The sequence below is a fragment of the Mixophyes fleayi genome, chromosome 4, assembly GCF_038048845.1.
Source record: "Mixophyes fleayi isolate aMixFle1 chromosome 4, aMixFle1.hap1, whole genome shotgun sequence".
NCBI lineage: Eukaryota > Metazoa > Chordata > Amphibia > Anura > Limnodynastidae > Mixophyes > Mixophyes fleayi.
In genome coordinates this window covers 326,307,390-326,884,105 of record NC_134405.1, presented here as the reverse complement: position 1 = coordinate 326,884,105, position 576,716 = coordinate 326,307,390, and the positions used below count along the sequence as shown (strand labels likewise).

General features: G+C 42.6%; 7 protein-coding genes and 1 long non-coding RNA gene across 16 annotated transcripts; 4 read left to right on the top strand and 4 right to left on the bottom strand.

Annotated features, from left to right (window-relative positions):
* Window positions 1-19,453: 19,453 nt before the first annotated feature.
* On the bottom strand, window positions 19,454-47,808 carry TTLL1 (TTL family tubulin polyglutamylase complex subunit L1). 2 transcript variants are annotated; one of them, XM_075210289.1, is made up of 10 exons: window positions 47,768-47,808; window positions 42,984-43,100; window positions 41,594-41,802; window positions 40,617-40,797; window positions 38,529-38,663; window positions 36,821-36,929; window positions 35,669-35,812; window positions 29,965-30,051; window positions 24,804-24,967; window positions 19,454-21,262 (listed from the first exon to the last, which is right to left on the bottom strand). In XM_075210289.1, exons 2-10 carry the CDS (start codon window positions 43,094-43,096, stop codon window positions 21,133-21,135), a joined length of 1,272 nt encoding a protein of 423 aa, XP_075066390.1. In that variant the 5' UTR covers window positions 43,097-43,100; window positions 47,768-47,808; the 3' UTR covers window positions 19,454-21,132. The 2 variants fall into 2 exon arrangements, with proteins under 2 accessions (XP_075066390.1, XP_075066391.1); XM_075210290.1 differs by lacking the exon at window positions 29,965-30,051.
* Window positions 47,809-79,785: 31,977 nt separating this feature from the next.
* On the bottom strand, window positions 79,786-85,778 carry MCAT (malonyl-CoA-acyl carrier protein transacylase). The gene is made up of 4 exons (XM_075210285.1): window positions 85,200-85,778; window positions 83,314-83,401; window positions 80,837-81,054; window positions 79,786-80,618 (listed from the first exon to the last, which is right to left on the bottom strand). The coding sequence occupies exons 1-4, from the start codon at window positions 85,626-85,628 to the stop codon at window positions 80,211-80,213; spliced, it is 1,143 nt and encodes a 380-aa protein (XP_075066386.1). The 5' UTR covers window positions 85,629-85,778; the 3' UTR covers window positions 79,786-80,210.
* A 317-nt stretch (window positions 85,779-86,095) lies between these two features.
* On the top strand, window positions 86,096-91,817 carry TSPO (translocator protein). Its single transcript, XM_075210286.1, has 4 exons — window positions 86,096-86,191; window positions 88,510-88,698; window positions 90,115-90,253; window positions 91,355-91,817. Exons 2-4 carry the CDS (start codon window positions 88,517-88,519, stop codon window positions 91,523-91,525), a joined length of 492 nt encoding a protein of 163 aa, XP_075066387.1. The 5' UTR covers window positions 86,096-86,191; window positions 88,510-88,516; the 3' UTR covers window positions 91,526-91,817.
* Window positions 91,818-95,167: 3,350 nt separating this feature from the next.
* On the bottom strand, window positions 95,168-116,961 carry TTLL12 (tubulin tyrosine ligase like 12). 2 transcript variants are annotated; one of them, XM_075210288.1, is made up of 14 exons: window positions 116,820-116,961; window positions 108,858-109,045; window positions 107,805-108,003; window positions 106,164-106,323; window positions 105,369-105,502; window positions 104,237-104,313; window positions 103,071-103,187; window positions 101,981-102,175; window positions 100,759-100,870; window positions 99,716-99,867; window positions 99,412-99,493; window positions 98,815-98,883; window positions 96,884-97,022; window positions 95,168-96,538 (listed from the first exon to the last, which is right to left on the bottom strand). In XM_075210288.1, exons 1-14 carry the CDS (start codon window positions 116,901-116,903, stop codon window positions 96,387-96,389), a joined length of 1,860 nt encoding a protein of 619 aa, XP_075066389.1. In that variant the 5' UTR covers window positions 116,904-116,961; the 3' UTR covers window positions 95,168-96,386. The 2 variants fall into 2 exon arrangements, with proteins under 2 accessions (XP_075066389.1, XP_075066388.1); XM_075210287.1 differs by lacking the exon at window positions 116,820-116,961 and adding an exon at window positions 116,578-116,799.
* Window positions 116,962-153,955: 36,994 nt separating this feature from the next.
* On the top strand, window positions 153,956-357,535 carry SCUBE1 (signal peptide, CUB domain and EGF like domain containing 1). Of its 4 annotated transcripts, none has more exons than XM_075210279.1 (23): window positions 153,956-154,100; window positions 155,904-156,026; window positions 192,404-192,529; window positions 222,143-222,277; window positions 273,293-273,415; window positions 276,074-276,190; window positions 282,706-282,795; window positions 308,994-309,110; window positions 314,754-314,876; window positions 330,954-331,070; window positions 334,719-334,841; window positions 335,029-335,148; window positions 336,568-336,660; window positions 337,732-337,848; window positions 338,294-338,431; window positions 339,000-339,203; window positions 339,857-340,018; window positions 343,714-343,881; window positions 344,282-344,443; window positions 346,089-346,286; window positions 346,902-347,054; window positions 349,104-349,183; window positions 350,830-357,535. In XM_075210279.1, the coding sequence occupies exons 1-23, from the start codon at window positions 154,019-154,021 to the stop codon at window positions 350,980-350,982; spliced, it is 3,024 nt and encodes a 1,007-aa protein (XP_075066380.1). In that variant the 5' UTR covers window positions 153,956-154,018; the 3' UTR covers window positions 350,983-357,535. The 4 variants fall into 4 exon arrangements, with proteins under 4 accessions (XP_075066380.1, XP_075066379.1, XP_075066382.1 ...); XM_075210278.1 differs by having other exon boundaries at window positions 273,290-273,415; XM_075210281.1 differs by lacking the exon at window positions 282,706-282,795.
* Window positions 357,536-365,691: 8,156 nt separating this feature from the next.
* Window positions 365,692-424,443, top strand: MPPED1 (metallophosphoesterase domain containing 1). Of its 3 annotated transcripts, none has more exons than XM_075210282.1 (7): window positions 365,692-365,835; window positions 392,518-392,791; window positions 405,437-405,618; window positions 407,340-407,565; window positions 419,153-419,268; window positions 422,372-422,485; window positions 423,470-424,443. In XM_075210282.1, exons 2-7 carry the CDS (start codon window positions 392,640-392,642, stop codon window positions 423,586-423,588), a joined length of 909 nt encoding a protein of 302 aa, XP_075066383.1. In that variant the 5' UTR covers window positions 365,692-365,835; window positions 392,518-392,639; the 3' UTR covers window positions 423,589-424,443. The 3 variants fall into 3 exon arrangements, with proteins under 3 accessions (XP_075066383.1, XP_075066385.1, XP_075066384.1); XM_075210284.1 differs by lacking the exon at window positions 365,692-365,835 and adding an exon at window positions 379,430-379,515; XM_075210283.1 differs by lacking the exon at window positions 365,692-365,835 and adding an exon at window positions 391,793-391,922.
* A 9,274-nt stretch (window positions 424,444-433,717) lies between these two features.
* On the top strand, window positions 433,718-462,351 carry LOC142153037 (uncharacterized). Its single transcript, XR_012691427.1, has 3 exons — window positions 433,718-433,806; window positions 433,898-434,012; window positions 461,969-462,351. It is a non-coding gene; the product is annotated as an uncharacterized LOC142153037 (long non-coding RNA).
* EFCAB6 (EF-hand calcium binding domain 6) lies at window positions 438,871-561,525 on the bottom strand. Of its 2 annotated transcripts, XM_075210276.1 has the most exons (31): window positions 561,431-561,525; window positions 556,275-556,425; window positions 554,673-554,893; window positions 548,026-548,117; window positions 545,878-545,944; window positions 533,283-533,419; window positions 522,543-522,661; window positions 517,447-517,562; window positions 512,057-512,205; window positions 503,100-503,210; window positions 501,697-501,817; window positions 499,473-499,643; window positions 498,294-498,365; window positions 491,966-492,126; window positions 490,183-490,353; window positions 488,037-488,208; window positions 476,480-476,594; window positions 475,355-475,488; window positions 474,111-474,346; window positions 473,171-473,267; window positions 470,513-470,631; window positions 466,097-466,324; window positions 464,244-464,399; window positions 461,927-462,122; window positions 459,540-459,731; window positions 451,166-451,393; window positions 449,894-450,118; window positions 446,908-447,112; window positions 445,203-445,375; window positions 444,639-444,788; window positions 438,871-439,637 (listed from the first exon to the last, which is right to left on the bottom strand). In XM_075210276.1, the coding sequence occupies exons 2-31, from the start codon at window positions 556,417-556,419 to the stop codon at window positions 439,515-439,517; spliced, it is 4,602 nt and encodes a 1,533-aa protein (XP_075066377.1). In that variant the 5' UTR covers window positions 556,420-556,425; window positions 561,431-561,525; the 3' UTR covers window positions 438,871-439,514. The 2 variants fall into 2 exon arrangements, with proteins under 2 accessions (XP_075066377.1, XP_075066378.1); XM_075210277.1 differs by lacking the exon at window positions 459,540-459,731.
* Window positions 561,526-576,716: the final 15,191 nt, after the last annotated feature.

Genomic DNA, 576,716 nt, shown 5'->3' with positions numbered 1-576,716 from the left:
CTTGGACACGCTGTAAAATAAATGAAATACCAGCCAATATGTTTTATATTTTAGCAAACTGAAAGTTCACCTTTTCTAAAGATAAAATTTTGTTGGGCTCTCGTCCATCTTAAATGGTGCACCATGTATGCTTTCATCATCATCATCATCAACATTTATTTATATAGCGCCAGCAAATTCCGTAGCGCTTTACAATTGAGAACAGACATTAATAAGACAATACTGTGTGTCACGGGCACTAGGAGTCTTTACCCAGGGATCACCAGATGGTAGGCTTACCAGAGCAATGTAGATGGTAATCGAGTACTCTGGTAGCTAGGTGATCACGGAACATGAAATGATGGCCGATGAGATGCTCAGGAAAGTCTATGACTAGCAACACTGGTAATAATGAGGTAATAATACACAAGGAACTGTATGGACAAGGACACGTGAAGATAGTCAGTGGTCTGCGATAGCAAGTTGTACCACTGCTATAGGGAGGAGGAATGTCCAACAAAACAAGGAGGTGATGAGAGTCAGCGGTCTGCGGGTAGCAAGTTGTACCGCTGTCAGAGTGAAGGAATGGAATCCAAGTGGAGGTATCCGGGTAGTCAGTGGTCTGCGGCAGCAAGTTGTACCACTGCTATGTGAGGAGGTGCACAGGGGAAGACTGCAACACAGGATATACACAGGCACCTTATACACGATCCACAGTAATATGCACAATATAGATATACATATAGATATAAATGACTGAGCAGGTCTGCAATCTAGAAAGTCTCTTGAAGTAGTCCAGCACAATTATAACACAGTCAATGATGGCAATAGACTCAGCGGATAGCAGACTCCAGAGAGAACCAAACACAGTCCAGCAAGATATGCAATACACAGCACAGTCAATGAGAAGTATGCATACCGTGGTTCAGCAGTAGCAGTCAGATGGGATAGCAGCGGTACCTGAGCGGCGGGAGGCCGCCTGGATAGGAAGTCCCTGGATAGGTGAGGCAGCGGTCTAGCAGGTGCAGCGCACAGGTGAGTAGACCAACAGGGACACGAATTCACAGGAGTCAGCAACACGTGGAACTGGACTCATAGGAGACCCAGGAGAATGGAGATGATCCAGCAGAGGGTAGTAGATGAGATACAAATCAAATGCTGACAGGAGGGTAGAGACCAGTGGAACACGTGAAGGCGTGGAGAGTGGATCAGCAGGAGATGGAGGATAGCGCTGACCACAACAGCAGGACTCAGCGGCACACGGAGGTAACCAGTAGCAACCACAGGAACCAACAGCGATGGGAAACAGGAGTGCAGCGCAGGGCAGGAGCTGTTGATCACGAAGTGTAGCAGATGGTAATGAAAGCGGCAGGCTCGAGGAAGTCACAGCAAAGATGAGATGAGACTGTAGTGCACGGAGGCAGCGGATAGTAATCAGCTGGCAGTCACGATGTTGAACACAGGCGAGTTGAAAGCAGGAGACTGTAGTGCACGGAGGCAGCGAATAGTATTCAGCTGGCAGTCACGATGATGAACACAGGCGAGTTGCAAGCAGGAGACTGTAGTGCACGGAGGCAGCGGATAGTAATCAGCTGGCAGTCACGATGTTGAACACAGGCGAGTTGCCAGCAGGAGACTGTAGTGCACGGAGGCAGCGGATAGGAATCAGCAAACAGACTTGATGAGAAGCAGGTGAGTGAAGTAAAGCTGGAGTGCACGGAGGCAGCGGATAGCAATGAGCAAACAGTCACATAGATGTAAAATAACGTAGAAGTGGTTTAGAAGACTGTAGTGCACGGAGGCAGCGGATAGGAATCAGCAAACAGTCAAGATGATACAGTTGATGGTAGAAGTGGTATGGAAGACTGTAGTGCACGGAGGCAGCGGATAGGAATCAGCAAACAGTCATGATGATACAGTTGACGGTAGAAGTGGTATGGAACCACAGTAGTAGAAGTGGTTTGGAAACCACGGGAATCAGCAGCGCTGAATACACGAGAAATACAGGAACACCTTCAGAGACTCATGAGGAATGAGACTCCAAGATCAGGCAACGTGGTGTTGACCACAGGTGCTTAATATAGGGAGGTTGCCTGATCTGCCAATTAAGTTAAAGGAACATACACTGAAGTATAGAAAAGGGCTGCGCATGCGCAGACCCTCAGGATGGTGGACGGCCACGGTTCCTAAATGTCCGGGAAGAGGCACTCACGGTCCGGTGAGTGACAGTACCCCCCCTTTTAAAGGTGGGCACAGAACGCCTGGAACCGGGCTTGTCCGGATTTTTGGAGTAAAACTTCTTCAAAAGGGCAGGAGCATTAAGATCTTCAGCTTTGATCCAAGAGCGCTCCTCAGGACCAAAGCCCTTCCAATGAACGAGGAAGTGGAGGACTCCTCGCGAAATTTTAGCATCTAGTACCTCGGTAATCTCAAAATCCTCCTCCTGATGAACTTGAACTGGCTGCGGAGCTGAGGGAGGAGTTGAGAAACGGTTGATAATAAGAGGTTTGAGCAAGGATACATGGAAGGCATTAGAAATCCGAAGACTCTTAGGAAGAAGAAGTTTCACACATACTGGATTGATAACTTGAATGATCCTATATGGACCAATAAAACGAGGGGCGAATTTCATGGATGGAACCTTCAAACGAATATTTTTTGTGGATAACCAGACACGATCTCCAATTTTTAGTGGTGGAATAGCCCGCCTCTTCTTATCAGCGAAAGATTTATATTTGACAGATGTCTTCTTTAAACAGGTTCTGACCTGAGACCAGATATTTTTAAAAGTCTGACAAACAGTTTCCACCGCAGGAACTTGGGTGGGCGGGAGGGCAGGAAATTCCGGAAAAGACGGATGGTGACCGTAGACCACAAAAAATGGAGTTTTGGATGATGACTCATGGTACATGTTGTTATGGGCGAACTCAGCCCAAGGGAGTAACTCTACCCAGTTGTCTTGATTGGCTGATGAAAATATCCTTATAAAAGTCTCAAGATCTTGATTGACACGTTCGGTTTGTCCATTGGATTGCGGATGGTAAGAAGATGAGAGTGCTAATCGTATGCCCAAGGTTTTACAAAGGGCTCGCCAGAATCTGGACACGAATTGTACTCCTCTATCAGACACAATCTCAGATGGACATCCATGGATACGGAAGATCTCTTTAATGAAAAGTTCAGCCAGGATAGACGAGGAAGGCAAACCAGACAGAGGGATGAAATGAGCCATCTTCGAAAATCTGTCCACTACCACCCAAATAGTGTTATGGTTCTTACTAGGTGGTAAGTCAGTAACGAAATCCATACTAATATGGGTCCATGGTTTGGACGGAATGGGTAGTGGTCGCAGCAACCCTGCTGGGGTTCTGCGAGAGGATTTGAATTGCGAACATAATTCACAGGAAGCAATGAACTCTTTGACGTCTCTCCTCATTGAAGGCCACCAGTAACTTCGAGAGAGGATCTCAAAAGTCTTGTGTTCACCGGCGTGTCCAGAAAAGCGAGAGGCATGGAACCACGAAAGGATTTTCCTCCTTAGTATAGGAGGCACAAGGGTCTTCCCAAATGGTAGCGTTCTGGTGGATGAAGCAGCCAGTGAGATACATTTGGGGTCTAGAATGGTATGGTTGGAAACCTCTTCTATATCAGAGGACGTAACAAAGGCTCTAGATAAGGCATCAGCTTTTTTGTTCTTGGCAGCTGGTTTGAAGGTAATTATTAATTCAAAACGGGAAAAGAAAAGAGACCATCTTGCTTGACGAGGGTTCAAGCATTGGGCAGACTGGAGATATGACAAGTTCTTATGATCCGTGAAGATCGTCACCGGATGGCGAGCTCCCTCCAACAAGTATCTCCATTCCTCTAGTGCGACTTTGATAGCCAGTAATTCCTTGTCCCCGATGGTATAATTTTTCTCTGCGGGTAGGAGACCCCGAGAATAGAAGGCACAAGGGTGGAATTTTTGCTGTTCCGAGCGTTGGGAGAGAATAGCTCCTAAGCCCACATTAGAGGCATCTACTTCTAGGAAGAAGGGGAGTGTCACATCAGGCTGTCGAAGGATTGGAGCCGAAGAGAAGGACTCTTTTAATGTTTGAAAGGCTTGAATAGCCTCAGTTGACCATTGCTTAGGATTAGCCCCTTTTCGAGTCAGGGCCACAATAGGAGATGCAATGGAAGAAAAGTCTTGAATGAAGCGTCTATAGTAATTGGCAAAACCTAAAAAACGCTGGATCGCACGAAGAGTAGTTGGCTGGGGCCAATGTAGTACAGCATTTACTTTGTCAGGATCCATCTTCAGGCCAACTCCGGAAACTATATACCCCAAGAATGGGATCTGGGGTAATTCGAATGAACATTTTTCTAATTTACAGAACAATGAATTTTTCCGTAGCCTGGAGAGGACTTCTGCCACATGTTGGTGGTGAGAGGGCAGGTCCTGTGAAAAAATCAATATGTCGTCCAGGTAGACGACGACACATACATATAATAAGTCCCGAAAAATCTCATTAATGAAGCCCTGAAAAACAGCGGGGGCATTACATAGCCCGAAAGGCATTACCAGATATTCGTAATGCCCGTCTCTGGTGTTAAACGCTGTTTTCCATTCGTCACCGGAACGAATTCTGATTAAATTGTAGGCACCACGAAGATCCAACTTAGTAAAAATACGGGCTCCCTTGATGCGGTCAAATAGCTCAGTGATCAACGGAATGGGATACCGATTCTTGATAGTAATGGCATTGAGTCCACGAAAATCTATACAAGGGCGTAATGATCCATCCTTCTTTTTGACAAAGAAGAACCCAGCTCCAGCGGGCGAGGTGGAAGGTCGAATGAACCCACGCTGGAGGTTCTCCCGTATATATTCAGATGTAGCTTGAGTTTCAGGTAACGAGAGTGGATAGACCCGGCCCCTGGGAGGGGTCTTGCCAGGAAGAAGGTCAATCGGACAATCCCAAGAACGATGAGGAGGAAGACGTTCAGACTGAGCTTTATCAAAAACATCGGTAAATGAAGCATATTGAGGAGGGAGTCCTGGTGAAATAGCTGAGATGGAAGCTTGCTGTACCTTGAGAGGAATGACTTGGGAAAGGCAATGATGGTGACATTCAGACCCCCAAGACGTGACTTGAGGGGTGCGCCAGTCAATCTGGGGAGAGTGACACTGAAGCCATGGAAGGCCTAGGACAATCGGACTTGTCGTAACAGGAAGAATTAAAAACGATATCTCTTCATGATGCAGAGCACCAATCTGAAGGGTTACTGGAGACGTACTCTGGGTGATGAGACCGTTGATGAGACGTGATCCATCGATAGCCGTCACAGTAATGGGAGTTTTTAAGGTAATCACTGGTAGAGACCATTGATTTACTAACGATTTGGAAATAAAATTTCCTGCTGCTCCGGAATCAATCAATGCCTGTGACTCAAAGGTTTTAGTAGCAAAGGAAATAGTCACATCAAAAGCGCAGACTTTAGATTTCATAGACGATGGAGAGGACTCCAGGGACCCTAACTTCACCTCTCCAGAACTAGTTAGGGCCTGGCATTTCCCGATCTCTTAGGGCAGGAGCTGAGGACATGAGTGGAATCAGCACAATAGATACAGAGTCTATTCTTGACTCTTCGTTTCCTCTCCTCAGAAGATAACTTGGAACGTCCTATCTCCATGGGAATCACAGCGGGTGACACTGGACGAAATTGAGGGTTAGAGCGAAGAGGTGCTTTAGCAGAAGTCGTTTTCTCAGCCTCTCTTTCACGAAATCTCATATCGACACGATGGCATAGAGAGATCAAATCTTCAAGTGACGAAGGAAGCTCTTGGGTAGTCAGTGCATCTTTAATTTTATCGGAAAGCCCCTGCCAGAAGGCGGCAACTAGGGCTTCAGTGTTCCACTGAAGTTCAGAGGCTAAGATCCTAAATTGAATGACGTACTGGCCTACAGTATGAGATCCTTGTCGCAGACGGAGGATGCTGGAAGCAGCGGAGGTCACACGACCTGGTTCATCGAACACACTTCGGAATGTAGAAATGAATTTGGCACTATCTTGTAATATTGGATCGTTCCTCTCCCACAGAGGGGAGGCCCAAGCCAGGGCTTGTCCTGAAAACAAAGAGATAAGATAGGCCACTCTGGAACGATGGGTAGAAAAATTTTGAGGTTGGAGCTCAAAATGGACTGAACATTGGTTAAGGAAACCCCTACAAGTTTTGGGGTCTCCATCGTACTTTGACGGAGTAGGCAGGTGAAGCGTGGAAGCTGTAGACACCTGGGATGGCAATGGGGAAACGGAGGAAAGCACAGGAGCTTCAGTAGTAGCTGTCACAGTCTGTCCAGATGTTCCTTGGGAGGTTAATGACTGATAACACTGAAGTAACAGCTGTTGGCGGGCATCCTGTTGCTCCACACGGCTAACCAGATGTTGCAGCATCTCTTTGGCGGTAGGTTCCACATCTGGGTCTGTCATGGCCTGATCTTACTGTCACGGGCACTAGGAGTCTTTACCCAGGGATCACCAGATGGTAGGCTTACCAGAGCAATGTAGATGGTAATCGAGTACTCTGGTAGCTAGGTGATCACGGAACATGAAATGATGGCCGATGAGATGCTCAGGAAAGTCTATGACTAGCAACACTGGTAATAATGAGGTAATAATACACAAGGAACTGTATGGACAAGGACACGTGAAGATAGTCAGTGGTCTGCGATAGCAAGTTGTACCACTGCTATAGGGAGGAGGAATGTCCAACAAAACAAGGAGGTGATGAGAGTCAGCGGTCTGCGGGTAGCAAGTTGTACCGCTGTCAGAGTGAAGGAATGGAATCCAAGTGGAGGTATCCGGGTAGTCAGTGGTCTGCGGCAGCAAGTTGTACCACTGCTATGTGAGGAGGTGCACAGGGGAAGACTGCAACACAGGATATACACAGGCACCTTATACACGATCCACAGTAATATGCACAATATAGATATACATATAGATATAAATGACTGAGCAGGTCTGCAATCTAGAAAGTCTCTTGAAGTAGTCCAGCACAATTATAACACAGTCAATGATGGCAATAGACTCAGCGGATAGCAGACTCCAGAGAGAACCAAACACAGTCCAGCAAGATATGCAATACACAGCACAGTCAATGAGAAGTATGCATACCGTGGTTCAGCAGTAGCAGTCAGATGGGATAGCAGCGGTACCTGAGCGGCGGGAGGCCGCCTGGATAGGAAGTCCCTGGATAGGTGAGGCAGCGGTCTAGCAGGTGCAGCGCACAGGTGAGTAGACCAACAGGGACACGAATTCACAGGAGTCAGCAACACGTGGAACTGGACTCATAGGAGACCCAGGAGAATGGAGATGATCCAGCAGAGGGTAGTAGATGAGATACAAATCAAATGCTGACAGGAGGGTAGAGACCAGTGGAACACGTGAAGGCGTGGAGAGTGGATCAGCAGGAGATGGAGGATAGCGCTGACCACAACAGCAGGACTCAGCGGCACACGGAGGTAACCAGTAGCAACCACAGGAACCAACAGCGATGGGAAACAGGAGTGCAGCGCAGGGCAGGAGCTGTTGATCACGAAGTGTAGCAGATGGTAATGAAAGCGGCAGGCTCGAGGAAGTCACAGCAAAGATGAGATGAGACTGTAGTGCACGGAGGCAGCGGATAGTAATCAGCTGGCAGTCACGATGTTGAACACAGGCGAGTTGAAAGCAGGAGACTGTAGTGCACGGAGGCAGCGAATAGTATTCAGCTGGCAGTCACGATGATGAACACAGGCGAGTTGCAAGCAGGAGACTGTAGTGCACGGAGGCAGCGGATAGTAATCAGCTGGCAGTCACGATGTTGAACACAGGCGAGTTGCCAGCAGGAGACTGTAGTGCACGGAGGCAGCGGATAGGAATCAGCAAACAGACTTGATGAGAAGCAGGTGAGTGAAGTAAAGCTGGAGTGCACGGAGGCAGCGGATAGCAATGAGCAAACAGTCACATAGATGTAAAATAACGTAGAAGTGGTTTAGAAGACTGTAGTGCACGGAGGCAGCGGATAGGAATCAGCAAACAGTCAAGATGATACAGTTGATGGTAGAAGTGGTATGGAAGACTGTAGTGCACGGAGGCAGCGGATAGGAATCAGCAAACAGTCATGATGATACAGTTGACGGTAGAAGTGGTATGGAACCACAGTAGTAGAAGTGGTTTGGAAACCACGGGAATCAGCAGCGCTGAATACACGAGAAATACAGGAACACCTTCAGAGACTCATGAGGAATGAGACTCCAAGATCAGGCAACGTGGTGTTGACCACAGGTGCTTAATATAGGGAGGTTGCCTGATCTGCCAATTAAGTTAAAGGAACATACACTGAAGTATAGAAAAGGGCTGCGCATGCGCAGACCCTCAGGATGGTGGACGGCCACGGTTCCTAAATGTCCAGGAAGAGGCACTCACGGTCCGGTGAGTGACACTGTGTAATACATACAGACAGAGAGGTAAGAGAACCCTGCTCGAAAGCTTACAATCTATAGGACAATGGGAGTTAGAAACACAAGGGCATGTGCTACATCTCTAAACAATTGTATTGCATGAAACCTGTCACAGATCCAGAGTGAAAATCATTTACATAACATATTGGAGGTGCAGTGCCAAACACCTTGGTTTTGCATCGATGCACCTAGATGTCTACATCGAAGTGCATGTGCCACGGGGCTAGCATCTCCCAGGAAAGAATAATTTGACTGGGGTAGTTCACAGGGATATGCCACGTTCGGCCAATCCACTTACTCCTGAGAGAACTGGTAATGATATACAAGCTGATGAAGAGGTAGACTAGAGATGGACGAAGGATTGCAGAGGTAGACTAGAGATGGACGAAGGATTGCAGAGGTAGACTAGAGATGGATGAAGATGGAGAAAGTAGAATCGAGTTGTACAGTCAATTAAAACAAGTCTTCAAAGTGCAAGTGGAGAGATCCAAAACAAAACTTTTTGCTAATCAGCAAAATCCTCTTTGCTGATCAAAGTACGGTGTCATTGCAAATATGAGGTTATTGAAATTAATAAAGAGGTAGAGATGGTGCATTGTTAATAGCGATCCTTGCAGTGTTGAGGGACACACTGACATTTTCAATCTGCAAAAGGACTTGAACTTTTGGAGATCTGTTACTATACTTTTGCACCTTCCTTTTTGCTTTTGGTAAGTGTGGGCATTTGTGGGCAAAACAAATCCATCTAACAAACAGATACAATGTATTACATACATGAAGCGCTTCCTTGTTTGGCACTTGATATTATTCCACACAACATAAATGGCATTCAGTTGTAGAAATCTCTATATGAAAAAATACAACCTCACATAGTGTATTACAGTATAAAACATGTGGGGATTGGTATGGGATAATTGTGCAATCATGTAAGGATCCACCATCCAGACACCGTGTTGACCCCGTAGTATCTCCCCCCAAGGGTTTAAACTTACAAGATGTAGCTCCAATATGCTCAAAAACAGTGTACTCATAGGATGGCTTCCTTATCCCACCAAATTCGATATTTATTCGTCAATATCACTTCCGCTCCTCTCATCACCCAACACGGATATATATATGGAGGAAAAAAACAATCTAGTGTTTTACCCTTTATTAAAAACAGTACCAACAATAAAATAGAGGAACTATAACGGAAGACAGATGTCAAACAGCGTGTCAAAACAGCATACAATCACCAACGGAAGCCCCTCTCACGGGCTTAGCAAGTCGCGTGACTGTCAATCTCCCTGATACGTCCTCTGCATAAAACCAACGCGTTTCAACTTCACACTGAAGTCTTTATCAAGGTATAGTATCCGGTTCCATTAGGTTCCTTTTATATTCCTCCGTCTGATGTTAAATCTCCGCCCTCTTTCTCCAAACGAGGTTTGGTCAGAGACTTCATCCGGAAGTCCTCAATCCATATCGAGGTTTGAGACAATTTAAAAAGACACTATCCAGTATAAATACTTTCTAATACAATGATACAAAACCTTAGAACTTAATAACATGAATGGATCTTCTTATGAAACACAAGGTATATTGATACATATTACATGTGTATATTCAAACATATAGTATAAAGCGCTGAATGTAAGCGTAAAAATTTACAAACATCATCACATCATATCATAATTAGATACACTCATAATAAAAACCTGTATGAGCTAGCTAAATAATACAAGCATACAACTGTCTAAAAACCACAGATCATAATAATCTTTTTCAGTTGATCCCACGATGAACGGGAATAGCTCCATATATGTGGAAAGAAAAAACAACACCGTTAACCATGGACACTGTGGGTCCCAAAGTCCCAAAATCAACCCCACAACAAATGGCAATCTAATCTTGAGGTATATACTAAAACAGCCATTATGGTTCAAATAGATCCTTCTATATCCCCAAATCGGCCATCAGAAAGATTTATCACAGAAACCATTTCAGCTCGAATTCTGCATTGAGACCTCTTGGAATGAGAGTCTCTATGTCGTATATGTGCTTCATCTCTAATTTGGGCAGTAGAGTCACAGTATCCCTGTTCTTCCAATTCTCTTCAATCTTTTTCAAACCCCAAAAACCTTTAATGTGTTCACCTAAGCAGGAATGTGTCTGCTTAAAATGATGAGAAAGGGAGTGGGTCTCCAGACCTTTTTTTATGTTATACAGATGTTCCCTTAAACGTACTTTAAGGGGTCTGGTCGTTCTCCCCACATATACCTTACTGCAGGTACATTCAATTGCATAAATCACATTCTTCGTGTGGCATGTTATAAATTGTTTAATACAGTAATCTTTATCATTCAATTTAGCACTAGTAAACTTGCCACACTTACTTTTGCACATCTTGCACTCTGCACACAGACCGCATCTATGAAATCCTTGTGTCCTAACAGAATTTCTAATTGGTTCCGGAAGATCACTCCGTACAAGTTTATCCTTTAGATTAGGAGCTTTCCTGCATATAAACTGGGGTCTATCAGGAATCATTGCACCAATAATGGCATCTTTCTTAAGAATACCCCAATGTCTGACAAAAATCTTTTCTATTTTGGAAAAATCACTATTAAATCTTGAAAGGAACGGCCACTCTATGTTCTTTTTGGAACTATTCGAATAGTTCCAAAAAGAATGTGATTTATGCAATTGAATGCACCTGCAGTAAGGTATATGTGGGGAGAACGACCACTGTTTTTGCGCATATTGGAGCTACATCTTGTAAGTTTAAACCCTTCGGGGGAGATACTATGGGGTCAACACGGTGTCTGGATGGTGGATCCTTACATGATTGCACAATTATCCCATACCAATCCCCACATGTTTTATACTGTAATACACTATGTGAGGTTGTATTTTTTCATATAGAGATTTCTACAACTGAATGCCATTTATGTTGTGCGGAATAATATCAAGTGCCTAACAAGGAAGCGCTTCATGTATGTAATACATTGTATCTGTTTGTTATATATATGTGGAATTTGTGGTAGTATTCCATTTACATACAAGAGGTTGCAAGCCAGAGTGAAGCGCTAGACGTTCAGAATCCTTTACATTTGAAAACAAATCCATCTATTCATTATAAACCAGTGAAACCAACAAAACTGCGAATTAACTATAGAGATGTTCAATATTTCTCAGATTTTAGATAGAGAGCTGATGATAACTGCAAACACAAACCGTAAATAGCAAACCCAATTTGAACAAGACCATAAATTATAGCTACAGAATGAACAAGATTGAAAATTAAATATCTTTTCACCAGGGCATTATAGATATACTGAACAGTCAAATAAATCAACATGATTGTTTGCACAGATACATATGAAACATGAATATGAAATATTAATGTCTTAGGAAAATTGATTGTTTCTCTAGGTTCTCTATCTGATTGGTATTTATATTCAACACATATGATGTAGCTTGTTGCTTTGAACATGAATATACAGTATACAGTGGTCATCTCAAATGTGAATTATGAAATTTGGTGCTTTTGTGTATACATTCATATATGAATCCGAACGCCTGAGATCTACCCATAGTATTTGAAGTTCAGCTTCTGGATTGTAATAAAACTTATTTGACATATGGATATAATCTGTAGCTGGTAGAGTCAGGATTCTCTTGTGTACATAATCCTGGATAGGCGATAAAACCCAGGCTGCTAATGCAGATTTCAGTATAGCTAGATTAACTCCTTCTTTACTAAAGCTGGGAACACACTACAGAATTTTCCACCAACTTTTTATGCCGATCGATTTTACATCCGATCCATGGTTCGATCGCTCGGTCCATGGACTGCATACACACTAGCCTTGTTTTAGAGGATAAAGGGAAGAGCGGCAGCCCCGTTAGCGACTTTTTACAGCCATGTTGTCGTGAGCAATGATTGTAATTTCGTACTCACTGTTGTGGATCGGTCGTAAACTTATACACACTACACAAAAGAAAGGAGATTGGAACGAAAATATTGAACGGTACAACCAACCAAATGAGGCAACAATCATCCATTTAGGCAGACTTTCAACCATCGTGTCACTGCACACACTGACCTGATTCTCGAATGGGCGGTCGTATGTTGGCTCATTGAGCCGATTATTGGACAAAAACCTTGTAGTGTGTATCCAGCTTTACACACGGGTGTTTTCACAGGTGGGAGCCCTCATTTAATTGTATTAAAGAGTTGTTTGGGGTTAGAAGCTTGACCATAGATGAGAGATTGACAGTATATATGTTAGACAGTCTCCACAGCATTTTGGTAGGAGTGGTAGATAGCAGTATTTCAAAAGAAGTGATGAGAAGTACAAGACTTTCACCCATGCTAGTCTAATTTGCTAGATCGTTCATAAAGGCAGCGCATTTCTCTAATATGACACGACTGACACAGTGGTTTACGCAGAGAAGAAAGAGTAGCTAGAGTCACTTCATCAAGTGTTGGTGCTAAGGTGTGATTAAGATGTGGTATTGTCAGATCAGGACAGGACAATGTAGAAATCGGGGAGAGAAGTTGCAGCTGAGAGGTGGAAAGTTGTTGAAAATTAAGAGATTTCTGCAGGTATAACGAGGTCTGGTGAAATTACCGTACAGAGAAGTTAAAGTGGGGAAGAAGGTGATCAAGTGATGGTATGAGAGGGGGGAAAGGTTTGTTTAAGAAATGAGATACTGAGCAAAGGCTGAAGATAACAAGATGATGGCAGGATAAGTAGAAAGTTTGGTGCACCGGGAGAGGCTGAGAGATGAGGACAGAGAGAGTAATTTGGAAGCACAAGGAGAAGGTGGATAATCAATTGGGATGTTGAAATCAACCAAGATGATGGTGGGGACGTCAGAGGGATCTATTGATCCTTACACCACGAGACATACATGGCTACACGGGCATCAAAGAAACATGCAGCATGAGAGTGACCACAAGACAAATGTGTCTGTATCAATGTAGTGATAAACCCACAATGTGTTCTATCTATAACGCAGTGTGAGTGCTTCAAGCCCTCAGAGTTGTAAATGTTATTAGTAGACCATTTATATAACGCAGCTTGTATACTGTATTGTAGGTTTTATGGTCCTTTTATGTAAATCCTATAAAACTGTTTTGTTCATCATAATATTCACGCTCAGTGAAATATTTATTTTTATGCAGCCGTTTCACTTGAAAATTAGTATCAACAGCGTAATCAAGAATGATCATTACAAAATTTTCACACAATCAGTTTTGCAGCCAATTATTTCTGTTATTTATTACATTGCGTTTGTAAATTCCAGCTACTTGTGTAATACAGCTACTGTAGATAGAATGGCCAGCTTCCCTCGTAACCTCACATCTGTTCACTCAATAACCAATGTCTTCCCTACCAGCTCACTCTTGTGGATGTACCAATTAACCTAATTGCAATTACCCTTCCTCTAATGCAGTGGTCAGGGAACAGGGGTAAATTACCCCAAATGGGGTAAAAATGAAATTCCTGGGGGTAATGCTGTCGATTCACATGCTGTCAGTTGGATTGTAGACCCCTTTAAATGTGAAATTGCTGTTGTACCAGAAGAGCCTCAAGGGTTGTCAGAGGCACTTCTTGAGCTTCGATGCAATAATGAAGCACGTTTTGCATTTGAAAACAAAGCAGATCTGTCATAGTTTTGGATGTCAACAGCTGCAAAGGCATTTAAAATTGCATATGAGGAGACAGTCAAAAAGTTGCTGCCTTTTGCAACAACCTACCTTTGCGAACAAGGATTTTCCACTCTAAAGAACATAAAAACAAAGCAGAGATGTCAATTAAACGCTGATGCTTGTATCCAAATTGCTCCGACACCAAAATGCCCCAATATTGATGCTCTCGTATCAAAAATGAAGAAACATCATTTCTCCAAAACCTGAAGTTTTGAAGTTGAAGCTTTCACAGAAATTTTGAATAGATTCAATAAAATTTTGAATTTCAATAATTAATAATATATGATTTCCTTCCTTTCAAATCAAGGGGGTAACGTCGGCGTATCGAAATATATTTGGGGTAAAAGGTAAAAAAGTTCCCTGATCCCTGCTCTAATGTAATGGTAACACAAAACATATAGGAATCTTTTGGGGTTTTTTCCATTTCAGTCACCGTTCCAAAATCGTGTTATAGAATCTTGAGGACAATTGAGTGTTATTTGCCTTATATATATATAGTGGTCTGTGGTCTGTTTCTGAGATGTTTTCAAGACACAGAAATCCCTGTGATATATTTCATGTTACGCTCAATAAATACAAGGTCTTCACACCTTCCCTGACTCTCACGGCATAATTCTGCTCAGACGGGAGGAGATGTACAGCTGATTTATGCTGGTTTATTAGAGTATAACAGGAGATATTCCAGGCTGGACAAAGGATTCCATCTCTATTCTCAGAATGCTATAATAACAACCTTTACCTCCTGTGAATGTCAGCATTCTGTTACAATAATGTCATATTATATCTAGGAAAGAATGTCAAGAAGTCATGAATCTGAAACCCACCAGTATAATAATAAATAGAAGGATAAGAAATGCATAGACAGTGGGGAAATCTGTTATATAAGCTGACGTGGGAAAGTTCTTGGGACTTATAGAACTTGTCTTTCAAATTAATAATAATAATAATCATCGATAAAACGACACTCGTCGTTACATAACTCATGATATTCTACCTGTGGTACATGTGCATTTATGGATACTGCAGACAAAGTCAAGGGGTAATTCAGCTCTTTAAATTTAGTTGTTTTTAATTACTAAGGAAATATGTAGAGAATATTGCTGTGAATCTTCTAATGCTTTCATTGGCTACAGATCTGTTGACATTATAATTCTGAAATTAAGCACAAATTGGTTTTACTCTGTATATTATTATTCAGTTCTATTTTGACTCACTTAAATGTTTCTTTCACACAAGTACAGCTTAAAAAAAACAAGACAATAGATGGTGTTTATTCAATACTCACAGATCTATTGTTACAACTGCTGTTTTTGTTCTAATTATCTGGATTGTGCAACTGTGCAAAAGACGTTTGCACTATTTGAGTTTCTTACTAATTTCAGGATAAATTTGGCCACCTGGGCCAATGTAACAAGTTGGGTATGGTGTGGCTGTCGACAGGATGAGCTGCAGGGGATGTAAAGTCAGAGGAGAGAAGCCAGGTTACTGTAATGGCAAGGAGGTTGAGGGATTTTGAAACGAATAGTTGGATGCAAGTTTGTCACAAACAGATCACACCTTCCAGCGCAGGAAAAAGGGAGGGAGAGCAGTAAATAGATGCAGGACCTGATCAATCAATAGGCTGATCAGGCTGCAGCCCGGGACGCTGGGACCTCGGAGGGCGCAACGCCGGCAGCATGTAAGATCTTTTTATTATTTTTCTATTTTACTATTGATTCTCCTACACACTGTCCCTCTCTCCCCTCTCCTCCATCCTCACTGGCTGTTGGGTGTGATGTCATCATCACGTGCCGACTGTGTTAGTGAAGAGCTAACTGCCGGAGGAAGAGGAGACAGGTAAGTAGATGTGTGTTTATGTAGAAAGGGGGGACAGAGTGTATTTTGAGGGGGAAGCGTGCAGAAAGGGGAACAGGGTGTGTGCAGAAAGGGGGGACAGAGTGTGTGTTTATGTAGAAAGGGGGGACAGAGTGTGTGTTTATGTAGAAAGGGGGGACAGAGTGTGTGTTTATGTAGAAAGGGGGGACAGAGTGTGTGTTTATGTAGAAAGGGGGGACAGAGTGTGTGTTTATGCAGAAAGGGGTGACATAGTGTATTTTGAGGGGGAAGCGTGCAGAAAGGGGAACAGGGTGTGTTTATGTAGAAAGGGGGGACAGAGTGTGTGTTTATGCAGAAAGGGGGGACATAGTGTATTTTGAGGGGGAAGCGTGCAGAAAGGGGAACAGGGTGTGTTTATGTAGAAAGGGGGGACAGAGTGTGTGTTTATGCAGAAAGGGGGGACATAGTGTATTTTGAGGGGGAAGCGTGCAGAAAGGGGAACAGGGTGTGTGCAGAAAGGGGGGACAGAGTGTGTGTTTATGTAGAAAGGGGGGACAGAGTGTGTGTTTATGCAGAAAGGGGGGACATAGTGTATTTTGAGGGGAAAGCGTGCAGAAAGGGGAACAGGGTGTGTGCAGAAAGGGGGGACAGAGTGTGTGTTTATGTAGAAAGGGGGGACAGAGTGTGTGTTTATGCAGAAAGGGGGGACATAGTGTATTTTGAGGGGGAAGTGTGCAGAAAGGGGAACAGGGTGTGTGCAGAAAGGGGGGACAGAGTGTGTGTTTATGTAGAAAGGGTGGGCAGAGTGTGTGTTTATGTAGAAAGGGGGGACAGAGTGTGTGTTTATGTAGAAAGGGTGGGCAGAGTGTGTGTTTATGTAGAAAGGGGAACAGGGTGTGTGTTTATGTAGAAAGGGTGGGCAGAGTGTGTGTTTATGTAGAAAGGGTGGGCAGAGTGTGTGTTTATGTAGAAAGGGTGGGCAGAGTGTGTGTTTATGTAGAAAGGGTGGACAGAGTGTGTGTTTATGCAAAAAGGGGGGACAGAGTGTATTTTGAGGGGGACAGGGTGTGTGCAGAAAGGGGGGCAGTGTGCAGGGGAGTCATGAATTGGCCGCTGCGGTGTGATGAAATGGCTGGGGGGTCATGAATTGGGGCGGTATGATCTCTGCATTGTGTGACGTTCATGAGGATGCTCTCTTAAGAGCCTAATCATTGAGGGTTTGCAATGTTTGCACATTCCCAAAACAGGACCACAGCTTTCCAGAGGGTAGCTAAATGACAACAAAACTACAAGAACAAGCACGCAAGAACAGGTAAGAGAATCTGTCTAAATTTGTTTATTGGAAAATACTCCTGAATTTTCTTTCAATGAGTGGGGGGGGGGGGGCCCTACAGGTGTATTAGCCTAGGGCGGTCAGAACCCTTAATCAGACCCTGAAGAGATGTGAATAAGGTTGGGAGTATTAGAGGTATGAGGTGGGTGGGTAGATTTAGGGTGGAGCAAGGAGTTTAACCAGATAGTGGAGATTATATGGGACCTGGGATTATGGGAGATGACAGCATCCATGAGAAGGGGCAGGGAGAGAGAGTGGATATGTGAGGATTTGTGGGTGTGAGGTTTGTTTCCGCTTGTGTAGGTGAGTGAGTGTGGTGAGCGCAGGAGACAAAATAGGTCATCGGAGCAAGTAGTGATGGAGACATAAAGATGGGGGGAGGGAGAAATAGGATACTGGAAAGAGGAGTTTGGAGATAATTGTGGATAGGATAAAGTACCCAGATCTAGAGGAATGTATTGTTCGATGCATTGTCAGACTTGAGTGATGACAGGAGAAACAAAGACAACAACATTCCGCTCTTCCAAGCGCTACCTACCTCACGTCAACTCACAATCTTCAAGGGGAGAGATCTTCTTCTAAAGGTTCGGAAATCATGCAAAAAGGAGGTATCTTGGGCTCTTTAACAAGAGTGGAATTGCAGGAAAGAAGGGAATTTATACATCTACTCTGCTAGTGCAAGTCACTTTATACAAAACTCTCCATTACAGGTGAGGATAAAAAGACCAGTTGGAAATGCCCGGACAACTTAAAGGGGTTATGTCTAGGTCCAACTTAGATTCCCCCTTTAATACTTATTAATCAAGAAAATTGCACTCGCTGTAGATTTCCTCCCTTACGGAACAGAGAAGATTAATTCTCTGATTGACTCTGGCTCTATAGGCAACTTCATTGGCGCTACCTTTGCCTGCCAACTGTTACTAGTAATTTCCCTATAACTGGAAACTGTTGATGGATCCTCTATCACCTCATTTCCTACAACTACTGAGACTTTGTTCTGCATTTCTGAGTCATCAAGAGACTGTGACCTGGAATTTGATTCAGACCCCACACTGCATGGGAATTTTTACACTATGTACACACTACAGGTTTTTCAGCCGATTATCGGGCCAATGAAATCAGATGATGAACGACCGTTCGGCCCGATATCACATTAGTGTGTACGCACCAACGATGAACGAAAAATCGTTCCAAAGCTGATTGTATCATTTGATTTGCTTTTTAAACCAGACTAAAAGTCTTGTTCAACGATGGAACGATGTCCTTCCAATTCTGCAGTGTGTATGCACTCAGGACCGGCAATGTCCATAGATCTCTCTGAAGTGTGCAAAGTCACGATCTTTTCAGCCTATGGTAATGACAGATGAAGATTACAGATCTGAAGGGAAATCTTGTAAAACCTGTATAGCGTATACACATGAATGGGCATGCTGCTTGAGACTTTTTTTTTCCATTGGTAAAATCGTTATCGACATCGCATCAGGAGAAATTTTCTGTAGTGTCTACCCATCCTATGTCTTCCAGGGCTGGCATTGTAGAACCATAGTGTTAATTGGGTTACCAAGGAGATAATCTCATTGATCCCACAACTGTTTCAGTTCATGTACCAGTCCTGTTGCTAGTTCTGCAATTATCTCCACAAGCTGTGGTCACCCTCTGGATTTGGTGAAAAGCAGGTGCCTGTTCAGACGTGCAGCGCTTATGTAACCATTTAGGACTGCTGCTAAGGTATCTTCTTGCACTGCTTAAACCTGTATTGGATGTAACCTTCAGTCTGAACATGGCTGTAACTCTATTATTTAAAACATGCAGAGGAAACGGGGTGTAAAATCAAGCCTAAACCGCGTGGGAGCCTACTTGGCAAGTGCAGTACTGCATTGTAACACAGCCACCGCAGCCTGAGTCTACACTGATATTATAAAATATTCATGAGGCTGAAGAGTACTACTTTTTCCCTATTCACTAGTGCTCAGTTACTTAACCTGTGTATGGTAGTATTAATTGATGAAGCTTTTGTTTACATTCGAGTGCTAAGGAGTACATCTTATTTGCTCTTTTCAAGTATTTAGCTTTTATTGCATCAAGTTTGCTTTATTTAGGTGAAGTGTAGGGAGTGTATTATGTATAGTAAAACAACATTACTCTTTATAAATTATTTTATTACAAGTTGCACAGTTAGGAGTATTTTTCTCGTCAACTAAGTGAATTCTACAAGTCTGACGGCATGATTCGTGTCTATAGGAGTTTACATGTCAACTGAAAACAAAGACAGCCATAAGCAATTGCAGCAATCAAACTAGAAGGATAGAAAGAACATCTCCGAGATAAAACATAACCATTTAAATTATGCATCTCCCAGCAACTGAGGCTGCTCTTATTGTATTCAGCAGGGAGAATGTGACAACATAAATTAGTTTCATAAAATGTACACAACATTAGTAGCTTATTATTAATATTACATGCCAATAGATATACAGGATACAGAGCAAGCTGGCAGGCATATAAAGTGCCTGCAATAAGTGGTGACTCTAGTGCCAGACCTATGCACGGTGTTGTACAGGACCTACAGTGAAGCAATGATTATTATGCCTGGGTTTGTAGCAACTGTTGCTATACCCCCAATAACCTATTTTCCTTCTGAGGACAGTTCTATTTTACTGGGAGAATGGGACATAATCTAAACATTTGTGGTTGTGGCTTAGACAGGTTGGGGAATGTGACCAGGTGGATCAGAGTGTGGGGCTTGGCCACATTGTAGGCACCGCACAAATTGTTGAAATCTGGACTGACGTGGGTGGTCATGTGGAAGCCGACCTGGGTGGTCCTGTGTGAACTCACGACAGTGGTCCTGTGGATGCTGAGGTTAACGGGACTGTGGGGACTGAGGTGGCCTGGATCATGGGGAATGTGGTGGCCTGGACTGCTCGAGGCTGAGGTGGCCTGCAGCGTTGGAGGCTGAGGTGGCCTGCAGCGTTGGAGGCTGAGGTGGCCTGGACCGATGGAGGCTGAGGTGGCCAGGACCATTGGGGGCTGAGGTGGCCTGGACCATTGGGGGCTGAGGTGGCCTGGACCATTGGGGGCTGAGGTGGCCTGGATCATGAGGAATGTGGTGGCCTGAACTGCTGGAGGCTGAGGTGGCCTGGATTGTTGGGGGCTGAGATGGCCTGCACTTCTGGGGGCTGAGGTGGCCTGGACTGTTGGGGACAGACATGGCCAGGCCTGAATAACTTTATTATCTCTGTCATGTGGTCCTGTGGACGCTGAAGTGGACTGGGTTTCTGTGGAATGAGGTGACCTGGACTGTTGGAGGCTGAGGTGGCCTGGACTGTTGGAGGCTGAGGTGGATAGTCCTTGGTGACAGACATGGCCTGGCCTGCAGAACTGTCATGTCATATCACGTCATATCTGTCATATCTCTGTCATGTGGAGTCCTTTAGCAACAAAAAGATTAAACTAAATTTGTAGGTCCATTCTTTACTTGTTTTAGATGTGTATGATACAGTGGTGTAAAACCTATCTAGCACAATATTAATAGAGGATAAAAACATTAACAGGGAATAGACATACATAACGTGTATAATATATACAGTAAAATGAAATCCTAAATAGATCTGCATTTTATCATTTTTTCTGTCAGTAATTTCCCTAAAAAGTTCCCTAAATGTTGTACGCGTTCATTTAGCAACCCAAATATTTGCAACTTCCATCAAGAGTAGACTTGTTTCCTCTTGTCGTATCTCAGGGAGACTGAAATGCTCTTTGCCAACAAGAAAGTCCCCCGTTCTTTCTGCTCCACTAGAATTTTAAATATTCCATTACAACTATTTCCATGTGGTGGGTGCAGATCTCCCAGACTCCCTTCCCCGGCTTCCTTTAAATCCAAAATTCTGCCCCGGTCGAGTTCTCAAGTCTCGATCAGACCCGTCGGCTTGCGCTGCTTCTTCATCGTATCTAAAATGTAAATTAACCACTGTCATCAAACTCAATGTCAACGGGAAATAACGGCAAAATAAAACAAATCAAATTTGATAACATTCCTTTACGTTCCAAATATCTTTTGTGAGAGTAATCACTTAAAACCACAGAGAACATAATGTGCGTTGGCAGGCTTAAATTGGTTTATTAATTTCCTGTACATGTCATGTATTAAATTTTACATTTTAGGTCCTTGTGTCATTTTAAAGAAAATCTGTCATCTCTAAGATAACTCCTTTATTCTTTATTACGGGCTATTTAAAGCATAACTAAAAGTTCTCTCCCCCAGTTCGCCTGGAATAGGGAGGGCTAGGAAGTGTGCTTTGTATCTCTCTGCCTCTAATCTGCCAGTCCCAGTTTCCACTAGAGTGATTCTCGCTGGACTAGAGTGTTGTGTAATGTAAGGAAGGGGGGGGGGGGGGGGTCAGTGGCCACAATTAGCATGCTAGCCGGACAGATTAGCATGCTAAGTAACCTGATTAACATACTAATCACCTAACCCACCGATGCCTCTCCTTGTATCTATGGAGTTGGGAAATGTTCAGAATGTTGCCTTGTTCAAACGTCTCAAGCCAATTGAGTAAGAATTAATTGCGGTGCAGTGCAGTATAAATCTTTATGGATGAAAGATTACAATTCTTACATCTAATCCCTGGTGAGTGAAATATTATTAATAAGGAAATGCAGGGTTCAACAGAATACAGTACAAAGATACACGCATTAGTATTTCTTAATAATTTAAGCTAAGCATAAGTCAATCTATATCTAAAGAACAGTCTGCAAATGTATATATTGGAATTCACAATCTTCACATTAGATTTTGAACATAATATTTAATATTTTATACTGAATACATGAAAAACATATTTAAAAGTTTTTTTGTGGATAAATTCCTAGTGCTAACTCACTAGCAGGGGGTTTAATGGTTAACTGACTGAGTGTGAGCTGACCATGGAGGTAACAGTTGTTCCTCTATGTCATTCCTGACAGGTCTGCTTCATAGAACTATGGAAGAAATGAGCTACGGAGCAATGAACATACATTGTATTATTTGTACGCTCTATGATCCCGATTTAGAATTGGACACAAGTCCATTTATGCCATATAAAAAGTTTCCGCACTGCGCACAACGTGCATTCATATATTTAGTAGAGTTTATCTTATAGTTGCTTTCCCATGTTCTTGGAGAGATGGGTCGGAGGCATTCAGTAAGTTCAGCACAGTAAGGGGGTGGATGCAGGTCATCCAAGCTCTTTAGAGATTTTGACTTACACATGTCTTTATGTTGGGTATCTTTGTGCAGGGTGCACCTATGCGCTAGATATAAAATCTATTTACATATATGTAGAACAAAATAGTATCGAGGATGCAAATGCATGGGCACAAGATTTAGCAAATATTTACGCTGAACTCTAGTGATGCCATATATGTTTTTTATGACATAGGACATTCATTATGTGCTTTCAGCCCTAAGTATCTACTTCCCGATATATCTACCCTACACTTATCTATATCAGGTTTAGTGTGTTATATTGCTTGCTAACTTTGGAATGATGTATTACAGATTGTACTGGGGAATGGGATATAAAAGGGTAGTGGTCTTCACTAAACCCACATCAGATAGAGATACGGTCTCACGCGGATTCATACAGACCCTGACAGATTATGTTACTGACACTATCGGGGAGTTGAGTCCTGGCTTCTTTATTGCTGGTCTGGAGCCGCAGAGACAGTCATTTCTTGGATTGTAGTTCTTGAGAAACAATTATCAGGGATATCTAATTACTGAATGAGTTTCACCTTCTCCTAAGCAGTGACCTCTGGGCTATTTAACACCAGCAGCTTCCTGTTCCCTGTGTCTGATTATCGGTCTTTACCTGTGGTCTCGTCTTGGTACTACTGGTAATTGCATACTAAAGTGGCTCGTTCTTGGCTATGTCTTTGCATGCTTACCCGTGTACTGACCTCGGCTTGTTTAAACTACGTTCAACTTCTAACTGCTCTGACCTTAACGTGTTCCCGATTTCTTCCACTCTGGCAACTGGACCCCTTCTCTGATACCATGTCCGTTACAGACGTTTACACGCATACTTTATATGTTACAACATTATTTCATCACTTTATATGCCACATTTTCCTAGTAAGCTATTACTCATTATCATAAACTTGTTGGGTATTTCCACTTAGAAATGCTGTCTTTTACATTACATACATTGTTACTGAGCTTAAGATCATTTCCTTAGTTGTACAGCTATCTTTGGCCACAAATGACTTCCTGCTGTATTTTTCAGCAGCTTCTGAACATGACACAGGTATATTACTATCATATTTCAAATATCACTTATGCAAATGCCCAAAAAGGTCTTTCCATAAATAAAATATTGCCTCTGATTGGCTGGAGTGTGGGAAAACTGATTGGCTACTTGTGTACTAGACCTCAAGTGAGCTATGAATACACTGCACAATATCAAGGAGGTTCATTGACAAATTGCAACAGAGTTTTTTAACCATTAGATTACTTGAGAAAAAAAGATCCATAAGGATTTAGGTGTGAAATAATGAGATGGGACAGGGGAACTGGTGTCTTCCTACTGTGTGGAACTACCGGTTCCAATGTGACCTGGCTGCCAGGGCATGCTGGTGCTTGTAGTTCTACAAGCACTAGCATGCCCAAGCAGTTCATGGTTGGCAATGATTGCTGGGACTAAGGGTGTTTGGGAAGGCTCACTTTTGTTTCCTAGGCCTCAGAACTAAGTCCTGCGCATTTACAGATCACTATCCAAATTTCCTGGGATCACTGATTCCTGTCATTTTTGGGGCATCCAGGTAACCTGTCTGTTTTTCTATTAACGACAACTCATTATTATAAACGATATAGAATATAGTATCTGGATTTAACCATTACCATCTTATTCAGGTGTCTAATTGTTATGTTCTTGCCCTTAGATTTGCCCTCATTCAAGATGGCCGTGATTGCCTCATGAAGTTTCCATCTTGGATCTCTGATATGAACTTGCCCTTACAATAGCCCTTATCCAAGATGGCCGTGATTGTCTCAGGAAGATTCCATCTTGGATCTCATTTCCTGTTTGGGCCTAGAAAAGGCACTTCCTGTTATGCAGCCTTTGCTCGAGTATTGTGTTTGTGTCTGAACCAGATGCTTCCACAGAACCTTGCTCCCTTGTGATTTGGAATACAATTACTTGGTACCTCTACAGGATAGTTATCCTGTTGATACTTTGGACTTGCTTGCTGGACATTTAAGATTTATTCCTGTATCAAAATAAATCCTGTTTACTACAGTACTACCTGGCTATTGGGTTCCGTTTGTAATACCAGAAGTGTGACACTAATAATGTAAACTACAGCCCCGGGGAGCTGTCCTGACTCTTGTTGTCACAGCAGTGCAGCGTATTACACAGATGTATACACAAAAGTTTCATGGACATGTCATGCTATAATATCTTGTTATTGTAAAAATAAAATTTATATTACCAAATAAGTGGTCAGAACTTACAAGATTTCATAGCTTCCAAGAGCTTCTTTGGGTGGGACCTTGTTACACTTGCAGTCGGGAATCTCTCCATTGGGAACGACTATATTGAGCGTGTCATTAATGAGGTTGTATTTCAGGATGCGGTCGTTAGCCGTGCTTGACGTAAGAGACGGAGAAGCGTTAACCTGTCGAATACAAAAGTCACTCGGTCTGTTCACAATCAATGCAAGGCATACAGGCATGATAATGTAAATATATTAAATGGGAGGAATCACAAAGTTATTGTTTCTCATATGCTGTGCAAAAGTAAACATGGCTAAAGGTTAAAGGGCACTTGATGTTTGCACACACATGGGAGGCAACTGTTTTGTGGTCCAATTTATTATTGTTTATTTATATATTGCCAAGACCAGGCCTATGGCATTCCAGGTGTTGTGAAACTACAAGTCCCAGCATGCTTTGCCGGCAGATAGCCAGCCGATAGTAAGGCAAGGTATGCTGGGACTTGTAGTTTCACATCATCAGGTTGGCCAGGTCTGGCCTAGATATTACACAGATAATATGTACCCTTCACATCACTCCCCGGCCAATGAAGCTCACAGTTCTCTATCTCAGGACCATACACATAATTCTGTCTGAAGCCAACTAACCTTACGGTATGTTTTTGGACTGTGGAAGGAAATCGGTGCACCAGGAGGAAACCCACACAAACACAGGGAGACGATACAGTGCCTATAGCTACAATGATTAGGGGGCGCCTACACCACTGAAGGAGTGTGTCACTCATATGGTGATTTAAATGCCTCACTGGCGCCCCCACATGGAGCGCCGGCTGATGACATGAAGGAGAAGCAGCCATTAGCTTCTTAGGTGCTTCTCCAAATGTGGTGTTTGGCTCTGATGTCAGTCACGCTCTCTGTCTGAGGCGCAGAGGATGCTGCCCCCACCCCAGCACTGTGAGGCAGCGATGCCAATCACCGCGCTGCATTCAAAAGCATGTGGCCATTTACACAGGTAACACTGTCTTTCTGCCCATAGCAACCAATCAGATTGTCTCTCTCATTTTTCTACTATATTTTAGAAAATGAAAGCAAGCATCTGAATGGTTGCCAAGAGCAACACCACCTTGTTACCCACTGAAAAGTGGTTATCAAGAACCAGAGACATCACTGAGAATGCAGCTGTCACAGATTACTGGTAATAACATGGCGGCCTCCATGTCTGAGGAACAGGTGCACTTTCAATAAGAGAAAATAGCATAATTTAGAATATATATATATATATATTTGTTTCCAAACAATGCCTTGCAAGCTACACTACAACTGGTTTTATCAAGTGTACTATTTGTTTTATGCCTACATGTGTCACTTCTTCAATCTCCATCCACAGAAACCATTTGTCAGCTTAACTATTATATATGGACCTCCTCGTGGGTCTAATAAAATTACTTCAGCAAAGATTTCAGGGTTTAAAATACAAGTCTCCTTATATATTAGAGCTACTGGTAAGAGTCACAACCATGTATGTCAGAACTGAAAATATTGGAGATAAATTTGAGGGGAGGTTTTTCTCCATTACACAGCAGACTTCCTGTCAGTAAACTAAGGATAGTGCAACCAGGATTTCTTGGATATTAGATTTAATGGTCTGTTAAAGTGGGATTAGGCAACTTCGACAAATAACCAGGCATTTTACATATTTTATGTCTCGCAATGAAAGCTTACTATATCGAGTGGAGTGGTTGAATTATGTGGAGTGGTCTCCTGCTCAGTGTCACGATGGAATGTTGAGAGACACAGCATGTGATTACACTTCAGAACCAGGTGTTAGCGGTGGATTACAACAAGGACGGATGGAGTGCTAGCCTGGGGCTCAGAGCTCTACGAAGGTGTAAACATTTACATATCCTTTATTTAAAACAAGCAAAGACAATGTAAAAGAAAATATGATATTTAAAATAGCTGTTTTGCGTGTAGCCAATTTAAAACGCCAAAACACACTGTTGCTGCCAAAGGGACCAATAGGCTGTTAAAGATGCACCTAAGCCACTTCTGCAACGTGGAAACAGTTAGTTCAATCCACAGTTTACAATCTTACAGATGCTTAATAAGGAGTGTAAGTCTTTACCTGTATTTTTAGTGCACTTCTGAGTTTTAAGCAGGCAGTTTCAGGCAGAAGACCTATTTCAAATATCAATAAATATTCTAGTGAGCCGTTGTGCCCAACACAATGATTTGAAAAAAATAGAAACCAGCAACAACATTTTTGAGTAGAGTTGGCCCTTAATCTGCCATTGTCAGGTGGTAAAACAGCAATCCTAAACCAAGAAGGGGGGGGGGGGGTAGGGGGCACACAAAATGAAAATGGTTACTATAGGAAGATTTCAATATAAATTATTTTTTTTGTGTGAAATCGTACAAAAACAACTGTATCCACCTTATAAACAGGTTTAAAGAGGTTAACGAAAGGTGGACAACCACTGCAAACATTCTGAAGATAGTGGCCCTTTAATGTGACCCCGTCACCCACACATAGCGGAGGCAGCCATCTTGTGGACCGAACAACTATTCAGCTTATCAATTCACTACACACAAAGCGTCTGATTCGTTAAGTAGCGGAAATGTGGTTACGTTCCGTATTATGTTAAATTACTCTGAGCATGACCGGTGCCAGAGAGCGCCAGTGTACAGCCTGTGATGTCATGGGCGGAAGGGAATCAATGTACTGTAAGGGCGTCCGCTGCTTGCCATGGTCAAAGCTTCAACTGGGTCACACGGTATTGATTTAAGCTACTATTCTGGATCTAGTTAGGTAGTTGGGTTAGATAGTTACGAAGTGATGCTGTGTGTTTTTATGCTGCAAACAACCAACTAAAAACACTTTATTAAAAACCAAAACAGTAAGGACGTGCCGGGCTCCGGCGCACACAGCAGCGCCTGATTCAAGCTGTGGGCATCTCACAGGTACGGTTGTGGAGTTAAAGGGGCGTGTTAGATGCGTTTATTATCTGTCGTATCACTTGCACCAGCTACAGGTGTAAGTGACGAGTGATAGTGATCATTGCTGTGTATGCAGCTAGAACATGTGTTTACAATCAGGAACAACTGTAAAATGTATTTTATGTACAGTAGACATTAATAACATTCTAATAAATTAATTTTATGGGGTCGGGGGTAAAGAAAAATAAAAAAAAAATAATTGACTATATTATTAACAGATGACAATAATAATTTTTTTGTTCTGTGCGTCCTTTTGGGGGTTTATATTCCAGATATGTATAGGACGTATCCTGCAGTGTTAGAGCAGAGGGGACCTAGACCTGTATTCATTAGACGTATCTTTACATCCGCTCCTTGTTCAATACGTACGTGTGTATGCCCGGATTACATGCGTTTCTAAAAAACACACAATATGTTCATTTTGCGTGCCTTAATGAATCAGGCCCAAGGTGCTTTATGTCTCAGAGATGTCACTGTGTTCACATGAATGTTTGTTGAGCTCGCAGGACGGCCGTTTCCACAGTGTGCAGCTGACAAGTCCACTGTGACTTTTTCATACCAAGCGGCTAATAGAGGATGAACCTCATTTATGAAGAGAGCTGGATGCGCACTACAGAACACTTTGCTTTGCACTGGTGCTCTTAGATGGTCCATCCAGCGCACATTAAGGTACACACCTCCCCTGATTTTGGCAGCTAATAGTGCACCTCAATGTGCACAGAGGCAGAACAATCTGTAGGAGGTGCCCTCCATCACTGCTCCACAAAGCTCGGAGCGCCTACTGCATACTTTATTCGGAACCCCCACACTCCGCACAGTGCTTGTGTAAACTGCTGATCTTCCGCAAATGCGGCTAAACTGCTCCTACACACCCTGGCAGAAATCTACGTTATGCACAAATTGTGGGTCCAAAGCTGTAGCTGCGATTCGGAGCGACCGTTTTGCGCAACTTTAATTACCGCACCTCACTGCAATATCCTGCAATCATTTTACTTACAGGAAGCCGGCTGTGCTTAGGAAAATCATCTTCCCCACAATCAGAGACATTATCTGAAATAGCTCCAGTTCTGAAAGGCAGGGAGGACCAATGACAATCTGCATTCCTTTGATAGCTACTTGTGATTGGTCCCGTCCCCCCCTGCATTGGTGGCTTAGTGGTTAGCACTTCTGCCACACATCGCTGAGTACATGAGTTCAATTCCCGTCCATGGTCTTATCTGTGTGGAGTTTGTATGTTCTCCCTGTCTTTGCGTGGGTTTCCTCCGGGTGCTCTGGTTTCCTCCCACACTCCAAAAACATACTGGTAGGTTAATTGGCTGCTATCAAGTTGACCTTAGTCTTTCTCTATCAGTGTGTGTTAGGAAATTCAGACTGTAAGCTCCATTGGGACAGGGACTGATGTGAATGAGTTCTCTGTTCAGCGCTGTGGAATTAGTGGCGCTATATAAATAAATGATGATGATAGCCCCTCCCCCATGTTTTCAGCCAAGACTGTAAGAGGAACGGAGGAGGCGCAGGAAGAACAGTTGCAGGTACCAGCCACCAGGGCTCTGGCTAGGGGAGGGGGCACCTTAGTAAGAGGTTTTATTAGTTGGTACAGCAGCATTAAAGAGGAACATGACAACATTAAATATGCTCAAAACTGTATATTTATATTAATTCACTGCAAAGAGCTGCGCCATTAATGTCACATTACCAGTAATTTAATATGTTATGTGATTTTATGAAGGAAAGAAAAAATCCTTGAGGGTGGAGGTAGTTCAGGTTTGGAAGTATTTTTCCCTGTAAATATAATGTAGAAAAACCTGTCACATTGTGTCATTGGCAAAAGGACATTTCAACCACAGACTCAAACAGCCAAATTACCTTTATAGTGGTAGAATATGTACTTGGCTTTACCAAGCTAGAACTTTTGACGCATCTGGTTTGCAGCACAAAGAACAGAACCAAGAAGAATCAATCGTTATGTAAGTGAAGGGAGCAGGTGATTGAACGGTTATTCAGCTCTCTGCCCAAACAGAATAGTCCGACTCCTCTCTGGTACAAAATCCCCACTATACACTCACAAGATTCAGCACAATTCTCTTTAACAAATAGAGACTAGACCCAATTTCTGTGTAAATGAACAAGAAAACCCCTGTATCAGTTTATTATACAACACCGAATCTCAGCCAATCACTCACCTCGATTAGCCACGGCTTCAACCTGTCATCTATGATGATGTCATAACCGTAACACTCAAAGCAATGCTTGTCGTTATTCATCACCGGCTAAAGACAAGAAAGGCAGCGTGTAAGACCGTGGAGCAAAAAAGCTGCAAAAGAAATCAACTGTGAAACGAGAATGTCAGTGAAAAAAATGTCAATAAACCTTCCTTCCCCAACTAATACAACCTCAGGGGTCCAATGCCCGGGGGACCTAAATAGATCTGAGGCTACTTACCCACATCCCGGCTGCCTCCGTCATGTTAATAACAGTTCAATAGAGCCTGTTTACATACACACGTTAAGCGATAGTTATTGATGCCAGCAGGGTCAGCGTCAGCCCCTCTGGGATATATAGGGTATAACATTCTGTGAAACCGGACGTTAGCCGCGAACCTTCATTTAAGCACCCTCTCATGAAAGCTAGGTGTGGTCTGGTATACTTTGCACAATTAAATCAATTGTACATTTGCGTATACCCAGGATAACATTGTTTATAACTTTCTAAAGGAAAGTCAGACAACTAAGAGACAGCAAATTTTGGCAAACTTTCCAACTCTCGCTGCCTAGAGGACTCACAAAGCTGTGTAGGTCGTGACATTCTGTCTGCAGCATCCAATGCGATGTCTGTACAGCACTAATCCGTTCTACCCCCTATGTCAATTCTCCAGGTGGTTAGAAACACAGAAGATATCAGAACAAGCTCCCCCTCTAGGATCAGACTGGCTACTGCAGCTACCAGAAGTTCTATTGTAGGGCCCTAAGCCTCATTTGGCCCCAGTACCATGATGCTTGGCAGAAGAAAACACGGCAAAGGTCATTTTATTGTTCCCAAATGCATAAAAACCATTCCAAACACTCAAACTTCTCGAATTTTGTTGACTTTAATAAATCTTGTAGAGGGGAAAGTATATGATAGTTTTAGGTTATTAACTTTGAAGGCTATGAGCAAATTTAGGGAGTTGTGTCTGCCACCTTTTTGCTATACTTTGAACCCTGTATACACCACTAATGACATCAGCCTTAACGATATCATACCCATCCCGTGACAATAAGTCCTCTACATTAATATGCAATTAGTGTATTCTCTGAACTGCACAATAGAATTAATATATCCACAGATAACAGTCTGATTCTCACAAACCTGTCCCCGAATAAACCTTCAAAGGGTTGTGGCATTAAAAAGGAGGAATCTCATGTAATCACTGCAATGTGATCCCTGATATTACTCTGCCGAGACGATAAACCACATCACAGGCAGCGCTGACTCAGCGGAGAAACGTTTTATCCCAAAAGAGACCGATAAGCGTTTACATGGAGTTTAGTCTGCACCTGTAACCAGTTAAAGAATACTTTAATGATACGTCGTTAACTGCTCACTGACCAGGCATCTAGGGGTGGACACCGACAGGAGTGCCAGAGAGTCACGGAACCTTACAATAAGTAGACCTGAGACTGTTAAATTGTACTAGACGTCTCTAACCTTGTGTGGTGCCAACGTTCTCCTGCCAGACAAGAGATTGTGGTTAACACACTAGACTAAGAAATTAATAACTGGGGTTTCTAAACAGCGCTGGCTCCCAGGGACTTAGGAAAATTTCACTTTCCATCCGCAACTGCGGTTTAACCCTCGGTACTGAGAATCGTGGTTTGCCTGGCAGAAAATGATACTATAGAGTCAATGGTTTATAGAGTCAAAACATTGCATTGCGTAGGTAAATGTGGGCTAAATAAAAGAAATAGCTGATGAAATATTAAGAGAGGATCACCAACATCACCATTTATTTATATAGCGCCACTGATTCCGCAGCGCTGTACAGAGAACTCATTCACATCAGTCCCTGCCCCATTGGAGCTTACAGTCTAAATTCCCTAACACACACACACACACACACAGACAGACTAGGGTCAATTTTGATAGCAGCCAATTAACCTACCAGCATGTTTTTGGAGTGTGGGAGGAAACCGGAGCACTCAGAGGAAACCCACGCAAACAGGGGGAGAACATACAAACTCCACACAGATAAGGCCATGGATGGGAATTGAACTCATGGCCCCAGCGCTGTGAGGCAGAAGTGCTAACCACTTAGCCACCATGCTGCCCTAATGCATCTAACACGCCCCTTTAACTCCACAACCCAGTAAATGCAACCGCAAGGCTGGAAGATAGTTGCGCATTAGTTCCCATAATCCTCCTGGCCCACAGCCTGCAGAAGTTCGCACAAAGATGGTTCTGCATAGGTTTATCACCTCAAAGCCGATTGCATGAGCTAAATTGGTGGGAGGGGCATTAAACATTCCCTTTGGGAAGAAAGATTTAGAAGTTTTAAGTCAGATTCCATTCAGCTACAAAAGTCACTGAGTTGGCTGTCAACTTTCAGCTTCAATAAATGTGGGAGGGGCCAAGTGCCATGTGACCTGTAAAGGTTCGATCACATATAATGTGCTCTTAGGTTTTAGCTTTTAGTTTTTTTAAAATTATGACGACGTTCCTTTGTTATGAGGACAAATAACCTCTCAGAGCCTGATTAAACTCTTCCTGTGCTCTAGTATTTATCTATTTGGAAATCTTGGCAACAGCTCGTTTGTAAATAGTAATAACATTTATTCTAAGTTAAGTGGTCCTTTAAACAATCAATAGACCAACCCCTCGAGCTGGCCCTGTTTTATACTCAAGAGGCAGCGATGATGTGTAATTTTCCCTGATGCAGAATCCCAGTAAATCTGCGGCATTATTCCACTACTATACATACTTCTATGGCCAAGAACCCCCCAAATGCAATTGATTTTAAACCATGCATTCAGGCGCCTCCACTTACAGAAAACACGTGTACTTAGGTTACAGGAAACCACATAAGTACATGGGCAGCTAAACTAGTTCAGTACTTTGTAATTATATTTTACACACTGCTTACCATCAGCCACATCAACCGGCAGCAACGATCTCTTGGCCTGAGAACCCAAATTCTACCAAAGTGGGACAGAAAACGGCAGAAAACACTGGCGCCACCTGCTGGCAGCTATCTCTTAGTGATTGACATTTTGTTTGTATGCATTAAAATCAGATTAAAAAGGGTAAGAAACGCACAACAAATTAATTTCTATGGCACGATTCATAGGACTTTAATTTGTATTTATGTGACTTACTAGTTGTTAAAATCCTTGTGATCATCACTCATCCCTTCCGGTCATCTCTCCCGCTTACCATTAAACATCTTTCTCTTCTGTCCAATCCACACTTTTGTTTCTTACATTGAGCAAGCTCTACGGGCTTGTAACTAAATATTAGGGTAGACCTATTCTGTCTGTGAGATGGACTGCCTGTCTCCTTCAACACCCCATATTCATATTACTAGATATATTATACTGGTGGTAGAAGTGGGCTGTCATTTGGAGGTATGTCATACCGCCACTTCTCCTACTGCCTTCATTATAAAACAATCACATTCCACTCACTTACATTTTCCTTACCGCCACTTCTAAACTTCGACCATTGCTTATAGGTAGGTAGGTGTACCCTGATACCCGATGCAAAACCCTTTTTATTAAATAAGACTGCGATGAAAACATAATTAGGCATAAATGTAAAGGAAGGAGAATATTAAATTAAATTTACTGTAAAATGTTACATAAAAAAACTGTATAAATATGTATAAAAGAAAAAAGTGTAAATTTTCTATAAAGGAGCCCCTATGAAAGATACGGAACCCCTTACTTGACTACCGGAAGACTTCCCCTGAGCTTCCTCTCTGAGCCAATGAGAAGAGGCTGCTGACATGAGGAGCGGCAGAGGAGCCACTTGTGGCTGTCAGTGCACAGTATGAGAAATAATGTAAGGAGACAGGGGATAAGCGAGAGAGCAGAAAAGCAGATAGAGTGAAAGAAACGAAAAGTAGAAGAGGATGAGGAGAAAGAGAAGAGAGACTGTCAGGGAAAGGAACGGAAAGTATAAATGAGTAGATGAAGAGCACAGAGGGAGAGACTGGCGGGAGGAATGGAAGGTAAAGGGGGCCTTATCTGTGTGGAGTTTGTATGTTCTCCCTGTGTTTGCGTGGGTTTCCTCCGGGTGCTCCGGTTTCCTCCCACACTCCAAAAACATACTGGTAGGTTAATTGGCTGCAATCAAAAATTGACCCTAGTCTCTGTCTGTCTCCCTCTCTGTCTGTCTTTGTGTGAGTGTGTGTATATATTAGGGAATTTAGACTGTAAGCTCCAATGGGGCAGGGACTGATGTGAATGAGTTCTCTGTACAGCGCTGCGGAATTAGTGGCGCTATATAAATAAATGATGATGATGATGATAATTAGACAGAAGAAAGCAACGATGCTAAGGGAGAAACGGTAAGTGATGGGGAGTGCACCGCAGATAAAGAAAGTGATAGACTGAAGGGGAAATGGGAGATACAAAAGTAACAATAAGAGAGAACTGTCAGATAAAGGGAAATCAGCAGAGGGCGAGAGCAGACAGATTGGAGAGATACAGAGATAATAGATGTTTCCTGAAGCAGAGAGAGGAGTAGCTGAGAAGGGAATAAACAAGAGATGCTGTGGACAGGAATATAACCAGCGAGCCACAAGGGAGAACAAAGAGACAATACATATTGCTATGAAGGAATTAAAATAGAGACTAATAGGTAATAAGTTACTATGGTAGTAGTTCCAGAAAGGGAAACCGTGTGTAAATAAAATACCTGGGTTTATGAATACTAGGTACAACAGTAAGGTTAAGATGACGCTTATAGTAAAGTTTATAGTTACGTTTTAGTCTGAAAGGTAACGGAGGGACGACTAGAGACAGGCAGACGGCGTGGAATCAGGAAGGAAGTGTAGGATTAGGTCTAATGAACAGGGCAGGTGAGGGTAGAGATAACCACCGGTAGACCACGGAGAGACGACCGGACCCAAACAAGGAGGATCAAGTCACCAGTACAACGAGGACTGCACCACGGATAAGCCGCACAAACAGGAGACTCACACAATAGATATAAATGGTAAAACTAAAACACACCAGTGACTACATACACAACAAATAGGACACAAATCCTCCCACATCCTGGCCAGGAGAATGACACGAGTATCAGTATTTAAAATTTGCCCAGATAAGAGACTACAACACTAAGAACCAACGGGTACAGACTGAGGACCTAGAGCGGAGGACCAGTGCCGGGCATCGAGGTTTGGAAGAAGATGACTCATTCGCATCTTTAAGAATTAGAACGATCAATTAAAACGGAGACTACAAACAGAAGCAATTCAGCATCTGGACTAGAACACTACATATTACTTTTAATTCTATTTTTCTCCTGTTTTCTCATCTTACTTAAGGTTTATTAATTGGCATTATGATACAATAATATTTTGAAGGGAGGGGGTAAATTCTGAACCTTTTTTATTAAGTTTTTTTTATTTATTTACTGTGATTGATATAATAATTATATCACTGCCTGTTGTTATTGATACTGAAATGGGAAATGTTATCTCTCTCTTTTCCCTTGAGTGCTTAGTATGGCTGCAATTTTCAGCATTCAGGGCCATTAGGGCTATAATGAGACTAAGAAAGACTAATAACATTCTGCTTGCTTTCGTTGTTCATTTTGTTGGCCAGAGATACCACAGTGTCCGGCACATGATAAGGACGTGTCCGCTCGCCCGGATCCCCAGACGGGTGTAAAGATCTGACTCACCGCCACAGCCTTCAGGGACTGTACGATAATCCAGTGGATTTCATCAAACAGTTTATCAGTGACGTCTCGTCCCCGCGTGCTCTCCAGGTACAGATGTAAATTACTTACTGTCCACTTCCCGCCGTGGATGTGATTGTAGTCATCCTGGAGCAGAAAACAACATCTTATTACTCAGCAGAGGCCACAGGCCAGACCTTAATGTTCCAGAAGAAGACAGAGCACTCAATTAGTAACTAAACTGCGGGTTTGAAAAAGTGGAGATATTGAGAGAGAGATTAAGAGATATTGCCTATAGCAACCAATCAGATTCTAGTTATCATCTATTTAGTACATTCTACAAAATCTAGAATCTGATTGGCTGCTGTAGGCAACATCTCCACTTTTTCAAACCCACGGTTTAGTCAATATACCCCACATCTTTGTTTATTGTATTATTTGCTGTATTGTAAAAAGGTGATCCTCATTAAAGCCGCTTCCCCTGCTCAATAATTAGAGTGTTTAGATCTTTCTTTCTAGCCTGATTTTTTTAAAATACTTTTTTCTAAATTTATGAAATGTACAGTCCCCTCTAAACATTAGGTTTGTGTCATTAACATAAATTGTTTTTTTTTATGGTTTAGAGTTTGCAAATGAAATGAACATGGTAAGCATAGTCACAAGTGAGCAAAGAGGCTTTGGAATGAGCATAATTCCGTCACCTGTACTTCCTCTGCTGTCACGTGATCACTCAGGAGCTTGGTGACTGACTGGCTCAGACTGAGAGATCAGGTGACAGTCTGCTGGGAACAACAACAAACCACTTGTTTCCAAAGGAGAGACACCGCTTTGCGGTGGCAATAAATGTGCCCCACTGATCGATTTTGTAAAGGGATCATTGAGTTTTAGGAGAAAAAATGAATCAGCTTCATTAAAGAGGTACACAATGTCCCGTTAAAATAACTATCAATAAAACTGTAGGTTAGTACTTACAGAAGTTTATACACATACAGTTTGCCCTTAATTGTCCCCCCCAGTGATCAAGTAATTCAGTACATAGGCCAAACCACCCTATCTGCCTGTCTATGGGCAGTTTTAGACAGCTGGATGATGCAGCAGGATTTTCTAAACAAATCCAGAAAGCACAACATTCGTAGGGTTCGAGAAACTTCTTACCCCGTGTTTCTGAATAGCGACATTCGTCAAATGCACAAACATATTGTCCAGCTCATTTGTGCTGGGCGTGTATTTTACAGTGCAGAAACGACAAAATCCCAGTTTGTACCTAGAGTAAAATCACATATATTAGGGTTTGTAACCTTAAATAAACAACTGGAATAAAAGCATCATGTTGTCCTTGACAGTAAGATGTATGGTATTACTATGCGACCAGTAAAAAAATAAGGTAACAAAAGTGCCTTATTACCATTCTTAGCGCTCAGAGCCTGCAAATTATAACACAAACTATGTGTTTCCAAATAAGCAACCAATGTAATTGTTTCCAGTCTTTCAGTGCCAACGTCAAACACATGGGGCCGACTATCTACGACCAAAGGCCCAACACACTGTAAGATCGTAGTCATCACCAACATGGTCCGAATCGCTGCATGCATGAAATTGGTAAAGTTGTTCTGTTCCAGTTATATTGTGAAAGGGACGGAAACGTAGTTTGAAATAAGGATCGTTGATCCTTATACTGAAGTCAGAGGCCTTATACATTCATAGTTCTATCAGCTCTTGGTTTCAGCAAATTGAAAATATCTAGCTACGGAGTGAGACTGGGGCCAAGAATGGGGTCTTTGTTCTTGCTCTTTCCCAGCACACGGCAACCCCTAAAATCAGTCCTGAGTGAGGTCTGAAGAAACAATATTTAGCTCCAACATATAGGAGTATATTTACTAAACTGCTGGCTTGAAAAAGTGGAGATGTTGCCTATAGTAACCAATCAGATTCTAGTTATCATTTTGTAGAATGTACTAAATAAATGACAGTTAGAATCTGATTGGTTGCTATAGGCAACATCTCCACTTTTTCAAACCCGCAGTTTAGTAAATATACCCCTTAGTGTCATCGACATATTAAACAATAAATATATAAGCGCAAAAGTGACCTCTATCCTGAGTACACACTAAGCAACTAAACTAAAATAACTTAAGTAAATCAATCTTTTCATGGTGAAAGAGTAAAAAAAGATGTCACTTTTAATTTAGTGATTTACAGCCAAGAAAAGTATGTATAAACCATACAAATGACCAAATGTACATTAAATGCTTTAGTGGAAACAATACGAAAAAAACGGACGTATAGTGAACTGGTATATGTATGAAAAATGTAATACAGGTAAACGATTGGAGGAATTGCACTCACAGGCTAAAGAGCTGTAAAGTATTTGAAATGTAAGGGATGCTCTCCCCCTGTCAGAGACCAGCAGCAATTAGGTATCATGTTTTCTCAAGAAAGAAGCAGTGAACTTTATAACATAAAAGAGTGTTCGGCCGAGGTCGGGAGGAGAGAAAGATCCTGCATTACATTTCACTTTATACACAGTATTTTAACTCCTATATTTTAGTAGACTGGATGACAGACACTTTATTGGTTTAATTAAAGCACTTTTAGCTGGTAGGGAATGCTGGGAATTGTACACCAGGACACGTACAAATCAAAGGTGCCTGATTGGACAGGAGCCACAGCCAATCAAGTTTGCCTTTAAGGATGGTCATTCATTCCATTACGGAACGCTTTCAAAGTGAATCATGTGACACAAGTGGGCAGGGCCTGTTGCCTAAGTGCATATGGACGACAGACAGACACCAGTCAGTCTAAACTATGAAAATCATAACAAACCTAAAAGATTCTGTGTGTCTATCAAAAAACAATATCTTACATGAAACACTTGAGCGGCCGGTATGTCGACACAAGAACATACAGACGTAGGTCAAATTTCTTCCCTCCGATGAGCAGAGGATTATCGATGTACAAGGAGATGACGTAGGCTTCCTTGGATGACTGGGAAACAAACCTGAAGGATACAAGGACACAAAGACCAGATTCTGAGTGACAGCTACTTTATGATGGGTAAGTTTCACAGGCAAGTAAATAAAAGACAAATACTATAGAAAAATTATTATTAAGACTAATATAGAGCCAACATATCACTAGGGTATATTTTTAATGTCACTCTAAACGGAAGCCTATATAATAAGCACTGCGGTGGTACCGTCAAAATATTTGTTCTGTGATTGTCATCTCAGGATTGAGATAACAGAAGGAAATGAATCAGAAAATGCTTTATTATTTGAATAAAACATTTTTTTTTCAATGGTTAATATCAAAGAACTATATACAGGGTACTCAGAATTCAGAGCAAAAGATGCATTTGCCACGGAGGCAACGAATATGCAAAACATTATTTCCCTGCCTTGTAGAGCTCACGTAATTGTCATATAGTAATATAAACCACTAAAATAAGAGCGTGGCATATGGAAACAGAACTGGGTAGAAACGTAACTGGGGGGGAAAACAGGAAACAAACATGGAAGACAGAACAAGAGGGGAAGGCTGGGGAGGAAGAGAAGTTTATTATGATCTGTTAAGAGGATGAAAAGAAGGAAGAAACGAGGTAACATCCAATTGGCCTTAGCCATACAAAATCTCCTGCCGGTGGTATTTACCATGCCCGGGCTCATTGGCGAGCTCCTCCCATCTAAACTAACTAAAACCTCCTTCACCGCCAGCCTAACGTTGGCCGCAATGGATGAGCGGTTTCTCCGGCGACGATGAACTCCATTAGAAAGGTAAGCCTATCGCCATCTTGAATGGTGGCAATAGTCATTTATGTCGAAATATAGCAGTATTTACGTTTAGTATTATAAGTTTTATGCATATTAGTGAAACTGAATGTTCAGGTTGCACAGGAACTATTTCATGTTTAGTATCATTTTAATCCCCTATTCATCAGCAGTTGTCCGGTTCATTCGCCGAAGAGATCGCACATTGCATACTCTAGTTAGCGATGTAAGGTAATAAATGTTTAAAGTGATACAGACTGTAAAATGCTAATAGACTAGTTGAAACTGGATTCTTGGCGGGAAAGTCGGAGCACATCCCCTGGAGAGATGACCCCCACCTTTGGATATTTTGGTTTGAACTGGCCTATGACCTGCAGTACACTGGACCTTCCTGAAGCCTGGACCAATAGAAGCAAGCCACATTATCTGCATTGTTCTACTGTATTCACTGACTGCATATAAGCAGGGGCTCTGGACCTAGTGACCAGTCTTCTTTGACCACAGTCTTCAGACCTGAATGACTGTTCACTGGATCCAGAGCGCCTGCGATAAGTAACGGCTGTACTTGTTTTATTTTGCATTGTTATTCTGCTACTTTTGGATATTAAATTACTTTTGTGCTTTGGAAACACAAATCGAGATTCGACAATCATTATTGGATAGCGACAAAACGTGCATAACATTGGACTGCAGTGACCAACGTTGGACAGGTTAAGGAAGGAGAAATATCGGATTTCTCCTGCTTTAACCCCTATAAAAGCTGTTTTCTCCAGATTTTTGGCTCATTGCAGCTTAGTAAATAGACCCCATAGGGCCTGATTCATTAAGGAAAGTAAAGCAAAAAATAGGAGTAACTTTGCACCCTGGCAAAACCATGCTGCATTGTAGGGGGAGGTAAATTTAACATTTGGGGACAGGTTTATAATTGGGGTAGGACATGTCCTAGATCAACTTCAAATTTCAGTGTAAAAATAAAGCTATCAAGTATTTGTGTGCTAGATGAAAAAACAGCCAGTATTTAATTAAATAATAAACTAATTTGCATCCCTTGTACTGGTACTTGGCTTTGTCCAGGAGTAACCATGCTTTGCTCTCCTTAATGATTCAGGCCCATAGAGTTCAAAGCAAGAAAAACAGACCAACGCGTTTCTGTAAAGAGTCGGCAGAATGCATCGGTTACTCACGAGGAGGTTTTACTGTCCCTGGACCACTTCTTAATCTGTGACAGTTTGTTGATGAGAAAGATCCCTTTCCCCTGGGCTTTACCGCAGGGTTTCATGATCCAGGTGCTGGAGGGATTCTTCCTAAACTCTTCTACAAAGAGGTTATAATCTGCTGGAAGCATGAACGTGACAGGCACAAAATCTGCAAGAGAATATGGATCAGCCATAGAGTTAATGTCTGTGTCTCATGTACTCATATTTACAGCCAGGACTTTGATGAACATAGCTTAGTTGTAAATGTAGACACAAATGGACAACCCTACCTCTCCAAAGATAAGCAGCTGGTAGCTCTCAAATAGACAGGCATTCAGTCTACACCAGGACATGTACAAAGCAAAGGTGCCTGATTGGACAGGAGCTACAGCCAATCAAATCAATGTGCTGTATATAAAACAGAAATCCCACACTGGCTGCTGGAATAGCTAACACTGGTTTGATCTCTTGTCTGACAGCTCTCTGCTAATGAACTACAAGTGTGTGCAGATAACAGTGAGAGTTGGGCAACATCCTTAATATTAGTGTGTCTTAAAGATAAACTTATTTTGCATTGTGTACAATAAGGTAGACGAACATTGATTTAAATAGTACTATTAGTTTCCTGCCTTAAATGTGCAAGTCCCACGTCATGTTTTGTAACCAACAATAAATAAAGTAGTAGCTTTGAAAACTATGTCTTTAAATAGCTCCATAATTGTTTGACTGATGGTATTAGTTGTGTAACTATCATTGCAAGTTTATAAAATTTGTATTAAACTTCACAACCATTTATAGCTGACTGTATTGTAGTGAAAGGAGCAGATTTATGACCAGATAACACCTCTCATACTTGTGTACAATCAGGGATGGTGGATGGGATTAGACACATTTTCAGAACAGATGACACTAACTCCATGTTCGCTAACCGTAATAAAACTTCATGAATTGTGCTCATCACTAACCTAAATACAGATATTTGCCGTTCTCGTCCTTCTCTGCAAGCGGGCTCCCTTCCTTTTCCAGTTCTTTCCTGTATCTCTTGATGTTTTTCACCATCAGATCTTTCCTGGTCAGCTCGTAGTGGTTGGGAAAGTGATTGACAAGTTGGTCGTCGGACAGACGGAACCCGGTCTCCACACTGAAGCAGTTTCTGATGGTCTGCACGCTCATCCTGAAACGCGTGGTGCAGGAAATTAGAACACTGAAGACACTGTTGCATCCAGCCAAAGACTAAATAATTGGGTTAACGTGTAGCTGCACAATGTCCCTAGTTCTTAAAAATGGCTGCTCCACAGTATGTAATCAATGGGTACACTTTAAAAGCTCAAAGATATATTTTTTTCTTCGTTAAAATGATAACTATTATTATAATGTACTTTATTTACAAGGCCTGAGAACTGTACTAAAGTTATAGTAAAAGATGCCATATTTCCTTTTCCTCTATTTTATTTGCATACGGCAGTACCATTACTTAATGATTGAAAGTTTGGGGTTTATTTACATTGCTCTCAGTGAACCATGAAATGCGCTTCTCAACTAGAAGATGCAAAATGCGTTGCATTAAAAGGATAGGCTGAGAATGATGGCCACCAGTTCTGATGAGTTGCAAAAATCAACTGAGCGCCCTTCTGCACATCAAGGAATGCTCCTAAAAATGTGTCTACGCCACCCTTTTTCTCATTTCAATCTTGTTGGTGCACTGCTCCCCAAAACTCACCAATACCCCTCCTGCATACTTTTCAAGGAACACCCTCGCTCTACCCAAATCATCACATCAGTCAGCTCTATTTTGTGTTCCTCTGCAAATGCCGCTATCTCTCTCCGCCAACCCATTAACTTTGGAGAATCTAGACACACCACCTAAAATTGAGGTGTGTGACATCATCAAAGGGAATTCTGCAGAGCTCCTTGTTGTTTGTGTTTTGTAAATTAGACCCGGTGAGTTTTGCAGCTATAAAGGGATCTTTAGCACCATCTTGTGGCTTGAATTGGATATGCACCATTTGCAAGAGTAATATTATGTATTATTTGGCATCAGTTGTAAAGTTTGGATATATAGATAATGCTAAACTTATCCTGATGAGGAAAATGTTTGGCTTTGAAGAAATTTAGGCAGCCAGGTGCTTATTTTAACACTACCAGCCATAACTGAAACACATATCCAATTGTATCTGGTTCATGTAATATTATTTGGATTATATGCAGTTCCATCTTTTACTCTTATATTAAGACATTTATATTTACTTTTATAGATACTTATATTTATAGATACTTTTTATTTAACAGACAAATCTCTGTCGTCTTTGTCCCTTGACACCAATGTAACAGAGAACCTCAAATCCATAGTCCTACCAGTAGAAGTTCCAATCATTGCTCTCCGATACCTGGATCCATCCTCTTTTCTCAAAGTTATTGATCAATACAGACTTCTCAATATCCGTCACCCACTTCAGTTTCCCAGCCATGACTCTGAATAACAGAAAGAGGTTACTTTCATTATATCGTACTGTTATCTGTAATAGTATAATAATATTCGTCATTTATAATCGCCACCGTATTACACTGTACAATCAGAATATATATGTTATCCCTTGCCTTAGTGGTGCCTGCAATCTAATTTTGTTACAATACAGAAATGGAAGTTGATCAATCAATGTATTGGTTCACAGCAGGTGCTTGAAAGGGTGGGGTTATCCAGAAAGGAGAAAATACAGAGATAAATCCCCCAGCACACAGCTGTGAGCCAGTAAAAGAGCGGATATTTCTCCTTGTACAAAAAATTGCAGAATCCTCAGTTACACACATTTGATGATAAGCCACCCGCCCCGTCACGGCGCTTCTGCTAATAGGGTGGTCCTAACTCTGAACAGTGAGAGTCCCTACATTGGGTCATACCTTCATGTGTTTTTAAAATCTAATTTTCCGACCACACACACACTCACAAACACTAGGTACAATTTACACAGACGCCGATTAGCCTACCAAGGCTGTGGGCCTCAGCTATGAAACACACTGCAAAACATTTTGTTTTCCAAGGCGCACGTCTACTTTTCAGTCTTTGAAGACCCCTGCAGACGTGCGCCCAGGCTGGCGGAGAGGTACAATAACCTGAAGACGCGCACTGTGTAATAGTCACATAAAACTCCAACCTCCAATCACTTTAGAACCGTCAGTTCATAAAAATACACAACTCCACTTATCAATACTGTTCTCAAATTGTTCTTTATTCCAGATGCAGCTGGTTTACTGCTGAAAATTTAGAATAACCCTGGATCTACTAGGAACATGATGCAGAGGAAGCTTTCTCCGTCTCCTCCTCCCTCCAGAATATCTGCAGGAGCACCAGCATACTATGTCTGATAGTTCTGCTTATTATGTCAGTACTGGGTGTTCATTGCACGCACAGTAAGTGCTCTGAGCACTCCACAGCAACTACTGCCTGGATCTACCCCCAACTCTAAAGTGTCTATACAGTGGCAGCCCGGATCCCAAAAGCAGAACACTTTATCCTTTTATTTTTAGATGTGTCTCATGCACATTAGAATAAACCAAACACTGTAAGGTGGGCAAACTAGTCACTACAGTCAGAACACCTATTGTATTCACTCTTCAAATCTGGGTGCACACAGACCAGCAGAAAGCTTCAGCCAGTTACAGCCTTAGGGTGGAATTCAATTCAGTACCTAAAATATTGCTGATCTTTGCTTGTATCTCATAGAAATGGGGCAGGTTAGTAACAGTCCGGCTGCTGCATTTTGTACCAGCTGCAATTCTTTTTCTGGAAGACCCAAGTAGAATGCATTGTAGTAGTCCAAGTATGAAGGTACAAATGCATGTATGAGTGTACCTCTATCATTTCACACATGTAACCAGGGGAGTAGAGTTGCTCGCTGTGTATTTCATACCGATGGTCTCCATATCATAGCTCTTTTGAATCTTAGCCTTAAAAGAAACTTATAATGGTAGGTGAGGAGTTTCCCCAGCCTGAGCCTGAGCCGCTCTTGTTGCTATGAACATAAAATATTGCTAGGGTTGAATCTGTCTTGCACCTTGCTGGATACTCAAATCTGATATGCACTTCAGCTGTGTCTTCCTCTGTGAGCTGATTGGAAGACTCCACTATGTAAACGGTTAACTGTCATGCAATAATTGCCAGTGATAGTGCTGAACATGCTAGTTTCCTGGTTCCTGTACCTGTGTTCTATTTTTTCCTCGCTCTGCATTCATTTCTGATCTTGATACCTGGATTGCATCACACAAGTCTGCTGATTCCTGACTCTGTTTATATCTGTCACTAAGCTCCTGTTGTCTGGTCTGCATCTACACACTATTCATATAGAACTACTCAGAATCCCCATGCATGAACTGCAGCAACTATCTATTGCTCTCTTGTGGGGCTTTGCAGTGATTACTGGACTCTGTGTAAATCTGCACCAGCATTGCTTCTGCCACATTCTTCATATCCTTGCATTGCATCAGACTGTGTAAACCAGTACCAGTATTTCTTCAATGATATTATTTATATCTGTGTTGAAACAAAATACTGTTACATTACTGCATGATTCCTGCATTACATCTGATTACTCATCCCTGCATTACCTCAGATCTTGTACTTTTCCTGTATGCTCTTGATATTGCAAAAAAAAACTATAACGCTTTTTACAACATAACCTTGGTACTCCTGCGATTTCCTAACACATATTTGACATGATGCAACGACTGCCAGTGTGGAAGGAGTATTGGAACAAAGCAGACTCTGGAATAAAAGCTAAAGTAACGTTTGTGACCGGCTCAATTAGTGGGACAATATTTTTCACAAGATCAGAATCAACAATATGAAAAATATCACCCTCCTCATTAGTTACACCTATACTTGGTTATTTTGGGGAACAATTTATTAAGTCTAACCGGCATTAGGTAGATTTGAATAATTAATTTGTATAAAATATTTATATTATTAAGGAACTTGGAAATACACTGGGCATTGGTAAATATTGTTTCCCATTCTTCTGGGTGAGTAATGATCCTAACCTCTAAGTTCTGTTACCTTTGTAAAGTCCTAAGGATCTGTGTTCAATAAAGCAACTGAATGATACTTCAGACAATGAGAAGGGTCTTTACTTGGTTCAGGGATTGTAATAATTGAAGCGTCCAAAATTTCAGGGGTAAGTAGCCTCTTTTCAGAGCATGAAGTAAGTATTTGTGTTACAGTATGCCGGGGGTCAGGGAACTTTTTATCTTTTACCCCAAAATATATTTAGATACGCCAACGTTACCCCCTTGATTTGAAAGGAAGGAAATCATATATTAGTAATTATTGGAATTCAAACATTTATTGAATATATTTAAAATTTCTTTGAATTTCTTCAACTTCAAAACCTCAGGTTTTGGAGAAATGATGTTGCTTCATTATTGATAAGAGAGCATCAATATTGGGGCATTTTGATGTCAGAGCAATTTGGATACAGTCTTCAGCGTCCAATCGATTTCTCTGCTTTGTTTTTATGTTCGTTAGAGTGGAAAATCCTTGTTCGCAAAGGTAGGTTGTTGCAAAAGGCAGCAACTTTTTGACTGCCTCCTCATGTGCAATTTTGAATGTCTTTGCAGCTGTTGACATCCAAAAATATGACAGATCTGCTTTGTTTTCAAATGCAATACGTGCTTCATTATTGCATTGAAGCTCAAGAAGTGCCTCTGCCAACCCTTGAGGCTCTCCTGGTACAACAGCAATTTCACATTTAAAGGGGTCTACAATCCAACTGACAGCAGGTGAATCGGCAGCATGACCCCCAGAAATTTCATTTTTACTCCATTTGGGGTAATTTACCCCTGTTCCCTGACCACTGCAGAAGGAGATCCATTTGAAAAGCAGAATAAAAGTTGTTTGAAAATCCATTGGAACCTGAGATTTAATAAATGTTTTCTCTCTACCCAAGGTCATCAGCCTGTAAAACATGCGACAATCATACTTTCCATCTCTAATGGGTTATAGATTTTCTGTCCTTTATCATGCTTAGCTCCTGAATTCTATTCCTGGACGGCTGACCTCTGACCTTACACGCCAGAAGTTTAATTGCCCTTTTACCTGATGCATAAAATTTCTGACGTAGGTGGTTTAGAGCCTTTTTATTCTGTGCTTCCAGGGTAACGATCATATTCTATGGCTCCTTTTCTCCCACCATAGTAGCTTGTTGAATGCTGGCAGCAGCCTGAACAACAGCTTCCCTTACCCTAGCTTTAAGGATATCAGAAAGTGTGGAGGTATCTTCAGTATATGGAAGAAGATGTCTAATGAATGTTTGAGGGAAAGAAGAGTGTCACTGGAAGATGGGAGGTAATTGCCAAAGGGACATGGCCAAGTAGGAGCCTTAGTGGAAGAACGCTGCCATATCATTAGTAAGGGGGCATTATACCACCATGTTATAGTTAATATTTTGATTTTAGAAATGTATTGGAAGGACCACTTGTCAATTGCTATTAAATCAATATATGGGAAAGTATGGTGGGCTGAATAGGAAATATATAGTTCTCTCACCGGATGTATTACCATCCAAGCATCATAAAGGTCATACTCATACACTACATATTTCTGAGTCCTATGGACTGTTTGATAATTTTATCCAGACACCATTTAAGAAAAATAGAGCTACAGTATATCTGAAGTTTATAATCTTATTTTAAAGGTTATAGCGACATTATTTTGGTTCTGCTGGATTAAGGGCCACCCAAGCTGGAACTGGGATGGGTGAGCGTGCCCACCTCACAACACACACCCTAGATTGTAAACTCATTTTTACTTTCTGTATCATGTCATTATATGTTATTTATTTGTACAAACAATATCCCCAATTTATCCACAATAGATCAGCACTTTATAAAGGACAATAATAATATTCAATCATTATGTTGTATATACTGCACAATATTAAAATATTCCACTATTGTATAGTAGTTCTGCAATAAAACCCTGGCAAATGAATGACATCTGCAAAATATACATACAACTCACAGATGCCATATCATTATGCCTGCTCTGCCATTAACCATTTGATTTAATCCCAATGCAAATAATAGAGTATCTCAGAATCAACCCACAGTCACACCCATAATACCCTCAGATTGCATTGTATACTCACCCTGCAGACTGCACACAGCCCTCTGCAGCCTCCTGAGCATGTACAAGGGGGAGATGTACTTCCGGGTTGTCGCCATGGTAACCGAGGACGCCAAAACCACATGCAGTCTTGTCATAGTGCCCACAGTGCATCTCCTATACACATGCATGTGTCTGGTTCTTATTACTAACAATTGTTATTATTATTATTATTATTATTATTATTATTGGTGTTTTATCCTCTGCAGCTCCCTGTAGTCCTGCAATAAACATTTAGTTCAGCATTGAATTGCTGAAATACATATCAATCTGCTGAGATATTCCCCAATGTCTTTTATCTTGCATCAACAACATATTAAAACGTTACAACATAACTAAGAATAATGTAATATTTCTAGTCTTGCACTGAAACTCAATGTGCTCCAGGTAACACCAGCGGTCCTCTCTCCTTTTTATCTCATCAGTGCAGCTGCATTTTGTGTGATGTCCCTATTTTCCAAGGAAATCCCAGCTACTCTGCACAGTGTTACTGCTATGGCTCTGTATGAGAGGAAAGCCACCAGCACGTGGTGGAACTACAAGTCCCAGAATGCCACATTATATAATTTAGTCCATTTGCTCTATAACATTGATAATAAAAAAATATTGTTTTCTGTCTTTTATATGCATCTTGCTGGTAGTTTTCTTCAGATAGGATGAATAAGTGACATGCTGCGAAATACTATCTTCATTCTAAATCAATGTCTCAAATTCAAACATACCAGCCGGGGCCTGGTCAGAGGTTGTAGTATGATACAGAACTATGCAACTTGGAAAAACATTCACTATTACCTGTGTCTGGGCATGGGCTGGCTCTCAGACTGTCCCTGATGAAAGTATTATTTTCCAGTTCCGTGAGATTGAAAAAATAAATTGATTTATAGTTAACTTTAAATACACAGTCTGACAATAACTACCATTTTAATTTCATATAATATGATTTTCATAACATAGAAAATAAAATTATGTCTATGACCACAATTTATAAAAACGCTATATATCTTTATTACAAAAATATTAAAATTATAAGTTAATATAATGAATAACCATACTACCCCCTCTCCTCATTCACCAATTTCATCTACTTGTCTCTAGCACACAAGATATGTAATTAATTAATTTCCAAATTACTTGTAAATAATTCTATTACTAGTACACTGATACACATGTGGCTCTGGATATGAATAATTAGTTCCCCCCAAAAAAACATTACATATTTTGATTGGTAACTGCAATTCTACATAGGGCCACAAAGTGGCGCCACTGCTAACCCACAGCCAGACACCAGTGTATTATACTATGATTAGTGTGTTATCCACACAATATCTGTCAGCCACATGCTATTTATTATTTATTGCTACTTATCAAACAAAGTTAATGTATATGTGTGGTCTATGAGATCAGATGGCAATTAGATTACAATTGCTACATGATTTAAGATGGATTTAACACACAAACAAGAGGCATCCACTCACATTAATGTGTTAAATACGTATGTTATTAAGTACATCAATTCTACCATCTCTAGGAGATGAGACAATGATATTGTCTCTCACGGAGGACGGTACTGTGCCTACTCAGCTCAGAGCAAAGTAAGCTGGATAATGTTGGCTTATGCATTGTTCTAGAGGTCTATTATTAAACAAAAAGACAGGTAAACAGGTAACTAGAGCAAATGCAATGTGTAGACCAAAGTACTTCTGCAAACAGTTGCTCGTACAGGAAATGGAAGCATGCAGTGAGCAACATTTGGCAGTAACAATATTTACCAAACCCACATTACGCGTAATTTATCCAAACACTGCCTGCATTTTTGGTGCTGTCCAAAATCTCCCCCCCCCCCCCCATGGTTTTTCCCCTCATGCCTGTCCCCAATGTCTCCTTCTCTCATCATCATCGTCATTTATTTATATAGCGCCACTAATTCCGCAGCGCTGCCCAGGAGTCACATTGTTTTGATCTAGAAGCTACTTTTATTGTACCTTCCACATAACCCCCCCCCCCCCCCGCTGTCACTTAATCCCCTGTGTAAATAATATATTATTAATACATAAGAAATGAGCAGAGTTTCGCTCCTGTACACCCAACACCGAGGGCTTTGGCCTTTGTGGCCTTTCCACAAAACTAGGATTAATTCATACTTGCCTACTTTTTAAATCTGTACTCTGGGAGATCGAAGTACAAGTCATGTGACAGAGGGTAAGAGAGGGTGTGACCACGGCATTACGTCACTATAGCCCCTTACGTCACTTAATGATGTGATTAAGCCCCGCCCATGCTGTTCAATGCCGTGAATTTAGGCATTTTACAGTGTCTGGGAGGTTTGTATACTCTTCCGGGAGTCTGGGAGGACTTCCTGAAATTCGGGAGCCTCCCGGAAATTCCGGGAGAGTAGGCAAGTATGGACTAATTATATTTGGCCACCCTGTCTGTTTCCTCATGTTTTCCCCCTTGTTTCTTGCCCTGGTCTGCAGTTTTCCCCCACCTGCCTCTTATCTTGTCGTTTATGTCAACTTCCTCATTCCCGGTACAAGAGCTGCTGTGTCCTGCTCTATACACAGAGGGGATTTTTGAACTGGCAGAACTAGCAGGATGACAAAGAAGACAAAGTAATGGGTAATTATTTATAAATAAACCCACACAACATATACTCCTCTTCCTAAGCCTCGAGAGGAGCCAAGAAGAGAAGATTTGGTTGTCACTGCATGTACAGTGGATACAAAAAGTCTACATGCCCTTATTGAACTTGCAGGTTTTTGTGATGCAAAGTGTGAAGTAAAGACTAATCATGCCAAACCTTTATTCCACCTTTAATGTGACCTTACCAATCCAAGTGGCAAAAAATTATATTACATTTATATTTACTTCTAAAAAAAATAAGTGAAAATAAAAATCCTACAATACCCCAGTTGCAGTAGTGGGCACACCCCTAAACTAATACTTTGTGGAAGCACAATTTGCTTTTATTCTTACCAATAAGTCTTTTTGAATAAGTCTCTATCATGTTTACATATCTGGGGGTAAATGTATTAGACTGTACAGCGCTACGGAATCTGCTGGCGCTATATAAATAAATGTTGATGATGAAACTGCGGATTTTGCAAGTCACCAATATTCTGCGACTTTGCAGGGGACATTTAAAACGGCAATGTCTTTAAGGACAAGTTTTGGCATTAAAGTTACTGTCGTTTTAAATTTCCCCTGCAAAATCGCCGAATATCGGTGACTTGCAAAATCCGCAGTCTAATTATCATCAATATTTATGAACATCAACAAAGTTCCCCTGGACTTTGCAATTCTAACCCACTATCCCCTGCCATATATGTTGTATAGGAAGTAATGACTGACCACCAATAAATACAAGCTGGATTTATAAAGTTCATCCCATATAGAGGTTTGTTTTGACACCAGTTTCCCTGCATCAGTCTAATAGAAGTCTGTGATCCAGGGGCGTAAATAAACATTTGTGCACCAAAGAGCAAAATGTTTGGTCCCCCATGTTCTGCCCAATGGTAAGAAAAATCTATATATGGGAAGAGGGGAGTCAGAGCCCCTAGGTGCAGGACTCACATGCAGCCCTGTCCTCACTAACACATCACTCATCTCCTGATATACTCTGTGCTGCTGGGGGACCCTGCTCCTTCCACTATATAACTGTCAGTCTGTGACTTCCTGCTGCCTCCATTCCCCTCCTCACATCATGTCATTGCCCCTGTCACATGCAGCCCTGTCCTCACTAACACATCACTCATCTCCTGATATACTCTGTGCTGCTGGGGACCCTGCTCCTTCTACTATATAACTCTCAGTCTGTGGCTTCCTGCTGCCTCCATTCCCCTCCTCACATCATGTCACTGTCACATGCAGCCCTGTCCTCACTAACACACCACTCATCTCCTGATATACTCTGTGCTGCTGGTGGACCCTGCTCCTTCCACTATATAACTCTTAGTCTGTGACTTCCTGCTGCCTCCATTCCCCTCCTCACATCATGTCACTGTCACATGCAGCCCTGTCCTCACTAACACATCACTCATCTCCTGATATAATCTGTGCTGCTGGGGACTCTGTTCCTTACACTATCTAAATCTGTGCATATATGTTAGGTGTACAATGTATTAAAAACTGGACACAGCACACACCTTTATTCTGCCAAAACAAACTTGTTATTCTAGGCTGGTGCTAATGAGGAACTGAACCCCATCCAGGGTTTAAATGCAGTATCAGTGAAAAACATTCACAAAGCACACAAGTACTTGTTTTGCAAGAACTCCCTAAGCAGTGGTTATAATTATGAATGTACCAAGCACTACTTTTCTGGGTATGGTCCCTACTGCACATGCTGTACAGCAAAACATTTTAACTTTTTTCACTTGATTTCCACCTTCGTTTTATCACTCTCCAGTCGGTGCAGTGACTTCCTGTTGCCTCCATTCCCCTCTTCACATCATGTCACTGCCCCTGTCACATGCAGACCTGTCCTCACTGACACATCACTCATCTCCTGATATACTCTGTGCTGCTGGGGGACCCTGCTCCCTCCACTATATAACTCTCAGTCTGTGGCTTCCTGCTGCCTCCATTCCCCTCCTCACATCATGTCACTGCCCCTGTCACATGCAGCCCTGTCCTCACTAACACATCACTCACCTCCTGATATACTCTGTGCTGCTGGGGGACTCTGCTCCTTCCACTATATAACTCTCAGTCTGTGGCTTCCTGCTGCCTCCATTCCCCTCCTCACATCATGTCATTGCCCCTGTCACATGCAGCCCTGTCCTCACTAACACATCACTCATCTCCTGATATACTCTGTGCTGCTGGGGGACTCTGCTCCTTCCACTATATAACTCTCAGTCTGTGGCTTCCTGCTGCCTCCATTCCCCTCCTCACATCATGTCACTGCCCCTGTCACATGCAGCCCTGTCCTCACTAACACATCACTCACCTCCTGATATACTCTGTGCTGCTGGGGGACTCTGCTCCTTCCACTATATAACTCTCAGTCTGTGGCTTCCTGCTGCCTCCATTCCCCTCCTCACATCATGTCACTGCCCCTGTCACATGCAGCCCTGTCCTCACTAACACATCACTCACCTCCTGATATACTTTGTGCTGCTGGGGGACTCTGCTCCTTCCACTATATAACTCTCAGTCTGTGGCTTCCTGCTGCCTCCATTCCCCTCCTCACATCATGTCACTGCTTTTAAATGCAGCAACAGTGGGTTTGAGGTCTAACTACCTGTCTTTCTCAATGACACGTGCCGGGAGTATATGTGCTGTGGGTAGGTCTGCTGTTATATAACATAGAAATGTCACTACTTGTGTGATTATTACTTTATTTATGAATTTGTTTCCCATTGACCATAAAAATGGTTGCTGATATTACGAGAGAAAGCTTCTTATTGTATGTGCAGCCGCTCCATGTGGGTCCAAGAAAATATTGCCTTCTATACGCACAAACTTTGACAGTACTATTTCTTACACCAACGTGAACGTACAGGGGCGGATGTAGAGTTGGTTGCAAAATGGGAGTAAATTTCTCTGTGTCCTCACCTTACGCGCCTGGTTTATAACAAGTCATCATCAGCACAGAGTATTTGCAGCTGCCCTGTAGCCTCCTAACAGGTGTATAAGTATGTGTCTGCAGGTCTGCCTGAGCCGCATTTGTGTAAACTTGTCCTTACCATCCAGCGCCTACGTTAGAGCGACCTTTCCTTCCGCCCGTCCCACCTCTCCAGGCGTTGGTGGGCGTAAGTGACAGAAACGCGCAACTCTGCGCAGGACCAAGTCACATAAGATGCGCTAGGCATCAGCCCTACCAGCAGTACATCCGATAAACACCCTGGGGGATGTTTATATAATCCGTCCGTTGCAAAAACAGGCAATGGAAAAATGGAAAAGTTTTTCCACATGTCCCCCAACTAGCACCCTGCACCTATCTTACGCCAGGTCTGACCCGCCATAGGACACGTGCCTTAAAGCGCTAGATTTTGTATCGCAGATGATGGTTATTTTCATAAATGCTGCACTACGATCCCCGCAATGAATTCCAGCCCACTTTTCCTAAACCTATATATCATCATCATCAACATTTATTTATATAGCGCCAGCAAATTCCGTAAACCCCCTTTCTGCTGAAAAATTGGGGGGCAATGCACAACCTGCTTCTAACATACAGCCTTCTACTGTGCACCATTACTGCTAATTATTTTACTACCAAAGTAGCTTTATAAATGGTTATAAATTGTACAATTCTCTCCTTGCAGTTTATTTCTCTTGACTGAACCTGTTTACATTATAACTATAAGGTATTATGATACAGATAACACTGACAGTACCAGGCATGCAGCTGTGATTCAGTGCATGTTTGGGGAGGGGTGCAGGGGCTCCATGCATTGAGCCCAGGAGGCTCTGTGGTGACAATGACAGGGGGGAGGGGTGCAGCCAGTCTCCACCCCGGGGCTCAGAGCTCTGCTAAAAGTGAAAGCAGGATCACAACAAACGCTTGCAAGTGACGCTGCTGTGAGTATATCCTAAAAACTAGACCTATATCACTTGTGGATACTATGTATCAAGGATATCTCTATAATCTGCAATTGTTCTGTCTCTTCCAGGGCAGCTGTCGCTTCAACCACAAAAAAAAAAAAGGTAAATTCAGATTATTGCCAAGCTTGTTCCTGTGACTTATTTGTATATATAACGTGGGTGTGTCATTGTGTCATCCTTTTAACCTGTGATTTGCTGCCCCCCTCCTGCAGTGAAAGGGTTAAAAGGGTCGCCCATTGTTGCTTCCAAGTTGTTATTGATTTGTATGGATGCTGTGCCCCCTCCCCTCCCCTCTCCTCGGCTGACTTAAAATCTAAATCTTGGGTGGATTTAAATTGGGAAAAGTTAAATAAACATTATTTGGGATTAATCAGGAGCTGACAGTAGTTTTCCTTTGTGACCGAAAGGTTTAATAATTGTCCTTTGCAGTATATATCTGTCTGATTGGTGATTTATGGTGTGGTAGGTCAACGTGGGTGTTTTTGTTGGGTAAATAAAATGCCCAGGAAGCGGGTATTTATCAGTAACAAAACTTTTGACACACACACACAAAAAAAATTATTTTTGAGTACATGTGGGGCAATGGGGGAAAGATGTAATCATATTCCAAATTTGTGTTTCCCATCCCCCACCCCAGTGAGACATGAACAGTTATCACTACCTACCACTAGTTGACAGTGATCAATCTGCTATAAAAAAAAAAAGTAATAATATAGAAATAAATGAGTTATTCAGTAACTGTTAGAGTTTAGCTTTTTGTTATCCCCCCTAAGTCGCCCGCTCATTAAAGAGGGATTACATTATGAGTTCAGTAATACATTTAATAATAAACTGTTGAGGGAACATGAAGAACATACTTAACTTTTTTTTTGTTTTACCTCAGTATCAGTAAGCGGCCCAGTTTGCCACACCCGAAATATATGCTGGTACATTCTGTAGAGTGTTCTGTGTTATACCTGCGCACACACAGGTTTGTTGTTGGGAACCATTTTGTGCTGGTGAAATGTGCGATTAAACCTCAAAGTGTTGTTTTAATAAGTGTCGTTAATGTGCTTTTTTTTAAATGATTTAGTCCCTGTTTCCTTCACTATTATGCTATATGAATCCACTGCATAGGGAAGTGTTTGCGGAAATGGGGTGGATTACAGATGTCCGTAATCCCTCTTCTATATCAGATTTAATGTGCATTTCCAGTGCAAGACATACATATTTGCTAGTTTGGAATCCCCCCGCCCCGCCCCCTCCTCCTCAAACAAAATCCTGCATGTGCCCCTGTAATGCTGTTATTAATTCTCATTAGAAAACTGCAAATGCTGTTTTGTGAAATCACTTTTGCACACATGTCCCGAATTTATGGACAGAGATGTCGGTGTGTATTGGGAGGAGTTAGGTGGTTCAGTGGTTCAGGGGCATTCCCTGCTAAGGGTGTACGAGGCACATGAGTGCACCCACATGTAAAAGGAGATTGCTGTTTTGCAGGGCGAAGCATTGTTTTCACCACATTAAGACTTCATTTTCCACCTCTGAGGTGCCAAACATCAGGTGTAGTCCTGAACGTCTCATGATATGCATCGGACAGCTTAACCTTGCACTATGTGGATTATAATTATTTACTCTTATGACTAATTTAAGATATAAATGAGGATAAACCAAACAGGATTTTAAGAGACAAAAAGAAAATTTAAAATGAATAAAGACGGTTTTTATAAGTGTTAGTAGTCTGGACTTTGAAGTTGCACCTCACTCTTTCCACCCCTAAAAGTAGAGGGGGATCAGTGTGCGGAACTACCATTGGTGCAGCAAGTGGGGTACACCGGAGCCCATGGAGATAATGGGGCCCGCTGCCTGAAGAACTAGCGAGCTGTGGGCCCCACTTCCCTCCACCAGGGGCCCACAGCTCACTAGTTCCGCCTCTGACGGGAATTGATGTTTCCTCCCCTTATCAGTGAGTCTCTACTTCCTTAGTGTACACTCAGCTCTTGAGTCAGTGCACCTGCACTCTGAGTGTGTTATCCGTCTGTGAGTGTGCACTCAGCTCTGCAGTGAGGGTTTACAGACTCTGTGTCGGTATATACACAGTGCTCTTGTATATTCCTTCACATGACTGAGTGACCCAGGGTCGCCAAGAGAAATTTCAGGGCCCGGTACAGGAACTTCTTGGGGCCACCTCCAAAGGTTCCGAAAGTGGTGGGGCCACACCAGGTTGGTGACTCCTCCCACTACACAGGCAGACCAGAACCTCCAGTACTTTGTACCTGCTCCTGCCCCCCTCTTGGCACCTCTGAAGTGACCCACCATGTCAGTGAGCTAAGTGGGCATCAGACCATCGGTATCTGATTGGTGGGACCACCTCAGACCAGAGTGACAAGACAAGGGGCCCCAGCTCTGCAGGAGAGACTGAGTTACCTGTGAGTACAGTATTTTTAATACCTGTAATAAAACTTGATGAAGGAGCAATATATGTAGTTAGAACTTGAAACAGATTATGCAGCCTGTTGTTGCATAATACGAAATTGTTATGGTATGCTGGGACTTGTAGTCCTACAAGAGGTTGCATAATATTGGTCTGGAGAACTAGGGAGGCCAAACCAATACTTTTCCTGGGGACCCCTGAGGTTTTATTCCTGCTCTGTCTTCAGTAATAGTACAAAGCCTGATATATAAAGCAATGTATTTAGTCAAAGCTGCAGACAAACACCCGCAGGACAATAAACAAAAGTCACATGAAGTGGGATAGTCCTTTAAAATTCCAACTCCCATTAGTAAGAGCACTAGTGTGCCGTAGTTAATGCAATAGCAAAAAAAGCAAATGTCTGTGAGTTACCACATATTTGCACCATATAAGTAAATAACCCTCTTATCTAGTCCACAATCCCTTGAAAATGTGCTTATTTTTATTATTTATTTTATGTTTTACGGTTGTCATGAAAAGAAAACTTGCATTGTAAAGTAACATAATAGACTGTTTTTATAGACAGTAAACCGGTGATTGAATTAACCTGTGTTCCGTGGTTAATATTGTGTAAGATTGTATACATTCTTTTCCTGCTGCGTCAGACTCTTTGTTAACACTACCTGACGTCCTCAGCTCCTGGGTGAAAGGTTGTGTTGTGTGTTTTGTGCTGTTGTCAAGCAGGACGCTGCTGGCTTTGTGTTCATGTGTGTTTGTGTGCTGGAACCAACGTGACTCTGTTGTGATGTTCTCATTTCCATGTTCAGTGCAGGGATTAGGTCACGTCTGGGGAGAATAAAAAGTATAGTGAATATGTATCGATGCAAATGTCCCGGTCACTATTTGCTTGCTATTTAAATGGTATTTTGCATAAGCAGCTGGTAAAATGTGGCATTGTTTGTGTTAGAATTGATCCATGGGAGAGTAATATGAGTTTGCTGAGTAATTATGTCACTTATACAGAATCTAATAAGTTAAGAGATAGAGGTGCTGATGCAGAGTGGGATGTATGCCAGGGTAACTTGCTCTTGTCACATGCAGCCCTGTCTTCACTAACACATCACTCATCTCCTGATATACTCTGTGCTGCTGGGGACCCTGCTCATTCCACTATATAGCTCTCAGTCTGTGGCTTCCTGCTGCCTCCATTCCCCTCCTCACATCATGTCAATGCCCCCGTCACATGCAGCCCTGTCCTCACTAACACATCACTCATCTCCTGATATACTCTGTACTGCTGGGAGACCCTGCTCCTTCCACTATATAACTCTCAGTCTGTGTCTTCCTGCTGCCTCCATTCCCCTCCTCACATCACGTCACTGCCCCTGTCACATGCAGCCCTGTTCTCAAACTGGACAATGGTAACACTTTAAATGTGCTGCTTGGAGCAAGCTTATAAATGTATCTCTTTATAATTCTATTAGATAAGTCACAGAAGAAAGTGCAGTTGTATATATATATATATATATATATATATATATATATATATATAACATGACATATTTAGAATTTAAACTATGACACGTTCTGTCTCATTGTAGTTTTGGTCGTGATTCAAGTCTGAACGCAACTTGCACGAAACTTGCGGTTTAACAAAGAGCCCGGAACTTGTAGTTAGTGCCAAGTGTTTCTCTAGATACGTTTCCATTTGAATCCTGGTATAAGTACATTCTGCCTAAATGTTACTTGCCGTATGTAAATAGACAGGACAGACTACAGCATGTGTACAAGTGTACGTACAATATAAGGTCAATCAGACGGCATAGCAAAAAATGTATATTATAAAATAAATGAACAACTGTAAACAGTATAATCATTAATAAAAATATGGATTCTAAAAAAAAATACTACATTAAATACATAAAGCTTTTTAATGCGTACTGTACATACAATGTGCTGCTTGCACACACATGTTCTGTTCTAGCTAGGGGCACGCATAGGTGTAGTTTTTACAATAAATATTAAGCTGTGTCATTCATCACTGTCAGTCGGCAATTACCCCATGTCCTGTAGCTGGTGCAAATGATAATTCGGAAAACAAGCGTACCTACGAGAAACCCAGGGCGTGAATCTGCCACATCCGCGCCTGCACACCCTCACTGTACATTGCTTACACCCCTCTGCCCCTTCTCTCCCCCGTTCCACCCTCCAAGTCGTAGGCAGTCGCATCATGTGCATTCAGATATACATTTCATTCACTTGCGTCACTGGCATAATGTCATAATGTCTGTTTCTGAGCTATTTCACGCAAACGGACTTGCGTGTCCGAATTCTAATGTCCGACAGTTAGCATAAATTATATATATATATACATAATATTTGTTTGTCTTGATGTGGGACCTTCATGTCATCATAGTCAGGTTATTGTGAGCGCACTTGGTTAGTGGCTACCAGTAATGTCTGTCTGGTTCCTGGATTGTCTGTACTGATATCCATCCCGTGTATGTGCTGGAGGTGTTTGCAGTTGTATCTAGGAGGGTGTGTTGTAAGTTAATATGGGTCTGGAAGTCTGCCAAGGTGTTCGCTTCTACCTACTGGGAAAGCATGCAAGACACGGTCTGTTCTCTGACTCCACACTGCACATAAAAGAAGGGTGCACACTCCCATATTAACCTAGACGTAAAAGACACACATTATCCAACATTCTAAAACGGAATAGTGGAGGTGTTGCCCATAGCAACCAATCAGATTCTAGCTGTCATTTATCCACTACAGGCCTAGCCAACCTGGGCTCTCCAAGTACTGTGAAACTACAAGTCCTAGCATGCCCTGTCGGCTATCGGCTGGCTGTCTACTGGCAAAGCATCCTGGGACTTGTGGTTTCACAACAGCTGGAGAGCCGCTAGTTGGCCAGGCCCGATCTAGTACATGCTAGAAAATGATTGGCAGCGTCTGATTGGCTGATATTCATTACATATACTTTCATACAGCACACCCAAACAGGTGTGTGGAGGGAAAGAGAAACTAAAGACTAAAGGGTTTTGGTCCAAAATAATGATAGATGCCAGGTATTCTCATGTCGTAGTATTTAGGGTGCTACGACCTCCTGATCTCCCTCTACCATAGACAGACAAGATATATTTTATATATATATATATATATATATATATATATATACACTCTATATATGTTTCCCAAATATCACGTAAGCCAGCAGACCATTACACATGCAGTTTGTAATGTGGTTTATGTACTGAACGGGAACTGTTTTGCCTCTGGGCACTTTGTTTTAGCATCTGCTGTAATTGTGAATCCATTTTTTGTTGTTTAGCATTGCAAGAATTTTTTTCTTAGTCTGTGTTATATTATTGTGGTGTTATCTCATATGTGACGCCCTGACACAAGGTGTAGGAGATGGTATGAACAGCTGTGGTATATTGTGGGCTTATCTCATTGTGTCACCCTGACACAAGGTGTAGGAGGTTGTGTGATCGACTGTATTATATTATTGTGCTCTTATCTCATGTGTGACACCCTGACACAAGGTGTAGGAGGTTGTGTGATCGGCTGTGTATATTATTGTGCTGTTATCTCATGTGTGACACCCTGACACAAGGTGTAGTAGGTTTTGTGATCGGCTGTGTATATTATTGTGCTGTTATCTCATGTGTGACACCCTGACACAAGGTGTAGGAGGTTGTGTGATCGGCTGTGTATATTATTGTGCTGTTTTCTCATGTGTGACACCCTGACACAAGGTGTAGGAGGTTGTGTGATCGGCTGTGTATATTATTGTGCTCTTATCTCATGTGTGACACCCTGACACAAGGTGTAGGAGGTTGTGTGATCGGCTGTGTATATTATTGTGCTATTATCTCATGTGTGACACCCTGACACAAGGTGTAGGAGGTTGTGTGATCGGCTGTGTATATTATTGTGCTGTTTTCTCATGTGTGACACCCTGACACAAGGTGTAGGAGGTTGTGTGATCGGCTGTGTATATTATTGTGCTGTTATCTCATGTGTGACACCCTGACACAAGGTGTAGGAGGTGGTATGAACAGCTGTGTTATATTGTGGGCTTATCTCATGTGTGTCACCCTGACACAAGGTGTAGGAGGTTGTGTGATCGACTGTATTATATTATTGTGCTCTTATCTCATGTGTGACACCCTGAAACAAGGTGTAGGAGGTTGTGTGATCGGCTGTGTATAATTTTGTGCTGTTATCTCATGTGTGACACCCTGACACAAGGTGTAGGAGGTTGTGTGATTGGCTGTGTATATTATTGTGCTGTTTTCTCATGTGTGACACCCTGACACAAGGTGTAGGAGGTTGTGTGATCGGCTGTGTATATTATTGTGCTGTTATCTCATGTGTGACACCCTGACACAAGGTGTAGGAGGTTGTGTGATCGGCTGTGTATATTATTGTGCTGTTATCTCATGTGTGACACCCTGACACAAGGTGTAGGAGGTTGTGTGATCGGCTGTGTATATTATTGTGCTGTTTTCTCATGTGTGACACCCTGACACAAGGTGTAGGAGGTTGTGTGATCGGCTGTGTATATTATTGTGCTGTTATCTCATGTGTGACACCCTGACACAAGGTGTAGGAGGTTGTGTGATCGGCTGTGTATATTATTGTGCTGTTTTCTCATGTGTGACACCCTGACACAAGGTGTAGGAGGTTGTGTGATCGGCTGTGTATATTATTGTGCTGTTATCTCATGTGTGACACCCTGACACAAGGTGTAGGAGGTTGTGTGATCGGCTGTGTATATTATTGTGCTGTTTTCTCATGTGTGACACCCTGACACAAGGTGTAGGAGGTTGTGTGATCGGCTGTGTATATTATTGTGCTGTTATCTCATGTGTGACACCCTGACACAAGGTGTAGGAGGTTGTGTGATCGGCTGTGTATATTATTGTGCTGTTTTCTCATGTGTGACACCCTGACACAAGGTGTAGGAGGTTGTGTGATCGGCTGTGTATATTATTGTGCTGTTATCTCATGTGTGACACCCTGACACAAGGTGTAGGAGGTTGTGTGATCGGCTGTGTATATTATTGTGCTGTTTTCTCATGTGTGACACCCTGACACAAGGTGTAGGAGGTTGTGTGATCGGCTGTGTATATTATTGTGCTGTTATCTCATGTGTGACACCCTGACACAAGGTGTAGGAGGTTGTGTGATCGGCTGTGTATATTATTGTGCTGTTATCTCATGTGTGACACCCTGACACAAGGTATAGGTGGTTGTGTGATCCTGTTGTTGTGTTCATCCTAGTTTAATCTGCGTTGTTTAAACAGTCACTATGCAAAATATAAAAGGCATTTGTGCCCATACCCTGATCTTTTACCTACCAATATTTATCAGTTCTCTAGAACCTGGTGTCACCATTGAGGCAGGAAGCACAAAGTGGTGTCTCTAGAGCCTAATAAATTGATATAAATAAATAACATAACTATGTACTGTCTATGGGACGTATATAGCAAAGTATAAATCATGATTCTGACCCCGCAAGACGGAGCGGAAGAACAGGTATGGAGACAGGAGGGAAGATGGGCCCTGCTCATACGAGCTTACATCCTAAGGGAGGGTAAACAGAATCAGGTACATAAGGGAGCCAGTGAAGCAACGGGGAGAGAGAAAGGGGGCAGGGGAGAACCAGAAGAGGTGAGAGGTTAAGTGGATGGTTGGTAGGCCTTAAGGAACAGGTGAGTTTTAAGAGCCCGCTTGAAGGAGCACAGATTGGGTGAGAGACGGATGAAACGAGGGAGGTCGTTCCAGTGAAGGGGAGCAGCACGGGAGAAGTCTTGGATTCTAGAGTGGGAAGAGGTGATCAGAGTGGAGGAGAGGCGACGGTCATTGGCTGTGCGCAGGGAGCGGGCGGGAGTGTGAATGGAGAGGAGATTAGAGATATAAGGGGCACTGGACTGGGAGAGGGCCTTGTAGGTGGTGGTGAGGAGTTTGAAAAGGATTCTGTAGGGGAAGGGGAGCCAGTGTAAGGAAAGACAGAGAGGGGAGGCAGAGGAGGAGCGGCGTGAGAGGAAGATGAGTCTCGCAGCCGCATTGAGTATAGAAGGCCCCTTGTACAGTGTACAGCATGTTCTGTCAGTCATGGGCTTGCTAGCACTTGTAGTTCTACAAGACCAGTGTGCCCAATCAGTCAATGGCTGCCAGGACTTGCTGGGGCTTGTAGTTCTACAACAGTACTCAGTCTTGACGCACTGCAGCGCAATATGTTATTTTGATAATGCTTTTCTCGTCATTTTGGTGTGTTTGACGTGCATCAACGCAAAACTTACACCCGGCTCAATGTAAGCACATTATGATCGCAAAGAGATTCGGCTAAGAAGCGTTTACACAATGGCTAAAACCAGATAACAATTCCTTATTTGTCACACACGTTTACAGATGTGTTCAATCTGTGATACCTAGATGCAATGTGCTTTAACGTGTTTATTTATATTTATTGTGTATGGCAACTTGTAACACAAATGGTAACGGATTACTGAGCCTATATTCTATACCTCAGTAGTGTCACTGCTGTGGCATAGCCTCCTCCACTGTCTTTGTAATGCCAAAGCTAAAATGTAAAATGTATCTGCTTCCAATGAGACTACCTGGCATTAGACTGATAAGAGCTTATATCTGATTGGTTGTTAGGGATTCCAGAACACTGGGATATTTGCATACTTTCTACCTACCTCACAACACTGAGACATGGAGAATGGGGACAATATAAACCATGCCCACTTTAAGTGAAAGCCCACCCACTTCGGCAGAAGCTCCACCTCCTTTGAGGTCTGTGGCTGGAGTGTGGCTTGGGTGGGTTAATTTGCAAAAAAAAAAAAAAATTACATGAAAAATTTCAGATGTATGAAACATTATTTAAAGAAAACAACTTAAAATACAAAAGTATAAATCTTTTGATACTCTTTCAGTCCTCACTCAGCTAATTGTACACAGACTGTGGGGATTAATGTGAACAGTCTATATTTTGATCATGTGAACACGTTAATGTCAACTGTCTCAGCTGACATGACATAATTCAGGGCGTGTGATCTGGGGACAGTGGGTAATACAATGGCAGCTTCTGTTTTAGCCTCTGGGAAGAAAGCGATTAGCATGGCAGGTGTTTAGTGATGTGTGCTGTTGGCGAATGTCTTTGTGTTGTGGCTCTGTATGTATAGGTCTGATGTCTCTGAGCCAGGTCATGCAGACAACCCTGCCGTCTGCTCCGCACACAGTGGGGGCTATTTACTAACACAGAGCAAATGTTCACTGGATGGATGAAAGCTGGGTCCTTAGTATAGGTTGCTGCTCATTTGCAGTTTGTTAGTAAAGTTTCCCCAATGCACAATAAAGGTCTTACCAAGGAAATTGTAATTGTCATAATGTTGCAGCATTATATATGTTTATATTTTTATCAAAAATGACCACTATATTTCATGCAAAAAATATACACTAAAGGTTGTGTAATGTCAAGATTAATGTGTTTAATACAGTACACATCACTTTTCAGTTGCATTGATCCGGACAAGAATCTAGCATGTAGTTCCAGACATGGGCCACTAGGGGGATGAGGGTTTCATAGTCCAGACATCTCCATTGCACCCCCTGCTGGCTGTGAGAAGTTACTACTCCAATGAAACGCCCTGTCTCTTTAATTACTGGGCTGCATCCACGTGCATGCTTTTCTCAAGCATTTTAGTAGCAAGTAGGAGTGAATGGGAGCATAGGGGAAAATTGTTGCTTGTATTATTTTTTTCATTCTTTATCTCATACCTGAGAAAAATGTCCGTGGCTATTTTTTATACATAAGGGCAGCACGGTGGCTCAGTGGTTAGCACTTATGCTTTACAGCACTGGGGTCATGAGTTCAATTCCCGACCATGGCCTTATCTGTTAGGAGTTTGTGTGTTCTCCCCGTGTTTGCGTGGGTTTCTCCTGGGTGCTCCGGTTTCCTCCCACACTCCAAAAACATACTAGTAGGTTAATTGGCTGCTAACAAAATGACCCTAATCTGCTTGTGTGTATGTTAGGAAATTTAGACTGTAAGCTCCAATGGGGCAGGGACTGATGTGAGTGAGTTCTCTGTACAGCGCTGCGGAATTAGTGGCGCTATATAAATAAATGATGATGATGATGATACATAGCATTAGCATTTAATCCATCTGTCCTCTCACATAGACGCTCAGTAAATAGGCCTTATCTATTTGGGTAAGAAATCAAGCTTTAAAATAGTGTTTTCCTAAAAGAATGGATGCAGGCAGACCAGACAGACAGGCTCCCCTAAGCATCATATATCATCACAGCAGAAGTTTTGGGTGAGGTCTGTTTATGTCTGATGTCAGTGACTACAGTCATAAAGCAGAAATTGTGAAGGTGACTCAATTTTATTATGGCAAAAAAGTAAGATTGTGAACAAAGATTTTGGCCACAAAAAAACAAAAAGTGATTTCATCTGAAAAGCTAGGATTAAGGCTGTGTATTCACACTTCCTACATGTAACCCCATTGAAGAAGACAGCAGAAAGCCAGAACGAGCCCCCAATATCACATGGGGCGTGGGTTTACACCCAGCTAGATGCCAAGAGTATATGCAAACATCTTTTACCATAAAAACGTTTGTGAATGTTGTGCTTTATATCTTATTTTAATGTAGTTGAACTTGATGCATCTCAAGGAAATGTTTCATTATAGCTTGTAGCAATCCTTTTTTCTTTTTAATACCACGCATTTTGTGTCATTCTGCCAGAAATGTCGCAACGCGTCTGCAGCACCCTCTCGTCTGACTGTTATGCTGGTTCTGATCCGTACAGAGGGCGCCGGGAGCCTCTCAGTTCTGATACCTCAAACACAACTGACGTAAACCTCAGGTATTTATATAGAACTTTCAAGGAAAATAAACCGGGTTAGCAAAGAGCAGACTTGGATTGGTCTTTGAAACATTCATATAAAACATTTTGGAATGTTGCAAGATTCCGTTATTCAGTCTGGACCAACTTTCTTTTATTTGTAAAAGTTATATTCAACTGTTACATTGAGACTTGACCTTGAATTATTATCTGTCTCTTTGTTGTTTATTATTATTATTATTATTATTCATTATAATTATTATTATTATTATTTTATGATTGTATCATTCTGAAAGAAAGCGGCCACTTTTGTGTAAAGAACAATATTTTCAGAGGTTTAGTTCCTTTATTTTTATTGAATAAAAAGACAAACCAACCTTTGTAGGGTTCTATATCTCTCAGAGAGCCAGCGACAGCTGTTGTAAGGAGACTATCTCCGACATACATACACAAACAGGACTATAAAACCTCACAGCGCTGATTGCTACACTCCCACTGAGTGATATCACAGTATTAATGGATAAATATAGAAAGGAGCAGATAGTAAAATACTTAAAACATAAAGTTCATACAAATTGGCTGGCTAATGTAATATAAAAACAGCACACGTTCTTAAATATAAACAAGAAGTTTAAAATACATTATATAGTTGCTAACTACATATCCAGGTATCAACCTTGCATAAATACCAGCTCAGTTACATAAAGAGACTGGTAGCTCTTAACACTAACTTGCCCGTTTGAAAAAAAAGAATATTAATCAATATTAGTCTCATATTGTCCCATCAGATGTTATATGTGGCGCTCAGCAATAATAAGGAAAGATGTAATGTCCTTTTAATCTGTCTTTATTGTAGTACACATTAATGTAGGAGATTTAATCTCACCATATTTTGTAATATTTTAAATAAAATATAAACATTTCATCCTTTTCTGTAGTAAATTACAGCATCTGGATTTAGACCAAATCATAGGATACCATACATGTCAACGGTCCTGATTTTTGGCACCAAAAAGAGGCATGGCACCAGATGGAACTGGCTTGGTTTAAGCTGCTTTGGTGTGGTTGGGATGTATCTTGGTTTGGTTTGCGTGGCCTAAATTGTCCTGGTCTTCCAATCTGCATATGTATCCCATATGTGACAACCTTCCAGAGATAGACCTGTGTATAGTGTCAGTGGGCTAGACCTGTAGTTAGTGAAACCGTTATTCTGCTAGTAGTTGCCGATGGTTCACTTGGGGCTCGTCCTGCCCCTTGGCTGGTCTTCTGCACTGTCAGCTTGGAGGGGGAGGGGGGGGGGCAGTCGGTGGATCTTTGTCCCCACAAGGAGTTAATGGGCTTCACTGCAAGACACCCACCGGTCCCGACCCACCCCGGCTAACCTCACCGGGCAGTAGTTGACATTGCACGGACCACCAGACAATGGGACAAGATGCAGGCGAGGTCGGAGGCATTCCTAGGGTTCAGAGATGGTATCAGGGTCAAAGACCAGGGCACCAAGCATAACTGGGTAAACTGAAACAAGCTGGATGGTCAGACAGTAATCGGGCAGCAGGGACAGAGATACCAAGAACATACCAAGTCGGTAACGGGCAGTGAGATGAGCTGCAGTATAGTATAGAGAGCAGATACCTGTTGCACCAGCGTAGTACTGTGCACTCAGCATACATTAACAGCAAAGTCGGGGTTAAGCAATAGGCAAACCCCGCCCCCGCTGTGCAACGTTTATTAAAGGAGCTGTTAAGTAGACAGCCTTCTGATTTTCCAATCATTGACACCCCCGTTACCGCCCTCCAAACAGAGACATTTGCTATCAGTCTGGGCTGCCGCTCGGGGCTCCGGGTGTCATCGGATCTTGCAGCATTTGTAGCGGGTTAACATCCACTCAAGGAAAAAAAGTGACTTTACTAACTTTATGATAGGATAAGAAGCCCTGCTTGGCTTCAGTGCAGAGATTCTCTGATTCAACTGGTTCCCTCTAAGGCTCCAACCGAGACTTTGGGGGGACCTGCCAGCTTGGAGGATCTCCGCGTCGAAGCTAAGTAAAACAGTATATTTTATGATATCTTAGTGGTCCACCCAAAAACTGCATTTTAAGTTCTGGGTTGAGTTATTCTGAAACATTCAGAATCACTTTATAATGCGCAAATTTTCACATCATCACTCACTGATTATAAGGTTATTTTGCACAAAAATACAGTATATTACTGTTATTTGTTAGATATATTGTTGTTATTGGTGTTTTATTATATACATATTATGAATAATATAACTTACTCCCTTATATAAATTCTAACGATATTAGAAATCTTCAAGGAGTTTCTTGGCCGTGTAAAGTTTCCTTACAATGATGCCGGTGTCATGTTATTCCTTTTTAATCTTCTGAATTTTGCACACTACAGCTCTGCAGCGCAGATTGGCCAAAGGTTGGCGGTCATTGGAGACGAATTTCACAGACAATACGACATGAGATTTCAAAACAAGATGGCCCGTGTTATCCGTGAATCCATGTACGTGCAACATCAACTAACACTATCTTTAATTTCACTGTAGTCGTCTGCAAAAAGGCGCATGATACTATTTACTTTTAAAGTACGATGTTTGCTGCAGGAAAGGATTTTGTTTAATGACTCGGTACAGAGTCCATTTTAAAAGGTCATTTGATGGATTACACAAAACAACGCTCAGCGGTAATTACATCATTTGTTTTTATGGGAGCACTGGGATTTCAGGGATTCAGATGGTTTTATAATTGTTTTGTCATCAAAGTGTAATATACGATTAAAACTTTACACAGTGGTTCCGCTTCAATCTTAAAGGGCAACCAATCAGCTTCTAGCCATCATGGCCTAGAATGTACTGGATAAATGATAGCTAGAAGCTGATTGGCTGTGATGGACAACACCTACACTTTTCCTTTTTAGAAAGTTCGATAAATTTAGCCCTATATGTTAATTTTGCCTTTGTCTGTCTAATATTAAAGAGGATGTAAAACCGCCTTGTCAAAAATCGCAATAGTTATCGAGATTGTCTGGGAGGCTCGGAAGTTGTAGGGCATACCTAGCCGAAGGATGAGAGTGTCATGGCATCCTAACCTAGGCACCCTACTTCAGCTAGTTTGCTGCAGTTGAACCTCCAGGCCAATATTGTAATTTAGTCGTGGGTTTCGTTACGAGACGAGGCTAGTAGAGCTCTTTGCAGCGCTTGTTGTTTAATACAGTTGCCATTGATTTTCTTCCCTTCCCCATAATCGGTTTATTTTTTTTCCCAGAGCCCTCCTGTCAATCTTATTCTTTTACAATACACAAGCTTGGGGGCATGGCCTAGAGGCAAACGATACGCCATTGGGGGTGGGGAATGACATCATCAGAGGGTGGTAGGCCTAAAACAGACTGAAAATAAGACCGAAATTTGGCAAAGAGGCAGCAGACACAACTCTCTAACTTATCTCACAGCCTACACATAGGGGTAACCAAAACTATGTATGTATCACAGGGGCTCAGTGGGTAGCACTTCTGCCTTACAGCACTGGGGTCATGAGTTCAGTTCCCGGCCATGGCCTTATCTGTGAGGAGTTTGTATGTTCTCCCCGTCTTTGTGTGGGTTTCCTCCGGGTGCTCCGGTTTCCTCCCACACTCCAAAAAAACCCATACTGGTAGGTTAATTGGCTGCTATTAAATTGACCTTCGTCTCTCTCGGTCTGTGTGTGTGTTAGGGAATTTAGACTGTAATCCCCAATGGGGCAGGGACTGATGTGAGTGAGTTCTCTGTACAACGCTGCAGAATTAGTGGCGCTATATAAATAAATGGCGATGATGAATATATATTGCATACAGGTACAATTAAGCAATTTTTTTAACTTTTGGTCCGTTGGATTGACAATCATATGAAAACACATTTGAATGGCAGATAATTCTGTTTACTCGTTGCTTTTTATTTTCTATATTAACCCTTGTGGTTTGTAGAATTTCTATTGTCAAATATTTGCTCTCGCCGTTGCTAAGTTCTTGCCGTACTGTTTTACATAACTGGCATTTCAACTAAGAGCAGCTAAGCAGAGAGCAATATACTGATATTAAATGCCTGTTGCTATATATAAAAGAGACTTTAATTCACATGAGAATTATTATTATTATTTTTTATATAGGGGAGGGGGCTGGAACAGGATGGGTGTGTGTGGGGTACTCTGAAGCCAATATACATTAGGAGATACGCTTTCTAGATGTAACTAGTGATTCCGATAATCTGGTATTATACTGACAAACGGTAGAAATATCACCATTAAAAAAGTCTTCAATTAAAAGTTTTTGTTCCCTCCCTCCCTCTCAGTTATTCATACTTCATCGTCATCATCATTATCATTATCAGCAGCTATTTATATAGCGCCACTAATTCCGCAGCGCTGTACAGAGAACTCACTCAGATCAGTTAGGGAAAATAGGGGGAAACAATATTGTTATAAACGGTTTATTGTCATTTTGTGTAAAAAAATAATAATACAATTTGGTAAAATAAGAAAGCAACAAAGAACGACAATCACTCTAGATGTCTTTCACTTCTCCTGTAGTGGGAAAAACAGAGACATAATGGACGTAGAAAGGTTTTTATATTCTCTCTGCAATAGAAAGTAAACACAATTATTGAGAAAACCACAGAGGAACATATAACATGAAATACAACTTCCCTGCAGTAATGTCACAATTTACTGCACTGCTGTGGGCTTCTTCTTACAAACTTAAGTTTGAAACCTTATCCGTCCTGCTGTTACTTTATACCAGTTGGAAATTTTTTTTAACTTTTTGCTTTTTGCTGAATTCTCCTGGGATCATACCCGATTTAGCATTAGGTCGGCCTGGGCACTATATTTTGCTTTGTGGCAGACTTAAAGGTCATACCTCCCAACAATGGTCTTCTTGGAGTCTAGACAAAGGAGGGAGTGACCACACCAGTGGGGGCGTGGTCATGAATTTCAGAGGCGTGTCTCGTGCAGCGCTAGGCTGCCCCACCCTCCCCCGACTCCCCTGAAAAAACCCTTCAATTTCCACGCACTCCCAACTTTACGGGTGTTGGTACAAACTTGCAGACTGTCGGGCTGGTGGACAGTGAATCGGCCCTGTCCCGCCTTAATCAGGGCAGTTAGGAGGTACGGGCAGCACAGTGGCCTAGTGGTTAGCACTTCTGCCTCACAGCACTGGAGTCATGAGTTCGATTCCCAACCATGGCCTTATCTGTGTGGAGTTTGTATGTTCTCCCTGTGCTTGCGTGGGTTTCCTCCCAGTGCTCCAGTTTCCTCCCACACTTAGTTCGCCACTGGTCATGTGCCTACAGGTCCTACTCATATTAAAAAAAAAAACGGGCTTTGCCTGGCAAAGCATTATGGGAAACGCCAGGCAACAAGTGGATTTATCAAGTTCAAATATGACGTTTCACGACATTCTCTGTCACTTCACAGACGCATTGCCGGCAATTGCCAAGCTTTTGTACTGAGCCTTTTAAGAAGTGTTAAGAATATCACAAACCGTGTGGACCACGGTGGGACACAAAATACCGAAAGAACAACTCTGGTGAGTTTGTAAACTGAGAGATGTATTTGTTTGTAAAACTGTTTTTCTGTTTTACTTATCAAGAGAAAGGAGCTCAAGACCATTATTAAATGTAAGAAAGAAACGTACATTTATTTAAAAAATGTTTTACCAATAAATAAAGGAATAGAGTGTATTCACTTTATGTCTGGGGTGCAGAGAAAAGCTCAGCTGTATTTTGAGGTAGTAGCATCATATACATTTTATTTATTTATACACAGTAAAGTCCGTTGTATGCAATGATGACGTCTTTGCTTTGGGTGCATCCTATACTCTGGATTGGCCCAATTTTACATGTACTCAAAATCAGAGCCCAAGTGCTTCTTCCTGCCATCACTGTGAGGAGCACTAAACAATGTAATGACTAGGATACTAAGGCCAGAGTGGGGAATGATTGCAGTGATTTATAAATGGACTTTAGTAAGATTTTAGGCATAATGTTACAAATACCGGGAAAGCAAATGTTCAGAGCTTTCCGGATTATACCCAATACTGGTATATCCAGTTTCCATTACTTAGAGCCTCTTGTATGTTGATACAAATAATCTGTAAATTGTGATTCACTGTCCACCTGCTTCCAGGTACAGAAAGCAGGGCAGGGCTGAGGTCGCTGTTTGTGTTTTAGTCTGCACCAGTCATCACTAAGACATACTAGTGTCAGATGCCGCTGGGTATTATCATACGTTCCCCTGACTATGTAATACCATTCCAATGCCATTAAATGCACAGCACCACCCTTATTTTCTGTACGATGTAGTACATGTCATGGAATCGGTTATCCTGTATGTTGGGCGACAATTGCACAGTACAACTTCTATTGTTCTGCATGCTGGATACAATTATCCGTATCTCTCCATATTCTATGTATATGGACACATCACCTCTGCTCACAGTCTGTAAGTTAGATGCAATTCTCACTATAGGGCTTGATTTAGAGCTGGTCTTACAGGTTCATTTTGATACCTGCAACTGAAAACACATTGTATGTATGAGGCCGCATCGAGATATGATCTGTCGGATGTAAAGATACGCAGAAAGAGAACTAAGTAACCAACAACAGTGCTGTGACCGGTAATACAGGGGGGCAATGATCATGGGGTCCCCCAGCAACAGTGTCAGCCTACAGTAGGGTGGGTCGGTCACACAGGGCGTCCCCCTGCCACAAAGTAACCCCAGCCCGCTCAACTCTCTGAATTACCTAGGGAAATTGGAGCCCGCGACAAACGGGGCAGTGGGGCTCATCCTGGCACCAGTCTTGGGTAGCGTAATAATAGGTAGCCCAAAATAGATTAAGGGGTATATTTACTAAACTGCGGGTTTGAAAAAGTGGAGATGTTGCCTATAGCAACCAATCAGATTCTAGCTGTCATTTATATAGAATACACTAAATAAATGAAAGCTAGGATCTGATTGGTTGCTGTAGGCAACATCTCCACTTTTCCAAACCCGCAGTTTAGTAAATCTAGCCCTAAGTATTATTGTAGAACTACATGTTCCAGCAAGGCCTGGCAGCCTTTGACTGCTCGGGTTATAATCACGAGTAGCCAGGGCTACAGCATCATGTAGATCCACAGTAAAGTACCTATGTGAGAGGAAAAAACAGACACCACTTTCTTTAATTCATATACAAATTCCAACGAAGCCCTTTGTTACCCCTTTATTACCCCCTTAAATCCACCAGCGCAGGGTTTCCCAAACCCAGTCCTCATGGGTCCCTAACAGGGCATGTTTTCCATATCTCCCTGCTGGAGCACATGTGTATTCATTACCGACTGACACATTGTAACAGATCCACAGGTGGTATAATTATCTCACTTGTCGGTTGGAAAACCTGCCCTGTTAGTGTACTAGGGAATCTTCCAAAGGGATTGAAGATCTGGAGATACAGTCAAATCTAACTAGGCCGCATCTCCAGGGAATAAGATTTTAGTTACCTGCAAATGAACTTACATCCGACTTTATTTCAGGCTCCATATGTGCTTGTTCTGTGTGCTGTTATATCAATTTTCATCTTTCTATAGCAGAATGGCGCAAATCCCACCCTGAGAGGCAGACCCCCAAAATTTACATTTTCCAATATTTACTGTACTGTAAATTCTTCAGTTGTAACCATTGTTATCCCATTTGGCACAGCACTGACCCTTGTCCGTCCGTCCTCCAGGTCTCCACCAGGGAGCCAGGGACCAGATTCTCCAATATGCTGCTTCTAGCTGCGCTGGTTGCAGTCTGCGGACTTATCATCAAGCTGGGACTCGATGGTTGAGAAAGACACAGGATGTTATGAGGCCACGGCAGGACTCTGGTCGAATTCGTGCCACCCCGGAGGTGCCAGTCAAACACTGAAATACTTTTTTTTGTTTTTATATTTTACTTTTCATATAGTGCTGGGTCACTGAATTTTTTTTTTATGACAAATGTTAAAACGTGGTGGTTACTAGTCTAAATTAATTCAATGTATTGTGGGTGTTATGTGGCCATGATTGATCTTGCACTTAACTTGTATTCCTGGGAGGTCTGTCAGGCAGGAAATTTTTGTACATGTGAGTGAAGGAATGCCGGCCATCCTTGTCTCACCTTGACCTCAAACTGTCTCGCAAATCATTAAATCAAATGTTTAATAAAAATCATTTCGGTATCCTGATTACTGAGAGGTGATGAATTTCAGTCTTTAATTGGCTCCTTTGCAGAAAATGCATACGTGAAGGTATAAATAATCTGAAGTGTATAGGAAGCAAGCACAAAGCCGTTTCCATGACGACGGAACACTTTGCTCTCAACAGAAATGTCTAAAAGTGAAACAGGTTTTTTTTGTTTGTTTTGTTTACAGGTATTAAACATATTCAACTTTATACATTAGCACCATCATAGGTAATGTTTTGAAGAAAGTCCCCTTTACATTTTGGCACTAACAATTTGCAGATTATTGTTTAATTTACCTCTCTCTGAAGAACAAAGAAGATCCAAAACACCATCGCTTCAACGCCGAATTGTTTTGTGTCCGCTGCATCCTTAAAGAGCAGTCTATTACTGCCGATGCCCTCTTCCTTGCGCCTCTAGCACATGAACAAATATTTAAGATAATTTGGAACAGCAACTTCCTATAGTTTTATGCACTAAATCTGTAGGCAACAAGAAGAGACGTTTTCTATATTCAGATTAATTTATCGAATTTGCTCAAATAATTCTAAAGTTGTAGATCTAGTCGACGGATATAAAACTAAAGATCTAACGTGATTGCAAGACAAATATTCTGAAGTTGCCTGCATATGTAGAAGTAGATTACACAATAATCCAGCCAGTGTATATAATACCTATCCAATACACATGGATTGTGCACAGGGCAAAGGTGTATCAGGGATCCAACTCTCCAATTGGCTGTATATAAAAAATGTATTTATTGGTAGAGCTTTGATGTTGTACCACTGCATGTACAAGGGGAGCAGTGACTAACTTAACGCTGCTGTGGATCCAGGAGGCCTCATCTGGTGGATATAAACCAAAACAAAACTGTCAGAGATTATACTTATCTCCTTATATGCAGTGTCTACACTAAACCCCCAGATGATCCACAACTGATAGCAGCCTGTGTGACGCCCGTTGCCCAGGTCTCTGGTATCCCAGTGATTGGCCTAGGAGATTGTAATGTGATTCAGGATCCAACTATATATTATTTCACAATGGCTTTAAGCAACTGGTGGCAGATTGATTTTAAATGAACTCATACAGTATCTGTACAACCGATGGACATAATGATGCAGCACATCCCAGTGGTATAGTTAGCGTGAGGTTTTTGTGACCATTCCTGATTACAACAGATTAGGGGGCACCTCTAGTAACTACACTGTGTCTAATAACCACGTTCTGGCTTAACTTCCCCCTCATGTCACTAGTTATAGAGGAATGTTTTTAATTTTAATGGTTTGGACAGATCCGTCACTGTTATGGGACACAGCTAAGGCACGTTGGTAGGGGGCTTGTCAAGTCCCTCTACTTATAAATGATGGAGCTGAATCAGCCACTGGAAGCTACAGAGGTGACGTATTCGGCTTCTCCCGCCTCTATTGATAAAGCACAGTTTGAACTGAGAATAATGGGAACTTGTATGAATATGGGGACGAGATGGAGGAGATGCTGCGAGACACCAGACAGTACACAACACCATGCGTCCATCAGATATATCACCCAATGTTTGTGCACCAGGCTCCAGAGATGCATAGTGGAGACTGGTGCATACGTATTAATCTGAACTCCTCCATAGTGTAGAATGGTGTGCTTCCTGGAGACGTAGACAGAATTACATTTCCTCATTGACAGGCTGGTGATAATGACCACTGGAAAATCATCATCATCAACATTTATTTATATAGCACCAGCAAATTCCGTAGCGCTTTACAATTATGAACAAACATTGATAAGACAATACTGGGTAATACATACAGACAGAGAGCTAAGAGAACCCTGCTCGCAAGCTTACAATCTATAGGACAATGGGAGTTTTATACACAAGGGCATGTGCTACATCATATTGCACAATGGACCAGCTAGAATGCAAAGGTAAAAGTATTGAGTGAGCTGTGTGTGTTTTGCAATGTTGGTCAGAGGGTTGTTGTCTTGTGTTAGCAGTGTAGAGGGTGGTAATAGGGTAATCTAGGGAAATTAAGATGGTGGTTGAGGAATATCATAACCGTGCCCTCGGTTACTAGAAGGTCTACAATATAAACTCCAACCTCATCCACCTGAGTTCTTGCATTATCCTTCTTGCATGTTCTTTACTGCGCTTTATGTTTGTCCTGAACTTTTATTACGTCGGACTTATTATGCTTCATTTCTTAAATGTTCTGTATTTTGTCTGCTGCGTTTCATGTGCTCTGATCTATGGCCCTACAATCATCATCATCATCATTTATTTATATAGCGCCAACATATTCCGTAGCGCTTTACAATTGGGGACAAACATAATAAACTAATAAACAGACTGGGTAAAACAGACAAAGAGGTGAGAAGTCCCTGCTCGCAAGCTTACAATCTATGGGACATACGGTGCCGCAGAACGTTGTGGTTCTTATAAATGATGATAATAGTTAGTAATCCTGGAAGGATGAAGTACAATGGCCTCCAGACTTGTAGAGTATTCCCCAACATTATTCAGGTCGAGGAAGTCCACATTTATCAGTGTCAGGGCATTAAGGTCACATCTACAGATACCAGGGGGTAAATGTATCAAGCTGAGAGTTTTCCGGCGGGTTTGAAAAGTGAAGATGTTGCCTATAGCAACAAATCAGATTCTAGCTGTCATTTTGTAGAATGTACTAAATAAATGATAGCTAGAATCTGATTGGTTTTTCAAACCCGCCAGAAAACTCTCAGCTTGATACATTTACCCCAGATGTCTTGTCAAAGGATAATTTGTTTCAGCCATTTCTATGCATAAAACTACATTTGGACCCTACTTCTTTAAGTGGGTACAGATGCCAGACATTCATTGGTGGCAAGATTTAGACTGGCGTTGTTTTGTTGTACCCATTTTGGCTGAAAAACCCAGGCAAGTTCACCACTAGTGCCGTCTTCATTTGCATCACAAATATTTAAATTATCCACAAATTATAGGCTGGAGAATTGCAGGAAAGCTTAGGGGTAGATTTTTACTAAACTGCGGGTTTGAAAAAGTGGAGATGTTGCCGATAGCAACCAATCAGATTCTAGCGGTCATTTAATTAGTACATTCTACAAAATGACAGCTAGAATCTGATTGGTTGCTATAGGCAACATCTCCACTTTTTCAAACACGCAGTTTAGTAAATATACCCCATAGACTTTTATGCAGATGACGCGTTGCAGTTTTTATGGGAAACTACTATCCAAGAAGTCGCCACCAGATCCTCTCACTGCGCACGTTGTGAAAATGGTAAATAATGATCCCCTATTTAATAAAATTATACAGTATGTACTCATCAGTGTTATTAATAAGTTCCCAAAAAAATATGGGGTAATTGGGTAGACCCCCTACCGAGGTATTATGTGGAATCTAGAGCAAAATTGATTTGTATTGAAATTCCCTCTCCCTGATGACATATTGTAATTTGTTACGTCTGTCAAATTTATGCACTTTCTAATGTTCTGCACTAATCGCTTTTCTGTCCATATTTTTCACTCTATCTGGACATGGAAAAAAATGTACACGTATAAAATAACGAATTAAAGACATCTGTGAGTGGGCAACGTCTTTTACAGAACACGTCTACTTTTAAACAGGTTGCTTCCATTAAATATATAGGGTCCGGACATATTAAGCAATACAAAGTGGTAGCGGTGTACTTTTAGTTTAGAAGACGTAGCACTGCCTGACCTCCTGTGGAATAATGATGCTTAGTTTGGTTGTGTGGGTAGCAGACGAGTGTATGCAGCTGGTTCACTAACCCACCTCGTTCACAGGTCATTTTGTGTCAACTTCTCCGCAGCTGTGTGCAGGATTCAAATGCAGTTTGAAAAAGATGAATTGCCAGAGTTTGGGATGCAAATGGTATTTCAAGAGGGCCAAAAATAAAACAATAACAGACATTTCTTCAGAAAATTGTAGCCTTGTCACAGATATTATAATATATAATTAACCTTAAACTGTGGCACTGGGAAATCCTAACCTCATTGGGATTTCCCAGCAATTTAACCCAGCCCCCTTGCTTGTATTGGGGGACCTTAGCGGGTCCCCCACTTAGGTACTTGTGTGTGTTACCTTTTTGTTAATTCAGATATGATTAAAATGCTAAGATGAATTCAGATACAGAGACGACACGCAGTAGATGTAAGAGTCTTGTTGCAGAATTGGGGAAGATAATGTAACATGGTTGATGAGGTTGAAAAAAGTCACCGTATATCAAGTTTAACCTATTTTGGATCTCCTGCGATCCTGCACTTATATTTGAAATTGACCCAGAGTAAGCAACCACCAATCTGTTTCAATTGTGAAAATCCCCCCAGACCCAATATTGCAGTCCTATGTTTACCCTAAATCCACTACTACCCTTCATTTTAATTAACGGTTGTATCCCTGGATACATTTTTCCGCTAAAAATTTGTCTAATCCTTTTTTAAACATATTTATTGAATCTGCCATCACAACCTTCCCTGGCAATGAATTCCATATCTTGACTGCCCTTACTGTAAAGAACCCCTTCCTTTGCTGTAGGAGCATGATCTATATATATATATATATATATATATATTTCAGCACAAAGGACTCCCAAAAGTAGCATTATTGTCTTCTGGATTATGTCCAGCCCTATATAATATCCAGCAAAATAAAATATTTTTTTTTTACAAATTGAGCTAAACACAATGTATTCATTATATCTAATTAATTGGCATTTTTGCCGCTTCCTGTTAGAAATAAAGCCTACATTAACAGATGTTAGAGAATCAATCTCACCAGTATCAATTGAAAATATATTAGTCTGGGCTTTTCACATATTCTCCCCACCCCCACTCACTACAACATAACTTGTTAAACCAACAGACTATGGTTATTTTTTTTTTTTCTCACTCTGTTGAAACAATGTTACTGCACAAGTTACACAGCTTCTCTGTAATCATGTTGTTTCCAGCAGAAAACTGAATAAAAATCTTTGCAAATCAACGCGAAATGAGGAAGTTCATTTTGTATCATATGAGGTAACATTGAACTCTAATGAACACGCAACGTCCTGCTCATTCATATTCATGTAAACACTGATCTAATTGGCTATAAAATCTCATTTCCTCATTACCCCAGTTCAAAGAGTGAAACCAATTCGTGTTTACGCGACAGCCAACAATAGTGTCACATGATCCGGTATCGAGTGGGAGAAAATCTGAACAGCGAGGATTTAGAGGGATTATAGAGATTAATGCCGCTGGCTGGTAATTATTCCAGTAACAATGGAGAAAATAAAGGGAGAACTGTGTATGAAGACCGTTCCCAAAAGATGTATCAGAAAAGTACAAATAACTGTATATGATGCAGTATTTACTTCAGCCTGGAGGTGTCACTGTTACATACAGAGAGTTAGATTCTTAAAGTGTACTTGTCACCTAATTATATAGGGTAGGCAGTCTATGCGGGGGTGCAAAAATTTGATGACATTACTGAGACGCATATTGTGCTGTACCAAACCACCATATTCTCAGACCTCCTTTTATATATACTCTACCAGAAATATCATTTAATGCTTAATAGTAGAAGTAATGTTTATCTAGTAAGAGTTGTAGGAGAGACAATAAATTAAAGTTGTTTGTATTTGGACAACTTCTTTAAAGTTGGCTACATGTATTTACCCCTTTGTTGCTAAATACTCCAGCACATCACAGAGAACCATTGTGGCATGTTTCATTTCCGTGTGACTCAATGCTACAATTGTTCCACGGAATTTCCCATTTTTGCACGTATATCGAAAGTTACCTAGAGATTACACTGGACAAATAAGCCTTTCAATACACAGAGGGACTTGTATGAAAATTAGTGTGTAGGTGACTGTGCAAAGAGGTACTGTAACCCTTAGCAACCAGAACCTCAAAAAAAAATTCTAACACACTTTAAAAACCAACACAAGCAAAAACCTGATTAATTGTTATAGGTTACAAATAGTTTTTCTTTTATTCATCTACCTGTACAGCGGTTTTCATTAATAACCCCCATTTATTTATTTATTTTCAAGAGAAGTACGATTTATGCCCAGAAAACATACATACAAAATATATAAGTTTATTTTGTATTCTATACAAGATCTTCACATATAAATAGAGAAAGAACAAAATCTCAGTCACTTAACGGAACATCAGACTTAAAATACTAAGGTAGATTGTACAACAGGATTATCTCTGTAAAAGCCAGGTATAAAAATTGCTTCTACAACACGTCAGTCCATCTATATCTCTCTCAAGTCTGTGAAATGTTGCAATATTGCATATATATTTGCAAATCTTACTAGTTAACTCTGTATAAAGCATCTAGTATTTCGGATTTAAGTTTCCTTGTAATTCCCAAAAATTATTGCAGTTATCACATTCAGTCGTTTTCAAAAACATCAATGTTTTTATAAGACCGCCAAGCCTTCAAATTGCAGATCTTCAGCATAGTACCCAGCTGAATTCCTGGTCCCATTTCAAGGGTCCAGGGGAAGTCCATTCCTTGTCTCCTTTCATAGATGGCGTGCATAATTTGCTCCCACTTTACCGGGGACACCAGCTGCTTGGCTAGGAGACTCTCTATAGCGGGCGCGTGTCTGTAGCGTTTCCCGTCAACGTTACAGTACACGTTAATCAGCGGCTGCTTAAAGTTCAGCTTCTTCAGAACGTCCTTCAGGGGTTCTACGGCCGGTTCCATCAGGCGCGTGTGAAAAGCGCCGCTCACCGGCAGTAGCTTAGTCCGAGTAAAATAGAATTTCTTGGAATTCTTTTGCAGAAACTCAATAGCCTAAGATACGTGGAAGATACAAAGTTAGTGTTCTTGTGCTCAACAGGTAACTCAAACACAAGACATACATTTGATGCAAGTTCAAACTACAAATGCCGGCGACAAGATATCTGTAGTGGGTTGGATGCCCCCTTTAAGAGGGCTGTATAAAAGGTGGAAGTAGGTAAATACACCTAAAAGATCATCTATTAAAAAAAACAAACAAAAAACCTTCTCACCTCTATATGTCCTGCAAGCACTCTGCCATCTGGGAACAGGTAATTCGCCACTTCGCAGACGGGGTCCTTTATTCCCAACGTCTTGCAGTGCTCCTGGGCCTCCACGCAAGCTTTATAATATCTTGCCCTAGACGTCCCAACTACGGAGAGCATTCCGCTAGGTACGGCTTCCGATGCCTCCTGCATGGCTTCTGCTCTGACTTTCACGGCGTACAGCGCTACGACACGGACACATTACCGTTAGAAAGGAACGCCAACATCATATATTCACAAATTTACTCAAAAATGACCAGATTTTGTATCCCAGTTTGCTGCTGATCAAAGAAGACACAGGAGCAGATTCAATTCCCCGTTTTCATGTGTGAGGCTTCATTTGCAAAACTTTAATATATTTCTATCGTAATGCGTCCAAATAGTCACCCATTTGCACTATTGCTACCGAAAAAGGGACTTTTTGCACCCATGTTGTTTCCCCACAAAAAGACGTCCACTTCCAAGTCATTTTGCGCAATATTTTTGTTTGGCTATTGTGATTTGGTATTGCCTGAATCTGCGTGCCACACATTGGGCGACAAAAAGATTCAGGGACTGTGGGATTCAAGCACAAACTAATCCATAAATCATGTATATTAAACTTATTTACACCCAAATTCCATCCACAAAGCTTTGCCAGTGGACTCCTTCCCAAAGCCAAGCTGAGTGGCTGGAATCTACCTAATAAAATGTATTTATATTAAGGACCTTTCCGCCGGATCTCAGTGATGCCTGTTCTTTTAACACAGTCTCAGGGATAGACAGAAAAATTTCCCATTGGCTTATGATGAAGAGAGAAGATTCTATATTCAAAAAGTGAACGCGTATTATTGAATAAAAATAACAAGAAATACAAACCATTTCATAAATTACTGAAACTGAAGAACTACTCTTTTTTGTGTAAATGCTGACTGGGGAAATGCTAGGTGTGGCCATTTTCTCAGTTAAGATTGAGCCTCAAAAACGGAGTTTCCAAAATTATTTATTAACATTTTTCTTCCCTGCCCAAAATCTTCCCTTTTTGTGACCCGAATGAGAGGTGTGCTGATATGCTAATCTGTTTTACAGTTGATTTATTGCCCTATTTTCCTACAACAGTTCTAATAATGGTTTCTTAAAAATATTAAATATGAATCAGCCCCATAATGTTTGTCTGCTCAGAGTCACAGGCTGTGCGTAAGGCGTATTGGACTTTAAGGATAAATACAATCTGCGCAGGGGTCATTTTGGGATTATGCCCATGTCCAATATAGGGCCCACTGATTGATATGTGCCAGCATTAGTTTTGCATTTTCTATGAGCTGTCCTTCCTGGTATCAGGCCTGTTGACAAGAGGGGAACAGACTTGTAATAAGATCATACTTGCCAACTATCCCTGAATGTCAGGGAGACTCCCTGAAATACGGGTGATCTCCCTCACTCCCTGAAGAGTCTGGCATTCATTCTGATGCTGAGCCAGTACAAGAAGTGGTTGGCTTCGCCATCTGTGGTATGAGGACACAGTTCAGAAATTGTGTCCTATGTCCATGTATTGATGCCTATGGAGGTGGCCATTTTCATGGAGACCAAGATTTAATCAAAGACTGACAGGTAAGACAACATGACTTCAATAATGGAGACAGAAATGTAAAAGACACTTCAGTCTCTAGAGATTCATTAGCGGCTTTTCTTTAACGCATAGTTGCTTACTCTCACGGAATGTCCAGGAGACTCCCACATTTCCCGGGAGATTCACTGGAGCTTGGAAGGTAACAGACACAGATACTTCTAAAAGCTAAAACACAGCATTTTATTTGCCTACAGCACTACATGATAAATATAAAACAAATATTTAAATATTTTGTGTTGCTGTCCCTTTAACGTGACAAAATAATGAAACATTACCTAAAAAGGAAATAGGTTTTGAAAGATCTTTTAGCTGACGATTGCTAGAACAATTTGTTCATTGCAAAAACCAAGCAAGCAGCCTAGATTTACCACATCGGAGCACTGAAGCACCGGAGTCTTTGGGTGATATTGTGTTTTAGCTTCAGTGATATAAACACAAAGAAAAATAATACAGGTTTGAAAAACTGGGTGTACACTCTTTAGAGTAACACTAAACTTAAACTATATATTCCAATCTTTAAAAGTATTTCAAACATTCACATTTAGAATAATCCAGATCTATCCCTTCAATTTTTTTTATATTTTATGATTATAATTGCCATAGTGATGTCCCTCAAATTGAGTAGCACGACATTGTATATATTGAGGGAAAACAAAATTTTAAATCAATGCAAATGGTTTACGCTAAATGCTTACATGATGCCAGCGTGCACCGAATTGTGTTAACAGAACTATTCTGACAATGGAGGAAAAGCAATATAGTAGGGCTGCCCTCTAGACAACAAAACTTTCTGTTTTAAACATAACTGAAATTGCTATCATTACAATCATCTTACCTTCTGTAAAGTCCAAAGCACCAGAGAAAACAAGGGCTGCAAACTCCCCAACACTGAAACCAGCTGTGGCAATGCATTTCTCTACAGCCTAGAGGAAAAGTATACGTCAAGTTGTATGTCATTAATAGCCAACAGCAAAGCTTTTAAAAACGACTCCAAAAGACTAATATTTCATTTGCTAATACATACATAAGCATTTTACAAGAACATGCCAAAACTGTATATATCCGAGACAATAAGTCCTGTGAAAAAAGCTAACACACTATTGAATAAACACTATACAAAACCTATTGAAAAGATCCAACATCAAAGCAGTACAAAGAATAGCAAAGAGAACAGTTACATTTTTATTTGTAAATGTTACAAGATCTTTTTATCCCCCCACAGGATCAACTTGTGTTTTTGGTTCAGTTGTGCCTCTCCACCCAAAAATTTAAATGGTCATATAATGCATTAAATTGGTGACACTTTACAATTCAATCTAATTGTACTTGATTAAACAGTTTTAAAAAATGAATGTATGGATGACCATAAATCCAATATGATCACATTTTGATTGCCAAAATGTATAGTCTGTTTCTTTTCTTTTTTTTTTTCCAAAGACAACTGAAATTAAGACAGATGAAATGTGTGCAAGGTTGTTGTGCAACTAACATCCACTTGTGGTGTAACTGTATAAAGTCATGTGAAGCAATCATTTTTTCCCATGAACATTACAGTTAAAAATTGTATTACTGGAGATATGATTACAGCATGTGCACCTCAATCATATACTGATGTATTTGCAGAAATACAATACACTACTTGTTGCATTGAGAATTGTATATGCAACATTTCACAAACACTGTAATTAGTTAAGGGATTTCATATGGAATGATGTTATCTTCCTCCCCACTTATGGATTTAGATAGGCTGATAGTAATACCCTAAAATGGTCTTAATCTCAGAAAGTCTGTGCACAGAAAAAAAAGGCCTACACCATTCGTCATATATCTTCAGTTGTTATTAGCAGCCAAAACCTTTTAAAATATAATTGGGCATCATCTGTGTGTGTGTGGAGTTTCTATGTTCTCCCTGTGTTTTTAGTGGATTTTCTCCCACATTCTTAAAACATACTGGCAGGTTAATTGGCTTATAACAATGTCAGTTTGTGTATGACATAGAACGTAAAATATTCTTTGTGCATACTGCACAATATGTAGGCAGTACATAAAGAATAATAAAAAGTAATAATTGTGATACCAATTTTTTTTTATACAAATCAACTAGTATTATTATTACCATTTACTTATATAGCGCCACTAATTCCGCAGCACTGTACAGTGAACTCACTCACATCAGTCCCTGTCCCATTGGGGCTTACAGTGTGGAGAGGGGGAGAGACTAGGGTCAACTTTCAATAGCAGCCAATTAACCTACCAGTATGTTTTTGGAATGTGGGAGAAAACTGGAGCACCTGGAGGAAACCCACGCAAACACGGGGAGAACATACAAACTCCTCACAGATAAGGACATGGTAGGGAATTGAACTCATGACGCCAGTGCTGTGAGGCAGAAGTGCTAACCACTTAGCAACTAGTATTTTAAATTTAGTTCTATGTTCAAGCTAATAAGGAAGGGAAGGCACAGATTTAAAGTGCACTCATCTCCTACATGCCGTGGGGGGCGACCGATCTATGGACCAAACCAGCGTCCCACCTATCAATCCACTAGAAGCTCAGTAGTGTGGGCACTGGTTTCTAGTGAAGGGATTGGCTATTCTTATGAATACCAACAGGTAAAATGTAAGAAAAACAAATTGCCCCATTGCAGGGGGTAGAAGGGCTTCATAGGGGGTAGAAGGGCTTCACAGGAGGGAGGAGGTAAGATCTGGGTGCTGGACTTACTGCAGGGTCTTCCTGACTGAGCTTCTCAGCTGCTGCCATAGAGGTGACGAAGACCGCTGGCTGGCAGTGCACCGTCTTGTTCAGCATCTCTGCGGGGCCTCTGAGGCACAGGTCCAGGAGGTCATACCCCAGCACCTTGTGAGCAGCCAGGAACATGGCCCTGACATTGGGGTATTTCAGGAGCCCACTGGCCATGCCCACCTGCTGGCTGCCCTGCCCAGGGAAGAGGATGACCGTCCTGTCTGTGGGGCATATGGCTGGCATGGGCCCTTCCTCGTTCTCCTTATCCATCTCTGCCCCCTCCAGTAACATGGACACCTCCTCCCCTGTCCCATTGGCCCTAACTGCCCCTGATGCCCACCTCTGGCCCTGACCCTGTGCCAGGAGCCTCTTATACAGCAGTGCCCGGAGGAAGAAGCTGCCCCCCATCCCTCTCTCTCTCTATACACTGGGGAAGATATAACAGAAAACACAGGCTTCTGTCTGACACATGGAGCTCTGCCCTCTGCTGGAGTCTTCCGGTTGTCCTGCCAAATCCGTCCGCCGGGAAACAGCAGTCTGGCCACAAAGGTTCCACAAGACAGCTGAGCTCTCTCTTCTTCCTGTCAGGACTTCACAGCCGTGTCAGAGTCACTTACCCACCTTACTTTCTGTGGGAAATACATTATAACAGCCTGGCATAGTGCCGCATGTGTTATGTCTCCATATACACATAGATATAGGACACTATCTGAAGTAGCTTAATACGTCCAGGGCTAATCATTAAATAATATTATTTGTGTTTGTGTCAATAAAATGTGTTTTTTTTTTTTAGAAAATATAATATATTTGAGTATAGATTCTTGGTTTGCCCTAATCAAAGATGGCAGCTACGATCCTCTTCCCACTGGCCTTGGGCTCCGCCTTCTGGTCACGTGATTTCAGCAATTGCTGTGATGTTTGAGTCTGCACTGTGACTTGACATTAGAGAAGGCAGCTGAGCTGCAGCCAAGGTGAGTGCTGGAGATCCCATAATCCCTTCTAATACCTGTTATCCCATGCTCAGACATTGTTATATTGCACATGTGTATCTGGCTCTCATCTACAAGGGTATGCTGGGACTTGTAGTTCCACAACAGCTGGAAAGTCACAAGTAGTATAATAGGTTAATTCCTGGGCACTTTTGTTGCAAATAATATTACACTACATTTCATATGGATGGATGGATGCATGCCATATACATGCCATTAAATAATTTATTTAAATAAAGGCTTTAAACCAATTTTCAGTTAACTCCTCTCATGTCGCTGTATAAGAAATATTTTTTGCACATTTGCAGTGTTTGTTTTTTATTTTTACTTTTTAAATTCACAAGATTTATTATTAGTGTATAAGAAAACTGAGGTCTGCTTAATGTATCATTCCATGCAATAATTAATGTAATGTCCCTAATAAGTTGCATGAACCTTTTCCCACTTGTCCTGTTAACTTGGATTCATCCAGATTTTAAATTAAAAATAGATGTTGTAAATAGAGAGGAAAACTGTCAGTCATGGGATCCATTACTAATGTATATGTTTGAAAAGGAGTATTGTAAACCTTTGTTATATATACATTATATTGCTGCATTTTACACAGGAGTTCCCACCCACTAACTCCTACCCAGCTTACACAACATATTCTAACCAGAATTCCTCTGAGAACTGGAGACACGTTAAATGACTTGTTGCTATGGAGAACCCTGGTAATGAGCTACGAATTATTTAATGCAGAATTGAAAAGTATAGAGGTGTAATTATTAGTAATACAAAGTAAGACACTATTGGAAAAATTGATACTAGTACAAATTTTGCACTCTCACACCTAAAACACCTATTTTCTATATAATAATAGAGTGTCTAATTGCAGAACATTTGTGTAATAATAAACACACACAGGTTCTTTTATAATGTTACATATTGCATTTGTGTCTTCTGCACTTATAATCTGCAAGTTACCAGTTTGTGGGCTGGTGCTACTGAAGTTTTAGTGATTGTATTCATATGTGGCACAGAGATAAGGTATATACCTCATCAGTATTACAGGACAGCAGAATTAAGCAAACACCCAGCTGTGAATGCCAGATAAATACAGACTGGGGAGTATTTAATGCAGACATTGCATTATATATATTTGCAGGGACATGTATAGGATTATCTTGGGGGGGGGGGAGAAAATCTCTTAACATAAATATAAAGAACTGACTTGTGGTTACACCCCATGCATTGTTACTATGGCATTTAACCAGACAAAAGGTTTATTATATAATGTGTCACAAATGATATGTGTGTTGTAACTCCTAGCAACCAATCAGATCATAGCTTTGATCAGTCTAGCACAAGCCAGACTAAAGAGAGCTAATATTTGATTGGCTGCTATGGCTCACAGAACATATCTGTTATAACCACCTAAGCCTTACGACTAAAGCTGACAACACACGCTGCGCCATTGCTGCCGATATCGGACAATTGGCCTCAGAGCAGCAGAAATGCCAGGTACTTACTCTATGAAAACCAGTAGCATCATTAAAAAACATATTGTAAGTGCAGTTGGATGACATCCTGTGTGCGGCCATTTTCTGATTGGACTACATCAAGAGCTTAAAGGTCGAATCTCATCCAATATGGCCGCACACGACTGTGGCTACATTAAACAATGCTCCTGTTTCTTGACTCTCAGGTCAAGCGTCAGTATCTGTGTGTGCACATTAAGCCTGTGTGTCTATACAGAGTATAGGCACACAGACCAATATGCCTCATTAATGTCAGTTTATAGTGATTTGTTAGGCTCATGAATATTGGTTTAACCTACAAAATGGCTGCCTTCACTGTGATCAGGTGACCAATATGCTTTATGATGGTATCCCTTAACACATGGGGTGGAGTCCATTTTCTTTGACTGAATGTCTTGTCTTTTTAGCATGTAAACGGAAAAGTGTTGAAGCTAAATTACTGTGGTAACATTCTTTGCAATGTATTTGAAAGTAGGGATATCTATAACAATATTGATCTAATTTCCAGTTTATAAAGCACTTCTAGAACCATAAAAGGAAAAAAAAAATGTTGTATTAGGGGCATTTGGCTCAATATCGACTGTGATTTCACAGCGTGTGTCCAGCCATAATGTTGGCAACAGGGATCATGAATTAAAATGTTTTAATCCGCAAGCTAAATTGACTTGCAGCTCTAATGTAAATATTTAGAATAGTTTACTGTAACTAGCTGAGGTTTTAAGCTATGAAATGTATATATTTGGGATTCACAATGTGGGTAACCCTGTCCTTCTTCTCCAGCATTACAATGCCTTCTTCCTGGGTTCCTGCGGTCGGTCTCACACTTCTGCCTCACGTGGGTGGTATATTGGGAGGACTTATTACACGGAAGGAAGTTAAAACGTGGTACACAACATTGGTGAAGCCATCGTGGCGGCCTCCTAACTGGATGTTTGCGCCGGTGTGGACAACTTTATATACGTCCATGGGGTATGTAAACATAAGACCAGGGACATTGTAATCCAGGAATGATATTTAAAGGATGCATCCGTCTACATCAGGCCTGTCCAACCTACGGCCCTCCAGGTGTTGTGAAACTACAAGCCCCAGCATGCTTTGCCGGTAGACAACCAGTTGATAGCTGGAATGGCATGCTGGGACTTGTAGTTTCACAGCACCTGGAGGGCCACAGGTTGGACAGGACTGTTCTAAATCAACGTTGTCTCTTGGGGTGGAATTCAGTTAGCTGCACAGTGCCTCCGGAATGGTCGTCAGGGGCAAATGCAGGATTTGTAGAGGTGGGTTTCCACACCACGCCACCAGTGGGCATGGCCAGCATGTATGGGGGCGTGGCTATAATATTAGACAGTGCTTGGCTGCTCTCCAACTCTTCCTATCCCCATAATATACATGGGCAATGCTGCGTGCACTACTGTTAGGTGCATGCAGCTCTCCCTTTTCAAGCAGAGCCGTGTGAAGCGGGGGCAGGGTCCAGCCACCTCAATTATACAGTGCCCCAGGCTTTCAGGGGGGTTTCCAGGCACCAGGAAACCCCTCCTGGGTTTGTCTATGGTCGTGAAGGTGCTCCGCGGCAATGTAACATTGCAGATTTCTCCTCGCGAGAAATCTGTGATGTTGAGGTTCCGTAGTACCTGAAAATGGCCGCAGTGTTCGGAGCAACATCGCAGCTAATTGAATATGCGTTTAGTGCCTTTGTCAGAGGCTAGCACAGCGGTGTTAGATATTCACATTTCCCTCACTGTCAATGCAGATGAGACAAAGAGTGCATTTCTGTTGGGGTTCAGTGCTCCTAAACTGCGGTTGTTCCTGGTAAAAGACTCCCACAGTTCTGCTATTGTGGGGGAGGGGTGTAAATTAAAAAATATTCTTAGGGGATGAAAATATGCTCTAAGTGAAAAATCTGAACAAAATATAAGTATAAGGTAAACTAACAAAGCTGAGATGAACGTTAAGAAAAACGTTTATTGCTCCATTAAAATGTTATATGTTAGCCACTGGCTTCAGCTGTGCCATTAAATCACCACCAGTGTGATATTCGTCTAGTCCATCAAATTGAAACTTGGCTAAAGAGGCCCTCTAATTAGAGAGACCAGTCTTCACTAAGATTGCTGACCTAAAAAATGCAGTTTGATAAAAATTAAAGGTTAAATAGATGTCGCCACTGGTCAAACAATCTGTGCCATACATTACATTACTGAAAATTGGTGCAACGGATAAGGTAGTGTAATCCTCTGCAGACAATGAGATGTTTTCTTCTGGTTTTTTTTTTAAACGGGTGCACCTACTTCTGAATATTGTTTGTTAGCGCACCAAGGACTGTTGACATATTGTATGTTAGTGACCCAACTCTTAGGAATATATTGCTGTCTTTGTTCTGTTTCTCAGTTATGGTTCATACCTGGTGTACAAGGAGTTGGGAGGATTCAATGAAGATGCCGTAGTTCCTTTGGGACTGTACGCAGGACAGCTGGCTCTTAACTGGGCCTGGACCCCCATTTTCTTTGGCGCCCACAAAATTGGTTGGGTAAGTTGAAGCCATGTTCTCTCCCTCAGCCTTAGGCCAACACAGGTGGAGTGCTATGATTCACCCCTAGGTGGCAGAATACTGAAAAACTATAACGGACTCCTCCTCCCTATAGACTCCCGCCATTCCCCTGCTTCTTCTCTGGTCTCTCTCCAGTTCCGCACAGCTCTCCGTAATGTCTATACAACATACACCGGACAAATGACCATCTTATAAATATCACTGCCTCGAATAATTAAAATGTTGCATTTGGTACTAAGGAGGTGACTTTTATTGACTGGTTAAACCGTTTAAGTGGAAGTGCATGGATTTCTGGATCCATTGTTAATGGGGGGTGCAAATGTTTGCACCATGTGAAGGGAGGGGTTAGACAGGTCAGCAGTGTACCTTGCTGAACACAGGTAATCGTTTAATTGTGTCTTCGTTTTAAAGGAGTGGAATAGGGGGCGTTCCCTACTGCTTTGCAGGGACACACACACAGGTATATTTACTAAACTGTGGGTTTGAAGAAGTGAAGATGTTGCCTATAGCAACCAATCAGTCTAGTTATTTAATTAGTACATTCTACAAAATGACAGCTAGATTGGTTGCTATAGGCAACATCTCCACTTTAGTAAATATACCCCATATACTTTTTCTTAAAGCTAGAGGACTTGAATTTCCCACCACCTTAGAGCTATTGTAGATCAAATCTCATCCTATACTATTGATGGGGCAGATTTGTCATCTTCCAGTTGCACTTCTGCTGTAAATTGCATTTTGAGGTCCACTTCGACCCATGTAATAGCTTCAAGCGTTACATGTAATAAAAACTGTCCTATGTCACATCACAATCAAGATTTATTTAAGACTTAAATATAACTAAACCAATGCGATTCCTTAAAGTATCAGTAGTTTGGACTTTTAAGTACGGTTTCGTTCTCTAAGATATGCACAGGAAGTGGGTGTGCAGCGTGAAAAGTTGTTGGCGGATAATTTGGTGCGGTATTGTTGTGTTTTTGGTAGACTGTAAATGAGCCTAACTCTAGAAGAGTTACGTAGCTTGTGGCCGGTAGCTTCGTTGCCGAATCACGACTAAACGCATCTTATATCTCTTTCCAGGGGCTTGTTGAAATTGTCCTTCTCACCGGGACAGTGGCTCTAACCACTATATCCTGGTATCCCATCAGCAAGACAGCCGCCTACCTTATGGTTCCTTACATGGCCTGGCTGTCGTTAGCCTCTGCCCTGTCATACGCCATCTGGAGAGACAATAAAGACAAATCGGAGTGACGGAGAATCACGTTATATACTATTTTTTACGTTAAATGTTGTATATTAAAACGAATGTCTTGTTATTTGCCACAAACCAGCAGAACACTAGTAATGTGAAATATCATGAGCAATATTCTGATGACAAAATAACTATGGTGCCTTAATCATGTCCAGTGCTAAATGGCATAATAATAAAAGACTTTGAAAAGGTTATAAAAGGTAAACTGAATGTATCTTCTCTGTAAACTGAACTACACACTAGTTGTACTGCTTTAAAGGGCCATTAAAGGCTACGTACATGTTAAGCCAATATGAAAACACCTGGTCGTGTGTGTGTGTATATATATATCTCTAATATATAAATGCTTAGTGGCGTCTGTGTGTGTGTGTGGGAAAAAAAAACTAAGTTGCAGCGCCACCTGCTGGGCAGAGTTATACACTGACCTACTAAATTCTTAGTGTGTGTGGGAAAAAAAATTCAAAAAGGGCTGAAATTTGGTAGGGCTCAAACTCATTTTCGTGAGGTAATTTTACCTCATGAACACACATTAAAAAGGGCGCTTGCGTCGGGAAGTAACGATCCTCCCCTGAGGAGGCCTGGGCTAGGCCCAAATGCATGACAAGAACCTTTTTAAGACCTTAAGTATCTTGATTTGACTAGAATGCATGAGTATCATGCACGGGTTAACTTGTGTGTGTGTATATGTATGTATGTATGTATATGTATATATATATATATATATATATATATATATATATATATATATATATACACACACACACGTATTCTTCATATTGAATGGCTTACAGCGTTCTTGAAACGTCTGCATATTTATACTAATAGCTACTAAGATACTACTAGCGGTTTTATTTAAGCCTACTTACATCTAATGTTGTATGATCCTTTAAAAGCCAGTGTCCGAAACGGTTTCTTTTTTTCCCAAAAACATTTTATTTATAATTTGTCTTTATATGTATGTAAGAAAATGCGCCCCCAGAGTTAGAACAGATTTGCTTTCTCAAACTGGGCACACATGACGAACGCGGTATCTTATAATGATCTGATCATAACGCACCGGGTATGGCCATAAATCAGGTTATAAGTTGGCGATCATCAGCTAAGCTCCGCGCCACAACAGTATCTTTTCCGTCAAATACCCCGATGGTCGGGGGGTGTGTGTGTGACATCAATAAACAAAAAAAATAATGTTGTACTTCCAAGAATTCTATGCCAACCTCCATTGACCGTTACCTCAACTCCTATTCACAATGGTCCAAAGTGAACAAAGATTTTACCCCTGGGTAGGTTATCCAAACTGTCAGATCCCACAAGAACCCCTCTCCTCCTGGCCCACCATTGGGAAGAACACAACAAATTTCTGTGCTACCTCGTCCCTATTTTTGTGTGCCTGTTTAATGCCATTCTGCGGGCTTTACATTCAGAAAAGCCATCAGGGAGAATGTCGTCTCATTCCCAAACCTGGCAAAGATTTGTATAGCTGTGGCATCTAACGGCCGATATCTGTTTATTGCAGACGTGAAGAAGGGTTTCTCGTCAATAGAAGTGGGGTTGGTACAATTTTTCAGAGAAATACGGCCTCCGTTTCAACAAATGGTTTTGTTTCACCACCCTGCACGATCTGTAACCAGACAAGACATTGATGTCCGTTGTCCCCCTATATTTGTGCTTCTTGTGGAACCCTATAACAGTGCAGATTAATGGAGCACTTTAATTCTTAATTCCTTTAAGAAACGGTTTGCAGCATAAAAATATTAATCCGATAGCGCAATAAGGGGGGAATTAAATTCTAAAAAAAACGCACAAAGTGCCTCTGGAACGACCGCAAGGCAGCGCACGCGGATTTTTTTTTCAGAAATAACACTTATTACTACTAATGCACCTAGAGATGCGAGCAAAACAGTTTTTTAGAACAGTAAAAATGCACAAAGAACAATGTAGGTAATTGAATCTGCCCCTTTAATATATATTAATTCTATATCCCGTTGGTTGATTACAGCTATGGTTATGTACCATGCACTCTGTTGCCCCCTTTGGTGTCTGAGTAAGTATGTCAAATAAGGCAACAAGTCATCGTCATCATCACCACTTATTTATATAGCACCACTAATTCCGCAGTGCTGTACGGAGAACTCATTCACATCAGTCCCTGCTCCATTGGAGCTTACAGTCTAAATTCCCTAATACACACACACACAGAGAGAGACTAGGGTCAATTTGATAGCAGCCAATTAACCTACCAGTAGGCTTTTGGAGTGAGGGAGGAAACCCACGCAAACACAGGGAGAACATACAAACTCCACACAGATTAGGCCATGGTCGGGAATTGAACTCATGATCCCAGTGCTGTGAGGCAGAAGTGCTAACCACGTAGCCACCGCCCAACAATTTATTATTATTATATATTTACTTATAAGGCACCACAGATTCTGTAGCACCGGATACAGAAACAAGTAAATAGATGGGGTAATACACGTAAGTAGCACAGATGAGTGCGAGTAATGCTATGGGGACTCACAGAGTGCAGCAAAAGACGTGACCGGACATACAAGGAAGTCAGCCAGTGGACAGATATGGGACAATAGGTAGAGAGGACCCTGCACACGAGAGCTTACATTCTAGAGGGAGGGGTGGTGAAAGACAGTAGGACCAACTGGGAAGAAATGGAGATAGCAGACGAGGAAAAGGAGGTGATGGATAGAATGGTTGGGAGGTGGTAGGATAGGAGAGCTTGAAAAGATGAGTTTTGAGTGTTTGAAGGTCGGGGAGAGTCGAGTAAGACTGGATAGGGAGTTCCAAAGATTAGGGGCAGCACAGCATAAGCCTTGCAGGCGAGCATGGGAGGAGGTAATGAGAGGTGAATTGAGGTGGAGCAGAGGCCAGGTAGGTATGTACCTGGAGACAAGGTCAGAGATGTAAGGGGGAGAAGTGTTGGTAAGGGCTTTATAACTGAGGATAAGGAGCTTGAACTGAATTCTGAAGTGGAGAGGGGAACAATGTAGGGATTGATGCAAAGAAGGGGGAGAGGAAGCAGAGCCGCAGCATTCTGTATGGATTTAAGGTCATACATTTAAGAGTGAGGAGGTTGCAATAGTCAAGACGAGAGATGATGACTGAACGGACCAGGATGTTGGTTGCTTCTTGAGAGATGAATGTAAACAGATCAATTTTACTTTGTGTGATATCTATGTACAGGATGCGGTTGAAGCAGAATCCCATGTATAAATAATCTTATAAATAATATATACATGTGGTGATAAGGACTTTTTACATACAGATTTGTACCTAGCACAAGATGCCTTCCATATTGGCCTGTTCTGTATTAAGTTGCTTATTCCTTTTATTTGGGAAAGAGGCGCTTGGTTTGTACCAGATGGTAAATGTAACTTATAGAAATGTGAACTATGATCTGCAGGGTCGGAGCACACTCCTTCCTTTACTGCCTGAGGGCGATGCCGAGTGTGGGTGAATCAGTAACCCAATGCCGAGCGGCTGCACCCAGTTTTTATAGTAAAGGTATGTACATAAACATGCCGTCCCTAACAGGGAAAATCTGGCCCAGAGCGATAATATCTTAAACCATATCATTGTGTTGGTTTGTATGAGTGACTTGTACATATACCACAATAATTTGGAGAACATTTCACAAACAACATACAATTTCCTTTCATTTAAAAATTCAGAAGTTGAACCACAGAGGAAGATAGAACGTGGTTTATTTCCTGGGACGTAACAGCAACAACACGTAAATGTCAAAAGCAGAGATTTTTCTATGCAATGTATGAAAGACTGACATTTAATATCACTACGAGGAGCCAACTTAACGCGTTTTGATTTTTTTTTTCTTTTTCAGCAATCGCTACACAGTGAATATGTCCTTATTTGGTACATAAGCAATTATTCTGGCTCTTGTAAATACAATTGCCATCACCGTTGGGATGACCTAAAGATACAATTCATTAGCTTAGTGCCTTAAAAAAAAAACCAGAACTCCATCCAATGAAAATTGTCCTCTTAGGCACTCTACCTCCAATGGGGCAGAAAGATGGGGATCTCTGTATCTTTGCGTACAACGGGAGTATTGGAGTACGACAGATATTCAATAGCTTGTATGTGCCTCCTTCAAGGATCTGATAACTGCTAGCGGAGTTCTGATGCCCCTTCAGTGTTCAAGTAGCCATATTGATTTAACAACCCCCCCCCTTCACATTACTGCTACCCTGGGGGATCGCCAATGCCTAGAAGAATTTGCCAGGGTCGTAGTTCCCCTTAAAATAGGTGGTTATGCTCCCCAAAATCCACAGCTAAAACTACTATTTGTTTAAAGGGGAACTCCGACCCTAGCAAATTCTTCTTCTAGGCACTGATGATCCCCACCAAGGTAGCAGTAATGTGGGGGGAAAACTGTCCGACAGGTGTTTACTATTCCCCAAAACCCACAGCTAAAAATATTGTTAGACAGTTTTACTTCATGTGAATTAGACAGTAAGGAACCATGACAGGCCTCCGTGGTAGAATTTTTCATGTACTTTATCCTCACCATTGTTCGCGGGTATATAGATGGTTATTTCAAATATACACAAAATGACGTCTCACACGTTTATACAGTAAGCAGCAGTGTTGGGATTGAATCGGGTAAAGCAGATTTTACCCATTGTCATATTACTCTTTTGTAATAATCATACTATATGGTATATAATATATTCAGATATGTAAATCTGCTAGATAGAGAGTAAAGTGATATATACAATTATATTATGACATGACGTTCGGACAAGAGCCTGTATTTGGATATTGCTAAATTATATAAAGTCAAGGAAGCACATCTTGTTAAAAAAACAGCAAATTGCTTGGGTGGGGTTAGAGGACGGCGGTCACATGACAGTTGTTGGTTTCATCCAAGAACAGCGTATTAAAGACGTCGTTGAAAAAAGTGGGATGGTATTTGCAGGCCCTGGCGCAGTCCGGGTTGAAGTTCACTTCTAGAATCTGAGGCTGCATCATCCGTTTACCTATAAAAAGAGATTATATAATAATTTACTTGCTTACATTTATTTATTGCCATAAACGGGAGCTGTTTTGCCGCTGGCTTTAGCAGAGATAAAACATTTATACTTTTTCTTAAATCAGCCACTGATGAGCAAGAGGCGCCACCTAGCGGCCAGATCATAATAACGGTATAGAGCTTGTTGGCATCACCAAGCAATGACCTTTAAATATGGCAGCTCCCATGGTAGCGATTAAAGTGGAAGACCCTTTTTTATCTGCCAGGGGTTCAAAAACCTGAATGTAACTGCAGTGGTGGATTATGGCCTGCCACCACGTGAGCGTACAACGCTACCATAAAGTCATATTACCTTCTCCGTCAGTGTCCCACTTCAGCATGAGGTCGATAGCATAGATGGCACGGGCTGATGGGTAATTACAGATGCCAAGTGGCGCTGGCTTGGATGATGCTGCTCGAAACAGTTCTCCAAAGGTTTTGAACAAATCAGCCTGATGATAAATTAAAGTTGGTGTTAACCCGCCGGAGATTTACACAATGTCCGGTACTCCGGACATTAAACATGGCAAATTGCAGCAGACCCAATAACTTTCTACAAACTAGTCAACACCAGCAAGTCCTTATATTTTGCCGTTATTTGTCTTCACTGAATTTGTGACTTAGAATTTCAAACTGGTAGGCGGAGCCTGTTTACTGAGTACATACGGACAGACCGACTGGAGGAGCAAAGTAAGTTCTACTGGGCAAATAAGATCTACAAAGAAAGATTATTCCTATTGTTTCCAATTTACCTCAGGGCAGCAGTTTAATAACACGTTTACATGTTTACAAAAACAAGTGCGAAAAATGTTATCACTTTATTCGGATCTTTGTGGACTAAGAGGTAGATTTATCAAACCTTATTAAAAGGAAAAGTGGATGTGTTGCCTATAGCAACCAATCAGATTCTATCCATAATGCTCTAGCATGTACCAGATAAATGATGGCTGGAATCTGATTGGATGCTACGAACAAAATCCCCACTTTTCCTTTTCAGGTTTGGCAAATCTTCCCCTAAGTGTGAGTGTAAAGGGCAGAATCACTGTAGAACTCGGCGCGAGAGAGAATTTCTATGTTGACTGAATAGTTCTTTACAGAACGCACTCAGGACCGCGCCCTACTGCATGGAATTCTATTGTTCCTGTAATGTTATATGTAGAGCTCTTACAATTCTCAGCAGGTGATGGTTATATCTCACTATTTTTAACCTCTTAATGACTGCAGGTATTGTGTACCTCGCGTGTTTTTTACTCTACACACTACAGAATGTAATAGTGCTGGGTCACATGACAGATCGGACATAATTTTGGTAGCATTCAATGTTTTGAAAACATGGGGGAGGGGGTGACAGCAGACAGTTATTTGGTTTTATTTTATGTATAAAAAACAAAACAAAACACAATAATTTAAACACTAAGCTCCCGTGCTTCACATGGTATCTACAATCTTCATCGTCTAAACATTATATGCAAATGGCGTATATTTTTTTGTACATCAATCACTTATACACATTTCTGGGCTACACAGTGGCTCAGTGGTTAGCACTTCTGACTCACAGCGCTGAGGTCATGACTTCGATTCCCGACCATGACCTTATCAGTGTGCAGTTTGTATGTTCTCCCAGTGTTTGCAAGGGTTTCCTCCGGGTGCTCTGGTTTCCTCCCACACTCCAAATACATATTGGTAGGTTAATTGGCTGCTATTAAATTGCCCTTAGTCTCTCTCGATCTGTGTGTGTACGTTAGGGGATTTAGACTGTAAGCCCCAATGGGGCAGGGACTGATGTGAGCGACTTCTCTGTACAGCGATGCGGAATTAGTGGCGCTATATAAATAGCTGATGTTGATGATGGCGGAGAGAAGGCAGGTTCAGCAGGTATTATAGTAGTTTAAAAGGGAAGACATCACCTTTCACGGCAGCTCAGGGGAGAGGAATGAAAGATAACGGGAGCAATACATTTTTGTACACACTAAAACAGATTAATCCCAGAATCTGCAGAGGATTAGTTATCTTGTAACTGAAAACTGTCCCTACTGCTTGTGTGTCTGCGATAGGGACATTAGATTGTAAGCTCCACAGGGATTGATGTGAAAAGTACAGAACTGCTCAATACATCATCTCAAGATAATAATAATCGTAGGTGCACTTTAATGATATATTTCTCAAACAAAGTGTGTTGTAGATAAGTTATGAGCTGTAAGGAGACGCACACTAACATGTTATGGTATACACCAGCACACGCACCTCCATCACTTTCCAGGGATGCTCAGGATACTGCTTTTCAAACAAGGTGATAAATTCATCACAATGAACCTAAAGGACAAACAATATAGGAGAGGGTCACATACGTTGGGATTCTGGTGTTTTTCCAAATCATCTGAAACGTTGTATTATACTGATAAGTTTATCATTAAATGTCTAGCACTGGAATGGACAATATAAAGAATCTAGGTGTATTATAAGTACACAGAGAAGAAGCAGCCGGGGTGTGTTCTCAATCAATATCTATATGAATGGAGCTTATCAGTCAGGTGACAGCGATATCGCCGATTCCTAGAGAACGTGCAGGCTGCATTCTCATGTTCATACAACAAGGCTTCCTCAACTGTCTACCGTCAACCGGCGCACCGGGCCTTGAATACAATCAGAATAAAACAGGTCGGCCCCGAGACCACATTCGTCTGCAAGAGAGCACTTAACGCAGAGCACTCTTAATTGCTCTATGCCAGGCTGATTTCCTCCAGGAGATCGGTGAGATACTGAGGAAATTGCCCCAGGAGTAAAGACCCAACTGGACCTCTCTTAGTGTCCCATGCCCCCTCCCGGGCCTGCTATCCTTACCTGCTTCAACTGCACATTCGGAGCGTAATTCATAACTGTGAAATGTTTCTCATAGTCATCCAGATCATTAAGTGCAAATGGTCTGTTGGGAAATGAGAAAACCATGTTAATGGGCGACGGGGAGAAGGATAGAGCAGCCGTTGAAGTTGTGAGTGTAGCTGCGAGTATACTATATATGGGAGCTCTGTGTATCAAGTTGTGGACTCAGTACGCGTCTCGGAACTATGGGGCAGCAGAAGCTCATGGTGACCAGCATCAGAATGGAACTATCCAGAGACCTAATGTATAGCACTACGTGAACTACCTGTTAGCGAATCGGAGCCAGAAGGCATCGTAGACGTACAGCTTGAGAGGGGACACCGAGCGGAGAAGAACCACGTAGCGTATGTCAAACTTTACCAGCCCAACGTCGTCCCGATCGAATAGCACTGGGTCCTCCACGTACTTGGAGACAACCTGGTTAATAGGTAGATAAAAACATAAGCTTCCATTCATTACCGTTTCTTGTTTCCGACTAACCAGCACAAAAAATAGCAAACATAATAGTAGTAAGTAATACTACATAACAACATAAACCCCAAATGGTAACTCTAGGACCCTGGAGAACATTTTTTCTACGCATTTTGTACAGAAATATTGCTTGAGAGTTGCCAATTTGTTTCTTGATAGCAGAAAATTAAAGAAATAGACATAAAATGTGTCGAATAAAAGTCAATTGATCATGAAAAAAGAACCAAAAAAAAAACATTTGGCTTTTCTAAACAATAACTTTTAAACAAAAAATACATCGGATATGTTAGCAGATGTGTTTCATTAAACAAAGCAAAAAACATAATATACTTTGTAAGTGTGCATTGTCCCCTGTACTTAATAATCAAAGTAGCACCCCCCGACTTGAAAAACCAAAGGGAAGATTAAAAAAAAATAATAAATAAATTGATGATATGAAAACTTGGTTCAAAAGAAACAAATGAACATTAGTGCCCCAGTAGCGGAGAGTGCAGGCATTCGTGATGTGGGCTAAACTCCTATTCATGAGTACAGCCTATCAATTTCTAGGGAGCCAATGAAGGCACTCAGAATGCAGCCTATCGACTCAGCAGAAACCAGTGACATCACGAGACACTTTGTGCCACCGGCTCCCAGCAAATTTAGAGTCTGCATCTCATGAACATCAACGGAGCTCATATCATAGCTGCTTTCACCGAGTAAAGCCAATAGGTGCACTTATATATTGATAACCAGTGATCCAGCATCAGTAAATATATATACTATTATCCCTATATAACAGGGAGCAGATTACAGTGTCATGTGACCTGACCACATGACATCATGGCTCAGACAAACCTTCGGCGTGCTCTCTCTCTGGCGAATGATGTAGGACAGGTTGGTGGTGACATGTGTATCCAGACTCCGGGCCAGGTTCCATGGTTTGCAGATCCAGTGGTTGTCTTCTCCTCTGTAGACAGAATCACGGGAGAGATGTGAAGGAAGCGGCTTCATCTCGGTTATTACGGAGCGTTAAAACGCTAAGTGCGCATCTATATACACGTGGGTGGTTCTCATATACACAAAACTGTACCTATAGACCCTCAGATCACATGAAGTTTAGAAAGTGGCTAAGCTTAGCCGTCCAGGTTCCCTCCTAAATATATCCAGTCCCCTCGCCTCTAATTTAGTAAATAAGGGGACCCCACTCTGCGGGTTTTCCCTGATATAGTGCCACGAGCAAAGGCTGGCAAAGCTTTTTTGTCCCCCCGATTTTGCAAGTACCAGCACTAGGGTTGGTTAAGCTGTTAGGATGGGGTGTAGTCAACATCTCCCCCCCCATCCCGACACCCAGCTCAGCGAGATAAGACAATAGAAGAGAATCAATTTGCAATCTTTATCATTTTATTTTTCTTCAAGAGTGAATTTTTAAAAGAAGCAAAACTGTGCTAAATATGTTATTTTAATGGGTTCCGAAGCCCAAATTGCCTCAGTTTTTTTTTTTATTATAAATTTTGTATGAGAAATCTATTTTAATATAAAGCAACAAACACATCCAAGATTACTGACTGGCGAAGTTATATCTTCACCTTGTGCGGTTCAAGTTTTATACTAAGCCTAGCTTAACGAAAACCTAACTATCACGGTGCCAATTAACATGGACTGTCCCGATTCCATTATGGATGAAATAGTGTCAAGGAATAATTCAAAACCCATAGTAGAGGCCGCGTCACCTTCAAGATTAAACTACGGAAATGGACGTTGGACAAGGCCTAGTTGGATGAGGACAAGTACCTTGCAGTGGAGATTTATATAACCTTACCCTTCGCTGTGATATGTGATGCTTGGAAACTAAAACAACATCGTAAATTTGTGTTTTTAGCATAAAATGCACTCACTTTACTAAAGAGAAGGTATTTGAATACAGTGAAAAGAAAGTTGGTAGTACTATATAGTGATTCTCCTGCCCTCATGACATCCATATGGAATGTTCTGGCTTCACCCCAATACGCATCTTATAGCCTTTAACAACACCTTAATCGACCATTCTTCTTCTAGTCAACAACATGGAGCGTCTTACCGCTGTTCGCGATGTTTAAAGTAGTTAATAAACTGAGGAAGTTCAGTCTTCAGATTAAAAGTACGTGGCAGCCATTTTGGACCTTCCGCAAACCCAATCCTCCTTGAAATGGACGCCAGGCAGTCCTTGACGGTCAGGAGATTCTCACATGGGAACTGGTTGAGCAGGACGTGAGGTCTGTCTGTGCTGAACGCCCTGTCGGACATAATCGAAAGTTTCAACATTTACCTCAATCCACCTAACCCCCAAAATACATCATTTACAGAACAATAAACACACGATTGGAGAAATAGGACACTAAACAAAATATTAAAGCTTATAGTTCCTTGACAGCAACCAGAAATTGTAGCTATGTGGCAGTGAAAGGGTTATTACTTGGTCTGCCTCTATGTAAGAGCTGGAGAGATGGGCGAAATCCCACTACATAACGCACAGTGGTTAGCATTGCTGCCTCACAGCGTTGGAGTCATGGGTTCGATCCCAACTAGGGGCCCTATTGGTGTGGAGTTTGTATTATTCTCCCCGTATTCTGCATAGATTTCCTATGGGTGGCTTCTGACATTGATTGACCCTAGCGAGTGTGTGCGTTTCTGTGGTAGGGAATGTAGACTGTAAGCTTCAATGAATGAATAAATATACTCTGTACAGGGCTACACAATATGGTGGAGCTATATAAATAAATGATAATAATAAAGGCAGTTGTGTTTTGTCAAGGTGACACATAGGCTCTGCTCTCTCTCCTGGGGAATAACAGATTATACTGGTCTGCGAGAGACGGGGACTCATCTGCGAGTAAAGGCTGCATTGTAAAGTTTTGGGCGATATGCCTTCACCATGTTAAACCAGGGACTCTCTCTTTACTTAGAGCCTGACAGGCAATCGGTTTGGTTCTGTTGTGTAAAAAACAAAAAACAGTTTATATATACGTTTTTGTAACACTGCAATATTTCAATAAAACAGTCTGCGGTCAGTTGTACCTACTTTGCTGGCATGTGGCCGCAGGTTTGCTCAACAACGACAAGGATGACAACCCCGTTACAACACACACTCACTGGCTGCGATCACCATATGACGACATCTCTGCACTCACCTGTAATCCTTGATGTGGGAGAAGATGAAGAGAATGTCGGCCTCTTTCTCATCATTTGTAAACACAAAGCGTGGGTGATCCACGCCGCTCAGCACCTGCTGCATATCCGTGTAGACCCTGCACACAGACAATCGTGACTTTAGCTGCTTCAGATTCAGGACTAAGGGCTCTCGCACATGAAAACAAACAGGAGCGCTCAGAGGCTCAATGCCTGGCCTATAACAGTGACAGGGAACCTGCGTTCTCATTTACTGCTAAATGTCAGTACATAACACGCCCTGTCTTTACGACAGGAGAAATACAACAATTATACTTACCCACCTGTCACATGCCTAGACCGCAATTTTTCATGTATGTTTCATGTGGGAAGTAAATGTGAAAGCCTGTTTTTATGTTCTGTGTATAAAGATTAAAAAATGCGTTCGTGTGCCTTTAAGAGCTTGACAGGGGAACTCCATTTACAGCAGGAATTTCTACGCAAATCCTGCTTTATTATTTCTTACATACGCCTTGATAAAATAGCTTTTCCAGAGGACCCTACTTAATGTACTGCGGGTCTGGTGCAAATTGCTATATTGTGACGGAGGTTGAGGAGGGCGTATTCCAAACCGCTTTAATCACTAATCTAGGCTGGCTACTTTCTCGCTCAATGGACTGCATGTCCCATCATGCCTTGCTCCAGTGACAGGATTTCCTCAGAGATTTTATGCAGGCACAAATCAAGCTCATTGAGGATGGGCGCAGGCAGCTACTACTGTGTGTCTTAGCTCAAGTACTGGGAACGGTTACATCCACACCAGAGACATGACTGGAGGCATATAGGAACACTCACATATTAGGCTTTTTAAATGATAGTGTTTGGATGTAGTTCTCCTACATGGACTTGTCAGCACTGGCTGTATTCTGTGCTCAGGCTTATTTACCATATGAAATGGGCTAATAATGCAGTCGTAGGGGTAGATTTATCTTCTAAAAATGAAAAGTGGCGATGTTGCTTATAGCAACCAATCAGATTCTAGCTATCATTTCCTAGGTACATTGTATAGAATTTTAACTAGAATCTGATTGGTTGCTATGGGCAACACCGCTACTTTTCAATGCTAAAAGATTTGATAAATACACCCCTTAGAGATTATTTAGCTAAATCAGGACCCTCAAGGACATACTTGAAGATTTTACTCTTGTCGTGTATTGGGGGCTCCACAGGAAGAGGCAGCGTCTCCTTATTCTCAGCAAAAATAGCCTATAAATGAGCAGATTATTGAGCATCAGTCTTTAGCAAGAGGTCAAGTATTCAAAACAATACATCAGTATCCCCTCCCCCACAATCAGAGTTGTACAGGAGTATCTCCTCCCCCCACAATCAGAGTTGTACAGGAGTATCCCCTCGCCCCATAATCAGAGTTGTACAGGAGTTGATGGTCTCAGGGGATGTATCGGAGGTTTTTCTGAACAGTTAGACAGTCCCACAATAAAATAAAGATGCCAATGATAATTAAAACATGAGGAATAAATAGCACAGTGGGCTTATGTTATAGGTAAATTACGTCTTCTCAATACTTGCCAATTTTTATAATGCACCTGTACTGTGGGCTGAACCAATATTGCTTAAATGTAGCCCACTAACCGGGAAGCTCAACATAACAAACATAAACCAGGCGTCACTGATGTAGTCAGGCAGTGCTTCAGTGATGTCATTGGTTCCTAGCTAATTGATAGGCTGCACACTGGTTCAGACCACAAAATGGCTGCCTCCACAGTGTGTAGGTGACAAGTCCACTTTACAGATCAGGTCACGAGTACCAATCACCTTCAACCAGCGGGGGAGCTCATTTTGTGAACTAAACAAACGTCAACTCTCAATTCACTAGTAAAATTCCAGTTACAGCCCATGAATATTGGTTACAATATTGGTTCAGACCACAAAATGGACCCACCACAACTGTCTATAGATGACATGCTCTTTAGTCACTTATTTAACAATACCCCTGGTATATTTCGGTTGAAGTGTCACGGTAACTCATTTTTAATGGGCAAATATTCTTTTGTAGTTTTCAGTACTACCGGCCTCCATCAATTAGCAGAACGGGTGGGGCCCATCTCAATAGACAGATGCACCCAACAGCACATTTTCCTTACCCCATGTCTAGACTCCTTCCTCTGCCAGGATACACAGGTCGGAACACTTCATTGTGGCCCTAAAGTATAGGGTCACTCTATTTCCAAAGGTCACATTTATCATATAATTACAGCCGCCATTTTTAACACTCTAGTGGAATAAACCAAAAGGTTCCTCACCTGATAATGAGCGTCGGACGGTTCTGGGGTTTGGTGGTGACCGTGGGCTAGAACCACCGGCTGCCACGGGAAGAGCAGACAGCTCCGTATTAAAGGATCGGACTCTCCATAGGCGTAGTCACGAGTCACCTCCTCTGTACAGGTACAATGAAAATATATGTCCAGTCTACCAACAAACACTCAGAATGCCGGACAAGGGATACATTGAAAGTACGAGCAGTAGCCAATTAGTGTGGCACAGAACGTGCAGCATCCTTACAGGAGCGTTCTGGGATGCCGATTGCTTACAGAATTCCTTCTCTAAAAACATGGAACCAAATACTTGGATATATCTGCTGAGTATTTGTTGACTGCATCATACCATATTTATGTCCAAGTACTGCACACCCCAGTTACGGATTCTACTGCGAACAGGAACATTTATTTATGAATAAATGGGATAGATCATTATTGTCTCAGCTACTTTTATAGAATTGTGGTCAACTATTATGAATAGATGCATTTATATTGCTTTATTACAAACAAATCCAAACTTTCAGGGATGATTTTTGTTGTCAAATATTCATTTTGTTTTGTTTTTTAACATTTATTTCCCCCAACTGATAAGATAACATTCAAATCAATGACGTTATACCATTTTGTAGGTTGACCAAATATTCCTGAGAACCAGCTAGTTTGTAATCATGATATAAATCTTGTCTCATGAATGGTTCCTCCGTGACGGATCCACTAGGCCACCATTCGATCAGCCGGTGTAATAAGTTAGATATAACACATGATTCCACGCACACTTACCTCCATTGCTCATGTCTCTGAGGGGCCACAGTATGGTATATGCTAGCTGGTGGGGGGTGTAATAAAACGGGGCCATATGAAATGTTGGCTCATCCGAGTGCTGAATTCTGGACCCGAATTCATCCATAATGTACCAGACTGGAACGTTCTCCTCCGCAGACTGCAAACAAAGAGAGCGTTTAACACAATATAACTTTATGGGTCATTTACATGGGAATAACTTTATTTCTTAGTCCACCCAAACAAGTTGTATAGTGTTTTTCACCGAGCCAGATAGGGCTTTATTTTGTAGCAAATTGGAACAAATATATTTTATAAACATTACATTTCATTAGGTGAAAGCAGGTAAAAATGGGAAAAAAAAAAAAAAAAAAAAGATAGTTTTCCATGCTTGTTACCCTAATTACTTTAATGTAACTAGTGCAGGCTCTAAATTTTTCCCATAACTTAATCATTTAGTTCTCCTGAGCGATACCAAATGTATTTTAAGCAAGGTTTGACGTAGTTATAGGAACCAAAGTGCAAACAACTACGCCCCACAGGTATGCCAAATCTGCAAATATATTTATAATTGTATGTTCCCCCCCCCCCCCCTTGGGGTTCCTCACACACTCCAAAAAACATACTAGTAGGTTAATTAGCTATTAAAAAAATTGACCACTCTCGGTCTGTCTGTGTGTGTGTGTTAGGGAATTTAGACTGTAAGCTCCAATGTGGCAGGGACTAATGTGAGTTCTCTGTACAGCGCTGCGGAATTAGTGGCGCTATATAAATAAATGGTGATGATGGTGGTGGAAATAAGGGTATCTCAAGCCGGGAAGGACAGACAAAAATTGAAGAGATTTCGAATTTTTTTGTGGCGTTGTGATAAAATACATTCGTGTCACACAAGATGGTTTGCGATGCAGTTTTGATGGGCTCAATACATGTTTTTTATTTAAATATATTTGATGTAATTTTGCAGTGGAAGACACAGAGATGTAAGAGGCCAGTGATCACAGATAAGGCCATGGTCGGGAATTGAACTCATGACCCCAGCGCTGTGAGGCAGAAGTGCTAACCACTGAGCCACAGTGTTGCCCCATACATAATATGGTCATCCCCTGCCGGAGGGATGACATCACCAGGATTCCATGGCAGCAATGCTTCTGCATTGGAGAACACACCACTCAGATTGATCGTGTGACAGGAAATTACATCTATAGGTTTTTGGTGACAGTGCTGGAACTAGGGATCGTCAGTGACCTGGACCCAGCGGCAGCAGCCTGTTTAAGCATATCCGTATGGCCGCCATTTTAGCAGGGCGTCTAATTACGTTCCGTGAGGTAAAAGTGAAGCCGGACAGGATGTATATATGAACAGAGTAGTCAGAGTGTGGTTTAGGACTCACGTGTGTGCCGAAATAAACAACTGAAATCAATACTGTATATGCATCAATACAGATATAAAATACGGCACTATACCATTTAGAAAAGGAGAATATTATGATATAAGTGCACCGATCACCTACACACAGTGGAGGCAGCCATTTTGTGGGATGGTTTGTGGTGCCATCTCTAGTTCCAAGGTTCAGCCAACAAAATGTCTGCCTCCATTTGAAGGTTTTAGTCTGGCTAGGACACTTCATATCGTGCATCTTACCCCCTGTGAGAGCTGGTACGTCTGGTTATATTTCCACATCTCCGTGAGGACGTCCTCGACCACGTCATCGTCTGGCATCTCCCCGTGGAAGTCGATGCCCATGAGGTTAGCCATGCGGTGTAGGAGGCCGGGCACTTCTATTAGCTGCTGTCGAGCGTGTTCTACGCGGTAGGTCCAGGCGTGGTCGATGAGAAAAATGCTGAAATGTAAGAAAACAAAATAGAATCCAAAACGATATAGAAATGTAAACGAAAGACATGGAAATAATCAAATCCATCCAGTAACACAGCACCAGATATAAAGTGAAATATTGATAAGCATCTGCCAGTGTTATTACTTTAATATTATCACCACTGAAAATAAAGTTGTTCTGGGAAAACACACTTTCCCTATAACCAATAACAAGGAATCCACCTTTGGTTGTTGTGTCACAGGTAATTTAACAACTAACCCCCCCTATCTACAAGAAAGGGGAACTGCGGGTAGCATGCCGCTATAGAACGCTTTGCAAGCTGTCCCGCTGAGTACAATAGCGTCTTAATGTTTGAAAGTTCGAGTTAACCTTCAAGACAGCCTCAGGTAAGTCCTGTAGCACCAATGGTCCCCCCCTCCAAAAGTTATTACTTAATTTAAGTCTCTAGTTACCACTGGTAACTGCTCATCTTTAAAAAAGATGATGACTATATATCATTCTCTACTTACTAGCTGTGTTCCCCTTCTCCTGAGAATGTAGTGATAACTTTCAAGAATATCTATTTTCCACTCTGATTTAACAAAACACTTTAAAAAAACTGATATATCTGAACATTTATCTCTATATAACATACCAACCCGAAAACAGCTAACTTTTAACTAGGCGACCAGATGATCTCAAACGGTTACGGCACTTTACATGCAAGTAGGTTGCCTACTTCTGAGTTACATGGTAGGATAAACATCAATAAAATAAAACTGTCTACTGTTCCAAGTCCACAATATATAATTCAGGGGTATCCAGCCCTTCAATTACCAATAAATTCACTTACACTTGTCCTTACTTATCAATGAACTCACCTGTTGGGGTCAGAAGCACTTAGACCGTTCTCATTGGTGACAATTACTTTGAAAGACATCTCGTTCCCTGGGTTCTGCTTCTTTTTCAGCTCTCTTTCAATCTCCGCCGCCGTTTCTTCCTCCTCCTCGTCTTCCTCTTCCGCTTCCTCCACCTGCATTATTCCGAACATTTCCCCGGCATCGAAAATCTAGGACGCAACAAAGAAACTTGGGGTTTATATTGCAAAAAGGAGCGTTAACCTACAGCAGCCAATCGTGTTTGTTGTCATTGTCCAACTTCATATCACTTGATCGAAGCTCCCTGCTGATTGGTTATTACACTGCTAATTAAAAACTCTTCCAATTGGACCTGTTGCCCACACACAGAAATGGCAGCCACATGAATTCCATAAGAACCAGTGACATCATTGGTTCCTAGTGAATTGACAATTTTGTTTATATAAGTGATAGAGGCACTTTATTAGTTATAGTAAATATAAATAATATTTAGGGCCAGAATTAATTACATAATAGGCCCAATATGCACCAATGGGCTGTAACCCATAACAGCCAATCAAATGTTAGCTTTCATTTTCTAAGTTGTTCTAAAGACATACCGTAATCCGATTGGTTGCTATGAGTTACAGCATACTGAAGCACATTGCACCATGCCACAGACTGGCAAGATCACTGCGCTATAAATATACGGGATTAAGGAACACAGAGGCGTAAAAACCAATTCAATTATTTACATAAGCCTTCATTTGTATGTTCCACCCAATACCACGTGACACGTCTGTAGATTTACCAAGAAACCTCTGCCAAGAATGAGGTCACGTTTAACATGCTAAGACTCGCACTATTATCATCTAAAACACATTTTGAAGGATATTTAAGCTTACCTAACTATTGTTTCTGTGCAGAGTGCTTTATTTATCTATAAACATGTCTACAGTCAAACCCTTGTTTTTGTTAAATTAAATGCCCAAGGAAAAATTGGTGTAAAATAATTAAATTATAGGAGAGAGAGCTAAATACACTGAAAACTTCAAGTAAAGCATCTAGAGCAATTGAATAACTATGGAACGGACTACTAGTACACAACAAAATATAACTATACAGATACATTCATCAGATATTGTGGCCAAAACCCCAGAAGGGTTTCCATATCGTTTATCTGATATACAATATCTCATTTTAGTATTCCTCAATCTACATGAAATCACAAAACACGTGCAAGTCTAAACAACTACCAAAGAACATGAAACACATATTGCAATTGTCACAAAATATATGCAGAAGTTAAAAACATAGAATTTGACGGCAGAAAAGAACCACTTGGCTCATCTACTCTGCCTATTTTTTAACCTATGGTAACCTCAAACCCTATTTGATCCTTTATTCTTTGTAAGGATACCGTTATGTCTATCCCAAGTATGTTTAAATTGCTCTACTGTATTATCCTCTACCACCTCTGATGGGAGGCTATTCCACGTATCCGCTATGTGAAGCAATTTTTCCTCAAATTTCCTCTGAACCTACTTCCCTCTATACAATACATCAATCCATAGCCAAATCCTATTACATACGGTACATCTAAGAAACATTTCCAGAATATGAATATATCTCACATACTGCAAAATCTTTAACACATGCACTAATCATACCCCGCAATGACTATTGCAGTTCCCTTCTCACTGGTTCTTCCCCTAACCAGACTTTCATTCCTACAATCTATTGTGAATACATTGACTTCTATACTTATATTGAATTTTTATTGTATAAAGTTCCACTTCTACAGCCCCTTTGTTGATTGCTGGTACTTTACTGAATACACTATAAAATTCTTCTACTAACATATTCCATTAAGAAAACTGCACCAACATACATATCTTCCATTGTCTCAAAATATATCCCAACTCAACACCTCTGCTCTGCGTCTCTCATCCACAACCAATTAGCTGTTCCCATTCCTGGGTTACAGGACTTTTCCCAGTCTGCACCCCCTCTGTACAGCACCACTTTTCCGAAGCCACCAAACGTACCTTGAAAATTCATCTCTTTCAGCAAACTTAGCAAATTTTAACCACCTCCTAAACCTCCCGGCGATCCCTCATTACTTCCCTGCTACGTAGTTTACTCAAAACTTATATTTATTCTCTTCCTAAAAACAACACGACACCAAAAACAACCAACATTGCTGTGTGGCTGGAACATACATCCTCCCTAAGCACCTTTGCTATCTGGCTGCACAAATCATCATCATCGCCATTTATTTATATAGCGCCACTAATTCCGCAGCGCTGTACAAAGAACTCACTCACATCAGTCCCTGCCCCATTGGAGCTTACAGTCTAAATTCCCAAAAACACAGAGAGAGAGAGACTAGGGTCAATTTGTAGCAACCAATTAACCTACCAGTATGTTTTTGGCGTGTGGGAGGAAACCCACGCAAACACGGGGAGAACATAAAAACAGCACACAGATAAGGCCACGGTCGGGAATTGAACTCATGACCCTAGTGCTGTGAGGCAGAAGTGCTAATATACATATAGTTGACTAGGCACTGTATGTCTATAGACAGTGGGCCCGATTCATTAAAGAAGAGAAATTAAAAAAAGTGGAGTAACTTTGCACCTTGGCAAAACCATGTTGCATTGGAGGGGGAGGTAAATTTAAAATGTGATGGCAGATTTATAGGGCATGTCCTAGGTCAACTTTACATTTCAGTGTACAAATAAAGCTTTCAAGTATTTGTGTGCTACATAAAAAAACAACCAGTATTTAACTAGTTTTGGACTAGGTTACTCTCTCACCTCTGCCTGTCTGCTCTTGTGCTATCTTAACTGTAAAGCTAAATATGCTGAGGCTCTATATAAATAAATGGAAATAAACAATACAATAACGGAAGATATTTGAATCTGTATCTAGGAATGTTATATAGCTGTCCACAAGCTATTCTTTAATAAAATTAGCTATTTTACAATACAAGCCCCCTCCCCACAATGCCCCAGGAAACAGCTGTGCAAAATGTTTCCAGCATTAATACCATCCCGTACTTTGAAACAACAATTAAGAAATATATATTCAGCAAACCTTTATTACAATTTTAGTGGTAATTTAAATGGCACAAAGTTAAAATATGAAAGGACAGGTCACACCGAGCTGTCAAATCTACAACTATTACTTAGCATGAAATGTTATCCATTAAATTGATTGGATAGAACATATTACATCATCACTGCAGACAATACTAGTTTTATTTTCTCAGAGAATGAATAAGCAGTCAGAGAAATAACAGGACGGTTTCAGATGGTGAACAACATTTTGAGTGTATTGCTATATATTCATAAACATATATGACCCCCCCCATCATAAATACCAATTTGCCCTCCACATCAGATTATTCACACAGCCCCCAACTCCTCCAGGCCAATACCCCAGCACACAGCCCCCAACTCCTCCAGACCCATACCCCAGCACACAGCCCCCAACTCCTCCAGTCCCATACCCCAGCAGACAGCCCCCAACTCCTCCAGTCCCATACCCCAGCAGACAGCCCCCCAACTCCTCCAGACCAATACCCCAGCACACAGCCCCCAACTCCTCCAGACCCATACCCCAGCACACAGCCTCCAACTCCTCCAGTCCCATACCCCAGCAGACAGCCCCCCAACTCCTCCAGACCAATACCCCAGCACACAGCCCCCAACTCCTCCAGACCCATACCCCAGCACACAGCCTCCAACTCCTCCAGACCCATACCCCAGCACACAGCCCCCCAACTCCTCCAGACCAATACCCCAGCACACAGCCCCCAACTCCTCCAGACCCATACCACAGCACACAGCCCCCAACTCCTCCAGACCAATACCCCAGCACACAGCCCCCAACTCCTCCAGTCCCATACCCCAGCACACAGCCCCCAACTCCTCCAGACCAATACCCCAGCACACAGCCCCCAACTCCTCCAGTCCCATACCCCAGCACACAGCCCCCAACTCCTCCAGTCCTATACCCCAGCCCCCAACTAATCCTGTCCCATACCCCAACTATTCCAGATCCATACCCCAGCCCCCAACTCCTCCAGATCCATACCCCAGCACACAGCCCCCAACTCCTCCAGTCCCATACCCCAGCACACAGCCCCCCAACTCCTCCAGTCCCATACCCCAGCACACAGCCCCCAACTCCTCCAGTCCCATACCCCAGCACACAGCCCCCAACTCCTCCAGTCCTATACCCCAGCCCCCAACTAATCCTGTCCCATACCCCAACTATTCCAGATCCATACCCCAGCCCCCAACTCCTCCAGATCCATACCCCAGCACACAGCCCCCAACTCCTCCAGTCCCATACCCCAGCACACAGCCCCCCAACTCCTCCAGTCCCATACCCCAGCACACAGCCCCCCAACTCCTCCATACCCCAGCACACAGCCCCCCAACTCCTCCATACCCCAGCACACAGCCCCCCAACTCCTCCATACCCCAGCACACAGCCCCCCAACTCCTCCATACCCCAGCACACAGCCCCCAACTCAAGACCCAAACCCCAGCCCCCAACTCCTCCAGACCCATACCCCAGCACACAGCCCCCAACTCCTCTAGACCCATACCCCAGCCCCCAACTCCTCCAGATCCATACCCCAGCACACAGCCCCCAACTCCTCCAGTCTCATACCCCAGCACACAGCCCCCCAACTCCTCCATACCCCAGCACACAGCCCCCAACTCCTCCAGTCCCATACCCCAGCACACAGCCCCCAACTCCTCCAGTCCCATACCCCAGCACACAGCCCCCAACTCCTCCAGTCTCATACCCCAGCCCCCAACTCCTCCAGTCCCATACCCCAGCACACAGTCCCTAACTCCTCCAGTCCCATACCCCAGCACACAGTCCCTAACTCCTCCAGTCCCATACCCCAGCACAAAGCCCCCAACTCCTCCAGTCCCATACCCCAGCACACAGCCCCCCAACTCCTCCATACCCCAGCACACAGCCCCCAACTCCTCCAGTCCCATACCCCAGCACACAGCCCCCAACTCCTCCAGTCTCATACCCCAGCCCCCAACTCCTCCAGTCTCATACCCCAGCCCCCAACTCCTCCAGTCCCATACCCCAGCACACAGTCCCCAACTCGTCCAGTCTCATACCCCAGCCCCCAACTCCTCCAGTCCCATACCCCAGCACACAGCCCCCAACTCCTCCAGTCTCATACCCCAGCCCCCAACTCCTCCAGTCCCATACCCCAGCACACAGTCCCCAACTCCTCCAGTCCCATACCCCAGCACACAGTCCCCAACTCCTCCAGTCCCATACCCCAGCACAAAGCCCCCAACTCCTCCAGTCCCATACCCCAGCACAAAGCCCCCAACTCCTCCAGTCCCATACCCCAGCACAAAGCCCCCAACTCCTCCAGTCCCATACCCCAGCACAAAGCCCCCAACTCCTCCAGATCCATACCCCAGCACACAGCCCCCAACTCCTCCAGTCTCATACCCCAGCACACAGCCCCCCAACTCCTCCATACCCCAGCACACAGCCCCCAACTCCTCCAGTCCCATACCCCAGCACACAGCCCCCAACTCCTCCAGTCCCATACCCCAGCACAAAGCCCCCAACTCCTCCAGATCCATACCCCAGCACACAGCCCCCAACTCCTCCAGTCTCATACCCCAGCACACAGCCCCCCAACTCCTCCATACCCCAGCACACAGCCCCCCAACTCCTCCATACCCCAGCACACAGCCCCCAACTCAAGACCCAAACCCCAGCCCCCAACTCCTCCAGACCCATACCCCAGCACACAGCCCCCAACTCCTCTAGACCCATACCCCAGCCCCCAACTCCTCCAGATCCATACCCCAGCACACAGCCCCCAACTCCTCCAGTCTCATACCCCAGCACACAGCCCCCCAACTCCTCCATACCCCAGCACACAGCCCCCAACTCCTCCAGTCCCATACCCCAGCACACAGCCCCCAACTCCTCCAGTCCCATACCCCAGCACACAGCCCCCAACTCCTCCAGTCTCATACCCCAGCCCCCAACTCCTCCAGTCCCATACCCCAGCACACAGTCCCTAACTCCTCCAGTCCCATACCCCAGCACACAGTCCCTAACTCCTCCAGTCCCATACCCCAGCACAAAGCCCCCAACTCCTCCAGTCCCATACCCCAGCACACAGCCCCCCAACTCCTCCATACCCCAGCACACAGCCCCCAACTCCTCCAGTCCCATACCCCAGCACACAGCCCCCAACTCCTCCAGTCTCATACCCCAGCCCCCAACTCCTCCAGTCTCATACCCCAGCCCCCAACTCCTCCAGTCCCATACCCCAGCACACAGTCCCCAACTCGTCCAGTCTCATACCCCAGCCCCCAACTCCTCCAGTCCCATACCCCAGCACACAGCCCCCAACTCCTCCAGTCTCATACCCCAGCCCCCAACTCCTCCAGTCCCATACCCCAGCACACAGTCCCCAACTCCTCCAGTCCCATACCCCAGCACACAGTCCCCAACTCCTCCAGTCCCATACCCCAGCACAAAGCCCCCAACTCCTCCAGTCCCATACCCCAGCACAAAGCCCCCAACTCCTCCAGTCCCATACCCCAGCACAAAGCCCCCAACTCCTCCAGTCCCATACCCCAGCACAAAGCCCCCAACTCCTCCAGATCCATACCCCAGCACACAGCCCCCAACTCCTCCAGTCTCATACCCCAGCACACAGCCCCCCAACTCCTCCATACCCCAGCACACAGCCCCCAACTCCTCCAGTCCCATACCCCAGCACACAGCCCCCAACTCCTCCAGTCCCATACCCCAGCACACAGCCCCCAACTCCTCCAGTCTCATACCCCAGCCCCCAACTCCTCCAGTCCCATACCCCAGCACACAGTCCCTAACTCCTCCAGTCCCATACCCCAGCACACAGTCCCTAACTCCTCCAGTCCCATACCCCAGCACAAAGCCCCCAACTCCTCCAGTCCCATACCCCAGCACACAGCCCCCCAACTCCTCCATACCCCAGCACACAGCCCCCAACTCCTCCAGTCCCATACCCCAGCACACAGCCCCCAACTCCTCCAGTCTCATACCCCAGCCCCCAACTCCTCCAGTCTCATACCCCAGCCCCCAACTCCTCCAGTCCCATACCCCAGCACACAGTCCCCAACTCGTCCAGTCTCATACCCCAGCCCCCAACTCCTCCAGTCCCATACCCCAGCACACAGCCCCCAACTCCTCCAGTCTCATACCCCAGCCCCCAACTCCTCCAGTCCCATACCCCAGCACACAGTCCCCAACTCCTCCAGTCCCATACCCCAGCACAAAGCCCCCAACTCCTCCAGTCCCATACCCCAGCACAAAGCCCCCAACTCCTCCAGTCCCATACCCCAGCACAAAGCCCCCAACTCCTCCAGTCCCATACCCCAGCACAAAGCCCCCAACTCCTCCAGTCCCATACCCCAGCACAAAGCCCCCAACTCCTCCAGTCCCATACCCCAGCACAAAGCCCCCAACTCCTCCAGTCCCATACCCCAGCACAAAGCTCCCATACCCCAGCACACAGTCCCATACCCCAGCACACAGTCCCATACCCCAGCACACAGTCCCATACCCCAGCACACAGACCCATACCCCAGCACACAGACCCATACCCCAGCACACAGACCAATACCCCAGCACACAGACCCATACCCCAGTACACAGTCCCATACCCCAGCACACAGACCCATACCTCCCCCTCCAGCTTGCAGTACAGACTCCCCCAGTGCAACTGGGGGACCCCGGACGCAGTGAGCGCCGCTTGGTGCAGGGCCACGAACTGAGAATAGCTCTCATCCTGCTGCTGGGAGCCGGGCTCGGCCATGCTGCCTGAGACTGAAGCTCTGAGCATGCGGGAGGAAGCAGCAGATGGAGTGGGCGGCTCCCGGCTTTACCCTCCCCGTCACCAGCAGCACATATCGTTCTCTGCTCTACCTGCATGCCAGCTACATGCTGCAACACAACCCATGTACTGTCCTCCCTGCAGCGTCCGCTGCCCCTCCCTGAGAACACAGACATGTCCCTGCAAGGAGAGCCAAGGCTCTAGCAATGCCCAGATCCCTGCACCCAGCCCTCTCCTTCCTGCAGCTCCCTGCACCCAGCCCCGCTCTCTCCTTCCTGCAGCTCCCTGCACCCAGCCCCGCTCTCTCCTTCCTGCAGCTCCCTGCATCACAGCCCCGCTCTCTCCTCCCTGCACCCAGCCCCGCTCTCTCCTCCCTGCACCCAGCCCCGCTCTCTCCTTCCTGCACCCAGGCCCGCTCTCTCCTTCCTGCAGCTCCCTGCATCACAGCCCCGCTCTCTCCTTCCTGCACCACAGCCCAGCTCTCCCCTCCCTGCACCCAGCCCCGCTCTCTCCTCCCTGCACCCAGCCCCGCTCTCTCCTCCCTGCACCCAGCCCCGCTCTCTCCTTCCTGCAGCTCCCTGCACCCCGCTCTCTCCTTCCTGCAGCTCCCTGCACCCAGCCCCGCTCTCTCCTCCCTGCATCACAGCCCAGCTCCCTGCTCTCCCCTCCCTGCACCCAGCCCCGCTCTCTCCTTCCTGCAGGTCCCTGCACCCAGCCCCGCTCTCTCCATCCTGCACCCAGCCCCGCTCTCTCCTTCCTGCAGCTCCCTGCACCCCAGCCCAGCTTCCTGCAGCTCCCTGCTCTCTGCTTCCTGCAGCTCCCTGCACCCAGCCCCGCTCTCTGCTTCCTGCAGCTCCTTGCACCCAGCCCCGCTCTCTCCTTCCTGCAGCTCCCTGCACCCAGCCCCGCTCTCTCCTTCCTGCAGCTCCCTGCACCCAGCCCCGCTCTCTCCTTCCTGCAGCTCCCTGCACCACAGCCCCGCTCTCTCCTTCCTGCAGCTCCCTGCACCACAGCCCAGCTCCCTGCTCTCACCTCCCTGCACCCAGCCCGCTCTCTCCTTCCTGCAGCTCCCTGCACCCCGCTCTCTCCTTCCTGCAGCTCCCTGCACCCAGCCCCGCTCTCTCCTTCCTGCAGCTCCCTGTACCACAGCCCAGCTCCCTGCACCCAGCCCCGCTCTCTCCTTCCTGCAGCTCCCTGCACCCAGCCCCGCTCTCTCCTTCCTGCAGCTCCCTGCACCCAGCCCCGCTCTCTCCTTCCTGCAGCTCCCTGCACCCCGCTCTCTCCTTCCTGCAGCTCCCTGCTCTCCCCTCCCTGCACCCAGCCCCGCTCTCTCCTTCCTGCAGCTCCCTGCTCTCTCCTTCCTGCTCTCCCCTCCCTGCACCCAGCCCCGCTCTCTCCTTCCTGCAGGTCCCTACACCACAGCCCAGCCCCTTGCTCTATCCTCTCTGCAAATACCATCACATGAAAGTCTTCTTCCCCTTCCCTGCACTCCCTACATCCACCATCCAGCTCACTGCACCCTGGCATTTCTCCCTGCCCCCACTGGACTAAGGCCCTAGCCCTCAGCCCCCTGCCCTCAATGCACCCTGTCCTGCTCCCCAACTCAGCTCCCTGCCCCCACTGCACCCTGGTCCTGCTCCTTGCCCCTTCTGCACCCTGGTCCTGCTCCCTGCCCCCCAACTCAGCTCCCTGCCCCTATTGCACCATGGCTCTGCTCACTGCCCCCCAGCTCAGCTCCCTGCCCCTACTGCACCCTGGTCCTGCTCCTTGCCCCTTCTGCACCCTGGTCCTGCTCCCTGCCCCTACTGCACCCCGGTCCTGCTCCCTGCTCCCCAGCTCAGCTCATTGCCCCTACTGCACCCCGGTCCTGCCCCCTTCCCCCCAGCTCAGCTCCTTGCCCCTACTGCACCACGGCTCTGCTCCCTGCATCCCCTGGGTCAGATTCCCATGTATTTGATCATGTTCTGAGAAGTAGACTCCCATCCTGAGGAGAGGGTACTATGTCTGTTCTATTTTCCTTGAAAGAGGCAGTCACTACCTTCTCTATGTTTAAGATGTAGATGATGGTCAGACCTGTGAACGAGCACAGGTTTAAGTATCAATATTATGCCTTGCCCTCCACATAGGCATTCCAGGTGGTTCTCTCTCTCAGGACTCCATCCAGGACACACAAGACGTGTTTACCACGGTGGTCCATAAGGGTCATAGTAGCCCTACGTCCAAGACCCCATAGCCGGGGCCCCAGCATCATTGCCATTGTTAAATAGGAATTTATGTACCCTGTAGACCAGGGGTAGGCAACCTGCGGCTCTCCAGGTGTTGTGAAACTACAAGTCCCAGCATGCCTTGCACCTATCTGCTGGTTATCTACTGGCAAAGCATGCTGGGACTTGTAGTTTCACAACACCTGGAGAGCCGCAGGTTGCCTACTCCTGCTGTAGACGGTTACCTCCTGGTTGAATGTTCTGGTGTGGACAACCCTTATTTACCTCACTGTAGTTTGTATTCTTCTCATGGAGATGCCCATGACCTACAAGGCCCCTGTGGTGAAGTAGTTGGTTGTTTCACTGAGTAAAACTAATAATAGCAAAACAGCTTACTGCAAATTACTTTATCTGACTATCTATGCTGTTAAAATGGAGGTTCTATCTGCATTGTTGTATTTGGGAACAAATAAGAAGCCGTTTACAAGCCACAATTTTTAGATTTAGGATTAAATTCTTCGTTTTCTGATTCATTGGAATAAAGCAGGTTGTTGTAAACTAGTAATGGGCAACAGAGCATAAGATTGAACCTGATCTTAGGCTTTCCCTGGAGCAGCCAACTTCTGCCTCACGTGACCTCTTCTGCATGATGCAGGGAGGTCAGTAAGTCAGAGTAGGAGAGACATGCAGTCTGCACCATGTGGTTTCCCTCTTTGCGAGAATGTGCTTATGATCCCTCCCTATTTGTTTCATTAATACAAGATAATGCACAGTTGTTATGGGCACTTGTCCAGTTATTTTCTATTATGAGGAACATTGTAAAACATCAAGTGCAGGTCGATGGATGGAAACCTCTCTGCAGAATTGTGTTGTGCCTGTTCCCGCCTTACCCCTTACTTTCAAAACCGGATGGCAAATCTGGTCACCCAGAAGTGACGTTGAATTGTCAGATTTCTCTGTAAAACCTGTAACACTTAATTATCTTAAGTTAAAATGCCTGATAATATATGATTACTAATATATTATTACAGGTTGGCGCCATTGGTTAAATGCTTTGTTTTTACAGCCCCTCAGTTTGCTGCCCACTAAACTAACAGCTTGTGAATACCTCCTGTTTCACGTAGGTGATGGTCTGCTGCCACCTATGGGCAGAAATTAATATATATTACACATATGGACAAAAGTATTCGGACACTTAACCATTACAGCAACAGGGACTGTAATGACATTGTATTCAAATACATATACTTTAATATGGAGTTGGTCCCCCTTTTGCAGTGATAACAGCTTCCACTCTTCTTGGAAGGCTCCACAAGATGTTTGAGTGTTTGTTGGAATTTGTGCCCATTCATTCTGTAGAGCATTTATGAGGTCAGGCCCTGATGTTGGAGGAGATGTTGGCTCACAATCTCCATTCCAGTTCATCCCAAAGGTGTTCGATGGGGTTGAGGTCAGGGCTCTGTGCGGGACAGTCAAGTTCTTTCACACCGAACTCATCAAACCATGTCTTTGTAGTCCTTGCTTTGTGTACTGGGGGCAGTCATGTTGGAACAGAAAAGGGCCTTCCCCAAACTTGCCACAGAGTTGGAAGCATAGCATTGTCCAAAATGACTTGGTATGCTGAAGCATTTAGATTGCCCTTCACTGGAGATAAGGGGCCTAGCCCAAACCCTGAAAAATAGTCCCATACTATTATCCCTCCTCCACCAACTTCACAGTTGTCATAATACAGTCAGGCAGGTAATTTTCTCCCGGCATCCGTCAAACCCAGACTTGCCCATCTCACTGCCAGAGAAGCGTGATTCGTCACTCCACAGAACACGTTTCCACTGCTCCACAGTCCAGTGTCGGTGCGCTTTACACAACTAAATACGACGCTTGGCATTGGTCTTGGTGATGTGAGACTTGCATGCAGCTGCTCGGCCATGGAAACCCATTCCATTAAGCTCCCGCCGTACAGTATTTGTGCTTACATTAATGCCAGTGGATGTTCGGAATTCTTCAGCTATGGAATCAACAAAGCGTTGGCGACTTTTATGCACGGTGCTCCTTAGCAGTCGTTGACCCCGCTTTGTGATTATATGTGGTCTTCTGCTTCGTGGCTGAGTTGCTGTTGTTCCTAAATGCTTCCACTTTTTAATAATATCACTGTTGACCGTGGAATATCCAGCAGGGATGAAATTTCATGAACTGTCTTATTGCAAAGGTGGCATCATATCCCAGTACCACGCCTGATCTCACTGAACTCTTCAGAACAACCCATTTTTATATCATAACTGTTTGCAAATGGAGACTGCATGGCTAGGTGCTTGATTTTATACACCTCTGGCAAAGGGTCTAATTGAAACAGCTCAGTTCAATAATTAACAGGTGTGGCCAAATACTTTTGTCCATATAGTGTGTGTGTGTGTGTGTGTGTGTGTGTGTGTGTATATATATATATATATATATATATATAAATTTACGTTATAAGATGCCACAAAATGTCCGCAGCACCGTACATGACACATGCAGAGAGCAGTTATCCATAACACACGTAATTGATACATGAGGAACAAACTACAAAGACCAGACATAATCAGTAAAAATACACGTGACACGGTACTATAGATAAAATTATGAGTATCAGTGAGTGAAAGTGATGGTAGAAATCAGCGATAAGGCTGAAGCTTAAGAAAACACGGCTAGGGAAGCAGGCCAAGAGGTACAGGGGGTGATGGAATAGTAGAAGGAACACACAAGGAAAGAGGGCCCTGCTCCTGAGAGCTTACATCCTAAAGGAAAGGGGGAGACACAAATAGGGTGGTACCGATTTGGGGAGTGGGGTTTGACTCCTTACAACAAATGATGAAAGATTATTACATGAATCCATCAGTTCTTTGGAGAAAAAAAAAAAAAAGTTTTTCATTAACGTTTCAGTCGTTTTTCCTCCAAACGTGTCTCCTTATTCTAGAAATTCTCTTATTGTAAAGTATATGGCCATCCTGAACTAAGAATATCTTTACGTCTCTATCACTCCCTTCTGTCCTCTAAGCAGTACAGTATTTAGCATGTAGTCTCTCCTGATCATTTTTGTTATATAGCGCATGCACCATTTTAAAAGCCCTTCACTGAATAGTTTGTCATGGGACCGTGCAGAGGTGGTGCGCGGGGGTTGTGCGCGCGGGAGCCCGTGCAGAGGTGGTGCACGGAGGTGTATGACTCAGTGAAAGGAGACATGAAAGGTGTGTGAATGTTCAGTAACAATGGTTGAATCCATGGGGCTAGATTTACTAAACGGCGGGTATGAAAAGGCGGAGATGTTGCCTATAGCAACCAATCAGAATGTAGCTGTTATTTTGTAGAATGTACTAAATAAATGATAATAGGAATCTGATTGGTTGCTATAGGCAACATCTCCACTTTTTCAAACCCGCAGGTTAGTAAATATGCCACTTGGTGCGGCGTTACTGCTCACGTGGAGGATATTCATGTGCTAATTCAACCTGTATGTTGTATGTGTGTGTGGAGCATTAGTTTGGTTCACTCGTACCCAGAGCTGGCTCACGCAGCAGCACAGAGTTACTAGATTCAGGGCAGACTCCAATGTAGGCAACTATGTATTGCCCACAATATATATATATATATATATATTATATACACACAGTGCTTTTTTTTGTTCTAGAACTGAGTTCCGGCACCGTTTTTCAATGGATTTTCCAAGTTTTAAAAGTAACTTTTGAACTTGTAATAATGCATTAGCAAAAGTGACCTGGTGTTACACAAAAGATAGCATGTACCTCCCACTGTCTCCATTTAGGTGAACAGTCCCGATTTAAGCCCAACTCATGGGAAGTCGGGAGTTATATCCCCAAACGACTGTAGTGACTGGGTGTTAACTGGCAATTGGGTGGGTTTTTCGTGGGGAGGGGTGTTGGGGGTGGGGCTTAATGCTTCAGAAGTAGTAGGCATGTCTCCCCAGCTAGCATGACTACACCTTTGTGTTGTTGCCCCACGCTATATTGGCTCCAGTGAACTCAGGATGGTGTACACTTCCGAACCTGACTCCCTCTGCACTTGAGAGGCATTTCAACCACTCAGGAGGCAGCCGGACACACTTCCAAATGTATACATCGGTCATTTACTTTTTTTTTTTTTTTATCCCTCATTTAAAGCAGTAATCCCACTTTGAAGTTGTATTCTTTAAATAGCAAGTTAAGTAACTTTTAAGCATGAATCTGATAGTTATTTTTGTTAGCTGTCCTCCTACAAATCATTATCTCCTTTTAAAAATCTCACTAGAGAGGAAAACAAGTACGGCTGCCAGACACAGTCAGTGTGTTACTCAGACACAGACTTTCAGCATGTCATGTGATGGCAGAGGAGGGAGAAGGAAGAGGATGTCACAGTGTAGACATAAAGGGGCATTACAAAGTCTCTCTGCTCACCACATCATGTGCTATGTGACTGTGGTTGCCATGGTAGTCATAGTACACAATGAAAAGTCTTCAGAATAATAAATTAATAGCAGTGAGAAGAAACAAACCAAAGAAAAATAGTAAATACCGAGCTACTTCTTACAGAATGTCATACTGATTTATATTTGAAAAAAATCATACCTAATTTTTTCAAGGGGCTGCTGCTTTCAATAAAATCACTTTGGTTCAGGTCAGGTTTCAGTTTTGATGTTTTTACTAATAAAGGGGGGTTGTTTGAGGTTGGGAAGGGGTCAGAGCTAGATAAGTCGCCCCCCAACTTTGTTAGATGTATTTGTTATATTTTGTAACACTTGTTTAAAATGCCTTATATGTTATTACAGATAGGTGTCTGTTTCATCATCATCATTTATTTATATAGCGCCAGCACATTCCTGGCGCTTTACAATTGGGAACAAAGACAGTAATAAAACAATGCTGGATAATACAGACATAGAGGTAAGAGGGCCCTGCTCACAAGCTTACAATCTATAGGACAATGGGAGTTAGCTACATGCATTGCATATTGGTCCAGTCAGACTCGTCCAGCAAGGTAAAAAGTGCTTAGTGAGCTATATGATCCAGTCACACAGCAATGTTGGCCAAAGAGTTGATGTCTTGTGTGAACTGTATAATGGGTGGTAATAGGGTAACATAGGGAGGTTAAGAGGGTGGTTGAGGAATTTTATAAGCTTTTCTGAAGAGGTGGGTTTTCAGAGAACGCTGGAAGGTTTGAAGAATAGATGAAAGTCTTATTGTGCGTGGGTGCAGCCCGAAAAAAGTCCTATAACGAGAGCAGGTAATGAGTGCAGATGAGAAACGCAGATCTTGGTGTCGAGTTGGGAGATATTTTGAGACAAGTGAGGAGATGTATGTAGGTGCAGTTTTATCAATGTTTATTTTATTTATGACATCCACATGGATGTCCCAATGGTACCTAAAGCTCAACATATCCAAAACAGCTTTTGATCTTCCCCCTGCCAGAATCACCACCTCCCGAAATCTCCCTCACTGTCAATAACACCACAAGTCTCCCAAGCCCGCTGCCTTGGTGTCACACTTGACTTCACCCTCTACTTTGTTCCTCGCATCCAGACTCTCCCAGTCCTGTGGATTCCACCTTTAAAACATTGCCAGAATACGCCCAATTCTTATTCAACATTTAATTCAAAATTATTATCCCTTCTCTCATCATCTCCCATCTTGACTGCTGCAACCTCCTGCTATCTGGCTTTCCAGACACCCATATATCCACATTTCAATCCATCCTAAATGCTGCTGCAAGACTAATCTTCCTCTCTCACCGCTTCACATCTGCTGCACCACTTTGCAAATCACTACACTGGCTCCCTGTGTCCTCCAGAATCAAATTCAAATTGCTCACCCTTACCTACAAAGCCCTCAACAACACTATCCCTGCATACATCTCAAATCTCATATCAAAATACTCTCCCTCCCTCTTAGATCTATCTCTGACCTTCGCCTACAAATCTCACCAATGTTCTCTAAAATCTCATCTCTTTTTTAAAGCTTACCTTATCCCTGATGATACTATTCACACTAATACACCTTCACAGCTGTCCCAATCTCCACTCTGAGCCACACTCACTCCTCTTGTTTCAGCTGTGCCCTCCTCCCTTTAGAATGTAAGCTCTCTAATGAGCAGGGTCCTCCATACCCTTTGTTTTCATGTCTGCATTTATTTTGTCTGCCTTGTATGTCCTTGTTTTATGTATATCCTGTTTTCCCTACTGTACGGTGCAGTGGAGCACTGTGGTGCCTTACAAATCTATGATAATAATAGTTGATGGCCTTCTGTGTTAGCAGAAGTTTTTATATTGGATTTGGTGAAAAACAGGCAATCTATGTAGAGACTGATAGAGTGGTTCATCAGAGGAAGAACAATTTGCGAGGAAAATCAATCTAGCCACTGCATGCAAAATAGATTGTAGATGTTAGAGTTTGATTAGGGGAAGATCAGTAAGGAGGGAAATGCAGTAGTCAGTGCACTAAATGATGAGTGCCAGTGGCTGATCCATATGTTTGCCTGGTGGCCGAGAGACAGGCAGAGAATCTTGCTCAGCCACTCTGTCTATGATTAATCACAATCAGAGAGGCCGGTTAGCATCCTCCTCCTGTTTCTCAGCCATCCGGGTCCAATAAAAGTGAAGGACGGGACAGGGCCCACCAATCGGAGTGAAGGAGGAGGGCTATGCTAAAATGCCCCCCCCCCCCCCAAGAAAAAGTCATGCTCCGTCCCTGATGAAGGCATGAAGTTTATGAAGTGTCCTCTGTGAGATGTGTGTACTCTGAAAATGTTTTTTAGATAACCAACATTTAAAGGTATTCAATAAATGTATTGTTTACACTTATTACTGAGATTAAGAGTAATGTGCGGCCTTTTTGAATGCTAGAGGGCCGCCCCATGCGACCCCGGAAGCGTATTGGGATGCCTATCCTGTTTTGGTTGTCGGCCGTTTCTGCTGGTTCCTACTGCCCCCCTGCTGCCTCCGAACTCCCCCACCTCTCCACGTTCCACCCATTGCTCTGACAATTCAGACCGCTGCTTGCGCCTTCCTCCACTATTCCTCTTTCGCCTCTCTCCAGACCTGGATCCCCACCCTGCCTGATGCCCCTCCATCCATTGCATCCGTTGCTCCCAGTGACTCCCGGATGCTTCTGACCCCTCCGCTTGATTTTCATCACCCTGGCGTCCATTACTGGCATTCCCCCTATTCCACTCCCTGCCTCCCACAGTGCCCCACCAGGTTCCTGTTCAAGTTTTGCCTTGAAAGCCGCTGCCGTATTAAATTTCCCCTGGAAAGTCGCCAAATCCGCTGCTTAATACTTTTACCCCCTGAACTCATCCGTATGCCTGCTCCTTTGCCAAATCCTATGGACACTCACCTTCCGGACTCACCTCTGCCTGACTTTGTACTCTCTACACCATTACCAATTTGTCAAAGTTACTAATGACCTTCTCTTGGCTAAATCTAAGGGTCACTTCTCCCTGTTCATCTTCCTGGACCTCTCCACGGCCTTTGACACCAGTGACCACCCACTCCTGTTGCAGAACCTTATTTCTCTCAACCTCTTTGGCTCTGTCCTCACTTGGTTCATCTCATACCTTGCCAATCGCTCTTTATCTATATCCATTTGTGGTTAACCCCTTCCCCTTTGCCCTCCCTGTAGGAGTTCCTCAGGGCTCTGTTCTTGGACCTCTATTCTTTTCTCTGTACACTGCATCCCTGGGTGATCTCATTACTTCTTTAAACTACAATATTACCTATACACTGATGACATTGAACTCTACATCTATTCTCTCTTGTGTATCTGTCTGCTTTTCCACCATTGCCAAAAATGAGCTCAATGTCTTCCCTCTTTCTAGATCTTCATCCCATCTTGAACTCTCTATCACTGGCAACAACACTTCCATCGCCACCTGGACATCACCCTCAACTCCTTCCTCTCTTTTGCTCCCCACATTCAATCTAAACCGGCTGCGAGACTCCTCTTCCTCTCCCGCTCCTCCTCTGCCTCCCCTCTCTCCCTTGCCTTACGCTGGCTCCGCTTCCCATACAGAATCCTTTTCAAACTCCTCACCCTCACCTACAAAGCCCTCTCACACTCCACTGCCCCCTACATCTCCATCCTCCTCTCTACTCACACCACATCTTGTTCCCTGCGATCAGCCAATGACCGTCGCCTCTCCTTCACCCTGAACACCTCACACCACTCCAGAATTCAAGATTTCTCCCGGGCTGCCCCCCTCCACTGGAACGGCCACCTGTCCCCTAATTTGTGAACCTTCAAACGGGCGCTTAAAACTCATCTGTTCCTCAAAGCCTACCAGCTATCCACCTACCCTTCTCCATCCTTGTTCTCTTCTCCTCCCACCTCCCCTTCTCGCTACTCTTGCGCTTGATCCCCTCTCACTCCCCATTGTCTGTTTGCCTTCTCTTTAGGATGTAAGCTCTTGTGAGCAGGGCCCTCTTCCCTCCTGTCTCTCGACCTCTTCTTCAGCTCCAGCTATGTTTGGAGCTTTTGAAGTCCTGTTTTTTTATGTTTATTGTTCTGTACTGTATTACTCTGTATGGTTCATGGTCTGTTTCCTGTACGGCGCTGCTGAAATCTTGTAGCGACCTATAAATAAAGATTAATAATAATATCACTGATCTAGTAAAGTCTAGAAAATGATAGGTAAAATCTGATTGGTTGCTATGGGCCTCACCTCCAATTTTTCTTTTTGGAATGTTTGATAAATCTACCTGAGTTTTCTAAGATTCCCAAAGACAGAATCAATGGCATCAGAGACATAAACAATTGATCGCTTACTAGCTAGCCTGGCTTCTCTATAGACATCTTTTAAGTGGTTGAACAAAGCTATAATTATACATCTATTTCTCAACATTTACAAATACAAATAAACACGGTTTATGGGACAATAACTTTTTTTTTCGGTTGTTTGAATCAATTCATATCTGTTTTAAAAACAACTCAGTGTCTCAACTCGGCAATCCCACGAAGCAGGAGAGGACACAGTGTTAAAAGGGACAGTACAATGAGGCAACGGGTCAGATCCACAATAGGCGCAGGATGAAACAGCCAAGGTTTACAATAGTTATTTTCTTGTTTAAAATCTTAAAGAGCCATTAAGTTGGGAAATCTCTGGTAAAACAGCTGGAAATATAAATAGCGATTTAAACGGTTCATCGCTCCTCAATTCAAATGTGGAATGTGCTGAATTGCATCAAAAGCGTCTCCCCTGGTTTTATTATATCGTCAACGGTAAGAGGATTGAGAGGGGCCTTTCTCTTAGGGCTGAATGGGAGACTGACCTTTTCTTTGCAGCATTTAGCAGTCCCCACTCTTGTGTTTTTCTTACATTTTTCTTGGGAGTTATCAGACAGCACTGTCAGTCTTTTTTTTACATCACTTCCATCGAGACCCCTCATTCACCGCAGTCTTTTATGCTGTGGCTCTAATGAGCTGCCAGACAACTAGTTTATCAAAGACTCTGCCCAGCACGGAGACGGATTCTTCCTTTTAATGGTCAAACTCAAACTAAGTTTTGGAAGAGAGGAAGTGAGGACGCTGAAGAGTTGGGAGGGTGTTAAGTAAAATTTGGAAGATCTTAGAGACCAAGGGCTGGATTTACTAAACTGCGGGTTTGAAAAAGTGGAGCTGTTGCCTATGGCAACCAATCAGATTCTAGCTGTCATTTAGTTAGTGCATTCTATAAAATGACAGCTAGAATCTGATTGGTTGCTATAGGCAACATCTCCACTTTTTCAGACCCGCAGTTTAGTAAATATATCCCCCAAATATCTAAAAATTTGAAGTTCACTTGTTTGTATATTCAAGTTGATTTTTCAGTCTGGAGACACCGGTCTCCAGACAGAGAGCTGAAATAAGCTGGCGGATTTACGGAGGGTGGGGATGGCAGAGTGCGCCCATCAGCTAACTGGCCACAGTTCCTCATCCTGACTAGCTGATCGTAGCGTCTCAGTGACACCCAGTCTTGGGTGTTACGAGGGGCTGATTATCCAATAGGATGAGTAGGCTACAGCCTAGCCCGCAAGGCTTTTTGGGGAAGGGGGAACGTTTTTGGAGGTGCAAAATTGTGACCGTGAAAGGCAAAAACGCAAAAAAAATATAAGAGACTAGTTGTTCTCCAAAGTTAAAATTAAAACATAAAAGGAAATGTGATAAGGTTTTAATCTTGATGTATTCCCATGGTAATGACTATGAGTGATCCTTGGCTGGGCACTTGAGGATAAGGAGAGACAAGGCTGACGATAGGCGTGACAGCCCCTCCCCCTCATATAGTAACCCTCAGTAGAGCTCGTTCGTGCCTCCATTCTGCTATACAGATGACAAAGATTTTTGTGACCCTTTTAAAATGCCAAGTGGAGCTGAGTTTTGACAACACAGGAACATAAACATTGGCGGTGGCGTGTGGCAGATTAATGCTGGCACGCTTCTCTCTACTGCCAAATATTCTGACATATTATATAATACTGCAATGTTTTCCAACCCTTGTGCTCCAGTACCTACAGCAGGTCATGTTATTCTCATGTGATTCTTTAGTCATACACAGGTGAGTCCTTCTATTTGGCTGAATTAGTAGTTTTTCCACCTGTTATATCAGACACTCACAGCTTCTCGGCCTTTTGGCTAAGATCGGGTGCAGCAGTAACAGAGCTGTGCTTGGTCCTCTGGCCAAAGGTCTGGGAGGCTGCGATGAGAGCCTGGGACTAGTGTGCACCTAGAGTGCGACGCGGAGGGGCCATAAATCACTGGTCAAGTACCGTAATCACGTGATTATGTCCGCACACGGCACTTTAGACCCCTTTCTTTTACTTACCACCCTTATTCTTATCCCTGGCTGGGCAAGAACATTTTTAAAATAGCTCAGCCATGAGGCTGGGACTGTATCCATTAAGCACTTTTTTTTATTTTTATTTTTATTACACTTTTTTGTTTGTCACTATTTTTTTTGGCTTCACAAATTTTAGGGGTGCGGTAGACCCTTATGGGTTCTGATTTCCTTGAAGATTTAGGAGCAGCTGTGTGACCCTTAGGTTCCGGCCCCCCTGAACCCATTGTGGGGTGGGCCAGTTGATTGGCAGATCCCAGGGGCCAGAGAGCCCCCCCCCCTAGCCTTCTGGCGAAGGGGGTCTGAAGACCCTTGAAACCTAAAGGAACTTTTGGTTCTGGGGGTCAGGGAATAATTACCTCTTTAGAGGAGGGCCAGTTCCGTACCCTCTAATGAACGAAGCACTGTTCCCGGGCTTTCAATAAAAAAATAAAATAAAAAAATCCGGCATTCACAGTGGTTGGGTTCCTTGAGGACTGAAGTTGGGAAACATTGATTTACATCATGCGGGAGAGAAAGAACAGTAAAAACAGCTGCTTTTCCAACAATACAATTTATTTTTTATGCAAAATGCATATAAGTGGCACACCAAAATCATACTTGCCCACTCTCCCAGAATGTCCGGGAGACTCCTGAATTCCAGGTAGGTCTCCCGTACTCATGCGGGAGGAGGCCATTCTCTCGCATCCTGCTCATCCTGCTCGCTTCCTAGTGAAGTTAGCAAGACCCCCATGACGCGATTTGAGGTGAATTGCATCAATTTGGCCCCATCCTCACAGCAAAATTATACCTCTTGTCATTTTGCTGCGGGGGTGTGGCCAAAATGACGCAATTCACCCCCCATCCCCTTCCGTCCTCACACTTTACCTCTCCTCTGGGAACTTCCAGAGGGGACGTGCACATAGTTGGTAAGTATCCCAAAAAACGGGGGCTGCAAGCTGCCGTGACTGCCAGTAAGCTCAGACATGTACTGTCAGTGACAGCGCAGGGGTCTGGCGGTGAAATCAGAACCTAGACTGTAGGGGCCACCTAAAACACTGAATGATTTAATGTCTTTATTGCCACTGTGTCTCCCCCCACACTGAACAACGGCTGCTATCATGAAGGGGCAACATTTAACAGCTTGTAAAGCTGCTGCCTGCTCCTCCTCCATGTTTGTAATGGGCAGGAGGGTGGCGCTAGGCTATGATGTCATAGCCCAGGGCCACAATCCCAAGAAGATTCTGCTCCACACAAGTAAAGAAGTGTTGGGCAGTCAGGGTAGCAAACACATACTTGCCAACTTTTCCTCATTGGCTTCAGGGAGATCCCAGTGGAGGTGGGCGTGCGGGGTGGGGCTTGATGAATCGCATCATTTTGGCACCACCCCCAGAACGATTGTCACAATTTTTGCCAATTATAGCAGGGGCGGAGCTAAGATGACACAATATGTGTCATTAAGCCCCGCCCCGTCACTTATCTATTGTGGGGATGAGAACCGGTAGGTTGCCCTGTTCTCCCGAGATGTCTCCCAGAAATGCGGGAGTCTCCCGGACATTCCAGGAGAGTAGGCAACTATGTGTTAAAGAAAAGCAGCTAATGAATCTCTAGAGACTGAAGTGCCTTTTACATTTCTGCCTCCATTACTGAAGTCATGTTGTCTTACCTGTCAGTCTTTGATTAAATCTTGGTCTCCATAAAAATGGCCACCTCCATAGGCATCAATACATGGACATAGGACACAATTTCTGAACTATGTCATCATGCCACAGATAGCGAAGCCAACCACGTCTTGTAGTGGCTCAGCATCAGGGAGAATGCCAGACTCTTCAGGGAGTGAGGGAGATCACCCCTAGTTCAGGGAGTCTCCCTGACATTCAGGGAGAGTTGACAAGTATGAGCAAACAGATTGGGGGTGCTTAGGGCACAGAGAATGCACGGAACGGCCCTGCCAAGACTTGCTACAAAAGAAAGAAGCTAAAATAGTGCTAACATACAAAAACCGGTCATTAAAGCGCAAACTGCCTCTGGTAATGAAAGGGTTAAATTATGATTTAATTTTTTTTTTCTCTCTATGATCTGCTGCTGAATACACTGTGCAGCTTGTCCCACAGCTGTAACCATCTTTTTATCCATTCACCATCCATTAATCTGTCGTCGTTGTGACTCTTCCTGTCTGTTAATGTTCTGCCAGTTGTTAAAGAATTTCAATAAAATGCCTTTGACATCACTGTGCATTTTAAATCATGTATAGTTTATGGTTATTGATTGGTAATGTTTAATGATCCACTTACTGTGTACTCTAATGCAGAGAGAGGAACCTGCCAAACGTTCAAACGCTTCCTCCTGATTAATGGACGGAATCGCGGAGTGTAAATAACTAAATACACAATTTTTCCGTAACCTCCGTTATTGACGTGTTAGCAGACGTGTGCCCTTGGTACAATGTTAACGTAGCACCGTCACCCCTCAGACTGTCACACAGAAAAGACAACTTGCGTTAGACACAAAGTAATTCTAAAGCCCAGAGCTGGCGCTACAGTTGGCTGAACCTAGGTGGTTGCCTATGGCACCAATGGGCAGGGCTGCCATCAGAAACTCTGGGACCCTGTACAAATTAATCTGGGAGGGCCGCCCCACACGTGCCTCTTCCCTCTTCACCATACATGCGTCCCCCTCCCCAATCACAGTAAACGTCCCCATCTCTCCCCCACGAATCATAATAAATGTCCCCCTCTCCTATCTCCCCCCTCCAATCACAGTAAGTGCCCCCCTCTCCTACCCCCCCTCCAATCACAGTAAGTGCCCCCCTCTCCTACCCCCCCTCTATTCACAGTAAGTTCCCCCCTCTCCTACCCCCTCTCTATTCACAGTAAGTGCCCCCCTCCATTCACAGTAAGTGTTCCCCTCTCCTATCCCCCACTCCATTCACAGTAAGTGTCCGCCCCTCTCCTATCTCCCCCTCCCCTATCAAATTAATGCTCATTTAACTTACCTTCTCTTCCGCGATGCAGCTGCTCCCAGTCACTGATAGGCTGGGAGAGCACCGCGCAGTGATGACGTCACCACGCCGAGCGCTCCCAGCCTATCGGAGCCTGAGACCAGCTGCATCGTGGAGGAGAAGGGGTTTGATCGGTCACACTAAGGGACCCGGACAGTCTAGCAGGCCTGGACAGAAGGTCTGTCTGGGCCCCCTAGTCTGTCCGGGCCCCTCACAGCTGTACCGGCCGTACCCTCTGATGGGGGCCCTGCCAATAGGTAGGGTGTGCTAATACACTGAATTTAACCCTCCCCCCACGGCGCCCCCATATGACTGAGGACATGAAGGAGAAGCAGCCAGAAGCCTCTTACATGTGAAACTCTTGTTAGTGTTACACTGGGAGTCTGCCTCTGCTCCTATCCTGGGTGAAGTGACTCCTTGCCACAGTCCCTGTTATAACAGTACATTTAAGCCTTTGTACACCTGCAAACGTACTTTATACATTGTACAGCCATATGTATAATGCAATCTTGATCATCTGTGTTTATACCTTTTTATATGTAATATCTCATATAAAACAATATTTGTACAGCACCATTCATGATATATAATGCTAATAATACTTGTTAGGTATATGCATAATTCCCAAAAAATATTTAAAAGGAAAAGTAAACCTGATTTGTAAGGAAAAACTGTAATCATAGCCAGTGGCGGATCCAGGGGGGGGCGATCGGGGCGACACTAGCAGACACTTGTTTAAAACACAGTCAGAGCAGCCGGGCAGCACACTGTCCCTGCCTGTCATGGCTGGACGGACCTGCACATAGTGTGCAGCCGTCAGCAGCCTAAGATGTTAGAAAGGGGCGGGGCCTAAATCGCTCCCCCCTATCTCGCCCCGGGTACAGCATTTTTCTAGATCCGCCCCTGATCATAGCGTAGATAACCAAGGTTCCTCTGCAGTAAAGGTCAACTTACCTTCAAAGAACAAATTATGTAGTGCCAATATTTACCACTAGATGGAGCCCTATGATGTATATTTGGAATTATCAACAAATGTTAGTTGTAGTAAGGCTTTGTTTCTTTCACTCACCTTTAATTAATCATCCCATGTTATGCATTATGGATATTATTATAGCTACTAGTTTTAACAAAATGATTTGAAATCAAAATAATAACCTAGCTTTGGAACCAAATATAACTCAGAGCTTCCTTTACAGTCAGATTACATAAAAGATGCTCATGTTTAAAACTGTAATGTAAATCACTGAGTGCTACCTCCTACACTTACTAGGTGAAGAGCACAGTTTTAGGGGTTATGTGATAGCTGTCACTGTTTAGGTGCCATGGTCCGGTTCATCCTATATCAGCACTTATTTCCCATACAGTGCTATGTGCTCACCGGGACTCAGTTACCCACAGGTCTTGAGTGCAGCAGGTAGGATTATTTGTGGTCTGATGCAAGAAAAGATATATTGGAGACTTGACCACAGAACAAAAGTAATGGAAACGGTAAATCTACAAAGTGGGGAAAGAAGAATGCCCGGATCATGGTGGTATACAAAGTATAAAACGGGGCAGATGACGGACAAGTTGGTAGGGTCACCAGCAGAAGTCAGGGAAGGCAGCTAACAAGGAAGATCAGAAACAAACAGAGGTCAATATAATCAGAGGTCAGTTCCGGCGGCAGACAGGGAATAATAATAACAATGAACAGGGCTGGTGATAGACAGATATAGTGGAAAAGACAGGTCAGTACAGGTGGCAGACGGAATAATAATGACAATGAACAGGGCTGGCGGTAGACAGAGATAGCAGAAAAGACAGGTCAGTACAGGTGGCAGACGGAATAATCATAGTAATGAACAAAGGTGGCAGTAGACAGATATGGCAGAAAAGACAGTTCAGTTCGGGTGGCAGACAAGGAATAATAATAACAATGAACAGGGCTGGCGGTAGACAGAGACAGCAGAAAAGACAGGTCAGTGCAGGCGGCAGACAGAGTAATAATGACAATGAACAGGGCTGGCGGTAGACAGATATAGTGGAAAAGACAGGTCAGTGCAGGTGGCAGACGGAATAATAATGACAATGAACAGGGCTGGCGGTAGACAGATATAGTGGAAAAGACAGGTCAGTGCAGGTGGCAGACGGAATAATAATGACAATGAACAGGGCTGGCGGTAGACAGATATAGTGGAAAAGACAGGTCAGTGCAGGCGGCAGACGGAGTAATAATGACAATGAATAGGGGTGGCGGTAGACAGAGACAGCAGAAAAGACAGGTCAGTACAGGCAGCAGACGGAGTAATAATAACAATGAACAGGGCTGGCGGTAGACAGATATAGTGGAAAAGACAGGTCAGTGCAGGTGGCAGACGGAATAATAATGACAATGAACAGGGCTGGCGGTAGACAGATATAGTGGAAAAGACAGGTCAGTACAGGTGGCAGACGGAATAATAATGGCAATGAACAGGGGTGGCGGTAGACAGAGATAGCAGAAAAGACAGGTCAGTGCAGGTGGCAGACGGAGTAATAATGACAATGAATAGGGGTGGCGGTAGACAGAGATAGCAGAAAAGACAGTTCAGTTCGGGCGGCAGACAAGGAATAATAATAACAATGAACAAGGGTGGCGGTAGACAGAGACAGCAGAAAAGACAGGTCAGTACAGGTGGCAGATGGAATAATAATGACAATGAATAGGGGTGGCGGTAGACAGAGATAGTAGAAAAGACAGGTCAGTACAGGTGGCAGACGGAATAATAATGACAATGAACAGGGGTGGCGGTAGACAGAGATAGCAGAAAAGACAGTTCAGTTCGGGCGGCAGACAAGGAATAATAATGACAATGAACAGGGCTGGCGGTAGACAGAGATAGCAGAAAAGACAGGTCAGTTCGGGCGGCAGACAAGGAATAATAATGACAATGAACAGGGCTGGCGGTAGACAGAGATAGCAGAAAAGACAGTTCAGTTCGGGCGGCAGACAAGGAATAATAATGACAATGAACAGGGCTGGCGGTAGACAGAGATAGCAGAAAAGACAGGTCAGTTCAGGCGGCAGACAAGGAATAATAATGACAATGAACAGGGCTGGCGGTAGACAGAGATAGCAGAAAAGACAGTTCAGTTAGGGCGGCAGACAAGGAATAATAATGACAATGAACAGGGCTGGCGGTAGACAGAGATAGCAGAAAAGACAGGTCAGTTCAGGCGGCAGACAAGGAAGTCAGTAACTAGCTGAGGTCAAGAAAGGCAGCAGAAAAAATAAAGTGGTCACAGTAACGAGTGGACAGGGACACAAAACAGGGCACTGGAGTGATCGTATTGGGAGACCCTAGGGTCACCGCCAATGATCTACGTGAGCATGAGTGAAATTCACAGCCGCTAGTTGTGATTGACATGTGCTTTCTCTGGCATTTGTCTTTGAGTTTTTTAGCACAAAGCAAACAACAATGAGGCATTTGGCAGGAAAAATACTCTGCTCAATCTTACTTCTGCTGATCTGGTACATACAATGCCCCCTGTCCCATGACCTCCCCTGTACATGTGAAAGACAAGTACACAGGGAAGGGAAATGTTATCACTGCTGCCTGTATCAGTCACACAAGTGTCGTAGGTTCTCTTTAATACACCCACAAGGTATATTTAAAGCGTGGAACTAACCCTTTTATTGTGGGCAAGGATAATGTGGCAATAGACTTTAGTGTCATAGCAAAATCTTTGAGTTTTCTGTGTTTTATTTAAAGGGGTCTCCAACTATTCAATTGTGAAAAAAGAAAGTATCTCTCAGACAAAGCCGCTTCCTTAAAGCAGAATTCTGCCCAAAATTGTAAACTTTAGCACTGGCTGGAATTACCTGATAGAATCCGAAGACAATGATGCTGCCAGTTTCAAACAGGCTGGCATGAGATGTATACAGGAGGCTGGCACATCAGGGTTAAGTACCGCTGTGGATTTTAGCGTAACATCGTCAACTCCACTCAATACTAGATTGTAAGTTTTGGGTACAGTTTTTCTTTAAACCACCAAAGTGAGTTGGTTTTCTGCATGAAAAGCATCTTTTTGTCTCCAATTCTAACAGATTACATGTTCTCTGCTGATAGGGAGTTTTTGTTTTAGCAACTGAGGCCAACTAAGGGGTGCAGACCTGGGGTCCCAGAAAGCAGAAATGCAGGAAAGCAGATTTGGCCAGACCAACCGTAACGGGATGAGCTACAGATATGTTTGTTCTGCCTTATGGTTAAAGCAACAGCGACAACAACATGGAAACGTATCTTCTTCTCTGCAGCCATAAAGAGTTAATTGTTTTGCAGTGCGCTGCATCATTCTTCCAAGCATTCAAACAAGGTCTGCTGTAGTGGATAGGCATGGGAGGAGAAAGAGGTAAGGGTGCAGCCTACTCCATTCTCAAACTCCAGCTCACAAGTAGATGGGTTAGAAACAACGTTATGGCCTGGCACAGGGAAAGTCATTCAGCGGTTTTTCTCACACTGCATTTCGTATTGAACGCCACTCGATGGAACTAGGAATCACTTAATTTTATGCCTGTGCATGGCTGCTCTTCACACTGAAACTGGTTCAGATCAAAAAGGGCCAAAAATCGTGAATGCTGTGCCAGAAAGCTAAGCTTACCTCCCCCCGCCCCCCCGCAAATATTCCTGGAGACACCTTTGTCGGTGACACCATTCATCATCATTACCATTTATTTATATAGCGCCACTAATTCCGCAGCGCTGTACAGAGAACTCACTCACATCAGTCCCTGCCCCATTGGGGCTTACAGTCTAAATACCCTAATATAGACACACTCACATACACAGAAGGACACACAGACAGACACACAGACTAGGGTCAATTTGTTAGCAGCCAATTAACCTACAGGTATGTTTTTGGAGTGTGGGAGGAAACCGGAGCACCTGGAGGAAACCCACGCAAGCACGGGGAGAACATACAAACTCCTCACAGATAAGGCCATGGTCGGAAATTGAACTCATGACCCCAGTGCCGTAAGGCAGAAGTGCTAACCACTACGCCACCAACCATTGCGACATTACAGTGATTGTACAGGGTCTGGATAGTTCATTGCGGGCAAACTGCTAACTAGAAATTACTAGTAGAGAGCACAAGGTCAGACTGTGGCTATTAGACTTAGGGCCGGAATCAGGGTGAGACGTACGCCGTTTTGCATAACGTATCTGTGCGTGTTTGCGCACTGTGCATGTCCAGTTAAATGTATGCAAATGAGGCTATTCAGACCTGCGACTTCTTGCCTTACGCCTGAATAGGGGCCGTAGTTGCAGATAGGGTTAAAGAAGTGGTTTTAATTGCAAGTAGTCAGGGGCAGGTGTGAGTAGCGGGTGAGGATGTGACGAGCACCTGAACTAGCGGACCGCTTGTAATTAGAGGTTTGCAAATGATTCTCTGACGTTTATTGAGGCATTAGTAGTCTCTCTCACTGTATATTAGGCCCTTAATGTTTTGTTGGGGGAAGTAAGGCTGCGTAGATGCATTTTAGTGATGTGTTTTAAGGCGTTTAACTCTTATTTGACCTATTAAACGCTTTGTATGTGTGTGTTAACGCGTGTAAGACACAAAGAAAGCAGATAGGTGTGATAAGCAGATAGATGAGCCCTGCGAGTCAGGTTTAGAGATCGCTGTTATACTTAGAGAAGGAGCAGCAGCGTGCAGTGAATTTGAGTAATTTCTCACTGGAGCACAAGCAATTGCCCTCAAATGACTCTCCTAGAACAAGATTTACTAATAAATATCGTTGAATATAAAAGTTCAACCAATAAACTACATCACTTTCACGTCATTCATATTTAGCTCCTCGCTCTTGTGTTATTTATCAGTCTTCTATTGTTGCACCTTTTTTTTAACTTTAGTTTTAACTGTCCCTACAAAACTGATATTTACCCTTCTCAGGGGTGAGTAATATTGGGCATGTGGCCTTATTTTGGAACAGAATTTTTTGTCATAAATTCAATTGCAGCAAAAATGTTGAAGTGTTTTGGTCTAAAGCTATGGTCATCTGTGGAACACATATAAAATGATGCATACGTTTGGCGCACATGCCCAGTGGCCGTTATAAGTACTGCATACCCTATTATTTTGGCGTTGATCCTCTAGGTGACGTCCAAGCTCTCATTCTTATTGTTATTCTAGGAGATCACATTTAGCTTTACTGCTCTTTCAAGGGTCTTACTTCAAAGCGGTGATCCCCTGTGTCAAATTAAACATATTAGTGAGCTAACAATCTTAACCTTGAGCCTTTCTGCAGACTACCAATTGCTCACAATGCAAAGTGGACAGTGGGTGCTAAGATAAATTTGATGCACTCTACTTTTGGGATGTAGTGTCAAGTTATCCCTTGTGTTTTGCTAAAGGAATAGTCTCTCTAAGTGGAGCAGTCTGGAAAAGAAAGAGTTAAGAGCTTGTTCTAATAAGGACTCCTCCTCTACTCCTCCTCCTTTGTACTCCTCTTCTATTCCTTGTCCTCTGCACCCCTCTTCTATTCCTCCTCTGCACTCCTCTTCTACTCCTCCTCTGTACTCCTCTTCTACACCTCCTCTATACTTCTCTTCTACTCCTCCTCCTCTGTACTTCTCTTATACTCCGCCTCCTCTGTACTCCTCTTCTACTCCTCCTCTGTACTCCTCCTCTACTCCTCCTCTGTAATCCTCTTCTACTCCTCCTCTGTACTCCTCTTCTACTCCTCCTCTGTACTCCTCCTCTGTACTCCTCCTCTACTCCTCCTCTGTAATCCTCTTCTACTCGTCCTGTATATTTCTCTTCTACTCCTCCTCTGTACTCCTCCTCCTTTGTACTTGTCTTCTACTCCTCCTCTGTACTCATCTTCTACTCCTCTTCTGTATTCCTCTTCTACTCCTCCACCTGTGTATTTCTCTTCTACTCCTCCTCTGTGCTGCTGTTCTACTCCTCCTCCTCCTCTGTACTCCTTTTCTACTCTTCCTCTACTTCTCCTCTGTGCTCCTCTTCTACTCCTCCTCCTCTGTACTCCTCTTTTACTCCACCTCTACTCCTCCTCTGTACTCCTCTTCTACTCCTCCTCTGTACTCCTCTTCTACTCGTCCTGTATATTTCTCTTCTACTCCTCCTCTGTACTCCTCCTCCTTTGTACTTGTCTTCTACTCCTCCTCTGTATTCGTCTTCTACTCCTCCTCTGTATTCCTCTTCTACTCCTCCACCTGTGTATTTCTCTTCTACTCCTCCTCTGTACTTTTCTTCTACTCCTCCTCTTCTGTACTCCTCTTCTACTCCTTCTCTACTCCTCCTCTGTACTCAACCTCTACTCCTCCTCTGTACACCTCTCCTGCTCCTCCTCTACTCCTCCTTTGTACTCCTCTTCTATGCCTCATCCTCTGCACTCCTCTTCTATTCCTCCTCTGTACTCCTCCTCTGTGATTCTCTTCTACTCCTCCTCTGTACTTCTCTTCTACTACTCCTCTGTACTTCTCTTCTACTCCTCCTCTGTACCCCTCCTCTGTGCTCCTCTTCTACTCCTCCTCCTCAGTACTCCTCCTCTGTACTTCTCCTCTGTACTCCTCTTCAACTCCTACTCTGTTCTCCTCTTTTACTCCTCCTCTGTACCCCTCCTCTGTACTTCTCTTCTACTCCTCCTCTATACTCCTGTTCTACTCCTTCTCTGTACTTCTCTTCTACTCCTCCTCCATACTTCTCTTCTACTCCTTCTCTGTACTTCCCCTCTGTACTCCTCCTCTAATCATCCTCTGTACCCCTCCTATGTGCTCATCTTCTACTCCTCCTTCTCAGTACTCCTCCATTGTACTTCTCCTCTGTACTCCTCTTCTACTTCTCCTCTGTACTCCTTTTTTACTCCTCCTCTGTACCCCTCCTCTGTACTTCTCTTCTACTCCTGCTCTGTACTCCTGCTCTACTCCTCCTCTGTGCTCCTCTTCTACTCTTCCTCCTCTGTACTCGTCTTCTACTCCTCCTCTGTACTCCACCTCTTCATCTCCTCTGTACTCCTCCTTTACTCCTCCTCCTCTGTACTTCTCTTCTACTCCACCTCTCCTCCTCTGTACTCCTCTTCTGCTCCTCCTCTACTCTTCCTCCTTTGTACTCCTCTTCTATTCCTCGCCCTCTGCACCCCTCTTCTATTCCTCCTCTGTAATCCTCCTCTATACTCCTCTTCTACTCCTCCTCTGTACTTCCCTTCTACTACTCCTCTGCACTTCTCTTCTACTCCTCCTCTGTACTCCTCTTCTACTTCTCTTCTACTCCTCCTCTGTACTCCTCTTCTACTCCTCCTCTGTGCTCCTCTTCTACTCCTCCTCCTCTGTACTCGTCTTCTGCTCCTCCTCTGTACTCCACCTCTTCACCTCCTCTGTACTCCTCTTCTAATCCTCCTCCTCTGTACTTCTCTTCTAGTCCACCTCCTCTGTACTTCTCTTCTACTCCACCTCTACTCCTCCTCTGTACTCCTCTTCTGCTCCTCCTCTACTCCTCCTCTGTAATCCTCTTCTACACCTCCTCTGTACTTCTTTTCTACTCCTCCTCTGTACTTCTCTTCTACTTCTCCTCCTCTGTACTCCTCTTCTACTCCGCCTCTGTGCTCCACTTCTACTCCTCCTCTGTGCTCCTCTTCTACTCCTCCTCTGTACTTCCCCGCTGTACTCCTCCTCTAATCATCCTCTGTACCCCTCCTATGTGCTCATCTTCTACTCCTCCTTCTCAGTACTACTCCTCTGTACTTCTCCTCTGTACTCCTCTTCTACTCCTCCTCTGTACTCCTTTTTTACGCCTCCTCTGTGCTCCTCTTCTACTCTTCCTCCTCTGCACTCCTCTTCTATTCCTCCTCTGTACTCCTCCTCTATACTCCTCTTCTACTCCTCCTCTGTACTTCTCTTCTACTCCTCCTCTGTACTTCTCTTCTACTACTCCTCTGTACTTCTCTTCTACTCCTCCTCTGTACCCCTCCTCTGTGCTCCTCTTCTACTCCTCCTCCTCAGTACTCCTCATCTGTACTTCTCCTCTGTACTCCTCTTCAACTCCTCCTCTGTACTCCTCTTTTACTCCTCCTCTGTACCCCTCCTCTGTACTTCTCTTCTACTCCTCCTCTGTACCCCTCCTCTGTACTTCTCTTCTACTCCTCCTCTGTACTCCTCCTCTGTACTCCTCCCCTGTACTCCTCCCCTGTACTCCTCCCCTTTACTCCTCCCCTGTACTCCTCCCCTGTACTCCTCCCCTGTACTCCTCCCCTTTACTCCTCCCCTGTACTCCTCCTCTGTACTTCTCCTCTGTACTCCTCCCCTGTACTCCTCCTCTGTACTCCTCCCCTGTACTCCTCCCCTGTACTCCTCCCCTTTACTCCTCCTCTGTACTTCTCCTCTGTACTCCTCCCCTGTACTCCTCCCCTTTACTCCTCCTCTGTACTTCTCCTCTGTACTCCTCCACTGTACTCCTGCCCTGTACTCCTCCTTTGTACTCCTCTTCTACTCCTCCCCTGTACTCCTCCTCTGTACTTCTCTTCTACTCCTCCACTGTACTCCTCCTCTGTACTCCTCCTTTGTACTCCTCTTCTACTCCTCCCCTGTACTTCTCTTCTACTCCTCCTCTGTACTTCTCTTCTGTACTCCTCCACTGTTCTCCTCCCCTGTACTCCTCCATTGTACTCCTCTTCTACTCCTTCACTGTACTCCTCCCCTGTACTTCTCCTCTGTACTTCTCCTCTGTACTCCTCCACTGTACTCCTCCCCTGTACTCCTCCTTTGTACTCCTCTTCTACTCCTCCCCTGTACTCCTCCCCTGTACTCCTCCTCTGTACTCCTCCCCTGTACTTCTCCTCTGTACTTCTCCTCTGTACTCCTCCACTGTACTCCTCCCCTGTACTCCTCCTTTGTACTCCTCTTCTACTCCTCCCCTGTACTCCTCCCCTGTACTCCTCCCCTGTATTCCTCCTCTGTACTCCTCCTCTGTACTCCTCCCCTGTACTCCTCCCCTGTACTCCTCCCCTTTACTCCTCCCCTGTACTCCTCCTCTGTACTTCTCCCCTGTACTCCTCCCCTGTACTCCTCCCCTGTACTCCTCCTCTGTACTCCTCCCCTGTACTCCTCCCCTGTACTTCTCATCTGTACTTCTCTTCTGTACTCCTCCACTGTACTCCTCCCCTGTACTCCTCATTTGTACTCCTCTTCTACTCCTTCCCTGTACTCCTCTTCTACTCCTCCACTGTACTCCTCCCCTGTACTCCTCCCCTGTACTTCTCCTCTGTACTTCTCCTCTGTACTTCTCCTCTGTACTCCTCCACTGTACTCCTCCTCTACTCCTCCTTTGTACTCCTCTTCTACTCCTCTACTCAGCCAGGGTCTGATTAAGGACCAGCCACCCTAGGCCTCCATTCTTCTGGCCCTGCTCCTCTTCTTTTTCAGCCTACGGCACTGCACTGCATAAATTTTCTTTTCTTCTTGTTGATAGGCATCCGGCAGCATGTGCGCTCGCTGTGAGCTGCCCTGTCAGTGAAGGTGTGAACTCTACTTCGTCTGGTCTCATGAGATGTGGTAATCTCATGAGACCTAACTAAGAGACACACAGAACAGACGGCAGTATACACGTATGTGTACATACACTGTAAGCTCAAATCAGAACGCATTAAAATAAATGATTAATAAAATAAAGGAACAACTCTAAACAGTATAATCTTTAATAAAAATATTTTTAACATATTATTTTTTACCATTAAATACATAAAGATGTTTTTAATGAGTACTGTGCATGCAATGCATTTATAGCCTATCTTACTTGCATAGACATTTTCTGTGCTCGCTAGTGGCAAGTCTATGCCATGACAATCATCACTATCCGTTCCACCGTTTGTAGAGATTTTTAGTCCGTTTATAAAATCAAATCAAATCAAATAATACAATGTGCTTTGGAACGATAAAACATGATCGTGAGAGCGTACACACTAATACCGAATATAAAGGTCGATTATCATGTGATTGGCACGATAATTAGTTGAAAAACTTGTAGTGTGTACCCAGCCTAAGATTATTTTATTCATGTTATACAAACTATACAGATTGTCAAACCAAGTAAATGTACTTCAGTAAAAGCAACAATTAGTTTATTTTCATGCTGAAAGGTGCTTATTATCACTTATGCTGTAACTCTTATATTTTTCAAACAAATGTATGGTCATTTCATACCCATGTTACCAAAATACAAATATATGTATGTATGTATATATGTATGTATCTATATATATATATATATATATATATATATATATATATATATATATATATATATAGATATATATATATATAGATATATATGTATGTATATATATATATATATATATATATATATATATACATACATACATATAGATGTATATATATATATATATATATATATATATATAAAAGAAGAAAAAAACAAAATAAATAAATAGACGTACTGCTTAGCTGTTGGATAAGATGACTTTGATAAGTGACTGAAAATTCACAAAAAAATATTTTTATTTTTAGGGATTCTGTCGTGCTTGGTAGATTGTAACACTTTTTGGTATCAGAGGGGCGACTGCCTCTTGAGATGAACCGGTCAGTGCTGATCTTGAGTAATCAGGAGAGAGAGAGAGAGGAAAAAAAGGAGTAAAAGAATGAGAAAAGTTTTCTCATAGTTGAGAGAAAACCCCCTGATTGGTTGCTAGGGGAGACCTGCTGTGAGGTTGGTGCCATGTTGGATGGGGTCTCCTCAATAGGCTTTTCTTCCCTTCAGTTTGAGAGTTGCCATTTCTGTCTTGGAGGCAGCCACTGAATCAACAAGAAAGGAGAGGTCAGACAATGCCACAGCGTTAACCCTCTCACCGCCCAGCAGCAACGTCTGGCTTGTACCTACAGGTCGCAGCTGCGGATCCCAGATTCATAGAGTTACATGTGTGTCCTTTACCATGATGCATATAATCTGCCACGAAATGAGACGAGTTCTGTGTTGAAAAGCATCTGAATAAATTTAATGCATTAAAAAAATCATGGCTAGAGTTTAAAGCAAAATAATACATTATATATATATATATTCCTGGACAGTTTAGTTTTTACTATTTTCAGATGTTAAAGGAACAGTACAACGTCTGTTCTCTCCCTACTGGATGCAGTTCGGTGCCTGTTTTCTTTGTATGACCAATTGCACAGTACCACTTCCCTAGTTCTGTGTGCACATTTACACATCTGTGTTTACAGCATGTGTATGTATGGACAAGAGTATCACTTCTCTTGGTATATGTACTATACGTGTCATTTGTTTTATATTTGCTCTGCTTTTCTTTGGCATTACGGGGGAGATTTGATTAGCCGTAATTACTCAATCCACTCTTTTTGGCTCACACCTCTATGATCTTTACCGAAGCATAACGCAGCAACACACCGTGTGAATACGTTGGTGAGTTTAATAATGTATAGAACAGTGGTTGAAGTGGAAATTTAGAAGTGGCGGTATGAAAAAAATAATGGGAATGTAAGTGAATGAAATGTAATAGTTTTACAATAAAGGCAGTAGGAGAAGTGACAATATGGCGTACCACCGTGTACAGGGGCGCACGCAGGATTTTTAAGGGGGGTTTCCCCCCACCCAAAAAAAAAAAAGCGAGATAGCCGCTGCGCCATTTCGGCAGCACTGTACTATACAGCAGCCGCGGCGCTGTCAAAGAAGCGTCCGCGGCGGTGCTGTATACAATATGTAGTACAGTGCCGCTATGTAGGGGCACTTCTGTAGCGGAGGGGAGGGGTTTCTGGAGACCCAGATACCCCCCCTGCGTGCGCCCCCTGTGTACCAGCCCACTTTCACCACTGATATAGAAGAATAAACAAAGAGTTTACCAACTTTTCACCAATTCCAATATTTAGGTCCTTGTCTTCCACCTACTCTCTGCTATACAGGATTCATGTAGCTTTATTGGTTGGATTTTTGATTGCAGATATTCTTTAACCATTACTAGGAACATAATTAAAGTTGAGCCATTTTGTGTGATGAACCATTAATCTTATATATCAAAATCATTGGTCTGTTTGCTTGTCTGTCCAGTTATGCATTCGGAACCCCCTGCACTGATTGGGATGAAACCAACACGAGGGGGTCCAGTTGGATCCTGGACAGGTTTTAGGGAGGTTAGGGTCCTGTTCGGACCCCCCGTTTCTGTACGTTGGGCAGAACTTTGACACATGAAGCCTGTTCTGGACCTTCCACTGGATGGATTTGGATGGCATCTAAGCTGCTAATTATTTTTAAAATGTTGATAGTTACATCCAACTCACTGATAACTTAATAACTTGAAGATTTAAAGCCGTGCAGCGCCTGGTATTTCATCTAGTATATTATACTTATGAAAACTTTTCTATTGTGCAGACATTGTATATGTATACCCCACCCCCGAGAACAGCAGTTTTATATGGAACAGTACCGATTTACACAGCCTTGTGGAAATCTGGGGTGTGGCCATGTGATCTGGAGGTGTGGTTTGGGAGGAATGGGTGTGGTCTGATTTATGTAGGTATAGATGTTTTAGATCAGGTATCTTGGTAGGTATGAAAATAAGTATTCAGTTTCTACATGACTGCCATTGCTAAATTGTAAGATCTCAAGTACATACAAAAAATCCCACCAAATTATAGTATAAATGTATTAAAATATTGGTAATATTACATAGCTGCCTACTCTTTTGGAATGTCCGGGAGACTCCTGAATTTCTGGGAATCCTCCAGGACTCCCGGGAGAGCAGGGAATCCTTCCGGTTCCTGGCCGAAACCATTAACTTAGCGACCAGGGGGGGAGGTGGCTCTTGACGCAATATATACGCATCATCGTGGCCCCACCCCCTGCTGTAATTGGCTAAAACGGTGTGAAGTAATTTAGGGGTGGGGTTAATGACGTGATTCCTTGAGCTCCGCCCCCCACATGCCCACCTCCCTTGATCTCCGGAACGCCAGCTTGCCCAAGTTGGCAAGTATGCAATAATATAGATGGTGAAGACAGGAGATAGCATAATAGAGTTGTATGTTGATGTCTTAGTTTTTTGTTCCATTTAATTTGCTTTTATTTTGGAAGACCTTCCCTAAATATAAGGCAGGATGTATAGCCAGGCATTATGCTGGGAATAGTCTGACACAGTCTTTGATAATTACATTTACCGTATCTTAAACCATTAAATAAAATAGAGGTAGTGATTGATTTCTGGTGTTAAAGGTTCTGGGTTGGCCCCACAATGTCATAAGTAATTCTTTATAATAAATGCCATAATATCTGCATTTCAGTGGAAGCCCCAGTCCATTGTCTCTTCCCTGTACCTGCATCCAGGCCACGCTGTGTGTGTAGACAATGCTTGGATTCAGAGTAAGTCACTTTAGTTCAACCAAAAAAAGGTGAGATTGATGGAAAATCATTACATTAGCAAATAAACTTCTTGGCGTTCTGTACACAAGGATAGGAGGCTGATAGAGAGCTAAATCTTATCTGATCCTGGATCGCTGTGGTGTCGTAACCCTTCCAAGATTTTAAAGAGTGATTGTTGCATTATTACACGTTACATTATGCAGAAAAACATTATTTTTTGGTGTATTTTACTTCCTTCAATAATGTGTTCCTGAGACTAATATATGTAGCCCTGGATCCACCAAGGGCTTGTAAACCTTCTGTACCCATCTACTGGGATCTGAGGATATTAATCATGCCATGTTACCATTTCCCACTAATTCAGTCCTCTGCCAAACCCCCAAAAAATGCAGAACGACAGGATCCTTCAGCCATATATTCCTAATCCCTTCCTGAAAATGAGTCTATGTTAGGTGGTTGCATGGATTAGGGACAATCATGAAGCACCCAGCTAACCCAGCTAATCTATATTCCAGAATTAAAACTTGAGGAACCAGGATGGAGTAATAGGAGTTTCCTAGTTTCCTGTATTCGCTCATAACCTTGAACAACTGGATGACCAAACAGTGGATGGGGAATCCTGGACATCAACTCAGTGTTTGTGAAATAAGTGAGAACTGAGAGGTGCTTAAATATTTCACTTTAGCAGCCAGAGCCAACTGTATTGATAATCTCTTCTACCCTACTCTGATTTCCCGATCCAGTCCACCCATGGCGATGCTGAGAGTCCTACAATGTCCCAAAAAAAAAAAAAAAAAGTCATTTATAACCAGCATACATTACAGATAAGAGGAGGAGGATCCATTTCAAGAACCCCCTTCACTCATCTGTCCGACAGCAAAAATATCTAATAGAAAGCCTGATATGAATGAACTACAGTATTGAAAGCAGAGGTCTAAGATGCATAATTTGCAGAAATATTAGCCATTCACCCATCTACCATTTGCCTGCTCCTTTGACTAATGAATGGGAATAATACAATGGGATGATGATGTATTGTTTTAGCTTTCCAAGAATTAAAGCTCTTTTCTAGCTGGAAAAGTGCTAGTGTGAAAAGAGCCAGAGTAACATCACCCTGGAAGTCCCTGTATTTGTCCTGATTATACTAGAAATGGACGAGTAAGGCTCTCCGGTTTTGTATTGGCTGCACTGTCCAAGGATAGGGTATGGGAAGTAACACTTGTTTCTACAGCTGACCGCTGGCACAAACACGTTGACAGGGCTGTGTAAACAACTGTTTACTAAATGTCTAGTTACAATAACAGACTTATAGCAGAATCAATTAGACTGCAAGAGATGAAATATTAATAAGCATAGCTATCCTGGGGAGGACAAAGCTGCCAAACCAAGATGGCGAGCTGCATGTGTGTGTTTTCCACAACAGCCATTGTAAATATGCAGCCCTGTGATTCCCTGACAGTGTGTCAGTGTCACGATAACAGGCTAGATGTAGTACAATTAATTGTTATTGCAAAAATATCCTAATAGTGGGAAGTGTAGAACGGAAATGATGTATTTGATCTACATTTTTGCAAAAAATTTAAATGTAGACAAATTTGGCCTTCTTTACCTACTCAGAGTTTTTGGGGAATTTGTTTTTGTTTATTAAAAGCTTTTAACATTTGCTGGTCACCATATTAATCATATTGAAAACTTATCATTGAGTGTGTCAGGATCAAAGAAGTTTAGGACCCAATGATGCACCTGGTACTGCAGAAGGATAGGTCACGTATGTTTGCTTGTCAAGATTCCAGCCCTCCTCTGCACCAGTTAGAGCCTTTGAGGTATATCTACTAAACTGAGGGTTTGAAAAAGTGTAGATGTTGCCTATAGCAACCAATCAGATTCTAGCTGTCATTTTGTAGAATGTACGAAATAAATGACAGCTAGAATCTGATTGGTTGTTATAGGCAACATCTCCACTTTTTCAAACCTGCAGTTTAGTAAATATACCTCCTTGTCTAATATTGGTTGCATTGCACAGTTCCTGGATGTGCACTGGTTATACTGGATATGGACCAGTAAGAGTCCACGTATTTGTACTGGTTATAAAGGACAGCAACTAGTAAGAGTCCCCAGATTTGAACTGGTTATACTGGACAAAGACCAGTCAGAGTCCAAGAATTTGGACTGGTTATACTGGACATGGACCAGTTAGCGTCCCTGGATTTGTACTGGTTATACTGGGCATTCACTGGTTATACTGGGCATGTACTGATGGTTATATTGGGCATGTACTGGTTATACTGGACATGTACTGGATATATTGGGCATGTACTGGTGGTTATACTGGGCATGTACTGGTTATACTGGGCATGTACCGGTCATACTGGGCATGTACTGGTTATACTGGGCATGTACTGGTCATACTGGGCATGTACTGGTTATACTGGTATATACTGGACATGTGCTGGTCATACTGGGCATGTACTGGTCATACTGGACATGTACTGGTCATACTGAGCATGTACTGGTCATACTGGACATGAACTGGTCATACTGGGCATGTACTGGGTATGTACTGGTCATGTACTGGTCATACTGGGCATGTACTGGTTATACTGGGCATGTACTGGTCATGTACTGGTCATACTGGACATGTACTGGTCATGCTGGGCATGTACTGGTCATACTGGACATGTACTGGTCATACTGGACATGTACTGGTTATACTGGTCATGTACTGGTCATACTGGGCATGTACTGGTCATACTGGGCCTCTACTGGGTATGTACTAGTCATTTACTGGTCATACTGGGCATTTACTGGTTATACTGGGCATGTACTGGTTATACTGGGTATGTACTGATCATACTGGACATGTACTGGGTATGAACTGGTTATACTGGACATGTACTGGTCATACTGGGCATGTACTGGTTATACTGGTATATACTGGACATGTGCTGGTCATACTGGGCATGTACTGGTCATACTGGACATGTACTGGTCATACTGAGCATGTACTGGTCATACTGGACATGTACTGGTCATACTGGGCATGTACTGGGTATGTACTGGTCATGTACTGGTCATACTGGGCATGTACTGGTTATACTGGGCATGTACTGGCCATACTGGACATATACTGGTCATGTACTGGTTATACTGGTCATTTACTGGTCATACTGGGCATTTACTGGTTATCCTGGGCATGTACTGGTTATACTGGGTATGTACTGATCATACTGGACATGTACTGGGTATGTACTGTTTATACTGGACATGTACTGGTCATACTGGGCATGTATTGGTTATACTGGGTATATACTGGACATGTGCTGGTCATACTGGTCATGTACTGGTTATACTGGGCATGTACTGGTTATACTGGGTCATACTAGGTTATACTGGGTCATACTGGTCAGATACTGGTCATACTGGGCATGTACTGGTCATACTGGGCATGTACTGGTCATACTGGGTCATACTGGTCAGATACTGGTTATACTGGGTTATATTGGGCATGTACTGGTTATACTGGGTTATTTTGGGCATGTACTGGTCATACTGGGTTATATTGTTCATATACTGGTCATACTGGGACATACTGGGCATGTACTGGTCATACTGGGTTATACTGGGTGATACTGGTCAGATACTGGTCATACTGGGTTATACTGGGTCATACTGGTCAGATACTGGTCATACTGGGCATGTACTGGCCATACTGGGTTATACTGGGTTATATTGGTCATATACTGGTCATACTGGGTCATACTGGGCATATACTGGTCATATTGGGTTATACTGGGTCATACTGGTCAGATACTGGTCATACTGGGTTATGCTGGGCATGTACTGGTCATACTGGGTTATATTGGGCATGTACTGGTTATACTGGGTTATATTGGGCATGTACTGGTTATATTGGGCATGTACTGGTTATACTGGGTTATACTGGGTTTTATTGGGCATGTACTGGTTATACTGGGCATGTACTGGTTATACTGGGTTATACTGGGTTATACTGGGTTATATTGGGCATGTATTGGTTATACTGGGTTATACTGGGTTATATTGGGCATGTACTGGTTATACTGGGCATGTACTGGTTATATTGGGCATGTACTGGTTATACTGGGTATGTACTGATCATACTGGACATGTACTGGGTATGTACTGGTTATACTGGACATGTACTGGTCATACTGGGCATGTTTTGGTTATACTGGGTATATACTGGACATGTGCTGGTCATACTGGGCATGTACTGGTCATACTGGGCATGTACTGGTTATGCACTGGTCATGTACTGGTCATACTGGGCATGTACTGGTTATACTGGGCATGTACTGGTCATGTACTGGTTATACTGGGCATGTACTGGTTATACTGGGTCATACTGGGTTATACTGGGTCATACTGGTCAGATACTGGTCATACTGGGCATGTACTGGTCATACTGGGCATGTACTGGTCATACTGGGTCATACTGGTCAGATACTGGTCATACTGGGTTATATTGGGCATGTACTGGTTATACTGGGTTATTTTGGGCATGTACTGGTCATACTGGGTTATATTGTTCATATACTGGTCATACTGGGACATACTGGGCATGTACTGGTCATACTGGGTTATACAGGGTGATACTGGTCAGATACTGGTCATACTGGGTTATACTGGGTCATACTGGTCAGCTACTGGTCATACTGGGCATGTACTGGTCATACTGGGTTATACTGGTCATGTACTGGTTATACTGGGTTATATTGGTCATATACTGGTCATACTGGGTTATACTGGGTCATACTGGTCAGATACTGGTCATACTGGGTTATGCTGGGCATGTACTGGTCATACTGGGTTATATTGGGCATGTACTGGTTATACTGGGTTATACTGGGTTATATTGGGCATGTACTGGTCATACTGGGTTATACTGGGCATGTACTGGTTATACTGGGCATGTACTGGTTATACTGGGTTATACTGGGTTATATTGGGCATGTACTGGTTATACTGGGTTATACTGGGTTATATTGGGCATGTACTGGTTATACTGGGTTATACTGGGTTATATTGGGCATGTACTGGTTATACTGGGCATGTACTGGTTATATTGGGCATGTACTGGTTATACTGGGCATATACTGGTTATATTGGGCATGTACTGGTTATACTGGTCATACTGGGTTATACTGGGCATGTACTGGTTATACTGGGTTATACTGGGCATGTACTGGTCATACTGGGTTATACTGGGCATGTACTGGTTATACTGGGCATGTACTGGTCATGTACTGGGTTATACTGGGCATGTACTGGTCATACTGGGTTATACTGTGCATGTACTGGTTATACTGGGTTATACTGGGGTATATTGGGCATGTACTGCTTATACTGGGTTATACTGGGTTATATTGGTAATGTACTAGTTATACTGGGTTATATTGGGTTATACTGGGCATGTATTGGTTGTACTGGTTATACTGGGCATGTACTGGTCATGTACTGGTTATACTGGGTCATACTGGTCAGATACTGGTCATACTGGGTTATATTGGGCATGTACTGGTTATACTAGGCATGTACTGGTTGTACTGGTTATACTGGGCATGTACTGGTCATGTACTGGTTATATTGGGTTATATTGGTAATGTACTAGTTATACTGGGTTATATTGGGTTATACTGGGCATGTACTGGTTGTACTGGTTATACTGGGCATGTACTGGTCATGTACTGGTTATACTGGGTCATACTGGTCAGATACTGGTCATACTGGGTTATATTGGGCATGTACTGGTTATACTGGGCATGTACTGGTTGTACTGGTTATACTGGGCATGTACTGGTCATGTACTGGTTATACTGGGTTATACTGGGTTATATTGGGCATGTACTGGTTATACTGGGTTATACTGGGTTATATTGGGCATGTACTGGTCATACTGGGTTATACTAGGCATGTACTGGTCATACTGGGTTATATTGGGCATGTACTGGTTATACTGGGTTATACTGGGTTATATTGGGTTATATTGGGCATGTACTGGGTTATACTGGGTTATATTGGGCATGTACTGGTTATACTGGGTCATACTGGTCAGATACTGGTCATACTGGGTTATATTGGGCATGTACTGGTTATACTGGGCATGTACTGGTTGTACTGGTTATACTGGGCATGTACTGGTTGTACTGGTTATACTGGGCATGTACTGGTTATACTGGGTTATACTGGGTTATATTGGTCATGTACTGGTTGTACTGGTTATACTGGGTTATACTGGGTTATACTAGGCATGTACTGGTTGTACTGGTTATATTGGGTTATACTGGGTTATACTGGGCATGTACTGGTTGTACTGGTTATATTGGGTTATACTGGGTTATACTGGGCATGTACTGGTTATACTGGGCATGTACTGGTTGTACTGGTCATACTGGGTTATATTGGGCATGTACTGGTCATGTACTGGTTATATTGGGTTATACTGGGTTATACTAGGCATGTACTGGTTGTACTGGTTATATTGGGTTATACTGGGTTATACTGGGCATGTACTGGTTATACTGGGCATGTACTGGTTGTACTGGTCATACTGGGTTATATTGGGCATGTACTGGTTATACTGGGCATGTACTGGTCATGTACTGGTTATACTGGGTTATACTGGGTTATATTGGACATCTCACAACAACGAGGCATCAGCTTGGATATAAGAAATGCTGCGGAGGGAGGTGAAGATTCCCTCATTTTCCCGCCCTTCACTGGCAGCGATTGGCTGTCCTCCCTCCAGTCCCGCCCCTTCTCCCAGAGCTTCAGCCAATGTGCGTCCGGCTGTCACCCAGTCCGCCCGTGTCGCCCCCAGCCTGGCAGTGCCGAGCGTGGCTCTTCCCTGGGAACATCAGCTGGTGCCGGCTGCGGGAAGATGAGGGGGCTCCTATGGTGTCTGTGTCTGCTCTGCACCCTCCTGTACCGGGGCAGCTTCACAGGAGGCAGCGGGCTCCCAGGTAAGAGCGGCTCCATCTCCCCCCATCCTCTGCAAAGTTACCCCGGAGCTGGGACCCCTGTGCTGACCCTGGGATTACTGATTACTACTGATCATAGTGCAAGAGGCTGAGATCTGCTGTGTTACTGCACACACCAGTGCTGTATACAAAGTATAACATATTAATAATCTGCATTTAAACTAAATAATCATTTATTCTGCTCCACTTAAGTGCAGCTTTTATTTCCCACTTTGTAATGTAAATTGTGCATTTTAAATGAATAAAGTGTGTGAACCTGGAGCATTTAACTGTACTATCACATATTGATCTTTGCACTCCTGTGTACTCTTCAGTGTGAGCTGACAAATGATAGGAATAACATTTTTTGCAAACTTTTTCCAAGTTGCATTAAAACAACACATCATATTAAAACCTGGTGTGTCTGCACCATTCTCCCTCTCTCCATCCTGCTGTTTATTCTCCCCCAACTCTAATTTGGTTTTACTTGTAACCCCCCTCCCAACTGTCACTGCAGAGGTCTTGATTTAATGACCAGTTCAGTAATCCCAGTCCATTTGCATTTCATATCTTCGTTTTCTTTAAATCAATTCCTTAACTCCTCTGGCAAAATCCAGATTTATTTCCTGTAAGTGTAATGTGAATCTGTTATCTTGTTTGAATTCATTTCAATTCACTCCTATTTATATACATTATTTGCTGGGTCAATGTAATGATATTTTTGCTGCACGTTTTATTGGGCTGTTCATCGCTACACCTGCGACATCTTTCTTACATGCAAAACAAGTATCCACATTGCAGGATAATAATGCCTCTTTCTTAAGTAACTCCTTTCCTGCAATCTGCTAATTGTAATTGCTCTAACGAAAAGATTATGTCATAATTATATTTATTTTAGCAGCTGAAATTCGTGTTGCAGACACAGTTTTGGTTATTTATTTAATGCGTGTAATCTGCACTGATCTTTCATCTCCAGCTTTTATATATTTTTTTTTTAAAACTAAGCCCCAGATGTTTGTGTAGCGTTAAATTGTGAACGAATCAATTAAAACTGAATTTGTAGCAAGACAAATATAAGTATTGACATAAGAGGCATCAATCAGTTGCCTTGGGGCATTTCTTTTTATTTCCGTCTCACAGACTGTGGTCTCCAGTTCAACATAGAAACTCCAGTGCTTTTTTTTTTCCCAGTGCCTGTATACGCTTTCCGACCAAAACCTATCAGGAATTGTGTGTGTGTGTGTGTATGTATGTATGTGTGTGTGTGTGTATATATATATATATATATATATATATATATATATATATATATATATATATATATATATATATATATATTCATAGGGAGTCTTTTTCTTTTATAAAAGCAGTATTGAGGGTTAATTTCTCGTGTTGATTAAAAAAAAAAAATCAGATTGTCTTTTAATTACATGCAGTCCGGACAGATCTCGCCCAACACATTGCTATTTCCTTTAATCGTTTAATGATATTTTTCTTTCACAGTCCTCCGCTCAGCCACGACAAACCCCCTTTATTTCACCTGTGCCGATTGCCCGCCATCTGTTTTCTATCATTAACAATAGTGAAACGCTGCAAACAAATTGATATAGCTCTGTTAACTATTACAAGTTTGGTTGGCATCGATAAACTGATCTGCAAAATAACTTTTTTCAGTACAGCGATGGTGTTTTTGTATAGCATTGGTTGGTGTTGATGTTTTATGTTTTTTGGGTGATTAATGAAAGATTTTTTTTTTTTCTCTCATTTTTTTATTTTTTCTCTGGTTCTTTCTCCCCCTCCTTACAGACAGTGATGAGTGTGCAGAGGGGACAGACGATTGCCACATTGACGCCATCTGTCAGAACACCCCAAAATCTTACAAATGTATCTGCAAGCCGGGCTACAAGGGAGAGGGGAAACAATGCGAAGGTAGGGAGAGGAGCTGACCAGTCTTCCTTATTTGTTTGCAGTGCGGAATCTTCGTAAATAGCTGAATTCCTGAAACGATTAATGCAGATTTACAGCTGCTTGCCCTGAAGGACTGGTGTTTATTGGCTGCGGGCCCCTGCTGTGTCTGTTAATTGTTCTGGGGTAAAGATACTTGTCACAGGAGTCACTCATTGATACACGCTGACCGCTGTGTGTGCCTCTCTGCACAACAATATATATGTATAATGATCTGCTAGTATCTTTAGAATTTTAAAGCTGTTTTTGTACAATTGGTGCTCCTGCTTGTCAGTATTACTTAAAAACAATGTTTTTTTTTTTCACTACGTTCTTCAGGCTGAAAGTTATTATTGCCCAGTTATATTTATTTTGTCCTGTTAATTTTTAGATGTTTTCAATAGCCTTTCTTTATAGAATCTACAGCTAGAGGCGGGTTTATTGCAGTGACCTGCCAGCTATAGCTGAGAATGAAGTGAAGAATGCATGCTGTCTTTTGACTGCTGTGTGAATAGCTTGGGACATTCACATTATTTGCAGAGAATATTTGAATACTTTGTAAGTTTTTGTTATTGCCATTATAGGCTGCAGGTGGCTATCTTTCTCTGCGTGGCACGTCTTAATGATTACAGGGAGGAATCATGGTGTGCACAGACAAAAGGGTTCCCTCCATGTTCACCACTTGCTGTCACTTACCTGATTCCATATATGTGCAATGGTATTAGTGCTCTTTAAAAAAACAAAAAAAAACAAAGAAAAACCAAAAACTTTATTTTTGTTTTGGGATTATTGATCACAAAACTTTTGTTTTCCAAGGTGAATATATATAAGCTATATTGTAACATTAATCCCGATCTGGCTCAGTGCTGCCATCCATCACTAAAGTTGCGGGCTTTAGATTGTAAGCTCTTCTTGACTCTCGTTGTTTCCATGTTGTGCAGGTGTGATCACGCTGCCCTTGTTCTAATGCACTGGATGTACTGTTTAGTCTGTACTGCGTTACAGCAGATGTCGGTGTTATTTTAAATCAACAAAAGTATGAGTCATTTAAAAAATACGTCCAAACCACAGTGATAATTTGAGTAGATTTAACATGAGAACTCTTTAATCTCTCAGCCAATTTTTTTTTTTTCCATTATTTTTTTCTTTTCTTTTAATTGATCCTCTTTATTAGGTCACCATAATAAACATTTCTAGATACAGAAATAAAAAAAATGCAATATTTGAAGTGGCATTAAATGTTACCATAAATAATAACTAGTTGTATAATAATACCTACTACCAGACTAATATTACCGTACTATAAAATGGAGTTCCAATTGTAAAGCGCTACGGAATCTGCTGGCGCTATAGAAAGAAATGTTGATAATCTTGAGTGATGGATGCTAATTCCAAGCTTGGCTGTTTGTTTACTATTTTAATTATCAATGAGGTAGTTGTCCAGTATATATGAAATGGGCACCCAAACTTACCTTTTATAATCAATAAATATGGACCAAATGGATAAGGAAAAGGGATTGGGTGAAATTTGAATTCAAAGACAGTTCAAGTATGGAAACTAAGAATGAGAAAAGTAAAGTTACTGTGTGTCCTCTGTTTACATTCCCCCCCCCCATCCCCCTCCTCATCACTGTCTCCCTCTTTACATAGTGAGGTCTTAGTAAGTGTGGGAATTCCATATTTTCTTGTAACCTATAAGATTTCGGGAAATAGAGGCCCGAACAACCTTCCTTACAGCCGTCCACCGTATTTTTGGTAAGGAAGTGATCCATCTTTTTATTTTTTTGTGATGGCCGGACATATTTAAAATATTAGTTTCCAGGTAAGTTTTGCAATTCTTTCTGGTGAAGAAGAGCCAGCCGTGTATCCAGTTGGATATTGATTCCAAGAATATTATTGATAAGAACTTCCATACATATATAATCATCATCATCACCGTTTATTTATATAGCACCACTGATTCCGCAGCGCTGTACAGAGAACTCACTCACATCAGTTCCTGCCCCATTGGAGCTTACAGTCTAAATTCCCTAACATACACACACACAGGCAGACAGAGAGAGAGAGAGACTAGGGTCAATTTGATAGCAGCCAATTAATCTACTAGTATGTTTTTGGAGTGTGGGAGGAAACCAGAGCACCCGGAGGAAACCCACGCAAACATAGGGAGAACATACAAACTCCACACAGATAAGGCCATGGTCAGGAATTGAACTCATGACCCCAGCGCTGTGAGGCAGAAGTGCTAACCACTGAGCCACTGTGCTGCCCAAATATATATATTCCTGTAGAGATGGTAGTATTTTCATAGGTTTGAAGTCACCAACTGTTCATACCTTTCATCAAACGCACCATTTCAATTGGGGACTTTGCCGGTTTGATGGAAAAGCCAAGTTATAGAACAAGGGAGTGGATGTGAAGACTTGTTTAGCCAGTCTTCTCCCACATAGACATAAATTGCAACAGCATCGGATCTCTTTCGGTATCTCTTGGACCTGTGTTGAGTTGATAACGAGCATCATAACTCCTGACTATGGAGTTCATCAGCCAAATTTGATGATTAGATTTTTTATTCTTTATATTTTTCTAGTGGGGATGGTTAACGACCCTAAGAGGTATAATTGGTGAGGTCGAAATGTCATTTTAATAGTATTTGATTCTACGCAACTAAAATATGACTCCATAGTTATACGTAGATATTATTAGCTTTGTATAGGGACAAGATTGAGTATGTAATTTAGTCCCTGAGTGTAAGGAACATTGTGCCAACTGAAGTTGTTTTCAAGCATTTTGTGAGTTGGGACTAATATATTGTACATCTCTAATATGTTGAAGTCCATTTTGAATCCTGGGATTTATTAGTGTTTGGTAAGGTTGTTAAAGATTTATTTTCATTTTTGAGGGAATTTGGTAGTATATAACATGTCAGAAAAAAAATGCCTCAGTGTTTGTTTGTTTGTTTTTTTTAATTGTCCATGAAAAATATTTATTTCTGTTTATTTTTACATATTGTGTATAGAAGCATATTTTTGGTATACTAAAACTACTATATTTTGGAATATTTAGTGTAATACAAATATTGTTTAATTCCGTAAATTACAGCCCTGGTGATATTTAACATTGAAAACTGTATTAGTTCGGTCATTGTAGACCGATCTACAGATTTTTTTAAAGAAAAATTAGATCCTTAGGATAGGGTATATTTTAAAATGATGATCTGTTTTTAAAAGTGTTTTCTAGATAAACTCTCTGTTAGACTTTATATAACGCATACTTAACCTAAAACTGCTGGAACTTTGGTGGGACAGCCCACAAAATGGCTACCTCTACTGTTAATGTGATGGGTGCCCTTGAAACAGCAAATAAAGCCACCATATGTAGTAAAATCTGTCTATTATAGCGTTGAATAGTATACATTGAATACCTGCAGAGTTTATAGATGCTTCTCTAAGCAGGCAGAGTTTGATTGACGCCCTTGCAAAGTTCCAGTACAGAAATGCACTGTGTGGATTGGTTGAATCTACTCAGGGGAGGGCCTGATGATGTCACAGTAGCTCAAATGGCTGCAGCATCAGCAATATGACTCGTGTCAGATCCGATTAGGTCATGTGGTTGGGAGTTCAGCTGTCTGGAATGGAGTAAGGAGCTAGAGTGGAATGTCGGGTTAACCCTGAAGAATGTAATTTACTTCCTGAAAACTTAAATTTTGTAGTTTACAAAGTACTTGAATCTATTAGTAAAGGATACTGTGTGGCAAACATGCATGTGTCTGTTTTATCGCCCCTCTTCTGGACTATCTTGGGCATTGTGACCCACCAAAGCTAAGCCTGAGCACTCATGTGGGGCTCATGGTGAATACAGGGGAGGAGATTACTGCCTTGTTTTAGCCATAGAACACCATAGATGGTACATTGGACCTCCTTTGCCTATTTATAGGAGCATCTAAGAGCCTAAAGAAATATAAACAGCAAACCACACAGGCAATTGTATATCAAATTCTAATATTTCTGGTATATGATACATTTAATGTAGTGTTTAACGGCCATTATGTAATAGTATTTACTATTGCAAATCATGATGACAAGAAAGGGACTTTAAAATTAGCAGTACGATTGAATCTGAATAAACGTATCAATAACTAGACCCCCAGTTGTTTTGAATGATGCTGTTAATTACATAACGTATCAGCTTGGAATTGATTGAGATTTATTAAATACTTCTGGTTAATTCTGAATTGTACTTTCAGATATCAAGTAAACACAAAGGGAAAACCCCACCCTCTCGAGTCCCCTACCTCCCCTCATTTGTTTATCCATTGGCAAAATGACCCTGCCTAGGAGACCTCTACTCGTCTCTCTCTCTTACTCCACACCATCAATCTCTTGGCTATAGCAAGGATTAACGGATAATTCCACTTTTGGATGCAACGTGTTATAAATGTCCCTCTGCTCTCCCAAACCTGAACTTTTTGAGATCTTCTTTTCATCTCTGCTGTTGAGGTCCCTGGATAAAATCAGGTTGCCGATAAAGGAGGGCCGCGTTTTGGAGAAGGCCACCATGGATGTCTACGTCAACCTTTCTTCCTGTCTCCATCATCTGTGTTCTTATGTGGGCTTCTGATGACTGCACTAGAATTATGAATATCAGTGGTCTAAAGCATCCTGATGATGGGGCAGGAGACAAGGCTGGCATACTGACTCCGTCAATAAGCCAAGGTTTGTAGAGCAATCGGGAAGGGACAACCAAAGTTCTGGTAAAGAGGGGTGGGGGGGGTGAGGTTACTTGCTATAAAGTTTAGTATCTAAAGGTGAATTGATCCTTTTAAGTAGGGTTCAGTAAATAACCTGATGACTGGTTCTTTTTTAAATCAAATTGATCACTTTCCTAGGCCCAGATGGGAGCTGAAAATTGTAACTGTTTAAAATTTTGGTGTTACCGATTTTCTCCCCATCCTCCTTTTTATAAAAGGAGAATGGGGAGATACTATATGAAATATCCCCATGGACAGGGTAATGTGAGAGGATTCATTGTTATGTTATGAGCATAAGAGGATCTAAGTGCCTTGAGTGTTTTAAGCAGTGTAAAGTAGGATATTTGTCATAGACGTCATGTCCTTGATTTTGGGGTTCAACAAATTGCCATGGCTTGCACTCGTGGTCAAGATAATGTATAGTTTTCTTTTAATACAGACTGTCCCATATTATGTTTTTAAGGGCTGTTTGATATTTCTAGTTTCGGGCTACGAGGCTTATAGTAGCATCAGCTTTTTAGAGTCCTTGTTTAAATTTTAGGGAGGTAAACACACAAGAGGTATCCAGGGATCTTTTTTTTTTTTTTTTTTTTGTATGAGAGCTTCAAGCATGGAGTTCAAGAAGGATTGTATTTTGGCCCAGATAGTGGAGATCCATTGGCAAGTCCACCAAATGTGAGTCAGAACATTTGCTTAATATGTCAGGAGTGTAATACTACCTATAGTATATTTTATATGCAGTTTTTTCTTGAGGTAGAAATGAAGCTCTTATCTATTTCCTCTCGCATCAAGTGGCCCCAGGGCCGGATTAAGGGAATGGAGGCTCCTGGGCTAAGGGCGCCTCCATTCCCCCGTCAGGCCCCCAATGTGAGCCACCTGCCGCCGCCGCCCCCCCGTACCCCGTGAGGGCTTCCCCAAGCGCTTACCTGTCACTGTAGTCCTCCGTCCCCGGCGCGCTGTAAGCTCCTTACTGAGGAGATCTCGCGAGAGTTCACTCGCGAGATCTCCTTAGTAAGCCGATTACTGAGCGCCGGGGATGGAGGACTACAGTGACAGTGCTCAGCAGCATTGATCGGGCTGGGGGCGCCCCCGCCCCCGGTCCGAACAATAATGCTGCTGAGGACTTTGAAGGGCCCCCTGGATGCCTGAGGCCCCTGGGCTATAGCCCAGTAAGACCTCGGGTTAATCCGGCCCTGAGTGGCCCCCGATCTCTCACCCAATGTCTCTCATGACAACTTTGCAGTACGTTAAGAGTCAACTAATAATCTTGATAGCATTGAGATCATATTTTTGCATGTGGGAAATCTTAAGCAGGTTTGTCCAAAAGGCTCAGAGTAATGTTGGTAGGAATTTGGGTGTATTCCAAAGGACGAAATATAATTTTAAGGACTTTTTGTTGGACATCTGTGAAGGTTATAAGCTGGGTTTGTTCTCACATATCTGTTACATATCGTAGATCCACTGCATAAAGTGGGTCTTTGACTTACCTGGGAGGAGATCTGGGTTGTTCCAGAGAGGACCTACAGGCGAGTAGGGAAGGGATAAAGCAGAAAGGTCCCAAATATATATAGAGAGAACCATATTGTTAGTAGTGTGTTGGTGGGAGGTCTATGTCGGTTTTGGAGGAAACAAATTGAAAGAGATAGTAGATCTAAAGATTTAGTTTAATAATCTAGCCTTAAGATTGTGTTTGTTGGGGCGAAGCTTGCCACTATTTATGTGAAATGCGAGGCCGGAATATATAATTTGATGTCAGGAAAATCTTTCTCCCTGTGTTATAGGTTTTCTAAGGATTGATGTTGAGATATTTCGGTTTCTACCGTTTCACAAAAATTGTATTGATGCTTTTTGGATATTATCAACATTGAGTATGGGATTCTTATTAAAGAGCCTGGAATAGATAAATGCATTTTGGAAGAATATTTTTTTTTTTACTCCTACGATCCTGTCCAGCAGCCACCAGATTGTAATGGTGTGCCTCGCAGCCAGGTCGTCCTATCGTTTAGAAAAGAGTGGGTAAAGTTTTTTTGGGTATTCTTGGTCATAAGTGGATATTCTGAATGCTTATAGAGAGAGATCATTATCATCATCATCTATTTATTTATATAGCACCACTAATTCCGCAGCGCTGTACAAAGAACTCATTCACATCAGTCCCTGCCCCATTGACGCTTACAATCTAAATCCCCTAACTTACACACACACAAATCAAGAGACTAAGGGCAATTTTTAATAGCAGCCAATTAACCTACCAGTATGTTTTTGGAGTGTGGGAGGAAACGGGAGCACCCGGAGGAAACCCACGCGAACACAGGGAGAACATACAAACTCCACACAGATAAGGCCATGGTCGGGAATCGAACTCATGACCCCAGTATTGTGGGACAGAAGTGAGCCACCATGCTTTATATATATATATATATATATATATATATATATATATATATATATATATATATATATATATATATATATATATATTTCTGTCCACTCTGTTACTACGTCGGTGGCTGCCTCTGAGGACCGCGACCTGCGCCCCCTCTTGCAGCGAAGCCCTAACTCCCTTGCTGGGGTTCCTGGTGAACACTGGGGGTGCATTAGACTCTGCGCCTCCCGTGACCGTTAATAGTTGAGGTAGTTGATTGATTATGGAGGAGACGAGCGACAGATAGTTATCCTTCTGATGGGTTTTGTTTGGGTAATATGCACTATGGGAAATGTAATTGAGTTTGACTCTATTTAAATAGCCATGGGGTCCCGACCTCATATATGTCCTCTGTCATGCATATAATGGTATTTTCTCAATGGTCGCCACAAGCCAGATGTAGTGTTTGAGTTCCTGTGAGGAAAGAAGAAAATATTTATTCCAGTTTCTAGATGAAAAGCCACCAATATGTGTGAAACCAGCTATTTAGAATGCATATTAAGGAAAATCCATGGGTCCTTCACAAACTGTGCTTCCAACGTCAAGTAAGCTATGAACCATGTCATAATAAAGAGTAATTACCGGGCAGGGCCATTGTGAAGATACCGGGTTTTCTGGTCCAATTCTACTCGCTTCACGTTGGCTTGGCCACCCATGGGTGCCTCACTATGCCAGGGAAGTCTACCCAGTACCTTCTAGGATTCGTATAGTCACTCAAATGCAATTAGAAGGTAAAGCAATACATTTATTGTAATAAAAACAATCACTAGATTATTATGCACACACTGTAAATAAATCCCAGTCAGGTTTACCACATCATCTGCCCCTCACCCCACTAGCTTAAGGAGTTATAGTCACCTGGATGTCCTGACTTAAAGGCCCATGGAGTTCTTCTCTTAGCTGCAGCTGTAGTCCATTGGTAGAGAACGGGTAACTCAAAACCAGCTGCACTGCACCTTCCATGAATCAATCCTCAGAATGAATATATCCCCCTCCCCCCCAGAGTGGCTCCTTATATCTTCGGTCTAATTTCCACAGAGCAAGGGCTATAAAAAGTTCTTGCTATAATCCACATTGTGTGAGAAACGAGGAACAGGATGGTTACAGTGTTATCTCACTCGTTTTGTCACAGCCGTCAACTATAGAACACAGTAGTAACCTTTGGCTACAATTCGGCCAACCCCTGGGATCAATATAAGGGAGCATCCCACTCTGTTTAGGGTATAGTATAATCTGCATTAACTTCCTACAAAGTCTTTCTTTATTTTAGTCGAGAATTAACTTGTTGCTATTTTTTCCCTTATGTCATCCCAGACCCCATCTGGGGGAGGTCCCATGTCTCTTTCCAATTCTAGTTCATGGTGGCTTTGGGTTTGAATTAATGCGTTGAGGAGAAGGCCATTAAGTTACGATGATATGGCCTAATGTAGAGTATAGCCATGGCAAATTAACTCAAAAGGGGGGAAGGGTCCTCAGAGCTGGTGTAAGAGAGGATTAAAGGTGCCAAATTTTTATATATTCCAACAGTCTTCGTATTTGGGAAAGGATGAAGAGACAAGCCTGGATGATTTTCCTGGTCCCCGTAAATGTGATAGTTTGTGTTTGGTCAGAAGACTGGATCAGATATCCACCCATAAAATTGCACCAGGAGAGAGATAAGAGGCTACAATTTTATGAGAGATGGGTTGTTAAATTGAAATATTTTACATCTGTGTGGAATCTCCCTCTTCTGGATTACAGGTTGTTGGAGTATGTGTTAGGATATATATGGAGGTCTAGAATACCAAACAAATCGTCGCAGAGCCTTTTGGACAATGCTTAGCAGAGTAAGCGAAATATCTGCCCATGAGCGTTTGGAAAGGATAGTCATTCATGGATAACACTCATATCAACCGGTATGATCCTGCACAGTCATGAGATGATTAATATGTCTCCAGAAAGTCAGTTCAACCTGAAGATCATGGGAGGACATTGTCCTGATTTAAAAGGTCATATCTAGAGGTTGTGTAAACCCCAAATATCTTATATTTTTCTTCTGCCATTTAAAGTTGTAATTCACTGCCAAATATTCTTTGTCCTGAGAGGAGACGTGGAGAAACGTGGCCTCTGACTTTGAGTAATTAATCTTCTAGCCTGAGAGTTCTGCACAAATCTTTATAACAGTTGGCCAGGGAGATTCTTGGATGAGTCAGTGTTAATAGGATGTCGTCCACAAATAATTAAATCTTAGACACTCTCTCTGCAATCTGCATTCCACGTGTTTAAGGGTTTTTATCTTATGTGAACAGCGAGTGGTTCTATGACCAGGGTGATAGTCAGTGGTGACAGGGGGCAAGTTCAGTTCAGTTTGGAATGAAAGCTGTATCAGGGGGTCAGGATTTTAGCTAAAGGATTAGTAGGTAGAGCCAAAATACAAAAAGATTCCCGAGATCCCCACTTTATTGAGACTGAGTCGTGAACTGCCAGGAGAGTTTGTCAAGAGGAGAAAGTAGAAGATCTACTGGAGTTGACTACATGGATAAGATCTATGGTCTGTCCTTGCTATATTCCCTATGATGAAGCCAACTTCATCATAGTAAATCAAAGAAGGGAGGACTTGGTTCAAGCGTTTGGCAAATATTTTTGCAAAATTTTTATCATCATTGTTAAGAAGGAAGATTGTTTTAGCTGGCACAGTTATTTGGCTTCTTGCTATCCTTGTGGATCACAACAATTCAATTCACGAGTGGTCTAATAGACGGCCTCTATAATATTTAACCTAAAGGAATCTGGGGACCCAGAGAACACATAAAACAGATAATGACTTAATGAAGGTCAGAGCCAAGATAAGTCTTGGGGGTAAGCCCAGATATGGTGAAGTATGGAAGTTGTGTTTTGGATCATGTTCCTGATCTAGAGGTGGAGATTTGTAGCAGTTGATCATTCAGAGAAAGTCGGAACAAAGTCTATGATGAAAGCTGGCAACTGCCTGTAGTCTGATATCACAGGAGGTTTCTTGCGAGCCAAATGAGCATGCTCTTGCCAATACATTGGGATGTCCCCACTCTCATTAGTACTTATACCTATCAAAACATTTGGCTCTTTGAAAGCAGGATACACCATGGGATGTGGTGGGGCCACTTCATGATGAGGGCAAGCCTAGCACTTCAGAAGAGTCAAGACAAAGCTGCGCACCAGTAGTAGCTGCATGCGGAGGTGAGCAGGACAGAAGTATTGACTGTCGGGATGGTGGGCAGGGCGCAGCGCTGCCATTAGACAAACATAGGTGATGCTAGAAGGTTTCCTTGGGCGCCAATTGTTAGGTGGAGTCTTAAACACTGAATGAATGACATAATGTCCCTTACCCAGTGTTTTTGGTGCCCTTGCGGTGCCCCATATGGAAGCTGCCAACTGCTGTTTCTCAGTGTCTGTGATGGGCTAGGAGTGTGGCGCTTAGCTATGATGTCACAGCCAAGCGCCACTCTCCAGCTGAGGTGCAGAGGATGCTGCCCCCACCTCCACAGGTAAGGAGCAGCAGGGGTGGTGGCACCGTTACCAAGGAGGAGAAGGCTGCCCATGGTGTCCCTGTACCCAACACCAGCCCTGATGTTGGGACAGTCCCCATAATACTCATAATTCTTTTATAATGATGATACCTGCCTGGAGGATGGATAACGTCATCCAGACATGTACAAAGGTGAATACAGAATAAACTCTGAGGGCTAACTACTAACACTGCTTTTAGGTGCAAGGTTTGCACTCAATGACTGCAACTAATCAGATGCTTGCTTTCATTGTGTAACTTGCACAAAGCAGATGAAAGCTCATTGCTGATTGGTTGGTTGATGTAGTTCATTGAAAAAGCCCTAATGAAAGCAAATGTATTATCAATTGTTATAATTTTATGCAAATTTAAACCGAAATGTGATGTTGGTAAATGATTTGTGTAACCTGAATAATGTTATCCATATTTGCCAACCTGTTTTTGTTTTATTTCTTCCGGGAGATTCTGGAGGGTGGGTGCAGTGAATGAATAGTTCAACTTGCCCAGTTCAATAGGAGGCGGGCAGAATTTCGGGAAAAAAAGCTTGTTCTAACAGTAGTCCGAAAGACCTACCCAGACTTTAGAAGTCTCCCGTACATTTCGGGAGAGTGGACAAGTATGTTTTATGCTATGTGTTGGGTACCTCTTTACCTGTTTCCTTTCATATGTCCGGACCTTTCAGGACCTGGCTGTGCCCTGCTGTTGCCGCACTCACTTATGATGTTACCCACATGCCTTACCACTATGTCAAGCTCTGAAGATTATAATACAAGAGCTTACTATCGCCTGTCAATATGATCGACAGGAGAGCTCTGGGGGGAAATAACGGGACTATGGGAAGAGAAGGCAAACAAATGAACCTGACTAAATAGTGAGCTTTCGCAAGCAGACTTACTCACATCCTTGTCAGACATGGCCATTCATGTACAGACTCGTTCCGAGTGGGCACTATTAATGCTGCCGGACAATAACCACACACAAGGTCGGTGGCATGCGCCCACCCTCTGATTGCATTTACTCTCTGTCCTGACTTGAGATCATGTGGATTGCTATTGGCTGTGTTTGGCGGCCAATTAGGTCACAGCATGGTTGGTATCTTTGCGAACACCAACACTTTTTATTTTTTTTTATAATTTATTTTTTTAAGAATATCTTTCTAAATCTATCTTTTATTATATATGTATATTGACATTGAGAAAAACAAAGTGAAAATGGGGAAAAAAAAGTGTTATAGACAGGTCCACTGTAATATCATCACCATCTATTTATATAGCACCACTAATGCCGCAGCGCTGTACAGAGAACTCACTCACATCAGTCCCTGCCCCATTGGAGCTTACAGTCTAAATTCCCTAACACACACACACACAAACAGACTAGGGTCAATTTTGATAGCAGCCAATTAACCTACCAGTATGTTTTTGGAGTGTGGGAAGAAACCGGAGCACCCGGAGGAAACCCACGCAAACACGGGGAGAACATACAAACTCCACACAGATAAGGCCATGGTCGGGAATTGAACTCATGACCCCAGTGCTGTAAGGCAGAAGTGCTAACCACTGAGCCACTGTGCTACCCATAATATACCGTGTGACATTCGTATACATTTATTTAAAATGTATTGTAAATCCTTCTATATTCTAAGTCACATTAAGGTTAATGGTTCATTTTGTCATCTAAAAAAAACATAAAAAAATAAAAAAAAATAATAAAAAAAATAGTTTATTCTTGCAAGTTAACCTGATGATTAATCAAATGTTACTAATTTTATGGCTTATTCAAAAAAAATAAAAAATCTTCACATGGAAGAGGCCTCTGGCTTGTCTGGGAGTTATGTCCGTATTTGTGACTCCATACAAATTAATTCTACACTTTCTGAACAAGTTTTATGTCAGACCTTTAACATCACCAATCTCAGTCTCTTTTTTTGCTGTCCACATCAAAGATTTCCTTAAACCCTAAAATGCTTGTATTTGAAAAGCTCAACTTCTGTTTTATCGTCAACCTCACCATATATCTGTGTCAGTTTAATCCAAGCCATTTTTTCCCCCGTGTCTGGTTTGGCTCAGTCTAAAAATGAGATTGTTGCATTTTTTTTATTTTCCACCAAAGATCTGATTTCTGCAGAGTAAAATAGACATGTTTGAATTAACAGTATGAATTGGCTTTTTTTTTGTTTCCTCCCATTAAACTGTAGCCTACTGCACGTCAACTTTGATTGTCGTGCAAATGTTTAGATTTTTTTTTTCCTGCACATTCCAACCGGCATACCCTTTAGGTTAAGTAAATTGAACTCTGAGGGTCCCTAATGAGGTGATCTATTCCACATGGGAGAATATCTTTTTGAGCGGTGAGCAATAAACAAAGTCTACAGATTTGTTTGCTATTTAGTGTCGAACAGATCGGACATGTGTACGATTTACAATCCCGAGCCTATTACTTTTGACACATGATCTTGCCTTGTAGTTACTGAGCTGATGTTGAGAGCGTTGCATTTATTTAAACAACTTCAGATGACTTATTAAACAGTAGGAAACTGCAGTGTAACATTTTAGTGTGTTTTTATAAATATAATGGCACTTAAGAGACAAAATATGTTCATTTTTGTTTTCTAAGCTGTTGCAGTTTCTGTACAGTTATATGTCTTGTTGTAAGTAGGGAAAAACCGGATTAGATTTGATGTTGTAAGTAGGGAAAAACCGGATTAGATTTGATATTTTCCAAAGATATTTTATCTCCGTCCTTGTGCAGCAAATAACTGCGTTTTCACAATTTTAGATGAGAAATTCTGCTTTCTAAAATCAAATAATTAAAAACTTTTCTGTAGTGTAATGATAATTGTGGGCCAGATTCATTAAGGAACGCAAGTCCGTTTACGTGGCGTATTTTGTGTGTGTGTTTTTTTTTGTTTTTTTTCCAACAGCCTACGGCTTGAAGAGTGGAACAGGGAGGGGAAGGGGCAAATGTACAGTAAGGGCGTGCGAAGATCGAGTGCACACAGCAGCGTCTGTGGTCGGGAATTGAACTCATGACCCCAGTGCTGTAAGGCAGAAGTGCTAACCACTGAGCCACCGTGCTGCCCTGCTGTGCCTGTCTCAATGGGACAAGTGACGTTTGTGCAGAGTGTACCTAGATCTGTATCAAACAAGAGACGTTTCTTCAGATCCGCTTCTAGTTGAATACAGATATGCGTGATTTACGTCTTTTTTTATTTAGTTTATTATACGTATATTTTATTTTATTTTTTAACACACAATACGTTCATTTTCAGAGTCCACATGCTACCCACAGGGGTCACATGCAGCTCTCCAGGCCAGAGCACTCTCCTCTCTTTGATCCGCTATCTAATGAGGTCACTTTTATGGTGCAGTCACACAGCCTGTGTAGAACGTTAGTCCCTGACTAATTGGCCAGCACATAGGTTAATGTGCTGTCTTGGCTGCGTGAACACTACGTGCCGGTGCTTTGATCTCGTTATGCAATGTGAAGTGTCTCCATAAAGGAAATATGGGGTCAGGGGCCAATTATGAGACCCCTGAAAATAACATGATGCCGACTAGGAGCCTCAATATTTACAGAGCGTGGCTGCTTTGTTGGTGCTCTTGACTATGATAATAGATTAGGGATCTGAGCTACCTGTGTACCTGATACAGGAACGTTGTGGATACATAGCACATTTCAGATTCAAACATCCACCTAGTTTTATATTGGGTTCACCATACACACTCCTTCTGATGATTTTGATAGCATTTTTGGTTGCAGAATTTAGAGTTCACTGATAGAAGTGCTATACTGTATTTTAACCTCTCATGTCCCTATCTGACCCATAGTTTTTATTAGTGGACATCTAGTAGAACCTTCATCTTTCATCATTTATTTATATAGCGCCACTGATTCCGCAGCGCTGTACAGAGAACTCGCTCGCATCAGTCCCTGCCCCATTGGGTCTTGCAGTCTAAATTCCCTAACATACACACACAGACAGACAGACCGAGAGAGAGACTAGGGACAATTTTGAAAGCAGATAATTAACCTACTAGTATGTTTTTGGAGTGTGGGAGGAAACCGGAGCACCTGATGGAAACCCACGCAAACACGGGGAGAACATACAAACTCCACACAGATAAAGCCATGGTCTGGAAGTGAACTCATGATCCCTGTGCTGTGAGGTAGAAGTGCTAACCACTAAGCCAACATGCTGCCCTTTGTAATACACTCTATTCCATTTTCATGTCTATAAAGTAGCTGTGTTCAACTGGTGTTCTGCTGTGTGCTACCCAGTTATTGAACATCGTAAATGGTATAGTTGTGACTCAATTATCTCCTGTGATGCCAACAGATGACTTATAAAGCAGCCAGGGCCTTATCACCTTCTTTGGACGTGTGTGTTGGGTCAGTCTGTATGATTTTGGTTAGATCAGTACAGGTTTGTGCTTCTGCAAATGTCACTTGTTGCAGGTTGGCCCCATGTCCTCACCTTGCAAAAAAAAAAAGCGTACAACGGAAAATTGATGGTAAATTGCCCATCCCTGAGGGTATCCCAAGGCTTTTGGCTAAAATGTGTAACGGAATTTTTTTATTTTCTTTCAAAATTTTACTTTTTGTTCTACTCTCTCGTGTGTTTAATCTCCCTGTTTTTTTTGTTGTATTTTTGTTTTATATAATTAAAAGCTCCTATTTTCAATGAACTGTTATGCTGAGAATAATTTGTTGGGCTTTTATCCTTGCAACTTCCATCTTCTGTAGGATGCAGTGCTTGAAATTTGGGGTTTTGATTTAAAGACATCCCCATTATTACTCTATAAGAAACTAAAATTTCCCCTTTAAAACTTTGGGACACTTTAACAACCAGGGTCTTGTAATCCAACCAAAGTACAACCTCGTAAGGGAGAATACTTGCTTACCTTTGGGATCTCTCTGAGAAGAGCCCAAGAAGCAAGTACAGGGGATGTGACGATGCACTTGGCATCAACAGGACCTGCCTGTCGTCTCTTGCCATCAAGGCCATGTCAAGAAAGAGAGGCTGCATCAGGGTGGATAGCCCTCTCCCCCAGGAGTCTGGGAGGACACCCCGAATTTCATGAGTCTCCCAGACGTTTCGGGAGAATAGGCAAGTATGGTGCGGAGACAGGTTGTGTCCTAGAGGTTGAGGCCACATCAAGGAGGATGGTCTACTCTCCCGTAACGTCGAGGAGACTCAAGAATTTCTTGGAGACCCCCTGGGAGAGTAGAAAAGTATGTGAGAGACGCATTGTTCTTCCATTGACAACACCGTCCTTCTGAACCTCTACTGTCTACTACGTTTTACTACAAAAATGTCTATTGTCTGTCGTCCTCCAAGAATTGTTAATCGCTTTGTAAAAAGTATCCTCTGTCATCTAGTAATTGTACTAATACATGTTGACCTTTGAAACAAGCTCTCCACCATCTGGAGCAGCTCTCCCCATTGGTGTCCAGTGACATGATCACTGTATAGTCTAGTTTGCTGTTCGTTGCTTTGCTTCCCTAGCATAGAATTAAAACTTAGTCCAGTTTTGTGGTGCATATAATTATATTGCAAATGGGGCAAAGATGAGACTTGAAATTTTGTATAAGATCATAATTTTATTAAATGTAAACGGACAATAAAGATGGGTAAAGCGGACAGACACGTTTCCTGCTTGTCCATCGTTAGATGTGTTCATGTGTCATAGAGACTAGCCCTTTAGCACAGTTCTGTCAGGTTTATTTATACAGGTTTACAGGCCTGGAAGTCTAGTCTACAGAGGTCATCACAACTGGGATTTCTGTGAGAATTCATTCTGACTCCTTCAAATGTCACTGAGTCATCGCGGAACCGATTTTAGTGATGTGTTGTCTCAGAGGCTGAGGGAAGATTTACCAGCCAATGTTTATGTATACAACAGGAATGTGTTATACCTGGCAGCCTGAGTGACCTCTCACTTTGCTGGTTTTCAACTTGTTTAAAAATGGTTACCTAATTCTACGTAGGCATTTGCCATTAGCATGAGTTACATATAGTCTGTGTTTAATAGGTCAGCAAGGCTAGTATATACCGGAGCAGGTTTAGAGGTCAGTAAAATAAAGTCATTCGCTTTATTGCTTCTTTTTTATTAGTTATTTATGTACTATGTATATACAAATGATTGTTTATACACCTCTGTTGCCACAAATGTTTCGGCCTCTTAAGGTGAACATAATGCTTCAGAAATCAGTGACCCCACTCTCTGCCTACCTCAGGGCCCAACAGTGGTAATACACACCCACAAATAAACAAGCGCCCCCCCCCCCCCCCCCCACACACGCACACTTGGAGTATTTGGATTTTTTTATTTTTTGGGGCTATTTCCTCTTGCATCGGCCATGCACGTAGGCCTGTATTATTTTATTTATTTTTTTAGCAAAAAAAAAACCAAACCTACCTCCTAGGCCAGGCCTAGGGCCACAGAGTTATCGGGGAAGCACGCTGCCTGTTATTAAATCACTTTTTCACTTGATATAAAATGATGAACATTTATATACTTACAGTATACATTTATTTCTTGTACACACCTGGGGCACAGTGGAAGTTGGTGCCATCTAGCTCTGGGGCAATTGGGGAGTTGGTAAGCCAATCAAAAGCAGCCTAAAGGGGAAACCAGTAAGATCAAATGACATATTTTGCTGAATTTTTGAAATTATTACCAGGGACCGTTTGCTGCTGAGCAGATGCATTTTAGCACATCGAGCATGGTCTAGGTGGGCAATCATGTACCACATACTTGCCAACTCTCCCTGAATGTCAGGGAGACTCCCTGAAATAGGGGTGATCTGCCTCACTCCCTGAAGAGTCTGGCATTCTCCCTGATGCTGAGCCAGTACAAGACATGGTTGGCTTCGCCATCTGTGGCATGATGACACAGTTCACAAATTGTGTCCTATGTCCATGTATTGATGGCTATGGAGGTGGCCATTTTCATGGAGACCAAGATTTAATCAAAAACTTACATTTCTGTCTCCATTACTGAAGTCATGTTGTCTTACCTGTCAAAGACACTTCAGTATCTAAAGATTCATTAGCTGCTTTTTTTTAACACATAGTTGCCTACTCTCCCAGAATGTCTGGGAGACTCACGCATTTCTGGGAGATCTCCCGGGCTCCCAGGAGAGCAGGGCAACGTCCCTGTTCTCGCCTCCCAGTAGATAAATGGTGGGAGGGGGGGCTTAATGACGCAAATATTTTGTCATCTTAGCCTGCTTTTATTGGCCAAAATGGTGACAATCGTTCAGGGGCGGGGCCAAAATTGTGCGATTCGTCAAGCCCCACCCCCGCACGCCCACCTCCCCTGGGATCTCCCTGAAGCCAATGAGGAAAAGTTGGCAAGTACGATGTACCCACAATACCCGTCAATATACTTTTACTAGTTACATTGTCATTTTTGTTTGCACTTTTAATATTCCTATGCAATAAATATTAATGCCTAGAGCTCTGAGACAAAGAACGGACAGTAAACCTTGGATTAAATAGAGGAAAACAAATGGACTGTACAGTGTACTGCTCATTTAGTCTGTTTTGAAAAACCACAACATTTCCAGGGTCAATTCTTTACATAGGACAGTACCTGGAAAAATAGGGATAGTCACATGACCATCCCCACAAACAAGACCTCTCCGTGTCATGTCACATGACTGTAGCTCTACAATAGGTGGAATTTGGGTTTGAATATGCTGCTGTCGCTCTTAAATACTTTCTCTTTTGTTTATAATGTGAAATCTGGTAGGAAAAGGGCACTCTCTACGCAAACAGAAAACTTCATGTCTTATTCACAGCAATTAATCATACTCTATATGGGGCTCGGCTGCACTTAAATTCTTTCCTTTAAATGTTTCTCGAAGAGGTTATAATGCCTCTGTGACATTAGTAACTGTTCTCTTAGCAACAGAAAGTTTACCTGGTAAATGATTAATGGATTATTTTATAAACGGGCTAATTAAATACCAAAACTTTTCCTTGCAATACATTTCTGTATTACTCTCCGCAGTCTATTAATTTTTCATTGGTGAACTTCAAATTTGTATCTTTTTATTTAGAGGCGGTGGGGCAGGATTGTTTAAGGTGTCTGTTATTATACTATAAATATTTAAATAGTCATTTGAAAGAAAATTGTTAGAATTTCACCGCAATTTTGGTGTTCAAAAACTGACAATCTAATTATCTGTATAGGGAGAGAGGGAGTATAGGATAGTGGTAAGAGCAATTAGCATGGTGGCTTGGATGTGTAACCTGCTAATTGCCGAAACACAGACCCTCTCTTGACGAAAAGGGTTTATTATACAGGCTATTCAAAGTCAGTGTTTTAAGGGGGTTGTCAAGTTTTCATAAAGTATATTACAAATGAAAGTAGACTTATTTACTAATGTCTGTTTCCCTGTTACCCACAATTGAAGTGGTTTATTTCAGTAGACGCCATCATCCGCCTCAGTTATTTATATAGCGCCACTAATTCCGTAGCGCTGTACAGAGAACTCTCACACCAGTCCCTGCCCCATTGGAGCTTACAGTCTAAATTCCCTAACACACAGACCGACAGACACACAGACCGACAGACACACAGAAAGACTAGGGTCAATTAATTATGTTCTTGTCCCTGAATATCCCTTCCAGACTTGCTTAAGGATTCTGGCACTCCATTAGGATATAAGGTTCATGGTAATAATTGGAAGCTCTTCGATTGCATCTACCAGAGTATACAAAGAGCTTTTACAATTAAATATGAACTTTCAGTAGAAGAATGAATCGTGGACGTGAAGAATGAATGCCCTCAAAATGAACGTGCTACCTTGCATCGTGAATTAGATGAGCACCACCTGCATCTCATGCATTCCAATTGATGTGTCAGGTCGGACGATCTGGGAAGAGGGGTGGCTCCCCTGGGGCTGCTATTTGCCAGCACCTGGTAGCAAGCTCGGGGTTGATGTGAATTTCAGGTGCGTGTCCATTGAAGTCCACTTTCATCTCCATGAGGGAAGGGGGTCACTTGCTGATCCTGATTGGTCCTTTAGCAGTGAGCCAGGGAAATTAAGGAAGCTCTTCGGTTATTTAACCTTGATAGTGTGGATTCTAATACGCTTATTACTAGACCTATGGGGATTGGTGATTGTTGTAAGAAAAGTAGTGTTCTCAGTGAACCAGGTGGTAAAAGAACTAATATATAAGGAATGGGAGCGACTGGATAGATTAACCTAAAGAGAATTGATTGCATAATTCCCTTCCAAGATAATGAGACTGCAATATGGAGTTAATTTCTAAAGGTTGATGAGGCAATAGCTATCCCTTTGGAAGACGGTATGGGCAGCACGGTGGCTTAGTGGTTAGCACTTTTGCCTCACAGCACTAGTGTCATGAGTTCCATTCCCAACCATGGCCTTATCTGTGTGGAGTTTGTATGTTCTCCCCGTGGTTGCCTGGGTTTCCTCCGGGTGCTCCGGTTTCCTCCCACACTCCAAAAACATAGTAGGTTAATTGGCTGCTATTAAATTGCCCTTAGTCTCTCTCGGTCGGTATGTGTGTGTGTATGTTAGGGGATTTAGATTGTAAGCTCCAATGGGGCAGGGACTGATGTGAATGAGTTCTCTGTACAGCGCTGCGGAATTGGTGGTGCTATATAAATAAATAGATGATGAAGATGGAAAGTTGTGTTAAGAAACTTTACTTTTACTTTGGAACTGTTTTGAAATCTGGTGTAGTGATGGCTTCTGTTCCAAGAGCGTTCAGAATTTGGGCAGTTATTCTACATACAGAAGTTTGGGATGAGATTAGTAGACGGTATCTACTTAGAGGAATTCAATGCTTTTTAGCGTGATTTCAACGCTTCTGTGAGTCATCACTGGATACCGCTGCCTTTTCCACCAGAACTATGGCTTCAGCTGTGGTTGTAAGAAGAACTCTCTGACTGTGTCCAATTATTCAAAGAATATGTTGGCAACACTTCCCTTTGAAAGTTCTTTTCTCTTTGGTGATAAACTCAATGCTATCTTCAAAGGAGCCGGGGAGGCTGTGCATTCACAAACATCCATAGAAATGGTTTCTAAAATTTAAGCAATGGAAATTATTTCTTAGGAGCATTGGATACCTGGCTCCTGGTGTGTATTGAGCTATGCTATAATGAGACGCACATTATTGTTATCATTAGGCTCTAGTAAAGAAGTGGGTTTTCATGGTGCTGCAAGATTTGAAGGCTGTGGGTAAGTCTGGTCAGCTGCGGTAGAGAATTTCATGGGTGGGCAGTGGCACCGGAGAAGTCTTGTAGTCGGGAGTTAAAGGTGGTTACAAAGGACGAGGCTACGTCCAGCTCATAGGCTTGTATAAGAGTGTGAGTGTGAGATTTTTTGGAGGTGAGTGAGTGAATGTTGGTATTGAGGACTTTGTAGTTGAGGGTGAGTAATTGGCATTAGTTTCTGGAGGCTATGGCGAGCCAGTGTAGGGATTAGCGGAGCAGTGCAGTGATTGTGGAGCGGCGAGAGAGCCAGATCGGTGGCATTAGGATGAATTTGTCAGGCTGAGTAGCCACAGAGAACATCCACTGGTATTTGCACCACTGAACTAGGAGGTGCGGAGTCTAACGTACCCCTGGTTTTCACCAGGTACCCCCGCAAGGAGGTATGTTCTTGACTGCAAGGAGTATGCAGCTCGCGGTCCACCTGGACAGTTACCATCGAGGTGAAGAAAGGTCCAGACGGTCCGGGTCAGGTCAGCGGAGACAGGCGGTACAATAGGGAGATCCAGAAGCGAAGTCAACAGGCCGAGGTCAGGGGTCACGAGAATCCAAAGAATAGTCAGCTAGCCATGTTCAAAACCAGAACACAGGAACAGAAGAATGGTCAGGAAAGCCGGGTCAAATCAATAGGAAATAGAGATAAGCAATGCTGGGGGAAACAGGTAAACCAATATGGAGACCTGATACTCTGGCACTGAAAAGGTGCCAGAGTGTAGCTTATATAGAGGCAATTTGCAGCTGATAGGAGGAGGCTGCAGGATGGAGGGGAAGGCGTAGCGTCCTGTTGGCCAGCAACGGGACGAGGCGTGCATGCACCCAACATCAGGAAGCCGGCCGGGGGACGCTGCGGCCTGTCGTCTTGCAACAGGACACCACTGGCCGGAAATGTCAGGTGACATCCCTGCTCCGTGGGAGAACAGCGGGGACGGCGCCTGACAGAATTGAATCGAGGATATGATGAGCGAGGCGAATGCCAGAGGAGGTTGCAGTAGTTGAGGCGGGAGATGATGAGAGCATTACCCAAACCACTGAATAATTCTCCAGACCACAGGATTTACGTATCAGAAAAGATGGAGACCCAAGGTTGGGAACACCATCATTCTCTAAATAATAAAAATACATTAACAAAAAAAAAAATATGGATCCCAGTTAAAGCCACAATCCCGCATAGACTTGAAGTTGGAAAAAAAGTTTGAGAATCGGTTTTTAAGTGTCAAATATCTGTCAACATTTTCATCTTCAGGGCTTCTCAGTCATGTTATGTATTTTACCTATTGAATAGTTTTTTTATTTTATTTTTTTTAATAGTTTTTTTTTAAATAGATCTCTGTATATCTTTTTTGCCTTTTGCATGTTGCACACAATCTTCTTATGTAGTCATAGGCTGGAATTTTTCTTGGCGGTTTTATATATTTGAAGTACAATTTAGCATCTGCTGTAGAACTGTCACTTCAAAGCTGCAGCTTGTAGCAGCCCTGTGTGGAATTCATGTTACGTGGTCAAGTTAATAGTCACAGTTGTATGGCTTTATGGCATTAGTTCTACAGGACATTTATGTGTGTTTGTGTAGATGTGGTACAATGAGGCATTTGGTTTTATGCTTCTCAGTCTTACTGGCATGTAATACATCATTGACATTTAATTTATTTATTTTTTATTTTAATCTTCTGAAACACCTTTAGGAACTCTTACAAGTTAAATCCACCTGGAATGGAACACTAATTTTTGGGCGGATTTCACAAAATATCTATGATACTACGTGTATCCACCCACATGTCAGCTGCCTCTCGGTGATGCTCTCTATGTTCCTGCTGAGATGTTTTTGTTTTTACCCAGACAACGTGTTACCGTCCATTAATAATACACTACCCTATCAGGAGCAGGGCTGAAGTAGCTCCAGCTCCAGGCCGCCACTAGCAAGTAGGCCTGCCAGCCTGGCCCCTTCCTGGTAGCATCTTATTACAAGTCAGCGGATCTGCCCTGGGCTGACCTGTTCCACCCTCCCTGTCGCTTGCGCCAAAGGCAGCTAGGGCGGTACATGGGCTGCCCTGCCACGACACTCAGTAACCACATGTGCTGAGCTCCTCCAATCAGGAGCAGGGTAACTGAACCGTGGCGGGATGGTGGGGCCTACGGACTGATCCGTTGTAGTGGGGAGAAGAGGGAAGCAAGTTCTGCAAATACCCATAGTTCATAGCTTGTACATGTTGCAATGGAAGCTTCTTACCAGCAGTTTTGTAACAATATTTTATTTATTTACTTGTATTTTGACTTTGAAACATTTACTGTGTGTGTGTGTGTGTGTGTGTGTGTGTGTGTATATGTGTGTGTGTATATATATATATATGTGTGTGTGTGTGTGTGTGTGTGTGTGTGTGTGTATATGTATATATACGTGTGTATATATATATATATATATATATATATATATATATATATATATATATATATATATATTTATTTACACTTGATTCTACGATGTTATTCTAGTACACTGATCATATACTCATTTATTCTTAGCACTGCTATTAGTGTACTGTTTAAAAATATTATGTGCAGCCGTTTTAATTGCCTGATTTAAGAGAAAAATTAAATATCAGTCGAAGCTGTAATATTTCAAACATGGAAGAACTCTTGTATGGCGATGATCGTGTCCCTTAAATGTCTCTTTGGTTGTGGTGTCCTTTCCCTTACCTGTTGCCATACTTGTGGGGCCCAGTACAATTGTAACAGGCTGGGCCCGTCTCCTTCCTTCTCTCACTCCCCCAAGTTTGAGGTTATACTCTACCAAACACTTGTCTCCCCCCCCCCCCCCCCCAGGTTCTCTTCAGTCAACCCCCGTCCCTGTATCTATCTAACCCCAGCGGTTTGCTGACCTCTCTGCTTCATCTTGCTGGCTCCTCTCCATTGGCAGCATTGTGACGATATTAATTACTTGTCGGCCGAGCTGCAGCATCGCTAACTGCCTTGGTGTGGCTCTCTGACCAGGAGACGGGCACCTCTCTCACGGAAGGACCTGTGGGCCTGGGACTGGTGCAGATGGTAGTAGCCGTGGGCCCCCCACATCTTGGGAGTGGAGGTGGACGTGCTGCCTACAAGGGGGTCCGCTGCCTCATCCCTTGAGCGTGGAGGCCTCTCCCCGCCCGTCACCTCTCAGGAGAAACCAAAATGGAGCCGCTTTGGTGCTTAATTCGCTACAGAGGCCCCCCTCCCCTAATAAATCTGTTTGGGCTCTGGGCTGTTGGAACTGCTTGCACCACCCTGATGGCGGCCATGCCGCCCATTACAATTGAAGGGGTCATGTCAGACAGTGGACATGTCCTTTAGTGCAACATTACCAGTATTGCTTTCAAAATAGATGAATGTGTATACTGCTGGTGTAAGAGATAACTCTGCTGCGTCGTGTATACTGCTGGTGTAAGAGATAACACTGCTGTGTCGTGTATACTGCTGGTGTAAGAGATAACTCTGCTGCGTCGTGTATACTGCTGGTGTAAGAGATAACACTGCTGTGTCGTGTATACTGCTGGTGTAAGAGATAACTCTGCTGTGTCGTGTATACTGCTGGTGTAAGAGATAACTCTGCTGCGTCGTGTATACTGCTGGTGTAAGAGATGACTCTGCTGCGTCGTGTATACTGCTGGTGTAAGAGATGACTCTGCTGCGTCGTGTATACTGCTGGTGTAAGAGATGACTCTGCTGCGTCGTGTATACTGCTGGTGTAAGAGATGACTCTGCTGCGTCGTGTATACTGCTGGTGTAAGAGATGACTCTGCTGCGTCGTGTATACTGCTGGTGTAAGAGATGACTCTGCTGCGTCGTGTATACTGCTGGTGTAAGAGATGACTCTGCTGCGTCGTGTATACTGCTGGTGTAAGAGATAACACTGCTGCGTCGTGTATACTGCTGGTGTAAGAGACAACTCTGCTGCGTCGTGTATACTGCTGGTGTAAGAGACAACTCTGCTGCGTCGTGCCATGTGCCTACCCCTCTGGGTATGTTACGGGTCAATGAACAACATGAGTATTTGGCAATGGAGCCAAATCATCAAATCCAAAATAAAGATCTCAGATCTCGATCCAGTAATTAGCTTCTGCTCACTATCCTGACATCCGCCTTAATTAACAACTAAACAAATGGGCTTTGAACTGTAATTGATGAATTAAAATAGAACTTGAATACCTGTAGGGCGTTTAATCATTCTCAGGATTTCCTTTTTTATTTATTTATTTATTTTGTTTTTGCTGTGATTTGTCCCTAATCTTTTATGCTCCTTTTTTGGGCAGATTTATATGAACATTCTAATGTACAAATGTTTACATGGAAAATCTACCATATTGTTAGATAGGGGTAACTTTTACTTTGAATTTCTAGTTATAGTCAGTGAAACCTATTAATATAGGTTATGTGATGAAGAGAAGATTTTTTGTTTCTCTTCCACATTTTGGGCATATTATTTTTTTATTTTTATTTTTATACTGTTAGATTGCTGCTGAATCTTCTTCTCATTTGCATACTGTAACCACTGCCATTACAACAAGACCCAGAAATGAAAATATTCGGCTATCACGAGGGTAAGCCAGAATCTGATTGGTTGCTAAGGGCAACACCTCCACTGTGCCTTTTTTAGAAGCTTTGATAAATCTCCCCCCAGATTTTGTTTTTGGAGAATGTAATTATTTAAATGAGTCATCTTGTTTTTTTGGCTTTACATGCTCATTAAACAGATATTATTAGACTCATTAGAAGATTATTAAATCGTTGTTTAGAAATAAAACTGCAAAGAGATTGTAGCTGTTAACTAACAAGGGAGTGGGACCTGCTCTCCCTGGGTTTCGGGAGAACTACCCAAAATATGAGTCTTCTGCACATTTTGGCAGGGTAGGCAAGTATGATTTGCTCTATGGATTTAATTTTCATGTTATAGCATGTACATTAACTATAATAATTTGCTTTAAACGCCCAGATGCAGTTTGGTGTTGCAGTGGTCATTTAAGATGAAGCCCTAAACATTCCTACTTTTCGCAGTCTCAGTTTCCTCTCACACTAAGGCTATCTGCCTCCCTCTTGGAGGGACTAGTGAGCCAAATGTATTTAGTACTTCACTTTATAGAGCGGCTAGTGGGTTGTAAACACCCCACCTTGGGCTTTATACTGTGTAAGCGTAAAGCCAATATTTATACAGAAATCACTTACTGTGTAGAAGTTAAATATGGTTATTGGAGGTAGGCAGCCCAATGGCTCACCGTTCTCCCGGCCTGCAGAGCATGCTGGGACTTGTGTTCTGCCACAGCTGATAAGACATCGGTAGCTTATGGCACTATTATTTGACCTCTTTTTTTTTTTTTTTTTGTAGACAAGGGTTATGATCATTGTAAATTATTAATGCAATTAAAAAACAAGGTATAGTTTTTTTTTTGCAATAGCTCTTTGCTATTTTATTAAATTCGCCCATAAAGTAGTATAAAACCCTGCACATGACCGACAGCAGACAACATTGTGTAAAGATGATAAAATCATTAGTAATTCCTTAGGTCTGGTTACACTTTAACTTGCAAAAGCAGTAACCTTTTCAACACTTTCACAATAGCAGCAGAGGGCAGGTTATTGGGGGAGGGAGAGTTTTAATGTTTCTGCGGTTCAATAAGAGGGGGGGAAAAAAGGAGACTATTTGGGAGTCTGGTTTCAAGCGGAGCTTAGCGGAGAGTTAAAAGAAATAATTGGATATAGCAGTGCAGGAAAACCTCTTGCTATAAAGCACCTCTCTTATGTTAAAGGATATTCCCCCGAAAAAAAACAAATTATCTTGGGGACTGGTGCCTACAAAAACACCAGTCTTTTGTGTAGAGTAATTGATTCTCATTTTGTTTTAAGTTCAAATACTTAAAAAAAAAAAATCTGTTATTTGCCAGAGACCTCTGAGACCTGGATATTAACCATAATTGCAGAGCTGTTTCTTAGAGTAAATAACCTTGAATGCTCAGGATAGCAAAGAAACGTCAAACGGTTGGTAAGTCGGGATATAAATCAGCTGAGCTGTAGGGTAAGTGACTCACCAGACGGTGTGGAAGGAAGTTCAATGAGGTTTTGCTTGTGGTCTCGTTGTTTCCCAGTGGGCAGACCAGTCACACTTAACCGGAACCACTGGTATTGTTTCAGGCTGCCAATTTAATACCAAACACTATTTTTATTTTGGAAGTTGTAAAACTAAGAGGTCAGTATTTTGTGCCATTTTTTTTTTTCCAGTGCTTAGTTGGGGAGGGGGGGGGAATAAATAAAGCTACACCCTCCAGATGTTGACCTAGCTCTCCAGCGGCTAACAAAGCATTATGGGAGATGTAGCTCAACGACACACACATAGCTTTCCACTCTCCCGGCATGTCCGGGAGACTCCAAGATTATTGGGAGACCTACCGCTCTTCTGAGGCTTATGGGGCAGAATTCTCCCTGCCTACGAGTTAGCAGGGGTGTGATGATGCAGTGTGAGCCACGCCCACTTGATGAGGCGTATTGTCATCTTGCCCCGTCCATGTCGTCTTCTCATACTTTCTTTTGGGAAGGAGGCACCGTATGCCATCTTGTGGGATGAACCAAGATCTGAGATTGCAACCAATCGGTTCACTAGGAACCAGATAACTAATTTTTTTTATAGAGGCTGTGGAGGGAAGTTTTTTTTAAAATTTATACCAGAAACTGCTTCATTAAAACAGTATGGGCCTGAGTCATTAAGGAAAATAAGGCAAAAAAATTAGTAAATGTTCTTCGGGACAAACCATGTTACAATGCAAGGGGTGCAAATTAGTTTATTATTTTCCACATAAGTTAAATACTGGCTGTTTTTTCATGTAGCACACAAATACTGGATAGATTTATTTTTACAATGAAATTTAAAGTTACTATAGGCCATGTCCTACCCCAACTATAAATCTGTCCCTACATTTTAAATTTACTCCCTCTCCAATGCAACATGGTTTTGCCCAGGTGCAAAGTTACTCCTTTTTTTTTATGCTTTGCTCTCCTTAATGACTCAGGGCCTATAAGCTTTCTAGTCGAGGTAGCAAATATTTTCATAAATATCTCTTGATCATGCAGAAATATAGATATCGTTTGTGCAGCTAAAGTGAAAAGGAAACGGACTTCATTAAACATTTTTAGCGTCTTCTGCAATAACCTACATCTTTGTTTTAAATACTTATATGCAGAAATTTAAATGAAAATACATTTGATTTTTGGAAAACGTTTGACATGTGCTATGTAAAGGAAAAGGAGCTTCTCTTCCTACAGCTAGATTTATCAAGCGTTCTAAAAAGGAACCGTGGAGGTGTGGCCCATAGCATCCAATCAGATTCTAGCTATCCTAGAAAATAACTGGAATCTCATTGGTTGATATATTGGCCTGACATCCTATGGTATTTCAGCTTGTGTGGCCAACCTAATTTCTGTCTCGTGCATAATTGCTTATAAGGCTGCTAGGTTGAACTGATGTCCAGTAAATTAATAGGCTGTGTCCTCACAAAAATATTGGTTCATCCCACGCAATGGCTTCCTACACTGTGAAATACAACATACCTCTCTGGAATGACAGGTGTGCCTTCCCTCGTTGTGTTGGGGCTACAGGTACCCGCTAAACTTTGAAAAGCGCTTGCTTGGTTCTTACGAACATAGTTGAAAATTCATAGTTTTACTTCTTTTTTTTTTTTTTTTTTTTTTCCATTTACAATAAAATAGCTTTTATATGGGTCTTCACGATGCCAAAGAAGGTTGGCACAGAATGAGGAATTTTGAGTTCATTCACAGTGTTACAAAACAACCCGATGTACCAGCACAGAAGTCTCTTATTTATTGCCTATTTTTGACTATTTTCAGATGATTATTCTGTAAGATTTGGTATATCGCTCTCTTAAAGAAGTACTGTAAAATTACATTAAAAAAAGTAACAACAAAGTGTGGAATGGCTAAACTTTAATGAAATAAGGGTGATCTCAGGCTGGATTTAATTCAAAAGTTGTTTGGGTCATTCTTTTTTTCTTTGTCGGGCAATTAAACCCTTTTATCCTGTTTATGTCCTCCTGACAGCTAGAAGGCGCTGTCCTCTTGGGATCATTATAGAAATAACATGGCAGCTTCCATTCATGTTCTGAATGTTATATACAAATTAGGAAATGGATGTTTATGGAATTGTTTCAATTGGGATCAGCACACCATTCCCTTGAGTTTAATTGTATTTATTTATTTCTTTTTGTATAGTGTAAAAGAACATCCTCTTTCATGTGTTTTTTTACATTTTTTAACATAATTAACAATCTAGTCCTTACCAAGACCTATAATAGAGCCTAATCTGTTGTGACAAATGATACATAACATTGTATGATGTCATTTAACAAAAATAATCAAACATGAAGCCAGGTGTGAAAAAACAAGCATACTCTTACTGTTTCCATATCAGTAAGGTTCATTTCAGCCAAGTGCAGATATATAAATGCACCTCATTATTTCATTATCTGATCGTGCCACCATCCCTATATAAAAGCAGAACTTTTTTATAGTTTGGTCTTGAGAATTCAGGTTAATGTTTCGAAGAGTAAAGACATCTGCAACCATCTCTGAGAATAAGTCGTTGCTGCTCAGTCTGGAAGGCAATTACCAAACCCATCATCTTCTACCGAGCGATTGAAGGGAGAACAATGAAGACAGTTACTAGTATTCCCACCAGGGCTGTCAGCAAATTCCCCCAAATATCGGACTATATGATGCCTCCGGAAATCTCAATGAACCCAAAAGCTACATCCAGGGTTCTACAATCCTCTGTCAGCACAGTAAATGTTAAAGGTTCATGTCCATCAGAGAAACCCTGAATTAGGGTTTAATTTAGGGCTTAAATGAAAGGGTAGCCAGGAGAAAGCTACTTTTCTCAAAATAAACCCTAAAAACCTGCACCATATGACTTGGGTTTGCAAAGCTGCATCTGATCCCCCAATTGTAAAGCGCTACGGAATATGTTGGCGCTATATAAATAAATGATGATGATGAATGAAACACAAGATTCTAGAACGGTGTTTTCTGGACAAACGAGTACCATCCTGTAGCACGTCTTGTTTAGGTGAAAAGAAAGCCTATTACCACAAGAACCTTATGCTGTGTGGTGGAAGGGTGATGGTTTTGAGCTTTGCAGGCACAGGATCCGGATGCCATGTTGTCGGAGTCCACCATGAACTCATTTTCATATCTGAGTGTTCTCCAGCAACAGCTGAAACGTGCCCAAAATTGGTTCATGCAACAGAACAATGATCCTAAGCACATTCTCGATTCTACAAATGAAGGGCTGAAAAACAAAAGGTTTTGCGATTTCAGAGTCCAAATCCAGACCTCCACTCCATTGAGATGCTGTGGCAGGACCTTACGAGAGATAAATGACAAATAATTGCTGTGAAACATGAATGAACGGAAGCGGTACGGTAAGGAGGACTGGTACAAAATGACTCAATCCCGTATATATGTAAGAGCGGACTACTTCACGTTATCACTGCTGAAGGTGGCTCTACGAGTTACTGAATCATGGGGAGTTCTTACTGTTTCACACGTTCATTATGTTGGCTTATTTTTTTTATTTTTTTTTGTTGATTAAATAATTACAAAGTATAATGTGATATAGACTTTTTGTCACATTTTAGGACTTGGTGAGAACTAGATGATTGTTAATTATGTGCATAGTTTTGAGTGGTAATGTGCCTTCTTTTGTAGGCAACAACTTGTGTCCGCTTGGAGTGTGCGGTGTTGGTCCTGTAGTACCATCTCAGTACCATGGACAGAGCAGTGTATGCCAAACATTTTATGGTCTGACAGTAAACAATAGGCCATGATGTTTACAAGCTCCAGCGTAAGAGGAGCACTAGCACAAAACCTGTATTTGTTGTTTCATTTTCATGCCCATAATTTGTGTTTCTTATTAAAATGGTTGAATTGGGGTTACCCGTTGCCTACACTCGCACTGCAGGCTCAACGCCGTTATCAGAAACCAGCCTGTCAATTTGCTAGGAATCGTGACCGTCTTTGCGTTATGTTTTCCTCGTGTTTGCATGGTTTTCCTCCAGGCGCCCCAGTTTACTTAAACAATTTCAGATTTAGAATCTAAATTGTTTTTTGAGTTAATTAACCGTGTGTGTGCGTCTGTTCCAGTAGAGCTTGCAATCTAATTTCTCTGCCAGAGGCTGTGCTTGAATAACGTTCTCTGGTTGTCAAAGGCTGAAGAATGTGCCGTATTAAAGAGTGTATCTAACCAATCCTATTTATTTTTATTATTTTTGCGATTAAATAAAAGCGTCTGCAAAGGCGCCAAGGTAAAAAGCTGGCAGCCAATCGTCAAAAGCTCTGACATTTTAGACTGTTGCTTTATATAATTATTGTATTTTGCCCATCATGGAATGCTTCCAAAATGTCATGTGACACAAACAGATGGGGAATAAATCTTCAATACAAACAAGCAATTGAGCTCATGGAAGGCTGCTCTGATTTGACATAGGCGAATTCATTCTCTAAACTGCGGGAGTACAAGAAATTTTAATTACTTTTTTCTTTTATTATTTTTTTAATTTTGTTTTTTTTTTTTTTTATTTTTCCATTTTTCTTTTTCATTTTTTACAAAACTTTCTGTGGAATTTCTGATTAGACGTGACCATCAAAATCCGGCCAAGTTACTAAATTTCTTGAACTCTTTATCTGCATATTAGCTCTGTATTTATTGGGTTAGCTAGTATAAACGCTTACAAAATTAACCAAAACTTAATTTTGCATACCTCTCGCGGAATCGGGACAAATGTGGCATGCTCACGAGAAAGGGGGCGTGGTCATGCTGCACGGGGTGTGGCCACATCATGGTGTCTGGGGCTTCTGAAGCACTGGCCCGCCTCTTTCTCCTCCCCTTCAATGTTGCGCCCTCGTTCCACTAGTAGGCGAGGCATGGATGGTGCGTCCATTAGTGGGACGTTTCTCCCACCTGTCCGGGAATTGGGGCAAAAGCCCTGATCCGTGAGACAGTCCCCAGAAATTGGGACTGTCCTGCCTAATTCAGAACAGTTAGGGTGTTTGATCATATGGGGAAAACAGGCGCCACAACTTTCTTGCCTAAGAGCAATATTTAGAAAAAAAAAAATCCCGCTAAACAAACTGTTTTATGAAATAAAAGAGTGAGATTGCAAAACAACGATAAAATCAGGAGTGAAAGGGAACGGGAAAAACCAAGGAAATGCAAATAATTATTACAATGAAATATAACAAGATTGCAAGATTGGATGCATATTGCTTCAGAATGAAGTAGAAACTCGAATGAAACTGAAGCGATTATCAGCAAAGCAAACTTGGTCCCTGGTAAAAGTTAATTTAATCTCACCACTAATGTGCATTTTTTAGTTCACAACTACTATTCGCTACCTCACTCTGTTGTATGTGAAATTATCTATATACACTAGCTGAAGTACCCAGCGTTGGCTGGATTTAAATCTTCAAGTTATTAAGTTTAACAATGAGTTGAATGTAACTGTCAACATTTTAAAAATAATTAGCAGCTTAACAACACTATATATATATATATATATATATATATATATATATATATATATATATATATATATTTATATTATATATTTAAAAAGTACAATAATCTAGCCTACTATTGATGGAAGCAGCAAATGTTACATGAGTCACTCCCAAGTGTTGTTTTAATTTACTGTATCTCATATATTGAGCTTTACAAACAGCTGTAGAATCTTCCAGACAATATTTATTTTACACGGCTACAGAAGTGAGAGCTGTGAGAAAAACGGTCTAGATAGCGGTTCTAAATCAAGAAGCAAGATAACAGTTAATCTCTATGAGAAATAAATTAATTCAGTAAGAATTATACGAGTAAAGGGGTTACAAGGTATACTCAGCAGATTGTATTATCATTTTAACTCGCAATTTCACCTTATTTTGCTGATTTTAACATTGCAATTTTAAAGTTTATAAATAAAAGTTACTTTTTAGCTAAACTGTTTGGATTTACTGTTGGGCAGCACGGTGGCTCAGTGGTTAGCACTTCTGTCTGACAGCACTGGGGTCATGAGTTCGATTCCTGACCATGGCCTTATCTGTGTGGAATATGTTCTCCCTGTGTTTGGGTGGATTTCCTCTTGGTGCTCTGGTTTCCTCCCACACTACAAAAACATACTGATAGGTTAATTGGCTGCTATTAAATTGACCCTAGTATCTCTGTGTTTGTCTGTGTGTATGTTAGGGAATTTAGACTGTAAGCCCCAATGGGGCAGGGACTGATGTGAGTAGTTCTCTGTACAGCGCTGTGGAATTAGTGGTGCTATATAAATAGATGAAGATTTACAATCATCAGTCAGACTGTCTGCGCACTAGATTAAAGCCAATACTTTCCCTCTGTCATACTTGGACCTAAAGATGGTAAGGTTTGTATTTTGATGTGGGGTGGGAAGAACGTGATAAGGAGAGTTAGGAAAAAGTTGGGAGGATAGGTGGTCAGTCCTCAAATTCCAGGTGCTAATAAATTTTAGTGCTAATAATTATACAATTATAATAATTAGTACAAGGCAATGAAGCTGGTTCTGGATGCATGCAAAAGAGTGTGCTGACACATCACGGCACATAAGGTAGGGGTCATCAGTGGTGTCTGTTTGTAGTTCTACAAGTGCCAGTTCTTGCAGCCACGGGCACGCTGGGACTTGTAGTCACCCCCCCCTCCACCCTAAGATTGCAGCTACTAGCCCAGATTACGAGTGCTGGTACTCTTAGGGGATGGGACCAACCTTTTTATTTACTTTTTAAACGCCAGCGAGGTTCGTACTCATGATCATAGATCTAGTTTAGGGTTTATATCCATGTTGTATGTGGGCAGGTATACATTAGTATGCCATACCGCCACTTCTCCTACTACTTTGATTTGTATAACTATCAAGTTCCATTCGCTTACATTTTCCTTAGTGCCACTTCTGAATTTCCGCTTCGACCACGATACTGGCTTCTGGTCAGTTCATACTCTGATCTGTGCACACACTGAGTGGCGAGAGGCACAGGTGGCATTCTGATCTGAAACATGCACAGGAGGCGCAGTGTTTCTGAGAAGTGCACTGATCGGGCTCCTGCCAGTACATGGGCGCTTCTTACAGTAATTAATATTCATGAGTACTTGGCTAAGTTCATGTAGGATTGATGTGATATTATAAGAAGAATCTATGCAGCTGTAAGACCGCTATCTGTGTAGTGTGTGTGTGTGTGTGTGTGTGTGTGTGTGTGTGTGTGTGTGTGTGTGTGTGTGGACAGTCGTACTGCAAAACCCTTGTAGCGCACCTATGTCCCAGAGTGCAGAATGTCCACTCCTCCTCCTTGTCTTTGTGCTCAGGGCATTTTAACATGATTTATTTTAATTGACTCTCTTCCCCATATAAACATAGGGGATCTGATTCATTAAGAAAAGTAAGTAAAAAAAAAAAAGTTTTTTCTTGTTACAATGCAAGGGGTGCAAATTTGTTTATTATTTTGCACATAAGTTAAATACTGACTGTTTTTTCATGTAGCACACACATACTTGATGGCTTTATTTGGGCACTGAAATTTTAAAGTTGATCTAGGATATGCCCCATCCCAACTATAAATCTGCCATCACATTTTAAATTTACCTCTCCCTCCAATGCAACATGGTTTTGCCAGGGTTCAAAGTTACTCATTTTATTTGGGGGGGGGGGGGGGGGGTTACTTTCCTTAGTGAATCAGACCCTATATGTTTTATCTCTATGTATTAAAACCGATCAGAACCTTGTGTGTTGAACGTTTCATTTAGTTTAACTTATCTGTTTTATTGGCAGGATAGTTTATGTTCATACAAACAGTATAGTTATAGATTTATATACTTTACGTATTCCAACAAATGACGAAATTCACATAATTCCTGGACATAAATGGGCTTTGGGTGTCCCCCACCCTCCCATCCATCATAAGCTGGGTGTCCCCCCCCCCCCCCCACCCTCCCATCCATCATAAGCAATAATACGGTAAAACAAATCCCCAAACTCTCAAATAGATCAATTTAACAAACAAATAATCTCATCCAGGAAGAATCATGCATATGTATTTAGAGTTCTACAACTAATTTAGTCGAGGTGTGGCTTCGTAGCTGTAGAGTTTTATGTTCAAGTCACACTGGAAGCTCCACAACACCGGAGAGCCGCATGGTTCCTCCCGGAGTCCTCATCTCCTCCAAACCTACCTCATCGTCAATAACACAACAATCTCCTCAGTCTCCCTTTGACTCCACCCTCTGCTTTATTCTTCACATCCAGTCTCTCTCCCAGTCCTGTCGCCTCCACCTTAGAAATATTGCCAAAAAAACACAGTTTACTTACCTAATATGCTACTAAAACACTTATCCGCTCTCTTATCTCCCTCCATGCCTACTGCACCTCCCTCCTATCTGGCATTGCCCTCAACAATCTCCATGTTAAATACCATAGCAAAACTGATCTTTCTTACTGATTCACATTTGCTGCACCACCTTTAAAATCCCTACACTGGATTCTTGTGTCTTTTAGAACCCAATCCAAATTACTCACCCTTACCTACAAAGCCATCAACTAGGACACCCCTTCATACATCTGAAATATCACCCTAAATCTCCGTCTTAGACTTCCCTCTGGGCAGTGCTTCTTGTGCCCTCTTCAAATTAGGATTCTCTCCCTCGTCCTCTCCTTCGCTGGTGCCCTCGTCCTCTCCTTCGCTGGTGCCCTCGTCCTCTCCTTCGCTGGTGCCCTCGTCCTCTCCTTCGCTGGTGCCCTCGTCCTCTCCTTCGCTGGGGCCCTCGTCCTCTCCTTCGCTGGCGCCCTCGTCCTCTCCTTCGCTGGCGCCCTCGTCCTCTCCTTCGCTGGCGCCCTCGTCCTCTCCCTCGCTGGCGCCCTCGTCCTCTCCCTCGCTGGCGCCCTCGTCCTCTCCCTCGCTGGCGCCCTCGCTGGCGCCCTCGTCCTCTCCCTCGCTGGCGCCCTCGTCGTCTCTTTTCTTTTCTTTGTGTGCATTTATTTTGGCTTCCTTGTATGTCCCTGTTTTCTGTATACTGTCTTCCCCTGCAGAGTACTGTGATGCCTTACAGATCAATAATAGCACTAAATTTCAGCAGCTGCAACCACGTCCTTCTCTCTGTGCCTCTAAAATATGTAACTGTGCACAGTGACGGTATTCTGAGGTGTGTTTAATGCTCTCTAAACCAACATGTGAATAAGGTGCAATGTTTGGAGGACGAGGTTATAAATGTACTTGTTGTGTTTCTGTAAGATTCATGTGGCTGTTGTATAACTAACGCATCCAATGCTGCGTAGAGTAACGTGAGCTCACCTCTACGCTTTAAACCCTCTATTTCAGATATTGATGAATGCGACAATGACTACAATGGCGGATGCGTTCACGAATGTATCAATATACCAGGGAATTATAGATGTACGTGCTACGATGGATTTATGTTGGCGCACGACGGACACAATTGCCTGGGTAAGTTTGTCATGTAGTTTCTGTGATTTGTTACTGTTCTATACAATACTATGTTCTGCAGTAGTGGAATTTACAAAGATATAACTTTTTTTTTTTTTTTTTTTTTTTTTTTCCTTTTAACAAACACTTCAAGTGTATTATACACACAAGTCGGTCTAGCAATTTACTGACCTTTTTTTAAGAAAAGATTTTTACATCCAAAATAAACATAATTTTTATTTTCTTAATTTGAAGTTCTATAAACATTCATATTATATGGATATGCTGTAGGCTATCTGTATACGGTTTACAAGCCTTTTTCTATTGATTTTTTTTTTTTTTCTTTACTGAATAATTTACAAAAACAACTTGACGATAAAGATAAAATATTAATATATATATATAATTTTTTTACCATTTCAGTGTAAATAACAGATAATTAACTACCGTGGTGCAAGTCACTCCATGAAATTGATGTAAGAAATTCTAGAGGAAAAGGTGTTTGTGAATTCCACTAAATCGTTAGACTATTTTATATTTATTTTTTTAAGCTATAATTTAATATGTAAAGAGATGGGCACAGTGCAACTGGTACAATACAAATCAGTAAATATACTCAGAATGCTGAACATAAAATATTGGGCTCATGAAATAAAATGACAAGCAAAACACTTGGTTCCCTGATCTGTAACCTATAGCAACCAGTTGGGTAATAAGATGATGGGGTTGCCCATAGCAGCCAATCAGATTCTAGATATCATTTTCTAGACTGTGCTAGATAAATTATAGCTAGAATCTGATTGGTTGCTATGGGCAACACATCCACTTTTTTCCTTTTCGGAAGTTTTGTTAAATCTACCCCTGTATCTTACTATGTCAGACAAGGTTACTTTACAGTCAACCCTGGATCATAAGACTACTGTAGAGATCCTTCATCATTGGCCATCATGGGGCATATTCAATTCTCGGCGGAAACGCCGGAAATCTCGCGGCCCGCGCACGATTACCGTTATTACGGTAATCGTGCGCGAAAAAAAACGTTAATACGGTAATTTTCTCGCTGGATTTCAGCTCGCGGCTCCCTGAGCTAACTATTACCGTATTGACGGTAATCGTTTTTCCGCGGCGCGGGGAAAAAAAAACATTGAATATGCCCCCATGAGTTTAAATAGTCTGTTTTTGTTTTGTTTTCTCTGGAAAATTATTTGTTGGTAACTTTTACTCTTTTAATATGCTTTGTGATGATTTGGGGCGTTACTAATAATTTTATTTAAGTATATGCCCTATACTCTTACAACAGAATGGAGTGTTTTTGTATGACAACTTGAAGTAATCCACATAACTTTGATTCAAAGAAGATCATCCTTTTCTGACTTGGGAGATTGGTTCCTATAGATTACACACTGGCCCGGACTTACCTATATTGAAGCCTGTTGGAACGCAACCTAACGCCACACTACCCCCTACCTAGTCTATAGATTGTAGAGTCCGGTCATATAGAGCATTAATATTATTCCCCATAATATCCCAACTCATAGCTTAAATCCTATTTTAGGTTCATTTCAAATATTCCTGGTTAATCTGCGGTTCTCGGTTAGCCACTGTGAATAGACAAGTTACACGCCTCTTCTGCATCGGTCACCATTTCCTCAGAGCTTATGGGGGCATAGGAGCATACTGTATAATTATTTGGGCACTTCCTGGTAAACTAAGCAGGAGGAAGGGATTACGGTATAGATGAATATTCTCCTGCTGCAAATTGTTATATTTGCACCACACATTTGATGGTTATTAAGGAGAATTTTTAGACTTTACCAAGTGAAGGCTGCCATTTTGCAGACTAAACTAATATTCTGGAGAAAGTGGTCTATCGACACACTAGGAACTAATGCCCTCAGGGAGGCAGGAGGCACTTTGTGTCTCTAGTTAATGGGGGATGGATAGACTGAACATTTTCTCAGCCCCATAATGGCTGACACCACTGTGAGTCTGTTTTACACAGCCATGGTTTATGGCAGGGGCTATTTGACAAAGCAAAGAGCTCCGGGGGGAAATAATTGTGTGGAACAGTCCCTTGATGAGGAGCAGGTTACTAACGTTTAAGACTAGTTGGCAATGCATTTTATGTAGTAATCTGCAACTGTAATCTAGTGTATTGATATCTCTGGAGCAAAGGGGTTTGGAAGCAGACGATCAGGATTTTCACATTTTGCACCAAGATGCATGTTTTACGTTTTTGAAACGCACTTCGGTACAACTCTAAATAATTACTTGTGTGTAGGCAACCAATACATTTCTCAAACGAACCCCTGTACGTGAGAAATAGGTGGAGTTTTAAATATCGCTAAGTATCTTTGGAGTGTGAAAAACTCTAAAATGTGTTTGTGCCTTAGACGAATAACTCAATTAATTTTGCTCAAAATATCTCTTCAGTTTCTTTTAACATGCTTAAAATTTCTCTTTACTTAGCCAACTTCCAAAATGGCTTTTTACAACCCCAGTCATGTTTTTCTAGATTCTATTTTATTGCTTTTTTTTTTTTTTGACAGACGCCACTAAGTTTCATTTCTGGCAGAAACAAACCTTCTCTGTAAATATGAATTTCCCTGACTCTTGCGAGTGGTTTGCAGAGTTGCAGGCTTCATTAAGTATGCACCATAAAGATGTTTCTGACAGAGATGCTGCAGGGACGTACCGTGGCTGCTTATTAATGGCCGGTACATATGAAAATGACGGCTTTGTGTGTGTTTTTTTTTTTTTTTGCAACTATGCATCGTTTTTTGATAAGTCCACCTTTCTGTTTTTATTGGTGCCAAACATTAAAAAAAAAAAAAGGTGACTAGAATGTGTGTCTGGGGGGACTAAGATATTAGTGACACATTTACAGCATTCACAGGAGCTGTATAAATGAACTGTTGTTTAATTTCATACAAGTTCATAATTAGTTGTGTAGACGATGTGCTTGAGTCAATAAGAATAAATATGAAGTTCTTTTCACTCGTGACAAACGGGTACGGGCTAGAATTTCTGACTGGGGCATTATTTGGATTTTAGAAGTCTGTACGTACGTCTCTGCAGATAATTAGCAGATTGACTGCTTGTGGCGTGTTTACATCAATGCAGTTTTTTTAATTTTTATTTTTATTAAGGCATGGTTGGATGTGCTTTACTAGAAACACTGGCCATTTGTCTGGCTGCTAATTTGAATGATGTGTTATGATACCTAAAGTGTTGGCTAACACCTATTTGTGTCTCCTGTAAACCGCACTGTGAGAGCTGTAATGAGCCGTTGATGATAAATTGGGCAGACAATTGAATCTTAAAATGACGGAGCTGAGGAATGCTTTGGTATGTTGCTGGGGATTTGCAGTACTGTAATTATTTTGTAATTATCAACTTGATAAATGAATGTATTTTTAAAGAGGTAAGTTGAAATCCTAGAGTTGGCAGCTTCTCTTCAATTAGTAAGAGATGCATTTATAATTAAAGGAACATTATACTTTAAAGAAAGAAATAAAATTACTGGCAGAACTGACGAATAAAATGAGGATTCAGTTTGTAGTTCTAAAGGTATTTCCTGGTAAACCCAAAACAAGCTTTTTCCTGAAAATCTGTCCATAGGGGGCACTGTCCCATCATCATCATCACCATTTATTTATATAGCGCCACTAATTCCGCAGCGCTGTACAGAGAACTCACTCACATCAGTCACTGCCCCATTGGGGCTTACAGTCTAAATTCCCACACACACAGACAGAGAGACACAGACAGACACACAGACTAGGGTCAATTTGTTAGCAGCCTATTCGCCTACTAGTATGTTTTTGGAGTGTGGGAGGAAACTGGAGCACCCGGAGGAAACCCACGCAAACACAGGGAGAACATACAAACTCCTCACAGATAAGGCCATGGTCGGGAATTGAACTCATGACCCCAGTGCTGTAAGGCAGGAGTACTAACCACTTAGCCCAATGCCATTTCATTTCCCGTCTGTTGTTTCCCACCTTCAGGCAACTTTGACGTATTCGTTTGTAAACGGCCACCCGCAAGTATTAATAAATATATTATATTGTTCTGCTTTCAGTTATTTCTTCTCTGAAAAAGACCTTTTTTATATAATCTAGACAGAGTTGTAAATGTTGGTTGTAGATGGATATGACACAGATTTGCTGTGTATTACAAATATTAATATTATTTGCAGAGGAATTTTTGGTTCTCTAAGGGCCAAGAAGATAGACTTTTCTGAGAGAAAGAAGTGTTACCAACACTTAGGGGTATATTTACTAAACTGCGGATTTGAAAAAGGGGAGATGTTGCCTTTAGCAACCAATCGGAGTCTAGCTGTCATTTTGTAGAATGTACTAAATAAATGAGATGAATATTTGCTGGTAATTACTGCATGAGGGGGTAGGACATAAAGACGGAGGGTCTTATATTGGGCAAATCCCTTTGATACAAGGACCTCAATAATAATTAAACAGGGTTTTCATTGAATTTAATATATTTTATGTTTGCTCTCCCAAATAGGTCAATCTTTTTTAGTTTTGCAAATCTGTACATTTTGGAAGATACAGTTAAAGTCTACAAACAAGATGTACTATTAGTGGTTCAATTAAATGTTCAATGCACTTTTATGACACCGATAACTGGATTTAAGGTGTACCTACCATAAATGGCTATATATTAATATATACCGTGGGTGTACTTACCCCATGTATTACTTTTCATTGTTTAAATCCCCAGATCTTCTGCCTTAATGCAGTTGTTATGAAAGCTCTACCCTCTTCGCTTGGCGTCATATTCTTCCACCTTCTGGGTTTTAGGGAAAGCTGGTGTGTGTGTGTGTGTGTGTGTGTGTGTGTGTGTGTGTGTGTTGCACAGGTTTAGTGTAGGCGGGGCTGGTTTTGTGAAACAAAATAGACTTAACATAGTGTGGGTACTGTTTTTGTTACCGTATTTGCCGGCGTATAAGAGGACCCCCAACATTTCCACTCAAAATATAGAGTTTGTAATATACTCGCCGTATAAGACTACCCCCTCTTCCGCACACCTTCCACACACCAAATAAAATGTAAAAGAACATCAGATTTGATTTTAACATGTCAATTTATATTCGAATGCTTATGACATGCAGGAAAACGGTCACAAGGCTGTATGTTATCAAACATGTACAGTAAACCTAAAACAGTGCAATTTTATTAAACGTAATTCACTAAAGAAAACACACTCCATCCTCGGCGCAAGCAACGCTCCAAGTGAACCCTATGGACGGGTAGATGCTTCTCGAGAACACAGGCAGGCAGCCCACAACCCAGAGGGACTCTGGCAACACACTGTAGAAGACAAGAAGAAAAACAGCGGGCGCCGCCTCCTCGTGTAAAACCTTTTTAATAGATCCGTAAATCAGAGATAAAAATGATACTCGCAAACATAGGAGTATGACAGGCACATCAAGAGTATAAACATTGGATCAGCAAAACCACGGGATAGGTAACATGTTTCTGGGGACACGCCCCCTTCATCAGACCTTGCTGAGCTCCCAAAGGAATGTTCATAAATAGTGTGAGGGTGGCTCGCTGCAGCCACGCTGATGACCCGCCGCAGCCGCACTGGATACCGCGCGATACTGGATGGTATGTAGAATGAGGTGGGCGGGCATCGGGAGGCCACTATGGGCACCGGGCGAGTATCGGAAGGCCACTATGGCAGCTATGTCTATCCCAACTGAAGTGCACCCGGCGTATAAGACGACCCCCCCCCCCACTTGGAGGCATGTTTTTCAGGGCAAAAAAGTCATCTTATACGCCGGCAAATACAGTAATTAAATTTGCTATTGCCAGTGTGAAAGATGGTCTGATATTGGAAATTTGGCTGCATTCATAAAGTAATTTCGAGACTGGTAAAGACCGGGTCAGTGGCAACCATTGGCCCCGCCAAGCTGACCCATACAAACTCGGCAAATGTGGTGTAGAAAATAATCTTCAGGGATAAAGTGAATCCTAACAGTTGTTGGTCTCAATGGCTAAAAGTACCCTCCAAAAAACTTTTAAAAATGGCTCTTGGAATTTCTCATCTGGATAAATTGTTAAGAAACGGTTTCACACAACATGGCCGCCATCTTGTTGTTAAAGAATGCCAGCTAGACAAACTATATGTGAAGTAACTTTTGCAAATAGAGACAGTGTATGCAATTGCATTATAATACTATATGTAGAACAGTTTATGGCTGAAGATGACCTGTTTTCTCTATGTATCATGTAGTTGTTTGTTTTTTTTGTTTTTTTTAATGTTTTTGAATGATAAAATATTTTGTTAAGGCAAAAAAAAAAAAAAAAAGGTGCACTGATGCATTCTGGGTTGTCTTGGTAATTTTGGAATGTGTGAATGAATCCTTTCAATGTGGTGTGTGTGGTCAAGAGACCGGCAGTGGTGTTGAGTGATTAGACAGGAGTGATGAGCAGCTGTAAATAAAGAACTGTCAGCCAGCGGTCACTTATTCTCCTGTCTCTTTTTGTGACCAGTATGAGGATGTCCTAGAATTATACAACCTTCTACAGAGTTACTGTTTTCAAATTGCAACCAATATCGGTATTTCAAATACACGGATACAACTAATATAACTTTATAACCAACACATATTCAGTAATTGGGCAAAAAAATTTTTTGGGTGGCATTGGGGGACTGTATACTGCAGTAGCTTAAAGGGGTATACACTGATTGGATTACATGCCCATATATTTTGACAGAGATTGGCCACAGGTTGAGGGAGGGCAACCTGTGCTGGAAGTTGGAATCTCTCACCTTGGATTACAACCAATCGGATGCCTCGCCTGCAACACTGAACATTCCTTGGTTTTAAAAGATCACCTGTTTCCTGTCAATGACGGGGGGGGGGGGGGGAATATATAAGACCTTTTAAAATATCACACATTGTCAAAATACTTTTTGTTTTATTGTGCAAAACGAGAAATGTCCATACAGAAAGCTAAAGCTGGCCACACTTAGAGGTATATTTACTAAACTGCAGGTTTGAAAAGGTGGAGATGTTGCCTGTAGCAACCAATCAGGTTCTTTCGATCACTTAGTACATTCTACAAAATGACAGCTAGAATCTGATTGGTTGCTACAGGCAACATCTCCACTTTTTCAAATCCGAAGTTTAGTAAATATACCCCTTGATCTTCTGACACGAGCAGTGAGCAGCTGTATTACTGTCCAATACAGCCACACGTGATACTGGCGAATTCAGGGTCTCATCAGTGCAGTTATAGGATGACTGCAAATACGGGGCGTCTTCCATTTGTGTTTTCTGCCCCAATAAAGATCTTATCAATCATTTATTTTTCAGCTCACAAGCTGTCCTATTGGGCTCAACAGTTTTGCAGTGTCAACACTTTAACGTATGTTATTATAGCTTAGTATGCATACTGTTCGTTAGTCAGTGTATAAATATTTTGTAGCTTTTTCCAAAGTGGAGACAGACTGTTAGAGTAGGTGAGTACTCCTTATAGCAGTTGTAATCCGTACATTATTATTATTATTATTATTATTATTATTATTATAGAAGCGCTCAATATAAAATTTGTCAGGTTTCAGATTCTGACGCTGCCTTTTAATATTCAGCTGAAATCTTGATTAAATACTGAAGTCACATTTTAGGGGGGGTATTCAATTGTTAGCGAGTTTGGAAGTTCGAGCAAAGTAATTTTTTTGCTATTTTACCTTATTTTCGAGCGCGAAAACTTCTCACGCAATTCTAATCCTTTTTTTTTTTTTTTTACCGAAACGGTGTTATCGCGCTCCAAGCGTTTGTCAATGTTAAAGTATAGGCTGGCTGCTATTCAATTGTTTTTTAACGCCGAGTGTGAAAAAGGCAAATATGCTGTTTTATCTCGCACCTGCATGGTCTGCTCAAAGAATTTTTTTATTATTAAGTTAAGAAAAATATACATTAAACTGAGAAAATAGGTGTAAAAGTTCATAAAAGTAACCTAAAAAAAGAAAAGTACTTAAAGTGTATAATAATTAATAATTTTTGGAAATTTCCCCCTTTAGAAAAAACCATAGTGGTGCATGTATTTAAACTTTTTTATATTACTTTTTGGCACAACCACCCTCCCCCCCCCCCCCCCCTTAAAAACAAAAAAAATCATGTTTTTTTATTTATTTTTTAAAAGCAAAATTGTTTGCTCCCCACTCTATTTAGTCTTCGCCCTAGTGCTGGCAGGCTATTGATGTGTGAGTTAAACTCTTTGAAAAATTTGATGTAGGGTTCCCCCTAATTTAATTGAACCAGCACTAGGCAAACCAGCCGGGGTGATAGGCACTATAGCAGGGGGGGGAGGGGGAAATGCAGTTTGGGTCCCACGGCCATAATGACTAAACACCCACAGACTGTTCAGCGCTGGCCTGGATTCCCTAAGGATTGTGGTCCGCTGAAAAATCTAAGCGGGCCACCCCCCTAGGGACACCCAGCCCAGTGCCGATAGCACTAGGGCTCTTCCTACTACCCCTGGGCTGTGGGTAGTAGGGTAATAAATGGGGATTTTGTATGAAAAAAAACAAAAAAATTAATAATTTTCATTTGTGGAACTACATGTCCCAGCCAGCCATGTTGGCCTAAATAGTGTGGGCATGCTGCTACTTGTCTAACTACAAGCACCAGCGTACCCATAGCACCCAGGGCATGTTTGCACTTGTAGTAGAACCACAAGTGCCAACATGCTCTTACACCCACGGCTGGCTGTGATCTGTAGTTCCACAAAGCAAAATGTTAAATAAAAGCACAACACCCTCATTCCAACCACAAATCTTTATTAAAAATAATAAAACCCCAAGAAATACAGTAAACACCCTCATGTACACCATAGATTTTTATTGAAAAAAAAACAAAAAACAAAATACTCACCATGGACGAAATCCTCAGTTTTATGATGCTTTACCTACACACACTAATTTACGCAAAGTCCCAAAAATTATTTTGTACCTTCGAAGAAATGTCCGGCTTGCCCACTGTCCCACAAATATTTGTACCTTACAAATGTCCATGCTTGGCCAGTGTTCAAGAAATGTTTGCAAATTTCAAAAAATTTACCTCCTTGTAAAATCTTTAATTCTGCTGTACAGGGGGGGCCATTGTTGCTTGCAGTGCTGGGGCCCTTCTTCATTGCAGTGTAGGGGCCCAATCTCCTTTGCAGTGCTGGGGCCCTTCTTCATTGCAATGTGGGGGCCCTTCTTCATTGCAGTGTGGGGACCCATTCTCTTGTGCAGTGCTGGGGCCCTTCTTGATTGCAGTGTAGGGGCCCAATCTCCTTTGCAGTGCTGGGGCCATTCTTGATTGCATTAATTTACTTTTATTTTTTTATAGTAAAATGAGTGCCTTAACCATTTCAAACTCGCTAGGACCAATAATAGAGCGCGAGGGGGTGCATGCAAAACAACAATTGAATTGAGGGTTTTTTTTTTTTTAAACGCGCGCTCGAACAGGAAAAAACTAGCGCGTTTTTTTTTTATTTTTTTTAACGAGCGCGAAATTTTAACGCATCTCGTTAACAATTGAATACCCCCCTAGGATTCACCCAAAAAGCAAACTGTCCAACTTTTTGTGATCATTTAACTGATTTATACAAAAATTGGTAAAACGAATGTTTGACATTAATAATATATATCTGAGGCTGTGGGCTAGATTTACTAAGCTGCGGGTTTGAAAAAGTGGGGATGTTGCCTATAGCACCAATCAGATTCTACCTGTCCTTTATTTAGTGCTTTCTACAAAATGACAGCTAGAATCTGATTGGTTGCTATAGGCAACATCCCCACTTTTTCAAACCCGCAGCTTAGTAAATCTAGCCCTGTGTGTTACTTGGATAGAATACACCTAAAACTAACTAATACATGACTGAATATGTCTGTCATGCTCTTTCATCCCTCCCGCAGCAGGTTGCTATGTTAAGCAGGTAGTGATTCTCCAACTAAACCGAGAGACAGGGACTAGAAGCCAAGCAGACCTTTTTCTGCACAAATACATTGTGTGGAATCATCATTATCATCTATTTATATAGTGCTGTACAGAGAACTCGCTCACATCAGACCCTGTCCCATTGGAGCTTACAGTCTAAATTCACTAACATACTAACACACACCAAGAGAAACTAAGGTCAATTTAATAGCAGCCAATTAACCTACCAGTATGTTTTTGGAGTGTGGGAGGAAACCAGAGCACCCGGAGGAAACCCACGCAAACACGGGAAGAACATACAAACTCCACACAGATAAGGCCATTGTCTGGAATCAAACTCATGACCCCAGTGCTGTGAGGCAGAAGTGCTAACCACTGAGCCACTGTCCTGCCCACAGTCTTGCAACAGGGGCAACATCAATGATGTTACAGCAACTCAGCTGCCTGTTGACCCAACACTTTTATACTAGAACTGCAGTGTAATGTCAGGGTCACTTCTGAACAATTCAAGTTGGGAGCTTAGTCATCCTTTAAGCCAGAGGGGCCCATATTATATTATTATAAAGTGTGACGTTCACTCCAGCATGCGTGTCGAGTGCTTTATAATCACAGGAAAAACTATTCGGATTCCGTTAACGGAATTCTAACGATTTGGTAACACTTGAATCTTGCTAAAAATCCTTAGTATCTGGAAAAATCCTAAAAAAAACCAAAACCCGAATTTCACATATAGCTTTATTATTTATACATGGATGCAATATATTTAAATAATCCAATATGATGATTGTGATTACGGTAGCAGCAAATGTAAGATAATGGAGTTATTTGCATTTTACGCTTTTTATGCAAGTACAGTTTAATAGACTAATTTTCATTTTGTTCCTACATCAATCTTGAGGCCAATTCTGAGACTTCACCAAACACTATTATTGTAGTGGTCAACTATGTATCTGTTACAATCTGAGGTCAGTTCCTCTATCGAGCACATTTGTCGAACCTATGGACAAAATTGACTTGTCCGCCACCGGTGGACATCCCTTACCAACGCCTATCAAGGTCTATTCCAAGCGGAGAAATGCCAACTCTGGAATCTAGACAACTACAATTGTTCTAGGTAGTAAAATGGGTAATAGTGTCGCTCGTGTGAACATAGCCCAAAGCTCTTGACTGTAATTGCATAAACCAAATGCTGAAATGTCAACAAGTTGTAGAACTAATTGATTTAAGATTGCATCCTCGCTGGCATGATTAAAGACAATCGCTCTCCCTCTTTACGTTTCATTCCTCAATATTTATTTTACTTTTTCTCAAGACAGCTGCGTGCAATGTGTTGCTGGCATTAAAGAGTCGCGAATGGGACTATTCCTGGAGTTTATTTTCTTTTTATTCTTCTGTATTCCCTTGGTCCACACCCCCCCCCCCCTCCTCTACACTTTGTTGGAGAGAATATTGAACTTTTCAACATTTTCACTAAACAGGGTTTAAAAGTCTGTGTACGTTCATAAACAAGAGATTTTCTTGTAGATGGAGAGGTATTTTGGATAATCCATGATTGTAAGACAAACACAAGTTGGAGGAAAAGACAAGCCAGGGGGATTATTGCTTCAAATGATGTCATCGATATTGATAATACAGACACTCTCCAGACGATCTTAGAGTAAGCCAGGCATCTCCAGAAAACAAAAACATCCCATGTTGACTTTTTCTAGTCGTATTTCCTCAGCACGGGTCCTTGAAGTGGGAAGGAAAGGGGGGGGGTCCAAAAATGACCATTCTCTTCAGGATCGAACTTTCCAAGTTACCAAGGACACTTCATAGGTGACCCATGATGGTCTTCACTCAAGAAAACAATGCAAAAGTAACTTCTCTCTTATATCTAAGATTACTGATAGCCTAGGACAATAACTTTCAATTGGATTGATTAGTCTGCTGGTTGTTTTAAGAGAGAGTACAATAGCTGCCAATTTTAATAAAATATTGGGAATGGGATAGGAAACAGAAGATCTCCCTCAGTTCCTCATATAGTTTTAAGTGCTACATTAGTATTTATAAATAATGGGAATAAATAAGTAGAAGGTATGAACTTTTTTGTTTTGGTAATAAACATGTACTTATTTTTTTAATTTTATTTTTTTATTTTGTTTCTTTATTGATGCTATATGTTCGTTTAGACCCGTGATCTTTCTAATCCACTATTTGACTACAGCTTGGTCTAGTCCTGCACATTTAAAAGGTTGAAAGGTGGAAATCACAGAGAAAAAAACAAGAAGAAAACAAACAATTTTGTTTAAATATACAACATTCCCATTTTTTATATATATAATATATATATATATATATATATATATATATTATATTATATATATTATATAAAATACACTTTTCCTATATTGCTGTATGACTGTGCCCTTACTACAACTAAACTGAACTGGGGTCAGAAAATTTTCTTTTTGGTTTATAAATTACATAAATCTTTGTCACCAACAGCCTGACCATTATGGAATTTTGTGACCTCAAAGTGGGTAAATATTTAATTCCTTTTTTGCTTTACTGCAATTTTTTTTTTTTTTTTTTAAAAACCCGTTTTTATCACTTTAAATTAAAAAAGACAGTGCAATTAAATTTACTCTTTATAAATTAAAATGTTTAGAGAATATGTTCTTAATACCATTACATTTATATTTATTAATTTTTTTGTAGAAGAAAAGTCTTACATTTGTTTATAGACAAGTAACTGTTTTATAAATTTTATATTTTGGAGTTTATATTTTTCATTTCTGGGTTTCTATAACTTTTTTTTTTTTTTTTTTTTCCTGCAATTTTTTTTTAATTTGTATTTTTGATAATCTTTTTTTTTTTTTTTTTTAAATAAATTCTAGATTTTGCCCCCAAAAAATATTTTAATAACCATTGGTTTCTTAATATGATGAAAATATAGAAGGGTATAACTTGCATTTTTCCAATTCCATCTACCAGAGAGACCTTTTGCTTAATGGCTCCGCTCATACATATTGTCAGCCTCTGCTAGATTTTGCTTATGGCCAGTCTTTCGTGCATATTATTTTGTCAGATTCAGCTGAAGAAAACATTTTTGTCAACATCTTGTGCCTTTACAGACCCTGTTCATGGCATGTTTTCTAGATCTCCTCACAGAATTACAAATTGAATAATAAACACACGAGCAGGAAATAAATGTCTTTAGAGCTCTACGTAATCTGTAAGCAGATTCTGAGGAACTGTTTAATCACTTGTGTAATAGATGCTGGATAAGGAAGATTTCTATGAAGTACGTGTTTGCTTCACCTGTATTCCTGACAGCCACCCCATGACTAATGGTAGATTTAGCAAATCTTCGATAAAGGAAAAGTAGAGGTGTTGCCCATAGCAACCATTTAGATACTCTCTTTAAGTTATCTAGTACAGTCTAGAACATGATAGCTGGAATCTCATTGGTTGCTATGGGCAACGCCTCACTGTTCCTTTTTAGAAGGTTTTCTAAATCTCCCCCTTAATGTTCCATTGATGCTAACCTCACTCTACAAATAGAGCAAGCGACGGAGTAACTCAGGCATTTATTACAACATCCCACACACTTAAAAGTTGAAACACTTGAAGAAAGTGATCATATTTCAGAACTGTTAAATGGTTTATAAATCAAAGAATAATCTCTGAATAACTAAATATGTACTTGTCTAGTCTTGACCACATTTGGCTTGCTCTCCTATAAACAGGAGTGTCAAGTGTAAACATGAATTTTATTTCCAAGAAATCTATACAGATATTAATTTAAAAAAAACCCAAAAAAACTAACTAACTAAATTCTTAAAAATCTGATTGTTGTCTTAAACTACTTCAAAGGTTGAATTATAACCTACATTCCTGTTAGGTTTTCTTTTACTGTGTTCTTTTAATACATTTTTTTTAAAATTGGACTTTAGGATGCAAAGCCAGTGTTGGAGTGTTACAGGTGTCCACACACAGCAAAGGCAGCCATTTTATTGACTACACAAATATTTACGAGGATGTAGCTTATGCATTTACTAAGAACCAGCAACATCAACTGGGACCTTGATTAGCAATATTCATGATGCATAGCAAATATTCATGAGGCACTGGTTTCTTCTAGTCCATCGATGGGTATCATGATAATATATTCCGCCCACTAAAATGGCTGCCTCCACGCCGTGTAGAGGACAAGTGTGTGTCTTCAGACGCCCCCACAAAAGTGCAAGTTTTGCAGACTTTGAAACAAAAGAGAGAGGAGCATAAATTGGTGACCATGGCACCGTAAATGACACCTGTGTGATATTTAGGCTGATATTATACAACATATTTTTCTACTGCAAAGATTTCCACCAGTTTTTTTTGTTGTTTTTTTTCAAATGCTTTATTATTTAAAATTGATATGTCTGGCCTATATGATGTCACTCAGTCATGTTTTCCGTTTTGACAGGTTCATGTAGGGGTAGATTTATCAAACCTTCTAAACAGCTAGAATCTGATTGGTTGCCATGGGCAACACCTCCACTTTTTTCTTTCTTTTTGGAATGTTTGAGAACACTATATCAAGTATTAGGTGGTAAGTTATTTATACCACTTGTAATTGTCCATGATTATTTTTTTCCTTCTATAAAGTGAAAGGAACCAGTTTCTATTTTATTTTTGTTCTCATCAGATACTTAGAAGTGGACGTGGCCAAACTACCTGTAGCCAATCAGAGCATTGGAGCGGTCGCAAATCTAGACCAGCCTGTAGCCAATCAGAGTATTAGAAAACCCACAGCATACATTGTAATGTGTTTGAAGTTTGTCTATATTATTGATCAAAATGCACATAGGCGTTTACAATAAGCTACATGGAATCCCCCATTCATATTAATATGGGCAATTTCTACAGATAAATCTTCAAAAAAAAATTTAATTCTATAAAAAAGTTACAGCTATTTAGATTGAATTGGAAATATCTCTAATTTACGATCATGCCTTTAAAATGAAACCAGAGGAATTTGCCTTTTTAAATAGCTGTGTTCACCTATTTTAAGCAAGCGCATGATAAAAATGCAGCTTGCTGCTCGCACTACAGACCTCTCCAGCATTTAACGGGTTGACGTGACTATGGAGAAGGATCTGAATGGCTGGGTCTGGGAGAGGAATTGAGTGTGGCTGTCTACGAAGCCGTGCATGTCTCTAACAATCCTGTACCCTTCTCTGGGGCACAGAATCAATGGGAACAGTCCGGAAGACCAGCAGGAGAGGTGTTTACATTACACTGGGCTGTGTGAAGACTGAGGGCAACCAGCTTTTTCCCACGCTCCCTGGAATGGTATCAGAGCAAACCTAAATAAATATATATATATATTGGCAGCAGTGACCACTGGCAGTAATTGCACTTCCTAATAGCATTGCAAATACTTCAGAGGTATATCACTGCATGAAACGTATGTGTCTTTAATGCCCATTAAATGATTATATGCCATGTACAGTCGTTTAGTGACAGTCAGATGTGGTCCTCTGACCTTCAAAATGGCCACCCATTACCTGTAATCTCAGCAATAACTTAAAACAAAGCTTTTAATCAAACAGAGACACTATTCTGCCATAGAATAATAGCAGGTATTGTAATGTAAAAACGGACAAGTGTTACAAAATAAAACAAACCAATCTGATAATTCAATGTGATAGAGTAAAGCTGAGGGATGAAAATGCTGGGGGCCGCAGGTGAGGCTCAGAGGGCCGTGTACGGGCATAGGGCCTCCTGTCGCCCGTCACTGCTATAAATTAGTCACTGTTAAGTAACCTTGCGGCTTATTGAATCTGTCCCATAGAGTCTAATGGAACGATTCCTCTAGTTGCCCAATTATTTGGAAAAAGACTACAATACTTGGATGATTTTGCTGAGGAAAACCGTTTGGACAGCAAGGCGCCCTGAAACTGCAGTGACCCTATATTAATCGGCAATAACCGTTTTATGCAACATATAGAACTTTAAGAATAATAAATGTCTCGTTTAAAATTTACAGTGGTTACCGATCGATGTGCAGCAAGGGTCCCCCCAAATTGATTAGTCATTCCCTGATTTGTCTGATCGCGCACTCCTTTAGCAAAGACCACTACCCAAACATCACACCTTTTGGGCACTGAAATTGAAGCTTTTTTTTTATTTTTATAAATTCAGGCTAAAAAACATTATCTGTACTGTTGGGGGCTATGATCGACAGAAGTAAGGCAGCTCAATTGACTGTGTTGCTGATTGCTAGTGCAGTATAAATGGTGCCCCCATCATAAAATAATTGTTGTTCCTGTCATTAATAATGATTGCCCCCATTAGCAATCAAATAATATTGTCCCTTAATATAATGAAAAGTATAATGATGGAAAAACTAAATGTCCCCATATGTTCATTCTAAATTTATTTTGTCCCTCCGTCAATAATAATCTGGTGTGACAAGATTGCGGTGTCAAGCGCACCTCTATATAAAACAAATGGCTCTGTTATAATGTGCACAGGGCCCATGTGCTCTGGTTTTGGTGCAGAACTGGTTCATGTGTAATATTTATGTATTGCATATAATATCGGAGCTGACCTCCACCACTTCAGAGGATGAAGGGAGGGGGCGGTACAACTGGCCGCATACTAATGATTGATATCATTACCACTTCCCCTACAGAACCCTTTTCAAACTCCTCACCGTCACCTACAAGGCCCTCTCCCACTCCACTACCCCATACATCTCCAACCTCCTCTCCGTTCACGCTCCATCCCGTTCCCTGCGATCTGCCAATGACCTACTCCTCACCTCCACCCTGATCACCTCATCCCACTCCCGAATCCAAGATTTCTCCCGGGCTGCCCCCCTCCACGGGAACGACCTCCCACGCTCCATCTTACTGTCCCCTAATTTTTGCACATTCAAATGAGCACTTAAAACTCATCTGTTCCTCAAAGCTTACCACCCTCACTTCTGCTCCTCTCTCATCCCCTGTTCCACTACTCCCTCTTCTTTCCTCTGTCTCCCCATTGTGCCTCCTGTTTGCCCTCCCTCTAGAATGTAAGCTCTTACGAGCAGGGCCCTCTTCCCACCTGTCTCTCTACCCTTTCTTCTCCTCCAACTACACTGTGCAAGCTGTTTGAAGTACTGGTATTTTTGTTCACCCTATATTACCCTGTATGGTCAACTATCTGTTTTCTGTACGACGCTGTGTAAATTTTGTGGCGCCCTATAAATAAAGATTAATGATCTCCTCGCTCTGTCCCAATTCCTCCTCTGGCTACTGCCCCCAACGGCCCTCCAAAGGCAAATATGGAGTAATGAGTGGGAATGCACCAGTCTTTAATCCTCATTTGCCTTTCTACACAGACCCCAAAGTTCATAAATCCGACTTGGTTTAGTACAGTTTTGAAAATGTAATGCAAATGTGCCATTGGTTAGTTTGTTTTGTTTTTACAGTTATGTGCCCCAGTTTTGTAAATTCCTGTCACAATATCCTTCAGTGTGCATTCATGTAAGTGTGCTCCTGCAGTATACATGACTGTGAGCCCTGAATACAGAATTATGACCTCAATATTGGTGTTTTGTATTGTTCTTGTAGACAGGGCCATCTTTTCCATTGGGCACGATGGGTAGCTGCCCGGGGGCCCCACGGGCAAGGGGGCCCCATAGGCACGGCTCTTAATGAGAATAATTAATCCTGCAAAAGAAAAAAATCTGCAAAAAAAACCTACAAGGGTCACTGAGCAAGTACATCTATCTATCTCTATATATCTATATCTATATCTGTATCTGTATATATCTATATCTATATCTATATCTAGGGGCCCCGGTGCACTGCTTTGCCCGGGGGCCCATAATGTTGTTAAGATGGCCCTGCTTGTAGATGTAGTATGTTTTATAACTTTTTGTTGTTTTTTGTTTGTTTGTTTTTTGTTTTTAAATACAAATCTCCGAATATTTCCTAAAATAAACTACAGGTAGTGGGGGAAAAAATGGAAACTCCTAGTTAAATGAGGAACTCCAAACAAGTTGAAAGCAAGGGCATTCACACTGGTGTGGCTCTTGCATTAATTAAACAAACATTGCAGCATGGTCATGTATACAAATGCTGGCTGCCCTGGATGCATGTAATTATGGTTAGCCTGGCTACAAGAGGAGAGCTTGGTGACACTGAAATAAGAGTGATTGTTTGGCCCCATCTGGCAGGAGCTTCAATCACCACGACAGATTAACTTGTTAATGTTTCACGAGCAACGGAGTCTAAAGTGATGTCCGCGTGGAACGCCCATGGAAAATATGGTCAGCAAAGTGTTCCAGTGCGCGCTGGATTGAGATAACCGTGCATTCAACGTGCACGGCAACAGGCTCGGGACTGCCGATCTATAGACTGGATATGTCAACCTGTGTCGCTAGCGGTTAGTGTATGGAGAAACGGTCAGACGAGAACTCCGAGCAGGAAATCGTAGATCTTAACCGCTCATTGTAATGCATGTTCGTGAGTTCAGTGATGCTCGGGTAATGGACTGTTGAGCAGCGGAGGAAGGTGATGTGGTCTTATTTCAAACAGTGAAGGGTTCTGGCGCTTCTGTAGTGTTGAGGCGCACGTTTTCCTGGCATGGTTTGGATGTCATTCTCTTAGAATGTTGGGGAATTTAGACTGTAAGCTCCAATGGGGCAGGAACTGATGTGAATGAGTTCTCTTTACAGCGCTGCGGAATAAGTGGCGCTATATAAATAAATGGTGATGATGATGAAGGTCAATTAATAGTAACGAGTGGTCACCTTCACCACCTGGTCCAGCATGTCTTTCCTGATGGATGCCCCTATCCACAGAGCATGTGTGGCCTTCCGGAGGTTATACCAACGTGACACTTATATTCTGCATATCCAATTATTCCGTAAACAAATGCCAGCATAGCAGAGAAACGCGTTGAGAGAGTTCGGACTACTATACAGAGCTGTAATTACTGTACCTCATAAACTTTCATAACTCATTTTTCATGTATTGGAATGTATATTAAAGACCATTAATCCATCTGCATGACAGAGTGTCAATCCACATACAGGATAAGACTGCCACCTGCACTAACCGTGAACGGTGAGATCGGGTCCAAGACTTATAATGCAGGGTTCTACTAGAGATTGGAGGGACTGATCTGTGCCTTAGACATTGATATACATGCTGCTCTTCTCAGGAGGAGGCTCGGAGATCTAACTAATCTGTTACAAACAATTGCTGGAAAATGATATATATTTTATTTATTACTGCAATTGGGACTCCGAGTTCCTTAAGTGCCGATGCTTTATTATTGCGGACGGGACTTTGTGTTCCTAAGATCTGAGTGATTCATTATCTACAGTTGAATTTATATGTGGAAATATGTTTAGCTGATGGAAGAAAGGCCAAGGAGAGTTCTCTACACATACTGTTTTGTTTTATTTAAGCTTTTTCTTATGTCTTTTTAAGAATAATAAAGTTTAATTATATCTAGTAGTTGTCTGCTATATTGCGTTTTTAGTGATTTTACTTTTTATTGTTTAATTAGTTTTTGTTTTTGTTTTTTTTTTATCCGCAACTTAGTGCTGTATATCTCTATATTACTTTATGACTAAGTTATAGAGATTGTAGAATCTTTGAACTCCTGCTTATTTTTTATTTTTTTATTTTTTTTATTTTAACTTTATTTATGTTTCAAATGTGATATAATAACAGTTGCCAGTATACAAGATGGCGTTTGTAGTGCCATGAGGTAGTTTTCTCCTTCCTTTTACACATCCATATGTCATGGCCTTCTCGGTCAACAGATCTAAACCCACTCAGCCATTTATGAGATATTCTGGAATGACTCCTGAGGTGGCTTTTTCCACCACCGTCAACCTGGCGTCCGTTGAGAGTTGATTGTGGAGGACGGATGCTACATCTGGCCTGCACAATTCCAGATATCTGTAGACTAAGCGCCACGGTGCACGTGGGCCGCACGCCTGGTGACCCAGTGCACTTTTTATGTCACTTTAATTTGCTGTTTCTATTTTTTGTCCACTGCCTGTAGGATGAGGCCTTCAACCCTCAAAGATCTATTAATTTCTCATGTAATCTAGCAGTTTATGGAATAAGTTTACGTTATTCCCTGTAGCTGCTGTTCCTTGTATAGATGTCTTAATCAGGGTTCAGGTTCTGACTGATATGAGATTTCAGATGGGTGTCTCTTTGATTAAATATATGGTTTACACTTATTGCTGAGATGAAGGCTAAAGGGATGACCTGAGACGCATCAGTGATCCTGCTAATAGTTTGTATTATGTAATTATAAGTCCGTTTTAGTTGTGTGCGTTTCCCTTCTCATGAATCTAGTCGTGTATATCTCTCCCAACGCAAACTTTATACTAGCGCTCTGTGTGGCACCAATCAGTCTGACAACGCTTAAAGTTCTCCAAAGGGTTCTGCGTGTGGAACGTAGTTTCATGAGATTTGTTCATTTTCTGAATACTTCCCCCAAGTAAGTGATTTTTATCAAAATGTAACCTATTACAAATAATTGGGACTCGCCTTTTTGGGCCAATGTGAAAGCCCCTCTCCGTGAGCTTTCTCTGTCTGTCTGATTTGTTCCTGGTCAGTGTTTCCTCATGGTAAGTTGCCTTGTTTTGGTCTTGCCACCTTTGCTTGCCCTCGTGGAGGGTGGAGGGCAGAGCAGTCTGTAGCATGTGAGTACCAGAGGATTCCTCCCAAATTCCAAGGCTGTCGCTATAGGCTTAAGAACAAGCAGACCGAGCCCCCGGTTCTCCGCTAGTGATTTGGATGTCGTCCGTTTCCTATGGCAATTCTGTTCCTGTTAACCCTTTTTAGTGCCGGTGTTTCTGTTCCCCTCTCTGGTTCTGTCATTATTGAGCTCCCCCCTCCGGCTCCGGGACTCTTTATTGTTCTTATTTGACAAACTTTAACTCTCTGAACTTGGCTGGTCATAGTGTCTTGTTCTGCCCAGGGCCGGATTAACCATAGGGCTAACTGGGCTACAGCCCAGGGGCCTATGGCATCCAGGGGGCCCTTGAATGTGCTCAGCAGCAGTATTGATCGGTCGGGGGCGGAGGCGCCCCCGGCGCGATCAGTGCTGCTGAGCACTTTCACTGCGGTCCTTCTCCGGCGCGCTGTAGTCTCCTTACTAAGGAGATCTCGTGAGTCTCACTCTCAGGAGATCTCCTCAGTAAAGAGCATACAGCGCGCCGGAGAATGAGGTAAGTGCCGGTGGGAGGGGGCGTGGGCAGCTCGGATCACGGGGGGAGGGGGGCCCTCACGGGGGAATGGAGGCCCCCTTAGCCCAGGGGCCTCCATTCCCTTAATCCGGCCCTGGTTCTGCCTCATGGTCCCTGCTTCCCAAACCACCATTCCTCTCTGCCTTCTTCGCCCTCTCCTTTCTGGTCCTGTCTGATGCTTTTTTTAAAGTGTTCATGATGTCCCTTAGGGACTGGCTGGGCAGGGGGGGTACTTGCCCATCGGACCGCTGTCATAGTGGGCTACCTTGGGCTAGGTCACTGGCCCATCTGCATTTTTTCTTCCTATTAAAATATGCTGTTGAGTCGAGTCTTGCCCCATGGGCTAACATTTGCCAGCTCTCCTCTGATGTCCCTTCCGCCGGATGCTTACCTGGATCCAGTCCCGGTCAGCATTCTTGTTGAAAGTGTCATAAATGTGTTAAGTAAGAGCAATAGCATAAAAAATATGTGAGTGAGTAGCCAAGTCCATCCTGAGGGGGGGTGGGGGAGAATAGTCCTGGGGAGGAGGATAAATTTAAACTGCAAGAAGCCCAGTTGCTAGATCCAGATCTAGAAGGGATGCAGGCACTAGCAGATATGTCATATAAGACTCGGGTGGTAGATGAATGTGCTTGGTTTGACGTGTTACTGTATACGGTGTCCAGCCCAAATCACAAGTACAGGTTGGTAGTCCCACCTAAATATATCTGGATCGGTTCATAGCTCAGGCCCATGGGGAAGGAGGTACCGTTCACTGAGGAAAATGGAGAACACGAGCCAGGCTCAGACAGCAGTTCATGTGGTTAGCGAGGGATGTAGACAGCGACATAGCAAACTGTGCAGGCTGATTATATGCTGATTATAAGAATATGTTAGGACAGGGCTGCAACAGTGACTGACAGACACAGGAGGGAAGAAGGCAGCATAAAAAGCAGGACAGTGATGACTGGTGATGTTACTCTCAGTAGTCCTTGTAGGATTCCTGCAAGAAGCCAGTCTATAAGCGGACGCAGACTGGGGAAATGAGTAATCCCAGGCAGAAGAGAACTGGGGAAGGTGGAGTCGTAGCCACACAGGACCCCAGACAACCAGGGAAAGGCAGTCAGTAGGGCTCTCAGGCAGTAGGGCTCAGAGTAGCAACTGGAGCAGGAGACCGATACTCCCCGCAGAGGCTCTGGGAACTGACCGATGCCGGCCCATAGATTGTAAGCTTGCGAGCAGGGCCCTCTTACCTCTCTGTCTGTATGTATTATTAATGTTTGTTCCCAGTTGTAAAGCGATACGGAATCTGCTGGCGCTATATAAATAAATGATGATGATGATATGCACCATCTGAAGTAAATGTTATTGAGAGGAAGACATTTCCCTACACACAGTAGACTGACTTTCAGTGATTCCATTGAAGCACAGAGCAGCCAAATTCATTTTGCAGGGTGACGGCATAGAACACAGCGAATCTCATTAGAATCTGAAACCTCTAAAATTCTATCAAGATAATGGCAGTTTTACTTATATACAGTATGTTATTAGTAGTGCTCATCTGAGGCAACTTGTATTTTAGGTGTTTTGTGGTCGTTTAATAAAAAATACAAACCTTTTTAATCTTCCCTTTTGATGCTTGTTTGACGCGAACCCCGATGTAGACACATGGCTGGATTGGATGAACAGGACAGCAGTTGTGAGTGCGGATTGCAGAGGGATTGGGGAGGGGGGGGGGGGGGTGGGTAGACCTCCAAGGCTGGATAACTGGAGTGTTCAGCTTTCCAAAATGTAATTTACAACAGGCTCTGATCATGTCTGTATACATCCATCTGACAGTCTCAATATATATATATACAACTTTTTGGCCTGGGTTCTATTTGTATTTTATAAATCTATTTATTGTGTTGGCGTGCTTTTGTGGGAAGTAGAAAAAAAAAAAAGGGCTTTCAATTTGTAGCGAATGCGAAGAGTATTCTGTTACTTTGTCTAAGTAAATCTCTAAAATATTATGTCTAAAAAAAAAAAAAAAAAGAAGTATTGAATTAAAAATGTAAGCAAAAAATATATATATAGAGAGAGAGAGAGTTCACCAAGCACTGTCTGGTGGGATTTATCTCTTGGGAGATTTCTCTGTACGTAGAAACATCTGTACATTATTATAATGTACTACCTGCTGAGTCAGGGAGGGTGGACATTTATTATATATTTTATAGTACCTGACCACTGCCCCCAGTTGTCAGCAACAGACCTAGTCATTACTGCTTGGTTTGTTTGCTGGATACAATGCAGAGGATTAAAAAAACAGAACATTTGGTCAATTACACTATAGATCCAAATCTTGTATCAGTTACTCTCTATGTTTAGAGCATACGTGGGTTAATATTATCCAAACTGCAGTCCTGAGAGGCCATGTGTTTTTCTAAGATCATCATCAATATAGCGTCACCAATTCAACAGCGATGTACAGAGAATATTGGAGCTTACTGTCTAAATTCCCTAACGCAAACACAGACTAGGGTTAAATTTGTCAGCAGCCAATTAACCTACTAGTATGCGTTTTTTTGTTTGTTTTTTGAAGAGTGGTGGAAATCGGTGTGTGAGGAAACACAGGGCAAACCTAAAAACTCCACACAGATAAGGCCCTGTTCGGCAATCAAACTCATGACCTCAGCGCTGTGAGTCAGAAGTGCTAACCACTGAGCCACCGTGCTGACCAAGATACCGATTTGTAGCTATTTATTAGCTACAACAAGAGTTGTAGGTTGTCTCTCCCCACTGAATGCAGAAAAGCTCTGCTGTGGCACATTTATACAAGCGTCAAGTTACAGTTTCTCCTGATTGCAAACACATGTTATAGCATGCATACACAGCCGTTACCACTAGCAATCGGCACTTGCGCCCGACCTGTAGCTGGTGCAAGTAATTCGACTGAAAATCATGTCCTGAGAGATGCCCAAAACTTGAATCTGACGCTTGGCGCGCCCTTACTGTACTTTGCACGTAGTCATACGCCCAGCCTCTTCCCCATTACGCCCCTTGAAGTGCAGACTGTAGTAAGGGTCCTTTGCGCTTAAAGTTGAATCGGACATTGCCGTGTTCTCTGGCATATGGTTTGTTTGTGGGCATGCAGAGCGATTACACGCAAAATACGGCACGTATTGCCTTTAATGTATCGGGCCGATTATTTTTATCATGTAAATTGTCCAACTTAGGAATATTTAAATAACTAAACAAAAAAATCCCTAGTTTGTAAACTGCGTGTCTTCATAAACATTAAACGAATATTTTTCTCTACTGGGGCCTGATTCATTAAGGATCTTAACTTGAGAAACTTCTTATTTCAGCCTCCTGGACAAAACCATGTTACAATGCAAGGGGTGCAAATTAGTATTCTGTTTTGCCCATAAGTTAAATACTGACTTTTTTTTTTTATGTAGCACACAAATACTTGATAGCTTATATGTACACTGAAATTTAAAGTTGATATTTGTGTGCTACATGAAAAAACAGCCAGTATTTAACTTATGTGCAAAACAGAATACTAATTTGCACCCCTTGCATTGTAACATGGTTTTGTCCAGGAGGCTGAAATAAGAAGTTTCTCAAGTTAAGATCCTTAATGAATCGGGCCACTGGTTTGGAAGTGGTAATTCACAGGATTTACTTAAGTCAACCGAACAACCTGTGTTGCGGAGTCATTGCATCTGCGGGATGGACTCTCAGTGTGGCTTCTTCTGTAACATAAACATTCACAATAGAAAAAGAGTTCTCGGAACAAAAAGCCCTCCCGCCATATGACTTTCTTCTGCTCCCTAAGTAGCTATTGTACTTATCCTTGTCTGTTTAGCCAAAATGATGTCTTTACTGCACTGCCAGATTTTTCATAGCAAATTCATATATCTGCTGCAAATTGCTCACTTAATGTTGTGCGAGTTTGTGTATATCTAATCCCACCATGTTTATGTAGTTAATTATGTTTGTTTTAAACTGACAGTTCTAATTTCTTGATTCCCCTTTAATGAAGGTTTCATAGTGTTGTCAGACTTGGATGCTTCTCCTAATGCTGTGGTTTTTATTTGAATCATTCGTTCCTCATCACCTAGTTATAGCGTTTTGATTTAGCCTTGATGTGAAGTGATTTATAACAAAGGCGCTCCCATTAGGCAAGGATAGGCAGTTGCCTAGGGCGCCGGGCTCTGGAGGGCACCACAGATTAAAAATTTATTTAAAACTGTGCGGCGACAGCCCGCTGACCATACCTTTCACGGCCGCCGCACAGCTTCAGATACATCCACAGGGAGGGGGGGAGGGACTATTGCTCACCACCGCCGCCTCTCTGCTCCGTCTCCTCCCCTCCACTCACTGACTGACTGTCGGGCGTGACATCATCATCACGGCCCGACAGTGTCAGTGAGTGGAGGGGAGCAGACGGAGCAGAGAGGAGGCAAGTTAAGGTAAGAAAAGACGCACATTTTAAAAATCGGCGCCCCGACCCAGCACACTTACACACTATTTTGTAAGTATGCAGGTTGGGGGCGGCAATTTTGAAAATGTGCCTAGGACGCCACGGACCCTAGCACCGGCCCTGAACAAAGGGAATACCATTTGTAAATGTCAACTGTAAATAGAAACAGATTGGTAACAAAACTCTTAATAAAATATGACGGCAATTTGACCGCCAGCGCTTTTGACAAAGGCATTTCTAAACGGACATTGAAATTATATTTATTAATTCAATGTGAATTCATGGTTAAAAGGAATCCTCATTAAAAAAAACACTTGTCTTGGCGTTGTCAATTCAATTACATATATTTAGTGAACATTGCAGGAGGGTATGTACAGATTATTAAAGTGGTCTGGAGGTTGAAACCCTTTTAAGGATTTGAGGGTGAACTTTGTTTGTCAAGGTGATCTCTGCTTAATGTAGAAATCCTTCATGTGTGTTCATTAAAGATTAGAAATTTGGTTTAAAATTTTTCCTGGGGTTTAGACCAAGTGATTATATACATCTTTTCCAGTTTTTCTGTTACTCTATATCTTACTAACGCAAATCTTGTCAATACATACTAAGGGGATACATTTACTAAAACTCTTAAAGGAAGATTGTTGCCCACAGCAACCAGTCACATTCTAGTTATCATATTCTAGAATGTATTAGATAAATGATAGCTAGAATCTGATTGGTTTGCTATGGGCAACACCTCCACCATTTTTCCCCTTTTTAGAAGTTTTAATAAATCTACCCCCTAAGACTTTAAAATGCTGGAAAAACTCCCCAAAAGAGAGGAAATTTGAAGTACGATTGCAGTGGTATAGCCTTAGAGAAGGGATGCTTCGGTTTCCAATTCATGAAAGCGTATACCCACTTGTTAAAATAATGACAGGAACCGGAAGACTCATTCTGTCTGTAATTAGCACTGTACATAGAAGCTTTGATTGCAGTGTAGACCTTAACGTGTGGTTTTTGAATAGTCCCCATCGTGACCACAATTGGCACAAAAATAAAAAAATAAATCTTTTAACACAGTCATTCTTTCCTTGTATTAAGAAGGCTGGAAAGCGCCCTACAAACTTGATTAGACATCTTGGCTGGCTTTAGAAGGAGACAATGCAAGGATTCTTTCTTTTCGCTCCTAATTTCTGAGAAAAAGATGATACACATCAGGGGTCATTTATGCGTTCAAAAACCGCAGACGTGAAATGTGTGCAGGAGAAATGACACATTTGTGTGATTTTGTTTTGCATTGCACATGTCTTGCGATATATCCAATGCAAAATGAACGTGGAAATGCGTCTACCTCGAGATACGCTTTATCGTTTCACAATGTGTCGGCATACAGGGATTTTTTTTTCATGTGTTAGAAATGAACCGAAGTACCATTGCTCATTACATGTGACACTACAGCAATTTTAGTACTCATGCACTATTCGAAAATGCCCATATTTCGCTAAAAACCCGGACCTGAAAAATTATCATTATGTGTAAAGGTTTTATTGATTACATCTGAAAGAAAAGTTATTGTATGGTGGAGTCCAGCACATTTCTGACATCAACTATGACTTGGATTAGAAAGCAGTGTGGCAGCTCACACAATGTTTATTGTAGAGTAATATATTAATGTTGTTCTACAATAAATCTCTCCCTCGTTCTGGGAACTGTAGAAAAGTTACTATAACCCAGTGTAACCAATCCGTTTCTGTTTATCTTTTTTTTCTCATTTACAAAAAGGATGTAATGACTTGTAAATTTCCAATAGGAACTAAGCCTGACAGATACTGTTGGATCCAAAATATATCTTAGCCATTCCTGATAAACCTTCCACTGTCCAACATTTTTATGATGGAGTGAACGGACTAGGAGAGGTTTCATATGCGAGACCAACAGAGTATCTTTCCATTTGTGTCGTTCAAGGACGCAAAAATAGTATTTAAACTTATCTGTGTTTCTGCAGAACTATAGACTAACTGTTTTGCAGAGAACACCAGAATTGTTTCAACAAAGCAACAAGTACCCACAATCTGAGCTGTCTGCCTACTCCTATTGTAGTGAATTGGAGAAGGGGGGTGAGAGCCCAGACTATGACTCCTTTTAAATCTGAATTGATAGATGCCACTCTTTGCACCTTGTATTCACTGTGTTTTTGACGCACAGAAAAAGACCCAGTACAGCACTCTGGTGGGGGTCCGTACTCCCGAACTGCATGGGACCTCCCAGTTTTGCTAGTAGGGGACAAGGCATATCTAAAAATTAACCAAGTGACTTAAGCCTGAAAGGAAATGTCCACCTTTTTGTGGTATTTTCTTTTATTAAACAAATGTTATAGACCCAATGGGTCTATTTTCTACATACAAGTCCCTATATTTTAAGAGTTTGTTAGATTCCCTCTTTAGTGAAGTGTATCTTACATGGACTTAAAACTGAAACAATTCTGCAGCTGCCTTTGGAGTGATTATGGCCACCCCTGTAGTTTCATTGGGGAGATGTCTGTGTATTTGTAAAAAATGTTTAATGCTGTACGTCTCAGTACCCATTGACGTAACGTTGGCATCATCTCCAAGGATATCTGAAGTGACTTCGATGTGACCGTAAGTCACTTCTATTCAGGGCAATACATTATAAAATCAGGACAATAAAATATATATATATATATATATATCTCTCCATGATCTAATGCCTGCTGGGATTTGTAGTTCCACAGCTCCTACAAAGCCATGGGTTGCCTCTGTCTTGTGTGTTTCATGCTTCATGGCTTCTCTCTGTTATACCACTTTCATACTGCCGCCCCTGCAATATCCCGGGTTTTTGAAGCCGGGTTTTTGCAGGGTCTCGGAGCTTCCCAGCTCAGAAACACCATTCATACTGCACCTCGGACCCCCTCGGACCCGGGTTGACCCCATTCATACTGCACAAGTCTGTGCCCTGGCAATTTGTGGGAGTCATCACGAGCAGTTTTCATTGGCTGAAAAACGGTGATGTCATTGAAAGGTGACTGGTTTGTTGACGCATAAAGATGATGCTAAAGTGGGTGGTGATTGTTTAGCACATTACTTTTCATCATGGCCGACGACTCACTTTTGTGTAGCCCAGAGTTCATGTTTACTAGTATTTTTTTGATGTTTTATGCAGCAAATGAGTTTGCTGCAGCTGCTGACACTGTGCACTCTTGCACAGTCACAGTTCAGGAGGAGGAAGGCGAAGTTTATGGCACAACAGAGGAAAACTCAGTGTCTGTATATGCGCAGGAGGAGAGCGTTTCTCAGGGCCAGCATTGCCTCAATTTTGAGATTCAGTGCTGCCAGTAACTGAACCATGCGTGCCAGAGAGCGTAGCCACGGAGAAGCTTTCTGGTCTACTGTGGAAGCGCTTGAGGAACAGCAGTGGATGCAACACTTCAGAATGTCACGTGGGACATTTAACTATGTGCTGGACCTTATTACCCCAGCACTTTCCAGGAAGGCCACTAACTTTGGGAAACCTATTCCACCATGTAGGCGCCTTTCTATTGGCGCCTGTCTATAGGCGCCTGTCTGCCTGTCCAGAGACAGGCAGACAGCCAATCAGCATGTTTTCTGTGCAACCCGGGTTGAAAAACCCGGGTTGCACCATTCATAGTGCAGGCGACCCGGGAATTACCCCTCGATAAATCGTTTTTAGACCCGGAATTTTGGACATGTACCATTCATACTGTACCAAGACCCGGGTCGTTTCAGCTCGACCCAGGAAAAACCTGGGATTTTGGTGCAGTATGAAAGGGGTATAACTCGCTCCCTGGGGGGGATATGAACATACATAAGTATCGCAAACTAATAAAAGTTTGGTCATATATCTTATAGTCCTTTTGTCAGTGCTGTATACACAAGTGAATAATATGAGCCGAGCAGTCTGCATGTGCTGTGCTATTGTAGAATAATAATATTTAGAAATGTCTTTGACATGTGTTCTCTTGTTCCTCAGATGTGGATGAATGTTTGGACAACAATGGCGGGTGTCAGCAGATCTGCGTTAACACCATGGGCAGCTATGAATGTCTGTGCAAGGACGGATTCTTCCTCAGTGACAACCAGCACACGTGTATCCATCGCTCTAACGGTACGTACTGTGCAATAATCTATTAGATTTGTCTTGTGTCTGAGGTGACTTCATTGCAGATTTGGTCAGTGTGATGACGCGCAGGGCGCCAGTGGTTAGGGGCACCTAGAACACTGAGTGACATAATAATTTGGCACTGCCCTCACCTTCTTGGTACAGGGAGCACCAAGAGCCTGGTACCTCCGCCATGCTTTACTGTTGCCCGCAGACGCTCATTATTAAAGTTAGGACCAGCTTATTAGTAGAAGAGTCTTGACGGGACGTGTGGCTTTCCATACATTTGCAAATGTGTGCAAATTATATTTCTGCCTTTTTATGTACAAATAGAGACAGCAGCTCTTTTGCTGGCTAACAGCCGTGTGCTGGGGGATTTTTCTCTGTTTGCTCCTTTCAGGAGAACCTTGCCCTTCCAAGCACCTGCTATGAGCCTATAAATTGATTGAGCAACTTCCATTTGTGTACGTACGTACGTACGTACGTACGTACGTACGTACGTGTGTGTGTGTGTGTGTATATGTATGTATGTGTACATATGTGTATATATATATATATATATATATATATATATATATATATATATATATATATATATATATATATATAACATATACATACATATACACATATATATATATATATATATATATATATATATATATATACACACACACACACATGTACACATACATACATATACACACACACACACACACACACACGGCAGTCCTGATTTCCTGATTTGCAAAAGCAAAATAGGATATTTATTCCAAAATTTGTTCCGCCGTTTCGAGACCAGTAGTCATTTTATCGAGCTTGATTTAGAGACCCTCTATGCAGTATAATTTTTTGTTTTTTTTAAAACCTATGAAAGTATTAATTAGGCACCAGAAAATATTTGTGCTATATCAGTGAAGGATCATTCCAGTTCTGTATGTTGTGCAAGGTAACATTTACTAGCGGAAAGTCTTTTTATTACTGTAGTATTATATTCATGTCCAGTGTGCCTACAGTGTTTGGCATGTAGTTTATAGAATATCATAGATTGTAAGCCTTTCTTACCTATGTCTGTATTGCCTACTATTGTTTTATCACTGTGTTTGTTCCCAATTGTAAGGCGCTATGGAATTTGTTGGCACTATATAAATAAATGATTATGATATATAACAATGTTAATTGGACGAGAGAGCGACGCTCATACACAGATGATTGGTCCTTTTATAAAACTTTAGGTACACTGCACAGAACTTAACCGACTCGCTAGCACCCAAGACAAATATTTATTTGTTACGGAATATGAGGCTCCAATGTTTGGTGGTTTTTGTTTCCTATTACCGTAATAACCCAGTAGCCCCTGTGAGGTTAACACAGTCACTGGCCGTGCTAATTAACACACTACTGCCGATCATTTCTTCATGGTCCGCCTGATTAGTAATGTTATTATCCAAACACTGCGCTGTGGACAGTTATAATGGTTTAATTAGGTCATCAGTTGTGTGATTAGTGTGTTCCAGTAGTTGCAAAGATTCTCGTTAGCCGTCTTCAGACGCCAAATTGCTCTTCTTTCCCAGTAATTGCTGATAGAATGAGGATTTCACGTCTGACGACAATGATCCCTCACGCTGCTTTAGCCCTCAACAATATGTCACTGTAATACGGGCGAGGCTGACTGCCAAGCTTCCAGTATGTGATCCACGTGTCCTAAATGCCTTGTTTTACTGGGAAGGACTCGGGAAAGAGGTATTATGAGGGAAATTAAAGAATTTCCAGGTTTTTTTTGTAATCTTACATAACGTTGAAGGTAAGGAGGCCAATGACAGAGCTCATTATAGCACCCAGCCATATAATTATTAATTCTCCTGATTTCTCCCGCTCATTCTATTATACTGTTCTCTAACCTTTCTACAGGTTTTAAGTTCACGTGACACGTACACACAATAGAGGAAGCCATTTTGGCAGCTGTACTAATATCCATGACACAGGCGTTTGCAGTGCGGTTTTTTAATGCTTATTGGCTTTTTTTTCACTTGCATTTCAATAGCGATGCATTTAATGCGAGTTTGATATCTATTTTTAGAAGCGTTAGGCACTCTGGGTCATTATACCTGGTGATTTTATACTAATTATATGTGGCTCAGTGGTTAGCACTTCTGCCTCACAGCGCTAGGGTCATGAGTTCAATTCCTGGCCATGGCCCTCTCTGTGTGGAGTTTGTATGTTCTCCCCGTGTTTGCGTGGGTTTCCTCCGGGTGCTCCGGTTTCCACCCACACTCCAAAAACATACTGGTAGGTTAATTGGCTGCTATTAAATTGACTTTAGTCTCTCTCGGTCTATTTGTGTGTCTATGTGTGTGTGTGTGTGTGTGTGTGTGTGTGTGTGTTAGGGAATTTAGACTGTAAGCTCCAATGAGGCAGGGACTAATGTGAGGGAGTTCTCTGTACAGAGCTGTGGAATTAGTGGCGCTATATAAATACTTGATGATGATGATGATGATGATGATTGATGATGAAAATGTCCAAGGGTAAAAGCCTTTCGGCTCTTGTCAGATAAACTATTCCTTTCTTCCCTCGAGTATTTCTATGTAACCAGAGTGAACCTTGGTCTTCCTTTTGGATTTTTTTTACTGTGTAAAAAAGCTTCATTGCTTTTAAGTTTTTCCCCCACAGTAGATTGATTGATTTGCAAATCATTGTTTCCCCTTTTCCCCTTCTTGTTTCCCAACCTCTCTAGCCTTATGGTTGAAATACAGTGCTTTTAAATACTGTTTTTGAACACAGCTGCCTGTCTGGAGCAGAACCCATTATCAAGTGAATTTGCAAAGAAGCAAAATGAGTCTTGAGGCACGTTTTATATGGCCAGGTGTAGGTACACGTATGTGTATGTATGTGTGTCTGACTGTGATTGACAGCCGTCATGCAGAGATATATTGGTGTTCTTAGGGGTGTGATCAGTTAAAAGACCTCAGAACATTATGGGTCCTCTTACTCTGAGATCAGTCACAATGTGCCTTTGCCCCCCCTATGTATGCAGTAGTTTCGCTTTTAATTATACACATAAAACAGTAGATAAAATAACACGATTTTCCAAATCCATTCTCTTTGGAGGAATATTTGCATATAAATGTATATACATTTAATATATGGCTATAGTGAGTGGCATGCCTCAATGCTAAAATATAGAGACCTGCTTAATAATTTAACAGTATGGTATTTTATCGTCCCCCCTCCTCCGCAGGTTGGCTACTATAATTATAGCATAACGTTTCTACGAGTGCAGCCACTAATTCTCATTCCACGATTTCTGTAACAGAGCAGTGTTTTCATTTAAGCAATTCCTGGATGGTTCCCTGTTTAGTCTGTGGAAAAAATCTGGATGTTATTTTGCAATGTGGAATTCTAGAAAGCGAGCGATCGCTGTACCTTATTCTTTGGTTTTATATATTTTTTTCCTCTGGTTTTTAAACATTTGCAGGTAAACCAGGGCCCTTATTACCAAATGCTCACAATGGAATACTAGCTTGGCATTTGCAGCGTAATAACATTTTGAATAATGCATCTCGCAGACACATTGGCTTACCTGCTTTTGTTGAGAGAGACCTACTGCAAAACAAAAAGAAATATATTCCTGAAGAAGTTGTAAGATGTCACTGTGTTGTCATGGTATTTTTAATAATATTTAAATTGTCCCCACCTTCGTGCGACTTTAGCTGCCTGGCTAATAAGAATACCAATACGGAATGCACAGGAGGTCATTATAAAGCACAAAACATCCGGGGTGCAGCGTTAAGTCTGCATCGTTGCCGTGAGCCTCGGTGTGCGCTAGATTTCCGCCAAAGCACCACGGCATTCTGGATCAAGTGCTGGCGTTTGCAGCAGAATTTTGCAGCTGGTGGAGTGAGGGTGTCTCTTGCGGATTGCAAAAAGTACACGGCATTCCGCAGATCAAGATTGCGATGCTTCTTGCTGCACTAGAAGTGTTGCCCAATCGGTGTGCGCTTTGCTACAATCTCTGCCATTTAAACGAACAAACTGGACTTTTCTCCTAATCTCCCTTCAGCATTTTCCTTGCTGTGTATAGCAGGTCATGTCTCATAATAAAAACCACTTATTTACATTTTGTCCTACTTTGCGGTCTTGTGTCGGATTTCAGGATGCCCTGTGAATATGCCCACATAAGTCTGTTTTTGTGTAGCCGTTTACATATTCACTATGTTCCGTATAGGAATCCAGGAGAAAATTCCTGACGTTGTAAACAAATATGTAACAGGGGGGAATATTTTTTCCCAGCGCACAAAGTTCCGATAATTAAGTAAATTGTGGTTTGAAGCTCAAGGACGAGTTTAAAAAAATTCTGCAGTAATGTTGGGAAAGAATCGTACAAATGTAAGATTGGTGTTTTACGGAGCTGGAATCTCCTGCATGCTTGAAATAGCAGCGTATATATACCCAGGGCAGGAAACCATATTAATCTCACGAGTGCTCGGATTATACTAGATACCTTTTAGCGGGCTGATACCTGGTGTTGCTGTAGATACATATTCTGGTGTTTAGATAACCTTCTAAACAGTCAATCTTGTTTTTGTTTTTTTCTTAATTTAATTTTGCTCTTTACTTCCAACTTCTGACATCCAAGAATAAATCTAATTTATTGAATATCATCACAACTGATTTTCATTTAGGGGCGATGGAAAGATGCAAGCAAAAAAAAGTGAAGATTGTTGTACCTAAATATCTGGTACCAGTTTGTTTGTTGCTCTATACACACAGGTGCCTGTTAAAACTTTGTACACTGTGCGTTTCACAGAGCATTGAAAGTGTGTTCTTGAGGCTTCCCTTCAGCATAGTGTACTAAGAACTGAGTGTCGAGGCTTATGACCATTTATTTTTTTTTGGATTAAAACAGTTAAACAAGCTTTAAGAATGTGCGTTAAATGCCTGTGTACACAATGCCTAAGGCACGCCTCCCAACCGTCCCGATTTGAGGGCTCTGTGCTCCCAATCTTTGTCCTGATCAGTGGGAAAATCGGTAAGTATCCTCTGTTTACTGAGCGGTGAACGGGGGCCGTGTGATCAGTGCACACGGTAATGAACGAGAGGGGAGGAGAGAATGGGGCACTCCCCCAGCGTGATGTGACCACGCCCAGGGGCAAACGCAGGATTTGTAGAGGGGGGTTTCCACACCATGCTGCCAGTGGGCGTGACCAGCATGTATGGGCGCGTGGCTATAATATTAGATAGTGCTTTGCTGCTCTCCAACTCTTCCTATCCCCATAATATACATGGGCAATGCTGCATGCACTACTGTTAGGTGCACGCAGCTCTCCCTTTTCAAGCAGAGCCGTGTGTAATGGGGGCAGGGTCCAGCCACCACAATTATACAGTGCCCCAGGCTTTGGGGGGGGGGGGGGAGAGTTCAGGCACTAGGAAACCCCCCTCAGTTTGCCTATGACGCCCACCATGACATGAACACGCCCGCTGTCCCAAGGCCGCCTATTGGGAGGTATGCCAAAGGGTAATTATATTTTCCTATGAGACCCAGAACAACTGCACACTAACACTTGTGGTCCCAGATTAATAAATCAAACCGAAACAGTTGTGCACCACTCGTGTTAGATGCTTATTTGAACACAGAGGAACTGTGCGCTGAATCCAAATCAATTACACCAGTGCAAGACTTTAACTTGATGTTTTTTTTTGTGTAATTTGAAGGTGTAATAGTCCTGGCTCAGTAGTCAAAGTTATTATTTTAAACCATGGAATAGAATTCATTAGATATAGATTTTGTGAATATTAACATCTAAAATACATTTTAAAAAAGTTAACATAGGATATTACAGTAATTTTAACAGTAGGTTGTTTCAGAAATATTTTCCTTTGTTCTTTTCATTGTTATGACTGTTTAAATAGGCTACAGTACATTTATAGCTCCAGAAAAATGGCTGCCTAACTTAATAATAGAGACACTCTATAAAATAGAAGGTAATTCACCTGATGTTCCAGCTAAATTTGATTAAGGACCTTCCCCTCAGCAGAAAAAAATCCCAAGGAGTTATTGATTACTCCACATGCCAGGACACCGACAGGTACTTTAATGATAAAGCCAAATATCTGCATGTTCTGAGTCTCTGTTCTGTGTGTGTCTGTTCCCCATGTGAGTGTATATAGCATGAGCAGTAGGGGGCACAGAGCCCTAAATTTAGATGCTTTTTAATACTATTTAGTAAAATGCAAAGAAATATTATCTCCTATGTCTTTGTATTTCATTAATAGTGTTAAAATGAGTCTAAAATTTGGGTGAAAAGTAACTTGAACCAAACCAAAAATCTCTAAAGCTTTGGGGGCTGGGAAAAGGGGGGCACAAGCACCCCAGGCTAGTCCTATAGTGGGCTACCTTGGGCTGGATCCCTGGACCACCTCTCTCGCCCCCTGGGCTAAAATTTGGCAGCCCTCCCTTGGCTAGGAGTGCCCCGGGCTATTCAGTTACGTTTACCATACAGCTACTTCTAAATTTCCACTTCGATCACTGTCCATCACTGTATAAGTAACAAAATAGTGTATCGCAGGCAAGTCTGAGTTTTGTCTAAACAGCCCTGGAAAATAAATTCTGTGCATTGATGCAACTTTTTGCAAACTAATGGTGGAAAAAAAAATAAAAAAATCTGTTTTTTATTCAATTCATCGAGGTATCCTAATTTTTGAGCTTTATTGAAGGAATTGCAATAATTACACGGTATGAGCAATTACCTGGAATAGACAGAACTTGCGCCGTAGTTAAGACACAATAGGTACATTGTTTACACACCTAATCATCCTGGGTTTATTTATGGACCAGTGAGTAGTTAATTACTTGGTAACCATTGTAAAACGGCTATAACTCTTTCTTGGGGGGGGAATCCTAGTTCACCGAGGCTGGTTTCTCTGTATTTTTTAATTTACAAAGCTCCTTTCTCCAAGCCCGCTATGGTTTGCAGCTGATTAGTCTTGGGTTATTAGAATATGTGACATAAACGGAATTGGTTAGAAACCGACCCTTGCTTGACCTTGTAAACTAGAGTCTAATAGACTTGTGTTAGAAGCAGTTACTCATTACTAGTAATTACCTTGCATTGAAAAATCGGATTCAAAACAGCTGCATGTTCAACCTCAAAAATATTTTTTTAATTTAGGTTTAATTATCCAGTTTTTTTGTTTTGTTGTTTGTTTAATTAGGACAATATATTACAGCAAGAAGTGTGTGTTTTACTTGTGTTGCATTGTCTTTCGTTAGGGTATGAAGCCTAATTTTGCGAAACATGATTTATATATTATATGTAGAGTTACTCTTTTTTTTTGTTCAGTTCTTCAGGGTAGAGACGGCTTCACAGTCGTTCAGTCTGGCTGAAATGTATGGTATAATTATTAACATTTATTTTTCCGATTTGTAATCTCTCTCTATGTATAGACCGTTCGGTTATAGCAGGTAAAATTAAGTTGTAAGATCGATAATACAGACTAATAACTATAACATCAATTATTATGTATAATGAAGAGGAAGGAAAAGGGAGGGGGTGAAGCATTATAGTGAAAACTTTTCTCTATCAAAAGTGGGATACTAGGCAGGGGCAAACGCGGGATTTGTAGAGAGGGGTTTCCATACCACACCGCCAGTGGGCGTGACCAGCATGCATGGGGGCGTGGCTATAATTTTAGACGGTGCTTGGCTGCTCTCCAACTATTCCTATCCCCATCATATACACCGTCAATGCTGCGTACACTACTGTTAGGGGCACACAGCTCTCCCTTTTCGAGCAGAGCCGTGTGAAGCGGGACATACCTCCCAACTGTCCCTACAATCAGGACAAAGTCCTGTCTGAGTGTGTCAGAACAGGTGACAGACTGTCCTGCTCGCTCCTACCTGTTCTTGCTGCTTTCAGTACTTGTTGGGGAGACATGGCTGTGATCAGTGCAGACAGAAGCGATCTGCACGCAAGCTGCAAAGTGGCTGGTCCCAGGGCAGGGTCCAGTCACTTCAAGCATACAGTACCCCAGGATGGGAGGGGGGTTTCCAGGCACTAGGAAACCCCCTCCCCTCAGTTTGCCTATGTAAGGGCATCCAGACAAAAGGAGATGTGATTGATCGTGTCGCCTGCAGTTCTGACGAGTACCGCTGAAACTCATGGATCAACTCCAATCGCTGATTACACCGCTGCTCGAGGGAACCGCAAGGGTATAAGAACAAGGGTATCCATTTTCCTGATGCCTGCACTATATTCACAGCATATTGAGTTCTGTGACCAATTTTTTAATAGGGGTGGAATTCAATTACCTGAGAAGTGTCTGCGGATCGTCCGTGAGACGCTTCGTGGCGGAGATTTGACAGAAGTTTCTGCTCATTTTTCCTGGCACCTCATAGAGGTGTGAGGGGGGGAATAAGCGGAGATTTGTACCGTAATTGTCTGCGCGCTGCATCACCAGCAATTGACTTCTCCCCTAAATGTTTGCTCGAACAGGCCATAAAAGTGTACAGATATGCTCTTTACATCATCCATTGCTGTGACAGCGATATCATATAATACAGCCTGTAATAGGGATAACTGAGCCCTAGGAAAAACATAGTTCCAATAGATGGAGTCTATGCTGAACACAGGACAGGGCACGAATGCTGCTTATATTTGGGTTCAAGCTCTTGTGTTCTCTATAAAGTCCGTATGGACTGTATTATAGGGGTGGTTCACTTTTTTTTTTCTTTGTTTTTTTTTTTTGGACAACTGCTTTTTAAATTAAATTAAATTAATCCCAAACTATATACACCTCCTAATGTTATAGTATACCAGGCGCCTACCGAGTTAAGTCAGCCGTTTTATGTGCTGAAATAACAACCTATCATGTCCCTGGAGGCTAATGACGCCACAGAGACGTATGGAGCAGGCAGCCATTTTGTGGACTGAACCAAATTTTATGCGAATGTAACGGACTAGTTCACTAGGAACCAGTTATATTTCTCAGGCACAAAATAATGCCTCAATGACCTCAGTAGTTGCCTGAAAAAATAAAAATGTAGGGCCTAGAACTCGAGAGAGAAAGAGAGAGTTAGAGGAGTCGGCCATTTTAGGTGTCGAACCAATATTAAGACTAAGGGCTGGATTTACTGAACTACGTGTTTGAGAAAGTGGAGATGTTGCCTATAGCAACCAATCAGATTCTAGTTATCATTTATTTAGTACATTCTACAAAATGACATCTAGAATCTGATTGGTTGCTATAGGCAACATCTCCACTTTTCAGTTTAGTAAATATACCCCTAGGTATTCACCAGGAATTTGTAAAACATCACTAAGGCACAAAGCGCCTCACGTCGCCGTGAGGTCATTAGATACTCGTGAATTAAATCACTGCATTCTCGTGAACCTTGATTCGGCACTCAAAATGGCTGCTTCCACTGAGTGCAGGGCAGGCGACTGGTACACTTTAAATGACTCGCAGGCAGCCCTGTAACTTGGACTTGCGCCAAGCTTTTATCTTCCATGGCCTATAGTAAAGGGTCAAAGCTTCTAGAGCAGCTTGATAAAGTGTTGGTAAATTTGATTATATACTCTGAGGCTTCCTGAACACTGAGCCCTGGAAATTAAAAAGATGTGATTAATGAAATACAATCTGCTCGACCGCATTCAGCTGGAGTCTGTTTTGGCTTCGGTACAGGTAAAACGTTAAGTGCAAAGTTATTGGTAAGAGGTTCATTGAAATATCGTAAAAATTTCATCCTCCGAGCATGGGAAGCTTAAATCCTTGTGCTTATCAGCCACTAGAAAAGGGATTTAGAAGCACTCATTTAAATACAACAGAGCCTCAGCTTGGTCTGAGCAGCCCATCTGTGGTCTGAGGCTACGACGGACTGGATACGCTGTCTTAAAGAAAACATTCCCAGACTCTGTCTTTTTTTTTTTTTTTTTTTTATATATATTTTTTTTAGTTTTATTTTTTCCCCCTAAGTTTCCTTTTTTTTTTTCCTTGCTTCTGTCAAAGCTGTCAAGCCAATTTCCTCATCCTACATGGCGAAGCCACAAAACTAGATTACAAAAATTGAATACACATGTTAATTGTGGCTTTTGCGTTTCAGTTTTGAGTAAATAGTTTAGTGCAAATTTGAAAGGTTTATGGGGTCATTTGAAGACTACTCAGAGGCGCAACATTGAGAAGAAAAAAAAGACCCTGTTTTTCCTTTTTTCTTTTTTGGTAATGAAATCCACTTAAATAGTATAAGTAATTTGAATATAAAAATATGAGAAAATATTTCTGATAAGTGAAATATGCAGCCTTCTTGTCTATATATTAATAGATCTCTTTAGTTTATGGATAAGCTTACACTATTTTAGGACAACCAAACTTTCCAATAAGACCATTGATAGCTGTTTTACTAAACTGGAAGAGTAGACTAAGCGGTCTATTTAGCAAAGGGGGAAAATCACTGAAACTCCAGTTTTCACCAAATGTAGGGCTTCTCCATATTTATCAAAGCCCCCTGGCCTGTAAAAAACTATCACTGGAGGGGCTCCAAAGCATGGGCAATTCTGTTTAACAAGGATAGAGGCGGTAATATTACCACCACTGTCGTCCTTCACTCTCGAGAAGGCGATAACGGTAAATAATGCATGTGTGTACCGGTAATGGCAGGGTACGCATGGCAGAGGGACCCTGCAATGGCTGAAGAAGCGTTTGGAGGACCCTTAGCGCTGTCAGACCTTACTGCAGGAGCAATTGCTCCAAGCATTTCTCAGCTGCTCAGTGAAATGTTATTATTGAATTGTGCAATGAAAGATTTTATATTGCTACCATAAGCCGTGATAGGAAACCTTCCATGTCGCCCAATCTTGTTAAATAGACCCCATAATTCTCATTCTACCATCTTCGTCTGGTTTCTCTTTCTCTCTCTACTTTAAACCATACTTGCCAACTTTTCCTCGTTGGCTTCAGAGAGATCCCGCGGGAGGTGGGCGTGCGGGGGCGGGGCTTGATGCATTACATAATTTTTGTCCCACCCCCTGAAGATTGTCACAATTTTGGCCAATTACAGCAGGGGATGACGCAATATTTGCGTAATTAAGCCCCACCCCCAACACATATCTATTGCGGGGGCGAGAACCGGGATATTGCCCTGCTTTCACTGGACCCCGGAAGGTCTCCTAGAAATGCCGGGAGAGTAGGCAACTATGTGTTAAAGAAAAGCAGCTAATGAATCTCTAGAGGCTGAAGTGTCTTTTACATTTCTGTCTCCATCAGAGCCGGATTTACACCTCATGGGGCCCTAGGCAAGATATTGGTTTGGGCCCCAGCCCCGCACACGCGCCCCCCCAGCCCCACACGCCTCCCCAGCCCCCCACATGGCCCCCCGCCTCCCTGAAACAATCCATAGCACTATATTTTTTTAACACAGCATATACTCCTATAGTTAAGTAGAAGGGTAAGCTATGTGCCGCCTCACATCACGCTGCTCCTCTTGCATCACCATGCGGCCCCTCATTACTGTCCCTCTCATCACACATGCCCCCTGTGCCCTGCATCTTCCATCACACATGCCCCCTGTGCCGTGCATCTTCCATCATAATACATGCCCCCTGTAGTAATATGGTAGAGTATTAACGCTCAAATTTGTCTTATAATGAAAATAATTAGTTGTAATGCAATAAGGTAAGAATATGTAGAGAAGATGGGTGATAACGTTGGAATGACAGCATGGGGGTTAAAACAAGACATTTAATGTTTACATACAAATAATACAAATTAATGTCCACAATTGCCATATGAATGGCAGTCTGACACTGCAATTGTTACAATAGTAATTGGTCAGACAGCCATGGTCTGCGAGTTCCAAGTAAAGGGGAACAGTGGAGGCTGCTAGAGAGAGCTCTGTTGGAAAGATGGTATATCCTTATTACAGTCCAAGCAGGTCAAGGGAACATAGTATGGGGCAATGAGGTCCAATTAGAGAACAGTCATAGACCAACCTCATACAGTCCAGCAGTCAAATGGAGTCCAAGGAGTCCTATGGCGATGACAAGATGCAGGGATCCCCGGTACGATGAACAGCGCTAATCGCGCTCACGAAGCAGGTCCTCAGGGATGGTATAATGCCGAAACGCGGGAGAGAGACGGCGTGCGTTCCACAGTGGAACGCACGTCACTTCCGGATGGTGTCATACATTCTGACACCATCCGGAAGTGACGTGCGTTCCACTGTGCAATGCACGCCGTCTCTCTCCCGCGAATCGGCATTGTACCATCACAGAGGACCTGCTTCGTGAGCGCGATTAGCGCTGTTCATCGTAACGGGGAACCCTGCATCTTGTCGCATCTTTTCTGTTTTGTCCCCCCCATCTGGGCCCACAGAGAGCCGCTAGGCCCTAGGCAGGTGCCTAGGTTGCCTAGCGGGAAATCCGGCCCTGGTCTCCATTACTGAAGTCATTTTGTCTTACCTGTCAGTCTTTGATTAAATCTTGGTCTCCATGAAAATGGCCACCTCCATAGGCATCAATACATGGACATAGGACACAATTTCTGAACAGTGTCATCATACCACAGATGGCGAAGCCAACCACGTCTTGTACTGGCTCAGCATCAGGGAGAATGCCAGACTCTTCAGGGAGTGAGGGAGATCACCCCTATTTCAGGGAGTCTCCCTGACATTCAGGGAGAGTTGGCAAGTATGCATTAAAGAAAAGCAGCTAATGAATATTTAGAGACTGAAGTGTCTTTTACATTTCTGTCTCCATTACTGAAGTCATGTTGCCTTACCTGTAAGTCTTTGATTAAATCTTGGTCTTCATGAAAATGGCCACCTCCATAGGCATCAATACATGGACATAGGACACAATTTCTGAACTGTGTCACCATGTCACAGATGGCGAAGCCAACCACGTCTTGTACTGGCTCAGCATCAGGGAGAATGCCAGACTCTTCAGGGAGTGAAGGAGATCACCCCTATTTCAAGGAGTCTGCGTATTCAGGGAGAGTTTACAAGTATGGTTTAAACTGTGTCTTTACTGCGTTCTCCATTGTATTTCTTCTACCTTTCTATATCCATTACTACGGTTTGTGCTCCCAGCTTCCTGCATTGTCTGCCCTCTATCTCCTATTCTTTTTATTCTTCTTTAAGGTGCTTTTGACTAGGGACCGAACATCTTATTGTATAAAATCTTCATCTCCTGCTTGTTTGTTATGCCCCAGTTTTTTTTTTGTTTTTTTAGCCAATCGGATTATTGGAATGATCATTATCTGTGTGGAGTTTGTATGTTTTCCCCGTGTTTGTGAGGGATTCTTCCAGGTTCTCTGGTTTATAGGGTGGAACATAGAAACAAAGAATTTGACGGTAGATAAGAACAGCTTGGCCCATCTCCTCTGCCCATTTTTTTGTTAACCTGTGGTAACCTCCAACCCTATTTGATCCTTAGTTCTTTGTAAGGATATCCTTATGTCTATCCCAAGTATGTTTAAATTGCTCTACTGTATTATCCTCTACCACCTCTGATGGGAGGCTATTCCACTAATCCACTACCCTTTCTGTGAACTAGTTTTTTCCTCAAATCTCCTCTGAAGCTACTTCCCCCCCCAGTGTCAGTACATGTCCTCGTGTTCTAATACTTCTCTTCCCTCCAGTGTCAGTACATGTCCTCGTGTTCTAATACTTCTCTTCCCCCCAGTGTCAGTACATGTCCTCGTGTTCTAATACTTCTCTTCCCCCCAGTGTCAGTACATGTCCTCGTGTTCTAATACTTCTCTTCCTTTGTAGAATGTTTCCCTCCTGTACTTTGTTATAACACTTGATATATTTTAATATTTCTATCATGTTCCCCCCCTTTCCCTTCTCTGTCCCAAACTATACATATTAAGAGTAATATGTATTGGGTAAGTTTTGTGCTGTAGGCCATGCACCATGTTAGTTGCCCTTCTTAGTACAGTCTCTAATGTATTTATATCCTCCTAGAGATACGGCCTCCAGAACTGAACACAGTATTGTAGATGAGGCCGTACCAATGACCTATACAGTGACATTATTACTTCTTTCTGCTACTGATTCCTCTCCCTATACAACCAGCATCTGACCTGCCTCTCTCGTTGCTTTGTTACATTACTTACCTGCCTTAAAGTCACCTGAAATAGTGATTCCCTCCTCAGTAGTTTACATTATAGTGTCATTAATGCTATATTTAGACTTTGGGTTTTTGAGACTCGAGTGCATGATTTTGCATTTTTTGGCCTTAAACTGTAGTTGCCACTCTCCTGCCCATTCCTCTAATCTACATAGATCCTCAATCATTTGTTTTACTCCTCCTGGTGTGTTTACCCTGTTGCATATCTTTGTGTCATCTGCAAAAATACATACTTTACCTTCAATGTCACCAATAAAGATATTAAAAAGCACTGGTGCAAGTACAGATCCCTGGGGTCCTCCACTGGTGACCTTTCCCTCCTGTGAATGCACTCCCTTAACTATAGCTCACTGTTTTCTATCCTGCAAACAAGATCTTATCCATTCAAACATCTTAGGATCCAATCCCAAGCTTTCAAGTTTATTTATCAGTCTGCGATGTGGGACAGTGTCAAAAGTCTTACTAAAGTCTAGATAGGCTACATTTACGCCCCCACTTAATCTATTACTATAGTCACCCAGTCAAAAAAGTCAATAAGATTTATTTGACACAATCTTCTCCCAGTAAATCCTTGCTGTTTGGGATGCTGTAAATGACTGGATTTGAGATAATCTACAACTCTTTTGTTTAAGAGTGATCCATCAGTTTCCTACTACTGCCGTAAGGCTCACTGGTCTGTAGATGCCTCTTTCTTGCTTCCACTTTTGTGCAGTGGGAATGATTAATGATTCTCTGTAAAGTGCTGTGTGATATGTTGGGGCTGCATAGATAAAGGTTATTAATAATATAATGCACAGAGCAACGGGAGACTGTTGTGTTGACTTGTGTGAGTATATTACTGAGGACAGGGCTGCAAGGAGGGAAAAACCGGAGACCGAGTAACCGATTTACCAAAGGGAGGAGAACATTATGCTCCTTATCGTGTTGCCCAATACATGAAAGGGGTTCCCGTCGATGACCTGACACGGCCGGCCGTAAGCTTTGTCGGCAAAGACTTCCCCGTGCCTTTGCTTGGGTAAACCAAGTACCGTGACCGTTCTGTTACTAGTAAGAAATCCTACTTATCACTGCGATTGGGAGAATAATAAGAAATAAGACCTAGGACACTGAGTTAGCAAGTTACTTGCATTCTATGAAACTTATCAAGCCTTCTAAAAAGAAAAGTGGAGGTGTTGCTTATAGCAACCAATCGGATTCTAGCTATCATTTATGTTGTACATTGTAGAGAATGATAGCTGGAATCTGATTGGTTGCTATGGGCAACATCTCCAATTTTCTTTTTTTTAAAAAGATTTAGTAAATCTACCCCCAAGGTCTTTTCTTGATATGTATTATTATTATTATTATTATTATTATTATTATTATTATTATTATTAATTTTTATTTATAGGGCGCCACAAAGTATCCGTAGCGCCGTACAAGGACAAACAATGGCACAGTACAAGGTGAAACAGCACAGTACAAGTAACAGTAAGCACTATAACTCTGGGGGCTCAGGCACAGCATGAAAAGGGAGGGAGGGGAAAAGTGAGTACAGGCAGGTAACTATGGCCCAAGAGGGTGGGCACGGGTGACAGGTTGAGAGTCACTGAGGGGAGCGGAGAGAAGCGAGAGGAGACAGAGGGCAGAGGGACTGAGCTGAGTACCTGGAGAGCGCAGTTAAAAGTGATGTAAACAGAAGGTAGGAGAGCCCTGCTCAAAGGAGCGAACAATCTAAAGGGAGGGGAAGACAGACAGACACATGGATGAGACGGAGAGACGGGAGGAAGGGGGAGAAGGGAAGAAGGGATGAGAAAAAGAGGTAGCCGACCGGTGGGAGTTTAGGCATGAGACTGGAAGGCTTTAAGGAAAAGGTGGGTTTTTAATGTTCGTTTGAAAGAGGACAGATTAGGGGAAGTTCTGATGGAGCGGGGGAGCTTGTTCCAATGGAGGGGAGCGGTGCGGGAGAAGTCTTGGATACGTGCGTGAGAGGAGGTAATCAGAGGGGAAGAGAGGCGACGATCGTTGGACGATCGCAGTGAGCGGGAGGGAGTGTGAATAGAGATAAGGTTAGAGATGTAGGGAGCAGTGGAGTTGGCGTGGGCCTTGTAAGTCAGAGTGAGGAGCTTGAAAAGGATTCTGTAGGGGAAGGGGAGCCAGTGAAGGGCTTGGTAGAGTGGGGATACAGAGGTGGAACGGCGAGAGAGGAAAATAAGCCTAGCAGCGGCGTTAAGTACAGATCTAAGGGGAGCGAGATGAGAGAGGGGGAGGCCGATAAGGAGAAGGTTGCAGTAGTCCAAGTGGGAGATAATCAGAGAGTGGACAAGAGATTTGGTGGCATCCTGGGAGAGGAAGGGCCGAATGCGGGCAATGTTGCGAAGCTGGAAACGGCAGGATTTGGCGAGAGAGTGAATGTGAGGGGCAAAGGAGAGAGAGGAGTCGAGGATGACACCTAGGCAGCGGAGTTGGGGAACAGGGGAGATAGATGAGTTGTCAACCGTGATGGAGAGGTCAGAGGGGAAGGAGGTACGAGAGGGAGGAAAGACAATGAGTTCAGTTTTAGCAAGATTGAGTTTGTACAGTTTTATTTGTGAACATGAAGGGAGAGAAGGAAGACTGGAGGAAAATGATAGGGTGTAAATATTAATTAGGAAAGGGTTATGTGGGAAGTGAGTTAATCTGGTATGAGTAGCGAGTGTTGGAAGTATTTCTAAAATACCTTATTCCAAGCACTTTGAGAGGTAACAATTTTGATTTTTGCAAAATCTCGTGGCGCGTACTATTACCGTTACTACTGTAGCTTTCTTGCTGGATTTCGGCTCGCAGCTCCCTGACCCGCGAACTGAAATCCAGCTTACTATTTCCGTAATAACGGTAATTTTAACGCCGCGGGATATTCAAACAATTGAATATGCCCCAATGTGTCCAATGAAGCAATATTAAGTTGTGTCGCACTATATGCTCTTTGCCAGAAGCAAATTTAGGAATCTCCTGTGGATTCCGACATGTTAGTAAACCAAGGATCCCAAATAAGAATAAATTCATCTCCTGAGTTAGGTCGATAATAGGTTCCATTTTTTTATTTTTATGCTGTACAATTGTCTAGATTTATTTTTCATTTTTATTTTAAATGAAAAGAAAACAAAATAACATTGAACAGATTAAAATTCTATTTAGAATTGTTAGTGGATCAGATTTGTAGTTACATGAAGATTATTCTACCAGCAATAGTATAGAAGAGGCGTTGCCCATAGCAACCATACTTTTTTCTTTTTTTTATTGCGCTCCTATACTGCATAACTTTATTAACTTTCTAAGTGAACATTCCCAAAATGTTGAGCAAAATAGTTAGTTTTAGGCATTGGCCGAACAGATATCTGTTCATCATGTCTGACAGAAAGCCATAAGTTTTTTGGGTTTTTTTTTCTTTCTGTGTGAAGTTTGTGTCGCAGTGAAAGCCCACAGAGATATGCATCAAAAAATCTGGTCGCCCATTGTCCTCTATGCACGAAGTTTGCTCTTGAAAGAAAAACGAATTTGTAAAGAACAGAGAGAGGCTGTGTACACCAAGAAGCCTTATTAGTAGAATAGGCCCTTTGTTGCCTTGTTCAGTTAATGAGTTGGTGAAAGTGTCATTATTGGCTGATTAGTGGAACAAGAACCTTTTTTACATCCAGAGAATAGGCATCTTTCAACAGATCCCCTGCCGCAGATACAAACATACCTCAATACGGCCACATATTGGTCCCAATTGGTAAAAGAATTAAGGACCCGATTCAGTCAAGTACTTAAACAAAGCTGGTGAGTTTTGAAAGAATACAGCCACTCAGCCTCGGGAGAGACACACAAAGTAAAATGAGGATGAAAGGAATAAAAGAATATCTGTAAGTAATTACTAAGTAAGTATTTCAGATTCCCATTCAGAGAGCAAGTAAAGACTTGTATCTCATTTATCTTGATGAAACGTTTACTAGTTTGGAAACTGGAGTTCTGATGGAAATGTTAAACTCTTTATCGTTTTACCCCTACGCAAATTACAGTAAATGATCTTGTGATTTTATTTATTTTTTTATTATTTTTTTTTTTCCTTTCATTTTTTTGCAATGAGTCAAATATATAAACACTGTAGAATTTGGATTAAATTATACATATGGACCATTTGGTAACGGTTAAAATTTTTAAAGCACCATCAAAATATAATATATATATATATATATATATATATATATATATATATATATATATATATATATATATATATATATATATATATAGCGCCACTGATTTCGCAGGGCTGTACAGAGAACTCACATCAGTCCCTGCCCCCATTGGGGCTTACAGTCTAAATTCCCTAACACACAGAGACTAGTTTTGGTTGGAATATCCGATGTACAATCTGGCCCCAAACGGTTGCTTATCAGGGGCCCATCTGGGAGCCATCGTGCGCCCGCCAGATGCTTGTCTCACTCCAGCGATAACCCACGTCTGAAATAGTATTGGGTTCACTGTTCATATACAGTCAGCGCGCGGGTCAACAGGAGCCAGAGGAGCCGCTCTGGCTGAGCGGAGGATGGCCAGGTGCCTAAATACTTATTGACGGGTATACGATTGCTTTATCTCTTGCTTATCCCAAAAAAAACAATTGGTGGGGAAGAACAGTTTGTGAGAAGAGCCTGATATGTGGGGGAGGCTTTGTCCAATTGGAATCTGAAGGGGGCTGTTTGGAAAACCTGTGACAATTAAGAGAGTTGGAGAGAATACAACTATTTATTATTTAGTTTTTATTAAAAGAGTAAAAGTAATTTGGCGCCATCGTACAGCTCAGAAGTTGCTTCCCATCGCAGATGTTGAAATTCGCCCAGGAGAGCCGAAAAAACTGGCAAGTTCAGATATTATGAGATGTTCCAGTGTTTCTGGTTTAAAGGGCTTAAAATATCATTCCCCAAACTTCCCTTTTTTGTGCTTTAGAAAACAGTATTTTTATATTTTCAGGCTGTTTTTAATTTACACTCCTAATCAAAATTTAATTTTCTACTTCCATTTACCTTGCGTATACGTTTTGTGTCATGGAGAGCTTATGACAAACAAATGGGCTACGTGCTGAATTCACAGAGGCAGAATTTTTATTAAAAAAAATATATAATTTTGGAGTTAATCCTAGATGTGGTCTAATTTAGAAACAAAGATCATTTTACAAATGTGTCTCTTTTTTTTTTTTTTTTAAACAGTGATATTTTTTTGGGGGAGGGGGATCTTTGTAAATATTTCACCGATCAGAGGTAAAGTACTTGTAAAAAGTTTGTACACAGCTTCCAGCTGTCCTGATTGTCAGCTCTTCAGTCCCAGTTCTTGGCACCAAAAGGGGTGTGGTTAAACTTTAGTGTTTGGGGTGTGTGGCATCATCACAAATGTGAATGTGGCTGAGCAGGTGGTACCTTTAATATTGTCCCACTTTTTAATGTTTTGGTGTAGGTTAATCAAAACGGCTTGTCTAGGGATTTCTAACAAACCCCACTTTTTTATTTGGTTTGCCTACCTCCAGTGCCCTTACAGGCAAAATTAGTTTTAAAAATAGCAGCTCAGTGATTGTCGGTGCAGCAGATTACTGTTACGGACTTACCTTATCCCCGCCGCTCCGTCCAGCCGCACTTCCGCATTCAGGACCATGTGACCGCACCCGGAGGCGGTCACATGACCACAACCTAGAGGCGGGGATTTTGAATCCCCTTCTGTATGAAAACCTCACTCTGACACTCGCTGAGTGTCAGAGCAACACTTACCTGTTCCTGGCTCCTGCTCTTCGTGGATTGCAGTGTCTTCCTGTTTCCAGTGTCTCCTGTGTGCTGATCTCTGCCTGTTTGACTTCCCTGGCTCTCTAATCCCTGTGTACCGACCCGGCTTGCTGACCATTCTCCTATTCTTGTGACCCGTGTACCGAACCTGGCTTGTTGACTCCGAGTTGCCTTCTGATTCTGCCTGACTCCATTCCTGTGTACCGAACCGGCTTGTTGACTCCGCTACCACCGCTTCACTCCGCTGTACTACATCTTGAGGCGAACCTGGGGACCGCGACCTGCGACTCCTGGCAGCGAAGCCCACCCCGCCTTGCGGCGGTTCTTGGTGAACACCGGGGAGATCGTTAGACTCCGCACCTCAGGTAAGCCAGCGCTAATCAAGATTAGTAATATAGTATCCAGAATCTGTTACAATTACATAATCCAAGGCAGCTGTCCTTCACGATTTCCACCATTCCGACACACGTATATTACGAATGTGGTAAAAAAAGATTGTAATATAAGCAGACTTGCCTTCAAACCGACGCTGTACATCTCCGAACACAGCAGGATAATGACTTTTTAATTTAAAGCGGCAATGTCGGGTTAAGTGTTTATACACTTAACCTGCGGGGTCCTGACATGGCCGCTTTAAATTAAAAGTCAGACAGGTCGCGATGACTTCAAAATCTACTGACAGACACCTGACTAGTTGGATAACTTCGAGTCACCATTCTGAGATCTCTTTTCACCCCCTAACCCAATTGTTTTTTTCGAACCCCTCCTCCTCTCTCGCTTTTGCATTTTATATAATTGCACCCAAATTAATTGAAGTTTAAAAATTGGGTGGGCATTCCACAGCCCCCCAAAGGATACATTACTGGGATCCAGGGATCAGTCACTTTGGTGTGTGTCCCCAGCATCCCGAGGGGTGCTGGGAGACAGCGGCAGGGTTTTCAGTTTTGGGGCAAATTTTCCTTAAACTCAGAAAGATATCAGCCCCTGCACACAACATAATGTGTTAAAAAAAAAGGCCTTTTAGGGCTAGTGGACGGCACACTCTACTTTGGAAGGACTGATGTCTAGGTTTTTTATTTTTAAGAAGTTAACAAACTTCTTATACAAGTTTAAAGTGCAAAAGTTAAGAGATCCAAAGATAGGAAAATTGTGATGCGTATAATACAAACTGACTCTGCGGCAGAACGTTCTGCACTAATTAAGCATCCTGTCACTTCACAATCAGCTCGGACTATGGAAAAAAGAATCTCATAGAGCGTTTCATGTTTACTTTCAGATACATTTGGCTGTGTCCCTAGTATAAACCAACATGTTTCTCTTATAAAACAGGAAATGTGCTCCTAGCATAAAGATTTGTGTTTATTATATCATCTTCTGTTTATAAACATTCGTTGTCTTGTGGGTTTCATGTTAATGAACAATTTCGGAAAACTTATTCTGAATTATGGTTAATTTGTTGGTTTAATCCCACTCGCAGAATCCCATTTAAATAGTACTAGGTGGGTTATTTAGGGCTCATTCCCACCTATTACTTTCTCTCGCACTTATCACATGATAATATGGGGGTGAAAAGTACAGGACAAATGGTCTCTGCTTTTCTAAAATTCTAGAACCTAGCGTCCAGATATTCACATGCGTTAACATAAGCTTCCGATACAGTAAACTGTGATTAAAGCCATTATGCACCGAAAATGCGTGAAAGATGCATTAACATAGACCCTATGTTTGGAATCTGGATCTCGCAATAGCAAAGATAGAGATCCTGAACTCCTTATCTGACTCCATCTATCCTAATTAAGTATTTGTCCAAACATTAATGGACTCCACCCAAAACTAAAAATGTAGTCTTGGGTGGAGTTCAAATATTTTTTTAAAAAAAAAAACCAACATAAAATGTTACTTGTCTGCTATGTTTCAATCACTTTATTTTATGACTCATAAATTTGTTGTTTTATTTAGATTTTTTTGTTATATGCTATTGATATTTTAAACCAATTTTCTGACACACGAAACATGTTGCATAACTCTTTGTACTTCAACCAAAACGACAGTGGTTTTAGGTGAAATTTATATTTAATGTTCGGACAAATATGAATTTAATTTGACGTTTTGCGATATATTGGAGGAAAGCAGGACTCTTTATTTCAGGATCGCTTCTATTGTCCGTGCTCCAGCTTCTTTTGCTTGTCTTCGTCTCCACCAAATTATTGTTGAACGCATCTTTGGTTTCAGCTAGTGGCCGTTATATATTGTTACTTTCCTTTCTCCAAACTGTCTAACTTTTTTTTTTTTTTTGTCCTGCAATGAAGATACTTTGTTATCGCTTTCTTGTTTCCTTCCCGCGTTTGTTTATTTATTTTTTTACAGTTTTGTTTTGTCCTCTATATGAAATGTTTGAAAATTATATAAATAAAATAACTACTTGCAGGGGGTAAAGCAGATGTTTTAAAAATAAATAAACAATAAAAAAAAATAATTACAAATTTAAATAAATCCAGTTTGTAGATTAAGAATATAATACCATGTGAAATATCAATAGTGCTTAAACTAAAAAGTATGGTCTGCAGAAGAGGAGCGATTGGATGCCTGCAAAATAAAAATGTTACACAGCTTTTGAATGCTAATGATATGCAAATGAGAAAGTTTGAGAACGTACATCTGTTGTCTATAGTTCCTCAGTGGTTCCTAGTGAATTGATTGGATATGCATATTAAAGCTTGCATTTTAGGTTCATTGTTCTTCTTATAAATACTCAGGTGTGTAAAACATTTTACTAAACATAAACATTTTAAATTAACAATCCCATGAATTTTATTTAAACATACGTCACTGTGACCGGCTGTTTATTATGAATAATTTACAGTTCTATAGTGTCTTGGACTACCATGGCAACCACAGTCGCATGGCACAGGATGTAGTGAGCGGAGAGGGTTTGGAATGCCCCCCCCCCCCCCCGAGCTCTGACTGCATGGTGACTTCTTTCTCTGCCTTCACATGACATGCTGAGAGCTGTGCACTTGTGTCTGTGTAGCAGAACTGACTGCGTGTCTGGCAGCCATATTCATTCCAGAGCAATTCTCAAAGACATTTTGAAAAGGAGAGAATTTGTAGAACAGCTAAGAAAAATGATGCATGCTTAAAAGCTATTTAACTTGCTATTTAAAGAAAAAAAATCCTCTTGGTATTGCCGCTTTAAAAAGTTTTGGAACCATAAGCAACAGCAATTCGTACTTACAAAAAAAAAAAAGACTAAACTCTCTTTATTTTTCCTGATATTTTTGTATGCCAGTTAAACTTTACTGCTGAGAGCATGTTGTCTACGGCACTCTAAACTGGCCATGCTGTACTACCATATCTATCATAACCTACTTACTGCTGTTATTTATAATATTTTTTATACAGTCCAGAATCAGAGGCGGAACTAGCTAGCTGTGGGCCCCGATGCAGGGAAGAAGTGGAGAGTAGGGTACCGGGTCCCACAGCTCTTTAGTTCCCCTGTGCAGTGGGCTCCATTATCTCCATGGACTCCGTTGTATCCCACTTGCTGCACCAATGGTAGTTCCGCCACTGCCCAGGATATCAGATTAGTTAGTGGGAACTGCGTCCAATAAGAGGAATAAAAACTGGATAGTTGGCTATTCCGAAAATAGGAACATTTTCAGAGGCAATTTTTTTGCAACCTGTCCATGAAAATTAAGGACAGTTAAGCAGTTCCAATTTTTACTGTAGATTTGCAAAGTAAATTAAGTATTCTATTCCCCACTATATAACAAATAGCAAAATCTACATCCAGCAGCTCTTACACAGCGGCTAAATAAAAATCTGTTACATGACTAAGCTCTAATGGTAAATCATAGCCTGTCCATGACGGTTATCCATAATAATTTTCCGCACTCCTTAGCAGAACTGTAATGTCCCCTTTCATCAAGGGGATGAGACCGCTTGCTGGACGTTTAGTAGAGTATAAAAATGTTGGGCATATTATTTAGCTCAGTCAAACACATAATTTTAGATTACTATCCGATACGTTTGCTCTCTATGCTTTTTTTTACATTTTATTTTCCATTATCTGTTTGACATTTGTCATCTGCAACTATTTAATAAACGTTACCCTTTGTGTTTTGAGGTTTTGAGAGCCTTGTACATTGTCACTCAGCATTACAATCCTGTTTACATAATCATCCCTGATTTATAACCGGATCGTTTGCATGTACGTGAACTTGTAACCTCGCTGGCAGTCTGTGTTTTTGGCTGCTGCTAGTCCTGCTAGGGTGCAAAGACTTTAAAAATTGGTCTGCGCTGCAGAATCTGCCAGTAGGATTTGCAATGGCAGAAGTCTGGCAGTCACCTTTGATGAATTTCCCACAATCTGTCTTGCACTTTCCAAATATAAGCACAACGGTTTAATTTTTATCCCATATCTGCATTTTAACTTCGCTCTGTTTGTTTAACCTTTTTTACTTTTTTTTTTAAATAAATATTTCTGATGGATTCGTGCCTTAAAAAGGGGGGGGGGGTTTGGGGGAGAAAAACCTAATAACTTAATGGCAGACTTTTTATTGCCTTTCTGTGGTTTTATCTGAACTATTGACTGCGCTTCCCAGAAACTCTGATAGCCGGAATGTCGCATCTTGACATTGTGTTATCTGAGCAAATACATATGATTAATGTATCAAATAATGGTTTCATTATTTATCTCTTTGCTTGGATTTGATCATTTTTGTATTAATCATACAGTGTGTAATGTTTTGAATGTTTTTAATTTTTGCCTTGTGTTTTTTTTTTTTTTTTTTAAATCGATAGTCTGTTAATATCACTCAGTATTTTAAAACATACTTAACATCCAAAATGGATTAATGACACAAAGAATAAAAAAAAATCCATTGCAAACAGTGTTTAAAGCATGACAAAATGAAAGTTCAAAATAAGTATATGGTCAGGTGTTTGCAGACCCTTAGCAAGACAGTCTACTTTCTTCTTAAAGGTGATGGCCATCAAAATTAACGTTCAATTTCATCTCCTTCAAATAGCCGATTGCTAGTGGTCCTGGACATCGAACTCCTGCCTTTCGGGAAATAGTCACCTCTGTGGTACCAATGTCAAATTCCCTACTGCAGGTGTCCAGAGAGTTTTTTGAATCTTGCTTTTCTCACATACCTGTGCTTATTGTGTGTTCATATTCAAGTACTCCTGGCAGGCAGACCGGTGGAGAATTTCCTGAATGCCGCTCATAGTTGGAGAGGGTGGTTTAACATTAAATATTGAGTTTGGATGGATGTCTACTTTTAAAGGCTAACTAAACACATCGTATCTCCAACCGGAAACATCACCTGGATTATCAAGTAATATATTTTGAAAATAAAAATCTAAAGCAGAAAGTTTGGCTTCACTCTTTCAGTCGCCAACTCCGTCTTCATATTGAAAATATTCTGGAGAGGGTGGAGCTTTGGGACCTGTTTTGTCACGTTTTCTCTGCTCTTTCTAACAAGGGATTAGTCCCTGTAAATAGTCGCTCTCCAGATAAATTCTCAGGCAGTGGGAGGGCTCACAGAGGAGATATGAGACTGTAAGGAGGAGGTAGGGGAGTAATAACAGGAACCTAACTAGACTTTAGATGTCATGGACAATAAAATGTGTGGAATTTGGCATACCATACTGGATAAAAAAAATCTTCCGCAAAATTTTCAGCATAAAATCACATGATGAATTTTAAAGTGCTACAGAATTTGCTGGAGCTATATATAGAAATGTTGATTTATGTTGAATAAAATATTTTTTAATAGGATATTTTTAATTTGCTAAAGATGAATTTTCCTCAATTGTTAGCAAATAAACACATGAACATCAAGCAGTAACTTTGCTATTTGTTGTTTATTGAATTTTTCCATATTGATACATATCCTTTTACGTGTTTGTTTTTGGGTTTTTTTGTAAACCAAATTTTACAGCCTTTTCTAAAAAAACCCCATAATCTTCTAATGCCTTTTATTTCGCAGTCTTTATGGCTATTGTGATAGAAGTTATGTGTTTAAAGATAGCTTAATGCCAGCAATTCTCTGGCTTTTGAGTGTTTACTAGCCAACTAGTGCTAGACGTTCCTTCCTTAAATAAGAGAGGAATTGGCAATGGGACATACCATTACAACTGTATCACAAGATTTTTATTTTTTTTCGGCAATCACATATCCCAAATCATCAAATGCCAACAGGGTCTCCACTTCAAAACATTGCTGGGCCCCCTAGTTCTCACATAGGTAAGAATATTTTGTAATTACCTAATGATTTAGTGGTAGATTTATCAAACCTTCTAAAAAGTGGAGGTGTTGCCCATAGCAACCTTTCAGATTGTAGCTATCAGTGTTCTAAAATGTACTAGATAAATGATAGCTACAATCTGGTTGCTATGGGCAACACCTCCACTTTTCTATTTTTAGAAGGTTTGATAAATCTACCCCTTAGTGTCCAGGACCTTTTCTTTAACAAGATTTGCTGCTACAAGTAAAGGGATATTTTAAAAGCATTAAAAAAATTTTGGGGTGGAAAAGGGGCACTTAAAATATAAGTAAGCGATTCTCAAAAATGGGTAGCGTAATAATGTAGTTTTTGATATTTTTAATAATAACACAATTACATAACAGCAGCCAGCCTTTAGCAGTCTAGTAGAAGTTAGACAGTAAAAGCGAATGTCTGATTGATCGCTGGTGTTTATATACATTTGCGCTGTTAGCTGATAACCCCCATTGTGTCAGATGTTGTATATCCGTAAATTTTAGGCAACCTCTACCCGTACATGTACAAATAGATTGAGTGAGCCGTCTCCCGTCTGGTGATTTCATCCTCTCAGTAGAAAATCTTTTCCTTCTGTTAATGGGAATTTGAACTCTGATTTATATCTTGCCTTGTGATTAGTGTGTTCTGGGTTTCAAAATGTTATCTTTTTATTTCCTCGAATATCTGAGAAGCAGAATTTATTGTGAGTTAGCCAAGTTCTTACTGACAGGTGCTCTTAAGTACTTGCCAAATCGGCAAGGTTATCCATTATCTTGCATTTTGCTAGGAATCCTGCACTGACGTGACGGTTTCCAGTTTTATAGTGTAGTTTCCTTTCTACATTAATGTTGGATATAACAAAACCCCAGGTAATACAGGCACAGTTTAAATGATCTGATGTTTCTTGACAAATTCACCGGTTTTGTGTGAAAGTGCAGCTATATGGTTATACTTTAGATCTGAGCGTACGATGCCGTCTATATGAATAAAAAGGCATTTGAAAATATATATATTTCTAAGTTGACTCACACCATAAGTGCAGAGATGAACGTTATCAGCCAACCAGCTTTTCCAGTCAGTCTTATTACAGTCTGAATGGATGGGATTTTGATTGGATATGATGTTTGTCCAATCGGCTATGCACAATAAAATGGTGTCTTAATTTTGTTCAAAATCTATCAAACTGCACATCTTCTATGTGCGTATGCCCGGCCGTGTTGTACAAAATAAATCATTAAAAGAAATCTACATGTAAATAAGAGGCTGAAATATTTTTAACTATTAAAATACGTGGGGTGGAATACAAGTGAGTAGTTTGGGGGAGATGGAATGTAATCTGGGCCTGGTTTAATGTATGAAACGTGAATGTAGAATTTGTTTTTCAGTCTAAACATGACTTTTTTTTTTTTTACTTTTTTTTTTCTTTTGCTAAAAAGTAAAGTTTAAGTATATATTATTCAGCTTCCCCATCACAAGCCGATATAAATCTAGACATTGTTTTAAGTGGCGTTGATATGGGACAAAAAGATGAAATGATAAAGCTAGGCATGTTCGCTGTGCTTGCTGAGGCATCTCTGCCCATACCCCTATGTATGAATATACCAATTTGCAGTCTGTATGGTGGTCTGACCATGGTCTCTGGTCAGTGCAGATTGCACTCTAGAACTTGTAGATGTTGCATTGTTCACACCTAGAAGGCATTTTCTCTGCCTTTTTATTTTTTTGTCCGTTGTATATTGGAAACTTGGGAGGTTGAATTATTCTTATACATTACAAAATGTTTCATGTACTGGATACACACAAAAATCTCCAAAACTAGTCATTCTGTGGAGTACTACTTCCAAAGCCAGAGGTGAGCAATTTATACAATGTACAGTCATAAAAAGCAGATACACAGATACACTATTAACGTCCACATCCATAGGTCGATGGGTCAGGACCTCCCAAGAACTCGACGACCCATTGGCTGATTCCTCTGTTTATTGTCCCTTGAGGTGGGGGTCATCTTTCCATGTGTGTGGGTAGGTGTCCTTCCTCAGTCTCCCGCTCCTGGACCTATATAAAATGGTTCTTTTATGGCATGTATGGAGTTGCTATTTGGTGCATGAAAACTTATATTGGTTATGTCTAGCGTTCACAATGTGCGAGTGGTTCATAAATAATACCGGAAAAGTTCTTAAGCAATTACAAACAGGATCAGACCAAACTCGTGCGAGTAACATGTTTGAAGCATTAATTACTTTCTTTACCATGTTCATATTTTATGTTTAACAGAAATATATTCAACTTCTTTTCATGTTGTTTGCTAAGATAATTGTTTGATTGTGTATTAATCGCATCGCAACAGAAATTGCGGATTACCTCTTTCATGTAATTATTAAATTTCAACAGTATCTACATCTGTCCTGCTCTGGGAAAGCCTAAAATTCACTGCCCTACTATATGTAGTCAATGCAAAGGGGGATTCCAAACACTGATCTCTCTGCACATGCCTAGGAGTACCAAGTGTCGAAGAAGACAGTTGTTGGGGTGTTATGGCTAAAGTCTTGGTGCAAGTAGGAACAATGGGGTTCATATAACATTGGCATGACTTTTCCTTATGGCAGTTTTTACAGTATATTTGGGTTGCACCACTGGCGTATCCAGAGGGGAGAGATCGGGGCAATTGCCTCCCCCTAGCAGCAATCTTCATACCTTAAAATTGCTGCTGAGAGGTCCGATCATCGGGAAAGAAGGGGGGTGGGGCCAGCCAATCAATGTGAAGGTAGGGCGTGGCTATGCAAAATATGGGCAATCAATAAAGTGTCTTTCAGAATGTATGCTAAATGCCCAGATTCCAACACCTTATTAGGTTACTTGTAAAGTCCACAAAAGGTGTTAATATGTTATATGGCTAATAAGGGTCTGTCTGAAAACTCATTTTCCCATGCCAAGGTTACCATTTAAACACATAGATTGGAATTAATAAAGACATAGAGGATTTTAAAAGATGGCTGTATCCAAAAAATTTAAAATTTAGATTACTAACCATTAAGGTGCAGTATAATGCTCTGTGGTACCCTGATAATATTACGCTGCAGCTCTGTTAAAAAGTAAAGCATTACATCCCCACTCCGTTAGACAGATAAATCTCTTCCCACTTCTTTAGGACAATATCCGATGGATGTCATCCGGGTGGAAACGCTGATTCTGCAGTCATTTGAGCTGCTGTGACATCAGTGGCCACGCCCCTGTGTATGATTAAGCCAATCAGTTTGTTGCATTATGTCTGCCTGTTAGAGAATCACATCACTCTTAACCTGGAAAGACGAGTGGAATATAACATTATAAACATATTTTGCTCGCTCCTTTTTTATGCATATTATTCAGATCCTATCTTGATGTCAAGTAGTGGTTTTGCTTATCTTCATTTGTGGAGCAAGTTCAAACAAATACAATAGAAATCAATGTGGCTATATTCCTAAGTAAAATTATAGGTACAGAAAAGAAGGCATTTAGGAAATAGTAAGTTTCAAAATGACCATTGGCTAAAAATAGAAAATGCAACATCCGTTGCCAAAGAGAGAGAGAGAGAGAACAGCCATAATTTTCACGTTGACAAGACATGTATTAATGAAAAGCGAGGACCTAAACTAAATTAAATGGGTCATAGGGTATGGAGAAAAGGCTGATTAGTTTTTCTCTCTGTATATATAAAAATAGTATTATAAAATGTATCGGATCACGGTGTTCTTGCACCTTATCCAAATGATCATACTATGTCTGACAAGACTTGATCCAAAAATAAATGCATAAAATAATAAATTAGACAAAATAAATTTGAATCAAGCACCTGGATGAGATGGCTTACATCCTCATGTCTTCGGAGAGCTTAGCTCGGTTGTTGCCAGACCATTTTTTTTTTAAACTTTATGATACTCAACTGACCCAACGCATTGTACCAGTGGTTTGGTGAAAAGCAAATGTGATCTATAACAATAGTTAAATATAGTGCTAGAACTTGAGAAGACCGATCTAGTCAACAAAGTCTATTGGCGTGGTACGAGGATTCACATAGAAAATAGCTAGTGGGTGGCTACTGGTATGTAGTGAATGAAGATTGATGTGGTCTACAAAATTCCTTGTATCTGACATGTCACATGACCCTGCCTTATCCTTACCGGTATACAGATATTATATACTGGACGTATTATAAACTGGACATGCACACCATGTGACTCTTGGCTCTTACAGAAATATACGTTACAGCAGGACATGCCCTTCACTGGCTGGTACTTGTAGTTCCACTACACTTTGCCTATCTCCGTTGTACCACTGGAATTTGTACCTCCGTAACCGATGGAGAGCTAATGATTATGCAAGGCTGTTGTATAATATTTAGTTATAAAATTTTCTTGAACACAGAATTTGTGCATTTAACTTCTTTTAATTACTTTTATTTATTTTTATTTTTGTTACTGAGAAATTAATATTTGTAAAAAAAAATTATATATATATATATATATATATATATATATATATATATATATATATATATATATATATATATATATATATATATATATATATATTTTTATATTACGCTTTCGATTAAGTTAAAAGCACTCACGTTCCTATTCATGAATTGACCAGTGGGGGGAGTTTATGAATTGTGTTGAAGTAAAAGTTTAACCTCACTATGGCAGATTCCGTACGTAATAAACTGACTTCTCCACCGTTTATCTGTGCAAAATAACATTCACATTATCCCTGCTTTGCAATTAGGGAATGTTTCTCTTTTTAAATGTCATCGTTGAAGAATACTCCATATCGGCTTTGAGTCCTGTGAAGTTCATTGAAATTCTGCCCTGAACAGGTTAACGCCGGAGTGAAGTCTTGTTGCCACATGACTTGTGAGCTTAGAGCCTCAATACAATTGGCCATGAATGTCCACACTCTAAAACCACTATGAATAAATTCTGTGGAATTGGCAGCCTTTGCTTGAAAGGAGTCCAGGCCTCAACTCACATAAAGGATGAATTATTTCTTGCTGCTACAAAGGCTCCTTTTAGGTCAAACATGAAAACACTGACAGTCCAGCGTAGGGACGCTTTCTCCCCCAGATGCCTTCATGCCTTCATTGAATGTCGCTTAGATAGAAGTGCCCACACCATCTCCCTTTTTAGGACCCAAAACCAATTGTCTAATTTATTTCTTTATTTTTGCCAACCATTGTTCCTAATTAGGGTCCCCTGTACCAACCTGTATAGATTACACCACAGTCTCTATATTTAAAATGTATAATTGTGGCTTCAGGTGTTTTGTGATCACATGTAGGTAATAGGTACATTTGCCATTTGGTCACTTACACTCACTCCCCCCCTGTTCTCTTTCGCTCGCTCTCTTTTGCTCGCTCACTCGCGCTCGGTCTCTTTGGCTCGCTCCCTTTTGCTTGCGCTCGCTCTCTTTGGCTCGCTCCCTTTCGCTCGCGCTCGCTCTTTCACTCGCTCTCTTTTGTTCGCTCACTCGCGCTCGCTCTTTGGCTCGCTCACGCTCGCTCCCTTGCGCTCGCTCTATCGCCTGCGCTCGCTCTTTTGCTCGGTCTTGCTCCCTTTTGCTCGCGCTCGCTCCCTTTTGCTCGTGCTCGCTCCCTTTCGCTCGCGTTCGCTTGGTCTTGCGCTCGCTTTCTTTCGCTCTCTTGCGCTCGCTCCTTTTCGCTCGCTCTCTTGCACTCGCTCCCTTTTGCTCACGCTCACTCTCTTTCGCACTCGCTCGCTCGCACTCCCACTCTCGCACGCACTCCTGCTCTCTCTACCCAGGAGCTCATTATGAGGTCTTACCCTGCTAGATGAGTTGTCCAGAGAATTGAAAAGCCCTTTAGGCTACATCTAGATGTACTTTATTTTTCCCTTTTATACAAATGTAAACTTGCCATTGGTGTTTTCATTCCTCCTGTCTTGTCCAGCAGCATGGGGCACAGGCCAGTCCTCCCTCTCCATGCCTGTAGACCTTATAGCTGCTTATTAGCATTCATTTTCTAGTTAAGAATCCCATCCAAGTAAGTGGAGCATATATAAAAGCTTATCTGAGCTGTCAATTTGCTCCAAAAGACATTACAGGAAAAACAGTCCACCTGGATGTAACCCAAGTTTCACTCCTTGGCTTTTTGAGGTGGTGAGAGGTCGGGCGAACGATGAGCAGTTCCCAACTCTTGGACTTCCATTGTCCTGTAATTATCACAGTAACTATTTTACTTGCTGTTGTTTCCGTGCCCGACAAATAAAGTGATCCCTTGATGCTTGGGGCACAGGGAAAATTTGGTGCACCAAAGAAGGGTTGAGAAATCATCGGGATGAAGTTCCGTTTTGACACATGAAATCCATTCTTTGTTATCTGTCACTCCAGGCTTCATATAGATAATTTATAGATCATTATTGCTTTACAAGCCGATTAACTGTGTTTTGTTCAATGTAATCAATTAATTGTAAGGAGTCATACATAGACAATTTGGGTCATATTTACTGTTAGGAGCAGATCCGACCCAAATTCTACCTGAATTTAGGTCTCGCTCTAAATGTCTGTATTAAAGAAAATTTTATTTTGTTTTACACACTTAGTCTAAAGATGTATTCCCTGGGGAAGGGGCAATCATTAAAATAAGTTCCACTATAACGTACTATCCTATATAACACATTACAGTGTAACAGGGAAGTAGAGGAACATGGAAACATGGATTAAATCTTTTCCATGCAGGCTGGTGAATGGTGTTCTGTGTCTACAGGATCAGCGCTGAAATAGCCTGATAGGTGAGTACAATAATACATTAACTCTATGTAATAAGGAATTATTTTTAAGCGAACAACCCCTTTAAAATGTAGATTAATTTTGCATTTTGGAAACTGGCATTTGATAAAAAGAAGTAATCAGAAATTGTAATGAGTGGGAGACCTAATACAATGTGATTTTTGGGCGTTCACGGTGGGATACATCTATCGTTCTGTCATACTTTCTGGTAATGAGGGAAACTTTTTGCGGAATGTGCGTACTGAAGCTCCTCAACCTATGTGGCTCAAAAGATGCTGCGGCCTCCAAAATATACTGATACTGCCGGCAATCTGGTGGAATCCTATTGGCATTTCCATTTCTTACCAAATCTTGTTGCATTGTTGAAGAAAACATGCTACATTGTGTATGAATAATATATATAATTAAATATAGGTTTCTAATCTTAGAAACCGGTTTCTCTTGTGAGCCTCCCCCCTTGTGCGGTTACCTCTCCAAATATGTCAAGGTTCGGTATACAAAATAGAGAGAAAATAGGCATCGTCCCAACTATGACCCCATTTAGCCGAAACCACAACCCATATTGCAAGGACGTGCCCCTTTTTGGTCTCCCAAAATCTGCATTTGTCCCACAGAAAATGGGACTGTTAGATGGTATGGCTGAAGAACTAGTTCTGTGGGAGGCCAGGGGTAGAGATGTTCCAGAAACGCATTCTGGAAACCAGGCAAAAGGTTGAACAACAATATATTGGTAGAACACTGTACGCCTTAATAGCGAGAGCCCACGCCTATCTGGAAGTGGTTACTGCTACACACTAACGTATTGTGCATTCTGCTATCAGAACGTCACTGACCGTCACTGGGCCGGTCTTCTGCTTGGTGTGGATAGAACCTGTGTTTTGTTTTTTTTCTGCCATCTGAGTGTTCCTTTCTTAGTGAAAGTCAGTATTTTTCAGAGTCTCCCTCCAGCTGCTACTGTCAGACTGGGCCCCGTTAAAATGAGTTATGTACTTGCATTTAAAATAAACGGCTTCTCACTCGTACATAGAAGGTATTTTTGGGAGACATAAATGCTGATTTTAACGTTTTTAATATTTATTTTCCATTCCATGTTTCATTTTCTGTGGTATAAATAACTCTGTGTTTTTCTTCACCCCATAGCTGGCCGGCGTTTCTGGCTTTACTCACTATATATATATATATTCTGAACACTTCACACATACCGCTGTATCAATGTCCCCCGTGTCATACTGTATCGTAGAGAGGGCAATTTGCTGTTATCCACAGTAGTCACTGCACATACACTTGTACCTCATTTATAGATGGAATAACACCATTTGAATGCCATCATCATCATCTATTTTATATAGCACTTGGTAAAACAGACAAAGAGGTGAGAAGGCCCTGCCTGCTAGCTTGCAATCTATGGGACAATGGGAGTTTGATACATGAGGTTAAGTCTACATTTTGCATTTCGGCCCAGCCAGACTGCAAAGGTAAAAGTGACTCATAAGCTAAGTGATCCTGTCACACAACAATGTTGGTCAGGGGGTAGTTATCTTGTGTGAAATTGTGTAACGGGTGGTAATAGGGTAATGTAGTGAGGTTGAGAGGGTGGTTGAGGAATACTATAAGCTTGTCTGTAGAGGTGGGTTTTCAAAGAAAGCTTTAAGGTTTGTAGACCAAAAGAGAGTCTTATTGTGCGAGGGAGAGAATTCCATAGAGTGGGTGCAGCCTGAAAAAAGTCCTGTAACCGGGAATGGGAGGATGTAATGAGGGTGGATGAGAGACGCAGATCTTGTGCAGAACGGAGTTGCCAAGTTGGGAGATATTTTGAGACGAGAGGAGATGTATGTTGGTGCGGCTTTGTTGATGGCCTTGTAGGTTAGTAAAAGTATTTTAGATTGGATTCGGTAGAAAACAGGCAGCCAGTGTAGCGACATGCAGATGAAAAACGATTTGCAAGGAAAATCAATCTTGCTGCTGCATGCAAAATAGATTGTAGGGGTTTTAGTCTGTTTTGCGGAAAACCAGTTAGGAGGGAATGCATTAGTCAATGCGGGAGATAAGTGCATGAATTAAGGTTTTTGCAGTGTCTTGTGTGAGATATGTGCGAATTCTGAAAATGTTTTTTAGATGTATGTAACATGATTTAGATCTAGAGTCAATGTGGGGAACAAAGGATAGGTGTGAGTCGAGGATTACACCTAGGCAGTGAGCTTGTGGGTGGGATTTATGGTCCTGTTATCAACAGAAATAGAAATGTCAGGTATGCTCTTGTTTGTGGGTGGGAATATTATACTGCTAGAATGCATAGAGCATGTTCTATGCAATAAATATAATACATGTGTCGTGAACATAGAGAACTTGCGGTTATTTATAAGGGTTAACCCTCATCACATACTTGTGGGAAATAAGGCCTAAATCATAACTGCAGTGGAAATATGGTATATCAAATGAATCTATTGATAAGTTGAGCTACTAAAGTGTAAAATGTGAAGTCTGAAAGTCTGGTGTGTTTCTGTTTTGTGTTTCTGTTTTGTGTTTCTGTTTTGTGTTTCTGTTTTGTGTTTCTGTTTTGTGTGTTTGTGTGTTCGGTGGCTCTGCACATCCCAGTGTTATAAGATAGCAGTGTCACCTGTAGCAGCTTCAAAGACCGCTCAGCATGGTGTCTGGCTCAAGGGGACCATGGGCTGACTGGATTTTATATAGACAAAAAGAATTCATAAATATGCCACTTAAAATCCATAAAAGTAGTGATCACCCACATATTCCTCAATAGCATGATGAAGGGCAGCTGATATGTCAAATTAAGAATTCTGCCACACAGAGAGACTGCGGGCTGGAATTGTGTGTAACCTCATACAGCAAACGCGTATCTATCAGAAACACTGGCAAAATCATTGACTGTAGACTGTATGTAAATGTGTTTTAAACTTCAGGGAAAATTGTTGGTATTGGCAAAACTGTTTTCCAGAAGCTTTGGGCTCAAGTTAAAGCCAGATCAAGGGTTTGCTGGAGGGAATGGAGAGAGATGCAGAGCCTCCATACATGAAGTCCATTTCAGGTCTTCTGACATCCCAGTCAGACAGCAGGCTACTTAATCATACTTGCCAACTTTTCCTCGTTGGCTTCAGGGAGATCCTGGGTGAGGTGGGCATGCAGGGGCGGGGTTTGACGAATTGCATCCTTTTGGCCACGCCCCCTAAACAGTTGTCACAATTTTAGTCAATTACAACAGGAGCTAAGATGATGCAATAGCTGCGTCATTAATCCCTCCGCAATAGATAAGTGGCGGGACCGGGAGGTTGCCTTGCTCTCCTGGGAGGTTTCTCAGAAATGCGGGAGTCTCCCGGACATTCTGGGAGAGTTGGCAACTATGCGTTTAAACAAGAGCAGCTAATGAACCTCTAGAGACTGAAGTGTCTTTTACATTTCTATCTCCATTACTGAAGTCACAGTGATTGTCTTACCTGTCAGTCTTTGATTAAATTTTGGGCTCCATGAAAATGGCCACCTCCATAGGCATCAATGCATGGACATAGGACAAAATTTCTGAACTGTCATCATGCCTCAGATGGCCATGTCTTGTACTGGATCAGCATCAGGGAGAATGTTAGACTCTTCAGGGAGTGAGGGAGATCACCCCCATTTCAGGGAGTCGTCTCCCTGTATGTGTATGTGTGTGTGCATGTATGGATGTGTGTGTGTGTATGTATGTGTGTGTGTGTATATATATATATATATCATGTGTGTCTATGACTACATCCATGGCTGCCTGACCTCTCTGTTATTGCAAAATACTTTAATGTTCTGCTCGTATCTGCCAAGTATATAGATTTGTATAAAGGCCAAGTGGAATTTGCAAGCTAAAGTCAAATTTGTTATTTATTGCGTAAAAGATAGCAACTGTTGAAATGGGAAATACAAGATGATGAAATGAAAGGATGGCTTGTGTTAGCTGGCAGGAAGGCCTCTAGGCTTCCCATTCTCAGAGCTGGGTTAACATTTCACTTTACTTTCTTAAAAATGTTGTTGCAAAATTGCACTTCATATAGTAATGATGACCTAAAGGTTCAGTGTGGGTGACCTGGGTAAGTGGCATACATTGCCATGTCATTTTGATAGATATACCTTTTTGAATATTGTACATTTTAAAAGGGTTTTTGTTATCCTCTCCTTTATATGGAGCCACCAAAGGTCTACAGCGTCATACATGACACAGCAGTATACAATACACAGACAGCAACGATTCATGGTTCATTATATAATACATGAAAAGCAAAATAATGCAAAGACCAGACATGTACTGATTAAACGAATACACAGATAACTCTGTGATGCAGATCAAGTTGTTTACGGACAGTGAGTGAGATTGATTGTAATGTCTGAGCTGAAGTAGGGCTATGCTTGGGAAAACAGGGCTAGAAAAGTAGGCCTAGAAGTATAGAGGATGATACAACTGTAGAAGGAGAACACGAGGAAAGTGGGCACACACATGGTGGTACCAAGTGGAGATGACTGCCCAGGCAAAGAGGAGGGGTGATGGGCTTGAATAAAAAAGTGAGTTCAAGGGCACACTTGAAGCCTTGGAAAGTAGAGCCAAACCTGATAGGGCATGGGAGATCGTTCCACAGACGAGGAGCAGCCCTCAGGCCGGTGTGAAGAGTTAATCGGTATGGAGGTGGGGGGGGGGGGGGACAGTCATTGGCAGAGCGGAGGGGGGCAAAGAGTTTGGGTAGAGGTGAGGTAGAACCTGTAGGTGGAAGATTTGATTAGAGCTTTGTAGGTAAGGATGAGGAGTATACATTTAATTCTGTTGGCCAGGGTTTGCCCATGTGAGGGATGAACATCCGAGAGGGGCAAGGCAGGAGTTGGGTAGGCCAGAGAGAAGAAGGTTAATGTAATCAAGGCGAGCGAATATGAGTTTTGGTGGCTTCCATGGTGAGAGAGGATATATTCTGGAGGCGGCAGTATTTGGAGAGGTACTGAATGTTCTTCTCTTGCAGCGCTGGAGTCCATCCTGTTGGTAATGTTTTGTACTATGCTACCACCTAGGAACATATTTATGGTCTTTCCTCGTTCTACCCCTTGGTGTGGGAAGAGGTAGAACGGAGCGGAACCGTTAATAACTGGATGGTGGTGTGCCACAATTAATGTCTGGTAATGTAATATGCCAGTGGGCTGTGTCATGGTTAATATGGGAAAGGAAGTCGCACATCCAGGTCATAAAATCTGAGAAAAGTTCATAGAATAAATATGTTTGCATTAAATAGTGGCCGCCATGTTTGTAATGGTCACACTCTGGTGTCAACACTCAAATATATGAATTTTTTAAGTCCCTTTGGCTGTCAGAGAATACTATTTATGGTGATATATGTTAATTAAAAAGTAGATCTACAGCTTTTCATGTATCCACAGAGCTATGTGAGAAATTCCATGTGTTTCCATTGGTTAGACCTCAAAGTTTGTAAACATTATGTATGTTTGTGTGGTCTACATGTGATGCCAAGAAACACTTACTTGTGTCTGACATTGAAGCATTAGTTATGAGATGCCCAACAATACCTCCTGCCGGCAACAAGCCTGCTGTGGTGCGTATAACATTCACTGCTCTAGTAGAGTTTGTTGATGCCCTGAAAGGGAAATACCTGAAACAGATTTTCGTACAAAACTAATCTCTTGTAGTAGATGGGTGTGTGCCACAGTCGGTGTAGGTGTAGTAAGAGCAGTAGGTGTAGTGTGCCACAGTCGGTGTGAGGATGGGCAGTAGGTGTAGTGTGTCAGTCGGGTTGAGGATGGGTAGTAAGAGCAGTAGGTGTAGTGTGCCACAGTCGGTGTGAGGATGGGCAGTAGGTGTAGTGTGTCAGTCGGTGTGAGGATGGGTAGTAAGAGCAGTAGGTGTAGTGTGCCACATTCAGTGTGAGGCTGGGTAGTAAGAGCAGTAGGTGTAGTATGCCACAGTCGGTGTGAGGATGGGTAGTGAGAGCAGTAGGTGTAGTGTGCCACAGTCTGTGTGAGGATGGGTAGTAAGAGCAGTAAGTGTAGTATGCCACAGTCAGTGTGAGGATGAGTAGTAAGAGCAGTAAGTGTAGTGTGCCACAGTCGGTGTGAGGATGGGCAGTAGGTGTAGTGTGCCACAGTCTGTGTGAGGATGGGTAGTAAGAGCAGTAGGTGTAGTATGCCACAGTCGGTGTGAGGATGGGTAGTAAGAGCAGTAAGTGTAGTGTGCCACAGTCGGTGTGAGGATGGGTAGTAAGAGCAGTAAGTGTAGTGTGTCAGTCGGTGTGAGGATGGGTAGTGACAGCAGTAGGTGTAGTGTGCCACAGTCAGTGTGAGGATGGGTAGTAAGAGCAGTAGGTGTAGTATGCCACAGTCGGTGTGAGGATGGGTAGTAAGAGCAGTAAGTGTAGTATGCCACAGTCGGTGTGAGGATGGGTAGTAAGAGCAGTAAGTGTAGTGTGCCACAGTCGGTGTGAGGATGGGTAGTAAGAGCAGTAAGTGTAGTGTGTCAGTCGGTGTGAGGATGGGTAGTGACAGCAGTAGGTGTAGTGTGCCACAGTCGGTGTGAGGATGGGTAGTGACAGCAGTAGGTGTAGTGTGCCACAGTCAGTGTGAGGATGGGTAGTAAGAGCAGTAGGTGTAGTGTGCCACAGTCGGTGTGAGGATGGGCAGTAGGTGTAGTGTGTCAGTTGGGTTGAGGATGGGTAGTATTTCAATTTCAATTTTAACATCCCGTTAAATAAAAAGTTTTCTGATAATCCATCTTTGAAACTAGGAGACACCTGGCCAGTTATCTTATGCTACAGGGTCTTATTTATTAAATACATATGTGATCAATGTCAGACTGCTTTATTGGGATCATAGTCTCCTTGGGTATTCAGTGGGTACATGATAAATGTTACACCGGAATTCAAGTTTCTTGGGTTAATAGATTGGTGTCGAGAAGTAAGTTTTACAGTAAAAGCAGAAAAAAAACAGAAAAAACAAAACCCCATAGTCTGTGTGGAGCTCAGATCCGTTTTAGTTCCTGATTAACTTAGGGAAGCCTACCTTTGGAAACACCAATATAGAGTCACATAATAGGGCATTGGCATGGAATCATGGAATTCCTGGAATGTCTGGAATTGTGCAGGAGGGAATGAAGTCACTCAACTGACACCAGGTTGATAGTGGTAGAACATTCTGTCTGAGTTGTTGTCCCAGAATGTCCCATAAATGCTCATTCTGGTGACTGAGAAGGCCATGACCTATGGATAACATCAGTGGCATGCTTACCAAACCATTGGGTGACCACATGGGCTATGTGGATGGGGACATAGTCATCCCGGAAGACCCCCATTTCCATAAGAAAGGAAATGCTGTAGGTGAAGACTCGGTATCATTGAGAAGAGATTAACATTGACTTTTCCTCCTGAGCCAATGGCCACACCCAGACCATGCCAGAAAAATGCGCCCCGCTGCATTACGGAACCACTAGAACCCTTCAGCGTTGGAAACCAACCCCGTGTCACATGATCACTCCTCCTCCTCCTTCTTTGGTGTGCGGCCTGCCCATGTTTGTCCTTATTCCCAACTTAAAAAATTGATGGGTATGGAAACCTGTAAAAGTTTTATTTTATTTGGCTTCCAAAAGAGGATGGCGATTAGTATGGGGAGACTCGTCACATAGCGGCTTAGTTTTCTATTTCAAAATAGTAAGCGTCTGATTCTTACATAATGTGTCTGTGTTATGTGCTAGTCACCAGACAATGGGTTCTGGATCGAGCAAGAGCCACCAGAGAATGGGATCTTTCTTTGTAGAAGGTGTTGCAGTCTGCTTAATAATGCACGTGAGGAGCAGATGAAGTCCAGGGATAAAATGTATTAACTAGCGGATTCTGCAAGTCACCAATTTCCGACAACTTTGCAGGGGACATTTAAATCGGCAATGGTTTGCAAGCAAGTTTTGTCTTGAAGGCCATTGTCGTTTTAAATCTGCCTTACAAAGTCGCTGAATATCAGTGACTTGCAGAATATGCTGCTTGATACATTTAGTCCCAGGATTCTAAAATGACAGATTCGTACTTGACACAAATGTCTTACAGCTCCGTTTGATGTCCCAAAGCAAATTGCATCAGATAGTCATTCTACCCCATTCTATTTGTGCTGCAATGCTAGACCCTTTCAGCAACATGAACTGTTTGTTTTACTGTCTAAAGAGCTCCAAAGCGCTCCTAGAGATGTAGTCATTCATAGTAAGAAAGGAGGGTAAAGAGGAGTTTTCTTCACGTTTGTTTGTGTTTTTTGTTTTTGTTTTAAAAATTTTCGTCTTCTCAACATAATTTTCTACTGCTCCGGCTAAAACCAGCTTTCCTTTGCTGTCTGGATAGACCAAATAATTGTTCTTTTATTTTTTCCCCCCTACATTGACCAAGAGCTTGTAGCATTTTGGATGCCTTTAGGGAAAGTGATGCAGAAAATGTTATTGATGGCGTCTCCGTGGTAACCACGTCTTTAGAATGTCACAATCTGCCGTTGTTGTTGTGGATGGGGGAAAACAAAGTATTTTGTATAAATATTGACTGTTCCCCCAATTTATCTACACCCGGGAACTTTGTCTTGCTGCAGACCTTCACGGGTCTGCAAAGAGAACTTTACAAAACAACAGTTCCAGCAACTGATAACTAAAGGCCAAATTTCACATATGATACATGAGGGGTTACTGCTGTAATTAAATTTACAGACCAGTCAGTAGGCTGTTTTCATCCATGTAGTATAGTTATATCATATTAGTGTATTTGTACTATGAAATTGTTTCATAACACTTATCTATTGTCTGCAATTTATTGAAAATGTATTTTGATTGACGGCACCCAGTGCGTAAAGCGCAAGGGTCCGCGTGAGTTTTTTGTGCCTTATGGATGATTGAAGGCTGAGGTTAGTTTGATGCATAATTCGGCCAATATTTTTCCAAGCATCACCTCTGCCGCCAACAACCGGAACTACAGGAGCCCAATACCGGGACAGCAGCAGTTCAGGAGGAAATGCCCCCTCGATTATCAGATGAGCAGGGGCAAATCATTCTAGACATGAGTGTGATCAACCTCTGTGGCTGGTCAGTGCAGGGCTGCCTCTATTACAGGGGACAAGGGAAAGGCGGCATGCATCCAACCCTACAGGCTCTTCCAGATCTCCCTGGGCAGCGGGAGTCTGGGTAATAGAGTGGGATCCCAAAAGTGGCAACATTCATTATAACTAAAAGGTAAAATCACACAGGCACCTTTTATACAAAACTAACTTTTAATTTAACAAAATACACATCACTTACCACCCATCATTAAAAAATATTAATAAACAAAAAAAAAAAGTGTTGTTGAACAGGCTGTGCTTTCTCCATCCATCAAACCTTCATTCTTGCCCTTTATACTTGAGATTTGTAGTTGGCCAAAGGGAAGATGGAAAGAAGAAAAGAACCCACGAGCACTGCAGGTGTTAAATGACCAAGCTCGGAGTCTTCCAAGAGTCCTCCTTCCATGGTCATCCAATCAGGAGCTTGGGGAGCTTTGTCCTGCATCACTGATTGGTTGTACAGTCCAACCTTAGTTACATGGAATCAGCGGCTTCCAGCTTCATTATGAAACTAACTTCAGGGGGTGAATGTATCAAGCTGAGCGTTTTCCAGCGGGTTTAAAAAGTGGAGATGTTGCCTATAGCAACCAATCAGATTCTAGCTGTCATTTTGTAGAATATACTAAATAAATTATAACTAGAATCTGAAAATTCTGAGCTTGATACATTTAGCCCCTGGTTGGCTCTAGGGTACGCATGGGGGTGGGTAGGTTGGGTTTTGAGTATTCTTTTATGGGGTTTTTGTTTGTTTCTTTTTACAAGGGGGTGGCGAGTGGTGTTCTATTTTTTTTTCTTTTTCCTGACCTGGTAGAAATCTCACCGGTAGGCAGCGAGTTAGAGCACCAGTGTGAGTGAGTTCCCCTTAAATGTGGTGGTCCCTAGCGCCCCAATGTCCACAGTTCTGCTAGTTTTTTTTCTTTATAGTTATTTTGTTTGGGTTAAAAAGGGTTAAATTTAAGTGTGACCGGATTGGCTTACTTCGCCACCCAGTCCGTACGGGGGAACGTAGGTATGTTCTTACTACACAGTTTATCTTGGTTTCCTTCTCACCATCAGTAACTAACCGTTACTGACCAATCCTACTGGTGTCACCTTGCCACCAGAAACCCTGCCGACTGCGAATACCAACTGTGCACTAGTTGTAGGAGAATTCTGGCTGCCACCACTGGGCTCCTTTGCAGTGTCCAGAACCGCTTTCTTCTGGGGTAGCTGGTATAACTTCTGTAATGCCTCTCTGCTGTGGGCTGGTTGGTACCTCCTGACCGCTTATTATGGATCAGGGCTGCTGGTTAGCGGGCAGAGCGTTGACAGAGAGGCGCTGGATTCAACACAGGATAAGCTCTAATCTGTTTGTCGCAACAGCAGGTAATAGTCACCGGCAGAATCTTCAAGCAGTGATGGTTTATTGCTCGAGAGTCCTGACAAGGACTTTTACACACCAGTTTGTGGTGCTGGGGATCATCCAGAAGTCAGATGGAAAATGATACATTACATGGTTGTCACGGTCTCAAGCGATAGCAGGTCTTTACGATGCGAATCCTAGGATCTGTACAGTTTAGCGCTACACCAACAGGGCGCGGAGTCTAACGAGCAGACGGTGTTCACCAGGAACCGCCGCAAAGCAGTATGGTCTTAGCTGCGTCTGCTCGCAGGTCGCGGCCCCTGCCAGAGTTCTGAGCGAGACCCTCTTGGGAAGTCAGGAGACAAAGGGGATTACCGGAACAGCTGAAGGAACGTCGGCTCCGTAAACCGAGGATGGATCTGAAGATTTTAGTTGGAGCGTGAGCTCAGGAGACCAGCAGGTAGGACAGCAGGTACTTGATTGGAGCGTAAGCTCTGTGGACAGAGTAGAAGGAACTTGATTGGAGTGTCCGCTTTGCAGACGAGTAAACAGGATACAGAGTAGCCACATCTTAGGCACCCAAAGGCAACTGAGGAACAGGCACTGAGTGTTTGGAGGAAGTGCCTTTTGTATTTAGCGCCAGGATTGCCTGGCCAATAGGGAAGCGGTCATAGGTTTTCTAAGGTTTTATAAGTTGCGGGTCTGCGCATGCGCAGACCCGAATCCAAGATGGCTGCACCCGGGACGGAGCGGACCACCGGAGCCAGGTAAGTTTGACGGGGGTCGGGTGAGCTGCTCGATACCCCGGCGAGTGACAATGGTAAAACAGAGCTCCTTTTATACACGTTAGTGGGTAGCCCCCTGATTCGACAAGGCTCCGAAACCTCTGATATCACATTAAATAATTTAATATCTGGATATCATCTAATCTTGCATCTAACTCAATTTAACTTTCATACCAACCTGATTTCCTCAAATTTGCTGTCTATATTATTAGGAGGTTTCCTGTCTCTCTGACAAGACATAGTAACAGGTATCGACCCCGGGCCTTCAGACCAAAGCAGGTGTTTGTCACTTCTGAGATTAAAAGAATTGATTAACTAACTTAATTTAGGATTTCCTTTCCTCCTTTCTTACAGAAACACAATTCCTCCACCATGGCTACTGCATCAGAAATCAGTATATTTCTAATACACAAATCTAACACTGTAAATTTGCAAATGATATAAATTGGTGCACTGCGCTAATAATTTAAATATATTTATACAATACGTTATTTATAAGTGATCCAGCTACATTAACCTTCTGATTTTACTGAAAAGCTGCACCGGATCCTTTCTGTTAAGTGTAATCAAACTTCTGTTAGCACTTTATGCAAAGCGGGAGTTTCTCACTACAGGACATCCGGAGAATACACTTATTTGGAAAATGCCAGTTTAAGTGTTTTTCGGGGTATGACTTTAGTTATTTCTGGAGCTAGCTATGTATTTATTTTTATTTTTGTAATATGCATTTGCCATTTTTAATAATAATAATTAGTGTTAACCACCCCCTTCAGTGCCAGGGCTGTGAGTGTTTGTTTGTAAAGGATATTACAGTAGGACAGTTTGTGGCCTGATTTTGATGTGACCTTGTTGGTAGTAATTTTACCTAGAATTTGGTTTCTTGGGTTTTGTCTAGATAGTGCCGCGCAAATCAGTTTTTATTATTTCATTTTTTTTGCTGTAACAGCTGTTAAAAAGTTGCAAGCTGCATTCAAGGCCTGGACTAAAAAGTGCTTTTCCGAAGTCTATATTACTCCAGCACCTGTCACACGAGCGATTAAACAGCTGCTGAATATCTGCTGAGATACTTTGTAGAACTTTTTCCTGCCCGCAAGCGCCTCTTTCTCTGGCTGTCCTCCCGCAGTTTGATAAGCCACCTCTCCTAATGACGCTCAAATTACCTCTCGTCCTTTCTTCCATTCCCTGGTCTGCCTCTCTGATTCCACTAACAGTGCTGAGATGAGTCACACGGACGAGAAACGCGCCAGTCTGAGGCGAATCATCCACATTCTTTATCTATTGCTAAAAGCTGTGACTGAATGTGATTATTACGTACACTTTCAAGGCATATACTGCAGCGCAGTACACAAAGCTTCAAATGGTGACCGATGGGAAATAGTAAATGCCTACAGTGTATAGGTTTGTGATGATGGGTGAAGCGGAAAATTGGTTCGTAATTGATGGTGGGTGAATAGAGCAGAGATTGAGAGATTCTGGGCTCTTTTAATTATAAGACACTTTGTAGAATGGAATTGGTTGTGTGGTGCCTGGTTTAACCCTTTGCGACATATATGTAGTTCCATTATTTCCTATTGATTGTAAGCTTGTGAACAGGGCACTATTTGTCGGTCTGATAATACGCTGTCTTTTATTTTCCAGCGTTTTATATCCAGTAGTAAAGCACTGCGGCGTATGCTGGTGCTATAGAAACAAATGTTAATATCTAGTAATGTGGTTTTGTAGGTATGTGCATCGGCTTGCAGTTCCCAGTTGCTGCATGCACTGTGTAAACGGATTTATTAAGACACAATGGCATATCCAGTGATTTCATAGTGTGCATGGAATAGCCACTGTGCGATGCTTTTGGGGTAATTGTGTGTCTTTATTTGTCTTTATCCAATATTGGTGTCTTTTTTTTATTTTTTATTTTTTTATTGGCAACAAGATGTGGTATGGAATTCCCCGGGTTATGTACTAACAAATTACCAACATTTGGGAGTCATAAATATTGCGGTCAGTAGATACACATCTTCCCTGTCTCCCTAAAACTTTGTTGATTCCTCGATTAGACTAAACTATGTTTAAAACCATGATTTGTTTTGTTTTTTTATATCCAGTGGAATTTATTGCTTATTTTCCCCCCATACTTGCTTCGGGGGAATATTCGATGATGACGCGTTTCGCATTGAAACACATCATAAAGGCCCCTTTATATCCTGTTGTACAGTGTGTGTGTGTGTTTGGGGGGGCTATTATGCAAATTACATTGTCACGCCTCCTGCACTTGTTCCTTGTCCCTCTACTGCGGGCTCTGCCAGAGCGGAAGTAGGCAATCATTATTTTTGGGGGATTTATTTTAGAACTATCTTTTACTACATAACCATTTCTCTAGCCTATGTAGTCCTTCAAGTTGGTAAAAAAAATGGTTATAATTATGAACAAAGTAACATTTTGTACATAGATACCCACTCTTCTGTCTAGGAGACTCTCAAATGAGGGTGAGACCTCCCAGCAGAGCCGGATTTAGACCTCATGGGGCCCTAGGCAAGATACTGGTTTGGGGCCCCCTCCCTGAAAAAATCCATAGCACTATAGTTTTTAGCATAACATGTACCCCTATTCAGGGGCTGCCTGGCAGACTTTAGCCCAGGGGGGCAAGCACATAGCACTGGCCCATAAGTAGCGGCCCATTTTTAAAGGTTGGTCTCACCACTAACCCTGGGAGGGCCCTCTTGGGACCGCTGGGCCCTAGGCAATTGCCTAGGTTGCCTAGTGGTAAATCCGGCCCTGCCTCCCAGCTCCTAAGAGAACAAATAATTATCTTAAATTGATTTTTATATAGTGCCTTGTGACTTCAACCTCTTACTACTTTATAGCCCCCAGACCGCTCCCTTCATCCAGTTCTGCAGCCCCCCCCCCCCCCCCCCAAGTAGTCTAATTTACACCATAGTTGAGAAAATGAAAGAAGAGTAATGAGTGAAACGCAAAAAAAGTATGGTCACTTTGCGGCCTGCAGCCACTCTTACAGCGCACTCGCTACCAAACATTAATGTTCTCTTAGAGTTTGTTCACACTTACGGGTTTTTTAGCTGCTGAGAATCACATTAAAAACAGGATGAATGGTTTGTTTTGGGCTCTATCCCCCCTCTTGCCATCTAAAATTGCAACATCGCTTGACAGGTTTAGAAAGAACAGAATTTGAACCTTATCCTGCACTACCAGTTCCATAGAGTGTATTGGCAAACAGGCTGCAAATCAAAAGCGCATCACTAAAACACATTTATTGAGTGCTCGTGTGTCCTTTAATCACTGGTGAATTTACATTAACTGAACATTTACAAGTATTGGCATGACAGAATTGTATTCCTTGAAACAGCAGTAAATGTTTTCTAATAGAACCATAGCTCCCAACATTTATACATATTAACTAGGGCAAAATAAGCTTCTGTGTAAGCTCCGCCCCTTTCGAGGTCTGCAAATAGGGACTGTCCTGCCAGAAATGGGGCGATAGGTATGTATAATACAAAAAAACCCAATATTATTGTTAGTAATAGCATACTTGTAAACTCTCCCGGGGGGCCAAGATTAAGAGATTTTCGGAGCTCTGCCCCCTGCACGCCCACCTTCCCCGGCAGACTCCAGGATCATACTTGCCAAAAGTTGGCAAGTATGAGTAATATAAGCGGTTTCCTCGGGTTGTCTCACTTTAGGCGCTCTCCTCGCTCCTCATATCTTATTAGGGTGTTCCAGGCCCTGTTTGATGTGAATGAGAGAGCAGGGGGTATATCTACTAAACTGCAGGTTTCAAAAAGTGCAAATGTTGCCTATAGCAACCTATCAGATTCTAGCTGTCATTTATTTAGTACATTCTGAAAAATGACAGCTAGAATCTGATTGGTTGCTATAGGCAACATCTCCACTTTTTCAAACCCGCAGTTTAGTAAATATACCCCCTAGTGTTGGATGTGTGCAGGGCCGGTGCTAGGGTCCATGGCGCCCTAGGCATTTTGAAAAAATCGGCACCGCCCTCCTCCCCCCTCACCCCGTCTTTCCTTACCTTGTCACACCGCCGCCTCTCTGCTCCGCCTCCTCACCTCCACTCACTGACACTAGTGGGTGGAGGGGAGGAGACGGAGCAGAGAGGCGGCGGTGGTGAGCAATAGCCTCTCCCCCCTCCCCCGTGCATCTGAATGCTGTGCGGCGGCCGTGACGGGTATGGTCAGCGGTCGCCGCGCAGTTTTAAAGTAATTTACATTCTTGTGGCGCCCTCCAGAGCCCGGCGCCCTAGGCAAGTGCCTAACCTGGCCTAATGGGAGCGCCGGGCCTGGATGTGTGTGACATAATAGAGAGGGTTAGACTCTATGGCTTGGCGGTTATGCCGTGTGCTAACCCCCTTCTCATCCTCTGACCACAGCTCATCTCTCGTCTGCGGCTGACAAGATGGTCAGTGACGCACATGTGTTCTCTAATCCTCCAGACAAGGCCCCGCTCTGAGGTGTTATGACATACTGCTTTCTTTGGCTCGCACGCAGGGCATGGGCTTCCTGTGAGCCTAAGACCACAAATCCATCTGCGGGGGATGCTTATATTGTTACCAAGCATGTTTGATTTTGAAATTGAAAACACATTGACTTGCTGAGTAGACCTTCATTTGTTTATCCAGTGACATGTGACCAGCGCAGTCTTTTCTGTCATGTATCCAGTGTTAGGGGCGATGCAGCCATCTCTGACCTGTTCGCGCTGTGCATTAAGTCTCCCCTCTGTGTCGACAAGTTTTCTGGGACACCATTAAAGTTTTGTTATGTGCTTGTTTGTTTTTTAATTGCATCTATATAAGCCTCAGGGGCTGCTATGTAATATAGAACTTAATTCCATAAGACATATTATACCTTTAAGGTAAACTAGGACAAAAAAATGTAATCTATTACAGCATATTAATCCATTATTATTTATATAATGCCAATGTATAATGCTGTGCAGAGAATGTTTATTCATCCACATCAGTCCCTAGCACAATGGAGCTTACACTCTAATTTCATTACCACCACCGGTTATCTAGCAGGTTTGTGGGCTTTGGTGAGAAACTGGAGCACCCAGAGGAGACCCACGCAGATATGAAGAGAACATACATGTTGCACACAGAAATTGCCCTGATTTGGTTTGGTTCCAAGCTCCCAGTGCTACAATGCTAACTCCCGTGCAACCACGGACGGGTACCCGGTTTTAGAATTGGATCTAGGCAGTTGTCTGGTTGAATCCTAAAGCCAGGTATAATGTGTGCATAAGAGTTTATCACATAGTTGGATTTGTATATTTTCTGTTTGTAATGTGAAAAAAACACCATTGAATAATGTAATAATTTGCTGTAATAATAATTTTGATTGGAAGATCATTTCACAGGTCAACATCAACCAAACTGACAATGTTGGCAAATATGTGGCTAGATTAAGTTATACGGTGACATATAACATCTGATGGCTTTAACTAACTATAGGTGGCTGATGAATGCAACAGAAGGAGTACTAACATTATCATGGATATGATTGGTGAGGAGTGTTCCTGAAAGGTTCTATGCAGAAAGTGAGAAACTAAAATGCTTTAAGCATAGGGATTATTGATCCATAGGTAAAACACTTGGGGGCTTCACCTGGGTATATTGGAAAAAGGACTACGCATTATCTGCTTTTGTAATAGACTCCATCCATGTGTGCTGACATAGGGATCAATGCTCCCTTTTGTGTGAAGAAGCACAATGCAGCGTTCTAATCTTGCGGCAAGTAATTGGGTTTTTCGTAAGGCTATTATACAAGATTGAAAAACAAATATCAGGTTCACTGTCTTCCAGCTAGTACTCTTAAGCCGGTGACACACGAGCAGGTTCGGGCTGGACTGTGTGTAACCACAGATCGAGGCAAACAACCAAATTTCAAAATGCTTTATTACTAGTTGGTCAGCAGACGACTGCATACATGGTACAATTATTATTACTACAACCTAGGGTTTAATTTCAACCAGGGTGCAGTCTTGGTTGTTTTTTTTCCCAAAAATTAAGCAGGATTCCTTTGAGAACTCTGCTTTCATCCCACAATCTAAAGATACACTGGCTTTTGGTTTCTAAATAAATGAATTGTGATTGTTGTAGTATCATTATAATGTCAAGTACTCCTGTGCCCTAATAAAGTTCGGTACAGAGTTTGTTTAATTCATACTTGGCAACTCTCCCGGAATGTCCGGGAGACTCCCGCATTTTGCGATAGACTCCCGGGAGAGTGTGGCAATATCCCAGATCTGCCCACTTCACTAGGAAGTGTCCACTGCCTAGTGAAGTGAACACAATTAGCTCCCAAATGCTGCGATTCCCGGTGAATTGCGGCATTTGGCCCCAACCCCCGTTGTCAAATGACGCGTTTGCATCATTACGTCACGGGCGGGCCCAAAATTACGTGCATTTTGGAGCCCCGCCACCATCACGGCCCACCTCTCCCGGAAACCAATTTTGTCAAGTTGGTAAGTATGGTTTAATTCAGTTAAAAATTACCAAATTACCCAACCAGGGGGTAAATGTATCAAGCTGAGAGTTTTCCGGCGGTGAAAAGTGGAGATGTCAGGTATATCACCCAATCAGATTCTAGCTGTCATTTTGTGGAATGTACTAATTAAATGATTGGTTTTTTAAACCCCCCGAACTAAAACTCTCGGCTTGGTACATTTTCCCCCAGATCTGCATGGGTACGGACAGCCTCAGGCTTAAATTGAGTTGCCTAGTGGCCATTTATTTTTAAATTGTGGTTGCACTTTGATTATAACGAGCAGGAAAGTGACGAAGGTGGGGTGGATTCCCTCTCCTTGATGTGTTTCTCTGTTTCTTCACAGAAGGCATGAATTGTATGAACAAAGACCACGGCTGTGCCCATATCTGTCGAGAGACTCCCAAAGTGGGCGTGGCTTGTGAGTGCCGCCCGGGCTTCGAACTTGCAAAAAACCAGAGGGACTGTACATGTAGGTAGCTGCCATTTTGCTACAGTTATCTGAATGCATATCATTCTATGTTTTCTCTCCCTTCCACTATACTTCATACCCTTCAGCGGTATCATTCTGGCAGGTACGTTATCTTCTCTGAGCTGTTGTACCTGGTTCAATATGCAAATGTTCTTTTTAATTACAGTTTCAGTGTTTAGTTCTTTCTTTGTTCTATTTTTTCTTTTTCTTTTTTTTTTTCCAATTCTCTTTTGTAACAGTATCCATAGCAGTAAAGTGCAGTTCTTTTGCATCTACTCGTCAAATTTTTTCCAAAAAATAATTTGCAAACTTTTTTTTTTTTTTATGCCTTTTTAGTTCAAATAAAGCATTTCTGTTAATTTCTATACAGCCTCAAGAAATAACGCTGTTCTAATGTAATTGTATTCTAGAGAGGTCTAACTGGGGAAAAAGACTAAATAGGAAGAATAGAGCTGAATAAAATTTTACTTGGAGTTGCCTGGTTCTTCATACAATCAGATGTGTTAAAAACAGCTTTTGTATGTGCTCTATTTCAACCATAAGACAGTGCAAACACCGTAGCGGGGATTTGCAAGTTCTATTATTATAAATTAAGTGGTATTTAATGTTGAAAGGGGATTCAAGTAACTGAATTAGGCATTATCCGAATGCTGTTGGTAGATTTCAACAAAAAAAATGCCTTCATATCTTTTTTTTTTTTTTTTTCTTTTTTTGGCTCTCCCTGTACATCTTAATGACCTATATTTGTGCTTAATTCTCACACTTAAAATACTTATGCAAGTTTACTATGCCAGAAGAGCAAGAAGCATCAGGAAAAGATGCAGCCCCAGGTCAATAATAATTGTTCATCTTAACTGAGATATCCTCAGCCTTTGATTCTAATCATTGGGTTGACATTAAAAAGAAAATCTTGTTGGTGCCTTAAAATGTAAGAGCTTATCTAATGTAATAATACAAATAGATCATTGGTTGTAGCACAATGTCAGCTTTTATCTAGTCGGACTACACTAGACTGCTAAAAGCTGTGATCTGATTGGTTGCTGGCTGTTTTGGTCTAACAATCGAATGTAACCTCTAGCAACCAATGGGATGCTTGCTTTCATTTCCAAACCAACACTAGAAAAAAAAGAGTTCGATTGGTTGGTTAGCTGCTGCCACAAAACAGAGCAAAAGGCAGAGTGCTAGATTCCAATTTGGGTTGATAACATTAGGTCACAGAACATTTTTCTGCTGCACTCAGGAATTGCATTAAATATTCTTACATCAGTAACAGAGGGTAGATTAAGATTTATCAAACTTTCTAAAAAGAATAAGTGAAGCTGTTGCCCATAGCAACCAATCAGATCCCAGCTATCATTTATCCTGTATGATAGCTAGAATCTGATTGGTTGCTCCACTTTTCATCTTCAAAAGGTCTATACAATCTAACTCTTTATATGTTTGTTGGACAAATTACTTCAAAGAAGTGGAAATTATGGAACAATGATATGAATTTTATGTTTGTTGATAAAGAAAAGCTTCATCAAGTTTTACCTAGTTTATTTTACTAATTTGTCCATGATTTTGATTGTATATTACAATATTATAACATTGGTCTGTCACTAAATATTTTATCACATGGTTTGTCACGTGACCAAAAAGATTGGGAGCCACAGATCTATATATATAATATGTAGATAAAAAAAATTATTTAGACAATAAAACCTATTCATACAAGTGCGAGGAACACGCGTCCTCTATGCGGGCAGAAAGCCAAATTAATCAAGTAGAATTGGTGTTGATTTTGCGCTCAGTGGAGGCGGCCATTTTGTAAGCTGAATTAATCATCCTATCAATTCACTGGCTACTAGAGACATCCTTGTGGCTCCGCCCACAAAATGGCAGCCTCCACTGTGCAGTCCACTTTAATAATAAGGTCAATAGTTTGGATTTTAAAACCTCAGACCAGTTTCTGTTCAGTGTTGGTTTTAAGACCATGTATTCCTTAGCAAATTATATGCCAACAACCCATCCTGTAACCAGGAAGTGGTCCAGGACATTCTTGTTAATGTATTATCAGTATACATAGAGGTAGACCTGTGTTTTATTTGGAGATGAGGAAGGGTTTCTATATTGTTGAGCTGAAAAAACAACTATACCAGGGTTTCCCAAACCCAGTCCTCAGGGCTCCCTAACAGTGCAGGTTTTCCATATCTCCTTGCTGGAGCACAGGTGTGTTCATTACTGACTGACACATTGTAACAGATCCACAGGTGGTGCTAATTATGTCACATGTGATCCCGAAAACCTGCACTGTTGGGGAGCCCTGAGGACTGGGTTTGGGAAACCCTGAACTATACCCTGTGGAATGGACTTTAGGCCACACCCACATTTGATCACGTGAGCTGTTTTTTATAGCGTTGGCATCTATCATAGGATATAACAGTAGCGCTCAGCTTTTAAACTAGTAACTTTTTTTGTGGTGCTGCTCACGTGACTCTTTCAAGCAAAACAAACTCCTGCATCTGCAGCAAAAAGTTATATTTAAACAAATGTTGTTTTGGAGCAGTTCTGTTTTATGTAAGGTGCTAAATAAAGTGCAAAGTTTATTTATCAATAACATTTCTGTTTTTTTTTTGTTTTTGTTTTTGTTGTACGTGTAATTTTGGGCCTAACTAGTAACGTGTAATTATGGAAATGGAGGCTGCCAGCACACCTGCGATGACACGGAGACTGGCCCTGTGTGTGGCTGCCACCAGAAATATGCGCTGCACTCAGACGGTAAAACGTGTATCGGTAAGTTATCCCCCCAGCTGTTATCCTCCATCACCGGCGGTTGTTACTGCTTAGTACATGTGTGCAGACCTGTGCAGCTTCATAGCGGACATGTCAAATGATTACAGCGCAGATATTGAAGCACATTGCTGGCGTGGCAGTTTGCATATAGTAAGATTAGCTTGATAACAAAAATATTCTAAAGGCTTTGGAATGTTTCATGTATACTGTGCGTTCGTGCCGCTTAGATTTGACCTAATATTTGTGTTGTGTTTATTTGTTGAGAATTGCATGCTTACCCTAGGATACAATCAGTGGCGGGCATTTTTACTTCATTTATGGAACTAACCCCCGGTTTTTTTTTTCATAGTAACGTTATAGCTAATATTTATTTCATCCTATTTAAGGTGAAAAAGCCTCAGTCATCTAAATTGGCGTTTACCACCAGTATTTCATATTAATATACAATGTGCTAGATGGTTAGTGCCTTGAACGCCTGAATGATCCCATTCTTTAATCAGCTCTTCAGTGTAGGGATCAACATGAAAGAATATTTTTTCGTGGTGATTCCTGTTATGTTTAATTGTCATTATACCCCCTAAAATTGGGTTAGTGGCTAATTTATTAAAAAAAAAATTGTGTTTTTAACAATTTGGTGTTTAAAAATAAAAATTAGCATAACTACGCTGACAGTATTTGTATTTGGATTCAGTGGATTCCAAAGAGCGTTTTATGAAGTGATTTCTTGTTCCTTTTAATTGACTATTTGTTTTATACATTTCAGTCAATTCAACAGGCTGTGTGTGGGCTCTTAATTGCAGTGTTACCTTTTTAATTCTCTAGTCTGCAATTTGCAAGTCTTGATTATAACGAGCGGTACTACTGTACTAATCCCACAGCAACTTGTAATTACATCTCCAGTAAACAAGGCTGTGTAACTTCCCAGAATAGATGTCAGTAATTGAATGAAGGGTTATCTGTGTAGAAGGCCGTGATACTGGTGGGATCATTACATCATTTAGTCTATAGTGTTCATATCACACTAGGGATATGAACAACATTTTAAAAAATGTAAACATGTACACAACGATCAGCCACAACATTACCACCACTGACAAGTGAAGTGAATAACATTGATTATCTTGTTACAATGGCACCTGTCAAGGGGTGGGATATATTAGGCCGTGAGTGAACAGTCAGTTCTTGAAGTTGACGTGTTGGAAGCATAAAAAAAATGGACAAGCGTAAGGATCTGAGCGACTTTGACAAGCGTCAAATTGTGATGGCTAGACGACGGGGTCAGAGCATCTCCAAAATGGCAGGTCTTGTGGGGTGTTCCTGGTATGCAGTGATTAGTACCTATCAAAAATGGTCCAAGTGGGCAACTGGTGAACCAGTGACAGGGTCATGGGCGCCATTGATGTGCGTGGGGAGCGAAGGCTAGCCTGTCAGCTACGGTAGCACAAAATAGCTAATGCTGGCTATGATAGAAAGGTGTCAGAACACATAGTGCATCGCAGCTTGCTGCGTATGGAGCATCGTAGCTTCAGACCAAGCAGAGTGCCCATGCTGACCCTTGTCCACCACCGAAAGAGCCTACAATGGGCATATGAGCGCCAGAACTGGACCATGGAGCAATGGAAGAAGGTGGCCTGGTCTGATGAATCACGTTTTCTTTTACATCATGTGGACGGCCGGGTGTGTGTCTGTCGTTTATCTGTGGAAGACTTTGCAACAGGATGCACTATGGGAACAAGGCAAGCTGGCAGAGGCAGTGTGATGGTCCTGGCATTCATGTGGATGTGACTTTGACACGTACCACCTACCTAATCATTGTTGCAGACCAAGTACACCCCTTCATGGCAGCAGTATTCCCTGATTACAGTGGCCTCTTGCAGCAGGATAATGCGCCCGGCCACACTGCAACAATTGTTCCAGGATGGTTTGAGGAACATGACGAGTTCAAGGTGTTGACTTGGCCTCTAAATTCCCCAGATCTCAATCGGATCGACCATCTGTCGGATGTGCTGGAAAAACCAAATAAAACCAAAAAAAGTCAGAGTCATGGAGGCCCCACCTCGCATCAAACAGGATTTACATGATCTGCTGCTAACGTCTTTGTGCCAGATACCACAGGACACCTTCAGAGGTCTTGTGGAGTCCATTCCTCAAGGGTCAGAGCACGAAGGGGAACTATACAATATTGGGCAGGTGGTTTTAATGTTGGGGCTGATCGGTGTATAATGTATATTATAACACTATATTTTAGGAACGCACCGAACGGTCAGGGATGGTGACTAATATATTGCTGCTTCTTCTCATTCTCTGTCTCCTACCATTGCACCAGTGCAGACATGAGATGCTGACTTCAAAGGTGGCAACGGGGTTAGGGAGCGAAACTGACATACACGCGTAGATCACAAAAAATGGGCATTCTGGGCAGGCATGTGAAGGCGGATGTGATCGCAAGCCCAGTGCAGTTTTCAGGGCCCGAGTGTAATATTGTCCTATAGTGAGCAAGCGTCCAGGGCCGGATTAAGGGAATGGAGGCCCCTGGGCTAAGGGGCCCTCCATTCCCCGCGAGGCCCCCAATGTGAGCCGTCCGCCGCCCCCCACCCCCCGCAAGGACCCCCCCAAGCACTTACCTGTCAGTGCAGTCCTCCGTCCCGGCGCGCTGTAAGCTCCTTACTGAGGAGATCTCGCGAGAGTTCATGAACTCTCGCGAGATATCCTCAGTAAGCAGACTACAGCGCGCCGGGACGGAGGACTGCACTGACAGTACTCAGCAGCATCGATCGGGCCGGGGGCGCCCCCGCCCCCGACCGATCAATAATGCTGCTGAGGAGTTTGAAGGGCCCCCTGGATGCCCGAGGCCCCTGGGCTATAGCCCAGTTAGACCTTGGGTTAATCCGGCCCTGCAAGCGTCTCTGTAATAATGTGACCATTTACCAAGACTACGTTACACTGTGTGTGCCCAGAGGTACTGCCAGAACATGCGGAGAACTGGATATTCATTAGTTCACAGAAAATTGGGCACAAGACCTGTACCAGGTTAATATATGTGCTTTATTTCTACATTTTCTGAAATAAGGCGCATATACTGAAATGAAGCACATATATTAACCTGGGGCATGTATTGTACATATCTTCTTTTATTTCTTCACTTATCCAAAACCTTGGTCACTTTCATTACAAGCAGCAACCTGTACACCAGGGGGTAGAGTTACTGAACCTTCTGAAAAGGGAAAAATGGAGGTGTTGCCCATAGCAACCAACCAGATTCTAGCTAGAATCTGATTGGTTGCTATGGGCAACACCTCCACTTTTGCTGACCTATAGTATCCTTCAGTTATTTACATTTTTATTTTTATTGGTCTTTTAAGCACCCCTTAAAATTCTCGGTTATTACAGTTTCCAGCATCAAAAATCATCATGGCTTTAAAATGTTTTCAGCTTCCACTGCATTGTCTGACGCATATTCTCTCTATAGACAATGGCAAGGATGGTGAAGGAGGGCTTGTTCCTAATCCATGCTCCAATCTGTCCTCCTTGCTCCTGGACCCTAGACTACACAGTAGACTTATTCCATAGAGTTTGTTTGAAGTTTCTGTTGTGTTATAAAATCACGTTAGGATGATTCCAGATTTCACCCACCGGTTATTTAGCGTTCTAGAATTGCTTCTTCCTTAGCTAAGCAAAGCCGATGTTAATACTGACCTCTGCCTAATGGAATTCAAGTATAAACACTATTACATCAGGCAGTGGAACTAGAAATTAATGATTAATGACTGCAAGGCCATTAACGTTTATTTGTTCTCCACTATTCCTTTTACTGAAGTTCAGTGATTTTCTAGTTGATCTGTAGCCTAGCCTCTAAAAATATTAATTATGCAATATTTGCCATGACACTAATTTGCTTTTTAATTACTAGTCCTGATTACTGCCTAATGCACTTTGCCGTTTTTTTTTTGTTTTTTTTTGGTATCTTTCAGTCTGTTGTATGTGGCTTTCGTGTGCATTAAATAAATGTTACGTTTATTAATAGAAGTGTTTATAGTGCGAAGACTGCTACTGGATTAAAATTATCTGTACACCATACCATATGCCCTTTATGTCTACCATTATGTAAGGCTGTTTGTCACCTTGTGCTCTCCTGCGGTATCTTATGTCATCATACAGTGGAATGTCCTATACACCTGCAGAGCCAGATTAAGACCCTATGGCGATATACTGGTTTGGGCCCCCTTTAAAAAACAAACAAACAAACATAAAACTTTAAACATTAAAGGATAATCTGTGCCCTCTCACTGACTATGGGGCCCTAGGCAGAAATGTAGGTTGCCTAATAGATAACCTGGGTATGCTTCTCTGTGGTATCCACTGTGATCTATATTTTTGTTTTGCACATTTATTGTGATGCCTGTGTAGACGAGACAAAGAACACATTACATTGTGCACCTCAGCTGTTACAAATTGCCATTATTTCAATTTTATTTTCTTATCCATGAAATTGTGGTTTACATTGTCAAATAAATTGTTATCCTCGAACTTGCAAAAAAAAGTAAATATTGAACAGAAACTACATTACATTGTGTTTTGAAAGAAGTGGTTCTGAAAATATACACATCAGTATTTTGTTTATTTTGACTACAATGCTTTTGTATTGAAGTAAAGTCATACTGTGTTTTTTGTTTTTGTTTTTTATTTTGTGCATTGTCGATAATGTTTTATACATGTTAACGTTCTTATCGTCCGTCCCATTTGATCCCTGTGTCCGCCCCTCCTCTCTAATTTAAGTTGCTGTTTTTTTTGGCTTCTTATAACCTGTTGGAAAAAGCTCTTCTGTGGTTTAATTTATTGTTGTTTTATCCTATTTTATTTAGTGTGTTTTGTTTTTTTTCGTTCTGAATTACTCTGCTTTCTGGTGATGGTCCCTGATTGCCTGTCTTGTCTTAAAAAAAAATAAAACTATGTTTATGCATAACTTCCAAAAAAAAATCATAATATGCTGATATACATTAATAATAAAACTCAAAAAGAGCCTCGTTTGCAGCCTTATCTAATCTAGAACTTGTCAAATGTGTCCTTCATTCAACCATGTAGTGTTGCCGGAGACAGGCAGCTGCCCTTTTCTGTTCCTGTGATCCATTCCCTTACCTTGCTGGCTTGCCTGGTGCATCTTACAGCATCGAGACAAGACTGCAAAGCATTGCAATGCTAGACAAACAACCCCCTCCTTCTTTTGTCTAATGCATTTGTCTACTTGCTTCACCTACCTCTCTCCTATTTTGTTTGCTGCATGTGAAAAAAAAAATAAAAACCTTCCACCAATTGCACTTACTTAAAGGCGATGTCCACTCATTTTTGTTTTAAATTCAGTACAGTTGATGATAAGATGATCTGCAAATATTTAAATTTTTCTTCCGTTCCCTTGTAGTCTGCTTAGTGAAGGGTTAACTTGTTTTGCAGACAGCTGCAGCAATGTTGCAATGATTTAACAAACTGACAGTAGTCCTGGCTGATTGAAAAGCTCAGACTTCCATCTTTCCAAATAGAAATGATACATGTTGGCTGTTATCTCCAGCTCACAAATAGGTTCAAGATAACTTTATTTCTTTATTTTACCCAAAGGCAGCAGGAAAGGTAATAACTACAATTTGCAAATCATCTTATTATCAATTTGGGGGTTATTAAATCTTTCCCAGCCCCCTCCCCCCAAAAAAAAAAAGTGGAGATCCCGTTTAAATCAAGGCATTGCAATACTATCCAGCTGCAGACCTCTCTTCTGCCCGTTTATAACCAGATCATTTTGTATCCTTCCTACCTTGGCTCTAACAACCTATTGATCCTTTATTTGCTTGCTTATTCACCCTTACCTGTGTCGTTATGTATATTTAACATGTTCTAAAGCATTAGATTTCCTTTTTTTTCCCCCCTTGTGATGCTGTATGGACCTTGTCATGTATAATTCCAAACTTACCCTGTTTCCTTCCGCTGCTTTTTCTTGCTTCACTGCATGTTGACCAATTATTAGAGTCTTATTTTTGTGACATCTGAATGTCTACCTAAGTGTACTCTATAGACAAGCAGGCAACCAGCACTGCCCAAACGATCTTCTCTCCTACTTCCTCTTGTGGTCTGGTTCGTTTACGTGCATGCTGTGTGTGTGTCTTCTCTGTGTCATGTTATTAAAAGGTCTGTCTTTATATATGTCTCATAATCACCCATCACCGGACTCTGCGCTGCCTACTCACACCGTGTGTTACTCACTGGAACCTGAGAACTAGACCTTTCTGTCAGTGCCTTGTGTATTAATTGGCTCGTTTCTTAATGTATAACACCACCGTGGTCAACTGTCCACTAATAATCTCTTCTGTGGGCTTTTGCAGGGGATTAACACTATGTGTAAGGGATTTCATGCATTAACTGCTCGCTGGTAGGCTGTGGGGGTGTGCGTTGCCAAGCAGGCTCTCCTAGAAGTTTGGGCTTTTGATTAACCAAATGCTCTCCATGTTTGTCCCTTACTTGTGTTTTAGAAAAGGATGAGGCTGCAATTGAGCGTTCTGAGTACAATTCCACGTCAGTAACTGATGTGGACAAGCGGGTGAAACGGCGCCTCCTTATGGGTAACATTTTTCTTCCACTTTTCTCTTATACAAAAAAAGAAATGTACTCTTTGTGTGTGTGTTTGTGTGTGTGTGTTTTGACATCAAAAATTAGCGTCTGGCTCTTGTTCACAGTGTAACATATGTACTTGGCTTCAATATTTTTTTTTTTGTTTGGTTAAAACTTTTTTCTCGTACAACCCATTCACTTTGGCTTTTTAAAACGTTACGATCCATTTCATTAAAGCTTTTCCCCCTTTTGGGCAACGGTTTCTCGATCGGTCCGTTTGCAACTTTTACGAAATCCATTGCCTTTATCTTTTTGAATTTCTCTTGTTTTGTTGTACATTCACCAACACCTTTATATCATCCAGACAGTTGTTTACGGCCAGGGTTGTTTATTTGAGTGGGTAAAACTGTGTTCATTGAGCAGAGCTGAACTGTGTCGTATCCAAGAGCAATGGAAGCATACCACGCTGCCTAGACAATGTAAAGGTTTTGGTGAACAAAGGACACAATAAACGCCAATGTATATGTACTTTGAGGAGCTACGGTTACACAATAAATAAAATGTGTAAGGCGACACACAATTATTTACATTCCTGATGTGTTCTCGTTTAAAAACTAGAATGAATGTATTGTTTGTTCACTATACTCCTTTCCTTTAGCTTCTTTCTGCTTTCAGAATTAAGATACAAAGATAGAGTCAAGGGACTGCGCTAAAAATGTTAGAGGCTACAGCGTTGGTCGTATGATTACAGTGGTCCGTTAGCCTCGTAGCCCCCAGCCTTAAGAAACAGAACAGATACAAGATAATAAGGGGGAAATACGCTCTTATATAGTGTCTTCTGTGGAGCTGTCAATACGAATGCAGCCAGAGTTATATTGACAATATGAGGAGCAACGGAGAGGCAATTATATCTAGTAAAAAGAAAAAAAATAATAAAAAAGTTAGTTTTTACATTTTTTCTGGAAATGCAAAAATATTCTGCATTGCATAAAACCTATTTGCCTTTAAACATACTGTTAGTAGCTAAGCTATATTTGGCTGTTTGGAATACAGATGTGGGATTAATTACCCAGAATGCTTTGTACTCCCGGTTTTCTGGATAAGAGGGTTTTGTCTTTCTTTGGATGGAATAAAATCTACTTAAACACTTTGTGTCTGTGTGTGACGGAATCGGGGTGCAGCAGCAACAATTCTGCCTTTCTGGTTTTATGAACTCCGCGAATGAGGGGGGTGTCAGGATAAGAGACCCCAGGGTTGAAGTGGCGTAACATTATACGCTGCAGTTGGGCTTTGGGGTCTGCGCTGCCACGAAAGCGTGCTGGTCTCTTGCTTTGTTCTGTTGCCGCTGAAGCACCGATGTGGCCCATTTAGCCATCATCAGATGCTTTGTAAATATGGAACACTGTATGATGATGACACAGAACTCACATGAGAATCCTACATTAGAATGTTCCCAATATCCAATGGGGCAGGGACTGATGTGAGTGAGTTCTCTGTACAGCGCTGCGGAATTAGTGGCGCTATATATATAAATGATGATGAATATCTACTGATCAGGCAACTCTGTGGCCTCTGTACGTCCCTGGGGGTTTGGCCCAAATTAACCACCTTGGCCCATGGACCTTTTTAGCTACTCAACTGCTTGCCAGAGCTAGTCTTGTATTCTCTAGACATACGGTCTCAATGTTTGTTCACGTCTAGAGGATTGTAGTGCCTTCATGTAACTTTTACATTTTATCTTTCTATATTTTCTTCTGTACCTTACTGCCATATTTATACCATCAGTCTGTGTTTATTTTCATTACCCCGTTCCTCTGCATTGGGTACAATTGTAGCTATAGACCAGCGGTGTGTCCTTTGCCAGTGTCTGAAAAGCACAGAATGAAACTAGAGAGATAAAGGAAATACATTTAATACAAGTTACAGGAGAGCACGTAGAATCCAATAATGATTGTTCTCTAAAGGTAAAGAGCAGAGTGGGGGCCCCCAGGAGCTTGCAGATGCATCGGGCCCTTACCTAATCATTGCTATAGGGCTCTGCCATGCAACGTTCCGCCTCTGGTTCGTATCTTGGGCATTTTTTAATCAGGGTCCAGTAGCATTTTCTCCATTGCACGTACAATGAAGGTGCATCAGGAAAGAATATTTCTGCACAGGAAAAGTTAAACCGTGACGGCTCTTCAGTGGAAAAATAGCCGAAATAGTTGCAGTTTTACTCAATGGGTTTTGGCAAGTTCCCTCTTTTAGCATTTGTTTATTTTAACACACGTACGAAGAATCCTTTTGCCTTGACGTTGCTGTGATTCAAAAGCTTAGGAATCTCCGAAAGTTGGTTCCTCCCAGGAAGCTGCTGATCGTCTTTTTCCATCTATATTCGTCATCTAGATATGTAGCAAGGCTTAGATTCCTGCCCAGTGTCATGCTTTTCATTCATGGAAATATTTCCTGTAGACCAGGGAGCTGGCACTGCTGGTGCCGATGAACTACATCCCCCATGATTCTTACCCATCTATTGGCCAAATTTAGTATTCCACGGTATAGGGAGAATCATGGGAAATGTGGTTCTAATGTTACCTATAAACTTGTGTGAAAAGTCTGCATTTAGCTCTGCTAAGCACTTGCAAACAGATGTGAACAATGCTTGTACAGAATAAGATGGTATATAATTGAGTTTTTACATCTGTATAAAGCAGCAGTCCCGCTTAGATTTATCCTTACTTTAAAAAGCAAATTAAGTACTTTTTTTAAGCATGTGTTTTTCTTCGCTGTCCTCCACAATTCCTTATCTCCTTTTCAATAGTTTTCTGTATGGTAAAAATGGCTAAGAGACACAGTCAGTCTGCGACACAGGCTCTCAGCATGTCATGTAATAGTAGACCTGGGAGAAGAAGGATGTATCGGTGCAGACAGAGCTCAGAGGGGTGTTCCAAAGCATCCCTGCTCACTAGATCATGTGACTGTGGTTGCCATTCTATGTAGAAAAAAACAAACCAATAAACAGAAAAAAAAAAACCTGTTTTATTTTCATGGGACTGCGGTTTTAAATTGAGTAGCTATGTTTTGGTTTTTTTTTTCGTTTTAAGCTCTTCTTGTTTCACTCATCCATGCATTTGAAGACTTGCACTCATCTCAATGGGAAAGCCTTGTGAATGGGATGAGATGTGCTTAGGAAGCGTGTGCTTGGGTGTATCCACATTCGTTTGGCTCGAACAAAATAATCGCTTCCTGTCTTCTCACAGATGCATCCTTAAAAAAGCGCAGATTGAGCGCATTCGCACATGAGCGTTAAATCCATACATAAACGCATCATGGCTTGTGTGATTCTGTTACATACATGACAAAACACACTTTGCAGCAAGAACTACCTACATATATAAGATAAACATAGAAAAATAAAAAGTAAAACAGTTTCTTTACTTTACCTTCCACCCAAAACAGAATGATTGATTAACTTACATGTGTTGTGTTCATTCAACGTGTCTACAAAGATCAGGTAACACGTAATAGGTGGATTCTACCTGTGGCAGAACACATGACTCATTGTAGTATCCGTCAGTCATATATACATATACGATAACAAGCGCAGACGTTTGCAAAATCATCCTCAAAGGAAAAAAAGTAACAGAATTTAAAGACTCTTTAAGACCATTTTTTCCCTGTAGATTTCTCTGATACCGATGTTCAGGCCTGGCCATAAATTGCGTTATAGCGTCAGCCTCGCTCTTTTAAACAACTTTAATTATTTTCAAAGTTACCGACCAACCTCCCCTCTATCTGTACGTAGTCTAGTCTACATTAGTCTGCATTACTTCCCCACGGTACAATGTGTATGGTAGTACACCTTAATCATAGCTGTAAAAGGGAGGACGTGATGCCAAACCGGATATATATGTTAGAGCTTCATTGTTATTTGTTGATATAGCGCCACCAATTCCGCAGCGCTGTACAGCGAGTATTTGCCATTCACATCAGTGCCTTCCCCAATGGAGCTTACAGTCTAAATTCCCTACCACATGCACAGAAAGACACACACACACACATAAGGTTCATTTTTGTCACCTACAAGTATGTATTTGGATTTTGTTGGAGGAAACCGGAGCACCCAGAGGAAACACAGGGAGAACATACAATCGCCACACAGATAAGGCCCTGGTTGGGATTCAAACTCGTGTGCTGTGATGTAGGAATGCCAACCATTGTGCCACTGTGATGCCCACTGTTGAAAGAGGTTGAGCTGAAAATGGGGGGAGACGGCTGGTGGCACCACCGGGACCTTAAATTTTGTTTCTGCCTTTTGGACACCGACCATTTATCAAAATTTGTTAGGTAAACATACAGTTTCCCCCCCCCCCCCCAAAAAAAAAATAGAGAGCTGCTGTGCATGCGGCCGCGCATGTGCAGTTGCTTGCGATACTGTAGAGCAGCCGGGGCGCTGTCAAAGAAGCTTCCGCGGCAGTGCTGTATGCGCCGCGGCTGCTGTACAGTACAGTGCTGCTGTGTAGGAGCAATGTTTAGTGCCCGTTCGTTCGCGCAGGGGAGGGAGGGGAGGGGTTTCTGGAGAACCAGAAACCAACCCCTGCATGCCCCCCTGGGGCTACTACCGGCTCACTGCCAAAGTGGGGTGGCTAAGTTAGACAAGACCCGACGACTTGGCCATGGGACCAAGCAGCTACTGTGGCATATTGCAGAGCACGTTTTCCCATAAATTAAGGAATTACAGTACTAAAATGTCTTAACATAGTAAGCTCATAGCATCGCTTATGTGTAATTCAGCACTTTGTGTGTTTTGCATGGTGTGTAGCCTGATTCCATTGGTTTCGTGTGTGTGTTGTATTTCTGGTCGATTAGAAACGGCCATGGCCTACTGGATGCATCATTAGTTGACTGTAGTTGCTGGTGATGTGCCAATGGTATTACCTACTGCAGTGTTAATAAAATATTGAAATATATAGTATTATCTAAAAATATAGAATATTCTTTACACATTCAAATTATTTGTTAGGAAGATTTGTGCAGAATGTTTTTTATTTAAGAGCTCTATTTCCCCTATCTTGGACAACATTTTATTGATGAGCTTTAATAAAAACTGTCAGCGGTGTTTTCTCCTTTCTGCACCGACCATAAACTTGAATTCACCTTTCTGGCAAACTCGTGCCGCATGCCAAACACTAATGGTTCTGCGTATTGTTCCATTTGCAAGTCGCTAATATCCCTCTGGTGCTCTGCTGACTGTCACATCTAAAAGCCACCGTCTTTATTTATGAAATTCTGAAAGGCATCTGCTCCTGATTAGAGAACATACAATCTTCTAATGAGGGCAGTGCAGCAACCCTGGTTGGGAATTAACCTCTGCCGTGTTTCTTTACATTTCCCATCTAAGTGCAGTGCTATAGATGTATGCCTCAGGCATACACCTATAGTGTACCGTAATAGGGGGGAGGGTGTTTGATGTGAGTCAGGGCAGACAAATAGCAAAAATAAAATTTTAACACATGTTGATTCCAAAGACTTCCTGGAGTTCTGGCCTTTTATAACTCTCCCACCAAGTAGCTAACCCAGCTATGGGTTGTCAGACTTGGGATAAAAACCCCTCTTTAATAACTAACCCCAAAGTGTAGCATTTCGGTTGGGTCTCACCTCTGGAGCCCATACAATAATTATCCGATACAAATAACGATGTCTGAAACTGTTTCAAAGAGGTTCTAGAGTTTGTACTATATCCGTGTTGGCTAACCTGCGACACTCCAGGTGTTTGTGAAACTACAAGTCCCAGCATGCTTTGACAATATATAGCAGCTTATTACTGGAAGGGTATGCTGGGACTTGTAGTTTTACAACACCTGGTGTGTCACAGGTTAGCCAACAATGTACTATAGTTTGAAAATTTGTGATCAACTCTCAAACCTTGGATATACTATACTAAGAACTTTGAACATATTCACACTTAAATGGGGCTACACAGGATAGTATTTTGTATTTTATTGAGTGTGAACAGTGAATTCAACTCTGAATTTTGAATACAAATCTAATTTTTCCTGTTTCAAAAAAAAAGTTGAATACTATAAAATGTAATCTAAAATGTAATATATAATTTGAACATATTCAAGCCAGCTCAAGCTTGTTCGAGCATAAATGGCTACATTTTATAGTTTATTTAAATGTCTTTTAATTGCGGACTGTGATCTTGGACTTTAACAGATTAGTAGTTGCAAAATACACAACATGGGGGTTGCACCAAAAATGTTGATATTTTAGAGATTTGTTCAACCAAACGCCGCAGTTGGTGTATCCGCCCGGTTCATTGGAATATCTTACTGGCCCGAGTAGTTTGAGTACCTTTTTAGATATAAGCAGCTGGACAGCTCGGGTTTACAGGAAGAGGAGCAGAGGATTTTTGTCGCAGAAGACTGCGCTGCACTGTTAATTCTAATCGCTTTTGGATGGAAAGTGTGTACAGGAGTGACGTCATCCAGTCAGGTGCATAATTCACTGCACAGCACCTAACCTAAGTGCTGAATCCTTAGGATGTCTCCAATCCTCCGGTACCAAGAACTTTCTGTTCTGTTGCCAAATTGCAGTGTGGCATTAGGTAATTGTGAGGGTAGTTATTAAAGAGAAAGATGTTGCTCACCTGAGGATAACCTCTAAGTGCATCACATAGCATGAACCCTCCCAAAAAAATCTAAAGACAAATGTTTTTCTTTTACTTAGCAGGTATTTTGCAGCCTGTCACTCAGGACACAGATATGATTTGAACCCATTAAAGGCTGCTGAACCGATTAATTATCCTCAGAAAAGGAATTATGTTGGAGTGAAGAGGGAGGATGATCAGGGACAGTCCAATATACCTTTTGTATCTGATCTTTTTAATAGATTTGGGCTGGGAAAATCTCATAGGTGTGGAAGTTGTGGAATGTAAAATGTACTGGTAGCATCTACCTTTTGGAGGTAATACGGGTCACTGATGTATTGTCAAAGTGCACAACAAAGGTATTATGAACCATTCTTAGGGTCAGATTTATCAAAGGGCAAAACAATGGGTGTTTCTGATGGCGATGGGGCTTTTTTTTCCTCTTCGCCCTAATATTCTTAGGGGGTTATTGTCAACGTTTGCACTACTGATGTACGATATAAAAAAGGGAATATGGCGGACCACTGCGTAATCCCCATAGAGCAGAAAGTGGGCCCAGAGCAACAAGTCACCGTAAAGATTCTTCCACCATGCTTTGTATTCGTCAGCTGCTAGGACGAATAAAATAATGTTAATTTGCGAAGACGAGTAAATTTATAGCTGTGAAAAATGATTGCTCTTCGTATTGCGATAAGTGTTAAATTCACAATTGGCTCCCTTTTAGTATCTGTGCCCTCATTTGAGCTATGGATGATTTCTATTTTATTTTGGAGATGTAGAAAAGTTTTAGAAGTGGTGGCACATGTCTAAAATTTGTATGGCCTACAGTAGGACCCTTTTGTTTGGACAGTGTCCTTCCACATTACATATACAAGGATGCTACCATCTTCTTAATGTAACAGATGATAGGCAGTTTTACTAAGGTTTTCTAAAAAGAAAATGTGGAGGTGTTGCCTCTAGCAACCAATCAGATTCTAGCTATCATTTATTTAGTGCATTCTAGGAATCTGATAGGTTGCTGTGGGCAACACCTCCACTTTTTAGAATCTCTGGTAAATCTGTTCTTTGGAAAGTGAAAGTGTTCAGGGTCTATGTTCCAGTATCAATTTGTAGGTTTTCTCTAGCACATAGGGGCATATTTATCATCAAACGCATTTAAAACACAGTGAATTTCTTATCGCAAAGATAAGGATTGAAACATTGTGACTATTTACTAAAATTCTTCAGTAGGAACAGCACTCACGAAAAACTGCTGTTCCTGCGGAGACCTGTCTGCTGTGTCCTCTATGGTGACTATCGCAAAGTAGTTACTTTTGCGTTAGTGACCGGAGGGGAGAGCAAGTAAGTTGTGGTGACAGATCCCAAGATCCCTCTACCGCAAAGCTCTCCCCATAGGCTTTATTGGCTAAAGCCCGAAAAATCTTTGCTTTTCGGAACTTGTTAAATGGTACAAGATAGCAGACCCCATATAAACCTATGGGGACTGCTTTTGCGTTCGTAGTGACAGGGGAAGCAGCCGATAGCTGCTCGCGAAGCCCTAGGCGTAAATTAAGAGGGTACTTTAATATGCGTCCCCCCAAAAACTGTGAAAAATGTGTTGGATAAACGGGCCCCTTCGTATCTTGGCCCTGTACACAGCCATATGGATCCCACATAGCAGCTATGGCCAGACTGCTAGATTCTTTAATCATTTTGTATTTTTTTGGGTGTGTTTCACTAAAGGCAGGAGGGGAATGTATTACGCTCACCTGATTCTGTCTGTTTGAGAAAAGCCATCCCAGCTTGTATGCTTGAACATGTTGCATGATGGAATGCATAACATTTACTGAATGCAACACACACTTAGACATGCGAATCACCTTGTACAAACAACTTGTTTCCATATTGCAATTGAAGACAGTGGAGTGTTACACATTAGTTTTAATTTGGACCATATGGCCCAGATGCTGCTTTATAGTCGTAGAATCACTACCAAATTTAGTATCCGTGGTGAAGGACAACTGACTTCTTATGTTTAAGCTCTCTGTCCTTGGAGCTGTTACTTTTTTATTTACCGACCCTTTTTTAGCTATTTTTGTCCTTTATTCGGGCTCTAGATAGTAAAATGAAATATCTTTTTCTAAATCTCCTCTAATGACTACGGAGCTGCTTTGTGGGTACAATCGCTGTTCCTCTTTGGACCAGTTGTGTTTCGATCATACAATTCTGGTTGTACAATAAAATACCTTTTTTCTTACGTATTTGATGGAACAGATATGATCTGAATACTCCCCATACATGTTGCTGTTGTTCCTCAAACAATCTGATCAGTGACAGAGAGTAGTGATCTGATTGTTCAACCCCCAAGTAAGTGTCTGCGTTGCAATCAAGTTGGTTGTATTAGCATCTGAACAATGACCCGTACACACCATTCTCTGCTATACCCAACCTTGTCTGATGAAATGTTCATTATGCATGGCGATTACAAGGGGAAATGGTTTATTAATTTGGACAACCTGACAAAACTGACTTTGTGTGTTCTGTATTAATGAAATAGCTGTCACGACAGTGATGATCAAACCGTGAACAGTTAGGGCCTCACAAAATGGAGCAAATTTGCACCCTGGCAAATTGGGGTGGGGTGTTATGTTTTAAATGTGCGGACAGATTCGTGATGAAAAATAAAGCTGTACAATATTTGTGCAAAAGCAGCCAGTATTTTGCCACATGCAAAAATAAATCCATAAATGTATTTTTACCCCTTATATAGCAGCCCGGTTTCTCCAGGAGCAAACTTGCTCCTTCTTTTGCTTTGCTCCTAATCTAGATCAGGCTTTTAGTGTTTTGTGAGCCTGTGGAACTCCTTATAGTAGTACAGATTGTTGATTATTTATATATATATATATATATATATATATATATATATATATATATATATATATATATATATATAGAGCGTCTACAGCAATTATTTAATCATTCACATCAGTCCCTGCCCCGGGGAGCTTACAATCTATATCCCCTAACACTCAGATACATGCACTAGGATTATTTTTTGTCAGAAGCCAGTTGACCTACTATTATGACTTTTGTGGCGGGTGGGAGGATACCCACGCAAACATGGGGACATACATACTCCACATGTATAGGGCCCTGGTTGCAATCAAACCCATAACCCCAGTGCTGTGAGTCAGCAATGCTAACCGCTGTACCAGCGTGCCACCAAACATGCCCTGTGTGTGAGGTTTAAGGAAAGACTAAGGTCACTGGTATTGTCACGTTAGTTGTTCTTTAGTTTACTTCTGAAAGAACTAAGAAGTATTGGTACAACTGAACACCTTGAAGCCTTTTTGGAGCAACCTAATTGGTCATATCTTTGGTAGATGTTAAGCCTGATCATCCCTAAACTTAAAGTATAAGGAAACAGAGTTTGGGGAATGGAATAATGTTAGATATTTAAACAAAAATAAACAACACAAATTAACACCTTGTTGCTCAGGCCCATATGCCATGGACCCATTTCTCTTGTATGGGTTCTTACAACTTGTAAATGAATGCTAAATCTAGAAACTAAAAACTAAATTTAGGGACACAGCCCTTCTTGTTTTAATGCCACATTGGAGTACATTGTCCTATGTATAGTTTATTTGTGGTTTGTATAAAGAGACTTAACCTGGCCTTATGGATTGAACGAGAGCTATGAGATGCCAAGACTGCTATCACTAGTGTCGTGTGTATTAAAGCCACAAATGAATTTATCTTATAATGTTCCTACTGCATAACTTCCCTTACAATTTGTATGATAAGGAACAACAGTAAGGTTTTTGATGGAGTGCACTATTTAAATGTTAAGTGGTTTCCTTTTCCTCCTCCTTTTAGCTTTTCACCCCCCCCCCCCCTTTTTACGCCTTACTGTTTAAATAGTTAGATATTTGCAGGAAACTGGGCTGAGGGGCAGACAGGGGGTCAGAGAGGTTGGAACCTACTAGGGCTTAAAAAATGTCTGAAGGCCTAGTGTGAAGATAAAGAGTGCCTCACCGGGGTTTTCACACACACTGACCTGTGCAAAATCAAACAAGCAGAAGTCGAACCACCTTTAAAGAAGTAACAAATTTGTGCAATTATTAATCACTTCTCTTTGCTGGGAGAGGAAAATGAGAACTCTGCTGTTCTCAAGACACACAAATTTTATTTATTCTGATTTCAGTTGTGGAGAAAAACCTGTCTGGCTAGAAGTGTTTATGCCAATTGGAAAGGGCATTAGCTAAACCATACCTCCCAACTGTCCCGATTTAGGTGAGACAATCCCGATTTGAGGGCTCAACCCGCCGGCCGTAAGTTTTAGGCATCTCCCATTCATGGCTGCTTTGCTGCCACCACTTTTTAGAAGAGGGGTGTACTTTACCAAGACAAGCTCGGGCATTTGTCTACTTATTGGACCTCCCCTCCGAATGGCCAAGGGCAAGTGCGGGGCCGTGACCACAGGAATCTTATCAAGGATCGGCCCTCTTTACGAGAGGAAAGACAGAATCCAGGAGGTTGGCCTACTCCTCTCTTTGGAGTCTGGTTCGGTTCCTCGACATTCAAAAGTCTCTTGAACGTTTCTGGAGCAATGGCAAGCATGTGCTAGGCCTGGTGGTCTCTTTCTCTCTGTCTGTGTGTATATATGTTAGGGAATTTAGATTGTAAGCTCCAACGAGGCAGGGACTGATGTGAGTGAGTTCTCTGTACAGCGCTGTGGAATCGGTGGCGCTATATAAATAAATGATGATGATGGTACCCCAAGTATTCTGCTAGTCAGGAGGAATGCTGTACTAGAATCCTTTTCTGTAACTGATTACAGGGCAGAGATACTATAAGCAGGGTTGAATTATTATCCCTCTCCTTGTAACAGCATATAACTTATTTTAAGGCATCATTTGCAGAAGATAACATTTTCACGGTAACCTGAAATAAAGCATCATTCTCAGACCAATTCTGTTCTATGGAAAGGTTTTCCTGCTGTTAAACGTTTTCTGATAAGTCATCTTTCACGCCGTACCTACTTTACAGGCTGAAGTATGCAATATAATAATAATCCCTTTGCTTTCTTCTCTGCGATCTCACTCACTTATTCAAAGACAAATAAAGCGTGTGTTAGTTTTGCTTCAATGACAGAAAACAAAACGGGGTTGATATGTGAATTTTTTCCATCAAGTATTTTCAGCTTGGGGGGGATTGCGAGACCTTTTCTTCTGCTCACGTGAAAAATTCTGTGTTTTGTCATCTTTTGATGTTTCTCTATTGTCGGGTCCCGGGTTTTGTAAAAGGATTTAAAGAACAATTTCTATGACTGCCACAGATGTAACTTACAGTAACCTCTGAATAAGTGTCTTCAGATCAATGCATTTCCCAGCCCCTGGGGCAATGGTGGGATTTCAGAATTGAACCTCTGTGCTCCTAATGTTTGTTTTCCAGGTCACTTTATTGTGGCTATTGATGTCAAGGCAATTAGGATGTAAAGATGTTTGTACAGGGAGGTAGGGTAGATTGAAATGTGTTCAAACAACCTGCAGGGAAAGTAAGAAAAACAATTTGTACAATAAAATTGTCTGTTTCCCTTTCTAAAAATTTAGCTTTGCAGACTGTTTTGTAGCAGTCTCCTTTATCATCAAAAGCAGGATGACTGCAAGGACATACACTCCTTTTTTTGTTTTGTTTTTAGGCAAAATATACCCTTGTGAAACCTTAGGATGTTTTTTTTTTATTTTTTTTATTTTGGGTCACAAAAAAAAACACACAACTTAACCCACATTGTAATTATGTTTTTGGAAAGGTTAACAGACCAGATGTGTACATGTGATCAAAAAGATACGGCTGTTGACAGATTTAATATGCAATTAAGTAACATTACAATGTCATTAGGGAACAGCGATTCAAACACTAAAAGAACTTGTTTTTCTCTGCTCCGTATAGATTATTTCTCTTATTCGTAATTGTTCACCCCACCATAGAGAGAAGTGTCTCACACAGTGACCAAATTAGTTTGTGGCATGCATTGTTTATAATTAATACGCTGTTTGTTTTTTGCACATTTATTGTTTTGTTTTTATTAAAGGCTTTTTTTTTCCAATATAAGGGAGCTACAGAAAATTAGATCTCTGCTCAAAAGAGCTTCCAATCTGAATAACAAAGAGATAGAAACAACAGAGGAGGGAATGTGCATTGTAAGGCTGGGTACACACTAAAGGAAATTTCTCCCGATGTGATATCGTTAATGATTTTAGCAACATCTGAAAGTGCCAACAGCATGTTGATTCCTGTGTACACACTCTATATGTTTTACACGATTTATCTTCAGATCTGTGCTCTTTATCTGTCATAACCATCGGCTGAAAAGATGGTGACTCTGTGAACTCTATGGAGATCTGCCTACACTGCTGGTTGTGGGTACATACACACTGCAGGATTTGCCTGACATCGTTCCATCATTTATAGAGATTTTAAGTCTGTTCATAAAATCAAATCAAACGATATGATGTGCTTTGGTACGATAAAGCATGATCGTTGGTTCATACACACTAATGCCGTATTGGACCTAACTGTCGTTTTATCATGTGATTGGTACGATAATTGGATGAAAACCTGTAGCGTGGACCCAGCCATAGAAACAGGGGAGGAAATGTACATTCTAAATCAGAAGTGATAGACAAAGCTCCAACAGACGAGGTGAGTACAGTGTGTAATAACAGGGTCAGGTTGAAGAGATGAGCTTTTGGATGTTTAAACCTTTGGAGACTTGGGGAGTTCCTGGTGGTGTAAGGAAGAGAGTTCCAGAGAAATGGGTGCAGCGTGAGAGGAATCCTGTAGGAATAAGAAAGGAGAGGTGATCAACGAGGAGGAGAGAATGTGTGCAAAGCAGAAGAGAGTACCTGGAGATGAGGCAGGAGAGATATAGGGAAGGCACGGTGGCTTAGTGGTTAGCTTCTGCCTCAGAGCACTGGGGTCATGAATTTATTATTATTACCATTTATTTATATAGCGCCACTAATTCCGCAGCGCTGTACAGAGAACTCTCTCACATCAGTCCCTGCCCCATTGGGGCATACAGTCTAAATTTCTTTTAACACACACAGACTAGAATCAATTTGCTAGCAGTCAATTAACCTACTAGTATGTATTTGGAGTGTGGGAGGAAACCGGAGCACCTGGGGGAAACCCGCGCAAACACTGTGAGAACATACAAACTCCTTACAGATAAGGCCATGGTTGGGAATTGAACTCATGACCCCAGTGCTGTGAGGCAGAAGAGTTTAATTCCAGACCATGGCCTTATCTGTGTGGAGTTTGTATGTTCTCCCCGTGTAAGCGTGGGTTTCCTCCGGGTGCTCCGGTTTCCTCCCACACTCCAAAAACATACTAGTAGGTTAATTGGCTGCTATCAAATTGACCCTAGTCTGTGTGTGTGTGTTAGGTAATTTAGACTGTAAGCCCCAATGGGGCAGGGACTGATGTGAGTGAGTTCTCTGTACAGCGCTGCGGAATCAGTGGCGCTATATAAATAGCTGATGATGATGACATTGCTGAGGGCCTTAAATATAATGTATATATGTGCAAAGTAGGGGCTCTGTTTTGGAAAGTTTCTCTAGGTGAGTGAGGATGATCTAATATAAGATATATTAATAGTATGTCGTGTTAGACCTTGGTCCTCTTTTCAGAAAACGTTTTATGTATTACCAACCACAAAACTGATCTTTGAATAGGCTCGACCACCCGAAGCATTGTATTTTGTTTTCTATCCATAAAAACAGACTTGCCCTCCTTCACGCTACAGTTTCAGATGCCTACCAGTGTGATTTACCTGTCCCAAAACCAAGACATCGGGGTTTCTATGTAAAGCAGGATGACCACAGTAATTTCAAAAACGCCACCAAGTGCATCTCCAGCAATCTAATCCGATTGGGATAATCACACAACAGACACACTCATATTTTTGCTGGACAGCCCCATTGTTTGTGTTTTAATACTTTTATTTTACACAAGTTCCCTGTTCAATTTTCTCTCCCGAATCTTTCCTGGAGGCTCCGCCCGGCTGTTTTTACCTCACACCCAGGGGGCAAACGTATCAAGCTGTGAGTTTCTGGCAGGTCTGAAAAGTGGAGATGTTGCCTATAGCAACCAATCAGCTTCTAGCTGTCATTTTGTAGAATGTAATAAGTAAATGATAACTAGGGGCCTGATTCATTAAGGATCTTAACTTGAGAAACTTCTTATTTCAGTCTCCTGGACAAAACCATGTTACAATGCAAGGGGTGCAAATTAGTATTCTGTTTTGCACATAAGTTAAATACTGACTGTTTTTACAGGTAGCACACAAATATTTGATAGCTTATTTGTACACTGAAATGTAAAGTTGATATTTGTGTGCTACATGAAAAAACAGTCAGTATTTAACTTATGTGCAAAACAGAATACTAATATTCACCCCTTGCATTGTAACATGGTTTAGTCCAGGAGACTTACATTTTCAACATTCTTTTACGAGAACGCTGCTATTCATTATATTATCTACTATATAAATGCCTAGTATTATTTATAGACCGTAGTGCAGACATTTTAAAGATGGTACATTTATTAATGAAAACTGAACAATGGATTACAAATATAATGTGTGTCTTAATTGGGGATGTTTAACTCCTCCTGGGTTAGAGGAGGGTAACGCATGTTGGGGCAGTTTAGGAGAGTTGATCTCTGTAGACAGAGAACCTCTCTCCTATATATATGATCTGTGGTGATGACATCACAGGAGTTTCACGCATGATACAGACGTGGGCTGCAGCAGAGATCTATACAGAAGGCTGCAGGTTTGGAAATCTCAAAGCGGGAAACTGCTTATAAAACTTCCCAGCCGATCCACTGAAAGCAGAGACTGATTGATAGCCTGGTCCTAGTGCAGGATGGAGAGCTTAGACCTGTGTGGCAGCTAGTAAGGGACAGTATAGAAGGCTGCCACTGTGAGTGCTTTGGTATAGAGATAACATGCTAGAGAGATTTAGCCAAAACGCTTTTCTGTATTGCTATGGGCCAGTTGCTATGGGCATTGTCAAACAAGAGTTCTTGTAGCCACAAAGCTCTGTGTCAGAGGACTATCCGAGCCCCAGAGTTTTGTTTGAAATGAAAGCAAAATTTAATTTAATGTTACTTCTTTTAAACAAGTTGTTGCACTTTTCTCTGGTTGCCGAAAAAACCCTCAGGTTTCAGTGTAAGCTCTTAAGAATTCTGCCCTCTGTATCCTATTGTATCTAAGTTTCCTACCGTTAAACTGTTCCATGGAATATGTCTGGCTCTCTCCGGATACATTAAATCTTGTCAATATGTCTGATCAGAAGCTGATAGTGGACATCTCCCGGAGTCTACAGCCAGGAAAATGTGTTCATCCTGTGCCAGGGTGTGCATTTACAGCAGCTCTCTGTCCTACTGATTCTATTCCATAGTGTTTGGCTATTTAATGGCCCATTTGCAGGGACAGAATGTTCTCCCCTGTGCTGTGCAGGAGCTCCCATCCGTACACTAGTCCCGCCGCTGCTAAAATATGATCCGTCAGTTCAACCGTGCACAGGTCATTCCAAGTCTTCCAATTTATAGAAGCTTGTTGTATACAAGTATCTTGTGACGTGATGCCGGGTTTTTTTTTTTATCATTCAGACTGTACCCAAAAATATGTAACCTTTTTATATAAAGGTAAACAGCTGCTGCATTAAGGACCTTTCACAGAGAACACTATTTATACATAGTTCTTACTGACTATATTCTGTATGCGAGTCCCGATTTAGGTGGGAGCGTCCCGATTTGAGGGCTCTGACCCGCCATCGGTTGGAAAGTCAAGAAATAATGTCTGGTGTGGACATCAATGACGGGGTATTTATTATTATTATTATTATTATTATTATTATTATTATTATTATTATTATTATTATTATTATTATTATTAATTTTTATTTATAGGGCGCCACAAGGTGTCCGTGGCGCCGTACAGGGACAAAAACGAATTACAATACAAGGTGAGACAGCACAGTACAGTAAACATAAAGCACAGTAACTCCGTAAGCTCAATCCACAGCTAGTGAGGGCGGGGGGAGTATCCGCAAATGACGGGGCCCAAAAGGAGGGCGCGGAAGACAGGGAGACCCCCAGAGGGGGGAGGAGGGCCCTCGAGGAGGAGGGCAAAGTAGCTGGAGAGCAGAGTTAGAAGTGGTGGAGACAGGAGGAGAGATGGCCCTGCTCAGAGGAGCGTACAATCTAAGGGGAGGGGTGGACAGACTGAGAAAGGCAGGGGAGAGAGGGAGAGTAGAGGGACGGAGGCAGGGAAGGGGAAAGAAGGGGGAGAGGCAGAGGATAAGGTAGGTCGTTAAGTGGGAGACTGGAAGGCTTTAAGAAAAAGGTGGGTTTTTAAAGCCCGTTTGAAACTGGACAGGTTAAGGGAAGTCCTGATGGAGGGAGGGAGCTTGTTCCAGTGGAGGGGGGCAGCGCGGGCAAAGTCTTGGATACGCGCGTGGGAGGAGGTGATGAGGGGGGAAGATAGGCGACGGTCATTGGCAGATCGGAGAGGACGGGATGGAGTGTGAATAGATAGGAGTGTGGAGATGTAGGGTGCAGTGGCGTTGGCGAGGGCCTTGTATGTAAGGGGAGGAATGAAGAGAATAAAGCGCAAGGCACGCCCCTATAGTGATGTGACCATGTCCCTGTCCCAATGCCGCCTACCCAAATGTTGGAAGGTATGATTTAGGAGTTGATTTACTAAAGGTTCTAAAAAGAAGGTGTTGTCCGTAACAACCAATTGGATTCTAGTTATCATTTATCTAGTACATTCTAGAACACAATAGCTAGAACTTTGATTGGTTGCTACAGGCAACACCCTCACTTCTCCTTTTTAGAAGTTTGAACTAATCTACTCTTTAAATGTCCAGCTTTATAAAGATTAACTATGCCATTTTTTTCATGCTTATTTGGGCACTGGGTGGCGCTATTTTATTGCTGATCATTACAGAGGGTAACTTTTAGCTCAGCCCAGTTATCAGGCAGTGCTTTATCATGTTCATGAATGCAAATATACAGAAAATAAAGGTTATTTGTCAGGAATAAGTCTCTCCCTGTGTGTTACTGCCCATTTACAGATATGTTACTGTGTGGATTGCCTACGTACAGTGACTGCAGTCATTTTATTGAGATTGAAGCTTTTGCATTCAATCGGAACTAGTGGCACCATTGCTTTCCCTGTGTGTATTGGACAGTTGCGCTTCAAATGACTGTATAACCTTTCATGTAAATTGGGATATATCTGTATATGTGAATATTTCGCCGTCACATGCTTTATACAGCCATATACTCAAACTTCTTTTTATCAATATAAATGTTGGAGAAAGTAATGGTCGGACTATGGCAGTGACGGGCAACTTGACGCATGGACGGCCCTCGCGGTGGTAGTCACTATTCCAATACTGATATTGCCGTTGCATGAACTATGGCGACATCAAAATTCTGAAGACCGACATGGCGACATGTCAGAATTACAGACTTACCATCAGACACAAACACAGCGTTTCTGACACGGCTTGAATAAATTGCGAACCCGCCGCAGTATAATCTAATCTAAGGGTTAGGTTTAGGGTTAGGGTTAACATTGGGGTCAAGCCCGGGTCCGGGCATTGCCGCTTTAAAACCCTAAATGTCAATGTCGCCTTTTGAAGTGACGTAAATTCCAACTGCCGGCCTTTTCTGTAGTCACAAATTATTCAAGCCTTGCCGGAAATGTTCTGTGTGTGTCTGATGGTAAGTCAGTAATTGTGACGTGTCGCCATGTTAGTCTTCAGAATCTTGATGTTGCACTAATCAGTGTCCGCAATATCACTATTGTGAAAGCGTATCCCACCCGGCCCTCTAACCTTCACAAAGACCGCACATTACCCTTAATCTCAGGAAAAAATGAAGTTAAAAGAATACATTTAATCCAATAACAAAACAAAATAATAACATCAGAAGGCATTATAAACAAGTATTACAAGCTATAACAAACTAGTCTGTGCTAATAAATACATTGTGGAGCTTATAGCTAGTGTAACTATCGCCCAACAAGGTGGGCTAATAATTTAAACGCGACCTTGTTTAGAACGCTCACTTTCAAACACAATGTCTTTAACAGTCGAACGTTCCAGCAGCTTCAAGGATATTGCGATAAATTACACGTTGCATTTCTACTATTCACAGCTTATTACTACAAACGAAGCCAGGCTCGTATTCTCCATAGGTCGTGACCCTTAACATGTTAATATGTGTATATTATTCTCGCATACACACACACAGTACTGTAGTGACCATGGTGCAGAGTAAGTTGTTTGATACTAGGACATCTTCCAGCCGGCAACCAAGACTGGCGCATTGTCAGCCAACTAGAGTAGTTTGGGACTAATTGAAAAATATTACAGTCACTGGTAGTAGTAACGTGTTGCACTCACAACAGTGCGTATCTCCCAATTGTCTTTATTTCGACAGGACAATCCTGGGAAACTGGTGCGGGGAAGGGGTTAAGAGCGGCCTTGCACTTCAGAGGCGTTAGGCAAGCATAGGTCAAGAACCCATTGTGACACAACGAAGTCCCCACCATGAGGTGGCCATACCCAGTTCCCATTCCAAAGATTGTAATGTTGTGAGATACCAGACTGTGTACTCCCAAATTGTGACCCCCCCCCCTCCCCTACTGCAGCTCAGTCAGTAACCACCTGGGTTCCCATCATGTTATGACCCATCAAAATAGATTACCGCTGGGGATGAATTTCAGAAGCTGAGGCTTTGTCTTGTCCTCCTCCTAATGGAGCTCACTCCCAGGCCCTCCTACGAAATATTTGTTACAGCCAAAAGTTGACTGCTCCTCCTGGGCTTTTATCTCATCTCCCCAATCGGCTCTTGCCACCAGGGATGAATGTTAATGTAGTTTCCCCAGTTACCAATCAGTGGGTAGTGCCTTACGTTCTCAGGGACTGCCCAGAGATATACCTGGTTAGCAAACCCCCTGCATGCCGGATCAACAGAGGACAGCTAGGGTTGCACTTGGTAATAAAACGCTAATTAAGAGTCTCTATTAATTGTTGAAAGCAGATAACCTTTCCGTCACCCTAATTATAAATCGCTCAAAGTTGCTTTGTACAAGGTGATCCTCATGGATAATTCTGACTTGCCATTACTGGTCTTTATCCATTCTTATATAGAACACGGATTATCGGTGGTATCTTTGAATAGAGATCATTGAGCTGTTTATAATTGTATTCGTTTGTGGGCACTTTGGTGGTTGAAAGCTGTGTTTTCTTGTCGGGGAAAATGTACTGCAGTCCAATCCATTACAGTACCTGCAATTCCATTGTAGTTAATCTTGGAGGACAATTCCTGAATACGTCTGTACATAGTGTGGGGATGGAAGTCATTCCCAATGTTCCAAGTTCCCTAGAACCATACAGAAATGTTTAAACAAATTATAACATGAATTGGTGCAGTGGCTTTAATTAAATTTGCGAAACAAAAAGTAGGAAGTTTGGATCAATGGTTAGCACTTCTGCCTCTCAGCAACTGGGGTCATAAGTTCAATTCTCAACCATGGTCTTATCAGTGTGGAGTTTGTATGTTCTCCATGTGTTTGCAGGGATTGCCTCTGGGAGTTTCCTCCCACTCTCCCAAAAACATACTAGTAGGTTAATTGACTGCTAACAAATTGACCCCAGTGTGTGTGTTAGGGAATTTAGACTGTAAGCTCCAATAGGGCAGGGACTGGTGTGAGCGAGTTCTCTGTACAGCGCTGAGGAATTAATGGTGTTATATAAATAAATGATAATGGTTTTTTATATCCCTTCCTGTTTGTGATACTTTTCTCCCAACTAGGATTTTGTTTCATTTTTCTTTCCTCCTAAATTTACAACCAGTGAGATACCATCTAATCCTACATTCAGTCAGTGTTCCTAAAGCTGCACAACCACTTCTATATCAAAAACGGGGGCGTGAGCGGGAGGACCATTGCGACTTCTCATTTACTTCCCCAAAAATTGATCCTCACTTCCAGGTTTAGACTTGCAAGCTCGGTTTCTAGGCAACGGATGATGAATTTTAATACACGTGGTTGAGAATCCATTGCCATTTAGAATCGTACGATAAAATGGTTACACAAAGCTTAGTGTTGTAGAAATGATTCTGAACATACCCCATTCTGGATAGCAATGAGCAGAGCTGTGGCAGAATTTTGAGCAAGTCAGTTTGCACCTCTGTGAGACTACCTGGCCCCCAATGGAAAAGTTCTAGCCACACAGTCTTTGAGGCCCGCATTTGCTTTACTAGTCAGAAAAATGACATTCTGCACTGTACTTGTGAATTTGCATTTAGTGGTTTTTATATTCTATCAATAGACCTGAGACGGCGGTCAGCTCATTGTGCTGTGCGGTTGGACAGGGAACACTAAAGCTCAAATTCCTCCGGTGATAAATGCTGAATATTCTGCAAAACACTTTTGAAAGCTTAGCTTGCTTTAGATGAGGAGGCTGTAGAGACCATTCATTGTCTGAATTTCATCTTTTATCGTCCCATGCAAGAAATTGCATACAATATAAAAGAAAGTAACAAACTTTATGAATTTACTACATAACAAAAAACTGTAAAGTACTAAAACAATGTAACCACCAAAAATTACCCTGGCCAGATTTGTCACAAAGGTAGCCTGTTATACACCATTAATAACTTAAATACAGCAAGTTTTCACACCACGGTTAATATTGACAACATTTTACACCTGTATATACACATACTATAAAGACCACTAAAGTTTGCTTATTTAAGCATTCTACAGGGTGATTCAAAAGTCTCACTACACCCTTTTATTTCGAAAACTCTACAGAAATTGGGCCGATTGACCGATTTCAAGATGGTGCCCATGTTTGGTACATACCGTAAAAGATAGACCACGTCACCCATACCTTACTGGAGTATTCAGGTTTCCCAATTTCCTGTAGAGTTTTTGAAATAAAAGGGTGTACTGCAAGACTTTTGAATCACCCTGTAGAATGCCTGAACGTGCAATATTTGAGATAAAATTATGATTGTAAGGGAATTAATTTATTCTTTGCCCCCTAGGTAGTAAATGTATCAAGCCTTTTAAAGAAGGAACGGTGGAGGTGTTGCCCATAGCAACCAATCAGATTCTAGCTCTCATTGGTCTAATACATTCTAGAGAATGATGACTAGAATCTAATTGGCTGCTGTGGGCAACACCTCCACTTTTCCCGTTTAGATGTTTGTTAAATCTATCCCTAGGCTTCCTGTTGGTTATCATATGAAAGCACACTGCAGGCCAGGCTTTATATAAGGCTGTATTAGCGGCACAGTGGCTCAGTCGTTAGCACTTCTGCCTTACAGCACTGGGGTCATGAGTTTGATTCCCTACCATGGCTTTATCTGTGAGGAGTTTGTATGTTCTCCCCGTGTTTGAGTGGGTTTCCTCCCACACTCCAAAAACATACTAGTTGGTTAATTGGCTAACAAATTGACCCTAGTGTGTGTGTGTGTGTGTGTGTGTGTGTGTGTGTGTGTGTGTTAGGGAATTTAGACTGTAAGCCCCATTGGGACAGGGACTGATGTTAGTGCGTTCTCTGTACAGCGCTGCGGAATTAGTGGCGCTATATAAATAAATGGTGATGATGTGTAAATTATATTTTAGGTTTACTGGTCCTTTAACACAAATCTGTTAGAGTGAACGCAGCCACCCTCGAGTAAAAGCCTCCCTAATGGATTACTATGATAAATAACATACGCTTTATTGTGGATTATAAGCAAATTAACTGTTGCCGATTATTTTACTGACAGTGTAGCACATATTTGTAACATAGCTTCAGCACATGTATGTGGAGCGTTACCAGTAAAAGGAATTTTAACGCATTTTTGAATACAGACAAGTATATCCTGGAAGTTGACCGCTATTGTGTAGATGAGACGAGAGAGGCCGAAGTCTGCCGTCAACATTCCCATAAGTTCCATGTTTTCAGCGCTTGTATAACTTGCACTCGGAGTTAATTATTCCATGACTAATTGTGTTGTGAACTCGATGTGTAGTTTATATATTATTAATTCAAATGGAGTCATGAATCACCGTGAATTTATATTTGGGAAATCTGTATTTCGTTGGGTTTTTCCAAGTGCAAACAATATTTCTGTGTGAAGGCTGCGGGAGCTGAACGTTTTATTTTCTCTCTTTAGCTGGCTTAATCCTTGTGTAGTGAAACACAAAACACGGCCTCTTTCAGACTATTTGTGCTAAGTAACTGACCCTTGCCCCATACAACCAGTCAGCCATGACATGGGAAAGTAAGTCTGTTGTGTCTCCTAATACTTTCTGGATACTATCCAGGAATGGGAATTTTCCTGCACAAGAAATGTTCAACCGTGTGTCCCCCGCCTGTGAAATGGGATGGAATAGCTTGCTGCTGACGTTTTGTCATGTTGCCTCTGGTCCCCTCGAAGTAGGTAGGGGTTAAATAGTAGCTGAGATATCCCCTTCCATGACGATCCAGTCATGCCAAATGCCGGGGCTCCATATCATTAAGCCAGGTTTGTAAGCTCTTCCTACTTAGTGTTCGGGCCTTTGCTTTGCCAATATCTATTCAAAGGCATTTTGTGCTAAAGAATGCTCCTGAATAGCCAAAGAGATTAGCTAAACCCTCTATTTCAGGTCAGTCGGGAAGAGCCGGCCAGCAAAGTCTCCCCCTGTATTTGGAGAAATGTGGGTCAACCTCTTAACTTTCTGTGAAGTTTGTGTTAAATAGAGATGAAAGGAGGGGAAGCTGGAGACTGATTGGCTGGGACCGGGCTCTTAATGTCATCAGCAGATATTCTGCACAGACTGTGTCAGTCTAGGTTTACAGATATATAACATGGCCATGCCTGATATCACTGTGGCATTGTATGATGCATACTGAACGGCTCCTAAAAATACAGTATTTATTATATATATATATATATATATATATATATATATATATATATATATATATATATATATATATATATATATATATATGAGATTCACAGCACAACGCTACCTTTTTTATTATTATAATATTCCAGCAGAAAACTCTTAATTGTATACTCATTGCCTAATAAATAGGGGTCTGTCTAGGTTGTCTGTACGAATTAGGTACCCCGTTTGCTTTGCAATGTGTCCTACTGAATGAACATTTCAGTGCATTTTATTTTTTGCGAATTTAATCCCTAGGGCCATACGAGCTGTATTTTCATTGTTCCACTTTCAGCCAATGGCACGCCTGGTGCAAAATAATCTGGGATGACGCCTATTAATACCATTATCTGGTATACCCAACTAGACCACCGAAGAGACTTTAACACCATGTAGTCTGGGTTATCGCTCATAAATGTAAAAATATGATTCTCATGATGGTCACAGAGCCACAGGTCGATTTCCACATGTTTATAATCTGATCAGCCGCGCCAATCGGCACATGGACTGCTTGGGGGCTTCTTAGCTCTGTCGTCTGAAGACCGCATACACAGGCTGGTGAGAGATGTCTGTATAATAGACCTTTAAACATAGAAAAGTGCAGTAAAGATGGCCACATAGCTTCTGATGCTGGCTAATAAGATGTACATCAATTGGTTCATTACTGGGCATGTTAGAAAACGTGGTATGTTTGTACCTTTCTCCTACCACCACATTAGAGGGCATCAGTGTAACCTGGAACTGATATGGCTGCTTGGCCCAAGCGCACATCTATTGTCCAATTTAGCCACATACATGTTTGGCCGGATGGGCGGTGATCCTCTTGGGCTCTACTCTGACTGAACGGCAGGATCGGCTCACATGACGCCAGCTTGAGTATTGGCCTTGTCACCAGAAACTCCGACACTACTGCCCTGGATTAGGAATAGAAGTGAACCAGTTAGACATTAAGGTTTATGATCTAAACTGCACTAGAAAGATTATCATTAAAATCTGGTAGGTTGCTATGGGCAACATCACCTTTTCCTTCTGCACCAGATTTCATAAAGGTGCCCCACTGGCTCGTTTATTTATTGTTGGCCACTCTATAGCAACTCTTCCAGTCTTTTTAGTTCTTTTAGTGGCATTTACATGTTTTCTATTGGTGATGTTAATTTCTGGGAGCATCTATTGATGTCTGTACGTTGAAGGTGGAGCTCATTGGTGAAATGGAATGATCATCATACTGGGCAATGGCTGGAAGGCTGCCAATGAGAGCCAGGAAGTGTCAGAAAAGGGATGCCAAGCCTCATAGGTAGTGTGTAGCACAGGGTGGAAGCCAATAGTGGAAGTGGGTGAAACCTCTTGTTGACATCTTCTAAGTGGGAAACCTACTGGCTATTTCTGATAGCCAGTGAGTGCAGAATGAGGAGGTTGTAGAGTCAGAAAAGAGAGCCTGTAGCTAAGAAGTGGCAGGGTCTGGAGACTGTGGCTGCGAGAGTGGCATGGGTTGGAGTTTGGGGCTGTGAGAGTGGCATGGGTTGGAGTTTGGGGCTGTGAGAGTGGCATAGGCTGAGGCTGTGAGAGTGGCATGGGCTGGAGGCTGCGGCTGCGAGAATGGTATGGGCTGGTGGCTGCGAGAGTGGCATGGGCTGGAGGCTGTGGCTGCGAGGGGCAGGAGTTTGTGGCTGCAAGAGGGGCAGGAGTTTGTGGCTGCAAGAGGGGCAGGGGCTGGAGGCTGTGGCTGCGAGAGGGGCAGGGGCTGGAGGCTGTGGCTGCAAGAGGGGCAGGGGCTGGAAGCTGTGGCTGCGAGAGTGGCAGGGGCTGGAAGCTAGGGGCTGCAAGAGGGGCAGGAGGCTGTGGCTGTGAGAGTAGCATGGGCAGGAGGTTGTGGCTGCAGGAGGGGCAGGAGTTTGTGGCTTCAGGAGAGGCAGGAGGCTGTGGCTGCGAGAGTGACGGGATGAAGGCTGTGGCCTCGAGGGGCAGGGATGAAGGCTGTGGCTGTTAGACCTGGAGTAACGGAGGGAGGTTGTTGCTCAGAAACAATGAACAACTGAGTAGAGAAGCAGTGAGTATCAGAAGATGAAGAGAATGGCAATGAGTGTGTGAAGAATTCATTTTTTTTTAATGCAGATACCCTGTGCTTCGTTCTTCTATTTGTACAGATGATATGAAAAGCAACAGTTTATTGCCCACATGGATTACACAAGAAGATTCTATTTTCCTAGTTGTGAGTTACACCTATTCCAGTAAGGGTTTGCTGGGGTGAATTCCCAATAATTCCCTCCAGTTTGGTGCATATGATCAATGCAGAGAGGCACCACTGTAGTAGACATAATGCAGGTACATTGTAGATGCAGGTACAATACCTCTATATTCCATACAGAACACAGTGCACACTACTGAGTGGATGTATCGTGTGAATTCTCCTCTGCCTCCAATCTTCAGTCTGTCTTCTTGTTTTCACGGATCTACTTGCAAAAATCCTGAGACCGCTGGGAAGATTAAACTTGTTTCTGTTTGACATTTGTCTGTGTCATGTGTGTAGTAGTGTCTGATCATGATGTAGATTGTGGACTCACTTTGTTTTATACTCCTAGAAACATGCGCAGTGAATAATGGAGGATGTGACCGCACGTGTAAGGATACGGCGACGGGAGTCCGCTGCAGTTGCCCTGTGGGATTCACCCTGCAGCCGGATCAGAAAACATGTAAAGGTCAGTATGGAGTGGTTTTGTTTTTCCCCCATTTTGATCAGGCAATTTAACTATTCTAAAGATGCATGTTTGTTTCCTTCAGTAACTGGAAGTTGTCATTTGCCATTTTGGGTGTACCCATTCCCTATATACAGTGCATGCAGCCATGATTATTGGTTCGGAGCGAAAACTGGCTGTCTGCTCCGTTCAAGGGGGGGCGTGCCGTCCCAGAGGCTCCGTTCAAGGGGGGGCGCGCCGTCCCAGAGGCTCCGTTCAAGAATGGGGGGCGCGCCATCCCAGAGGCTCCGTTCAAGGGGGGGTGCGCCCGTTCAAGGGGGGGTGCGCCGTCCCAGAGGCTCCGGGCAAGGGGGGGGGGGGGGGGGGGAGTGCTGTCCGAGGGGCTCCGGACATCTATTGCAGCACACGTGTCTCATTAGGTTGTGCTGTTTAATAAACAATTGACGTGTTGATCCTGTGCTTTATATAGCCACAAATCAGTAGGTGAACAGCCAGGAAGCATGTGGCTTTTACTTGATCATTCCAGGGCTCCAAGCAGACGTCCGCAGAGATTTATTGAGGTGACAGCCAGGTCCTGTTTGTGTGTTTGTTTGTTACATCTTGTGCTGGAGGTGAAGAAAGCCTTCACACATTGCTAATTAAATGGAAAGCCGCACACAAATATTTAGCAGACTCCGTTCAGGTGTACCTTCTCCTGAAATCTAGCAAAGCAATTAAACGCTGCAAGACGTAGAAATGTTAAAATAACAGCCAAAAACCTCATATTAGAGCTGTAATTAGATATAAAGAATCGTACCTTTTTCCTACAACCTGTATTATCTTTCTCTTACAGACTGTTATGTGTCTCTTGGTCTGTTTGTTTGCTGACCAAGGTCAAGTCTGTTCTATTTAAGCCCAGTGAAATGAGTTAGTTTCTGGAGAGGAAGAACTTGGTGTAACAAAGCAACAGTCGCTCGGGGCTTCAGAAATACCCCAGCAGAAATGTTGTTTTAGCTACACAGAGTATATTAATAGCCCTACAGCTCATTTTCCTATGGTAGAGGCAAATTTTCATCAGTATTGTGACAGAAATAATATCCACGGTGCCTATGTCTTCTCCTCTTACTCCTTCATTGCTCATTGCCTTTAACCGTCCACCCCACATAACGCCCTCCCTTAATGTAATAACCATAGTAGAAACAGTGACATTACAGCCATACCTCTCGCCCCAATAGGCCAGGCTGCTCCGATTCTCTGACCCGGGGTGAGACGCAGCCAATCAGGGCGCGGCTACACATGAATGTGGGTGTTTCCGAGTGGATCTTGACTCCTTGTTTTGTTTTGTTCCTCTGTTGCATTTTAAAAGGTTGGGAGGTTTGTGAAACTCATTTAATTCATACATACAAAAGCTAACGGAGTAATATATCCTTAGTGATCAGTCGGTACTGTATATAGACTAATACGTGTTCCCAGGTTTCGCTGACATAGCAAAGCAGGCAGAGCTGCGTTTATCGAAGAGGCAGACTAAAATCACGCTTAGGCAGCCCGGTTTAATATGCGGTTATCTTTTACTTGGCGTTTACCACCCACCAGTTTTCCGAGTAGAATCATTGGATAAAGAGGCGTCTTATGGGGGCTCATGAGCACGTGGGCTACTCTATAACTAATACCCACCTTATGGCTTAATACAGATAGCAGACGGTACAGCACTGTATATACTGAGAGCTAACGGATTGGAGCCATACCAGCTGTAATGGCTTTTCTATGGATTTGACCCCGTCCATGGATAGATTTCATAATACCTTGTGGATGAAGGAAAAAGAGAGCACATTTTTCTTATTACTTGGAAGAGACCCTTTTTTCCTTACTGTGAAATCCTTGTTAATCTTTTGGCACGTTGTTTGACTAGAGGGGTGATATCCAGGGCTTACGCTAGGCAAACATGTCTTGAGCCGGCTGTCTCACTGCCATGGTTACCGTGGAAGGGATAGGTGCCCCACGCGGGGCAGGAGAGAAATGTAACATACATGTGTTAATATTGACGCATGCATGGCAAGGTCCGCAGGCTGGGTTACATAGCTGCCGTCTTTTTAATCCACTTCAAGGGAATGCAAGTTTCAAACGATCGCTGGGATTCTAAGTCTGCACTGCCCCGACGTTTGGGATTCTGTAAGACTGGAAAATGTGATCTGTTAAGACATTTTAGGTTTATGTAAGCAGGCGAAAGGTTCAAACGATCTCCTCTGTTACCATGTGCTCTTTGGGAGACAAATACAAATGCCATTATTTTTTTGGGATTAGTGCATGTCTCTAAAGAGCAGCCTTTGTACAAATTGAAGCCTTTCTTTTTCTTTTTTTTGCTTTTTTTTTTTTTTTTTGCTTTTACTGAAGATTCTGTGCCCTTTGTGGACAGAAGTGTGTTTTGTGCAACACACCTGTTTGTGAAATAAAGGATTGCGGTTTCATAGAGCCAATTATTGTCCGGGCCATTGTGTTTAAATTGCAGCATGCAGAATAATGTCTAAGATAATTGTGCCATTCGTTGTCACATCCCTGATGCTGCCTTGGATAATACACTTATTATTTACATGTTTGTAAAGAGGTCACGTGTATTCTTCTTTACCCGGGGACTTCTGAGAGCTGCGTTGCCATCTAATTTATATATTTTACTCACCTGCTCCTTCCCCTTCCTAGAGCCCTGGGAAAAATGCCCTTACATACTTTTTTATGTAACGTTTAAAGTCACTTCCTTAGAACGGCTGCGCAGGGGGTAATGATCCTTCTTAGTAGCGCAGGGACGTACGTTGCTGCATAGTAGAGATACAGGCAAGATGCTGAATTCATTTCTGCGTTTTCCATCGCTTGTGCAGGAGAGCTAGATTCTGATCGGTCTCGGAGAAGATGATTCTGGTTTTGGAGATCACATCTACAAGTAAAGTGACACAATGGTTTGCATCATTTAACATATGTTGTTTCACATTGTTGCACACCTCCCAGTATCTATAATCCCTAAAGTGGGACAAAATAAACCCTGCCTTCCTTCCTCCCAAGAGTGGACAACTTTGGGCAAAACTCCATTCACTTTCCTGTTAAGCCCTGTCCCATTTGCAGTCCACGCATCGAGATGTCCCTCCAAAATCGGAACCATTGGGAGATGTGTTGTGGCCAGCCCTTAATAAATCCCACTTGATTGTGTTTTCTTGTCCAGGCGTGATAGGTCTTACCTGGAGCTCCAAATTTTGCAGTGGAGTCTTACAATGCCGCTCCAGGCTCCTTGGCCTCCGCTTTTTCTCTCGGAGGCTTCCCATGCGCTGGGCACATGTTCAAAGGTGGCCTTACTCTGAGCATCGGCCAGACTGACACCTGATCCGCAGAGACCTCTCATGCTCTTCCGAGAGCACATGGGGAGGGGGGGGTGGGTCTTTGGAGGGTGACCCAGCATAGCTGAGCCCTGTAGCGGCTGTACCCCCTGCTGTGGCACCTTATTTTAGTAGATATATTGGGAAACTGCTGTACCAATATCTTAGGTAGCTTTTCTTGTCCGCTCAGCAGCTGCCTATATGGAGAACGGAGTAACCGAGGTTAGGTGAAGCCGAGCAAATGCTACTAATTCCACAAGATTTAGGTCAATAATCCCATGTGGTTCTTTTCTGCACTTCAGTGTAGCGCAGGATTCTGGCGATAGAACAAAACAAGTCACCCAGGTGCAATAAAATGTTCTATAGGAGACGAGTTGGAATCTCTCCATTAGTGCTGCATCCGAAGTCCGATCCCTAATGAGACCCTGATATAGCGTTAGCGAAACCCGGTCTTGCTCCAGAGACGCCATTTAATAAAACTGAGTAATGTCCAATAATGGTGTCACTTTTTTGTGTTCTGTAAGTTGGAGGATGTATCATCATTTTTTGATCCAATGCTTAATTATATATGTGTGAAATTTATTTCTCATTATGAGGTGCTGACAGCGCTGCGTAATATAATTGGTGCTATGTAAACAAACCATAATAAATAGCTGGTATCGTCTTTTGATGTTGTGCTAGAGACAGAGGAGCCGAGCGCCCGTCTGCAACGCCGATCTGTCACTTCATAACACACCAACAATTACATCAGTATGTTTGAAGCTGGATTGAGACCCTTTTAGGGTCAGTACGTTTACTGCCCCCCCCCCCCCCCCCCTCTAAAGTTTCCCTGGCCTGTCAGCATCTCTTACATCTGTGTAGCTGACCAGAACGTACTTTTATTGTCTGCGTAGATTAGATTAGAGCCAAGCCACTGATATTAAAAGCTGATATTAAAATGAGATCATTGTTGGTGGATCCAGCGCTTGAACTCCAAATAGAGTAAATAAACGTAGCGAGGAGGGTGTATGGTGAACAAGACAGTCGGCATAAGACACCTCTATTGCCTCCAGTGTTTATATATGCGTTAAACATTGGTACTCCTAGCCATTATAGAACTGTCAAAGGTTTACTGCTTATTGCTGCTGTATTATTGCCTTAGCCGACCTATGGCTTTTTAAGCTTCAGTGGAACTACAAGTCCCAGCATGTTTTGATTGGCCACAGAGCGTCTGCCTCCTCTGCAATCTATAATCCCCGTCAGTAGGAAAACCAGAAGACTTTCGGCTCACTGCTGTAAAGAGCGCTCAAGATCACTCAGCTGGCTTTAATTTTGGATATTACACATCAGTTGGCAGACCAAACAAAAAAAAAAAGAAATCTGCTATTTTTATTGTAAATAGAAGGCCGCCCTTCAAAATCTCTCCCTCTGTGGGAATTAGAGCAAAAGAAAACAATAGGTTGGGGATTTGCTTCGCAGAGGTACAATGTTCCCTTCTATATATTGATTTGGAGAGAATTACGTTGTATTGCTTAAGAGAAGGGTTTATTCTACAAGCGGCACTGAGGGAAAAAAAAAAAAGATAACTGTGTGCAGCATTGAAAAATTATACATATAAATATATATCTGGTCTTGGGTTGGATGAGCAAGGCATAATTTAAACCAATGGCAGCTTAGTTTGTTTAGTTGCTGCTACGTAAGCAAGACTTATACTTGTGTCATTTTCGTATTTACCGTATGGTGTAATATTGTGATCGTTTTAGGCAGCTAACTGCAATTTAGTGAGATCTACCAGCGCGTATGTAAAATTAAAAATGTAAAATACAATTATATTTTACAGTCTATAAATAAAAATCTTTTTGAGCTATAGTTTCTCTTTATTTACTATCTGTATTTTACGGGAACTGAATGCGTTGTGTACTGTTAGGTCATTTTTATATTCTCAAAATAATAACGAGGCTGTGATTTTAATGACTGTATATAATATAAGTCTTCACACAATTCTATACTTGTACCATACAGGGTGTTATAGTTGCTTAGTCACTGGCAATCCCCTTTATTATTATTTTACTGTTCAAATTGCTAATTTACTGTTCATTTGGGGAACATCATGTTCCACTTACCCTGTAATATTTTTAGCATAATATCCGATGATACAAAACAAACAGGAGCCCCAAAACAGCCTCAACGCTTGCAGTACTAAAGGCAGCGTTGATCCTGCAAAATCTCCACCCTCGGGTACTGTCCCCACTGAGGTGTAAAGCACCAGCCTGTTACAGGCATACAGTGATGTTCCTGAATTGTCTGACATTCTTGTCACTTCTTTCAGATATTGACGAGTGTCTGGTGAACAATGGTGGCTGCGACCACTTCTGCCGCAATACCGTGGGGAGCTTTGAATGCAGCTGCCAGAAAGGCTACAAGTTACTGACCGACGAACGCACCTGTCAAGGTAAATGTTTATCTCCGAGACTTCTCGCAGACTTATCGGTGCTCAAGCTGAACGACTTTTTCGTGCTCTTTAATGGACAAAGATTCATTTTGCATATCGGTTGCATTTCATTTTGTGATTTGTGTTCCATATATCTAGTAACGTTGCTTTTCAGTATTAGTTGTGACCTTTTTGAAGAGGAGACTGATAATTGCACCAGTCGCCTGCTCACAGTAAACCTAATTAACGAAGCCCGCTGCAAGCCTGCACTCTGTATATCCCATATTGTATGTGGTACCAGCTGGGTGGAAATATAAATGCCCATATATGTATACAAAACAAAAAGACAGTTGTCAGAGCTTATCCTTTACACTGCATATCTGTGTGTGCCTAGCAAAATGAAAACATGAGGTATTCGTTCATATTTTTGATCAAAACATTTAAGCCTGCATCCCAGCCTCAAGGGCTGTATCATCCGCCCAGTGTGTAGGCCAACTCTCCGCTTTCAGGAAGCTCCTCCGCAAAGTTCATGTTAGGTCCGGGTTTGTGGTGAAACTGAAAACACACTGAATAGGTTGACTGGCGGCTTCTCAGAAAGCGCCTCTATCTCACTCCGAAAACCCAGTCACTGCATTTGACGTTCTGCCGCAACTTTGCAAATGAGTCCCAGTAGACCTAGCCATTGTCGAGTATGAAGCAATATTCAAAATAGGCCATTGCAAGAACCACTAATCCTATTAAGGTTAAATTACATTTCCTTTTCAGAGAATTATGGGCTTCCTTGAAGGGCCTTCACTGATTATCTCCATGTTTTACTGGAGAATAGGAATGCCATCTTACTTTTGGAGTCCAACTCTACCTCTATCATGTAATAATAATGTGTAATAAAAAGGCTTGTTCAGCGCAGCTGAATGTTCCATTACTCACATGTTGGTTATTAATATCTCCTGTGCTCATATGACTATAATAGGAATTTAATTTTTTTGCTGGCTGAGAACTCCTTACCGAGCCCATAGCCAGCAAACCTCCGTGGTCCAGTGGAGTTTAAATGGGATGAAACGATGTGTTGTGTACGGTTATCGATGCTGGACGTCTCTCTTAGTAGGAAAGCTGTGACAGATGACGAGAGCAGCGATTTAATAGAAGCCAGGAGAATAAAGTGAGACCGCAGATACCCCATTTATCTTTCGTGTTTGACAGTGAAATAATAATGTATTTCTTCCTTCAGGCGTTCATTGCCTACAGCAGTCAGAGAGACCTTTTCCAGTTTTATTCCACGTTTTCTTAAATGACTGTGTGATTCCACCGGACTCTGTAATGTTCTCTGTCTGTCAGTGCCCTTACTGGACAACAAAATTAAATGCCCACTTAGTCAGGATGCCAGTAATTTGGATGCCATAGAGCCAGCACTATGCATCCATGGTCTTAGTAGCATAGTACCTTCTTATATAGATGGTGAAGTCTTACTTGGTGTCCTACGTTACCGGCCAATTAACCGAATTAGCTGTGTGAACGCTACACCTCTTGGCATTACACTGTATCTCTGACATAGCTTCTCTGGTAGACAACCCTGGAAAGGGCAGGCTGCTGGTAAGATACGGAGTGACTACAGGGAGGAAAGGGGTGTGTGTAGGTAAGGGGTTAGGTCTCTTCCCCACCAAATCAGCTGTTACCAATACAAGTTTGGAGACTGGGTCCTCTGCCTTGGACCCCTGCAATTCTGCTAGTGTGAGAAGGGTTATATTCGTGCAGTTGAGTGGTAGGAATAGTGACTGTAATATTATTTGTGCCACAAAATTTCTGCAGCGCCGTACAGAAAACAGACAGTGGACGATACAGGGCAAACAGTAAAGAACAGTGAACAAAACTACCAGTACTTCAATAGCTCCAAAAATAGCATAGTGGAGTTGGAGGAGAAGAAAAGGTAGAGAGACAGGAGGGAAGAGGGCCCTGCTCGTAGGAGCTTACATCCTAAAGGGAGGGAAACAGACGGAGGCACAATGGGGAGTCGGAGGAAAGAGGAGTGAGTAGCGGAACAGGGGATGAGAGAGGAGGAAATCAGGAGCAAGGGTGGTAAGCTTTGAGGAACAGATGAGTTTTAAGTGCTCGTTTGAATGTGCACAAATTAGGGGACAGTCTGATAGAGTGTGGGAGGTTGTTCCCGTGGAGGGGGGCAGCCCGGGAGAAATCTGGAGTGGGATGAGGTGATCAGGGTGGAGGAGAGGAGATGGTCATTGGGGACTGGGATGGAGCATGAATGGAGAGGAGGTTGGAGATGTATGCGGCAGTGAAGTGGGAGAGGGCCTTGTAGGTGAGGGTAAGGCGTTTCAAAAGGATTCTGTAGGGGAAGGGGAGCCAGTGTAGGGCAAGGCAGAGAGGGGAGCAGTGGGAGAGGATATATCCTCAATCTTATAATCTCAATCCTATAATCTTGTATAGCCTCAATACTGTCCGATGGGTGAATATTACCCACCTCTGGAATATATCGATGATCTGTCCCTTTCTCACCATGGAAGCTACCAAAGCTCTTATTCACTCTTATAATCTCTCGCCTTGACTACTGTAACCTCCTCCTACTCTCTGGCCTACCCAACTCCCACCTTGCCTTTAAGTCTATCCTCAACGTTGCTAGTTGCCTTATATTTCTCTCCTGCTGCTTGGCCCCTTTTCGCCATGTTCTCCTTTTACCATTCCATCACCCTCTGTACCTCTAGGCCTGCTTCCCTAGCCCTGTTTTCTAGAGCACAGGCCTACTTCACTTTGGACATTACTATCACTCTAAACTTACGTATCACCGTAAATAACTTAATCTGCTTTGCCAAGTTATCTGTTAACTAGTATATCTCTGGTCTTTGTATCATCATGATTAGTTTAATAATGTATTATGTAATGTACATTGGATCGTTGTTGTCTGTTTATTGTATACTACTGTAATTGTCATATACAGCGCTGCAGAACTTTTGTGGCTCCATATAAATAAAAGATATTAATGGAAGGTCAGCTTTGTGTCACAAACTTACTTGCTCCTGTGCTGCTGATTTTCCTGCCTCTGTATACAGCTCAGCACTTCCTGGTTGGGCGGTCACTTGATCATAACTGGGAGGCAGCATGTACAATCTGCAGACTATATAAAGCTCACATGGACACTGCAGCCTTGTCAGAACAACAAGTTGCCACTTTGTGTCTGGCTCTCCCTATGCACCCTGTGGCATTTCTGGTGTTCCCCTGTGTATCTGACCCGGCTATACTTACTGACTACACTGCTGCATGTCCCCTTATTTATCAGACCCGGTGACTCTCCTGAGTGTGGTGTGTCCTCAGTCTATCTGACCTGAAGTTCCACTGTATACGGCTTTGATTCTTCTGTATGTGCTGTGTTTCTTCAGCTAACTGATCCTGCTTCTCTATGCCGTACTGCACTAACTCTACAGAGTCTATTCTTGTTTATTCTGCCGGATCTCTTACCAACCATCTGTCGCCTATCATGTCAGTGGGCTAACCTAAGGGCTGCGACCTGCAGACCGCCGGCAGCAAAATCCATCCCGCCTAGCGGAGGTTCTTGGTGAAGACCGGGGATTCGTTAGACTCCGCGCCTTAGGAAGGACAGAGCTAACATTGATCGATAGAAAACTCCTGAGAACCATAAACAGTTTGCTCTGACCCACATAATGGCAGACTGATCTGGTAACCCCTTTCCTAGGGATCCTCTAGAGCATGTGGCAAGTCGGGTTGAGGAACAAGAAAAGAACCAGACCCAGATACTGCAGTTCCTGCAGGGCTTTTCTACTCGTCTGGACACACTAAATCCAGCCCCCTCTTCTTTGGCACAAGTGCCTGTTGCTGCCACACAGGTAATCTCTCATCTTCAGATTCCAAATCCTCCTAAATTTGCCGAAGATCCAAAAGCTTGCAGTGGGGTTTTTAAATCAATGTGCCATCCAGTTTGAATTACAGCCACAAAATTTTTATACAGTGAAAACTAAGGTGGCATATATTATTTCTTTATTATCTGGACAAGCTCTATCTTGGGCATCCCAGTTGTGGGAGCGCGATAATCCCATGTTACATAACTATAACACATTATTGAAAAACTTCAGGCGTATTTTTGATGAACCTAGACGGGTCTCCAGCGCGGCATCCAGTAATTTGCGCCTTCGTCAAGGCACTCAATCTCTAGCATAATACGCTGTCCAGTTCCGTACTTTGACAGCTTAACTACAAAGCTCTGTTGGCCACATTTTGGCAAGAGCTTTCGTACCGGATTAAAGACGAATTAGCTGGTTGTGAACTCCCTTCCACGTTGGACAGGTTAATTTCTCTATGTAATCAGATTGACATACATTTCCGGGAACGTAGTCAGGAAAAAGAACTGTCCCGTTGATCTGGATTCCGCTTGGCTCCTCAGTTCCAGAGTCAGTTCCCACCTGTAGTGGAACCTATGCAATTGGGGAGAGCACGTCTCTCTCCATAGGAAAGAGAGACAATTCAAGAACCACTTATGCCTGTAGTGCGGAGAGCCTGGTCATATGCTTGGTAACTTCCCTAAAACATCCGGGAAACGGCAAGGCCTAACAGGTTCTGGAGAAGCTAGGTTAGGCGTATCCGCTTCTTCTCCATCTGATTCCATTTTCTCCATCAGGGCCCTTCTTCAATATGCGGACAAACAGCTTTTTTATCTGCCCTCGTTGATTCTGGGGCGGCTGGGAACGATCATGAAGTTGTCCTTACCCACACTTCCCCTGGACCATCCCATCGCCATTACTGCCATTGATGATGGTAGGATTGTAGGGGGATCTGTTAAGAGAGGCACGACTGACCTTTCTCTCCAGATTGAGGCTCTGCATAGAAAGACTATTTCTTTTTTGGTTATACCTGAGGCTATAAATCCGCAGGTGTTAGGCCTCCCCTGGCTTTAGGATTCACTCTCCGAGTCTGGACTGCCACAGGTCCCAAATACTATCTTGGGGGCCTACCTGTCACTCTTGTTGCCTTCAAAGAGTAGTTTTACCCCAGGAGAAAACCTCTTTCACTTCTAAGGTGTCTTCCGTATTCCTCCTCAATATAGCTCTTTCTGATGTTTTCTGCAAACAGGAGGCCTCCAACTTACAATCACAAGGGAACTTCTTGCGATTAAATTAGCCCTAGAAGAGTGGAGACATCATCTAGAGGGGGCCCTATTTCCTGTAACCATCTATACGTATCATAAGAATCTCTTATATCTTCAATCTGAACCCTCGAGAGGCCAGGTGGTCCCTATTCTTTTCCCGCTTTGATAAGATAATTACATTCAGTCCTGGTTTCAAAAACCAAAAAAATGGATGCTCTCGCTCGCTCTTTCAATTCTGCTGATTCTGAAGACCTGGATTGTAGAAGACCTATTATTGATCCAGAATGTATCGTGGCTGCTACTCCAACTCATCTTAAAATTCCCAGTGGGAAAACCCTGGTTCCTCCCCTTCTGCGTCCTAAACTTCTCAGATGGGCTCATGCTTCACGATTTTCCGGACATTACGGTAACAAGAAGGCCAAGGAACTAATTTCCCGAAGTTACTGGGCGACCTTCCTTACACTCTGACGTTGAAGATTTTGTCTCCATGTTCCATCTGTGCACAGAACAAAGTCCCTCGACAATCTCCTTAGAGATTTCTGCATCCACTTCCCATTCCTGATCGTCCTTGGATTCATCTCTCTATGGATTCCATAACCGATTTGCCCTGTACCAAAGGGTTCTCTCTGGTGTGGGTTATCACTGAACGCTTTTCTCCTGTTCCTTTGAAAGGTTTACCCTCGGCCTTCACCCTTGCTCAATTATTCATAAAAGAGATCCTTAGCCTCCACGGTTTTCCGAAGTGATAGTCTCTGACCGTGGGACTCCGTTTTTGGAGAGCTTTCTGTCGTGTATGTGGGATCAAGTTGAATTTCTTATCCACTTACCATCCCCAGACCAACGGTTTGACTGAAAGAACCAATCAAGAGCTGAAGAAATTCCTCAGATGCTATATCTCGGCCATCACGATAACTGGGTCGACCTATTACCTTGGGCAGAATTCGCCCATAATAATCATTGTCATGGCTCAACTTCAGTCTCTCCTTTCTTTTCCCTTCAAGGATTCCATCCCAAGCTTCCTCTTTTCTCAGATCTACCACCCTCCGGAGTTCCTGCCGTAGATTCTCTTTATCAGAATTTTTCTTCTCGGTGGGCCCAAATCAAGCAGAAACTGTTTCAGACCTCTACTCTAAGCAAGAAGTCTTTTGATAAGAAGAGATGGCCTGCTCCCATCCATTCTACAGGTGATAAAGTGTGGTTATGCACTCGCAACCGTTTGCCTCCAGGTTCCATTCAGGAAATTTGCTCCCCCGCTTCATTGGTCCGTTTAAGATCTTGGAGGTCATCAACCCTGTGGCGTTTAGATTGGAATTACCTCCCTCCATGAGGATACCTAATGTGTTTCATGTCTCCCTTCTAAATCCACTTGTAATTAGCAAATTTTCTTCCTCTAAAAAGCCTCCCGCGGCTGTCTCTGTACAAGACCAAGAGTATGAGGTTGATGAAGTCTTAGGGCTAGATTTATTAAGCTGCGGGTTTGAAAAAGTGGGGATGTTGCCTATAGCAACCAATCAGATTCTAGCTATCATTTTGTAGGAGGTACTAAGTAAATGAAAGCTAGAATCTGATTGGTTGCTATAGGCAACATCCCCACTTTTTCAAACCCGCAGCTTAGTAAATCTAGCCCTTAGACTCTCGTATTTCCAGGGGTTCTCTTCAATTTCTAGTTAACTGGAAGGGTTACGGATCCGAGGAACATTCCTGATTTCCTGCTAAAGATGTTCATGCTCCAGATCTTTTAAAAAAAATTCATTAAAAATTTCCACACAAACCTTTTAACGTGTCCAGTGTCCACCCTTAAGGGAGGGGGTACTGTCACAAACTTACTTGCTCCTGTGCTGCTGATTTTCCTGCTTCTGTGTACAGCTCAACACTTCCTGGTTGGGTGGTCACATGATCGTGGCTGCGAGGCGGCAAGTACAATCTGCAGACTATATAAAGCTCACCTGGACACTGCAGCCTTTCAGTTACCACTTTGTGTCTGGCTCTCCCTTTGTATCCTGTGCCGTTTCTGGTGTTCCCCTGTGTAACTCCCAGCTATCTTTATTGACTACGCTGCTGCCTGTTACCCTGTGTATCCGACCCGGCGACTCTCCTGCGTGTGGTGTGTCCTCAGTGTATCTGACCTGAAGTTCCACTGTATATGGCTTGGATTCTCCTGTATGTGCTGTGTTCCTTCAGCTAACTGATCCTGCTCCTCTGTGCCGTACTACACTACCTCTACAGAGTCTATTGTTCTTTATTCTGCCTATCATGTCAGTGGGCTAACCTAAGGGCCGCGACCTGCGGACCTCCGGCAGCACAATCCATCCCGCCTTGCGGCGGTTCTTGACGAACAACGGGGGGTTCGTTAGACTCCGCACCTTAGGAATGCCAGAGCCAACACTGACTGATGGGAAAACTCCTGAGAACCGTAACACTTTGTTTGTTGTAACGTGTAGGAATAATCCACCATTTGTTTGTGAGCAAAGATACATCTGCACACTTGAGTTTCCACATCTGTGGTTTTGGTTGCTGTACACATCTTATATGCGCCATCTTAAATATGGCGTATTGATGCTTCCAGAGCAAAGAATGGTCACTCGCCACAACATTTGTCTCCCAGTCAATGTATTCCGGGATCCGTGTAACTAAGAGTAAGATGCAGGGGGGGCGTCCACGCGCCTTTACTGCACTTGGCTGTTAACGCGTCTTATCAGCCCCTCCAAGCACAAGGAGCCGAATATGGGAATCTAAATATGGACGTAAGTTTTGCACATGCACATTGTGCCGATTTTGAACAAAGGCGCAGTTATGTCGCGCAAATGCATTCAATTCTGAATCGGGCCATATATGTATAAAATGTGAGCTCTTTGGGTTAATTGGAAAAATAATATCAAAGCAACTTTTAGGGTGCACATTTAGAGCTTATTGTGTCTACCAGTCCTGGCTCCAACGTTCAAGTGAAAAGTATGAAGTTCACGGAACGGTTTAGACTGTCAAAATAGAGTTATATTATACCACAATCCAGACTGTTTGCCACAGGTATTTCTATGTGTGATTGTTGGACTTGTTTAAAACAAAAATAAAACCAGTCCAAGCTATAATAAGCACTTGGCAATTAATGAAAACGGGAATTGGAGAAGAGGCTTCGGGAACCTCTAAACCGCAATTAATGGTCTTTCTGGCCTTGTTGTATTGGATTCTCTAGCAGTTGTTTGTGTTGAGGAGATGGCTGATACTTTCCTATTTTTATTGTTTTTTAATGTCTCATTTTATCCCAAGTTTGCTAATCACACCGGCTCCTAGAGAACAGCTTAATGGGATCCAGCGAGGATATTGGCTTCTGCCTATTCATCACTCTGCCATACCTAAAATCTTTCTGCTTTATCAAATCAAAACGCATCTATGTCCAGAAAATGCTGTAACAACAAAGGACTGAAGTTCAATGAGCAATGTTTCTTTATTGGGTAATATATTTGCTGTAATATATTTACAGTGTTTGATCCTCTGGTTAAACCCAATTTCATTTTTTTCCAATTCTTATTACAAGGTCCTGTGGGTATTTCGAAAGAGTAAAACATGTGATTCTAATACAGAGTATGTTAAGATGTAATGGTCCTTGTCCAATGTATGAATTATTGTAGTGCATAAAGTCATAAGTATTATTGTGGGTGATGAGTCTGCTCTTGTAGGTTATGAAGTCACTTTTATGGTCTCGTTCTTCGGGTCCTCTAATAGAAACATTTATATTCTTTTGTATATCAGCCTGTCCATATCCTTCCTGCTGTTCCCAACTTCTAAAGCCATGCCAGCCTCATCCTGCACTTCTGTAGTGTGCTGATTCATTGCTTGTCATCATACCTACCTCTCCCTGCCCTTATACATTGCTTGTCATCATACCTACCTCTCCCTGCCCTTATACATTGCTTGTCATCATACCTACCTCTCCCTGCCCTTATACGTTGCTTGTCCTCATACCTACCTCTCCCTGCCCTTATACGTTGCTTGTCATCATACCTACCTCTACCTGCCCTTATTCATTGCTTATCATCATACCTACCTCTCCCTGCCCTTATTCGTTGCTTTGCATCATACCTACCTCTCCCTGCCCTTATTTGTTGCTTTGCATCATACCTACCTCTCCCTGCCCTTATACGTTGCTTTTAATCATACCTACCTCTCCCTGCCCTTATACGTTGCTTGTCATCATACCTACCTCTCCCTGCCCTTATACATTGCCTGTCATCATACCTACCTCTCCCTGCCCTTATACATTGCTTGTCATCATACCTACCTCTCCCTGCCCTTATACTTTGCTTGTCCTCATACCTACCTCTCCCTGCCCTTACACATTGCTTTTAATCATACCTACCTCTCCCTGCCCTTATTTGTTGCTTTGCATCGTACCTACCTCTCCCTGCCCTTATTCGTTGCTTTGCATCATACCTACCCCTCCATGCCCTTATACATTGCTTTTAATCATACCTACCTCTCCCTGCCCTTATACATTGCTTTTAATCATACCTACCTCTCCCTGCCCTTATTCGTTGCTTTGCATCATACCTACCTCTCCCTGCCCTTATACATTGCTTTTAATCATGCCTACCTCTCCCTGCCCTTATACATTGCTTTGCATCATACCTACCTCTCCCTGCCCTTATACATTGCTTTGCATGATACCTACCTCTCCCTGCCCTTGTACATTGCTGGTCATCATACCTACCTCTCCCTGCCCTTGTACATTGCTGGTCATCATACCTACCTCTCCCTGCCCTTATACATTGCTTTGCATGATACCTACCTCTCCCTGCCCTTGTACATTGCTGGTCATCATACCTACCTCTCCCTGCCCTTGTACATTGCTGGTCATCATACCTACCTCTCCCTGCCCTTATACATTGCTTTTAATAATACCTACCTCTCCCTGCCCTTATTCGCTGCTTTGCATCATACCTACCTCTCCCTGCCCTTATACATTGCTTGTCATCATACCTACCTTTTCCTGCCCTTAGATTGCTTCCTCTCCTTGCTATTCCACATTATTCATCAAGCCACCTTTTCCCTGCCCTCCACCATTGTGATTTCCTATCCCAACCTCTCCCTGCCCTTCCACATCACTATTCATAATGCCCAGCAAGTCTGCAAATGTTCAGTTTATTTCTAAGACATAGAACTCTTTACTCCATAGTGTTACGTTTAATGCACTTGTACTGTCTGTTACCTAGTAAGATTCCTTCTTTAATGAACCCCAACATGCTCTAATTGTATAAACAGAATGAAAATAAAACAGTGTTATGGTTTCGTGAGCACAACTCTGTCTCTTCCAGGACAGTAAATTCTAATGTAAGTAAATGAAGCCCAGAGATATGCTTATCTGCTGCTGCCGGGAAAGCAGAGCGGAGCATTGACCGTTTAATAACAGCCCTGAGTAGAAACAGCCTTTACTTATTAATAATGGAACTGATATCAGGTTTTCCTGTTGCTTAATAAACACAGGCAATACTGTATACTGTATAGCCTTAAAAAAAAAAAATATATATATATATATTTTTTTTTGTTTTGTTTTATGACAAATACTGATATCTAAAGTAAAACACACATTGATAACCCCTGAAGGGGTTATATAAGACTCTGTGTCCTAAGTTCAACCTACAAGCTGTGTACAGGTGGAAAACCTTTGGGGTAGATTTACTAAACCTTCAAAAAATGAAAAGTAGAGATGTTGCCCATAGCAACCAATCAGATTCCAGCTATCACTTTCTAGAATGCACTAGATAAATGATAGATAGGATCTGATTGGTTGCTATAGGCAACACCTCCGCTTTTCCTTTTTGAAACGTTTAATAAATCTACCACAAGTTCACAGTAAGGTGGCAGCCATGTTTAATTTCCCAGCTCTCCTGGCTCCCTTACTGTCTGTCCTGCTTTCTACACCGTTACCTATTAGGTGCTGATGCAGCCTTGACATGGATATCCGTATTTAAAGGCATCATTGTTTGTCTATAGAGCACTGATAAAGGAATATAAAGGTTTTTACATGTTCTATCTCATGAGGAAGAGCATGGAGGATAAAGACAGGGGGCCTGATTCATTAAGGATCTTAACTTGAGAAACTTCTTATTTTGGTCTCCTGGACAAAACCATGTTACAATGCAAGGGGTGAAAATTCGTATTCTGTTTTGCACATAAGTTAAATACTGACTGTTTTTACAGGTAGCACACAAATACTTGATAGCTTATTTGTACACTGAAATTTAAAGTTGATATTTGTGTGCTACATGAAAAAACAGTCAGTATTTAACTTATGTGCAAAACAGAATACAAATTTGCACCCCTTGCATTGTAACATGGTTTTGTCCAGGAGACTGAAATAAGAAGTTTCTCAAGTTAAGATCCTTAATGAATCAGGCCCAGGGAGAGTATATTCATCATATGATTAGAGAAGCTCGTTCTCTCGTAGAGCAATGACAATAATGAAAGTTTTCTATAAGAACACTAAGCTCCAAAATGTGAGCATTCATATTTGAAACATTATGAATATACATTGTTCGGTATTACCCCGTCATTCCACAGTTTAAAAGTAATGGTTGATAAATACCCACTCCATTACAGACCGCAGAAGCCTCATCTTTAGGTCCTATTGGCATCTGATCAAAAAGCTAAAATTTGTGTCAGTTATGCTGCTGTGGAATTGCTGGCTCTGCCCCTACGTATAAATCAACCAATCCTCTTAGTGCTTGTCTGCAGAACAAATAGGACAGAGTGTCAGTCACTCATCACTGACTTATATAAAGAAGTCGTCACTCCATCTAATATGGTAACCTGCAGCAGGGATGAGAGAGTGTGATGGACACTGCAGTTATTTAATGTATACGTCTGGAGATTTGATTGTTATGACAGATGTCATAACAGATGTCTCCCATGCTAGCTGTGATACGATTGGCTGGCAGTAAGTGGAGTTCCAAGAGCTCCCTGCTTTGTTCACCCATCATTAGAGGTTACCTGTATTGAGTAATGATAAGAAATTCAGTTCAAGCAACATACTAATTATACGCTGAACATGAAAAAAATCTATTTACACGTAGGGGTATATTTACAAAATGGCGGTTCCGGCGTCTGGCCATCCTTTTTTTTAAAACGGCAATTTTATTAAAAGGAAAGCCCATCAGGTTGATCGCAAAAAGCAGACAAAAGGCCGTTTGTCAGACACTGCCGCCGTAAATATACCCCTTTCTGTACGCATGGAGCGGACCGTGATGAATATGGTATACTGGCACTGCCAGTAAGAATTATGATTTTTTTTTCTTAAACTCCTAGCACAAAATTGGTTGATGGAATGTGATCATCAATTTTGTGTTCCATTTCTAGTTATGTTTAAACATAAAATTTAAGAGGGTATAGATCATTTCTATTTTTTCACAGGGCAAAAATTGCTCGCAAGCCTCCACTTTTTTGTATTAATGGACTAATCTCCCATGGATAGTAGTGTTTGTGGCATTTCTTCTACACCCCTGTGTCTAGCCGCTTGTGCCGGTAGATTTAGCCGCAGGCTCCTTGAATCAATAGAAGCCGGTATTTCAACATCAGGTGCAGTGTAAGGCTCTTATAGAGACACCCGCAGTGGGGCCAAGTCCTCTTTGGACGTAAGTGTGCCGTATCTTAGGTGAAATCTCTCTGCGCGTGCTCAGGAACAGCCTTTATGCCAGTGAATGCAAATGCAGCCAATTCACGTCCAAATACAAATGACATTTCCGACTCAGATTTGGAGGGCGAGAAGGGGCGTATGAGGTTGTGGGCATGCACATTCGTCCAATCCAAGCTATGGGCATCTCTCAGGTATGTGTTCTTTAGCCGTATCACTTGCACCAGCTACAGGTCTGGTGTAAATGCCGACTGATAGTGATGACTACATGTATGCAAGCAGGAGAAACTGTACAAATGCATTTTATGTCCAGTACGCATCAAGAACATCCCGATTTATGTATTTTATGGGAAAAAATTAAAATATTTTTATTAATCATTATAGTATTTATTTATTTTTTTATCAGATATAGTACATAAAATGTGTTTTGTGCAGTAGTTTTCCTTTAAGCTGTAATAGTAATTCTCTCCCTTTATCTTGTGTTTCGCTTGTTCCCTTGGTGTTGTCTCCATGTGCATATAGCCAGCTAATCTCAGTAATAAAAACCACATTCCCCTCCGGCCGTATTAACGCACAATTCTATTATCCACTGATTAAGGGTTTTTCTTTGGTCTACAAGGTCTGGACCACTAATTTGGGCCAACATAAAAACCTCTAAATAAGAATTTGTGTGACTTCCCACCAGTATTCAGTCTGCCAACGTGCGTATGAGATGATAAGAGTTGGAACGCTTTGTGTAACGGATAATTCAGTCAGAGAATTGGACATAGGAACTGAACGACAGATAATCTTATTTGCTGCAATAGAGGGTGATCGGCCATATCTCGTCTGTCCTTGTACGTGCGGTCAGCTGTCTTTACCCAGAAAATGACTTGCAGATCACTAACAGAAGAATAAATCCATTGTGAATGACCGTGCGCTACAACAGACCTGTCTATGCCTCCCAATGGTTAAAAAACATGGAGAGCTGATATCATTATAAAATGGACTTTACTCCTGGTCTATTTTAAAGACATTTTGGGATATGATTGCAGCTCCCACTCGGCAAAGGGAGAGATTGTAGATCATGTGATCTTTACCAAACTTTGGGGAAGATTTACTAAGCTATCTAAAAAGGAAATGTGGAAGTGTTGCCCATAGCAGCCAATCAGATTCTAGCTATCATTTATCTAGTGCATTCTAGAAAGTGTTAGCTGGAATCTGATTGGTTGCTATGGACAACACCTCTACTCTTCCTTTTCCTTTTTAGAAGGTTTAGTCAATCTGAATTCTGTCTAGGCGCACTTTAAGTATTCCAGACTGGAGGCAGCCATTTTGTGTGCCGCACCAATATTCACACCTGTCCGATGCATCTCTGAGGCACACCGCCACGATTTACAAGGCGTTAATATACTTTGAAATATTGTTCCATCCTTCAAAATGGCTGCATCCATCGTGTACAAGTAACAGACACCCTTTAAGCCACTGTGCCCTGTTTTGCCTGCGAATTTAACCCCTTAGACCAAGTCCATGAAGTGATGGAAGTGAATCAAGGACAGAACTGTAGAACTGCACCTTCCTTTTAAAAGTTCCATACATATTAAAGTATATCTCATTAGAAAAACAATTTTTACAAATGGTTTCTCCTCAGATAAATGTGACAATCTGCGTTACAGAACAAAGATCTCGTTCTTCAAAGGGCGCCGTCCAGCAAAGCTCATTACCCGATCAGAGATGTTAATCTTCCCAGAGAATGTGATTACCGGGAGGTTGTTGTGTAATTTGGTTTTGGGGCTGCAGTGTGGTACAGGACCACGCAGGCCCATCGCTGCGGAGAGCCTGGAGGAGTACGGATCTGATGTGAGATTTCCCAGCACCCTCTCACCCCCCCTTTATTTTAACCTTCACCCACTAAATTATCAAAGAATCAGCAGGGGATGCAAAGAAATGAGATATTTTTATATGTTCTAGTGCGCTCGGTTTCCTTCCTTCGCCCCTGCCTGTGGCTCTGTTATTGACTTTCATAATCGTAATGAGGAAGAGCAGCTCTGTTCTGCATGGCTAAATTAGGACTAAATTGCCTATTAAAGGTTTACTTTGTGGTAAGGCCAGACTACATCCGCTTGCTTATTCCCCTCTCTGCCGGCTATGAAACAGCAAAAGCACAGGATTAACTTCGGCGCTTCCGAGCTTCGTCCTTCAATGGAAAATGTGCCGTGTATTAGGGCTTTATTTTTACTTTATTTTTCTAGAAATGTCCTGTGAGACAATGAAACACAAGTTTATTCTGGTCAACAAACCAGTTTTCTGCTTGTCGATGTTAATACAACTGCTTGTGTGACCGCTGAGGTGAGGTGAAGGAGCAGCTTTTTCAATGGAACAGTGCCCCCTGGTGTTCAAATTATCAGTACAAACAGTTACAATTTGCTTCTGTTTGATGTCCATTATACTTTGTTTTATCATAATGTGACTGCACAGTGAAGATGACTTAAAAATGTGTATTCTTTGACATGATAGTAGAGGAGTAACTTTTGGGGATGTTGGAACAGTTCTGAGCAAATTTGGTTATAAGTGGCTTAGTGGTCGTGGCCATATTTTGTGAAATTGATTGACACGCCCAGTCACTGACTTGAGGCAATTAAATACTGTGTTAACGAAGAACACACAGAACTAAAGTGATACTGCCACACTAAGTAGCAGAGCAGCAACGTCCAAACCCTTTGGTTTTTTTGGACACTGCATTATATATTATTTAACTATTACACTTCATAGTGTTGTTTGTGCTTTTAGTTTTCTATAGTTTTGTATGTACTAGTTTTTTTTAAATCATTTATGTTGGAAATTGCACCTAATTGTGTGCACGTCTATTCAAGAAAATGTGCATTTTTGTTTTAGAACAAGTCTTAAGTGGCCTTTCTATGACCATTTGTAATACTTGGGGGTATCTGTATTATGTATGGACCGGTAGGTCACCATGCATTTTCAGGCACTTCTCATCTCTTGTGAATGATGAGATGGGCCTAGAAATTTGATCAACTGCAGCAGCGCCCTCACAGATCGCTGGTTACTAAAATACAGCATTGTATTACAACAATCACAAGTATTGAAGACACCATGATTTACTTTCTAGTTTAAGATAAATCTATACATACAGCATCTCTGCAGCTGTACATTGGTGCCATCCAGTGGCCAATAGGTGTACTGCAGGTGTTTTAATAAATGACAAATTGCATCTACTCTAGGACACTGCTGTCCAAGTACTTAAAATGAAAAGAGCAATATTCCTGTTATAACCACGTGTTTTAGAGGCCAGATAGCACCGAAAAACTGATTTTAGGCCACATGTTTCGGGGCATGTTGAAGTAACCGTGTTTTCTCTTCCTTGCAGACGTTGACGAGTGTTCCTTTGAGAGAACCTGTGATCACATATGTATCAACTATCCTGGGAGTTTCGAATGTCTCTGCCACAAGGGGTACACACTGTATGGGATGACGCACTGTGGAGGTTTGCAAGTTTTGTTTTTTTTTTGTTTGTTTTTTATAGCCGTGTATTGCCAAGAGGAACGCTGAAGAAGAATTGTTTTGTCACCAATCAAAATAGGTCGCCAACTTTTTAAAGTCTAATTTGTAACCACTATTTGATAATGAGACTACATAACAAATGTATCATTTTTCTGCTGCCTTATGGTGGAAATAAAGCACGTTGGAATCATTTGGGGTTATCAAAAAAAATTGCAAATTACAGTGCAAAATTTGGTCATTGCATCTATGTTTGTGTTGTGGACTTGAAGTAGGAGGCTTTGCGGGTATGAACTGTTTAGCTGCATGGAAGGCAGATGTTTACGTGTTACTAGATATAAACATTTTATCAGTTCGACGCAGAATAAAGAACCGGTTTACAAGGCTCATAGAAGGCTACAAGTGATACCATTTATGTTATTGCCACATCTAGTCTGAGGCAGAATCCGGCTGACTTGCATCACGTAAGTTTGAGAAGACACAGGGGTATATTTACTAAACTGCAGGTTAGAAAAAGCGGAGATGTTGTCTATAGCAACCAATCAGATTCTAGCTGTCATTTATTTAGTGCATTCTACAAAATGACAGCTAGAATCTGATTGGTTGCTATAGGCAACATCCCCACTTTTTCAAACACGCAGTTTAGTAAATATACCCCTTAGAGTGGGCTCTCGCATCGCCCCCTTCCTTAGCTCTGACTTATTCACCACAACAGAGATTAGCAGCCAACGCTTCGTGCTACAGAAAAGATACGTTTCAACCAGTTAAATGATTGACCATGATATTCAGATAATCTGATGAGAGGAAAGCAGATCTCCTGTACCAGTATAAATTCACTTAATCATAGATTACCGGCAGGAAATGTGAATATGTGTCTGTCTATATATTGGCATTGTATTGAGAGAGAAAACTTTTTGAAACTTCCTGCAGTTTATTTACATGGGTTATACTCCGTCATACTGTAATTGTAAGAAGATGTAACAAGTGCAGTATAGAGGTAGATGGGGGGCGAACTCCAATAATTGAGGGGGTGGGGTACTTTAATACTCAATGGTACCTCTGGCAGATAAGGTTTTCTTATTACTCTGGGTGGTACAGTTGGAAAGAGAAACTCCCATGAGTCAAGGATAAAGGTCATAATTTATGATGATTATTTTAAATCATTTGGAATCGGTATGTCCTCTACAGCGTTCTAAAGAGCGAAGTCTGGCTTATCCAGAAATCCAGGCCTGTCTGTCACCTAAGCTGACCTTGTAAGTGTATATATAGAATTATAATCAGAGACAATGCGCTGGATGCAGAGCCAGTGGAAATGAACTGGGCATCCTAGGCTCCGCCCCTCCTCAGATGCTGCTCAGCCACACCCCCTTCTTTACCTTGTATGGAGCAAGCAGGGGCGGGGCAGCAGACAGCGTTGCTGCACATGGTAGGTAGCGCATAGGTCACACTCAAGTTAATTTACATAATTAAACACGCCCCCTCTCTCCTGCTGTCAGCCAGTGAGGGAGGGGGTGCCCCCTAAATGTCAGCACCTTTAATCCAACTAATGGTTATCCTGGGAGCACAAGATCCTGTCTGTGGAGCAAGTTGCTGCCGTTGCATTTCTGATTTGGAAGTTGACTCCTTTTCAAGGACAAGTGGTTGTAATTATAGAATATTGGACATGAGAAATTTCAAATGCTAACAAATTGTGCAGACTAAACAAGTGACCAGAAGCAAAAGAAACCGCAGTATTAACTTGGCAGGTTGTCGCGCTGCTGATGTCTGACGTGTGCTGCTGTGGTCCTAGCCGCAGACTCTGAGCTGTAGATCACACGTTACAGCCAGTGATGGGGTCAGTCTGACACATTCTGCAGACAGCCTATAAATACTGGTCTTTATTACTCATCTGTGTTCTGCGGCATCGGAATAAGATTTTATTATCTATCCTCTTCAATCTAGGATAGTGTCCGTCATCGTTGTTATAAAAATAAAATCTGAAGTGAATGTCTTCTTCCCTGTGTTCTCTAATCTGGTCCCTCTTGTATCCAGGTTCACCCATTGTCTGTCTAGAAGAGCTTTGCACAATGGTCATGTCGCACTTGGTGATGTCTCAGCAATCTCTGCTCTGTTGAGAGTGTGGTCGACTGATTTAGTGATGGCACAGTGGGAAGTGTGCCAAAGTTGTTATCCTACAAACATTTAATCAATATTTGTGCGATAAATGTATTTATTGGTATCTAAAAAATTATTACAGTGCGGGAGCAGCCATTGTGTGGTGCTCTCAAATAGAATTTACAGAACACTGCCTCCTAGTGGCCAAGAGCAATCTGTCCTTTTCAAGACTGGACATATGTTAAAATGACCCACTCAGCACTTTGCACCCCTACATGGGGGATGCTGGTGACTGTGGTCATCTTCAGACGTCGTTAGTTCGCAGAATTTCCTGAAATGTGATATAACATAATCAGGTTGTTGGTTATTTAGAACCAAATTGACCCAGCATTTATGCCAACACAGCAAACTAAGACGATCAGAATCCAATTGGGATTGGCTGGATTTTGACTGGCATGGTTTGTAAACACAATTGGTGGATCACCACAATCTGTCTGTGTGGTCTATAACTTCTCACAATCTAGATTGTGCAATGCAGTCATTCAGCAGTCAACTGGATCTGCCCCTAGGTGATCACTTAAAGTAAAACCACTTATTGTTAGATATCTATCCTATCTATTTACATACATACAGGGCCCTCTTAAGAACATCTTGGGCCCCCGGGCACAGCAGTGCACCGGGGCCCCTATATATACAAAAAAAAATAAAATGATTATATATATATATATGGGCCCTGCAGCCCAGGGGGGCCCGTCGGAGGCAGCAAAAAAAAATAATTGTGCCCAATGGGAAAGACGGCCCTGCATACATACAACCAATGTGTTGTAGCTTGTTTAAATCTGCCCGGTGTGTCATCTGTGCTATTATCCAGAGGAAACAAAGATTGCTTAGGAGGGTGGGACCTCTCTATCTTACATCATGCTGGACATGGGAAGTGCCACAGTTTGGTAGTGTAACAGAAATGCTCTATACAGGTTACAGATTGGTGGATTCGTACACAGATCCCAAAAGGATCCCGATGTGACTTCAGCTGTCTGTAACAGAGGTTGGAGTTCAGACCACCTTCAAACTTCAATAGAGCTACAGTGAGATGTTGGCGTAACACTGAATGGTGCATTCTACCTTCATACTTATGGCCGGTTTAGTCTTGGGGTTTAATGGTCCATTACGTTTATATCTTAGTAATAATACAGTTCTATATCTCCAGAGGGTAACTTAAGTCACAGAGCCAGAGTTGCTGATTTTTGTTTTTTATTACTCATAAATACATTGTTATTTTACGGACTATCAGTCTGAGCACCCTGATTAGCATCATCTGTACTTGGAACACCCATTGCCCACATGCAGTGTATGCTGCCGTTCTGGGGGTAGATATGACCGAGGCGTGAAGTGTCTGGCAGAGGGGCTGTACCCCGGTCATTGGGCAGATGCCACCATCTCCTTCATAGTAGATTGATCAACTTGTCCTTTTAATTTTTCCCATCTTTGTGGCCAGTATCTTACCACTTGTTGTGTAATTAAAGTTGTTTCCTTTTTGTAGACATTGATGAATGCAGCATAAATAACGGCAGCTGTGACACGGGCTGCACCAACACTATGGGGGGCTACGACTGCACGTGTCCCCCTGGGAGGAAGCTGCATTGGAACAAGCGAGACTGTGTTGGTGAGCTCATTAGTATCTCTATATTTACTGTACTGACTTTCCTACCGTGGCTCCCTTACTCCTGTAGTACTACAACTCCCAGAATGCACTGCCCACTCTGGGGGAGAGGCTACTTCAAAGGGGCAGCGCCAGTTTAATAATGATGTATCCTGCTCATTCGTGTCTTATTCTTTCCTCTTTTTCCTAGAGACGGCAAAATGTGTTCCCAACAACAAACCTGCCCCCAAAGCCCAGCTGGTCTGCAGTAAATCGGCGGGGATGGACAGCTGCTTCTTGACCTGTCCGTCCAACACCCTCTTCCTGCCAGGTTTGTATAATGCACAGGTATAAAAGTAGAAGAAACTTATGGATCTCATCTTGGTTTATTGCTATATATGTGTGTAGATATATTCCATACTTTGATCTATGCAACACAGTTCTCGTATGACCTGTATGCAAATATGTAGACAGGCTCCACTTGACTAATATACATGAAGCCCATTTCCTGGTGGCTAGTGGGCAAAGACAGAAGCCCATTCCCTGGTGGCTTGTGGGCAAAGATAGAAGCCCATTCCCTGGTGGCTAGTGCGCAAAGGCAGAAGCCCATTTCCCTGGTGGCTAGTGCGCAAAGGCAGAAGCCCATTCCCTGGTGGCTAGTGCGCAAAGGCAGAAGCCCATTCCCTGGTGGCTAGTGCGCAAAGGCAGAAGCCCATTTCCCTGGTGGCTAGTGCGCAAAGACAGAAGTCCATTCCCTGGTGGCTAGTGGGCAAAGGCAGAAGCCCATTTCCCTGGTGGCTAGTGGGCAAAGACAGAAGTCCATTCCCTGGTGGCTAGTGGGCAAAGACAGAAGCCCATTCCCTTGTGGCTAGTGCGCAAAGGCAGAAGCCCATTCCCTGGTGGCTAGTGCGCAAAGGCAGAAGCCCATTTCCCTGGTGGCTAGTGCGCAAAGGCAGAAGCCCATTCCCTGGTGGCTAGTGCGCAAAGGCAGAAGCCCATTTCCCTGGTGGCTAGTGCGCAAAGGCAGAAGCCCATTTCCCTGGTGGCTAGTGCGCAAAGGCAGAAGCCCATTTCCCTGGTGGCTAGTGCGCAAAGGCAGAAGCCCATTTCCCTGGTGGCTAGTGCGCAAAGGCAGAAGCCCATTTCCCTGGTGGCTAGTGCGCAAAGGCAGAAGCCCATTTCCCTGGTGGCTAGTGCGCAAAGGCAGAAGCCCATTTCCCTGGTGGCTAGTGCGCAAAGGCAGAAGCCCATTCCCTGGTGGCTAGTGTGCAATGCAAAGCCCTTTATTTGCCACTTCCACCCTTCCTTCCACTGGCGGCAGGGACACTTGTAATCTGCATAGGCTGATTGTGCCGACCCTGCATTGAATTCCAGTTAGTCCCTGAAGCCCACTGCAGGAGAAGCCTACAAGCACTGTCCGCTTATGGTGGATCAGGTTGCAAGAGCTTCTGCACCCATCTAGCCTCCCACACTTCTACCAGTGACTGTTTGGGATTAGTAGTTCTGTGCTGTCCCTTGAATGCCAGGAGGTTGGGGTATCCATGTAAATCCCTAAGACTTCTGCACATTCCCGGAGCCTTGTCATGTCTGTGAGTATCAATATATATATAATACGTCAGTAACTTATAATGCTTGTTTAATGTGGGCTGTTTAGCCTCATCAGCATCCTATACATGGACAGTATGCACATCATTACTAGTAGCTGTGTAGATGATCTCCGTACCATATCAGTGTTCTGTTCTTTACATAGAGTCTGAGAATAGCTACACGTTGAGCTGTGGCGTTCCAGTGCAGCAGAACAAGGTGGTTCCAAAACGCAACGGAACAATACCGACATGTGCGGGTAAGAGATCCAACATTCTAACGCTGCATGAACAAGACGTAAAGTACTTCCAGCATAGCCAAAGCCATAGCCAAAGCACATAACTATATGAGGTGTTGATCTGCTACACCAATAACTATCAATTTTTGGGGAGGGAATTTTATTTCTTGTATTTAGAGGACCTTTCCTACTACTGAAATTCACTCCAATGGTTATCATGATTTGGGGAAGAATTTGGGTGTTTTCACATGAGCAGTTAATATTCTTTAATGTGGGTGACCAGATTGGGACCAGTGTTTGTGCACCACAGTCCAGAGACCTATGTTTATAAAAACACATTTTATCCTGTGTCAGCATTACATCTGCAGGGTTTACACTCGCTGTACATGGCCAGGCATTCCATTTCTATACTACAGTATTGATGCTTAGTTCACAGACCTAGCTGGGTGATATGAGATTAGCTACAATGTGCGATCGCAATTTACGCCATTCTCATAAGAGGACTTTGTAGTAACTTCCGCCAGAGCTGGTATAGCTCCCTCTAGTGGGAGTTCAGGTAACTTCAACTCAAAACTGCTTCAAGAAAAAATAAAATCATAAGTGAGGAGCTTTCAGGGTTATCTTTTACATGTGGCAATTATTGTGTCCTGGAAACTATTATTATATTTGTCAAATAGAAATTCTCCCCACTAGACACCCCCACTTCACAGCTTGAATCTCATATAAATGATCAGTACTTTGCATGTAAGCGCATCTATGTAGCTAGTCTGCACTCAGCAGGAAAGCCTCTGATCTGGCCTTGTTCACATATAAAACACATGTTCTTTGCATAAAGTCTGGTGCAATTTGTAAATTTACGAATAGTTTCAAACAAAGCTGATAATTTAGTTTTACATGGAATGCAAAGAGTTAAAGTAAATCCTGAACTATTACTTACCTGCTATGTCCCACTCTCTGAATCCACAGCAGTCACATGAATGGGGTATAATTTGACTCTTTCTGCTCCTACCAAAACAAAATGTTTAGCTTTGGGTGAAGTCCCTTTAATGTCATGTTAGCACTGACCTTTATATATGTATATACCTACTGTAGATCCCCTAGGGCTTCCAATAACACAGAAAGCTCGGTTCAAAATTAAAGATGCCAAATGCCATTTGCGCCCACGGAGCAGAGACAAAATCCGGGACTCTGGAAAGCAGCCAGTGATGGGTGAGTGATTTAATGTGGGAATGAAGGATTCTGCAGTCAGTATGTTGTTATATACTGTATACCTTTATGTGGGGTCTGTATCTGTGGAGTTATTTGTGTAGTCTGTACGCAGCGTAGACCTTTGAGCAAGGACTATGTGAAGGATAAAATACTAGACCCTGTTAATCGTTCACCAGGGGCAATTAAGGTTGTTTCGGGGTTGTTGGTATTTTTGTATTGTTGTTTTGTGTGTTTTTGACAATCGCCTATATTGGTTGCTTGGCTAAAGTTTAAAGTTTAATCTCACATTGGCTAAGCGCCCCCCATATAGTCATTGTATGATTCCCCCGTGGGATGGTGCTCCCAGCAATTGGTGCACACGGACTTGTCGGTCAGGCTCTGGGATGTTGGGGATTGTCTCAGCTTCTTAACTCCTCTCCTGGTTTCCTCTCTTCTGGCCGCGCAGACAATTGTCACGTTACCTTTGTCAATCTGAAATGCGACTCTTCCAAGAAAAAAAGACGAGGACGGAAATCGCCATCAAAGGAAGTGTCTCATATCACTGCTGAGTTTGAGCTGGAGGTGAAGCGGGATGAGGTTTCGGGTAAGGCTCCTTTCCCTCCGTTGTCTGGTTTTAGCTTCTCTACTTCTAGGCACGGTGAACTAGTAAGTACGTGAATCTGGTTTTGTACTACAACTCCCATCATGCTTTTCCAGCCAATGACGGCCATGAGGGACACAATTAGAAATGACTGGTCCCCAAAACAAAATCTATGATCTTTTGTGCACCCAACAAGACATTACACTATTAGGTGCCGGAGCTGTATACACATGCCTGACTGAACTATATACATGTATATCTGTAAAGGCATTTAACCCTCTGTGAATTTCCCAGTACAATGATTGCCTAAGTAATTTGCAGCCAGACTAATGAATCCCCTGCAGGCAGATGTTTCTAGGGTGAGAGTCCAAGTGCAGCCAGTCTCCAAAACGGACGCATGACTTGTACGGCTGCAAATTACAGCCTTCCTGGAACCCTTTAAACAATTGCGTCAAAATGCACCAGACTGCACTGAGCACACTACATATGTTGTTAGAGATTCCAGATCTCTTCAGCATTGATTAACACAAATTGACTATCGTATACGTAATGCAGTGTGATCTCTGCTCAGACACCTGTAACGTGGATTGTGTGCGGAAGAGGATGGAGCAGAAACTACAGGCGGCCATCAAGACGCTGAGAAAATCCATCAACAAGCAACAGTTTTACATCCAGTTCTCCGGGACGGAGTACGACATGGCCCAGAAGCCGGCCAAGGGCTCGGACAACCAGGAGACCTGCAGCTCGGGGCAGGTGATGCAGGATGGGAAGTGTGGTATGTATATATTATCTCTATCGCACAGATACAGGAGTGTGTAAGTCTCTCATTTCCTTCCGCGTTTCGCTCCTATTCATTAGAGGTAATTCGGTTCTGCATTCACTACAGGTGTCTCAAGTTCCGACACCCCCTCTACTACCCCACTTGCCGATTTTATAAATGTGTACCTGAAGATGTATACTATATCTGCATTAACTGAAGCATTCGTTCTTATTATTGTGGGACACATTTCGTTATCTGTTCCCCCCCCAGTAATGTAGGTAGACATTTTCAAGGGACTATTTTGTACAAGTTTTGCTTACATGCCGTGTGATTGGCTTGCAATCTCTTAATTAACGGAAACTTTCTGTACAGAATACAGATTGTCTAATTTACACAGAGAGGCTTAACAGTAAACATAACTGACACGTAGTGCTTTGCTATTTAAGCTTTTTATGCTCTCGTCACCTTTTTAGATATTTTCTAAGACCCATGCAATGTAGTTTTAACTGTTTCTGATGGATATGGGGGGAAATACCAAAGCTGTGATTGTGGTAAGATTGGACATTATGACTTCTACCACTTGTGCACCAGTAGTTGTGGTAAGCATATCCGTATAGTATATAATTGCTTTGCTATAAATAACCAAGATGGTTTTTTTTCTCCTCCAGTCACCTGCGGTTTGGGCACATATTACAACGGAGAGAACAACGTTTGTGTTCCCTGTCTGCCGGGGACGTTCCAGGACACCCAGGGGCAGCTGATATGTGAGCCTTGTCCAAGTAATGATGGCATGGGCATCGGTGGGGCAAGAAACGTGTCTGAGTGTGGAGGTAAGTGACCCAGTGATACCGTCCAGGACAACGTGGGCTCATCCTTGTAATGATAAATAGTGTCTTATGTTTAGCAGGTTTACAGTGATAAAGATGGTTTTATGGCAGTGGTTCCCAAACTTTCTCAGCTCGAGGCACCCCTAGGGTCACCATAATTTTTCCAAGGCACCCCTAAGCAAAAATAATTACCGGGTAGTCCCGTTGTTTAAGTAGTTGGGTCAAAATGACGTAAGATGTATTTAGACCCCTTCACCATCACATTGTGCCCCTTTATCATATCACTCTGTATCCCCTTCGCCATCTCACACCCTGTGTTCCCCTCTTCGCCATCTCACACCCTGTGTCCCCCTCTTCGCCATCTCACACCCTGTGTCCCCCTCTTCGCCATCTCACACCCTGTGTCCCCCTCTTCGCCATCTCACACCCTGTGTCCCCCTCTTCGCCATCTCACACCCTGTGTCCCCCTCTTCGCCATCTCACACCCTGTGTCCCCCTCTTCGCCATCTCACACCCTGTGTCCCCCTCTTCGCCATCTCACACCCTGTGTCCCCCTCTTCGCCATCTCACACCCTGTGTCCCCCTCTTCGCCATCTCACACCCTGTGTCCCCCTCTTCGCCATCTCACACCCTGTGTCCCCCTCTTCGCCATCTCACACCCTGTGTCCCCCTCTTCGCCATCTCACACCCTGTGTCCCCCTCTTCGCCATCTCACACCCTGTGTCCCCCTCTTCGCCATCTCACACCCTGTGTCCCCCTCTTCGCCATCTCACACCCTGTGTCCCCCTCTTCGCCATCTCACACCCTGTGTCCCCCTCTTCGCCATCTCACACCCTGTGTCCCCCTCTTCGCCATCTCACACCCTGTGTCCCCCTCTTCGCCATCTCACACCCTGTGTCCCCCTCTTCGCCATCTCACACCCTGTGTCCCCCTCTTCGCCATCTCACACCCTGTGTCCCCCTCTTCGCCATCTCACACCCTGTGTCCCCCTCTTCGCCATCTCACACCCTGTGTCCCCCTCTTCGCCATCTCACACCCTGTGTCCCCCTCTTCGCCATCTCACACCCTGTGTCCCCCTCTTCGCCATCTCACACCCTGTGTCCCCCTCTTCGCCATCTCACACCCTGTGTCCCCCTCTTCGCCATCTCACACCCTGTGTCCCCCTTTTCGCCATCTCACACCCTGTGTCCCCCTTTTCGCCATCTCACACCCTGTGTCCCCCTTTTCGCCATCTCACACCCTGTGTCCCCCTTTTCGCCATCTCACACCCTGTGTCCCCCTTTTCGCCATCTCACACCCTGTGTCCCCCTTTTCGCCATCTCACACCCTGTGTCCCCCTTTTCGCCATCTCACACCCTGTGTCCCCCTTTTCGCCATCTCACACCCTGTGTCCCCCTTTTCGCCATCTCACACCCTGTGTCCCCCTTTTCGCCATCTCACACCCTGTGTCCCCCTTTTCGCCATCTCACACTCTGACCCCCCTTCAGCGTGTCTCTCTATCCCCTCCTCCTTTAGTGTCTCTCTATCCCCTCCTCCTTTAGTGTCTCTCTATCCCCTCCTCCTTTAGTGTCTCTCTATCCCCTCCTCCTTTAGTGTCTCTCTATCCCCTCCTCCTTTAGTGTCTCTCTATCCCCTCCTCCTTTAGTGTCTCTCTATCCCCTCCTCCTTTAGTGTCTCTCTATCCCCTCCTCCTTTAGTGTCTCTCTATCCCCTCCTCCTTTAGTGTCTCTCTATCCCCTTCATGGTGTCTCTCTGCCCCCTTCATGGTGTCTATCTCTGTCCCCTTCATGGTGTCTATCTCTGTCCCCTTCATGGTGTCTATCTCTTTCCCCTTCATGGTGTCTCTCTCTTTCCCCTTCATGGTGTCTCTCTCTTTCCCCTTCATGGTGTCTCTCTCTGTGTCCCTTCATGGTGTCTCTCTCTGTGTCCCTTCATGGTGTCTCTCTCTGTGTCCCTTCATGGTGTCTCTCTCTGTGTCCCTTCATGGTGTCTCTCTCTGTGTCCCTTCATGGTGTCTCTCTCTGTGTCCCTTCATGGTGTCTCTCTCTGTGTCCCTTCATGGTGTCTCTCTCTGTGTCCCTTCATGGTGTCTCTCTGTGCCCCCCTTCACTTCCTTTACTTACCTGCTTTCCTGGATGTCTTCTCTGCTGCTGCTCCTTCTCATTGAGGCTGACGGACGTGATGACGTCACGCCCGGCAGACAGTGAGGAGGAGGATCCGGCGCTGGATTTTGGGTTTTTTTTGTTTGTTTTTTTTTTTCTTCTTCTTCTTTTTCTTGCTAGGGATCGCGGCACCCCTGAGACAGCGCCGCGGCACCCCAGGGAGCCGCGGCGCACACTTTGGGAACCACCGTTTTATGGTGAGATATCACAAACTGGATCGATCGCCATATTAAAATGATGGAACAGAGTGGGGGGGGGGGGGGTGGGGGTAAGTGGGCAATTTTATTTTATCTCTGACTTGGAGGGAGACCTCTCACTCCAAAGTTTTATAGCACTGGGTCCTGCTCTGTCTCTATCATGTCAGACAGCTCCCGGCACTTTCAGTTTATATATCTAATACTATGAACAAATCCAGGCGCTAAATGTAACAGACATTTCCCCTTATCTGTGAGTAGAGTGGGGACCAGACAGAGAAAGAACCTCATGGTCTGCTAGACACTAGCTGCTAGCGACTGGACCTCTTCTGTGCACTAGCCGCCAGATTGGAGATATGCTTCCTATATACACTAGCCGCCAGATTGGAGATATGCTTCATATATACACTAGCCACCAGATTGGAGATATGCTTCATATATACACTAGCCACCAGATTGGAGATATGCTTCATATATACACTAGCCGCCAGATTGGAGATATGCTTCATATATACACTAGCCGCCAGATTGCACGTCTTTTTTTATGGATTTACCATCAGATTGGTGTTTGCTATGTACATTAGCCACCAGATTAGGGTCTGTTTTGTACACCAGCCAATGTTTTGGAATCTGTTTTATACATTAGCCACTAGATTGGGAACCTATTTTGTACACTAGCCGCCAGATAGGGATCTGTCTTGTACACCAGCCTCTACTTGGGGATCTGTTTTGTACACTAGCCACCCAATTAAGGATCTGTCTTGTACACTAGCCGCCCGATTGGGGATCTGTCTTGTAGGCTAGCCGCCAGTCTGGGGACCTGTCTTGTACACTAGCCGCCATCCTGGGGACCTGTCTTGTACACTAGCCGCCATTCTGGGTACCGGAAATAGCCCGGTTTATCAGATTTTAAGGGGGAGGGAGGCTTAGGCAAAAATTTCTGATGGTGGCCATGCTTGTTCTGCCCTGTAACATTGCCTATGATAGAAAGCACATGGCCTGCATTACACTACAAAAATAGACCTTCTGGAGGCAAAACTCGTAAAATGCAAAAAAATGTCTTGTGTGACGTCTCCTTTGAGCCTCCATATTTTGAATTATAGGACACCTCGTCTCCTTGAGAACGATGAATTGGGGACAGACTCAATACACAATGGAAATCTACAATTCCACTTCAGCCCAGCCTTGGAAAGACCTGGTGTAGAGAACATTTTATCTTTAAAGTCTTTGTATATGAGTTAATTATGGGATAACACAAATTATATTTTTTTTATATATTTTTTTTTAAATACTGTTTATTAACAACAAAAATGTTGTGGTTTTTTTTTGGGTTTTTTTATAGGACAGTGTGCCCCCGGACACTACTCTGCCGACGGGTTCAAACCCTGCAAAGCTTGCCCACTGGGTACGTACCAGCCTGAGACGGGCCGCACCCTTTGCTTTCCATGTGGAGGAGGACTGGTGACTAAATACGAGAGCGCCGTGTCCTTCCAGGACTGTGAGACAAAGGGTAAGTACAGTACCGGAGAGTGCCACCCTTCTCTAGCTATCTAGCTGTGCTTCCTACACGGAGTGTCCCAGGATGAACTCAACCGTAGGCTCAGATTATTCCTTTCTTCTCAAACTAAATGGAATTCTAAGTTCTAATGTGAATCTCCTGCACCACGAGAAACACTTAGGGCTAGATTTACTAAGCTGCGGGTTTGAAAAAGTGGGGATGTTGTCTATAGCAACCAATCAGATTCCAGCTTTCATTTATTTAGTACCTTCTACAAAATGATAGCTAGAATCTGATTGGTTGCTATAGGCAACATCCCCACTTTTTCAAACCTGCAGCTTAGTAAATCTAGCCCTTAGTCCGTTCCATTATTCTGGTGGGATTTCATCTCTCTCTTCCTCTTCTCTTGCAGTCCATTGCTCTCCCGGTCACTTCTACAACTCCACCACGCACAGGTGTATCCGATGTCCGCTGGGGAGCTACCAGCCGGAGTTTGGACAGAATTACTGTATCACCTGCCCGGGGAATACCAGCACCGATTTCGATGGCTCTACCAATGTGACGCATTGTAAAAGTAAGTCATCCTCTCTCTGCGTGGCCCCGTTATCAGATCAGGGAGTGCTGGTCCTGGTGTGGGTACAGCATCAAAAACTGATTAGGAATAATCTATTGGTTTGATGGCTTAGAGAGACATCACAACCTTCCATATTGAGAACAATATTAAGCGTCAAACCAGCATTAACTCCAAATAAATAGTATAAGTGATGCTGATATTGCCTGGGGCAGAAAAGAGGTAGTAAATTGGTACCCTATTTCTGGTCGAAATAATCTAATTTATTTAGGTAAATTCATATGTTATTGGATACACGTTCTTAGGAATGAAACATCTTTCCTTAAAATAAGTTGTTGGTTTTTTTTTTTTTAAAGTTTTTCATTTTTAATGGAATGGTATCTTTTACATTTCTGAGCATTAGTGTTTTCAATGATTGTTTATCAGCGTTAATGTTCTGCCTGTCACTTTATGTATTTTAATGTTTCCTCCAGTTGCAACAAATTCAGCGTATTGCGGATGACACCGTGTTTGCTGTATTCTGTTGTGTTTAAGCCAGTAGATATCGAGAGCAGAAAAATGTAGCAAATTAATTGAGTTTTTCATGTTGCTGAATTTGAAATAGCTGATTTATACCTTGGTAAATCTTGTAATTAACAAGATATAAAGATTAGTCTTCTACGTTAGACTCTAAGCCAATGATAGGCAACCTGATACATTTCCCGTATTCTTCATAATAAGTTAAAACAATACATCTCCTCAAATAACAAGAGACCTATATGTAATATGTCGGCATTCTAAACAAGTGTTACCAGCTGTAACAAAGAAACCTGACCATCATCATCTAACCATTTATTTATATAGCGCCACTAATTCCGCAGCGCTGTACAGAGAACTCACTCACATCAGTCCCTGCCCCATTGGAGCTTACAGTCTAAATTCCCTAATATAGACTCACACACAGACCGAGAGAGAGAGAGGGAGAGACTAGGGTCAATTTAATAGCAGCCAATTAACCTACCAGTATGTTTTTGGAGTCTGGGAGGAAACCGGAGCACCCGGAGGAAACCCACACAAACACAGGGAGAACATACAAACTCCACACAGATAAGGCCATGGTGCTGTAAGGCAGAAGTGCTAACCACTAGGCCACTGTGCTGCCCATAAAGCAGGACGGAGCTGGGGGCCGCAGGTGGAGGCTCGGAGGGCCGCATGTGACCTTAGGGCTGTCTGTTGCTCGTCAGATAAAGATGTTTTTGGTTCGCCCCTGGGATATGAAATCAGATGAATAATTTTGAGCTTCTAGCCGTTTAATATGAAGATGTCTTCCCCACATAAAACTGGGATCCTTAAAAAATAAGATAAGGAATGTGCATCACCAGCAAAAATAAACTATTGTTATCTTCTAATTCCTCGCCCAAAATCAGAAGGGCGGCATATTTCTTTTTAAACTAGTAGAAGACCTGCTGAATCTGTCTCCTTCGCATAGAGGGATATATTGGTCTTTTGGAAGAGACCAAGGAGAAATAAAACAACCGCAGCATTCCTGGAACAAATGCCTTGCGAGATATCTGGCTAGTTTTTAGTCTGATGTATTAGTAGTAATGTTAATCCATTGTCACAGGTGCCTGCTGACATAATTCCTAAGCGTTTGCTGTTTATTTTACAGACCAGCACTGCGGTGGGGAATTAGGAGAATACACAGGTTACATCGAGTCTCCAAACTATCCAGGAGATTATCCTGCCCACGTGGAGTGCACCTGGAATATTAACCCCCCTCCCAAAAGGAGAATATTGATTGTGGTCCCTGAGATTTTCCTCCCAATTGAAGATGAGTGCGGGGACGTGTTAGTGATGAGGAAAAGCGGTAAGTTATAGAACGCAATTCATATACTACGTTTACGTTTTATAGACACAGATGTTTGTAATATTTTTGATTGACACCTGTCACTTAGCGCTGGGCTGCGGTTCTGATGCAACGTAATGTAGAACAGACACAGCTGTAATGCAGGTTTACCGGGAGGAATGTTTATTGGAAATATTGATACTCTGTGGGTATCTGTCAGATTGATGATTGGAGTTTGCTCACATTGTGTATCTTTCTAACCTGACTGGAGGAACCTCACGCGTTTGGCTGGGGTTTCAGTGTAATCTTACAGCATGTAGATTGTTAGACGCATTGATATCGATGATCGCTGACCCGTTCGCTGCACCAGAGCAAACAGACGCGAGTGATCCAGTCTGACAGATCCCTATGTTAGGTGATCAGGGTGAGGTCCACATCACCAGGAACCAATGAGCCTGCAGATTAGTAGATCGAAATTTACAATTCCCGCTCCGGTCACCGTCTGGTACACAACGGTCAGCAGGAAACACTGTTTCCCTGTCACAATGCTACGTACATTAATAATAATTAGGACTGAAGTTAATTGTGTTCATGAACTTGAACAGAAAATGTGATCTATTGAGTGTGTTTCCCCAGCGTCTCCGACCTCCATAACCACGTATGAGACCTGTCAGACGTATGAGAGACCTATAGCGTTCACGTCAAGGTCACGCAAGCTGTGGATCCAGTTTAAGACTAATGAAGGAAACAGCGGGAAAGGCTTTCAAGTGCCGTATGTCACATATGATGGTATGATCTTTTTTTTTTATTATTATATACACGGGTTATGTAATATCACCTATGATGGCATGACTTTATACACGTGTTATGTGATATAACCTATGATGGCATGACTTTATACACGTGTCATGTGATATAACCTATGATGGCATGACTTTATACACGTGTTATGTGATATAACCTATGATGGCATGACTTTATACACGTGTCATGTGATATCACCTATGATGGCATGACTTTATACACGTGTCATGTGATATAACCTATGATGGCATGACTTTATACACGTGTCATGTGATATCACCTATGATGGCATGACTTTATACACGTGTCATGTGATATAACCTATGATGGCATGACTTTATACACGTGTTATGTGATATAACCTATGATGGCATGACTTTATACACGTGTTATGTGATATCACCTATGATGGCATGACTTTATACACGTGTCATGTGATATAACCTATGATGGCATGACTTTATACACGTGTCATGTGATATAACCTATGATGGCATGACTTTATACACGTGTCATGTGATATAACCTATGATGGCATGACTTTATACACGTGTCATGTGATATCACCTATGATGGCATGACTTTATACACGTGTCATGTGATATCACCTATGATGGCATGACTTTATACACGTGTCATGTGATATCACCTATGATGGCATGACTTTATACACGTGTCATGTGATATCACCTATGATGGCATGACTTTATACACGTGTTATGTGATATCACCTATGATGGCATGACTTTATACACGTGTCATGTGATATAACCTATGATGGCATGACTTTATACACGTGTCATGTGATATAACCTATGATGGCATGACTTTATACACGTGTCATGTGATATCACCTATGATGGCATGACTTTATACACGTGTCATGTGATATCACCTATGATGGCATGACTTTATACACGTGTCATGTGATATAACCTATGATGGCATGACTTTATACACGTGTCATGTGATATAACCTATGATGGCATGACTTTATACACGTGTCATGTGATATAACCTATGATGGCATGACTTTATACACGTGTCATGTGATATAACCTATGATGGCATGACTTTATACACGTGTCATGTGATATCACCTATGATGGTATGACTTTATACACGTGTCATGTGATATCACCTATGATGGCATGACTTTATACACGTGTCATGTGATATAACCTATGATGGCATGACTTTATACACGTGTTATGTGATATCACCTATGATGGCATGACTTTATACACGTGTCATGTGATATAACCTATGATGGCATGACTTTATACACGTGTCATGTGATATAACCTATGATGGCATGACTTTATACATGTGTCATGTGATATCACCTATGACGGCATGACTTTATACACGTGTTATGTGATATAACCTATGACGGCATAACTTTATATATGTTAAGTTATTTGACACAATATATTCTATTTTCATAAAGCTGGCCAGTGTTTGTACCTAAACTACGGAGCATGTGGAGCATTATAACAATATAATAAAAACAACGAGGTTGTTTAAGGCATTGGAAGTTTATGAAAACTGTAATAATTGTGCAAAATTGTATTGTAATCCCTATTAACCAATCAGATTATGTTATCTTTCTGGCGCGGGTGATACAGTGAAACAAACATCTGTTTGGTCACATTTGTTGCAGTTACCTGTGACCTTGTTACCATAAATATCCCCCAATGTGTTTGTTGAAAACCACAATTCTGTTTCATTTTGTACAAGTTATAAAATGAGTTCTGTAAATGAAGAACGTCCCGGCCCCCTGTACTGTGATGAATCCCCGCTCCTGCTGGTATAGACATCAGACCGCTAATCACCAGTAATTAATTAGCACCACACTGAGGAGAGCGGGTTTAAGTTTCTATTCCAGAAACAAAGAAAATCAGTGTGATGTAGATCCCCTGGGCCCAGAAATATGCGCGAGACCCCACGTCCCATTACAGATGGATAATCCCAATTTCAGATCCTATTCAAATGATAAACTGTATCTAATTTAATCTGCTTCTCACTTCACAGAGGATTACCAGCAATTAATAGAAGATATTGTTCGTGATGGGAGATTATACGCTTCAGAGAACCACCAGGAAATCTTAAAAGTATGTTAACATCATAAAAATGTAAAGATTACAAAGTACAGATGTCGTCAGCCGGGTCGTGGGGTCAGCTCTCTGCTGAGTTCTGCAGGGAATACACACGGTAGCTAAAGTGCTCGAGATCCCTTTACCCCACCACCACTGTATACCCCCATCCTAATAACACAACACTTACGTTAACCCTGTGTCTCTGGCCTACCACATCTTAGAGGACTTTCCAGTCTGAGTGACCTCATTGCTCTGCGAGATTTCAGAATTAGAAAGTCCTCCGACCTCGCTGCTCCACCAAGATAGGATGAGGAATTACAGCAATCACACGTGACCTCTGTGTGATACATTATAAGCACACGTGATCATCACTGCATGCAAACTGTACTTCCTATCTTCATAGCTTCATCAATGCTGCTGTCTGACTGCGGAGGGAGATGTACTCTACTACAGTAATCTATACAGTCCCAAAAATTATCCATTACCTTCTTCTGTCCTATTGCTGTCATTTAATTATAAGGCACCGGACATATTCTACAGCATTGTAAACAATTTTACTGATTGGTGAAACATACAAACAGTAGAGGGCGCTGGTTGTTAGGACTTACAATCTATAGCAGTGATTGGCAGCTTGATACACTTCAAGGGCCAGAGGTGGAGCCCTACACCCTTCCAAAGGGCCACGCATTACCCTTAATCTCTGTAACGAAAAAAACCTCTTGCAGGACCTTAGCTCCCACCCATCACTTGTACAGAAATGCCGCCACGTGCCACTTAGACCCCCACTTGCTCAAAAATCCCCCCACATGACCCCAGAAAATAGGTCAGGCAGGGGGCATAGAACTGAAGGCCGCTGGTGAAGGCTCTTTGAGCCGCTGGAAGCCCCGGGTGCCGCCTGTTGGCCAATACTGATTTAAGTATTATCTGCATAAAGGTGATTCTGTATACCATAGGAAAGAGTTTGGAGGGGGGGTCCTAGACAAGATACTTAATAATTCATTTGAATTGTGAACACCAGGCTGTATCACAGAGGCCAAGAGAGTGTGTTTGGGGGAAGGCAGTTGTAGGGAATGATCGATTCCCTTCTGTTACGATGTGTCCGAAGCAGAGGAAAGATCTAGAAGGAGGACATATTAACACACGTACCTGGGCTTTGGTGGTGATTGGGTTGTTACTGACTCTCTTGCAAGTTCCATTCATGGAGCCTGGAGAACGGAAGTCGAATTGGTGGAGTTCAGAAGACAGTTGGTGGAAACAAGCCTTGTTCATCGCTTGTACGTCCAAGCAATTTGAAAGGTTTGTGGACAGCTGGGTGCCAAAATCGGGGATAAGTGATATTTTTTAAGATTCAGATTGATTATAGCACACTTGAAAGCAGAGGAGGATGACCACAAACAATATTTTCTGGGGTGGAAGAGTGAGTGTTGAACTATTAAAGCAATAAGATCTAGTGGTTAGATGGAGAGGACCGCAGAGCAACGTGCCTAGTTGTAGGGTCTCCATAGCTATGGACTAGGTTCCTAGTAAGGTGACCTGTTGAATTGATCTTATTCAGGACAGGATACAAAATCCGTCATTAATATTTCCCTGGAGTCTGCACTCTGCTAGTCTGGCCTTTGGAACTCTCAGTGATAAACGTTTTTGTGTTTTCGGTTCCACAGGACAAGAAGTTGATCAAGGCTCTCTTTGACGTATTAGCCCATCCCCAGAATTACTTCAAGTACACCGCGCAGGAATCCAAAGAGATGTTTCCAAGATCTTTTATTAAACTACTCCGCTCAAAAGTTTCCAGATTTTTACGGCCTTATAAATAGCTTTTATTTTATTTTTATATTTAGTATTTTTATTTTTTTTTTATTATTATTATTATTATTTTTTGTTTATATTTTGTTTTAATCCCCCGTTCCTCTAAATACTTTATCCCTCTTCGCAGTAGGAATTGTTCCACATGAAAGACTTAATTTATAGTATTAAGTTCCCATTCGTTCGAAAGAACAAAAGGGCTTATTTGAAAACTGATTTATTTTTGATGGCTACCGCGCAGAGCAATTTTCTTTTTTGGCTTTAGAATTGCCCACCATAAAATCCTCACACTTTCTACAGTTTCCTGCCAAACCCTGCATCTTGGACTCTAATCTTCAGAGCTGCGATATCAAGTTCCTTTGGAAAGCAAGTTTTCTGCACTGTACAGTGTCGCGAAGACTATCCATAGTCACCCAGACCTTTCAGACAACGGGATTGAACAGATCTTATATAGGAAGTCGTGTGGCTCAGTGAGCAAGTGCACCGAGTAGAACTTGGCTTCAAGGAACAGCAGGAGCGGAACACAAACATATTGAATATCACATTATCCTCCGTCCTGGTTACTTTGATGGTGCACCTGCCACTCTTATTTCAGCTCTTAAAATTTGTCTACTCTCTCTGTACAAGGACATTATTTCGTATAGTGAGATATTCTCTCCACTTCCTATTGTTCAGCGGCTGCCCGATCTCTTATAAGGGGAATCTGAACTTGGTACGGAAAGTTCGTGGACTGCAGTGGTAGCACGTGGACACTAGTGGGGTTTTTGGCAGAATCTGGATCACGGTCAAACCTTTTCTTTGTGGCTTGTTAGAACTTTTCATTTCAAGTCGCGAGAGGGCCGCACGTTTTTTTGGGGGGTTTTTTTGGGGGGTTTTTTTCTCCTGGTTGATTTAAGAAACTACCTGCAAACGAGTATTATGGCAAGAGAACGAAGTGTGTAGTATAATTAAGATTTTAAATTGCACTTGAATTTTGTATGTAATGGTTAGGGGGAATAGATAAATGTTTTTTTTTTTTGTTTTTGTTTTATTTTTTATATATTTTAGGAGTCTAATCTTAAACCAAAAATGTAATGGCTGTATAGGGTTTGTTTTTTTTTGTGTTTTTTTTTAATATTTTGTGTACAAAAGAGTCTGTGTCCAATGCTGTTGCTTTATCCTCTAAGACAGGGGTAGACAACTTGTGACACACGGGTTGCTGGGATCTGTAGTTCAGCAGATGATAAGCCATGGGTTGTCTATCCTGCTTTAAGGTGAGTTGTTGTGTTTTGTTAAAGGAAAAAAAAATAATTCAGTGTAATGTGACCCCACTGGAACTACCCAAATTACAGCCCTGGACAAACGTGTGACTGTGTGTGGTGATTGGATGATGGTGAAGTATGACAGACTCGAGGTGCGAGGTGTATAGAGCTTTCAATATTCAGAAAGGGAAAATCCTGAATTGGATTTTTTTTTATTTTTACCATAAATCACTGTGTAGGAAGAACTTATCATTTTTCTTTGGTCTCTTTCTTGAGGCTACTATTAATGAGTTATAATTCTGCACAATGTCATGTGACTACCATGACAACCACAGTCACATGATGTAGGAAACAGAGAGGGTTTGGATCACACCTCTGATCTGTCTGCTCTGTGTACAATAACACCCCACCTCCCCTATTTGCCTTCATATGAAATGCTGGGAAGTTTGAGACACTGACTGTAACTGGCAGCCATAGTTTGTAAACTCAAGAGAAATTTTGAAAAGGATATGATTCCTAGATGGACAGCTAAGAAAATGACCATTAGATGCATGATTTTAAGGTACTTATTTGCCATTTAAAGAAATTTAAAAATAATATAAACCTTCTATGTGGGATTGCAGCTTTACAATCTCTTTCAGAATAATTAGTCATTTTAAGCTATGAGCCAGACCTTCAGCTCTTTCTCCCCCTGCCTTCTGTGCTATCCTTATTCCTACCACTGTGATCCCTACATTTAGGCCGTTATTCCTCCACCATTGTCTGCGAACATTTGGGTGTCACAAGAGCAGGATGTTCGTGTTATTATAAATGTTTATAATCAAAAGAGAAAATTCAAGATATGCAATTGGGGAAATTTGTGAACAAAAGTGTGTTTGTAAATGAAACAAATGTAGCTTTAATTCATATTGGTTGTCTGCTAAAATGTACCCACGGTTTTATTATAATATTGTCTGAAGTGCCATGAAAACTTTAGGAAAGTGGTTCCCTCATAAATAGCCTGTGAACCTACTGCGTTAGGGTTTTTTTCAGAATAGAAGTAGCACAGTGGCTCAGTAGTTAGCACTTCTGTCTCACAGCACTGGGTTCATGAGTTGAATTCCTCGACCATGGCCTTATCTGTGTGGAGTTTGTATGTTCTCCCTGTGTTTGCGTGGGTTTCCTCCGGGTGCTCCGGTTTCCTCCCACACTGCAAAAACATACTGGTAGGTTAATTGGCTGCTATCAAAACTGACCCTAGTCTCTATCTCGGTCTGTGTGTGTGTTAGGAAATGTAGACTGTAAGCTCCAATGGGGCAGGCACTGAAGTGAATGCGTTCTCTGTACAGCGCTGTGGAGTCAGTGGCGCTATATAAATAAATGATGATGGTGACGATGATGATAGAAGTAGTTTTAACCCCTTCTCAGTAGTTGGTAATTAGAATCACTGGTTGGTGGTTTTCTGGCTTAGATCTGAAAGTGCTGCTATAACTTACAACCAAGTTCTGTGATTAAACCTCACAAATCGCTCGTCGTGTGAAAGTATTTTCCAGCTGACATTTTCAACAAGAGAAGCTACAATGATGATCCCTAATTAAAATCATCATGCCGGGGACTACAAACTATTAGAACTCATCCAGAAATTGAAATATGGCTTTTGCCTGAAATTACTACTTCAAGAGCAGCAAAAGCCGCTATTTGACATTAATACATATTAAAATCTTTAAAGTACTGCGCAGATTAATGTACACGAATATACCGAAAAGGCTTATACTTAACTAAATACATCCAGCGATGCAGCAGAAAAACTATTTTGTCTTCATGGCTCATATCCGAACATGAAGATTTAGTGGCCATTTAAAACCCAGAAACACACTGTTCATCATCATCATCATCATCATCATTTATTTATTTAGCGCCAGCAAATTCCGTAGCGCTGTACAATTGGATTGCTGCTGTTTATTAGATAGGTGGATAAAGGCCGACGTTTCTTGGAAACATCTGTAATCATGGAAACGAAAGAACAGTCATGGTTTCCATGACTGCAGACATGGGTGACCGCAGCCATTAATGGGCACGACAACGTCTGGTCACCCTCCTGAGTTCCGCCGCTGTGACGCCAACTTGGAACAAGTTAGTTGGGGGTTTATTATGTTGAATAAACAGGGACAATATATTATCTACCTGTTTAGTAATGTATTTCCACCTTCTGATGTATCGCTTTTTACATGCCTTCCTGTAATGTTATTTCTTGTTCTTCACTAAAGCCTGTACATTATCTAAGCAGAGTTGTTTTATTTTAATTTGCCTTGGATACGACACATAGCTGCTCCAGTGTGCAGACCTGCGCTACATCGTATCCAGGGGCAAGACAATCAAACTCTGGCACTGGTGACAACATAGACGGTAAAGATAAAAAAAAAGGGTTTGGAAATGGATGTAGGACAACGTAACAGAATAAGGGAAGGATTTCTAAAAGAGGTAAACACAACTCTCATTAACCTTGTCAATGCCAGGAGAAGCCGGGAACATTCTGCTTCTCCAATACTGAACAAAATAGAACGTTGGGATCAGTATATAGAGATCTAATGTACACATCTGTAGACCTGAATCCCAACACCCATGACTGAGCCTCATCCCACTGTCCCTTCTGTAGCCATAAAAAGATTTCTGCTATGAATGATATAGTGATGGACGTGCTGGGACTTGTAGTTTCAGAATGGCTGGAGAGCCACAGATTGTCTATCTCTGAATAAGTCTTCCTAACTTTCACGTAATCTCTCCGGCATATCAGGATTTCTCTGTCATTGGCTTTCCGGGAGGTTGTCCTCACTTTCCACTTGCATTAAGGGGACCTCTGTGTTCCAGGACACAGTTTTAGGTCGGTCATCCTGCATCAGACACACAACCTTTTGTTTTTCTATCTCCTTAGAACAGTAAGTGAGCAATGGCGCGGTCTCGTTTCACCGAGGGCCAGAACTGTATTTAGGATGTAAATGCGGGCGCCCAAGACTACTGCCGCCTCTATGCGTGCCCTGCACCCATTCCTCTTTTTGCTATATAGGTTTTGTGTCACCTGTGCTCTATATGTTACTGTGTCCAGACAAGTAATGCTATACATACTGACTATAGATATATTCTGAGAATTACATCATTTAGGATACAGACCCTGAGAAGTTGTACTGTGCGGATAGCCATACTATAGAAACAGATATTAAGGCCCTAGTATTGCAACTTCTGTATCACAGCTCTGGGCTGTGGGTGGCCGTTCCCAAACCTCCCTTCATATACCCCAAAAATTGGGACAAACTTGGCCACTCGCCAAATATATTAAACCATATCTACATTTTATAGAGAAACTATGTCCCAAATCGCTATGCCGATAAGCTTTGGGTCACTAAACACCTGGAGTGTCCATCAGACATTGGGACAGTTGGGGGAGGGGGTGTCCTCCAAATGTCCTGCATATAATCTGGCACTCGGTCACTGGTGGGGAACGTCTTGTAGCACAAAGTTTGGTTCCCTAAACTCTGCTGAAACTATACTTCAAATCTTCATGTAGTCTGTAAAAGTACGGTGAGCTGATATGTCCAGCAATAAAAGTTATATCGTGTTTTACTTTATAAACTAAATATATTATTTTACTGGTGAGATCCGGGGGACACAGACAGATCTAACTAGAGATGATCCAATAATTCAGACCTGTTCGCAATTAAATTGACTTTGGTTGGTTTGCTGTACAATCTGCGGATTCGATTGCCTGCGGCCCGTTCGGTCCGTGAACCTTGACCTCTTGTTTGGAGTCCTTAAAGATGATAAACAAAATGTTAAAATGTTGCCTCTTCCAGGTCACATGGCTGCATCTTATAGTTGTTTTAGCAGACTTTATTGTAATTCCAACATTACTGTGTTTGAGTAACCTTAATACTATATGATATAGCCATCAAGCTTGAATGTAGTAGAATCTATTCGTATATTAGTCTAACCTAAAATGTGAAATTTTCATTGTGAATTTTCAAACTTTGGAATGGATTCAACAAATCGATTTGAGGAACCACTTTAAAACAATTCCGAGCATCTCTGGTTTCCACCAGTTGAAACAAGACATTTGTATTGGGAAGGATGGCATGCAAGGATGTGTATGTGTGAGTATGTGTGTGTATATATACATATATAAAAAATGTATGTATGTAATAGGTGTGAAAAATATAGTCTGGGGCTGTTGACCATTATATCTAGCCGGTGAAGTTCATTTCTCTCTAAGGGATATATTTATTAAACCTTCTAAAAGCCCACAGCAACCAATCGGATTCTTTCCGTCATTTATCTACTACATTCTAGAACACGATTTCTAGACTCTGGTTGCTATAGGCAACACATCCACATTTTCTTTTTAGAAGGTTTCATACATTTACCCCTATGTTTTTTTTTTTCTTTTTGTTTTTTTAAATTTAATGTCATCTCATATTTTTGCCTTTTTGTATTCCCCAACATGAGCGAATAATCCCCATAAAACTGTACAGAAAATTATTTGAAAAACACTTTTCTTTGAAACTCAAATATATACAGTTACAATGTAGTGTGTATTTTATTTATTCTGCAATTAGTGTTACGGGTGGATTCACTTTTACGACAAAATGAAAAATAAAAGCTTGATATACAATTTTATTACCTTACCATGTTCAACACAAACATTAACTTAAAGTGCATCACTGCCTTATACAGGAGGCAATCAGTTTGTGGGAGCAGCCAATAGCCACAAGAAGACGACCCATTGACATCGCCAAGTCCTCACACCACAGTGATGTCATTAGTTCCCAGTGATCTGATAGGCTGATTGGTTCAGCCCACAAAATGTCTGCTTCCATTGTGTCTAGGCAACAGGTACACTTTAAGGAAAAAAAAAAAAATTCACTATGGTACGTGATTTGTATATTAAATACTTGTAATGGAGGGAAAGATGAAGCCACTTAATTTGTTTTTAATGCTTATTTTTAAAAAAATAAAAAAAATAGAATCTATTTTAAACTATATATTGTATAGGAATTTAAGAAACACAAGTCTGGATGAAACAAAAACGCTTTCCCCGTTGTAAAAGTGAATTCACCTCTCCAGAAATGGCGTGTAATATACATCCATACAATGTACATATGTTGTCTTAGTTGTAATATTTAAACCTTTTGTTATTCTTTTAAAAAGGTCATCTATGTAAAACATCACACTTCTGCTTAAGGCTTATAATTATAACTCTGTATTATACTCTTAGACAAGCTGCCAGTCTCGTTGTACCATAAACAAGTTTGCATCTAAATGATAATAAAAAAGAAAATTGACTTTAATTTTACATCTGTTTCCTGTGCTTTCTGCGATGTACATACATCTTTAATTCATTCTAATTTATTTATATAGTGCCATTAATTCCGCAGCGCTGTACAGAGAACTCGCATCAGTTCCTGTCCCATTGGAGCTTACAGTCCAAATTCACTAACACACACACATATGATAGCGGCCAATTAACCTATATATGGCACTCGGTCTACCAGGCATTGACCATGGTCACAAATCTGGAACGGTCCTGTATGTTGATTTGCTAATGCGGTTTGAAAATCGGTTGACTGATTGGACAGGATCCCCAACCAATCCACACACTGCTCACACCCTGTCTAAGTTTCTAGGATGGGTCTGTCTGCCACATCCAAGGGAGCAAATACTGAGTGGTGAAGGGGGGAGGGGGGAGTGTCCCCGACCAAAGGGCTACATATATACGGGGAGTTTTTTCTGCAAGTGACAACTTCATTGGTTCGTCTGGGTGATAAAATGACACTGACTCTTGTTATTTGCTGTTTACCATCAGAATGTTGTTTAATCTGACTCATTCCTTTGCATAGAGGAGTCGCAGGCATTAGGCAGAGAAACACTATGGACCTGATGTGGAGTCGGACGCAAGTCCAAATCATCAGTGCAAAAAGCACTTTTAGCCAAGGACGGATCTGCTCCTTGCACCTCCCTGCGCTTAGAGAGGTGGAACGGGGAAGGTAGTGGGCGGACCTAGCAATATGGGTGCTTTCTCCTGGTGCTACAGACCTTGCAGTATTGAAAAGAAGTAAAAAAAAAATGTGCAGACCCTCCCAAACATCATAACCATCCCTAGTGCTGTTTAGGAGGGGGGAGGAGCACAATATTACATTAATTTATTTATTAATTTTTCCGCTGTGACTGATACACTTAAGTGTATCATGCACACGGCCCATAAGGCAGATAGAGAGGAGTGTCTGTGCAGTTTATATAGTATTCTGAGTCCGTGCGACTCGGAATCCCGTGTAACTTACGGAATGCAACGTGCACTTACAATTTCATTGTAAGTTGCATCCAAGGCTACACCCAGTGCCCCAGGCCCTGCAATCCCTTACCCAGCTCTGCTGGTGTGACAGAATGTTTGGCCTCAATACTAACATAGTGCCCAGTAAATATCTACTGGATCATGACGGGATTATTGTGACTGCTATTCATCTGTGTGCAGTTATCATCCAGCCGCCAGCGATCCAGGGCGCTGAATATCTCCACCTACTGGCCAAACTGGACAGCAGTCCTGTCGCGGTGCGCTCAGGCTGAGCAGTGGGAATGACCCGTGTGTGGCCGGTTTACAAGTTCCCGTAACTTGACGGGACGTAAGATGTTTGACGTTCTGTTTATATCCGCTGTGTCCTTTAATGGAACAACAGGCAGGAAATCTGCGGTGCAAAGGAAAAACATTTCCCCCATGGTAACAATTTTATCTGAAACATCTTCAGTAACGATAAACACCTGAAACTTTTACATCTAGATTTATGAGTAGTAGTAGTAACTCTTGTATTTTGGGTTCCGTGGCCCCTAAGACTGTTCTCCCAGGATTACCTCATCTACTGTATGTCATACTGGCCAACTCTCCCGGAATGTCCAGGAGACTCTGGCATTTTGCGAGAGTCTCACGGACTCCCGGGAGAGTGTGGCAATCTCCCGGTTCTGCCCACTTCACTAGAAAGTGCTCACTTCCTAGTGAAGTGGGCAGAATTAGGTCCCAAAAGCAGCGATTCCCGGTGAATCGCGGCGTTTGGCCCTGCAACCCCCCCTTTCCCGCTGCCAAATGACGCGTTTGCGTCATTACGTCACGGGTCCAAAATGACGCGCATTTTGGAGCCCCGCCCCCCCCATCACACCCACTTCCCCCGGCAGGCTTCCTGAAACCAACTTTCTAAAGTTAAGTATGCTGTATATTTCTGTGACATCCGTACGTATATATTACTTTTATCCACATCTTTTCATCTTTTATTTATATAACCTGTAACCTCTTTTCCTTAATTGTGCCAAGCACAAGTGAACGTCCATGCTAAATATAGTTTAATGCTACATCTTAAAGCCGGGATTAAGGGGAAGGGGAGCCAAACAATAGCAACTGTACTGAATTTTAGCTCTCCAAGTTGGCTTACTAACATCGAAGCTCAGTAAAGTCCTATAACAAGATTATTTTATACATCCCTTAACCCTACGAGCACCATGGTATAAAACGTACGCCTCTGCTTCTAAAGGACCACCAGTGAATGGTTCTCTCCCTGTAGCTCTCGCACCCCGCTCCTAATAACAATCAGCGACTGGTTAAGTGTTGGCGACTCGGCAAGAACCAGCTAACATCCGATTGGCTGACTTTCTGAAGTTAGGCTCTCAAGTAAATGCATCAATTCAAACCTCTGGCGTTTGATGCTGAAAGAGTTAATATCGGACGAAATAGTGGAATAGTGTTTTTTTTTATAGAGTAAATTTAAAGACCGCAGTACGAGCTTCTCTTTGCACGTTATTGGTCCTAAGCTGTCGTGTGTGTGTGTGTCTGTCTGTCTGTCTGTCTGTCTGTCTGTCTGTCTGTCTGAAACGTGCTGTGTTTTAAAAAAAACGCTTTAACTCGAACCCATCCCACCCTAAGCCCACAGAATCCGCCAGGAAAATCAGTATTTGGTTTGGAATTAGCTCAATGACAGACTGAGACGTCTGCAGGAGGAGAACGACAAAACAGCCGGATATAAAATAATTATTAAACGATGAAGCAGTCTCCTAATACGTCTGGGCTTTTATAACTAAATTAAAGATTTAGGAGTTGGATCAGTTTGTTATTTAGTAAACTGAGGTTCTGTCTGGTCTTGTCTGGAGTACAAATAAAATATTTTGGTTACCAAACACTTCGACTTTCATACCTAGGAGATGGTTTTTAGGTCGGACAAAGTACTCTCTTGTTTTGCTGAAGCTTTATTGAAAGGACAAGATTTCCTCCTAGACCACAGCGCAGATGTCAAGTTATGTAACTAGAGGATGTGATGTGAGTAAATCTACGACTGTATACTGCAATAAACTTATCCAGCCTTGGATGGGCTATTAATGTGACCAGTGGGCGCCAGTAGCTCAGGAGGACACAGGAAAGTGAATTTACTTAACAGTGAAATCTCAAAACACAAATATGTTCCTGACACCGGCCTGGTGTTAATACATGAACGAATAAACAGCTGTGAAATATATACTTATAGTTGGTGACTGGTGATGTCAGAGCGTAATAAAGAAAAACAAATCTTTAGGACACAACTGATCCATGAGTAACAAACTTAACTATATATTCCGCACATACCTGTACACACTGTGTTGAACAATACCTACAGCTTCTCTGCTTCATTCTGCGCTGCCTTCATCTTACAGGCTCTACTGCCGTACAGCAAAATGCACTCACAAAACACAGCTGTGTGACCACGTCCGTTCAGTCATAAAAATAAAGCTATATAACTAACGAAAGAAAGGCAAGCAGACTAAATCATAATACAATGGTAATAAAAATACTAAAAGGTACGATTTGTTTGCCAACAAAACATACAAACTGCACATGTAGAGCCCAGGTGGGGCAGCAATGCTAACCGCTGTGCCACCATGTCGCCCCTTCTGTTTTATAATAGCCAAGAAGCGATAGGTGTAGACACAGTGGGTCTGATGCAGAGTGAGTACGACGCCAGTTTGCATAGTGTATCTTGACAGTGGCTCAGTGGTTAGCACTTCTGCCTGACAGCACTGGGGTCATGAGTTCGATTCCCGGCCATGGCCTTATCTGTGTGTAGTTTGTATGTTCACCCTGTGATTGTGTGGGTGCGATGTGAGCGAGTACATTGCTGCGGAATTAGTGGCGCTATATAAATAAATGATGATGATGACTTCTCTGCAGGAGGGTTACCCACAGCCTAGTCAAAGAGGAGATACCGGTGATCTAAGTGGACACATCCGATTAAAATATTCTAACTAGGGACCTTCCCCTCTATTTCTGATGAAGAGTGACTTAACCCACACTTTAAATTTACATTATTTATTATTATTTTTTTTCCACTTCACAAAAACATTCAGAGGGGGGGAAAAAAAAAAAACCGTTGTGAGTGTATTACCACTATACCACCAGTAGAGGGCAGCACAGGGGAAGAAATGATTAGTCACAATGCTATTGCAAAAAACAAAAACTCTGAAAGGGGTCTTGGCCAGTTTCAGATAAATTGCTTTAATGATGACAACACCCACATATGTCTTGTATGACTCCTCTTTCTGAGTAAACAAAGGTTAAACAGGTTTATATATACTTGGTTCAAAGACTATTGTCAATCACACAGAGAGACTTTTTTTTTGCCATAATTTAGCCATCAAGTGCTCTGTTAATATTTATAGATGTTGTTTAAATTTAAATAATCTCTCATCCCAATTAGTGCCCACCCCCATAAAGTTGTCGTATTCCCCCCCTCAAACCCAGCATTGGTATCAGAATTCCAGGAGATGTTTCACTCAGAGAATTAGGGAACCTGGCAGTAATCTACCTCTTATCATTATACTGGTCTGAGTCCAGCTCCCATCTGTGTGTGTGTGTGTGTGTGTGTGTGTGTATATATATATATATCTCCCGGTATGTCCCGGAGACTCCCGAATTGTGGGTAGGTCTCCCGGGCGAGGGCCATTTTCCCGCATCCTCTCCACTTCCTATGCGGGACACCGCACTGCTTGCTGGGAACAATGTGAGATGGGGAGCTCCATTATTTAAATGTTATTTATTTAATCTTTTTTTTTTTTTAACACATAGCAAAGGTCCGTACTATAGATGATAATTAGCACAGATCTTTGCACCAGCTCTCAGGCACCTGCGAAAGACACGCCTACTGAAGACACGCCTACTGAAGACACGCCTACTGAAGACACGCCTACTGACGGGCTTATCGATGTGTTCCTGCAGGCCTGAGGATAAGGAGGCAAAATTCTCAAACTGGCAACTCTGTAACCCTTATAGATAAACATACTAATTCACAGTATGATCTTCCTGATCAGCCCAATAAGGATCAAAGTTTAGTTTGGTCACATAATTGCAAAATAGCCATTAGGACCTCCGCAGCTCAATCTCTTCCGTGGGTCACTGTGAGGGTAGATGGAAGATAGCCGCTCATATAGTCAGGGCTTCAGACCAAATTTGCCAACGTGTCCAACAATTAGCCAAACAATTTAAGATTATTATCCGGCATAATGATTGTTTTGGGTTTTGTCTGATATGGTCAGCCAGCGCGAATGTGCACCCTCTTGTATGATGCCCCTTCTGGCCTCCAATGCAGTACTCCCCCCACGATAACGAATGGCCTTAGGATTCTCAGTATTGACAATCAACAAGATGCAACAGAACTGACGTCATCGGGCTCTGTCCACTTCAAACCAGGACATGAGCAGGGTTCAGTCCAGTTCTCCAGGATGTTGTGTTCTGTATAATGACCATTATCTATGAGAACTGTGATACTCTGCAACGGGGGACGTTTATAATAAAATGATAAAAAGTTTGCCAAAAAAAATCTTCTTTTAAGAAGCTAGCAATTGAATATAAACAATATGGGCCTGATTCATTAAGGTGCACAAAACAAAAATATTGTGCGTCTGCACGTAAATCACGCACACGAATGTCCGTATTGAGCAAGGAACGAAAGTAAAGATACGTCTCTTGCTGAATACGGGTCTAGGTACACTCTGCTCTAACAGACAATACATTGCAGGATACATCAATACATATGTTGAATATAAAGTCCCAAAAGTATGCACAGAAAAAAAAAACTATTATTGTCACCTGTTAATAATATAGGGCCTGATTCATTAGTGATCTTATCTTGTGCAAATGTTAAGATACTTATTTTAAGAAGATTTTCATCTTAACTTAAGAAATTCTTCACTTACGCAGTGGATTTTGCTTCTTATCTCCCTTTTCTGAGCATACACAGAGTGGATTTGCTTAAGATAAGCAAAAAATGGCAGATAAGATCACTGAATCAGGCCCATAGTCATTAATGAAAAAACATAAAAAATGTGAATTGTTTTCTTCTTTTCCCCAATAAAATTTAATAGGATGCTATGAAAACTGTACATAAAATACACTATATGGACAAAAGTATTCGGATGCTTGACCATTACACCAACAGGGACTGTAATAACATTGTATTCAAATACATATACTTTAATATGGAGTTGGTCCCCTTTTTGCAGTGATAACAGCTTCCACTCTTCTTGGAAGGCTCCACAAGATGTTGGAGTGTTTCTGTTGGCATTTGTGCCCATTCACTCTGTAGAGCATTTATGAGGTCAGGCACTGATGTTGGACGAAAAGGCCTAGTTCACAATATCCGTTGCAGTTCATCCCAAAAGTGTTCGATGGGGTTGAGGTCTGGGCTCTGTGTGGGACAGTCAAGTTCTTCCACTTCAAACTCATCAAACCATGTCTTTGTAGTCCTTGCTTTGTACACTGGGGCACAGTCATGTTGGAATAGAAAAGGGCCTTCCGAAAATTGTTGCCACAAAGTTGGAAGCAAAGCATTGGCCAAAATGACTTGGTGTGCTGAAGCATTAAGATTTCCCTTCACTGGAGATAAGGGGCCTAGCTCAAACTCTGAAAAACAGCCCCATACTATTATCCCTCCTCCACCAACTTCACAGTTGGCATAATACATTCAGGCAGGTAACGTTCTACCAGCATCCGCCAAACCCAGACTCGCCCATCTGACTGCCAAACAGAGAAGCGTGATTCGTCACTCCACAGAACACGTTTCCACTGCTCCACAGTCCAGTGTCGGTGCGCTTTACACCACTATATCCGATGCTTGGTCTTGGTGATGTGAGGCTTGCATGCAGCTGCTCGGCCATGGAAACCCATTCCATTAAGCTCCCGCCGCACCAGTGGAAGTTCGGAACGTCAGATATGGAATCAGCAGAACGTTGGTGACTTTTACGCACCGTTCACCTTAGCAGTCGTTGACCCCGCTCTGTGATTTTACGTGGTCTTCTGCTTAGTGGTTAAGTTGCTGTTGTTCCTAAATGCTTCCACTTTCTAATAATATCACTTAGAGTTGACTAGAATATCCAGCATGGATGAAATTTCACGAGCCCTCTTTTTGCAAAGGTGGCATCCTATCACAGTACCACGCCTGAAGTCACTGAGCTCATCAGAACGACCCATTTTGTATCACAAATGTCTGCAAATGGAGACTGCATGGCTAGGTGCTTGGTTTTATACACATCTGGCATATAGTGTACATTTTTACAGTTGCTCCTTGAGGCAAACACATGTCCTAGCATGCATAGACAGCGGTCATTACTAGCAATCGGCACTTAGACCAGACCTGTAGCTGGTGCAAAAGATATGACAGTATAAGATGTACCTTTGTGATGCCCAAAGCTTGAAGCGGACAATGACTGCGTGCAAACGCTGGGTCCCCTCCCTATTCCGCCCCTGAAATCGTAGACTGTAGTAAGGGTCCTTTGTGCTCAAAGATTAGTTGGATACACTTGCGTTCTCTGGAATATAGTTGGTTTCTGGGCATGATTTAATGCAAAGTGCAACACGCAGCTGCATTGACGTTCATTGATGAATCAGGCCTGTGTGTATGCAGCAAATATCATTGTCGTGAGCAATGATTGCAATTTCGTACACATCGGTCGGAAGTTTATACACACAACACAACGGAAACGAGATTGGAACGAAAATATTAAATGGTACGACCAACCAAATGAGGCGACAATCATCCATTTGGGCAGACTTTCGACCATCATGTTACTACACACACTGACCTCGACTTTTGAACGACGGTCGTATGTCGGCTGATTGAGCTGATTATTGGACGAAAACCGTGTAATGTGTACCTAGCTTAAGTATCAGGAAAGCGTCTTTTTGCCGACGTATGTATACCAGTTTTATAAAGCTTCTGCCTCTGCAATGTCTGCTACTACCCTACTGTTGTTCTGTATTCAAATATTGCACAAGTAATTTTATAAGCCATGTTTTCCAAAACCTCTGTATCGTCTCTGCTTTGTGCAATAGTGATACTTAACAGAGCAGCAGGTAGAGATAACAATGTGTATTGTACTATTAATCAGGCAGCGCCGGGAACTCTGTCAATCATTTCGAGCGCACACACACCCCCCCTCCGCGGTATAGAGACACCCAGCAGCTCTGTCGTTATACAGCGATTTCTTTCAGCTCACACATGAGATTACAGGAACCCACACTGGCGTCTGTCAGCGAGGACTGGAGAGCGGATCTTTAGGACAATAGCTGGGGTGATCTTTCATTGTACAGAGGTCAGTGCACTGGGAATTCTCTCTCACTCTCTCTTGTGGAATAACTTGTTTTATTGTGTCCTGTTTCAGGGGACACTACGTCGCCAGGCAGAGGGGGCCCTGGAAATGATTTAATTATCGTCATAACCCATTGTATGTATTTTAGCAGGAAAATCATTTCCTTCGCGCTCGCCAAAAAGCTTTAACGCATTCCAGCACTGTCAGCTTCCGAGAGGATAATTGGGGATTATCAGGGTTATTCAATAAAGTGTCTTAAGTGTAAAATTGGTGTAAAATGACTTCCAAGATTCCCAACAGATTATCCTATTTTGTAACATGTGCCAAGTGCTAATTCTGAGATATAACTCAACAATTCATTAGGAAGGTATAAATAACATGTATCACTGTTTTGTATTATAACTTCCAGCATTCGTCAAATGCTTCCTCTAGTTTGGGCTGTGCCAATGAATTGCAGACTATTTCGTTGTATTGGTGCTTTGCTGATAATATAAGGCTTGGGTTCACAATTCTAGAAGTACACTTAAAGAAGGAAGAGATGCAGTAATGAGGAATAGGCAGGAACAGAGCATTATACTAAAATACGACAGATGTATAAGAAGGAAGGGGTCATAATAAACATATTTTTTTTTTAATTTCTGTATGTTTTTTGCAGAATATCCTGACATCTGTCTATCATGACGTTACGGGAAGAGTTCAGCATTTTGTAGATTTTGAGAAAGATTAATAAACTAATATCCTCCAACTACCATGACAAGTAACTGAAAACACTATGCAAAAGTTTTTTACATTCTAATTTATTTGCAGCCCTGTTGAAGTCACTTTATTAAATAACTGACTTGCTCATTAAACTGTTATTAATTACTTTTTTTTTTCTGCTCGTATTATTACTATTGTGCTACTTTAACCTAAAATGTAAAATTAGGATCGGTATAATTCTGACATACAATTAGAATTAACCATATATTGGTCAGAACACTGCATCAGCAAGTAGACTTACACTATTGGAAACTTGGATGTTTCTTTTAATTATATTTTTTGTTTTACCTATAAGGAGTGTTAAACTACCAAAGGAATCTTTTGACTTACGTCTATAAAGCGATTGCATTAGACATTTATAATCTATACGCATAGCAGACGAAAGGCAAAATATTTCAATGGTCTTTTATTGACAACTGGTAATTGGGTTGTCAGAGAATGGATATTGGGAAGATTGGGCAGGATGATAGATATAGGTTATATTATAGGTACCTGAGATGTCCCAGGACACGATACACGTAATACGATATGGTCCCAAGTTCTGCAATTGCTGTTGGTTGCTCTGTAATAATGTTACTCTGTGGTATTCTCCTATATGATAACATGCTATAATATTATGTGATATTCGGCTATAAGTCTTAGAGGTGCACCTTGCCTCTCTATATTTGGGTGCAGTGATATAGTGCAAGAATAAAATACATTACCCTATATCTATATATATATATATATATATATATATATATATATATATATATATATATATTACAACATTCCACCCTGTAATCTATGCCACTCTATAGTGTACACTAATACATATTGCTGCTTCCTGTGCCATTATGTGCTGTTGGTAGCCCTGTGGTGTATTGTGTCATTGTATCCTGCTGTGTGATGTATAGTGTTACTCTCTCTATAATGCTGTTTGTGGAACGTTACAAGTGAGATGTGCACATTTTTGCCTGAATGCAAATAAAAAGGGAGTCGATCTGAAGACCGCTCAAGGCAGGAAATATTGTATATCACTCACCACAGGGGGTGAATTGACATGTACACAGTACTCAGACTTGAAGATCTCTCTGAAGAAGCAAGATCAGCTCTAGCAGAAACCTACCTTCCTAGAATCTAATACCTGCCCGTTGCAACAAGCCCCTACACGAGCAAGGCTATTCTATAGACCTGTACTAGAGCCTGTGACGTGCAGAATCCCCCCCCCCCCCCCCCCCCCCCCCCCCCCCCCCACAAATACATCACTGGCACTTGCAGGATGCAAAATATCTGCTCTGAGCTTTGTAAATGTGAAGGGAGCCCCCTACTCATCATCACCATTTATTTATATAGCGCCACTAATTCCGCAGCGCTGTACAGAGACCTCACTCACATCAGTCCCTCCCTCATTGGAGCTTACAATCTAAATTCCCTAACACACAGACTAGGGTCAATTTGTTACCAACCTATTAACCTACTAGTATGTTTTTGGAGTGTGGGAGGAAACCGGAGCACCCGGAGGAAACCCACGCAAACACGGGGAGAGCATACAAACTCCACACAGATAAGGCCAAGGACGGGAATTGAACTCATGACCCCAGTGCTGTGAGACAGAAGTGCTAACCACTGAGCCACCATGCTGCCCAAATGTCCTAAGCTGAATACAGAGACAGTCTATGTCGGCCTGGCTAGCTGGTGGGTACAGGCAAAGTGGACCAGAGGACACCCACCCCCCACCCCAAATACACGGGTGTTTAACACAGTCATGATGTGGAATGGACACTAGTGTGTGCGTGGCTCAGTGTGAATGACATTTGGGTACCAGGTCATCTCAGTTCAAAACATGAAACGCAAACTTTATTTCCACTCCTCTCCCTCCAGCACAGAGAAGCAGAACTGTTGTCAGAATATTCACAGTTTAAACGCCTTCTCCTTCTGCACATTTTCTTTGGCAGATGTTATTGCCGTCTCCTCGTATCACCCTCCTGCAGAGTGTGTTACATCCAGCTGCTGCTGAGAGCTGTAGTTCCACAGACACACGTTGCATCAAACAGGCTTTTGCAAATTGATCAGCTCAGCCGATCACTGGACTGCAGATTAACAATTACAGATCTCAGGACATCCACCCCACTCTCCAGGGGTTCCTCTTCCACGCAGTCTCTGACCTCCACACCAGCTGCACTTCCCCCCTCCCCCTCCCCTCACGGTATGGGGGTCTTTCCAAGGGGGTTACTCCATGGGGTACCTGGCAGAAAGAGCTCTCAGCCTCTCACTGTCTTTCTCCCTGTAGTGCCAACCTGTGTTGGCTGTGTTACTTCTGGGGTACCCCGGAAGGTCGGGATCCCACTTGCTGGTTACTTGTTATGGCTCTTTCAGTAGTTGGGGCTCTTCCCCTGTATTTAAAGCAACTGACCCCCGTGACAGCTCCCATGCCCCCCACTCCTAGAGGTCTGGGGAGTACCCCTATGCTGCCTCCTGTTACATTGGGGCTCTTAACACTGCCTGTTTGGTGTTCTTAATGGACCCCTGCGGCACCCGCCACGCAACCCCCTTATTCAAATGGAGCCTGTGGGGTCTAGACCCCCCACCTTCCCCGGTCCTGGCTTAACTATGGCAGCTCTTCACCAATTTGCATACGCGCCACATGGCTAAGCTACGCCGACTGACGGAGAAGTGGCTGTCCGAGTCCCTGTCACCATGTTAGACGAGGCACTAGCCGCATTAATCTAGAACCCCCCCATTTATTCAAAAAAGAGACGCCTATCTGTAATAACATCAGCAGGTATAAAGGATAAACAAGTGTTACAAGCTATAACAAACAATGCTGACAATAAATGAGGAAGGAGACAGCAGGTGAAGGCCCGCAGGGCCACTTGTGGCCCATCACTGATCTACTGTGTACTTACATACTCATTATCAGTTTATAACTTTCCCTTCTCATGTAGAGCTCGTAAGCCATTAAGTGGACGCATTTAAAGATACCCTGGTGCTTGTATTACTTGATGCACAAATTCATACACAAAGTAATATCCATAAAGGAATGTATGTAACTTTTCTTTGCATCTAAAATCAAAACCATTTGGAACACTGACATAATTTCACAGTGTCTTACGGACATGAATGCACAGGACTGTTAATTACACAAACATCAGTACATTCTTCTATGCTTACACACATACACAAACTAAGGGAAGTAGAACCAAAACCCAAGTCACCTTATGTAAAGATTTACTTATAACATCATACTTGCCAACTCTCCCATAATGTCCGGGAGACTCCCGGTTTCCGGGTAAGTCTCCCAGACTCTTAGTAAAGTGGGCAGAATTAGGTCCAAAATGCGATTTTACGGGCATTAGGCCCCGCTGTAAAATTACGTGTTTGCTTCACTCCGTCATGGGGGCGGGTCCAAAATGACGCGATTTTCGTATCCCCGCCCCCCCGCACGCCACCTTCCCCCGGCAGCTCCCGGACGCCAACGCCAACTAGAAGAAGGTGGCAAGCATGCATAACATTCACAAATATATAGAAAAGATGAAAGAGGAGGCGCACAATAGTGTAGTACAGTATTGTATTGGAGCCAAACATGACTCCAGAAAGAGAACCTGATCACCAGAGTAAAATGAGCCAAAACCTTCCACCATGTGGATACCCACAATATCTGATGTGGATGAAGATAGCATATAAGGTGAGGAGTCACACAGAGCCACGTGGCATTCAAAATAGTCCCATTAAACAAGGTTCAAAAAATAGGGACATACAAGTCACACTAGTATAGATGTATGCGTACCAGAGGCCAAAACCTTTATGGCTTATCTGTAAGGATATCCTGTAGACTGTAATGGTATGGTCGCTCTCCAGCCACAATGGATTAACCGATTGATTGCATCAAGAAATGGACAGAGGAACACAGGTGTAGTATCCAAAAAGGTTCACAATTTATTAAAAAAGTAGTAACTTACACATCTAGAAGCAGATGACAAGCCTATCTGATCAGTGATGGTAATATAACAGCAAATTCTCAACGCGTTTCGTCTGTAAACAGAAGTATACATCCACTCGTATGGACTTTATTGCAGGAGAACCCAGACCATTTTCTGCTTTACAATAGTATCGGCCTCCTTGGTGTCTCTGGATGTTTGAAATCCTCAGGGTCTCATTGAAGACACTGGAGTCTTGGAATCTGTCGGATGCACTTCTGGCTGTTTTGGTCCACCTGATCTGTGGCCTTGGGTGTCCTGTCACTAGACAAGTCAACTCTAGCGTCTCGCCTTCCCGTATTGTGTACACCCGTTCCGAATATCTCTCTTCCTCAATATTACAGGCCAAGCCCGAGTGGATAATCCTAACAGTGGGTGGAGATGTTTTGGAAAGCCCCTTCCTCACAGCAAACAGACCAGGTGTGTCCATTATTTTTTTTTGCATTAATGTGGCCACGCTTCATGCGCATCATGCGCCATTAGGCTCCGCCCCTGTTAATCTTAGGAAATTCTGGCCGATCATAGCAGGGGGCGGGCCCATGATGGCGCGGTTATCCCCGCCCCCACCATTTACAACAACGGGGAGATGCTGGATCCGGGATTTTTGCCTGCTCTCTCGGGGGTCGGGGAGAACTCCCAAACATTCCGGGAGAGTAGGCAACTATGTATATCTGCTGCGATGCAGTCATAGTAAATAACAATTTTGCATTTAATCCCCGAAAAGCTCTGTTTTCGGGGCTTGAACACAGTTTTTAGTTTTAATAAATATGCCCCTTAGGAAGGCAGGATCAGAGCTCTGTTAGGACTTGGGATAGTATAGGTGGAGCTCGCTTTACAGTTAGCACAGGCTTGGATTAGTGCATTTGCCAGGTCTATGGTTAAAGTTTAGACTAGTTTTATAGTTAAGCACTTGGGGGTATATTTACTAAACTGCGGGTTTGAAAAAGTGGAGACGTTGCCTATAGCAACCAATCAGATTCTAGCTGTCATTTTGTAGAGTGCACTAAATAAATGACAGCTAGAATCTGATTGGTTGCTATAGGCAACAACTCCACTTTTTCAAACCCGCAGCTTAGTAAATCTAGCCCTTGGACTATTGGATTTTTTTGTTTAGAGGCCAGTTTATTAAAGGGAAATAAGGCTTGTCATACCTTATATATTTAACGGCACTAAGTATTTATACTGCTGCAATGGAAACAATTATTTATTAAATAAGTTATTTATTCTATGAGGATCTGTTTAAAATGATTATGGCTATTGCCCCATCCAAAAAATATCAACTGGGGGGGGGGGGGGGGGCATCAGTATATGTTAAATATATTATGTCTACCATTAGCATTTCTAGCTGTAAAAGTTTTTTCTTGTAAACTTTCTTCTTGAGCCATATAGTCACACTAGCGGCCCCCGCCTCACTTTCTCCACCCCCCCCCCCCTCCAACCATACTTTATACGTAAATAATTATGTCACCCACACAGCAAACTTTTAATGTAGTTTCTGACACTTTCCAGTTTTTCGATCCATTAATTATCTATTATTGTTTGCTGCAACTTGTTTGGTATTTTTTATTATTTTTATTTGATTAATTTATTTATTTTTTCATTTTTCTACAACAAACCAGTTTATAAGCTGTACGGCTTTCAGTGATTTTCTCTGACGGAATGTTTTGCTTGCTGTATGTTCCATTGTTCTCTTTGTTGCGGTTTCTTTTCTTTGTATTCTATGCAAAAAAATGTAAAAAAAGCAGCAGAACTGAAAACGTTTCACTTGGGCTGCGACTGCGCAAAGTGAGGATAGGGAGTGTCGCTGAGCTGCCCGAGATCATATAAATAGTAATAAATTGTGTCGCAAAGTTATTATTTATGGCTGCAGTAAGTAATAAAATATTTTTAAATAAAAGGCCCCTTACCCCTCTCCTGGGTGTCATAGTACAGCTCCTAGCACTTCTGTCCTCCTGTCCTCTTACCTATGCCTTAACCCCTTCTGTTCTCCTGTCCTGTTACCTATGCCTTAACCCCTTCTGCCCTGCTGTCCTCTTACCTATGCCTTAACCCCTTCTGTTCTCCTGTCCTTATCTATGCCTTAACCCCTTCTGTCCTCCTGTCCTCTTACCTATGCCTTAACCCCTTCTGTTCCCCTGTCCTCTTACCTATGCCTTAACCCCTTCTGTTCTCCTGTCCTTATCTATGCCTTAACCCCTTCTGTCCTCCTGTCCTCTTACCTATGCCTTAACCCCTTCTGTTCCCCTGTCCTCTTACCTATGCCTTAACCCCTTCTGTTCTCCTGTCCTCTTACCTATGCCTTAACTCCTCCTGTCCTGCTGTCCTCTTACCTATGCCTTAACCCCTTCTGCCCTGCTGTCCTCTTACCTATGCCTTAACCCCTTCTGTCCTGCTGTCCTCTTACCTATGCCTTAACCCCTTCTGTCCTGCTGTCCTCTTACCTATGCCTTAACCCCTTCTGTCCTGCTGTCCTCTTACCTATGCCTTAACCCCTTCTTTTCTCCTGTCCTCTTACCTATGCCTTAACCCCTTCTGTCCTGCTGTCCTCTTACCTATGCCTTAACCCCTTCTGCCCTGCTGTCCTCTTACCTATGCCTTAACCCCTTCTGTTCTCCTGTCCTCTTACCTATGCCTTAACCCCTTCTGTCCTGCTGTCCTCTTACCTATGCCTTAACCCCTCCTGTCCTCCTGTCCTCTTACCTATGCCTTAACCCCTTCTGTTCTCCTGTCCTGTTACCTATGCCTTAACCCCTCCTGTCCTCTTACCTATGCCTTAACCCCTTCTGTCCTGCTGTCCTCTTACCTATGCCTTAACCCCTTCTGTCCTGCTGTCCTCTTACCTATGCCTTAACCCCTTCTGTCCTGCTGTCCTCTTACCTATGCCTTAACCCCTTCTGTCCTGCTGTCCTCTTACCTATGCCTTAACTCCTCCTGTCCTGCTGTCCTCTTACCTATGCCTTAACCCCTTCTGTCCTGCTGTCCTCTTACCTATGCCTTAACCCCTTCTGCCCTGCTGTCCTCTTACCTATGCCTTAACCCCTTCTGTCCTGCTGTCCTCTTACCTATGCCTTAACCCCTTCTGTCCTGCTGTCCTCTTACCTATGCCTTAACCCCTTGTGGCCTGCTGTCCTCTTACCTATGCCTTAACCCCTTCTGTTCTCCTGTCCTCTTACCTATGCCTTAACCCCTTCTGTCCTGCTGTCCTCTTACCTATGCCTTAACCCCTTCTGTCCTGCTGTCCTCTTACCTATGCCTTAACCCCTTCTGTCCTGCTGTCCTCTTACCAATGCCTTAACCCCTTCTGTTCTCCTGTCCTCTTACCTATGCCTTAACCCCTTCTGTCCTGCTGTCCTCTTACCTATGCCTTAACCCCTTCTGTTCTCCTGTCCTCTTACCTATGCCTTAACCCCTTCTGTCCTGCTGTCCTCTTACCTATGCCTTAACCCCTTCTGTCCTGCTGTCCTCTTACCTATGCCTTAACCCCTTCTGTTCTCCTGTCCTCTTACCTATGCCTTAACCCCTTCTGTCCTGCTGTCCTCTTACCTATGCCTTAACCCCTTCTGTCCTGCTGTCCTCTTACCTATGCCTTAACCCCTTCTGTCCTGCTGTCCTCTTACCTATGCCTTAACCCCTTCTGTTCTCCTGTCCTCTTACCTATGCCTTAACCCCTTCTGTTCTCCTGTCCTCTTACCTATGCCTTAACCCCTTCTGTTCTCCTGTCCTCTTACCTATGCCTTAACCCCTTCTGTCCTGCTGTCCTCTTACCTATGCCTTAACTCCTCCTGTCCTGCTGTCCTCTTACCTATGCCTTAACCCCTTCTGTCCTGCTGTCCTCTTACCTATGCCTTAACCCCTTCTGTCCTGCTGTCCTCTTACCTATGCCTTAACTCCTCCTGTCCTGCTGTCCTCTTACCTATGCCTTAACCCCTCCTGTCCTGCTGTCCTCTTACCTATGCCTTAACCCCTTCTGTCCTGCTGTCCTCTTACCTATGCCTTAACCCCTTCTGTCCTGCTGTCCTCTTACCTATGCCTTAACTCCTCCTGTCCTGCTGTCCTCTTACCTATGCCTTAACCCCTTCTGTCCTGCTGTCCTCTTACCTATGCCTTAACCCCTTCTGTCCTGCTGTCCTCTTACCTATGCCTTAACCCCTTCTGTTCTCCTGTCCTCTTACCTATGCCTTAACCCCTTGTGGCCTGCTGTCCTCTTACCTATGCCTTAACCCCTTGTGGCCTGCTGTCCTCTTACCTATGCCTTAACCCCTTCTGTCCTGCTGTCCTCTTACCTATGCCTTAACCCCTTCTGTCCTGCTGTCCTCTTACCTATGCCTTAACCCCTTCTGTCCTGCTGTCCTCTTACCTATGCCTTAACCCCTTCTGTCCTGCTGTCCTCTTACCTATGCCTTAACCCCTTCTGTTCTCCTGTCCTCTTACCTATGCCTTAACCCCTTGTGGCCTGCTGTCCTCTTACCTATGCCTTAACCCCTTCTGTCCTGCTGTCCTCTTACCTATGCCTTAACCCCTTCTGTCCTGCTGTCCTCTTATCTATGCCTTAACCCCTTCTGTCCTGCTGTCCTCTTACCTATGCCTTAACCCCTTCTGTCCTGCTGTCCTCTTACCTATGCCTTAACCCCTTCTGTCCTGCTGTCCTCTTACCTATGCCTTAACCCCTTCTGTCCTGCTGTCCTCTTACCTATGCCTTAACCCCTTCTGTCCTGCTGTCCTCTTACCTATGCCTTAACCCCTTCTGTTCTCCTGTCCTCTTACCTATGCCTTAACCCCTTCTGTCCTGCTGTCCTCTTATCTATGCCTTAACCCCTTCTGTCCTGCTGTCCTCTTACCTATGCCTTAACTCCTCCTGTCCTGCTGTCCTCTTACCTATGCCTTAACCCCTTCTGTCCTGCTGTCCTCTTACCTATGCCTTAACCCCTTCTGTCCTGCTGTCCTCTTACCTATGCCTTAACTCCTCCTGTCCTGCTGTCCTCTTACCTATGCCTTAACCCCTTCTGTCCTGCTGTCCTCTTACCTATGCCTTAACCCCTTCTGTCCTGCTGTCCTCTTACCTATGCCTTAACCCCTTCTGTTCTCCTGTCCTCTTACCTATGCCTTAACTCCTCCTGTCCTGCTGTCCTCTTACCTATGCCTTAACCCCTTCTGTCCTGCTGTCCTCTTACCTATGCCTTAACCCCTTCTGTCCTGCTGTCCTCTTACCTATGCCTTAACCCCTTCTGTCCTGCTGTCCTCTTACCTATGCCTTAACCCCTTCTGTCCTGCTGTCCTCTTACCTATGCCTTAACCCCTTCTGTCCTGCTGTCCTCTTACCTATGCCTTAACCCCTTCTGTCCTGCTGTCCTCTTACCTATGCCTTAACCCCTTCTGTCCTGCTGTCCTCTTACCTATGCCTTAACCCCTCCTGTCCTGCTGTCCTCTTACCTATGCCTTAACCCCTTCTGTCCTGCTGTCCTCTTACCTATGCCTTAACCCCTTCTGTCCTGCTGTCCTCTTACCTATGCCTTAACCCCTTCTGTCCTCCTGTCCTCTTACCTATGCCTTAACCCCTCCTGTCCTGCTGTCCTCTTACCTATGCCTTAACCCCTTCTGTCCTGCTGTCCTCTTACCTATGCCTTAACCCCTTCTGTCCTGCTGTCCTCTTACCTATGCCTTAACCCCTTCTGTCCTGCTGTCCTCTTACCTATGCCTTAACCCCTTCTGTTCTCCTGTCCTCTTACCTATGCCTTAACCCCTTCTGTTCTCCTGTCCTCTTACCTATGCCTTAACCCCTTGTGGCCTGCTGTCCTCTTACCTATGCCTTAACCCCTTCTGTCCTGCTGTCCTCTTACCTATGCCTTAACCCCTTCTGTTCTCCTGTCCTCTTACCTATGCCTTAACTCCTCCTGTCCTGCTGTCCTCTTACCTATGCCTTAACTCCTCCTGTCCTGCTGTCCTCTTACCTATGCCTTAACCCCTTCTGTTCTCCTGTCCTCTTACCTATGCCTTAACCCCTTGTGGCCTGCTGTCCTCTTACCTATGCCTTAACCCCTTCTGTCCTGCTGTCCTCTTACCTATGCCTTAACTCCTCCTGTCCTGCTGTCCTCTTACCTATGCCTTAACCCCTTCTGTCCTGCTGTCCTCTTACCTATGCCTTAACCCCTTCTGTTCTCCTGTCCTCTTACCTATGCCTTAACCCCTTGTGGCCTGCTGTCCTCTTACCTATGCCTTAACCCCTCCTGTCCTGCTGTCCTCTTACCTATGCCTTAACCCCTTCTGTCCTGCTGTCCTCTTACCTATGCCTTAACCCCTTCTGTCCTGCTGTCCTCTTACCTATGCCTTAACCCCTTCTGTTCTCCTGTCCTCTTACCTATGCCTTAACCCCTTGTGGCCTGCTGTCCTCTTACCTATGCCTTAACCCCTTCTGTCCTGCTGTCCTCTTACCTATGCCTTAACCCCTTCTGTCCTGCTGTCCTCTTACCTATGCCTTAACCCCTTCTGTCCTGCTGTCCTCTTACCTATGCCTTAACCCCTTCTGTTCTCCTGTCCTCTTACCTATGCCTTAACTCCTCCTGTCCTGCTGTCCTCTTACCTATGCCTTAACTCCTCCTGTCCTGCTGTCCTCTTACCTATGCCTTAACCCCTTCTGTTCTCCTGTCCTCTTACCTATGCCTTAACCCCTTGTGGCCTGCTGTCCTCTTACCTATGCCTTAACCCCTTGTGGCCTGCTGTCCTCTTACCTATGCCTTAACCCCTTCTGTCCTGCTGTCCTCTTACCTATGCCTTAACCCCTTCTGTCCTGCTGTCCTCTTACCTATGCCTTAACTCCTCCTGTCCTGCTGTCCTCTTACCTATGCCTTAACCCCTTCTGTTCTCCTGTCCTCTTACCTATGCCTTAACCCCTTGTGGCCTGCTGTCCTCTTACCTATGCCTTAACCCCTTGTGGCCTGCTGTCCTCTTACCTATGCCTTAACCCCTTCTGTCCTGCTGTCCTCTTACCTATGCCTTAACCCCTTCTGTCCTGCTGTCCTCTTACCTATGCCTTAACCCCTTCTGTTCTCCTGTCCTCTTACCTATGCCTTAACCCCTTCTGTTCTCCTGTCCTGTTACCTATGCCTTAACCCCTTGTGGCCTGCTGTCCTCTTACCTATGCCTTAACCCCTTCTGTCCTGCTGTCCTCTTACCTATGCCTTAACCCCTTCTGTCCTGCTGTCCTCTTACCTATGCCTTAACCCCTTCTGTCCTGCTGTCCTCTTACCTATGCCTTAACCCCTTCTGTCCTGCTGTCCTCTTACCTATGCCTTAACCCCTTCTGTCCTGCTGTCCTCTTACCTATGCCTTAACCCCTTCTGTCCTGCTGTCCTCTTACCTATGCCTTAACCCCTTCTGTCCTCCTGTCCTGTTACCTATGCCTTAACCCCTTCTGTCCTGCTGTCCTCTTACCTATGCCTTAACCCCTCCTGTTCTCCTGTCCTCTTACCTATGCCTTAACCCCTTCTGTTCTCCTGTCCTCTTACCTATGCCTTAACCCCTTCTGTTCTCCTGTCCTCTTACCTATGCCTTAACCCCTCCTGTTCTCCTGTCCTCTTACCTATGCCTTAACCCCTTCTGTCCTGCTGTCCTCTTACCTATGCCTTAACCCCTTCTGTCCTCCTGTCCTCTTACCTATGCCTTAACCCCTTCTGTTCTCCTGTCCTCTTACCTATGCCTTAACCCCTCCTGTCCTGCTGTCCTCTTACCTATGCCTTAACCCCTTCTGTCCTGCTGTCCTCTTACCTATGCCTTAACCCCTTCTGTTCTCCTGTCCTCTTACCTATGCCTTAACCCCTTCTGTCCTGCTGTCCTCTTACCTATGCCTTAACCCCTTCTGTCCTGCTGTCCTCTTACCTATGGCTTAACCCCTTCTGTTCTCCTGTCCTCTTACCTATGCCTTAACCCCTTCTGTCCCGCTGTTTGCTCTCCAGCCATGTGTGTTTGTGTGTTTCCAACCAGTCAGACACTTTTTGACATAGATTATTGCAAATAATCTCATTATCATGGTTGGATGTTTATTATCAACTAACCCTACCTCTGTCTATGGTGGACTGCAGCTGAATGCCTCTTTTACTATCTTTATGAAAAACGGCCTTGAAATAAATGTTAAATGAGTTAAAAATGTTCCTTTTCCACTACCAATGTATGTAATAATCCTTATTCTGAATTGCACTAGTTAGAGCAGCTGTGTTGGGTTTGGAGGGCAACAAAGGCAGGCACTGATATGGGTATTATTATTATTACACTGGTGTACTGTCACCATCCTGCAGTCACTGCATGGGGGAGCGAACGATCAAAGCATTGGTGGTCAGTGGCAGCAACAAGCAGCCAATCATAAGGCTGCCTGTTGCTGATTGGCCTCAGACAGGAAGTGCTCAGCAGCGAAGAGCGATGCTGCAGAAGAGAACCTAAAGGTAAGTGAGGGGGGCTGATGTTAATGTTGTGTATGAGGGCAGCAGGGGGGGGCTGATGTCAGTGTTGTGTGAGGGCAGCACGGCGGTGGGCTGATGTTAGCGTTGTATGTAATTAATTTAATGTTGGGATGCTATTTAATTAAATGTATGGCTGAGTTTGGGATTGCTATTTATTAAAAGTGAATGCAAGTTATTTAAAGTATGGTAGGAAATAGGTTTATTTAATAAATGTGATTACTATTAATTTAATTTAATATTGGGGTTGTTTGGAGGAAATAGGTCTTTTTATTAAAGGTGAATAAAATTATTGTACAGTCGGGCTGGTTATAAATAACTAACTAATAGAACGAGTTCTTTTGATTTAATGTCGGACTGAAGAGAGGAAGGGAGTCCTACAGTGTTCACTCATAGGATTTCTACATCATGTACCTTTCCTTTTTCCAAACTGGGACCCAACAGTCCAGGATCCAGACAAGCACAACTGAGCTTAGGACACGAGCAGCAACAACAAGTATTGAAAGCAGAAATAACAGGTAGGAGAGAGCAGGACATTCTGCCAACTGTCCTGATTCTGGTGTGGCAGTCCTGAGTTTGGGGACTGACCCACTCAGTCAGGACTTTGTCTGAAAGGTACCTGAAAACTGATAGGTGAAATCTTGGTTCAACTTACAACATGGCTGCTTCTGCTGAATGTAAGAAACAGACTCACTTACGCTCCAGGTCCTAATCACTGTAAATTGTGTTAATTTATCTGTAATCTGGAGTAATATGATGTCCATAATATTTGTTCCTGGTAGAATATGATGCCCACACCTTCCACCCTGCTGGAAATGTAGCAAGAATGTCTTCTTGGTGGAGCAGCCCTGATTTTTGGAGATCAAAGTCGGGGTCCCAAATGAAACGGGAGTGTGGCCATTGGAAACTGGGAACAATTACATACTGATTTTACTGTTTGAAATGTAATGTATGCATGTCAGGTATAGGTGATACGAACCCAGACTGGGACATAATGGCCAAGGCATGGAGGGTCATAACAAAGGGATTGTCCTAGGAGTGATCCTGCAATGACTACTGCAATAGATATCTAAATGTGGCTACAGGAGCATGCATACTGCCTTGCCTCTTATGGCCATACAACCGGTGCAGCTTGTCCTGCTGTCTGACAATGAAGTTGCCCCAAACACGATACCATATTTCCTTCTCCTTTTTGCACAGTGCAGGTCTCTCATTATCTGTCCATTATGTGTTCCTGCTGCCCTCTGGTGGCAGGAGGTGGCATATGTTCAGCAGAAGAGTATTACAGTACTAGTTAAAAGTCCGTCAAAATGACAGAAAAAAAATAAGAATGGGACCACAATTATGAGCATTAACATTTGTTTCATCAAAGTTACCGACATCAGGAATGGCATCTTGTTCGCTGACTCTGTAGGCATTGACGTGATATTACCTATGTTCTGATTGCTCTTCGATTGTTTTCTCTGTGACGGGAAATTTGCTGAGGAGTCATATTTACATGGTGATGACGATCACGTTCTCTTTGGTCATCAGTCATAGTTTGTCGTCGGCTTTATCCCGCTCGGTCCTTCGTCTTTTTGCTGCTTCTTGTTGTGCAGTTACTCCCACAGCAGACATTTGCCTTTTAGGTGGCATCGCAGTTACTCTTTGTTGCTTAAATTTATTAGTATATTCCTATTGATTTAACACTAAGTGCAAATAAAACGAATGGATAGAAAATCAGGAGTCAATTTGGAACAGCGAAGGTCGTTATAAATGGTAACTGTCACACAAAAAAAAAAGACATAAACCAAACAAAATAAGCCCAAGAACTGAGGAAAATTTAGTCCGTAGGAATAGTCAAGTACACAAGGGAGTCATTTGCAAACATTTTACCAAATTTGTTTGTGTTTTGTGTGTGTATTTATAAATGGGAGGAGCAGCGCTAACCTTTTATGTTATTGCACTAGTTTGCTATTTGAATTTCCATTTTTGCATTTGAAGTTAAGTTGTTTTTATTATTATGAGATGTAAATAGTTTTTTTTCTGAAAGTTTATAGTTATAAGTAATGCTTACTCACATGTCAATGTTTAGAATCAGACAAAAGGGGCATGTGAAGATATTTCTAGAGCATTAATCTCTAGACTGGCTCCCTATCGCACCTCAGCCTACAAAACCTTCAGCAATCTTGCATCCCATTACTGTGGAACCCTAATATCTAAGTACTCCAGCCAAACTGTGCATCCACCTTACCCATGATCCACCCTATCGATGATCCACCTTACCCATGATCCAACCTACCCATGATCCAACCTACCCATGATCCACCTTACCCATGATCCACCCTACCTATGATCCACCCTACCCATGATCCACCCTGCCCATGATCCACCCTATCGATGATCCACCTTACCCATGATCCACCCTATCGATGATCCACCCTATCGATGATCCACCCTATCGATGATCCACCCTACCCATGATCCACCCTACCCAAGATACAACCTACCCATGATCCACCCTACCCATGATCCACCCTACCCATGATCCACCCTACCTATGATCCACCCTACCTATGATCCACTCTACCCATGATCTAACCTACCCATGATCCACCCTACCCATGATCCAACCTACCCATGATCCACCCTATCGATGATCCACCCTACCCATGATCCAACCTACCCATGATCCAACCTACCCAAGATCCAACCTATCGATGATCCACCCTACCCATGATCCAACCTACACAAGATCCAACCTACCCATGATCCACCCTGCCCATGATCCATGATTTCAATCTATACTCCTACCTGATCACCATTCTCAGGCCTCCAGGACTTCTCTTGTGCTGCACCTATTCTCTGAAAACTCCCTTCCACATGTCACCAGATAATCACAGTCTCAAAGCTTGTAAACACTCCCCCAAAATCCAACTCTTCAGACAAGCATTTATCCTGGCCTTGTAATAACATTCTGCACTCACTATCTCATCTACAATATGTACTCTTCAATTTACATGTGTCCTTACCTTGTACCCATTTCATTTTCATTTAATTTATTCACATTGTATTGTAGCTAGATGATACAGGTATAGGTATGTGGAGCTATAATAATATAGTATAGGTGTGTGGAAGTGTAGTGACATGGTATAGGTGTGTACAGGTATAGTGAGAAGGTATAGGTGTTTACAGGTGTACTGAGAAGGTATAGGTGTGTACAGGTGTAGTAACATGGTATAGGTGTGTCCAGGTGTAGTGAGAAGGTATAGGTATGTACAGGTGTAGTGAGAAGGTATAGGTGTGTACAGGTATAGTGAGAAGGTATAGGTGTGTACAGGTATAGTGAGAAGGTATAGGTGTGTACAGGTGTACTGAGAAGGTATAGGTGTGTCCAGGTGTAGTAACATGGTATAGGTGTGTCCAGGTGTAGTGAGAAGGTATAGGTGTGTACAGGTGTACTGAGAAGGTATAGGTGTGTACAGGTGTAGTGACATGGTATAGGTGTGTACAGGTGTAGTGATAAGGTATAGGTGTGTATAGGTGTAGTGAGAAGGTATAGGTGTGTACAGGTATAGTGAGAATGTATAGGTGTGTACAGATGTACTGAGAAGGTATAGGTCAACCTACCCATGATCCACCCTACCCATGATCCACCCTGCCCATGATCCACCCTGCCCATGATCCACCCTGCCCATGATCCAACCTACCCATGATCCAACCTACCCAAGATCCAACCTACCCATGATCCACCCTATCGATGATCCACCCTACCCATGATCCAACCTACCCAAGATCCACCCTGCCCATGATCCACCCTGCCCATGATCCACTCTGCCCATGATCCATGATTTCAATCTATACTCCTACCTGATCACCATTCTCAGGCCTCCAGGACTTCTCTTGTGCTGCACCTATTCTCTGAAACTCCCTTCCACATGTCACCAGATAATCACAGTCTCAAAGCTTGTAAACACTCCCCCAAAATCCAACTCTTCAGACAAGCATTTATCCTGGCCTTGTAATAACATTCTGCACTCACTATCTCATCTACAATATGTACTCTTCAATTTACATGTGTCCTTACCTTGTACCCATTCCATTTTCATTTAATTTTTTCACATTGTATTGTAGCTAGATGATACAGGTATAGGTATGTGGAGCTATAATAATATAGTATAGGTGTGTGGAGGTGTAGTGAAAAGGTATAGGTGTGCACAGGTGTACTGAGAAGGTATAGGTGTGTACAGGTATAGTGAGAAGGTATTGGTGTGCACAGGTGTAGTGAGATGGTATAGGTGTGCACAGGTGTAGTGAGAAGGTATAGGTGTGTAGTACAGGTATAATGACATGGTATAGGTGTGCACAGGTGTAATGAGAAGGTATAGTAGTGTACAGGTATAGTGAGAAGGTATAGGTATGCACAGGTGTAGTGAAATGGTATAGTTGTGCACAGGTGTAGTGAAATGGTATAGGTGTGCACAGGTGTAGTGAAAAAGTATAGGTGTGCACAGGTGTAGTGTGATGGTATAGGTGTGTACAGGTGTACTGAGAAGGTATAGGTGTGTACAGGTATAGTGAGAAGGTATAGGTGTGCACAGGTGTAGTGAAATGGTATAGGTGTGCACAGGTGTAGTGAGAAGGTATAGGTGTGCACAGGTGTAGTGAAATGGTATAGGTGTGCACAGGTGTAGTGGGATAGTATAGGTGTGTACAGGTATAGTGAAATGGTATAGGTGTGCACAGGTGTAGTGAAAAGGTATAGGTGTGTATAGGTATAGTGATAATGTATAGGTGTGTACAGATGTGCTGAGATGGTATAGGTGGGTACAGGTGTACTGAGATGGTATAGGTCTGTACAGGTGTACTGAGAAGGTATAGGTGTGTACAGGTATAGTGAGAAGGTATAGGTGTGCACAGGTGTAGTGAGATGTTATAGGTGTGCACAGGTGTAGTGAGAAGGTATAGGTGTGCACAGGTGTAGTGAGATGGTATAGGTGTGCACAGGTGTAGTGAGATGGTATAGGTGTGCACAGGTGTAGTGAGATGGTATAGGTGTGCACAGGTGTAGTGAGATGTTATAGGTGTGCACAGGTGTAGTGAGATGTTATAGGTGTGCACAGGTGTAGTGAGATGGTATAGGTGTGCACAGGTGTAGTGAGATGGTATAGGTGTGCACAGGTGTAGTGAGATGGTATAGGTGTGCACAGGTGTAGTGAGAAGGTATAGGTGTGTACAGGTGTAGCGAGATGGGTTAGGTACGTGAAGGTGTAGTGAGATGGTATAGGTGTGTACAGGTGTAGTGAGATTTTATAGGTGTGTGGAGGTGTAGTGAGAAGGTATAGGTACGTTGAAGTGTAGCAAGGTGGGTTAGGTACGTGGAGGTGTAGTGAGAAGGTATAGGTGTGTATAGGTATAGCGAAATAGGTTAGGTACGTGGAGGTGTAGTGAGTTGGGTTAGGTACAAGGTGGTCTAGTGAGAAGGTATAGGTGTGTACAGGTGTAGTGAGAGTACGTGGAGTTGTAGCGAGATGGGTTAGGTACGTGGAGGTGTAGTGAGATGGTATAGGTGTGCACAGGTGTAGTGAGATGGTATAGGTGTGCACAGGTGTAGTGAGAAGGTATAGGTGTGTACAGATATAGTGAGAAGGTATAGGTGTGTACAGGTGTAGTGAGATGTATAGGTGTGCACAGGTGTAGTGAGATGTATAGGTGTGCACAGGTGTAGTGAGATGTTATAGGTGTGTACAGATATAGTGAGAAGGTATAGGTGTGCATAGGTGTAGTGAGAAGGTATAGGTGTGTACAGATATAGTGAGAAGGTATAGGTGTGTACAGGTGTAGTGAGATGTATAGGAGTGTGGAGGTGTAGTGAGAAGGTATAGATGTATATAGGCGTCCTGAGATGGTATAGATGGTATAGGAGGTGTGCACAGGTGTAGTGAGAAGGTATAGGTGTGTACAGATATAGTGAGAAGGTATAGGTGTGCATAGGTGTAGTGAGAAGGTATAGGTGTGTACAGGTGTAGTGAGAAGGTATAGGTGTGTACAGGTGTAGTGAGATGTATAGGTGTGTACAGGTGTAGTGAGATGTATAGGAGTGTGGAGGTGTAGTGAGAAGGTATAGATGTATATAGGCGTCCTGAGATGGTATAGATGGTATAGGAGGTGTGCACAGGTGTAGTGAGAAGGTATAGGTGTGTACAGATATAGTGAGAAGGTATAGGTGTGCATAGGTGTAGTGAGAAGGTATAGGTGTGCATAGGTGTAGTGAGAAGGTATAGGTGTGTACAGGTGTAGTGAGATGGTATAGGTGTATACAGGTGTAGTGAGAAGGTATAGGTGTGTACAGGTGTAGCGAGATGGGTTAGGTACGTGAAGGTGTAGTGAGATGGTATAGGTGTGTACAGGTGTAGTGAGATTTTATAGGTGTGTGGAGGTGTAGTGAGAAGGTATAGGTACGTTGAAGTGTAGCAAGGTGGGTTAGGTACGTGGAGGTGTAGTGAGAAGGTATAGGTGTGTATAGGTATAGCGAAATGGGTTAGGTACGTGGAGGTGTAGTGAGTTGGGTTAGGTACAAGGTGGTCTAGTGAGAAGGTATAGGTGTGTACAGGTGTAGTGAGAGTACGTGGAGTTGTAGCGAGATGGGTTAGGTACGTGGAGGTGTAGTGAGATGGTATAGGTGTGTGCAGGTATATTGAGATGGTATAGGTGTGTGCAGGTATATTGAGATGGTATAGGTATGTGGAGGTGTAGCGAGATGGGTTAGGTAGGTGAGATGTAGTGAGAAGGTATAGGTGTGTGGAGATGTAGTGAGAGGGTATAGTTGTGTACAGGTGTAGTGAATAGGTATAGATGTGTACAGCTGTAGTGAGAGGGTATAGGTGTGTGGAGTTGTAGTGAGAGGATATAGTTGTGTACAGGTGTACAGAGAAGGTATAAGTGTGCATAGGTGTAGTGAGAAGGTATAGGTGTGCATAGGTGTAGTGAGAAGGTATAGGTGTGCATAGGTGTAGTGAGAAGGTATAGGTGTGCATAGGTGTAGTGAGAAGGTATAGGTGTGCATAGGTGTAGTGAGAAGGTATAGGTGTGTACTGGTGTAGTGAGAAGGTATAGGTGTGTACAGGTGTAGTGAGATGGGTTAGGTACATTGAGGTGTAGCGAGATGGGTTAGGTAGGTGGAGGTGTAATGGGATAAAATAGGAATATAGAGGAGTAGCGAGATGGATTAGGGGTAGATATGTTGAGCTAATGTAAGATCATACGACTGCGGTGTAAGGAATAGGTTTAACGGGGTGGATTTATATAATCAACATCTATTTATATATAGCGGCAGCAAATTCCGTAGCACTTTACATTTGGGAACAAACACAGTAATAAGACAATACTGGGTAATACAGACAGACAGAGAGGTAAGAGGGCCCTGCTCACAAGCTTACAATAGTATTATATATATATATATTATACTAGCCAAATCCACTAATAGTGGGGCTACAAGAGCTGTTATTAATGAGGAGAGGACTCAGTACATACAGCCTGCACATGTCACCATTAGTATCGTTTTCCATGAACAGGTTTAGTCAGCGACGACCGCTCTCCCCTCATAGCAACAAACTGAAGAGGAAACTCAGAAACTCCATCACAACCGTACGGCCTTTCCTACAGAAAGGAAGTTGTTTACTTTATATTTAGTGCTGTATTATTAAAAATATTGCACGTTGACAATTTTCCTTCAAGTGAAGAACAACGTCAGGGTAGATGTCAGAATGAACTGTCAACACCACAGCCTGCAGTCTGTTTGTTTCTATGTGGACAAGAGATTTGATCACTTGTGATTAATTTAGCTTCTTTCAAAGTCGTACGATGAGCCTGAGTATATCCTCTGTAGACAGAGGGGCCAGAAACTGTTCAGCTGACGTGTGTCAATGTGTCGTTGTGTCTGTGTGTCATTGTATCAGTGTGTCATTGTGTCATCGTGCCAGTGCCGTGGTTGATGTGATGTCCAGGAGTGAGTGGGATTTGGTTGTATGTGAGCAGCGCAGCTTGTTCCTACAACAGAAGTAAGAATCCCCAGCCATAAATACAGAGCGCTGACATCCCGCTATTAAAATCTCACTAACAGAAACATATGCTGCAGTTAATGAGGTCTGGGGGAGGGGGGGGGTGCGAGGGGGGGGGGGGGGTGCTGGCTGCTCCGCCATCAAAAATGTAGAAAATACTTTTTTTTTTTTTTTTTTTTTCTTCTGCATAATCAGGAGAGAAATCATAGAGGCCAAAGGTGCCGCTGTGAGAACTGTTACATCTGCAGAAAACCTACAGTGTTTTCCCCTCATTTATTTTATTAAACATATACTGTAGTTTCATAGCAGCGGTGGAAAATGGCCTACTTAGAAGGTTTATAATATATATATATATATATACCTCCTAGATCTGAATGCATTGTGTTTCTAACACAGCTGATGTCTTGTGGGAGCCAAGATAATTATATTAAAAATAGCATTGCGGTAGAAATGACTTATGTTTGGAACAATATAAACAGTAGTTATTTACACCTGGTGAAGGGAGTAATGTCAGGGGTGACCCAATAATCGTGAGAATACATACACTGCATATAGTGTGTAGGGGGACTGTAAAGCTGGGTACAGACTGTTGCATATTACTTCAGATGAGATTTCTGTAATGATTTTACCAACGATTGAAAGTCCCCATCATGCAGATTTATGTGTACACACTATACATGATTTCCCTTCAGATCTGTGATTTTCATCTCTCATAACCAACTGCTGAATAGATGGCGGCTCTGCACACTACAGATACCTGCGTACACACTTCCACATTTGTCTGACATCGTTCCATCGTTGTTCGTGATTTTTATGCATAGTTGCCAACATTGGCAACTCGTGTCCCGGGACGCAGGTGGGTGTGTGGGGGCGGGACTCAAAGAAGCGCGTTGTTAGCCCCGCCCCCAAAAGCAGTCATCACTATTTTGGCCAATAAAAATAGGGGGCGGGGCCGCAATGGCGCGTACACGGCGGGACTAAGCTCTGCCCCCTCCATTTAATTTGTTGAGCCGCTGGGAATCGAGAGAATTGCCTGCTCTCCCAGGTGTCCGGGGGGACAGACCCGAATTTTCGGGAGTTTCCTGGATATTCCGGGAGAGTTGGCAGGTATGTTTTTATGAAGCTTATAAGACCAAATCAACAGATACGATGGGATTTAATATGATAAAACATGATCGTGGGAGCGTACACACTCTGCAATATCTGACCAAGAGATTATTTATCGTGTGATCTGCACGATAATTGCATCAGTGTTTACCCATCTTAAGGCAATGTACTAAATGTTGAGATTGCACGCTAATGACATTTAACGTTCAATAAGACAGACTGACTGCTGGCCATGAGTGCAATGGATAGCAACACAGTGGCACGGTGGTTAGCATTGCCACCTCACAGTGCTGGTCAGTCCATCTGTGTGGAGCTTGTATGATCTCCCCGTGTTTGCGTGGGTTTCTTCCCGGTGCTCAGGTTTCCCCCCACAGTCCAATGACACACTAGGTTAATTGGCTTCTGACAAAATCATAACTTCCAACTGTCACGATTATGACATCCCGATTTTCAGCCTGCAAACAGGGTGGAGTTTAACAGGAAAGTGGGTGGGGTTTTGCCCAAATTTGTTCATTTGGAATGGGGGTGGGGCTTAATTTGTCTGAATTCATGTTTGCGTCTGAGAATCCGCCATTCTGCTCAATTTGGTTGCAACACATAAGAGAAATTTACATCCAAGATATTATCTCCGCTCATAAAGGCGATTCAAGCCTGGACCCCCCGAAATCAGGATTGTTGGGCTGTATGTATGCAATACTGATCTTTTACAGAAGGGTATATTAATTATATACCATATCCATATTCATTCAGAAACTAACATTTATTAAGTTATTAAATTACAAAGCTCTAGTAATGACAGCGCTGTGTGTTTAAATCCCACCTAATAAGGAGAGATGAACGCGGTTCTGGAGCCTTTAGGGGACCCTCCATATTCTGCAGCCCCCAGTCCAGGAGAACTATGGATTGTAGCATAACTTATTGCTCTCTTGTGGGTGAAGTTATCTTTTAAGGCTGTTAAGTAAAATGCTAAATCCCATGGACCCCTATTTATCAAAATGCAGCGATAAGGATGATGATATTTTTTAATTTATCACCGCTTAACACGGCAATAAAACAGAATCGCTTATTGTCACAACTTATTAAGGAAGTATATACCACTTTGCCAGGGCTAGTCTCAGTGGATAGCCACAAGCGTGCGCTAGCCCGCACCTGTGCAGAGGGAATGAGAACCTAACTTTTTCGGCTTTCAAGATCCACTAATCAAAAAGAAATTAATAAATTGTGAAAAAACAAAAATAACGTTAAAAATATTTGAAAACCGTTGAAAGAAAAATTTTCTAAGAATTTTTTTCAAGAATCTTCATTTGCTTTCGCTATCCTTACATGATGATAACAGAACAAGTATTGCAGGTGTAGATCCAGCACTGCTAGGAGAAATAGGGTTCTCCAAGCAAAGACCAGGGGGTAAATGTATCAAGCTGAGAGTTTTCTGGCGGGTTTGAAAAGTGGAGATGTTGCCTATAACAACCAATCAGATTCTAGCTTTCATTTTGTAGAATGTACTAAATAAATGGCAGCTAAAATCTAATTGGTTTTTCAAACCTGCCAGAAATCTCTCAGCTTGATACATTTACCCCCAGAGGAGATTGTCACCAGCAAATTGCACTGTCGGTGGGAGTAACTTCCAAAGGTTAAAAACTATTAAGTATACCCAGAAATCTCAGTTCTTATTTCACCACAATTTTAGATCACAATCCAATTATTGTTTCAAGGAACTTAAATTAAAGGTAAGATTTTATTACTTAGACACCTCTTGCTTAATTTGAACATGCAAATTCGGCCTTGGATCTCATCTACTTTTCAGCGTAATGTTTTGTAAAAGGATTTCATATTCAACTGAATACTAAAAAAACGTGTCAAGCAGAATATGTAGAAAACGTACATCCCGTATAACTATAATACTAATACTATTGTTACATGAAGGTTTATATGTCAACTTGTACCCAGTGATTGATTCTTGTGTGATTCAGTAAATCACTGGGTAGTGCAACATATTAGAGGTCAATTGCAAAGTTCAAAGTCCGTTTGCGCAAATCTGCCTAGATTTCCGCCAGAGCGCATTGATGGCGGTATTTGTGGAGCAATTTAAAAATTAGTGCAACTTAAATTACTGATTAGTAAAACTAGATATAAAGGTGTATTTTTCAGGGCAATCCTTGCCTTGCGGAGGGGCGCCCGGCCATGTTAACGTCACAAAACAACTTGAATTTTGCACCAGCTTAGAACTTGCGGATTACAGGGCTCGTCCTATACTCCTAATGGGATGTACTTTGGGCTACAATGTTGTACTTCAGTGGTGACCGGCATTTTGTATGTGCCCTCTGAGTCATAAACTGTCATAAAAAAAGTGACACATACAGGCTTACAACAAATAAACCCTGTGCAACGAAGATAACTATGTTGTATATGAGTGTTTTCACTATCACATGGATACACTAAACTTCGACCATGGCCTTATCTCTGAGGAGTTTGCATGTTCTCCCCGTGTTTGCGTGGGTTTCCTCCAGGTGCTCCGGTTTCCTCCCACACTCCAAAAACATACTGGTAGGTTAATTGGCTGCTAACAAATTAACAAATTGCCCTTAGTCTCTCTCTCTCGGTCTGTGTGTATGTTTGGGAATTTAGACTGTAAGCTCCAATGGGGCAGGGACTGATGTGAGTGAGTTCTCTGTACAGCGCTGCGCAATTGGTGGCGCTATATAAATAAATGATGATGATGAATATTGCTATGTAGCCCACCTAATGACAAACTGGTATTTGCTTTACTCTGAATGTGTTCCATTAACGTATCTGGTGCAAAAGTGCCTGCAGTGGCCTGATGTGACTTAAGCTAGACCCTATCATAACGGGGCAGATGAAGAGCACAGATCTGAAGGTAAATCGTGTAAAACGTGTACAGTGTGTACACATGGATCAGCTGCTGATCGGGACTTTTTTTTCAGTCATTGGTAAAATCGTTAAGGATATCGCATCGGGAGAAATTTGGTATAGTGTGTACCCAGCGTAGCCTTTAGCCACACACAGCTCGGATCCCAACACTTCCCGTTATCTTATTACACCCGCACTGTACACACCTATGTGATCACATCTCTGTCTTCTTCAATCGTGATATATTCAGAACATCATTTAAAGGAGTTTGGAAAATTCAAATCTAAAAACAACCACAGATAACAGGCAGCCTCCTAAATGTTAAAAAAAAAATAAAAAAAAAAATACAAATATACAACGTTTGCATCATTAATCTTATTCTACCCATTATGATGTTTAAACGTTCTTAAATAAATGATTTTCCATTTTGATGAAATTTAAAAGTTGTTCTTTATTTTCCTTACATATATTGATACACATACGCCTCATATTCTATTTCGGAACACAGCAGTTTGCTTATTCACTCCAACCAGTGACTCGAGCTGTGTCATGGACTTTCACAAAAATATGGCAGCATTCAGGGAGAAACAGAGTAAATATACAAAATAAATAATGCTTAGCTTTCATTTCTATTTAGCAGAGTGCGCATCTAATATCTCCAGGACAATACCATACAAGGTTCTTGTGTAAATGTACAAGCGCAGTATATCTTGCTCAGTTTTGTTATTTATTACTTGTGTCTGATTTAAATATTTTTCTTGCAGTGAAATTATTGGGAAAAAAATTGTCATTATAATTGCTGGAATTTTAAATGGCTTTGTCCACGTGAGCTCTTATAAGGAAAAACTTTTGGTTTATTAAAAAAAAAAATGCCTCAATTAAAAATCTGGAACGTTTTCTAACGTCTGACGGTAATTATGTCTGCTGGAGTAAAAAAATAAAAAGATACCTTCTGTTGGAAAATACAAAGCTCTGTCATTTAAGTGCCGCTTTTTAGCAAAATTTAAAGGCTTGTAGCTTGTCATGTACGGGCACGTAAAATTCATTCTTTTTTTTTTTTAATCTCGGCTAGGGGAAAAAACACACCCTTCAATACAAAGCAGTAGGGATAAAATGGAGTTATTAACACGTAATAAAGGATTCAGCTTAAAAAGAAATAGAAAAAGGATTTATGAAACTGGCAGTTGTTTTGTTTGCTTTTTTACATCCTTTTCTGTGCATTATATTAACTCGTTGGGTTTCAGAGGCATCTCCTGTCCGTACGCAAGATTGGCACTGCTTTCTGCCACCTAATGGGTTAACATAATTTCGCTTAGGATAATAACAGTGCTATGCAAATGCCAATCTTGCTGATTTCTTGGAAGATCCAGCACCCCCTAAACGTGGCAATCAACTTCCCCCTTCGCCAATATCACCCCCATTTCTCACCCCCCCCCCCTTTCCGTTCATCACACATATTATGTGTGAAACAGTAACATCTCCTCAATGTGTGTCTTTTTGTTTTAGGATTTCGCAAAAAAAGGGGAGTGCGTTGTTTGGAGGGAAGAGATGACATACTCGTCTCCCATCGGGGTGGGGAGATAGCAGGGACGATCGTATGAAAATAAAAGCGTGCCAACCTTGCAACAATGGCATACACCCACTCGCACATTATGGCATCGAGAAGGCACCCGCCAAGTAGAGTGATCATCGAACTGGATGAATACAGCTCAAATCCAACGCAGGCGTTCACCTTCTACAATATCAATCAGGGGCGATTCCAGCCACCCCATGTGCAGATGTGAGTACCGCTTCACCCGTTGTGTTCACGCACCGTTGGTGTCTGTATGGCGACTTAAAGTTGTATCGTCCTAACCCTAGCAGCAGGACTCTTACCTGCAACCTCTGTACAGTTGGTCGCACAATATCCTTTTAGAATCTTTAAATTATACTCCCAAAGATCTTCGGAATCTTGCGATTTTGCAGATTCTATTTCTATATATTTATTTTGTAGCTTTTCTGTCCATGAGTTTGGTTCACCATGGATTTCTGATTTTCATTCCACGTGAAAAACTGGTATTTCTGCAGATATTGTCCTGTATGCAGTAAAAGTGGTGTTTTTGCAGATATTGTCCTGTATGGAGTAAAACTGGTATTTTTTGCGGTCATTTTTCACAACACAATTGCTATACAGGTTGTATTTGTGTAACTTTGTGGATATTTATTTTTTTTGCTGTGCTAAAACTTTTGAATTGAATGTGATTGGATACAAGTCATTTTGTATAATGAGTGCACTTATCTTTGAAGCTATTGTATAGAGGCTGAGAGGTTTTTTTTTGAAAACAAAAAAATGGTAAAATATACAATTAAACACCTAATAGATTGCGGAAGAGAAGTAGAGAAGTATCCTTTAGGAACTCGCAGTATTTTATGTTTAATACCTTCCTGCTAGGATCGTTTTGTTGACACCCGTAAGCTACAGAATCTTAAAATGTAAAATCATTGCCTGACAAAGGTAAGGGATTATTTTTACACGGGAGGTTTTGAAAAAAATATTTATTACGTTCCATAAATATCCGTGAGTGCTGTAGTGATAAATAAGAAATGAAGGAGAACTGATGTGAGCTTGTCTAGGAACATAAAAAGCCAGAAAGATCTATATGAAAGTGAATCAAACCAGTACAGAGCACTATATATGATCTATAATAGTTTTTTTCTTAAAAAAATAAATATATAGTCAGACATATAAACAAATAGGATGTGTTTGTTTTGTAGGACTTGTCACTAATATTGGAGGTAATTTATTTTATTTATGCCAATAGATTCATCTTTTCACACAGTGAGATATTTATACGTATTGAAATATTTATGGTCCAAATCATTTGGGAGGTTACAATTTATAGAAACAGCAGGCTTGCGTTATAAGACGATATAATATATTTCATGGACTTGAAAGTTTTTCTTAACTTTTCTGTGCTCCTGGGGCCTGATTCATTAGTGATCTTATCTTGTGCAAAAATTAAGATGCTTATTTTAAGAAGAAATGGGAGATAAGAGTGAAGATAAGATGGATTTTCATCTTAACTTAAGAAATTCTTCACTTACGCAGTGGATTTTCCTTCTTATCTCCCTTTTATGAGCATGCCCAGAGTGGATTTGCTTAAGATAAGCAAAAAACGGCAGATAAGATCACTAATGAATCCAACCCCTGGTCTGTAATAGGGTCTTACCACTGGTATATTAGTCTGATCTTGCAGTTACACCGCCATTATAAATGACTTGAATCATTGTTTGGGCTGTTGCTTCATATAGCCCTTAGACACTTGTGTTTTATCAGAATTTTATATCTCGGTGTAAAATTGTGATTTACGTGACAGGTGCTTAAGTTTATGAATCGGTGTAATCACTAAATTATTATGCTTTTTGTGTAATCATTTTTTATTTATTTTTATTTATTTTTATTTTCAGCATTGTTCCAAAAATATTTATCTTTCCTTAAAAATAAATGACAAACATTTCAACAACAACGTTTTTGCTAAACTACAATTACGTTACAGTGCTGGAAAACCTCTTGTAAATGTGCAATACACAAAATGTACAAAAGTGTTATAGTGAAGAAATCATTCTTCAAAATAAGATAACGATGATCTTTGTGCCCTTCACATATCTTCCACAAACTAAAATCAATACAGCAGGCAAATGTTGTTACTCTAGTTATTAATAATACGACCACCAAGGTAGGAACCTCTTTTTGAGTCTACGGCAGCAAGAATTGCTCTCCCACATTTTTATGTCCCCAAATTGCTAGCGATCAGCACAAGTGAGAGAGAGACTGGACCAGGTCATACAATAATATGGACATTTCGGCATAAAATCGGCAGGAACAAGCCGAGGTCAATAACAAGCAAAAGGTCAGGGCAGGCAGCAGTGAACAAATGGTCAGTAGCAGGGACCGAGCAACAAAAAATCCAAAAACGATACAGTATTATCATCCACTCTCGAACCCCCCGCTCTGGTCCTCTTCTGTGCATGTGGAGGAGTCAGTTCAGCTACTTGTTAGGTAACCAAACCTATAAAGTGCGCCCAAGTGATGACATGTTTAGAAATATATTGATACAGAGAGCTACCTGTGGCGCAAGTCACTTTAGGGCACACGAGTCTACATTGTCCCCTGCACCTACTCCCTTATCTGTACCTTGTAAAATTGTAATGTGTATACATTAGAAATAAACTGCTTTATTGAACAGACTGAGCAGTTGCTGTAGATCAACACCTACTTGTCTACCTTTGGCTCATAGTTACAGATATGGACCACTAAAGCCCCAAACTTAAATTTTCAGCTATGGACCCTGAATAAAATACATTGTTCACCGTTAACCCGAAATTCCCCTACATATTTGTTAAAAAGTAAATATTACCTCCCCTACTCACAGACAACTGAAATCCCTCCCATATATATAGGATAATGTTCTTATAAATACATGTATAACAAATGAGTTGGTCCTCAGCAAGATGGCAAGGGTGTCACTCACTCTGTGTCTAATCTGCAAGTGAAAAAACAGCCTCCTACTAACATGGACACATCCACAACAGATTACAAAACATGTCACAACAGTTATAGCTCAGAACCTTGTAACAATCCAAGTGTTAACCAGGTAACAATAAGTCTCATCGCACCCCACCCATTACCATGGTGACCCTATATTCAGGGCAGCTGATAATTCCCTGCCCTGGGGGGCGGTGGGTGAAGTTCACTAACTTAAAGTAATAAAATACAAAGTTCTCACAATCTGGGGTGCGGTGTTCCTCCAACCCTGTATTATCCAACACTGCTCTTCTCTGCTATTACTGATGTAAATTGTGTATCTGTAACAGTATTATAAGTGGTAAAGAAGGTTACAAAGGATCTGATAACGCTGCTTTCGCCGACGTCAACCCTATTTAGCGAGAATTGCTGCCGCACTACCTGCCTGCCTCAGGATGGCGATAACAGATGAAAATCATTAAACAATGTGTAAAGGTTTTTAATTTTTTTTTTTAAATAGTTTGATTTCCCCATGCACAGTCAGCGAGGGTACACCCTTGATGTATAAGGTTAAGCTACCATCTTTGCCGAACAAAGGGCTTTGTGCCCCTTGATAAATATGCCCATTAGGAACATTATTGGACAGTAGATAAAACGTGAATGTTCCATCTGACTGTGTGGTATATTTTTGAAACAGTAAAAATCTTTATTGCGGCAAAAAACGGATGTTCTCACTGGCGATATGGATTCGTTCAATAAATGCCATTAAAATGTTCAAAGCAGACCTCTAAGCTGAGTCTCGCCCCCCCTTCCCCCCGTTCCTCTTTGGTTAAAACTTACCAGCCCGCCCCTGGGTTCAAGTGCCACTGCAATCCTTATTCAGTCAACAGTTTCTTGTAAAAAAAAAAAAAAAAAAAAATGTAAAGAAAATATTTTTAGTGAGTTATCATCATCATTTATTTATATAGCGCCACTGATTCCGCAGCGCTGTACAGAGAACTCATTCACATCAGTCCCTGTCCCTTTACAGTCTAATTTTCCTAACATACATACACAGACAGAGGTAAAGAGAGAGACTGTGGTCAAATTAACCTACCAGTATGTTTTTGGAGTGTGGGAGGAAACCGGAGCACCCGGAGGAAACCCACGCAAACACGGGGAGAACATACAAACTCCACACAGATAAGGCCATGGTCGGGAATCAAACTCATGACCCCAGTGCTGTGAGGCAGAGGTGCTAACCACTGAGCCACCATGCTGCCCTGAGTTATCAGCAAGAATTCATTGTTAAATAGCAGCGATAACAACATTTTTATCTCTGCGATACAAATAAGCCCCCAAAAAAACATTGTTATTGCCATTTAGATAATAAGTAGACTCATGTGCCCTCATCCTGCTGTTGTACCAAGAGTTGTATATTGTGTTGGTGTTTTATGAATGGAACACTTCACCCACAAGCCAACGGGATGAACACGCTGGTTTCCTGTCAGAATGAATTATCTCCAGTACTATATATCTGACCACGTTGCTTCTCTCACTTGTTAATAAAATCCCCACAGAGCGTTTATTGAATTCTTTACAGGTGCAATGTTTTGTTTTTTTTTAAAAAAAAGGTTAATTTTCTTCGCGCAGCTATAATTAACCTTGTCAATGCACCAAGCCCTCTGGTCCTGGGGATTCACGCTAATTAAAACCTAGCGTACTTTGTGGTAAGCAGAGTAGATCATCACCAATTATATATTGAATTCCAGCATCTTCATCAACAGTCTCTTGTTAAATGCCTGATTCTGTTATTATCTGTGAATTAATGCTTTCATATGCTGAGAGACTAATGATTTCACTAAGGGGGGGCCGCACACATGGTATTTTTAGAGTGTTTAAAATAAATGAATGACTCATTTATGCAGTTAGGTTTTCATTTTCCTGATGGAAAAATTCTTCTATTCATATGTAAATGTTTTATATTCCATAGCTTTGCTGTGAATGTATTATGTTGTCCTGATTTGTCTATAACTTTGAATTGATTAGAGAAGTGTCTCAGTAATGTCATTAGTTCCAAGTAAAATGATCAATTTCATTCTAATGAATATTTGTTCGGCACAGAAAATGGCTGCCCCCCACAGTGGCTCAGTGATGTCACCTGGTCAATTTATGGGATACATTGTCATGAATATTGGGCACATAAAATGGCTGCCTCTGTGTTGTCATTGGTTCCTTTTTGGAATGAGCCAAAGCCACCTTTCCAGGATACTTCTGGATTATTGGGAGATGGCCGGCAAAGTGGGCAGGGATGTGTCATATTGACGAATCGCGTCATTTTGGCTCCGCCCCAAGATGTAATGCTTTTACAGCAGGAGGGCAGACACAAAATGGCGCAATTCTGAGGGAATAGCGTCATGGAGGCTCTAATGCTGCCCACTTCACTAGGAAGTTGGCAGATGCAGGAGACTGCTCTACTCTCCCGGAAGTCCATTGGACCTACCCAGAATTCGGGAGTCTCCCAGACATTCCAGGAGAGTAGGCAACTATGCGTTAAAGAAAAGCAGCTAATGAATCTCTAGAGACTGAAGTGTCTTTTCCATTTCTGTCTCCATTACTGAAGTCATATTGTCTTACCTATCAGTCTTTGATTAAATCTTGGTCTCCATGAAAATGGCCACCTCCATAGGCATCAATACATGGACATAGGACACAATTTGGTGACCTGCTGTGTCAGGTAGCAACGTCATTCGTCAGCTCAGCCTCGGCACCGAATCACCAGAACTTGTTCAATTTTGGCGCCAGTTTGTACAGCCCTTCAGGAAAATGATCCTGCTGACGGGGTGAGCGCCAGGCTAGCCCCCAAATGTCCGGCTTCATAAATATTAATACACTTATTTTTATACGATTAGTTCTTTTAGTTTTAACAGATGTAATCTGTACGCACAGTGGGATACATAACCTACGTCTGCTTCCCAAACTTATTTTTCCAACTTCTGTAATACCAAACGGAATGAATTAGTCGGCGCTGAATGATTTATTGTTTACATCAATTTAGTGATTCAGCTCATGTATTGCAAATGGAAAATGAGTGATAGAGCAGAAGTAGACTATGATTGAAGTGTCAAATATAATCAGATTTGGAGGTAGGTAGCAGAAAAAAATATGGTGGATCCATGCACCTGATTTCTATGGATCAATAAAGATTCAATAATGGAAACGTGGAAGTGTGGTCAGTGGTTAGCACTTCTGCCTCACAGCACTGGGGTCATGAGATCGAGTCCCGATCTGTGTGGCGTTTGTATGTTCTCCCCGTGTTTGCGTGGGTTTCCTCCGGGTGCTCCGGTTTCCTCCCACTTATCCTTATCACTTTATTCTTGTAAGAGTTTTTAACCACTGTGGTGAATAAACCTTTTGGAAACAATTCTACACACGTGCGGCCACTTCTTGTGGCTTTTCTTTTGCTTTTTATATTATTACGTCATCTTTATTCGGTAGAGTTGGTTTTATTTAGAGATCAACTTATGAGGATTACAGATGAGCCTTGTTCTATTTCTTAATTGTACGCTGTTTATATGGACAATATCTAATCTTTGGTGTTTAGTAATACTACACTATGAGCTTTCTCTGGCTCTATTTGTCTTTTCATATATATACACGTATACATATAATGAATAACATTTGCAGGCTTTTTAAACATGGGGCCTGCAGACACTCTAGAGAACGCGTAGGCATGAATGTCGTGTGGATCTACAATAAAACTGACACCAATTTAAACTTTCGCAAGTAACATCTCAACTCCGTGCACTCCGAGACAGAATGCTGAATGCTGCAGTTTAAAAATATGTTAAATTTACAATTGTCAGACTACAAAGGGAAGTGTTCATCTGACAAGACGAATATTCTCCGCCGACGCTTCCCTGCTGCTGTGCCGTCCCAGGGGAGCTAATTATTACCAATGTATGTCTATTGTATAATGGTGCAGGCAGTGACAGACATGAGGAAAGGTGGTAATATCAGTAGTGGGCAAATGATCGTATGTTTTGTTTCTGCTCATTTGTATTCACGTCAGCGGTGAAATCCAAACCATGCACAAGGTTTCACCAAGACCCCCGGCCCCCTTCCTCCTGTACAGTGATGTACCGATTATTTCATGCACAAAGACCCTAACATTGCAATAGATCATTCCGATACATAGAGATCTCTGTGTTACACAGTAATTCCTGCATTGCAAATATTTCCCCTTGCACAGATTTTCGTTTACCCCTTTGGCCTAAGACTCCCGCGTTGTACCGGATACAGAGATCCCGCTATTGCAGTACAAAGTACCCCAGCCACTATTCTCCAATCACCCGTGACCAGGTGGTGGCCTTCGGCATGGCAGCCAGCGCCTCTACTGTTACAAGGTTCAAAATGGGGGCACATGGATTCCCAGCTCAAGTCACCTTGTCCTATAAGCCACGTCCCAATTGCCACTATAACAACCCTTGGGGCTAGATTTACTAAGCTGCGGGTTTGAAAAAGTGGGGATGTTGCCTATAGCAACCAATCAGATTCTAGCTTTCATTTATTTAGTGCTTTCTACAAAATAACAGCTAGAATCTGATTGGTTGCTCTAGGCAACATCCCCACTTTCTCAAACCCGCAGCTTAGTAAATCTAGCCCTTGTTGTTGACAATGCTGCCTTAGGAGAATTTTTATTTTGTTATTTTTGTTTAATTTGTAGTGCTGGCTTTCTGGACAAACTTCTATAATTCACTTAGACTTCGATATAAAAAAAAAAAGATTTTCACCCAAAAAAAAAACCAAAGCAGTATATAAATGCCAAAACTGTTCCCCTCAATAAGGTACAATCCTTCTTTAGTTATAAAATGGGGTTAATAAAAAAGTTTTACAGTCATTTTTCATCTAAATTAGAGAGTGCATTTGCTATCAGTGGTAAGAATTCTCCAATAAATCCCTTTTTATTCCATGATGATGATGGTGGAATCCAATAAGTATTTGTGGCATGGAGGTCAGGACTATGAGGAAGGGGAGAAAGGGTGACAGTGTAGACAGGACCTTTAAGCAGGGACTAGCATGATTGATGGAGGATAGAGCTGACTATAAATGGTGAGGGATTCGGAGCATTGTGCCAAAGGCCTACAGGAGGACTGCCGGGTACTGTAATTGCAGTAGGTCTTAACATCAGAGCTGGCTCACTTAACCAGCAGGTGGTAATAACATAGGATACATATTTATCGATGCCCTGTGGCATCGATAAACGCTCAATACTGTCTCAGTGCATTCTAATTCCTATTATATCATGAATCCTCAATTTAATGAAAATATGTTTATTTGGATTTTAAATAATATTCTAACTCTAAATACTACTCTAAATATAAACTGATAAAGCCCCGAAATTAGGAATAGATGGCAGGAACTACATCTAAGAGGCAGAAAGTAAAAGAATTCTACTGTGCAGTTGGCCAACGTTGAAAAAAAACAGGGACATTCCTAGGGACAGAAGATTCCAAGAACAGGACTCTAAAACTTGGAACTGTCCCTGGAATTAGTTGTCAACTATTCAATAGCTGGCAATAAAATATGCAAAACAGGCTCACAAGGTAGAACACATTCTGTGCCGGAGCTATTTTAATCTCCCACATCGAGGGAATCTTCACAAGGATTTCAACTTGAAACAAATATTAATAGCAGATTGGAAGCGCTGGCGGAGTCTCTGCGGCGGTTTTATATACAGTATGTCCTAAAAAAACTTAAAGTGACAGAATTATAATGTGGAAGTGTTATTCATATGCGCTAATAATGATACAAATATAAGCACCCATCACCCACACCCCCAGTTACCTACAGTTACAGTTGCCAGTGCTCCCACGCAGCTTCCGCCGCGACACTTGGAACGCTACAGTCCTTATTGTGTCGTGTTTACTGAACATGATAATACTGTTCTTTTTCTGTTTTAAATACTCCCTTTTCTCTAAATGTAGACATGAGGCACCTTGTACTGATGATAGCAGAAGTTTCAGTCTGACACTGAAATTGCTTTTATAAGGTGAATCAGACGCGTTTCACCTTCACTGGCACTGTGCAATCCATCACGGAACACTTTATAAATGAGTCCTGTAACCTAGTTGACATTGTGACTTTCCAAATAGAAGTTATATTTTCACAGATGCCGACATTTTAAACTCTTTTGCAGGGACTCGTTGCTGAATTTGTGCGTCCACGCAGGTCACACACAACGCATTACACAACTATTACAGCGGACTTTAGAGCACCACAATTGCTACCACGTCACGTTTACTGTCTGTAATAATAGTGTTTGCATTTTAAATGCTACTTTTCAGCAATTGTGTACTTATAAAGACTAGAGAGTAAGAATAGATTGAAAGAATTGCACGTAACACGCAGACACAAGTCAAGTTTATTGGTCACTGCTGAGAAATAGGAACATATCCAGAGACACAACTGTAGAGTCTGAGCTTGTCCTTGCAATTAAGGACAGATGACAACCTTGTGATTTAGTGACATCGCTGTTTAATACATGTAAAGATTTATTTTGCGGGCTATGTAACATATATAATCATGTAATATGCACTGGGAACATTTACAAATGTGTCCAGAACACAAAGAGCTAAGAGATTTTTCCATTCATTTCAATGGGTTTTCCAGCATTACTTGTAGAAACTCCATTGAAATGAATGAGTGTTTGTAATTAATGGAATAAGCCCATTAAATACAACACATTAGTACATTAAAATAAAACAAATGTAAAAACAAAGAGTTGCTCCCACTCCAAAAAAATTCCTTAACCAGCCCTTGCGCTAAACAACAATCCCTCTAAGAGGGCTACCAACCCGCTGGGCTTTTTCCGCCTCCACTGGGTTTTGGGTACAGGGGTAATGGGACCACTGAAATGGCAACTTTGACCCAACAGGGTATCTCAGTAATACTCTGTAATACTTAAGGTATAAAATGCAAATAAAACACAGACCGAATTCTTCGAAGTAGAAACCCCCTAACGCCTCGTACATGAATTTATCAATAAAAACAAATATTCTTCTTGTAATTCATATGGAGCATTTTCCTTAAACCCAGAAGGAAAATCTTCTTCTTTTAATCCACTGGAAATAAAATTAAACAACCATTAGAGGCGTTGGAAACGGCTCCCTCGCCACAGAATAAGAGAGGAATCGGTTGTCTGGGAGTATCAATAGCTGGTAGGTCAATCAGCAGCGGTTTCTTTACGCTTGTGATTGGCTGCCGTTGTGCGGGAGTCCTAGGGGCCTTTTAGCTGTGATAACACATCAATGGAAAATAACTGAATCTCTGTTGATGTGGGGGAAAAAAACAATTACCAGTGTTATGCAGCTTCGTTTGTGTGGATGACTCATTAAATTATATTTCATTGGAAATGAATGGGCCATTGGAATATATGGATCATTGACATGAATTGGAAAATATACAACAGAACACTGGGTAAACTAGTGCTTTGAAAGCTCTGAAATGGAACAAACAGTGTCCAAAACAGTGTGCTTCAAAACAAAGTCACAGAAATGCGAGTGTAAACACAAACGTGTACAGATACATCACATGGAATGGGTTTTATTTTTACATGTATGATTTGAACTTACGTTAAAAATGCAAGTCAGGTGCAGCGTATAAACCACAATGATGGGCCACCTCACGAACGTGCTCAGCCCTCCAACCTTCAGTTCAGCAATAAAAACAAAATACCCAAAATGACCTTGCCACCCTATAACACATCCCAAAATGCTCCTCAGACCCCCTACAACATGCTCCAATATTCCTCACATGCTCTTACACCCCGCACTTGCCACAAAATGGTCCCAGACCCTCAGACTCCTACATGCCCTCAAATGCCACATGCACTTCAAAACTCCCCCTACTTAACACCACATGCCACATAGACCTCCTCACATGCCCTCACTCACTTCATTAGAAGTACCAGTGACCACCCACAACTAATCAAATAACCTCACCACTAATTAAATCATATGTTAGGGAATTTAGACTGTAAGCTCCAATGGGGCAGGGACTGGTGTGAGTTCTCTGCACAGCGCTGCGGAATTAGGGGAGCTATATAAATAGCAGATGATGATTAATTTAAATGCATTTTATTAATGGCAGCCTAATAATTGCCTTTAATTCCAAGCTCACGGGCTGTGTGTTGCCCACCACAGGGTTAAGGAGTGCTTGAATCCACTTTGTCTTATGCAAATATTTACGCATCCATGAAAAAAATCCAAAGATGTTATAAGAGTCACAAGCTGTCACATAAGTGTCATTTACCAAAGTACAAAGCGTATGCCTTCCGCAGGGCATATGCCATCTGTACCTATATTTTTGCACTTGCATTTGTGAGCCAAGAGTCTAGGCAACACGCCCAATTTACAGGCTCCGTCACCACTACCTGTAGTTACAAATAGTGTGTACATTCCCAATGTGGTCCTCACTGGGTGACAGGATGGATTTTTTCTTAGATACTGGAGGATCTCATTTTGATGAATAAGACGGTGTTTATATATATGGTGATCTTTCTCATTTATTGTTGCTTACTTTGCGTAGATGAATTCTATGATAAACCAATTATTGGTTCCTGATTGTTCATACTGGACTAGGCTGAGAAAAACAGATTCTCTATTTATTGGTTTGCACTAAGCCTCTCGTCAATTCTCAGATGATTCAATGACGATCGATATGATTGGTCAGGGCAGCTGTACAGTTATCGCTTGTGAATTTCTGTATCCTTCCCAATCTTGCTCAGCACATGTATTCTGTACGCTGATTTCATAATGTTTGGCTATAATATCTTATTTAAATTCAATTCACAAAATATGGTATGTGTATGTGAAATCTGCTCATGTATTTATAATATTATGTAGGGGTGAAGACCCTCCATATCTTGGGCCTGATTCATTAAGGAAAGTAAAGCAAAAAAAGGAGTAACTTTGCACCTTGACAAAACCATGTTGCATTGGAGGGGGGGGGGGTGTAAATGTGGGGACAGATTTATAGTTGGGGTAGGGCATGTCCTAGATCAGGGGTCAGGGAACTTTTTTAGCTTTTACCCCCAAATATATTTAGATACACCGACGTTACCCCCTTGATTTGAAAAGAAGGAAATAATATATTATTAATTATGGGAATTCAAAGTTTTATTGAATCTATTCAAAATTTCTTTGAAAGCTTCAACTTCAAAACTTCAGGTTTTGGAGTAATGATGTTGCTTCATTTCTGATATGAGAGCATCAATATTGGGGCATTTTGATATCAGAGCAATTTGGATACAGTCTTCAGCGTCCAATCGATTTCTCTGCTTTGTTTTCATGTTCGTTAGAGTGGAAAATCCTTGTTCGCAAAGGTAGGTTGTTGCAAAAAGCAGCAACTTTTTGACTGCCTCCTCATGTGCAATTTTGATGCCTTTGCAGCTGTTGACATCCAAAAATATGACAGATCTGCTTTGTTTTCAAATGCAATACGTGCTTCATTATTGCATCATAGCTCAAGAAGTGCCTTTGACAACCCTTGAGGCTCTTCTGGTACAACAGCAATTTCACATTTAAAGGGGTCTACAATCCAACTGACAGCATGTGAATCGGCAGCATTACCCCCAGGAATTTCATTTTTGCCCCATTTGGGGTAATTTACCCCTGTTCCCTAGCCACTGTCCTAGATCATCTTTAAATTTCAGTGTAAAAGTAAAGCTATCAAGTGTTTGTGTGCTACATGAAAAAACAGCCAGTATTTAATATATGTGCAAAATAATAAACTAATTTGCACCCCTTGCATTGTAACATGATTTAGTCCAGGAAAAATATACTCATTTTTTTGCCTTACTTTCCTTAATAAATCATGTTCATTTTAATTTGCTATATTTTCACCTGTTGTAATTATATTGTATTTTCCGTATCCTTCCAGGGTGGATCCTGTACCCCATGATGCTCCCAAACCACCTGGCTTTACTCGATTCGTCTGTATTTCTGACACCCATTCCAGAACGGATCTCATCCAGATGCCATATGGAGATGTTTTAATCCATGCCGGAGACTTTACAGAGCTTGGACTCCCGAGTGAAGTGAAGAAGTTTAATGACTGGCTGGGTAAGTGAGAACGAGAGAGTTTACGTCTAGAGGGACATAGATCGGCGATGCCTCCATTGAGCCCTATCATTGGTGCAGATTGCAGACTTTCCATACAAGTTCCATATGATATGTTTTGCATGGAATTTAGATGTTAATTGCAAATTGAAACATAGTCTCAGAGGCAGCTTGAAGCAATATATATAGTGTCCTCCAAGCCTACTCTGATCGAAAAGTGTCTCCTGGATCATTGAAAATGTCCTTTCAGTTTCTAGGCCTACTTTTTGGACTTGCTCCAAGATGGAGATTACCAAACCTCCTCTGGCCCTTTGTCATTTTCCATGACCTGTATAAGAAAGGATCTAATGACGATAAACCAAATATCAACAAAATCAACAACCCATCCACAGCTTAAAATAAACACAGAACTTGGTGGACCTCTTGAGAAACATGGAAGAGGCTGTGAGATAAGTGGGTGGTGTCAGGAGTAATGTGTAACCTTGTAGTTCTGGATCCCCTTCGCCCGAACTTTTTAAGCAGTCCAGTTTCTGACCAAATAGCTCAGTGTCTCCATCTGTGTGGATCGTCACGAATGATCACTTAGTTTGGAATTGGTTGATCGTGATAGAAAATGCTGTTGGGCGATGACCACATTTGCCTGTGTGTGGAGTCACCATCTGACAGGTAATATGAACTTTGCCTAATCCATTTGTTTGGTCCATCAACCAAATAATCACTTCTGCCCAAAGTGGCCACAGAACGCCCGATGGTTGAGCCGACAAAAAAAAATGTCATCACTTACGTGGACTTTTTTCCTGGCTACTTCCTCTCCGTTCCTGGCAGCTACACCTTACCTCCTAATTCTTGTGGCGTTCTAGGCTAACAAGAGGCAGAAGACATAAAGATGGGACATGCACCATACTTAATTTTGTTCATATGTACCCATTGGTCCACCCAAGCCATACATAATTGAACGTCAACTTCCCGGCTTGGGAAGTGCATCCAATTGAAAGTTTAGGATGGACTCCAATCTATGCCATATTGAACAACGTTTAAATATCAAGCCGTTTAGTGGGGAGAGAGGATCTGTGGCCACTCACTGAATACACCCTTGAAGTTCAGTTACCTGCCTCACCCTAGAAATCCTCTTTCTGCATATGTGCCCAGCTCCTCCCATCAGAAAAAATAATCCCTGTAGTAGACACCAGCTTGACGGCTAAGTCGTGTGCAAGCCTACAGAAATGGGCACAGGTGTGGAAAAATATTCCCATGACATCACAAAACAGCGTTTGTGCTGCAAAGCTGCGGTTTAGAAGCTTCGTCAATACTCGAGCCTTAATTTTAGCAGCATTTCAGCAGTTTAAAGATGGACCTCGTGAGTGTAACAAGAGATTGAACGTTTGAAGGATTTCTGCAAGATACTTTCTGTTTTACCAAATAATGAAATAAGACAAAGTTGTAGATTTACTGAACTGCGGGTTTAAAAAAGTGGAGATGTTGCCTATAGCAACCAATCAGCTCATAGCTATCACTTATTTAGCACATTCTACAAAATGACAGCTAGAATGTGATTAGTTGCTATAGGCAACATCTCCACTTTTTTCAAACCGACAGTTTAGTAAATATACCCCAAAATCTTATTTGATATTTCAGAAACAACATAATAGTTTTATTCTTTGATATAGTTTTTGGACTAATCTCATGGAATCTAACGGTGTTTAATTTAATGTGTTTTCTCTTAGGAAGTCTCCCGTACGAGTATAAAATCGTCATAGCCGGTAATCATGAGCTGACATTTGACCACGAGTTTATGGCAGACTTAATTAAACAAGATTTCTACTATTTTCCTTCTGTGTCTAAACTGAAGCCGGAGAATTATGAAAATGTACAATCTCTGCTCACAAACTGCATCTATCTCCAAGATTCCGAAGTTACCGTGCGAGGATTCCGGATATACGGCTCCCCGTGGTAAGACTAACTTATTAACCAACCGCAAAATGTGGCGTATAACATACTGACATTCTGCATCGTGTGACAATGCTCTGAGTACTGGAAGAGGACAGACTCCCTGATGCTTAACTCATTCTTCGGGCATAATGTATAGCTTAATAAAAATGTTAAATTCAGTAGTTGGGCCTAGTGAACGCACCTATGATCATGTTTATTCATTCCATGAATATTTTATTAGGAGCCACAGTGAAATATTCTCACCGTCCTAATATGATGAAAAGCAGAATATATCACACAAACCTGCTTCCGCACCGATGTATCATAAACAGAGTAAGAAGAGACCCGGGGCTATGTATATGCATGTCATTGCAGACTATTGTAAGGACTATATTAAACGTCAAGGTTTATGTTACCTGACAGGCGAGGAAGAGCGGAATGGCATTTTCTTGTGATTGACGTTGATTGTTAAGTTGAAAAACACTATACTACATTTTACCGATAAAGTCCCCCTAGCAATCTCGTAAAGGGAATAACTAAGATTTCAGTGTTTTCCCAGCAGTCCCCTTAAATGACTTCACAACCTTTAGGCACCGTGTTATCAGCTTGATGCAGAAGGACAGGAGCAAGTCTTGTTTCAGAAACTGTGTATGATGCAAACACAGGATGCTAGTCCGTGTCCCCTGTCCCAATGCCGGATTCCCAAATGTTGGTATGAGGTCTGCTACTAGTCAGCTATGAATGATTTCAGTAGTTTATTGAATGCGATGGTGAAGATGGAGATTAAGGCAATATTCTTCAGGTTACCACATTGCATATTTTATTTAGGTTCTCCAGGGTACCCAGGCAGGTAATATAAACAGTCTAAGGACTCCTAGCACCAGCTGTAACAGAAATTAAAAGACTTAATTCATTGCGTGGATCATTGTTCAGGTTTACCTCTAAAACTTTATCGACTAATCTCCACTACCTGTCACAGGATTGGTCAAAAAAAATCTCTCACACTCATTCTAACCAGTGACAGTTCTTGAAGAAAGTCAGAAAGTCCTGTTTGTCAGGGCCGTCTTAACAACATTAGGGCCCCCCCTGGGTAAAGAGGTGCACTGGGGCCCCTACCAACACAACCACAGGAACAAAAATGTAAATTATCGATAAAATTAAGTTTATATTTATTGTTACCTCCTTAAAAAGTCAGTGTTTAAAAATTAAAATATACATGCTGTACTACAGAGATTAATACACATAAACGTTTTATTCTGTTTGCCCCCCTTCATCCTGGTTCTGGTCTCCCCCTGTATCAGACACTGTGCCATCCATTATTCTCCTATTTGTTCCCCTTCACTTATCTTTCTATCGCCTCCGTTTCTAATTTCCACATATATTTGGCATTATAAATGAGCCTCAATGTTTTTTGTATCCTAATTAACTAATTAACTTTCGCTTTACGCGTATGTGGGCTATTGGAAGTCCATTACTGCATTTGCCTTCGTGTGACTTCTGGGAGGGCTGCTACACAGATAGTTCTGGAGGGCTGCTACACAGATAGTTCTGTAGTGACCTATCACAGTGCATTTTGTATTTTCAGCTATGTAGTGTAGTGTGTCAAAGCCTCTGATTGGCCAGGGATTAGACATATGAATCTGGCTTCTAATTGGTGAGTGTAAGTAACTAACGGAGAGGGGATGATTCCTAGCAGGCCAATCAATGACTAATGTCAGTAAATAAGTTGAACCTGTGTAAGAACAATTGAGTGAGAGGTTTTATGGGTTCAGTTTCAGTCGGCCCAGAGACCGAGCTCGTACACCACAGAGCTTCACACCATCAGGTCTGCACCAGAACCAAATCCAGATCCAGCAGTGAACTCCATATCCAGGAAATGAGAATGGGATGGAGGGCAGATTTCCTGGATCCAAGAGGGCTAGATGACTCCTCCCCGGCATTTTATAGCCCTTTCCTTTAAGCCTGCCCCTCAGAAGCGCACACCCAAACTTTCCCTTGTTTTGTTAACCCCTAGTGAGGGCCAAACTAGTTATGTATACAATCCTCAGCTTTTAATTTCCTTCAGGCTTATTCCATCCCTCAGTTCTGATTATTGAAATAATCATTATTTCATGACGTTCTGTTTAATTATCAGTGGAGAATTCTAAACAGATCTTCTGGCTCCCAAATACTCTTCTATATTCACAGTGCCAAAAGGTCAGCAGCGTGTACCCCCACCTGGCTCATTGTGAGGGCTCCTCAATCATCTCCGGCACTTTTAAGCATGCAATAGAACTGCTTCACTTGACACAAATCATTCTTTCCATTGTTATCTCGTCAGCCACCAGAAATATAATGATTTATGTGGTAGTTGAGCTTCTCTCTGCTGTGTAAATTAGAATTTTGTATTAGGTAGGAAAATGACAAGAGTAAAATACAAGACGTGGTCTGTTCAGACAAGCAAGCGGCTCTGTGTATCCTAAATACCCGAGCCACCTGTTGTGCTGGTTTAATAAAGGAAGGATTCGGATATCTGGAAGAAAATTGTTTTCCAGATTACTTGCTTTAAGAGGGAATCTGTTTCTGCAGCTATAATCCGGGCGGCTGCTTGAGACTATCACATATAAATATGTAAATTCACATTATTTTGTCCTGGTAAGGAGAGGCTCATTCTAAAATTACAAAACATTACTGATGTATGAACAGAACGGTTCTGTGACTCATTCCGTCCCTCGGTAAAGCGATGATAGATTTTTATGCGGCTGGGAGCCGCCATAGAAGTTTTTGGCTGAAACTGTCGGTGTCACGTAGCTTCGGGTCCCTATAGCACTTCATTACAGTCAATGTGTCACAGGACAGGATAGAAAAGGGATAACGTTTCTGATGTTCCCTTAACTCTTTGATTTTTAGCCACTATCTGCGTCCGTGACTGATACAGCCTCATTTTGAGGTATTACTTGCAATCCGAAGTCAGCTCCAATTATGTTGCAGTGGGATCTTTACAGCAGTGTCTTGGAGCTGATCAGACGCAGGTTTTGTCTTTACGGATATGGGAAGTCAATTTACACTGTGAATTTCAGATAACAATCTACAGTTCTACTGAATATTAAAAACTGTGGATTTTGCTTGATTATATTATACCCGGTCAGGACGAGACATTCTCCCTTGACAATCATGCAGTATACCCCAGGCCACCATAGAGCATGTTGTCATAAGAAAAACATGGTACATCATCATCTTTTTATATAGCGCCACTTATTTCACAGCGCTGTACAGAGAACTCACTCACATCAGTCCCTGCCGCATTGGGGCTTACAGTCTAAATTCCCAAACACACACACACACACAGACAGATAGACAGACGCACAGACTAGGGTCAATTTGTTAGCAGCCAATTGACCTACCAGTGTGTTTTTGGAATGTGGGAGGAAACCAGAGCACCCGGAGGAAACCCACGCAAACACGGGGAGAACATACAAACTCCTCACAGATAAGGCCATGGTTGGGAATCAAACTCACGACCCCAGTGCTGTAAGGCAGAAGTGCTAACCACTTAGCCACCGTGCCTTAATTGCCCTTAGTTGCGGGATAATGGCTTAAGAGTCCAGACATATGCGGGAGAGTGGACATGTATTGGTACTAGTATCTAGTGACCTTACTTTACTGTTAACAGCAGTATTGTATTTATTTAAATAATGAATATTTGCTTTTTTAGTTGGTAGGTTGCCCAAACATAACTATGGTGAGCAGATTTAGGTAACTATTCAGTTTCTAGTGTGTAATTATATCGGATAATTATTTTGGCCACATAGAAATGAGTCGATTTATCTAACTTTTCTTGACTTCTGTTAATTGAATTAATACCCATGCACTTTTCTCTACAACTAATTAGCCCACAGGATAATTGTGGCTGACGGCACCCGTTTCTATATAGCGTGTTTTGGAGGAATATTGGCAATATTGGACCAATCTCCCTGCTCCCCCTTTGGTTCTGTTAGACTGGTTCTTGTAATACAATATGTAATATTCTTCAATAACTCACAATAATTTTACCCAATTCAATATAAATACAATAAATTCAATCTTATATATAAAAATCATTGGTCTGTTTGTCTGTCTGGTTGTGCATTCGGACACCCCTGCACCAATTGGGATATAACCAACACCAGGTGGTCCAGTAGGATCCTAGTCAGGTTTTAGAGGTGTTAGGGTCCCAGCCAGACCTCCCGTTGGTGTACGCTGGGCAGAACTTTGATCCGGGAAGCCTGTTCTGAGGTTTCCACTGGATGGATTTGGACAAACAATTCACAGACTGGTAACATTGGATCCCAGAACACATACTAGGAGAGTTGAGGTCCGGTCGGTTTTCCTGTTAGTGTACGCTGGGCCGAACTTTGACCCGTAGAGCCTGTTCTGGGCCTTCCACTGGATGGATTTGGATGATGTTTAATATAAAAACAAAAACGACACTAGACAGCCACCTCATGGGTGTGTGTTAGAGCTGCTAAGTGGCTAATTATTTTTAAAAGCTTGACAGTTACATCCAACTCATTGATAACTTAATGACTTGAAAATTTAAAACCGGGCAACCCCGGGTACTTCAGCTAGTGTACTGAATATATAGATACTATGTGTATCAACCTCGGGTTTATTAATTTGTGGTGTTCGTGGCCCGGTATAGTGAGGTGTGTTTTATGGATATGTCATACAGCCCAATTATCCCATAATTCCTCTTTTCTAACCTTTAGTCCTAGTTTTGGTATGGCCAGGAAAATTGTGGTAAATTAAGTAATACATTCCAATTTCGCTAGTAGGTGAGTTCTTATATCAGGAGAAATCATTTTCTGAATACCTGACTGCTCTGCACAGTTCTATAAGGTAGAGGGCAGAAAATAAAATAAGCGTTACCTAATGACCCTCCTATGACATATAGCAGATATTGCAGCCTTATATTAACCATCAGTAAATGTATTGGATGTCTGTAAAACGTTCAGTTAGTTTTTTAGGCTAAAGTTAATGAATTTGTGTTACATTGTGAAATAGGGAAAACAATGCAATATTATTAGGACGCTAGATATATCAGCCTAAATATTATTAAATACTCCTTAACACTGCATATCTGTGTGTATCCAGCAAAATGAAAACATGAGGTATTGGTTCATATTTTGATCAAAACATTTAAGCCTGCATCCCAGCGTCGAGGGCACCTCGTTGTATGCAGGCCCTATATGCTAACACCAGAATAATGCAGTTAAAATCAGATGTACTCACCTCCCAGGTATAGATGCTTTACATCTGGCAAGGGCTGGCTTGTGAGCCTTAAATATGCTTGATAGACAGTTGTTAAGACAACATAAGGCAATATTTTTAAACAAAAACAATTTTAAATCTAATTTGTAGACAGATTTTTATCAAGTTTTTTTTAATGTAGTTCAGAGAAGTATTTCTCAGATTGATACATTAACGGGCGGCCGGTGAAGCGATCAGTGTAAGAGCTTCAGCTCTTTCTGACAAATCTCATTTATTCCGAGCGCATCTCTAGCAGCCGCCGCACACGGCAGGAATTATGTCGTGATTACTGTGCTTTTATCGCCTACAAGTGGGAATAACCGTGACGTGCTCATTCACCCACTGCAATATTTATACTGTATGTATACAGTGTCAAGAAGGATCTGCAGATTATGCGCTCTGACACCACCTGAGCCTGTAGAGGGGAAATTCCTGCAATCGTCTTTAAAGTGGAACTAAACCAGATAAGATGTGGAGGGTGGACTGGATTAGGCGATATTTGTAGAACGCATTTCTCCTACCATAAGGGTTTTCTTTGCTCTCAGTGTATATTGTACACTAGTCCCCATTTGAAAAGCGTAGGGGGTCTTGAAGTTTGGGCATGGTCTCAGAAAATCATAGGCACGGTGGAGTTCATTGGGGACATGACTGAAATGCGTCCCAGTTCTTTAACCTTTGGGGGATATGATTTAAGATACACCTTCATTGCAGCTGACATTCAGCAAAAGGGGAGACTGTACAATTGCTTTAAGTCAGTACAAAATATCAATTTGTCATTTACGTGTAGATACCTCTTATATTTGTTGATAAACTAAATGCATCCTTGTGCAAAAATCGCTGCACTCAGTACGTGCGCATCTTGTCTCTGTATTTAGATTTGCACGAATCTTGCACTTGGAAAGGTAGATCAGAGACAGTAAGTTAGTAACATGCAAGTGTCGTGCACTTTGGGTGTGTAGAGGCAGCTTATGGATACCCCACTAATGAAAAAACAAAACAAATAAAGTTTAAAATAGATTGAGATGGTACTTGTATTGAATGAAATTGTTAATTTCCATTGCCTTCGGTTAGATCATGCAACACATCACAATAGAATTGTATCCCATACTTTCTTATTTTTTCACCCTCCTTTCCTGGAGATCCCACAGGGCAGTTCCAAGGGAAAAGTGCAAGGGGACGGGCTGACGCATTTCGCTTCATAATGGCCACGCCCCCGCACAATGTCAGGTTTTGCGTCGTCGTGCAGCAGGGCGGCCGTTTCTACCTGGTGTCCGGGAAGACTCCTTACAATTTGGTAGTCTTACGGACATTCCGCAAATACTGTAAGAAGCTTTTGTGTTCTATCCCAGGTTACAGAAGGTAAACAACTGTAAAAAATAAAGGCAAAAAGAAATATAAAGATAAGTCGATTTTATTTAGTAAAAGTCGCAGAACATGTATATACGCATAAATTACTCAATTGTAGTTGGAAAATCTCTTAAAAACAAAATCCTTATAAATTTAAAACTGAAATATACATCCCGATCCTGGTTTCCAGGGCCCGATTAAAGGTTCCGGCCACTATGTACTTCTATACTTAATTAAAGTTCCAGGATGAAAAAAAAGTTTATGAACCTCAGATTTAGTGTCTCAAGAACACCAGCCTGCAATTAACGCAGCACATCGTGAGGACGTAAAGAACTAGATAAGACTTAATAATACATTGCTGCAGGCAGACTGAGATAATAAGGACTCCTCAGAAGCTCTTATTGGGGTTAATATGCCATAATTTTCAAGGTTACCAGAAAATAACAGATATTAAGCGGTCTGACACTAATCCAGTACACATTTGCCAGGCATCTCCAGCACTGTACAGGAAACATCGCACTATAGGTAAAGTTTGAATTAATATTTCCCCTGGGTTTGGTTTTTTTTTTACATTCTAATTTTCCACTAAATGAGACATCTGTTTCTGAGGAGAGAAATGTTGAAGGTTCCCATGGCAACCATCATTCTGGGTATGAAATTTATTCGAATGGTTACCTCAGAAGAAAGAGGCAGATTTCATAACACGAGATTGTGAATAATCGTCTTTTCTGCACCATATATTTCCTTCTGGGTATTAGACCAAGGGCTCGATTTGTGACAGGGTGAAAAGCCCTGTATTGTTGTCGCTCTCGATAGGGCTAAATAGCAATCAACCTACACATCTATGGGGTTACCCCTGGCGATAACCCTGGAGACGATAAGTTTTGTTGGCGATAGCTTCCCCATCCCTTTGCATTTAGGTAAGTCCTTATTTGAAAGAAGTTCTAGAGGCCGTATAAATGTAATCCCAAAGGAACGCAAAGACCCGTCTAACTAGCTAATTACCACCCTATTTCTCTGTGGAACACGGACGGCAAACTCTACGTGAAAATCTTAGCGGAACGCCTGAATGCAGTTTCACTCCAGTTAGTACATCGCGACCAGTTAGTACATCGCGGTAGGCTTTGTGCATGGTTGATAATTATTATTATTATCTTTAATTTAAAAGTTTTCACAAAGGGTCCGCAGCGCCGTGCATGACATATACAGAAACAGTAGGCCATAACACAACATAATACACACAGACACAGGTAACATGGTAATGTAAATCAAATTATTTCTGGGACAATGAGTGAAAGTGATGGTAGAAATCAGCGAGAAGTAGGCCGAAGCTTAAGGAAACAGGGCTAGGGAAGCAGGCCAAGAGGTACAGAGGGTGATGGAATAGTATAAGGAACACACAAGGAAAGAGGGACCTGCTCTTGAGAGCTTACATCCTAAAGGAAAGGGGGAGACACAAATAGGGTAGTACTAACTGGGGGAGAGAGCCGGGACAAGGGAGATAAGCCTGGGATAACACCAGGAGGATCACTTGGCCTTTTATACTTAATACGCTCCATCAATTTGGATTCGGGGAGATTTATTGTAGGGGATACAGGTTCTTTACTTAAGTCCCTCGGCCAGGATCTTGGTGAATGGTGTTCTCTCTGAAACTTATAATATAACCGATGGCACCAGGCAGGGGTGTCCTCTTTCAGTCCGGATTTTTGCGCTTGTCATAGAGTCCCCGGCCACAAGAATTTGTTTATTCCAGACATTAAGGACATCTCGGTAGCCTCAGATGAATACAAAATCTGTTTGCTGATGACGTCTTGCTCACCTTAGCATCCCAGCACATCACTCCTGAACCTTTCTAAAGTCTTATGGTCATCAAATCAATTTTTCCAAAACAGAGGCTCTAACCCTCCAGTTCTTTTCTACCATCCTTGATCTCCTCAAAACCACTTACAATTTTTCACGGAAATGTACTAAAATAAAATATCTAGGTGTTTTCATCACAGACACCTATGATTTGCTCTACGGAGAGAACTTTCTCCACGTTAGATGTACTATCACATTGGACCTGTTCAGGTGGAGATCAAAGTTTATCTCTTGGTTCGGAAGAAGTGTGGCTCTCAAAATGAACATATATCCGAGACTGATTTATCTCTTTCAGACTCTGCCCATCCAAGTCCCCAGATATATTTTGTCCTGACTGCAGAAATGGTTCAGGCAATTTGTCTGGAAAAATAAGTCTCCAAGAACCAGCTTCTCAGACCTGAGATGCGCCACTGCCAGTATTATAAATGAGCGCAATCGTAATACGAACAAACCAGGGATAACGGTGAATAAAATTCCCGAGAGACACTGACCACCGTTATCCCTGTTGTGTTTATATTACGATTCAAACGTTAACATCATTGAATGATTTTTCATACATATTACTTACATGTGTATTTCTGTGTATATGTGGCTGCACTTATATATAGAGCCCGATATTTTTAGATTGCATGAGAGCATTTAAATGTTATGTATTATGTATATATGGGATTACAAATAAATGTTTTCTGTTTTTACATGCTGGCCTCTGTATAAGTACATATTCAGTTCAGTATACTAGTGCACCAGGCACGGCCATGTCTTATTCTTCTGACACATATTTCCCATGCACACTACCTCTCTCTGTCTCTCTCACACACACACACACACACACTCTTATACACACACACTTTTCATATATTCACACACTCTCATACACACTGACACACACTCTCATACACACTGACTCACACTCTCATACATTCACACACTCTCATACACACTGACTCACACTCTCATACATTCTCACACTCTCATATATTCACACACTCTCATACACATTGACTCACACTCTCATATATTCACACACTCTCATACACATTGACTCACACTCTCATATATTCACACACACTCATACACACTGACTCACACTCTCATACACACGGACTCACACTCTCATATATACACACTCATACTCTCATACACACACTCTCATACACACTGACTCACACTCTCATACATTCACACACTCTCATACACACTGACTCACACTCTCATACATTCACACACTCTCATACACACTGACTCACACTCTCATACACACTGACTCACACTCTCATACACATTGACTCACACTCTCATATATTCACACACTCTCATACACACTGACTCACACTCTCATACACACTGACTCACACTCTCATACACATTGACTCACACTCATATATTCACGCACTCTCATACACACTGACTCACACTCTCATACACACTGACTCACACTCTCATACACATTGACTCGCACTCTCATATATTCACACACTCTCATATACACTGACTCACACTCTCATACACACTGACTCACACTCTCATACACACACTCTCATACACACTGACTCACACTCTCATACATACACACACTCTCATACACACTGACTCACACTCTCATACATACACACTCATACTCTCATACACACTGACTCACACTCTCATACATGCACGCTCATACTCTCATACACACTGACTCACTCTCATACACAATGACTCACACTCTCATATATACACACTTTCCTACACACTGACTCACACTCTCATACACATTGACTCACACTCTCATATATTCACACACTCTCATACACACTGACTCACACTCTCATACACACTGACTCACACTCTCATACACATTGACTCGCACTCTCATATATTCACACACTCTCATATACACTGACTCACACTCTCATACACATTGACTCACACTCTCATACATACTGACTCACACTCTCATACACATTGACTCACACTCTCATATATTCACGCACTCTCATACACACTGACTCACACTCTCATACACACTGACTCACACTCTCATACACATTGACTCGCACTCTCATATATTCACACACTCTCATATACACTGACTCACACTCTCATACACACTGACTCACACTCTCATACACACACTCTCATACACACTGACTCACACTCTCATACATACACACACTCTCATACACACTGACTCACACTCTCATACATACACACTCATACTCTCATACACACTGACTCACACTCTCATACATGCACGCTCATACTCTCATACACACTGACTCACTCTCATACACAATGACTCACACTCTCATATATACACACTTTCCTACACACTGACTCACACTCTCATACACATTGACTCACACTCTCATATATTCACACACTCTCATACACACTGACTCACACTCTCATACACACTGACTCACACTCTCATACACATTGACTCACACTCTCATATATTCACGCACTCTCATACACACTGACTCACACTCTCATACACACTGACTCACACTCTCATACACATTGACTCACACTCTCATACATACACACTCATACTCTCATACACACTGACTCACACTCTCATACATGCACGCTCATACTCTCATACACACTGACTCACTCTCATACACAATGACTCACACTCTCATATATACACACTTTCCTACACACTGACTCACACTTCTATACATACATGCTCACACTCTCATACACACTGACTCACACACACACACACACACACTGATACACAGACTACATTACACTTACCTGTTCCTCTGTGACTTGGGACATTGTGGGTAGGGGGCGTGTCTATGCTCCAATTGACTGAGTGACTGTGTGATGTCACTCAGCCAATCAGACCACAGCAGAGACTGCTGAGGAGCTCCTCTATTTCCTGCACCTGAGCGGGGGCGGGGCTACGACATGCACATGGTCCCAAGTGGATTTCTAGTCCTCATTCTCATGGTCATTGGTTCATCTCACAAAATGGCTGCCTCCACCCAGTGATTCCTTTCTGTCAGGAGATCCTAGCGAATTGATAGGCTACAAACTCATGGATTTTGGTTCAAAATGGCTGCTGCCACTGTATAGGTGGATGACAATCACCTGTTGACAGTTTTAGAATCTCGCTGACCACGTTTCTTTCCATTGACAGGCAGCCCTGGTTCTACGGATGGGGGTTTAATCTGCCCCGCGGTCAGGCTTTACTGGACAAGTGGAACCTCATACCAGAAGGAACAGACATTCTTATAACACACGGACCACCCTTGGGTAAGAAATAAAACTTGTAATATAATTTATTAAAAGAAAAAATAGATTAAAAAGTATTTTATTATCTTTAATGAACTATGTTATTGCCAGTGGTTAAATCTTTTATGTTTTGAGTGAAGCCACAATCAGGGCTTTTCGTCTTTTGATCAATATATACCCCAAAGGCATATGGTCTGCGATTAAATGCTCTCTACATGTAACACCCCCTTCTGTATTATGCATTGTGAGGGTGTATATATAGTGAACAATGCAGATGCTTCTCACCTCGGTACTTGATTTTCAGTGCCTCCACCCGAATCGCTGCTTTCTCTTCTGGGGGGTGTTCAAAAGATACACCAGGGGGAGATTCGGGAAACCCCCTGCCCAGTATTAACACTCTGTGACAAACTGTGTGCTGCAAAAGCCATCCAGGCACATTTATTGAAATGGAAACCCTGAATGCAGCTTTGTAATTTTATAGAAAAATATACTTTGGTATAATTTGAAATAATAGTGCAAACAATACAATACAGTAATAAGACAGTGTGGATAAAAGTGGAGCACCACTTCTTACTATGAACACCCAGTTAACACAATAACTCGCAATAAATCAATAACATTAACAGCATACAATATGAACATTAACTGTCACAGCCTTATACAAAAATATATCAGATACCTTACGTGCTCCTGATACTGGGAATATCTTGCGGGGTGAATGTATATATATTTTCCTTATAGCTCTACAATGTACTGCCAAACACACACACATCAGCAGTATTCAAACACACCACACAAATGGAGCAGTGCACTGCAAGTTGGGGCCCTTCTGTATGGATGCAGCATGGCATGGAAGCATCATGTGTCCAGATTGCAGCTTTTAGATGTCTTTAAATCACTTGCAGTGAGGTACAGCAGTCACAGTATGCAAACCCTCCTGTAGCAACAACTGTAAAATCATTTCTAATTTGTATTCTGGGACTTCCAGAAGTGCTGATTAGACAAACACTTGATGCACATTTACCTGCCCACCCATCTATCCCTAACTCTTCAGCCCTTGTGGCCAGATATAGTCCAAACCCCACTTGAATAATAACAGATAGGTAAAAATATCCAGTTACTTATCTGCACCAGTGTGTCACAGGTCTGAACTTGATTATCTCCAAAATGGCTGACTTGTAAAATGTCCTTCAGAGGTGCATGCAAACCTCCTCCTACAGCTTCAAACTGTGAGTTCCAGCGGGTTCTGTTCAGGACTGCACTGAGCTCTGATATCTCTGCAGACTGTCTGCTCTCTCTCCTCAGACCACTCATCCAGTGCCCCTCTGCTTAGGGTCACCTATCTGGACTGGTCACACAGCTCAGTCTCTCCCAGGATGCTCCTCTCTCTCTGTCTCTCCGCCCTCTGGTTTCTTAGCCTTCTTAGGCTCCACCCCCCTTTCATAATAGCATTCTGGGAGATGTAGTTCCTCCTCCTGGACTGGTAAATAGCTATATCCATCTTTTTTCTTACTGATGCAATTGTGATTATTAGCCCCTGGGTGCTCAAGTCCAATTGCAGCATCCCCAGGGGTTACATACAAACAGGGCCGGATTAACCCGAGGTCTAACTGGGCTATAGCCCAGGGGCCTCGGGCATCCAGGGGGCCCTTCAAACTCCTCAGCAGCATTATTGATCGGTCGGGGGCGGGGGCGCCCCCGGCCCGATCGATGCTGCTGAGTACTGTCAGTGCAGTCCTCCGTCCCGGCGCGCTGTAGTCTGCTTACTGAGGAGATCTCGCGAGAGTTCATGAACTCTCGCGAGATCTCCTCAGTAAGGAGCTTACAGCGCGCCGGGACGGAGGACTGCACTGACAGGTAAGTGCTTGGGGGGGTCCTCGCGGGAGGTGGGGGGGCGGCGGACAGCTCACATTGGGGGCCTCGCGGGGAATGGAGGGCCCCTTAGCCCAGGGGCCTCCATTCCCTTAATCCGGCCCTGCATACAAATAACAATTTACTAGAACTGTAATAAAAAACAAATACATGTAAACAACACCTGACACACATCTAATGAAATATATTAAAATTTTGTGTTAAATTTATTCTCATTTTTGATAAAACATTTTCGGTTGCTAGTTTTCCAGCAGGATTTGTCAGCGGAGGTTTTCAGCCCGGATTGGGTGTCTGGTACAAGGATGTGGTATTTAGGAAGTAGTTTCATCTTTTTATATTTCTTTTGTTGGCAGCTGCTTTTGAAACAGAAGATAAATTTGGAAGCGTGGATAGAAACCTAATGAGCTTTATTCTATAGGAAGTGACTGACAGAGAACGATTATAGATGTATTTACTGCATGCAAATAACAATGAAGAATTTGCTCAGTGCTGACTGATGGACTTCCAGTATACTCTTTCTGTTAGCGTTTACATTACTGTGTCACATAGACTTAAAGTGCAGTTAGTCATTTTGTTAGATATAACATCAGTTATCAGGGATGGGGATTTTAATATAATCTGTACCTGCCAAGCTGCTTCACAGTGTGATAACAATGTCTTTGCTCTTTTCATTTAATTTCCAACATCAATAAACTGAAACGAAGGAACAAACTCAAATTAAAGGCCAAGTTATTGCTCCTGGAGAATACATGGGTAAAGCAGAAGACTTATTGTGTCAGCTTGGCAGCAATGCAATGTTTAATATATTTCAACAGACGTCAAATTATGTGATGTTCATGGTTCTGCTGTAATTTTGTAAACATATAATACATATTATATTACTGTAGACACTCTCTCCCCCCACAACAGCTTTCAATAACACAAAGGAGGTGTTTAGCTGAGGTAAAACAGAAATATAGTGGTTTTAATTCCCTTTTTAGTCAACTTTCCGTCTTTAAGATCATAGCTCCAAATTTATTTCGGATCAAATAGGGACACTTGTCGAATGGGGCGTGGCCACGACACAGCGGTGGCATGATCATGGTGGGGGCAAGGGCACACCCCAGGGGGAGTACCTAGTACAGATAACCGTCAAATATCCCGATATAGTCAAGTGTTTCATATCACACATGCATACATTAAGCAGTGTCTATAACTTATCAATGCAACGATATCCATCACTTAACGTGTTATAATCTTAATCTTGTTGTAGGATTTTTAGATTGGGTGCCCAAGAAGTTACAACGGGTTGGCTGTGTGGAGTTATTGAACACCGTGCAGAGAAGAGTACAGCCCAGGTTGCATGTCTTTGGTCACATACATGAAGGTAAGTTACAGACAAGGAGTCAAGAATTTATTATGTCAGGAATGATAATGTGCACGTGGTCGACGACGAGACATTCATTTGGTCGACATTCAGAAAGTTGACAACATTAGGTCGACAATTAAAATGTCGACAATCACATGATCGACAGTATTGTTAGGTCGACAACTGAAATGTAGACAGTATCTGTATCTATAGCGTTAAGGATGGGGTTATGGTTAGGATTAGGGATGTTATTCTTGACCTAATAATACAGTCTACATTTCAATTGTCGACCTAATAATACTGTCATTATTGTCGACTTTCCAACCCTTATGGTGTCGACCATATAAATGTCGATCATGTAACTGTCGGTCACATCACATCCGTACACATGGGTTATGTTCTCCGTGTATGTGTAAGTGCCACGGCAAATACCACAGTTATCCAACAAAGAAATGTGTCTTCTGAATGTATTACATCCTTTTGTAATTCAACATTAGACAGAGCTTCAGCTGTGAAAACGCTGCATGCAGCTTAAGGCTCCTGTGTGGCTGTGGAACAGTCTTACCCCATTCAATATACCGCCTATAGATAGTCATGACTACGATATTCAAAAGCTTGTGTGTGCCATGGAGGGAAATTTCAGATATTTGGGCAATGTATACAAGTGTGCAGCTTAATGTTGGTGTGTGTGTGTGTAAATCTGGTCACACATTCTTTCCGTTATGTGAAAGGCCAAATATTTGGACAATTTGGTTGATGAGTCACTAAACTGTCTATAGTCCCTATTATTGCACCGTTTCAGAACACCAGTTATATAAGCTCACCGGTGGATGCAGCATTGTCTCAATCAGATTTACTACACTTTCCCCCCTGTTCTCGCAGTACTGCACCAGGGAATCAACATGTTTGTCACAAAAGTCTGGAGTTAGGTAAAAAGAACAAATTAAAAAGAACATATATCAGGATATCGATAAGCTGAATAATCTGTTTCTTGCTTTGTAGGTTATGGGGTAATGGCAGATGGAACCACGACCTACGTCAACTCCTCAATATGTACTGTGAATTACCAGCCGGTAAATCCTCCTATAGTTATAGACTTGCCAAACCCAAGGAACACGTGATTCATACGACATGTATGTATCACCGTTCGCTGGTTCATGGGTACCCCATCTACACGTGTGATGTGGTGACCAGCGCTGACATCCCGCCTGCACTTAAATGAAGACTTATTACGTGGAAGGAGAATGGATTTTCAGAATGGCACTGATATTCCACTAGCCTGCAGCATGAAAAGCGTCACCCTGCGGAAACTACTGTCGCCCTATGACAAGATTCCAACAGCGCCTTTTAGAAGACTTATAATGTCATCGGGCTGCAAATGCAACATAAGAGTCCATCACGTGTTTTCCATACGGTGAAAATTGCTGCTGCTATTGTTTAAAAAGCACATTAACTGGAATACAAAAGCATAAAATAATAAACGATAAACTTTTTTATACGCGTCGGACTGTTTTAAGGATGTAGAAGGCAGGACTTGGACAAAGTACTAAAGATAGCGAAAACGTAAGCATCTTTATCCTCCGTACAGGCTGCCGATCCGCAGAGGGTTAAATGAGGACACTTTGTTTTATATTTGCTCTGTTCAGTTGACAATTCCCGCTCTGCGTCTCAGTACAGATGCCGCTAACGCAAGCGCAGTGTATGTTTGTTGCCGGGCTGGATTGTTGTTTTATTCTAAGTGCAAGAAAATAATCATTTTTTTTCATGTCACTATTTTATGTTGTGGTTTTGTTTTTTTCCCCCTTCTCTTTCTTGTAAATAAATAATTTCAGCAAATATGTGCGTGCACTGGGAACTGCAAATGATTGTCTCTGATCCTGAAAGCAGCATTTGTAATGTAATGTGATCACTGCATGAACAATGTCATTTAATATCAAACAGGAAATGATATTAAATGCATGATATAATGCAAAAACAGGCGATATATGGGCGCTTTTGGCTATCTATGATATCTCCTGCGTTAAATAAACAAACATGTTACTTAAAAATGCCTAAACCACGTGGAAACGTTTCAATTGATATCCTACTATTCTATGTGCAAGACCAGCGGCACAGATTTGATAAGAATCCCAAGACCCTCCAGGTCACCTTGTGGGTAGGGGTACTAAAAGACCCATAGTCCTAATTAAGCACCAATACAGGTGCGAAACATGTTGTCTCTCTCACTAATAACTCTGTCCAAAGACTTTAATACCGGTGTATGCTTCTATTCACCTGGAACCTGTCATTTGTCTATAGAGGACGGTGGGGCTGTTATGTGCCTGTAGTTGCCCCATTTTGTCTGATTGCTTGTTGTATAACACAAGGGAGCATCGCAGATTGCTTTAGATAAGAGGAAAGGAATGAAATGAGGAATTATTAGTAAGAATGGAGACCAGGGAGAGGTACATGAACACCTAAGTTCATTCATAAGTATCACTGTTCTCCGGGTGGGGGCAGTTGTAATATTTTATAACAATAATGAAATATGTTGGAGGTTATTGCCCACACCTGCCAGGACTGGTCAGACTGGTGGTCAGTGGTCTAACAGACTGCCGGCTGTACTGCTCACATAGTGCCTGTTCTAACAGGAGAAACAATGGTTTATTCTACTATAATAGGACTCTGTCGGGCTCCAAGAGCCGGGTGATAAGTAAAAACATCCAGGGGGAGCACCAGGGAAATAGGAGCTGGGAGAACACTGAGTATAAATGTATAAGTTTCTCTATGGAGGTATTTTGTTGTCTATGCAATACTTGTATTTTAGGTATAGGGGTCCTCTAGGCACTACAGCTGGTATTTTAGGTATAGGGGTCCTCTAGGCACTGCTTGTATTTTAGGTATAGGGGTCCTCTAGGCACTACAGCTGGTATTTTAGGTATAGGGGTCCTCTGAGCACTACTTGTATTTTAGGTATAGGGGTCCTCTAGGCACTGCTTGTATTTTAGGTATAGGGGTCCTCTAGGCACTGCTTGTATTTTAGGTATAGGGGTCCTCTAGGCACTACAGCTGGTATTTTAGGTATAGGGGTCCTCTGAGCACTACTTATATTTTAGGTATAGGGGTCCTCTAGGCACTGCTTGTATTTTAGGTATAGGGGTCCTCTAGGCACTGCTTGTATTTTAGGTATAGGGGTCCTCTAGGCACTGCTTGTATTTTAGGTATAGGGGTCCTCTAGGCACTGCTTGTATTTTAGGTATAGGGGTCCTCTAGGCACTGCTTGTATTTTAGGTATAGGGGTCCTCTAGGCACCGCTTGTATTTTAGGTATAGGGGTCCTCTAGGCACCGCTTGTATTTTAGGTATAGGGGTCCTCTAGGCACTGCTTGTATTTTAGGTATAGGGGTCCTCTAGGCACTGCTTGTATTTTAGGTATAGGGGTCCTCTAGGCACTGCTTGTATTTTAGGTATAGGGGTCCTCTAGGCACTACAGCTGGTATTTTAGGTATAGGGGTCCTCTGAGCACTACTTGTATTTTAGGTATAGGGGTCCTCTAGGCACTGCTTGTATTTTAGGTATAGGGGTCCTCTAGGCACTGCTTGTATTTTAGGTATAGGGGTCCTCTAGGCACTGCTTGTATTTTAGGTATAGGGGTCCTCTAGGCACTGCTTGTATTTTAGGTATAGGGGTCCTCTAGGCACTGCTTGTATTTTAGGTATAGGGGTCCTCTATACACTGCTTGTATTTTAGGTATAGGGGTCCTCTGAGCACTGCTTGTATTTTAGGTATAGGGGTCCTCTAGGCACTGCTTGTATTTTAGGTATAGGGGTCCTCTAGGCACTGCTTGTATTTTAGGTATAGGGGTCCTCTAGGCACCGCTTGTATTTTAGGTATAGGGGTCCTCTAGGCACCGCTTGTATTTTAGGTATAGGGGTCCTCTAGGCACTGCTTGTATTTTAGGTATAGGGGTCCTCTGAGCACTGCTTGTATTTTAGGTATAGGGGTCCTCTAGGCACTGCTTGTATTTTAGGTATAGGGGTCCTCTAGGCACTGCTTGTATTTTAGGTATAGGGGTCCTCTAGGCACTGCTTGTATTTTAGGTATAGGGGTCCTCTGAGCACTGCTTGTATTTTAGGTATAGGGGTCCTCTAGGCACTGCTTGTATTTTAGGTATAGGGGTCCTCTAGGCACTGCTTGTATTTTAGGTATAGGGGTCCTCTGAGCACTGCTTGTATTTTAGGTATAGGGGTCCTCTAGGCACCGCTTGTATTTTAGGTATAGGGGTCCTCTGAGCACTACTTGTATTTTAGGTATAGGGGTCCTCTATGCACTGCTTGTATTTTAGGTATAGGGGTCCTCTATGCACTGCTTGTATTTTAGGTATAGGGGTCCTCTAGGCACTACTTGTATTTTAGGTATAGGGGTCCTCTATGCACTGCTTGTATTTTAGGTATAGGGGTCCTCTATACACTGCTTGTATTTTAGGTATAGGGGTCCTCTATACACTGCTTGTATTTTAGGTATAGGGGTCCTCTAGGCACCGCTTGTATTTTAGGTATAGGGGTCCTCTATGCACCGCTTGTATTTTAGGTATAGGGGTCCTCTAGGCACCGCTTGTATTTTAGGTATAGGGGTCCTCTAGGCACCGCTTGTATTTTAGGTATAGGGGTCCTCTGAGCACTGCTTGTATTTTAGGTATAGGGGTCCTCTAGGCACTGCTTGTATTTTAGGTATAGGGGTCCTCTAGGCACTGCTTGTATTTTAGGTATAGTGGTCCTCTGAGCACTACTTGTATTTTAGGTATAGTGGTCCTCTGAGCACTACTTGTATTTTAGGTATAGGGGTCCTCTATGCACTGCTTGTATTTTAGGTATAGGGGTCCTCTAGGCACCGCTTGTATTTTAGGTATAGGGGTCCTCTAGGCACTGCTTGTATTTTAGGTATTTTGTTTCTCTAGGAACCACTTGTATTTTAGGTATAGGGGTCCCATAGACACTACTTGTATTTTAAGTATAGGGGTCCTCTAGGCACCACTTGTATTTTTGGTATAGGGGTCCTCTAAGAACCATGTGAATTCTTGCAGAAAATGACTAATACAAAACAATATCATACCTAACTAAAAGTAGGTGGGGTTTAAACTTAATTTGATCATTTTTGGGAGCAGTTTGGTCAGGAACAGAGGTGGGGCTTATATTCGCCCAAATTCATGATTCTAAATGTTGGGTGGTATGCAATATTCTGGACTCCATTGCCAGCAGATGTAAATAGATGTCAAACATCTCTAAGTCTGTGACTGTATGGGAATGTTTACATATATATTTTCTCAGGGGTAGGCTGGGCTGGGGGGCAGGGGGACATCTGCCCCCCAGGCTGGTCCCATAGTGGGCTACCTTGGGCTGGCTCAGTGGGCCACCTGCATTTTTCCCATTAAAATAGGCTACTGAGTAAAGTCTTGCCCCCTGGGCTAAAATCTGCCAGGCCTCCCCTGTATTTTCTGAATGTTATTAGCAGTCCTTTTTTTTTTATAAGAAAACCTGTATATTGAGTTGATTGGTCTCTTAAGATGGGAAAGTGGAATGACAGGACTGAGGCCTGTGAAATTACTGTACATTTGCACAAATCTATCCTGCCTTCTTTTTTATAAATGCATCATGGCTGCATGTATATTTTCATGTAGGTTTATTAGAAAGTAACAAAATATTGTGGATATCCTGGCTAAATCAAGTATTATTAGTATAGACAGTTGATCACTCATTCATGCTTCCCAATATTTAGAATTGTGAAATCAAGACAAATATAAAAAAATCCCTGGTCTGGTTCTGCCCAAATGGGTAAATTACGTTAACGCCCACCCACTTTTTGTCTGGCCCCGCCCCGTTTGCGTGCCCACGAACGGGATGTCCCATAAAAATCGCTACATTTGGGAGGTATTCTTATTAATGGACACTGAAGGCAGACACTATTTGTACTGAATTGTATAATATGTAACCAGCTTTCATCCAATATTTAAAAATATTGGTAAAGGCTCTAGGTGTTAAAGAGCACCTGTCACCTACACATAGTGGAGGCAGCCATTTTGTGGAATGAACCAATATTTGTGAGCATGTATCTTCTTCTGTCAATCCACTAGTAACCTGTGCCTCTTGAGTACAGGCTATGGCTCTTGAATAATAGTTTAGGCGTGGCTCAGTGATGTCACTGGTTTCTAGGGAATGGATAGGCTATAATCTTATGAAAATGGCTGACTCCATTTTGTCAGGTCAGTTGCAGTATATAATGCTAATAAAATATGTATGTACCTAGTAATTTACGGTGGTAATTGTTTTTACGATTACCGCTATTCCGACATGGAGAAGCCCCACAAAGAAAATCCGAAGTTATGAAAAACTGATTGGAAAATTAACAGACTTACCTTCAAAATGACTCTGGAGATCCCCGATGGGAGCACCATGCTGACAGCAAGTGATTCCGATTGGAGAAGTGTACGATACGTTCAAAATTGCCAGATAAGTACCTTGATGAATCAGACCTCTTGTTACCATAACTCGTCAACTTTTCCTCATTGGCTTCAGGGAGATCCCAGGGGAGGTGGGCATGCGGGGCTTGACAAATTACATCATTTCAGCCCTGCCCCCCAAATGATTGTCACAATTTTGGCCAATTACAGCAGAGGGCTGGGCTAAGTAGACGTGATATTTGCGTCATTAAGCCCCATCCCTGCCACTTATCTATTGCGGGGGTGAGAACCGGGAGGTTGCCCTGCTCTCCCAGGAGGTCTCCCAGAAATGCAGGAGTCTCCCGGACATTCCGGGAGAGTAGGCAACTATGTGTTAAAGAAAAGCAGCTAATGAATCTCTAGAGACTGAAGTGCCTTTTACATTTCTGTCTCCATTACTGAAGTCATGTTGTCTTACCTGTCAGTCTTTGATTACATCTTGGTCTCCATGAAAATGGCCACCTCCATAGGCATCAATACATGGACATAGGACACAATTTCTGAACCGTGTCATCATGCCACAGATGACGAAGCCAACCACGTCTTGTAGAGTTGCAAACCCTTCAACTATCGTTATCAAGGGTTATGGCTGACATTGGTTTTCCAAAGTGACACAATAACGGAGCAGAAGACAAGATCAATATAGCCCCTGTTTGTGGCCTACTCCAAATCGGGTCTTCCTTTTTGGGGCCCTATATCTTCTGGGACCCGTACATCATAAAGCATGAGCGTCTAGAGCCTACCGGAACGGTTTTCATAATAATTGTTTGGTGCTGAGATTGAAGTTATGATTTACAAAACTTGAAAAAACTTTCTTAGACTTTTGCATTCAATGACAAACAATATACAAAGTAGAAATAAATGGAGAAATGATGGGCTTGTATTGTACATTGTGTAAATGTCCTGATACAAGCCAGTGAGATTCGGAGAGCTCTGCTCTTGTTACCTTTCTCATTTCAGGCTGAGACAGGTAATTAAAATGCAAATTAAAAATGGAAATCAGGCATGTTTAACACATCTCCCCAGAATACACCACAAGGAACTGCAGGAATTTCAGATTTTCTTTCGCCCAATAACAGAGAGAGAGAGAGAGAGAGAGAGAGAGAGAGAGAGATAGCAGCAATCTACAAAGTATTCAGCCCGGGCTCCGCAGCTTTCATTGGTCTAAAATGTTCAAAAATTGTAATACTTTAATCTGTGAAGATTAATGAGGGACTTGTCTAATAGGCAAATAATTATAACTGCAAATTATGACTATGGTTTCCAGGAATAATAATTACATTTAAAATTTCATCATGAATTAACATTTTCTTTTTCACTTACTCAGTTGTACATTAAATACCACCATAAGCACGGTGGCTTAGTGGTTAGCACTTCTGCCTCATAGCCTTGGGATCATGAGTTCAATTCCCAACCATGGCCTTATCTGTGTGGAGTTTGTATGTTCTCCCTGTGTTTGCGTGGGTTTCCTCTGGGTGCTCCAGTTTCCTCCCACACTCCAAAAACACACTAGTAAGTTAATTAGCGGCTAAAAAATTTACCCTAATCTGTGTGTATGTTTTTAGAATTTAGACTGTAAGCTCCAATGGGGCAGGGACTGATGTTCCAGCCAATCCCCACCCAATTTACCGAGAAACACCCACAAGTGGGCAAAAGACCTGATTGTGAGGGCAAGGCTGCATCTGACAGGGGCAGTGACATGATGTGAGGAGGGGAATGGAGGCAGCAGGAAGCCACAGACTGAGAGTTATATAGTGGAAGGAGCAGGGTCCCCCAGCAGTACAGAGTATATCAGGAGATGAGTGATGTGTCAGTGAGGACAGGGCTGCATGTGACAGGGGCAGTGACATGATGTGAGGAGGGGAATGGAGGCAGCAGGAAGCCACAGACTGAGAGTTATATAGTGGAAGGAGCAGGGTCCCCCAGCAGTACAGAGTATATCAGGAGATGAGTGATGTGTCAGTGAGGACAGGGCTGCATGTGACAGGGGCAGTGACATGATGTGAGGAGGGGAATGGAGGCAGCAGGAAGCCACAGACTGAGAGTTATATAGTGGAAGGAGCAGGGTCATCCAGCAGCACAGAGTATATCAGGAGATGAGTGATGTGTTAGTGAGGACAAGGCTGCATGTGACAGGGGCAGTGACATGATGTGGGGAGGGGATGGAGGCAGCAGGAAGCCACAGACTGAAAGTTATATAGTGGAAGGAGCAGGGTCCTCCACAGCACAGGAAAGTGAAGTGAGGCTTTTATCAAACTGATGCAGAAAGATTGTGGTGTCAAACGCACAACGTTCATAACCCAACTTGTTAATAAAAGTGTTAATTAGAAGGGATTGCATCTCTGATTCTACACCCTTTCATTAGGTACAAATAGTCTAGTCTTGTAGAGCAGACAACCATCTGCTTGTATCACAACTCCTTGGTATTACTTTTGAAGTTAGGGAATAAGCGACCATTCCTGGTAGGTTCTGCAATAAGTGTGCGAAAAAGCCTGATATCAATAGTAGCAAGAATAGACCGTTTATGGAGAACGTTCTCTGGTTGGCGAGGTTCAGTTCCTCAGGTCTCAAACTATTAAGATAAGGCCTCTGATTTAGCAATGTGAGAGCCAGGTTGGAAAGTTACATGAAATTAGAACTGTGTAAAATAACAATGTCCTTCGTGTCTGACGGGAGTTAGGTTGTTCAGCCTTGAGGTATTCAAGGATTTTTTGGTCCATGAAAGGCGATGAAGAGTCTTCAAATAAATTTCACCACTCATTGAAAGCAGCTTTCATAGGGTGATGTAGGGTCTGGATGAGCTTAGACCACAGCTGTGGCAAAAGTTTTCTTTAAAGTGGTAAAGGCATGTTCAGCCTGTATAGACCATAGGACAACTTAAGCATCAAAAGTGGTAATGGAGGCTGCATTTTTGGAGAAATTTCAGGAAGAAACAGACGTAGTAGTTGGAAAAACCAATAAAGAGCTGTTGAGCTGCTTTGACATCTTTTGGAGACGGCCATTCGTGAACGGCCTTGGTTCTGCTAGGATTCATTTGTAACCCTTATGGGGAATACATTTTTACAGATTTGCAAAGTGATTATGTTGTCGGAGACATGCTAAAACCAGTGGGACGTGTTTTCAGAGCTCTGAGAAAGAAGGTCAAGGTAACAATAAGGAAAGAAACTCCGTTAGCTGTCTCCGGGGGCTGGATTACAATCGCTGGTAGCAGGTGGATCCGGAGAGTAGATAGATGTTGGGTCCGGGGTGGTGTTGGGATGAAGAGGTCCAGAAGTGAAGTTCCTGATGAACACCAGATAATACAGATGGGGAGACAACACTGAGACTGAAGCGTCGTAGTTTATAAAGATACAGTTCAGGTATCTGGCCGGGTAGGCACACCTGGGAGAGCCTGAGCAAGACAGGTGGAGACAGAAGTGTGGTAGCGGAGTTCAAGCCGAGAGCCCAACAGGCAATATGCGGCAAATCCGGAGCAGGGACGGAAATGCCGCAGCTGCAGTCCCCGCTGGCGGTGACAGAGACTATTAGTACACCTGAATGTCATCCAAGTAGACTACCACAAGTTGGACCTGTTAACCTGTAAATTAATGAAGTGTTGAAAGGTGCAAGAGGCCAAAAGGCACGGCACAATATTCATAACGACTGTATCTTAGGCGAAAAGTGGTTTTCCACTCACTACCAGGTACGTATTCTTTCTAGTAATTCTGGAATAAGAGGAAGTGGATAACAGTTACGCTCTGTGATCCAGTTTAAGGCTCAAGAATCATTGCCGGGGGTGTAAAGTTTAGGTGTAAGACATACAACGTTGAGTCCCACCTGAACAAACAAAGAGATTGGACACATCAGATGCGTAGATGCATACTTGCCAACATGGGCAAGATGATTCCTGGGAGGTCCAGGGTGCAAGTGGGTGACAGGGGCAAACGCAGGATTTGTAGAGGGGGGTTTCCACACCACGCCCCAGTGGACGTGACCAGCAGGCATGGGGCGTGGCTATAATATTAGACAGTGCTTGGCTGCTCTCCAACTCTTCCTATCCCCATAATATACACGGGCAATGCTGCGTGCACTACTGCTAGGTTCACACAGCTCTCCCTTTTCAAGAGCCATGTGAAGCCGGAGCAGGGACCAGTCACCTTAATTATATAGTGCCCCAGGCTTGGAGGGGGGTTTTCAGGGACTGGGAAACCCCCCTCGACTTGCTTATGGGTGGGTTCGAAGAATGGCGTCATTAGCCCCGCCCCCAAAACGGACAACACTACTCCGGACCAATAAAAACGGGTTGGGGCCACAATGACGCATCTATGATGACACTAAGCCCCACCCATCTGTTTAGTTTACACAGACGGCCAGCATCAGGGAGAATTGTCTGCTCACCCGGGAGTCTGGGAGTCTCCCGGACATTTCGGGAGAGTAGGCAACTATGCGTAGATGGCCGTGCTACATTGGGGCATACACACGTGTATGTGCGGACCTGTAAAAGTAGGGACAATTGTGTATCTACGCGCTAAACTGTACCAAGGTCTGTTCTGACCAAAGAAAGGTAAACAATGATTTTCCATATGACAGGTATTCTGTGTTGGATTTATGTTTCTCTTCCTTTTTACAGTCCTACGTATATAGCAAAAGAAAGTAAAGTTTGCAGTTACATTCAATGTACTTTTAGAGCTAACTGAATTGCCCGGTAATAGAATCAGTCCAGTGATGACAATATATTGAATTGCAGCTCTCTGACGTGAGACCAGTAAGCATTTGTCATTTTGTATCTTGCGAGTGCCCATGAATCTTTCCTCTTTCCTGAATACCGTGATGGACGATTCCCTTCACTTTCCACTGAAACAGCCCTAGACGAGATGTTTTATTAGGTGCATGTATCATGGTGTTTAATATCAGATTTGTGTTTTTCACAGGCGGAAACAGACAGAATATGAAATGTTCATTTAATTATGGTTTCAGAAGCTCTACGCGAAGGTAATCGATATTCCGCTCACGCCAAGATGAAGACGTCGCCGGTGAAATGCATCTCTGTATAAAGGCAGAAGACGAGGCAGTGGGAACAAATCAGTCAGGCGTGAGTTAAAAGAATGTCCTCTTCACTGTTGTACAATCAGACATGTACAACAGATGCTTGATGATAAAGTACATTTCAAATGGATGTTTTTGTTAGGCTGAGTGCTAAGTGGATTGCTAAAATAACTGTTGATTAGGTTTAAGAGACAGTGAAGCTTTTCTCTGCGCTAAAGCGAAAGGAAACACGCATGCAAAATACACAAAGCCGTAAAATTATTTAGCAATGCAAATCCCCCACCAAAAAAATACAAAAAAATAACAACAAATTCTAGGACACTTTTGTTATACTACAAATAAAAAATGGATGCAATATAAAGTGTTACCATAGCTGGTCATCAGTGTGGACCTGGCAAATCAAAGTATGATTTTGTCCTTAAACACTGTATGGAATAAGGATTTATCTAGTTGACAGTGGGGGTCAATTCGCAAATTTTTGAGGTCTTCCTTTTTCCATTAAAGTATTGCTTATCTGAGCCACGATTATGTGTTCTATAACTTGTCAAAGTAAAGGGACATTGTGGGGTAGATTAATCAAGCCTTCTAAAGGGGTAAAGTGGAGGTGTGGCCCATAGCAACCAATCAGACTCTAGCTGTCATTTTATAGAATGTACTAGTTAAATAAATGATTGCTAGTATCTGATTGGTTGCTATGGGCAACACTTCCACTTTTTCTTTATTACTGTCAACACTTCTGCCTCACAGCGCTGGGGTCATGAGTTTAATTCCCGACCATGGCCTTATCTGTGTGGAGTTTGTATGTTCTCCCTGTGTTTGCATGGGTTTCCTCTGGGTGCTCTGGTTTCCTACCACATTCCAAAAACATACTGGTAGGTTAATTGGCTGCTAACAAAATTGACCCTAGTCTGTGTGTGTGTGTGTGTGTGTGTGTGTGTGTGTATGTTAGGGAAATTTGACTGTAAGCTTCAATGGGACAGGGACTGATGGGAGTGAGTTCTCTGTACAGCGCTGCGGAATCAGTGGCGCTATATAAATAAATGGTGATGATGATGATGATGATCTTCTAAAATGAAATGTTTTTGTGAGTTATTGTGTCTATTCTGCATTGTGTATGAAGCTGTATTCACTATACCCAGTCTAGTCATCACTCAGTCAGCATCACATTGTCATTGTAATCAGGACTACAGTCCTGATTTGTAAATATAGGTGTACGACATGACAAGTAAGGAAGTAATGCATGCCTTCAACTGTCCCGATTATGGCGTGGCATCCTGATTCGCAGGCTGCAAAAGGAGTGGGGCTTAACCAAAAGTGGGTGGAGTTTATCCAAATGTCAGCATTTGTGGGCGGAGTTTGGATGAACGGCGCGTGGTATGATGGTATTAACAATACTGAAAATTTCTATGTTTGTAAATGATCTCCAGATTTTTAAAAGCAGATGGGTATGAATGTGACCATCTCTATGTATGTGTTTGGAGGGGAGGAGAGCACGGGGCAGCTAAGCACACGCCCCTAGGTTGTGGCCACAACCCCACTGTAATGTGGCCACGCCCCCTGCCCCGATGGCGGATTTTCAAATGTTGCCGCTTTGCACATAAGAAGCTGCTGGCTGCCATTGGAAAATAAAAACATTGGTCTAGTGGCATTATGACATGCATTCAGTGTTTTAGGGCCTCCCCTCAATCATGGAGCCCAAGGCAACTGCCTAGATTCCCGCAGTGTAATTTTTTTCATCTTTATCATCATCTATTTATATAGCGCCACTGATTCCACAGCGTCAGTCCCTGCACCATTGGAGCTTACAGTCTAAATTCCCTAACATACACACACAGACACAGGGGCGGACCCAGACATTTGTCCTACCGCGGGCGATTTTAGGGGGGACTATTTAGGCCCCGCCCCCTTTCTGTGTTCTAAGGCTGCCGGCTGCTGCACAGTATGTGCAGGTCCGTTCAGCAGTGACAGTGTGCTGTCCCGCTGCTCTGATTGTGTTTAACCGTTCTGAGAAAGATAATGATATGTAATTTTCTCCTACAAATAAATGTTTCTGTAGCAGAGACGCCGGGAGATGAACCCACCACGTGACACGTTAGCCTTCGTCTTGGGAGTGGTTAGAGAATAAAAATGTTTTCGGTGCTTGGTTTAAACAACGAGCCTGAGAAAGTCTTTGGATTGCAGGAATGCTGATACCTGTATTAAGGCAAGTTAAGGATAATGCTAGCAGCCATATGATCATTTCCTGCTTCGGAAGGAAATCCGAGCAGCCCCGATCGCCCCTTCCCCTGGATCCGCCACTGCACAGACACAGACAGAGAGGCTAGGGTCAATTTGATAGCAGCCAATTAACCTACCAGTATGTTTTTGGAGTGTGGGAGGAAACCGGAGTACCCGGAGGAAACCCACACAAACACGGGGAGAACATACAAACTCCTCACAGATAAGACCATGGTCGGGAATTGAACTCATGACCCCAGCACTGTGAGGCAGAAGTGCTAACCACCGAGCCACCGTGCTGCTCAGCTATTGCGTGTAACAATAAAACGGATACTTCAGTATGTACCAAAAGAAACGCTTATATGCACCGACCACAAAAAAAACAATATATCATGTGCTGGGATAGAAATTAAAGTTTATTACCCTTCAAACTGATGCAGTGAAAATGTATATATATATTCACGCTTATAAAATGTTTTTAAAAGCAAGCAATTATTTTATTAACCGTTCTGAGAAAGATAATGATATGTAATTTTCTCCTACAAATAAATGTTTCTGTAGCAGAGACGCCGGGAGATGAACCCACCACATGACACGTTAGCCTTCGTCTTGGGAGTGGTTAGAGAATAAAAATGTTTTCGGTGCTTGGTTTAAACGATGAGCCTGAGAAAGTCTTTGGATTGCAGGAATGCTGATACCTGTATTTAGGCAAGTTAAGGATAATGCTAGCAGCCATATGATCATTTCCTGCTTCGGTGACTTCAATTTCAAACCTATTATTTCCTCTCATGCATGTAAATACTTTTTTGTGATTGCAGGCAAATATGAAGCGGGTCTTACAGTGTGACGCGCGCTCCCCTTAGATCACATTATGTTGTCATAAAACGTTCTGCAGAAAACCCCTTCTCGGTACAATGCAGACCTGTGAGGGTGGAGGTATATTGTATAGGTATATTTTAGCAGTCTGGATTCAGTTAACAAAAAGCAAATAATATTTGGAAGTTTATTTTGCAATCTTGTTCACTTGATGTCATGTACAAAGCACTCGGGGTGGGCTGGACCAGGCAGGGCCATATTTTCCATTGGGCACAATGGGCAGGTGCCCGGGGGCCCCACAGGCAAGGGGGCCCCATAGGCAGGGCTCCTAATGAGAATAAATAATCCTGCAAAAGAAAAAAACCTGCAAAAAAAAGCCTTCAAGGGTCACTGAGCAAGTACATCTATCTATCTCTATCTCTATCTGTATCTCTATACATCTATATCTATATATATATGTAGGGGCCCCGATGTACTGCTTTGCCCGGGGGCCCATAATGTTGTTAAGATGGCCCTGGGACCAGGAGGCAGTTGCCCCCCTATGCTGGTACAATTTTCAGCTATTGGGGCCGCTGGCTGCCTGCGACCACACACTTTGTGTACGAGCCTGGAGCTGAGAGGGGAACAGAGGATGCTCCCTGGCCACTCCCATTGTGTTTTAAATGTAGGTGTGTCTAACTTAATCGAGGCTTTCAAGAGACGCCGCCGCTCTCTAGAAATACACCTAGGTGCGAGGATAGGTCCAGAAGCGATCTCTGAAAAACTGTGAATGCCACAACCTTCAACATCCCACCACTATACAACCACTCGTTTTATTCGGCACAAAACTATAATCCTTTTCTGGAATAGAAAAAGTAATATGTCTCACCCCATGGCAAGGAACGCCGGTAAAAACCTTCCCTCTCCACTCCTTTACCCCATGCATCCCAGCTTCCAAAACTTTTCCCTCGGGATCTCCCATGTGACAGTGGGGAAGGAGGGGGCGTGGTGATGCCGTGAATTTCAGTCAATCCGGGAGGTTTGCCGACTTTTCCGGGAGTCCGGGAGAACTCCCTGAAATTCGGGAGCCTCACGGGAATTCCGGGAGAATAGGCAAGTATGCTTTACCCAACTACAATATCTGGCTCTATGTGACAGTAACGGAGGTGCATGGCGGATAAAACAATGTCTTTGTACTGCGCGGTGCCCCATTTGTACTACATGAATGGCCTCCACCGTGTGTACACACATTCATGTGTTATAACTGTATTCAGTTCATGCTTTTTAGGGAAAACTTTTTATAGACAAAATGAGAATGGTATCGGGATAAGTATTAAACAGATCAACACGGTGGCTCAGTGGTTAGCACTTCTGCCTCACAGCACTGGGGTCATGAGTTCCATTCCCAACCATGGTCTTATCTGTGTGGAGTTTGTATGTTCTCCCCGTGTTTGTGTGGGTTTCCTCCGGGTGCTCCAGTTTCCTCCCACACTCCAAAAACATACTGGTAGGTTAATTGGCTTCTAACAAAAACTAACACTAATCTGTGTGTGTATGTTAGGGGTATTTAGACTGTAAGTTCCAATGGGAGCTGCAGAATTGGTGGCGCTATATAAGTAGCTGATGATGATGATCAATATAAAAACATAAGATTTAAGAAATGTATTTATATTTTTAAAAACAATGTACAAAAACACAATACCGTTAAGATAATAATGATGTCAGTGAGCAAGCACAGACCACGGATACAATGATAATAAACAGTAATGCTCGCAGATAACTGGCCACGGGGAAAGCGGAGAATACACAGGACAAACTCGAACGTAAAATGCAATAGTGTTTAACAGAAGATTTAAAGAAACAGACACAATAAAATCACCACTCAAAATAAACTCATGTGATTATTTATTTTAGAATTTATAAAAGTATTCAGTAAAAAAATAACAGCTGTCAAATACAATTATTCTGAATAATATTCTTTATAATGGACTAGAATACTGCATGCCTTCTCTATATCACGTAGGCAGCCATGGAGGTTTTCATCAACACAATTTATTTAAAAGAAGGAGAAAAAACTTTAATGAATCTATAGGTTTAATGGAAGCTGGAGATTTAATTAAGATTATTTATGCCTCATATTTATAATTGTTGCATGGCATATGATTAAAACTTACCACTACCCATCCTTTAATGAACTAGAGGCATTTTAAATTTTTGCTTTAGCGATGATTTACCTTGTAAGAGTTCTGAAGATCAATGCACTTTCCTTTTCTTTGTATACATTCATCTTGGATTTATAAACTTTAAAGATCTCTCTCTCTCTTATTAAAGAAATTACATGGATAAAAGTAGACACACTTCATTAGAGTTTAACACAGAAGTCACGCTTGTTTTCTATTACAAAGTTATTTATCAGTCTGCGGTTTATGAGCTGTGGCCGATGTTTTAATGTAGTTCTGCTGCTTTGTGAATGTTTTCATCCTGCTCCAATCGTACATAAAACCGACCGATACGTTACAGGCAAATATCTCTGTTCTTATCTCAAGAACTGGCGCAGAAAGTCATTGTAAGGGATTCTAGATGTTAAATTTTCATCAAAGTAGCTCAGAACGTGGAAGAATTCATCCTCTGAAAGGTTAATGCCGAACCTTCGTAGGACCTGCAATGAGAAATAAATATTGACTAAGTGAACGCGTCTTCACAAAGAACTGAATTTGGGGGATGGGGGGGATGTTGCGGCTGCAGATGGAGTAAATTTCACCTGTTGTAAGTGGTCACATGAGCCACGAGGAGCGTTAGAGGCTCTTTAAATATAAGACCCCACTATCTTTGCACAGATTTGTGCCGTGTATGTAACCTTCAACTTATTTTGGTTCTACTAAAGGCCAAGCCAGAGTTACCTGCCAAGACTAAAGGTGTGAAAGCCCCCAGACCGTTAATGCCACAGGGAGTAGGAAGGGAAACGAAGTTGTGTCAGACAACCAGTGCAGGATGGAAGCAGGCGATATACAATGTATTACAGGACTGACCACATCTAACCACATAAAGTGACATCAATACCTTTCATTAGAGCTATAGTTGTCCGTCAGACACTTCCTGCCACCCATAACCTTATCTGGCCTTGTCTAAAACTGCCCATACACTGGTAGATCTAGTTGCTCACTCTGGGTGAATCCATACATTGGAGGAAGATCCAGTTGCTCACCCTGGGTGGATCCATCCCTTGGAGTAAGATCCAGTCACTGACCCTGGATGAATCCATCCCTTGAATATATATCCAGTTGCTCACACTGGATGGATCCATCCCTTGGAGGTAGATCCCTTTGCTCAGCCTGGTTGGATCCATCCCTTCGATGTAGATCCAGTTGCTCACCCTGGGTGGATCCATCCCTTGGAGGTAGATCCATTTGCTCAGCCTGGTTGGATCCATCCCTTCGATGTAGATCCAGTTGCTCAGCCTGGGTGGACCCATCCCTTGGAGGTAGATCCATTTGCTCAGCCTAGTTGGATCCATCCCTTGGAAGTAGATCCAGTTGCTCACCCTGGGTGGATCCATCCCTTGGAGGTAGATCCATTTGCTCAGCCTAGTTGGATCCATCCCTTCGATGTAGATCCAGTTGCTCACCCTGGGTGGATCCATCCCTTGGAGGTAGATCCATTTGCTCAGCCTGGTTGGATCCATCCCTTGGATGTAGATTCAGTTGCTCACCCTGGGTGGATCCATTCAATGGAGGTAGATCTAGTCGCTCAGCCTGGGTGGATCCATCCATTGGAGTAGATCCAGTTGCTCAGCCTGGGTGGATCCATCCAATGGAGGTAGATCCATTTGCTCAGCCTGGGTGGATGCATCCCTTGGAGCTAAGGCCAAGTGACAGGACCACATGTGGTGCCATTAGTGTGGTGAGCCACCACACACAGTGACAGGTTGCAGACATCAGCTGACCAGCTTTGCCTGTCAATGCCAATCAGGTGTTGGTTAGGAGCACTGGTCATGTTGAGTCCACGCATGTTGTGATTGGCAGCCAGATTGGTAAAACAAATGATCGAAGTGGCACTCACGTCACTGTATGTATGAGAGATTTAGACAAGGTCTCTGCAGATGAGTTATGTGGGATTTAATAAATATACCCGTTGTAGACAATATATGCAGAAAACAGTACAGTGAAATACAGTGTTTCTAGTGTTTTCTCATGTCAGGCTTTTGTATTCTCAGGGTGGGTTTCTTACATGCATTTATTCTGCATATAAGGACAATGTGCAGGTATCACACATACTGGGCAGCTTTATGTTACACTGCGATCTAGAGCTGAGCTCAGACACGGCCTCTCCATACCCTACGGCTGTCCGCACAACTTACATTTGCTCTTTTATTTATTTGCTCCTAACTGTAAACAAGCTCCTATGTGCACTCTGTAACTTCACCATATAACTAATAGCTTGCGGTAGAAGCCAGAACAAGGCATAGAAGAGGTTTGTCATATTTAAACATATTCCATAATTTTTCATACTGTTCTGTTAAGCGCACCAGGATTATCACAGTGCTGTGGGGCAGTGAGAGGGTATTCTTCTACTGTAAGGAGTGGTTACAGGGCCTGGGGTGGGGGCAGTTTGTGTTGTATGTTATGCGTGTACAGAACATGTGCGCTGTATGTTATGCATGTACAGAACATAGGTGTGCTGTATGTTATGCATGTACAGAACATAGGTGTGCTGTATGTTATGCATGTACAGAACAGGTGTGCTGTATGCTATGCATGTACAGAACATAGGTGTGTTGTATGTTATGCGTGTACAGAATATAGGTGTGCTGTATGTTATGCATGTACAGAACAGGTGTGCTGTATGCTATGCATGTACAGAACAGGTGTGTTTTATGTTATGCGTGTACAGAACATAGGTGTGCTGTATGTTATGCATGTACAGAACAGGTGTGTTGTATGCTATGCTTGTACAGAGCATAGGTGTGTTGTATGTTATGCATGTACAGAACATAGGTGTGTTGTATGTTATGCGTGTACAGAATATAGGTGTGTTGTATGTTATGCGTGTACAGAACATAGGTGTGCTGTATGTTATGCATGTACAGAACATAGGTGTGCTGTATGCTATGCATGTACAGAACATAGGTGTGCTGTATGCTATGCATGTACAGAACAGGTGTGTTGTATGTTATGCATGTACAGAACATATGTGTGTTGTATGTTATGCATGTACAGAACATAGGTGTGCTGTATGTTATGCATGTACAGAACATATGTGTGTTGTATGTTATGCATGTACAGAACATAGGTGTGCTGTATGCTATGCATGTACAGAACATAGGTGTGTTGTATGTTATGCATGTACAGAACATAGGTGTGTTGTATGTTATGCGTGTACAGAATATAGGTGTGTTGTATGTTATGCATTTACAGAACATAGGTGTGTTGTATGTTATGCGTGTACAGAACATAGGTGTGCTGTATGTTATGCATGTACAGAACATAGGTGTGCTGTATGCTATGCATGTACAGAACATAGGTGTGTTGTATGTTATGCATGTACAGAACATATGTGTGTTGTATGTTATGCATGTACAGAACAGGTGTGCTGTATGTTATGCATGTACAGAACATATGTGTGTTGTATGTTATGCATGTACAGAACATAGGTGTGCTATATGTTATGCTTGTGTTGTAGATCCACACATACCACTCTCAGACCCGGGGAGGTACAGCAGCAGCTGATGCTGACCTTGACGTGAGTACATCTTGCCTTGTATTACGGAGTTCGGCCCACACATACCACTCTCAGACCCGGGGAGGTACAGCAGCAGCTGATGCTGACCTTGACGTGAGTACATCTTGCCTTGTATTACGGAGTTCGGCCCACACATAACACTCTCAGACCTGGGGAGGTACAGCAGCAGCTGATGCTGACCTTGACGTGAATACATCTTGCCTTGTATTACGGAGTTCGGCCCACACATACCACTCTCAGACCCGGGGAGGTACAGCAGCAGCTGATGCTGACCTTGACGTGAGTACATCTTGCCTTGTATTACGGAGTTCGGCCCACACATAACACTCTCAGACCCGGGGAGGTACAGCAGCAGCTGATGCTGACCTTGACGTGAGTACATCTTGCCTTGTATTACGGAGTTCGGCCCACACATACCACTCTCAGACCCGGGGAGGTACAGCAGCAGCTGATGCTGACCTTGACGTGAGTACATCTTGCCTTGTATTACGGAGTTCGGCCCACACATAACACTCTCAGACCTGGGGAGGTACAGCAGCAGCTGATGCTGACCTTGACGTGAGTACATCTTGCCTTGTATTACGGAGTTCGGCCCACACATACCACTCTCAGACCCGGGGAGGTACAGCAGCAGCTGATGCTGACCTTGACGTGAGTACATCTTGCCTTGTATTACGGAGTTCGGCCCACACATAACACTCTCAGACCTGGGGAGGTACAGCAGCAGCTGATGCTGACCTTGACGTGAATACATCTTGCCTTGTATTACGGAGTTCGGCCCACACATACCACTCTCAGACCCGGGGAGGTACAGCAGCAGCTGATGCTGACCTTGACGTGAGTACATCTTGCCTTGTATTACGGAGTTCGGCCCACACATAACACTCTCAGACCCGGGGAGGTACAGCAGCAGCTGATGCTGACCTTGACGTGAGTACATCTTGCCTTGTATTACGGAGTTCGGCCCACACATAACACTCTCAGACCCGGGGAGGTACAGCAGCAGCTGATGCTGACCTTGACGTGAGTACATCTTGCCTTGTATTACGGAGTTCGGCCCACACATACCACTCTCAGACCCGGGGAGGTACAGCAGCAGCTGATGCTGACCTTGACGTGAGTACATCTTGCCTTGTATTACGGAGTTCGGCCCACACATACCACTCTCAGACCCGGGGAGGTACAGCAGCAGCTGATGCTGACCTTGACGTGAGTACATCTTGCCTTGTATTACGGAGTTCGGCCCACACATAACACTCTCAGACCCGGGGAGGTACAGCAGCAGCTGATGCTGACCTTGACGTGAGTACATCTTGCCTTGTATTACGGAGTTCGGCCCACACATACCACTCTCAGACCCGGGGAGGTACAGCAGCAGCTGATGCTGACCTTGACGTGAGTACATCTTGCCTTGTATTACGGAGTTCGGCCCACACATAACACTCTCAGACCCGGGGAGGTACAGCAGCAGCTGATGCTGACCTTGACGTGAGTACATCTTGCCTTGTATTACGGAGTTCGGCCCACACATAACACTCTCAGACCCGGGGAGGTACAGCAGCAGCTGATGCTGACCTTGACGTGAGTACATCTTGCCTTGTATTACAGAGTTCGGCCCACACATAACACTCTCAGACCCGGGGAGGTACAGCAGCAGCTGATGCTGGCCTTGACGTGAGTACATCTTGCCTTGTATTACGGAGTTGGCTGACTGCTCTGTATTAGGCCGTCACCCTCCTAGAGAGGAATTCTTCTAATGTTTATTTAAAGCTGGACATGTCCCAGGCTGTATGTTCATGTACCTAGGTAAGAATTCACGCTGTGCATATAACCGGCTACAATCAGTTGCACCAGCCCTGCGGCCTGTGACTTGATGCCTCCCCGACGGCTGTAACAACATGAATGTACAATATTACTAGACCTGTTTAAAATCCTGGATGCTGATGTACCCGGTCCGGGCCTCATCATAGGACTGAAAGACTCTTCTCATTGGTTTCCAGCAGGTCACTATCTGTGGCTGAGTTCTGAGCATTATGTCCATGAACCAGGGTTTGTGCAGTTCTGTGCTCCCCTAAAACACAATCAAAATAAAACACATAAACATCTGAATATAAAATATACACAGCGACCGTGGGTAACAATGTTCTATATGAGTGATAGGCAGCCTGTGGCTTTCCATCTGTCAGAGAACTACAAGTCCCAGCCAGCCTCTAGAAATACGTCAAAAATAAAACACTACTTGTATTTATTGTAATTGGTTTGAAACGTTAAACAGGCAACGAAAAGTCTGCCCTGAAATACACTAAAGCTGTTAACAAGATCATTGATACATTAGGTCAAGTAATTGAATCTAGTGGGAAGAATTTTACATATATAAGACAATAGCATTAAGTGGGGTTCAAACCTGTTCTGACCACCAGGGTAAGCTTGTTCCCAGGCCAGCAGACGTACCGTGTAATAGGAATGCGGCCTGTTTGATACATACCGGCAGTCGCGGCTTCTGTAGCTTCATCCGCTGCAGCAGGGTATTTGGTCCCAGTGTGACATTCCGCAGGAAGTCTGGGTAGGAGAACTTTCCATTGTGTCTCATGTCATATTTCAGAGTCAGCTGCTCCAGTTCCTCCTCCGATATGTCCATGTTAAATGTTCTCATTACAGCTGGAATAAGGCATGAAAAGTGAGGACAAGTTGTATGATTGTCGTATCTAAGTGTGTTTTACACCATATGAGTCGGTGATACTATTTTTTGAGTACATACAGATTAACAGACTGAGTTCTACTGCAGTTATTGCTTTAGCCTATGTTACTGTAAGTCATCCAGAGGAAAGGGAGCTTGCATTATAGTTACAGGTGACAGAAAGATAAGCAAGCAGTGGGAGGAGCCAGTGGAATGCGTCATTGTATGGGAGGAGCTATTAGTATCTGGTCACCTCATAGGTCACTGGTCAGAGACCTCATCCCATGTACTGTGCATACCTCTCGAAATGTCCAGGAGACTCCTAAATTTCGGGGACTCCTACCAGACACCTGGCCCCACTCCCGGATCCTGTTTCACTCTCACAATGGGCGGGGCCTGGATGACACGAATCATGACGTGAATCTCAACATCATGGTCCTGCTACGCAATTATATGAATCACGCCATTGAGCGGTGGGGGTCCCTGGTCATGATGTGCAGGTCCCAACGTCACGCCCCGCCCCCTGCACTTGTCCATTGTATTGCTTCAACACAGCTACACAGTGGTTAGCATTGCTACATCACAGCGCAGGGGTTTGCTTCATACAGGGCCCTATCTGTAGAGTCTGTATCTTCTCCCTGTGTCTGCGTGGGTTTCCTCCCACACTCTCAATAAATACTGATAGATTAATTGACTTGTGACAAAATTAACCCTAGTCTGTGTGTGTGCCCATGTGGTAGAGAATATAGATTGTGGAGCCCCAAATATATTAAACACATTGCAGACAGTAAGGGTAGAATCAGCTGGTGTTCAGGTGCGTTAGCTGCATTGACGGCTAGAAACACATAGATCATAGAGCAGTACACACTGACACCAGATGCACCAGAAGTGACACATAGACCATAGAGCAGTACACAGGGACACCAGATGCACCAGAAGTGACAAATAGACCATAGAGCAGTACACAGGGACACCAGATGCACCAGAAGTGACACATAGACCATAGAGCAGTACACAGGGACACCAGATGCACCAGAAGTGACACATAGACCATAGAGCAGTACACAGGGACACCAGATTCACCAGAAGTGACACATAGACCACAGAGCAGTACACAGGGACACCAGATGCACCAGAAGTGACACATAGACCATAGAGCAGTACACAGGGACACCAGATGCACCAGAAGTGACACATAAACCATAGAGCAGTACACAGGGACACCAGATGCACCAGAAGTGACACATAGACCATACAGCAGTACACAGGGACACCAGATGCACCAGAAGTGACACATAGACCATAGAGCAGTACACAGGGACACCAGATGCACCAAAAGTGACACTTATTGGTCCCCATTCAGCATACAATGGATACAGCACAAAGTACATTGTGTTTATACCCTAAATCCCCCCCCCCCCGCTACTCCGACATCTGAACTCTTCCTCCGTCTGACCCTCCCGCTGCAACGAGTCACCCGCAGCATTGTAGAATCACGTCTCTGTTACTGTACCTGAGAAGTCAGAAGAAGTCATTTCTCCCTGTTTTTTGGGGTCTTTTTCCCTGAACGCTTTATATACGTCCTGCCAGCGTTTTCCCAGATTACTTTTAAATCTATTTTCGACTTGCTCACAGTTCATGATCGGCGCGTAGCGTGGCGCTGCTGTACGTGGTGCTGCTGTACGTGGCGCTGCTGTGCGTGGCCTCTGAACAGGAGTCTGTAAAAGGTCAGATCAGATTATTACACATATATCCCATATTTACAGGTGTTACCCATTGTTGTACAGTCCTCTCACCCCATATTCACCCCCCTCACTCACGACTATCCCACTTATCAAACAAACATGTTACCGAGTCCAGGCAGATTATCCGGTGCCATGCTGTGATTTATGCTGCTTTATATGACCATTTCTGACCTTACAGTCATAAAGTGACACTAATTATAACGTAACCAGGTGGCTTGGTCTCACTGATATGGTTATGTCAGGAAGCAGTTTGACTACATACACTTGTTTGATACATTTCACAGCTCTGGAGGTAAATTTACTAAATCTTCTAAAAGGAAAAGTGGAGGTGTTGCCCATAGCAACCAATCAGATTCTAGCTGTCATTTTCTAGAATGTACTAAATAAATGATAGCAAGAAGCTGAATGGTTGCTATGGGCAACATATCCACTTTTCCTTTGGTATACCTACCCCTTGGTGTTCTAGGCATTGCATTGAGCAATCATATCGCAGTGCACATCTGGCTGTTCTGTGCGACTCCTCCGGGTGTTACGGTTACTTCACACTAGAGATGGGTGGGCTCGGTTCCCCGAGAACCGAACCCACCCGAACTTTGCCTATCCGAGTACCGAGCCTCCCCCGCCCGCTCGGATTCCAAATCGAGGCTGAACATCATTGTGACGTCGTCGTATCTCGGTTCTCGCGATACTTGAAAATTATAAATGCCTGACTCCACAGCAATCCATCGCCATTTGACAGAGGGAGAGAGCAGGGTGTAGTCACAGGCTGATTAGAGCAGGGACAGAGAATACAATTCTGATAACAATTGATAGAGAAGAGAGGAGGATAGAGGAGTCTTTTTTTTCAATATTTGGCACTACAAGTGCTTTGGGGTGTACCCCATTCTTTTGCATTAATATTTCTGGCTGTCAAAAGTCCTATCTGTCAGCAGACTTAAAATATAATTTTTAGCACTCCCAAGAGCTTTTGGGGTGTCCCCCATTCTTTTGCATTAATATTTCTGGCTGTCAAAAGTCCTGTTTGCCGGTGATACACAAACTGAGGATGCCACTTTGGAATTAGAAGATGATGAGGGGGAGATTTGTGTAGGCGATGAGGGCGCTAATGATGATGTTGATGATTATGATGCAGACAGATACCAAATTGCCTTTCTCAATTTCTGTTTATATTCTAGATTATATAACAGCTGAATAGTTTTCTATTTTACTCCTAGTGGAGAGGGGATCTGATGCAGACAGATACCAAACTGCATTTGCCCATTTCTTTGTATATTCCAATTCTACAGTCTATGCAGGCTGCTTTTGTTCTATTTTACTACAAGTGGATGGGGGATGGGCTGATGCAGACAGATACCCAACTGCCTTTGTCCATTTCTTTGTATATTCTAGTTTTACAGTCTATGCAGGCTGCTTTTTTCTATTCAACTACAAGTGGAGGGCGGGGGGGGGGGTCATAGACAGTCACCAAACTACCTTGGTTCATTTATTTTTTATATTGTTCAGTCTATCCAGGCTGCTTTTTTTTCTATTCAACTACAAGTGGAGGGCGGGGGGGCTATAGAGACAGAAACCAAACTCCCTTTGTCCATTTCTTTAGATATTTAACTAGAAGTGTAGGGTGTAATATACACCCAAAGACGATGGCTGCATTGCCAATAGGCTAAGATGAAGAGGAAGACAATCAGGTTCGTGTGCAGAATTAAGGACGGCCTACCAGGGATTAAACTGTTTTCTTCCTAATTTATTAGCTTTAGAATTACCTTACTTATCCAAGAAACAGGTGGAGCACTAAATTTGGTTAGTTTATGCCCAAAAACATTGATTTTTCAACAAAATAGCAAAACAAAACCAAAACACGGAAATGGCGGTTTTGCAAAACCAAAACCAAAACACGACGGTAATCCAGATCCAAAACCAAAACACGGGGGTCAGTGAGCATCTCTACTTCACACACCCATCGGTAAAGGTGAAGAAGGTTATCGGCAGATTCGGTTCACCACTGGGTTAGACTGTTACGTGTCACAATTAGAGATGAGCGGGCCCATCCGAACAGTGCGGATCCGAACGGGATCCGAGCACTGTTCGGATATTTCCTGCAAAAAATTGAAAACGAGGCTCTGTCGTCCAAGTCTCGCGTCGAATCTCGCGAGGGGTGGGAGGGAGGGCCCAGAACAATTCCATCTTGTACCTCTTTTTTTGGCATTATGTGCTCAAGCTACCTCGGTGCAACGTTTTGGCCTAAAAACAATATTGTGAGGTGTTCAGAATAGACTGGAAATTTGTGGAAATGATTGTTATTGAATGTTATTGAGGTTAATAATAGCGTAGGAGTGAAAAAAAAAACACAAAACTGGTTTTTAGCACTTTTGATGCTTTTTTAAAAATAAATCAGAACCCAAAACCTCAAGCTAATCAGAACCCAAAACCCAAAACACTAAAAGTGGCCGGTGCACACCCTTAGTCACAATGCGGTTACCAATGGCTGGACAATAAAGTCATAAATGTCCGGCATAAACTTTGGTAGATATAAGGAGGTTTCATGTCATGAGTCTAGGTGAGATATTACCCTGGGACCAGGAAGGAAGGGGCTAGTAGCCCAGGTCCTAGATGTAGAACAAATGGTCGTGGCTCATGGATCCAGTTGACCCGGGTATAAATGAGACTAAAGTGTACACTATAGCTTGGCCACTGTCTACCTGATTTCTATCTATGATGGGTCAGCTGTGTCTTTGTACGAGAACCACTAGTACTTACAGTAGGCTGACGTAATATGGGTGGGGCAGTTTTGGGACGCCTGGTCACAGCCGATGTCCGACCTTGTGTGACTAGTGACTCCGACTTGTAGCTCGATTCCGAGCTACGCGATGATAGGTCCCGTAATGGAGTTGTTGGCATTTCACAGCTGAACTTCTTCAGGAAATCATGGTACAGGAGGTTACCGTACGAATTCAGAGGTAATATGTTCCAAAGGTTTTCAAACTGTAAAATAAAAGATTTTAATCATGAGTGAAATTTTAATATACAATTGTATATACAATAGATGGCAGTGGGCAGCCAATAAGGGGGAGGACGGAGACAGAAAATAACTAGGGGCCCGATTCATTAGTGATCTTATCTTGTGCAAAAATTAAGATGCTTATTTTTAAGAAGAAACGGGGAGATAAGAGTGAAGTTAAGATGGATTTTCATCTTAACTTAAGAAAATTCTTCACTTACTCAGTGGATTTAGCTTCTTATCTCCCTTTTCTGAGCATGCACAGAGTGGATTTGCTTAAGATAAGCAAAAAATGACAGATAAGATCACTAATGAATCAGGCCCTAGAAGAGTAAACAAATGTCTGCAGAACTCCTCTTTTTACGGTGTAACTGTCGCTTACACCCAATCTGTGAGCTGTAATATGCCTCTGATGTCATAACTGCATCGGTGCTGTCACTGGTTGTATTCAAATATTGCTTCAGCCCAAAATGTGCCTCCACTGTGTCCCTCACAGAACCCCTCAATAATGTCACTGGTTTTCAGTCATTTGATAGGTTGCTTTGACTATTGGTGCAACCAACAAAATGGCTGCCTTCTTGATGCTGCCATGAAGGTCTTTAGTGATATCGCCAGTGGCGGAACTGCCACCAGAGCAGCCTATGAGGCTGTTATGGGGAACAGCGGTAGTGGGATAGACCACGCCAGGGTCCATCCGCGTGAAGAGGCCCCCCCGCTCTTCTCATGGGGCAAATACCAGCCCTCATGCGGAATTAACACGTATGCCCACCCCCCCAAAAAAACTAATTTCTATGGCACCCAGTGATTCGGTGATATAACCCTCAGTCAAAGTGAACTGACTGCATCTAACAGCTGCTTCAGGATACAAAATGCCTTCACGAAGTCAGCCAATTGGTATAGTCTGCATTCAAATATTGTTTCAGTCGACAAAACTGGCTGCCTCCACTGATTTAAAATTTTTCCACCCAAAATACATAATTTAGAGATGAAAAATAAATTTTACCAACACTGAAGATTGCATTATTCCTTACCTGGTCATCTGTGAGTAACATGAAGTTTCTGTTAAAAATGTGTCGGAAATCTTCCTTGGAAATGACATTAATGCCGGCATAGTCTATGTTTAGGAAGTCCTGCGCGATGGACAAAGAGCGGGCCGAGACTACTTCTTGGATGTGCGTCAAGATGTCTCTCATTGTTATCTCTTGGCCAGATCTCTTCCTGGTGGCTCTATCAACCCTCTCTGCCCAGGTGACATCACTCTGTAACGATATGGAAAGGGGATATGTACAGAGACATTCTACTGGAAATCACAACCCGAAAGCAGGGTAGATCTATTGGGCGCTAGCAAACGCTCGGTTCAAAGGTCACTGCTTGTTTTGTGTACAGCAATATTAATGTTATTTAATGGTACCGTAGAATATTGTCAGAGCATATGCCTAAGGCAAAAGTGTTCAGGGGGCTGCGTAAAAATTATTTTATGGTAAATTCTTTTCATTTTTACTTTTTGCTGCTTTGTATTTAAAAAATATTCATTTTTTTCACAATAAAAAGACAATTGTTGTCAGCACTTATCCTTAACACTGGATAGCTGTGTGTATCTAGCAAAATCAAAACATGCGGTATTGGTTCATATTTTGATCAAAACATTTAAGCCTGCACCCCAGTGTATTTTTCCAAATAAGAAGGTTGCATTGTTGGACAAAACAATAGGAGCATTTGCGGTGCACAGTTACTAAGTTAGGGTGCATTTCCTTACAATGCCCAATGCCCCATCGGAGGTGGCGAAGGTCAGCTCCTCTGTTTTATTGAGCAGAACTGTTTTTTACTACACAAACGGAGCTCTGCTGTAACTCAGGGGCTCTATGCACATTAGTACATACATCCCTATAATAAGATTTTTACTCACCGTAAAATCTATTTCTCTGACTCCATTGGGGGACACTGCGAGACATTGGGGTATAGTAGTGGGCTCAGGAGTCTTGTCACTTTAACTGCTAAGTCTTTAGACTCCTCCCCTGCTATGCCCCTCCTCTCCAGAGAGATCCTCAGTTTTGAATAACCAAGAGTGAACGTAAAGGAGGTAATATAACCTGGACAGGTCTTAAATTATAAAGAACCATAACCAAAGTTTTCACACACAGAACTATATACAGAGCAAGGGAGGGTGCGCAGTGTCCCCCAATGGAGTCAGAGAAATGGATTTTACGGTGAGTAAAAATCTTATTTTCTCTTTCCTGCCATTGGGGGACACTGCGAGACATTGGGGATATACCAAAGCTTCCTCAAGGGTGGGAATGCTCTGGACCAGCTGCACGCATAATCCTGCGACCAAAGCTTGCATCAGCCGATGCAAAGCCTTGAAATCTATAAAATTTAGTAAATGTGTGTACGGAAGACCAAGTCCAGATGATCTGCCTGAATGGGAAGCCTGAATGGAGGAGCCCCTGCTAATAATAGTAGATCTGAGAACCAAGCTCTGCATGGCCAAAATGGAGCTATTAGAATAGCGGGAACTCTCTCCCTCTTCACCTTCTTTAGCACCCACGCAATGGTTGGAATGGGCGGGAAAATGTACACCATCCGGTATTGCCAAGGGGTCGACATGGCATCTACTATTTCCGCCGCTGGGTCTCGAGCTCTTGCGCTGTAGTGTGGAACCTGATGGTTCAGATTGGACGCCATCAGGTCTATTTCGGGACGGCCCCAACGCTCCACCCCGGGATGAAGAGTATGTTTGCTGAGGAAGTTTGCTTCCCAATTCCTCACCCCCGGAATGTGAATGGCTGAAATCTTGGGGACCTGATGTTCTGCCCACGCTAATATGCGTCTGGCCTCTCGCATGGCAGCCACGCTGCGAGTGCCCCCCTGATGATTTATGTACGCTACCGTGGTGGCTTTGTCGGACTGAATCTGAATAGGTTTGCCTATTAGAAATGGGCTCCTATCAGAGTATTGTACACTGCTCTGAGCTCTAGAATATTTATCGGAAGAATGGATTCCTGAGGGGACCAGAGACCCTGAAGCCTCAGGTTCCTGTTACTACCCCCCACCCCAACACACTGGCGCCTGTGTTGACTAGAGTCCAAGACCAGGTCTGTAAGGATTGGCCTCTCTCCAAGTTGGATCAGGACGTCCACCAGACAAGAGATAGCCTTGTGGGCGTGGACAGACGAACAATCTGTTTGTCTAAATTCTTCTGAGACCCTGACCACTTTCGCAAGATCTCTGTCTGAAGTGGACGGGAGAGAAACTGCGCAAAAGGAGCTGCCTCGAATACCGAGACCATTGTCCCCAGAAGCTTCATGCAACGGAGTACCGAGACTCTCTTTTTCAATAGCATGGCCCTGGTCCTTTTCTGCAGAGCTAAGACTTTTTCTGCTGGAAGAAAAACTCTCAGAGACTGAGTATCGAAAAGTAGACCCAAGAAGCGCATCTGTTGAGTTGGCACTAGCGATGACTTGGGTAAATTCAACACCCAGACCTGCATAACAGTTTGAATCTGTTGGGATAGAAGAATCGCAGATGGTGCCTTCAACAAGAGGTCGTCTAGATAAGGGATAATTGTTATACCCTTCTGGCGCAAAAGACTAGCTATGACTGCCATGATCTTGGTAAAGACTCTGGGGGTATTAGCCAGGCCGAAAGGGAGAGCCCTGAACTGAAAATGCGCCTCTCCTACTGCGAACCGAAGGAGACTCTGGTGTCCCTCCCAAATCGGTACATGCAGGTAGGCATCCTTGATGTCTAACGATGCCAAACACTCCCCTTTTTCTATCCCTGCTATCACAGAGCGAAGGGATTTCATGCGAAATTTCTGAATATTCAGCTGCTTGTTTAGTGACTGATGATTCAGGATGGGCCGGAAGGATGCATCTGGCTTGGGCACCAGGAAGAGGTTTGAATAAAAACCTTGACCCCTTTCTAGAGGAGGAACCTGAACTATTACCTGCGCAGTAAGAAGTTTTTGAATCGCTTCCTGAAGTGCAACATGTCTGAGGGGACAAGAGGGGAGAGGAGTGACGAAGAATCAGTGACTGGGGGAGTGAGCTAGATCTATGACATAACCCCAGGACACAATTCCTATGTCATGCTGAGGGCTTGTCTGCTGGACGAGCAGAACCTCTCCTCGCTGCCCCTCTACCTGCTCTGCTTCTATTAGCGGATGCCCTAGAAGCTGAGAACTGTCTTCTGCTAGAAGAACCTCCCCCTCAGAAAATATTTCAAAAGGAGCGAAACCTACCCTGACGGGGCCTGTTTGAGACTGTGGGTAGAGAAGTGCTCTTTCCCCCCGTAGTCTCCTGAATAACCCTTTCGAGCTCCTCCCCGAACAGAGTTAATCCGTCAATGGGTATATTCTCTAAAGCTCTTTTAGAGTCTGCATCCACTGACCAAATCCGTAACCATAGGTTACGACGAGCTGCTACAATAAGAGCAGAGGCCTTAGCATTCACTGATACTGCATCCATGGCAGCGTTCGCTACATACTCCGAAGTTTCTAGTACGTGCTCAGCTAGATTAACGAGCTCTGTACGCGGAGTGTTATCTCTAAGACCTTAATCCATAATTGAACAGCTTTGTTAGCCCAGGCTACAGCCATATTTGGTCTAAACAGACTTCCTACAGCGGTATACGCTGAGCGAAGAGCTAGATCAGTGTAGTCCTTAAGGGCTATTCGTTCTTGAACAAGAATAGGCAAAGATGAAGCTAACCGGGCTACCGGAGTGTCCACCCTAGGCAAAGTCTCCCATTTTACTGTGTCCTCAGGAGGCAGAGGATAAAGGGACTTTAACTTTCCCGGCATCATAAACTGCTTATTTGGCTTCTGCCAAGCTTCAGAAATAATCTCCAACATTTTTGGAGAATGCGGGAATATTGCTAACTGTGCCTTAGGTCTTTTAAATAAAGAGATACCTTTTGGTGCTGAGGGCTCCGGATCAGCCAACCCTAAGGTATGCCGGATTCCAAAATAAGACTATCCACACTCGTGGAGACTGAGTCAGAATCATAGAGAGCCTCCCCTTTCGGGTCTATATCTACCTCACCTTTCTCGGCTGAGGAGAGATCAGAAAGCTGATCTATGTCCAGACCTGCATCAGTAATGGCTCTCTTATCCCTCTGGGAAATAGATACTAACCTATCTTCCCTGTGGGTAGACCCTGCCTGTGATGTGGAAGCATTCTCGTCAGACTGACTGCCTGCCAGTGTAAGTGGGGTAGTGTTCTCACGTACCTCTGTTACCCGCAGCGTCATGGCCGTCAGTTTCTCCACAGCCGAAGAAAAGGATTGCATCCAGGGCGGTTCTACCACTGTAGAAGACCCCTCCTGGGCTGAGCTGTTTTGCCTCTGAGCGTCCGCAGTACAAGCTGCGCAAAGGGCGTTTCGGTCTGTGTGTCCAACAGAAAGTTTTATGTTACATTTAGAACAGGCATAATACATTACAGAAGGCATAGAGTGACCATTGCCTTTAGCTGTCCCCCTTCTCCGCCATTGTCCTGCTTCTTAAAATTATTATTAAAAGTAAGGCAGACAAACAGAGAGAATAATAAGTACTGGAGACTCCTAAACTAGAAAGTCTCTCACACTATAGGCACTCCTCACCAATGCAAAAGCCTGTAAAAGTACTGTCTGTGAAAATTTTTACCACAAATAATTCACAAAAACAGATATAAACCTCCACACTGACTATTATCTTTTAATACAAGCCTGTATCAAAAAGTCTGTCCGCAGAGGAAAGGCACAGCAGAGGCTAGAGAACCGTTAAACCGCTGTCTCTTCAGTTTCCCCTCACCAACTGACAGAGCTGCGCACGGAAAAAGAGCCTTGAAGGAAGGGGGATATCGAGTATCAACTCCTCCCTTTCCTTCTGTTTCTGCCCGCCCTGCTGGCCTCCGCTGTCTGGGTCCCATAAAGACCTGGCAAAATGACCATCCAGCAGCGCTGGAAGCGCTTAAGTATGCCCAGAAGCACTTATTACTTGAAGCGGTCCGACTCACCTGCTATGAGTGTGAGCGCCGCTGTATTCCCCTTAAATGAAAGCTCGTTGTCTAGAGACGAGCGGGGAAACTACCGGCATGGAGGGCGGCGGGGGACGAGAGGCTGTTACAGCATCGCTCCCTCTGACCGCTATGGAGGCATCTTAACTGTCGCGGATATCCCGCTAAACTGTCTGCACCAAACATACACAGCCTTGCTTCTATTAAATTACACAACCCGCCTCCTATCTATGGAAATGCCGGCAGTAGGTACAAGGTAACAGAGCACTAGGCTTCTGATACCTGCGCTGGGGTCCCCAGAGAGCAGAGCTAGGTCTTACTCACTGTTTTCCTGGGTCTTGTACTGAACCCTGCGCGCTTTGCACCTGTATAAGGAAGAAAATAAAAACATGAAAACCTATAACTAAACGGGTATAGGCAGGAGGAAAGGCAGTGATCTAACTCCAAGTCACTTCAAAAAAACTGAGGATCTCTCGGGAGAGGAGGGGCATAGCAGGGGAGGAGTCTAAAGACTTAGAAGTTAAAGTGACAAGACTCCTGAGCCCACTACTATACCCCAATGTCTCGCAGTGTCCCCCAATGGCAGGAAAGAGAAATATTATTTTTACATTATTTTCCATTAAATAAAAAATTGCAGGTAAATACCCTTCTCTCCTCCTCTCCCCCCTCCACTTGCACACAGGACCCAATCCCCTCCCACCTCCTCCGCTCCCTCTCTCCCGAAGCCTGCTCCCACCTTCCACACCTCCTCAACCTCTCCCTCTCCTCTGGAATCTTCCCCTCCTCTTTTAAACATGCTCTTGTCTCCCCCATACTCAAGAAAACGTCCCTTGATCCCGCCTCTCTCTCTAATTACCGCCCTATTTTGCTTCTTCCTTTTGCCTCCAAACTCCTTGAACGGGTTGTCTACAACCGTCTCACCTCCTTTCTTTCCTCTCACTCACTACTTGACCCGCTCCAATCTGGTTTTCGCCCCCTTCACTCCACTGAAACTGCCCTCACTAAGGTCACTAATGACCTTCTCCTCGCTAAATCCAATAGACACTACTCCCTTAATATCCTTCTTGACCTCTCTGCTGCCTTCAATACCGTTAACAACGCACTCCTTTTGCAAACTCTCAAATCTTTAGGCCTATGTAACACTGTCCTCTCCTGGTTTTCCTCTTACCTCACCAACCGCTCCTTCTTAGTCTCTACTCATGATTCTACATCACCCCCTCTTCCTCTACCCATTGGCGTTCCTCAAGGCTCCGTTCTTGGCCCCTGCTTTTCTCCCTCTACACCTCCTCCCTTGGTGTCCTCATCCACCCCTTTGGCCTCCAGTACCACCTCTATGCTGATGATACCCAAATCTATCTTTCATCCCCTAACCTCTCCCCTTCCATTCTGTCTCGTGTCTCCTCCTGTCTCTCGGCCATCTCATCTTGAATGTCCCAACGCTTCCTTAAACTCAATATTTCCAAGACCGAGCTTATAGTCCTCCCCCCTGCCAGGACTCTCCCACCTCCCCCCCCTCTCTATTTCTGTTAATAAAACTATCCTCGTTTCTGTCCCCCAATTCCGATGCCTTGGGGTCATCCTTGATTCCTCCCTCTCATTTAAGCCTCACATTCTGTCCCTCTCAAAATCCTGTTACTTCCACCTTCGGAATATATCTAAGATACGTCCCTTTCTCACCACGGAAGCCACGAAAACCTTTGTTCACTCGCTTGTTATTTCTCGCCTTGACTACTGTAACCTTCTTCTCTCTGGCCTACCTGATTCTCGCCTTGATCCTCTTAAGTCTATCCTCAATGCTGCTGCCCGCCTCATTTTTCCCTCCCGCCGCTCTATCTCTGCGGTCTCCCTCCAACAGTCACTACATTGGCTCCCCATACCCTACAGAATTCAATTTAAACTCCTCACCCTCACCTTTAAAGCTCTTAGTCAATCTTACCCTCCCTACATCTCCAATCTCATCTCTACCTACACTCCTACCCGCCCCCTCCTCTCTGCCTCTGACCGCCGCCTCACTACTTCACTGATCACCTCCTCTCACTCTCGTCTTCAGGACTTTGCCTGGGCTGCTCCCCTGCTGTGGAACGATCTTCCACGTTCCATCAGGTTAGCATCTACTCTCAAAGGCTTCAAGCGTGCCCTTAAGACTCATTTCTTTATTCAAGTCTATCAGTCCTCCTAACTTTCTTCTCCTGGCTCTCTCCCCTAGTTAGTACCACCCTTTATGTGTCTCCCCCTTCCCTTTAGGTTGTAAGCTCTCATGAGCAGGACCCTCTTTCCTTGTGTGCTCCTTCTACTGTTCTTTCATCTTCTGTACCTCTTGGCCTGCTTCGCTAGCCCTGTTTTCCCTGTTTTATTAATCTTCGGCCTTCTTCTTGCTGATTTTTACTATCCCTTTCACTATCTGTCAGATATAATCTGATTTGCTTTACCCTGTCACCTGTGTTTGTATATATTTGTGTATCATGTTGTGTCTTGGTTCTGTTTTCTGTATATGTAATGTACGGCGCTGCGGACCCTTTGTGGCGTTTTATAAGTCAAAGATAATAATAATAATAATAAATATGCAATATGCCCCATGCAAGACTGATAGCAGCCGACTCCTAGGGGGAGATTAAATTGCCGGTGATGTTGCGCACAGCCATCGTTCCGCGCACATTGCCGGCAATTACGGTAGCAATCTTCACTCATTCTCGGTAAAATGAGCGGATATTTCTGTCAAATCTCCGACTCAAAGTGTCTCAGGGATGTTCCGGAGACACTGCGCGGCTAATTGAATCTCCCCCCAAATTATGGTTCGGCCATTTTCCAAAGAGTAATTAGTGTGGTGAAAGGATGACCACACCCCCAGGTAGATGACAATCATCTCCTGACTGTGTTCTATTGGATTACGCATCAGCATCTCACACATTCTATATCAACTTTTACTGGCTGAGCATCCCACAAGATTGTGGCAGCCATTTTGAGACACACAATAGTATGTACCACTGTGAGGAGATAGTGTGGTAAAATGGATGTGGGCACAAATGATCGGTTACATAAACATAATTAAAGCTTCTGGGCTTTGAATAACTACAACATCCTCAATATTACCGTCTTTCTGAATACAGATATATGTAAATTATTTAATCATGTTTATTATGAGAGTTATTTTCTTCTTTTTTTCTGGTATGTTTGTACAAAGTGCCCAATTAGTTAGATATAGCGTCCATTTATAGTGCTGAAACTACTGAAAGGACCGACACACAGAGACGGATCTGACAATGCCTTATGCCAGTATTGTGTTTTTAAGTGTTTAGCGGTCAGATGCTTAATAGACAATTACAAATAAAATTACAGGTTCTATTCTGGAACTCTTGACGTGAGAACAAGAAGCAGACATTGTCTTGGTATTATGTGTGGCAGTTGGTCGTACCTCAGTACCCAGCGTGGAGAGATTGTGTAGGAAGCATTTGTAGTCTATTGTGAGGTTCTTGTGCAGCGAGAGCTTGCTCAGCACATAGCTGAATTGCTTGTCCGTTAGCTTAAAACAGAAACTGTCAAGGATCTGGTGCATTTCAAAAGGCGTTATTGTGCCAGTGTTGTCCTTATCAAATGAAGAAAATGCCTGCAGGTGACAGGAATGGGTTTGAATGAATTTTAAAGCACTTTGAGAAAACTACATGACATAATATCCAGTAGCTTAGTCGGCAAAGTGGTCTCAATGTGCCATGCTTTAGGTAAACACAATAATTTCTCACACAACCATTTTCTCTTTGGAGTTTTATCAATCAATGTAGAATGGATAATAGACAGAATATCAGAGCAATAATATGGTGAGAGGATAGCCATTATTGAAGAGCCTTAATAGAGGAAATTGGAGACAAACAGTGTCAGATTAGAGGATGCCAGCCTCTAGTGATAGAGAGGCTGAGCATTATTTAACAGTATCAGGAATGGGTGACGGCCATACTGACAGTGTCAGAGGAATGGATGACAGCCATACTGACAGTGTCAGAGGAATGGGTGACGGCCATACTGACAGTGTCAGAGGAATGGATGACAGCCATACTGACAGTGTCAGAGGAATGGATGACGGCCATACTGACAGTGTCAGAGGAATGGATGACGGCCATACTGAGAGTGTCAGAGGAATGGATGACGGCCATACTGACAGTGTCAGAGGAATGGATGACGGCCATACTGACAGTGTCCGAGGAATGGATGACGGCCCTACTGACAGTGTCCGAGGAATGGATGACAGCCATACTGAGAGTGTCAGAGGAATGGATGACAGCCATACTGACAGTGTCAGAGGAATGGATGACGGCCATACTGACAGTGTCAGAGGAATGGATGACGGCCATACTGACAGTGTCAGAGGAATGGATGACGGCCATACTGACAGTGTCAGAGGAATGGATGACGGCCATACTGACAGTGTCAGAGGAATGGATGACGGCCATACTGACAGTGTCAGAGGAATGGATGACGGCCATACTGACAGTGTCAGAGGAATGGATGACGGCCATACTGACAGTGTCAGAGGAATGGATGACGGCCATACTGACAGTGTCAGAGGAATGGATGACGGTCATACTGACAGTGTCCGAGGAATGGATGACGGCCATACTGACAGTGTCAGAGGAATGGATGACGGCCATACTGACAGTGTCAGAGGAATGGATGACGGCCATACTGACAGTGTCAGAGGAATGGATGACGGCCATACTGACAGTGTCAGAGGAATGGATGACGGCCATACTGACAGTGTCAGAGGAATGGATGACGGCCATACTGACATTGTCAGAGGAATGGATGACGGCCATACTGACAGTGTCAGAGGAATGGATGACGGCCATACTGACAGTGTCAGAGGAATGGATGACGGCCATACTGACAGTGTCAGAGGAATGGATGACGGCCATACTGACAGTGTCAGAGGAATGGATGACGGCCATACTGACAGTGTCAGAGGAATGGATGACGGCCATACTGGCAGTGTCAGAGGAATGGATGACGGCCATACTGACAGTGTCAGAGGAATGGATGACGGCCATACTGACAGTGTCAGAGGAATGGATGACAGCCATACTGACAGTGTCAGAGGAATGGATGACGGCCATACTGACAGTGTCAGAGGAATGGATGACGGCCATACTGAGAGTGTCAGAGGACTGGATGACGGCCATACTGACAGTGTCAGAGGAATGGATGACGGCCATACTGACAGTGTCAGAGGAATGGATGACGGCCATACTGACAGTGTCAGAGGAATGGATGACGGCCATACTGACAGTGTCAGAGGAATGGATGACGGCCATACTGACAGTGTCAGAGGAATGGATGACGGCCATACTGGCAGTGTCAGAGGAAGTTTGCATGAAATAAATGGGTAACAAACTAAATTTCACCAAACTGTATAAATAATTGAAATAGTCCTGTCATAGATAAGTGAAACATTAGTTTAAATACACTTAATTATGATAATGCTTTTATCTACGCCCCTTTTTATTTACCATAATATTTATCTAATGAAGTTATGATAAATATATACAGTATGTCACATCATACATCTATATGTAACGCTATATCGATATAAAGGTGCCCAGCAGGTGTCGTCATTCTTTGTTGAGATTACAGTGTATAAAATTTGTATTTTTATTTTCCAAAAGGCTTCAAGCCAACCAATGAATGAATTTGGCCGTTAGAATAATTACTGAGCAGCTTATACTCTCTCTGGAGAGAAATAGATTTGAGGTGTTGATGTGAAATTGCATTGTGACAACAGCCCAGTGAGTGGATTAAACATTTGGTTCTTACCTTATATAGTTCTTCATGTGATGTCTTTACTGCCTCTTTCAGCTGAACAAACGCCTTGTGTGAGCTGATGGCTTGGAGGCTCTCCGCCGGTACAATCTGTTCTCGCCTTTGTCCGTACTTAGAAGCCCTCCCGTCGTCAATCATTTTCAAGAAGTCAAAATAAGAAAGTTTGTTGTCGCGCACTCTTATCCTGAGCCTGGCAGAAACATAAAACACACAGCATGGACATAGCACTGAGAACCCTCCGCACAATCCCTGTCCAGCTATTGTCAGGATTTAAATCAGCATTTACTACGTTACTCAGTCACTGACTGTTGTGTATTTGTCTTAGAAATGAGTTGTGTTCTGTAAAGTGAAGTAAAAAATGTATTTTGTAAACAAAAGAAAGTTAAAAGTCGAAACAAGCAGTATTCAATAAAAATGAATGTAGGAATGAAATACAGTTCGTTTTATTTCATTTTGTCTTTTTCACGCTTACATTTATTTCTTTGCCGTATTCTATGGTATTGATCAGAGGCGGAACAGTGAATTTCCAGGCCTGAGACAAATCTGGGTAGGATGTGTACACACTAAAGAAAATTTCTCCCGATGCGACATAGTTAACGATTTTACCAACGTCTGAAAGTGCCAATCACATGCCGATTCATGTGCACCCAGTAAACACATTGTACAAGATCTACCTTCAGGTCTGTGCTCTTCATCTGTCATAACCATGGGCTGAAATGATCCTGACTCTGCACACTCCATAGAGATCTATGGACACTGCCCAGCCTGAGTGCTTACACACTGCAGAACTGGAACGACATCGGTCCATCGGTGAACACGATCTTTAGTCCGCTTTAAAAATGAAACAATACGATGTGCTTTGAAACGATAATCGTTCATCGTTGGAGCATACGCACTTGCGATGTCAGGCCGAACAGTCAGTCGTTTATCATATGATTTGCCCAATAATCGGCTGAAAAACCTGTAATGTGTACCCAGCCTTACTCTCAAAAGACCAGAGCGAGTCCTCTGCTGGTCATTTGCGGGTCTGGTGCGTACGCAGTAGTGCCCCAGCTGGAGCTTCACTGTATGCTGGAGCAATTCATGCTTAGAAGCGAACTACGCTCTGTTGTTTTCAGAGCAGGGTGTGAGCCTTGGGGTGAAGCTGGGATTTCTGGGCCTGTCTCACCTCTGGCCTTATCACTGTTCTTTCTGATGGGCGTTATTATTTTACTGACAGGTGGTTAGCATGGAATCACAAATCCCAGTCTAATCATAATAATTCTTAGTATCAATATATCATTGTTATAGTATGTCGTGCCTTCACATTACTGTCTTAGAGGTATATTTGCTAAACTGCGGGTTTGAAAAAGTGGCGATGCCTATAGCAACCAGTCAGATTCTAGCTGTCATTTTGTAGAAAGCAATAGATAAATGGTAACTAGAATCTGATTGGTTGCTATAGGCAACACCTCCACTTTTTCAAACCCGCAGTTTAGCAAATCTAGCCTCTGGTCTTTCTTGTTCCCTGCAGGTATCATTTGGAGATTTAGTTTGTAACTGTAAAATGAAATACAATTAAAACCGTATTTGTGGACCAAAGATCCTATAAATGCACAACTTTTGCTAGCACACATTACCACGAGTATTGTGATGATCGTCTCCTTGTGACAACACGTGTAATTATGTAGTAAATAATGTAAAACAAACATCCTTGGACCCTGCACAGCTCCGCTGCTCGTTAGAGGGAGACGACGTGTATTGTTGAAATCACACTGCAGAGCTGCTGTAATTAATATGAATATTTATACAATGTGAAGGTTCTCAGAGGGAAGTCGATATGAGCGCGATGCACAGCGGTCGGGGAACGTGTAGGCGAATCAGTCCACAAGCAGCGATGGGCCAAACATCTGGCTTGTATATAGGAGGAGCTGGCAATGTACCCGTGCAGCTGTCAGGGTATCTTATGCTCTCTAGTCAGCTGCAGGATCTCCCTTTATATTTATCCTATATCACAGACACTGGGGGAGAGGGCAGGGACAATAGGAAGCCTCTAATCACAGAATAGAACCTTTAAATAACTCCCATAGACACTGAGCACACTCATTTACCCCGCATTATACTGTACATCTGCTGAACGCATGATAATCAGCCTTCGTTCCAGAATAAAACCAATTAACAGACAGCAGATCTTCTATTGAGTGTAATGACAGAGTTGAACACACTGCCACATAAACCCCCGTACGTCAGCTCCCACATCTGACGGATTTTGCATAGTCTGTGTCGCTGGTGCACAAACATCCACTGAGGTCAGTCTGCACAATCAAATTACCTGTACAAGAGGTTGAAAAACTGATCATCGTCCAGATAAAAGTTCAAGCGCTCGAGCATTTCTCGAAAGTCCTGGATGGTTATCAAACCATCCTTGTTTTTATCCATTTTAGCAAAAGCTGCCCCAAAGTCTGGGTAATATTCTCTGAACTTATCTCTGCAGACAAAAAAAAATGACAATTAAAAATATACAAAAAATACACACAAAATTGTGCTACAGAAAGTGCATTGTGAGTGCATTTATCTACCCGATAGATTGTTGGGCGTCACCCGTTTGTAACAGTATGGTGAAATGAGCCACATTTTTGACTATGATGGACAGTGGTGGAAGTGGGGGTGTATACGGGGGTATGCTATACCGCCACTTCTCTTACTGCCTCCATTGTAGAACTATGACATTCCATTCACTTATAGGCCCATTACATTTTTCGTACCGCCACTTCTAAATTTCCACTTTGACCACTGACGATGGATCTAATACAGAAAAATACAGAGTTTTTTTGTCTCTACTTATACACATTTTGCTGTATTTGTATTTTAAAAATATATGTGGCAAGATCAAAGCTGTTTTCTGGACAGTGAAAAGTTTTAAGGACTAGAGGCCTGATTCATTAAGGATCTTAAATGAAGAGGATCCTTATTTCAGTCTCCTGGACAAAACCATGTTACAATGCAAGGGGTGAAAATTAGTTTTCTGTTTTGCACATAAGTTAAATATTGACTGTTTTTTCATGTAGCACACAACTACTTGATAGCTTATTTGTACACTGAAATTTAAAGTTGATATGTGTGTGTTACATGAAAAAACAGACAGTATTTAACTTATGTGCAAAACAGAATACTAATTTGCACCCCTTACATTGTAACATGGTTTTGTCCTGGAGACTGAAATAAGGATCCTCTTCATTTAAGATCCTTAATGAATCAGGCCCTTGTTCGGACCACTGTCTCCAGATGCAAACAAAGGGTAAACAATGGGCTGAGGCCCGTTTTCAATTCAATTACACTTTATTTTACAATTTTGTTTGTGTTTACTTATTGTTTTTACACTTTTGGTATTGTGATATAGCTGTTTGGATGGAACCAGGGAAATTTGCCATTTGCGGTTTGAGCAATCGCACCTATGAGACCCAGGTCTAAAATATTTGACTTTTTTATGCACTGAAGTGAGCAGTTTTTCAAACCGCCTCTCGATACATTATATGGTTTGTATTGGTTTAAAGTCTCAAAACTGACATTGTGGTTTGACCATAAGATGTTTTCATGCATGCGGTTAAATGTGCGGTTTTGCCTTTGATACAATGTATGGTTTGAAAACTGCACATCAAATCACTTAAACAATGTTGGTGTGACACATTGATACCTCCCATTCATAGTGATTTTACAGTGTATCATGTGTAATAATTATCCTATGCATCTGACATAATCTAGAACAAATATTACAGTGGCTCAGTAGTTAGCACTGAGTTCAATTCTCAACCATGGCCTTATCTGTGTGGAGTTTGTATGTTCTTCTTGTGTTTGCGTGGGTTTCCTCCGGGTGCTCCGGTTTCCTCCCACACTCCAAAAAACATACTGGTAGGGTAATCTGCTTCTGACAAATAGATTCCTAGTCTTTGTGTTTGTGTGTGTGTGTGTGTGTGTTAAGGAATTTAGACTGTAAGCTCCAGGGACTGATGTGAGTGAGTTCTCTGTACAGCGCTGCGGAATTGGTGGCGCTATATAAATAAACGGTTATGACGAATGTCAGGTGGATAGGTCATAGAAGAACAGTGTGCCGTACTGACCACAAGAGAAACTGCAGAACCTTAATTCCCTATAATGAATTCCAGACAATTATACACTAAGTCTTACTTGACTTGTTGTTCGATGTCTTTAATATCCAGCGCTCGGGTTTGATGCATGTGGAACACCTGCATCTCCTGGTGGATTTTCTGCTGTGTGCTGTGATGTTTCTCTAGAGTCTGGCGGTTGTCTTCTATGATACGTTTGCTCGGACCGCTGTCTCCAGATGCAAAGTTCACTCCTAGTTTCTGGAGGAATTCCTGATGGGTGAGGTGACCCTTTCCTTCTGGATCGTACCTAGGAAAACAAAATTCACAATATCAGCAAAACCAAAAGGGTTTAAGATAATAGTATAACTAGATATGCTTACTGACCCCCATGAACTGGTTTTGGTTATGGATCTGGATTAGCTTTGTGTTTTGGTTTTGGCAAAACCGCCCTCGTGTGTTTTGGTTTTGACTTTGGATTTTTTAGGAAAAATCCTAAAATATGCTAAAATCACATATGTTTGCTCTTTTTTTGTTCCTACATTATTAATAACCTCAATAACACTAATTTCAAGTAATTTGCAGTCAATTTGACCACCGCACAGATCACAATATTATTATACACTTTAAAACAAAGACTGCAGCGACCTGGCTGGATGGTAAGCGACAGAGCAATGACACAAACACAAGGCAGTTCCTAGCACATCTAGGACACATTGGCACACAGCAGTGGCAGAAAAGAAAAATGGGGGTCCGCCCTCCCTCCCACCCCCCACTATGCTAGATCTTAAAAACAAATTCAAAATTTGCGAGATCCGACGATGTAACAATGACATTTTGCCTTGTCTTAGATTCTGAGGGCGCGCGAGAGTCCCGAGGCGGCTCGGCTCAGTACTCGGACCCCCTAAATTCGGGTGTGTTTGGTTCTCAAGGAACCGAGCCTGAGCATGAGCATTTCTAAGTAACACAAAAGCACACAAATCCTGGACAGGACAAGAGAGCACATCAGAGTAGATTCATGAGACCTTCTGAAAAGTAAAAGCGTAAGTGTTGCCCATAGTAACCAATCAGATTCTGCCTATCATTTATCTAGTACATTCTAGAAAATGATAGCTAGAATCTGATTGCTTGCTATAGGCAACACTCCACTTTGCTTTTTTAGAAGTTTGATAAATCTCACCCACAGAGTTAGGGGCAGGGTCTGACTGGGAGGAGGCTCGGGGGCAATTTTTAAAACAGCAATTATATTAAAGGCCCATTCTCTGCAGTTTTACGTAACCGCTGATCGATACATTTACCCCCAAGAGTTACAATGTAGAAGAGTGATAGGATTAGATGCATGTTCTGAATCCTACCCTGAGGGGCTCAGCTGTCAGAAATGACCAGCGAACTTACCCAGGCGCTGGGCATGAGCTGGGCAGACAACCTACCTGATTGGGATAGGAGCACAGAGGATAGGTCCATATACATACATAGGGCGTGCTCCTCAGGCAGAGCCGTAACTCCATTGCCCTCAATTTTAACCAAATTAACCTAAAATATTCAGAAAGTGCGCACCCCTTCAGTACTGCGCCCTGGGCGGTCGCCCCTCTCTAGTTACGTCCCCCTCCTCTGGTGCTGTGATTGGGCCTTTAACATGAACGCTCATAACAAAATACAGGGAATGAATAGAAACACTGCCATTTTCTTGCTGCAAAAGTATACATTGAACTAACATACCTCCCAAACTGTCCAAATCTTGGCTGGACAATCCCGACTCGAGGGGAATGTCCCACCAGGCCGCGGTCGCGGTAAGTTTGGAGGAATACCTCCCCCCCACCCACCGTTTACTATGATGAACTGGTGGCACACACTGAATTGTAAAGTGTTCTGTTACTATAGTGAAAGTGTTTACGTAGAGATCAGTGATATCTATAAAGATCGGTCTTATAGTTGCACTAGAAGCAAAACACAATTGTTTTCTCGAATGTGTATGAGGCAAACATGGAAACCCCTAAAACACTATAGAATGTTGTAGCTATAATTCACTTTTTATGTGATTTTAAACAACATTTTACCACTCATGTGTCACACAAAAACTGAATTACATTCTATCAGCGGGTGCGCCACAAGCCCAGGAAGGCTGGAAACCACTGTTGCTGCAAGTGGTCGAGTATATGAAAGGCTATTTTATTAATTAGAAACAGAACTGAACCTCGGGTTTTGAGGCTGGTTCCAATACGTCATTCGGGTCCTTGGATAAAATGTTTTAGAACCTCAGCCCTCTATATGCTATAGTAGGTTTGGACAACCTATTGCTCTCCATCTGCATTAAAAACTACAAGTCCCAGCATAGCCTGCCAGCTATCAGCTAGTTATCGGCTGGCAATGCATGCTGGGACTAGTAGTTTTACAACACCTGGAGAAGCACAGGTTCGCCAGCACTGTCCTATAGCTTACCATCCAATGCTACTAAATCTATACTAGATATTTTTAACATGTTGCTAAGATCACATTCACTATATCATTTAATATTAAATATAATTTAATATTTAATATAATACGTGTCAATAAACACATATGACAAAACCTGGTTAACTTTCCAGATAAGGAATTTTAATTACTTTTTTCAACTCTTTTTTATTTTTCCAGCATCTTTATTTAGTTATAAATGCATTTGTACATGATCTATTGTGGGAGCGAACATTTCACCAGCTTTATAAAGAGATCTCACTTCACCGTATCACAGTATACAGTATGACAGAGCTTGGCCATTCAATGGAAAACATATTTACATGTATTAAAAAATGGAATGTGTTGTATCGTAATTTAATGTTTGCACATATCACAAAGCATTATACATCAGGGATGGAATGTTAGTATATTGGATGTCATGAAAGACTTTCAAGGGCAACAAGTAATAAATGCATTTAAATCCTCAAACATATGATAGAAATATGCAGAATGTATGAATAAAATTATTATTTTCAAGTAAAAAGGATTTTAACATCTCTCCATAGACTGTTTTACTTATCACAAATGCCTGTGAATGATTTTACTTGTGTTTCTTCCCAAGGGTCTGACAATCATTTCATCCCTATGGTCCTTGTACTACAGCCCATATTCTGCCTAATGCACAGATAAGCCACACCCACCACTGATAAGCTCCGCCCACCATCACACCTTCTGCTTATAGAGGCTATCCTGTATGGCCGGGTACTGAGCTCTACAATAACAGACTGCAGGAGGAAGCTCAGTGCGACACACCAAGCACCGGGAGCTTCCTCATGCAATCACAGTATTACCAGGGTGGAGAAAAATGAAGGAAAAATGGTTAGAAGATGCTTTCTAAGCCTCTCCGACACTAGTATTGGCTGCATCTGTCATAGCAACACACCACTGTGCAATACATGTCATTGTACAAATTGCAAATGCAATATTGTTTTTTTGTATGCAAGGAAAATACTTCTTTTACATGTAGCACACAAATACTGGGTAGCTGTATTTTTACATTGCAATTTAGAATTGAGATAGGACACGCCCCCTTCCCAACTCTAAATCTGTCCGATCATTTTAAGTTTGCTCCTCCAGCACAGAGGCTGATCTGGACCCCAAATGGCCTTAGGCAAGATCAAAAAACCCCTATGGCCCTAGGTAAGATCAAAACCCCCTATGGCCCTAGGCAAGATCAAACCCCCCTATGGCCCTAGGCAAGATCAAAACCCCCTATGGACCTAGGCAAGATCAAAAACCCCTATGACCCTAGGTAAAATCAAAACCCCTATGGCTCTAGGCAAGATCAAAACCCCCTATGGCCCTAGGCAAGATCAAAACCCCCTATGGCTCTAGGCAAGATCAAACCCCCTATGGCCCTAGGCAAGATCAAAAACTCCTATGGCCCTAGGCAAGATCAAAACCCCCTATGGCCCTAGGCAAGATCAAAACCCCCTATGGCCCTAGGCAAGATCAAAACCCCCTATGGCTCTAGGCAAGATCAAACCCCCTATGGCCCTAGGCAAGATCAAAAACCCCTATGGCCCTAGGCAAGATCAAAACCCCCTATGGCCCTAGGCAAGATCAAAACCCCCTATGGCCCTAGGCAAGATCAAACCCCCTATGGCTCTAGGCAAGATCAAACCCCCTATGGCCCTAGGCAAGATCAAAACCCCCTATGCCTCTAGGCAAGATCAAAACCACCTATGGCTCTAGGCAAGATCAAAACCCCCTATGGCCCTAGGCAAGATCAAAACCCCCTATGGCCCTAGGCAAGATCCAAACCCCCTATGACCCTAGGCAAGATACTGGATTGAGCCTCCTTTCCCCACCCACATAAAAACAGGTTAGAGTAATCTAGGCCCTCGGCGCCTATGAAGCTCTAGGCAGGAGCCTCGGTTGCCTAATGTATGATCAGCAGCAGTAGAAATGATTGCTTTGATGATTGCCAAGTACCCATGATCTGTTTAACAGTGAGAAGAGATCTGCAAAATGTATATGGTAGTGTAATGTCAGCTTAACCCACCTGATCCAGAGTTTTTCAAATTCATGTGATGTTATAGGAAGAGAAAACCTATATAAAACGTTCCTCAAATCTTTCTTCTGTATAATGCCATTTCCATCACTATCCATTTCACAGAATGTCTGTAACAGAACAGAATCAGCTGAGACATTGGACAAAACATCAAATGTAATTTGATGGGATACAGTACAGTGGGCCGCTGGCTTGTCCCAGGGCCCGAGATCAAGCCTGACAACTTAATATCACTATCATCCTTTTCCTTTGGTAGATCTTTACCTCTGGCCTATCATGAGAGTCAATATTTCCATCTAATGATCTAAGACAGCTTATTAGTTGGAAATCCTGAATGTCTTATGATAGGTTGGGAGCAGCAGGAAAGATAACAGACCATAGGGCCAGATTACCCATTAGGCTGACCAGGCTGCAGCCTAGGGGCTTATGTTTTTGGGGGGTGCAGAATTGTGACAAGGAGAGGTATGAACTTAAATTAATTTTTAAAATATAGTTGTTCTCCAAAGTAAAAAAGAAAGCAAGAAAGAAAAATGTAGTAAGATTTTAATGGTGACTTAAAATACATGTATATGTGGTAAAGATAGTTGAAGATAATGAGTCATCTTTGGGCTTGAAGAAAAGTGAGTAGGAGAAACAATGACGGCAACAGGCGTAGGAGTGACAGCCCCCTCACCTCAGTAGCACTCGTCCATACCTCTGTTCTGCTATACAGTTTAATTGCAATGAAAACAGAACGAATGACAATGATTGCCGTTACCCACTTAAAAAGCCAAGAGGAGCTGAGATTCGAAAACACTGGAACACAAACATTATGGAGGGGAGGTTTTAAATTAAAGATGAGTTCGTTTTATTTTGCTGAAAATTTTATTTTTGCAAGGTCATGCAAAAATACAACCGACATTAGGAGTATACATGTACATAAATGAGAAGTAACCAATATCTACGACCAACGCAATAGTGATGCCTCAATGCGGAGGTGATATAAAATAAGTTTAAGTGACCAAGAGTTTTTAAAGATCGAGGAGGGGGGGAAAGAAAGGAAAGAGGGAAAGAGGGGTGGATGGGCTAATTCCACATTAGGTTAAGCGAGTAGCTAAGAGGAAAGGGTAAAGAAAGTGAGGACGTATAAAAGAGCAAAGTCAAGACAGGGTGAGCGAGCTTGGAAGAACGAAAGCCATAGGTCCCGTACCGTTGTGAAAGATCATGTGGTCCATACCAAGTACCAGCCAGACTCTATTGATTATGGTCTAAAGGGATGCGGGAGCCGCTGCAATTTGGCATGTGGCTGCCGAGAGACTCTGTCTAGCTAAACTTCCAAAGGCACATTGTCCCGAAGAACCGTTTGATCAGATGTTTGATATCAGTCCAGAAATGTGCTAATTTAGGACATGTGCACCCAATATGGAGGAAAGTACCCTCGTAGAAGCACCCCCGCCAGCAGCGGTCAGAGGAGTCAGGGAGGATCTAATGGAGTCGCACATAGTACCAGCCAAACAACACCTTATATTATCTTTACTTTTGGATGACTTCATTTTTACCTACCGCGTGGAAGGAAAGTCGTGGGCGCTACAAGCGTATTAGCCTAAGGCGGCCAGAACCCTTATTCAGGCCCTGACAGCCCACAGGCTCAGTTTCTGTGCACACTAGACAATGCTGTAGCTAATGGGCCATGTGAGCTGTATCGGGAGTAAGACTGGTCCTTTCCACCCGTTATGGAGAACTGTAGATATGCACTGTAGGACCACTCAAGAAAATACAGTAATGCATCGTTTCATATTGTGCAAAAGTGGCTTATTTTTACATGGACATACCCCCGTTGTGTTCTCTATGTTCTACGCAGACAATATGTATCCTGGGAGTAATAAAAGTCACTTCAAAGTACATTCATCCCTTTAATTGGAACTTTTCATTTTTTTGTCCCCTACAGCACTGATAGTTTTATTATTTATTTATTGAGCTTTATTTATATAGCACCTACATAATATACATAATATTGTTTTACCATCAATTATGTATGAAATAGCTCATGCCAGTAAGGGGGCAGAGGTACTGCCTTTATTTCAAAGGTAACAAGTTAATATTGCAGCGTTACAGCTGTGAAATGCGCCTAGTTGGTTTAAAAATGTCATATACCGCCTCCTTCAATCATACAGCTAAAAAATCTATGTGTGCCGCAAATAAGTCAGGAACGCAGGCTTAAATGCTCTGATAAAAATATGAACCAATGTTTTCATTTTGCTAGATACACACAGATATATTGCGTTAAGGATAAGCGCAGACAACAATTGTCTTCTTGCTTTGAATAAATAAGTCAGGAATGCAGCCAAATATTTCCAGGCTCCATCCCTTGAAGTTTATTACAATATCTTATCCTCCACAAATAAATTTTGAGTTTTCATTTATGTTCAAACCCAGAAGCACCATTGTGTCTATCCTGTATTCAGCTCGCCCCATCTCAGTCTGCTAATGTGTGACCAACCCCCTTTCCACATAAGGTGCTCCGCCAGCAACGAACCTCATATTACTGCACTTTGTGCCTCATGCCTCAGTTATGAGACTGAATCCTAGTAAACAGATAAGCTGTGATGTTGTTGTAAGGCTACTAATGCTGTGAACTTGTACAGGATTTATTCACCCCACGCGTTTTACCTTTGCTAAGTCCTGCCATCGGCCTTGTGCCTTTGTGAGGAGATAGTAGTGAGCCTGCTCACAGGCTAGATCCGCAGAGTCCTGGCTTTGTTTTGGCCTTTGAGAAATAACAAGAGTCGTTATTAATAAAATGAATGAATTAACATATTCATGCGAGAGTGTGAAATAAAACCATTGTTCTGATATATCCTCCCAGACACTGAGATCATTTATCCTGCAGTGCAGAACCAAACTTCCCAGAAAATGGAATTAAAATTAATAGTATTATTTAGTCATATGTGTACTGCGCTCTCTTTGTATCTGGATGTATATGAGATAACGTTTGATTCAGAAACACAGGCAGTGCTCTGAAGGATATAGTATATATTATACTAGGTCACAATAAGTAGTATACAGTATCTTCACCTATGACCAAGGTCAATGATTCACACCATTTTTCCAGTATATTCGGGTATACATGCAGAAGTCTAGAGTAAGGATTTAAAAAAAACAACATTTTTTTTTAATATGTTTAATTTATTTTTAAGGTGTGTTTGACTTGAACCAGAGCCAACCCTCTCCTGCTTGAACCATTAAATGCAAAGGAAACTTGCCGAATGGTCGCATCCACCAAGCAACTAACACTTTGGGGCATATTCAATTGTGGCGTTTCCGCGGCGCTCTAAACCTACTACCGTTATTACGGTAGTAGTTAGCAGGATTTCAGCTCGCGGCTCTGAAATCCAGCGAGAAAACTACCGTAATAAAGTTTACCCGCCCATTATTACCGTAATAACGGTAATAATGCGCGGACCGCGAGATTTTCTGCGTTTCCGACGACAATTGAATATGCCCCAATGTATTTAAAATGGACACATTTGCCGAAATGGTTTGGAAATAGCAAAAGAAAACCCAACACATTTATAATGTAGGACATCAGCCAACGTTTGGAAAGGTTTACCTGTAAGATGAGTTGAGCCAGGGAGGACAGTCCTCTTTTTCCTGCCTTCGTACTAAGTTGAGGAAATCTGTGTAATTTAGAGTAGAGGTTAGGTTCAGGCCCAGGAGGCTCAGTAAACGCTCGTACTCCTTCTGGGTGATGAAGAACATGAAGCTGTCCAGGAGATGGCGGAAGTCATGCATCGTGATAATGCCGTCATGGTTACTGTCTATTTTATAAAAGGCGGCGTATGTGTCCTAAGGGAAATAGATGGGTATAGAAGCATGTTTACCGTGTAGACTAACATAAAACAGACAGAACAAAGGAAATATACTGTAGATGATCCTTTGTGTTCTTAATTATATTCCCACCTATACTCTGACATGTTCACCGGCCTACACATCACATCATGTTACCCAGCCTTACATGGCTGAAGATGGTACACAGTTGGCATTTGCAGTGCACTATGTAAAGATGTAGCTACACTGGGCTCATCTCACGGTCAGCAGAATACATCCATTTACCCACTCAGTCATTGCCGGACCACGGAAGTTGGGCTGCTCTAATATTAAACAACGCATAGATATAGTAGTAATGTTGTGTGTTTGGTCGACTGACAGTCAGAATATCGGGATTCCTGATTTTACGGTCATTTTACCACCTCAATGAGACCTCCATAGAAAACAACCTCTCTCTTAGCCACCCAAACCCCAAACAAAGATCCAAGCCCAAGACCTCTGTAGTCCTTGTCCAGCACTCATTGATCATAATACTCCAGACTCACACACGGAATACGGTCACACAGGAACGGACAACAGCGGGACTGTCGGCTATAAGCTGAAAGAGCGAGTCTCAGCCAACCAGTAACCCTATATGGGGAGATGTTTCATACACAGCTATTTCTATGTTCTATCTTGAATTGCAACCAGCGCTGGTCTGTCCATAGGAGACAAAAAAAGACAGGAGCAAATCTAAATTTTACATTTTTCTATTCCCGCTGATCTCCGAAACTTTCATAAATGTATTTGTGTATGTTTATAGTAATCTGATCCTTTTTTGGTTAGTAGTGTTATAGGGTTATACAAAGGGAGCTTATCAAATCATCATCCCTATTGGAAGGTGTGTTTTAGCCAAGTTCCAATGCAGCTGAATGCAGACCCCGGGAAACCACAGATTTATATGTACCCATAAGGCTGCAGAAACAAAAAGCCTGGGGGGGACGGGGGGACATACACTAGGAAGCATCTCGTACATTTCATACTTACCCCATATCCTTCTTTTAACTTATCCGGGAGCTGGGTGAGACACTCCTCCGCAGTCATGTAATGAGTCTTGGTGTTGTTCACTCGATGGTTGGGGCTATTATGTAACTTATCCCCGGGTCCATCTCCTGATGGGGCTGGGAACGGAGACATCCAATGAGACTTCACCAACGCTAACACTTACATGGTCATTCTGACATAACACGTCAATTATATATTACTACTTTCAAAACATATCACATTCCTACTCCTCCTTCTCAAATGGCTAAAATAATATGAATTTGATTTAATAAATTCAATTAATAAATAACAAGTCAACAGAGAGAAATGAAACATTCATTACAAAAGTTAGTTTCTGGCTTTATTATATCATGGTCTAGAGGCCAATGGTTCTCAAAACTTAGGTCTGCAAGTTTTGTAGATCTCCCAGCACAGGGGGGGGGTATAAAATAATTCTGGGACACTGATTATTCTAGTTGCGCTCCTGGGTGGAGATTTCTAAAGCCAACAATGTTTGTGGGGCCTGAAAATGGTTTTGAGAACCTATAATATCCTAAACAAAACCATATTTAATTATTAAACACACCAGTGGGAAATTGAGTAAGGGTAACACAAACATTTCTAGTCCTCAATCTTCTGGAGTAGCAGTGGAATTAAGTACTATACATAGTAACTAAGGTTGATAAAAGAGGCAAGTCACAAGTTCAACCTTTCATAAGCTCTAATTATATATGCATAGCTGAGTATTTAGCAGTGTATTTCAGTAACGGTCCAGTGACAGGAATAATCTTCATGGTATTTTAGAGCAGCAGTGAAGGGACAGGGTTTTTTTCCCAAAATATTCAATACTGAAAGGTCACAATACACTCTGCCTCTAGGGGGTGCTGTAATTATGTCCGTTGATATTCCCAGCTTCTGATTCATAGAAGCTAAAGCAGTTCCCAGCCATGTATATAAGATTTTAAGTTAATAAGGAATTTGCATCCAGTGAGTATTTCAAACACCGGCAAAATGTAAACAGTGAAAATGCTAAATTAACATTTTTTTGATTTCGCCTAAATCATAAATCCCCCACTTGCGTCGACGCTGTACAACTGAAATTCAGGTGATTATACGTGGAAAATGTACCTTCAAATAATGACACAAAATCCAGATAACTAAGCCCTTCCTTTGTGAATCCCAACTTATCGGTTAAGTCGTTAAACTGATCATCATTTAAATGCAGCTGGTGATCCTGCAGGACCTGCGGAAAGGAGAATTAAACCGATTCAGAACCATGTGGCTGCGGTGGATGTGTCAATTTTTAAAAGGTGCAAATTATCAGACAACAGCCGGAGCAGCTCAGAGATTTACAGCGAGGGATCTGTGATTTAAAGTCTTTCCAAGTTTTGAAAAATTGGCAAGTGTGTTAATGAATGGAAGGAGGTCTCTAAGGAGAGCGAGCTTCAGTCTGAGAAATACTGCCAGGGGGGAGCCACAAAACTCCAGAACTTTATTTCTTCCTTTCAAAAGTTTCATCTGGGTCTCGTGGGTAAAATCTCTCTTTCTCTTGGGAAGAAATTACTTACATAATTAGGGCTTGACGGATACATTGTAATGAATTATTTCTGCAGATCTAACTACATGAATGACACCAGGCACCCAAAAATGAACCCTCAATATTGTTGACAGCAGAAAAAGATATATTTATATATATTTTAACAACAAAAAATATTTACATTTTGTTCATTTAGTCATTGTAATTGAAATTAGACACACATATGTACTGGGTTATGTTCCATTCAGGTAAATAAGCAAATGTAGTGATACATTCCCTCTCTAATAATGGTATTATTTTAATACCCAAATTCAAAGGGGGTGGAGCCAAAATGACGGGATTCACCACGATTCGCGTCATTGAGGCTTCCATCCTGCCCACTTCACTAGGAGGTGGGCAGATGCGGGAGAGTGCCCTGCTCTCCCGGGAGACCGGGAGACCTAACCGAAATTTGGGAGTCTCCCAGACATTCAGGGAGGGTGGATAAGTATGATATAGCATAAATTCTTTGGCAAACACTGATCCCAATCATAAAATAATATTTCTGTAGTTTACATTTACAGTCTTCTTCTTATAGTTATTTAATTAACTTAATTTATATAACGCCACCATATTACTCAGCGCTGTACAGAGGATATTTGTCACTCACATCAGTCCCTGCCCCATTGGAGCTTACAGTCTAAATTCCCTAACACACACACACTAGGATCCATTTTTGTCAGAACCCATTAACCCACCAGTATGTTTTTGAGTGTGGGAGGAAATCGGAGCACGCAAACACGGGGAGAACATACAACCCCCTACATATAATGGCCTGGTCAGAATCAATCTCATGACAAGCCAAGGTGCCAATCCAATCATGTGCAGATATGTCCGTAGGACACTTTCAAATAATGGTGGCCATTTATGAAGATGGTGCACGGTAAAGGTGGCGTTGCCCATAGCAACCAATTGTCTACTTTCATTTTTAGATGCAAGCCCCTAGGGTCACCGCATCTATTGTGTTTATTTTTTAAAACATGGAAAAGCAGGAGATGAAATGTAGCCAATCAGGGCATAAGAATTGCAACATCAGCACATAGTATTTAAGCACACTCAGCTATTGCCCACGTGCTCCGTCTTCATGTAAAAAGCATATACAGTGCGGGAGGCGCATGTCCATTAAAATGGGGCATAAAAGTGTTCACAAGATTGCCCCCTGGAAATTAAATAAAATTAAATAAAATAGAATGACTTTAACTTGCTATACAGATATGTTATGATTATTTAACACAATAAAATATATGTTAAATAATGAACATCAACCAAAACGAGAGCGATATTATAAGGATTTTATTTCCATATAAAAAAGCAGAGCTTTGAAAAACAATCTGTAAAAAACCGTCTTCTGCCTCAGTAGTAATTGGGGGGAAAAGCTTCCAGATTTGTCGGACGGAGAAGCATCATCTACGCCGCTCTGTGGTTTCTGCAGGATGTGTTAATTGTAAAGTCCGGGCTATGGGACGTGTTAACAGGAAGAGATATCTCTCATTAACAACTTGACATTGTTCTGGGTGTGCTAAGAAGTCTCCCAGTACAACAGAATAATCGTGTTATCACTGTGAGCCCAGAGACAACCTGCGATCGCTATTATGTAACATTTCACAATTAAACAGGTTTGACAGACGATATGCCATTGAGAATTACTGGGACGGATGAAACAGTCTTTTTTTATTACAATCCAGGTGATCATTTGTATCCACCTAGTTGTATCTATAATGTTGGTTTGAGGTGGTCCCCAGTGACAGACTGGCCCTGCGGAATACCGGGGGAAACCCACGGCGGGTCCAGCCACTTACTCCTGCGGCACATACGTGCGGAGGAACTAGATAGTGCTTGTTAGTAGTAATGTCGATTCAGGTCTTTGTGATATCAAATGAAAGGTGCCGACGAGGCAGGAGCAGGGAGTGAGTATAAGGTGGAGTTATTATGTAACGGGAGAAGGTAGAACATACTAGGGGGGGTGGGTGTTATTCACTGGGGGTAGTAAATACTGAGGGGCTCGTTATATCACTGTGTCTACTAAAACTGACTAAAACATGATCAGAATTGATTGGATGTTGATGGGCGGGTTTGATAACGTGAAAGATGATAATTGCCTGAGCGGCATATGCCATCGTTGTGCAATCACAATATATGTAAATCTTTAGATCTATATAATATATATATATATATATATATATATATATATATATATATATATATATATATATATATAAATAAAGAATAGATAATGCTGATAGCAATATATAAGAGTGATTTTGTAAAACCGAGGCGGACGTGATCTCCACCAAACAAAGGGAGCTCTATGGGGACAAAGTGTATTACGGCAAGAACAAGGATAGTGGTTATGGTAAAAGAAAAATTACTGCAACAAATATTCACACTGAACCTTCTCAGACACCGTAACATCAGATCATGAGGAGAATACTAGAAGTCACCGAATGTCCACATGTCACGGTACAATCACCCCAACAGTCAGATGTGTCTACACATGATAGATTCACCACATTAACATCACCTAACGGCACAAATCCCATCGTTATTGTTAGAGATTATTGTTAGAGATGGGGGTCACTGGAACCCCCCCCCCCCCAATACAGAGAGAGTGGACAGACCTCCTTCTCTTCCCCGTTTCTGGTGTTAAGTGCTAGTCTCGCTCTTCTGGCTGGTTAAGCCATTATGTGGGCCCCAACCATTAGTATCAGAGGTGGCCCTTCATGCCCCATGTGTGGCTCTGTATCTAATACAGTACTTACCTTCCCCAGGCTCCTCTTTGCCAGTTCAAGCCTGTCATGGCAGAGCATAGTAACCAACAGCCTATCCCATAATACCACTCATGGCCAACACAGACCGTAAGCGCTGCGCATACAGAAGGCCGGGACCTGCCGGTAAGTTAGACTGTTGTGTTACTATGTCTGTGCACAGCATCTGTCAGAGCTCTCCAAGATAAGGGGGACATGGGAGGCTGCAGGAGCAGGGAAGGTAAATATCTGTCCCACACACACTAATACGTGGATATATACTATAAAAGACCAGTGAGAGATTACACTAAGTATGTGACACTTTGGGGAAACCCTCATTTTACCCTTAGCCTAGATAATACAGCCATCCTGATGTGGAAGAATAAAGGGATAGCTGCTATAAAGGATATCTGTGACCCAGGAGGCCTGTTTTATACCTGCCAACAACTGAGAGAGACAAAGCTCCCAAAACAATCACTTCTATATGTATCTACAAGACCGATATTATGCTATGTGCAGTACTTTGTACAACACTACTTTACCAGCACCTGATACATTCAAATCACTACTACGCTTTCTGATTAGAAATAAATATAGGATTAGATACTTATATGATGATTTAACCTTAACTGACCTAGACACTACTTGGTCGAAGACGTTAACCACATGGTGAATGGCTATTCCTAGCTTACAAGACCCCAGACCTGTTCTAGATCACTATGAGGGTATAATGAAAGCACTGACCTCCTCTAACTTACACCTAAAGACAATCCACCGGCCGTATTTGTCGCAGAGCCAACAGAAACATATGGAGGACACTGAAACGGGCCATTGCCCAAAATGCAAACATTACAAAGCCTTATTCTACCAGCTCACTGCTCACATTCTTAGGTCTCGCTAATCAACCGTGCACCCCCCCACCAACCCCCCCCATTGCCCTTTCTAACCAACATGTCATCTATTTTACCCCCAATGTCATGTTATTTCCTATACAAAGCTCCATTGGTTTGACATTTGGTTTAGACCAGAACAATTTTTTTTTTGTGTTTCTTATTGTATTATATTATTACTATATTGCATTTTTTTTTTATATATATATATATACATATCTTTTCTCTCTTTCAGTTGTGAGTATTTGATCCCTCTTCTTAACACATACTACACAGATATTCCTGTTCTGGAAACAATTATAATGTAAAATTCTGATACAGAAAGTCAAGAAAAACTGAGAAACATGTAGAAACACTCCCTACACCAGTGGTTCCCAAACTTTTGCAGTTCGCGGCACCCCTAGAGTCTCCAAATTTTTTCATGGCACCCCTCCAAAATAATTATTGAGCAGTCCTGTTTTAGAAGTAGTTGGGTCAAAAAATTGTAATAAGTATTTAGGTCAGGACAGAAATACTTATTTAGTTGTATGCAAAAATGCCCCCTCTGCATCCAGACACTCTGCCCTCAGGCACTCTGCCCCCTCTGCATCCAGACACACTGCCCCCTCTGTATCCAGACACACTGCCCCCTCCTCTGCTCTCTGTCACGCTGTCCCCCCTCCTCTGCCCTCTCTCACACTGCCCCCCCTCCTCTGCCCTCTCTCACACTGTCCCCTCCTCTGCCCTCTCTCACACTGCCCCCCCTCCTCTGCCCTCTCTCACGCTGCCCCCCTCCACTGCCCCTCTCACGCTGTGTCCCCCTCCACTGCCCCTCTCATGCTGTGTCCCCCTCCACTGCCCCTCTCACGCTGTGTCCCCCTCCACTGCCCCTCTCACGCTGTGCCCCTCCTCTGTCCCCCTCCTCTGCCCCGCTGTCACCCTCCTCTGCCCTCTGTCACGCTGTCCCCTCCTCTGCCCCTCTCACGCTGTCCCCTCCTCTGCCCTATGTCACGCTGTCCCCTTCCTCTGCTCTGCTGTCCCCATCCTTTGCTCTCTGTCCCCCCTTCTCTGCCCCGCTGTCCCCAACCTCTGCTCTCTGCCCCCCTCCTCTGCCCCGCTGTACCCATGCTCTGCTCTCTGTCCCCCCTTCTCTGCCCCGCTGTCCCCATCCTCTGCTCTCTGTCCCCCCTTCTCTGCCCGTTGTCCCCATCCTCTGCTCTCTGTCCCCCCTTCTCTGCCCCACTGTCCCCATCCTCTGCTCTGTCCCCCCTTCTCTGCCCGCTGTCCCCATCCTCTGCTCTCTGTCCCCCCTTCTCTGCCCCGCTGTCCCCATCCTCTGCTCTCTGTCCCCCCTTCTCTGCCTGCTGTCCCCATCCTCTGCTTTCTGTCCCCCCTTCTCTGCCCCCCTGTCCCCATTCTCTGCTCTCTGTCCCCCCTTCTCTGCCCCGCTGTCCCCATCCTCTGCTCTCTGTCCCCCCTTCTCTGCCCGCTGTCCCCATCCTCTGCTCTCTGTCCCCCCTTCTCTGCCCCGCTGTCCCCATCCTCTGCTCTCTGTCCCCACTTCTCTGCTCTCTGTCCCCATCCTCTGCTCTCTGTCACCCCTTCTCTGCCCCGCTGTCACCATCCTCTGCTCTCTGTCCCCCCTTCTCTGCTCGCTGTCACCATCCTCTGCTCTCTGTCCCCCCTTCTCTGCCCCGCTGTCACCATCCTCTGCTCTCTGTCCCCCCTTCTCTGCCCCGCTGTCCCCATCCTCTGCTCTCTGTCCCCCCTTCTCTGCACCGCTGTCACCATCCTCTGCTCTCTGTCCCCCTCCTCTGCCCCGCTGTCACCATCCTCTGCTCTCTGTTCCCCTCCTCTGCCCCGCTGTACCCATGCTCTGCTCTCTGTCCCCCCTTCTCTGCCCCGCTGTCCCCATCCTCTGCTCTCTGTCCCCCCTTCTCTGCCTGTTGCCCCCATCCTCTGCTCTCTGTCCCCCCTTCTCTGCCCGTTGTCCCCATCCTCTGCTCTCTGTCCCCCCTTCTCTGCCCCGCTGTCCCCATCCTCTGCTCTCTGTCCCCCCTTCTCTGCCCGCTGTCCCCATCCTCTGCTCTCTGTCCCCACTTCTCTGCTCTCTGTCCCCATCCTCTGCTCTCTGTCCCCCTCCTCTGCCCCGCTGTCACCATCCTCTGCTCTCTGTTCCCCTCCTCTGCCCCGCTGTACCCATGCTCTGCTCTCTGTCCCCCCTTCTCTGCCTGCTGCCCCCATCCTCTGCTCTCTGTCCCCCCTTCTCTGCCCGTTGTCCCCATCCTCTGCTCTCTGTCCCCCCTTCTCTGCCCGCTGTCCCCATCCTCTGCTCTCTGTCCCCCCTTCTCTGCCCCGCTGTCCCCATCCTCTGCTCTCTGTCCCCACTTCTCTGCTCTCTGTCCCCCTCCTCTGCTCTCTGTCCCCCCTTCTCTGCCCCGCTGTCACCATCCTCTGCTCTCTGTCCCCCCTTCTCTGCTCGCTGTCACCATCCTCTGCTCTCTGTCCCCCCTTCTCTGCCCCGCTGTCACCATCCTCTGCTCTCTGTCCCCCCTTCTCTGCCCCGCTGTCCCCATCCTCTGCTCTCTGTCCCCCCTTCTCTGCCCCGCTGTCCCCATCCTCTGCTCTCTGTCCCCCCTTCTCTGCCCGCTGCCCCCATCCTCTGCTCTCTGTCCCCCCTTCTCTGCCCGTTGTCCCCATCCTCTGCTCTCTGTCCCCCCTTCTCTGCCCCGCTGTCCCCATCCTCTGCTCTCTGTCCCCCCTTCTCTGCCCCGCTGTCCCCATCCTCTGCTCTCTGTCCCCCCTTCTCTGCCTGCTGTCCCCATCCTCTGCTTTCTGTCCCCCCTTCTCTGCCCCGTTGTCCCCATCCTCTGCTCTCTGTCCCCCCTTCTCTGCCCCGCTGTCCCCATCCTCTGCTCTCTGTCCCCCCTTCTCTGCCCGCTGTCCCCATCCTCTGCTCTCTGTCCCCCCTTCTCTGCCCGCTGCCCCCATCCTCTGCTCTCTGTCCCCCCTTCTCTGCCCCGCTGTCCCCATCCTCTGTTCTCTGTCCCCACTTCTCTGCTCTCTGTCCCCCTCCTCTGCTCTCTGTCCCCCCTTCTCTGCCCCGCTGTCACCATCCTCTGCTCTCTGTCCCCCCTTCTCTGCCCGCTGTCACCATCCTCTGCTCTCTGTCCCCCCTTCTCTGCCACGCTGTCACCATCCTCTGCTCTCTGTCCCCCCTTCTCTGCCCCGCTGTCCCCATCCTCTGCTCTCTGTCCCCCCTTCTCTGCACCGCTGTCACCATCCTCTGCTCTCTGTCCCCCTCCTCTGCCCCGCTGTCACCATCCTCTGCTCTCTGTCCCCCCTTCTCTGCCCGCTGTCCCCATCCTCTGCTCTCTGTCCCCTCTTCTCTGCCCCGCTGTCACCATCCTCTGCTCTCTGTCCCCCCTTCTCTGCCCTGCTGTCCCCATGCTCTGCTCTCTGTCCCCCCTTCTCTGCCCCGCTGTCCCCATCCTCTGCTCTCTGTCCCCATCCTCTGCTCTCTGTCCCCCCTTCTCTGCCCCGCTGTCCCCATCCTCTGCTCTCTGTCCCCCCTTCTCTGCCCGCTGTCCCCATCCTCTGCTCTCTGTCCCCCCTTCTCTGCACCGCTGTCCCCATCCTCTGCTCTCTGTCCCCCCTTCTCTGCCCCGCTGTCCCCATCCTCTGCTCTCTGTCCCCCCTTCTCTGCCCGCTTTCCCCATCCTCTGCTCTCTGTCCCCCTCCTCTGCTTTCTGTCCCCCCTTCTCTGCCCTGCTGTCACCATCCTCTGCTCTCTGTTCCCCCTTCTCTGCCCGCTGTCACCATCCTCTGCACTCTGTCCCCCCTTCTCTGCCCCGCTGTCACCATCCTCTGCTCTCTGTCCCCCCTTCTCTGCCCCGGTGTCCCCATCTTCTGCTCTCTGTCCCCCTTCTCTGTCCCGCTGTCACCATCCTCTGCTCTCTGTCCCCCTCCTCTGCCCCGCTGACCCCATCCTCTGCTCTCTGTCCCCCCTTCTCTGCCCGTTGTCACCATCCTCTGCTCTCTATCCCCCATTCTCTGACCGCTGTCACCATCCTCTGCTCTCTGTCCCCCCTTCTCTGCCCGCTGTCACCATCCTCTGCTCTCTGTCCCCCCTTCTCTGCCCCGCTGTCACCATCCTCTGCTCTCTGTCCCCCCTTCTCTGCCCCGGTGTCCCCATCTTCTGCTCTCTGTCCCCCTTCTCTGTCCCGCTGTCACCATCCTCTGCTCTCTGTCCCCCTCCTCTGCCCCGCTGACCCCATCCTCTGCTCTCTGTCCCCCCTTCTCTGCCCGTTGTCACCATCCTCTGCTCTCTATCCCCCATTCTCTGACCGCTGTCACCATCCTCTGCTCTCTGTCCCCCCTTCTCTGCCCGCTGTCCCCATCCTCTGCTCTCTGTCCCCTCTTCTCTGCCCCGCTGTCACCATCCTCTGCTCTCTGTCCCCCCTTCTCTGCCCTGCTGTCCCCATGCTCTGCTCTCTGTCCCCCCTTCTCTGCCCCGCTGTCCCCATCCTCTGCTCTCTGTCCCCCCTTCTCTGCCCTGCTGTCCCCATGCTCTGCTCTCTGTCCCCCCTTCTCTGCCCCGCTGTCCCCATCCTCTGCTCTCTGTCCCCCCTTCTCTGCCCCGCTGTCCCCATCCTCTGCTCTCTGTCCCCCCTTCTCTGCCCACTTTCCCCATCCTCTGCTCTCTGTCCCCCTCCTCTGCTTTCTGTCCCCCCTTCTCTGCCCTGCTGTCACCATCCTCTGCTCTCTGTTCCCCCTTCTCTGCCCGCTGTCACCATCCTCTGCTCTCTGTCCCCCCTTCTCTGCCCCGCTGTCACCATCCTCTGCTCTCTGTCCCCCCTTCTCTGCCCCGGTGTCCCCATCTTCTGCTCTCTGTCCCCCTTCTCTGTCCCGGTGTCCCCATCTTCTGCTCTCTGTCCCCCTTCTCTGTCCCGCTGTCACCATCCTCTGCTCTCTGTCCCCCTCCTCTGCCCCGCTGACCCCATCCTCTGCTCTCTGTCCCCCCTTCTCTGCCCGTTGTCACCATCCTCTGCTCTCTATCCCCCATTCTCTGACCGCTGTCACCATCCTCTGCTCTCTGTCCCCCCTTCTCTGCCCGCTGTCACCATCCTCTGCTCTCTGTCCCCCCTTCTCTGCCCCGCTGTCACCATCCTCTGCTCTCTGTCCCCCCTTCTCTGCCCCGGTGTCCCCATCTTCTGCTCTCTGTCCCCCTTCTCTGTCCCGCTGTCACCATCCTCTGCTCTCTGTCCCCCTCCTCTGCCCCGCTGACCCCATCCTCTGCTCTCTGTCCCCCCTTCTCTGCCCGTTGTCACCATCCTCTGCTCTCTATCCCCCATTCTCTGACCGCTGTCACCATCCTCTGCTCTCTGTCCCCCCTTCTCTGCCCGCTGTCCCCATCCTCTGCTCTCTGTCCCCTCTTCTCTGCCCCGCTGTCACCATCCTCTGCTCTCTGTCCTCCCTTCTCTGCCCTGCTGTCCCCATGCTCTGCTCTCTGTCCCCCCTTCTCTGCCCCGCTGTCCCCATCCTCTGCTCTCTGTCCCCATCCTCTGCTCTCTGTCCCCCCTTCTCTGCCCCGCTGTCCCCATCCTCTGCTCTCTGTCCCCCCTTCTCTGCCCGCTGTCCCCATCCTCTGCTCTCTGTCCCCCCTTCTCTGCACCGCTGTCCCCATCCTCTGCTCTCTGTCCCCCCTTCTCTGCCCCGCTGTCCCCATCCTCTGCTCTCTGTCCCCCCTTCTCTGCCCGCTTTCCCCATCCTCTGCTCTCTGTCCCCCTCCTCTGCTTTCTGTCCCCCCTTCTCTGCCCTGCTGTCACCATCCTCTGCTCTCTGTTCCCCCTTCTCTGCCCGCTGTCACCATCCTCTGCTCTCTGTCCCCCCTTCTCTGCCCCGCTGTCACCATCCTCTGCTCTCTGTCCCCCCTTCTCTGCCCCGGTGTCCCCATCTTCTGCTCTCTGTCCCACTGTCACCATCCTCTGCTCTCTGTCCCCCTCCTCTGCCCCGCTGACCCCATCCTCTGCTCTCTGTCCCCCCTTCTCTGCCCGTTGTCACCATCCTCTGCTCTCTATCCCCCATTCTCTGACCGCTGTCACCATCCTCTGCTCTCTGTCCCCCCTTCTCTGCCCCGCGCCAGCCATAAAAAACAGAAAGAACACAGAAACTTACCAATCCGCGCGGCGCCGGGACCCAGCAGCCGTTAGTAGACCCCCCCCCCCAAGCATTTACCTCCTTCTCTTGTCACTGTAGTCCTTCCACGACACGCTATAAGCTCCGTACTGAGGAGATCTCAGTAAGGAGATTACGAAGCGCCGTGGAAGGACTACAGGGACAGGCTCAGCAGCATTGATAGGGCTGTGGGTGCCCGTGCCTCCGGCCCGATCATTGCTGCTGAGCACTTTCAAGGGCTCCCTGGATGTCCGAGACCCCTGGGCTATAGCCCAGTTAGACCCCGGGTTGATCCGGCCCTGAAGTATTTTGACCTATAACAGGATGGACTGTACGGCCTTATAATACACGGGCGGGGTGAATACTTTTATATAGATATCCTTATCTCCGTCACCCTCTAACATCATTAGTCATCAAAGATAAGAAAATCTTCGCTAAGGTGGTGACGTTAGGACTCTTCTCATCCATGCTGAAGAGTTATAGCCATAATATGATTCACACCTTTTATATATAGTGTGTTGGAACAAAACCTAATCCCTGTCTGTTTTATTTCTTTCCTCCCTCCATGAAATATACTCCAGCCAGACATTACACTGACAGCAGTGCCCTCACCCAGGACCTTACCCATCCTGTCTGGCACAGATTCAATCCTGGTACGTTTACTTTTTCTAATTAAATTTAAAAAATGACATAATTGAACAAAAAGGTAAGTATACCTCATCGTAATGTAAAAATAAATATAAAATAATATTCAAATACAACTACTTATGTATTCTAGTGAAGAACAGACCCCCTGCTATGGAATATATAGATATGAAAAGGGACTTCGGAGTCCTGTTCTGTTAGCGTGCAGCCCCTGCTTTCATATGGGCACGGAACGTCCCATACCCTGATATTTCCCAATAATCCCATATGTATCCTGAAATATAAGAACAGCTGTTAGCGTCACCTTCAGCTGTATGACTATAAGTGGGCAGCATGATGGCTCAGTGATGAGCACTTCTGCCGTACAGCACTGGGGTCATGAATTCAATTCCCGACCATATTTGCGTGGGTTTCCTCCGGGTGCTCCGGTTTCCTCCCACACTCCAAAAACATACTGGTAGGTTAATTGGACGCTAACAAATTGACCCTAGTCTCTGTCTATGTGTATATGTTAGGGAATTTAGACTGTAAGCTCCAATGGGGCAGGGACTGATGTGAGTGAGTTCTCTGTACAGCGCTGCGGAATTAGTGGCGCTCTATAAATAAATGGTGATGATGATATAAGTGTGACATTGTTATAGGATACATTACTGCACTACATATGCCGTGCTCACCTTTCTGAAATCCTTTCTGGAGACTTTTCCATTCGGCTTCCTACTGCAGGCCAGAAAGCTCTCCTTGACAGTAACGCTGTGCTTGGTCACACAGTCCTTCAGCCTGTCAATCACCTCCTCCGCAGCAATCTTCTTGATGAAGTTACTGGCTTGATTTTCAATCTCTCTCATTCTTACAATGATGAGAAAGACGCGAGTTAGTACAAGTCTGGCATTAACACGTTCAACTCAGCAAAGCAGACAAATTTGGATTAAATACAGGAAATGAAAATTCTAAAGTCATGTCTTTGTTTAAAGGGATCTTACAGCAAGAATACAGTAACATTTAAAAGCAATATTTCTTTTTCGCTTTTTTTTCTTGATGGGCAAAGCAGTAATCTACCTAATACATTTTCTATTAAAAGCTGGATGAAGTGTAGCAAGTGAGGTGCTGCCTCATACCCTCTGGAATTAATTAAATCATTTTTAATAGTGTTTTTTAGCACTAGTATAACGCATGTAACAGGTATAAATGTAAAACCCTTTTTTTTTCTTCTACTGTGGCTTTCATAGCATTTCTGTGTATTGTGCATTTGAGTGCGTTTTTCTGAATGCATTGTTTCAATTAACTTGCATTTGCTGCAATTAAACGCATTGCGCAAACCTGAAGCCACCTCCAATGGACACAATGGCTCTACCAAACACACTAGTAACAAATGCATGCAGATGTTTGCATTTGACATGTGTTTGTATTGGTGTTTTTTCCCCCGAAAACACAACGCCAGACAATATGAGGCCATGGTAGAGCTTCCCACCTACAGAGAACAGGCCATGTAGATCTCTTTACGTAAGGATTGGTCATTTATATTGGGGAATTCTTATTATTGCTTGATTTAATAATTTGTTTTATTGTTTATATCAGGTATTTTATTTATTGTTATTTTGATTACTTGAGTTTATGTAAATTATTGTGGTGAAACTTGCTGTTTCTCTTGTGTGTTGAACACTATTAGTATTGTATCAAGCCTTTCTGTGCTGCTGTTATTTTTTGTCATACTTGAAACCTTGTGGATAATGTATTCATTAATTGTCTTTCTTTTTATATTGATATCATACTTGCCAACTCTTTACACCAGGCGAAGTGTGAGGACGGAAGAGGGTGAAGTGCAGGGAATCGCGTCATTCAATGCGAAACGCGTAAGAGGGTTCCTATCCTGCCTGCTTCACTAGGAATACGGCCTACTCTACCCGGAATTCGGTAACAATTAACAACATTCCATGAAAGTGGGCAGGTATGATTGATATGTGTTGATTGAGTTTGGATTTTGTGCAAAATATAATATATTTATTTATTCAGTTGTTTGTATATCTTTTTGTTCACCTTCCCTAGAAATTAGACGTGAAAATCATTGTTGATCATACTCTAACCCCTACCATCATGTATCATGGTTAAACATGCAATTTCATATAATCCCGATTGTAAAACGTAGTTGTGTTCTTATCTTTGTCCTGACAGTGTCTGCCAACGCCTCACAATATACATGCATCAAATGATGTTTTCTTTTTATGTGGTAATACATTTACATACCTCCCAACATTTAGACATCCAAAACTAAGTCCTGCCACCGATCCACCCAAACCCTGCCCAATTTCCCCAGAGACGCCTAAATTTCCCTCCCACTTTCATGTTAGTCCCAACGCTTCTGAGGATCGGTAATTCGGACTGTCCTACAAAAATCAATGTATTTACTACACAATTTGTTTTAGGAGACAAAAATACATACCCTTGACTATATTTATTTTATAACTATTTAATTTATTCTTTGTAAATACTGTTTGATAAAAAAAAAAAATGATTTTACTTTATAAATACACAGGTGTTTATGCAACATAGAATAGGCAAAATGCAGTATGAAACTACTCTGACAGCTAATGGGTAGAACAGGAGCGACAAGAGTAAACTGAAGGGGGATGGAGGCATTTTGCCTTAAAAGTGCTCCTACTGCAACGACTACCCCTAAATCTACACACAGAATAATCCTTAGTTTAATGCTTTCATGTGTGGGAGAAGGAGATACACAGCTGCACAATAGTATGTTATATAAAGGAGGGCAGCTCGGTTCCGAGTATTTCCTTTTGTGATGCACTCGCATTAGACATTAGTTACCTGTCAGAGTGGTCGGTTTGTCTTAATTCCTCTTGGAAATGGTTTCTGTCTAGTATGACGGTGCTTACACCATTCACGTCATCGGCGTGACAGAGAGACACTCCTAGATTACACAAGAACTCCATGTATGACACTCCATCAGAAGAGCCACAGCCGTACTGATCACAAATCCTGAGATTAAAAAAAATATTTAATATATTATAAAGGTACATTCACAACAATATTTTTTTTTTTCATTTTATTTGTACTTTCAACAAACAAACTGAAATTGGTAACATTATAATTTGCATTGTATCTGCAGTTCTCTAAAGGACCTTTAGACAGAATTAAAATTTTCAGATATGAACCACAAATGTAAAGTAGTTAAGTATAACTCCGTACCCTATTACAGACAGATGAAGCCCTACCACATCTTTAGGATGGGGTCCTAATGGGATCTAGTACAGGTCACAAAATTTACAATACAGTAATTTGTGCTACTGTGACATCGCTGCCCTGCACTATGGAAGAATCAACCAATTCACACATTACATTTCTGGAAAGCAAGACTGTCAAGCTGGCAGTCATTCTCTGTCTAACATTGCTAACTGCAGCCAAGGAGTTAACAAGAGCATGATGGACATATATAGGTACGAATAGACACTCTATCATCATCATCATTTATTTATATAGTGCCACTGATTCCGCAGCGCTGTACAGAGAACTCATTCACATCAGTCCCTGCCCCAATGAAGTTTAAAGTCTTAATTCCCTAACATACACAGACAGATAGGCACAGAGAGAGAGAGAGACTATGGTCAATTTTGATAGCAGCCAATTAACCTACTAGTATGTTTTTGGAGTGTGGGGGGAAACCGGAGCACCCGGAGGAAACCCACGCAAACACAGGGAGAACATACAAACTCCACACAGATAAGGCCATGGTCGAGAATTGAACTCATGACCCCAGTGCTGTGAGGCAGAAATGCTAAGCACTGAGCCACCGTGCTACCTATTGCATGCATAGAATTCCGGTCAGTAATACACAGTCAGATACGTTAAACACTGCTTTTACTTCCTCTGCAAATTTGACCAGCCAATAGATTTCTCAGTGGGAAATAATACAACTAGAAAAATGAATACTAATAAATAATCTAGCCTACTCAGAATAAAAACATTTAAAGGATCAGTATCTATCTTTATCTTTTAATTTTTCTACTAATCACTCTTAATGATTAGGCTGTAGATGCAAGGATTAAATAAAGTTTTGAGAAGGACAGGTGGAAAAAGACAATAACAGAAAATGTAACCTGTTTCATTGACACTAACACATATCTACAGTAATATAGACAGTATATCTCAGGATATCATGGTCCTTTAAATGCCCACCTGCCTTTTAGCCAACCCATCCATATCATAATAATATATACCTATTTACAGCTTAAAGCTCAACTATAACAATACTGAAAATCAAATCTAAAAATCATTGTACAGTTTAAATCTGACAGGGGGAACATGGAGGCGATACGGTCCCTGCTGGTCCCGGGGATTCTCCCTGAGAGCTGCTATGATGAGTTCTTCCTGAACTATAACCTGCTGCACGTTCCATGTTTGAAAATTCTCATCAGTAAGATTTTGGGAATTGGGATAAACTGAAGATGACAATACATATATAATATATAATGAACTTCTTAAATCCTGTTATTCCCAATGTTTTGCTAATATTGATGGATAACACACTTAATAATGTTTCTATTTTGTTTCACAATAATAGTGATAACAAAATATCATTTAAATGTCTTACATTTCAAAGTGGTCGTCCAACATGGATGAACAGTATGACTGGAGTAATCTTTTAAACTGGTCCTTGTTGATGATCCCAGATCCCTTAGTGTCAAGTGATTGGACAGCTTTGGCGAAATCCTTCCATTGTCTGGAAATCTTATCACAAAGAATGCTTTCCACCTAGAGGGCAAAACAATGCAATCTTCAAACTGAGAAAGGGGGCTCAGATGTATCTAAGTTAAAAGGCGATGATTAAAGCCTAATCAGGATAATTAGGAAATAATATATTAATGTATTCATGATCTGCCCTAAAAGCTGAATTTACTTTAGTCAAAATGGATTACAGGACATCACTGTGTGGGAACAAACAAGGGGTTAATGTATTTTGATGAAGGAACGACACTTACTGTACATGAAGGACCTACTTTCTACCACCTTATCCTGATTATTTACTGACAGATGCTCTGGTGTCACAATAGAGCATTCACACCTTTAAAATTGCCCATTTCCAAGGAAAAGTTTGGCTAAAATGTCTTTGTGGGTCACTAGAAGCCTAGTGTATAATCCTTATGGGAAACATTATTGATCAATTTAATACTTTCCATAATTTAGGTTTGAGAAGACAAAACTCTGAAAAAAAATAACAACACAATATGTGTCAATAACATATAATGCCCCCATAAGGAACTTACCAATTTAAGGGGATGAAAAGAGCCTATTTAGTTGCGAGGAGTTGGCCCATCTTACACCACCTGTGTGGTAGTATAGGTGCTTCTACTACTTGTAATGTAATGACGTTTACACCACCACGGAGCATTTCACAGCACAAGTACATTAATACGCGCACACAAGCCAGTGACAAGTGAATGAAAGGCAGATGTGATCTTCAGTTACTGTCATAGGATTTTAAGATATAACGCGGCTCCAACGAGCAGTATTTTAGTGGAAAAAGGAAATGTCTTAATTAATTAAGGTCACAATATTTGTCACCTGTCTGTGTGTGTCGAATGTAAAAAAGCAGATGGGTGTGTGCCGATGTGTATAGTGGACAAACAAGTGTCATAGTGCTTAGAGATTTGCACTGCAGGTCCATATTATACCATGACAATACAAATGTTATCTAGCCCCCCATACTACGCTGTAGTTGCTGTGCTGTGTGTTAGAGGAGTCAGCGCTCTGGACAATAACGGACATTGCCATATCGGGGAAGGGTGAACTTCTGATGTTGTGAATAAACAAAACTGTTCACGTTTTGAACACGTATACGTTTTGAAATCACGTATATATTATACCATGTGTGATTAGATATATCAGGCTTCCTGGTTCCCGGTAATACGGCCATTGCACTGTCACACTGGAATCCAATTTACGACGATGGCTGCAGATTTTAGTGTTTTCTTTACATTTCCAAAAGCAATTCGCATACTTTGGAATGTAAAAGTTGGGACCGGCTGGCTGCTTAAATTAATTCTTATTTAATAGCTTGGATCTCGTCTGGCTGCCTCGCCGATGGTAGTAAACAGAACTGCGATATTGTTAAAAGGATACAGCTACATTGTGGAACAATTTACATATAAACTTCTTGCTAATCTGCATTACAGCAATTAACACTTTGTACGTCGGAACGTCTGCGGCGACTCCCAGTAAAACAGCTTTTATTGTGAGCTCTTTATGTATTTAAGGAACATACAATAATTTGATAATTATAGTGGAAGTGACCAGAAAAGGGACGCACATGTTCAAACTACAAATAAGAGGCATCTGAAGCGTGTAAAGTAATACATGAGCAATACGTAATCCACTGGATCATCCTCATCAGGTAGGTACAACTGCTGCTTCCGAGTCCCTGGGCCAATCCTGATAGATACTGTGATGCAGGTAGTGGTTTACATTACCTTTAAAATAGCTACTAATAATATACTACATACACTTACCTCCCCACTATCACTATATTCTACATACACTTACCTCCCCACTATCACTATGCCCTACATACATTTACCTCCCCCACTATCACTATATTCTACATACACTTACCTCCCCACTATCACTATATTCTACATACACTTACCTCCCCACTATCACTATATTCTACATACACTTACCTCCCCACTATCACTATATTCTACATACACTTACCTCCCCAATATCACTATGCCCTACATACACTTACCTCCCCACTATCACTATGCACTACATATACTTACCTCCCCACTATCACTATGCCAAACCTAAACTTACCTCCCCACTATCACTATGCCCTACATACATTTACCTCCCCCACTATCACTATATTCTACATACACTTACCTCCCCACTATCACTATGCCCTACATATACTTACCTCCCCACTATCACTATACCCTCCATACACTTACCTCCCCACTATCACTATATTCTACATACACTTACCTCCCCACTATCACTATATTCTACATACACTTACCTCCCCAATATCACTATGCCCTACATACACTTACCTCCCCACTATCACTATGCACTACATATACTTACCTCCCCACTATCACTATGCCAAACCTAAACTTACCTCCCCACTATCACTATCCCCTACATACACTTACCTACCCACTATCACTATGCCCTACATATACTTACCTCCCCACTATTACTATGCCCTACATATACTTACCTCCCCACTATCACTATACCCTCCATACACTTACCTCCCCACTATCACTATACCCTCCATACACTTACCACCCCACTATCACTATGCCCTACATATACTTACCTCCCCACTATCACTATGCCCTACATATACTTACCTCCCCACTATCACTATGCCCTACATATACTTACCTCCCCACTATCACTATACCCTCCATACACTTACCTCCCCACTATCACTATACCCTCCATACACTTACCTACCCACTATCACTATGCCCTACATATACTTACCTCCCCACTATCACTATGCCCTACATACACTTACCTCCCCACTATCACTATGCCCTACATACACTTACCTCCCCACCATCACTATGCCCTACATACACTTACCTCCCCACTATCACTATGCCCTACATACACTTACCTCCCCACTATCACTATGCCCTACATACACTTACCTCCCCACCATCACTATGCCCTACATACACTTACCTCCCCACTATCACTATGCCCTACATATACTTACCTCCCCACTATCACTACGCCCTACATATACTTACCTCCCCACTATCACTACGCCCTACATACACTTACCTCCCCACTATCACTATACCCTCCATACACTTACTTCCTCAGTATCACTACGCCCTACATACACTTACCTCCCCACTATCACTATGCCCTACATATACTTACCTCCCCACTATCACTATGCCCTACATACACTTACCTCCCCACTATCACTATATTCTACATACACTTACCTCCCCACTATCACTATGCACTACATATACTTACCTCCCCACTATCACTATGCCCTACATACATTTACCTCCCCACTATCACTATGAACTACATACACTTACCTCCCCACTATCACTATGCACTACATATACTTACCTCCCCACTATCACTCTGCCCTACATACACTTACCTCCCCACTTTCACTATGCCAAACATACACGTACCTCCCCACTATCACTATGCCCTACATATACTTACCTCTCCACCATCTATATGCCCTACATACACTTACCTACCCACTATCACTATATTCTACATACACTTACCTCCCTACTATCACCATGCCCTACATACACTTACCTCCCTTCTATCACTATGCCCTACATATACTTACCTCCCTTCTATCACTATGCCCTACATATACTTACCTCCCCACTATCACTAATCTCCCCACTTTCACTATGCTCTACATACACTTACCTCCCCACTATCACCATGCCCTACTTACACGTACCTCCCTACTTTCACCATGCCCTACATACACTTACCTCCCTTCTATCACTATGCCCTACATATACTTACCTCCCTTCTATCACTATGCCCTACATATACTTACCTCCCCACTATCACTATTCCCTACATACACTAATCTCCCCACTATCACTATGCTCTACACACACTTACCTCCCCACTATCACTATTCCCTACATACACTTACCTCCCCACTATCACTATTCCCTACATACACTAATCTCCCCACTATCACTATGCTCTACATACACTTACCTCCCCACTATCACTATGCCCTACATACACTTACCTCCCTACTATCACCATGCCCCACAAACAGTTAGCCCGACCGCCCCCACTTGACTGTGCTGGCCAGAAGAGACAAAGTTCCTTCTCTCTAATTGAAGTGCTGCTGCTATGACATGAGCATAGGAGCACAGTGACAGTGCAGTCTGCCCAGTGCTCACCAAGTTAGTAACCAGTGATATTATTTATTTTATTTGCAGGTCAAATATTAAGTTATAAGGGGTCAGATATTGTAGTTATCATTCACTTCACCCTCACCCCTCACGTTATATGGGGAGGTAGGAAACGTAGACTCAGTAGATCGATTCTTGTGCAACCTGTGACCTCAGGTGGAATGGGGATGCCCATATTCTATAGGTACTACCGTGCAGTACAACCAGGTCAGGTCATGGTAAGTCAGACTGAAAAAATGGGTGGATGCTGAGGGTGCTTTATTGTGAAAAGACTACTGGATTACCTCCCATGGAGGTACAGCCCCAGTCCATACTGCCTTCACAATGACATGTACGCTCTCAACGTAGGTAGAGTCAATGGTCTATCTAATACCCTTCCCTTCTCACTCTCTGCACTATATGCTCCCATGGTCTGGTTATTAGGTACATGTATCATATATTAGAAGGTTTTGCCCCAATCTCATTTGCAGAGGTGCAACAAAAACTCCATACTCTCTGTATATGGGAAAAAAAATTTTAATTCAGTTCCATCTGAAATAAATCACGCTTAGCGCACTTACTCTGTGAGTAGAAAATACACCATGTATTTTGCGCTACTACGCAGGTGGTAGATACCGTTTACTCCTTTTATCTGTATACGTGTACTCTCAATGTCACTTGTATTTCTGTTTCATGACCTTGCAAAAATAAAACTTTAAAAAGAAAAAAGGCGATGTCTTATCACCAGGCAGCCAAATCATAGAACCACATGAAGCCCCTTAGGAACGAGATTTAGGGATTTCATTGGACAGTGTGGACCCGATAGACAGAAGAAGTGCAGCAAAAATTTCCATAAATGTAGCTATTAGAGAAAGTCTTTACAAAGTGTATACTAGGTGATACCTGGACCCATTTAAACAATGTTCTAGAGGTCTCAAACCTCTGCTGGAGAAAGTGTGGACTGCTAGGTACCTTAATACTGTACTCATCAGATTATCAATAGCAGCCTCCAGGAATATCCATTATCCATTTATTGAATTAACCCATAAAGTCACTTAGGAGGTCATTAGATAAACTCATTACCCATATATGTAATGCTTCTCCCCCCCCCCCGCCAAAACGAAAAAAGAAAAACAGGACCTTCCTGCCAGAAGCGCAGTGGTCAATTGAATGTGGTTTATTTCCACAATGGAGCATATCTCTTGGGTTCTGGATAACACTCTACCCGCTATTCACAAAACTTGGGAGACAAACTAATATTTTTCCTCTTTTACTAGTTGATATTGTCACACATCCCCTTATATACCGGTTTGTTGTTTGTTTGTTTTTGCTGCAAACTGTTTATATATATATTTATACTATTTCATTCTGAATTTTGATCTAAACTAGGAAAGCCATTGGAATTATTTGTTTCAGTTATCTGCAACAAAAGCTTTTGTAGCCATTAATATTGGCTGTTTTTGCAAGGACCTATTGTTTCTGCAACTGTTTCTATAATAACAATAATGCGATAATCAATCAGAAGTTACACTTAACACTTATTGCCGGCATTCATATCATCAGCTATATAAAGCTGTGTTCTGTTTGATAGTTGGTTTTATGTTTTTCATAGACTGAGGAATTATCCTATTACTTAGTTAAATTATTATTGCGGTATAGCTCGATTAGCATTAAGAATGTCTGAAGATATTACAGTTTTTAATGCCTAGCGCTGAATTGAAACTATAAGCTCATTAGTGATAATACCTATTGTGTGGTAGAAAAGCAAAAAGACGTTAAGAGGGAAAACTACTAACAACTGCTGCTGGGGGCAATTACTCTAACTAGGGACAATTACTCTAATCATAAACAGCAAGACAGTGCCAGACTTCTGTGCAAAGTTTTATCAAAAGAAACCATAACATGTTTAACCTTGCTTACACACTGGCACAAATGATACACAATTTTGATCATGGTATCTGTTTAATTATAGCTGGAGGAACAGCGCGGAGGGGAACTCACCGTATCCAAAGACATGACAATCGAGGTTTCCTTTGCCTGTTGTCTGGTATTATTTAACCATTTGTGACCTGTCTGATTAAAAGTAAAAGAATTTTAAACAAAATAGTTAAGGAGAAAAATAAAAAATCAAACTAAATTTGGTAATTGGTAAAATGTTGCTTTTAAACTATTACATATGTGAGCTGTTTAAAAATGGAAAACTAACAACCTGAGTAATACTGGAAACCACAATAGATGGGAGTAGATCTAACATTCCCCAGTAATATTGGAGTTAGCTTGTGGATTAAAATAATTACGAAGGGATAAATCCAGTTTAAAGGGATTTATGCTAAAACGACATGTGTTACAAACTATGGTCCTGATTCATTAAGGATCTTAACTTGAGAAACGTCTTATTTAAGTCTCCTGGACAAAACCATGTTACAATGCAAGGGGTGCAAATTAGTATTCCGTTTTGCACATAAGTTAAATACTGACTGTTTCTTCATGTTTCTTCAAGTTGAAATTTTTTAGGGCTTACTCGACTATGAGGGGGGCCCCATGAATTTGTTGTACCCGGGCCCTGAATTCCTCTTGGCAGCCCTGGCTGGGGAAGGGTTATAGTACTTTCTGCAGGTAGAAACTTGATATACAGCCAGAAACTTTTTTTTTTCTTTTTGTTGGAAGTGTTACTTAAAAACGCTCTGAATTAAGGCACTACTGCAGTACGGATAACTTAATTAGGATCTGCTAAATTCTCCTGCTAACGTGGAGATGTTGCCTATAGCAACCAATAAGATTCTAGCTGTCATTGTGTAGAATGTACTAAATAAATGATAGCTGGAATCTGATTGGTTGCTATAGGAACATCTCCACTTTTCTAAACCCGCAGTTTAGTAAATCCAGCCTTTAATGTTTGCTTTGCAAAGTTGAAATTTCAGGCTCAATTTAGATTTTGCTGATAACTTTACTAATCTACTAGGGAGCCGTCCTGTGTATCTCAACGATCTAATCATTTGTTTTACTAGCAGTAAATTACAATCACCCTGGTACAGGATAACTTTCTACCACTGCTTTATGTGCTGTTCATGTGTCACACTCATTAAATTGGTGACAATCTCAGGACAGCCCCACCATCCATCCTGTTATATCGCTACGTGACATGGAGTTACAGCCTTCCTCTGCTAATGGGCAACGTACAACCGATTCCTTCTCTTCAAACAAATCCAGGAACTGGTGATAACTGATGAATCCGGTGTGTTCTGGGTCCAGGATGATCATTAACTCCTTGAACTGCTCATCGGTGATTCGGAACATCATGCAGTCGACTATACGGCGCAGCTCCGTCCTGCTGACTCTGCCGTGGCGACCCTGAGACCCACACAGAGACACAGGATATTAGTAAACCCAGATATGTAGCCAGTCCCATAGATTGTTACAGAAACATCTCATGTCAACCCAGAGCTCTGTAAATCTCAGGTTCTTAATTTAAATGGTCATACCCCTTTATTATACAATGTATATACTGCTTATTGTCATTTAAATGGTCATACCCCTTTATTATACAATGTATATACTGCTTATTGTCATTTAAATGGTCATACCCCTTTATTATACAATGTATATACTGCTTATTGTCATTAACATGTGCCTGTTACCTACACACAGTGGGAGCAGATATTCTGAGGGCTGAACCAATGTGGATCCCCTGCGTGTGGGCAGGGGCAGGCTGGGCTGGGGTGCAGGGGGCATCTGCCCCCCCGGGCCGGTCCCATAGTGGGCTTGGGCTGGGTCACCTGCTTTTTTTTTCCTTTAAAATGTTCCTAATAGGCTGCTGAATCAATTCTTGTCCCTCGAGCTAAAATCTGCCAGCCCTCCCCTGCGTGTGGGCATCTTGTATATTTAATAGGACGAGTAAATCTAAAATGTAAAATGACTAAAAAAAAAAAAATATAAATAAATTTCTATTTCCAACAAATTAGAAGCACAGTTTTATGAGGTATTTTCTGTGTGACTGGGTCACATAGCCCCACACAGCCCTTGATCCCCTTACAATGTGGCTGGACCAATATGCAGCCTGTGACACTGATCACATCACACGTATCAAACGCCTATTGTTTTATAAATTTTAAGTTTTCACGCAGGGCCCTCGTACCTCTGTCTGTCATAGAAACATAGAATTTGACGTCAGATAGAACCGCTTGGCCCATCTAGTCTGCCCATTATTTAACCTATGGTAACCTCAAACCCTATCTGGACCTTTAATCTTTGTAAGGATATCCTTATGTCTATCCCAAGTATGTTTAAATGGCTATACTGTATTCCCCTCTACCACCTCTGATGGGAGGCTATTCCACGTATCCACTACCCTTTATGTAAAGTCATGTTTTCTCAGATTTCCTCTGAACCTACTTCCCCCCAGTGTCAGTACATGTCCTCGTGTTCTAATACTTCTCTTCCTCTGTAGAATGTTTCCCTCCTGCACCTTGTTATAACCCTTGATATATTTGAAAGTTTCTATCATGTCCCCCCTTTCCATTCTCTGTTCCAAACTATACATATTAAGATCTTTTAATCTTTCCGGGTAAGTTTTGTGCTGTAGGCCATGCACCATGTTAGTTGCCCTTCGTTGTACAGACTCTAATGTATTTATATCCTTCTGGAGATACGGCCTCCAGAACTGAACACAGTATTCTAGATGAGGCCGTACCAATGCTCTATACAGTGACATTATTACTTCTTTCTGCTACTGATTCCTCTCCCTATACAACCAAGCATCTGACTGGCCTTCCTCATTGCTTTGTTACATTACTTACCTGCCTTTACTTCACCTGAAATAGTGACTCCTAGATCCCTTCCCTCCTCAGTAGCTTCCATTATAGTGTCATTAATGCTGGATTTAGCCTTTGGGCTTTTCAGACCCAAATGCATGGCTTGGACATTTTTTGGCATTAAACTGTAGTTATCATTCTCTTGACCAATTCTCTAGTCTACCTCAATCATCAACCATTTGTTTTACCCCTCCTGGTGCGTCTACTCTGTTACATATCTGTAATATCCAGTATTGTTTTATTACTGTGTTTGTCCCCAATTGCAAAGTGCTACGGAATGTTCTGGCTCCATATAAATACATGTTATTAATAATAATAATAATAATAATGAAGAAGTAATAATAATGAACAAGTTTTATTATATATACACCAGATTTCCTGTTGGAAAGTTGGACACTGCAGGATCGTTCATAACCTAAGTGGCTGATAACAGACAGCTGTCACTCAGCAACTGCACATAACAACTTACATTCTGTGATGGTAGATAACGTTACCTATATACTTATAATTGGTATGATAAACCTTTTCATGCTTGGTTCAGCAACCATCTGTTGGGTAAATAAAGTAGTTAGCAGCCATTTGTGTGCCCTTACCTCATCCAGTATAAGAAAGGCCTGTTTTAGGGAGGGGTACGCCTCCTGGAAGTGCTGCTGAAGCTTCTGTAGGATGTGATCATTCGAGAAATGAGCCTGTCGTTCTATCACAGGATTGCTCCTAAGATGTAATGGTGAGTATTGCATAGATCAAGGTGGTTACAATGGAGCAATTTAAAGACAGACAGTCGTTTTGGCGATATCCAATTTCCCCAAATCTTACACAACTAGAAACACATATTTAGTGTTTTCTTGCACTTTATGGGTAACAAGTATTCATACATTCTTTTAAACACTAAACCACCCCATGGGTCAGTAGAACACTCACTGGATTTAGTGTGGAGCAGAGCTGGATTACGTTACCTAGCCAAGATCCTGGATCGGGTCCTCTCAATTCAACTCAAAAATGGGTAAGAGTAATCTGGGCCCCTCAGTGCCCATTGGGCCTTGGGTGAGATCCTAGGTTACATAATGGATGATCCAGCTATGGTGTGGAGTAAAGATTAGTCATACCAGTTCTCACCTACAAAGCCCATGATGATGCTGAATCAAACACCTTGTCCTCTAATCACTACATCTCAATTCTTGCTCTGTGATCATCCAAAGACATATGCCTATCATCCTCCCGTAATACCATGCCTCCCCCAGCCTCCATCCACGCTACACCATTACCTCTGGAATGTACAGATTCACACCACTTTATGGGAGCTTACTGACTTCCCCCAAGTACCCTACTGCAGACTGCTAATGCTAAAGAATGGAATAAAGTGACATACAACAGGTATATTTAATTGTTGTTGGATTGCTATGCCAGCGTTCCTACACAATAATCATGGTGGTTGTCATCCACGATAGTCTATGGAAAAATACATCCAGGAAGCTGATAAATATAAGGGCCTGGAGGGTCACCTCACTCTTCACTAAATCTTGGCTTTTTGACAACAAGACTTAATACTACTCCTACACTCTCCGGTCTTTCTTAAAGCATCCACTTACATCTGCCCTATGTGCTTTATTTCAGTGTTTAGAAACCGGTCCATAGTCCCATACAGTATCACTAGCACTTAAAGAAACTAATAGTAGGTTTACTGAACAAAAGAATATCATTTTCAGATTTGCCTCAGTATATAAAATCAGACCTTAGCGAACTGCCTGATCAGAAGTCACTTATGGAGGAGTAAACGCTGATTAAAATCTTCTCTCCTTTTAAGATAAGCAATTACCACATTGAAAAAGGAATATATTATGCTACAGTAAGGCTAATACTAGTTTTCAATTTTGTGATAGCTTTAGGTCATTAAGGTGGCTCTTATGGCTATGTGAGCCTTGTGTTTTATTTCTGCATCTGTAATAAACTGACAATACATAAATAACATTTAATAAAGGGTAAAAGAAGTTATTACCTGTGATTTGATTTAATTGGCAGAGTTTGCCCATTTTCAATATAATTGGGTCCCGGGAATTTCTTTAGAAATTGTTCCCAGGAAATAGTTTCAGCAGCTTTGAATCTGAACCTAAAATCAAGAAATGAAAATGACACATAGAAAAGCTCTGAAGTTGAAATTTTCACTCATGACAAAGGCAAACCGAGGGGGTGGGGGGGGGGGGGGGGGGGGGTTTCTAGTGCCTGGAAACCCCCCTCCAAGCCTGGGACACTGTATATAATTGAAGTGGCTGGACCCTGCTCCCACTTCACACAGATCTGCTTCAAAAGGGAGAGGTGCGTGCACCTACCAGTAGTGCACACAGCATTGCCCATATATTATGGGGATAGGAAGAGTTGGAGAGCAGCCAAGCACTGTCTAAAATTATAGCCACACCCCCATGCATGCTGGTCACTCCCACTGGCGGCGTGGTATGAAAACCCCCCTCTACAAGTCCTGTGTTTGCCCCTGTATGAATCCATTTAGTTTTGGTTAGTGAAGTGGGCAGGATGGGTGCAATGACGATAGGATTCGCACCATCATGGCCGATCGTGACATTGCGCAGCAGACACGGGTCCGTGATGATGCAAATCGCGCCAACTCGCCTTCGCAATTGCCACTTGGCGATCCTCCTATCCAGGAGAGTTTTTACTTCGCTGACAGCTATCTATTCACAATGAGTCATGTGACACAAGTGGGCGGGGCCTATTTATTGAGGACAGAGAAAAGATGCCAAACTTCCCCAACAGGGTAGAAAGTAATTCCTGGGCTTGTGTTATTTACCAGCTGAACAATGACACCTGAGGATTTCTCTGAAAGAAATCCTACAGCCTCATTTATGACATTCTCCGTTATATTATAATCTATTGTGTAGTATTTCAGTGCATTTGAGGAAACCACAAAATAGATGATTATGGAATCCAGCGGCTATTGTGTGGAAACAAGAGCAGAAAATGAGCATATAGCATATTGGTGTGGTGATAACACAACTCGTTCTCATCTCCTGGTCGCAGACAATGAGACTGGGTAATGTTTTCTTTGTCTTTTCCATCACATTATAAGTGGGACTGACACATTGTTGCTGTGCATGAGTCATATTACAGATGATGGTTTGTATTAATAAATGACGAGTACATAAAGAATACATAAAGTTTGAACCAAGTTTAATCAGTACTTATTATGATGATGTCCAAGACCAGATTTAGGTCTCAAACTCACTGGAGTTAAAATTTATTTAAACACAAGTACAATGGAACCGTTTCCAGTTTCGTCATGTCGGTAACAGACATGATACTTGTTCGGATGCTTTATGGCACAATTCTTTTTGCTCCATTCATTACGCTTAACGCAAGCTAAACACACTGAGGTCAATGGCGTATCCTCCAGTGAACTCCTGAACGCCAGTAAAAACATCCACAGCCGCGCCTCAAACACGTTTGTGCCCGACTGGCGTTTTCTAAATGCAATTCAAACACCAGTGGGTGCAAGGCCTTAGTTTTAGGCAGAGTAGTCCTGTGCTTATGGCCAGCAGAGGTTAGGAGGTAACTTCTAAACAGTGCATATGTTAAAATGACTTTTTTTTGTACAGCAACTGAGGGACTGAGAATAATCTGTGTCTTATAGATGGGGTGGGGCATAGGATAGGGCTGTGCGCCTAATTACGTGAAAGACTCTCGTTAGTAAGTGGTAGTGGGTGTGGATCAGAGAGGGCTGGGCTGTGGTGTTAGTAGACATGCCAAAATGAATAGAAATTCTGATTTAATATTATGCTAAAGTTATCTATAATATAAAAGCCTAGTGGCGTGTGTTAGTCTGTGTGTGAAAAAAAAAAAAAACAAGCTGCAGCGCCACCTGCTGGGCGGAGTTATACACTGACCTACTAAATTCTTAGCATTATCTAATATATAAAAGTAAAAGCCTAGCGGCGTGTGTTAGTGTGTGTGTGTGTGGAAAAAACTATTTTCTCAGAAAGGGCTCATCCAATTGACCTGAAATTTGGTATACTGACATTATTTGACAAAAAAATTAGAATAGTGAAGTCAGTTAACTTCCATCATCCCCCCTTCCCCCCGTGGGAGGGGTAGTAAAGGCTAAATTTACGAGTTGAGGGGTCAAACTCCTTTTCGTGAGGTAATTTTACCTCATGAACACACATTAAAAAGGGCGCTCCCTGAGGAGGCCTAGGCTAGGCCCAAATGCATGACAAGAACCTTCTTAAGACCTTAAGTAGCTTGATTTGTCTGGAATGCATGAGTATCACGCACGGGTTAACTTGTATATATATATGCTCCAGATTTTGCACAGGGCCCCGGGGTCTTTAGCTACGCTACTGCTGTTGCGTACATTTTTTTTTAATAATTCTACTGCCGCAGTGACGTACACCCATACTACAGCAGTGGCGATGTCCTTCATCTATACCACAGAGACTATAGGGGTGTTGGTGAGATGTACAGGTCCTCAATTTAAATGTAATAGTATTTTAAATCCTATATCATGCTAGTGCGCTTATATAGTTACTGACATGTTTATCTGACACCGTCCTTTTATCCTATGTTATGAAGACGATAAATCTTATAGGATTATCTTCTCAATGTAGACGGCATCTCCAGATCAGATACACGTCGGTGTCCCACTTCTAGCACGGTCCTACTGCACGTCTATCTACTCTGTTACCCTTACACAGACTAAACCTCATGTTAGTTATATTACAAAGAAATCATATAAAGATATACACATATTACAGCTGGAAGCAAGCTCTTCAACCACTTTTTAATAATTTGCAAATGAACTAATTTGAGCCTATTCCTCCCGCTCTGCATTTTATTTATTCAGAGGAGGTTACTGCAGGCAATGAATCCACATATGATATAATGTGTGTGTGTGTATATATATATATATATATATATATATATATATATATATATATGAGTTGGCAATTCTCCCTCATCTGCCGGCATGGAGGGGTGTATGGGCGGAAGGGAGGTGGCCCATCGTGATTCGCGACATTTTGGCCCCTCCACCAGATAAGTAATGCCTGCTTTGGGTCTTTCTACCACCCCCAAACAGGCATACATCACTGGGGGACGGGGCCAAAATTGCACAAAACGTAAAGCCCGGCATCCTCCCTTCCTCCCTTCACTCCCATCTTCAGTAATCTCCCGGAGAGAGCCTATCAAAAAGTAGGTAAGTACATCCATACATTAACCTAATATGGTCCCAGCACAAGTAGGGTTAACATACATCCACACATTAACCTAATATGGTCCCAGCACAGGTAGGGTTAACATACATCCACACATTAACCTAATATGGTCCCAGCACAGGTAGGGTTAACATACATCCACACATTAACCTAATATGGTCCCAACACAGGTAGGGTTAACATACATCCACACATTAACATACATCCACATGTTAATCTAATATGGTTCCAGCACAGGTAGGGTTAACATACATCCACACATTAATCTAATATGGTCCCAGCAGAGGTAGGGTTAACAGACACCCACACATTAACCTAATATGGTCCCAGCACAGGTAGGGTTAACATACATCCACACATTAACCTAATATGGTTCCAGCACAGGTAGGGTTAACAGACACCCACACATTAATCTAATATGGTCCCAGCAGAGGTAGGGTTAACAGACACCCACACATTAACCTAATATGGTTCCAGCACAGGTAGGGTTAACATACACCCACACATTAACCTAATATGGTCCCAGCACAGGTAGGGTTAACATACATCCACACATTAACCTAATATGGTCCCAGCAGAGGTAGGGTTAACAGACACCCACACATTAATATAGCGGGACCCATTGGGTTGACATAAATGCTTTGTTAACCTGAAACTACATTTGAACAGTCTCCAGAATTCTGCATAAAATCCTCATTATCAGCGTACGCTTCACATCTGAAACGCGGTTCCTATTTTAGGAAGCATTGTGCTGCTGGAAATAAATTCATGTAGGTTAGTGAATCTGGAACACCTTCATCTCCCTCCTTCTTTAACACCTCTATTATATTAGTTTATGCAACAACAGCGATTTCACTGATCATTTAAATAAACATAACCCTGATTTTTATGTATTTGTATAAATTGATGTACGTGCAATACAAGACTATTCCTGGCATTATTACAATTTACAGGGACAGTTCTAATGTATAACAAAATAATACAGCTTTACTCTATGGGGCTTATGTATCAAAGGGTGAATAGGCCTCCGGCGACAAGTCTTTGCCCTATACATGCGGTGATGGCACAGCGAGGCCGTGGCCTAGTACATGTACAATACTTGTTCTGTTATCTCCATCTCAGGAGAGCGATAGCAGACGAAAACCAATGAACTAAAATGCTTTATTATTTGAATACATTTTTCAAGACTCAATAGATTTGAAATATTTTTTTAGTTATTTTTAACTTTCTTTTCCTTTCTACCAGGTGGAACTGAAATACAAATCTGGCACGTGCACCTCTTTTCGGCACACTAGGTGCGCTTCTAGTTTGTGGAGACCTCTCCTGACAGCAGACTGAGCGTGCACCTTGATGTGCGCTGGGGGAACAATCTAGGTGCACGTCATGTATGAGGTTTTATGTGTTTTCACTTGTATTGTCTTGGGAGAGTTTCAGTACAGCCTATCACAGATACACTGTCCATAGTGAGGAAATATGTAGGGTTGCAACGATTTCCTAATGAACCAGGAAAGTGACGGCGAAACGCGTTGAAAACATTTCCTTGCATCCTACATAAAATAACAGTGATAACTACGTCATGGCCAAAAGGTTTTAGAATGACACAATTATTGGTTTTCACAAATTTTGCTGCTTCAGTATTTTTAGACCTTTTTGTCAGATGTTGCTATGTTATACTGAAGTAAAATTACAAGCACTTTATAAGTGTCAAAGACTTTTATTGTCAATTACATTAAGTTTATGCAAACAGTTAATATTTGCAGTGTTGACCCTTCTTTTTGAAGACCTTTGCAATTCACCCTGGCATGCTGTTAAACTTCTGGGCCACATACTGACTGATGGCCGCCCATTCTTGCCTAATCAACGCTTGGAGTTTGTCAGAATGTGGGGGTTTTTGTTTGTCTATCCACCTCTTGAGGATTGACCACAATTTCTCAATGGGATTAAGGTCTGGGGAGTTATCACTTTTATGGCAAGGTGCTCCATCATGTTGGAAAAGGCATTGTTTGTCACCAAACTGTTCTTGGATGGTTGGGAGAAGTTGCTCTTGGAGGATATTTTGGTACCATTCTTTATTCATGGTTGTTTTCTTAGGCAAAATTGTGAGTGAGCCCACTCCCTTGGCTGAGAAGCAACCCCACACATGAATGGTCTCAGGATGCTTTACTGTTGGCATGACACAGGACTAATGGTAGCGCTCACCTTTCCTTCTCTGGACAAGCGTTTTTTCAGATGCCCCAAACAATCTGAAAGGGGATTCATCAGAGAAAATGTCTTTACCCCAGTCCTCAGCAGTCCAACCCCTGTACCTTTTACAGAATATCAGTCTGTCCCTGATGTTTTTTGTGGAGAGAAGTGGCTTCTTTGCTGCCCTTCTTGACACCAGGCCATCCTCCAAAAGTCTTCGGCTCACTGTGTGTGCAGATGCACTCACACCTGCCTGCTGCCATTCTTGAGCAAGCTCTGCACTGGTGGTGCCCCGATGCCACATCTGAATCAACTTTAGGAGACGGTCCTGGTGCGTGCTGGACGCTTTTGGGCGCCCTGAAGCCTTCTTCACAACTATTTAACCTCTCTCCTTCAAGTTCTTCATGACCATGATAAATGGTTGATTTAGGTGCAATCTTACTAACAGCAATATCCTTGCCTGTGAAGACCATTTTGTGCAAAGCAATGATGACTGCATGTGTTTCATTACAGATAACCATTGTTAATAGAGGAAGAACAGTGATTTCAAGCATCACCCTCATTTTACAGCTTCCAGTCTGTTATTCTAACTCAATCAGCATGACAGAGTGATCTCCAGCCTTGTCCTTGTCCTCGTCAACACTCTCACCTGTGTTAACGAGAGAATCACTGACCTGATGCCAGCTGGTCCTTTTGCCTTTTGTGGCAGTGCTGAAATGCAGTGGAAATGTTGCTTTTGTCATGGCAAAGAGGGACTTTGAAATTAATTGCAATTCATCTGATCACTCTTGATGACATTCTGGAGTATATGCAAATTGCCATCATAAAAACTGAGGCAGCAGACTTTGTGAAAATAATATTTGTGTCATTCTCAAAACTTTTGGCCATGACTATACATATAGAACAGATAGTACAACACAGGACAAAGGGAAACTAAAAAAAAAGGAACCAAAAATATTATCATCATTTTCTGCTTTGAATAAACTGGAATATTTTGCTGCAAATGGCACAGAGCGTTATTCCGTCTTCTATTATTATTATTATTATTATTATCCTTTATTTGTTAGGCGCCACAAGGTTTCCGCGGCGCCGTACACAGTACAAAACAGTCGACTATACAGGGTGAAGCAGTACAAAACAATAAACAAAATACCAATACTTCAGAAACTCCAGGCAGGTTTATGCAAAAAACGGAGCAGAAGAACAGGTAGGGAGACATGAGGGAAGAGGGCCCTGCTCAAGTGAGCTTACATCCTAAGGGAGGGAGAACAGAACAGGCACAGGAGGAGCCAGAAAGGTAGGGGGGAGAGCGAGTTGAGAGAGGGTGGCGGGTTTATGTGGATGGTTGGTAGGCTTTGAGGAAGAGGTGGGTTTTCAGCGCACGTTTGAAGCAGCACAGAGTAGGAGAGAGACGGATGGAACGAGGGAGTTCATTCCAGTGAAGGGGGGCAGCACGGGAAAAGTCTTGGATTCTGGAGTGGGAAGAGGTGATAAGAGTGGGGGAGCGGCGTCGATCGTTGGCCGAGCGCAGGGAGCGGGCAGAAGTGTGAATGGAGAGGAGGTTAGAGATATAAGGGTCAGTAGAGTTGGAGAGAGCCTTGTAAGTGGTGGTGAGGAGTTTGAAAAGGATTCTGTAGGGGAAGGGTAGCCAGTGTAAAGCGAGGCAGAGAGGGGAGGCCGAGGAGGAGCGGCGTGAGAGGAAGATGAGTCTCGCGGCCGCATTGAGTATAGAGCGGAGGGGGGAGAGATGGGAGTGGGGGAGGCCAGTGAGGAGGAGGTTGCAGTAATCCAGGCGGGAGATGATGAGTGTGTGGATGATAGTCTTAGTGGCATCCTGAGAGAGGAAGGGACGGATGCGGGCGATGTTGCGTAGTTGGAAACGACAGGCTTGGGCAAGGGCATGAATATGGGAGGCAAAAGAGAGAGAGGAGTCGAGGGTGACACCCAGGCAGCAGAGTTGGGTGACAGAGGAGATGGTGGTGTTATTGACGACAATAGAGAGGTCGTGGTGGGATGGGAGTCTGGACGGAGGAAAGACAATGAGTTCCGTCTTCGAGATATTAATTTTGAGAAAACGCTTGGACATCCAGGAGGAGATGGCGGAGAGGCAGTCAGATATACGAGAGAGGAGGGTAGAAGAAAGATCAGGAGAAGAGGTGTAGAGTTGAATGTCGTCAGCATACAGGTGATATTGAAGACCGAAGGAGGAGATGAGAGCACCAAGGGAGGAAGTGTAGAGCGAGAAGAGAAGAGGGCCGAGGACAGAGCCCTGCGGGACTCCTACAGGGAGAGTGCAGGGGGAGGAGGAAGAGCCGGACGTGGATACAGAGAAGGAGCGGTTAGCAAGGTATGAGGTGAACCATGCGTGGACAGATCCGGAGAGGCCGAAAGAGAGAAGGGTTTGCAGCAGGAGGGGGTGGTCCACGGTGTCAAATGCTGCAGAGAGGTCAAGGAGGATTAGTAGGGAGAAGTGACCCTTGGATTTGGTCGATAGGAGGTCATTAGTAACCTTGGCCAGTGCAGTTTCGGTGGAGTGAAGAGGACGGTAGGCGGATTGGAGGAGGTCAAGGAGGGAAAAGACCGAGAGGTGCATGGTTAGGCAGCTGCAGACAATCCGCTCGAGTAATTTGGAGGCAAAGGGGAGCAGTGAGATGGGGCGATAATTAGCGAGAGAGGTGGGGTCAAGATTGGGTTTTTTGAGGATGGGAGAGATAAGAGCGTGTTTAAAGGAGGAGGGGACTACACCAGAGGAGAGTGATAAGTTGAAGAGGTGAGCAAGGTAGGAGCAGACAGTGGGAGAAAGAGAGCGAAGGAGGTGGGAGGGGATGGGATTGAGAGGACAGGTCGAGGGAGGATAGGAAAGAATGAGGGGGCTAACTTCTTCCCCTGTTGTGGGGCAAAAGGAGCACCAGAGTTGATTGTTGGCTGGAGGAGAGGCGATGAGGGAGGTGGGAGAAGGGGAAGAGGAGATGTTCAGTCTGATGGCCTCAATTTTGTAAGAAAAAAAAGTGGCAAAGTCCGAAGCGGAGAGGGAGGGCGGGACGGGAGAGGGAGGGGGAGAGAAAAGGGAGTTGAAGGTGGCAAAGAGGCGGCGGGGGATAGAGGATTAAGAGGAAATGAGGGACTTGAAGAAGGATTGTTTAGCGAGGGAGAGGGCGGAGCAGAAAGAGGAGAGAATAAATTTAAAGTGAAGGAAGTCGGCCAGGGAGCGAGATTTCCTCCAGAGGCGTTCAGCAGTGCGAGAGCACTTTTGGAGGAAGCGGGTGAGTTTGGAGTGCCAGGGTTGGGGAATAAGGATCTAGGTGGCCAACAGGCACTGTAGGAGCTCACTGGCAAATTCAACCTGGCCCAACCAAAAGTGACCAACACAGAGCGATAACCAACAGGCGCTCCTCGTCACAAGGCCAACGACACACAGATAGGCTGGCAAATAAACGGTTTAATATTTGGTTAAAATTATGAGAAACAAAATAAAACCCCCAAACCCAATTTTATGTAAACACTTATGTGACACTTTAAGACACTCTATAGAAAACATCGGCGGTCTTACCTGCTCATTAACTGGTGAAATGTTTGGTCTGGTAGTTGGAAAATAAAGTTATTAATGACGGACTGCAAGGCATCCAGCGAAACGCATCCAGTCTGATCTATGTCAAATGATCTGAAGGCTTTTACAAGATCGGGGTGCGTGGAGGAGATCTGTAATGGCAGACATTGTACATGCTTTGTTCATAAAAGTGCGGCTCATGAATTTTTTAAGAAAACTTTTTTTTACATTTTGTTCTTACTATTAATGTATTTGTATTTAAAGTTGTACAGGCAGCTTCAGATGTTTAATTGATAAGTTTTGCAGTCGCCTAAAAGCCGACCAAAACTAAACTAATTAGACACAAGTGACAAGCCGCATCTCTTTGGTATAATTAAGAGTTCTGAACAGACAGATACAAGGATGTTGGGCTGTTTGGTGCATTACTGCATTCTTTTAATGCTACCTGCTGAGCGTACAAACATTCAAGCCTCTCGTGGGTTTTTTTTTTTACATACAAAAAGGAATATTTAAAAAAATAAATAAAATAATAATAATTCCCTATCTAGTAATACACTGCCAGACACATGCTGAGAGGTTTGTCGTATTTGAAAGACAATAAATTGAGCTGCAATTTGGTTCTTTTCAAAAGGAGTATATATTTCAAGATTCTTTTTTTTCTTGCCTACCTAAAAACAGGATTATCAGTGTATACTTATCTCTCTGTAAAGTTAATTATTCATTGCTTTTCAGCTGGTAGGCACAATTCACAAGAGGCGCGGATACATACAGCATCTATAAATGGGCTGTATTTAAATATACAACAGCCTTGAGCTAAATTGACATGGCCTCTTTCGTTTGTCAGTTCAGGTTAATTAAAATATTTATGGTATTTATTGCATATTCTAAGACGACATAACAAACATGGGTCAAATGAGCATGTACAGCCTATCTATCTATTTACATAACTTGACATATTTATATAATGTGTGCGTTTTATGATAAGTGCAGCGAAATCAAACAAACATATTTAATTGACAACTGAGCCAACAAAAAGCATTCAACATAAAAATGCATCTGGTGATATTTACAATCCTATATAAATGTTTCTGTAAAATAATAGACCTTAAAAAGAATCGGCGCCCCCACCGCCGCAAGAACACTTTGAAAATCGGCTCCCTCCTCCCCACTTCTTTCCTTACCTTGCCTCAACACCGCCGCCTCTCTGCTCCGTCTGCTCCCCTCCACTCACTGACACTGTCGGGCCGACAATCAGTGAGTGGAGGGGAGGAGACGGAGCAGAGAGGCGGCGGTGGTGAGCAATAGCCTCTTCCCCCCACCCCGTGGATGTATCTGAATGCTGTGCGGCGGCCGTGAAAGGTCAGCGGTCACCGCACAGTTTTAAAGTAATTTTCATTCTGTGGCCCCCTCCAGAGCCCGGCGCCCTAGGCAACTGCCTAACCTTGCCTAATGGGAGCGCCGGGCCTGCTTAGTACCATGGACCCAGCCTTGCACTTCGGTCCTTGGTCCTGATTCATTAAGGATCTTAACTTGAGAAACTTCTTATTTCAGTCTCCTGGACAAAACCATGTTACAATGCAAGGGGTGCAAATTAGTATTCTGTTTTGCACATAAGTTAAATACTGACTGTTTTATCATGTAGCACACAAATATCAACTTTAAATTTCAGTGTACAAATAAGCTATCAAGTATTTGTGTGCTACATGAAAAAACAGTCAGTATTTAACTTATGTGCAAAACAGAAAACTAATTTGCGTTCTTCTCTCAATATTACTATAGGAGTGTTATGTCTGATATAAAGTTTACATGTTCTAAAAAGTGTTTTAATCTCACTGATAAATTCACTAATTTACCTGTTGAAAATGATAAAAATAATGATAAAATAAAAATAAAAAACATTTTCTTTTGTGTAAACAACCAATAATACACAAATAACTGATAAATCATACAGTTCTTTAGGGAGAGACGTTTGTAAGTTCCATTCAAAGTATTTAGACATTTATTTTTTTATATACAGAGCTCCCTCTTTATAAACCACGCTGGCTTTACCAGTGGGTATTTTGCTGCAGCAAAAGTGCATGAAAAATATATAATTCCCTTATACATCGGATTTAGGACGGGGTTATGAAGAAAGGGCTGATGAAGAGCTGTTGGCAAAATAGGAACAAACTACTTAAAAAAAAAGCAGCACAGAAAGATAGAGTATATCCGCCCATCCATCCACGTCAGCACATTTGTGAAGCTGCGTGTTATTAGCGGGTTTGAAAAGTGGAGGTGTTACTTTTGGCAACCAATCAGATTATAGCTTTCATATTGTAGAACGTACGCAATAAATGACAGCTAGAATCTGATTGGTTGCTATAGGCAACATCTCCACTTTTTCAAACCTGCCAGAAACTCGCAGCTTGATAAATTTACCCCCATACACGTCTGGTTTGTGACAAGTCATCATCATCAGTGAGTATTCCCCCCTGCCCAGTAGCAGGAGCAAAATATATGCCACCTAACAAGGGTATATCCGTGATTCGGCAGGTCCGCCTAGGCCATGGTTGTGTAAGCAGGCCTTTTCTATACTTGGCCAACGTTGGACCCCCCTTTCCTCCCTCGCGGAGGTGCGTGTGCCAGCATCGCGCAAGATCCGCACAGACGCATAAGTATACACCCTCTGTCTGGACATGATGGGGCAGCACGGTGGCTCAGTGGTTAGCACTTCTGCCTCACAGCACTGGGGTCCTGAGTTCAATTCACGACCATGGCCTTATCTGTGAGGAGTTTGTATGTTCTCCCCGTGTTTGCGTGGGTTTCCTCCGGGTGCTCCGGTTTCCTCCCACACTCCCAATTAACTTACCAGTATAAAAAGACACTGGTAGGTTAATTGGCTGCTATCAAATTGACCCTAATCTCTGTGTCTGTCTGTCTGTCTGTGTGTGTATATTAGGGAATTTAGACTGTAAGCCCCAATGGGGCAGGGACTGATGTGAGTGAGTTCTCTGCACAGCGCTGCGGAATTAGTGGCGCCATATAAATAAATGGTAATAACAATAATGATATCTAATGTTGATACTTGAGACACGGTTGAGCTCTGCCAAGATACACTACACCAGTTATAGTCTACTATGTGATAAGGTCTTTATTAGATAACTTCTCAGATCTCAAAGCTTGATGCAAATCATATAGAAGGGTCTTCTGCTTATTTTCCAGATATTTGTCCTTTGTTGGATTTAAACCAGCAGCAAACTGACAAAATGAAAGATGAAACCCCTGTTTAGCGGCATCTGCCCACCGTCTACGCTGCGCTGTACCCGCACATACACACGGATATATTTTCACTGTCGGCTGTTTACTTAAGCCACGACAGATGGCATTGGATTGGAAAGTAACTTCAGTTTAATTGAACACATTCCTTCTTAGAATCTCTCTTCTTCATACTTAAACAACACATCCAAACGCAATAAAAAAAAAAAAAAATAAATTTTTTTTTATGGATTCGAGCACGTTAAGTGCCTCCCTATGCCCATAGCTGTATTGTGTATAACTGACTGGCACCATAGCAACTGTGAGAGAGGTTATTGTTCTGCATGATACAAACCATATTGTTCTGCAATCTGTCACTGACTGGCAATGTTTTCCCTGCCTCTCACAAGAGATGATTTAACCTCTGTCTTGTTGTTTTAGCGTTTTACCATCTTTCAGATCAGATGAATAAAGGAGATTGTGAGAGCAGTTTAGCCTTAGAAAGATGCAGGGGAAACTGTTGAATGGATTTCGTCACCTTACAATCTGTACACACTGAGTCGGGATTGAATTGCTGTTTGTCATCGCTAGATGTGTGTCTTTAGCATTTGCAGAGTCATAACAGAGGTCAGTGTAGGACTCTATTGTCTAGTTCTCCAGTCCCACACAGCGGGGGCATAACTAGAATAGCTGGGACCCGAAGGTACAGCTTAAAGGGTCTATAAATATGTGTCACTTCTATACCATAAACAGCTGTACTTCTTACATGTAAAACAATGTCACACAGACACGTGTTCTAAGTAGAATGTAATGCTGGAAAATAACGCAGTAAACATCAACTGACCTCTACGAAGTTTGTGTGTCCGGTCTCCATTTATCAATCCCCATTTAGGTACTCAAGCGAAGTTGAACGCTATTTGCCTGTTTAGCATATAATAAGTTTTCTTACGTCTGATAATGGACACAGACCACTAATTGCAGAACTAGTGCTTCATGCGCTGGCTCAGATTTAAAAAAGGGCATTATACGCCAGAAACGCAAATTGCGTTTAACTCAGCTGCTGTAAGAAGACTGAATACATGGTTAGATGTGTCATTATCCGGCCAGATTTACTAGTCATTCCGTTCAGGTGTCGTTCGGGATTGGTAATATTTTTAGGACCATACGCGGTGCGTATGTGAATAATTAGGGCTTAGAAGACCTAATTGGTCAACAAAATGTCAGTAATATGGGCATCGTAAAGAGGCTTTTCCTTCAATTTTACCAAATCCCTTCTCAATAACAGCACTTTGGTGGAGGCTCATTATAATCATCACCATATATTTATATAGCGCCACTGATTCCACAGCGCTGTACAGAGAACTCATTCACATCAGTCCCTGCCCCATTGGGGGGTATATAGTCTAAATTCCCTAACATACACACAGACAGAGAGAGAGAGAGAGAGAGACTAGGGTCACTATTTGAAAGCAGCCAATTAACCTACTAGTATGTTTTTGGAGTGTGGGAGGAAACCGGAGCACCCAGAGGAAACCCACGCAAACATGGGAAGAACATACAAACTCCACACAGATAAGGCCATGGTTCGGAATTGAACTCATGACCTCAGCACTGTGAGGCAGAAGTGCTAACCACTGAGCCACCGCCACTCACTGTATTTAGCAAGGTCCTGGCACTCTCACATAGCCAGGACCCCCCGACGTTCACCTTACGGCCCTGCGTCTATCACTCCGTAGCAATTACAGACACAGTGTCAATTCTCCACTGCTATGTATAGAGCGAGCAGCATCAGAGGCAGTAGCCAAAGATCCCGACCTTTAACATATAAATGTAATAAAGCAATACACAAACTGCTTCCAAGAATAGAGTGAAAAAGAGATAAAAGTGAAAACAGGCCGTCTTATCGCACTAGTGACTCAAAAATATCAAACTAGACGGAAAATGTGAAGTAGGCGCTTAGTTCAAAGAAAACACCTGTGCGCCTCTTACACGGATGAACTACTCTTTATCCTATCAGTCCTTTAATGAATCAGGTTGATGAAAAAACATAATGGTTGAACCCAGGGATGTGTCTACAATGAGTCTCAGGCAGCAGGTTTGGGGGAAGGGAGAGAGAACATTTAGGGAACCATTTCTTGAACTACAGTTCCGCAATTTACCTTCTTCCTAAACAGCACCTCCAGCTCCTCCAGAGTGTAATCCTCCGCGTTGAACCCATCATGTGACGGCCTCCTCCCGTTCCGCTTCTCCAACGAAGCCGCCTCCCAGTTCAACGCTGTTCAAAAAAAAATATCCTGCACTTAGAAAATGATTCTTAAATACATACCCCAGACTAAGTGTAGCAGTAATCATACTATCACATCAAGCTGGGAAACAAAAACAGCAAAACAAGTCCACATGCAAAATGCACACAGAGAAGGAAACTAATCTATTAGTGAATGATAAACAATACTAATAAAGTGCAACTATCTTAGTACACACAGTTTCTGGACTGAACCACTCTTCATCAGCACGCAGCCAATGAATCATACTTGCCAACTCTCCCGGTTTTTCCGGGTAGGTCTTCTGGTCTCCCAGGAGAGTAGGCCATTCTCCCATATTCTGCCCACTCCCCAGTGAAGTGGGTAAGATAGCGACATCCATGACACGATTCGCTGCACCCACCCCCCCTCTATGCTAACATGTCACCTCCCCTCCACTTCCAGAGGACAGAGGTGAAAAGTTGACCAGTATGCAATGAATTCACTAGGAAGTAGTCACATCACTGAGGCACTTTCTCTATACCTCCCAACCACCCCGATTTAGGTGGGACAGTCCCGGGTTGAGGGCTCTTTCCTGCCAACCCAATCGGGACAGCTTTGTCCCATGGCTAAGAACTTTTGGAAGTATTTCTCATTCACGGGTACCATGTGCACCACAATGGAGGTGTTAGGAGGGAAGGGGAAGATGGTATCGGGCGGCCAAGGGCTTCAAAAGTGTTAGGCACGCCCCCAGGGTTTGGCCATGTCAACAACGTGATGTGGCCACCCCCTCTGTCCCGGGAACCGAATTCCCAAATGTTGGGAGACATGCTTTCTCATGAATATTGGCTGAGCGCACATCGTGCCTCGTGAGTTTACTAGTTCCAGTGGATTGTCAGTGCTAAAAAAAAGATAAATTGCAAAGAAAACAAAAGTATAAATAAGCAAGTAAGTAAGTATAATAAAATAACTAAGAAGAATATAACAATCACATTTACAAAAAGTTCACCAAGAAATATAAATCGAGAAACATAAAAATATAAGATATATAAGATGTATTTCTGGAGGAGAGACAGAACTTACTGTGTCCTATAAGAAGTTTTCTGCTTGAATCCAGTGAATGGGGCAAGAAAACAGTAAAATGAAGGACTGTTAGGCGCGTTTCACCTTTTAACCATTGACCTATGAAATGATACATGGTAACAAGCAGACGATCCCATTGGACTATTCCTCAGCGCTCTGCAAAAACATCGCTCTTCCTTTGGGGGCTGTTTGTGCATTTTTCGCTCAGTGCGCCATGAGGCTCGGACCACAAATGTTTGTATTTGTGTGTTTATTATGCATAGGGTGCAAGTGTTCAAATGTCAGGGCAAAGTCTTACTATAATTTTATGTGTCACATTTAAGGATTTGTACATGAAATATATTATCTGTGGAATACATTGCTTTATCTGCACCAAAATGTGTGTATCCAGCTTATCTTGTGTGCTACAAATATGTCAAAATAGTGGTGATCACCGTCACCGGGTTGGAGTCAAAATTAAGTTTTGTTGGCAAAGTATCAAGTAAGCCTTTGGGTCTTCTCTGTCTCTATTTCTTGTACCTCATTGGATTGTTCACCCCTAAAAAATATACGTGTATGTACGTACTGAACTTGATAATAATTATAACTAGATCTTTATGTACATGAAGTACCCCCATCTACCCATCGATAGGACGATGAGTGTTCAAGATCTGAAATTCAAATTCAATTGACCGCAAGTTTTTATTTTAACAACGCGTTAATTCATTTTAACTGTTTTTTTATCATTTTCGAGCGGGTTAACTTTACCCACGATTCAATTCCATTTTTAACACAGCGCTTTTTTTCATCAAACGGTCCCCTCGCGCTCCAGTAGAAGGTCTATTGAAAGTATAGGGTGTGCGAGAGGGAGCCGCGTTAAAACCTATTCAATTGTTTTTTAACACGGCGCGTTAAACAGGCCAATATGCTGTTTTATCTCGCACCTCTTTGGGGTGTGCTTAAAATAAATAACCTACGAAAACTATTTGAAATCACGTAATAATGGACAAAAAAAGATAAATTATATTTTATCAGTAATGTATAACATGAAAAGGTTGATTTTATTTTAAAAAAAATATGAAAAAGAAACATTAAAAAAATCACTAATTAATTATACTTATGTATGTTTTTTGTGCTGATATGTATGTACTAATGTGTTTTGACATTGTATAGATGATTATATACTAAAAAATAGTGAAATAAAAAAATATGCTAAAAGAAAGTACTGTATGTAGATATTATCAAATAGAAAGGTTGTGTAATCATCATCACCATTTATTTATATAGCGCCACCGATTCTGCAGCTCTGTACAGAGAACTCACTCACATCAGTCCCTCCCTCATTGGAGCTTAAAATCTAAATTCCCTAACACACACACACACACACAGACAGAGACAGAGAGAGAGAGGGAGACTAGGGTAAATTTTTGATAACAGCCAATTAACCTACTAGTATGTTTTTGGAGTGTGGGGGGAAACCGGAGCACCCGGAGGAAACCCACGCAAACACAGGGAGAACATACAAACTCCACGCAGATAAGGCCATGATCGGGAATTGAACTCATGACCCCAGCGCTGTGAGGCAGAAGTGCTAACCACTGAGCCACCGTGCTGCCCAACCTTTCTATCTGTATACATGACAGCGTTAACCCCCCCCCCTTGACACCCCTAAAAATTCGCAAGCTCCGATGATTAACACGCGGGGGCAGCGTTACCTCTTTTTCAATTGAATTGCACGAGTTTTAACACTGCGTTAACTAAAAACGATCGCTATTGCAGTTAAAAACCCCCATGGGATTTTTTTTTTTACCGCTGCGGGGAAAAAAAAAACCTTGCAGTTAATTGAATTCCCCCTAAATCATAACAAAGAGGACGCAACTTTCTTGTATGAAGAAAATAAGTATAATTAAGAAAGGACGGTGGGGATGTCTTGGTAACATAGAGCAAAACTGTTGTAACCAATCAGCAGTAAGCTTTCATTGTTCCAGTAAGGATTAAAGTTTGAGCAAATGTCTGATTGGTTGTTAATTCTGTATACAAGACATGATGGGAACTGTAGTGCTCCAAGGTCTGCCGTGACATTACCGCATTGAGCAGGACCGTGTGCAGCTCTCAGGCAAAGCAATACTATAAGGCAGTACATTAAATAGGAGATTTGCTTCCTGTCGAATATAAATCAGGTGAAAATTTAATATTTACTTAACAGAACATGACCAGATGGAAAGTGAAATCCCCAAATATAAGTATTAAATAATATAATGTATAACAATAATAATATACAATATAATATAAATATTTGTTTGAACAAACCCCTTTCTCATCTGATACCATCTGTGGGGGTTATTCACAAAGAATAAGAATTATGGGGGCTGCCAACATCATTACTAATTGCTAATGTATTTTTTTCAGGTCTGCGCCGCCCCCATCACACCCATATTCCATATGTGCATTAAGGGCCTGTATAGAGTTGGACGTATATCCGTTATTGTGGCATAAATATACACATTTCCGTACTACGCGTGCTTTGTATGTAGATTTGTGCATCTCTTAGACTTGTGGCCCCTTGAGCCCAAAGGGGCAGACCGGGGGTGTCAGTTGAGTACAGTTAAGAGTCGTGTACATGAAAGTTTAATACACCCCCTGCGGATGTGACCTAATGAGACTTGGACGCATCCACAGATACAGAGACTAATCTGTGCAGGTACCGGGTGGGAAGATACGTGATGATGATGATGACACCAGCAGCCTCTGATTGTAAGCACATTGACCGCTCCACTTCATAGTACTTTGCTATCGGTGCGGGTATATCATGGTACATCCAAGACGTCCGTATCATGGTACGTCCAGGGCGTCCGTATCATGGTACGTCCAGGGCGTCCGTATCATGGTACGTCCAGGGCGTCCGTATCATGGTACGTCCAGGGCGTCCGTATCATGGTACGTCCAGGGCGTCCGTATCATGGTACGTCCAGGGCGTCCGTATCATGGTACGTCCAGGGCGTCCGTATCATGGTACGTCCAGGGCGTCCGTATCATGGTACGTCCAGGGCGTCCGTATCATGGTACGTCCAGGGCGTCCGTATCATGGTACGTCCAGGGCGTCCGTATCATGGTACGTCCAGGGCGTCCGTATCATGGTACGTCCAGGGGGTCCATATCATGGTACGTCCAGGGGGTCCATATCATGGTACGTCCAGGAGGTCCATATCATGGTACGTCCAGGAGGTCTATATCATGGTACGTCCAGGAGGTCTATATCATGGTACGTCCAGGAGGTCTATATCATGGTATGTCCAGGAGGTCTATATCATGGTATGTCCAGGAGGTCTATATCATGGTATGTCCAGGGCGTCTATTATGATGGACACCAGAAGCAGAAATACTGCTGGTTGGATGTTTGAATTTTGAGATACATGGACTCAACACACACGTTAGTACACAATTTATGATACATGATTTGTATGTGTACGTTCAGGGTGAACAATGCATCGAACTCTGAAGCTTTCAATGTTTGAGATAATTGTGGTTTGGCTGACAGGTCTAAAAAGCACATCATGAAAACATCACTACTAAGCATGGCACACTAACAGGTGTAAACCTTCACATTTTTTTCTACCACTATAATGATCAGAACAGTCTCATATCATTGATTATTACCCCCAAGAGTCAGGTGACAACTAGGCTGACAAATATTGTTACCTACTTTTTTTTAAAATTTAAAACACATTGTTTTACATGCACCTATAAGTGCACTTACTTGTTCCTAGATAGAGGAAGGAAATGCGTTAAACTGCTAAAGAGCTGATTCCGCCACCTCTGATATGGTGCAAGATTCTGCAAGTACAGAAACACCTACAAATATGTGCAGTTCAGTTTTAATTTTACACGTCTCTTCACGTGTAGTAAGAGAAGGTTGGTGTGCACCGTCGTTACACTGTCACTATCTAAACCACCTTGTGCGACGCTCTCTTGCAGGCGTTTGCTCTGATGCTCCTCAGTGGCGCCCAGGTTTCTCAGCAGCTCTTTGTAATCCAGCGTGTGTTTTTTGCCTATACAGTAGTGGTTCCACAACCTGGAGATACATAAACACGACAAATACATCTTGAATGATGACAGGAAAATGTAGGATTAGCAGCATTCACAGATCATCATCAGCTATTTATATAGCGTCACTAATTCCGCAGCGCTGTACAGAGAACTCACTCACATCAGTCCCTGCCCCATTGGAGCTTACAGTCTAAATTCCCTAATATACACACACACACAAACACATACTAGGGTCAATTTGATAGCAGCCAATTAACCTACCAGTATGTTTTTCGAGTGTGGGAGGAAACCGGAGCACCTGGAGGAACCCACGCAAACATACAAACTCCACACAGATAAGACCATGGTCGGGAACTGAACTCATGACCCCAGTGCTGCAAGACATCTTCATATAGATTTTCTCATAATTGTTTTATATAACAGGATTAGCTAAGATTAAAGTTTTTAATTCACACAGCCCAATTGATAAGATGATTTACCAATTACTGTTATTAATTGTAAAGTCTTTGTTTCACATGTTCAAATAAATAGTATTCCGTATCAGGACACAACGATACTTTGGAGAATGATAAAACAGAACAGGGAGCGCTGACACGTCAAACAAACAAAACAGTGTTATGGGTAGATTACCTAAGGTTTCTAAAAGGAAAAGTGGAGGTGTTGCCCATAGCAACCAATCATTTTCTAGAATGTGCTAGATAAATTATAGCTAGAATCTGATTGGTTGCTGTGGGCAGCACCCCACTTTTCCTTTTAGAAGCTATAGAACATCTACCCCTTAGTGAGCCCTTATACTGTGGTTTTACATTCATCAAAAGTGTGTTCACCAAGTGATGAAAGACGCTCTAAATATATGTCAATGTGTAATGCATCATTACAGCTGGTACCTTTAAATGCTGTTAATCCAGTATAAAGACAGACAGACAGACTAGGGTTCATTTTTGCAGCAGCCAATTAACCTACTAGTATATTTTTGGAGTGTGGGAGGAAACCGGAGCACCCAGAGTAAACCTACACAAACCTGGGACAAAGTATAAACTACTCACAGATAAGGCCATGGTCTGGAACCGAACTCATGACCCCAGCTCTGTGAGGCTGAAATGCTAACCACTGATTAGGGCAGCACGGTGGATAAGTGGTTAGCACTTCTGCCTCACAGCACTGGGGTCATGAGTTCAGTTCCAGACCATGGCCTTATCTGTGAGGAGTTAATACGTTGTCCCAGGTTTGTGTAGGTTCACTCTGGGTGCTCCGGTTTCCTCCCACACTCCAAAATCATACTAGTAGCTTAATTGGCTGCTATAAAAAAATTACGCTAGTCTCTCTCTCTGTATGTGTGTGTGTGTGTGTGTATGTTAGGGAATTTAGACTGTAAGCTCCAATGGGGCAGGGACTGATGTGAGCGAGTTCTCTGTAGAGCGCTGCGGAATCAGTGGCGCTATATAAATAAATAGATGATGATTACAAAATAATGTTGGTGGAGATTATTAACCTTTACAGGGAATCAGCCTTCCCAATGTGGCTTTCCAGTCTCTCTGTGTGACAATAGCAAACGAGGCTCTTCCTATATTCTCTGACGATCTGAACGCAGAAGGGACAGATCTAAAATGATCCAGTGCTGTATATCTCTTGTGTTACCGCTATGGTTCTCCAAGGCACTTCCGCAAAGTGCTTCTATAAACTGAAACTTTATCATTCGTTACTTACTGAATACAAATGGAATCACTTTCTGTCTCACAAGTGTATAAGACAATACTTATTCCTCACAGAAATGATATTTTTCTACAGTATACACCTGTTTCTAATCTATCTCCTCCCTTACTGGTATCTCCTGCCTAATGCCAGTGGTTACAGTATGCAAATGTATGCAAATGAGAGACAGCAGTTGCCATTTAGCTTAGAGAATGAATTACATAAATTACTTACAGTTTTCTGACACTAATGTACAGAAATCTTTATTTGTTGAGTTAAAGAAATAAACAATGTATTTAATTTACAAAGCCCAAATGTCCACAGCGCCCAATCCTCTGTGGTAGTGACATGAAGATTGGTGGTGAAGTTTTCACCAGCCGATGGGGAAAGGTGGGCAGAGTGAGGACTAGCTTGAATAGCAGCGCAAGAACTATATATATATATATATATACATATATATATATATATATATATATATACACACACATATACACACACATATACACACATATACAAACTATCATTATGACCACAGCCATAATGATAGTTCCAGGGCAGCCTAAGAGTTCCGCATTCAAGCAATATGTGCTCCCGGCTATTACCAGGTGCTTTGCCGAGAGTCCTGGCAGAGATCCCAGGATCGGAACCGTAGAGGACTCAAGTTGTTGGATTTTCCTTTTTGAGGAGGTAGAGGAGAGTGGGGGCAGGTGGGGGGCAGGGAACTGGTGTGGGGAGTGGGAGCAGAGCTCCATGAAAAAGGAGAAAGAGCAAAAGAGAGGTGAAAATAAAAGTGAAGAAGCTTCCAGGGTGGGGTGACCTGCACGACTTCTATCCCGGACCAGAGAAAGAGAGAAATGAGTAAGAGGATCCCCTAAGGGGGCGTCTGGGGGCCCAAAAACAATATTTTAATCTGTGGAGCAAGTACTGAAAAGAGATAAAGGCGTAGACAGGAGCGTACTTTACTGGACGGAGGGGCACATGGCCAGTTCCACTCCACATAAGGACTTTATTGTTGCACTAGGTCTGAGCTAGCGGGATCGTGTTGTGTTTTGTACTCTTCATGGGACGTATTTTCTACCACCCGCACTTGGTTGGAGAAGAGCTTTTCTAGAACTACTTTACAGAATATACAACAAAGCTTCAAGCACACAAAAGTGACAGGTGTAATAAAGACAGCCCTGATATTATATTCTCAATGAAAAATCAAACAGGTTTATTTAACAAAAAGGATGGCTCTATAATGGCAGGAGGCTGGAAAGTGATGGCTCTATAATAGCAGGGGGCTGGAAAGGGATGGCTCTATAATGGTAGGAGACTGGAAAGGGATGGCTCTATAATGGCAGGAGGCTGGAAAGGGATGGCTCTATAATGGCAGGAGGCTGGAAAGGGATGGCTCTATAATGGTAGGAGACTGGAAAAGGATGGCTCTATAATGGCAGGAGGCTGGAAAAGGATGGCTCTATAATGGCAGGGGGCTGGAAAGGGATGGCTCTATAATGGTAGGAGACTGGAAAGGGATGGCTCTATAATGGCAGGAGGCTGGAAAAGGATGGCTCTATAATGACAGGAGGCTGAAAGGGGTGGCTCTATAATAGCAGGGGGCTGGAAAGGGATGGCTCTATAATGGTAGGAGACTGGAAAAGGATGGCTCTATAATGGCAGGGGGCTGGAAAGGGATGGCTCTATAATGGTAGGAAACTGGAAAGGCATGGCTCTATAATGGTAGGAGACTGGAAAGGAATGGCTCTATAATGGCAGGAGGCTGAAAAAGGATGGCTCTATAATGACAGGAGGCTGGAAGGGGTGGCTCTATAATAGCAGGGGGCTGGAAAGGGATGGCTCTATAATGGTAGGAGACTGGAAAAGGATGGCTCTATAATGGCAGGGGGCTGGAAAGGGATGGCTCTATAATGGCAGGGGGCTGGAAAGGGATGGCTCTATAATGGTAGAAAACTGGAAAGGCATGGCTCTATAATGGTAGGAGACTGGAAAAGGATGGCTCTATAATGGCAGGAGGCTGGAGAGGGATGGCTCTATAATGGTAGGAGACTGGGAAGGGATGGCTCTATAATGGTAGGAGACTGGAAAGGGATGGCTCTATAATGGCAGGAGGCTGGAAAAGGATGGCTCTATAATGGCAAGAGGCTGGAAAAGGATGGCTCTATAATGGCAGGAGGCTGGAAAGGGATGGCTTTATACTGGCAGGAGGCTGGAAGGGCATGGCTCTATAATGGCAGGAGTGTGGAAAGGGATGGCTCTATAATGGCAGGAGACTGGAAAGGGATGGCTCTATAATGGCAGGAGACTGGAAAGGGATGGCGCTATAATGGCAGGAGGCTGGAAGGGCATGGCTCTATAATGGCAGGAGACTGGAAAGGGATGGCGCTATAATGGCAGGAGACTGGAAAGGGATGGCTCTATAATGGCCGGAGGCTGGAAGGGCATGGCTCTATAATGGCAGGAGTGTGGAAAGGGATGGCTCTATAATGGCAGGAGACTGGAAAGGGATGGCTCTATAATGGCAGGAGACTGGAAAGGGATGGCTCTATAATGGCCGGAGGCTGGAAGGGCATGGCTCCATAATGGCAGGAGTCTTTAAAGGGATGGCTCTATAATGGCAGGAGACTGGAAAGGGATGGCGCTATAATGGTAGGAGGCTGGAAAGGGATGGCTCTATAATGGCAGGAGACTGGAAAGGGATGGCGCTATAATGGTAGGAGGCTGGAAAGGGATTGCTCTATAATAGTGGGAGGCTGGACTTTTGCTATGGCATTTAAACTGTTGCACAGTACGCCTCCAACCCACATCTAGACTCTCCCGACAGTGGAGAACAGGCGTGCACCTCAATGTGAAAACGAAGGACCATCTAGGTCAGTGATAGGTAACCTGACACCCTTCAGGGGCCGTATAGGCGGCCCTCTAACCCTCGTACATTTCCCGATAATCTCAGTAACAAGTTAAAACAATAAATAAAGGAAAGAGACACCTATCTGCAATAACAAATCAGCGCCATTTTTTACAAGAGCTACAAGTTATAACAAAACACATCTGACAATAAAGCAGAAGGGGGCTGCAGGTGAAGGCTCTGGGGGGGCCGCAGGTGAAGGCTCTGGGGGGGGTCGCAGGTAAAGGCTCTGGGGGGGGCGCAGGTAAAGGCTCTGGGGGGGGCCGCAGGTAAAGGCTCTGGGGGGCCGCAAGTAAAGGCTCTGGGGGGCTGCAGGTAAAGGCTCTGGGGGGGCCGCAGGTAAAGGCTCTGGGGGGGCCGCAGGTAAAGGCTCTGGGGGGGCCGCAGGTGAAGGCTCTGGGGGGGCTGCAGGTGAAGGCTCTGGGGGGGCCGCAGGTAAAGGCTCTGGGGGGGACGCAGGTAAGGGTGCTGGGTGGGCCGCAGGTAAAGGCTCTGGGGGGGCCGCAGGTAAAGGCTCTGGGGGGCCGCAGGTAAGGGTGCTGGGTGGGCCGCAGGTAAAGGCTCTGGGGGGGCCGCAGGTAAAGGCTCTGGGGGGGCCGCAGGTAAGGGTGCTGGGTGGGCCGCAGGTAAAGGCTCTGGGGGGGCCGCAGGTAAAGGCTCTGGGGGGACCGCAGGTAAGGGTGCTGGGTGGGCCGCAGGTAAAGGCTCTGGGGGGGCCGCAGGTGAAGGCTCTGGGGGGGCTGCAGGTAAAGGCTCTGGGGGGGCCGCAGGTAAAGGCTCTGGGGGGGCCGCAGGTGAAGGCTCTGGGGGGGCTGCAGGTAAAGGCTCTGGGGGGCCGCAGGTAAAGGCTCTGGGGGGGCCGCAGGTAAGGGTGCTGGGTGGGCCGCAGGTAAAGGCTCTGGGGGGCCGCAGGTAAAGGCTCTGGGGGGGCCGCAGGTAAGGGTGCTGGGTGGGCCGCAGGTAAAGGCTCTGGGGGGGCCACAGGTAAAGGCTCTGGGGGGACCGCAGGTAAGGGTGCTGGGTGGGCCGCAGGTAAAGGCTCTGGGGGGGCCGCAGGTAAAGGCACTGGGGGGGCTGCAGGTAAAGGCTCTGGGGGGGCTGCAGGTAAAGGCGCTGGGGGGGCCGCAGGTAAAGGCTCTGGGGGGGCTGCAGGTAAAGGCTCTGGAGGGGCTGCAGGTAAAGGCTCTGGGGGGGGCTGCAGGTAAAGGCGCTGGGGGGGCCGCAGGTAAAGGCTCTCGGGGGGCTGCAGGTAAAGGCTCTGGGGGGGGGGCTGCAGGTAAAGGCTCTGGGGGGGCTTCAGGTAAAGACACTGGGGGAGGGCTGCAGGTAAAGGCTCTGGGGGGGGCTGCAGGTAAAGGCTCTGGGGGGGCTGCAGGTAAAGGCACTGGGGGGGCTGCAGGTAAAGGCACTGGGGGGGCTGCAGGTAAAGGCTCTGGGGGGGTCGTCATGTGACTCTAGTGTGCTCATCACTGATCTAGAAGCACCAGTGAATAAGATAAGTCATTCTGTGCTGCACAATGAGTGCACACTGTAATTGAGTATCTCGGGATTCATTTGGAGATAATAGGGCCTCTAAATAGTGTAGCAGGTTAGAACGCGTCACACATTAAAAGGCTGCATTTTTTTCATATTGCCCTGCACAGAATTTAAAACATTTTATTGAAAGAATGTTTAAACGCTTTGCGTGAGACAGGAAGTACGCCTTCCCCATTCTCTACTGTGTGCCACTATCGGAGATTACAGACAGCGCTCTCTAGTGGCCAGAACAGCGAACGTTCTAAACGCTCCGGAGACACCAGCTTTACTAAACAGAAGACAAACAGACACAGCAGCTTGTACCATTGATTAAAGGGGGTGTCTTGTTTTGGGCAATAAACCTGACCCCAGAACCCCTCCGATACCTGAAGCCCGGAGTCACCACGAGTCGTATCGAACTGCGACTCACCGAGCAGGAGGCTCAATCCCTCCGGTCCTTTTTTATAGAGCAGAATTAGAGTTATTAGGGAACAGGTCAAAGTATGGGGGAGTTCAGTGAACGTCTCAGTGTAATTCGTAAGAAACTTTGAGGCATGAAAGAACTTTGAAAAGTGAAACTATAGTCAAACCCTGGGATGAGGGGAAAATACTGCATTTGCATACATAGTAATCATCATCATCATTTATTTATATAGCGCCACTGATTTCGCAGCGCTGTACAGAGAACTCACTCACATCAGTCCCTGTCCCATTGGAGCTTACAGTCTGAGAGAGATGAAGGTCCATTTAATATCAGCCAATTAACCTATTAGTATGTTTTTGGAGTGTGGGAGGAAACCGGAGAACCTGGAGGAAACCCACACAAACACGGGGAGAACATACAAACTCCACACAGATAAGGCCATGGTCAGGAATCGAACTCATGACCCCATGACTCATGTAATGCATTAAGTCATGATTAAATGATAAATGTACTTGTAAGGATATAAAACATGTGTTCCCTGATGGTAAGATTATGCGTTTTCATTTTATCACAAGTTATTTCTCATGAAAGAGTCCCTGTAATTTTTACATTTTTGTCTCTTCTCCATTTTTTCATATTTTGTCTTTTTATTGCCCGGCATGCGGGATTCTCTTTATTACAGTCATGAAAAGTTACAGCGTTGGTCGTTTTCACGGCTCTTTTTATTTGTGCTGCTCGTGGAGCGAACCGGCTTGTTACATGGTAGGACCGCTCAAGGGAGGATGGATATATCGTACCACCCCACCCCCCCTCCTTCTACCCACCTACCGCACTCACTCTCTTTGTAAGCCCCTTGCCTTGAGTCTTACCAGCTTAATTGAAAACTGTGCAGGCGTTTTATAATTTACTGCTTATTTTATTTTGGAATGCATACAAATTCAATTTAAGCATCTAAGCTGTTTTCAGATTGCCATGAAAAACGTTGGCTTTACTGTCAAATAAAAGACTGCGCTGGGTTATTGCTTTCCTAACTTCATAATGCCGGCGGGATTTTGGCCAGAGAACGGGTTGGGGGGGGGGGGGGGATTGCTCCGAGACTTTGGATTCCTTTTTATTGAATTAACCTACATCATTTTATTCAGTGGCAGCAGTGATATGACTGTATATACCCTTCAATATCGTCACATTCAAGCGATTCAATCCTAATAACATTTGACTTTAGTAATAACAGTCACTTGATCAACACATTGAAACAGTTCTGACTACAAACCTCTGCATCCTTCTAAGCGCTGATCCGTGAAATATATCAGTCTGTTGTGTGACTCTTATAGCTGTATATGTTACAGGGAATTATAAATGTAATCTATTAGAAAGTACTTTTATATTTTACTGGGCTCTAAGCCCGGCTTTCAGTTTCTACAAAACAATAATTGAAAAAGGTAAGAAACAATTTGCTGCAAATTGCAGCAGTTTTTATTACAGCGTTACCTGTGAACCAGTTTACATACATGTCCACCGGTACATGAATAATACACTACAATGTATAATATTGAAATATACTCTTTGTTTTCTAAATTTATTTAACCCTGTATTCAAGGGGTAGATGTACCAAAGCTTCTAAGTAGGAAAATTGGGAGGTGTTGCTTGTAGCAACCAATCAGATTATAGCTATCATTTATCTAGTACCGTATAGAATATAATAGCTAGAATCTGATTGGTTGTGGTTGCTATGGGCAACAACTCCATTTTTTCCTTTTTAGAGAGTTAGATAACTCTACCCCTGGCCACAGGCTATGAGAACAAGACACATTCAGCAGGCATTCTCATAGTATAAAAAGACAGACAAACACTGACATTGCTCATGTCTCAAACCCTGCAGTTTTTGATTATATTAATGGGAGAAATGGAAAAGAAAAAGGATAAGTTTCTGCTCCATAGCTCTGTAGGATACACTGAGCTCTACGGACTGAACTTCTAATTAGAATGTAGGTTTCTCGATATATCAATTAGAATGCAAACTATTAGGTCATACTTGCCAACTCTCCTGGAATGTCCAGGAGATTCCCGAATTCCGGGTAGGTTTCCCGGACTCCCGGGACTGTATGGCAGTCTCCCGCATCTGCCCACTTCCTAGTGAAGTGGGCAGAATTAGGCCCAAAATGCAGCGATTCTCCGGGAATCCCCGCCCCCCGCTGTAAAATGACGCGTCATTAACGTCACGGGATGTAATGACATTTGCGTCATTACGTCACAGGGGCGGGTCCAAAATTGCGCGATTTTCATAGCCCCCCCTCCCCCCCGCACGTCCACCTCCCCCGGCAGCTAGAAAAAGTTGTTTGAGAAAAGTATGTATTAGGTGCAGGACGCCACTTTCTATTTGAGCTTCTTACTATCTCCCATTAATACAGTTATTCTACAGTATATTTTAACACACACTATACATGCAAATAATAATTTTAAAATGGTCCTTTGGACAATACTACTTCTATAATAACGGTCAGCCGCCCATCTCTCTCCAGCATACAGTGACCATCTCCTGCCAGAGTTATGACCAGTTCTTCTGTGGATGGAAGGCGTGTCGTGAATGAGACTCCTGATTGGTCAGGAGTGACGACCATCCAATCAGCTGTCATCTGCACTTTCACAGCCTAGATCAGCATCAGCAGCCACATCAACACTGATACGTGGAGCTCTGCTATGGATTAGGGCGGCGATATGGGCGGATTAGGGGGAATGTCAACATAGGTGGATTTCAAATACAGTAAAATGATAATTTAACAATAGCGACAAGGAATTAAATGAAAGCCTTCTGACCACCATTTCATTGTGCAAATTTTATTTTAGGTGAACATTGCTGCTGATAATTACACAGTTTTAATCAATAGCTAAGCTGGCCGCACACATTAAGATTCAAATATTGCCAAATGTCTAATTTGGATACCCACGGAGGTCAAATTGGGCAGAGCTGGCATTTTTGGCTTGGAAAAATTAAGATCTGAGAGGACTTCATTCGATCTCAGGTTGGTGGTCGATGACGGTTTTAGGCCAATTTTTTCTAACGCAACAAAATTGGATGATAAAGTCACCACGAGTGTCGACAGCTCAACAACTGATATATACTTCTATACTACTTATCATATCAGCAGTACATTCTGCAGTCAGCTTCCTGGGCTGTGCAGGATCTCTGCGCTGCTGATGTGATATAAACAGATTTACAACTGTTTATCTAACGGTTTATTGACCAAACTCAGTTTGAAATGATCAATCATTACCAGACAGCAATTAAACATGACCTTTTAATGCCTGCTAATGATCTGCAATGCTTGTTAATTGTAAGGGAAAGCAAACGTCTGTGCATAAAGACCAACCTTGATTATAGACTACATAACGCCAATAAACATGATCTGGCTTATTTCATTGTTAATGATATCATCAGCCTTTTATTGAAAAGCTTTGGTTATATTCCTTAGTGAGCCTATAGTCTACAAGTGTAGAGAGACACGAAATACGAGGGGCAGGTAAGGCAGATGGGGTATAAAGATTTTCTTATAAAGGTAGCGCAACATAAATAGAGGTTCGGGTCTGAGAAGGATTCTGGGATAAAGGCAAAAGGTCTCAATAGACAGGTATTAAGGGACCAGTAACGAGTGTACGTTGATGGAGGAAAAGGATTTCAGAGATAAGGTGCAGCACGGGAGAAGTTTTAGAGATAATAAGTAAGACACACTCTCATTTCATAACTAGATGCATGTTTTAAGCCATAAATTGCTATTTCAATAACATTTTTATTATCTGGAGCTTCATTCCACTTGTCGTCTACACTCAACGATGGCAGCTATAAAGTGGCTGCACCAAGTTCATCTGGTTTCAGTATCAATGTGAATATATCAATTTCCTCGGAACCAAGTACATGATTGAAATGTCTGACGCTATGAATGGAACGTCTTCCATAGATAGCAACAGCAACGTCATCCTCTAAAGCTTTATAACAAACCAAAAACGTAAAGTGATCCCTCATATAATCGCTCTGAAGGTGGCATAAATGACACAGCGTAATATGGTGGCGCTATATAAATAATCAATAATAATAATACAGCAGGGCAGACTTACTTTTCATACTCCACGTTTTTCATCTTGAAGCAGTAATTTTCGAGGACGCGTCTAAGTTCGTGCTTCTGAATTTGGCCGTTTTGGTTGTAATCGAAGAGTCGACAGGACCTGACAATGTTTTTCAGATTCTTACATATCTGTTATTGGAGAAGGACAAGGCGTTAGAGTAGGGTTTGCATAAGATAATAGATTGGCTGTTATTAACAAGTCTTTTTCACAATCATCATCAGCATCATCAGTTATTTATATAGCGCCACTAATTCCGCAGCGCTGTACAGAGAACTCGCTCCCATCAGTCCCTGCCCCATTGGAGCTTACAGTATAAATTCCCTAACACACACACACACAGACAGACAGACTAGGGTCAATTTGATAGCAGACAATTAACCTACCAGTATGTTTTTGGAGTGTGGAAGGAAACCGGAGCACCCGGAGGAAATCCACGCAAACACGGGGAGAACATGCAAACTCCACACATATAAGGCCATGGTCGGGAATTTAACTCATGGCCCAGTGCTGTAAGGAAGAAGTGCTAATCACTGAGCCACCGTGCTGCCCTAATGTCCATATTAACCCTTCCATATTTTTCTCATTGGTTCAAAATAACCCATAATGCCCTATATATAAGGTCTAGGGTAACGGCTCATACCCTCAGTACATTTCTCAGTGTCAACATTTTATAGCCACCTTTTCTAACCACTAAACAATTTCCCTGCCCTTTGAGTAACTTTAAAAAAAACACACCACAATTTGTAGCAGTTTATGGTAGAATTAAGGGCTCTCAGCGCTCCTCGGGATATCTACACAACAATATCAAGCTGCCAATGGAAACAGAAAACCACTCCCCCGAGGAGTCGCGTCATTGACATACTCTCCGGAAGCTGCGCTGGTAAACTGGTCAAGCCAAACAGTCGCCAGCAAGTGTCTAACGGATCCCCCCCCTTATTCTCCGGCATTGTATGAGCAAGCACAGACTGGGCGGCATTTATGGATCAGTTTTATTAACCATTGCTTTTTGTTCTGTGTTACTCTCTTGAAATTGTCATTGTGAAGGGAAGACGGAGATAAAAATAACAACAAAAAAAAAAAGACACAGATGAGCAGATATCAAGAGACATTCGCTGCTAAATGAAGTGGAACAGGATAAGTATCTAGACTGGGCGGTGTGGGTTCTGGCTGTATTCCTGCAGTAGCGCAGTCTAACTTGTCTTTCTCTATTGATTCCATCTGTTTACACTCTACAGAGTATTGGCGCCCTGCTGTGCCTATATCCTATTTACCAGCTGGTAGCACTGGCATCCTTCCAGCCGCTGGCAGCCAGCCTAGAAAAACAAACCCAGTTTATTACTTGTTCCTCTTCTGTTTTTAATTAACTGTGGTGTCCACTATGGCTAGTTGACTCGCATTTACATAAAAATGAATGTGTTTAAAAGAACGAGATGTCATTTCCCGGTGGGGTCCGTCCTTGTACACAGACCTGTTGGATCGCTGACTGTGAATGCGGTGAGCTCTGTAGCCTTTTATACCACTTTCCAGATTAGAAGATTCAAATAGCTGCTGGCTCATATAATTCAATTTGTAGGATATAATGGATTACAACAGAGCGGAATCATATCATGGACCCGTCGCCCACACACAGTGCAGGCAGTCATCATCTGGGCTGAACCAAGATCCATGAGAGTGCAGCCTATCAATGCACTAGGAACTAGTGATATCATCACTTTGCGCCCTAGGTCGGTGATATCGCCAGTTCCGCTGTGATTGGCTGAGCCCAGAAAATGGCTGCCTCCGATGCGTGTAATTGATGGAAAAGCACCCAACCTATTGTATTGTGAGAAGATTATCACAACTCACTTTAAAGCTCAGGGAGGAGATAGAGGGATTCTTGGGAAGAGAAAGCAGATAATGGAACTGTACAAAATAATCCAGCAATCTGACTTCCAAGGACCGTTATAGATAGTAGGACAGGTTGAGTTGTACAGTGGCTCAGTGGTTAGCACTTCTGCCTCACAGCACTGGGGTCATGAGTTCAATTCCCGACCATGGCCTTATCTGTGTGGAGTTTGTATGTTCTCCCCGTGTTTGCATAGGTTTCCTCCGGGTTCTCTGGTTTCCTCCCACACTCCAAAAACATACTGGTAGGTTAATTGGCTGCTATTAAATTGACCCTAGTCTCTGTCTCTGTCTGTGTGTGTGTGTGTGTGTATGTTAGGGAATTTAGACTGTAAGCTCCAATGGGGCAGGGACTGATGTGAGTGAGTTCTCTGTACAGCGCTGCGAAATTAGTGGCGCTATATAAATAAATGATGATGATGAAGTTCTATTACAATAATAGTAATCTTTTAATATGTGTAGTCAACCAGTACAATGGGAAATACAAAATATAGAGTTAGATTCCCTATAAATGTAAGCAGTGGGGCAAATTTAGAAGAGCAGTCTTTACAGTCTTACTTTTAATCTTTGAAGACCTAGAAATTCTTGGAATAGCAAGAGATACAGTAAGAAACAAGAGTGTGTCACTATCTAACATATGCTACCGCTGCTAATTATACCCACATTACAGTTTTCAGAGGTTTGCTCTGCAATATTTTACTACTGACCAATTGCATAACTCCTAATCGCCCCGATTTTGGTGGGACAGTCCTGATTTGTGGACCTCGGTAGAGGCGGAGCTAACAGCTGTCTGTAGTGAAGTGGGGAGGGAATTGAGCTGCATTGGGGTGTCAGGGGGACACTGAACAGCGTATTTGAAAATTTCAGTTTTGGAGAGAAGTGGTCCCCTGACCCTAAAGGTGATGTATTAGGTCCCTAAACATCTCTTTACATAATATTTTATTACTGAAAATATTGACAACATTTTATATCGGAATAGAGACCATGTTAAGATTAATACAGGTTTTAATCTGTCTGTACTATGTCCTGTTATATTACTGGTAGACATAGGACAGACAGCACACATTGATACCTATGAGAAAAAACATAGGTACAATTGAAAAAGAATAAAAGGGACATGTTCATTATTTCGCTTCCACGTCCATCCAGCAGGTGGCACCCTTTCTCATAGGGATCACTCATCCCTACTGTGCTGTTAGCCCTCCACTTTAACGTAGGGATAACAGGCTTCAATGACAGCACTTTACCAGCCAGGCACAGCCTACTCCTCAGTAGCAGATTCCACTGTGCACATTTGAATGATTCATAGATACGATTCCCTCCATAATATACAAAATGACAAATGGAAACCTCCAGGGTCCCCCTACACCATTTTTTCCACATTCCTAAAACCTTGGTGACCCTGTTCATCACGTTGTGCCCTTTCCCCAGAAGTGCTTTATTTTTAATGTCTGTATAAATTGGAAGAAACGTGATTAAAGTCAATAATTTAGAAGAGACTTTTATTACACACAAGTTAAAAATGTTCAGTGTTTCTCCAGACCCGCTGGCAGCGAAGGGATTAACTAATGTACAATAAGCCGTTGTCTTTATCATCCCTCTGACAAAAGCAGAGGAAAAACATGTGCAACGGATATAGCCCGTAGATGGTGTAATGCTCAGCACCGTCATCAGGGGGCAAGATAGCTATAAAAGTTGGCAATTATAAACACTGTGCAATTTTGTAATGTTTTCATGTTTCAAACTTTTACTAGCACTGAAAGAGGAACCAGCTTGTACTAACAATACAGCAGACTGCTGGGAAGAAACTATCCCATATCTAGGTCTGTTCTCTCTACACACACAGTGATACACCCACTGTTAGAATGGGTCATGTGACCGTAAATGGGCGTGGCCTGTATCTTGTAGCACACCAGGGGGTAAATGTATCAAGCTGAGAGTTTTCCGGCGGGTTTGAAAAGTGAAGATGTTGCCTATAGCAACCAATCAGATTCTAGCTATCATTGTGTAGAATGTACTAAATAAATGATAGCTAGAATCTGATTGGTTTCTCAAAACCGCCGAAAAACTCTCAGCTTGATACATTTACCCAGTGTCGGACTGGGGCATGAAGGGCCCACCAGGGACAGCAACTCTAGGGGCCCACCAGAGGGGTGTGGCCACCATCAAAGAGGCGAGACCAGACACTAGAGGGGCAGTGGTCAGCCCACAAAGGACAGCTAGCACAATAGTGTAGTATATAAGAATGCAGTGTGTATAAAGAGTACAGTCTTGATCTGCACCTTAGATTGGGCAGAACAGTCACCAAAAATCGGGATTATCCCACTAGACCAGGCTTGACTAACCTGTGGCACTCCAGGTGTTGTGAAACTACAAGCCTCAGCATGCTTTACCAATATATAGCAGCCTATTGCTGGAAGGGTATGCTGGGACTTGTAGTTTCACAAAACCTGGAGTGCCACAGGTTAGCCAAGCCTGCACTAGACTCAGAACATTTGACAGACTGTCCTACCTGTTCTTGTCACCACCTGTGGCTGTTGGTTTCTTTAGCTGCGGCTTGTCTGGATCCTGGAATGTTAAGGGGTCCTATTTGGAAAAAATAATGGGTACATTTAGAAAATTCCAACCAGCCCCACCGTTAAATCAATAGGACCCACATTTAATACTTAGGACTTCCTCCAGCCCCAACATAAAGTAATAGTATTCCCATTTAATAACCTATTTCCCTCCCAACAGACAGCTCCTGCAATAAATTAATCACATTTACATATAATAAATATACCTATTTCCTGCAACCGTCACTGCCATTAAATAATTCATATTCACATTTAATAAATATACCTCATGCTCCTCAAACTCAGCCCCACATTCAATAATAGCGCCCAAACCACCCCATCTTAAATTAATAGTCCCCACTATAAAATTAAATTGCCCCACTTTCATCCTACAAAGAAAATAGCACCCATTATTTAGCCACCACCTACCACACACACATTACATTGCCACAAGCCCGTTGTGCCATCACACACACATTACTGCGCCCCTTCATCACCATGATGTGCCTCCTTATAATCACACTGCACCCTCCATGCTGCTTTTGCTCCCCCCTTCTCCTGGCTCCCCTTCACACACTGCCATACTGTCTGTGCTCCCCCTTCACTCTGCCATGCTCCCCCTTCACTCTGCCATGCTCCCCTTCTCTGTTCCATGCTCCCCTTCTCTGTTCCATGCTCCCCTTCTCTGTTCCATGCTCCCCCTTCACTCTGCCAGGCTCCCCCTTCTCTGTTCCATGTTCCCCCTTCTCTGTTCCATACTCCTATTCTGTTCCATGCTCCCCCTTCTCTGTTCCATACTCCTATTTCTGTTCCATGCTCCCCTATCACTTACCTTTTCTATCTGCTTCTTCTTTTCTTCTCCTCTGTCTTGCCGGCGCTCCTCACTGAACGTCGGGCGTGATGACGTCACGCCCGGCATTCAGTGCTAACGGAGCCGGCGCTGCAGTCACGTGTTTGTTTTTTTTACTATTAAAGTTTCTAGCTCCCCCCACCAACGAAGAGGGGAGCGATTCAGGGTCGGGGCCTACCGGTGGATAGTCCGGTCCACCAGCGGATAGTCTGGTCCACCGGCGGGCCAGTCCGACCCTGCATTTACCCCCAGGTGTTTGCTGGAAAGAAAAAGCCATGTGGTTAGTAAAAGTTGCAGTAGGGTATGTGCAAGCCAATAAGTCACCTGAAGGTGGGAAAACCCTATGATTAGACATTAAAAGCTCTAACATGACTGTACTTAGCACAAAGAAGCAACATATTGGTATTTATAAAATATTCAGACATTAGTTGTTCCATTTTGTACAATGTGTCCCTCTTTTTGTCCCTCTTCCTGTGCCCTCTAACTAAACAAATACAGAACATTAACTCACTGATAATGAACAGACAACAGCGCCATCTACAGGTACTGAAGAGTACTGAACTCCATCAATGACATTCATAAATTTTATTTTAATTATACTTCTGTTAATGATCCTGCATGAAATCATTTTGTGATATTTCTCATAATTTCTAAATAAAAATAATATTATTTTTTTACCTACAATCCATGTATGTGGAGCATTTAAGATTAAATTAATATATCTCATACACCCACTTTCAAATGCAATTAGGAATTAATGTAATTATTCAGCCAGCAATTAATCGCCCGCAGATTCTGTACAACATAATTTAGAACTCTTATTGGTCTTAAGAATGAGACGTTTTAATTAGTTAAAAGCGACACAAAATTCACAAGGTTTGTCTGTTACAAGAAGATTATATGACTGTAACAAGGTTTCTCTAATTACAATTTAATTAGCTAATTCTAATTAACCTAGTTTTTAATTATCACCAGCCAAGGTATGCACCAGCCTGAAAACCTGGGGGCATACATATAGCATCGCCCGTCATCTTAAGAATTATCTGTGACTTAGACACCTGATAATGGGCAGAAAATCCACTTCATGATAGATAGATAGATAGATAGATATATTATATATATATATATATATATATATATATATATATATATATTTAAAACTGTAAATAAGTCCATTCTTTTCGATTGAACCTTCTTAAAACAAACAAGCAGACAGATTAAGAGAGCATAATATGGGGCTTCATTGGAAGACGCATTCGTCAGTCGCTAAGCAGCGGTAGAACAGCAAATTAACCCATTTGTGATCAAAGTAAGCCGTAGGTCCGGTTAGGGAATGATATTCGGCAGTTCCACAATAATTGGACAGCCACATGGTGCTTACCAATGTATTAAGTAATCAAAGGTCGCTGCAGCGACAATATTAAGTGAGCAGTGGACAGTCAGACGTCACATAACATGGGGCAGGAGGGAAGGAAGCAGTGGGCAAGTCTCCTGGACAAAACCATGTTACAATGCAAGGGGTGCAAATTAGTATTCTGTTTTGCACATAAGTTAAATACTGACTGTTGTTTCATGTAGCACACAAATATCAATTTCATGTAGCACACAAATATCAACTGTACAAATAAGCTATCAAGTATTTGTGTGCTACATGAAACAACAGTCAGTATTTAACTTATGTGCAAAACAGAATACTAATTTACACCCCTTGTATTCTAACATGGTTTTGTCCAGGAGACTGAAAATAAGACGTTTCTTAAGTTAAGATCCTTAATGAATCAGGCCCTAAGTCATTAAGGAGAGCAAGGCAAAAAAAGGAGTAAATATTCTCTGGGACAAACCATGTTACAATGCAAGGGATGAAAATGAATTTATTATTTTGCACATATGAAAATTTGGCTGTTTTTCCATCTAGCACACATATACTTAATAGCGTTATTTTTACACTGAGATATAAAGTTAATCTAGGTCCTAGGACATGCCCTACTCCACCTATAAATCTGTCCCCACATTTTAAATGTACCTCCCCCTCCAATGCAATATGGTTTTGCCCAGGTGCAAAGTTACTCCTCTTTTATGCTTTGCTCTCCTTAATAAGTCAGGCCCATACTGTCCGTCGTCATCATCGTTCCTTTATAAGGGGCCACAGATTATGCAGCAAGAATACAACAACACAAAATAAAAAGCTACGGAAATAATAATAATAAATACAATAATAACGCATACTTCAGATAATACCTAGGAGCAAATTAGAATAAAGCACACACAACAATACACACAGCTGACACTATAAATAGCACAATACAGCACATCACACGCAGTGTACAATGTAACAGGGACATACAGACAAGACCGACAGACAGTGGAGAGAACGAGAGCAGGATGATGCAGACGGAGAGCCGGCCATCCGAAGATTTGACAAACTACAGGACAGGCAGAGGCAACATGATAAAACAATGTCAACAAGATCTGTGTCTCTCATCCATCTCCTCATTACATCCTCCCATTCCGGTTACAGGACTTTTTTCGGGCCGCATCCACTCTATGGAATTCTCTCCCTCGCACATTAAGACTCTCCTCTGGTCTACAAGCTTTCAAGCGTTCGCTGAAAACCCCTCTTCAGACAAGCTTATAATATTCCTCAACCACCCTCTTAACCTCACTACCTTACCCTATTACCACCCGTTATACAACTACCCCTTGACCAACATTGTTGTGTGACAGGATCATTTAGCTTATGAGTCACCTTTACCTTTGCAGTCTGGCTGGGCAGACTGCAAATGTAGACTTGTCCTCATGTGTCAAACTCCCATTGTCCAATAGATTGTAAGTAGTTTACTTAGTTTGTCCCCAATTGTAAAGCGCTACGGAATATATTGGCGCTATATAAATAAATGATGATAATGATGAATGTCAAGGGCTATTGCCTCAACCATCGCATCTCTTATCCTGCTCTAAAACAGCAATCTATAACGATTCGGCAATACATCGTTTCCCACTACATAATGAACGCAGTGCAGTCAAAAGTGCATTAACAGTTAACGAAGAGGCTTCTCGCCATATGTGAATTAATCAGAAAGGATGTAGTCTCTGCAATTAGACACTTAAAGTGTTACCTTTTGGTGAGAAAACACTACACACGGAGACTGTGACAGATGTCTCTCCTCCCTTCCAACCCCGTAAGGTGCAATATCACACCCGCTAATGCTAATGTTTTCAATAAAAAAAAAATCTAAAATGTGGAAATTTAATTTTATGCTATGTAAAATAAACGTTATCTGTAATAGAGCCCAAGGACCAGGAATAATACCTGCACACTCCTAGAGGTACTAGATTATAAATGTTTACCTTAGATATATGTCATACCTGCAGTTACCTTGTAGGGTCTTAGAGACAAAGGGAAGGTGGCACTCTAGCTGTTCCCAGCATGGGAGTACCTACCAGTAAACGTTAGAAGAGTGAGTCATGACGTTCAATGGATGGCGCTACTGTCAAATAAAATGATATGATATAGCGCCACTAATTCCGCAGCGCTGTACAGAGAACTCACTCACATCAGTCCCTGCCCCATTGGAGCTTACAATCTAAATTCCCTAACATACACACACAGACAGAGAGACTAAGGGCAATTTAATAGCAGCCAATTAACCTACCAGTATGTTTTTGGAGTGTGGGAAAAAACCAGAGCACCCGGAGGAAACCCACGCAAACATGGAGAACATACAAACTCCACAAAGATAAGATCATGGTCGGGAATCAAACTCATGACCCCAGTGCTGTGAGGCAGAAGTATTAACCACTAAGCCACTGTGCTATAAAAGAGTAGCAAGGTAGAAATGGTCTTATACCCACAATAAGATTGTCCCTAAAATAGCAAAAAAATTCACATAAAATTGGAATAACTTTGTCGTTCATTAAAACAGGGCAAACTTGTATGACAATTGGAGCATATGACACAGGTACCGCAACCTATAGCAAACAATGTGTAATTTTCTAGTAGTGTATAGATAATGACAGCAAACATCTGATTGGTTGCTCTGTGTTACAGTTATAGATGCTCAAAACGGCTCCTTGAACCTAATTTTTGAAAAATCGATGAAAGATCTCAAATTATAGACCTATTTTTTTTAATTTATTTTACCTAAATTCAAGAAAGTTAAATAAGTTCAACCATGTTTGAGCTAATATTTATACATTTTGATGGGTTTTTATTTTCGTAGTTTCGATTGTGAACCTCGCTCGGTAAACTTCGGACACGGTGTTCAAACTTCGATTTTAAAAAATGTTAAGATACTTTTCTGTTAATCAAACATTTTGTTGAAATAATCTTTAAAAAAAAACGTATTTTAACATGAACAGAGAACCTACAACACGATTGGCAAGTGCCAAATTTTGAACCACAAATTTAAATTGGGACATATTAATGATTGTACTGTGAACCTGTTTGTGGCCACTGAACTGGTGAAATTTGATCGAATTTCAAACAGGTTTGAAATTTTCAAGCACCTCAAGCTACAGAACATTTTTCCTATATAACAGATAAATATCCTATAAACCAGCTTTCATAAATGCCCCAATTGTCTTTAAAATTATATTTTAAAAAAGTTATTTAAATAAATCGTGTTTACAATGTTGTTATGAAAGTAGTTTAAAAAGACGACAATCGGAATTTTTTAAAGGATTAGATAAAATTACATCACAGTATTTTCCACTTGGAGCGTTTAAATCATTAAAATGTGTCATTATTGTTTAGATTTTTTAAAAGTACATCTACTGTTGCTTAGTAACACACAATGTAGTGTTTGTACAGTTTATTCAATAAAAATCTTCTAAACATTCATTTAATATAAGATAAGGCACTTGACAAAAATTGACTGGAAATGACTGGAAATTAATGTTATTGAGGTTAATAATAATAATAATAATAATGTAGGAAGAAAAAAAAAGAGCAAAATTATGTGATTTTAGCCCAAAAAAAAAGGGATTTTAGAAAAATAAATAGGGATTCAAAACCAAAACACGCAAGGGCGGTTTTGCCAAAACCAAAACCAAAACAGGGGGTCAGTGAACATCTCTACTTAAAATGTACATTTCTATAGAAGAGGTATTTAGTGTTTTAGAGGGGCTCCTCTACCTAAACAAGCAGTGACTGACAGCTGGACAGACTTGCTTTGCAGAAATGCTCAGTGTGGATTTGGTGATTCATACCCAGGGGCGGGACAAGTGATATCACAACAAATCTGTCCTGTACCAGGACCAGGGCTGCAGAGAGGGAGGAGGAGCGGGTACTAATTACTCGGGCCCGGCTGGGGGGGGGGGGGGGGGGGGGGGGGCTCGGTCGTTGGTGGGGGGAGCAGAGTAGTTAAAAAAAAAAAAAAAAAACATACTCACCTGATTGCGGAGCCGGCGTCCCCACCTCTTTGCTGCTCTGTGCTCCATTGCTCCAGACTGTCTGAATGCCGGGTGTGACGTCATCATGTCACGCCCAGCATTCAGTCAGTCTGGAGCAATGGAGCACAGAGCAGCAGAGAGGACCATGAAAGAAGAGAGAAGAAAAGGTAAGTGAAGGAAGGAAAGGGGAGGGGGGGGCAGCTTTACACAGAGGGGTTAAAAAACAGGGGGGGGGGCAGCTTTACACAAAGGGGTTAAAAAACAGGGGGGGGCAGCTTTACACAGAGGGGTTAAAAAATGGGGGTGGCAACTTTACACGGAGGGGTTAAAAACCGGGGGAGGGGGGCAGCTTGACACAGAGGGGTTAAAGAAAAGAGGGGACAAGAGCAGCATGGCACAGGGGGTTAAAGAAAGGAAGGAGAAACGTAGAGAGGCACAGGGGGTTAAAGAAAGGAGGGACAAAAGCAGCATGGCACAGGGGGTTACAGAAAGGGGGACAGAGGCAGCATGGCACAGGGGGTTAAAGAAAGGAGGGACAAAAGCAGCATGGCACAGGGGGTTACAGAAAATGGGGGCAGAGGCAGCATGGCACAGGGGGTTAAAGAAAGGAGGGACAAAGGCAGCATGGCACAGGGGGTTAAAGAAAGAAGGGACAAGCAGCATGGCACAGGGGTTTAAAGAAAAGAGGGACAAAGACAGCATGGCACAGGGGGATGATGAAAGGAGATGGGAAAAGGCAGCATGGCACAGGGGGATGAAGAAAGGGGCAAAGGTAGCATGGAGGTGGCAGTGTGATCATAAGGGGGCATAGCGTGGTGATGATAAAGGGGCACAGTAATGTGTGTGTGATGGCACAGAGCTTTTGGCAATGTAGTGTGTGTGAGGTAGATGGTGGCTAATTAATGGTTGCTATTTTGTTTGCGGGGTAATGGGAATACTATTTTAATGTTGGGGCTGGAGGAAAGCCTAATTATTAATCATGGATGCTATTGATTTAACGGTGGGGCTGGCTGTAATTTTCTAAACAGAGCCATTTTTTTTTCCAAATAGGTCCTCCAACATTCCAGGATCCGGACAAGCCGCAACTAAAGAAACCAGCAGCCACATGTGGTAAAAGTGAGAAGAACAGGTAGGACAGAGCGGCATAGTTGTGAAATGTTGTGATTCTAGTAGGGACAATGGCAATGTTTGGTGAGTGTTTGGTGAGCCCAGTGGGCGCAGGCCAAGACTGAACTCTTTGTGTACACACTGCATTCTTCCTATACTACACAAGGGTGCTAGATGTCCTAAAAGTCAGGAGTGCTGGGACATATATCACGCTCTGGTGAATTCAGGACCTAGTGATTTTGATGCGCTAGCCACGCCCCAATGGCACATAGCCACACCCCCAATCGTGTGATCACACCCACGAAAAAAAATTTTGCTTGCTCAACTATAAGGGGGGCCCCGTGAATTTGTTGTACCGGGGCCCTGAATTCCTCTTGGCAGCCCTGACCAGGACCCTGTCCTACAGATGCCAGAGGCCCTTCAGCTTCCTATAATGGGGTGGAGGCGGCTGAAGTTCCTTAATAACACAGCAGCAGTGTCAGATTAACACTGAACTACGTGTTTTCCATTAATGGTTTGATACAATCTGCACAATACACTCCTCAGGCTGTTTATACCAATAGTAGATATACAAGTAAATCATTCTTTAAGGATAACTACAGCTGAATTTTTTTTATCAACCAGGGGGGTTTCCCATAACCAGTTCCCCACCATCCAGGAGCATTCATCCCACCTGTGCACTGCTGGGTAAACGTTTTAGCTGTAATTGCCCTTTAAAGAGTGCGAATGTTCAATACTACACATTACATCTAGGTCTCTGTATTACACGTGTGACAAACATGTACATATAATATTTTACCATTTCTTTCAGACGGGATTCCAGCTCATTCAACGTCATTACTTGGTTTGCTTGACTACAGCTCCACCTGGAAAAAAAGAAAACTATATGTAACTCCTCTGTGTTCTGCTAGATCTTCTAAGGTATCCTGAGAAACCGTCTGAACACGATAGGACAAACAATTAAAAAAGCTAAATTGTTTTCTTTAACGCTAATTTAATAAACTGGCATGTTCTGTCTAATCTAGGAGTGTCAGCCTGTTTCATATAATAGAAGGGGTCCACAACCCTGTCATTCAAGCTCTTACTAGAATACATCTCCCAATGTACTCTATTAATGTTAGCTCTAGTGCAGGAAATAAACACATACAAATCATCAGTATACACTGGCAGTGAGGGAGGGGTGGATATCTCAGAAATAAACCACAGTGTTAGGGGGAATTCCTAAACACAATTGGAGCCAGGGTAGGGGAGAGATGATAGTGACAAGATCACAACTGCTGCTTAGAGAGTATAGTAGGGGTCCAAAACCAAAACACGGGGGTCAGTGAACATCTCTAAAAATGTACATTTGTATGGAAGAGGTACTTCGTGTTTTAGAGGGGCTCCTCTACCTAAACAAGCAGTGACTGACAGCTGGGCAGACTTGCTAATATTCTCAGTGTGGATTGGCTGATTCTTACCTAGGGGCGGGACAAGTGATGTCACAACAAATATGTCCTGTACCAGGATCCTGTCCTAAAGATGCCAGAGGCCCATCAGCTTCCTATAATGGAGTGGAGGCGGCTGAAGGTCATATAAACGGTTATCGGAATATACAGGGGTTGTCTACATTTGAACAAGACCCTATTAATATAAGCTACCTCTCTGCTATGGTGCTTTGGTGTAGCAGATAGCAAGGGTCATGTCAGTACCCCTCCTTACCTGAAGCTAGGAGCTGGGTCATGCCCACTGCGCTGGAGACACAATTGATCCAATCTCTGCCATACACCTGGATAGATTTTAATACATGCCGAGAGCGGAAATGAGCGAGACGCAGCACAATTCAACTTTAAGTACGTAGGCCCTTATACTTCCTACAGAAACCGCTAAGGGGGCTTGACCAACCCCTTTAAAAATAGCAGAGCTCATGGCTTTGGTTAGATACTTGGGTATGCACTTGGATTATGTAGGTAAAAGCTTGCCTGCCTGCCTGCTCTTTGTCACGCCATACTACAATAGTTTTGGTGTGTATCTATTTGTCAAACCGTGCATTCTATGATATATTGTTGTGTTCCATACCCACTATGTACCCCCTCCCTTCCTTCCCTCATTTTTTGTTTGTCCTTCCCTTTCCATTTCTTTTTCTGTACCCCTTAAAAATTCTTTAAAAATCTAATAAAAATTTTAAAATTAGAAAGCAGAGCTCTGGTATACTCCAATAAAAGTAAGGTGTTTTTTTTTTTCGATATTAGAATAATATATTCAGGTACAAATTAAATATTGGCAAATGGTGCTTGGAAAAACAGGAGCACCCTACAGGGCAACTACATTGTAAACAAAAATTTTATATATTTGTGAATGTTACAAGAAGTATTTTCATATTGGATCAATATTGTGATGTAGGCTTGGTGTCCTTATATGCTCCTGAAAGAGGCTTGGTGTCCTTATATGCTCCTGAACGTTTATCATACATATTTGTGAGGGATACTCAATGCTTTGATATAATTCATCTAGTATGTTAGGCACAGTGGCATTGTGTACCGTCACTATTGCAACCAGAAGAGTCTATTGTGCCCAGCACTTACAGTACCACGGACAGCTCAATCTCTACAACAGTCCTGTAAACACAGTCAGGTTGCTAAGCTTCCTGTTACTTTAAAGTTGTAGTTGAATTATTGTCATACAACATTGTAGGGGGTAACCAAAGGATGAAATATATAACAAGTAAACAGGGAAGAAACATTTATACAGGTTCAAGGGAGACAATATTTGTATTGCCAGGGATTTAGTAACCTTACTAACCCATTCCATTACACAAATAGATCACTGCTGTCTTAGTGACTGTTACACAAGTGTATTCTTATAGTCACACGTTATGTGTTGTTTTGTTATATATGATTGCGTATAATTGATGGCTTGTTTACTAATCACTATGGAAAATGGAGAAAGAGAAGTGTGGACAACCTACCTCCTCTTCACCTGGGCCGCACTGGTGCCAACTCGGCGGAATTGTGCCAGGAAATCAAGGTATGGAATTGTGCCATTACAAAGGACGGGAATCTGAAGACAAAGTATCAACAGAGATTCAGTAAGAGAAACCGAATGCATGAAACTGCAAAGCCAGATGAGGGAGGTACACATTCACCAGGTGACCTTCGCTTTAAGTACAAGTACATCTACCCATATTGAAATGCAAATACCTTTCTCCATTATAGTATTCACATCATTTTATTACATTGTTTTCTCTTATTGAATATTTTCGACTTTCCTCTATTTTGAGCCAACCAGCCAGCACAATTCCATCTCTCTCTCTCTTTTATCCAATTACTTCCATCCCCTATTACATCCAATATGTCTCCCCTCTACTTCTTCTATCCGTTCCTCTTTCATACACCACTTCTTCTATCCATTCCTCTTCCGTACACCACTTCTTCTATCCATTCCTCTTCCGTACACCACTTCTTCTATCCATTCCTCTTCCGTACACCACTTCTTCTATCCATTCCTCTTCCGTACACCACTTCTTCTATCCATTCCTCTTCCGTACACCACTTCTTCTATCCATTCCTCTTCCGTACACCACTTCTTCTATCCATTCATCTTCCGTACACCACTTCTTCTATCCATTCCTCTTCCGTACACCACTCCTTCTATCCATTCCTCTTCCGTACACCACTTCTTCTATCCATTCCTCTTCCATACACCACTTCTTCTATCCATTCCTCTTCCATACTGTCATGATCTGCCTACAGCGTATGCATTACATGCTACTTTGCATGGCAGCTCCTGCCCTTTTGTCATTCTATTATTTGTATTTCTATTTTGTGTTCCAGCAGTACCTCTTTTCCCCAGAGGTGCTGCTATTGTGCATTATTCTTGTGCTTAAGGAGTTAACCTGTATGTTCACTAATTATCTCATGCACCTGGGTGTGTCTCATTCCCCTTATATATACCTGTTCCTCCCAGCAGTCATTGCTGGTTATTGTTGTCATCCTGATGTCATATCCTGTGGTTCCACCTTGTGATTCTGTCTCCTACCCTGCTCCTGTGATTGTATGCTGCATTGGGAACTATCTGCTGACCTGTTCCTTATTTGTACCTGGGACCTATCCGTGTATTTCCCTGTGCATGCTGTCTGGAATATTACCTCACCTCCTATTTACCTGCATCAGCTGTATATCTGGTAAACTCTGCAAGATATTATCTCATCAACTGTTCACCAGCAATAAACATTGTTTGTTTTCTCCACCTATCCATGACTCCTCAGCTGTATTACTACTCTGATTCGTGACAGTATAACCAGCCCAAAAAACAGCTTTGGAGTCAGGTGAAAGTTTTGTTTTGTTCTGGGACCTTTTTTTGCTGCAGTCAAGTTTTCATTTGTCTTTTGCAACATGTCTGTTTTACCAATCATGGAATTACCCCTGCTACAGACCTTACAAATGGACATTATATTGTTGCGCTCCCAGCTGGCCGGATTTTCCGCTTTGCTTTTGGACCCACTCTGGAGACTATCAGAGACGGTTTCACTGAAATCTAATGCTGTTGATTTGACCCAGCCAACTCTGTCTGCTGCTGAATCCGTGCCGCCAACACCTTGCAATAATACCATGTCAAATTTGCATTTAACTCACAACTGCAGTTTAACTAATGCCCGGTTCACAAGTGGGCCACGCCCCCATCTGACCGAAGTGGAGCGACAGCGCAGAGTAACCAACAAACTGTGTCTCTACTGTGCCAGCAATGCACATTTCTTGCAGGACTGTCCTGTCCGTAGACCACGTCAGCTTACTGAACCATCTCCTGTTGTTTCCTCTTGGCACTCCAAATCTGTTTATGCTCCAGCATCCCTGTTCTCTGCGAAGAGACCCCATCTGCCAGCTCCAGCCACCTGTCCTGAGGCACCCATTCCCTCTGTCTCCTGTGCCGAGGTGCCAGCCTCTGTCTCCTGTGCCGAGGTGCCAGCCTCTGTCTCCTGTGCCGAGGTGCCAGCCTCTGTCTCCTGTGCCGAGGTGCCAGCCTCTGTCTCCTGTGCCGAGGTGCCAGCCTCTGTCTCCTGTGCCGAGGTGCCAGCCTCTGTCTCCTGTGCCGAGGTGCCAGCCTCTGTCTCCTGTGCCGAGGTGCCAGCCTCTGTCTCCTGTGCCGAGGTCACATCATCTGCCTCCAGCTTGGAGCCTGCTGCCACTGTGTCCGGTTCCGAGTCTCCTGCCACTGTGTCCGGTTCCGAGTCTCCTGCCACTGTGTCCGGTTCCGAGTCTCCTGCCACTGTGTCCGGTTCCGAGTCTCCTGCCACTGTGTCCGGTTCCGAGTCTCCTGCCACTGTGTCCGGTTCCGAGTCTCCTGCCACTGTGTCCGGTTCCGAGTCTCCTGCCACTGTGTCCGGTTCCGAGTCTCCTGCCACTGTGTCCGGTTCCGAGTCTTCAGCCGCTGTCTCTGTTCCTGAGCTCCAGTCTGCTCCAGAGGGGGCGCTGCCCTTCCAGTCTGCTCCAGAGGGGGCGCTGCCCTTCCAGTCTGCTCCAGAGGGGGCGCTGCCCTTCCAGTCTGCTCCAGAGGGGGCGCTGCCCTTCCAGTCTGCTCCAGAGGGGGCGCTGCCCTTCCAGTCTGCTCCAGAGGGGGCGCTGCCCTTCCAGTCTGCTCCAGAGGGGGCGCTGCCCTTCCAGTCTGCTCCAGAGGGGGCGCTGCCCTTATCGACTGTTCCAGAGGGGGCGCTGCTCTTACAGTCTGCTCCAGAGGGGGCGCTGCCCTTCCAGTCTGCTCCAGAGGGGGCGCTGCCCTTCCAGTCTGCTCCAGAGGGGGCGCTGCCCTTCCAGTCTGCTCCGGAGGGGGCGCTGCCCTTCCAGTCTGCTCCAGAGGGGGCGCTGCCCTTCCAGTCTGCTCCAGAGGGGGCGCTGCCCTTCCAGTCTGCTCCAGAGGGGGCGCTGCCCTTCCAGTCTGCTCCAGAGGGGGCGCTGCCCTTCCAGTCTGCTCCGGAGGGGGCGCTGCCCTTCCAGTCTGCTCCAGAGGGGGCGCTGCCCTTACCGACTGTTCCAGAGGGGGCGCTGCCCTTACCGACTGTTCCAGAGGGGGCGCTGCTCTTACAGTCTGCTCCAGAGGGGGTTCTGTCCCTCCAGCCCGAGTTGCCAGTCCATGCGGTCCAGCCCGAGTTGCCAGTCCATGCGGTCCAGCCCGAGTTGCCAGTCCATGCGGTCCAGCCCGAGTTGCCAGTCCATGCGGTCCAGCCCGAGTTGCCAGTCCATGCGGTCCAGCCCGAGTTGCCAGTCCATGCGGTCCAGCCCGAGTTGCCAGTCCATGCGGTCCAGCCCGAGTTGCCAGTCCATGCGGTCCAGCCCGAGTTACCACTTGGTGCTGTCTGCCCTCAGGCTTCTCAAAGTGCTGTCTGCCCTCAGGCTTCTCAAAGTGCTGTCTGCCCTCAGGCTTCTCAAAGTGCTGTCTGCCCTCAGGCTTCTCAAAGTGCTGTCTGCCCTCAGGCTTCTCAAAGTGCTGTCTGCCCTCAGGCTTCTCAAAGTGCTGTCTGCCCTCAGGCTTCTCAAAGTGCTGGCAAGCCTGCCACCCAGTCCGGGCCAGCTCCCAAGCCTGCCGCCCAGTCTGGGCCAGCTCCCAAGCCTGCCGCCCAGTCCGGGCCAGCTCCCAAGCCTGCCGCCCAGTCCGGGCCAGCTCCCAAGCCTGCCGCCCAGTCCGGGCCTGCTCCCAAGCCTGCCGCCCAGTCCGGGCCTGCTCCCAAGCCTGCCGCCCAGTCCGGGCCTGCTCCCAAGCCTGCCGCCCAGTCCGGGCCTGCTCCCAAATCTGCCGCCCAGTCCGGGCCTGCTCCCAAGTCTGCCGCCCAGTCCGGGCCTGCTCCCAAGTCTGCCGCCCAGTCCGGGTCTCCTGTCAAGCCTGCTGCCAAGTCCGAACCATCCGTTGCCAAGGGTGCCAAGTGTGAGCTGTCATCTACCTTTGATGGGCACCTTTCTCAGTTTAGTGCTCTACTGAGGTTTTGTGCTTCTTATTTCCCCTCAGTACCTAGCCTTGCCAGTGACCCAAAGAGGCAAGTTTTGTTTTTGTTAACACATTTTAGAGGAGAGGCTATGGAATGGGCAAACCCTTTTGTTGAGTCTGATCACCCCATTCTTTCTGACTTACAACTATTTGTTGAGGCAGTGATCAACAAGTTTTCACCAACACCTCCCGCTATGCCTTGTTACGGGGCCTCTGTATTGTCAGCAGGTCCACCCATCTCACCTGCCCTAGAGATTTCTTTGTGCTCCACCCAATTGGTTCAAACTGCTGTTCCAGGGAATTCTCGCAAAAAGAAAAAGCGAAAGAAGAGAGCAAGGTCTACAGAGCTTGAACTGGCAGCTGGCATAGTCTCCTTTGCCCATCCACCCATGGACGAGGACTTTTCTGCCGGGCCCCCAATTCTGGACTATGATTCCGATGAATTCAGACATTTTTGGTAATTGGGCGTCTGGAATCCGCCCTTAAGGGAGGGGATACTGTCATGATCTGCCTACAGCGTATGCATTACATGCTACTTTGCATGGCAGCTCCTGCCCTTTTGTCATTCTATTATTTGTATTTCTATTTTGTGTTCCAGCAGTACCTCTTTTCCCCAGAGGTGCTGCTATTGTGCATTATTCTTGTGCTTAAGGAGTTAACCTGTATGTTCACTAATTATCTCATGCACCTGGGTGTGTCTCATTCCCCTTATATATACCTGTTCCTCCCAGCAGTCATTGCTGGTTATTGTTGTCATCCTGATGTCATATCCTGTGGTTCCACCTTGTGATTCTGTCTCCTACCCTGCTCCTGTGATTGTATGCTGCATTGGGAACTATCTGCTGACCTGTTCCTTATTTGTACCTGGGACCTATCCGTGTATTTCCCTGTGCATGCTGTCTGGAATATTACCTCACCTCCTATTTACCTGCATCAGCTGTATATCTGGTAAACTCTGCAAGATATTATCTCATCAACTGTTCACCAGCAATAAACATTGTTTGTTTTCTCCACCTATCCATGACTCCTCAGCTGTATTACTACTCTGATTCGTGACACATACACCACTTCTTCTATCCATTCCTCTTCCGTACACCACTTCTTCTATCCATTCATCTTCCATACATCACTTCTTCTATCCATTCCTCTTCCATACACCACTTCTTCTATCCTTTCCTATTCCATACACCACTTCTTCTATCCATTCCTCTTTCATACACCACTTCTATCCATTCCCGTACACCACTTCTTCTATCCATTCATCTTCCATACATCACTTCTTCTATCCATTCCTCTTCCATACACCACTTCTTCTATCCTTTCCTATTCCATACACCACTTATTCTATCCATTCCTCTTACATACACCACTTCTTCTATCCATTCCTCTTACATACACCACTTCTTCTATCCATTCCTCTTCCGTACACCACTTCTTCTATTCATTCCTCTTCTGTACACCACTTCTTCTATCCATTCCTATTCCATACACCACTTCTTCTATCCATTCCTCTTCCATACACCACTCCTTCTATCCATTCCTCTTCCGTACACCACTTCTTCTATCCATTCATCTTCCATACATCACTTCTTCTATCCATTCCTCTTCCGTACACCACTTCTTCTATCCATTCCTCTTCCGTACACCACTCCTTCTATCCATTCCTCTTACATACACCACTTCTTCTATCCATTCCTCTTACATACACCACTTCTTCTATCAATTCCTCTTCCGTACACCACTTCTTCTATCCATTCCTCTTCCGTACACCACTTCTTCTATCCATTCCTCTTCCGTACACCATTTCTTCTATCCATTCCTTTTCCGTACACCACTTCTTCTATCCATTCCTATTCCAATGTATTGTAGGAAACATTAGTCTAGTCACTGCATTCAAGATAGCTGAATGCAGCATGGTGGCTTAGTGTCAATTGGCTTCAAGGATAACTATCTAGGATAGCCGAGGTATAACATGGCACAGCTTTGGCTATATCTGTATTTGTTCCTGAAATTTAAATGCCTATTGTTTTCATTGACGGAAAGTACGGAGATATTTAGTGCAACATGGTGGCTCAGTGGTTAGCACTTCTGCCTCACAGCACTGAGGTCATGAGTTTGATTCCTGACCATGGCCTTATCTGTGTGGAGTTTGCATGTTCTCCCCGTGTTTGCATGGGTTTCCTCCCACACTCCAAAAACATGCTAGTAGGTTAAAAGGCTGCTATTGTCTGTGTGTGTGTGTGTGTGTGTGTTAGAGAATTTAGACTGTAAGCCCCAATGGGGCAGGGACTGATGTGAATTCTCTGTACAGCGCTGCGGAATTAGTGGTGCTATATAAACAGATGATGATGTTTGATAGTAGGAGTGAAATTCTCATCAGGGGAGGAGCAGTAATAAGAGAACTGTAATAGTCAATGTGGAAGATAATGAGTGCAAGAATTAAAGTGTTCATTGTGTTATGTGAGATATGTGTGTATTCTGGGACTGTTTCTTAGATTTGGATACAGGTTAGATGTGGGGAACAAAGGACAGTTTGAGCCAGAGATGGCACCTAGGCAGTGAACTGGGGGTAAGGATTATTGCCACAGAAGGAGCCGTTTGCAACACACAGAAAAGGAAATGACACCATTACAATCTTACCTTTGATACCAGTTCATCAAACTGTGGCTGTGTAAGGGTTATGACAAAGTTTTTCAGAACTCGGTATAACTGGCCTTTGGTGACGGTGAACGTGTGATCAACATCCAAAGTAAAAAATGCATTTTTTAAATGTTCTTCAATCTCGTCTACTCTTTGGTATAATATTTGCTCAATGTTTTGAATTGAGAGGTTGGGATCTGGGACAGAGATGACGGAAGACCCTTAAATAAACAAAAGAATAATTAGCACAAATGAGGAAAAGTTAAAACAAAACATATATTCAATAAAGCAAAGGCAAGCTTATCAGTAAAGACAAATACATCCACAGCAGGAAATGTTATGTACCATGGGTGCGCCTCTCCCTGGATCTGGCAGGATGGTTATAATGGTCCCGTGCCATAGCCAACTCTCCTCCTACAATGTCAATTTCCCTCCCCCATGAATTTCCCATTCGTATGGGGCAGGGGGAAGGTATTCAACAACCATAAGTCTAGTGGGAAGAGAATAAAGGGTGCAGGCTGGGTCCATTACAGCCGTAGACCCCAACGGATCTGGCGAACGGAGCAGGTACTATATGTGCAACTTTGTCGGCTGTAGTTACTCATTGAACATCAAACAAAACTTCATTTTTAATTCTGGGTGTCGCTAATTAATTGCACTTTGCAAGGACAGGTTTAAATTATGGCATATTGAAACACATCTCAAGTTCTGTTTAATTATGGAAACTTTTGCATACTGTACAGGTATGAATATTACTAGAACCCTTTCACATAAGGCTCCTATTTAAAATTATGGGTGGGGGATTCAATTAGCCGCGAGGTGCAGTGATGTGTCTCAGGAACCGTCTGAGAAGACACATCGTGGCAGAGTTTTTATTACAATCTACACTCGCGTCCCATAGAGATGGGAGGGACAATGAGTGGCGAGATCTGTACTGTATTGGCAATGTGCGCAGCCTGAACTCGAGGAGATATCCAGCGGAGGGAGGCCGCTGCGGCCAATTGACTTCCCCCTTTAGTGATCCATTTATTTGTTTAACGGCCCCAGGAATCTAATCGTAAACATGCAAACTCAATTCTAATTTGCTATTTACACATTCAGTAAAAGTACAAGGTTCAGGGGCAAACGCAGGATTTGTAGAGGGTGGGTTTCCACACCACGCCGCCAGTGGGCATGACCAGCATGCATGGGGGCGTGGCTATAATATTAGACAGTGCTTGGCTGCTCTCCAACTCTTCCTATCCCTATAATATACATGGGCAATGCTGCGTGCACTACTGTGAGGTGCACACAGCTCTCCCTTTTCAAGCAGAACTGTGTGAAGTGGGGGCAGGGTCCAGCCACCTCAATACAGTGCTCCAGGCTTGGAGGGGGGTTTCCAGCCACTAGGAAACTCCCCTCGGTTTGCCTGTGAGGTTACAGTATGTGTACATTGGCACGCACACACACACACACTCACACACACACCTTTTATCAGAATTCCGTTCAATATCTAGATTCCTTTCCATATATATTTTTTCCATTACTATCACAACAATTTGAGGAACAATAAACTCTTCTGCTTTCACCTAACTACTGTAATGATTAATCTGTAAAACGTACTAAGAGACGACCTCAGAGAAGATGAATTGCTGCCTCGAGAAACGGTTCTGCATGGGGAGGAGAGCGGCCGACCAGGAAAGGAGATTCCTCGTGTGATGGGACGCAGGTCTGCCAAACTTCCAGGATTCATCCTCTTGGAATGCATCGCACACTGCAATAAAAAAAAAAAAAATGCAGCACAACAAATAAAACATTGAATGGTACATTAACTGAACTAATTCCTTGCAAAATTAATTGGCAATAAGTAAAATTAGTCATCTGGGAGATGTCAAACACAACAACTAATTTTACACTAATCGTAATTCATTTCATTGCCTGAAGAATTTCATTATGTTTTCCTATGTTACAATTTCATTTCTCAAATCTCGGCACAAGAAAACAGTCACAGTGTAGATTTAGTGATTGACACTTAGGAGTCCTATATATGACAGTCTTACAATCACAATGAGACAATGTGATGTGCAAATATCTCTACTATTGTAGAGATACCTGAATACGCAAACAGTGGGAGGAACAATCAGCCGTATGTTAAAGTTACCGTTGGCCCTGGTCAAACCTCTCCATGTAATACGTTTTATATTCAATATTTTCCAGTCTACATTTTTATTAGAGCAAGCAGACACCCAGACCCTGATATATTAAGGAACGTAAATGCCGATACGTGGCATATTTTACATTATACATGCCCAGAAACAGATAATGCGCAAGTACATCCGATTCAACTTCAAATGCAAAGGACACTTCCGACAGCCTATGACTTTCTATGGGAAGTCACAGTTATCTGTATAGAGGGTGTCAGTGTATGAGGTCACAGTTACCTGTATAGAGGTGTCAGTGAATGGGGTCACAGTTACCTGTATAGAGGTGTCAGTGTATGGGGTCACAGTTACCTGTATAGAGGTGTCAGTGTATGAGGTCACAGTTACCTGTATAGAGGGTGCCAGTGTATGAGAGGTCACAGTTACCTGTATAGAGGTGTCAGTGTATGAGGTCACAGTACCTGTATAGAGGGTGTCAGTGTAGGAGAGGTCACAGTTACCTGTATAGAGGGTGTCAGTGTATGGGGTCACAGTTACCTGTATAGAGGGTGTCAGTGTATGGGGTCACAGTTACCTGTATAGAGGGTGTCAGTGTATGAGGTCACAGTTACCTGTATAGAGGGTGTCAGTGTACGGGGTCACAGTAACCTGTATAGAGGGTGTCAGTGTATGGGGTCACAGTTACCTGTATAGAGGGTGTCAGTGTATGGGGTCACAGTTACCTGTATAGAGGGTGTCAGTGTATGGGGTCACAGTTACCCGTATAGAGGTGTCAGTGTATAGGGTCACAGTTACCTGTATAGAGGGTGTCAGTGTATGAGGCCACAGTTACCTGTATAGAGGTGTCAGTGTATGAGGTCACAGTTACCTGTATAGAGGGTGTCAGTGTATGAGGTCACAGTTACCTGTATAGAGGGTGTCAGTGTATGAGGTCACAGTTACTTGTATAGAGGTGTCAGTGTATGAGGTCACAGTTACTTGTATAGAGGTGTCAGTGTATGAGGTCACAGTTACTTGTATAGAGGGTGTCAGTGTATGAGGTCACAGTTACTTGTATAGAGGGTGTCAGTGTATTAGGTCACAGTTACCTGTATAGCGGGTGTCAGTGTATGAGAGGTCACAGTTACTTGTATAGAGGTATCAGTGTATGGGGTCACAGTTACCTGTATAGAGGTGTCAGTGTATGGGGTCACATTTACTTGTAAAGAGGGTGTCAGTGTATGGGGTCACAGTTACCTGTATAGAGGTGTCAGTGTATGGGGTCACATTTACTTGTAAAGAGGGTGTCAGTGTATGAGGTCACAGTTACCTGTATAGAGGTGTCAGTGTATGGGGTCACAGTTACCTGTATAGAGGGTGTCAGTGTATGGGGTCACAGTTACCTGTATAGAGGTGTCAGTGTATGGGGTCACAGTTACCTGTATAGAGGTGTCAGTGTATGGGGTCACAGTTACCTGTATAGAGGGTGTCAGTGTATGGGGTCACAGTTACCTGTATAGAGGGTGTCAGTGTATGAGGTCACAGTTACCTGTATAGAGGGTGTCAGTGTATGAGGCCACAGTCACCTGTATAGAGGGTGTCAGTGTATGGGGTCACAGTTACCTGTATAGAGGTGTCAGTGTATGGGGTCACAGTTACCTGTATAGAGGTGTCAGTGTATGAGGTCACAGTTACCTGTATAGAGGTGTCAGTGTATGGGGTCACAGTTACCTGTATAGAGGGTGTCAGTGTATGGGGTCACAGTTACCTGTATAGAGGGTGTCAGTGTATGGGGTCACAGTTACATGTATAGAGGGTGTCAGTGTATGAGGTCACAGTTGCTTGTATAGAGGGTGTCAGTGTATGAGGTAACATTTACCTGTATAGAGGGTGTCAGTGTATGAGGTCACAGTTACCTGTATAGAGGGTGTCAGTGTATGGGGTCACAGTTACCTGTATAGATGGTGTCAGTGTATGGGGTCACAGTTACCTGTATAGAGGGTGTCAGTGTATGAAGTCACAGTTACCTGTATAGAGGGTGTCAGTGTATGAGGTCACAGTTACCTGTATAGAGGGTGTCAGTGTATGGGGTCACAGTAACCTGTATAGAGGGTGTCAGTGTATGAGGTCACAGTTACCTGTATAGAGGGTGTCAGTGTATGAGGTCACAGTTACCTGTATAGAGGGTGTCAGTGTATGAGGTCACAGTTACCTGTATAGAAGGTGTCAGTGTATGGGGTCACAGTTACCTGTATAGAGGTGTCAGTGTATGGGGTCACAGTTACCTGTATAGAGGGTGTCAGTGTATGAGGTCACAGTTACCTGTATAGAGGTGTCAGTGTATGGGGTCACAGTTACCTGTATAGAGGGTGTCAGTGTATGGGGTCACAGTTACCTGTATAGATAGTGTCAGTGTATGAGGTCACAGTTACCTGTATAGAGGTGTCAGTGTATGAGGTCACAGTTACCTGTATAGAGGGTGTCAGTGTATGAGGTCACAGTTACTTGTATAGAGGGTGTCGGTGTATGGGGTCACAGTTACCTGTATAGAGGTGTCAGTGTATGAGGTCACAGTTACCTGTATAGAGGGTGTCGGTGTATGGGGTCACAGTTACCTGTATAGAGGTGTCAGTGTATGGGGTCACAGTTACCTGTATAGAGGGTGTCAGTGTATGAGGTCACAGTTACCTGTATAGAGGGTGTCAGTGTATGAGGTCACATTTACCTGTATAGAGGTGTCAGTGTATGGGGTCACAGTTACCTGTGTAGAGGGTGTCAGTGTATGAGGTCACAGTTACCTGTATAGAGGGTGTCAGTGTATGAGGCCACAGTCACCTGTATAGAGGTGTCAGTGTATGGGGTCACAGTTACCTGTATAGAGGTGTCAGTGTATGAGAGGTCACAGTTACTTGTATAGAGGTGTCAGTGTATGAGGTCACAGTTACCTGTATAGAGGGTGTCAGTGTATGGGGTCACAGTTACCTGTATAGAGGTGTCAGTATATGAGGTCACAGTTACCTGTATAGAGGGTGTCAGTGTATGAGGTCACAGTTACCTGTATAGAGGGTGTCAGTGTATGGGGTCACAGTTACCTGTATAGAGGGTGTCACTGTATGGGGTCACAGTTACCTGTATAGAGGGTGTCACTGTATGGGGTCACAGTTACCTGTATAGAGGGTGTCAGTGTATGAGGTCACAGTCACCTGTATAGAGGGTGTCAGTGTATGAGGTCACAGTCACCTGTATAGAGGGTGTCAGTGTATGAGGTCACAGTCACCTGTATAGAGGGTGTCAGTGTATGAGGTCACAGTCACCTGTATAGAGGGTGTCAGTGTATGAGGTCACAGTTACCTGTATAGAGGGTGTCAGTGTATGAGGTCACAGTTACCTGTATAGAGGGTGTCAGTGTATGAGGTCACAGTTACCTGTATAGAGGGTGTCAGTGTATGGGGTCACAGTAACCTGTATAGAGGGTGTCAGTGTATGAGGTCACAGTTACCTGTATAGAGGGTGTCAGTGTATGAGGTCACAGTTACCTGTATAGAGGGTGTCAGTGTATGAGGTCACAGTTACCTGTATAGAAGGTGTCAGTGTATGGGGTCACAGTTACCTGTATAGAGGTGTCAGTGTATGGGGTCACAGTTACCTGTATAGAGGGTGTCAGTGTATGAGGTCACAGTTACCTGTATAGAGGTGTCAGTGTATGGGGTCACAGTTACCTGTATAGAGGGTGTCAGTGTATGGGGTCACAGTTACCTGTATAGATAGTGTCAGTGTATGAGGTCACAGTTACCTGTATAGAGGGTGTCAGTGTATGGGGTCACAGTTACCTGTATAGAGGTGTCAGTGTATGAGGTCACAGTTACCTGTATAGAGGGTGTCAGTGTATAGGGTCACAGTTACCTGTATAGAGGTGTCAGTGTATGAAGTCACAGTTACCTGTATAGAGGGTGTCAGTGTATGGGGTCACAGTTACCTGTATAGAGGGTGTCAGTGTATGGGGTCACAGTTACCTGTATAGAGGGTGTCAGTGTATGGGGTCACAGTTACCTGTATAGAGGTGTCAGTGTATGAGGTCACAGTTACCTGTATAGAGGGTGTCAGTGTATAGGGTCACAGTTACCTGTATAGAGGTGTCAGTGTATGAAGTCACAGTTACCTGTATAGAGGGTGTCAGTGTATGGGGTCACAGTTACCTGTATAGAGGGTGTCAGTGTATGGGGTCACAGTTACCTGTATAGAGGGTGTCAGTGTATAGGGTCACAGTTACCTGTATAGAGGGTGTCAGTGTATGAGGTCACAGTTACCTGTATAGAGGTGTCAGTGTATGAGGTCACAGTTACCTGTATAGAGGGTGTCAGTGTTTGGGGTCACAGTTACCTGTATAGAGGGTGTCAGTGTATAGGGTCACAGTTACCTGTATAGAGGTGTCAGTGTATGAAGTCACAGTTACCTGTATAGAGGGTGTCAGTGTATGGGGTCACAGTTACCTGTATAGAGGGTGTCAGTGTATGGGGTCACAGTTACCTGTATAGAGGGTGTCAGTGTATGGGGTCACAGTTACCTGTATAGAGGGTGTCAGTGTATGAGGTCACAGTTACTTGTATAGAGGGTGTCAGTGTATGGGGTCACAGTTACCTGTACTCGGGTGTCGGTCGGGTGTGGGGTACATACGGGTCTCTGGGGTTCCCGGGACACCGGCTTCTCAGCTCACGTAATCCGTCTGTTTCAGTGACGCTGTTACTGTAGCAACCAGTCCCAATCTATGATTGGTCGATTATCTGCTTGTAAGAGCACAGAGGAATTCTATTGGTGGATCCGGTTTCCATGGTGAGGGGCGGGACATTAATAAGGCTCAGAGACGCCTCTAGTGGACATTGTACCACGTTCAGTGATTGGTAGAATAATAATAAAAGTTTATAGTAAATAAGAGTTTCTGGCAGTGTGAGACATTGCTGAGGCTGCTGTAGTAATACAGTCACAGTATCTACTAATGAGAGGTCATAGGAGACAATGCTGGAGAAAGGGCCCTGTCTGTAACTACAACTAAAAATATAACTTGTGGAACATAATGCAATTGATTCTGATGTAAGAGTTATTAATCCTTTCTTGGCCGAAGAAATCCCAAACATTTGACAAATAATTAAAATTTAATGCAATGCTTTAAACTCTTCAGGAACAGATTTATAATTTTATATATATATATATATATATATATATATATATATATATATATATATATATATATATATTATATAATTTATTTTTTTTAAAAAAAAAAAATTTTTGGGGGTGGGGGGATCTAATGTCCAGTTCCATCCAATCTTATTTGAGGTACAACCTTCTGCCAACTTTTTGCTTTTTTTTGGTGGTGTTTCCACGTTAGAGTTAGAAGGCCTCCCCTTTTTTGGGTGTTTCCGCCCTTTTGAATGAATGTTGCTGCAGTTCCCACTTTGAATTCTTGTAAACTCATGTTTAATTTCTTTGCTACATTTGAAAAGGATCCAGGCCAGGGTTTCCCAAACCCAGTCCTCAGGGCTCCCCAACAGTGCAGGTTTTCCATATCTCCTTGCTGGAGCACAGGTGTATTCATTACTGACAGACACATTGTAACAGATCCACAGGTGGTCCTAATTATGTCACATGTGATCCAGAAAACCTGCACTGTTGGGGAGCCCTGAGGACTGGGTTTGGGAAACCCTGATCCAGGCATTTACTATGGAAACATTAAGACAATGGAAAGCAGCCCTTTGGTAATGTTTTTGATAATTGATTGAATGAGGGAAGTGATCAATCATCCTATCTCGCACATATCTACTCCCCCCATAAACTTCTTGTATTGGTTGGCAGCAAATGGCCTTGTTACTTGGGCATACGCCTTTTGTTTACTGTCTCGTCTGGAGACAACGTCTTACGGTTCTGTTCCTGTATATGAATATACAAGTGCCAGCCTGCGCTGCTTACTAGAAGGAGGATCAAAGATGGCTGCCCGGGCGGGGAAGGTGAGACATCCAAAGATGGGAGCGCGGGAAAATTAATGAAGCTCGGCAAAATCGAGTAGGGGGATGAGGGAGGAGAAAGTGGGCACAAGGAAGAGGGTGGCGAAGGGTAGAAAGATGAAATGGGAGGGAGGGGGGCAATACATATGTAATCACATCTGCAACATGGATAGCATGGGGTGGGGGTCTGAGCAGCTGCACAGAGAAAGGAGTAAGAGAAGAGGGGAGAAACCGGGGAATAAAGAGAAGAAAGACTTAAAAGAAAAGGCTGTACACTGAAGGAAGAGAGAGTAAAGATAAACATAAGACATAACTGGAGACAAATTGGTGTTAAGAAAGAAAATGTAAACCATGCCAAGACTTCAACCATTGTTACTGAACATTCACACTCCTTTCATGTCTCTTTTCACTGAGAGTCATACATGGCTGTCACTATATTCTCCTGCTATGCCCATGTCACTCCTCCAGGTCATATACTTAAACAATTTGGGGCAAAAAGCTCAGACACTAGGGAGTATATTTACTAAACTGCGAGTTTAAAAAGTGGAGATGTTGCCTATAGCAACCAATCAGATTCTAGTTATTTATTTAGTGCAGTCTACAAAATGACAGATAGAATCTGACTGGTTGCTATAGGCAACATCTCCACTTTTTCAAACCCGCAGTTTAGTAAATATAATTAGAAGTGTTGTAATCCGCTGTGTTTGTGCTTCCTTTGCTTGGTTTCTAACATGCTCTGCAATTCTCGTCTCCAGATATTTGTTTGGCCCATCATATGTGGAAGGCCACGTGGTCATTGTTGGAGGCTTACAACTATAGTTCTACATGTAATTTGTTCCTTAATGACGTGTTTTTAGTGGTAGGAGTGAATTCTGTTATATATTGAGTGCTTTTATTCTTTGATGTTTTGCAGGCAATGCATAGTTGTCTCCATCTGAGCCTGCCCTGAATCTAGTAACTATTTGTTGCTGCGTGAGCCAGCTCTGGGTACAAGTGAACCAAACTGATGTTCCAGACACACATACAGGTTCAATTAGCACATGGATATCCTCCATGTGAGCAGTAACGCCGCGCCAAGGCTTTAACCATTGGTACTGACCATTCACACACCTTTCATGTCTCCTGTCACTGACAGTCATACATTACTCTCACTATACTATGTTTAAAATTAATTTCAGTTTATACATCTCCCTGTCACACTGTTGCCCCCCAAAAATGTTGCAACACTCCAAAAGCCTTTTGCCTAGGCTGCAACCTAGTCAGCCGATTGGATAATCAGGCTCTGGCTGTTAACATAGTTGGATCATCCATACGGCAACCTAGGCTCCTGTCCCCATTTTATGCTTTGCTTTTTTTTTGGGGGGGACAAATAGACAGTGTAAGGTGGCCCAAACCAGTATGTTGCCTAGGACCCCATAGTGTCTTAGTATGGATGTAGCTGTGGATATTCTTCACTTTAGCAGGAATCTCAGATGCCACTAACCCCTTTCAATAGAGCACCATTTTTGTTTTGTTTATGAACTCTTTAATTTCCACATACATAGGATACAAAGAGTGACCCTTCTGATTATCTAATTACTTATCCCTCTTGATCTATTCTCCGAGCAATTGCACCTGGAGAATTTTGAAAACAAACAGGGCTTGTTAGGGGTGTCGAGATGTTGCTGATTGGCTGAGCGGCAGAATGTTTCTCCTTAGTGACTATCTCAAAAACTGGGAATTACTAAACCCACGCTTCCCTTGCTCAATGTGTTCTTAAAAAAGATATATGGTAGCAATGTATATCAACTTGTGCGGCAACATGTTAACTGAGCATGTGCTAATGAGAGATTTTGTTAATCTAAAGACTGAGGACACTGAATACATGAAAAGTTAATTTAAAAACTTTTTTGGGAAAAAAGAGGACATACTTTAGCAAAACCTAAATAAAGTATTTCATTCTCCCCAGTCACCTTTTAGGCTCATTTGGACAAATGTTAATATGTTCTTTCATGTCAAACTGTTGGAACACTCCACAAAGACCCAACTTTTTAAAGTAGGCAATATCTCTCCTCCATAATCACAAATTTTACTACAAATACCCCAAGACTAACATCCCAAATACAGTTCTAGTATTGTTATGTTCCTTACACCTCTTACATTTTTACCTTCTGTTCCATGTGATTGATCATAGAAACATAGAATTTGACGGCAGATAAGAACCACTTGGCCCATCTAGTCTGTCCATTTTTTAACCTCTATTAACCCTATTTGATCCTTAGTTTTTTGTAAGGATATCCTTATGTATATCCCAAGCATGTTTAAATTGCTCTACTGTATTATCCTCTACCACCTCTGATGGGAGGCTATTCCACTTATCCACTACCCTTTCTGTGAAGTAGTTTTTCCTCACATTTCCTCTGAAGCTACTTCCCCCCAGTGTCAGTACATGTCCTTGTGTCCTAATACTGCTCTTTCTTTGAAGAATATTTCCCTCCTGTACATTGTCTTTTATACATGTATCCCATGTATAGCACAGTGAGAAATTCCTGTATTTTCTGGGATCATTGACAGCTCTACATTAAACATTCAGTTCTATGACATGTTAAGACAAAACAAGGACGTTGAATATATTTTCAAGTAAATGTTTAATTCAGGTGTTTTCAGTCAGACTAGCCACAGCATACCATCATTTTATGATGGTTTGCACCTCTGATCTTTCTTAAAGAGACAGTGTGCCTCAACACATGCTAAAATCTGTAGGCAATGAGGTTATATGGTGTACACCACACAGAGGAATGTTGAGGCAATGGTTGGACCAGCAACTGGGTATATCTTCCATAGTCACAGAGAGTTTAGATCTACAGTTTGTCTAGTGGAATACATGGAACCATTCCTTTTGCAGCTGTAATTTGCTTTTTTTTTTACCTTGTATGAGGGGATGTTGTTGTGGTGTGAACAGGAATTGTAGTGTTGGAAAATGCAACGTTTGTCAGACACCATGAACTGGGGGATGTACTGCAATTCTTCACCACGAATCCTTTGCAACTTACAGCTGCATCAGAAGTTACCAATGTCACGCCAGCCATAAGCCAGCTTTTTAACTTTCCTTTTTCATGTTTTCTTTTTTTTTATATATATCCTCAGAGTAGTCTGTATTTTCAGAGACAAGCTTTGGATAGAGAATCTCTTAGGAAAGGGAGTTCTTTCTTCAACTCAGCAGGGAAGGTCTGCACTTTTATCGTGTAACATTTACATTTCAGGAGGGTAAGATGGTTTGAGATACTGCACTAAATAGCTGAGTGATAGATGTGTAAATGTGACTTGATTTGTAAGGTCACGCGCTTCCCAAGCCACTTGTAGTTGACTAAATTATAGAAGAGCTTCTCGGTCGACTGGATTTTGTTTTTTTATCTATCAGCTATGAGAAGCGAGGAAATGTGTCTAGTGAATACCGAGAAGATGAGTATCTCTGAGGTAGGATGAAAGAGTGTTTGCCAGCTTTAAAATGCCTCGCAGATGGAGATTCAAGAGAAGTGTCAAGAAGTAGATGTTAAAACACATAATGGTTTATATAAAAGAAAGTGGTTCTTGCTGTTATATTACCATCATATATAAACGCATAACTCATCAGAAATTGGATGCTGATAGCTGCAAGAGTGGTAAAATATTATACAGAACACACATTGTTATTTATAACAATCAGATTATGTTTATAACACTAGGATGAATGGTTTGTTATATGCTTATTCCAGCTGTTGCTTTATAAAATGTCAATGTTGCATTTAAAATGTTAGAACAAGGCAGGGCCTATTTCTCATGCATTAACACACTACTAGTACAACAGATGGATTTGGTAAAAGTCCAGCACTTCAAAAGGCCATAGAAAATGTGTTAAAAAATGCGTGACTGACACGCGTCTAAGTGACTGTAGTTTTCCTGCATTTTTTACTACTTTTTCCAGTACATATGCTTCAATAAGCCATTAGGGTTGCCAGTCATTAGCTAAAGGCCCCCAAAGCTTCCTACAATTTTATAGGTTTGAGGTTTTGTCTACTCTTGTGGTTTTAGGTTAATATTAACCCTTCAAAGACATCTTGAACCAGCGGAGGAATCATTAAGGATTATTTGCTAACAAAGTGCATATGTTCAGCAAGCTATAGCAACCAACTGTTGGAAACTCAAACTTTATTGGAACTTGAATGAGATCCTCTGTGAAACTTTATTTTCTTCAGAGGCACAGCAACAGCAGAGTATAACAGACAATTAAATTAGTATGAAATCAGCATACAAGGTGGTTGATAGAATGAACACACATAACAGCCTTTAAATTCTTAAACTTTATAAAGTAAATGTATGTTGATGCACTTTGCAAAATCATTGTGGTGTGATATGATTGATTGGGGACTATTTCTAAAATATGTATTTCCTAGCCTTAAGCAATTATCTGTAAAATGTATATCTTCCTGACTTTGCTTATTTCCCAGTTTATGGACTATCTGTGTCCATTGTTTAACTATGTCAGACAATTCCTTAGCATGTCTACCACCCGATTCCTCTCACACTACCTACCTAGAACCTTTCAGTAACAATCTTATCATTATTTATTTGTATAGCACCAGCCAATTCAGTAGCACTTTACAATTGGGAACAGACACTGTAATAAAACAATACTGGGCAATACAGACAGAGAGATAAGAGGGTCTTGCTCGCAAGCTTACAATCTTATAACAGATAAACTGCTTACTTAAGCAAAAATAAAGTAAATTATAAAAATAAAGTACAAATTGAGCATTTAAAAACAAAATTAAAGTTCATCCTCTATCACCAATCAGACATTGTCTAAATTATATTAGGCTGATGATAGCTAATTGCTGTTTGCTTGTCATGAATTTTGGTACATTTATACGTTCCTAGTAAATATATCCCATTGTCTTTATCTATAGGGGCCTGGCCCTCCCTCAGAAGCACCTTCTTGTCAAATGGATATCTTAATTGTTTGCCAACTGTTTTCTTGCAGAACATCAACATTCCATTTTCTGTCATTAACGTATAAAACAATTGTTTATTTGATGGTGATCTCCACTCACGGTTTTTGTTTTTTAATAAACTTCCTATCTATCGCCAATTGGTAATAATTTGGCAATTGATATGAATGCAAATCAGTGTTAACATTTTTTGCTTTGGGACCTGGTGGTATTAGGATTCTGGGATTTGGAATTCTTTTTCCAATGTGTCATCCTTCCTATAAATGTCACTGATGGTAGCATTAGCCAAAATCATTTATCATTTGCTGGGGTGTCATTACGTCATCGCTCACTTACCAGTGATTGAGTATGCCTATAAATGTCATGGCTGCCTGCGTCCTTCTATCCTGGCACTGATAAGCAGTCCAGAGTGGAAGGGTTGTGCCAATGAGACTTTATTGTTAGCCAGTTGCAAGAAGCCACTATCATTTCCACTGTTCTAATCTTTGCTTGCTTGCAATACATGTTGAGCCTATGGATAGGCGCACACAGCTTTTTTGAATACAGAAATGGACCATTGCGTGTCTTCATGTGGTGACTTATTAATTATCGTATGGATCCACTATATTACACAGTGATTTCCAATGAATCAGTCCTTCACGTCAGTCCCTGCCCCAATTGGTGCTTACAAACTAAAATCCCTCCCGCACACACACACATGTAAACACTAGGGTACATATTGTCAGAAGCCACTTAACCTACCAATATGTTTTTGGTGTGTTGGAATAAACCGGAGCATCCGAAGGAAACCCACGCAAACATGGGGAGACCATACAAACTCCACACAGATAGGAATCAAACCCCTGACCCCAGCTTGGTGAAGAATGCACAGAATTGTGTTAACAAGAGGCACAATAAAAGATATGGGGTCAGTGGAGAACCAATATCTCACATATACCTGGTGATAGCACCACCTAGAGGCCTCAAATATGTATGATTTGTCTCTGGACATGGTTTTCGAAAGACTGTAAATTAGGCCTACCCATCCTGTGGCTCTCCAGGTGTTGTGAAACTACAATTCCCAGCATACCGTCTCAGCTATAGACTGGCTATTTGCCGGCAAAGCATGCTGGGGCTTGTAGTTTCACAACACCTGGAGAGCCACAGGTTGGCCAGGCCTGCTGTAAGGGATTTATCGCAAGAATAGAACATAGCTGCCAACAATGGCAAATTGTGTCCCGGGAGGCAGGTGGGTGTGTGGAGGTGGGGCTCAAAGAATCGTGTCGTTAGCACAGTCCCCAAAGCCGTCATCACTTTCTTCAGCCAATAAAAAATAGGGGCGGGGCCACAATGAGGCGTACTCGGCGCCACTAAGCTCTGCCCGCTCCGTTGATTTTGCAGAGCCAGTCGGGAATCGGGAGAATTGCCTGCTCTCCCGGGAGTCCGGGAGACCGACCCGAATTCGGGAGTTTCCTGGACCTTCCGGGAGAGTTGGCAAGTATGGAATAGAATAAACATGAACAATCAGTGCTTATTGCCTGCACGGCGAGCAGCTGGTGATCTCTCTGTGATTCTATTTGTATACTCCATCCAGCTAATCATTTGGCTTAAACATAAAACAGACAATTCTGATCATGTAACAAGGACCATGATTCAGCAGCGTTACCCGCTTGTGTAATATCAGATGCCAGGAACCTACAAATTGGCAGGACTTTTATCCTAGAATTAATATCCCTTAATTATTCACTTATGCTAAATTAGGAATTGTTCAGCCTTTCTACCTGTGCGCCCTATGGAACAATTGCAAAACAATCAGGATTCAGCAGGGCGTTATGATAAACACTATGGGCCTGATTCATTAAGGAAAGTTAAGCAAGAAATTGAGTATGTTTTCTTATGTAAGTTTTCTGGACAAAACCATGTTACGATGCAAGGGGTGCAAATGAGTTTTTATTTTGCACATAAGTTAAATACTGACTGTTTTTCCATGTAGCACACAAATACTTGACAGCTTATTTGTACATTGAAATTTAGAGTTGATCTAGAAAAAAACCCAGCATTTTTCTTATGTGCAAAATATAAAACTAATATGCACCACCGGTATTGTAACATGGTTTTGTCCAGGAGAAAAGTTAAGTAAAAAAAAATGAGTACATTCCTTAATGAATCAGGCCCTATATCTGTTTTTCATGGCTGTACTTGTTGACAGAAATGTTGCAGCAGCGTAAGTGTGACATTGCAAAATAATTCTCTCCAAAATTAATATCAACTTCTACATGTTTAGAAAATATTTTAAGTATAATTTCCATATAAATTATGTCTCCCAAAACTAAGGTGAATCAGTCCAAATTAATATAATCTCCAAATTATTTAAATGAAAAATTATTATATTATTATTATTATTGTCATTGATTTGTAAGACACCTCTTTGCTCAGCAGCTCTGGACAGTGGAGAATACAGATCAAATATATAACAGGGACATACATAAAATGGACATACAGGGTCTGATGGTGAATTGACCACAAATTGTTTGAAATTTATATGTGCCAGATTTACGTCAGTTTATGACAGGATGCATACACCCACATACATACAACCAGGTCATTAGCAAAAGACAAGTTTGTTAACATTTGTTTTGAGAGCAAAAGACAAATTTAGTATTCGTCTTGATATAATACAGCAGATAATACTACTAATAACTACTAATAATACTACTCGCATACAAATGAACATAACTTTTTGGTTTTGTTTTAAATACTCCCACAAGATCCTATAATGTATGTGTGGTACCCCAAAGCCCTGTTGAACAGAACAGAGGAGTTCATAAACGCTTTTAAAACACAGGGCTACAAGGGGTTAATTGTGCTCCTGAAAACTTGTGCCCAGGAGTGATTGACAGGAGGAGGATGAAGGCCCTGATTGGCTGGGTAAGTAACAGGAAGAGGTTGTGCAGGAAGGAGGAGAGAGAGAGCAGCATGGTAGAAGGAACAAGGGGGAGGATGTGCAGCCGAGCAGAGAGAAGATAAGCTGCCGCCAGAACTGTGATATTGCCAGCAAAGCGGACGGAGAACAGCTGGGGACACGCAGCGGGGTGCCAAAGACAGTCTCCACTAGCTGCAGAAACGTCTCAAGGTAAAACCCTAGCCTGCAGTGTACTGCACACACCCTAGTGTCAGAGGGAAGAGTGATGAGAGAATCTATCCAAAACTGACATTGCATTCTTGTACAAGGAAGGATTGTGAGAGCTTTTCCCCCAGATCATACCCTTACACAGGCTGCAGGGAACAATTAAGACGGTCGTTTCAGCTATATCCTGTGTGTGCTGATAGAGATTCATTGACTGTTGAGAGAACAGCGCCATCTTGTGGCTGAAATGAGCAACAGCCCTGCTTTCTACTATAATACTTAACCCTTGATGGAAACCTCTGCAGGACATTGGAACACTACCCAATGTCACGGGCACTAGGAATTGCTTACCCGAGTTTCACCAGATGGAACTCTGCTAGAGAGGCGGGGTTATGGCACGCACCTCAAAGCAGGCAGGTGAATGATTGGAGCGACACAACAGCAGGAGAGTAGAGATAGTCTGAGGAAGTCAGCGACTTGCAGCTATGGTTAGAGGAAAGTCAGAGACTTGGAGCAGTAAACTGGAGGCTGAAGATAATGTAGACACGAGGAGTGGATGTGGATAGGTGATGGTAGGTAGAGGAGGAGTCAGTGGTCTGCGTACAGCAAGTTGTACCACTGTAGTGATGGGAAGAATAGTACTGGTGCAGGTAGGTAGCAGGGTAGTCGGTGGTCTGCGTACAGCAAGTTGTACCACCGCTATGGTGAGGAATCTGGTCCAGGTGTAGGTAGGTAATAGGAGAGTCAGTGGTCTGCGTACAGCAAGTTGTACCACTGTAGTGATGGGAAGAATAGTACTGGTGCAGGTAGGTAGCAGGGTAGTCGGTGGTCTGCGTTCAGCAAGTTGTACCACCGCTATGGTGAGGAGTCTGGTCCAGGTGTAGGTAGGTAATAGGAGAGTCAGTGGTCTGCGTATAGCAAGTTGTACCACCGCTATGGTGAGGAGTCTGGTCCAGGTGTAGGTAGGCAATAGGAGAGTCAGTGGTCTGCGTATAGCAAGTTGTACCACCGCTGTGATAGGAGGACTTGTCCAGGTGCAGGTAGGTAGCAGGGAAGTCAGTGGTCTGCGTGCAGCAAGTTGTACCACTGCAGTGATGGGAAGAATAGTACTGGTGCAGGTAGGAAGCAGGGTAGTCGGTGGTCTGCGTTCAGCAAGTTGTACCACCGCTATGGTGAGGAGTCTGGTCCAGGTGTAGGTAGGTAATAGGAGAGTCAGTGGTCTGCGTATAGCAAGTTGTACCACCGCTATGGTGAGGAGTCTGGTCCAGGTGTAGGTAGGCAATAGGAGAGTCAGTGGTCTGCGTATAGCAAGTTGTACCACCGCTGTGATAGGAGGACTTGTCCAGGTGCGGGTAGGTAGCAGGGAAGTCAGTGGTCTGCGTGCAGCAAGTTGTACCACTGCTGTGAGAAGGAATGAGGACTTGTCCAGGTGCAGGAGAGTGAAGTTGAAAGGCAAACTGTGGCTGTATGGGAACAGCGCGAGTAGAGCAATGTCTTGAGAGGCAGGGATGGAAGGCACAATGAATAGTCTGTATGGAGTAGATGCCTTGCAGTGAGGAGAAGCTGGTCACAGCAGATATGCACAATAACGCTAAGTAGTAGCGTGAGGAGATATCGTAGCTTGAGTGAAAGCTTGTCCTACATGAAGCCATGCAGTAACACAGTCTATATGGGTACTTGTACCCTGTGCAGCAAACAACAATGGATACAACTGGTATGCGAGCAATAGGCAATAGTCAGTAGAGCATACCCAGTTGTGTAGATCCGGAATCAGCTGAGAAGTGAAGCGTTGTAGCGGTATGGGAACCGCCGCTGAGTTGAGCAGGGAGCAGCGTGGAAGCTGAAGCACGAGTAGAGCTGGAAGCAGTTTGGAAACTGTACACACGAGTAGAACTGGAAGCAGTTTGGAAACTGCACACAGGAGTAGAGCTGGAAGCAGTTTGGAAACTGCACACAGTTGTAGAGCTGGAAGCCAGTGCCGTAACTAGACATTTTAGTGCCCTGGGCGAGACAGGGCACCGGTGCCCCCCATCTAAGTGGGAGTGACATTTGCTGAATGGGTGTGGCCAACCTAATTTGGGGGTGTGGTTGGCACTTTACTGAACGAATTCTGTTACACATATTTGCAATTGCATGATAAACCATATGTATGATTATATATTTAGTACAGTAGTTTTAGTTCTATTTCAGATAAAAGGAAATAACAATTTATGGATTATATTATACTCCCTATGAATTGAGGTAACTTTAGCTCTTCTCTGTAAAATTAAAGAGACTAGGTCCTAATAACATTGGACATTGTGGTCCTAAATGGAGATTGGTGCTTTATCTCAGTTGCCTTAGGATATTGCATCTTTAGACTAGAAGAACATTAAGGTGTTGGGGTGCTTGTATGTTTGGAACCATAACGGATGTTGGACCCTATCCGAAGAAAGCCACATGTTGTCAACTGGTGACTAAAACGTAAATTACAATCCAGCAAAACTTGTCTGCAATTCAGTGACAGCTTTTTTAATTCTCTTGTGTCCGATGCTGCTAGATCTACTTGGGTGATTAAATCTGGCAGAGATGACTCTTCAGAGTCAGAATCATAAGAGTACAGCTGTCACCCTCTGCAGGAATCTGCCCCTTTTTGTGATATCTGCCTCTCTGCAAAGAAATCTTGCAGTCCTTTAGTCTGCAATTTCTTCTGTATCTCGTTTCTTCTGCATCATAGAAGCTGGTATTATTTATTTTCTGCAGGACACAGTATAAATCTCACGCTGCGTGTCTCCTGTATTTAATTTATATCCTGTGCGGTCTCCCATCCCAGCGCAGGTATTCTGTGTGGCAGGTGTAATTGGGAGCTACGGTTCTTGTGCAGGAAACTTGGCGAACTTCCGGCATTTGGAACGCATATGCGTTCCAAATGCCGAACTTCCTGCTTTCAGTGGAACGCATATGCGTTCCACTGCTTCTAATGCCGGTAATGAGTTTTTGTGTATGGGAAGCTGGCGATATAGCTGGCTATATCACCAGCTATATATGGTTGTCATTGAGCCAGGGAACATAAGCAAGTAGCGGGCGGCTGCTGCGCCCCCTTGGGCTTGCGCCCTGGGCGATGGCACCGCCCGCACCTGCCTAGTTACGGCACTGTATATATATATATACATATATATATATATATATATATATCACCATATCTTTTCTTCTGTGAGGATTTGTCTATTATAATATGAAATAGATACGTTTACCACAGCTGACTGTACTTATCTTTATAAATAGGCTGCTTCAAATCCCACCCCTTGTGGGGTTTTTTTTAAATAGAAGTGATATTTACTTCTTATATGCTATAGATTATTTTTATCATATAGCTGCTTGCATGTGGATATTGAATTCAGAATCATGTTTATAGATGATTCTTAATCTCCAGCAAATTGATACTGTTTAAAACTTGCTATATTAAAAATAGGAGATTTATTTTATCAGGAGAGGCAGAGTCCCTGGCTGTTGGGATGTTGTGAGAGGTCTGCCTGAATAATATATTGCCATCCAATGAAATGCACAGCAGCTGGGTGGTTCCTTAGTAAACAATGGTCCCTGGATAATGGTATGTCATGTGAAAACAGTGTGGCCAGCAACAGTGGGACTATGAGTAGCAGGGTCCCTGTGAATGGCATGTTCTGCACAGATACAAGGACAATCCCTGGATAGTGGGATGTTGAATAGGAGTAGTTGTGTTACTTTAGAGGTGAGGGGGAGGTGAGTTATTACAAAAGTGAGCATGAATGTGTAACTCAGGGCCAGATTGGCTATATGGCAATTCTGGCAGATGGGAGGTTGCATTTAATATGAATGGTCTGCGGGGCACCACCAAGAGTCAACACCATAACCTCATCTTTAGTTAATAGGTTGTGCTGCTAGCAGTTATGGCATCCATTGTAATGCAGTGGGGTTGTGGATTGTGTGATGTAACATGTTAGGAGTAGGAGCTCCAACAGGGCTCCGTGTGATTTGGGCATTTGCCCTTTTAGGCTTATACTTCGAAAGCATGAGCATCTGATGTCATGCATAGAATACAGTTTGCCTGTCATCAGCTGAGTACAATTCTGTATAGCATGCACATGACGGTGAGTCACTGACTTGTTACTATGTGGAGTTTGGAGGTTAGGTTGTGTAGAAGTGATATCTTCCATGCTTCCGCTCGTGACATCAGTTTGAAGAAGCAAATAATGGACAGATGAACAGAGAACTAGAGAAGCAGGCCAAATGTGTCACAGGGGAGGGGTATGTGATATGAACACATTCATTACACAATAAGTAGTAAGTAGTACAGTACAGTAATAATAGAATGGCAGTCCCAATATGTGATGTCAGCTCTTGAGACAGGTGTCATTATTGCTAAGTAAGTGATTTATGCTACAGTGTAAATTCTGGAGATGTAAATAAAGGACAACTCTCAAAGAGAGAGATGTTCTAATGCCCATTATTTCAACATCTGTTAGCTGTGCGGTATGATTTCTTTATTCATCAAGAAATATTATTCAAATCACATCTTGTTTTAAAATGTTTCAGTGTAATGCCACTGTAATACATTTAAGCACAATTTAACATTGAGTCATGATTCAATTACAACAATACTCTTGGACCTCACAGAAGTCTAAATTCCGGAAACATACCCTTGATGAATACCATTTAATTTACACCAAAGCTGCCGCATCCATATGTAATTCTCATAAACACTCCTGGATCTTGATGCATCCACATTAAATTCATGCAAAACTACCATTCACATATAAATTGCAAATATAGTAGTGAATCTTGTTGGATTCTTTTTTTAATTCCCATAAACACTTCTAGATCTCAGTGCATATGGATCTAGTTTTCAAGCAGACAGTGGGATCTTTGTATAGGCTTGTCTGATCTTGCTTGCGTCAAGCTTAATTGGAAAAAAACAACTCATGTCCAAAGGCTGAAATATTACTGGATCTCACAAGATCCGTATCTGTTTAGAGGAAAAGCAATTATATATGGGCTGTTTCCTTGCTTAGATTCCACAAACTCTCCATTGTTGGTTATTAACTGCAACAATTCTCTCACCAAAGTAAATTTTTGTGAGTGTTCTTTAGCCCCCTGATATTGTGATTTGTATCTGGACCGTTTACATAATGTATCATCGTCATCTAGATTTAGAGCATTGCAGTCAATCAGCAGTGTCATTCATTGCCAGTTAGTGATATGAAGGATCTGATCTTTACTGCACATAACACAATTCAATGCTTTCAGTCTGTTCACAGACAATGCCTATGTTCCTACAATGGGGTGGACAAAATAATATGGAATTCAGAAATCATTCATTCAAATCTAGAATCAAGCAGATTATGGAACAGGTGTATCCATTGACCTCAATAGAAATGACTCCCAAAAATTTGGCGCCATCAGTAATTTTTTTAGGTACATTGACTATCTGGTTCTGGGACTTGCATACAGTGTCCATTATAGCAAATCATCATTTGTCAGTGTTAGAAAAATGATGATGTCAATTGACATCTGGGGGTAAATGTATCAAGCTGAGAGATTTCTGGTGGGTGTGAAAAGTGGAGATGTTGCCTATAGCAACCAATCAGATTCTAGCTATGATTTTGTAGAATGTACTAAATACATGATAGCTAGAATCTGATTGGTTTTTCAAACTCACCGGAAAACTCTCGGCTTGATACATTTACCCCCTGATGTTAAAGTCCAGTGTCATCATTTGTATCAGGTTTCACTAATCATTTTGTTTTTTTAAAGGTAATTCACAGGCCAATAAGAAACTTTGCTGCAATACGATATATTGTACAATGTAGTGGAGGAAACTGATCTGCTGGCAT

Bases quoted from the DNA above. Each gene is read 5' to 3' on its own strand.
- TSPO (XM_075210286.1), top strand. From the start codon at position 88,517: ATGCCTTCTTCCTGGGTTCCTGCGGTCGGTCTCACACTTCTGCCTCAC. The intron at 88,699-90,114 runs GTATGTAAACAT...TCTGTTTCTCAG, and splicing joins ACTTTATATACGTCCATGGG to TTATGGTTCATACCTGGTGT. The intron at 90,254-91,354 runs GTAAGTTGAAGC...ATCTCTTTCCAG, and splicing joins GCGCCCACAAAATTGGTTGG to GGGCTTGTTGAAATTGTCCT.
- MPPED1 (XM_075210282.1), top strand. From the start codon at position 392,640: ATGGCATACACCCACTCGCACATTATGGCATCGAGAAGGCACCCGCCA. The intron at 407,566-419,152 runs GTAAGACTAACT...TTCCATTGACAG, and splicing joins CGGATATACGGCTCCCCGTG to GCAGCCCTGGTTCTACGGAT. The intron at 419,269-422,371 runs GTAAGAAATAAA...ATCTTGTTGTAG, and splicing joins AACACACGGACCACCCTTGG to GATTTTTAGATTGGGTGCCC.
- EFCAB6 (XM_075210276.1), bottom strand. From the start codon at position 556,419: ATGCATTCCAAGAGGATGAATCCTGGAAGTTTGGCAGACCTGCGTCCC. The intron at 533,420-545,877 runs GTAAAATATTAT...CTCCAATAACAG, and splicing joins AATCCCGTCTGAAAGAAATG to ATATGTAAGAATCTGAAAAA. The intron at 462,123-464,243 runs GTAATTTGATTG...TGTTTCTGCCAG, and splicing joins TTTTTCAACCTCTTGTACAG to GCTCAGGATAAGAGTGCGCG.
- TTLL12 (XM_075210287.1), bottom strand. From the start codon at position 116,736: ATGCTCAGAGCTTCAGTCTCAGGCAGCATGGCCGAGCCCGGCTCCCAG. The intron at 100,871-101,980 runs GTAAGACGCTCC...TTCTGTCTACAG, and splicing joins TTTAAACATCGCGAACAGCG to AGGAGAAGACAACCACTGGA. The intron at 96,539-96,883 runs GTAATATGACTT...CTCTTTTTATAG, and splicing joins GTGGGACACTGACGGAGAAG to GTAAACGGATGATGCAGCCT.
- TTLL1 (XM_075210289.1), bottom strand. From the start codon at position 43,096: ATGGCTGGGAAACTGAAGTGGGTGACGGATATTGAGAAGTCTGTATTG. The intron at 41,803-42,983 runs GTAGGACTATGG...CACGCGTTTCAG, and splicing joins AATGATTGGAACTTCTACTG to GATGAGCGTGCAGACCATCA. The intron at 36,930-38,528 runs GTAAGATATTGT...ATTTTACTCTAG, and splicing joins CGGCCGCTCAAGTGTTTCAT to GTACAAACTGGGATTTTGTC.
- SCUBE1 (XM_075210278.1), top strand. From the start codon at position 154,019: ATGAGGGGGCTCCTATGGTGTCTGTGTCTGCTCTGCACCCTCCTGTAC. The intron at 339,204-339,856 runs GTATGTATATAT...TTTCTCCTCCAG, and splicing joins GATGCAGGATGGGAAGTGTG to TCACCTGCGGTTTGGGCACA. The intron at 347,055-349,103 runs GTATGATCTTTT...CTCACTTCACAG, and splicing joins GCCGTATGTCACATATGATG to AGGATTACCAGCAATTAATA.
- MCAT (XM_075210285.1), bottom strand. From the start codon at position 85,628: ATGGGGGGCAGCTTCTTCCTCCGGGCACTGCTGTATAAGAGGCTCCTG. The intron at 81,055-83,313 runs GTAAGATGATTG...TCCGTGTCGTAG, and splicing joins TGCTTTGGACTTTACAGAAG to CGCTGTACGCCGTGAAAGTC. The intron at 80,619-80,836 runs GTGAGAAGGTTT...CACGTATCTTAG, and splicing joins TGCTTGCAGGACATATAGAG to GCTATTGAGTTTCTGCAAAA.